Here is a 562,179-nt window from a genome sequence, read left to right as displayed (position 1 = left end):
TACAGCAGCAGGACAGTGTATTGAGACAAATTCAACTTCAGTGCAAGGCAAGGCAAGGCAAGTTTATTTATATAGCACCTTTCAACAGAAGGCAATTCAAAGTGCTTTTCAAAAATGAAAGACATTAAGAAAATGGCATTTAAAAAAAGTCATTAAAAAGCAAAGATAAGAAAATAAACAATATAAGAAAAAAATACATCGATAAAAGTTAAAGTGCAGTTTAAGATATGAATAGTTCAATTAAAAGCAGCGGCAAAAAGAAAGGTCTTCAGCCTGGATTTAAAATGAGTCAGAGTTGCAGCGGAGTTGCAGTGTATGTTAGTTGAAATGAAGGAACACGTCAATAGTAAACACTGTGGCTCCCTTGGCTGTTCAACGGTTTTTTGACAATAGAAGTATTTTACACAGAGGAATAACATTCATAAAGCTTTGGTTACAAGAAAGAACACATCGTTGGTTTTGGAATTATAATGGGAGTTGTTGACAATACTCCAATGCCTCTTTACTTTATTAATATAGGTCTCTTGTATTGTTTTTCTGCATAGCAACATGGCAATCCTGTAAGTAATTATTTTCCATTGTGTACCACATTGATACATTGTGCACAAACAGATGAACAGAGTTAGCCCATCACCAGCCGATTGACGTAACCACGATAGTTACTGTACATGTTTCTGCAGTCAATTTCCTGTTTCTATCAAAACACATTTGACAAAGAGGCAGTATACTGTGGTTACCATGCAGAGGTTTCATCAAAAAACATACATGTGGAACACAACCATCAGCGCATACATTTACAATAAAATTCACAGGCACTGATGCACACATCATAAATTAATCTATGATGTCTGACATCTTAAGGCCCAGATGGCTTTTTTTCCCCCAGGAAATAACATCACTGACAAAGCAGCTTTGAGCGCCTTAACTCTGACATTTTGGAGGGACCCCAATTTACCACAACACCATAACTCATACGGCACATATTAAACTCAGTTGTTGAGTCTGTGAACTTTTCCATGAACCCTGAAGCTTATTCATCCATCCCTCGTTTGCAGCACCTCCACCCCCGAACTCCCCGACGCATGAAAGATGGCCGTTCAGCCAGAGGAGGGAGCTTCTTTCCACCGAAGGCCCCGCTCGCTCTCCAAAAGCAATAGTGACTCTGTGGCCTCCATCTCTCTTCCATTTATTCTCACTGTAGCAATGATCACAAACATCTGTAAGTGGGAGCCTCTCTATCTGCGGTTCAGGAGAGCTATCAAGAGAAAAACACTGCCTGACTCCATCTCTGTCAGCGGGAAAAATTCTGTGAACAGCTGGGCGTTGAACTGAGCAAGCAAAGGAATGAAGATTACGCCTGAGTGTGACTCAAAAAGGGAAAGAAAATGTAGTTCTTGGCTCAAGTTAATGTCAAGACCGATACTGAAATCAAGTTAACCTTAGCTGAAGCATGTTTCAAGACAATGAATGTAAAAATTATGAAAAACAGCGAAAAATAATTGTCAGTCAGCTACTTAAAACAAAAACAAAACAATAGGGAGTAATTACAATGTTTAGATTTACTTAACAATATAATATATCATTAAAAAAATGACTACTTATCAAAATGAATGATCATTAAGCTGCGGAGGTGATTCGACTAACAATTGTAACAAATAGTCCAACAGTATTTTAACATTTTCTTTTTTTTACTTGATGCTAATCAATGTAATATTAAATGCATTATTAAAAATATAAAGCTAGAAGAAGAAAAATAGGAAATACATTTTTTGGGGGGGATATACTTACTGTATATCTTGGAGTTAGTCCAATTCACAGTCAAACACTTTCACAGAGAAAGAACAAAATAGATAAACTAAGAAATAGATCAGCAAAAAAATGGTAACTGTTCTTTGCAAATGCTGCTGAAGCATCCGTGACTGAAAATAATACCTTTTTGTTTTATTAAAAAAATCACAACCCCTTCCAGACAGAACAAAGCTAACATGAACAGGATGTCTGAATGTTGATTTGAAATTAAATGCCGATTCAGTCTGATCATCGCACGAGAGCATGACTGGAATAAAACCTTATAAAAATATCATTCTCACTTTTCAAATGCCAGCAATGCAGTCATGCATAATAAGTGTGCCAGTCAAGAGGTGCTGGTTTCCAAAAATTGCAAAGAGAGACAATAGAACGTCATTATTAAAACATGTTTTGTACAGTATCTTAAGAATCAGGAAAACTGAAATGGTGCAAAAATATTATTTTGTATTTAATTCATTTTTAATGGGCAAAACCTGTATGTCATTACCATCAGGCCTGATGAAGCAGCACAGCTCGTTATGATCCTGAAATGGATTTCTTTCCCAGCTAATGCGTTGTCACGGAACTTGAGTCATAATTATGTGACATTTTCAGCTTGCGTGATCCAAAAAGTCCAGTCTTAGGTACATTTGACATTTACCTATGCATGGCGGCGTACCAAGAGCACAATGGAACAATGGAAAAAATGCATCCAATTCTCTCCTTATCATCTGCTCGGCTATGACTGAATATCAACTACTGTACAATCAGTAAAAACATCAACCCCAAGTTATTTATGACTGTTATTGGAGGAATAGCAGTACTGAACTTACAAGCCCACAGTTACATTAAAGAGCATGTCGACATCTGTTTCCAAATACTGGCCAACAGATAACCTTTAAAGATTGCAGTTGGATCTATCTACACCAAAATAAAAAGGGAATTGTAAAAAAGACAGCAATGTTAACACATTCAGTGTTATTGAAATCAATTATGAGACCATTACATCTTGCTCTATATACACATCCATATGGTCTTCATTTCCACAACACCCCTTGTTCATTTCACTGTACAGGAAGGTGATTTATAAGCAGACTACCTGCTTGTGTTGGCCAAATTCCATCCAGACTCTTCATGTTATGCTCTCTGTCACTGTAACATAAAATAAGTACATTGCTCCTATTAGTTCTATCGAGTTGTTATTCATTTTTCATTACGAAAGGGTTGAGAAAAGAAACCCCTAAAGGCCGCAGCACTCAGGCGGGATGTTGTAACCATGGTTGTAACTCGATAGGAGCTGCACTGACAATGCCCCCGGGACTCCTGGCAGGGCTGTGCAGGTCCAGACAGCCCGTGTCCATGTCTGTGTAAAAGCTTTGATTCAACATTATGATAAATGCCTCAATTAACATTCCAGTCCATTAAGGCTTTGACATTTTTACTTTATCCGGACGTTTCCAAAAAGCCTCGCTCGCGGGCAAAGATATTTTTGAAACATTGTCCCGCTTGTGAATCTGACAGAACACCTGCATTAAAAGCGCCCTGGTTTTAGTGTCCTGTGTGTTTTTACAGAGTGCTCCTAGGCTCGCTCCAGCGCCAAAAGATAAAGATTTAACGAGAGGGGAGGCTTGCAAAAAGTCACTGAAAGGTTTGCTCACCAGTAGCATTCTGAACACCCTGGCAGTTTTGTCAAGTGACTCACTGAATCCCAAAATATGTAAGGGCGAAAGTTTAAGGACTACTTGAAAAACACCAACCCACACACACACACATATTCACCTACACACATTACATTACAATGCATTTAGCTGACGCTTTTAGTCAAAGTGACTTACAATAAGTGCAATAAACCATAAAGATTCAAACTAAGGACAACAACAAACGTGCTGACATAATTGTACTTCAAACAAGCAATATCATTGTTAAGTGCAAAGTTTGTTTGCAATTATTAGCCAAGATACAGGCGAAACAGGTGGGTCTTCAGTTCGTAACGGAAGATATGTGGAGTCCGCTGTCCTGATAACGGTGGAAAGCTCGTTACACCATTGAGGAACCAGGATAGCAAAAAGGCGTGACTTTGTTGAACCTGGTTCCACTTTGAAGTGAGGGAGTGGCAACAAGCCGATTGGCAGATGCAGGGCGACGTGCATGTGCTGGAGTGTATGGTTTGACCATGTCTTGGATGTAGGATGGACCAGATCCTTTTACAGCATGGTAGGCCAGTACAAGTGTCTTGAAGTGGATTCTGGCAGCCCCTGGTACCCATTGAATGGAGCGAAGGAGTGGTGTAGTGTGGGAGAACTTGTAGAGGTCGGTTGGCACTTGCAAGCAGACCAGCCAGGAGGGAGTTACAGTAGGGGTGAGATGACAGAGCCTCGACCACATAGTCGAAGCGCCCACAAATCTGCCTATGCACAAACACATACAGCAGAATCATTATTAATATATATATACACTTAAAACAGTATCTCTCTATATACATATTGGGTAGCAGTTTGGTAGATTTGGAAGACATATTCATCCATTTTGAATATGACATAAACAGTCTTAATGTTGAACCCTAAATCAGATTATACATAAGACGTTTGCCCATACTGGGCCATTGTTTTCAAAATGTTAAGGTATAAGTTCTATCTCAGCTTTGCTACTAGCTGATAATCGGCTGCAGATTGTTTGTTACTGCTATTCGGGGGGTGAAGAGAAAGAAGCTAAATGTTTTGTAGTTTCATTTAAAGGGCAACTTGAGACACTTTTGGTTTTAAACACGCCCCCCTTTACAAATTCAAAAAATGCATTTGAACTCATACAAAGTCCACCCACACTCTAGGGATTTCCAAACCACTACATAGCTGTTGAAGCCTCAAAATCACAAAAACAAAACAGTTAACACTTGGTTCCAGGACTGAAAATTGAAAACACAACATCTATAATATGCAGTAAACAACATGCGAGGCAGATGGTGACTTGAGCAGCAGTCAGGATTACCATACAGTCTTCATACTGATGCCTGTATATGATCCTCATAATCAAACAAGACTATCATTCAGGACACTATTTATTTATCGTTTTTCTTAATGCCTGTCACCACGTGTGATTTATGGCTGACTTCAACTAAAAAAGTCATTTAAAGCAGACCGTAAGCTCCAATGCATTTTCACAGGAGAGTACGTCATCAGCCATTTAAAAGAAAGCAGGATATTATTCTTCAGAGAAGTAATTTTGGATTTGAGTTCATTTTCTAGGTGTCATTGGTATTGTGAGCTGATCATTTGAGTGTGAAACAAATAATGTCAGTAAGAAAAGTGGAATAAGTGGACTTTAATTAATCCAAACTGAATAGTTCTAACTATTCCAAGAAGCAAACATGATGTGATCCTCAGTGTGATTGGGTTTATTAACACACAGCTTGAGGAGTGTCAAACTGTCAGACGCTGGCTTGCATCTGGCTCTGAAAAATTCTGGCGCAGGACAGAACAGGTGTACATGAACAGAATGAGTGCAATCCAAAACATTCCAAGGACTAGTCTGACAGTTATGTTATCACAGTGCTCATGAATATAGACAGCATTGCCTTCTCCTGTTATTGTGACTCGCACTAAGCAGCTGACACAGAAAATCACTCCCTCCGTCTAACTGTTCATCTTCCTTAGAATCTGATGGTGTTCGTAGTCCTCTAACCACAGTGGACAGCAAGTCACAAGCAATCGCTGCGTCTTCAAGACAAGTCCCAAAACAAGACGGTTAAAGTTAGTTCAACATTTTGTCAAATACATGCTGGAAAAAAGTTATTAAACCACCATTGACAGACCAACAGCGCAACCTATTGAACAGATTAATAGATTGATAGAAAACTAATTGGCAGAGAAATAGTTAAATAACCCTTAGTTCAAGCCTTATTCATTCTGTTTATTTAACTTGTCATCGCCAACAAAACCTTTTTCTTAGACATCAAGAACTAAACATTGCTAGCAAAACTTATATTACTGCATCAAAATAAAATCAAGCTTTTTTCAGAGGTTTTAGTCCTTCAAAAAACCTTAAGCTAGTAATGTCGTGCAAAAAACAATTCCAAAGTTCTTATTGTCTTAAAGGTAATAGAGACTCAAATGATTATTAATGAAGCATTCATCACTTCATGGACGCCTCGGTCAACGTGCAGTATTTCAACGCAGTCTCATGGCATTTCGTGTTCACCAACACGATTTTGTATCTATTGATTCGTGTTCACCAACACGATTTTCCCCTTTTTTTCGTGTTGCACAGCACGATTTTAAAAGCAATGTATTTCTATTGGTAGTCTCACGGCATTACGTGTTATAGGAAGACCGGAAGCTGTATGGTTCATAAAAACATGTTCTTACTCAATATCAAGCCACAATTATTGCTTTTATTTTAAATCGTATAATTTCTGACTTTTGTTGCCGTCTGTGAGGAAAATATATGGGGCTCAGAGCCTCAGGATACTGAAATCTGTATTTTTAAAATCTTTTTTTCCTTCTAATTTGTTATTCTTTTCAAAATAACCCAGTTATTTACTTAACAATAACACACAATTATCCTTGTTTTTATTTATTGGTTTATTTCCATAATCTCGGGCTCTTTTAGCGTCCATCCGGAACTGAATTTCAAAATAAAAATAACCGGACACTACACTACCCATAATCCCCAGCTATCGTTTAGGACTACAGTCCCCGTGATTAATCTTCAAGCTCTGTGATTGGATGTTGGAGTGGCAGTGCGCCAAGGTTACGCCGAGCGTCAAACAGCTGTTTGAAATGGAACGAAACCACGCCAGACTATCCAAAACTGGAATCGAACGCCCCCCCCAGAACTACACATGCTGGCTATTGTGTTTCACAAAATGTTCTATGGGAAGTCTCTACGAAACGTTTTCGTTTTTCCCACAATTAGAAGTTGCCATGATATTGGTGTTATCAAATGTAAAACATATAATTAATAAATGGGTGAAAATTGCTTGTGTCCATAATGCGCAGCATTAATACACTGAACAAAAATATAAACGCAACACTTTTGTTTTTGCTCCCATTTTTCATGAGATGAACTCAAAGATCTAAAACATTTTCTATATACACAAAATAACCATTTCTCTCAAATATTATTCACAAATCTGAAAAAATCTGTGATAGTGAGCACTTCTCCTTTGCAGAGATAATCCATCCCACCTCACTGGTGTGGCATATCAAGATGCTGATTAGACAGAATGATTATTGCACAGGTGTGCCTTAGGCTGGCCAAAATAAAAGGCCACTCTGAAACATGCATTTTTGCTGTATTGGGGGGGTCTGGGGGGGTCCGAAAACCAGTCAGTATCTGGTGTGAGGGTTAGGATTAGGGTTAGGGTTAGGGTTAGGGTTAGGTTTAGGGTAATGTTGTGAATCGAGTGGCCTGTGTTCATCGTCCATAACATACGCCTGCCCGTACCATAACCCCACCACCACCTTGGGTCACTCGATTCACAACATTACCCTAACCCTAACCCTAACCCTAAGCCTAATTATCTTGATATGCCACACCTGTGAGGTGGGATGGATTATCTCGGCAAAGGAGAAGTGCTCACTATCACAGTTTTTTTCAGATTTGTGAACAATATTTGAGAGAAATGGTGATTTTGTGTATGTAGAAAATGTTTTCGATCTTTGAGTTCATCTCATGAAAAATGGGAGCAAAAACAAAAGCGTTGCGTTTATATTTTTGTTCAGTGTATATACCCACATGACAGCTCATTGTTACTTTGTAATTCTACTCCACTACAATTCAGAGGTTAACCTGGTATTTGCTCGAGATTATGGAATTAAACAAATAAATAAAAACAAGTATGATTGTGTGTTATTGGTGAGTAAATAACTGTGTTATTCGGAAAGAATAACAAATTAGAAGGAAAAAAAGATTTAAAAAATACAGATTTCAGTATTCTGAGGCTCTGAGGAGCCCCATTTATTTTCCTTACAGACGACAACAAAAGTCAGAAATTATACGATTTAAAATAAAAGCAATAATTGTGGCTTGATATTGAGTAAGAACATGTTTTTATGAACCACACAGCTTCCGGTCTTCCTATAACACGTAATGCCGTGAGACTACCAATAGAAATACATTGCTTTTAAAATGGTGCTGTGCAACACGAAAAAAAGGGGGAAATCGTGTTGGTGAAAACGAATCAATAGATTAAACATCGTGCTGGTGAACACGAAATGCCATGAGACTGGGTTGAGTGTTTACTACTGCCGAGGTTATTTGGTGACCTTCCATTAGCATGCGTTACAGACTGACTTAACCTCTCCATAATCTCCTTGACAATATGACGGGGACATAAATTATTGAGCCATTAATTATTGTCTCGAGCAGATGTCACTCAAGTGAGACGGACACTTTGACCCTGATGAATAACACCGAGCTACAAACAGTGTGTCCGACCGTCCGGCCGTGAGCACTCGAGTGTGAACACAGGTGTGATACATTTCAAGGACGGGGAGCTAGTAAACGAAGAGCTTCTATGACAACGACTGACTCATATATCAGCCTATATGATGGCATAAATACATACACTGCTCCATTTCACTTTAAGGAACCAAGCAAGAACACATTAATAGATTTAATGTGGGCTATATGGAGGGAAAGTATCTGTAAAAGAGTTGGATATACTGAATGAAAGATTCAGTGGTACTATGCAATGTGGTGGTGTCTGGAAGATCACAATCTCTTAATATAACCTTCCTGGAGCCCTTCAGAGTGAAAAGTCAGCTTAGAGAGTGATTTTATCTTCTGCTCTGGCTTATTGAGCTTATTTCAGTTAGATCAGTAGGTAGAGAGCTGCACTAAAGCTCTCCGAGTTCAGGCTTTTATTCCCTCTGGGGCCACCGACGCTCACTCTGTTTGCTCATTTATCATACTTGTGGTACTTTGGATAAAAGTGTCCTACTTACGTAAAGGTAGAAGAGCTGAATTAATGGATGATACATTTACTGTTTGATAATTCCAGGTGAAACTGTGTTCAGGCATGGTGAGGTCTGGTGATATTCTCTATTTGTATATACCAAAGAAATTCCAAAAGAAAACCTATATATTTTTTGCTATTTCTTATACACTTGAGGAATTTGTCTCATTGAATGAAAACTCTGTATGAGAGACAAATAAGACACCACACATTGCTCTGTCAAAATAATAATAATAATAATAATAATTTGGTTAAAGGAATACTTCTTGCATGGCCCAACAATTCATACAAACAAATATTGACGTTTGTACTGAACTGAATTACCAAACACAGTACATACAAAATCGATACAGTATTTGAAAGTGTAATTTGTACTAAATACGTGCAAGCAGAACAATTTTCTGTACTGTTGCAGCCTTTATTTAAGAAAACGCATTGATTCAGATGATTCATATTTCAATAACGTAGAGTCCATTGGGCTGGAGAGGTCCCTGTCAGTATGTGTCTCCAGCATTGCTATTCATTTACGATATAAATGACGCTAATCAAATGTCAAAGGATACTATTTCAAAATAGCCTATCATAGCAAAGTGTTGTTTTAATATGTTATTTTTGTATGCACTGTAACACCATATGACCTGTATGCTGTCAATAAGTGGGCCTTCGGAGAGCTGGGTGGATTAGATACAGATCAGGCACATAGTGATAAACCACAGGAGCTTATGAGCCGGGGCAGCAGTGGTTTGTCGCCGTGGTTACCCTTCTTCAGCCTGCAGGTCATACGTGGATCAAATGTCTTACAGTCTGCAGCTCAGGAGTTAAAAGTTTTCAGAAGTGTCCCTCTCCCCCGTTCATCACTGGAACACTGCACATCATAACATCACGAGGAACATAACGGAAATGTTTTTTGCCGGTTGAGTCATCCATCCTATAATGAGGCTGTCACCGTGACAACATGATGTCCCAGGGTTACCTGTGACAGACAGGACAGGTGACGCATGCCGCAGGCTATGGAGATCACAGCAGGCAACAGCCGTGACTTTCAGAAGGTCTAACCTTGTATTGTGCCTCAATGTATCAAATGCATGCAGGCAAACAATTTGATGGTACCTGTCTGCTGGCATTTCAGCTCAGTGACAGCTAAATGTGTAAAAGCTTGTAGTATTTCATAAATTAGTAATAATTTCAAAACATTTCCACATTTCTGTTTTGCTATTTTCTAAAATGACTGGGTAAATAATTCATCAGATGTGGCAGTTCTCCAAACATTCATATTTCTAAACACAAAGCAAAAGTTGTGTAGTGCCCAGCACAGGAAGTCATGCTTTTTATATCTTTGGCAGCACCAAGAGCACTTTTTTTGGAATACATAATATGTATTCACCACAGTTGTCACAAAACTAGATGAAAACATGTCATAAACATGGTCAACGCTTAATTTGATGACTGATGAGATGACACAGTACCAAGTGGACCCACTTTTCTCCAGATTTATTTATTCTGTAAGTGATGTTTTATCAGTGCAGGAAACACTTGCAAAAATGAGACACTTGTTGTTGCACTCAGCAGGTCATCTTCAGTGTCAATGATCCCAATATAAACATGTGCTTTGAAAGATTGATTTTGTTTCAAATGTAATGTTAAATCAAAAATAAGCAAGAACTACACTGTGAAATATGAAGGTTATTTCCTAACTAATGCTGCATGCTAGCGCTAAAAGCGTTTAAAGGCTACTGTGAAAAGTTGATATCAATCCAGTGGGTCAACATTTTAAGTGCAAATCTGTCAGTTTTGTAAGAGCTTGAAAGGGGGATGTTATAGTCTGGGCTATTTTTAAAACAGACTTTTTGTCTTACTGATTGTAATATTGTGGATACAGTGCACTGCTGCCCTCACGTGGCAACCAGGGTGAAATGCAGTTACAAGTATCAAACCCTGAGAACTTGCACCCAAGATGAGATGCCAAGTATCTGGCTTGAACTGCATCACAGAGCAGCACACTGAGTTTCAATGGATGTTTCCTTCTGCACTTTTTTTCTCACGACAACAAGGCATGTTTGTTTTTTTCTTTGAGGGAAATTGTTTTTTTGAAGCTGTTGTTGGCCTGTGGAAAAATGTAATCATAAGAAATGACTCTGCAGATAGAGCCATAAGAAATTAATGCAACTGATTATTTAATGTTTAATGTTGTTTTTATAGGCAATAATTTAAGCTTTGCTAGTTCTAGGTTTAATATGTGCAATAAGTTCATTTCAATACGTTTTGCAATAAACATTGAACCAGTCCGGCCCTCGACTAGTACCATTTTTTAATTTTGGCCCACTGTGTATTTGAGTTTGACCCCCCTGATGTAGAGCATTGAGTAGAGCCACCGTTAATGTTTTCCAATGCTTTGACATAAACACACCTGAATCAATCAACTCACTAAGACACGCAAAAGAAGCTTTGACTCCCCTAAAAATACGTCTGGGCAGGTGCATTTAGGTACAATGCTGTTGACAACATTACCTATTGTAATTGGGTGCAAGTTCATCAATGTTTGGGCTCAGGCTCTGAGCTGAGGACATCCTCAGGATTGAGTGAAGGTGTGCGTGCAATATACCGGCGGGCCAGATCTAATAGTAATTAAAAATGATCCTCTATCCTGAGTCCTGGACTTCGAGTCGTGGCTGAACCTGTCTCTGCGGTCCTGCCAGACTCTCACCATACTACTTCCCTGATGGCTCCCACAAGATTGCTGACATCCTCGTGGATTCATCTTCTTATTATAGACACATGCATTTCCAAACATTTGGACTACCTATGTTGTAAATGTATTATCTTTTCGATTTACACACGGCATCTATTGCACGTCTGTCCGTCCTGGGAGAGGGATCCCTCCTCTGTTGCTCTCCCTGAGGTTTCTCCCATTTTTCCCTTTAAACTTTGGGTTTTCTCTGGAGGTTTTTTCTTGTACGATGTGAGGGTCTTAGGACAGAGGGTGTCGTATTGTCATACTGATATTCTGTACAAACTGTGAAGACCACTGAGACAAATGTAACATTTGTGATATTGGGCTGTATAAATAAACATTGATTGATCCTGCGGGCCGAAATTAAATCCACCAAGGGCCTGATTTGGCCCCCGGGCCTTGAGTTTGATGTATGTGCTCTACATGAAGACTATCTAATGAGGTAACTGATCTATTACGACAAGGTTTTTTCCAGCATTGCTTGATCAGTGATGTATCAAATGTGATTATGTCTTCAGAAAAGGCCTCCAATTATATCGAAGGCTAAATGCCAAAAAGCTTCAAGTCTAAACAAATCTGTACTTTTCTGCTCTAGCTGTGACCGACAGCCCTGAATATTTATTTATCCTGTCGCAACCAAAGAAAGAGTCCAGTTAGAGTTATAAAACCTTTTTATGTGTCAGAATGTTTCACACTTTGCATGTGAACACTTTATTACACCTTGTTCAAAGGCTTAGGACCAAAATGTCAAACTAACCATTAAATATTTTGTTGCCACTTTATTCCCTGCTTTGGCAGGCTGCACGAAGTCACATGCTGCCAAGTTAAAAACTAGGTTTTTGCCAGGAAAATTGTTCAAAGGTTGGCTAACAGCTGAATCTCGTCTAAAAGGTATGAAATCTTCAAAAACCAAAGATGGACTCTACCAATATAGCTTTATATTCATAGTTATTGGCTAGTTCAGAGACTGAGGAGTGAATATGTCCAACAAAATGGCAATGTTCGATCAGCTTCAACATTCAACAAACCAATAAGGTTATTTCTGTTTTTCCATGGCCTGTCTCCTCCTGTTGCTGATTGGCAGGAATAGTGTTGTGTCCAAGCCCGATTGATTGTTTCCAGGGCTGTATACTATTAACACCATTGTTTTTAGAACACCCAAAGAACGGACAGCTAGCGACATTGGGTGAACTTTTTAAAAGTGCGTTGGATTACACTCACTGACCTGAATGGGGTCTTTCAAATTGACAGGGTTTATGCTGAACGACTTCATGACAGTTTAGTCATGGTGGGAGAAGACTTTTCTTTGAAAGAATGAACCATATTCTTTTACTATTGAGAAAATACATTTCCAGGGTTTGAGTGGTTGCACAGAACGGGTCCGCCTTGACAGTGGGAAAGATCAGGGGTTAGATTCCCTACTGGAAAGATTGTAATCGGAAACTGTAGTCTATTCATTTTATGTTTTAACTTCTCATCAAAGGGTTGTGATTTAACTCTTGGGAAAAAGTAAGTTGGGCCGCCCTTCCAACAAAGCAGCATGAGACATGGTGACTCATTGGGTCCAACATTTGTTTTATGCTCCTCTGGTGGTGACACAAGGCTCCACTGTGAAGGAGGCTAAATACCATCCAACTTGTGTAAAAAGTTACGTAGTTTTTCTCTGTGGTTGGGAACATGATTAAAGGGCACATTGTGGGAAAGAGTAACACATTACTTAAGCAATGTATACAAAAGCTTGTAAATGCCTTGAATCACATCTATTCATCACGTTTATGATCGATTCTCTCTCTCTCTCTCTCTCTCACTTTGATGGATTTCAGAATGTCTGTTTTTTTTAGAATGGGCAGTGTGTACTTTTCAGAAAGTGTCCCTGTTCCTTAAAATAATCCACAAACTCAACACGAACTAATTTCAGGGATTAACATCTTCTGACAGCCTGTAGGCTATGTTGTGTGGATTTTCCAAAAATAGATCTTCCTGTAGATTTTTTAAAGATACTTTTTCAATGCTGTGAGCGAGCACCATATGCCCAATTTAATTCTCCATTTTGTTTGTCTGTCGGCAAACATCTCCATGAGTGATGAGTCTAATAATGTTTTTTTAATGTTTGTGAACTGACCCTTCAATACACCGCAGTGTGTGTCTGTTCATGAGGGACATGATCAAGGTTACCACGAGAAGAGGGTCACCATGAGTTTAATCGGTTATTGATCCCTGTGCGATATAGACTCACGAGACGAGTTCTCTTTCTATCTGCAGACTGTTGCCAACCGTGGTGTGTGGGCAGTGCTGGACGGAGAGGCTGATAATGAGGTTGTGAGGACGGTAATTGAAAGGAGCAGGAGGTCTTTTCTGCAGAGTTTTGAGTCTGTGCCAAACATGTGATCAGCCTGGTCGAGAGTTCAGAGGACTCATCTAGTGAGGCCTATGAGGCTGTGGAGTGTGTGAATTGTCATCAGGGAATACATCCAAGACCTGAGAGAGGAGGCAGATGGTGGAGAAACATCGGACATGGACTGATAACAGGGCTGAAAGAAATGTGGTTAGAAGTAGTATTTCTGCAAAAATAATTAATAATTATTATCGATTCATTGACAAACACTTGAAGATCTGTTAAAACCATGGTAAGAGCTGTTACTAAATCGGTAAAGAGTAAGGCTGTAGAGTTTTAAGTATTGGGTCTTTCCCAGACATGTAGGATCTAAAAAACCCACAACCGATTGCATAATGGGAGTTGGAGGATCTAGTATGTCTTCAAAAAACTAAAAATGGGATTATTACAGTGTATTGATTATACACTATCAATAGGAGTAAATGTACCTTCAGTGCAAGAAGAACTGCCGCTCTTTTGCAGGACTGGGCAGGGAGTCCGTGATGTAGATCTGTCGCGATTCCACTTTCGCGGCAACAAGGAACCAGTGTCCATGTCTGCACACTGGAAGGAAATTCCACATTTTCTCCCCAATTCGCACCTATTCACTCAAACAAAAATGTGTGTTAATGAGAACATAACAAGAACATTCAGGTCTGCATTTTTTTTTTATAACCGTCAAATTATTTAATTTACATTTGTATAATCCCAGACGGTGTGCTTACTTGTTCCAAAAGTTGGCAATGGCACACTGAATAACATACAGTTGATTGCTGGATTTGTGTGCCAGGACTCCAAGATAGGCATGTATTATCTATGTGATACAAAAAGAAATCCTCATATACAATTTATTGGTATTCAAAGTATAACAGATACCAGCAAGCTATATAATCTCATGCTGAAGACCACAAATAATGGGGACAAATGTTGAATATTTTGAAATGAACCATTCAGTTACATTGCTTTACAATTAAAATGTTATATAAATGTTATTTGATTGCCATATTAAAACTAAGACACATTTTCTACTTGCATTATCATTGAGCCATGCTCCTGGTTGGAGAGACTTTAGATAATCTTCGTGCGTGATTCCTCGGCACTAAAGCCAGCAGAAGGTGAAAATATCTCAGTAGATTCAGTGGGCACAAGGAAAGGAAGCAACGCGTCCACCTTTGGGGGGACACGTTGTCTCTCTTTTTCACCCAGTTGCAAATAAGAAACCCTGTTAAAGGAAACAGTTTATCATTTTGATATTTACCAAATACCATGTGAAAGTCTAAATCTGGTATCAATATCTGCAGCATCTTTACGTCCATGTGATACCACTGACATATATGGCAAAAAGGCATACAAGAGACCTGTTTATTGAATTTATTAAGTTGTATTCAGACACTCAAAACTGATCAGCCCATCACTAGTAATGCTGTTTTACATCATTAAAATTCATTAAGCTGTAAGAGAGACCACCAGTTAGGTTAATTATGCTACCTGCTTATAGCTGTAGGTTAGCAAGTCCAATACAGTCCATCATATAAAATCGAGGGGCAGTCATTAATTAAAACATGATCAACAATGTGCAATGCAAATAGAAGTTCCTTTCAAACATGACCATGAACCATTTCTGATAAAAGTAACAATACACCGGAGAGGGATTTTGTTAATAGCATTACATATACCTAAAAAGACCCCCACTGCTTAACATTTGACCATTTTTTTTATATGGTCTAGGATGAAAATATAATAAAGAAAGAAAATAAACAAGCAGACCAATATTGAACTGTACAATTGTTCGGAATCTCTATATTGTTTCCTTGTGAGCGTATGAGCTCTGCAAGCTGTGCTAAAGGAGGAAGAAAACAACATTGTACCCTATAACAAAGTTATATAGAAGTATATTCTTTTCACATACTTGTGACAATGGGTAGTTGTCCAATTTTATGTTTGTGTGCTGTCTGAACTCTACTTTAAAAACACCCCCTAAGATTGAGATCACCCAGTTTGATGCAGGTTTACTACTCACCTGGACAGAGACGGAGCAGAAAGAGATTATAACATATAACTAGTTGTATGTTCAAGTCTTTGCAACCATGGAAGTTCAACAGTCATCAAATTTCCTGTTGATTTTTCAATGTGAAAATCTAGCCTCTGTGATAGGTGTGATGAACCCACAACATGAAAACATTTGTTAAATAGCAAGCCAAAAAAACATCCCGTCACACCGGCCTCATGTTGGTTCCTGATGTTACTGAACTTTCCAAAGCTCTAGGTTCTTCGACAACCCGACGACTTTTGTTCTGATAACCGGCAACGACACAAACCCATATTGTTACACACATGGTTGTGCATAGTAGGAAGCCAAATGTGGATCATCGCAGTTTTGGATAAATACTTTTATGTGTATGTCCTCTTATGTAACAGATGTGAGGAGGGAGCGGTCCTTGATTTGAACAACAGTCCTTTCCTGGCCCTGTCTCAATGCATTGATGCCTCATAACAGACAGAGAAGCCAGGCGTCTCGAGTTGGGAACAATTTGGTTTTCTTCTGATTGTGAGCATATAGGCAACATCATTCGCATCCAGTCAACCCTGTGAAATGATAAACGAGGCTACAGCTTCTCATCAGCAAATCACACTTCCACACAATCAGACGTTCAAAGGTTTTCCCTCTCGCTCATTCTTCTAAATTGGGGTAAGTCTTACAAATGAATAAAAGATACAAATGTGTTTAGGCGTTGTAGTGATACATGCATCCATTATACTGATATACACTTCTTAAAAAAAGTTTAAGAAAAAAAAAAAGAACATCAAGAAAAAAAAGAAAGGTATTAGAAATGCAGCTATACAGAGTCTTTTAGCTATTCCAGGGGAGTGAGATTGACAGTCAGGTCTGACGTCAGGAAGCCGAGGAGCCCGATGTCCAGTTAGGAGGGGGAGGGGGGGCAGAGGAGGAGGGGGGTATGTGGGAAGGATGAGCAGGAGCCAGGTTAGTTACTGCAGCAGGAGCGGCTGGTGGGCTGAGCCGTCTCCGTCAGGTCCACTCCTCGGTTCCGCCCGCCGCTGGCGCCAGCCGCCTGAGGCTCATTCTTGGGTAGCTTTTTCGCTGTAAGGACATAGCAACAACGTCAGTAATGACATCACCAAAGATAATCAGAAAACTACCTGTGATGACAGCAAAATTGTTTCTCAAAAGTAGCTTCACAATTAATCCTGTTTGTTGGTTAGTTAACTACAATAACATGTGTTTCACATTTTGGGTTATTACACATTCACATTGGGATGGTTAAAATTGATATTCAGTATGTTTCTGGGATGCCCAAATAAGATTGGCACCCTACTGAGTGCGGCTTTGAATACATACTTTTAATAACAGTCTGCAGGGTTCATTAAAGTTTTTCATTTGTTCAGACTATCTGTTATTTCTGTCCTACAGAAACCCACACACAACAATTTCATAATCTGAATGATGTCATAACCATGAGATGTTAATGAAGTTTAAGGCAACAAATGGCATCTTAAAATACAAAAATACAAACAATTCTGTTTTTTTTGGGGCTGAAACCATATATAAATAATTGAGCTGCAAATATGTGATAATGAATTATGGGCCTTTTTCTTTTTAGAAACAAACTAAATAAAAAGAACATGATTTTAAGGCACTGCCTTTTTAGATTACGCGATGCCACCAAATAGGGATGGGAACGATTAATCGAATTTTCGAAATTATTCAGGTATTCAAATATGTTTATTAATATTTGTATTTTTTTTTTTTTGGGAGGGATGCCTAAGTTGATTACATATTATCAAATTGAATAATTAAATGTATATATATATATATACACGACAGTGCCATAGCTAAATTAGTTAGTTGACGTCTAAAGGTGTGTTTTGCTCTGTTAACCGGTCCCTCACAGCGGGCAGAGCTGCAGGTGCTGATCTCTCTCTCGCGTCCGGTTATACTTCACTCGTGTTTATGTCCAAATCCATCAGATCTAGCCAGTTCTAACCAATGATATGGCTGCTACCCCTCCCTACACGCAGATCACGCAGACTCAAACCTCATCTTAGGCCCAAATGTGGCGCAAATGCGCTCCGCAGCCGTTGCGAGGTTCCGGCGCTAACAGTTCATGAGCGTGCTCCCCCGCCCCCTTTCAACACTCGCGACACATGAGTGGCCAGCTTAAACAACAATAAGCGCTGCTTGGCAACCGTGTGTGGCGGCAAAGTACATAGACATTTTGACAGGAGAGATTTAGTTTTGCCGGTATTCAACATATTTTACCAGTCATAGTCCGGTAATTATTTACACTCTAAGAAGAGTCCTACACAACAGACATGGCGTCAAAAAGGAGTAATGAGTTGAAATATTTCGACCAGGTTAGTAAATGCGGTGTAGAGGTCAAACTATGCCAAATTAAACTTATATATGAGATCTAGTTGAGATCTGGAGACTGGCTAGGCCACTCCAGGACCTTGAAATGCTTCTTACGAAGCCACTCCTTCGTAGCCCGGGCGGTGTGTTTGGGATCCTTGTCATGCTGAAAGACCCAGCCACGTTTCATCTTCAATGCCCTTGCTGATGGAAGGAGGTTGTCACTCAAAATCTCACGATACATGGCCCCATTCATTCTTTCCTTTCCACGGATCAGTCGTCCTGGTCCCTTTGCAGAAAAACAGCCCCAAAGCATGATGTTTCCACCCCCATGTTTCACAGTAGGTATGGTGTTCTTTGGATGCAACTCAGCATTCTTTCTCCTCCAAACAAGTCTAGTTGAGTTTTTACCAAAAAGTTATATTTTGGTTTCTTCTGACCATATGACATTCTCCCAATCCTCTTCTGGATCATCTAAATGCTCTCTAGCAAACTTCAGACGGGCCTGGACATGTACTGGCTTAAGCAGGGGGACACGTCTGGCACTGCAGGATTTGAGTCCCTGGCGGCGTAGTGTGTTACTGATGGTAGCCTTTGTTACTTTGGTCCCAGCTCTCTGCGGGTCATTGACTAGGTCCCCCCGTGTGGTTCTGGGATTTTTGCTCACCGTTCTTGTGATCATTTTGACCCCACGGGGTGAGATCTTGCGTGGAGCCCCAGATCGAGGGAGATTATCAGTGGTCTTGTATGTCTTTCATTATCTAATAATTGCTCCCACAGTTGATTTCTTCAAACCAAGCTGCTTACCTATTGCAGATTCAGTCTTCCCAGCCTAGTGCAGGTCTACAATTTTGTTTCTGGTATCCTTTGACAGCTCTTTGGTCTTGGCCATAGTGGAGTTTGGAGTGTGACTGTTTGAGGTTGTGGACAGGTGTCTTTTATACTGATAACGAGTTCAAACAGGTGAAATTGTGTTCCAGCTGAGAGGGTCTTCTCTACAGCTGGGCTGATTGTGAATCGCCTCCGCACATGAAAGCTCTAGGCCTATAGCTGTCAAACTGTGATCACCAGTTCAATACATTTGACAAATTCGACTTAGTTTCTACTATTTGAACATGTATGTATTTATTTCCAAAGATTATTGAAAATATAGGATACAGTGGGGCAAAAAAGTATTTAGTCAGCCACCAATTGTGGAAGTTCTCCTACTTAAAAAGATGAGAGAGGCCTGTAATTTTCATCCTAGGTATACCTCAACTATGAGAGACAAAATGAGAAAAAGAAATCCAGAAAATCACATTGTCTGATTTTTAAAGAATTTATTTGCAAATTATGGTGGAAAATAAGTATTTGGTCAATAACAAAAGTTCATCTCAATAATTTGTTATATACCCTTTGTTGGCAATGACAGAGGTCACAGAATGCCATTAATACAGTTAACAAGTGGAGGACAGAGGAGGCTCTTAAAGAAGAAGTTACAGGTCTGTGAGAGCCAGACATCTTGTTTGTTCTGTAGGTGACCAAATACTTATTTTCCACCATAATTTGCAAATAAATTCTTTAAAAATCAGACAATGTGATTTTCAAGATTTTTTTTTCTCATTTTGTCTCTCATAGTTGAAGTGTACCTAGAATGAAAATTACAGGCCTCTCTCATATTTTTAAGTGGGAGAACTTGCACAATTGGTGGCTGACTAAATACTTTTTTGCCTCACTGTATGTACATTTCGGTTAACCGGTTAACCGTTTTTTGGGAGGTCGAATATACATTTGCTTTCAAATTCCCATCCCTACCACCAAGCTCAATGTAGAAACAAACATAACTGTGATTTGTCCCCATGTAAAATGAGAGTTAGGTGTCGTCAATTAGGAACAGACTGTGCTTTAGAAGAAGGCTAAGCAGGCAACATAAAAGGAAACACCTGTGTGCATGGATTGTGAAGGGCACTACTGCAACACTGTTTCTCAGCTCAAACTACTTCAACTACACTGTGAGCTGACAGGTCTCATTTTGCAGGAAATCTTTGTGGTTTCTTTTTGCTGAAAAAAACAGTGTTCTTCATATGCAAATTCTGCATTGGAGTTTAGGGGCTCAAGCACAGAGCACAGGGTACTTAAGACAAACTAAAGGGCCAGTTAAGCCTGCATCTGTTGTTCAAATGAGATGGCTCCACCTCATCCTTTATTTCAACAACAACAACAACAACAACAACAACAACCACAACCACAACCAGGAGGTTTTCAAAAAGATTGGTAGACCAGTTCATCTAAGTTAACATTATTAGAAATTACATTCAACTCACCAGAGTAAATATTAAACAATCATGAGCTTAATTGTAAATATGATACAACCTTCCATTTATCTTTGAACCTGTGAAATGGAGGCGAATAAATAAAGACCCCATGGAATTTTAACCTAGCCTCCATTATGCATAACTTGCTTTTTCATTGGTCCATTTCATGTGACAGTGATCACTGAGGCACTAACAGTACGGCACGTAATACAGAGTTCTGCTTAATATATATATATATAAATATATCTTATAATACCTGGTAGACATCAAATGTTTAGGATATGAAAACACTTACCGATGGCCATGAATATCTCATTGACGTTCATAGAGGTCTTTGCTGATGTTTCCATGAAAAGCAAGCTGTTATCATCTGCGTATGACTGTGCGTCCTATAAAGGGAAACCAACATTAAAAAGTCATTCATTAAGATAACCTTACAGTCTTTATGGTAAAAAAAACTAAATGTGGAAGAAGCATGTGTAAGGTAGATAGGATTGGGCCGTCTTTCAAAATGTTTCATAAATAGGAATCTATCTGAATATTTGATGTTTCCCTCAACAGAAATATCAGTAAAGAAGTTATTGTTTCTGCATAAATTGTTAGTATAAATATTTAAAGAACACCAACCTGGAAGTCCAGTGCTCTCTTGTTTGCGAGATCAGCCTTGTTCCCAGCCAGAGCTATTACAATGTTTGGACTAGCTTGTCTCTGCAGCTCTTTAACCCAGTTCTTCGCCCGTACAAATGACTCCTGGCAAGCAAAACAGGGTTGTGGGGGGGGGGGGGGGGGGGGGGGGCACTCAGTTAGTGAAAAATAACAATAAGACCCCTGTGATGGAAGGAAGCGGACGGGAGCCTTCCTATGAATTCTGGCTGTGCTTCTGCTAATCTTTTGATCAATTTCCCTGAAAGAAGCTTTGGATGGAATATGAAACAAAAGAAAATGTCCTCAGGTAAAAAAAAAGAAGCAGAATTGTACACAACATGGGAAGAAGGATTATATACACAGCCATGCAGAAGTTATGCAGAGCACAAAAGAAAATGAATTCAATGTACATTCCTGTATTCTGAGACCTGAAATGAAATGAGTCTTTGTTCAAAGTTTTGACTTTGATCACATACGGTAACCATTATTTCTGCAACTTGACAAGAAGTGTCAGAAGGTAATCAATACATTTCTGTGCTTTTGTTCTTTCATAAAAGTGAAGTTGAACAAAGTTGCTGCTGACTTTGTCACAGAGATACAATCATAGCTGACAGTAATGTTGACGTTTAACTCTCGTGCATGTACAATTTACAAATAGGATGTCATTTTCAGATGCAATCACCATTTTTTAAACTAACAACAACTTAAAATGGACAATATATATATGGGTATACATATGTTGGAGAGTTGTCATGTGTAACCTTTTTTAGAGTGCAGTAACTATTGTACTTACTATGTCTATATACATTGTCTTCATAACACTATGTTGTTGGGTGTGAACTCAACTTTTTTTGTCAATTTACCAAAATAAAAATGTTTGGGCTTGACTGCTATTAAGAAAATGTAGGATGAGACCATCTCTATCTTTTCATCAGTCACAACAATGTTGGTCCAGCTCTAGTTAGTGAAAGCATCACTGGTAAAAACAACCACATGACAGATAACAAAGGCACATGACTCACCTCATTTGTGATATCATACACCACAATGGCTGCCTGGGCACCTCTGTAGTACATAGGAGCCAGACTGTGGTAGCGCTCCTGACCAGCTGTGTCCCAGATTTCAAACTTGACTGTTGTGTCGTCCAAACATACCGTCTGAGTCAGGAAGGCAGCTGCAGGGGCACAAAGCAGAGGAACCAATGACAAATGGTAATGTAGCTACTGAGCTATACAAAAGTTAAAATGTAAAACCAATGCTGGAGGCACGAACAGGCAGATTATAGGGTTGACTAAATCCATATTTGGAAAACCGGGCACTAGTGATTTCAAACATGTTTTATACTGATAATCCAAAATCTGGATGTGAGCTGCAGCATAAAGTATGGTGGGATTCAATCGAAACACATTTTAAAATTTGTATTTACTCTGGGATGATTAATTGACAGCAAAACAGCCTGCACACTTTCATAAAATGTATATATGCCGGTGTGGGAATCGTACCAATGACCTTCGGGTCACAAACCTGGAATTTGTTTTAACCTTTCAATATCCAGTAAGCAGCATGTTTGCCAAAAGGCAATAAGTGTTACATTCTGAAGATAATAACTGGCTGCTTTAATCTGACGTAGATTCCTGGAAATACCAGGAACTAGATATCGAGATTGAGGAATTCAAATATTCCTGTTGGCCATTTTCACAGTTACAATTCAATATCCCCTTTTATCTTTTGAATGCTGCTTTGGTCTTTATGTAATGTGATGTGACATTTTTCACCATTCCTGTCAGTTATATTTCCTATATGCCAGCACCACAAATGCACATTTTGTAATCTATTTATTGATATGTTTACACCCTTTTAAAGATTATATAGATTATCATTTCTCATTTCACTGTGACTTGTGTGTGATCTCTGAATACAATTTTTCACAGGTAAAATCCAAAACATGACCATATCAAGGTACATACCTCCGATTGTGCTCTCTTGGAATTCATGAAACTGTCCCTTGACGAAACGAAGCACGAGACTCGACTTCCCCACGGCCGACTCCCCTAAAAGCACAAGTTTGAACTGGCAGATCTTGTTGCCAGCATTTGGCCCATTGGGTCGCGTAGCTCCGCCTCTACTTGCCATGTCAGACTGCCCTGTCTCTTCCTCGGGACGCTAACACACTGAGAAAAGTGTAGAAAATACCTGCGCAGGAAAGAGGAGGAAAACAAACAAAGTGTCAATGGAATATGTTTGGTTCAAATTAAATGTACGTTTTTTTTTTTTTAAATAAGCAACATTTTAATGTCTTCAACTATGAATCAGAATGACATTAAGAACACTGATGATGTGTGTGCAAAGGGGATCAAACCCGCAATCTCTAACAAGTAACCTATACAGCCCAAGTTGCCCCTTTTAGCCTTAAATCATCAGATTAGTTGTTTCTCTTTGGGTTAATGAGCCTTAAACAGAGGCTTTAGCAAGGAAGCATAAAAACGGTACAAACAAAGCCTATATTAACAACTCGGTTTTATGTAACAAAAGACATTTCCATTTGGCTTGACGGAGAAATTCTGCTGCTTAACTTTCTATATTTCTTACAAAGTATTACAATTTTGTCCAGGTGTGCAGTTCATTAATGACGTATATCAATTCCCAAATCGCGAAGTGAGAAACCCCAAAAAAGTTCCTCAATAAAAATGACTAATTACGGCATACCTGGTTTATGCTGTGATCGTTATTTTTTTTTTATACTGGTGAACTTTTAAGTCAGAGCCCTTTTCAAATTCAAAATAGATTATACCATACTTTAAGTAGCATTTAATGACAACAAATGTAGTGTTATTATTGTTGGTGTACATGATTTAAGAAAATGTAGAATAAAAAGATAACCATCTTTTGGAAACTAAAACAATTATGTATGGGTAGAATTGGAATTTGGAAACATGTCAATGTCATATGTTTACGCTGGGGTTTTAATAGAACCTCTTAGAATTAGCAGACCAAACCCGAAAACCTACATGTAACAGATGATACAATGATTGACCAATGGGTGGAAATCTACTGTACATACAGTCAACAAGAGTTTCACATTATCAGCCACTGTTTTCCATTTCCAAACAATAGTTGGTTGCTTGCCATAACTAGCGGAGCAAATAAGTGTAACAGGTAGGACAAAAACTTGCTAGGGTTGGCTAATGAGTCACATTTCAGCCTGACAGAAACCCCTACAAGTTGCCAAAGTTTCTCACCTGTACCAACTGAACAACAAGTTGACCGACTGGTGTTACTGAAACAACAAACCACTAACAACTCCTGCTTGTAGCTTTAAGCAATATGAGGCAGACTGTCACGAAGGAGATTAGAATCACACGGGTATGAGCAGATATGTGGGAAAACGTTGCAGGGGTCTGTACATATAAGGTGTATAACAACATCAACCATGTTAACTAGACAACAACAGATTCTCCCTGTAACTTCTACATTTCCCTTTACAACCAACCAAGTAAACACAGCATCAGTCCAAAAATAATAAATGTGAACTCGTTGAAATCGCATTACGACACGCAGTTAACCACAAATAACCTGTTATGTTGTTGTTGACTGGCTCGCATTAGCAATTAACGACTGCTAGCCGTAGCAGCATAGCTACCTAACGTTAGCAAGTTAAACATGTCAAACCCAATCAATTCCTATAAGAAAGTACACCTTTGCCAATGTAACGCTTGTTTCAATCTGGGCAGTATCGTTATCACCAAGATCAAAGATACTCGATTTGACATCCCACTCAACATAACATTGGAGAATGGCAAAACACAGATGATGCAGTTTTGGGTGTGTACAGCTAGTGACAGCTAGCTAGCCTTAGCTGCATGACGTTAAACAAGTGAACTCCCTCATCAATCAGTGGACAAAATAGAGCCGCTTATGTTAGATATATTATATCACACGTAGGTAATCTTAACATGACGACTGATTCCGATTGAGTAGCCGTAAAACGTTAAATTATTATGCTAACTAGCTTGGCCCTTCCAGTGTTTGCTAGCTAACGATAGCTAGCCAGATAATAGACATGGGCTGGCTAACAGTGAACGTTGTTTAGCAGTGGCCGGGAGGAGCCCTCCGGACAGCCATTAGCTAGCTTGCTAACGCTAATATTAGCTACTCACCTACCAAAACAGGAAGCTATTTACTGTGAATGGTGTCTTCAGGACAATCTTCGTGGCACTTTAGTGTCTGTTCACAGTGTTTCGATGACCCAGACAGCTACCGTATCGTTAGATTTCATAAGGCTCCGCGATGTCCCTCTCCCACTTATTTCAACTTCCCTTTTCGCATTGTACGAAGGATGATGACAGATCGTATGACTGGAATTGACAATCCGCCTACGTAATGCTACGACGGACCAATAATATGTTAGGATTTTTTCCCAATTTACTGGTAGGCCTATGTGCTTTTCCAAAAAAGTACAACACAGAAAATAAAAGACGATGAAGACTTGCAGAGAGGAGTTATTTGCTGAGAGAAACATCAACTCCTAGGTTTAAAAATAGCATCTGTCCAGAAATACCCAAACTCTTTTTTCTCATATTCGTGATTAATCGAGTATCAATTGACATCAAGTCATAAAAATGTCTTATTATTAAACATGTTTGTATTTACGGAAAAGTTATTTTAAACTAACGTTACCCTTCATCAGTGTTTTGAATTGAATTTTCTGGTGTTGCTTAGTAACGCCAAAACAGGTGCACTAGTCCTCAGTGCCTGACTGTAGAATGTGGGGTAACGTTAACTTGCTTAGCTAGTCAGTTGAATAAAGTTTGGTTCTAGGTCAAGAAGGAAAAATACTACAATTGAATTGGTTGCTGCTGCATGTAAATTAAAGTGAAACATGACTGACGGAAATACCTCTCACCAACCGAAATATAACTTCACAGACACATGTCCAAACATACCGACGGTAAGTCGATTTTAAGATGCTAGCTAATTTTGCGTTAGCTTACTCCTGTGATAAATGTAAACGTGCGCAGTAGCTAACTCAAACTTTGCTTTGGTTGTTCCTGTACACTGACTACTATATATTTGTTCCTTTTGAAACCAGGCCGGGAAACTTATACCTGAAGGAGACAGGGCTAAATCCTGCATGCAAGAAGCAACAAGGGTACGTTTTATTTTTGGGTTTGCATTTGTGTGTTTAGCATTTTCCCTGTGGTGGTATAAGCATGGACTGTATGGGATGCAACGTTTGCGTTTTGGCACAATTGAAACTATGAAAATAGTAAGGTAAGGTGGCAAACAGATTTGTTATATTTAGAATTTACATCTGCACTTTATCTATGCCATGTCAACATTTTTCCTTTCCAGCCCCCTACCCCACCAGTGGTAAGGAAGTTCCGCAGCAGCACCCATCCAGAACTAGGAGCTGTCAGAGTGCACCAAGGAAAGGCAAATGATCCAGATGTTGCCAGTACCCTTGTTCATGGCATCAGCAGCAAAACTTCCCTCACTGTAAGTACCACACACAAGCAAACTCAATTTTTATTGGGTAAAAGTGGCAAAAAGAAGGGTTTTTATCATATACTGTATATAAAGGTTTTTACTTTTCACCCAGCAATTGGTGGGCTGTTTAGGTCAATAGCACTCAAAACTAACAGTGTGTTATTTTTACTTAATGCCTCATTCAAAGTCTGTAAAATACCAAAAAAAAGTAGCTTATGGATCAAGTTAGGAAAAGAAGATCACTGTCAGTTTTACTGTTCAGTATTTATTTTGGCACAAGCTGACTTTACATACAATTATTAGCATACAACCAAAACACAGATCTAACCTTCTTTTTTTTCTACCTGATTCCAACAGGGCAGAAGTGTGCTTAATCCTCCTCAAAAGACCATGTTCCAGCAGAAATTACAAGAGCTCAGTGAAGCAGTGTACACCTCCAGTAAAGCCCCAGTAGGCAGGTCGCATGATCAGCATGTTGGACTCCCCCCATGGACTACAGACAAAACTACATATGGTGTGAAAACAATTAGAGGTATGTGAATCAACCGGACTATATTTTAATTGTCTGTTAACTGCAAAAGTCAACCTTGTTCTTGCGTTACTATTTCTATTAAATGACCAGATTTAATTAGTTTTATGAATAATTATAGTTAGAGTGGGAAGGATGAGTCTTCTTTTTTTTTGATGTCTTACATCACTTTGTTCCCAGGGTTGGATGTGTATGAGATTATTAACCCTTCGAAAACAGCAGAGGAGTTGGAGAGGGAAGCTCAGGAGGGACATGAGTCTTACATTCGTAGCCACAACGCCTATTTTGTTGGTAAGACGAAAGGAAAAACAATAATTAGGTGGATAAGGCCTTTTATTGTCACTACCTAAATTAAAACTATTTGTGCATTTTGTTGCTGATTTTGAAATGTGATGTCTGCCTGTCACAATACAATTAACATTCTCTCCAGGTGAGAGGATTGATAGAAAGTATGACATGGGTCACTACAGTAGAGACAGCAGGTTTGGGATCCTGACACCTCATTTCACTGACGGACGTACTATTGGCAAAACTCTCCACTGGCTGGGGGAGACTAAGAAGTAAGTACTGAAATATGTGGGCACAGGTGTTTTGTGGATGATTTCCATGATACTAGCTATTGATTCGTTACATACCTAACTTAAAGAAAATTAATTGTACTTGACCTTGCATTTATGTTATTGTGCCATAGGTTTTACAATCCAAAGCCTGTGTGGAAGAGATCTGGAAACATGGAAACGATGCTGCCACAAACTGGAAAAACTAAGAATCTGTAAGTTTCTGTCTCACTACTTTTGACCAATTTTTTGACTATCCTTTACTAACTAACTAATGTTGAACTTTATCCTCGCTGTAAAACTATATTTTCAGGAGAGGAATTACCTTAAATCTTCAACCAGATCACACCTTTGGAAATCTCTCGCAGCCTGATGAATTTGGTAGAGTCTATGAATATTTCCCGGGTTATATATTTGAAAACCAGCAGATGTAGTGTTTCCTGAAGAACAATTCATAAACTGGAGCTTTTGTGTTAAAGTCAACAAATAACATTTTGCCTGCTTCATGCACAGATGTTGGAGCTCTGCTCCACTCCACAGAGCCAGATGAATACATTAGAGACCGAGGCGGACAGCGCAGCCTGGTCAGCGCAGTGCAACACTACCTGAAGAAAGTCAACTTCCAAAACTTCCCCTCCCTGCTGCAAGCGTTCAGACATTATGACAAGGTATGGTTTCATACTTCTGACCATTCAACTTATCACATTTAGAGTAGCTTAAAAAAATACAGTGACACTGTTAAAGGTGTACAAATTTGACAAACCATAATTTCTCAAACAGAATCTTTTAATATCAAAGAGTTATCAATTTAATTAGGAAAATCACAGGTGTTATAATTAATTAAAATGTTTCACTTAGGCCTTCGGCAGTAAATATTGCTGCCATTGGTTACACCTCAGTTTGACGTGTCAAAATGTCTCTGGTTTGAGTTAAGGCCAGGGATATGACCCTATTGTTTGGACGTGTGATAAAGTAACAATGCTACTACCTATCTTATCTTGGTCTCACTCTTGTCAAACATCCTGTAGTTGTAGCCTTTTCGTTCATGTACTTCTCCAGGCAGGCAAGGGAATGATTGACAAAGAGGACCTGCGGGCAGTGTGCCATCAGTTCCACCTAGATGTGAGCAGACAGGTTCTGGATGCCCTCATGGACTACTGCGACACAGACAAGGACGGACTAATCAACTTCCTGGAGTTTTCCAACTTCCTCAACTGGAAGGACAAGATGCCCATCAACCGTCGAGAGCAATGCATTATCACAAATGGTCAGTAAAATGCACTGTAATGTATAGATGTATTTACTAAGATGCTATCCAGTCAAGTTAGCCTACAAAAGATCCTTTCCTAGAACCGCTCTGCTTCACCTGAACATTTTACTGCAATCATTTCACATGCACAGTTCTAAGGCACTGAATTAAAAAAGCAGTTAGGATATTTCAGACTACAAAAACTATAACGTGAGAATGTGGAAGTAAAATACTTATGAACCTAAGATTTCAAGTCATAGAAGTAAAAGTGAACCAGTTAGGCTATCAGTATTTTGAATAAGGATGCGATGCAAGGTGCAATGATTAGGACTGCCACCTCTCAGAATGAGGGTTTCAGATTCAAAACTGCTAGCTGGCTTGGGCCCTTCTCTGTGTGTTCTCCTTGTATTGGCGTGGGTTTCCTCTGGGTTCTCCAGATTCCTCCCACAATTTAAAGACATGCAGCTCAGGTTAATTGTTGATTCTACATTTTCCGTAGGTGTAAATATGAGTGTGTATGTTATCTGTCTCACCCCTCCTTTGCTCCAATGTCTGCTGGGATTGGCTCCAGCCCCCATGCAACCCTGAATAGGATAAGCGGTTACAGTTAATGGATTAATGGATGATGCAGAGGTTACATGTGGAGGCTCATTTTCTAAATCGTTTCCTATTTAATTTGTCTCCCGCAGAGTGTGAGACCAGCACCCTTCCAGCTGACATGGAGAAGAAGCCTTTGTCAGAGTCGGAACAGCTTCCTGCCTCGCGGGCCCTCGTTAAGCCTGAGGACCTGGAGCCCTTTAAGCCAGGCTGCTCACTGAAGACCCTCAGGACTCTCAGGAGACCCAAGGCCGCCCCAGACCACTTCATGACCTCCTCCAACCTTATCGGGTCTGTCAGGGATCCATGCACATCAAGTAAGTCAGAAATAGAGATGTGTGGTGAACGATAGCTAGAGGAGCATACGCATTATCACACAGTGCTACATGTGGGATGTGGACTGAAGAAAATAAAAGACAAAATGGCTGTAGTAACTAACAGTATAATACTAACAGTATTTGAGTCTATTGATACCCGGCAGGTGAGAATTGTGGATAACAACAAAACATATTCGAGACCAAAATGTGCTTAGTATAGATGAGGTGAAACAACCAAGAACTGCAATAAGCAGATTCTCTCCCTTACATGCAGATATTTTCAACAAGCATGACCCAATTGAATTTGCATTTGTGTAGGACATAAATATTGTAAGTTAACTTATTAAATGTATTCTTGTATATGTAAAGTCTCACCACATTATGTCGTCGTACTGTCTAATAACAGTCATACTCATATAAACTTGAAGTGTTTTCTTGTGCACTCATGCATTCATTTTATTGCTAAAAATACTTGTTTGATGACATTTGTATTAATATGCAACGGTTTTACAAGCGCAAAAAAATTACTTATTCATATTTTCCCATACCCTCATAAACCATGCTCATCATGCGGTCTCTCTTTACAAAGACAGCCGCACCTATGGGGTCCCGTCTGTGCGAGCCGACCTTCCAGCGCCACGCATAAAGAGAGTCAGTGACACCAACAACTACGGTGATTCACCCACAGCTGGAGATCTTCTGCATCCATCAGTCCATGCCCTTCAGGGTGTTCACGAGAAACACTTCTTCTTACCTCGCACCAAGAAGGAGGTAGGCACTATACTGTACTTAAAAATAAACTGTGAGTAAAGCGTGTGATGGACTCCAAGGAGAAGCCCCAATACAATCCATGACGTGGCAAATTGCTTTTTCTAGGCCTACAAAAACAAAAAACAAAATAAATAATTATAGTGTTATTAATATGTGATGGTGGTTCAATGGTTTATACTAAGATTGGTCATTATTAATCTCGAGTTGCTGCAGTGTGGCAGTGTAGTTATAATCTAAAATGACTATGAAAAACAAAAATACATAAATCTTTCAGGTATAACTTGTACTGTATGTATCATTTCTTTAGTAAAATAAAAGGTTTTTAATGGCAATTCTCTCATCCCCCTCGTCACAGATTGCAGAGATCTTCAGGAATGTGGGTGTTGATGTGTCCGAGGAGACGTTCGAGGAAGCTTGGAAGCTGGCGTCTATGAAGCATCAAGACGGGGAGGTTTGTGTTGAGGTTTTCCGTAACACACTCAAGGAAATAAAAGCAATATAATACTCTAGCTTACCAGCAGTCTTTCCTCATTGCTAACATGTGTTTGATGCAGTTTAACATACAGCTTTCAGTCAATAATGCATCATTGAGCAGATTCTACACCCATAAATAAACGTATACCCTTCAGGAATATGGGTGGGTTTTAATCTTAAGTACAAACCTTTCTAATAACAATAAGGTTCATATTTGCAACCCCAAAACATTACACTGTAATGATGATTAAAGTTAAAGTCCACTCCTGGTTTTGAAATCACAGATTGTGTTGAAGTCTTTACTTGTTTGATTTAAACTGTCTTTGTTTCGGCCTGAATTGTAGTAGCGGTTTCCTGTCAAATACATTAAAAAGATTCAAACACATGACACTGTATGGCATAAAAAATGTCTTATAATGTAAACACACCAATGCTTAAGAAACAATCTAATCAAAAATATTTAGCCTTGAAGTGTTTTTAATCTATTTCTGATTTAATTGCATCTTGCTTCATAACAAATCAACAAGGCATTTTCTGACCGTCCGAGAATTCACAAGTCATCTCACAAAGTATTTAATAACAAATTCAGAGATAAACATGTCAGCAAACAAAATAAATGTTTTTCCTATTACATGTCTGTTTATTGAGAATCAGTGTCTCAATTAAAGTGACAAATAGAATTTCATGCAAAGAAACGTCTCATTTGTCATGTCAAAATGTTATCTTTTCTTAGTTGGAAGTAGAAAAAAAAGCATTCTTTTGTTGGTATAACTAAGCTGCTGTGAAACGTTGGTAATCTTTAATTCATTGCTCTGGATTTAACAATAGATACTGAGTAAATAATGAGAGGTAGGTTATCATTTTTTTTCTATCAGCGTATTAGTTTCAATTTTCAGGCTTGTAATTATATTAATCAGCCATAAAATGTGAGTCTGATAGAGATAGCACAATGAATTGATGGCGTGTTGGAGCTGAGACACGTGCAGACATTCAAACAGACACACTTTCAAAGAGATACAAGGAATTGTTTGCAATCTGTTTCGCTAACCAGATTAATGAATCAGGTTGGCGGGCAGCCTAGACTGATGCACATGTCTGAAGATTACGAAACAGTCAAATAACTAATAAAAAAACCATTAGCTTTTTGTATATTCATCACTTGTTTTTGTTTTCTCGTTAATTTCCATTAAACTGAGTGATGCACAGGCGAGGTAAATTGTTTAATGTGCTCTCACCATATCCATGAGCATATTGACATGTGTTAAGCTAACCGCACTCATTTAATCTCATTATGACTCTGGGAGATGCTCCACTGGAACCAAAAAAAACCCACGCAAACTTCCACAGACCACATATTACTATGCAGGAGAATTAGAATAATCCTCTGCGTATTTCATTATGCATGAATTAACAGCCGCTAATGACAGAATCGTCTCTGTTTGTCAGATATGTTGTCAACATAAATAATATTGCAGCAAGCTTTAACAAAATGGGATGACACGCAGCATTCACAAACCTGTCAGACGTGATGGTTTTGACAATTGACATATTTCTGGCAATGGCCGTGGGCCCAGACACAGGCTGCCTTTGAGTTATTTCAACTGGTGGGGAATTTTCTGGGAGAATTTGTCACTCCTGCTTGCAGCGATGCAGCACAACAATTTAACTTGGTGTATGTTTTGATCTCTTGTCGATCCTTAAGGAGTTGCTGGAACAGTCAACAGGCTCGCCAAAAAACATGAACCAGGACATACGCCTCCTCCTGTTTTCTATGCAAATGGTATCATTTACACTGAACACAAATATAAATGCAACACTTTTGTTTTTGCTCCCATTTTTCATGAGATGAACTCAAAGATCTAAAACATTTTCTATATACACAAAATAACAATTTCTCTCAAATATTGTTCACAAATCTGAAAAAATCTGTGATAGTGAGCACTTCTCCTTTGCCGAGATAATCCATCCCACCTCACAGGTGTGGCATGTCAAGATGCTGATTAGACAGCATGATTATTGCACAGGTGTGCCTTAGGCTGGCCACAATAAAAGGCCACTCTGAAACGTGCAGTTTTGCTTTATTGGGGGGGTCTGGGGGGGTCCGAAATCCCTAGGGTTAAACCCTAACCCTAACATGTCACCCATCTCCTTCGCATAGAGTTGATCAGGTTGTTTATTGTGGCCTGTGGAATGTTGTTCCACTCCTCTTCAATGGCTGTGCGAAGTTACTGTATATTGGCAGGAACTGGAACACGCTCGTATACGCCAATCCAGAGCATCCCAAACATGCTCAATGGGTGACATGTTAGGGTTAGGGTTTAACCCTAGGGTTTTCGGACCCCCCCAATAAAGCAAAACTGCACGTTTCAGAGTGGCCTTTTATTGTGGCCAGCCTAAGGCACACCTGTGCAATAATCATGCTGTCTAATCAGCATCTTGATATGCCACACCTGTGAGGTGGGATGGATTATCTCGGCGAAGGAGAAGTCAAGGCATTACTCCTGTGTAAAATAAAGGGTGAATGGTCTGGTGTAAAAAGTGGAGTGGAAAACGTGTTCTCAGTTGTCATGGAGATGTCTCAGTTGTGATCATGTGACCACATTAAGTATTTAGCTTGAGTCTTGTATAGTAAATGGTCACTTATGTCACATGACCAAAGTCCCAAACTTAATTTAGGTCATGAGGAAACTCTATTCACGGAGGAAGGCTGAGCAATATGGAAAAAAAAGTGTTACATGGAGCTGGAGTAAGGTTTTTATTTATTTGGCTATATCCATTCAAAAGCAATTTTTTCAAACAAACGCATTTCAAAGCCCAGGAAAACCATCCGCCCCTTCATATACTTATTCAAAACTGCAGCTGATTTATGGAGTTGTATAGGAGTCCAAGGACTATGACCTTTCTTTTGTTCTTATTGTGGTAAATCACTTGAGGTGGGCATTAAAGGCATCTGAAGGTCTGAGGACGATGTTCAAGTAGTAAGGTGGAATCATCTGTACAGTTTGGAGGTCTTCAGCTGTCTGAACAGCTTCACTGTTACGGCCCTGGGTCCCGTGATCCTGATTCACAGTTCTTCAATCTGCTGCTAGATACATTCAGCCATCTCTTCTTCCCTGTTAACTGACAAATGTCCTTGCCACTTTTATTTAAATCACTCCGCCAGTTTCCAGTGCCAATGCCAAATGGTTGTGACCTTCCATTCAGGATAGGCTCCCTTTGTCAGCTCTCGTTTGAATCTGGAAGTAAAGGGGAAGACATGTTTAACATGATCTCTGACTGGTTCAAATCAGATACTGGAAATTCAGAAGAGCATCCTAAACTCAGTGTCAGTAGTGTAAACAGTACTAAAGTAATACGCAGATTTACACACCTACTCCGTTTAGACCAACTGTTTTGAATACTCAACGTTTCCCAAAGCATTTTGAAGCCAATCATCGGCAACATTTTAATAAGAGTACAGATTACTAGGACATGGCACTTGTTTACAACTTCTGGACCTCATTTAACAATAACAAAATGACGGGGAAATACTACAATTGTTTCAAAATAGTCCCTGAATCATAACAAAGCATACAAACGGCAGGTCTTTAAACCATCTAAGTTTCAACTCAAACTAAGTTCTAGTCTCACCTAGAAACAATGAGGTAAGGATCCTCAAAATAGCTTCCTTATCCTGCCGAACAGTCTGTTTGCTAGCCTTTGGGATAACATTTGAAGTGTAACAGGCTTTCTCAGAGGGGATTTCAAGACCTGAAACAGTAGGAAAGAGAATCTGGCTAACTAGATAGGCGGGCATTAGGTAGAATAGCCACACTATGTGGTCCAGCAACTAACAGGATTACTGATGGAAATGGAAAGAGGCTTTGACTGAAATGATTTGGCTTTCCTGCTACACTGGCAAATTATATCAGTGGTTCTTTAGACTAGAAGAAGAACAACTAAAGTAATGCAGAAACAGAATAGTAAAATGTTCACAAGTTGTTACTTTTTGCCCATGGCTTCATCAAGACATGACAGGACTTTTCAGTAAAGAGCCACAATAATGCTTGCATGATATTTGGCACCTTGAGTGAGAGACGTAGCAGTGGCACTTTATTGAGTTCATCAAACATCAAGGAGAGTTTTTGTTCTCTCGTTGTATAAGATCCTATTTCCCAATGTCAGACAATGCTCAAGCATGGAAAAAGACAAGACATTGTGACAGGACTTTTGTTTGCTCACATGCGGTATGTGTAGCATTTTGCTGGATATTTAGAATCTAATTTATTCAGTTGGTTGAATAGGAAAAAAAAGAGGGACACAGCTGGTCTGATTTATTATTGTGCTTGTTGGAGATTTACTTTATTGGACCTCCTTTCCTCAGTTGAGCTTCACAGACGGCCCGGGTGTCTGTTAATATTTGGACAGTATGCCATGATGCCTCACTGTGAACTTACAGAAGTATTACAGTGAATACAGATAGGATCATAGGATTACCTCTGGCCTGGCTTTTATTGACTTTTCTTCCCATCAGTGCTTCTATTAATATTTTTCTTTCTTTAAAGTGTCTTGGCAGCATTTCTCCAGTGAAATAAATGTCACTTTCACGCTTTCCCCAAGTGAGGCAATACATATTAGATAAGACTCTCATCCACCCACACATGACACTTTGGAACATTTCTCCAAAATGATCCTTTCTACATACATATGAACAATATTTACTTCGCTACCATCAGCTCTGTGGCTCTGTTACCCACCCAACAAAAACAGACAGGCCATATGGAAGGCTTGCAGGTAACTTTGAGGGCTTGCCAACATATAATGAAGTCTCTAAGTAAATATTTGTACTTTTTTTAAGTTGTGAGAGATTTGGCACCCAACATCTGAGCAAATTATTGATCTAAAAGAGTTGGCATGAAATAGATTTGAACATGTCAAAGCTGAATGACGGGAGATTTGATTGCAAGTAATACTTATATGGGCGTCTGTGCAGACGATAAGCTGAGCGCTTACTCATAGACTGCTGTCACTATTCTCTTCTGTGGTACGCCATCTTCACTAGAGGACACTTTGAAGATCTTTGTACTCTCTGGGTCATCCGGGCCTTCATATGTCGACATGTGCCAAAACCTCATGACGATGAAGCAGTATGTTTTACCTGTAGGAAACAGAGACCGGACAGCAGATCACTTTGCAATACAGATGGTAGGAAACACTTCCCCTCAAAGGCATATCAAGTATTTAAAGCAGTATACTTCACGATCACACCTGAAAACTGGCATTTATGTCCACAATTTCTACAGTCAACCCTCTGATAGTTGTTTATTTTATTTTTTTAAAAGAGCAAACTTTAGTAATGCAATCTGAATGGGTGCAAGAAGGTTCATACAAGCATAGTGTGAAACAAAATGGATAACACTGGCGAATGTAACTTTTTTTAGTTTTTATCTTTAGCATATTGTTTATTATATTATAACTTAGTACTTTTTTTAGCATATTGTTGTGTCGTTTGTTTATTATAACTTAGTCCTTTTTTTAACGCATTTAAGATATGCAACACTAAGCTGTATGTGGCTCTTTCCTGCTGTAACGCTGCAAATTTCCCCTCTGTGGGACTAATAAAGATATTCTGATTCTGATTCTGAAAACAAATGACAAAAAGAGGTTGAACTGAATAGAGAATGATGCTCCCGGTCTGAAACTTAGATCATGAGCCCATGACACCATCCTTGAAAGGAAAGCATAGACAGTTATATTACTTTTTGATGAGTAGAAATATAGTCTGACTTGGCAGTAGAGCAGTTCAAGGCCACACTGATGGAATACATATTGCAACTCATGTGTTCTCAACCTGTGTGTGTAACTTAGGAACACTGATCGCACCAAACTCACCATCTTCATCGAAAACCACGGACACGTCTTCCGGGATCATAAATATAATGTCATCCATTGCGATGGCTAGCTTCTGTCTCTGAGCATCAGTGAGAGACTTGCACATCGCTTTCACATGATCTATTGTCTGAAATGACAAAAGATCATTAAAAAAAGAAAAAGAACAATAGGTATGAAAAAGAACAATAGGTATGATTAATCCACAATCACTCTTTGTGATGGATGTTGACCTACATGTATGAAGGCTATATTATTCTATACTGTACTTTCCATTGTACATGGGTTGTTTTTACAACATTATTTGATTATATTTTCAGTTAGTATGTGTGTCCATGTACAGTATGGTGCATCAATTGTTACCTCATTCGACGCAATTCCCACTAGCGTGTGGTAGCTGCCCCTGGATATCATGTCGGAGACGTGGACCAAAGCCTGGGATGGTGAGAAACAACAAGGTGATCTATCTGCCTGCATCATTGTCGATGTTAGTGACTCATGTCATAGTTATTTTAATACAATCATGTACTGCCCTTGAAAAAGAGATCAATGATCTCAACGGGATTCACCTGCATAAATAAAGGTTTGAAATGAAATGAAATGACTGCAAGTTGAAAAGCTTGTATTTGTCTTAGCTCGGTTATAGTTGGAAGACAACATGTGTGTGCTTGTCAAACTTTTTTTTATTTCATTTTTCCTTATCTACAGATGGAGTTTGTCCAGATGCAATTTAATTATAGAGGTTTTAATTTCAATTTCTCAATTTCTATTATTTTATTTAGACCTGAAGAATCAATGTTTATACTGGTGCAGTATTAGGAAATAGAAGACCTACTACCATCAGTAGTTACCTGCTTTACTCCACTTTCGAACTCCTCAGAGTCTACGTCTAAGTCAAATTGCAGATAGATGAGACACATAACAAATTTGCACCGGATCCATGTGATCGGGTCCGGGTTGCCGACCACGGAGACACCGGGGTGACCGGCGGCGCTCCCCTGCTGCCAGTCGGCTCCCTGTGAGCTGAACGGTCGGTGTGACTGTCCGTCGAACACGAACCTCCGCCTAGACAGTCTCCGGACAGGTGCTGCGAGCATCCCGGTGAAAGGACGCTGTGGACAGACACACACCCCCGCCCACTGCCCGTGCTCTTCCGGCCTTTCGCTGCAGGTCAGGCTCTTCTTCCAGGCGCAGACCCCGAGAGAGCGCGCCGCGAGGCCGCCGAGCTCCCGACAAGCCGCGAGGCTGCTGATCCGCTGCATCACAGCGAGGAGCAGGCAGCGTTACCGGTGGGCTTTAACCACGGACCGGGGCTGATACAGCCTCCATCGCCATAGTTTGCTACGGTCACCTTATGCAACTCACCCCATGCTTTACCCATAATCCTCCTCGTCATCACTGCATTTGCACATATAACTGCTGCCTTCAGGTACTGTTGGAAATGCAGAAACTATATTATATTATATTTTTCTGTTCCACCTACACTTCTCAGAATGGCTGTAGTGTTTATTTCTTTGACTTTTTCCGCTTATATTTTGTAATATTTAGTTAATTCTCATATATATTTTATTTTATATTGATTTAACACACTTTTGCTGCTCATTGTCATGCAGGGTGCAACATTAACTATTTTTGAACAGGCCAATGGCTAGTGAATGATAACATTCTACCAGCCACTCGTTAGATTACCATTGCTTTGTTGGCTGGTGAGAGAAGCAACTCTACTAGCTACTTGCATATTGTACCTACATTTATCTGGTTGATTGTGATGATTGTGTTCAATCTTGCTATACCACCATTTATCAATCATTTTGTTTTTTTCAGTGACAATGAACATCATTGTTGTCTATGTGCCAGTAGGAGGCAAAAGGCAAAATGTCTACTATTGTTCCTTCCCCTTATGTTGAATTGGCCAATAAATATAAAATAAAACACACAACGTATACAATTCAAATGAAAGGAAGCAAAACATGAACATCTGAACAGGATGAAAAGCTTAAAGGAGTAAGCCAAGCATCATGCGAAGAAGGGCATGTAGAAAGCAGGCAATTATTACAAATCAATGTTAAGCCGACAATCAGCACCAACAGTTATTTCCTTCGGGATAGTACAAAAGTTCTTGATTGAAAAAATCTAAATTAGGGGAGGGCAGAAAATGGAAGTATGGAGGCTTAATGTTGAAATGCACATTAGGTATTTCACATTATGCAAGCAAACACAGATATGTTTAGTATGTGGGGGCTGTCAGCTCTGACAGGATGACTCATGCTACAACATATGACTAACCAATGACAACAAAGCCATGCAAAACATTTGTAAAGCACATAGACTAACTACATACTCATACCTTACTTTATGTGCTCACTTGTTTGCAGCTAAATCAGTTACACAATTCATGTGTAGTCTCTGTTAATTCTGCTGCAGCATAAAATGAAGTCAAACAAAAGCCTTCAAAGGACAATATTTGTTCTGATTAAGTCTTTCTCTCTTTATGATTGAGTACGTCGAAACTTACGAGGAGCATTTTAAAGCAGCAAAGTGCCTTTCCTTTCAGAGTCCACTAGAGGGAGATGCATATCTATGTATCTGTCTTTTGGTCGTGTGTGTCTGTGTATCAAATTAGGAGCCAACTAGAAAACAAAGTTTAAGCGTGTCTGTGCATTGTTATATTAAAAAAAAGAATATAGGAAAAAAGCAAATTATAGGTTACACACAACAAACAGACAGTCACAGAAGCAGTTGTTACTAAGGGCGAGCAGTTGCCGCATAGTCTTTGTTTTCTGCGCAGGTTCCCAAAATGATTGTGCAAAAATGGGAAATGTGATCATCAGACCAAAACATCATTAGTTCCCCGCTGTTCTCGGTGATTACAGGTCAGCGCCGTTCCCTGCGTCGCTCTCTCCCTCGTCAGACACGCGGCAGACACCTGCACGCGGCGCCGCCCACCTGAAGTTTTCCCAACAAATTTTATTTATCAATAATTAGCAGCGCAGCATTTGGTTAGTTGAAATTGCGCTCAGACACAGGAACCTTTCCGGGATGTATCATAGTAATTATGTGTGTCAGTTGAGAATGCTTTTTACATCTGCGAGTCGAATGGAGTAGAATATTAACGACTTCCACACTGGATCAGATTAAATGTTGGAGCATTTGCAGTAAAACACACAAATGAATTAGAGTCAGAGTCCAGGCTGCTGTTTATTTGCATACACATAATCAATACATTTAACAACGATAGAGAGAGGAGTAGAAATTAGGGGAAATAATTAAAGAAGCAGGTGATGAGATTAGAGAATATGAGAGAAAAGACAGCTCAAAGAAAATTGATTGATAAAATCTTAACAAAAGAAAATATGAAAAAAATAAAAACCACATGTGCCTTACCACATGTGATGAATAATTGACATGGGATCTCTCATGAAATTAGATCACATATAGTCACACGCCAACTATCACAAAAGAGGCGTATCAGTCTTTATTTTTAGAATCCAGAAAGAAATGAAACAAGCAAGTCAGAAGAATATAGCCTATGTCTAATGAATACAACTTGAATCTTGAACCAAACCTAAATGCATACCGCAAATACGACCACCTTTAAAACAGCATGGCTGCAGCTTCAGGGCTCTGAGGCCATGCCCTCTGTGCTTTATCTGTGTGGACATTTAAACAACCTGAGGAGGAATTGCAGTTTTTATCTCTAATTCTGGTATTCTTTTTCTTAATATGTGACTGTATTCAGGCAAAACTCTTAAATAACTTATATTTTGATAAAGCAATAACATGATTTCCCCAGATTGTATTCAGGTACTGCAGAAATGTTAGTACCCTTAAGTAGCAGTTAGATCAGAAGTTATCTAGAGAAAAAAAAAAAAAAAAATGTATAGGTTAAATGGAAGAAAATACTTTCAATTTAGAGATGTCTTGGAAGGTTGGCCTTTGGCTGCCAATGTTATTTCTCCACTTTCTAAAACATATTTCTTTGTGATTTCACACGACAGACTGGGAAGGTTTACCTGCTGCAGACACTGTACCCCTGCTGAGAGTCTCTTATAAATGTGATTCGGTGTCAGGGAGATGGTGTGTGAGCCGGAACCTCACTCCATGTGTCTTTATTGAGCTCTTACCCCTTTTGTGCCACTGAAAGGCACTGTTGTCCACAGCTGAACTCCTGAGTAACAACATGAAGATGTCGTGTTGAGCAAACCTCCACAGTGCTTAAGGCAGGTCACTGGTGGAGCGTAGGTTAAATATGGAGACTGGTTCATCAATATAAGATGAGACGAGACAACTTCATTAATTAGATATGATGCTCTGGATGACCTGATGTTATATATTTTTTCTTGACGATAATCACAGCTTTGAAGGGTTCTGAAAATGGGATTGGGATATGGGAAAATGTATATGATATTGGACATTGTAGCTTTTTCCCTTATGGAAAGTTGGTACTTCCCACACGTTAACATGACAGGGGGCTGGACCCTTAGAAACGATTGTAAACTAAAGCTGGAGGTACATGAGATAATTAAGAGGAAAAGAAATCAGAAACATGTTTCAGCACCACAAAGTTTTGAATGTGTCTAAAATCTTTACTGTCTATTATTTGTATTTGAATGTGGGAGTGTGAAATCAATGCAACATTTTCCAAATGGACGCAGTTGGATACGTTTTAATGTTATGCTAATTTTTGTTTTTTCATAGTTATAATTTGGAGCCATTCTGAAAATGTAACCAGAAAAAGACACGTGCAAACTGTGTCACAGGGTCACAAGACAGTTCATTTCATTTTCAGAAAGTTAGGGAACATTGTGGTAACATTACTTAAATATACATATTATAAAGGTTTTGCCTTTTTGTTTGCAATGATTCCACCATTACATATTTTTGTTATGTTCCAGTGTAAAGCAATAATAGACTCCGAGAGCAGATTTTAGTTTTTTTCTTTCTTCATTTTCATGTTTATAAAAATAACTTGCTCAACTTTCCGCTGGAAAGGATGCAATGCTAAATCTAAAAATATGTTGTTTTTGTAAATTTGAATTTAATCTGGGCTACAGGTATTGGATTTTTGTGTCTGCTGGCAGGGAGCCACACACAATAGCGGCACAGGTGTTGACCAAAAAAAAGAGGAGAGAAAAGGGAAAGGCAGAAAGTGATTTGAATTATCATTGTGGAATGCATTTGGCATCTCTGTAATGGAAAGTGCTCTAAATAGAGCCACAAAGTTTGATGTAAAAATGATGCATGGATTTTTCCGAAGTCTTTGTTTCTCCATAAATCTTTTTTTCTGTTGAAGCTTTTTCTAACTCTCGATTTCAAAATACAGCGTTTGTTGATCAAGAGTAGTGATATCTTTGACTTGAGCGTGGGGTAATGACAGAAATTAGCACAAATGCTCTAAGTAATAGTTCCTGATTTTTTTCACTTACAAATTATTTTTCAACTTGTTTTTGGATCTATGCATAAATTAAAAAATCTGCTGAAATTTATTATTCATTTGAGATGTGATTAATATGCAAAATTATGCAAATTAAGATGCAATTAGGCTCCAATTCTCTAGTGGAATTTCCCATTATAATTTAATACAAAGTAACAGAGTAATTGGTGTCACGTGTAATTACGGTTACTCAAGTGCACTTTCAGGCATGCAAATGATTCACTATATGTTGGTTATCCTATGCAAATGTACCATGTGGTGTTTTAACAAGTTGGGGAGAACACAATGGGTGCGTGTTTACCCCGTGGGGTTGGAACAAGGTAAAGACACCAGGGCATATTTTTTTTTAAATGAGAGTAGTTGGAAAACTTTCAGCGCTCAGATTATCACCAGCTAACACTTCCAGTTACTTTTTTTTCTTTTGGGAATATCTGTGGAGAGGCATAGACTTTCATCCATCACCAATCAATTTAGGAAAGAAAACTGTTTTGGATTTGACTTGGGACTCGTGTCTGGGGGAAAGGAGACGGTTTCCAACATGAAACTGTTGCTTCAGTTGACACCATTCACAGGAAGTACCAGACCACCGACGCCCCTCCTCGTTTCGCTCGGAGATTTTTTTGTCTTCATTACTACTGTGCACTGTTTGATCAATGGCACTGCAAATGTCACAAGCAATCACAAAACATTATGCGCGGGGGACAATTACGCCTCAGCTTGGCGTGACAAACTTTGCAGTCTGCGGCCGGGCGGAGAGAGGAAAAGCGATTATGTAATTGATATCTATTTAGATAGAATGAAAGTCCTGTAAACGCTCGGAGGGAAAAAATGTCTTGCAGAGCAATTCCTTCTTGGGAGGCAAATTGATTTTAAATTGTTACATGGCTGGTTACATGTCCTGACATCTTGCTTTGCGCTCCGACACACACACACACACACACACACACACACACACACACACACACACACACACACACACACACACACACACACACACACACACACACACACACACACACACACACACACACGCTCACAAACTGCCTGGCATTAACAACATACACACAGATACACTCACTTGTACGCACATACACACACTCTGCTATCTGTCTTGTTCATGATCAACGCTCTGAACAAAGACATCCTGCCTCCCTCCTCATGCCCCCCTTCACCCATCTTCTCTCCCTCACTCTCTCTCTCCCTCTCTCCCTCTCCGCCTCCACTCTGCATGCCTGCCTGCTTGCAGAACTCTCTCAAAGAACATAATCCCTCAACAAAATGGAAACACAAAGGAAACTTGAGCTCAATCCTATAAACGCACGGACACAGCAGACAATGCCTCCTCCCACCCGTTTCCCCCCTATCCCCGTCCCCCTGCCTCCCCAACAGCCATAAATGCCCCGTGGCACAGATCAGGCTTTATCAACCCTCCCCTCCTCCTCCTACTCCTCCTACATCCATCCATCCCTCCTTCCCTCCCCGATTAGTACCCCACCACCACCACCACCTCTACCCCGCCCGTCTCACTCCTGCCGCCAGCGTCTCCCATACCTCCACACGGACCGCTCTCCTGCTGCAGGAGGCTGGAAGGCCTTTTGATGTTTTGGCTCCTGTTATTATGTATATATATTATTCAGTGTCAGAGTCTTTGATTTGAGACGTGTGGCGAGCAGATATGTACGCATGCACACAGGTAGATGTTTGTCAGAAAACGTTATTAAAGCAGCAGTTTGACCTGCAAGTTGGTCCAGCAATTTAAAAGTTAGTATGAGTTTCCAAAACGCTCACTTTTGTGGCACTCACTGCCGTGTCCAACTTGAACTTGGTAGATGGCGCTCAACAACAATCATAACCAAATAGTCCTCTCATTAATACTTAAGGGCCAAGGTTGTTTATTGATACCCATGAAAAGTGTTTTCTTATCTGACACTCGGATCAGATTAACTATTTCATTATATCAACTTCCAAAAGTGCTACATAAGGTATTGTTGAAAAGAGAAATCAGTGTAAAGATCTGGCAATGATATGGTTACTGTTTGGTAACACAAAAGTGACTCAATCAGTCAGGGAAATATGATGGATTGGGTTTATATGTTAAGGTAAGAAGAGCTTTGTTGTCAGGTCTGCAATAATTAACAGGTGGTAATCATTGTCATACTTTGTTAACTATGTTAAAGTCTGATTGGCTGTTTTGTAAACCCTGAACTTTATCGCTCTCTCACAACTTCCTTCTTTGCTTCTGTCATGATTACTACAACCTCTAGAAGGGCTTTAAAATAAGACCCGTGTTTGGGGGTAACTCGACTAATACTGTTGTGTTTTGTGTTGTACAGTGTTATACAAATCCTTACCTCTGTAATCCCAAACAAAAGTTGCTGTTACCACATACACCTGAATCACTGAAAAGATGGAGGAGACACATGTTTAGTTTTAACTCCCCGTCATGAACTTGCCTGAATATCTGCTTCCTATTGTCCCTTATTGGTCAGTATAAAGAATAACTTATTATTACTTAAAAATCAAACATCCTTCAGTTGAATTGAATCAGACTCCACACTGCTGAACCCGGCAGTGCCCAACATATGAATGTACAATAATGCAAACAGGAAAGAAGTGAACTGAAGATTGCTTGTGGCTTTGCCAATGTAGGTCAGTGTCAGTTTCCACTTTTGACTTAACTGTTTTGCGCCCTTTTGTTATTAGAGATCCTCCACACCGGCAGCTGAGCACCAGCTGAGGCCCAGTTTGTTCCTGAGAGTGATTCCTGCTTGGAGCCGCAGCAGCGTCGGAGAGGGAGCCCCCTGGAGGAGGATGTGAGGTGGGTGAGGTTTGATCTACTCTAATCTGGTTGTGGGTGGGAGGTGGGGATGTTGGGGAGTTGTTTGGCATCAGTACCGGGACTCTCTGTGACTGTGTGGTCTTCGGAGAACCACTTACCGCCCCCGTGCTCTCCTCCAGTTCCAGGCTTGGGAAGGTGAAGCACACTCTCTCCATCTTTAACCTCCCCCCACCCCCCCCCCACCCCACCCCGCCCGCTGATTAAATCAAGGGCAAAGCACGATAACACAGGCAAAGTAGGCCGCCTTCACTCGCTGCGACAGGAAGAGGAAGTACCCTGGTGTACCTTCACCTGTGCCTGGTGCCTCGCTGGTGCTGCCGCTTCAACCCGTTGCACAGCTGGAGACGAGAGAGAGAGCGAGCGTGTTAGATCAGAGAGCAGCGAGGCTCACGTGTTGCGTTTCCTGCTTCTGCAAATGTGTCTAGTGACCGTCTGAGGCCTCAGAACAGAAGAAACGCAGAGGAGATGGCTCATTTCTCTCTTCACTGAAATTGCCAACCGCTCCTTAAGAGTATTAGTATGACGATAAAAACTTGTGGGGAATTAGAAATGTGATATTCATTCTGCACTACTTAAAACACCCTCTCTGTAAACAACCACTCAAAAGAACTAAGTAACATTCTAACACCGTGTGGGTAACTTCATTTTATTTATCAAAGAGAAAAAGGCAGGTAAGTTGTTCAGACATGTGGCTCATTAATTAAATCAATTTGGAAATTAAGCAACCAAAGCGGTGGAAAGAAAAACAGGTCGGGATTATTAAATACATTTCCCCACATTTAAATGAGTAAATCCCACAAACATCAGAGATCTGGGATGGCGAGTCCTGCTCTATACGTTCTATAAATGTCTGGTCTCTTTTCATGGATTACTGTCATTTGCCATCCGCTATTGTGAGCGCCTGCCAGACTGGCTTGCCATTTCTGGGCCTGTGTTTCCAACCTTGATATATTTGCCAAATGAATATTTGAAGCTGTAATTAAATTTATCCCACCTCTACACCTTCTGTAAGACGGCCACCTTGCACATTTCTCACATGCCATATTTCAGACATTTTTGTGTGAAAAAAACACAGCTTGTTGCCATTTTTTAATGATTTGGAATGAGGATATTTTTACTGGAATAAATCTGATTTCAGGACATCCATTATGGTCCTGCTTCCTTATTCAGACATAAATACAGACCGCGTGGAGAGAAGAGCCTTCAGAGCTGTCAGCGGCTTCATAAACAAACTTTGTAAATATGCTTTAAAAAAGAAGGGATGAAATTATTGCAGAATTGAATGCTTTAAACAAAAATCCGGCGCTGATCCTGACAAGTTACTATTTCAAGCCAGCCGAGAGAAAATACTTCAAACCCGCGTAATTGTATCCGCATGTTATAACACAACTCTTCTCATCTCTATGCTGTCACTTTTTTTCAAATTTTAAGGTAAATCAAGAAAGTTTAGCATTAATTGGTTTAACGGGAGGGTACAAGAGAGCTTTACACTGGACGTAAACAAAATGTTTTATTTAAGGACTTCATACAAGATGAAGCTTAAACTAATGTTCACCCTGAGTCTTTGATACATACAAGAAACAAACAACATTTAATTTGAAACAATGTACCCTCAACAGAAAAAAAACATTTTTACAGCTTAAATGTTTTTACTGGATTATTATATATTCCGAGTGTCATCCCTTTATGTTAAAAGTCAGAATGATGTTGACAAGCAATACATTAAGAAAGTTTATTGTGGTTATTTTTCTATTTGAGTAACTTTCCCTTATTTCAAATGTCTGAGTTTGGAATTAAACTCCCCTCAACTCTCCATACTCACCGTTTACTTGTCCACGCTTTTTCTCTCCGTCGGAGGAACAAATAACGGACGTGTCCTATTGTCCCCCTCTCTCTGAATCCTGTTAGTTACACTTTAAAGAAGCCCACTCCTCATAATTAACATCTCCGAGCCTCCCAATAATTACCACTGGTTCCCCTGCACTTTTGAATTGCACTTGTGGTGACATAATTCATTAGTGTTTGTCCAAAGAAATGATTTAGAGTCTTTAAAGTGCTCCTCCATGCAGAATAGCTATTAAAGCAGCCATATGCACATATGCTTGGAGCGTTAAACGGTTTGTTGAAGTCAGCCGGGGTACAAGCGATGATAAACATAAATTATGACTAATACACTGCACCAGTGGCTTTTTCAAAAATAAAAAATTACTGACACAGGGAAACCACTTTGGATTCGCCGCTGTGGAGCCGTAGCCCCCCCTCATCTGTGTGTGCTGAAGCGAGGATGTAGGAAGCACAACACAAATGGCTCGGGCATCACCTTGAATATTCAGATGGGTAAGCTAATCGTTTATGCCTGGATGCACCATTGTGATTACCTGGCTCCTTTGGCATCTCTCCTGAGTTCTCTAAAGGCAACACAGAGTGCCTTTTGTTTTCATTTAGTTCCATTAAAAAGTTCAGACCACACAATGACACTCGACCACTGAAGTTCACACCATAAATTTAGACCAATAAATGTTATCTCCTTTTAGCTTTAACAGCCTAGCAAACTGTTTAAAGTAAGAGCCAGTGTCCCGTGCTGTGTCAAACACCCTCAATGAGAAGTGTGATGACATAAGGGAAGATTATTTTAACACCTAACAGCTGGTGCAAATATGCAAAATGTTAGTGACTTTACACCAACCCTGTCACTTTGTGCATGTTACTATGATCATACTATACATATACTTTTCTATGATATGGATTTTTTTCTTACAACACATCTTATATCATTCTACACATGTTTATCATATTATTTTGGTCTTTGTTATATTTTTATTAATGTAGTTGTAGCTTTGCTACGCTCCTCCTTAGATCCATTTTGAGACTATTCACCTTACAAATAGTTGACAAATAAAATGATACATAAAACAAGTTATTAACATACATTTACCAATATAACACCATTAAAAAGGGAATACAGGTTTAATAATAATAAGGCTGACATCATTTGTCAATTTGTTTTACTTTAAAATGTATCAGTTATGGTTTCAAACCAAAATATGAAATACTCTTCGGTCCCAGGCTCTTTCAAATGGGTATTTCCTGCGTTTGGAGCTTTGCAGCAAGAATACAAATTATTAGAAGAGATCATCTAAGAATTTGCGAAAAATATTTCTTAGCATTTTCTGACGTTTCATATTCACATTGATGAATCTATTAATTGAGACAACAATCAGCATATCAGCTAATACTGAAAATAATCATGAGCTGTAAATTATGTCTTAATTTTGCTTGTTTTTTCACTCTCCCCTCTGGCAGTACTCTTACCTTGTTAAGCAAACTGCTGCTGAAAATGGTTTTCATTAATATTAATGTTGACCCGTTCTGCTGCTCCAGCACTCACACCTACAGTGTGAAAGCCCCCAGCTCATGGGGAACACGGCCTGATGTATTACCATACACCCTACATTCATCACTTTGTTTCCCCTTTGTGTTTTTCCTTTTTTAAGGGAACTGCAGGAATTATTAGCAGCTTAGCACTGAGAGGCCCCTAAGTAGCTCTCGGGGTGTAAGCCCCTCTCCCAAGTCAAGGCCAACAGCACTCTGAGCCCCCGGCCCCATTCAGTGATAATGTACATGTCAGCAGGGACATGCAATGATCCCTCACTTCTCCATGCTAAATGATCATTTTCTTTCTTACACTCTGTCTTTCATTCAACTAAATCCACTCCCCTAAAAAAAAATTCCCAGCAAATATTACCATGCTGTCGAACAATAGCCCTCAGAAAGCATGAATCAGCAGATGATTCCCAATTCCATGCACACAACAGGGGATTGTATTGAGGCTAGGTGTGTGTGTGTGTGTGTGTGTGTGTGTGTGTGTGTGTGTGTGTGTGTGTGTGTGTGTGTGTGTGTGTGTGTGTGTGTGTGTGTGTGTGTGTGTGTGTGTGTGTGTGTGTGTGTGTGTGTGTGTGTGTGTGTGTGTGTGTGTGTGTGTGTTAGGGTGGGTGGAGGGGAGCTTCTGTTAGCTCCAACGTTCCCATCCAACAAAATTCCAAACCCCCGGCATCAGTACAGAGCTTATGATCTGTGGGAAAGCCGAGGCGAGTTGCGGAGCAGAGCACCTCGCCCGAGTCTCCAGACGGCCTGATTTGGGAACGCCGTGAAATCCATGGCACCTCTCCTGGCTTCCTGGCTGAACGGCTGCCATATCTTGTGATGGACTGAGGCAGGAGAGAGCGAAGCAGCCAGGGATGAATACGGCTTAATCTTTACCCAGGCCACATGTGTGTGCATGATAACATGGTTGCTTTCTTCCTGTGCAGGGTTATTCTCCGCCAGCTGCCAGGTTAGCTGCCTCGCACAGCCGTGTTTCTCTGCGATATTTTCCTGCTGTAAAAAGAACTATTGCACCTTAGGTGGGGGCTAATGCATGTTTTTGGAAGTGGTGGTAATTCCTGACACATTTCGAGAGACAGATAGGGTGTCTTATAGCAAATGACAATATATGTAAAGACACCTAGCCCAACCCCCCCCCCCCCCACCCTTTTAGTTCCTAATATTGTATTTGTCAGGAGCCTCCTTATGCTGGGGATAGAGGTTATTTTTATAATTAAATGGCGGTGTTGTGATCAAAAGCAGGTTGACTTGCAGCAAAATACCTAAACATACATTTGAAGCCAGGCCGTATGTATGGAGACATAAGAAAAAAATACATTTCAGGCTTCTAAAGATCTTAATGTGTCTCCACTAAATAATTAAACCAATTATTTGTATTAAGCTGGAATTTCAGGCAACAAAAACAACAACTTTATCAACGTTTTAACAGCTTTCGTTTTTCTTCTTTACCATTTAAAGTTGGAATTTGTGTGTGTGCGAGTGTGTGCGTGTGCGTGTGTGTTAAATGCAGGTGTTCTTCACTCCATACATTTTTCTATAATCTACACAGTAATGTAATCACTCCAGCAGCTTGGTGTACATGTCCTCCCTTTTTCTCCTTCTTGCATAAACGTTCTCCCCCTCCGCTCATCTGCCCGGCTACACAAAGCCCATTTATTATGATTGCATTAACATAAATGATTTTATAACATCTGCTTGTCAATAATTATCGTACAAATTCCTGTGCCCTCTGACCCGTGCTCTGAATGAACCCCAGGTGTAAGCCACTGTCGGGCTAATGAGTAGCGCCACGCTAGCACATTGTCCCCACGTCAGTGCACACATTCACCCAGCCACTTCAATTAGAGCTGGCACACGCCTAATATTAGCCGAAAATTGAGGAATCATACACTAATTGAAAACATTGCATTCAAGAAGAGAGAGGCTGGAGGCAAATGGTGAGGATATTTGAGCTAATGTCCTGGAGGATACACAAATGGATGTTTCTGAAGTATAAAGGAGTATGTCATCACACTAGCTACATTAATGGGGACGAGGGCAGGTGCAACAAACAAATGATAGGTGACCAAAATGCTTCTAAAATAAATAGAGAGAGAATAGAGTCTTTACGTTTCATAATTTAAATAACATCAAAACTTTAAACATAAACGTTTAAAAAAAACAATATTAGTATTATTATGAGAAGAAATATTAATAATGAAATATTGATTCAGAGCTGTTTTCCAACGACACATTTGACAACATATCCCAACAATAGCAGAAACTTTCATATTTAAAAAGTTGTAAAACAGTTTGTAAAATGTACTCCCATCTATCTTACAAACACTTCCCCCTCAAATGACGAGAACCATCTAATAACAAAATGAAAATGAATAAACAATCACTTTAATGCCACATGCTCACATTACAAACCATTATTCAAGTGCTCAGAAACGCTGAAGTGCATCAATCTATTTTACAAGTCTGTTCCTCCCTGAACAGCAGCCTAGTTGCTCTAACGCAGACACAACTGCAGTGTCAGATGCAGTCCTAATTGAAAAGTTAATTAACTTTTTGAAGTCATCAGCTGTCACTCCTGCAAATCAGCCTCCAGTCCGGCCCCCCGAGACCAACTTTATATCAGTCTTAATGGCTGGGGACACAGTGCCGGGCTACATGGGAACATTTGGTCATTGAAAGCACCATTTATAGAGTATTGTTTAATTAAAGTCAAATTAAGAGAACTGTATGCAGAATTTAATTTCTGCTATGAATTATTGTCGAAAACAGAGTGCAACTCAGATAATCAAACTTTTCATTATCCTCTCCTCCCTCCTGAGGTGCCTCTGCTGCGTTCTTGTTGACAGCTCCCAGAGTATAAATGAGAGGAAGCTACCCACAATGCACTGCATATCTACACGTTTTCTCCCTTACATCAGCTTCCTCCGGTCCTACTTTTTTTGTTTTTAACAAACAAAAGCTTCTACTTTCAGCCCTGTCTGGAGCAGATTACTGTCTGAAAAGTGTTGCTATCAGTGTGATGTTTGAAATTCCACAGATATTTTGAGGTCCACCATGAGAAAATAGATGGTAGGTCAGAAGCTGTTTGTTCACCATATTTCTATGTAAACTGTAAACGCTTAAAAAAGAAATAAATGAGGCATTTCTTTTGAAACATAACCTACAGGATTTGGACATAAAGTTTAATCAAACCACCAACTTTATTTTCTTAAAATAATAGTTAACGGTCATTTTTTGGATATGCAGATGTTTTTGGAAATGAACATCTTTTAAAGAAGAGAAAATAAAGAATTGAGATCTTTTTGAGAAGTGGAAAGATATTTGGGAAGTGATGAACATTTGTGAAAGTTGGGACATTTAATGAAATTGGAGACATTATTGGAAATGAGAAGATTTTCAAGAAGTGACGATGTTTTCAAAAGTGATGATATTTTTCAAAAAATAAAATATTTTGTTTTGGAAAGTATGACACGTTTAGAAAGTGAGGATGTTAGAATGTTTTTTGTGAAGTGAGGACATGTTTGGAAATGAAGGACCTTTTCTGAAAAAAGTAATGACATTATTGGAAAGTGGGAACATATTTTTGGAAAGTGCATATCTTTTAAAAAAGTAAGTAAGGACCTTTTTGAAAAGTGAGAATATGTTTGGAGAAGTGAGGACAAGTTTGGGGAGAAAGGACCTTTTTCTGAAAAAAAAGTGAGTACATTATTGGAAAGTGGGAACACGTTTCAAGATTTTCAAATAATTGTTTATCCTTTTCCCTCAAACTGTCACTTTTGCCCTGACTTTCTCCGTTATTTTGACTAATTCAGCACAACATGAGTAAGCCAGCCATCATACTGCTGTCTCATTTGAGAGCGTCTGTGGAGAGAAGGATCCTCCCATGTTGTTTCTGGGGGTCAGCGCAGGTTTAATTGATTTTTCATACTCCCTCCGTCTCTTATTAAGGCCACAGCGCCTCTCCATGGGAACTGCTAATTGGCCCTCCCCTGTGGCCACTTGCAGAAGCAGGCAGACGTGGCCCCGTAGACACTTCTGCCAGTCCACAGGGACGAGCGCGGATAAGAGATTCACATCGAATACGCTGCTCTGTGGAGTTTCTTTGGGGACGGCAGTCTGATGTCTCCCTCTTTCACCATCTGGACACCAGATTTACTGACGAACCGATTGAGACCTGAGAGACTTGGCGTCATTTTTAGAAGATAACACCTTTGCATATTCAGACTGGTGTGTGTGTGTGTGTGTGTGTGTGTGTGTGTGTGTGTGTGTGTGTGTGTGTGTGTGTGTGTGTGTGTGTGTGTGTGTGTGTGTGTGTGTGTGTGTGTGTGTGTGTGTGTGTGTGTGTGTGTGTGTGTGTGTGTGTGTGTGTGTGTGTGTGTGTGTGTGTGTGTGTGTGTGTGTGTGTGTGTGTGTGTGTGTGTGTGTGTGTGTGTGCATATATATGTGTGTCATGGACTTTTATCTTTGAGACCAAGTTACTTTTTTAGGGAGTTATTTTGGTAAAATGAGGACACTCTTGAAAAGATTTGCATGTTTTGCGAAGTGAATAAACATTTTGAACGACAGGAGATTTCGGAAAAGTGAAGACATTTTTCAACTTAAACGAGGACGTTTTAGAAATTTGGATACAATTTTGGTAATTGGAGACTTTACTGAAAACATTATCATAAAGTGCCAATTTTTGAAAAGGAGACACAAAGAAGGATAGTTTTGAAATATTTTGAATATTTTGTGTGTATTAGATACACATGTTCGATTAAAATTGTCTTGAAGTGAGGCCACTTTTTACAAAATAGAAGAATAGGTTCAAGTGGAGGTGTGTGTGTGTGACAGAGAGAAAACCAGAGACAGAGAAACAGCAAAAAAGTGTGGGAGTATATGGGACAATTGAAAGGTTGTATGTGATGTGGGCATGGTGTGTGTGTGTGTGTGTGTAGGTGCAGTGAGGTCTCATTAAGAGGGGGTAAATACAAATGCCCGAAATTCAAGTGTTTGCAAGTAGTTTTGACACTTGTGTGTGCTTGTTGGCTTGTGTGGTAGGACGTTGGCATGTGTGTGTTTAACTGACCTTGATGTTTGCTCTTCAGAAGTCATCATGAGCAGATAGGCAGCAGACTTCCACCTCAGTTCTCATTTTCTCGCTTTCCTTCGACCACAAAGACACAGAAGATGTTCCGTTTATTCCCTGTCAAACTGAAGTTTACCCATGCATCCTGCCTGCGCTCAATAAAAAAAGCAACCTGTTTCCTCGAATTTGACATTTAAATCTTTTTAGGTAAACCTTTGTAAAAGAGCTGGAAGGACTTTTTTTTTACCTCATGGTTAAAATGCTTTTCTTGTCACACTTTTTAAGATAAACCAGTGCAACAACACAGAGAAACGAAAAGGGTTTCACATGCACATGTTGAGATATTCTCACGGTGCTAAAAGGCTGAGGATGCATAATTTCTTACAGTTACTTGAATAGTATAAAAACATTCACACCAGTGTGACTCAATTAGTGCCCACGGCTAAAACTTCTCTCGGTGTCTTTGTTGTGGCACGTGTTTATAATGAAATGCTCCAAATTTACCTGAAGCCCTTGTAACCACTTTTTCAGTTTCGTTTTTTTGTAGTTCAAATGGAAATCATCTGAGAATAAAGGTTTTCCACTGTCTGTTTTAACATCTGTCAACTAATTTAAATAATAATAAGCTTAATTAATTATGGTTTGAAAATAAATGTAAACATTGAAAGAAAATCTAAAGGGATCGTCTCTGCAGGAATCTTCTAAAAAAATCTAGAGCAAGGGAACAACACGTGCAAAAAAAAAAAATCATATCAAAACTCAAGTCATAATGGTTGTAAAACCACAGCGAAGTTACAACTGTGCAGGAAGAGTGGAATTGAAAATGAATCAGGCGTGAAGTTTCTCAGCGTGAGTACAGAGAAATCACAGTGGATTCCAGAGAGAGCCCGGGAGTCAGGATTAACATTTGAAGGCTAAATGGTGTTATCGGTTCTGATTAAGGAGCATGTTCGTGGTACTCGCTCCACCTCTGAGACAGCCATGGATGTCAATAGGGCTAATTGGCTCATTAGACCAGGTATTTAACTGTGCTATAATCATTCTGTGTCATCACTTAAGCCCTGGTGGAGCACAAGGGGCTCTGGCGATTGAATACCCCCCTAACCTCTGAAATAATTTGAGATACGAGAGGCTTTACTGACGGGAAGAGAGCAGAGTGGCTCATGATCTGCTGTGTTTTCATTTGACTTTTACAGCAAATATATCTAAGGAACAATCTACCCTGTGAAAAAGCTGGCTTTGTTAGACTTTTTTTTATTGGATTGACTAGTTTTTGTATAAACGTGGATGATGTGTTGAATACAAAACATGACGCCCCTTTCAGATAATAACATGGATCTGCTGCAGACACATTCTAAATATTTTAATTAATCTTTAAAGCCAGCTGAAGATTATTAAAATCTCTACTAAGACTAGACACTCACATGGAATTTCCCCCAAATTCCCTCACTGTTTGAATATCGACAGCCACAAAAAAACATTTTTGAACAACTAAGTAATTACAGTGGACCGCACTGAACAACAAGATCAGTGTGATTAGAAATCTCACTTAAGGCAGGCCCCGACAAGCAAAGATTAACTTAAGATGGACATCAGTTGAAAAAACTGAATATATATTGATAATTCCCGTTTTTGTTTGCATAAAAAAGAGGTAAAAAGAGGTGAGCAAAACACTGGATCTGGATAGTTTATAGCATGAGAAAATGTGTGTGTGATCTACATTTCTACAGTATAAGCCAGGGGTTCCCAACCCGAGGTGTTACTGCCGGGCCGGGAAATAGCTGTGAGTTTATCGTAATATTTGCAGAATTATAAATATATAAAAATATTTTATCATAGTGTTTTTATTTTATTTTCGCACCTATACCAGTCATAGTATTTCATCCAGTAGCCAAGTTAAACTTTCATCAGAAAACAGTTGAAAATGGCTTTTATGATGTTTATGGGATTCGGCGGCTCGGCCTAAGGTCTCAGCCTCTCGTGCGCACGAGAAAGTTACCGGTGCGCCAAGTAGGAAGAGGAGCACACACCGAGACAACCGTTTCATTGCAGACCGTTATATTTATGTGGGGAAATGGCAGTGCATACATTATTTGAGATATATTTCAAACTCGGACTCCATTTTAAGGACATGTCGGCCAGGGGTGTAGAGCTATTTGTTTAAGCACCGGATTGGTAAAATAGGAGAGTAAACCAGTCTGCCTTGATCTATGAATTCATGTCCGGGACTCTCACAGTATCTGCTGCCCACAGCTGTTTTACAGAAGGGAAACCTCCTTCACTTCATGAAATGGCTGCAGCATCAGGAGGCAGCGGGACGTGTAACTCCGCCTCTGAGAAGTGCAGCACCAGCGCCCCGAGAGCTGTGCCTTTTTACGCACCGCCTTCACTGTGTTTACCTTCTTCAGAACAGCTTAAGAGTGACTGCAGGCTGCTACGTGTTAGCCACACACACCTCTACACACACCTCCACACACCCACACACACACACCCACACCCACACACACACACACACACACACACACACACACACACACACACACACACACACACACACACACACACACACACACACACACACACACACACACACACACACACACACACACACACACACACACACACACACACACACTCACACCTCTACACATAGCTCTACACATAGCAAACTGCCCTATTTCTTGTTTCATGAAGGGGATGTCTGGTCACCAAGGCACATGATGTGTGTGTCTGCACCGGAACGAACGACACTATCATAATATCTTCTGAAAACAAATGCCAGTGTCACACACACACACACACACACACACACACACACACACACACACACACACACACACACACACACACACACACACACACACACACACACACACACACACACACACACACACACACACACACACACACACACACACACACCCTGGCAACCGGACATCTCCTTCATAATGCGTTTTTCCAGCATTCACTGGATTATCCGTAAATCTTACAAACAAAACCAAAATGTTGATCTATCTGTTTTCCCGTTTTGGTTTAAAAACTGAATAAAGTCGTTTTTTTGTTTTTAAAAAAAAACGTTGTTAATATGTTTTGGATGCATATTGATCTAGTATTTGTTCAGGCTGTTACATACAATTGGTCTCTGTTGCTACCTGCTGGTGAGTAAATATTAAAATCAGTTCAAATTGACAACCGGTCCGCGTTTTTTTTTTAATGTATCTGCCGGTCCTTGGCTCAATAAAGGCTGGGAACCCCTGGTATAAGCGACAGTCGCTGGGCAATATGCTTTTTTATTTTTGCTCTCTGATTGCAGACGGCTGTTTCTTTTTTACCCCTTTTGACTGTCCCAATCCCAGTCATAACATAACGTTGTTAAATGTGGTCCTATATATTGTTGTTAGTGAGCCCATACGTTCATATGATACGTTTTCTTGTTTATTTCTTTAGAATTTACATTTGTTTATGCTTGTGGGGATTTGCTTCGATTCATACACCTCCTTTTTAATTGTCTTTGTAGAATATGCACGTGCTTTTTGAATTAGTTTATATAACTCACATCTATTTGTGAGGGTTGTTAGAGCATCATGCTACTCTGTTGGTGTCTCTGTGTTAGGGCTCGTTCAGGTCGACTGCACACTTAGGTCAGATCAAATTATTCTGGGTTCTCCTTAGGTCTCTCACTCTCAGTTTGGGTAGTTCTTCCAAGAGTCTGTTTTTTCGAATTAGGTCCGAAGTTACAGTCACTGCAACATGCATACAGTTGAATCAGAAACTTGGAAAAAGTTAAAAGTCAATAAGCAGGTATGTCCCATTGCCCGGTAAGATGCATCCCATGACTTCCAGTCAATAGCCTTTGTTGTATGTCACATCTCTCGCTCTATGTTAACCTAATTTTGGTGCGACTACTGAGAAAGCTCTGTCACCAAATCAAACCTGTAAGATGTGTGTCCACTCCTTCATTTTTAAAGTCAATAAGATTTCATCAGAAAAGTTTCCTGGACTGTACTGAACATAACATATTGGCAACACTGTTTACGGAGTTTACTAATATCTATTGTACGTGTCCTCCAAACCTTAAGTAGTCCTTGAAGTCTGTGGTATGCATGCAAGATTAATTTGTTTGATCAAAGTCAAATGAAAAACAAAACTGCAGCACATTTAAAATGAAACAAAAAAAGTTGAGACCAAGCACACCCTTTCACTTTGTTTGTTTTCCCGTTTGCACAGTTCCACACATCCGTTGGAAGCTCGTGCCATCACTGCCATGGTCTTTGCTTAAAGCAGGGGTGGGGGGGTTAGTCCTGAGGGCCTGTGGAAGCTGGCATGGTGCTGACCACGAGCCGCTTCCTCTGAAAGGAATGTCTGGTGTGGCATCAGTCACTGCTGGCATTCTGGAGATGGTCTGCCAGTCCCTCATCATTGTGCCACTGCTGCACAAACGCACTACACACACAGAAACATAAACGCGTCACACTCAGCTCCCACCCTGTGCACGGCAGTGATAGGCAGAGGACGAAGAGCGCACATCCTTATCGACGCCAATCCAGATGAACCTACAGACACGCTTTCTCAACACCCCAGACCCACTCGCTGCACAGTTGGCCACCATTAGCCTTCTTTTAGCTATGACAGTCCTAAGGCTAAGGGGAGGGGGTGCTCCATTGCCAAGGTGCTCCCCTGATTTGCTACATTTCCCAGGGCCACTGGGCCTCTAGGCTTACTGGCCCATGGAGACATAAGCCCTGGCCTCCCTGGAGGCTCTCGGCCAACCTAGACGCTTGGCATGGGCCGAACCGCCCAATGGGAGTCGTCCAAGAGCCGTGGATGGCTATGATATGTTTCCACCGAGGGCATTTTCAATCATGTGGAATTTCGATGAATGAAAGGAATGTGTTCCGCTGGGGGTGCAATGAACAAGAGCAGGCAGCTGCTTTCACACATAACCCGTTTCATAGCAGAAATAAGAGGGCTAAATACTAGTGATTTTAGGTCTTAAACATTAGGGTTTCTAAAATAATTACCCAAGATAAAAGGCATCAAAGGTTTCAATCACCTAACTTGCAATAATACACAAATAAATTCACTAACCAAGTATAAATCTAGTTGGATGTTACCTTCGCAAAAATTCAGAAGCAGAATATCAAACCTGAAACTGAGTCTTCTTTCCAGGTCATCCATGTCAACTGTTACTTAGGTGTAGGGGAGGCGTGTGGCGCAGTGGACTAGTGCGTTGGTGTTCAGATCAGGGTAGCACAGGTTCAAACCCCACTGCAGTCAGCATGTCGTTGTGTCCCCGAGACACTTCACCCCAAATTGCTCCGGTGGGGATTGTCCACAGTATTGAGTATGTAAGTCGCTTTGTATAAAAGCGTCTAACAAGTAACATGTAATGTCATGTGTAAAGTATTTCCTAATAACCCCTTTGACATTGTGTTAAGTAGCACCATTAAATATCTAAACATATATTAGAAGGCATTGTTTTTGCTTTTTCAAATCAGCTGTTACTAACCTAACACCAAAGTTTACACCTCAAAATGGTTTTGAATGTGCATTCAAGATTTCAAATGGAAATACTAAGCCTTATCATTGAATGTAAATGGTATGCTACAATCATCCATTTTAAACAGAATTTCTAGAAATGCTCTATGAACCCTAAAGATGATCAAAAACCTGGGTTTAGAAATTCATTACAACTGTCAAAATTTGAAATATATTAATAAAAGATGGCACACAGTACAAAACCCCCCTAAACGAAGGGTTAAATACACACTGATGAAAGATTACGGTAATTTTTAATCTAGACGTGTTGTTTTTTTAATTCGCTCTGACTGCTCTGCCTTGATGGTTTTGATTAATACAGCCAGGAAATGTTTGTGAGCAAGACATATATTGCGATTCATCTGCAAAATAATCCAATCATTACCAACTAATGACAGGGGGGGTGAAAAATGACGCGAGCCCGCAGCGGCTCACCAACATGCATCAGGGCCCCACCGACGCAGAGCATTGGAGGCCCCACCTGTCACAGCCATGCAGTAATTGCATTGTGGGCTCTCTCCTCTCCTCCACTCGCACTCCTCTCTTCCCTATCCACCGCCGTTCAGCTGCGGAGACAATGCTCGTCTTAATGAAGCCGTCTGACGAGGTGGCAATTACAGACTTCTGTCACTGTCACCGGGGGCAATTGGGGAGGAGGTGGAGGTGGGGGGGCGGAGGATATCTCACCCTTGAGGGCTTCTCCACACCCGCTGTGTTACGCTGGATGGCAGAGTGGCTAAGCTGCTGTCAGGCAACTTGAGAGTGCGAGCTGGATTAGAGGTTTACTGTATGAGGGATTGTTAGAAATGAAGTGATGCATCGCGACAGTATGGAGATGTCTCAGGATTGACGGATGATCCAGTGACATTTCCATGAAGGCTCGAGAATGAGACTGTGTTTGTGTGTGCAGTAAAAATCCTAACTAGTAGGAAAAAAAATGTGGGTTGCTTTATTTGAGCCATCTAAATTCTCTCTTGGATGTATTGGGTAAAAAAAGAGTCAAATTTACGCAGACTGATACACATCAGTTTACTTATTATGGTTAGTGGTACTCACTGTATGGACACACTTTTATAAGGATTTATGAAAGGATTTCTGAAGTCAAATTGGATTTGAGGCAAAGGGTTTCAATTTTACCTGCCAGGAAGGGTCCACTAAAAGACACTCCATAGTTGCCTTATAGGAAATGTAGGATCCCATGTCTTTGGAGCTGTAGATTAAAAGTGCAATGTGTAGTCCACCTGCTCCAAAAAGCAGGGGGCAGCATTTGACCCTTTTTTTGTATTTTATAGACATTCAATTAGTGGATGTGGCGGCATGGCTTTGACCAGGTGAGGGTGAGTGTTGTTTTTTCTTATTTTGTGCTACTTTGAATTGAATTCAATAATTAGATAATCTATTAAACACACATAGGACACAGATATATTTAATGAAAAGCCATCTACTACGTTATCTTGACTGAGGACAGTTTGGCGCTACACTGACTCACTTTCGCCCTCTCAAGGTACAAATGTTACTACAAGCCAGGGTGGGCCGAGGCTTGTCAGTTAGCGTACTCATTTCAGTAGCTATGTCTGCAACACCTCTTTTAACCTCAAAGGCTGTAACCATTTCACACTCTCATGATAATCTTATGCTTTCAAATGTTCAAACTAAAATTGTGGCCATAGGGTACACATTGCACCTTTTTTAATAGAAAGTTCTTACTTTATATCCCAACACTAACTGCCTCTAAATTATGTAAAAATCTTCTCATATTACTTTCATTTACATGGCACACAGAGGATGATTGTGGCTATCTGTTAACGGCCTATATCTGTACTTAACCAGGCCTGCATTTCCATGTTGTGCTCTAGCGTCCATCACACCACCAGAAAGAATTAGAATGCCTTTAAGCCTTATATGCACGTTTTCCTTTTAGCGAACAGGACTTTTTTGATACCACTGTCATTTTGTATTCTGCATACATTTTTTAGCAAAGCTTGGCTAAATGGGTTAGGTGAGATTAGTTCATTGTTCAGTGACTAGAAGACACCTGTGCATAAATGTAGAGTACAATTTAATGCACACTGTTGCAACTGTTACCGAAGCTGTGGACAAAACAACCTTAGCATTCATTGAGTGAATGTGATTGGATAAAATAAAACAAATGTTAAAATGTAACCGCCTCCCAGATTAAAAACAACAATGTAAGTCAATGCATCATAGTGTTACCTGTGAGTTGAACCATGTATCACCCTGAATCTATTATGAGTGTATGGGTCGGTTCGCCATACCTACACAAAAGATCTGTTTCTGAGATTTCAGCTGTCACACCAATACAACAGAGATGACTTGATATGGTGTCCCGAAAACTGAAGTATGAACAGCTTCATTTCTAAACTAAAATAGTGCCAGATGTATTCACACTTTCCAAACTGAGGTTTACAGTAAGTGCTGCCTGAATATTCTAAACACAGCCCAGTTCAACTCTGTTGCAAAGGTTACCAACTACCTTGAAGCTAACTTGTCTGTTGCTGCTATATACATTAATCTCACTCTGTTGCTCAATAAAAGGGATTGAAGATGTGTTTGGAAGGAGACAGAGTTGAGGTAAGGCAGTCGCAACGCCCTCAATCGTAAGACTTTATAGAGGGTACGGCAGCATCAGGACTAAAACCACCAGACTCAGGGACAGCTTCATCCCACAGGCCATAAGACTATTAAACACCTGAACTGTTAAAATAACATTCATCTGGCTGCAACTTACAAATGATTTATCTAATATATCATATTCCAATCACTTGTATATAGAATCTTATTGCTTTTATTGCACTTTTTCACTATTTTCTTTTTTGTATTTACTTGCACTATTCTTTCTGTTTTATTGTTTTGCACTCTTGGAGGAGCCTGAGACCTAAGAATGTCTTCATCATAACTACACTGTAGCTATGTACGTATGACTAATAAAAGCCTTGAACCTTGAATGGTGAGGCAAAGGTTGTGTGAAATGTTGGTGAGGAACTTGGAATCTATGAAGATCAAGTCAGATGTATCACAGTTGACTTTGAGGAAGTTATCTTGAATCCAGTATTTATTCTCAATGACGCCGTTGGTGGAGTATGTTAGAGTGGTGATAGACTTTGTTGAAATGTAGAACAGGAAGAACATGAGAGGAACAACCACCTATTGTGGATACATCTAAAGCTTTACAGGCTTGCTGTGCCTATATGGTTGGTACTGTAAGCTATGATGAGAGAGTCACTGTTTTAGGGAGAATCAATTCTGCATGAAAGAGGTACTTGAGAAACATACTGTAAGGTCTGTAAATTAAGGATTTTCTACAAAAAAGCAACACAACAATTAATCATAATACCGATTAAATAAATCAAAGTAAAATAAAGCTTCTCTGTAGTTTATAATGACTATGACTATACTATAATGACTGTATATAAATAACCTGTTTAAATGGTGGACAAGAAGAGGACTTCCAAAAAGTTATAATGGATCATTTATCTGAATCAGCATTAGAAAACTGTTGCCTTAACTTCTCAAAGAAAATATTGAAGACATCATTATTTAAATTAGCGTTAACCATATGACATATCAGAGCCATATTACGTGCAGTGGCTCAGCAGAACCCCTCAGTTCCCTCAGATATAGAGAGTCCATTGTTTTAAATAGCACTGCCCTCAATGTCCACTGTAGGTTGACCCTGATTGAGTAATGAGTGCACAATCAAATTCAGGAGATGCAGAGGGCAGAGGAAGTTCAAACTTTAACTGAGTTTCTGCAGCGTTCTGCTTTTTCAGTCCTTAACTAAGTACTTCTGAGTAGCGAGTTATATTTCTTGACAGAAAGAGTTTACACTTGATGATAAATTGAAATGACTCACAGTTAAAATCCCCCTAAAATAGTAGCACATACAGTTACTTTAGTTTCTCTGTCGTATTCCTCTCTCAATGATTCATCTTTTACAAGTTAGTGAAAATGCCCCTGTTGCTTTCCACCTGGTTACAACTGACAGCCGTAGCTAAATCCCACCCACATATCTGCACTTAATTACCATTAACCACTCTGTTATTTTGTATCACCTTTATCCTGATACTCCGAGCTTCAATTTCTTTTGACAGTCACCCTTAAACTGTGATTGACAAACTTCAGAAGTGGACCTGAAACTTTGCTGCCTGCTCACATTACTCACACGTTAACTCTACAGCTTGACAAAGTCTACGTTGGTGTGTGATAGGCGCTATTAATAAAGCCAAGGCATGCGTGACTCTACTTTCCCTCCGTATCCGCCTCTCATGACTGAATCCTTACTGGGGATTCAGTTGTGTGAGTTTGGATCAGTCTAATCACATTTGTTTAATTAAGCACAGCTAATAGACTCTCCAGGAGATAAGGTGTCTCACTGTGACGGCTGCGCTGCATTGAGATGCATGACAAACACATGGGCCTGGTATTGCTGCGGTTCCAATGGCTATGTAGTGGTTGACGTGCCTGAAATCCAACCATATGTGTAGGCCTGACACAAACAAGCTGGAGGTTAAACACTGGCGGTTACAAATTGTAAAATGGATGGATGCCAATGTCTTACAAGACCTTTTCTCTGTCGCAGTTGTAGTGCACGGTTGATTTGTCACATCTTGAACATTCACTCCCATCAGCCGGAAAATGTGAGAGTTGAGTGTGCTCCATATGTTTGCTAAAAGCGAATGTTATATACCATTAACAGCAGAAAGCTAAGAATAATTGTTATAGATAGTTAATCAATTCACAACAGTGGGTTATTTCAATTGCTTGATTTGGAAATGAGTGACTAAAAACCCATATCAATAAAATGAGAGTAGAACAGACCTTGCCATTTAAATCAACATAGCATGATGGTCATGGCCATTGTGACGCATGTAGCTTTGTATAAATGTGCGGTGAATGAAGTGCATACTCACTGATATGTGAGGTTTTTCAGCAACGACTCTTTTATTTTAGAGGGCTCTTTCAAAGTGAAATCACTATCTTTAAGAGGAATGATTAAATCCAGGGAAGATTTTCTGCCTTTCAAATTGAACCAACCAAGAAAAATCAAATATATCTTTAATTTGAGGGCTGCTTTTGCGACCAGTTGAAACATATCATCAAATTAAAATTGTCTCTCTTAATTTCCCTCCTGGGGTTCAAAAAGTCGTATTTTACTCCATGTGATACAAATTCATAATCGGATTTCACCAAACTTGCTATTTAAAAAGGTTTCTGGTTAAAACACCTGATTATAGGATGTGTTTGTGGTCAAGATATAAGGATGGTTTAACAGATGGTCTCATTAGGAAAAAACAATACGGCCCTCCCAGTTTGATTGACAGGTGATTTCAAGTGAGTGTTTATCAGAAACACCTCTATACCTGAAATATGAAACTTTCCATTCAGAGATTCCTCCAACATCTGGGCAGCTGCCATCCGTGTTAAGCGGATGCGCCCCACATGTAGTAATGTGTAAAGTGACATTAAGCTGCCACAGCTGATGGGAGAGTTCACACCCGACAGTAATTACACTTCTGGCCTGTTTTCTTTCGCCCAGCTGACTGACATCCCATTAACAGCTGGAGGCGTGTGCGCTTTGGAGGCTCCGCTGTGGGTCAGCTTTTATTGTTCTGATTGTCTCTCATCTCGATTGTCTTCCTTGGCAGCACGCAAATGAGGATTAATAGTGTTTCATTTGAGAGGTGGAGTACGGCTTTTTAAATATCAAAGAGGTGCTGAGTAGAAAAGTGAGGAGTAAAAGGCAGAGAAATCCACACTTTAGTCTCTGCTGAGGTGATCAGAGGAGGAAAGAAATCCCAAAATCCAGTGCTTATCCCGAATAAAGCCAGCAGACAAGTGTCGGTCTCCTCAGGAATCCTTGTTAATCTTTAAAAGGTGAGCAATTATAAAAGAGCTACAGAAGAACGCTGCAAAGGCTAACCACAAAACTAAGGCTCAAAAAAGTGGCTGAGCATTCCAGATTTAGATGAGACGTCTGTCTTTTAGCTCTTGGGCATCTTTCTGAGACAAATTACTTTCAGTAGTCAATATCCTGTAATTAAAACATACCCACTTGATGGAGAGGCAACAGTGTCTCTCCATTTAGTTATGGGTTGGAAAGATTAATTCTGGGGTGTATAACCCTTGTAATTTTCAAAGTGCTGTTTGCTGTTTTCAGAGAAAGAAAAAAGTGTGGAAGATTGAAACGCCTCAGTTCAAGGTCTGCTTTGATTTGTTTACTCTTCATACACATTTGGTTCTCTTTTGTTGTGCTTTACACTGTGTATCACCCTCTTTATGCTTCAGCAACATAGACGCTCATTATTAATTTGCATTAATGCTTTTGGAACGCTTCCACAGTTCCCACTAACGAGTCTTCACTAATAATGTTCTCTGTGTTTGAATGCAGAGGTCAGGGTTTGCTGCTTTTTCAATCTAGACAACCCCGGATATTGGCACAGGTAGCTGGAATCTAAAGTATAAAATGTGTCTTATAGAAAGGGGTCACCCTTGCTGCCCTCCTCTTCATTTCTCTCCCTCTACCCACTCTAAGAAGGGACTCACCGGTCCCCCTTGTGGTAAATGTGACAACTGCAACACGTGTGGGCTTCGAAAGCAGCAACATGAATTGTTGGATAAAACACAGGCTGCATTGAAATCACCAGCTGTTGTCCGTAATGATGAAAACATCCCTAACTTAGCATGAATTTATAATTATGCAGAAAGCACATTTGAATCTCTTTACTGGAACTTTTCTATTCCCGTTTACTCTCCCAGGAGAGAGCTGGTGTGAATCATATGCAGAGATTGTGTGTGTGAGGGTGTGTGATTTTTTTTCTCACTCTTTTAAAAAAGAAATGCAGATCTCAGATGTTTCAAAAGTCACAAAACCACAACAAAAGAACTTTTCTGAGAAGTATTTAAATGTATCAGCTTACGATAAGGACCTTCTGTGTGTGCTCTCATAAAAGAACTGCAGATAATCAGAAATATTTAAAGATGTTTGAGACCAAAACCTTCGTCTTAAGGCTCTCACCTTCTGTTTGTCTTGTTTCGGCTTCTTCAGGCTCTTTTTTTCCCGTTAATTCTATTTTCAATGGGATGTGTAAATTAAGTGTAAATGTAAATGGATCAGTGTGTTATTTATGCTAAACCTGGTAAGAAAAACACATTCACATTGTAAGTAAACAGCTGCATTACCTGTGGGCTCCTGCACACCTGCTAGTGCAGAGCAGTTAGCCTGTGTGCAGATGTAAACTGTCAATCATGTTCACACACACACACACAAACAAAAGAACACACAGCAAATGAATATAAATGTGTGCAAGAGCGCACACGAAGGAGAAAACACGAAAACACACACATGACACAAATACAAAAATGTGCATTCAACCCACAATACAGTATATGGTGCACACACACTCACATATAACTACATGTGTATGAGCTGCTCACACACACATGATTTACGCTGACATGTTAAAATCTAACATAATGAGTGAAGGAGAATGCTCATCCGCATGGAGCTATTTCCTTTTTTTCTTTTCTTATTTCAAATATATTGCAGGAAACATTAATGAACAACATTAAGAAGTGTATTAACAGGAATTACCATGGAGAGACGTTTCTTATCCTCCCTTCATTTACTGTAAAATATTGTTCATTAAGTCTATTTAATTTAATTTACCACTCTCTGGAACTTGAGATCTTTCCATTCTAATTTCAGACTTTGGCAAGAAAAAAATAGGAGACTTATATTCGGAATTTTAAAGACAGCAGTCAACATAGTTACAGCTGAAAATCAATGAAATTACCACAAATGCATTTCGACACTGAGGACGAAAATAAAAGCTTTTTTCCCGTTATCTGTCAGTGTCCTCTGCCTCGGTTGATACTGCTTCAGGCTGGGTTCTTAGACGTCCAAAAAATAAAGAAGAAATGAAATTATGCTGTTATGCACGTAATTCTCATTTAATATTTTTTTATTATATTTTATTTATCTTACACATTTGCCTTTCTTAATTTTTTTCTTGATAGGCCCGCGGTTGAATTTTTAAATGTGATGGAGAGGCTTTACGTGTGTGGGTTAAAGTTGCATCAGAAAAGAAGCAACAGCTTGCATTAATATAATAAAAGCGAGTCTGGTTCAATTATGATGAATTAAAAATGTTCACTGGTAAAAAAGTCATAATAATGATTATTTCCCAGTAAAAGCCTTGTTTAAATTGGAGAAGTGAAAGGAAAAAAAACGCTTTCGGCAGCAGCAAGACACCATGACTCTCATCAGAATTGTTCAAACTTCATTGTTCTCGAAAACTTTTTTTTATGCAGCTTTAAACAAATCATCTCATGTTAATAAACAGCTATTTAATGTGTGTAAGAGCATGTGATGTATGGCAGACTATAGCGGGCTGTTTGGTTTCATATTCCGCTCAGGTGTGCGGGGAGCTGGCAGGTTGCCCTCCGCTGTTAGAACAACAGGCTCTGGATCTATACGGAACAAAACGCACGCCGCTGCGCGCAAACGGCTATTTACCAGACTTTTTACCCCCTTCTTCTTCTTCTTCTTCTTCTTCTTCTTCTTGACATGCAAACATGTGGCGTGTAAATATGAAAATGAATGAGTGTGAGAGCTCTCCTGGCACTGACTTCTCCCCCCCCTCTCTCTCTCTCTCTCTCTCTCTCTCTCTCTCTCTCTCTCTCTCTCTCTCTCTCTCTCTCTCTCTCTCTCTCTCTCTCTGTGTCTTCCTCCCTCTCTCGCTCTCTCTCTCTCTCAATGTCCCCGGAGAGCAGCGCGTCGGAGAGGAGCGGCTGTAAAAACCAAAGTGGGGCAATGAGACAAGCTGCGCCACAGCTGGCAAATCATCGATTTGAGCATCAGAAACGGGGAGGGGCGGTTCGTTTACCTGCCACCCTCTCAAAGCAGCCCTCCTCACATGCCGCTACTCTCCTCTCCTCTACTTCACCTCCGCTGCTCATATTTCTGCGCTCCATCCGCCGTGTGCGCTCCTCAACTTCAACCTCCGCCTGTGCGGTTTCTACAACACGACTCCCCCCTCCTCAACCATAGGACTTTTGACTTTTTAAAAAACAGTTTTTCCTCCCACATAGCAGTTGCCTATTTTTGGATCTCTCATCGTGGAGCAGTGACAAGAGGTTGCTCAACTTTTGATGGAAAACAAGAGGTTGGGCGACTGACTTTTAAGGTACGGTCCCACAGTGTGCACTGCTGAATGTGTCTCTGCTGTCATTCTTTCACGTGCATGGTTAGTGTATCCGCACATTGTCTGCATAGGTTTTAAATCATATTTGTAATTCATATTTGTTTTATCGCACGACTCGTCAAAATAAGGTGCATCACCTCGGAATGAGAAGGATAAACGACGCGGTTCTAAATGAATTAAAAGCTATTTCAGACCTATCTGCCAAATCACTTAAAACCCACACCGACCATAGTGGCTGCTAGGATTTAATATTTTATTAAGGGGAAAAAAGAATATGAATGTTATCGTCAATGGTAAATACAAACGCACGAATTAGAACTTTTTTTGGCATCTTATTTTATATGTGCAGACACAGGCCTGCATTTCTGCACGAATAAGCAAAGCACTCGTGATATTCGCGGAGTTAAGTAAATCCATCTCCTCTAATTCATTTAACAACTTATTCAGTGCGCAGCTGAAGGGATGCTGCTGCTGACCTGATGAATTCAGGAACCACTGATCTTTAGTTGTACAACAGAAAATACCTTTAAGTTATTATTTTTCTCTCAGATTATAATTTTTTTGCATCTTGTTTGTCACACCTCCTCTCATAATTTTCTCTTTTTACTCATCATAATGAAGTGTGTGTTGACAAACCACAGTTGTTACCAAACCGCTGACATGTCTTTTAGGACTGCTGAAGCTATTGCAGCCCAACTGCCCATCTACTTTTACTACTTTTTATTAGGCCATTAGAGACACTTCATTTATTCTCTCCACATACTTACTTTTTAATTACGTGTCAACTTGCTTCAACACTTTTATTGCTGTAGCATGAAGCACTTTGTGTAACTCTCAAAAAAGACACTCCACTGGCAAGGTAAAAAAAGGGCAAACAAACAGTTAATAATTGTGTTTTTCTCTGCATGGCTTGGTGTTAGGCAGTCAGATAGAAGTGATGATACAGAGATGGTGTTGCTGTATGGTCTGCCTTGTGGCTTTTGTCACAGTGCTGATAAAGTAATTTCAGGTAACCAGACCTGTGTGTGTGTGTGTGTGTGTGTGTGTGTGTGTGTGTGTGTGTGTGTGTGTGTGTGTGTGTGTGTGTGTGTGTGTGTGTGTGTGTGTGTGTGTGTGTGTGTGTGTGTGTGTGTGTGTGTGTGTGTGTGTGTGTGTGTGTGTGTGTGTGTGTGTGTGTGTGTGTGTGTGTGTGTGTGTGTGTGTGTGTGTGTGAGAGAGAGATAGAGACAGAGCAGTTATGAGAAGATGTATTGCCAGCTTAAAACTGCGTGGGCACTGATGCTCTGCGGTTTTCAGGTTTTTAAAGGTTTCACTCTTTGCACCTTCAGAAAATAGCTGACTTTTCACACACCAGCATGGCCAGTGGCTTTCACTTGTATTATTTATATGTAGATAGAAGCAAGAACACACTTCTTAAATAGACTAGAATTTATGTTTTAGGTCCATCTGTAAAGATTCTATTTGCTAATTTTGCCGTGATGCTCTATGAAAATGATCAAAGAAATTCACTATACATTTTTTTGTAACAATTTTAATTAAATAGGAAACTTGATCAGATAATTAAAGGGTTATAATCCGGAAGTAATCTTCAGCCTCCAGTGTCACCGGTTGTTTATTATCACGCTGGTTTCGGGTTGTGTGCTTTGCTTACATGCGGTCACGAGGTCCAGCATGGCACCTCTGCATGAAGAAAAGCAGGTTATGGCATGGCGCCGGCGTGTTTCTTCTTTTATCTTTGCAGATCTGTGGCAGTTCAAGGTGCTGTGGCTTATCTGGTCAGTGCATTTTTACAGCAATGACACAAAGCCCTTTTCCTGTCTGAGGCTGCGATGTATCGCTTCTTGTAAACGTTCTCAGAAAAAAACCTCAACGGCACCTTGTGAACATTAAAACAAAACTTCTCGGTTTTACTCCTCGCCTCCACCCTTTATTAGAAAACACCCCTTTCCATCAGTTTGTGGTTTTTAAAAGTAGCACAACAAATGTTCAATTACATATCTACAACGTCAGTCTGTGAGGTTAAAACGCCTGCATATAAACTTGTTTGGCAGCAATGATAAGAATCAGTGTACGGATGCCAGGTCACACACATCCAGCAGTAAAGCCTAAACATCTGTTGTAGCTTATTAGTGTGAAATTCATTCCTTTGAGTGTGTTTTGTCGTGCTTACGGTTCTTACAGTAACCTTACTGTGATTTACAATTAGGATGAGAACTCGGAAAACACCGAAGTGTTTCCATCTTTCTACCTTTCTTCTTATAACTTAAAGATAATTTTTTTCCCCTCAGGGTTTAGTTTTGTCTTCATGACAACTCACCGAAACTAGTGCACGTTGCGTTTACTGTACTGTGTAGTAACCGGAAACCAGCTTCAAAAACAATGTCATCTCTCGCTGTCTTTCCATGGCATCAAACCCTTCTGTAATTGTCTGTTCATGTTGTGAGGTCGGCGGTGTGTAACCTGTAGGTCATTGGGGGACGGAGAGGTCTGTGTATCACCAGTTAAACCTTGTACCCCTCCAGTGTTAACCAGATTAGTTAAATACAATAGAGCGGCTCCATGTTGGCGTGCCGAGCTCTCGCTCAGTCTCAGGTTAACAGACGCTGAAGAGCAGGTTGTCAGATGAGAGCGAGGGACGACAAAGTTTGCCCTGCGACCCTGAGAGACTAATTAGTGTTGACATACGAGGGCACAGGTTGTTATGTCTTTTTTTGTTTTTGCTGTGTGGTGTCTTCTGAAAATGATATTAAGAATGCTTCATCGCTTTGATTTCAAATTGAATTCTGCTCTCAAGCAGGAAAATTAAAAATGTCCATGGAAAGTTTAGTTGCCACACTAAAAAGATCCTTTATGAATGTAACGCTGTGTTTGTGTTGGAGTTGTGCGTTGAATTCCCGTAGCAAAAGATTCAGATTATTAAAACCCCCGACTGCGGGGTATTTACTGGGAGTTTAGAGCGAGGCTCCGTCTCACTTTGCTGAGACTGATATCTCTGCTAAAACCATTAATCGTCTTTCTTTACCACCTCGATAATTATCTCTGTAGCAAAATAACAGCTCAGCAAACAGTGAAATTATACCTGTGGTAGGGAGCAGAGTAAATACCTGTTTAGCTGCCAGCAAATGTATTTATTAGACTGTCGCCAGTAAATAAGAGGCCTGTCTCGTTTTTTAATGTGTGGCTCTTTGGGGATTCCACCCCTCCACACACACCCCCCCCCCCCCCATCCCTCCTCTATATGAAATAGCTCTGTTATGATTGCTAATAGAGGAGAAAGATAACAATGATTCCCAGCCTTTTTTTTTTTGATGACATGTTGCAACTAGTTTGGAAAAAAGAAATGGTTGGTGTGTTGATAGGGACCGCTGCATTCCAGGGCTGAAAAAAATGTAAGAAAGCCCCCCCTCCGACAGCTACAGAGATGCCACCCTGGGTGAGCGCTTAGTGTGTGATTCGGGAGTTAGAGCTCATTTTGTCATTATCTGGAAAGTTCTTTATATAAATGAGAAAGAGGGGGGGGGTTTGAGGGTTATGTTGTCCCAGCATGTTTTACTGCATTTTTCCTGGCATTTGCTTTGCATACTGTTGATCCAGATTCCTTGGCTTACTGATAAAAGCATCACATTGTTTTTGGGTCCTGACAATCAGCCCCGTTGGGTTGGCGTGTCCTCCCCGGGAGATAAAATACCCAAAGTCCATCATGTCGGTTTTGTCACGCTTTTACAAAATCGACATCCCTCTTATGTTAGATTTCTTTTTTTGTCCGTGTTATTTATTGCTTCATGCTACCATGGCAAATATAATTTAAGCAAGCATATACATCTAAGTTTTCACAATTCAAATCACATTATTACATGTCTCATCATGTGTTTGTTTGTTTTTATTTCCTGAGAGGGAAAAAAAACTCATTGTCTTTTATTCCAATGCTTGTCTTTATCCAATCTGTGTAGGTTTTTCTGAATCCTTTGTTCGGTGGGAAAAAAAAGAGAGCGATTTAGAGGAAAGCGCATCCCGCTAAGATCAGGTTGTTAATACCCACCCACATACTCCAATGAAACAATTTCAACAGATACTGTATTCTCCGCCCGTGTCTCACACACACTCACACCCTTGCCTTATCAACAGTTTTGTTCATCAGAGGATGGATGATGAATCCTTTGACAAGGGATTAAAACAAGCAAAGAACCATATCCTTAAGTCTGCACCTCTTATTCAATAGTTCTGCCTGAGCCTCAATATTACGAGCCGTTTTCCCCACACCCCATCACTCCTTTCATCTCAGCGTAGCGCCACTTCTCGCACACTGAGGCGAGTAACACCATCCTATCCCCTGCCTTCATTTCTTTAACACTCCCAAGAACTCCCCACAAGGCTGGGATACTGTGCCCTTCACCACGTCTCCCTCAGGTCAGGGAAAACTCAGCAGGATGTGGCAACCCTTCTCACCCCTTCAATCTGTGCCACAGATCCATCTTCAGTATCTCTTGCACACACACAAACACCCTTGTAGCTCCAATTCTGTTAGTTGTATATCTGTTGCGACCCACGAGGCAGAAATTAGACTTTAATTATTCTGTCATGTGATGACCGGAGTCCAACGAGCGGTGACAGAAAAGTTATTTATTTAAAAAACGGCCTTGGCTCTGTTTCCCGTTGATTGTTCTTTGAATGATTGGTTAATTTGATAAAAAAGACCGAGAGGGGGTTTTAAGCAAAGCGGTGAAGGGTTTTCTCAGTAAGAATGCCGTTTTTAAATCTTTCATCCAGATTCCTGCGAGGAAGATTGATCTAAACTGAGCTGGCTTGCTGTAAGTTACGCTCAATGTGGACCTGATGGCCCTGAAGACAACTTTTTAGTGTCAGGGTTCATGCTGAGGTCCGGAACCTGCAAAGAAGCCTTGTTCCACACAGCTCGAGCGGATGTACATGCTTCTGTGTGGCGTGCATCAGTGTGGGAGTTGCATTGTGTACAGTACTCACCACACAACGTAAGGGTGGGAGTCGAGAGCGGAGAGAGTGAGAACAGGGGGTGTTAACGGATCAGTTTTTGTCTTTCATACATCACCTTAGGTGGAAAAAACCTCCTGATACGGCGACACAGAGACCCCAATTGGCGTTAGGCCTTCCTGTCAGCAGACCTTAGGTGCGGACCACTCGCTCCGCTTCTATTTCTGTCGACTTCATGTGATTATAAAACAATTAAGCACTTAGGAGTCGACTCTCAGTTCATTACATCCCCCTTGTTCTTTCTTTCTCCCTTTTATTCCTCCTCCCACACCGAAGCGCGGACATATGAGAAATGCAGAAATCACCTTATTTCACTAGTAATTGAAAGCCACACTAGCTGTATGAGAGGCTAATGGAAAACACAAAACTAATTTCATTTGGAGGATATGTTCATTATGAAATATTTAGTCCATCTGTGCTTACCTCGTAACGACTGATTAACCAATTCTTCATGGTCCTCAGATTTCTTATGAGGGAATATTAATAAACCACAACCCTTAACTCTATATACAGCTACATGTATACACTATAAAATAAACCTTGGCTGTGTTTTTTGAGCAACAGTTGTGCAGGAAGATCAGTCATTTAAAAGAAAGCTGTTCCTCACAAACAGAACATAGCATTTCTGAGAAGACGTTGCCGCTTCTAGTAATCGTCAGATTTCTAGTCTTTTTGTATTTCATTTAAGTAGCACATTTTGGTTAGTCTGGAGTCTGTGATTGTATTTTAAAAAGCATTACCCCACATAAGAAGAACCTACAAATGCCATAGAGAGAAATGATTTCTTTGTTCCAAAATACACTATTCCAATTTGTTTATTTATAAAATACTATCTACTTCTGCATCAACTCTGCGCTTTCGTTTAGACAGACTGATTTCATGGTTTTTACTACTCATTTAACTGCTTGTTGGTTTTGAACGGCGTGCACTGTACACCACCTTCTTTTCCTTTTTTCACTGAGCATGTCATCTTTTGTCTCGCTGAGGTTCATCTGTGCCCACACTGATGCAGACGTGCTTTGACACGTTCCCAAACAGATTATTAATTCCTTTGCAGCCTTTAATAATACCATTATGTTTATCTATGTGTTTTTATTGTGAAAGACACTTGAAGAAAGAGCTCAAAGTCAAACCAGTGACAGTGCTTACCCTCATGCTATTTGTGTTCGCTCAGACTGGATTCCCAGACTAATTTGTATTAGTAAACCAAATAATCGTATTAATCCCCATTAGAAGCATTACCAGTGGTGAGCATGAAGACATCACAACACCTACGTACAGTCAGTGATGGCGCCGGCTTCGCCTGACACAGTAAATAAAGGAAGAAGCTTTTCTATGTTGAGCCAACACGGATACATTTAACATTTATTTTTTCCCCCTTTGTGTGTTGCTTGTGGCTGTCTTTAAAAAAAACGAAATAGACATAATATTTAATTACTCCTGAGACATAAACATGTGGTTTAAAAAGCAGTAGGCCAGATGTGATAGTTGTGATAAGTGTGTTTTGGTGAAAACATACAGTACCTGTGGTAAAACACACAGAGAAAGAGAAATGTATCTGCGGTGTAATGCTATGACTCCTGACATTTATATATGCAGCCCTTTTTTATTAGCATTTTAGCATCCAGTATGCCATGTTCTCATGTCATTTTGCATGTTTCCTGTACAAATGTAGCCAACATGCACACATCTTGCCTGAACAATTACGTACTGTATCTCCCCAACACAAAGCCGCACAGGCTTGTAAAAACCCACCTTGAACAGAGCTAAATCTGTATTCAGCAGACGATTATAACAGCACACGGCTAGTATTTTTAAACAGGCTTTCTGTGTTTGAAAACCCATTTTTCCCCTCTTTTCTGTGTGATACAAAACGGTATATGTTAATTGATAATCAGCAGTGTTGATTCAGTGGTGCATTCAGTGCAAATCTGTGCCCTTCTGGATGTCAGAGGGTTTTCACAGCTACCTCGGTGCCAACCTAGCTGGCAGTGCCGGCACCTGTTGGCAGTGCCAAGGCCTGGCAGGGGTTATCGATGCTCTCTGATGGTGCCCGACAATCACAGTGGAAATGACTGCGGCTGCTTGCGTCATGCCAGATAGAAAAGAGCATTTGCCGACAATGGCTTGCTTTCACCGTCGCTCCTATTTTCCTAACGCTGCTAACTGCGGCCAGGGAAAAAGACAAAAAAACGGGAGCTGCAGTGAACATGCTGTAAAGCATGTCAACGGGGAAAACATGTCAACATGCAGAATGTAGTGCAGCGATGCCGTGCAGGTGATGCAAAGTGATCTGCTGAGGAGAAGGTTTGGGTGTGGGTGTGGAGGCGGGGGGGGGGGTGGCGGTTACTGCAGCCTGTCGGTGCGATTCATGTTACTACATAACATATTACAGTGACAGTGATGAACCCCAACAGTAAGCAAAATCTTACATGCTGCATATACATTTCCATAAAAATATGACCTGATTTTATTTCTAAATATTAAACAAAATAAGGACAATTTCACCCTCTGGAATGTACCTCTCACAAAGCTCAAGATTAATTTCAATATGATTCATTTGTGAATTTCACTTTCATGTCTTCAGTGACTTTGCGGAAATCTTTGTCACATTTCTCAGAAGCAGAATAATATCTCACATTGGAATGAATCTGAAAATGTAGTAATTAATCCACAGTTTGGGTCTTTTATTCAGACACATAGTAGAGCCATTTAACCACACTGCGCACCGCAGCTGTGTTTAGTACACAGCGTTGGCAGCTCACTGAAACCCCGAGAATGGTTAAGATAAGAATTGATCACTGAATCTGTGCAGCAGCCTCTGCTCATGAATTCAAACATGTTGGGGTCTCTTGTGAGCAGTTTCAACATCTCTTCCATTTCCTGTTAGAATAAACCACAGATGTAGGACCCTTTTTAAAATGCAGCCGCCCCCTCAAAACTTACACCTCCTGCTAACTGGGTGTCAATATTGCAAGACATTGTTCCATCTGGGGTCCGAAAGGTGAGTTTCACATTGTATTTTTCCGTTAAAAGCTTCTCCGCTGGCCTTCTGCTGTGAATTCATAATGCGACCACAAATGTACTTAAAAAGGAGAAAACTTTTGACCTCACTTGGTGGGTGGAACCATGATTTCGCTTCACAAATGGGGGTTGAATGACAAGTGTAAATGTATTGTTTCTAACAGTGATACAACACGCCACCACTTCTTCCGGGATTGGTCCTTTGATCTGTTCCAGTTTCTGCCTCCTTTTTTTAAAGAACTCCAGTATGTTTCCCCTCAAATCTAGCAATACATTCCTTCTTTAAATCTGAATAACTTTCTTTATTGTTTAGTAGAGTTTCAGTCATCATCACCTTACAGTGCTTACCGTCAAGCTAAGCTAAAAAGCTCACGTCTGTTGTGTTGCATTGTTTATGAAACAGCTTTGTGTGAGGAGATGTACTGTCACTGTATTTATTCTCTCACACAGAGGGGGTTTATGAGCCCTGCAAAGATTTATTAGTGAGCATGTCTTGTTATGTAGCATTTCACATGCACCTGACCTCCACGGTCGGCTCACCACCTTTGTCGTCTTCAAAGGTGTACACACTTCCTGTTTTATGTTGGTTTCCTGTTTTTGTTTTTACACAACCTGGACGACAAGCCAAGCGTGTTCATTTTTGTTTGATGTTGATAGTGGCCAGATGAGTGGATCATGTCGCCCCATCTTGCTTGGTATACCTCTCATGCCAAAAACAAAAGCTTAATGTTCAATCTGTGGCACAATTGTAATGAAATAATGAATACGTCTTCGGTATTACATTTGATTTTTGTCTTACTTACTATATTTGATTTGTGTTAAAAAAAACATTTCCTCTGTGATTTTGAATCAAACATTGGACCCTACATTGGCAGACAGCATTGGTGCATTGTCACCTGTGTGTGTGTGTGTGTGTGTGTGTGTGTGTGTGTGTGTGTGTGTGTGTGTGTGTGTGTGTGTGTGTGTGTGTGTGTGTGTGTGTGTGTGTGTGTGTGTGTGTGTGTGTGTGTGTGTGTGTGTGTGTGTGTGTGTGTGTGTGTGTCCACAACATATTAGTCTGGCCTTGCTCATACAGTTGTGAAACTGTTATTATTAGGCCACCTTAAGGTAAGGTACAAACACCATATCAGGCTTTTATTGACAATATAAACAAAGATTACTTTGTCTGATATTTTTGCCATTTGCTCGGGAGCAACACAGGCCGCCAGCAAGGAAGGTTTCATGAAATAATTAAGGACAAATAATGACAAAAACTCACATCAACTTGAGAAAAAACCTTCCAGTCTGCCATTGTTTACAGAGATTGTGTTGCTCTGCAGCCTCTAAACATTCCTCCTTTTCTTTCTTACATCAATTCAGTTCTTTGTCCACTTTGACAGTTCAGGGTTTTGTTGACAATATCAACAGAGATTAGCTTGTCTAATATTTTGGTATAATCCAGTTTGATATAGTCGATACGACCTACTATGGAGGTAAAGTTTGTGAGATAAAAGCAGACTATAAAGAAAGGCTAAATGCCTGCTATCTCTACATATGTTGTTTACTGACAGGAACATCTATTTAGTGTTGGCACATCCAACACATATTATACTGTAATCCTTGCAATTTAAGCAGCAGGGATGTATCTCCCTACCTTTAGTGTGCAGACGTATGGAGCCTTTCCACTTTTTGAGGCTCATAAATATTTATTAGTGCAAATTATTGCATTGCAAGTGGTCTTTAAGCGCTCAAGATATAAATGTATACCTACTTAAATATACAAATAGTGTTTGTATTGTAATGATGGTCTAAGAGTGTAGTCATGCAGTTCTGCAATTGCAACTCAGCTTTTGCTTTTTGAATTCTGATTTATTTTTTTATTAAAAAGGCTAGGGGATTCATTTTAGATTTGATACAAACAAAAAAACTGATAGGATGTTGGTTTTAGGGGCACACATACACGTTTTTATTTAATTATGCTTTTGTATTCCCCTTAGTTAATTATTATGATTGTTGTTATCTCAAACTAACTGGATGTCAAATAGTTCATCTTTGACAAAATCACAAAATTTAAAAACTATTTTCTGGACAAAAGTAAATACAAAAACAAAACACTGTGTATGTGAGCGTGTGCATGTGCGTGTGCTTGTATGCGTGTTAGCGTGTTTGTGTTTGTGTGTGTGAGTGTGTGTTGGTGTGCGCGTGAGCATCTGTGTGTTACCCAGTAATAAATGCAGGACCGCCTCACTCTAATCAAGCTGATTAAAAATTCCTGCGCGCACAGCCGGAAATCGCACCACCGTTCTTCCTTGTTGTGTGTGTGTGTGTGTGTGTGTGTGTGTGTGTGTGTGTGTGTGTGTGTGTGTGTGTGTGTGTGTGTGTGTGTGTGTGTGTGTGTGTGTGTGTGTGTGTATCTAGTTGCTGTCCCTTTCCACTTTCTCCACTTTTATTTGTCTCCTTCAGGACTTTTTCGGCTTGAGATATGGAGAGATAATCAGATTCTATTACAATTATTATAGGGGGATTATTTTTTCCGCACACTCCACCACACACACTCCTGTTTCTCTCTTTATCCCTCTCTCATGCACACACGCACGCACGCACACACACACACACGCACACACACACACACACACACACACACACACACACACACACCCGTGCTATCTTCTATTTTTTCCCCAATTCTTTTTTTTTACCCCCCACCACCACGCCATTTGAAATGAGGAGGAGAAAGGGAAAGCACAAGCAGCGGCAGCACCAGCAGCGAGGAGAGGAGAGGGGGGAGTGATGAGTCAATACAACTAATAATTTAATGGGGACAGAGAGGGAGAGACGGAGTGAGAGGGGGAGAGACAGAGAGAGGGAGATAGAAAGAGCTCCGTCCGGACGCCAATCCCCAACCAACAGGACACCTCCTACTATTACTATCGCAGGCAGCTCTCTTATGCATCCACTGCAAGCCTTATTTATGCTCGACATCGGAAAGTATATCGCACTTTTTGACCCCCCTCTCCTTGTTGTATTTGCGAACCTGTTTCGACTGTCCGCATATCGTCTCGCCTCCAACGCGGTAGCAAGAACACACTGTCGGTTATTATTAATATTTTTCTCAGTCAGCCGGTAGTCAAATCTAGCTGAGCGGACGTTAAGCTATTTTTGTGTACGTTTATTCTCATATACACAGAGAAGGGTTTATTGGGTCTCGGCGGCGGGTATTATCATTACAACTGTGTCCGAGGTGCTTTGCTTTCCACTGGAGGCTGCTAACTGTACTGTGCCGATGTAGCGATGTGGATGTTGTGGTGCGAACTAAAGCTGAAGTCGCCTTCACTTTGAGCTAAATGTCGCCGGTTGGAGCGGTTTCTGTTGCCGTTTTTTTCCTCCAATTGGACGGAATTAGATAATGGACAACACACACACATGACCGCTTACCAATGTTCGCCTATCACGGTCCATCTCGACCTCGTCGTCTCTCACACAGACCCGGGTTGTTGTTTTTTCAGACCGCCTGTCAGTCCTCCGCGAAGAAGAGCAGGAGAAAGCGTCTTTTTAAACACTGAGTATTTTTACAAGCGTTTGCTGTCATGCACACGTAGGGAGAGAGAGGGAGAGATAACGAGACCGGCAAGCAGGAGCTGTTCTTTTTTTTTCTTTTCTACCCTGGCCAAACTTGAAGAAGACGTGTTTCCCAGGCGGTGTTATATGCTTCCGATTGCTGAAGAAGTGCTGCGTTTCAGGTTGGTTTGGAAGATTTTTCACTCAACTTGTCCTCCTCCCCTAACTCCTGATTTAGGTGTAACGGTCAATTCTAACTCCTGTTTTTGTGTTTTAAGGTCATTTTAAAATCCTGACCTGGATCCGGACTGTATCCGGGTCTGGATTCCTTTGGCCCCTTATTTGTGGGGCATTAGTGGCCTCATTGCGTGTTATGAATGGGGGAGTTCATGATCTTTTGCGTGGGGGTGGATGATTTTGCCCTTTTCACTCTTTGACAACAGCATTCCGGTTCATGTTCATCAGCACAGTGCGTCAACCTGCATGCATCACCCTTAGATACTTTTTCCGTTCCATTTTTTGTATTCATAAACCCGTCTTGTTTTATGATTGATACATTTCTTAAAGTTTACTCGAGGGAGTTAAAATAATTTGTGAATTGTCAGCTTCAGCCTCAATCAATAACTTTGTGTCTATGCACTAACCTGTGGTTAAAGCTGCCAAAGTCGCCCCATCATTTCTTCCTCTCTAAATCTCCCCTTTGTCCTTTCTTTCACTTTTGAGGATTATTTTCACGAGTCAGCAACTGTCTATTTATAAGTTTCCAAAAGCTGCCTTCTTTTCCCCCTATTCTAAAGTTGTAAACTTATTGATATATTTATGTATAAAAGACGTACAAAAGTGCATTTTGCATGATAGGTCCCCTTTAAAGTTCAAACCTGTAAAGTCATGTACCTGATAGTGTATTAATGTATGTGTGTATCTGTCCCTGCAAAATGATGGTGCGGCCTTACGTCGCCCTTTCCCTCGGAGCTGCGTCATGAATGTGAAGCCACACGAAGTGACTCAGAAACCGAATTATGTTAGTTTCACCTCTCTGCGTGCGCCGCAGCAGAACCTTGTTCCTTGAACTGCAATGTATTCATTCAAGTGGAATCTCACAGCAAATTAATGTGTTTGCGCTAAAACCGGGGCTTGTTTGCCCCTTCTCGCATGGGAATCTCTAGTGGGACAATCATGCATAATACATGTGTTGAAAAATGGGAACATTACAGCAGCACGAAAACGTCACCAAGGCTGAGTCGTCATAACTGAAGTGAATTGGCAGCTATTGCCGTAATGGGTCTGTTCTCAGAGCTTTCAATTACTTAAAGCACTTTTTTGCTCTATAAAAACGTCTCATGACATCTTCACATGTCAATGACATCAACACAACAATATTTGGTGCTCAATGCTCCCCTCGTAGCACATTACAGTACTTCTTTATTGCCACACACATATCTCCGCTGACAGCCGAATCTTTCTGTGTGTCTCTCCCCAGGTGATAGTGAGCAGAGGTGCTGAGAATGATGGACCATCTCAGCGAGGTGTGTTTGGGGAAGGAGAACTCCGACCTGATGAACAGCATGGCCGAGGCCAAGGCCCCGCCGGCCAAGCTGCCCCGGCTGGAGCAGAACGGCAGCCCCCTGGGCCGGGCCCGGCTGGGCAGCACCGGGGCCAAACTAGCTGGGGTCCCGTACAAACCCACCGGCCACCTGCTGAAGACCTGCCACAAGAGAGGTAAGAGGGAGACGGGTGTGTGTAGAGAGAGGGCTATACTCGCACTTAAAGGATGTTTTTTTTATTATTGATTAGTCCATCAAAAGAACATTTATATTTGTATTTAAAAAGGAAAATTGGCAACTATTTGCTGATTTTAGTAATGTAACGTTTCACCTGTAAACCCCCTTCTTTGTTATTGTACTTTTTGGGGTTTTCTAAAGTTTATTGGACAAAGCCATCAATTGATAACTCAGATTTTGGGAAATTTGCAAGGGGCATCACTCACTATTTTTTATAAAGCTGAAACAATTAATTGCTAAAGAAAATTAGTTCCGAGTATTTGCCTCTCAAATAGGAATGTGCTACCTTCGAACTGTTAGTGCGACAATACAAACAATTGAAATAGTGGGAAACTGTCATCACCATTTCTTTGCTATTTCTCGGACATTTTATCGACTATTCATTGATTAATTGAGTAGATAATCACCCAAATTATCTTTAGTAGAAACCCACATTTTTGACACTAAACAATTTAGTAATTTTGAATAATTGTCAGATAATTCATTAAGGAATCACTTGTTAGTTTGTGCAAACTTATTATGAAACAAATAAAGTAAAACTTTGTGTGTGCATTTGGGCATGAGCAGGAGAAGAATAAACCACGTGAATAATGGAAAGCTATTTAAATGCAGTTTAAATACACACACCACCTTCCACCCACCACCACCCGCTGCATGCTCTCCAAAACTCTTAAACCTTTTTACAATGTGTCTTTAGTCATCTCAGCGCGCACACACACACACTGCACGCACTCCCACTTATTTGCCCAGACAATAGCAAATAGAAAAGCACTGTTAGAGTTATTCCTGTGTCGTGCTGCTGAGCGCTGTGTCACCGCTCCTCTCTCCAAACGTAGCCCTCCTGCTCCGACATTTGTTTATTAAGGCCAAGTTTCAGTCCTTTAAGAGCCATTCTTGTTTAAAGGGAGCCTTTACTATGAGATCATGACATAGCTTTTTAATATAACTTGTTTTTTCTATAGCAAAGCTATCCAAAACATGAACCTTTTTATGATAATGTGTTTGTTTTGTTGTGGGTTGGGAATGAGTTTCAAACCTGCAGGTTCGGAGTTGTAATAGCACTTGGCAGCGCCGGCTCTCCTGTTTGTTTGTTTGGCTGCTTTGGTTTTCTTTGGGCAAGAGGGACTGAGGAACTCTTGGAATGTGGCTGTGTGAGTGTCCTCGGATGGGCCGTTTTTTCTTATTTGCTCCTTTAATCTACGTGTCGCACTCCAGCTGAGAGAGCTTAATTCTTCTCCTTCATCATCTCTGCTTCTCTTGGCCCCCCTACGACGTTTGTTCCTCCAAGCCTCCTCATTGCTCCCCCCCCCTCCCCTCCTCTTGTCCTTTTGCCGAGTTTCTTCCTGGGTAAAGGGTGAAGCAGCCGATGGAGGCGGGCGGGCCGCCGCGGAGGCTTCGCCGAGAGCCCACAGTGGGCATTGTATCCGAGCCCGAAACAATATTTACAGCAGCCCTCTCCGGGCTCCCTGGAAACAAAGCCAGTATTGATCCCCCAAATGAACCTACACAGCAGTCTTTATTGTTAGATCTTTATCTATTAAAATCAGGGGAGGAGAAAAGCAGCTCTTTCAGCACATTCCCTGGCATCTGTCGGCTTATTGATTGTTTTGCCAGAGCTGTGTGCATCTTCTGGAATGCCTGGGATTGGAAAATATTAGAATGTGAATCATTTTAATCGGCTAGAACAATAAATGAACAGATTACAGAAATGTGCTCAGGTGATCGTAGAGTGGAGACATAGTGAGGAAGTAGGACAATCGTAAAACATGCTGGATTTACGTAGTACAGTCAGCCCTTCATCAACACTTTTCGATTTTATGCTGTTGTTATCATTCAAACTGAGACTTGAAAAGGCCACGTTGTCCCCATACCATTACTCTTCTTAAACGTCCAGGATGTTATTTTAGGAAAAAGGCATATTAGGTGATATTTGCGCAGTGGGTCCCTTGAACATTCGGCAGTCTTTGGACAAGGATTGCTCATTCCACCTAACAGCAGAGCCACTGTTGACACAGACTAGAAAACCTCAGGACGCAGAGGTGGTACGGGATTTGAAGCACTGCATCATGGGAAAATGATTTTAGGTTGGCAGGGAGAAGGCAATGTGATCACAGAATTGTATAGTGAATAAACAGTTAATTGTGCCAAACGGAGACATACGAGTTAGAGGATTTTGGTGGCTGCTGTTCACACTAAGCTTAAGGTGAAAATGATTTCCAATTTATTTTTATTATATATATAAAGCTAACACAACTCACAGTGCTCTAATTCATTATCCTGGAAGATGAACTCCACACTGCAGGAAGGAATCCTCCAACTATTGAAACAATCTGGGGAAAACACAGAAGGAATAATTAAATATAAACAGAGAGTATTTCTAAATAAAACAGATAGGTAAATAAATTCAGCCTCCGAATTGTGCATTTTGATTCCCAATGTTACTGTGAGTTTGGCATTGAGGCAAAGAGGTTAGGGTTAAGTTTGAAATCGTCCTATAAAAGATGAGAAATGCCTTTTGTGGTCCAAACTCATCCTTTAGTTAATTTCTGTCAAGAACTTCCACTCCGCAGCAATTGAATCACTCACTCATAATCCCTTGACTCTCAGCCTGAGTGTAACCTAATCGTCAGCTCTAAATATTAATCTCGTCCCTCGGCAAACACTGAAGGTCAAAGTTTGTGTGTGAAGAAATGTGAACCCTTTTAGTTATAACTTAGTGTCTCCGTGTCTCCGTGTCCTCAGGCAACATGCTGCCTGTGTTCTGTGTGGTGGAGCACTACGAGAATCCCATGGATTTTGACAGCAAGGAGGAGCATGCCGAGTTCGTCCTGGTGCGTAAGGACATGCTGTTCAACCAGCTCATCGAGATGGCCCTTTTGTCGCTGGGCTATTCCCACAGCTCAGCGGCCCAGGCCAAAGGTAACCACTCACTGACTCCTCTCTGTTCTGCCACTTTTCTTTTCCCCCCCTTTGCTCTATCTCTCTAATGCTTATTAGCGTCTTCTCTACAACATTTTCTGGCATGCCGTTACTCCTGTACACACTCAAACACACATCGTAGTGCCTCAATCACACACACAAACAAACACCCTCTCTGTGACCATAATAGCCTCCCGCCAGCAGTAACACATCCTGACACTGATCCCAGACAGGAGATGCTCAACTCTGGCAAGGGTCACACACACACATTCCCACAGAGTCTAAATGCAAAGGCTAACACACTAAAATGTTTACACGCATCGTGCGTACACGCAACTCATACTGTATTTATTTGTATACACGCACACACGCACACACACACACACACACACACACACACACACACACACACACACACACACACACACACACACACACACACACACACACACACACACACACACACACACACACACACACACACACACACTTAGTGACTCAGTGGGTGGGAGGGGCAGGTGGAGGATAGGGTCTGCTAATTGCACTTGAGCTCACGCAGGCCGAGGGTGGCTGTTCCAAGGTGCCTCTTAGCATGCTCTTTTATTATAGCCTGTCCATCACACACACACACACACACACACACACACCACACACACACACACACACACACACACACACACACACACACACACACACACACACACACACACACACACACACACACACACACACACACACACACACACACACACACACACACACACACACACACACACACACACACACACACACACACACACACACACACACACAAACACACACACACACACGCACACACACTCACACATCTTAGTGCCTCCTCTTCCATAAGCGTTCTTCCTCCTGTGTGAGCTTTATGACAGTCTCAGGAGACATTCTGGCATCACTGTTAGGATGTCCATAACAAATAAAATATAAGAAGAGTGTCTATGGCACCAACATGTCCATATTCATGTTTTTTACATTATATTTCATACTAGTTATTCTTTAAAGGGATGCAGCCTAATGAGGTCATGCTAAATGCTGATCTATTCTCTTCTTCTTTCTTGTTTCCATTCTTGTGCATTTGTGCGTCCACATATCTGTGTCCATATCCACCAATGTTCATGTGTGTGCGCACATACGTGTTGCATCGTCCAGGTATGATTCAGGTGGGGAAATGGAACCCCGTCCCCCTGTCATACGTGACAGACGCACCGGACGCTACGGTGGCTGACATGCTTCAGGACGTCTACCACGTTGTCACGCTCAAGATCCAGCTCCACAGGTAAGAAACACTACATACTAGAATCCAACACTTGATTGCATACATGTGTACCAATCCAAAATGTGTGTAGGTGTTCATAGAATCTGTTTTACCTGCCTACCACCCACAAAAGTGCACTGTCAAAACCTAAAACACACAGTTTTCTTTAATACACAGAGGAAACGTTTTACCTGTTAGTCTTGCTTCTAACATTCACACACGTAGCATGTCTTGTATGCCCAGAGGCAGGTGCCAATCTGCCGATGCCTTCTGCATCTTTGATACTGAGAATAGATACGTTACTCACACACACAAAGAACAGACTGACCTTTCCCAGAAAATGTGAACAACATTTAAACACAGAGAACTTCCTCGCCTTAAGAAACACAAAGATCAGTTTATTTGTAAATGTAACCATGAAGTTATAGGAACACCGTTCTAAAAAAATATCAAGTAGATTCATCTCCTGTAGCAACCCCACATTTAAATGGTTAATTATGGTAACTGTTGTCAACATAATAAAGGCATTTATGCATTGCGGATTGGTAGAATTATATATGATGGTAACAGTTTTTGAGCTGAGCACTACTTAAACTCTTTTTTATAATTAAATAAATGTGGTGGGCAACTGCAGACAGCCCACAGCTAAAAATGACCCTGCAGTATGAATACACGGTTGTTCACCTGAAATAGTTGCGTAAATAAACCTGGCTGCACCGGCTATTTTAAGTAAACTATATACAGTATTGCTTCTGAAGCTACATCACGTATAATAATAATAATAAAGAATCTCACACTGAGTTTAGCTAGCCGTTTTGGCGCCATCACTCAACATATTGTATGCTAAATGCTACTCTGTAGGAGTGAAGCTTATATTTATACGCACGGCGAGAGCATACGAGCATTTTTAGAACACGGACGCAAACAGGCTCACATGTGCTCATAGGCACAAAGACACTACACACACACAGCCGAGTGGCACTGGTGTGGAGGCTTGTGCCAGCTGCTGTTCCGACTCTTTTCCTGCCTCGCTCTGCCTCTTCCTCCTCTCCTCCTGTGCCCCCCCCCCCCCCCCATCACCACCCACCTTCACCAGTGAAGCACTCACTCACACACTGACTGATGTGAACGCGTCCAACAGCCAGAATACAGAAGGTTGTGTTTATTTCCGGCGTGCTAGCCTTGAATGCATGGATAGCTGTCTGTCTCCACTTCCCCCCCTTTTTTTTCTGCCTCTCCCTCCCCTCCTCTCGTTCACTACCGTCTCCCCAGAGGCTTTCTAGCTGCTGGAGCAGTTTAAGGTGTTCTGAAAAATCCATTGTTTGTGTGCGCGTGTGTGTTTTCTTACAAGCAGATGTTAGCCTCGACCATTGCACGCATCCCTTTCTGTTCCACTCTCCTGTTATCTCCGTGCTCGTAACGTTTCCAACACGCCAAACTGACAGATTTATGGACACACACACAGACGGCTCATGCACTTGTACACTCATCACCCCCCGCTCAATGTCTCATCTCTTCTTTCACTTGTCAAGTGTCGAAAGCGGGTTTAACGAAAAAGTAATTCAGCGATACATTTAATACAAAACACGTCATACGTATGTCTTGTACATCTAAAGTGTTTATCAAAAGAGAAGAGGGAGTTGAGTTCCACAGTTCCACCCCCATGTAAAAATAGTTGTTCTGAGGTAGAGCCCCTGCAGCACTCAACACTAGCACCAGATAACGTCAAAGCCAATCTCTATGTGATCTATAAATCTATTTTGATTTCACTCCATATTGTTGTCAGTATTGTTATTGTTTTGCATTTGTTTTCCTCCTTTTCATCCCCCCTCCCCACAATCCCCTCAACTCCCCTCCCAAACAACCCCCAACCGCCCCGACTGCCGCAGAAATCTAGCCAGTAACACCTTAAATTGTTTCGCCGAGCACAACGAGCCAGGAAGGTAGAAGTAACACGAAATAATAGTCGCCACATGCAGCTGATGTATAATTCATGCATCAATCCAGCAGATGTGTTGTATAAAGTAATTAACTAATCAGAACAATCAGGAGAGAGAGAAAGAGAGAGAGAGAGAGGGGGGGGGAGAATATGAAAGAGGGAGGGAGAGTGAGGCAGGCAGAGAGGGAGAGAGAGACAGAGCAATCTCCAGATGCATCTGCTTGATGCGCCAAATGAAATCTGTCTGTCTTGGAGGGGCGCTTGCAGCAGGGAAAACAGAGCGAGAGCCCGTGTGTTCTGCTCTCTTTCTCTCTGCTTTCCTCTCCCTGTCTCCTCGCTCTGTCTATCTGATTGTTCCAGTGATTTGGCCATTTCATCAATATGTATTTTAAAGGCTTGGATGGTTTTAAAACCCGTTATGGGTAAAATATTTTCTTCCCAAATTGCACGTTGTTAGCACACCACTTCAACAGTGCTGAAACAATGGGTTGAAGATGTGTATGTAAAACTTAGTAAGGATTTTTTTTTTTCTTATTCATTTAATATCTTAGGGGTTTTAACTGCTGGTTGGACAAAAATAACCAATTTTAAGACTTCATTTGGGGCTTTTTTAAAAATGTTTTTCTGATGAGGACAAAACAATGAATCGCATTATAGAAAGTATATTCAACAAATTAGTCAATAATGAAACTTATTTGCACTTAATGTTTTATACATTGTTAAATGATGTAATTTTGGTCAGTGTTAGAATCAGGCTGTTACGCGCGATATAGTCAAAAGTGTGTGTTTAAGTCCAATGATGTTAGACCAGGAAGTGTTGCCGGCTGCTGTAAAGGAAGCTGCAGGATAACTTCCCCTCTCACCCACATGCCTCCATAGTGGTTTGGGTCAAATGTATTTCCAGATTTGCAGATTTTTGTTATTATTACCCGTTTGCTCTACAGATCAGGGGAATGTCCAATCCTTGCAATCGGATTAAATCATTCTGATATCGTGTTTCTGAATTTGTTGCTTGTGTATTTTATTATTTATTCAAGATACCATCAGGGCTGCTGGCTTTCCTTTTCGGTCTTTGTCTCTTCTCCATCTGAATTGTTTCTCATGCTCTCTCCTCACCCCTCTCCCTCTACATCCCTATCTACCCCTTCCCCTCCCTATATTATCCTCCCTGTCCCCCCTCTCCCCTACATGTCTCCTCTCTCTCTCTCCACAGTTGTCCTAAGCTGGAGGACCTGCCGCCTGAGCAATGGAGCCACTCTACAGTAAGAAACGCCCTCAAGGAGTTACTCAAAGACATGAATCAGAGCTCTCTGGCTAAAGAATGTCCCTTATCACAGGTGCTGAAGCCCAGTCTGCTTATTTAAAAAAATAAATAAAAAAAGATTAACGCCCAACCCCAGCCCCCTTGCTACCATACTGCACAACAAAACACACACCCCCTATCTCCATCACCACTACATGTTATCCTTTACTTCTATCAAATGCCCTGAGTTTGATCAAGTGGGAAAAGAGAATCGGCATAGAAAATCCAAATCAATGGCTATTGTCATTTGTTTGCCGCATGATTTCTTTTTTTTGTTGTTTCTTTTACCGCCCCCAACACACACACTTGTGTGCAACGGTAGCCAAAAAGCAGAGGTGTTGTTGAACGTATGGTTATTGTTCGATAAACATTGGCCCAAACTCAGATCGTTCTGGATGGCTTTTGTTCTTTTTCTCATTTAGTTAATTATCAACATTTTAGGCTGGATATACGGTGTGTACGCTCACATGTCAGTTGTTATATTCTGTGTTTTTTTGTCGGCTGGGAGGCTGGATGGAAAGCACTAGCGCAGATATTGTATTAACAGGCAGTGTAGCCAGTATATCATAGAGGCAGCTCTGGAGTGAATGGAATGAAACGGCAGTATATCTCTCACAAGGGCCAATAATGTGTGTGTGTCTTTGTGTGTGTTAAAGTGTGAGAATATATTTGTGCGTGTCTGTGTGTTTGCTTGAGTTTGTTTGTGTAACGTATATCTATGTACGGTGCTCGTATGTTAAAATGTTCTTTGTGTATTTGTGTATTTAGACCCAAGCCTGTGCGTAGGTGCCTTCAGTGTGAAGCCAGCTCTCCTCCCAGGCCACCGTATGGTCACCTGGAGACCCTCATTTGTGCTGCCTGTGTGTGTGTACGTGTCTGTGTATGTGTGAGCGGCTGCTCTCAGTGTGTGTGTTTGTGTGTTTAGCCGGGCATGAGCAGTGCGCTGATGATGTAAAGAGTCCCTGGGTGGCGTTCAGGCGGAGCCCAGCCCGGTCTGGTAATCACCCTGTTTACGGTCCATATGTGAAGACGGCTCAGAAGAGAGCACACGCTAGCTCAGAGGATCTAACACACAGACACACACACTCTTCCTCAGACACACATTTGCTATTTTCAAATACGCACTAGTCTCAAATTAAACTGAAGATTGTTTTAGCTTTCCAGTGAGGATGAAAGAAGGGGCTGAACATATCTTGAACGTTTCTTTTTGTCTTGTATGTCTTTTAACAGCTAATTTGGTCTTCATTCAGATCTAAATGGCATGAACTGGTCTTACATTTCCTGTCATGGGGAAATGATTGCCAGCCATAGATTATTGGTAGCTTCAGTCACTGCAAATACTCTGATGTATTCTCATTGCTGTGTATCCTTGCCAGTAAATTATAAAAACGTAGGAATGGTTAACTGCATATTTAACAAGATATATTATAGTGAAACACTCACTTAAGAGTACAGATATCACATCTATACATATTTATTGTTCTTGAGCCAAATCTAAACCTTTATCGCCACGGCTGTTTTTCGGGCAACTCATTTAAAACCAGTTTTTAATATGTTAATGTGATTCAAAGGGAACTAGCTTCTTTGCTATGTAGTGACTCCTTGCTCTAATGATGTACATGGATCTGCCTTGTTCAAACATGGCTGCCGTGATGGCGTTTGACATCTGCTACTCTGCGGGGTTGCATTTGGCCTGCGTCACCCATAGAGCGGTGGTTTGTTCCTCCTTAACCCAATCAGTTTAGAGGAATGGTTGTTGCGGTTGAGGGACATCCCGGCGTTGCCTTGACAGGGACTCCCTGCTCTGTGACCAGTGTTGTCACCATGCAGTCTGATGAGAAGGTGAGCCTTTGGCCTCTCCTCTGAGTTTACCAGTTAAATGCGTGGGAGGAGAAAGGGGCGTTGCAGGAGCGAACAGAAATTGACACCTTTTTAGGATTAGTGTTTCCTCGATATTCTGCTGCGTAATCCCGGGCCAAAAAGAGAGGTTAACAGATGAGAGAATCACAGCAAGCGAGTGAAAGAGAATTAGTCCACCTCTGAACAGAGCTCTGAAGAAAGAGGGGGAGGAGGGGAAGTAGAGCATGGAGGGGAGGGCGTTGGGGGTTATTTTGTGAAATGCTGCTTTTGTCCAGGTCTTGTCAAACATTTAGTTTGATTCTTTTGTAGAGGGGAGGCATGCTTTGTGTGTTTGGGCTACAAATGGCACGAGGAAACTCTGAAAGAGAAATTGTATTCACTCGTGCTCGTGTCATTTCCCTAGAGGAACTGTCTTTGACCTTCACACATTTGAAGCCATCGTAAAGATTCACAAATTGGAAAGGCATTGCCTAGACCAAACTTCTCCTGATTCTTCCCGGAATAAGGCTTGTTATTTTTCTCTGAGGTTGCTACCAAGCTTAGCAAACCCCCTTGCCCATGTTTGCAGAAACTATGGCAACAAACGAGAACCCCCCCCACCTCACCCCACTGTTTCCCATTGCTACCACCTCTTCTTGCCCACCCCCTGCTCACTCTCACTGGGCGGCCCCTGGTGCACCAGCTGCTGCGTTGCGTAGCAGCAAATAGTCATCAAAATGCCATCTTTGCAGGCCTTCTCCACCTCAGCAGCCATAGGCGGAACCTGTTTGCCAGTATATGTGGGTGAATGTGTGTGTATATATGTACACGTGTGTGTTAGTCTGAAGAGAGGGGGGGTCATCTCAGTTGAGGTGGATATGTGCCATAATTGAGCTGTGTTAGATGTTGGCGAGAGACAAGGCAGAGTGTTGCAAATGGGATGCACGTTTTCCCCAGCTGATTCAAGACATCAGGCTAAGTTGGAACGATTGTGTGTGTGTGTGTGTGTGTGTGTGTGTGTGTGTGTGTGTGTGTGTGTGTGTGTGTGTGTGTGTGTGTGTGTGTGTGTGTGTGTGTGTGTGTGTGTGTGTGTGTGTGTGTGTGTGTGTGTGTGTGTGTGTGTGTGTGTGTGTGTGTGTGTGTGTGTGTGTGTGTGTACATTTGTGTAACATGTGTGTTTGTCTGCAGGGGTTGTACTTGTTGTGTGTTTGCATTTGCCAGTGTGTGCACCACACTCTAAAGCTGGCAGCTGGGTGCCTACAGTACCTGCCTGCTGCACTGCTATTTTCTTACACACACACACACACACACACACACACACACACACACACACACACACACACACACACACACACACACACACACACACACACACACACACACACACACACACACACACACACACACACACACACACACACACACACACACACACACACACTCACTCTCTCCCCCTTGCTTTCTCTTCCTGTCTCCCATGATGGGGAGTGGAGTAGATGTTGGGGACCGATAGTAGCCCAGTGCCACTTCCTGGCCTTGCTGATAAGCTCTCTGCAGATGGCTATCACTTTAAAGGGTCCACACACATGCTCCTGCACACGCATGCACACGCATACACACACACACACCGGCCCACACACACACACACACACACACACACACACACACACACACACACACACACACTCACACAAAGCCATGCTACCTGTTGACAAGCCCTAGCAGAGCCCTCCTGCTGGCACCGCAGTGGCAGCAGAGGCTCTGGTTATCTGCTTGATTTCACTTAGTGCGTATGCATGTGTGTGTGACAGAGCTTGGGGAAGAGCGATAGAGAGAAAAGGTGTGTGTGTCTGTGTGTGTATTGTTTGGTTCACACATACACACTGGGCCCCCTGTGAGAGGTAGAGTGATGTATTGAGGGAGAGGGCTGATTAATGAGGAGCGTTTATTAGAACATCTGTGTCAAAGATGGCGGAGGAAAAAGGGAGCAAGAGAGATAGAGAGAAAGATGGGAAGAGAGAGAAAGGCACACCGTCTTCTGCAGGTCTCTTGTTTGTTGCCTGGAGCCGCCTTAGCCCAGATATACTGTAAATAAAACATGGCATGCTGGGGGAAAGGAGTTAATTATCTCTCCTACTTGAAGGAAAACCCTTCTTACTTAAAATAAATGTTTTTTTGAAGGACCTTTGGGTTGGGAGTTGGCTACCGTACCATGTTAAACTGGAATGTGCGGTTTGGTGCTTTACCAGTCCTCGTCCCAATGTCTCTTTCCAAGGCAATAAATCAAGAACAAAACTATTCATTCTGATAAAACTGGCTTATGCTTATCATGATGAATAAACAGAAGTTATCATTTTAAGACCAGAGACGATTCCCTGATGCCAATATTGCTTAAAAAAGAAGGAGCTGCCTCATGCATAAATGTATGACCCATTTAAAGGGCAATTCTGACATCCTCACCCTAACCTGAACTCTATCAGGGCTTTTATTGAATGAGGGCTTTTCAGTAGATCTATTAAAGCCTGCCTTGTTATACCGTGTAAGTCCAAATGCAGACTTGTCCCTCCTTTTCTTTACCATGGTGCCCCAGAGCATGGTTTGCACATATACAGGACTGTCTCAGAAAATTAGAATATTGTGATAAAGTTCTTTATTTTCTGTAATGCAATTAAAAAAACAAAAATGTCATACATTCTGGATTCATTACAAATCAACTGAAATATTGCAAGCCTTTTATTATTTTAATATTGCTGATTATGGCATACAGCTTAAGAAAACTCAAATATCCTATCTCTAAATATTAGAATATCATGAAAAAGTATACTAGTAGGGTGTTCAACGAATCACTTGAATCGTCTAATTAACTCGAAACACCTGCAAGGGTTTCCTGAGCCTTGAAAAACACTCAGCTTGGTTCAGTAAACTAAATCACAAGTATGGGGAAGACTGCTGATCTGACTGCTGTCCAGAGGACCGTCATTGACACCCTCCATCAGGAGGGTAAGACACAAAAAGAAATTTCTCAAAGAGCAAGCTGTTCACAGAGTGCAGTTTCAAAGCACATCCACAAAAAGTCTGTTGGAAGGGGGAAATGTGGCAGGAAACGCTGCACAACCAAGAGAGATGACCGCAGCCTTAACAGCATTGTGAAGAAGAGTCGCTTCCAGAATTTGGGGGAGCTTCAAAGACAGTGGACTGAAGCTGGAGTCCAGGTATCAAAAGTCACTGTTCACAAACGTGTCCGGGAAATGGGCTACAATAGCCGTATTCCCATGGTCAAGCCACTTCTGAACTCAAGACAACGGAAGAGGCGTCTGACTTGGGCTAAGGAAAAGAAGCACTGGACAGTTGCACAGTGGTCCAAAGTCCTCTTTTCAGACGAAAGCAAGTTTTGTATTTCATTTGGAAGTCAAGGCGCCAGAGTCTGGAGAAAGGCTGGAGAGGAGCAAAATCCAAGTTGCTTGAAATCCAGTGTGAAGTTCCCACAGTCAGCGATGGTTTGGGGAGCCATGTCAGCTGCTGGTGTTGGTCCACTGTGTTTCATCAAGCCCAGAGTAAATGCAGCTGTGTACCAAGAGATTTTAGAGCACTACATGCTTCCGTCTGCTGAAAAGCTCTATGGAGATGAGGAATTCATTTTCCAGCATGATCTGGCACCTGCCCACAGTGCCAAAACCACCAGTAACTGGTGTACTGACCATGGCATTACTGTCCTCGATTGGCCTGCAAATTCCCCTGACCTGAACCCCATAGAGAATATGTGGGGTATTGTGAAGAAGAAGCTGAAAGACACCAGACCCAACAATGCTAATGAGCTAAAGGCCGCTATTGAAGCATCCTGGGCATCCATAACACCTCAGCAATGCCACAGGCTGATTGCCTCCATGCCACGCCGCATTGATGCAGTAATCCGTGCAAAAGGATTCCCAACCAAGTACTGAGTGCATTAATGGACATTTTCAAATGTTTGATTGTGTTTTGCTGTTATAAATCTTTTTTTTTTACTTGGTCTGAGGAACTATTCTAATTTTTTGAGATAGGATTTTTGAGTTTTCTTAAGCTGTATGCCATAATCAGCAATATTAAAATAATAAAAGGCTTGCAATATTTCAGTTGATTTGTAATGAATCCAGAATGTATGACATTTTTGTTTTTTTAATTGCATTACAGAAAATAAAGAACTTTATCACAATATTCTAATTTTCTGAGACAGTCCTGTATATACGTACATGGCTGCGGTGCTACCATATTTGACTCTACCTGGTACAAGCAGGTATGATTAGTATAGTCCTTTGTGACTTTGGTTCAAATGTGAAAAGCGATACCTGAAAATGTAACTGCCTTTGGTTCTCTTCTATTCTAAGAGGTGGTCTTTAAAAACGCTTGCTTATAAAAACTTTTGTGTGAAGTTTTTGGACTCTAAGGTCCATCCTCTTACAGTTTGAAGGACAGGGCATCACATGACGCTGGCCAAAACGTTGCTGAAAGCTGTCATCCTTTTGCTTTTGTTTAACCTCGAGCAGATCCTTGCCTGCTACAGTTGGACAAAATAAACTTGTGTCCATCTTGATCCTGTTGGAGCCTTGCTCAGATTTGTGCTAACTACGTTGTTGGTGTGTTCTGGTTGTATGTGTGTTAGACTCTGGTTTGTTTTCATCGCATTAGTTGCATAGAGCTCTAATAGAGAGGTCGGGGGTTCATTGTTGGAGTGACCTTTCTGAGAGCACAGCTGCCATCCTTTACCCTCTTTTTGTGCACCAAAGCTGGAGAACCAGAATCATCCTCTACCCGTTCATTGTGCTCGTACCTCCATGCTGTTCTGCCAGAAGGTTCCCCCGCCAACCTCCCAGCGCATACATTATAGAAATTATAAAGATGGCATACCTGTAATTTGAAAACAGATGGTTTGGTTCTTTTGAATATTTATAACAATCAAAAACAATTTCTCCTGCACCAACCTCGCTATTCGCCCGTAGGCCGGCAAGGTGTTAAAACATTCATTTTAATGAAACTGGAAGGAGAAAAAAAATATATCGCGTCTTTGTTTTTCTGAGGCATAAAGAGGATGGTTGAAGTTAATGTAGAGAGGGCAAAGAAGCGATTGTAAAGGGGGAGATGGGAGCACAAATGCGTTGCAGAACGACATGCTCAGTGCAGGCCTGGATATGCTTGAAGTGGTTGTCTTTAACAGATTGTATAAATAAAGAGCTGGGAAATAAAAGCGGTTTATCTGTTTGCATCGCCTGACTCCCCAGATGCTGATATTCAATAAGCCGCTATCTTCTTTCTTTTGAAGGTAAATATATTTCATGCCGTCTTCTCTTGATGTCAACAGACTCAGTTGACCTTTAAATTACCCACTCTGAAAAATCAGTCAAACTCACAGCATTTGATAGGGATGAATAGATAAAACCTTGCTTGATTCTTTTTATTTACATTTAGAAGAATAGACCCAACATTTCTGCATGTCCAATGGATTATTTTAGTGCTGGGTTTTCCCTATCTTTTATTTGTTTTGACAAGCTACAGTGTCACTGCATGTTTCACAAGCTTTAATATTATGTCTGTATTTTTCTAAAATGAGAATCTAAAGTCTCTCTCTCGTTCTCTCTCTCTCTCAATCAATCTCTCTCTTTCAGAGTATGATTTCCTCCATTGTGAACAGCACTTACTATGCAAATGTGTCGGCGGCAAAGTGTCAGGAATTTGGGCGCTGGTATAAACATTTCAAGAAGACAAAAGATATGATGGGTAAGCAAAACGGAGGCGCGCAAAGTATGGCGCTCACACTTTTGTCTCTTTGCACACACACAATCACACACGTACACACACCAGTCGTCATTACAATACGTTCTCTAACCAACTGCCTCTTTGTCTTCCTGCTGTTGCATGAAGCAGAAACACATTTTTATCTTGTTATCTAATAATTCAAGATAACTCCGCTCTGTTATGCAGCTGGGCGCAGTGTTATCTTTGGTTTATCCATTATTGCTTTAATTAACTCTAATGCAAGAGTCAGATTGAGGCCTCTGACTGTTTTTGTTGTTGTTGGTGAGCGAGTATAACGCTTTACTATTCCACAAACAAAAGGCAGCAATGAATTCAACCGGCCACCGCCTAGTCTGAAATTCAATTAGATCTTCTTATCAACCCTCTAACAACGCATGCTTTATATTATCACCAAAAAATCCCCTTTGACCCGCCAGGAAATGAGGTTATGTGATACTAGTGCCATCCCAGCTGGAACCACTCTGTCGCGAGCCTCACAAGGCAGTGTAATGTTAAGATATTAGCTTTAACAATCTGTTGAACAATCTTTTTTTGCTTTGCCAGTGCGCTACTGCTTGCACTGATGACAGATGAGATATTATATCAAAATGTTTTCCATGCAAATAGCGTGTTGTGATCATATCTTATCTGATCTTTTTTTCTTCTGTTAAAGTGGCAACATATGCTGAGAACAATATTCACTTCAGACCTGCTGTATTCTCTTGCATACTCCTACACATTTTCTGTCACAATTGTTTTCTATCTTGTTATATTTTCCTCAAAAACGGGGCTGCTGCAGCTGCTTGTATGGCTTCAGTGATGCTGGTGTTTTAAATGTCATATTAGTGCTTACTGCTTAGCTGGAATGGGAGAGAAGTACTGGAGAAAGTCCTAACCCTGTTTTTCTCCCTCACTTCTCTGTCTGTGTGTGTGTGTGTGTGTGTGTGTGTGTGTGTGTGTGTGTGTGTGTGTGTGTGTGTGTGTGTGTGTGTGTGTGTGTGTGTGTGTGTGTGTGTGTGTGTGTGTGTGTGTGTGTGTGTGTGTGTGTGTGTGTGTGTGTGTGTGTGTGTGTGTGTGTGTGTGTGTGTGTGTGTGTGTGTGTGTGTGTGTGTGTGTGTGTGTGTGTGTGTGTGCGTGTCCTTCCATCCGGTTGTGCAGGCATGCGCCAACCCTCCCAGCTGGAGGGATACCTGGGGACGTGTGTCCTCCGTGAGAGCCCGCGTGCCAATGCATTAGGTATGTCGCAACATGGGCACACACACTAACACACTTCCCTTTTAAGGACATTACCTTGACATAAATTAATTCCTTGACGATAACCTTAACTATGACTTCTGAATGCTTAGCCTAAATGCTACTGTAGCTCTAACCTGACATGAAGTCTAACAAAGATGAAAAACAAACCAATGTAGACCAAGTCGCCATAAAATGAGAATACATTTTGATAGATTTAGGACAAAGATAGATACACTGGCTCACATGCATATGGACACACACACACACACACACACACATACACACACACACACACACACACACACACACACACACACTGATTTGTCTAACTTGTGACAAGCCACATTCCTCTTTTAATACCCAACATTACTGCCTGTCTTGCCTAAACCAAATCATTATTAAAATCTTAATCTTAATCCAAAAACCAAATAGCATTTAAAGTCACATTAAAGTGACTGAAGTTTATTTACTTTGTGGCTTAAACTCTTTATCGAATTTTCATTTTCTCATCTGATCCTACCTTTGTTTTAAATGACACCAAATTCATGGTTACGCAAACGTCATAATATCCCTCATATGGACTATGTTGAATACTGTTTTTTAATAATTCTAATATTACTTTTATGAAGCATAAGCACGTCTTCGGGTCACACTCTTATGGAACATAGATTCCTGATAAGAACAAAACCACCAATGGTTTTGTACGCAGAAGCAACGATAAAGCAGCGATAACATCTCAAGATGCGCCTACACACATTCACAGAAACTCCAGCGCCCATGTGCCATGTTAGCCAGACCTCAGACACAAACCTTTGGCACACGAGCCTCAGGTGCCCCTCATACCCCGCGGCAACTCCCCCATCCTCAATATTCATGACGGGCTGCTGTCTGCTGTACGTGGCTACAAATGGCAGCAAGAGAAAACCTGGTGAGAAGCCAAGGTTGATGCTGGAAGAGAGAGTGGCACGGTCATCGCTTTGTGCTTTGGCAGTGGCGTCAAATGTGACTCTGCATTTACTTCACCGCTTTGCATTTAGCAAGCAGTTTTGAGCCCGAAGTCAAGGGGAAGAAGTACCTGGTCACAGGTACTGGCAAGCTGCTGCTCTGCGGCTGAAGTGGTGTTACCAGCCGCCAGCAAACACCGTCCCTCTTCTTTTGAGGTGGCAACGCTAGTACAGGGAAGTCAACACAAGAGAGAAAGTTGGGTCACTTTGTATGTCTCTCTTTCCCATTCCCTCTCCTACTCACACACACACGCACTCCCTCCCTCCCTCCCTCAGCCCACATCCCATTCCCATTGTGTGTTTAATCCGGGGCTCTTTTGTGGCAGGATTCCACACGAGGACTCCCGCTTCTGTGGCAGCCTTTTTCTCCCAGGGCCTGCCATGCTCTTCTGTCACCCCTTCTCTTTTCAATTTGCATGGAAATGCCTCCGTGTGCCTGTGTGTTTGTGTGTTGTGAGCATGCCCCCCAGCAGTCTGTGCGAGCGAGCATATGCACACACACATACACACACATTCACATATGAGTGAATAGACACGCCATACCATCAGAGCCAGGGAATGCCAGGGATTATAGGAAGAGATGTGATTATTACCAAGATTTTTTTTTGTTTTGTTTCTTCCCCCCACATCATTTGTTTTCGACAAACGCTCAATAGACCCGTCTTGGCCGGGTGTTTTGTGCTTGCTGACAGTTAAGAAACAGGCAGCTCAAATACACGATTATTGTGGGTATTTTTGGAAAACATCCATGCACTTAATCTTTCATCTGCTAAAAGATTCAGCTTGTTGAAGACTCTCCCCCCCCCCCCCCTTTTCCCCATAACAGCAATTTACGCTTTTTACAATCTCATACGATGCTTTTTCTGTGGGATGTGGAGGCACACTTCTAAGGTGTTAATGTTGCCATCCGTATGAATTCTTAAACGCTGCCCCCTCACTCAGCCAGTTGCACGGAAGAAGCCTCGGCATATGTGAATTACTTAAAGAGAGGCGGAAACCTCAAAACATTCAGCTGCTCCAAATGCTCATTCACTTCGCTGTGGGTAGTACTTTGAATGTTAAATCATTGTTTTCATCCTCTAAGCACATCATTTAAACCTGTCTTAAAATATTCCCGAGCAGCCATTATGGAATTAAAGATTCCCAAAGCAAGAGATGCCACAAAAATCTCAAACGCCATTAAATGACGGCACATAGATTTTTTTGTATTGTTTGTTCTCCACTCAGACAAGGTTACAGACTGTATCCTCCGATGCATTCCTTCTGTCTCCGTTCACTGCATTTATGTTGAGACAGTCCTCCACTAAAAATGTCATATTGGCTAGCTTGTGTTACTTATTTTAGAATTAATGATGTAAGGAGAGAATCCGATTTATCAGTACTGCTTCTGCCTCTGCCACACACTCTCATACGTACAAACACGCACATAAATGTTTTCCTTAATTAATCCTACACACACTCCACTGTCTCTTCAAGATTTCTTTTTCACATGATGAGGCCAGAGACGTTGTGAACTTAATTTTGAAGGCATGGCATGGCACAGGTCAAACACAATGAGGCTCTTTTATCTGCGTTAAAACATTTTTTGGAACCAGTCGTTGGCTGATCAACTCCGTCATATCCAATCAGGGAGTAAGAGGCCTCTGAAGGCCACTTATTAGGGAAAAGACAGTAATCCCCTGTTTATTGTGGTTTTGGTTTCTTGACATGAAAATGTGCTGACTGCAAAAATATTTTCCTTTCCATATCTCATGAATGGAAATGGAAATGTTTTCTGACAGGATAAGATTCACTTGAGGTTAAGTTGGATCTCAGTCAGAGCACATCTGTTTAATTTCTTCTGATTAGAGACATAGCTATGATGGCATTACATTTATCCCAGTTTTGAGATTGAGGTTAAACTTCCACAGCACAAACAGGGCCTCTTCTACATTTTCACTCATGTGTTTTCTTTTTGGTGTTCCACCTGTCTTTTTATTTATCTCTGTCTCTTCTGCCCTCCACTTTCTGCCCGTTTTCCTCCACTCTCCTCCAGCAGAGATGGATGGCCTGTCCGACCTCTCTCCACCCGGCTCCAATCACAGCCACAACCACAACCACAACCACCTGGGCTTCTCCCAGCAGCAGCAGCCTATCCCCGGCAGCACAGCAGAGCAGACGCCATCTTCGCCGGTGCCTCAGATGCAGCACGCCCCCCCGCCACACAGTGGGCAGAACGGCGGCCGACAGCCCCAGCTCCCCGGTATGCACCACCCGGGCCTGGTGTCCACGCCCATCAGCCCCCAGCTGGTCAACCAGCAGCTTGTGATGGCACAGATCCTCAACCAGCAGTATGCAGTGAACCGGCTGTTGGCGCAGCAGTCCCTCTCGCAGCAGTACCTTAACCACCCACCTGTCAACCGCAACTCCCACAACAAGCCCATGGAGCCACAGGTGACATCAAACACAGAGGTGTCTATGGACGTTTACCAGTGGGTGAGGGACGAGCTGAAGCGGGCCGGCATCTCACAGGCCGTCTTCGCCCGCGTGGCCTTCAACAGAACCCAGGTGAGGAGGGGACACAGATGGGCTACAGAACAGGGACTTTGCCAATTTTAAAACAACAATTATTGTCTACTAAAGTTATTGGCAAAGGTAAAAGTTGCTCCAACGCCTCTTTCTCCTTTCTGCTGTAATATTGGTAATTATAATAATAATAATAATCTAGGTTATTAGAACAGTTTTTATAACCTTAATATCATCAAATTCATAAAAAAGGTGCTATGTGACACATTGCATCCAGTATTTGCTATAGTAACTGATGATTTAATTACAAAAAAAAAATGTGTATGCCCCAGACTGTCAGTTTAAAGAACACATTTAGATTTTTTTAAACATCCTGTGGCACCGCTAAGCTCACAGGGTGAAATTGAAAACTCAATAAAAAGATATCATCTAAAAATGTTTGCACCTTTCCGCTTTTGAAATCCAATTGCAGAAAATCACTTAGTGTTTTCCTCACTGTCTTAAAAAACACCTTTTTTCAAAGGAAAAACATCACCTTAAAAATGTCAAGGGACCTTTTTATGTAAAAATACTAGGTAAAGAACGTGTGTTTATTTCCACAGTTTATATCTCATTTCTCACTCAGTAATGTAGCACCTCTACTGAACTTCAAGACAACTGGCAGCCGGCCATGTGAAAGACCCGGCCTCCGCCATGGCGCGCGTCCTCTCCCTGCCAAAATATGTGGTTTCACTTCATAGTCAGAAGCCTTACTCACATCCCCAAACACTCACACACACACACACACACACACACACACACACACACACACACACACACACACACACACACACACACACACACACACACACACACACACACACACACACACACACACACACACACACACACACTCACACACTCACTCACTCACTCACACACACACACACACACACACTCAGAAGGCAACGATAATGTCTTAAGACATCCCGTCGGTATTAGATGGGGGGAAGAGAGAGGTGACAGCAAACCTCATTACAACAGCATTCGCTTTGAAGTCGTTGTGTCGGAAAAATAAACTGGAACTGATTAGGATCTATTAGAATTAGAACGTACAGCAACGCCAGAAATAAATGTGTGTGTGTTAAATGTCTAAGTCAGACAGTGGTGTTTTTGTGCAAGCTCCCAAACAAACAGAGTCTTATCTGTGGCTGATATGAGGAATTAGCTCGTTGCCGTTGGAGAGCTTGCCTTTGGAGGATTATTTATTAGGCGTGTGGTTTTTTTCCACAAGTCTGTGTTAATAAAATAAAAAGGGGGGGGTTCGAGTAGTGACATGGAGGGGCTGCTGTAGGATGCAGGAGGTGTTTCAAGGAGGAAAACTGATTGACCAAAGAGATAGAGAAAAATAGTTGATGGCGAATAACGATAAACAGGCACACCTTGAAGAAGGCAGAAAAACAAACATAAATTAGATACGATACTAATCTATGCCCTGAATACTTGTGTACATTAAGTGCTCAGTCCCCTTCTTCATAAAACCATCACTCACTGAGTTTGATGAGTATCTGTTCATACTTGTCTGGATGCCACAGACCTACCTTTTGGAACATGACACATGTACGTATACATTTTAATAGCCAGACAAACAACACCGCATTTCATACTCTCCCAAAATAGAAGTGAGAGACGAGGACTCGCATTCTCTTATTCTAAAAAGAATAAAAGCATAATGATCATGTTTTCCCCATCACCTTGTTTTATTACCAAATCACACCTATTGATGGTGAGAGAAGCGGAGCGATGGTTTGCACAGTGTGTGGCCAAGAGCTGATGAAAAGGCCCAATCACACGTCTCTGATAATGGAGTCATCCCCGCCTCATAATGATGGAATTGAGCGCTATTGAAAAGTAAATAGAGGATACACTGATTGCCCGCCGCACAAGAATTTCACATTTCAGGCGAGTCGCTGCCGCTCTTATCTAGAGAAACATACGGCTCTAAGAATATGTCCAAGATCTGCAGAATGACACGCAACAATGTGTTATAGGTTCAAAGGCCACACAGAAGTTTCATCATCCAAGAAAGAGCATCGATTCTGTGCTTCAAAACAGAATTATTATCAAGACAAAAATTCTGTAGAGACACAAGGATTCGCGGGAGTATGAGTTTACTTTGACAACGTGATTTTAAAACAATTATGGGAAGGTAAAGAAGACTCCCTCTTTCAAGAAAACACATTCGGGGGAACGTGGACACTGTCGTAATCAAAGGAAAATAAAATGTATACAAAGGGAAAGCGTGTGACCCCACCTGCCTCTACAGAAACGCTGTATTCACACCTAAGTCTTAACCTACGGCCCGTCCACACAGCGGCGTGCGTTGAAAGCTTCACCATTCACTTTGAATGGGGTGACGGCACTTTTCGCCAAACTGCATTGTGGGAAGCGGAGCTGTGCTGGCGCGGCTCGCTGCAAAAGTTGAGCAATGTTCAACTTTTGAAGCCTCGGCAGAAGCGTCAGCCAATCGAATCATATGCCAGTACAAGCGCTAGCCAATCAAACCGCTGCTTGTGTGTCAGGGGCGGGAGATTCATGTGATTGGTTGTTGGTCGAGTTTCAGACACGCCCGCCGGCAAGCTTCAACGCACGCCGCTGTGTGGACGGGCCGTTAAAATTCCTCTTATGTTATTTGACACCCAACTGTTTTCCATATGCTTGATTTTCTCTGTCCTTCATTTTTTGACTCTTATCTCAATCTCCATTTTTTCTAACTCTAACTGTTTTCTCCCACCCCATCGTGCAGGGCTTGCTGTCTGAGATTCTACGCAAAGAGGAAGATCCTAAAACAGCGTCCCAGTCCCTGCTGGTCAACCTGCGCGCCATGCAGAACTTCCTGCAGCTGCCTGAGGTGGAGCGAGATCGCATCTATCAGGATGAGAGGGAGCGCAGCCTCACCGCCGCCTCAGCGATGGGCGCCCCCCCACTCATCAGCACCCCACCCATCAGACCTTTACAGGTACCAGACATCTTTTCTTCTGGTGCACTTCTTAAGCTCGTAGAGAACATGTCATTATCTTGAATGTTATTCAGGGAGTCCTAATAAGTAGATGCTCCTTTGACGTACAAACATTTAACAAATTGGAATAAACTTTTAGAAATAAATCATAAGGCTCTGGAAATAGAGCTCAAGGCAGATTTCTACATCATCAAAGTTTAATGTTGCTGCTAGTGTAGTGCCTGAAGCATATCATCTGATTTATTGTTTGACCAATCGTTGAAGCACCATAGCAACACAAGATGAATGTGGCATGGATAATAACTCAGAGCTAAGCATCTATTTTGAACGAAGTAATATTAACATTCTTTAATGAAATATTCTAAACTAGAACAGCACCATGGAAAGAACACCTGGGTTTGTTTTTTCTTAGTCGTTAAAAATATTTGTTTTATTATTAAAAAAGGAACACCATGGCCATTTGTTGACATGAGCAACAGTGGTGGAAACGTGGTGAAAAGCGATATAGCTGCTAAAGAAAGTCACATCCACGTCTGGGAAACACAAATCCTCGAATGCACAACCTTGTTACCAAAGTAGGCCATCGCAGAGCATTCGAGTTGGCCAGCTACACAACTTGCACAATGACAATTGTTGTTGTTGGCTCCGCCCATTGAGAGCTTTTTTCACTTCAAAGTGCTCTGATTCAGAGAGATAATTGGATGACTAACTAGGCTTTCTACACCCAGACAGACTATTGTGAAATTAAAAAAAAGGTTCCAATGCCTTAAGGGTAGAAACATTTTCAAACTTTATATTGGAAGTTATTCAGAAAGCATGCAACAAAAAGAGAGGTGACAAAGGCTGCATTTATTCACCATGTAAAAAAAAAATGAATACGAGTAGATAAAGGCATGTCAACTGTTTGGCTAGACGGATTTAGATACCATTACTTGTGTACATGCAGTCAGGGTTGAGAACAGGTATGCAGGTGTGAGAGCAGATTCGATTTTTTTCTAGAAGCTGATATTTACTCTCTGTCTTTGGTGTCATGGACTTAATCAAGACACACATAGCAAACATCCTGCCAGGTTTCATAGAAAATACAAAAAGTTAAGCAAAGTTGAATTCCTTAATGTACAAACACAGACACACTCATCCAGTACTCTCTGTTTTTATGCGACAACAGCGAGTACGGATACAAGCACCAACCTAGCATATTGTTCCCTTACAAAGCTCACATTCCTCTCCATTGTATCAGGCGACGACTACCTGTCTGGAAACACTTAAAAATAAAAGCCCAATCTTTCTGTCATCGTGCACACCAGAGATCATGCTTTACATTCTCCCTGCATGCAAATGAGTCCTACGTCCCACCCGCCCTCACCACACAGGTGAGGACAGTGCATGGATGATGGATACTTTTTGTGTTAATGTTGACCTTTTAGCATGCATTAGGCAGCATTAGCAGCCCTCCCATACAAAAAAATAAAGCTCACTCAGTGATGACAAGCTCCTTGAAAGATCAACCATCGTTTAGCGAGCCCCTGTTTCAAAATCACCGCAAATCAGTGTCCCTCATTTGAAAGGTATGTGGCAACTTTCTACCACTTAAGCCTATTTGAAGTGCGGTCAGCTGCATTTGGGAGGTGAGAGTGCCGGACAAAGGCCTCCTCTGTCCTGTCCCCGGTGAAGATTGGGCTTTTATTTAGGTGAGGAGGAAAGAAAGATCTGATCTTTCAAATGGAGCCTCTCCTCTGAAACTACTCAGCATGATGCCACTTGCTGTCTTTGCAAAACTAAAGAGAAAGAGTCACATTCTGAAGCAGCGGTGCTGAACTTTGGGCCACTTTGTAGTTCACCGCTCATCTTTACAACCAGAGGCTGTGTCAGCGCAGGAGAGAGACTCAGAGTTAGAGGGGGGACCTTTTCACAAGAATGTTTTGTTCTGCTTAATAACCCACTGTTCATGTTATATTACCATCCCTGATGTGGTGATAGGGATTTGAGTTTTTTAATTTATATTAGTCAAATCAGGTAAAATAAAGATATTTCATCAATGTTCTTACAGAATGAATGTGTAGAGGGCCTTTAAACATGTCTAGGAACTGCTTACAGAGCTCTAAAGATACCTATTGCTGAAAGAGATCTGCAATGCTACATGGCACACAAACTTTGTCAAACAGGACCCAAAACTCAAAGTTTGTGTTCGTATTCTCACATCACTCAAATGACTGCTGGCACGTCGATAGAATATCTTGAAATCTATCATACTTCACCTGTATGACTTCAACCCATCAACATTTATCATGTAGACCTGTTCCTACACTAGGCAATTCTCACAAGCACATCCACAAACACACCACCTCACACACTCATTCACCTGGCCATCTGCCAGCCTCTCCTACGGAGCAATGCGGTGTGAATTTAAGCACATAAATCAGCCAGGGTGGCAATTGAGCCAGAGACAGAGGAGGCTTTTTATTGGCCTCATAAAAACAGATGCAGAGGTATGTTTCTCTCACGTGTGCTGATGGGTCGACTCGACTCCCCCAAAGCCAGTTAGTGCACGTCCCAGCCTTAACAATTAGCCTGACATGGTAACCTACCGCTCAGACTGACAAGCCCATGTCGAGCTGTCGTAAAATGGGATGAGAGGCCCAGAAACTCTCCGACATTCCAGTTTCACCACAAATGTTAGGATTATGTGATTGTCTTTAACACATAAAGGAGATCATATTAGGTGTCTAGACACATTTTGGAATATATATGTTTTGTTGTTATAACACAGACTGGGTCTTAAGTTAGGAGATGTTGGTGTTATTATGGTTTCTCTGAATGCTGCGTACTCAAACCAAACCCTGCCGATGTCTCCTTTCAAAAGGGCTTGTGTGCAATGATTCATATGCTAATGGATCATGGGTAATGCTTTTATTAGGATACTTGTTATCTTGTCAAAGGATTTTTGTCAAGATGCAACAAGCCGCTGAATGAAGATGATTTCACTTGACTTGCATTTATTTTTTTAATCACTAGCTTGACATCAGAAGAATAACGTTTCTCACAACACATCAGAGTGTTTTTGAGCAAAGTAACACTGGAGCAGTGCGTGGGTGTAATCTATACTGTGTGTGTGTGTGTGTGTGTGTGTGTGTGTGTGTGTGTGTGTGTGTGTGTGTGTGTGTGTGTGTGTGTGTGTGTGTGTGTGTGTGTGTGTGTGTGTGTGTGTGTGTGTGTGTGTGTGTGTGTGTGTGTGTGTGTGTGTGTGTGTGTGTGTGTGTGTGTGTGTGTGTGTGTGTGTCTGAGAAATGGTTTTGCATGTATGAGTGTGTGTGTGAATGCTTGTGTTAAGCCAGATTACTTTTATTTTTCCGCATGTGAGCCTGAACAAATAACGTTTGTGTTGTGTTCCCAACACTGCAGCCCCGGAGGGAAGACTGTAACAGCGTGAGGCCCGAGGACTGGAATCCCCGTATCCCCGTGGGCCTTTCCCCTGTGAGCAAATAACTCCACCCACCTCACCTGTCCACCTTTACCAATCTGAATGCACACATTTTCATAGACAAAACACATACGGAGGCTTTTTATCTCCCAACATGCATTACATTGTTATTTCAGTGCATGTCTGTAAAGCAGGATATAAAACAGTATTTGGAGCAGAATGTACATTTATCTCTTACATGCAAGGCTAATATTTGTATCTTGCATTTTTTTATTTAGTTTCTTATGTGTTTTTAGCGTAATCAAAAAGTCTGCGTATTCAGCCATGCACGGCTCTGAAGACATTTTTTTTTTTTAATGGTCTCAAGCGTATTAAGGAAAAACACAGTGACCCAGTCCATACACACAACCAAAGTTGTTTATATAACTAAGTATTATTCAAGTTTTTAAATAAATGTATGTTAGTAGTATAGTAATTTCCTTTGTCCTCGCCCTTTCAACCAGGTCAAACTGTCGCCTATGCCCAGTGAGTGGAACGGGAAAACAGAAAGCTGCATCCTCAACATCAACTCCACCATCTACGACGAGATCCAGCAGGAGATGAAGAGGGCCAAAGTTTCCCAGGCCCTGTTCGCTAAGGTGGCCGCGTCCAAGAGCCAGGTACTAAAACACACTCTGAATGAAACAAAAAGGAGAAACAGATGATGCATTTCAAAGCCAATACATATATTCTGTTGTTTTATGTAAACAGCATCCCAGTCATTCTTACCTCCAGAAAACGTATTGTAGTTTCCTTTCAGCGTTTAAGGAACAAATAAAAAATGCATTCAAAAAAGGTATTTATTCAACATACAAAATCAAGTCTGTGGAAATCTTATCGCTTTGTCAAAGAATAGTTTACTTACTCTGTGAGGAAGCTGTTTTGAAATCATTTATGTACCATAAATCCCCCAAATGTTTTCTAAACCTGGAAACATAAATTGCTCAAATTATCCACAGACGTACATAAACACGAGCACACACACTCATTGATGAACGTCTCGCAAAAAATCAAAGCAAGAGAATAAGAATCCTTGAGCATTGAGACAGTCCTTTAACTCTAAAGAAATGCACACAGTTTATCACAAACATAATCTTACAATATGTAATATGCAATATAACATCATAATATTTATACATTTAAAGGAAAAGCAGTAGAAAATGCATACAACCTGGAGCTGAACTTGCCACAGTGCATCACCGCTGTGATTTATCGACATAATGACACATGTCCTCTTTATTGTGGGTTTGGAGTTTAACTGTCGACACTGTTTCAACACCAAACAAACCTGTTTGTATTAGCTCCGCTCAGTAAGACGGAGGGGCCCCTGTTATCTTCTCACACAATACAAGCTGTGTGTGTTGGAAACAGGGTAAAAAAAAAGGGAACACACACCACCAATTTACCTCTATATTAAAAGCAATTTTAAAATGAAGCACTCAGGAGTTATTATTATAGGTGTCTGTCGGAGGAGTCGAAAAGATTTCCACAATTGTGCTTGATGAAGACGATGGGGGGAGAAATAGATCACCAAGGGCGGAATAATCTCGAAATATCTGCAAAGGCTTTATTTTTTTCTTGCTGATTAGGATGATTATACCCCCAGATAGCTTTGTTTTACCAAATTGCAGTTTGATGCACAAACCACTGTTTTTGTTAAGGAGTTCAAAGACTCTTTGGAGAAAGAGAAAGGGGGAGAGCGAGGCGGTCGCAGTATTAACTCGCACATGTCTCTCTCTCCTCAAATGAGGGTTTGTCTGGGAACAGGTTTCCACCGTGCCTTCTCCACCTCCTTCCCATCTTTCTGTCTTGCCCCTCTACCTCTCTCGTTCCCCCGATTTCTGCCTCTCTTTCACGTTCCATTCATGCAGGCGGGTGTGAATGTGAATTGAGCAGCAGATAAGAAGTGTGCTAATTATGCCTGTGAAAGGGGGCCTGGGAGAGCACTTATCTCTGGCTCCATCTCGTAATGGGCGCTCCCCGGGCAGCTGGTCTCCCCCCTTACTACCCAGCCGGCATTGCCACAGCTACCAGCGCAGCGAGACCAGGGCTGCTCCTCCGCTTCAGGACCCCTGAACCCCTAACATCAGAGACCAGCCCCTAGTTATTAGAGGACATTACGACAAATACCTTCTTAAGTTCTGCATCTTTAAGAGGGACAAGTTCGTTGTTTTACTTACTTCGTTTTAGCCAAAGTTAGATGATTCTATAGAGGTTTGACTTCCCAGAAATAAAGTCAGTCAAACAATTTGTGTGGAATTATTAGGAAACTATTTTCATCAAACATTTATTTGAGCTGCAAAAAAATGCCTAGCATTAAGTGAATCCACCTTCTCAAATGTGCTGGTGTTTTATATAATTGTAAATTAAATGTTTGGACTTGGTACCTTTTGACATTTTATCAAACAACTAATTGATTGAGAATGAAGAGATAAGGAAAATACGAGTTATTTGCAGTATTTTATCGATACATATTTTCCATACATTTTATCCATATAATTCCACATGGTGTAAAGGTAAGGCAAGTTAGCAACTCAATTCTGCTCATTTAGAAAAAAAAAGCATTGGTGCCATTGCTGGTACTATAGAAACGATGAGTTCATGTGACCAGAGCTAGCATACTGGGTGTTGAGTATGTCTGTGGTAATTGTTCATGAGCTTACTATAGTGTGAATTAGTCAGCCAGGAAGAAGGGCAAAATGGATTTTTAAATGACATGTTGTAAACGACAGCTTAAGTCCAGAGAGCTTTGCCGCCTTGCTGGAAGAACATAACAATATCCAAGCCCTGGGTAGAGCGCCATGCCAACAGACACTGCTGGTGCTGAGGTTGGTAGTGCAGTGTGCATGTGGTTGGTGATGAGGATGGAGGATGGGCTGGACTGGCAGGATGCCCATATGGGGTCCAGGGAAATAATCGTGGGGGGAGGGTAGAGAAGAGGCCTCATCACTGAGGCTGGCACCGTCTTGTCAGCTCCGTGTGAAGTTCAACCGCTTCAGTTCAGCTCAGGATTTCCCAGCATGCTTAAGCAAGCTCAGTATGAGGTGATCAGTATCTGTTGGTACCATTCCCTTATATTTGTGGGGACATGTTTCTATAGGTATTTAGCTTTTCTGTACAGCTTATTTTCCCCACACAAAGAGAAAAAGCTGAGAAGAGATAAGGAAGTGTGATGGCGATCTGAGAGGTGACAAAAAAAGGGATGTGGAGTTGAAGGAGGTCATAGACAGTAGTGCCCCTCTGGGTAGAAAAAGCACTAAACAGGAGTTTACTGATTGGTGCATGCTGCACTGAGTGTAGGCTTAGGTGTGTGTATACACTGCATATAGATATGGGTTTATGTGCTGGCACATTTGAATGTGTGTGTGTGTGTTTGGGGGGTTCCTGGAATGCTGCCATCCCGTTCTCTCTTAGGGCTCGTAACCACAGCAGGCCTCTGCCACCCTTAACTGCCCCCCCTCTCTCACATATTCAATGTTGCATTTCAATCACTCTTTTACTGCCACATATTCAGAGTGTAGTAACTATGGAGCAGTGAATCCAACCCTAAGATATATGACTTTATCAGATTAATGGCCGCCATTTCACTTCAAGTCTGGGCATACGTATTTTTTAAGTAATCCATGCAGCAATTCTGATTTATTAGGACAGATATTACATTTAGTCTTTGATAACATCAGAATCATTATTCATGATCCATTCCTCAATGACTCAAACTGATCCAATGCTCCAAGAATGCTCCATCTCCATTTAGCTTCAGGAGATGTCAGACTTGGAGAAAACAATTGTGTGTTGCTGGTTCAAATCCAGTGATGACACTGCCAGAAGTAGCAATATTCGCCAAACGGCCCATTTCATTTGAGCCTGCGGAGCTTTGATCTGGATAGGCTGGTGTTGATGTCAACATTATTAACTGGCTCGATTGGGCTAGAGCGCTTTCTAGCAAGCTACTATGCTTTGTTTTCATTCATATTAACAGGGGAGGCTTGCTGTGTTGGCGAGCCTAGCAGAGAGGGCGGCTAATGTTCAGTTGAGCGATGGGAGGTTAGCTGAGGGAGTGGGGGCAGGTTGGGGGCTTTCCTCTGACACGACTTTTATGTCTAAACATCTCCGACACTTCCTGAGAGGAATTGCGAATCTGATAGAATCATAGTCCCTGCTGTCATAAAACAAGCACCCGGGGAGCCCCGCGCTCCACGGGGCTCAAAGCCTTCCGACTCCTCAATGACCAGAAGACTAGAGAAAGCCACCAACACCGCCCTCTCTCCCCATCCCTCTTTCTCTCTCTCACTCGCTCATTCTCCCCTGGAAGAGGCTACGCTAATTAGCCAGGCTCTAATGAGACAGAATGGCACTGATCTGGTCCGCCGCTGCGCCACCGGGGGGGCCGGGCAGGGGGGCTGGTGCAGTAGGGGGGAGAGGGTAGAGCGAGGGGGGGGGGGGGGGGGGGGGGGAAGGTTGGTGTATGCCATCTGTCACCCTGCACCCGCCTGGCACGGCAGTCCCTGGAGTGGGGGGGTGGTGATGGAGGGGGAGGGTGGGTGAGGGCCTTGTTGGTCTGGAGAGGCGGGGGAGGTGGGGGAAGTAGGTGAGGGCGGGCGGGGACACTGATATGAAGAGGAAGGGAGGGTGACGGAATAACTGGAACTGTTTCCGTCATGTTTGGAAAATTACTCATTTCCTGTTACGAGTGGAATACGTTTAGTGGTCGTACGTGTTTTAATGGGGACTTTTCTTAGCTTTAATCTCCGATATTTAATACATGACCGTCCCAACCAGACACACACACACACACACACACACACACACACACACACACACACACACACACACACACACACACACACACACACACACACACACACACACACACACACACGCGCGCACACACACACACACACACACACACACACACACACACACACACACACACACACACACATGCCACTTCTGTCATTCTGCTCCATGCACTGGCTGATTAACTAGAGGGGCAGATGGCTGACCTTTTGGGTGTCTGTTTCTGGATTGTGACAGTTTAGAGGTTTGACTGTTACTGAGAAGCCACTTGGGGTCAGCATGTTAGAAGTCATGTTTTGCATGAAGCCTTGTGTACAAATGGCAATAAATGACATCCTAAGATAGTACAATTGATATAGTGAAGTTGTGATTACATCAGGAACTTCTGGCGGCTGTTTGTTGGAGCAGCATAGTGACATTTTGCTCCACTTTTTATAAGTTTTACTTTCTAGCAATAGCAGGACAGGCATCAAGATGTCTAGTTTGTAGACTCACAGTTCTCCACACCTCTCTCTCTCTGAAATTAGGCAGATCAGAGCAAGCATATCACAACCCAGAGGGATCTAAAAGGGCCGTGACTGTTTATTAATTCATTTATTTATTTATCTCTTGTGCCTGCTTGGTTATTAGGTTGCCATGGGAAACAGGCTAGGCCAGATCCTCTCTATTATTAAAGACACAATTTCTTGAACTGGAGACCCAGCTGTCTGAATAATTAATTTAGCGAATGAATTATCTAGCAAACGGTAAGTCTTCCCCTCCCTCTGAAATGAGCCTTTCTCTTATTGTTTAATGGACAGTGGAATTCCCACCAGTCAGTTCTCTCTCCACGTCCTGTTTCATCGAACTGTCCTCCTCTTAGCAGGAGCCCGGGGGTCTCACTGAGCATGCCCAGAGCACTTTGTGTCTCTCCTGCCATCTCTCTCACTTACGCCTTACATGCCACCTCTCACCCCATCTGTCTCCAATTGCACAACCCACTCCCTCCTCCTCGCCTGCCTCCTACCCGGCAGTCCAAACTAGGATTGTGCCCCGAATGTAAGGACTCTAAATTCTCTCTCTGTCATCACCTCGAGTGCATTACAAGACAAATGTTTTCTACTTTGGAGAAGGTGTTAGTCAGTTCACCGGTGGCTGAGCTAGCACTTTCAAAATAGTTAATGGCCCTCTTTTAAAGAACATTTCTCAAAGCCTAACCAGTGCTTAACCTACTAGCCACAAGCTAACCCTACTAGCCATCGCCCTTGCCCTCTTGTTAGCAAATGCTACCGTGTCCCAGGCTCAGTATCTGCTCGCTCTTTCTTTCCTGCACATGTTTGCTAGCTAACCCTCTCCCACTGTCTCCACTTCTCCTGACAGACCACACAGGGCTTGTTCTGAGGCCCATTTTCACTAATCTGATCAGGCAGGCAAATACGCCGGGAAAAGCGCTTTAATGATCCCCCTAATTACCTCAAGTCAATACCAACTGTATTATTAGACTCGGGGAAAATATTCCATTAGGGTACCCCCCGTGGGAGTCCCCTCTGCGCGCGCTGATGTCACGCGCTGCGCGCCCCCTACGCTTGTAATTAATTTTATTTACACACTCAGGAATGCACAAGGTCGCACCTGCAGCCCGGAGCCGCCCGACTCGGCCCGCCTAATCAGATCTGTCATAATTATCATTCTGCATGCTTCTGACACACGCCGGGAAATATTTCAATTTAACTACAGCCACTAGCTCCGGCAGATGCGGTCTGAGAGAGGGAGAGAGAGAGAGTCTGTGTGAGTGTGTGGGCATACAGGAGTGTGTGTGGGGGGGAATCGCATGGGGAGAAATTAAGACCTATCCCAGTGCTCATGCTGCTGCTTCTGTGCACTTGGTCTTGCTCGCATTAATTGATCTATCTTTCCTTCACAGTCCCCTCTCTCTGTCCTTATCTCTCTTTCTCGGAGTAAAACATACTTTCCGTCCTCATCCATCTGTCTTCATCCTATTCTTCACTTTATTACTGCATGAATTGTGCCTAAAGAGGACATAGGATAAGTTGCCTTTTTAGCCATAGGACATTTGACATTTACGATGTTGCCACTTGAATAACACTCTATGTTAACTTCAAGATGAATATACAAGTGGAACAAGACACACAGCCATGGAGCTGAATCAACAACTGCATTGAAGCCTTTCTATTTGTGAACACTTTTTGGGGATGGAAATGTGTTGAGTTTCATTAATATCTGAAGAAAACTTGTCGGCCAATTAAGAACACTTATTTAGCTGACATAGACAATTTGCTGGTTCTCTGCTATTTCAATTGCTAATTCAATAAGATCAGTCACGATTTATCAGCCTAATTATACTTTGATATTAGCAATTAAACCCCAGCTTTGAATTAAATCTCAATCAAGCTCTTATAATTGATGGAATCAGACATGTAGGTGCTTTCTGCGTTTTTAATGTTGCTGCCGTTGTTGTTTATCTCTAGATCGTCTTCTGTGTTTTTGTTGTCTTCTCTGCATTCATCCTCCATCTGCCTCAGCAGTATTGAACAGAGGAGATTGTAAACAGGAGGTACATTTGTGGTGGGAGAGAACAGTGTTTGAACACCCAAATATCAGCCCACCGCCAGGCTAAAGTAGATTACAGTGCCATTCAAACAAAACTAATATTTGATTCAAAGTGACGCATGTACTGTAGCTTCATCAGTGACTCGATTTTCAGCCATTTTGTATTCATGAACATTGTGATGTGCTCTGGTGGTCATAAAGAACATAGTTTCACTCAAATGTGATATTGACTGGTTTTTATAAGTGATACTACTGTATCTAGTAATGTTGACAAATACTGAACATATTAAAACATTTTTGCAATCTCATTTATAGATACCATATTCATTTCAATTAGATATCTTCTATGTTATCTGTTCTTGTGTCCTTAAGCAAGGCACTTATCCTGGATGACTAGACTGTGGTTTAACAGTGAACTCCTACTATGGTTACTTTGTTCGGTGCAGTTGAGTGTGAATAAGATCTTTGTTGAAAGAGAACAAAACGTTCAGTTATAAAAAGAAATGCTGTAACCACACAGATGTTTAATGTGCTCCATTTTAGATGGACTGGTCATTTGCCTTTGGTTATTCTTTATGCTCCATCTGCCTCTATTTGGTTGCTCGAAAATTCCCTGCACACTTTATTGGTTCAGCAGCCATGACGTAAGCGGCCACACAGAACTGGTTGGTATTGTTTGTGGGAGCAAGTGCTGACACAGAGAGGGCCATTTCCTGCACAGTCATGCCTTGCCTCCACAATGTGTGTCGTGTTAGCTGTCAGTCTGTTATTGTTGTCAACTCGCTTATTGTATCTGGAGAGGTCGCGACCCCTCTTCAGAAAACGTTCACTGTTTGGCTAAGACTTCTCCATGTCGCAGCTCGAATAGAGATTAATTGTTTGGCATGTATGATTCATTTCTCTCCTAAAGCTCAGCTACTGACATCCTCACAAAAGAGGACAGTGTCACAATCTGGCAAGCAGAATCTGGAGAGCATCCACTGTGACAAGACATCCGAGTCATACCAACGCGATTAAATAATAAAAGAATATTTTTTAAAGGCAAGTTTCAAATTATTTAAGATGACTCAGTTTTTAATCCTCAAAAGCTTTCCTCAAGAGAAAACCAGCTTCATGATCGGTACATATGAGAACTAGAAATGTCATCACCCATTTCTGTGGTTGCAAATCATCTGTCCTCAGGGCCTGTCTGTCATTTCTAAAAGTTGTTTTTATTATGCCTTCTAATAACTTCTCAAGACCAGCGTGTGAATTCCAATCAGATGGCGATGTTTTAATAATGAAGCAGAGGTAAATGAAACGGTGTTTAACAATAAATACGACTCTCTGATCACCATATGGCCTCAGATTGAGTCCAGACGAAGAAGTATATTTTTAGAAAACATTTGAATTTCCTTTTTCTATAACAAATGATTTTTTACCTGTACAACTATGTGAAATATTTAACAGCTTCATACTTTCTGTTGCGTTGTGTTTTACTTTATGTTGTTGAAGTCCTTTCATGCATTTCATGATATAATTGATTAGAGAAGTGAGCTAGATTAAATTCCCAGAATGAATAGCTGTGAGTAGAAGTGGAGTTATTTTTTCTACATACTCTACGTTGACATGGTCCAAAAACTACACGTCAGATCATGGAGAACACAACATGGAGCCTGTTGAAAAAAGCCTCAGAAACGCTCGGTAAATTAGTATTTTGAGATCTAAAGCCGGTTTCAGGGCAAACCTTTAAACTTCAATGGAATGAGCAAATGCAAACACGATTACTTTGGGTATATAATGAATGCACAGCTCAGTAATCTCCTTTCCTTTACAAAGACAAATGTGTATGTTAAGATCTTGCTAGGAGTCTTTTTTGTGTGCAAACATTGCCCTTGCCACGATCATCTCCCTATCCCATAGTCAGTGAAAGAACATAAACACGATTATACAGAACATAACCATCCTTATTCATCCAGTGTTCTGGAGATACCACGATTATCACCGGGTTGAATCCTTCTTTGAACCTTGAATTAATACCTTACACTCAAAGCATTGATGGTGGGACCATTCCATCACGAACACAGGGGGAGAACACATCTGGATTAACACTCAATAGACTTCTTCTTTCAAGGTTTGGGCCATTGCACACCTGACTTACATCTCCCTGCAAGTTATTACCAGCAGCTGTATAAAGTAATTGTTGCACCGCACGTTGAGCCAACTACTGTGAATGGCTGTGTAGATTTTAAAGAAGAAATTGAATAAAGACGCTAACACTCCAATAAATAGGATTTAACGTTGTTATGGTTTGGCTTTGGAGTACAATGTCTTCTTCATAATATCTTTAAGCATCATTGCTATCCTTCCAATTTCTATTGCAGTTCAAGTAAGGCCACTGACCTCCTTTCCATTGTGATTTCTTCCTCACTGAACGCCAAAGATTATTTGTACAGTCACTCAAAGCGGTTCTACTTGTGTATAAAGACTTATTCTCCACAAAAGAATCTACCGCTGAATTTGCAGTCAATTATTGCTTATTGTTGCGGGAGATTCGCATATGCCCGCGCATCAGGAACATTTCAACACACCACCATCGTCAGCAGATGGGCGTCCACCACGGCCTAATGTTTTTACAACACAGCTCACGTTACCTTGCGGGGTGAGCGCGCACGTGCAGCCGCCCGATTGGCCTGCTCAGGGAGGAGAAACATGTTATCAGTTGCATTTATCTGCATAGTGCTGTCTGCCAGTGCTGGGCCTCTGCCAGGTTCAAAGAGGAGGGAAGACAATAATGCATTGTCTTCCCCTACTTTTAGCTCCCTCGCTTGTTCAGACACAGAAGAGGTTTGTCTGCTCCTCCTAAACAGCCCTGTCCTCCAACCGCCAGCCACAACAATGGCCACCATCATTTTGTCCTTCATTTCTTTGACGTGTCATCTTGGCTATTTTCATTTTTGTCCAAATGGTATGTGAAATACTCGTATAGTTCGTTTTTGGGGTTAAAGCTGAGGCTTGATTTTTGGTCACGCAGTAATCAGAGGAAGGAGGGGGAAAACCTCCGATGGCAAATTGATGGACATCTGTTGGCTTATTTTATTTATTTATTCTTGCAGTGGCCGAGGTCAGCCCGATGGGACTGATAACAAGCAAATGAGATTAGAGGGAAGGTGTTGGCCGGGCCGTGTGACAGACCCCTCTGTCTGTCTGTCTGTCTGTCTGTCTGTCTGTCTGTCTGTCTGTAATTCCCTGTCTCACTGCACAGCCAGTTGCTCATCTGGGTTTCTGTGAGCTTTCATGTTGGGACTGTTTGCCGTGGTGATGGGTGTACGGGCTGGGCGGTGAATACCATGCTGTTCTCTGACAGAGCAGGCCTATGCGCTTATTGGCAGCTTGTGACTGCAGCACTCACATACACGGTGCACCGCATTGCATAGCTGGGTGAATCTCGCGCATGAATTCAACTATTGTGTTGGGAGGGAAATATTTTTATCAGGACCTCGGTTGCTATTTATACCCAGACTGTACAATGGCCTGCTGAAGAGTTTATTACCCTTTTAATTCTTTGGACCTTATGACCCCGAAGCCCTATTAACCCCCGGACAGATCTGTGTATGCTGTACATTTAGAAAGGGCTGCTGATTCTTGATTGTCAGTCCTGTTGTTTGAAACTAATTAATAATTAAGCAACGGTGACCTAGAGGCAGCGGATTATTGTGCAATATTGTCGCAGGTGTGTGCCAACAAAGCAAGATAATCCTGTGCCTGTCAGTACTTATTGCTCCAATGAACCTGTTTGCAGCATCTGTGAGTTCAACTGAGAGATGTATTTAGCATCAAAACATCCTGCCTTTGCAGTTTACCACTTACTCTATGATTTCATGGTAATCTAGGTTTGGAAATACATTGGTTAGTTTATTACAGTAGGTCACCTCCAAAGCTCATCATCTCTATTTCAATGTGTAGTTATATCTACCCATACTGGTCTTACTGAGCGCAGCAATTATTTGATCAATTCTTCCATTATATTTTTCCTTTACAAATGGTAAACAAATACATATGGACAATTAGACAGAAAAGAGTGATCACAACATCCTAATACTAACATTTGCTCTATCGGCTGGGGGATACAGTCAAAAGTCTCTCACACAAAAGCCGTAACAACTTAATCATTCTGTGACATTTCTTTTGACTCTCATGAAGTTAATAATCTTTAACATTTGATTAAAAACTGCTTGTATGACATGGTTTTTCTGGAAATGCCTTTTTTATAGTGGGTGTTGATGAGAAGTGTGAGACTCAACCACACAATCTAAGTCCTATCTTTAAAGTAAAAATGTTCATATAACTGTGGGTTTGCTGGAAGTGACGATAAGCCATCTCATCAGTCGAATACTTTTTCTGGCAGTGTGGTTCCTGTCGCTGCCATACTTTGTGGTCATGATGGCCAGACTTTGACATGATAACGTTTCTAGACCGAACACGAGTTGTGAAACTCTGCAGAGTATTCTGTGTTGCCCCACCAGCGGGCCTACTCCGAACCACCGTTTCTATTTATTTATAGAGAGCTCTTAATGATCTTCAACAAAACACAGAGTACACTGCATTGAAGAGCCCTAGATGTTTGTTTTCTGGACCGTGTTGGAACACTTTAGCGGCAGGGGCAGCAAGTCCATGATCCAATCAAGAGCGGCTGGTGCTTGTCAGCTGCGGTGGAGAGGCTCAACAAACTCTGTTAAATAATAAAGGGGAAAACAGATCTGCAACAGTAGGGTAATGTGGAACATAACATATTGTTGGTTTAATCATTCTTTAGGAATATTGTTGTCATATAACTAAGTTTGACTTGAAATACATTCCACACTCATTTACATTATAGCAGTAAAAAGTTTTATGACATTTACAATATCCACGTTTTTTCTTTTGAAGTTTACTGGCAACAAGGGAGTCAAATCGCGTCTCTCACTCACTCTCTCTTTTTCTATTTCTCACCATCTCTCTGTCCTCTCTTTATCCCCGCTGCCTCTGTCTGGTCTGTGGAAGCAATGCAATTAGACAAACACAAACAAAGCTCTTGAAACTGCCATGGAAAATGCTGACTGTCCACTGTCCACAGCGCTAACTGCTGTTTGACGTACATCACATAAAAACGTTCGCTCAATGCCCGTGTGATTCTCCCTTCACCTCCTTCGATAAAAAGCTGAATGTCAGCTCAAAAAGTCTAGAAATGCAGGCTGAAAAGTAAAACGCCACCCAAACAAACATCCACACTTGTCAACTAATAAACTCTCGGTACTTTATTTCATCAAATGGACTTCCTGGCATTGAAATAGAGTTCACGTCGTGCTTTTGTTTGATTGGCTCTGCTACTTTGGGTTTAATCCTGCTGGTTTTGGGAGTGTTTGAGTTGGATTACTCCATCGTTGGGCCGGGGTACAGTTTCTCTGGCTTTGACAAGATGGTGTGTGGTAGTGTGTTTGCATCTGTGTGTGTGTCAGTGGGCTGTGTGTGTGTGTGTGTTCTCCCTCACTACCGAATCAGCTGAAACCACAGACAGCCCAACTGGAGCGCCGTCCAAATCCCTCTGCATGCAAATTAAAAACGCAACAATAAACGTGGCAAAGGAACAAGGTGGGCACGCAGGCTTTATGGCCCTCTCCTCCCTTTCTTTCTCCCTTTATGTCTCTTTCTCTCTCTCTCTTTCTCCCCCTCTCGGCTTCCTCCAAAACCCCTCCTGGGTTTGATGTGGCTTATGGGAGGAGTTGGAACAGGGGACAACCAAACTGCTGAGTTATCTCTTGCATGCAGTGTGGCGGCGTGGCTCTGCCCTCTGTGTGTGTGTGTGTGTGTGTGTGTGTGTGTGTGTGTGTGTGTGTGTGTGTGTGTGTGTGTGTGTGTGTGTGTGTGTGTGTGTGTGTGTGTGTGTGTGTGTGTGTGTGTGTGTGTGTGTGTGTGTGTGTGTGTGTGTGTGTGTGTGTGTGTGTGTGTGTGTGTGTGTGTGTGTGTGTGTGTGTGTGTGTGTGTGTGTGTGTGTGTGTGTGTGTGTGTGTGTGTGTGTGTGTGTGTGTGTGTGTGTGTGTGTGTGTGTGTGTGTGTGTGTGTGTGTGTGTGTGTGTGTGTGTGTGTGTGTGTGTGTGTGTGTGTGTGTGTGTGTGTGTGTGTGTGCGGACCAGCAGCGCGGTGTAATCCTGTGGAAATGAAAGGTGCTGCCGCGCACTGGCCGGGAGATTACAGCGCTGCGCTGTCACGGTGCCAGGACAGACTACCCGGCTGAGCGAGTAGCCCTCTGTAACACACACACACACACACACACACACACACACACACACACACACACACACACACACACACACACACACACACACCTCGCTGCTCCTCTTTGACGCCGTGTTTCCTCCTCGCTGGTTCCACTCCCCGGCCAGCCCTCCTTCTTCATCCACTTCTGTCTCTTTACAGCTCTTTTGTAGCCTCGGCCCCACTCCTCTTCTCTCTCCCACACAGCAGCACTACAGTGTGTTATTCCCTTCTCTCTTGCTCACACACACTCTGCCCTGCTGAGGTTTAGGTCATCGTGTTCGAGGCTCTGAGATCACGTCACTCAACTCCCACAGAGCCCTTCTGACTGTGCAATCGAGAATCACCTGTTTGTCACTTAAAAAACACGTTTTATATATTGGAAATGTGTCGCTCAAAACCAAACAAAAAATCCTTACTCTTAATGAGACTCAATCCATCCCTCTTTTTTTATAAAATGCCAAAACGCTCATCTTTGTATTGGTTTTAGTCAGTTTCCCTACAGATGAAACAGAAGCAATTGATCGATGATTCATATGAATATTCAACATGGGTCTAATATTATTGTGAATTCTTTTTTTATATTGATATATAGTTGTGTGGTAGATACATGTGTACAGTATGTTACATTTGGTGTTCAAACTGAATGAAATAGCTATAATACATCACATAAAACAACTTTTTATATATGTAAATGTAATTTTCTATTGTTTTGAACACACTTAGGATTGTTAATTCCAATATCTTTTAAAAACCATATTTGAGGATATCATCATGATATAAAGCTTCTGAAAGGATGTCTGTAACTTACTTGTAGATTGCACACATTATTCTGTGCAAATAAAAAATATATACATAGAAAACAACCAGTGATTTACAATACTTCCTGTAATGTCATATTTCCTTCATCAAGGTCATTGAACATCCTTTGATTTGAAGAAGTAAAGCGTTCCAGGTGCTTACCGTCCGTCCTGCTCCTCAGCTCTGTGTTTCATGGCCCTCTGCTGGAGTGTTTAAACATGGGAGTCACTCGCTTCCTCCCAAGGGTGCTACTCAATATGGGAGTGTGTGTGTTTCTCGTCACGTTGAATTGTCCCTTCCTGCTGTGCTGCCTGACCTTGGCTAATTCACATCTTCATCTTTAGCTGAGGCAGAAAACAAAACATACTAACCGCAGGTGCAGCTCCTGTGAAACAATGGGCTGTTCTGTGTTTTTTATTTTTTACAATGATTTCGATGTATTCTCATCCTGGAAGGTGTTGTTGCCGCATTGAACATCTCCTCTCTCACAGAAAAAGCATATGTAATAATGTGGATATTCTCTAAGGTGTAGGACTGTAACTATGTGAACCAGTTTCCACACTTTGGTCTAAAAACGATAAATCATTTTGTCCTGCGCCCTAACAACCGTGCTTTACTGACCTACTCTGTGTCTCCCTCTAATCCTTCCTCCAGGGCTGGCTCTGTGAGCTGCTGCGCTGGAAGGAGGATCCGTCTCCGGAGAACAGGACGCTCTGGGAGAACCTCTCCATGATCCGCCGCTTCCTGAGCCTCTGCATGGCCGAGCGGGACGCCATCTACGAGCAGGAGAGCAGCGCGGGGCAGCAGCAGCACCACAACGAGCGCCCCATGCACCTGACGCAGTTCTCCTCTGACCAGCTACAGGTGAGCGGGGCCGCGAGTTTATAAAATACTAACTTTACATGTAGGAAACATACTCACACACAGAAGCAAATATAAGGGTTTAACATTTTAAGAATCAATTAATCACTGAAATCTGTCTTTTTAAATATGCTAAAGGGGGTTTGCTGTTTTTTTATTCTTGTGTGGCGCTTATTTTCTGACATTTCATAAACGCTAAATGATTAATCGATCAGTAAAAAAAAAATAGTTACGGTCTTACTGTATATGTACGTATTTTTAAGTTTTCTGAAATAAGTGGAAAACCTAATTTCCCCCAAGTTCATTTCATTTTAACTAATCTTTCAGGAATCTGTGATAAATAACACTTGTTAATTAGAAGCACAGGAACAATTAAAAGTTCCTACTTTTCACAAAAAGCCATTTTCAAAGATATCATTAGCCTTATTTAATAGAGCTGCTTTATAAAAGACATCTGGCAGATGAATAGAAAACAACACACAGCCTCGGTTAACGGTCGAAATATCTTAATGGAGTACAATAATACTTCTATAAAAAATCTGAGTGTTTCATTAGTTACTTGGTTACTTGGAGACGTGGCCAGTGTTTCACAAAGGCTGCCATTTACTGGATATAAATAAAGTAATATGATTTATTTTTTACAAATCAGCGACAGCAGCAGATTTGGAATGAGTGAATTGTGTTCATACTTTGCATGCGAACCTAAATGCTTGTAGATTGATGAAATAGGATTATTTCTGATTTAATAGTGCCGTTTTACACCACCCATAAGAGACTAGTGTTTAAATATTTTGTGCCGGTCCTTCTCTAACGCGATACATTAGCCAAATTAGCTCCCATTTGCTCAACAAGAGCTATCATAGCATGGTGTATTGGTACAGTAAAATCACATCTCTGGGTGCATTTATGCAGCTGGCAAACAGAGTCCCTGCAAAGTGCTGTTTTTCAAACTTCATTATGAAACACCTATTCTACAGTGTCTGACTCAGAAATGAAAATAAAAGAGCACCCATTCTGCGAGGGTCAATAGGGACCACGAGTTACCCACTCACTCCCTCTCCAGCCACACAATGAGACATTTTACGAGTAATGTGTCATGTGTTTACACTAAAGGGATTCTGACAGCGGAGTGAAAGCCATCGATAGCATTCTCACACTGCGGCAAATCAGCCAGGCCATCGCGGCGAGAATTGTGCACAGGGAGCTTGTTTATCACCGCCTGGCAATAGAGCCTGATAAGCAGCAGAGGCTATTATAGAGAGGCCAGTTTCCCACTGTGTGTCGGGCTGAGTGTGTCTCTTCACTTTGTGTGTGTGTGTGTGTGTGTGTGCTCTACCCCCACAATGAGAGACACAATCTCCCACATCCAAAGAAAAAGGGGGGGAAAAATCATATCTGCAGAACTGATTACATTCAATGAGATATTACATGGAGAATTCCTACAACCAAGTGACTGTTCTCGACACAGTGGGCCCATTTTCCCTCACAACTCAATTGATTTGAATGAAAGGCCTTATTAAGGCGCCGATAAGTGTTCACTGATAACATCCGTGTTTCCTTTCTCTTCCCCTTCTCTTCCCACTGCAGGCTCAGCTCCCTCAGTCCCAGCAGCAGCACCAGTACCAGCACCAGCCCTCCCTTCAGCACCCCTGCCAACCCCTTTTGTCCCAGCAGCCCTTGCAGCTCATGCAGCCCTGCACCGGCCCCCGGTTGCCGCCGCGCCAGCCCTCCACCGCCTCTCCGGCCGAGACGGAGGACGAGGTCAGCCGCGGGGGGATCATGAAGTCCCGTACGTGTGGGGGGAAGATCTCCCTAGAGGCGCTGGGCATCCTGCAGAGCTTCATCCAGGACGTGGGCCTGTACCCCGACGAGGAGGCCATCCACACCCTGTCGGCCCAGCTGGACCTGCCCAAGCTCACCATCATCAAGTTCTTCCAAAGCCAGCGTTTCTATATCAACCACCCGGCCAAGGCGCCCAAGGAGCCCGGCAACAACATCAACAGCACCGCGGCAACCACCAACACCACCAGCAGCAGCAGCAGCAGCAGCAGCCCCGCCTTCGAGGAGGAGCTGACGGACTTCAGGGAGAGCGGAGAGCTGCTGAAGGAGATGGAGGACAGCACGCAGACCAACAGCACCATCTTCTCCATCAAGATCGAGGAGCAGCTGGCCCGAGGCGCGGAGGCCCAGGCGGAGTCAGAGCACGAGGCCGCGGAGTAGAACACACACCGAGTGGTCCCGCTCACACACACTGATGACTGTGCTAAATGTGACGCTCCGACACAGATCCACCACACTGCAAACACAGAGAAGTAGTGTTTTTAATCAGTTCAGCGCCCGGACTCTACGACGAGTGTTTAGATATATCCGCTGCAGACTGACGTGAAGTGAGCGCTCACACACTGGAAAGCCCATTTCAGACTCAAGTACTACTTTTTGGATTTTGTAAAACTTGTATTATTATCACTGTAAAGACTGATGCATCATTTAAATAATCTGCACAAAAAAAAAATATTCTAAGTATGTTGCCGTGGATATTTGCTGACTGCACTCTATGTCTGTTGTTTTACACTGACTTACTTTATCTTTTTGAGCTACTGATTATATTTAAAAAGAAAAAAAAAGTCCCCCTGGAGTTTGCTAGGACTTTGATAGGTGTTTACGTATGTGATGTTTAACTGGATCTTAAAAAAATAAATAAAAAAAGCAAAATAAATTCAAGGACCAAGAGGTTGACAAGGCCTTAATTATGAGGCGCCGAGTCTGGAGCCTGCTGGCGGATTAGTTATTCTTTTAAAAAGTGCAAAATGTGATTATGAATCACTCCAAACTCTGGAACGCCATCACCCAGCCCAGGTGAACCTGCGACAATTGCTCAGTCTTTACATATTATTTCTTAGGGAGGAAATATAAATATATATATATAGACATTATATTGTAACTGTAAAAAAAGATACAGTCTTAAAGAAACTATGCCAACAAATGCCTTGTACTATACGGCACTGCCGATGTTAGATTATTTTGCAAAACCTTTGTCACTGTAACTCTCTGAATTTCCACACAGTTAGAAATGTGAATTACACCATGTTTATGTTGTCTGACATTATTTATTTGCAGTTCATGCAGTGTTTCTGATGTAATTACTTTTTTTTTTTTAAGTTTATGTTAGCTTTTTTTAAACCCCACCAATCTTTTTTCTATTTATAAATGTGATTTCGATGGGCAGTAAAAACAAAAAGTGTCTTAAACGTTTTAAATGGAGAAATGTGCTTTAAAGGTTGCCTATAAAACGTGCTGTATGTCGAGCAACTCATGCTACAAGCTTCACAATTAATGTTGTATGCAATTTTTACTATCATGCAAATAAGCTTAGGTAAAATGACTAACCTATAGAACACCTTAGAGAGAAAAACATATGCAATCTGTGTGAAAATCGATGTCTGCGATGTGTCTTCCTTTGGTTAACAATCCAACTCAAAAAGCTATTCCTGTATAAATATTCTGTATAAAAGTGTTTCTTTTTTATGAGTTTATTTCAATAAGAACACCAGTTATTTTGTTACGACTGACTGTTTTATAAGTGTTTCTCGGTTCCTTTCTGCAGAAATGTTCCAACTAGAAGTGGTTATTGATTGTTAAATACACAATTAAACTGTTTGTATTGTACCACAGATTTCTTGCCATTAACTTGACTTTTGACACCAGAGTGGGATTTCCCTCTCTGCAAACAAAACAAGAAACAATGTGAATTGTTTTTCAAATCTACTGCTAAGAGAAATCAACTCCAGTTACTGTCTCCTTCAGCCGCAGTCACTGAACTCGTTATTTGTAATAACTGTAAATATCACATCTTATGGAATCATTGATTGTTTATTATTGTAAATATATTTGAAGTTTGTGCAAGAGCTCACCGTACAAAATTGAAATCAACATTTTGTCGTGCCTCTTCCTCTCAAACCGACTGTACCTGGGCTCTTCTACTGCTGAGTGTATCTGAAGCACCTGTGATATAAATAAATGTTAGGTGTGAACACCTGTAATAGCAAAGCCCTCTGCAGGGAGTTAAGATAGAGAACGGCACAGGTGTCCTGACCTCGCCGTGAACCCCAGGTGAGGCAGGTGTCTGCACCTTTAGGATATTACCCTCACCTGTTAACACCCTGCGATATGTGCCAGCCAGTCTGTGCTGGCGTTCCCTTGATGTTCTGCTCATCTTTTTTCATGAATAAAAAGCCAGAGTGTAACATTGTGTGTGTTCAGAGGAAAAGAAAATCACATGAAACAAATCATACATGTACAGGAAGTGTCAGACGCTCTCAAGAGGGGCGTTTGAGAAGAAGATTCATTAACGCGTGTGAGGAGATACAGAAAAGACACACTTGAGAAAGTAGAGGCACCATTAAGCTTCATTATTTCCTGATTTCGACACTACAAGTGACTTGCTCTCTGACGAACAGAGGTGAAGGCACCAGCAAACAACAGGAACTCAGCGTAATACTTCTCCTCATTATCACTGTTTTCACAAGGATCAGTGTTATTTGCTTCAGACTTAGAGAAGGGTTTTCTACACAGATGGCTAATACTTCCCTATAAAAGCGGAAGTTGATTTTGGAGGTGGTCGCAATAGGGACGGGGGGGGGATTTTCTTTATCTTTTATTCAATAATTAAGGGAAATACCCTAAAAGGAGGTTGGAAACAATAAAACAAAGAACACTGTCCACACACACCAGCTGACAAGAGGTTTACTTGTGTGGATGACGAGATGAAATAAATCTCAGCTGCTGTTTTCCTCACCAGAAAGCTCCAGTTTTGAGCAAAGCGCTGGAGGTTCGCCATGGGTGGGTATCATGGGTGATTGCTCAGACGATACTGGCAACAGTTTCTAACTCCGTCTCCATTAGCCTGTTCGCGGGCTCTCTGCAGAATCAAACACACTTCAAAGACTTTCCCCAGATGTCAAAATAGAAATCATAATTACGACAAGAATGGTGACTGATGAATCACTGACTGTTACCCCGGGCTGCTCATGCTGATGATTATTTAAAAAATTAGCAGGCTACACAAGATAAGTTTCCCAGAAAGTATTCATAGATGAGGCCACATCACGCTGCGGCACTCCACCATTGGGAGAAAAACTGAAAAGTATCTTCTTGTGATATTTGTAGAATTTCACAACAAATACACAGTTTCCACATAAAAGTTGTCGCTCGTGGTCTGCTGAGGGTTGAGTTACTGAGGCCATGCAAAGCTTCATTTAAACACGGTGAAATGTATAGACGCTGCTATGTTTGTTACAAATATTTATCTTTCAGAGCAGACCGCCAACTATAAGTTAAAGTAGTCAGAGGATGTCCATCTAATATAATCCAATAATACCTTAAAATCTTTAAAGTGAAATAACTATTTATATCAGTTTAATTTAGAAGAGGTATAACATTGTTAAAAGTGATCAAATAATTTATCTCATTTTAATATTTGAAAACTAATTATGGTTGGAAAGTTTCAGTGTCGCCTCATATTAACGTGTTGGGGTCTATATTCAGCAATACTACAAAATGAAAACTTGATTATTATAATATTATTAATAGGTAAATATAAAATGTCATTTAATTAAATACAAATATTCCTCAATAGCAAAATGTCAGTAAAAAAAAGTACTCTTAATGCAAAAATATAATTATACAATAGTATATTATATGATTACTACAAAATTAATTTTGTTAGTAAAATGTTATACTGTAATTTTTTATTAATAACTAAAGCTTTCCAATACATGTAGTAAAGAAAAAAAGTTGGACATTGCAATAAATAGATATATTCAAGTACAGTACACTAAAATGTATATAAAATACAAAACTTGGTTGTTTGTACTGAGTGAAATTCCATCACTGGTATAAACAGACCCAATGCTAAAAAGACACTTTAAACAAAACATCACTGATGAAATATTTAAGTAACATTTTCATCACTTATTATGTTATGTGTAAGTTATTGCGATAATGTGCATTTTGTATAGCTAGGATGTACATCTGCAGGATGGACACATTTAAAGAACGTATACTATTTGCTCCACTGAACACAAACCCCCAAAGTACGTATGAAGATGTCAATCAACGGAGCGCATTAACACTTCACAGACGACTTGAGGGAATTCTGCAGAAACAGGAGTCGGGGCTCCAAGAATGCAGATTTCAAGCGAGCATCGTATTTTGTATTTTTTCCAGCCTGCGTTGTACATCACTTACCAACTCAAAAGAATATGGTTTGAAACTCGTAGCTTTGCCAGACTGTCAAGTGTCTCACTGTTGGGTAAACGACTGAAAACTTGGCTCTGTCTCTCGCAGTATTTTAATCTGTCACATGTGGTACTATAGCTAGCGTTAGCATTCATCAGCTAATGTACAATATTCAACACATTTTTACAGAATGGACAAGAAACTGTCTATCTAATTATTTCTGTTGTAAGATGGGAGTCAACAGAACATCTCCATAAAGTAGGAGAAGCCACATTAACATAACTTGACATAAAACATGACGTAAACATGTGTGAGAGTGCAAACTGCGTGAAACCTTGTGGCGGGTCAAACATTTTGTCCTTGTGTGGAACATTTGTCCCAGTGTGTGATGAAAAGCATAAACTTTTAAAGAATGACAGATGAATCTTTACAGTTTTAGTTGTGCGTGATGATATGTGATCAATTATAGGATCCACAGCTGTTCATTTTCCCTTTTTGTTTTTTTTCGGGCTGTGTAAGTAGGGTTCATTATTTTTGGCTTATCATAAGAAAGAACAATACAAAAATATGAGTGAAAAACACGTTTAAGAAGCACAATTTGCAGATGGGATGTACTCCTTACTTTCCTTTTGTCGAAAGATGCCTTTTTCTGAGGTTTCATTTTAGAAAGGAATATTCTTTATTGTGGTGATCAGTGCCCTCATGAAAGAGAAATCACAAGAAGAGTAAAAATCAATGAAAACCGTCCTGGTAATATCAGATGATAGTATTTTTAAGTAATAATTGGTTTAACAACACCTGACTAACTAACCCGCCTGATTAACCTACCGTATACTGGTTCAATTACACTAGAAATCCACTAAATTGTGCCTTGTGCTTTGCTGCCTTGGTAGGCCACATTCAACAAGGACAAAGGGCGACTTGGTACTGATTTTGGTGGTGTTGTAGAAAGCAGGTGGCAAATGTACACATTTACCATCAAGCAAGCAACTCGCTCTTAAGCTAGCCTCAAGCTAGCTAGCATAAATTAAGCTAGCAAGTGACTTCTACGTTAGAAAACACAGCAATAAGTGCAGGATATTTTCTATTTCATATAATAATTCCAAATAAACATGGATTTCTTGACTGATTTTCTAGCATTCAAAAAACGTCACAACGGGCATTCATTGATAATAGAACCTTTAACATACTAATTCCTGTGGTGGACATATTTGTTATTTTTCGATTAACACAAACATTGATACACCATTGAGTGCACATGCTGCATTAAAGGCCCGAAAGAGATTTATTAGGCAGCACCTTGGTGATGTTTCTGCTACGTTTAGCTCCAGATTAATAGGGATGTTACACTCAGGTTGCTGCAGCACAACATCGGCAGGTCTGGCTCCTGCAGGAGAGTCCTAAGTGCCTTCCCGTGAGCCCTTGGGACTCCGCAGTAAATCAAACAGGAAATGCAGCAGAAAGCCTAATAAAGTTATTCTAATGATAGCAATCTCCGCGGAATCACCTTGATGTAAATCGGAAACTCCTCTCTCTCTTCTGCAGAGATGCTAAGTAAGCGCCAAACATTTAGAAGAAGAAAAAAAACATCTCAACCTCCAAATGTGGAGAAGCGGAAACAGAAGGTTAGAGGTGTGGAAATTAATAACATTAATCACTGAGTTGCTACCATGCTTCTGGTTTTTGAGAAGACAACATTAAACAAACTCCGGTGGGATTGAAACCTTCTTTCTGATCACATTAATGTTGTTACATCATGCTCACATGAATATGAAAAGGTGGCACATGCTGATACTGATTATAAACACGTTCTTATGTCAGCTGAGCCCTGAAACAGGCCTCATCTAAGCAGAGGTTTGCAGATATATCAGAGCTGCATAGGCAGGGCCTTTAGGTGGTTTTACATTCCAAGTCTTGTATTTAAGTTTGCGGCCGACACCCATGCCTGACCTTTTTATTCCGTCTCAGACATAACAGCTTTTGTTAGAAGTTTGTGGGCAGACACAACAACGCAGCCGTGGCTCCGCAGCAATCAGACCTTCCACCTCTTCACAAATCAAGCACATCAAGCATGATGTTGTGAAATGGACTAAGCATCCAAAGAATTGCATTATGTTCAGTTTGTGCCCCAACTTTCAGTCCATTTCCTTTTCTGCATGTTTGAAACAAGATAAATCCATATTAGTCTTTCGTATTTCTGTTTGATTTCATACCGTTTTAGTTTGGGGATAGTGAAAGTATCAGTCCATATTGACTAAAGTAATAATACATATTGGTTTTGTAGTTTTTTCCTCTCATGATAAGAGTTGATACATGACTGTATAGCCTGCAGTGAGAGGAAGAGAATAAAAATCACAGTGAAAATCAACTCATCTCTATTTATTGAGTCTGTGGCCTGTTGTGCATTTTTCTAGGAATTTAGCTCAAGTGGCCTCTTGTTATTTCAAGTGCTAATTGAACCCATTTTCCTTTTCCAAACCTGTCTTACCACTTTCATTTTAAAGCAATAACTCATCGATGAAAAACACCACTCAACGGGTTCCACTTGTTACAATGGTTCCACTTATGCATTGACCAAAACAGACTCAACAGTGAAAGTTGCATCACTGATTTTCGGGCCGTTGGCACGTCAAAGTGCCTCGCCACTTCTCAGTCTGATTGTGTATAATATATTCATGTTTAGTCTTTTTTTAAACAGAGAGCTGAAAGCATCCTGGCAGATTATACTGGTGGATTTCAGGTAGTGCTATCTCACAAAATATGGCAGTTTTCCCCTTTTCCACAAACACGTCCTTGGAGGGTTACAAGCTGAGGCTTCTCCAATAAAATTCCCAAACAAGAAGGAGAAGAATCATATCCAGTCTTTGTCTTTGATATTCCTAAATGTCCTTAAACCTTTGCAACATTTGAACCGTATGGAACTTAATTTGGTGGATTCAAGTAAAGCGTGCTCGCATCTGTGTCAGTGTTTGTAAATGTGAGTTGTGATCTTTCAATCATGGAGATGCTGATCCAGGAGAAGTTGACACGTCCTGGTCGGCAATCTGCATGGGAGCTGAGGTACGGATATTTCATTCAGGCACTTCTTTCCTCTGATCATAATTGCACAGCGACAGATGGGCAATGGTGGTGCACGCAAGTATACAGCGTGCATAGAAATGTGCTCATAGCTCTGAACAGAAACAGCTTCAGAGCAGTCAGGTGTGTTTTTTTTTTTTTACACCTTTCTTGCCTACGTAACACCTATTTCTTCGCAGCGGGGCCAGAATAGCATTAAAATGGTCATAAATTCCAGGAAAGATGACAGTTTGAGGTATGAATAGTTGTAAATCTTTCCTGTTACAGGTGAATGGTGGAAATTGTGGCCGTTTTTGAATCAAAAAGCTTCTCTAGCAGGATAATGGAGCCGTTCGAGGCCTCTTGCCACCTTTCCCTCCTCGACAAGTAAGCATCAAGAGAGAAAAGGGAGAACGGAGAAGAAGCAGTTAAATTGCCTTAACAGCTGTGCAGGGTATGAATAACTCGTTAGCTGTGTGCATTTTAAGTCATCAAATCCCAAACCCCCCCACCTACCCCTCATTTGCAGAGGGGACAGGAGGGAGGTGCTAATTAAAGTGATAAAGAGAACAAATCTTATCAAATCTGCTGCTGGATTTTTTTAGAGGACGGGTTGGAGGTGTTGGTGTGCGTGGAGAAAAAAAAACCAGGGTTACATCTGTATTCTCAAACACTCAGGGAAGGTGCTATTTCATGTTTAATTAATTAAGCAGTCTCTTTAACTGTATCTTGACAAATGTGATGCCAATTAGATAGTGAGGAGAAATTGTTTATTGCTAATTAATGGTTGATTTCAAGGGAGAAGAAGTTAAATCCTCTGGTATCATACCTTTTCCTAACTGTTACAATGCATAAATGAGCATCTACACTCTGCACTACAACTCAACCTATTGTTGGATGAATGGATGGTTACAGGATATAAGGAGTAAAGAAAAGAAGCTTTCTTGTCTTTATACAATCTTGAAACTCGTGTTGCGCACCAAACACCCGTCAAACAACAAGACCTTTATCCTAAAGTCTTGTGAAGCGTCCTAACGTTTTAATCTTGAGTCCACGGGGAATATATACAGGAAGATGTGTCAAACATGTGATCATGATGTATGTCTGCAGCCTAAAGCCACGGTAACACACGAGAGCAGGCGAGTGACCATCGCCTGACGAGGTGTTTGCTTGAAAGTTCAAGTTCACACGGTGAAGATGCTAAATGGATCATTTAGAAAGGAAGTTAAAAGGATGTTACTTTTGCAAATGTGTAACCATTGTTTACATCTTTCTCTCAGTATGGTTTTAAACAATTAAACTAGATTTAAAAAGTATTCAACCAAAAAAGGTCTCCCTCGACAGCCACTCTACATAATGTTACAAAATCATCGAATATCATCATGGATTTAATAACCTGTTAAGCCCTGAGCCTGCTTTTCAGGCCTCAGGCTCGAAGATGACATGCCCAGTGTAACAGTTGTAAATATGCAGTGGGGTTTATTTGTAAATCATTTTGTATAATCACACAAATTCTGTGTTTTATATCAAGTAATTCTGTGTTCTTCATTTATTGAATGTTTAATACCTGACAAGGTTGGAGGACAGTGGGCGGAACCTCTGAAGTGTGGTCGCTGTGCTCAGGAGATTATTGTTGTGAGGACTTCCCCTATATATTGTGCCCTCACGTTTCCTCTTCCCTTTTTGTAAATGTTCCACGTGAGAGGAGTCACTGTGAGGGAAAACGAATATAATACTGATTTGTTATATCTGTTGTCAGTGATTAAACGGACATCGTCTCAAATGTATGCTTGCGTGGGTCTCGTCCATTAACAACACAAAACACAACGCAGAGACCGCTTAGCCACACCGGTTACAACAGAATTAATGACTATATCTTCACTTCTAAAAGGGGTAAATTAATAATCTTTTTTATCAAAGCAATGATACACCTGTGAGTTGGCTGTAGAAGTGTCAGAATCCATTTAGATGTTGCTGTGACAGAGTAAATTCAGATGGAACATAGTAAAAATAAATTCTAATCTCCGCCTCCGGACTCAGCTTTGGGTGCATTTGGTGCCATCAGTGCCATTTGACCTTTCTCAGGTATCACACTGTAAAACTCATTTTATTTAATTGAAATATCACTATAGGTATTCATTCCATTTAAATACAACGGTTTTTGACCTTTTTGGAAAGTTCAGCCTGACCTCTATCCCCTTTTTGGCCACATACGTAATGGTGCGCGAGCTGCCAGTCAGACCTATGCATTACGCAGGGCTGTATCGCTGGAACCCATTGGTCAAATTGGGTGATTGACACCTCTTTGTAACATTTAGAGCCAATAGAATCGAGGGGCAATTCATAAATCCATGTAAACATTACCATTGGTCAGTTAGAAATACTCCAACACAGCATGCCCTAAAGCAGATTTCCCGGTCGGCTAAAAATGATATTGAGTTTATTACAATAAATATAACGATGGACTATCAGTGATAATTTCAAAGTGACACAGATACATTGGATTAACCTTCAGCAGCGTTGTTATGCTCTTGAACACAACTTTTGATCACAAAACAGGAAAGGTAAGACGTATTTATTGTTATGGATTTGAACACGGAAGTTGTTTTCTTGCCCTTTCTTGGCTGCTAGTTCAGTGAGTTTTGGTCGTACAGTGATGAGACTTATACATATGGAAACTGTGGAATCTTGGCTTGTGCAGATAGCATGATGTGGAAAAGATCACTTTTGAAAGTTATGTGCTAAAGTAGCCGTTAGCTCGTTAGCCCATTTTCGCTAAGTGCTGATTTGGACGCTTGGTGTTAGACTTGTGTTTCGTTTAGGTAAAATGTGTTGATATCATCTGTTAGCTGAGTTTCTTCCCGTTAAGTGGGTATATGACACATTAATAGGTTGTTAAATGTTAAGAAGCCCTGAGACGCTGTTTCTTGCAAGATGTTGCGTACGCCGGCGGGGCCAACCGGGCTTACAAAAATGGCAATTTGTTTTCTCACAGCTATGCTTTCATGATGATTCTGGTCATGTTCATATATGCAAGGTATGTGAAGGTATACATAAGGCTATCCTGTCACTTAATTTGTACTGCTTAAAATGGATGGCCTTTGTTTTTCGTCAACACATTTTATTTTGTGATTGCTGTTGGAATATAAAGAGCTAAAAATACAACCATAATTTTAAATAGCCTACAATAGCTTTTTCAAAAGCATCTCCATGTGCAGCAGAGCTCCTTGTGGCCAGTAGTGCCATTGCAACGCTTCAAAAGCAGAAACACAAGCATTTTGAGATATCACAGAATCAGTCAGATTAGGTCTCTTCATGATGCACAATTGAAATGATTAAGGCACTTGTGAATATCAAAATGTAAATCATACCTTGGTATTTGATTCATACCTGATGCTTGGTGCATTGAGGCAGCATGGAGGCAGCTGAGAGGTGAATGGAGAGATTGTAACACTGAAGTGAAGCAAAGTACTGGATTCCTGTACCTGGTTCACTCATTTTTAAGACTAATCTTGAAGTAAACAAAACGTGTAGTCTAGTTGTTTAAACCCTCCTCCTTTCAATACTCTCTCTTCAATAAAGATACTGGTGACACAAAAAAGTATTTAAAAAAATAAATAATAGACATACACCACAAACACACAAACAAAGAACCTACCTACCTAATACCTCATTCACACCAACGCAACTCCCGTTCAAGCTCCGTGCTAGAGCTTTTCAGGTTCAGAACCGGTTCTTCGGTTTAGCTCCGGCTCTTTTCACACTGCCCAGAGTCCGACTGGTGCTGCGTCATTGCGTCATCGTTTGCGTCATGACGTAACCGTTTGCGTGCCTGCTTCATAAAGCCAAACCGCACGGTAACCCCTCACAGCTGACACCGACAACAACAACAATGGCCGATTGTGCTCCAGCTTCCTCTGTACCTCTTCGGAAGACCAGATTCCCAGTAGGTAGCTGGTCTCTTCAGTGGACCACTGCTGCTTGTTAAGTTTCTCCATCGTTGTGTACAAACTGGATAAAACGCCGGCTTTTTGTTGTTGTTCAGGAGTTGATCCCGCCCCTGCCCCCGCCTCGACGTAAGCGTGACGTATGTGGTGCTTTTGCTCTGGCCGGACAATTTTTTGGTGCTCGAAACGAACCGGATTCCGGAGCTAAGAGGCTGATCCACTGCGGTGTGAAGAGGAAAACCCGGTGCTTTTCAAGCTCCAGCTCCGAACCGGCCCTGAAACACCGTTGGTGTGAATGAGGTAATATACGCAAACATGTAACTTGTATTTCAAGTAATTATTTTCTTGATTCCAATGCTGCAACACTTGATCCTCAATTCTTAATAATATTAGAACAGATAGGTAGATATAAATAATGAACAACAACATATTTTTAAAGACGTGAGAAATGTATTGATGAGAGCAAGTGTTTTTTTTTTTACAACTTGTTTACAGTTGTTACAACTGTTACACCTCTTATAAGTGCTACAACTTGTGACTCTGCAAGCATACTGTGTCTTTACAGTACGCATCATACTGTTGTTAAGTCTGTCTTTTAATATTATGATTTTCTGTCACAGATTTGTTTCTAGTTCTACATTCATGACCACTGCTCTTTTTCATCATCTAATTGAATCACATAATGACTGAGGACCTGCAGCTGTGATGGTGGGAGGGGTCAGCCATACAGTATAATACAGACTGCCACACAGCAGCGTGAAGAAGGCTTGATGCTGCCACCATTGTGCCAACATGTCAAGTAGTAGTAGTGAGGCCTCTCTATCTGTTTCCTGCTAGTTTTGTGGTACAAAAAGACACAATTCAAGTCAAAAGGCTAGCTCTGATTTTAACATACATATTAACCCAAGCAATGTTACAGAATCCATGATTTTGTTTGGGATTTGTTAAGTTTAGATTCTTGATTTCTCATAAAATTGTAATATTTTAGAGAGTTCAACAGTTTTGAACCACTACATTAAGGTAAAACACTGTAAATGTATCCATTTGATATTTCCAAAGAAATAATTTAGCTTTGTATTCACTCCTTTGCCATAACAATGCATATAATTTGTTTGTCATATATCACTCATGAGGCTAATACCGTAACAGGCGGGACCTCTGCATGCCTTCCAATTTTTCACAGGATTCAGATCCCACAACACCGCGCCACAAGTCATAAAAATGTCTTTTGTTCCTCAACACTTCCTCCCATTGAAAGCACTTGTGAATTATCATTTTCTCAGGGAATACAGTCTGCCGTCATCTTTCAATTATCGTATGCCAAAGTGAATTAGTTCTCTTAAAATAGCAACATGACACGCTGTGAAAGTGTCGCCGTCTCTTTGGCGCCCGCGACACGGCAACTTTTCTGTTTTGGGCTGCTAACATTTCCTAATGTGTCACATCGCTGATTTAAGTTGAGTAGGAGAGCTCTGGTTGAAAACAGACACACTCAGAATGAAAGTAGGCTACAAGCTGCAGAGAACTCTCATGGTCAACAGGAATATCATTCAGAAATGAACTCCTATATGTGTTTAATTTATGGGCGTTCGGTGCTTAATTGTGTTGAGAGGCGCCTTCCAGACTACATCTATTCTGCATATAATCAGAAATGTACAACTTTTCCATCTCGCGCGCCGTCCAAAGAAGAAGAATGCTGGGGGAATGGGGACGGGGAAAGTGTGCGTGAATTTTAATTGCGATCGCAGCAACACAGCCGGCGACTGCAGTGACATACACCAGCGTTCCCTAAGGTATACAAATTTAAAATCAACTGAGTAAAAAAGAAAGTTGTCTTAAATGGGATGGAGGAGTGGAGGGGGAGGGGGGGAGCAATGGCATAACCAAATGAAAAGAGAGAGACTGAGGGACTAAATTCCCCAAAGATGGTTTATTATTCCATGCTAAAATGAAGCAGGAGCAAGGAGTGGTAGTCAGCGATGCGTCAGAGTTGCTCTTTGAAGACATTAAAAAGCTGAACGCACAACAAAGACCAGATGTTCCAACATGCCTTATTTATGCACCCATCAGCCCGCTTCCCATGTCCACAAAACACCAGCATATTTCTACCTTTTAAACTCGCAAACAGCACACCCTGAAAGGGGGAGCGCTGCTTTTCACTGAATGTTTTTTTATTTCAGTCGGTCTGTGTCTGTCATCTGGAATTGTGGGACAATCAGTGAACATTCCCGGTTTGGCTGCAATCATCTCCAGTTGAAGTTTAACGAGATGGAAACTGATACAGGGTTCTTCTCTGTGGACGATAAAACACACTCTGCACCGTATCGATGGAGATTCTCAATGTTTGAAAGGCTACACTTTTTAGCATTTTGCATAAAATCATGTCCTCCTGACCCACATACGTGCTCACCAAATTCAAGTGCATGCATCCCTGCACACAGGCATTGATATTTTGCATATGCACAAGTGAGCAGACAAGTCTAACACATTCTGAAAACACACAGGATCTGCGAGAGCTGCTGTGTAAAAACCATCAACAGTATATCGCCTGGATTTTACTCCGAAACGCCACAAACAGGAGGAAGAGATCCTTAAACAAAAATCTGTTCAGTTCAATTAAAAAACAGGGAGCTATCTGCTCCGGTGCGGGAGGGGGAATCGAGGAAACAAAGAGTGCTAAATTGATGGCACCACAATAAAAACTATTAGCTGGGGAGTCGACAGATGCTGATGTGCCGGTCTCCTTTCCAGGGATTATTATTTATTTACACTTCTCAATCACAGCCTCCCAGATGCCAGCCCGGACTCTGGCGTGGCACGCACACCCAGAGGGAGGGGAGGGGTGGGGGCGTGGGAGGGGGGAGGAGGCGGAGGGAACTCTGCGTAATAGAGGAGGCTGGTGAAAACGATGATGGTGTGTTTCTTCCTTGTAAAAGGGTCATGGGGTGAAACTTTGACTGAAATGTCTGAAAGGAGATCTAAAAGATACCTGATGTGGGTGTGTTTTTTTTCTCCTCCATCCTTTGGAAGGTTCCTAATCGCCAGTGTACTAATAGGCCTGCGCACATCTGTCACTTAGAAGCAAATTGTTTCATTTAACGACAAAAAAAAGCACGCAGAATGTATCCAATCCTACAAAAGATTGGTTATACAAAAGCAGGGAAATGTGGTCTCTTAATTTGATTTTGTTCAGCATCTGAAGACAACACATATTAAGCTGTCTAATGATTGAGCTCTGATAAGACGGCAGCCATTCATAGACCCTCTGCTCGCAGACACTCAGTCCGCTTATATCCATTTCCTTTCTCTCTGCAGTTCATCCCCTCCTCTGCCTGCTCCTCCCTGCTCTCTTCCCCAAAGCGGCAGTTGAAGACGCTGATTTGGATTTGTCAGTCTTGATGGAGGGTTTTTTTTCCCTCCACAGACGTCTGTCCTTGCCTCTTCTGTGGCCTGGAGAGTGTCTGAGATGCGTGCCCAGCACCTCTCAGTATGCACGTTGCCTCTCTTTTTCTGTCTCTACCCCCTGAAAAACATCTTTATTCAGCTTCTTCGCTAATGTCTGCGGCACAGGCATCAACATGCTTTGTGCGAAATGAATTACTGCTAATTAAAAATCAACAGAAATGAGCATGCAACACTCTGTGCCCCATTAATATTTTAACCAGCAGCAGCAGTAATTAAAGCCGCACTAATTTTTTCCCTCTCTCGCTCAGCATCCGCAAACCAGTCAATAAATTACATCAAAAAGTACAGGTGTGTTTCCCTGTCAGAGCTGTAATATCATGATAAATCGACATCATCCCTCATAGTTAACGGTCTCACCTCCCCTATTCGCCAACGACTCACTACTTGCTGTTATCTTTGCCAGTGTAAATGGGAGGAGGGTGCCGAGGCCTCTTGTTTCACTAGAACACGCAGGTGTCTCAGTGTGTCTCATTTTCAGGTAGCAAATGGATGCTAAGAGCACCATTAATGGAGATGTGTTTTTTCACTTTTCGCTGGGTGTTTATAAAAGACTGTCTGAAAGAGAAATCTGATGTTTCATTCATGGCTTCGCCCTCGGGCAATAAGTGTTATCACCGTGCGCGGCTGCTACGCCCTTGGATCTGGAATGTTAGGTGTCTTTTCTTCGGATCATGGCATCTCGATATAGAGCAACAGCTCTCAGTGAAACTTAAGCATAGTTTACCTAATCAGTCATTTTGGTGGAGAACTTAAAATAAAACAAAGACGATGATTACGGGAGGGGAATGTAGGCTGGAAGAGCAAGTGATGATGAATCCTTCTCATTTTATTGATGTTTATTGATCGGTTTGGGGAGTGAACAACAAGCATCTAACTTGACTCAACTTATTTTCTAATTCCTAATCCTCAATTGCTGTTTCCAATGTAACATTAAACAAAACATAAAATGTGTCTGTACTTTTAACAACACATCCTCATACCTAAATGTTAGGAAAAATATCACTCGTCGACTCGTCACTGGCTTGAGCTTCAATATCAGGTTATATGTATTTATTATCCTTGCAACAATGGAAGTAGTCATCACACACAGGGCTTCATGGGACAAATAGTTCCCAGAACAGTTTCCTTCACATGCTAGAGAGTGTTACAGTCACAAGATGGAAGAATACCGGTTCAAAGCAGTATTCAATGTTTAGTTCAGATTAGCTAAGGCCTGCGTAAGCCATAAACATGACAGTCATATACCTGTCTCCATAGAGGCTGAATCATCTTAATCGTTGTCACATAGCTATCATATTCCTAAAACAGTCCTGACGCTCTTCTAGGAAATCATACGCCCTGTTACGTACACAGCTATGTAGGGCCTTTGTAATCATGTGCTACTCTGAAATTGGAAGAGTACATTCAGTATTTTACATTCAGACGTTTAGTACACTAAACGTCAGAATAGTTGGTTTGGCAGTGACTACCAGGAAACCATATACTGTATATAACTTTTGGAGAGGAAGTTGACAGCAATAGTTTTGAACACATGGTTCATGTTTTGATTTGAAACAAAACTCAGGTTTATAGGATCATGGTTTCGGTTAAAATGTGTATGTTTGTTACGTAACTTAGTGACAAATAAGTCAACACACATTTAGTTTTACACGGGACATGAACATTGGGTAAGAATCTCATGTTTGTCTGACCAATCCAACTTCCACAACCTCCCTGTATTCATAGTTGAGTTGAGTAGTTGACTACTTGCTTCTTGCGCAGACGACCTTTACGCATGGTTTTTGGGAAGAGAGAAGGTCTCTCTTAGTGGCTCGAAATACCAAACAGTTTGTGCATTGTAGCATGCCGAATACCCCTCTGTATTAGCTTTGTTCTAAAAGTGCTGATTCTGTGTCTGTAACTTTAAATGCTAATGAGCTGCTGCTGGCCACGCCCCTCTGCGAGATATTTGGTTTAAAAAAACACAATGGTGTTCTAGGAGGAGATGCAGGTGATAAGGTGGGCGGGTGTTACATTGCTTAATGGTTGCACAACCCAAAAAACATTGTGACATCACTAAGTGGCAAAATTCTGATCTGGTCATTTTCAGACAGGTTTTTATATAGATGGATTAGGACAAAAATTGAGAGAATCATTGTTTCTGAAACTTTCCGAATCTCTTTACACAGAGGGGACACATGTTTATGTATAGAAGACATGAAAAAGTGGATTTTGCATGAAAAGATTGTAGTTTACTCGTGATGGTTTCTCCCAAGTTGTATTCCCAACCTTTAAAGAACTCAGAAAATAGAAACTTGAACTACGAAGCAAATTCCGTCTGCTGATGAATATCATGGGACATAATCAAAAAGCTTCGGAACATTTTTTTTTTTATTCAACAAAAACGTGATGAATATACAAAATGCTTCTTTCTGACAGTCCACAAAGCAAAGTCACTGAACAGGAACAATTATTGTTATTAATAACCAGAAGAGCTGCATTGCCAACAGAGGTGACACTAAAGAGCAACATGTGTGCAACACAATTACACTGTTAACTTCAATGTTTACGATTAAAACTCACGACTAAAGAAGACCTGCCAACACGAGTGTAAATATCAATTTCTCCGGTATTTATATTTCTGAGCCGTGGTCGATTAATAAGCAGATTGATGTGCGGGGTTTTAAAGTCAGCAGAGAGTAAATGGGTTGATTTCCTACGTGCTTAACTGCCTCTAAACAGAAAATAATTCTCCTTTGGTTCGTGATCGCTTAAGTGGTGCTCTACTATTTTTAAGTCGGCGTTGTAACCCCTGTCAGATTCTCTGTTTGCAGATCATTTCAATTAATCGCTTTGACTTCAGGTTGAGAATGAATGTGACTTTTCTGCTATAACTACTCCTCTGCTGATTAGGTTTTGACTAAATCTCTCTAATGTGGTTGAGCATGACTCCATCAGCCCATTTCAGTTTGTGCTTGTGTGTGTCCATGTACCGAGTGTATGTGTGTGTGTGTTCATACAGTAAGTGCTAACGTGTCTTTGTGGCTTGTAGTGACAGCCATCTGAGATCCAGTGCTTGCAAACGGCATCTTATATTTCTTTATTGTGAGTTGCTATATTGCAGATCTTTTTCACTTTTATGACACACACACATCATTTGTTTCTACTTAAAGGAACACTTCAACCCCAAAAATGACCATTTGTACATGAATGATTGACCCTCTGTTACCTTGAAATTATACCTCGCATGCTTTTACTGTCACAAAAGCATACAGAAAAGTGGGAAAGTGTTTAAGCATTTAACCACAGCAAAACTATATTAAAACAATAGTTTTTAAACTTTCACAAAACCTGTGCAGTACAATCAAATTTGTGTTTATCCAGTCGTACGTATGCTCATTGTTTTTGGAAAACTGTCCTATTCAAAACATCTTGGATTTATCTGCACAATTATTGAGTCTGACGAGGTGAAAGTGTTGGACAGAATTTATATAAATAGGGAAGCATGGTTCAAAAATTCATTACATTATATTAGCTCACCATATGCTGTTTTTTAATAAAATCTTAATCTGAAAAGTAAATTATATATGAAATAGATCGATACAAAATTATAAAATAGAAATAACCAAGTCCAATACTTTACTTCACTTTACAAATGTGTATTAACAGTACAGTAATAATACTATTTGAAGGAATGTACATAGTTTCTTCCCACAACTGCTCTTCTTTGAGTTGTATGAAACACATTAAATACCTTCAACAATTTAAAAATGAATCAAAGGCAGTTTCTAGAATCAGGCACATTGCTGCAATAGAGTCAATATTTGTGTTGTTGTTTTTAACACAAATATAGGTGACTGCACAGTTTTACTTTTAGGACTCAATGTTATCTCAAGTATTCCTTTCTGTTACAGAGGCTCCCCTTAAAAACATGATTATAAGTCTGATATGTCGGTCGGTCAATTACGTTTCTTTCAAACCACTTGCGGCAGTGACCTTGTCTGCAGAAGCAAACAATAGAGGGTTAATGTGACAGAGGTCATGACCTTTAAAATAAACAACAAAGTCTATTTACACCCTCACAATAAATATCCCAGGGGACTTCAGCTGCTCATATAGAATTTTAGTGACTAATGATCTAACTTGTTGACAACTTAATTGAGCTGGAGAGCGAGAAAAAAGTCCAGATTTAGTGTTTGCAGAAATCCCCTTTTTGCATGATTTTAAACTACACTCAGTGAGAAAAGTAAAGCATCATTTTTACTTCAGAAGTTAAAGAATCGTTCATTGTGTTCTCTTAATAAATCATTTCCTGCAGCTGTGATGCAGGACAGATGTAGGACCTCTCTGCTTCAGTACTGATATTGTGAGAGTAGTGATTTGTTCGTTGCTGCATAAAACCGCACAGGGTCAGAGTTTCAGTTATGATAATGGAATAATTGTTCTATTTATAAAGAGAAAAAGAACGACCCTCCTTTACTGTATATCAGCAGCATCAGCGATGGCTCTGGCTCCTTGTTTGACGTCTTTTAAACTGGGAGGGATTACACACTGAAGATAAAAAATAAGCTGTTTAGTTTAACCTCCACATACACACACATATAGTAACTGTTTCCAAGCAATCCTGAAGCCTCCTATCAGGGGTCTGTCTGTGCCTTTGGCCCGGCTGTTCTCCTTCTCTGCACAATGAAATTACGCCATTGCAAACATCGGCTCATGGAGGCAGATTCAAGGCCCATTTATTTGAGATAGCTTTTAGTGTAATTCAATAAAGGCTTTTTTACTCATTTATTTCCATGGTGAAATTCATGCTGAGGAAAACCAGGGCTGTATTTCCCTCATTAGTAATAATAACCATAATAACAATAATGGCATTAAAAAGCAATCATTTGAAAGATCCTGCCTCAATGTCAGTCTCAGAGAAAATATAGATGGGAGCTGGACATTATTCTTTGGTACTTAGGGGATGCAATTTAGCAAAAGCTTTATTATTATAGCGCCCATTAATGAATTACACATATCAGGTAAAGTACTCTGTTAAAAGCTGTATCAAAACAAGATTTTTATGTTTCGCTAAATCATTTTGTTTTGTTTGGGTTTCACATATAAGTTTGAAGTTTTGGCAAGATAAGAAATTAGAGAAAAAACTGGAGTGAAATAAAGGACCTTGTAACGGCACACGAAGAGGAGAAGTAGTGTAGTTATGGAAAGGAGGTAAGCAGGGGTGAGGAGGAAGAGGATTGGGTAGACTGCAGAGATCCACCTTCACATCCATTTTCCACCACTGGAGGCCAACAGGCTATCAAGATGGCACTGCAGCTTACAGACGAAAAACTTGGTTCTCTTACTGATCTGCGGAGCAAGCGCAGCCTCCCCGAATGCCCTGCAAAAATAAATATTTGAATATTCTCCGGCACTCCTAAACCAGCTTAAATTGGATCATTTTATTTTGCCGCTTGCCCTTGCCAAAATGCCAAAAGAGTGTGGGTCTTGGCGAGCCTTTCGCGCCCAGGCATGCCACCCCCCCCTAGGCCCTGCCCACCCTCTGCACTATCAGCTGACACAGAGTCTGCCCCCGGGCCGCCTCCTTTCTCCTCGGCCACACTCCTGCTGTGTGAGCTGGCACACCGAGCCCACACAGACACCGGTCTGAACCGGCCATGCGTCCAGAGCGCACCACCGTCATCAGCATCAGGTGTCTCTGTCATCACGGCCATCAAAAAAGGGAAAAAGCAGCATATGAGGAGGATGTGCTGCGTCCTCATCTGGCCTGAAAAAGAGTTACAACACCGGTTACTGAGGGTGGACTAATGTGATGAAGATGCTTGAGAGTGTTAAAAGACTGATTTTAAAAAATTTCCATTTTCCTGGAAAGGGGGGGACTCAGGCAGCGTATTTAACCATTCCTCAATTCAAACAAACTTGCTTAAAACACATAGTGTTTGTACCCATAAACCAAAAACAATATTGTGGATCATTCCACAACAATCATGAGGAATAAAACCTGGCTCAGATATATTGAGAATATTGTGAAAACATACATTTTTAAAAATATAAAGGTAAGACAATTAACTTTTTTAAAGAAAACATTATGTCTGATTACCAGGTAAGAAAATGCATATTATTTTCTATCTTTTCATATGGTCATCAAATCGCATGTGAAGGCTAAAACATAAAAAGAATCCCAATGACAAGTCTGTGTATCCAATTTACTCCTCTGTTAAACTAAATATTAAAACTAAGACAGTAAGCCAAACTGTTGCACTAGGTGACATGAAGCTTCATTACTACAAACACACACAATGTCACATTGTAATCTTCCAACCATTCCCTGTGCATACTCACTATGCATTCTGTATTAATCCGTATGTGAAAATGATCCCCAGCAAACGCACTGTTTGAGTAACATCTTAAAAAAACTATACATGTGACCAGCTGCTTTTGGAAATTACTTTTCCTTTTTATAACGTTAAACTTTAAGGATGTACGTCTGTAGTAGAAACAAGTTGTTCCGTTTTTAATTGGATTTGTTCACCGTTCCAGTCAACGCTTGATTTCCAGTCATTTCTCTACAGTATGAACATTGTGAAACATTTGCTTTATTTTATTTTCAAAACAATAATTTCATGATGCCAATGTTTTTGTGAAACCAAAGAATCCACAACATTTAGTGTACACACCTTAAGAAAGTCTTAAGTGATGTTCTTTTTTTAATTGATTATTCTTTGAAGAGAGAACTTTGACTCTTGTTGAGTTCAGTGTCAGAGCTGGCCTTCAGGCAGATCTTCAACAGTCAGCAGCTCACTCTCCGCCCTGAGCGACGAACGTATTTGCTGCACTGCTGCAAGTGTAAATTAGGTATCGGAGGCGAAACTGTTTTACTGAAGCTCTCGTCTCAGTCGCTGCATTTCAGAGTGGATTACAGCTGAATTCTCTGCACACAACGAGAAGTTTTCAGACTGAGATGAGAAAAAGGCTCAGAGGGAAACCACTTGCTGTTGGATGTGTTATTGCGCTAGTTCTAAAATTACATTTGTATTTTAATTCACTCTTCTGTTTTTTCGTTTATTCTGAAGTTTGCCTACAACTTCTGGGAAATGTCAGGCCTGCACCTGCATGATTAATATTTAATGTAACTGATTTGGAAGTAAAAACGTCCATGCCCTTTAATTACTCGGGTCAGTTCAAACTTATATTTATTGCTGCTTTTTTCCAGATATTCCCTCTTTTTTGTGCACAACTCATCAAACTGCTTTCATCAGTTGTCTATAATTGCCTCATTAGAGTTCTCCTAATTATAGTGATCAAGGACTCTTCCATACATATCAGAAAAAGAAAAAAGAAACATTTTTTCCACTCTGCAAACGCGGTTTATTAGATTCATTTTTTATCAAATGATCTCGGCGCTCTTCGGCTCATACAGTGTACATACACTACTGTGATGTATAGCCACTGGTGCTAATCTCCTTTAAAAGGCTGTGTGTTGAACAACTCTAACCTTGTGAGCCATCTGGCTTCATCAGGCTCACATTTCTTTCTTCTTTCTATCAAGCAATCCTTTTTGAAACTGAGTAGAGCCTCTAAGATCCAGATGGCTGGTGAAGTTACACGTCTGATCTGCCTTGGATCGCTACAAGTCTGTCTTCACAACCTCAAGGTTTTGGAGTTCGACTGGCCATCCATTAGGGCCGCACAGTTTAAAGTGTGTGATTTCAGTCCTTCCGTTTAAATACTGTATAAGATAAAGTCCCATTTTTACAAAACGAGATTCACATAAATTGACAGCTGAACATAATTTATGCAAATATTTTGATTATTTAATTTTGTGCATGTTTTCATGTTTGTATTCCTTGCGTGATTGCAAAAACATCAAGAAGGCAAGACAAAAAATGTGAAGCTGCATGTTTGCTTGCTGCCAAAAAAAGTTGCAATACACTGATGTTATATACAGTTCAGGCTATAAGTAAAACAGCTGTTCCTTGTGAGTTTTTTTGGTACACTATTTCTCCTCTGATTTGAAGGTCAAACACATCTAGACAGATTTGAGTTTGAATGAATAGTACTGAACCAGAGGGTCAGATTTTGGATGAGACATCTAAACATGTTCTCTTTCTAACCAATTGACTTACAGTAGACCTTTAACATAGGTTTAGTATAATAATCACAATATTTATTATCAAGAGATTGGGAAATTTCATTAAAAACAAATAACCCAACTTTATAGAATGAGAAACATCTTAAAAATGTGAACGAAAAGAGGTTTCTTCACGCTGTTTGAATTCCTAGGTAAGGGGACAATAGTTTAGACTTTGCGCTTGCAAGTAAAGATCTAACAAAGATGTGGTGTCAAAATTGAAGTTGTCAGTATGTAAATGTAAAATAATCTTTGTTTTCTAACCTACAGCATAGTCTTAAGAGTAAAGTAACATAAGGTAAGTTTAATCACCTCATTGGTTTACATTCTAGATAGGTTAGCATCGTTGCTAATAGCAGTTACACTATGGATTGTAGAAGAGCTTTAGCAATTTTGGCTCAAATATTTACGTATTTCCTCAGATAATAGACTCTGTGATTTAATAACTATGCAAAAATACATGTAGTTTTTAATTCGTGAAAATATCTTGCACTGTAAAGAGTGATAGATGTTGTTATGAAAACCAATATTTTACAGTGCGGGATATGAATACTGGGTAATATCGCTGTCATAAAACAGGGGGGAGTGGGAGGTAATGAATATTACACCGTCTGGTCTGTCCAGCCCCCCCCCCCCTTCTCTCTCTCTCCCTCTCGCTACCTCTCTTTTGCAGCTGTAGCTTCCTCAGGGCAACTGGCTAACCAGATCAGGTGCTAAATTCACTAATTGAATAATTTCACTGGGTTCCACAATGGGCCCCTTTGAAAAGAGCTTGCTCTTTGTGTCTGTCCTCGAGTGACTGAAAGTGGTACAGCCTTTTAAATGAAACAGTAATGCAGGGCTGCTGCAGTGAAGTAATGTAAATTCACTACGATGGTTTTCTCCTTTCTGTTGCAGTGTTTTTTAACAGGACCAGCCGCAACGTATCCAGGCCCTCAAGTGTATTGGATATCAATGAGAATCCTTTCACAGCACAGTGTATTAAAGCTGATCTGTTGAGATTGGATATTTGCCTGTTGTAATCCTTGGATTGATTTAGAAAGTCTGTCATACACTGAAAAAACTGAAAAGTTGACTTTAATTCAATGTTTTATTTAAACAGATCTCACATAACTGAATTGGGTAAGTTGAAAGCAATCATAATAGTTGAATCTAATATTTTCTATTTAAACCTAATATTATTGCTTTCAACTAGCTGAATACAGTTATGTGAAATCTTTTGACATAACACCTTTAATTAAAGTCAAGTTTCAGATTTTTCGATGTACCTTACGATGTACCTTATTCTTAAAAAAAGAAGTTGCTATGAAGCCCAAAGTATGCGGAGTCGGCCACTGCCGCCTACACAGTGACATCAGCGTCTAACACCCAAATCCAGGGGCAAAGAGGCGGAGCCGAGGCGAGACCATGGATGTATAAGGGCGGGACGTTCTTATTATACATCCATGGGCGGGACCCCCCTGCCACCGAGCTGGAAGCTCCAGAGCTAGCTGAGGCTAACAAGCTAAGCTAACAATGCTCATGCTGGCTGATCTGTGATGCTAGCCGGCTAACTTACGTCTGTTTCTCCCGGTCTGCACACTGTCGGTGCATGTTACGTTACTTAAGGTAAGCGGACATTAAACTATTCAGCCAAACTATAAATAATAATCAAAGTTATTGAGTTTTTAGGATAAAACTTCAGAATCTTAAAATGCCTTCCCATTTGTAAATAATTGTACTAAATTCAACACTGGAATCAAGCAAATATTCATATTTTTGCATGACATTAGTTATTTATCTTTTGCTGACAGTTAAAGGTGGGGTAGGTAATTTTGGAGAAACCAGCTCGAGTGCGCTAGAATTTGAAAATACACAGCCGGAACAATTCTGCCACTTCCGCACACACGAACGCGCACATGACCAATGAGGGCACGAGATAAGTTTGTGCACAGATGGAAAGCTGACAGGCAGGTAGGCCATCCAGTTATTTTAGCCGGGCCGGCTAAAATGATTGGTCGTGCTTTTTACAGTACTACGGCTTCCACAGATGAAATTGAGAGAGATGAGATTTTTTGTCAAAGCACTTAAGATATTCATTGCTATCAGGATGTAAAGAGCATTCCATGGAATATAACAAAAAGTGTTTCTTGAGCCGGTTTCTCAAATGTACCTACCCCACCTTTAAAACCTGCTTAGCCCCAAGGAGGCGGGTCCTTTTTTTTTTTTTTTTTCCCGACACTGTGACTCAGGGGATCTTAATATTTAAGAACCTATTAATGTGTTATACCAGATTAACGGGAATAATCTCAGCTAACTGACGATACAAACCATTTTTACCAAAACAAAACACAAGTCTCATAAGAAGCATCTAAATGACCCCTGAGCGAAAAATGCTAACGCACTTTGGCACAGAACTCAAGATAAAAGATACCCTTATTACTTATCGTAGCTGCACATACAAGATATCTATCCGATTAAAGCTGAGGTTCCACAGATTATTTAGGTATATAGTATCATCACTGAGTGATCCGAACTTGCGACAGGGGAAGCAAACACAGACATCACAACACGTACCTTTACGTAGCTTTTACGGGGGATCCTCTCACCGTAGCTGTCAATCTGATCAAAAGACTTGTTCAATGGCATTACAACGAGAAAAAACACGGCTGAATCGACTAATCCATAGGTTGATAATGTTTCTGTGTAATCATTTTTTAAAATTTTAATCCATAATTCAATTTTTATGTAAAAATCGGAGAGTAAAAGTTAGCTGCTAATGGTAGCCACCAGAGTTATCGCAGCTTCTGGTTTTGGCTATGCGTCACTCTCACACATACATTACCAAATAAGGAGTATGTGGGAGTTCTCCTCGATTCCATTGGCTCTGACGGTGAGAAAGAGATGTCAATCAGCAAAATCGAGCAAGGGGGGCCAGAGAGAGGTAAAATCCACCCAAATGACCCCAGAAGTGTGTTTTTTTGCTAAATCTCTCTAAAAAGGTCAAATTTAACTTGTTTTGTATCAATCTTGATACAGGGTACTTATATGTTGTAGTTTGGATTCCTAAAGCTTTTAGTCTACCATCCCATCATTTAGTCAACTAAAGTAATTGTTTTTTTTTTGGACGGACACAATAATTTTTTTTTTTTTACTGTGTTCAATCTGAATTTACTTTAAAATAAAAACATCTATATTGATTCTGACACTTCTACATCCAACTCACAGGTGTAACCTTGCTTTGAGAAAAAAGGTTCTTAATTTAACCCTTTTAGAAGGGAAGATATGGTCATTTGTTCTGGGGATGTCATTTTCGAGCCTGGGACCTGAAAAACAGGCTCGGGGCTTAACAGGTAGTGTAGGTAATTCACTTCAGAAACACTTTTTGTTATATTCCATGGAATGCTCTTAACATCCCGATAGCAATGAATACATTAAATGCTTTGACAATAAATACAAATATTTCATCTGTGGAAGCCGTGGCGCTGTAAAAAGCACGACCAATTATCTGAGCCGGCCGGGGCAGATAACTGGATGGCCTACCTGCCTTTCAGCCTTCAATCTCGTGCACAAAGTTATCTCGTGCCCTCATTGGTCATGTGCGCGTTCATGTGTGTTGGAGGAGGGGCTCTGTAAGGAAGTCTGAAGGAAGGGGCAGATTTTTTTCGGTTGTGTACTTTCAAATTCTAGCGCACTCGAGCCTGTTTCTCCATTCTTACCTACCCTACCTTTAATCATATACATTTAATAGAGTTAAGCCAAGCTAAGATACATGTGATGGTAGCTAGTTAGTGCTCGTACCTGTGATGCCTCCTCCAAACAGCATTGTAACCAGACTCTATCATTAAAACTATAAGTACCAACCACTTGACTTGAGTCAAGTGGCTGGTACTTTTTACATAAGTAAACTTGTGTATGCACGCTAAAAGAGGTGATGCCCTAGCTTCTATCCAGGCAACATGACCAGTCATGTTTTTAAACAGTGTTACATAGTGTGTGACCACACTGCCATCTTGCTTTTTCAAGACAATCCTTTTTCAAAAAAGTATTTCAGCACTTAATATCTCCCTTCCTATGTTTTAATGTTTATAATTGTACTCTTTTTAAATCAGCTCATTTAGTACTTCAACATGATACAAAAATGATGTTGAAACTTTGTTTTAAGAATTGACCTCAAACATGTTTTCTTAAATGAACCCCTGTGGGGGTTAAGTATTGACAAAACTGTTTGAGGTGGTCACCTCAAAATCTTTAATTTGTATTATTCATCTCACTTTGGGTTTGAACCCCATTTACACCCATATTCCCTCCACATATTCTGCTGCTCTATTCAATCCATCATTCTTGTGATCCTTTAACACTGTATCAGCTTGGATTGGATATTAGCTAAGGCTGAGAAGACAACAGGAAATGCTTTTCCTAATGATATAGGTAGCTAAGATCACTAAGATTCACACCTAAATGTCTTAGTGTACATATAGTTGCAGCTCTGACAGCCTGATGCACCAGGACGTAGAAACAATATTGTGTCTTTGGTTATCATTTAAAGTCTGCTAGACATTGCCACCTATGGACCTTTCTGGAAAACTCATTGTTATTTTACAAAGGACAAAAGTCTTTCTTTTTAACTTTTTCAAGAATCATTGGCAGCAATGGGACATTTCCTTGAACATTTTTTCAAATTCATTTAAATGAATTGCAGAAGTTTAAAATCCTCACAAGCGTTCTCAGTAGTTAATCGCAGGAAGTCAGATTTCGCTGAACGGTACTTGCCCTGCTGAATTCTTGTCTGAGATTCATCCAAAACTCTGAGCTCCTTCATAACTTTCCGTCTACTTCTATGTTATCTTTTGCAAATGTGCAGCCAAGACGCTCGTGGTCATAGATCTCTTCATACAATCCATCAAAAAAATGTATCGGTCTTTGGCACCCTGCTGGCCTCTTCTCACCGAGATCTCTTCGTCCCCAATTCCCCGGGCTTAGGTTTGACGTCCCTTACTGCTCCAACCAGACTGGTTGATATCAAATGTCTCTTCGCCTCTATTTTCTCAACTCGGGTACATATTTTCGTACTTTAGATTGACCTCTTTGATCCTCTCCTTTGTGTTGGAACCAAGATTATAGGAGCGGGGCGATGTAGCGGGAGAGAAGTTGCCAAGTGGCTGTCTGACGAGCTGCCTTTCCTGGGCTGCTCAAGCCTGAAAACTCGCCGTGCCATCCCCACTTCGGCCCGAGCCAGTCTATATGACTTATGGAGTTTGGGCCCCTCAACTGCCAATCCCACTTAGAGTGCAGTTTTCTGATAAACAAAAGCACATTCAAGCTTTAGCTTCTCATTTCACACTATGTGCTTTGGCTGGAGGCAATGCTTTCCTGGAGCCCCTGGCCTAGAGTCCAAAGAACAGCTCCAGTTGGCTTTCCTTTTTTTTTTTTATTTAAGGGGGGGGGGTGATGGAAGACGCCACATGTGGAGGATTAGGCCCAATTGTTCATCCTCCACGCTCTCTGCTCGCCCTCTACAACCAGAGCCATCACTGCTCCCGGTGAGCTGGTGAACCAGGCCCATGGACACGTAGTTGTGCACGTAAGCTTTTTATTTCTACCTCCAACACACACCTGACTCTCTCTCCATCTCGGTCCCACCCTTATCCCCCCCTCCGGCTCTTTTAACCGTGCACAAGGATTGCAAACATGAACACACAATCTCCCTCTTTCTGCCCGCTCTCTCTTTCGCAGCTCAGATTTAAACTTTTAGTTTTGCGGGGGCGCGAATATCCCCGGCTATTGTAGGAGGAAGTACTCCTGACTTTGACAAAAGCTGTACAGTGGTGATTCTGAATATACTTACAGTAAAGTTTGCGGGGTAAGCTGACACAGTTTTAATTCCATAAATTGTCCTCATTGTGTATTTGCAGATTTTCACAAACACCCGTGCCTCTGAAATCTGGCACCCATAGCATACATCAGCAGTGTACATATGGTGCTTCAATGGAGGAACCTGAGCCATTGACTGCAAATGTATTCCATTTCAGAAGTGTATAGCTTGAATACACTTAACCTGTTAAATGTGAGCGGTGCAGCAGATGGATCGAAGGATGAGAATAAGGTAAACATGATACTTAATGCTCTTTCCAATAGAATTGTCGGGGTTCAGATCTGAAGGCGAGTGGCACCCGTCAAGGCCCTTTGTCTCCAGCTCAGCAGAGATACCAGAGCGGTTATAAGTGATGCGTGTGAAATGCTAGCCGAGGCGCGTGATGACCCAGGGGCCTTGCCTGTTTCAGGGAACAGATGTGCCACCCACTCGCAACAGTTGTACCCTATACCACAACGGCCTTGTGGGAGACAGCGGGCTCGCTGCGGACTGAAGATGATACCTCACTTAACTAGCTCCCATGTTGGCTGCAGGGGAGGGTGCATCTCTCTGAGAGGAGGGAGAGGAAGGGAGAAACGTGGAGGGGGGGAACAGCACACATATTTACAGGATCAATATTTACCAAAAATGCTTCTTCGGAGCCAACACCTGCTGCATCTTTGTGTAAAGTCGAGAAGTTTCTGAAATTAATTCGGCTGATCTCTCTTGAAGATTTCATTAACTCCCCTCCCAATATGAACTTGGAAACTTGATCAAGTTATCAAGGCATTAAAGTGTGCCGTAGATTTTTCTCCCCGCTTATTATTTTTTACTCAGACAGCTCATTAAAGCAAATACAGCTAATAATGAACATTTTAAAGGCTCCTAGTACAGACTAATTTTCTTTATTATTTCTTAATCCTTAATGAAGAGTTTCATTTACACCGTGCTTAGAAATCATGCATTTCAATGTACTGAAAGTTAATTCATCCCCTTGTAATGCAATAGTTAGTTTTAATTGCTTTTTAATGTATTCGGTTGACTGTAATATTGCAGAAAACAAACTTTGTGTTGCATTCATTTCATTTCCATTTTGGATTCACAGACATTATTTCAGAATCTTTAATAGCTCACTATGATATGCTTCATATTTGCTGGCTTCCCTTCGTAGTTTGCTGCTCCCTTTTAAAGAGCAGAGCGACGGAAACATGCTATATTATGATAATTCTGTACAATTCTGAAATATTATTGTTTAATAAAAGGATGTTTTAACTCACAGCTTGCTGTCAGATCAAGGCAGAGATATGTGTTGTGAGTGTTGGCACTGACAAGAATGAACTGTGACACCTAAATCAACAACTCGCAGAAGGACTTTGCCCCCAAATTCATTTGTCAATAGATTGAGTCAATATGGGTTGATCTGTGTGCAGCTCCTCAGCCTTCTGTCTATCCGTCAACACACAGAGGACAGTGTCTGGCTAGACGTCTGGCCATTAACTGCATTATCTGTGCGTCTGTTGTGTAAATGCATCAAAAATCGGGTGCAGTTTTTTTTAAAATTTTCGTTGCCTGTCCTGACGTCCCACTTGTTTCAGTGAATGAAACCCAATACGACATAAATGGCGTCCAAATTCAGTCTTTATAAGTGAGGTCTCGACTGATTTAATTATACTAAGTGGTAGGAAGCCACATGCGCCATCAAATATTAAAGTGGTAATCTGTGACAGTGTTGTTTGTATTTTCACTCTCTTCTGGTGTGCCCTCGCTGCTGCACAAACTTTACCTGTCAGTCGAACAAAGTGGGCGGGGCTTTGATGTCATTTAACTCTGGTTGTTGTATTAAGGTCAGATGTCCTGCCAGTGGTGCTTCAGTTTTCTCAGTTACGGCAAAGCCAGTTCTTCCGCGTAAACTTTACTAGCCATTTGACGGTGGACTAAACAGTTACAGTATGTTGCACCCTTTTGTCCTCTTCATGTACCAAAAGTGTTGAGGTCTTTTGCAGGATATTCTGGTAATCTTTCATCCTCACTTCTGCAAATAATGTGTCCAACTAGGCAGAAGTGCGAGACATGGTGCTTGAGATTGACACCAAGCGCTGTGCCATCGGTCTTGTTCTTTGAGGTTTACAGGACACAAAATGGACTGGAACCATAACTTTGGTTGTTTCCTGAAAACATAATGAATAGCTTTCTTTGATGACATATACATGGACCGCACTCTGCCAGTGTCTGCACTTTAAACTGTTCCCTACCTCCCAGAGAACACATTTACTCATAATTGTTTAACTCTACCCTAGTATGGCCGTCTGTAAGTGCAGTCTAGAGTTTTCAACAATCGCAATCTTGTCTCGTGGTTTTCCCCATCTTCTTCATGTTTTACTTTTTAAACTTTTAGGTCCGGGTTGCTCAGGCGCTTCCAGAAATAATTATACTCAAATATTGATTGTAAAAACTATTTTTTCATCTTTTGAATTTGCCAATGTATTAATTTAGAGTAAATATCACAGACTAATAATTAAAGGTGAGTTTGAACAATATGTAAATATTCTGAAATATATGAAACTTATTGTAGTCCTTCTTTCTTAAGATGTATATCGTATTATTAGCTGCATTTATTTACAGTTTATTTCAGTTTAGATCGAATAATTTGGCAACAGTTTTTATAATGTTCAGGCAAAAATGCCAACATTCTCCAGTTCCAGTAAATAACTTGTTTTTGCTCCCCTTTATTTGACTAAGTATCTTCAACTTTTATCAGTTGGTTGGACGAAATAAGTAATGTACCGGTAGTCATATTGCATTTGATGTCATTGTGAAAGTGTTTGTGAATTTTGCAAAAAAAATTTACCTTTTGACATTTTAGCCAACTTTTTATTGAAACTCTTAACATATTATAATGACAAAAATGCCCCAGTTTTTTGTGTCTTACCTACAAGATACAAATAATCCTGTATTTAAGCAATCGTGAAGCTCACAGATATAAAGCCAGAACCTACTGAAAAGACGATAAACTGGATGTTTTGAACGACAGGCACCCAAACACCGTTCACATTTGAGACAATAAATCATTAGTAACAACCATGGCATCTCTTTCCCGCTCATCCTTTCCGCTCCCCCCTACCCTCTTAATGCCAATCAGAGCAAGATGAGAAAGATTCCTTCCAACTCTTGAGATCCAGCATGTGTTTCTCCCAGAGGGGAAAAATTAATTCCTCCTCCTCCTCGGCATCCTCCTCCTCCCTTTTCTCCGCCAAGGTGCAGCATGCTCCCTCTCTTTTTCTCTCCCCATCTGAAAGAATACAAGAGAATGAGAACCTCTCCTGAGGGGATCCAGCTTATATACTATTTCATCCGCATTTAAATCCTCTGATAAATGCGAATGTGAATGCTTTAGTGGGGAACTTGCGAAATAAAGAGAGATTATTTTCTGGAGATACTAATATTAGTCTTTTGGCATGGGGTAGAGTGAATACGACACCCGAGCGTGGGGAAGTCTATTGATGGTGATTTAATCGAGTGTAAGCATTGCTCGTTGTCAAAAGACTGGAATAAAAGGAAGAGGAATATGGGTTGTTTTTTTATTTACATACCTGTGAGAATGATGATCCATTCAAATAGATGACTTATCAGGCCAGAACAGAACCTCCTTCTCCCCACAGGCGATGAAGAGGAAGAAAAATAAGTTAAGTCTCACATTATTCTGACTGAGAGCCGTTATATTGAAAGCTTTTGTTGGCATGATGTCTATATGTCTCTATATACTGCACAGCACAACTTTTTAACTACCTTTAGTTGGCATTTTGTAACCAGTATCCCCATTGTTCCATCCTGTTAAGTTTTAAATTCTTCAAGAATCTTTCTCTCCTATGTTTTGATCATCCAGGTACCGAGCAGCCCTTTTTCTTTCCCACTCCGATGCGAGGAAAAGCAACAAATAAATCCTTAAGACACCCGTAATAATCTATGTACTTATTATGTGCTCATTGTTCCCCAGGACTGACATTTCTAGCAGCTTCTGTACGAGGAGACGTGAAGGTTTTCGTCACAAATATTCCTTTCAGGATCCGTTAGGCCTTGCTTGTCATCTGGATGAAAAGGAATCGCAGGGATTTTTGTGCTTGCCCTTAATCTCCCTAACTGATGCTGGGAGTGCAAATCAAATCCAATTATAGGCAATGTGGGCCTTCAGCCTCTTTGAGGAACGATATTGGAGACTCTGATGGTTATCTAATGTTTCCCCCCCCCCCCTCTGATTTGAAATAACCAGCAGTCAGTGAGGTCATGGGAGTAGATCTGATATCTCCAAGGACCCCAATTGAGATGATTTTGCATGTTCCACTTCATTTTCTTCTCTTTTTATATGAAGATTATTAGACCACCAAAGGCTTTTACATGTCAAAAGACGCACATTATGCTAAATAAAGGGTTCAAGTGGTACTCTTCTTCGAATTCACATTTCTACATTGATAAATGCAAGTGAAAAAAGCACGTATTATATAATCACTCGCAGGATATTTTCTAAATGTATTAATGTAGGCTGAATAATCTGACAGTGGAGGAAAAAGTATTCAATTTGTAAATTTAAGTAAAAGTATCAATGAAATATGGTGAAAATACTCTGTTACAAGTCCAACTGCGAGATAAGTAAGTATAATTTTCTATAAAAAAACGTTTAAAATCAATATTGTGAATGTATATAGCTGCACTAACTTCATTATTATTAACTTCATCGGTAATTTAATCTAAAAGAGTATCACGTTTTATAAACTGATATGTTTGTATGTAATGTAATCTAAAAAGCTGGCGCTGTAAAAAAAAGATTGTTTAAAACAAATGTAGGAGTAGACATATTAACTTATTATAGGGGAGTGATGGCACCTCAACATTGTGAATGTGCTTCCGACCACTGGTTGCCGAGATGTTAAATATGCTCATTTGTGAGGACTATTGTTGATTTCAGTCTTTTGAATCCCTTCAACCAATTCAGATTCTCTAGAACAATTCAAACCAGAGATTACCAGTTCATCTGCCAGGTTTTCTCATAGAGGGCCATGAGCAAGAGACTGTGTCGTGTTGTATTCAGAACTGGGCAGCATCCCGTGAAATGGTGAGAGAGTAAAGCTGTGTCACTGAATATTAAACAACTTTCCCTTGAAGCATTAAGGTCAAAAATCGAAATACAACATGAGCCAATAAGAAGAAATCTTTAGGGTGAAAAGTCCTGATAGGGCCTGAAACACAGATTTAGGATTGACTAACTCAAACTCATCTTTCTTAAGCCTAGCTTTGGAGAGCATGGTTAAGAATGTCCCTGTTAAAACTAATCTATACGATTACAAAATATCTCAAAACTAAATAAACTACGATTATTCAAATCCCTCGTGGTGTAATCGCCCCCAAGTGCCACCATGTAATCTCAACTGAACGTGTTTTGCATTCATCTGCCTCTTTCTTACCGACTCTCCCAGACATCATGTAAATAAACCTTCCTGTGGTGTGGAACGGTGTAAACTTCAGAATTTGCTGCTTATTTTGTTCATTAAAATATTAATCACAGATTAAGCCCCTTAATACCCAATGGATTGCCATTTTAGAAAACAAATACAATAGTTCCCCCACTCTTTTTTTTGCGGAAACCTCCTGGCATCTCAGGAATCAGCCGCATGTTTTGGTGTTGAAAGAAAGACAGGAAAGGATAGAACTGTAATCCCTATCAATGCACTTTAGAAACCACCTTCTTGCTAAAATGTGTGACTAATGGGCACAAATCTGCGGCTTTAGAAGCTGTCAGCGAGGACTGCCTAGGCCGTTGTTCCACTATTCACCGCATAAACGTAATAAACCCGTCCCGTTTGTTTTTGCCGTTGCTCAAGCCTTTTTGTCTCTGCTCAGAGCAAATGTACCTTGAGGTCTTGTGTTGGGTTTCTCTTTTCAAGCTGCAGCTCTTCTCTTTTTGCTTTCCTCCTCCCGCCCGGTCTGTTTTGCTGCTTCGTGGTGCCGTAATGACATTAAAACACGAACACTTAAAGGGCTTTTGGTGAGAGCGGCATTGTCTGCTGTGAAGGCTTCCAAAAAGAGGCTTTTATTTTGTGGTGGGATTTAATGCCAGTGTGTGTTACCTGATAACATTAAGGCAGAGCAGGGAAGCAGGAATATTCCCTGACTGGCAAAGCTTCAAGAATATTGACCACCAACAGAATTGCAGCTGATGTGGCCATGTATATTCATGTGCTCAGAACGGCCTGATTATAGCTATTACAGAATTACATCCGAGACAGCAAAATTCATTAGCCCTGATTTTTCTTTATCTAGCGTCAGTGTGCAGGGGTGACTTCCTGGAGCTGTGTTAGAAAGTGTAGCTATTTCTCATCCTGGTGCGCAGAGAAAGTTTAAAAAATATATTTCAATTTCTCAGTTTTATACAGCTTCTTCTATATGATAGAAAATATATATATTTAGTGGAAGCTTTAGTCTGTATAAAAGGTGAGGAATCGCACATCAATACTGAATAAATCCCAAAGGTTCCATCAGAGTATATCCATTTTTTTTTTTTTACCCCGGCAGGTGAGATTTAGTGGATCCAAATCAATTTATGTTGTTGTTTTTGCAATGGCGGTTAAATACACTTTGGGAAATGAGGTGAATGAAACCTATAAAATGAAGTTTGCTTCCAGCTGAATAGTTAATTCAGTGCATCCAGAAAAAAAATAAAACATATTTTTTTCCCCCTCCCCTCGCTGCCGTATGTGAGGGAGAAATAATGACAGTGTTTCGCCGTTGTTTGATCATCCTTAGCAAATTTGAATGCCAAATTTGTTTTGCAGGTGTTGCTCATGGAATAATTGAGCTGCATAATGTGGATAAGGTGTTGCTACCATACTACACTTAATACGCATTTTAAGCACCAAAACAGCTCCAGCCGGAACAGGAGCCTGAAATTATTACAAGTTTAGTTTTGGAGGCAAAACATTTGTTTTACAACGAACAAAGTTTGTCCGAATAAGGGGAAACAAGATTAGATTAGAAAGACAAAGATAGAATAATCAACCAATTTAACTATACACCGAAGACATTACAAAAGTGACCTCCACTGACATAGTTGGTTGCTTTAGTATACCTTCTTACATAAAACATGACATTGTAACTACGTACATTGTCTTCTATAAAACACCACGTCATGCAGTTGAAGAATCAACATAACTGAAGGACATTCTTTTAATTGATGTCTTTAAGGATTAAATACTTACATTTTCTTACATACTTAGATTTCACTTCCTTCTCTGTGACTGACAGCCTACCTGAACCTATCAGAACAAACCTTGCGTGATAAACCCCGCCCATTGGTTACACCAGGGAAATAAAATAAATGCAAAAAGAAAAATCCAGTCTCTTTCTTAACAAGGTCTGGCTTGCAGTGTGAACATAGCTACTTTAAGTAGACTGCTGAGCGACTTCACCACAGCTTATCGTAGTATAGGTATAGTGGAGATATGTACACAGCAGAATCAGTCTGCTCTGGTGTCTTGGGTGCATTGTGCTCCTCCTCTTGTCTTCCCAGGCAGAAGCTCTATAAACACACTGAGCCACATGTAAATACACACATGTGCACATGCACGCACACACTCCAGACAATAGCTATTACCAGGCACACCTGGGTTCCCGCCTGCGCCATCCTCCTAATATCTTTTAAATCTTCACATAAGGTATGCCTTCCATAGGGCTTACAATACCATTTGCTCTAATAAATTCTTTTGGCAGCGCTGAGTGCAAGCTGCTTCTCCAAGGCCCCAGGAGGAACATGGAGAGGAGCAGGAAGGGAGAGGCAGCGCAAAAATATGAGGATAAATAGTGGGGAATCCTCCAGGACCCCAGCCCTGGTAATCAACATTCTTCCAACTGGAAACATTTTCCAATTCTTCATCTTCATTTAGCTTCCTTACCTAGTAATTCTAAGCAGCGGGTAGCAATAATTTGCACTGACGCCTGAATCGAAAAAGCAGGAAGGGTCCAAATTGAAGGTTTTGGAAGGATAAAGGGAGTGGAGAAGACAAAAGACATTGAGAGGAGTGATGTGATAAGCAAATGAAATTAATGACGGCGACTGTTTGTCTAGTCGAGAAGGGAAGGAGCACGGTGTCGGGTACCATGTTAAACACTCCTCACATGGTAAAGTAGCTAATCCAGGCTCCCTCCATCTCAAGCCTCTGTGTGATTACAGCGAACAGTCTCCTCATCGTGAACGCCGTGGAGCAGAGCGGCGGCCCTAGTTACCTCTCCAACAAGAGGCTCATTAAGAGCGAGAAAGAGTCAGGCAAAGAGAGAGAGATAGAGAAGAAGGGAGGGGGGGGGGGAAAAAACGATTTTTAAGTGTTGACTAATAGAAGAGCTCCAAGGTATTTATTTCTTATTGTTTCCCTGCAAAGTCATTATGCCACACTGGAGGTTCTTCTTTCCGCTCCCCGGTAGAGAGCAAGAGAGTGAAGTACAGAGGATACGTGTGTGTGTGTGTGTGTGTGTGTGTGTGTGTGTGTGTGTGTGTGTGTGTGTGTGTGTGTGTGTGTGTGTGTGTGTGTGTGTGTGTGTGTGTGTGTGTGTGTGTGTGTGTGTGTGTGTGTGTGTGTGTGTGTGTGTGTGTGTGTGTGTGTGTGTGTGTGTGTGTGTGTGTGTGTGTGTGTGTGTGTGTGTGTGTGTGTGTGTGTGTGTGTGTGTGTGTGTGTGTGTGTGTGTGTGTGTGTGTGTGTGTGTGTGTGTGTCACCCTCCTTCACTCCTACTCGACTTAAAGAGAGAAGGTGATGGCTTGAGGCGAGCCTGGATCTCAAACTCTGAGATGCGCTTCTATTGTGGCTCTTTGCTGCTGCAGCATATGAACTGTCACTTTCTATGTTAAATTATAGATTGCCTCTCCTAATTCCCAGCCTGATATTTTTGGCAGTGGGCAGGACGATGCGGACAGGCAGCATCTGTTAGAACCACCGATGAAGGCCAAAAAAAAATCGCTTTCTCTGCACCCCTTCGTCATCCGCTCTGACAATGGCCGCTTCACCTGATGTCCTGCAGCCCTCAGAGCAAACTGCATATTATCTTTATCAAAGGCAAAAAATAAATTCCTGAAGAAGAGAATAGTTTTATCTTCATTCAAAAAAGTAATTTAAAGAAACGTTTTGTATGTGTTTTTCACCAACTTTGACATTTCATTATTCTCTAAGTTAACACCAGCTGCCTGATTGAGCTTCAGCTCCCCTGCTGAAAATACTTACAGGTTAAATAGTTTAATGGTAATTATAGCAAAGCAGCACCGTAAAATCTAATATTACATCGTCTAAATACAGTTTTATCAGTTCTCAATTGTCTTAACAATAGTTTAATTGTTAGCTCTGCCGCCCACACAATAGTTGGGCAAAGACAAAACCCACTAATGGCTCAGCAAAGAAGAAGATGAATACAATTAAAAGACACCTGCACACCTCTTCTTCTCTATTTGAATAGATTGCTTTGTTAATTTTGGAAGCAAGTTCAGTCATTACAGAGAACACCTACTGTCCCCTAAGCTTCAGTTTAAAGCATTTAAACATTTATCAGCACAATAGCCTATTCAATTACACTGATAACAAATGCAAAGTAGAGCATCTGTTGCTTCAAACTTTGGAAATACCTTATTCCTTGCTCAAAAAAAAATTAAACTTGACATTATGGAAGGATTTCTGAAACTTAATCTGAATTAATTTCCTTCAGTGTACGCCTGAGTCTGCCGTCATTAATCAGTCTGTTAATAGTGTGTGCAGTTAATTGTGGAGAGGCGCCCTCGACGGAAATAATCACTTTGACTTTTTAGAGCGTCAAAGCCAAAGGTCAAAGGTGTTTCTGAGGATAAACACTGCGAGGGGTTTAGGAAGACGTGACTACTCAGAGAAAACAGCATACTAGTGAAGCATGATGGGAAAGGGTTGCCCATAGTTACAATATTGTTTTTGTCTTGAATATATTTGAATATATTAAATACAAACAACAATTATTTTATTTCATGGCAGTTCAAACTGGTTCAAAGTTGATTCTAAAATGTGTCATATTTCACAGTTTTTAACTTATTTTGTACATTCAATATTAACACACTTTTAAATCTTACAAAGATATTCTTTTCATAAAAATTCACAATGCATTTATATAAAATGCTAGCTGTGTTCACACTTTCATAACATTCAAAGCGCTTCAAATAATTCCCCAGTTTACTTTCATTTGCTTTACGTACCTGATGGGTGGAGTTAACCAAGACGATATGAAACTTCAATGATCTCTGTCGTGTAGCCGCAGCGCAGAATCAAGAATGCAGGAGAGGGAGAAAAACAGAATATTAAAAAATAAAAAAACAGGAGTCAGGACAAACGCGTGCAGCCGACAAATTCAAGGCATGTTTAGTAGAATGGATATGTGGGAAGACAGGGTGACAGCATGAATAACTTACATGCATGGATTGACTTACAGTTGCTGTTACAGATGGTACAAAATTCATTGCTCACTAAAGTAGATATTATTCAATGTAAAGAGGTGTATTACATTTTGTATGCACAATAACGATTACAAATATCCTTATAAATTAACCTTTGAAACAACTTGCAGAATAATGATGTTTGAATCCAATTGAAAGACAGCTTTGAATAGAGAAAACTATTTTGCACTTGTCTTTTTGCACTCAATTTTGTACTTGTCCTCTAATACATTTTGGGGCTTTGAATATGTCCTGCTTATCCATAAAAATGAAATTGAGACTCACAGTGTGTGATCGCTGAGTTTTAGGAGATATTAGTTTGCCTCCTTCCTCTGTGTAAAAAGATCTGTGCATCCTCTGGTTTGTTACACGACACCTCCTGGTAGAGACCGAGGCTGCAGCTCTGAGGCACACACTCACATACTCACACACTCACACAGTATGGGCTGCTGTGTGTACATGTGTGTGTGTGTGTGTGTAGGGAGAGTTTTCATGAATGCGTGAGGGTCCATGTGTGTACATATGTTGGCAGTGTCTGTTTGTATCTTTAAGAGGGATACAACAAGGCGGTGTGTGTTTGAAGACGCGTGTGTGTGAGTGTGTGTGCATATATACATACCCCCACTTAGGAAAGCCAACCACCCTCAGTGTCTCCAATGGCTTAGGGCCCTTTTCTCTCTCCCATGGGGGCCCTTGATTGAAGCCAGAATTCCTCCACGTGTGTGTGTGTGTTTGTGTGTGTGTGTGTGTGTGTGTGTGTGTGTGTGTGTGTGTCTGTGTTTGTTTGGGTGTGTCGGCCTCGCTGGGATTGCATGAGACAAAAGAGACGCACTTGCCAGCAGCTGTGGAGAAGACAGCAGCATCCCCAACCCACCTAAAGCACCCCATTGGTTCCTCCTTCCACTCCCAGCCTCCCTCGGTCCAGTTGGGCAACTGGATCGGTGATGGCGTTCGCTCAGGAGAAGAAAAGGCCCCTCGGGAGGCTGGAAAGTGAATAAAGGAACACGCAGAAAGAGAAAATAAGCAATTTTCATGCTTTTTTGTGTTTAATGCCATTTCCAAAAATAATGTGGGCCTCAGAAAACAGAAGGTAAAGATTTATAAGAAAAAAAACACGCATATACACATACATGTCCGCACGCAGATACACACAGCACATACACACAGCACATACACACAGCACATACACACAGCACATACACAAAGTGCCAGTTCGGGGTGGGTTGTTGTGAATACCTGATTCTTCCCCCTCTTTTTTTTCTCCTCATCTCCCTTTAAAAATCTGCAAATCCATTTGCTAAACAGCTGCACCTCTGTAGTGCACAGATAACAACCTGGGCCAGGCTGGCTTTGCGGCAGCGAGTGGAGGCAGATAGGCCCAAATCTCTGGCCCTTTTTTCAAAAATGCTAATGACGAAGGAACCACTTCCCTGGCCAAAAAAAAAAAAAAAAAGAAGAGAGATGGAAAGAGAGGGAGTGAGGCAGAGAGAAGGCTCTTGTAGATCTGTCAATTGCTATTTTGACAGATATTTGCTTGTAAGTACACACAACACTTGTTCCCCGTGTCTTATCTGGTGCTGTGCAGAACACTGACCTACATTACATCAAGCACAATATGATGCACAAACATGCTCTGTTCAATAGCCTGCTTTTTTTCTGTTGTTGTTGTTTGTTTTATTTTTCTCACTCCCCCTCTTCTCTCTTTTTCACCTTAAAAACAGATGGATTCAAATGAAATGGCTGCAAATCCTATGAACAGAAGGTATTCTTTCTCAAATAAAACCTTGTGGCTTAAAGGGAGAATCTTCAGACCATCTCCGGATGTTTGATTGCTCCTCAAAGGCCTCAGCAACTGCACTCAGTGGAGGAGAGTAAATATTGGAAATATTGCCACAGCTGCTCGTTCACTCCGTCTGTATCTCCCCCTCTTTGCCTCCAAACAAATTCTCATTGACACACGCTCACCCAACACATGCAAACAATGGCACAGAATGCATACTGGATAGATAATTATTTTGTTACCACGTTAACAGGTAATTACTTTTTTCAGACCAGCTTCTTCCAGAGAGGTCAGAGTTCAGCAGCCCTGGAGCTGGAAGAACTTTAGTGTCTCACTGAAACACACTTCAGTAAAATGGATGATTTCCAACGTTTTAAATGTAAGTGCATTAGTTGACAGATTGGCAATCTAATCACCAGGGGCTGCATTATATAAACTACGAATCTCTTTATTTGTTTGGCAACCATGGAAGTGTTGAGTTATTACCTGATTCAAAACTTTATAATTAGTGGAGAATTTCAACTTTAAAAAAAACAAAGCAATACAAGGTCCAACTTACTTTTTGTTTATAAAGCTCTCAACAACATCTCATGGACTTCGTCAGCCCATGGAGTCACAGAGTGGTTACCAAATGTATGGAAATACAGTTATTGTGTTGAGACATTGATAGCCTACAGTCTACAGATGCCAGTCTACAATAGTAGATGTTCAAATTTCAATGTTTGTATCCAGAGCACACAAACATCGGCTTGCTAGTCCTAAATGATCTTTAACTAAAGCGTACAAATCGATTACTTGACCTATGCATGTTTAACAATGGCCTTTTTGGATGTATTCTATAGGGTGTTTCAATTTCCTTGGATTGGCCTCAGGTTGGTTAGCTTGATCTGTAACACCTGTCCTTGTTGGTATAAATGGCTTCCAGGTGACTGATGTTCTCATTCTGAAGAAAGCTGTTGGCTGAAATGTCAATCTTTATATCTTGAAATGAATGAATCAGAGCTACGAGTCTTTCTTTTGTGTGTCTTGTAGCCTACCAGTGCATACTTCAGGCACAGTCGTATTACATATTTATCTGACGACTAACAAACTTTTTCTGACTGCGCTTAAGGAGTCAATATATCGTCAGGTAAAGGCTAACTCATCAACTCTCCAATTCAATTTCTATTTTAGAAACAGTTGATTGATCTGACCCAGATTTCTCAAGCCAGTTAGGATTCGCCATGCTATCGTTTCGTTGCACGTATCTTTGGTCAAGTCTCTTGTTTTAGCCGTTAGTGTCTCACAAGTAAAAAGAGCATTTTCTGCAGCTTCAGATGTATTACCGCCACCTTCTCATTAAATGATGGCAAAGTTGCTGGTTGGTGAGTATCCGTTTATGTCAGATGAGAACTCAAATAATGATCTTGTAGTACTTATTGTAAACATGAAATTGATAATAGAAAATAGTGTACATTTCACCTGGTTCATGTTTTCGCTTATGATACGTGACTATTGTCCCTCATCAGTTTGAAAGAAATAAAACTTTTGCTGTCAAGAAAACAACCACATTAGCCAAGTAAAGCCACTGAACAGAAAACCACTAATTTACTATTTATAAATTTTACAAATAACTCGCTTGGAAGATTAATAACAATGTGACCACACGAACATCCATAACCAGCTATTATTTCCCATCACTTGAAGTTTTAATCCTCAAAAAGATAATTACATGTTCTCTTTTCACTGTAATTGTCATTTCACTTAATTGTGTTTTGATATATTGTAGAATGTATAGTTTATTCCCGCCCCCCGATCCATTTTGCATAATTCGATTATGTGTCTTAGATTCGATGCCCTTTGGGATTTTACCTTACTTTATTTTGACTGGCAGGTGTGTTACGAGGAGGCAGCAGAAGTGGGAGGTTCGCCCCTGCAAGGCCCCAAGAAAGGTGTGTGTTTGTGTCTATATCAGAGTGTGCATGAAAGTATGTTAAAGTTCTAAAGTGAAAGCAGGAATCATGTTAAACTCATTGACTGTGAAAACTTCAGCAACATTAGTCCTTATAGCACTGTTGTGATGATTGAGGTAAAGGCAATCATCAATCATTTGTATTTGAGAGGTTCATCTACTTATTAATTTGGGTTCCTTTCCAACACTTGAAGGGAATAAGTGTGAAGAGGAGAAGAGTTTACCTTAACAGCCACCTGGACTGTCTTAATGTAGCCTAACTGCATTTTTTCACCCAAAACGTCTTCCATTTAAAAAAATACAGAGAATATGCCGTATGATTGTACAATATTACCTCCCTTTCTGCTTTAAATGTTTATATGAATCAGCCTTATCAAGTAGTCCACAAAAGAACATGTCAAAAAAGCGCGGTGCTGGCCTCATTCAGTACAATAGGCCTTAATGCTGCATTTTGGAGAGGCCGTCGCTGCGTGCAGCCCAGAGAAAGCAGGCAAGACAGAGTAAACAGTTTGTTCCTGTGAACAGCTCGATGCCAATCAGCGATTAATGAGGCGATGCTGGAACCACCGGCTGAGAGAAGTTAAACTGAGCTGAATTAAGGAGCAATATCATCCCTCATGCAGGTGCTCGCCGAACGAATAACTGCTTTAATTACTGTTATTCAATCATTTGCTTTTTTTCCCGCCGCATCCAAATACCACTCTGGTATTATCTCTTTTTCTTGTCAATTTACAAATGCCTATCAGAGACATCCTACCTACATGTTTTGCTCACGGCGCTAAAGCATATGTGACCCCTCAGAGAAAAAGAAAAAAAAAGCAAGCACCTCGCCGTCTTGAAGTGTGTATTGTAGAAGAAAGGAAAGCTCAATAGCAAGGTGCAGTTTGCAGAGTCCCTCTGTTTGAATGGGTCCTTATCTTGGTTTACATACTCAGGGTGGAGAGGTTTGTGGGTGCCTTTGATGGGAAACATCTGTGTGTGATATGGGGGCTCGTCAGAGATGGGGGAGGAAAAAGTAGGCGTCTTTGCACCTGCTTCGGTACAGTGCTCCACAATGCTTATTATTTCTGCTGGAGGTGCCTCACGTTGTTTGTGCCGCCACAGACTGTCAACATGAGGCGTGTTATATACTTTACATGGAGAATACAATGCTTGTCAACTTTAATGGCATGTGTAAATAGTATATCAATGTCAAAGTCAGTTCTAAATGTTAAATGGACTGCATGTATATAGCAGATAAAGAGTTTGATCAGGTTTGAATGTGTCAAGTTATTCAGCATACTCTATTTGTGTGCATATGTAACAGTATCCACCTATTGCTAAAGTAACACATTTGCACTTTGTAAATACCGATAAAACATCTCCTTTGCTGCTCAGTCCAGCTGATGATCACCAAGGTGTGAAAGCCATGCAAGATTGACAGTTTACTAATGCATACAGTGGGCCAACGCCAATATGAGCTATTATTGAACGTAAGTGTGGATACATTAAAGCAAAGCTGCTGATTGACCATACTTGTACTGAGATACTGTAACCCGGCATCTTTTGCCCCATCAAAACTGACATGTATTCATTATGTTCTTTCGTGGGAGAAAAAGCTTTGAAGCACCATTACATCATTGTCATCACATCTGTTAGTAAATAGAAAAACAGGGACAAATCACAGGAACAAATAACCTTGAATGGGGCACCAACCTGGAGGCGGGAATGACAGCACAATAATGTAGTCTCATAAAATAGTCTCATAAATTATCCTAGACTATCAATTTGGAACACTATAATAATTGAATTAATACATATGAAATACCAGATCAATAGCTAAAGTTGGAAGGATCTATGGATTTCTTTCATCATAGATTGGCAGCAGTCACTCTTGTACAACATAACACAGACCATATTTTTTTCCCATAAAATCAATGATATCCAGATGCAAAAACACAATATTCACAATTTCTAACGAGAGTAAGCTTTGTTAGCTTTGCAGGCAATGACCATAGTGAAGGATTTTGCCACTTAAGAGAACTATAGTGCTGAAAGGAGAATGACTGGAGGACTTTTTATATTTCAAAGCATGTTTATCGTAACAACTTTACAAGGTGATAATATGTCATTTTATCTATAGCTTTTTGTGCTGGCCCCAAGTGGCCAAAAATAGATTAATACAGCTTTTTTTTTAAATAAATAAAATAGGGCCCAGTCAAAGAATGCTTTAACCACGGCAATCAACCCAAGTACTTAGAAGAGGAGAACTAAAAACCTTCATCCATTGTTGTATCTTCTTTTGGCTGATGTGGTCAATAACAGTCTGGGCTATAAATGCTTTTTCCTACATCGATTCTGAACCCACTAGCAGTCCCATTGTTTCTATAGTTACTCACAGCCTAAAGGACTGATTTATGAGAGTGATTTAACAATCCTTTACCTGTCAGGTTGAAACTGTTTAAGGTATTAAGACATATAGAAACGTTATGTCAACCAATTAGAAGTGGATGGCAAAGGTATTTATTTACAACTGAAGTAATTACTGCTTAGCAAACACATTTAGACAATGTGAGTAAACTCTATATCTCTGTATTATTACGTTGACCTTTTTGACGTGGAGAGAAAATTAATGCGGCCTGCAGTCTCTGGGGAAAGCAGCAGAGGCAGCCGGAGCACAATGGTACCGTAGGATTTGTGGGGATTGACACAAAACAAACGAGGTGATTTCCCTTAGAGTCAGAGGAGGGATCTATCTCTGTAGAGCTGCACACTGACAAGTGCCGGTCCCCGGGGACGACAAATAGAGATGTTACCGCTCCACAGGGAACCAGGCGGCTTCCCTCCTTCATGTTACTAAACATTCGACACATTGAGCAAAGAAAGGAGGAATCTGAAGAGACTGAAAGGCATGTTTTACTTTGTGTTTAAACATAACAATTAAATAATTATTTTAATTTGACAATTACATCAGATAAAAAAAGTCATGTTTCGTTGAAGGCGTATTCTTCATTTGTTGGAGGGAAAGATTGATTGTATTGTTTGTTTGCAAGCATTTTGTTGTAATGACTTCCAATATTTACCACATTTTTACCACATTTTTAACCGGGCTTTAACGGGGGAACATCGTTGTTCATCATTGGGCTATTACTGGCATGAAATTGAAAGAAGATTGAAGATGTTATTTCTTTGAAAATGTCACAGATTAACAATTTATTAAGGATGCATTTTGTGTGATGTGTCCACAAAACTGCAGCCAGAGGAAACAGTGTAAATGTTTAAACCCAAGAAAGCATGCACTGTGACATTATTACATGGCGGACGCCCGTGATTGTTTACTTCACCTCCTTCGTTTGTGCAGTCGCCTGTTAGGAAGTTGAATATATCCAACACCAAAATGTAATCTAGTTAAAAAGAGAAATCATTTGTGACTCAGCTGGTTTGGGGATGTGATGCTCTCACCTCGCTCGTGCCCCACTTTGTGCTTAAAGCTGATAAGAGAGGTATATTTGCAGGTCAATTCGTGCCAAGAGTAGCCTTCCAGCATCCATCAATTCAACACTTGATTGACGCAGTCTGGATCTAACTGGTTTCCTCCTGAGCTGGCACCAGAGTCGTTCTTTATGACGTGATCTGTCTTTTTGAGACCCTGATGATTTTCCTTTTGGCCTCCAGCCCAACAACACATCCTCCCAGGTGGGCAGGGGGACACGCCCAGCTCTCTCACCAGGGCGTCACCGCATCTCTGAGCTAACAAAGCCCTCTGACTCCTTCATCCCCCCGGAGAATATCTTTCTGTGTCTCTACTCAGTAGCAGAGGACCGAGGAACACAGGCCCGCTGTGCGCCTTCCTGTGTGATCCACAGACAATCACACAATGACTTCCCCTGTTGTTGTCACTGCATCTTGTTCTGTCTTGGCAACATTCATCTGTAGACATTTTCTCATTGTTGCTTTCGTCTATTGTTTATGGTCAATTTTGCTAAATGAATGTTTATTCTTCTCCTTACTGACAATTGAAAAACTATTTATTTTCCTCATTTTGTAACTTTTTTCTGATGATGACTTGTTTGTTGAAAATAATTTAAATATACAATGAAGAATCTTTGTTTCTCAAATCATAAACGCTATTTAGAAAATGTCATCTTGTCTTTAATGCTTCGTTGGATGACTTGATGGCTGGTGCTTGAATTTAGCAAGTCTCTTGGCAACAATGCTTAGTCTTGACAACTTTCATTAAAACGCAAAGGTGTATTCAACAAACATCTTTGTCGAGAACAAAACATCACTAATATTTTGGGAAAAAAACCTGTTTGATCTGAGCATGAAGTTGCAGTTAACTTTTTAAATATCAACTTACTAAAGTCCCCTTCCTAACAGAATTGTTTTTTTCTAATTGTTGCTCAACCTGTTTGTTTAAGATTTACTTTTTAGAAGGGTGTCAATGCAGACTTTGACACATTGTCGTTTTGACAATAATAAGCTGAAGGTACGGTGGCCCTGAAGTGCAAGACACCACAGCATTTCACAAAACAGCACAGCATTTCACAAAACACAACAGCATTTCAAAAAACGCTGCAATATTTCACAAAACGGCGCAGTATTTCACAAAATACAACAGCATTTCAGAAAACACAACAGCATTTCACAAAACGCCACAGCATTTCCTCATCTAGGGGGGCTTGGGGGCATGCACCACCATGAAGATTTTTTTTAAATGTTGAAGTTAAAAGCATCAATCTGATGCACTTTGAGAGCAACTTGAAGAGATCTATGGATACATCTCTCAACACCCATATGAAACAGAACTGTAAGCAGATTTGTTTCTTCATGGATATTTTACAAATCAATTCCCTTTTAAACTGTATTCTTGTTTATTAATAACAACTTTTTTTTACTGTCATATTAGTATTGTATAACTGTTTACTTTATTCTTTTATTTTTCTATAACTATAATGATCATATAAAGATGTGCCTTTACCTCACTGGTTGGAGAAAAAGCTTCTTATATTCGTTAGCATAGCTAGCTAACCAGATGCTAATGACAACAACGTTATTGACTGTATGATCAGTATGACAGATGAACAGATCGCCACTGGGCTTTCAACTAAAGACACAGCCAAGCAAAACATGCGACATGTGTACAGCTCCTTATGGGTATTGCAATTTGTGAAGTCCCGGCCCGGAGCCGCGTTCTGGTGCTCTCCGTTAGAACTACACTCCAGTCAGACGAGACATATACCACGTGATGACACGTTAGGCTCGTGTTGTGTTCAAGGACCCTGACCTTGGCCAGGAAAAACAAGCTTGTTTAATTATTTTGCTTAGATTTCTTGAATTTTTTTCTTTTTTGCGTGTGTTTATAAATTACCCCGAGGGCCGTACCAAATGGTCTCGCCGGCCGCATACGGCCCGGAGGCCGGAGGTTCCCCACCCCTGCTTTAGGGAGAACACTTCTTGTTTGTGATTGGACAGAGCCAGCCAGAGAAGCACTGCTGTGATTGGTTGTTTTTGCTGCCAGTCAAGAAATGACACTTCGTGATTGGTCAACGCCCGACAGCGAAATATGTCCCAACACATCAGCCGTTAGCAAACACTCAGAGCTCACAGCTCCTCATATCTGTTCAGAAACTGGACAAAAGTTAAACATGTACAAACCACAGACTGTCTATGTCATGGCGAATACAGTCGCTGCTTTATTTATGTCTGTATGACGTTGTTGTGAGTGTGGACGGAGCAGCTACAGATTAGTTTAGCCTAATGGATCTGATTCCATTCAGAAAACACGCATTTTAAAAGCTTTTCGCCTGCCGTCTTGTCTGCAGACTTGTCAAAGCATTAATTCATTGTTTTTACTAACCGTTATCAGTATGTAGTTACTTCGGCATCACTTTGAAACGTGTATTACAATTAAATCACAGTCAAATATGTTCATTTTGTTGTAGTTGGTATCTCCCATAGGATTTACATGGAGATATGCCCCGCCCCCTCTCCAGCTTGTCTTGTTTGAATGACAGGAGCAAACACAGCTGACAGCCGCGGTGAAACTCGAGCGATTAGAGCGATGCGAATATTGGGTAGTCTACCATAGTATTTACATGGAGATAAGCCCCTTAAAAACCATGAATTAATAAAGCATTAATTCTGTGTTTACTGCTGTCATTCAAACAAGACGCTGGAGAGGGGGCGGGGCGTATCTCCATGTAAATCCTATCGGGATCGTATCCATCAGGCTAAACTAATCTGTAGCTGCTCCGTCCACACTCACAACAACGTCATACAGACATAAATAAAGCAGCGACTGTATTCGCCATGACATAGACAGTCTGTGTTTTGTATATGTTTAACTTTTGTCCAGTTTCTGAACAGATATGAGGAGCTGTGAGCTCTGAGTGTGAGCTAACAGCTAACGGCTGATGTGTTGGGCCAATCACGAAGAGTCATTTCTTGACTGGCAGCAAAAACAACCAATCACAGCAGTGATTCTCTGGCTGGCTCTGTCCAATCACAAACAAGAAGTGTTCTCCCTAAGGAATACCCTTTCCGTCCAATGTGAAATGCTGTGGTGTTTTGTGAAATGCTGTGGTGTTTTGTGAAATGCTGCGGCGTTTTGTGAAATGCTGTGGCGTTTTGTGAAATGCTGTTGTGTTTTCTGTTGTGTTTTCTGAAATGCTGTTGTGTTTTGTGAAATGCTGTGCTGTCTTGCACTTCAGGGCGACCGTATAAAGGGGTTCACCTTGAATCTTCGTTTAAGAAATGTACCTCAAGCATGACTTTGTGATATCAAAATAGTTTGGAAGCTTATCATGGTCCAATATGCAAGTTACACAGTGGGATGTGGAACCGTAAAAACACCCTGGTACACTTCAACAGAGTAAGGATATTTTTGTGTCCAACAGCCTTAATCTGGATGGGAATAAAAGATTTGTCATTGTTAAACAAAGTTATTTAACCTTTTTGTGGAGAAAACACATATGACACATATATGAATGTACTGAGTAATTACTTTTGGAAAGAAAACCCAGAAACAAACAGCTTTTACTTTAAATAACGTAGCACACTCAGCAGTTGCCCCACTGACAAAGAAAGGGTTTTTCCACTAAGGCATTTACAGGGTCAGTTTTGAAGTGTTTCCAAACCATTTTTCAGCAGTTTCCACTGCAGAGGCGCTGGCACTTGGCTCAAGAATTGGTTCAAACTGGGCACCACATTTGTTTCACACCAGCACCAATAGCTCCCACATACAGAATATCTAGCCCCACTGGTCTTCAACCTTCTAAAGTTCTCCCACAATGCACTGCGGCTGCTCTATTAAGCTTCGACACAGTGGTACTGGGCTACTGTGAAGCGAATGCATTGGGCCAATTCTACCCTCAACAACAGGAGAATTTGCAGCAGCAATGCATGCCAGACATTGACATCCTTCAAACAGTTGTTTAGGAGCTTCACAAGTTCCTCCAACTCAAGACCAACAGAAGTCCCAGTTGGGAATTTGAATGGGCATCTTTTTATTGGGAAAGGGCCGGAGTGGGACTTTTTTTAGAACCACTGTAAGAAAAAAAGGTTGTTTCTACTGTGATATAAAAGTGTTACAGTTCAACTTCACAAAAAACAGTTTCAGGATTATTTGCCAGGGAAGCAGCTGTGGGTTTTGTCTATTGGTGAAAGTCCAGATTAAAGCTTTTGTTTTGTGGTTTTGTAGCTCAGTGGCTCAGGGAGAGGATTATTCATTTTCATCAATAGTGAGTGAACCATATCAGATCACAAACATTACTGTAGATTTTTTTGTTAGGGTTAGTGTTTTTGTTCCAAAATGTAATCCAACCAGTCGCCTAAAAATTCAGTATTTAATTTATTTTACATTTCTGTTTTATTTTGCCAATTATGAAGTGGGGACACTGTCAAAAAAAAAAAAAAAAATCTCTTCAGCCGGAAAACTTTTAGAATGTCAGAATGTGCCTGTGAGTTTACTGACCGTGTTCATACTGTAGTCCATTTACTTGACCAAATGAAATATTAAATTATAAACATTATTTTTAAGACGATTGTAAGCTATCATTGTACTGCACTTGTAGCATCAGATTAAAAACCTCTATATTTGACTCTTATATTGTATTTTATGTGTATTTTATATATATTTGTCTTCCAATCGTTTACAGGAGGGAAACATTTGAATAATTTGATGCAAAATAGCTTCTACTCTTATCAAACAGGAATCAGACAATCTTGCAGCATCTGGAAACCTTATTGTTGCGTTTTTTACTGTCCGTGTGCTGCAGACTAATGGTTCCATAGCACGAGGCATCGCTGCTGCTCAAGCATCAGCGTTGAGCGGAGTAATGGGTCCATAGGAGGACAGGAATGAGTCGGGGCCACTGCATGCTGGAGGCCCAGCAGTCTTCCTCATTCTGTAGAACAGTGTTTCACAAGCCTGCTGAGAGTACAGTGCCATTACAGCTCCCACAAACATGTGGAGACAGGGGCTCCTCATTTAGCCAAACGATCACTTAGTTCCAAAGCTGCGATGAGACGCTGCAGCCCATGGAGAGCAGGAAGTGTTTGAGGAGTTATTCAAACATTTGCAAAGCCAATAACTCCACTAAATCTACCAGGATGCCTCATATTTACATTCGATTCTCTGAACCCTCCCCCACAAAAACAATAATATGGCATCTAAAAAAAATTAGCCCTAAATAACGTAATGGCATCCTCTTTGAATCTCGGTTGGTGTCAGGTTTAGACATTAAGCAGAGTGGGTTGTAGATGGAACTTTATTAAATGTAATTGTGCTGATGATGGAAAAAGAGTTTGGCAGGCATTATGGGGAAAATTGCAGAGATTATAAACTGAAAAATGACAATTAAATATGTTAACCCATGGAGCAGTCGATCACCCACAGGGGTCATCTGTAGATGTTCCTTAAGTGCCTATTTTGATTAACTCTCAACAGAGACTGGCTCTGTCATTATGTCTTTCATTAAACACACTTGAAGTCTTTCATCCTGTCAAGTGATTGTTTTGTTTATTCATAATCAGATCTTTGTCCTATGTCGTCTCAGAGTATGTTGACTGGCAAGAAAAATAAGACAAAAATGTTTTTTAAAGTGGTAACAGGAAAGTTCCTATAAAACAGGACAACAATGTCAAAAGAACTGAGCATCCAATGTTTGCTAATAAATCATCCTGGGAATGACTAAATAAATTCATACATTTTAGAAAGGTTTCCCAACTAGAAACTTGAAAAACGAGTTGCATTTGTATTGAATACATTGTATAACGTGACAACATATTAAACAAAATATCAACAAAGCAACATTTTTGCTACTAACATTTAATGGAATTTGTCTGTTCAGATAAAACGTGGGTCACACATTTAGATACCTTTTTAACTGAAATGAACAAATGAGTGTCATGTGTTGTTGAATACTTTACATTTGTTTTCTGTGCTCACAGGTTAATTCTGTCTTACTTTATTTCCACACATTTTGGATTCTTTCATAAATCTTACTGTGACACCTCAAATGAAGTATTCTGTGCCCCAGATTTCCCAATTGGGACACTCACTGTGCAGGAAAATACTATTTATACTACACCATGTTGCTTAAATAATCTTTTGGAAAGACAGGAGGACATGTTTTTGTTCCTAAATAGAAACACTTTTGAAGATGTACACCCAGCAGGACTTGTATGTTCAAATATTTATGGAATGAAATTTGGATTTGTTTTCCATGGTGGGTTCTGTGATTTATAAAACATCTATATTTTCCTTTAAATTACATGTTTTCTTGTTATACTGGTGTTCTACAGTCAAATAATATTATGCTATGTTATTGTGGGTATTCTTTAAGGAGGGCTTGGGTAGGGCTTATTCAAGGATTGATACTGTCACTCAACACACATTCTCCGCACTCATCAATAAGTAATGGCTAGGAGAGTGACCCAAAGCTTCAAACCAATGCACTCTAGGGTTAGGGTTAAGTCTAGCGTAACATTGGACTTGTCAGGGGTGGCTCATTATAAAGCATAAGGCAAAGCACCAATGAGTGAAAATTATTCAAGTTGACTAATATATCTGAACTTCTTAAACTTTTCCGTTAAAACTGGTTGGTAAAAAGTTTATGTTTGTCTTGTTTACATTGCTGAGGAACCATTGTAACAGCTTTTATAACTGAAAGAAAGTTCGCAGAAAAATACAAAGAAATACATTAGTATTAGCAGCCCATTACACCGCAAACAATCATCCTGCAAAATCTCACCAGTGTGAGTGTGTGTTTAGAGTTGGGTCTCCAGCAGTATGTTGAACCAGTGCATCAAAAAAGACCAAAACTAGACAAGATCACTGTACGAGAGTAAAAACAGAGAGTGAATACTGCATCCACTCCACCATTATGATGAAGCCTCCCAACATGGCGGCTGTGAGGCGACCAGAAGCAGAGTGAAAAAACATCTATTAGGCTAGTAATTGCAGCACGATTAGCAGACGTTCTGTTTGGCATGGTTTTAGGTTTTTCTGCAGAGTTACACCTACTGGTGCCTCCTGATACAATAGAGCTGCCTGGGCAGCCATACATCCTGCATGTCTTATTCCCTTTTCCCCTCTTTTTCTCTCTCTCTCTCTCCACCCACCCCCGTGGGTCTCTCCCTCTATCAATCCTTCCCCCTCCTCTGCCTGTCTGGACTGGGACCAGCTGGCTTCATTAGGGGCCTCCTCCATTCCACATTGCCTGGTTTTGTCTGTTGCACATTTTTCAACTGTTTTATCTTAAGCGCTGTCCATCCCTGGACCCTCATACATATTTTCTTGGCATTTCTGCATCCACACAACTGGCTTCTAATGAAACAATCCATGTGTCCATTGTACAGCTTTTCTTTTTTTAATTAATCTTTGTGTCTGCCACCTCTTTTTTTCATTTTTTGGATCCTCATTGTTTGCAATCATTGGGAGTGAATGTATTTTAATGGCTTGAGAGAGCGGCTGTTGGATAGTCAGGCACTAGTTTAAAAGAATATCGTAAGACGAACACTACCTGTGCATTTTTTTACTTTGATGTCCTACATCATCAGAGGAAGTTCAAATAATTTCATAGCTATAATTATACCCAAAATACTCTAAAACTGTTTATAATGCACTTCTTTATCTACCAGCCTTTATCCACAAAAGTCTCTTAAAAGCTCAGATTCTAGCTGAGAAGCCAAAGCCAGTACTTTCTGTCACTGTGTTTCTGTTTGACTGAGCTCTCCGGTTGGATGAAGCCCTTCCTTGATAGATACACCAGTGACTTACTCACCCTGCTTTTTCCAGTTTGTCATTATTTGGTTTGGAGGGATAACAGGACTGGTGACTAGACTGCAGATGGTTCTGTTGATTGTGTCTTGATAGGGTAAGGTTGATAGGCAGATGGCACGAGGAATAGGCTAAGTTTTCATTGTATAAGCCTTAAGTATAATTTTGAAGAATTTCTTGTTAAACTCTGGCTGACAAAATAAACATCAACAGGACTCAAGAACACTTGGATGCTCCCCTGCCCTTAGGCCTCCCTAAACACAGACGTCTCCTCGTAAATTATTACGGATATGCTGATGCTCTTTTGACATGATTAAATCCGGACGTTTATTTGCCCTTGCTGCAAGTGAGGCAAAAATATGGATCCACCAGTTTTGGGCTGAATTCCCTTGATTGGTCAAAACAACAGTCATATAGATTAAGCTAGCCTATGAAAACAATTATATGTTCTAGCAATCAAGAAGCTATAGTCAATTTGAACATGAATACTGGTGTGAAAGTTGTCGCTTGTAACAAATGAAAGATAATTATCACTTGGCTTTTAGCTCATTTTTTGATACCATGACCCATAACTTTTCAGTGAAAAGGCTGTTATAAACAGAAACTACAGTTCCTGCTCAGCACCAAACCAAAGATATTTAGACTATAGGTGGGTTGGGTCAATGTTAAAATCAAGGTATGAAGCTGTTTACAACTCCAATAACACCTTGTCAAAATTGGCCTGGCGATTAATAATAATACATTTAATTTATATAGCGCTTCTCATCTGCCAAGACAAATCTCGAAGCGCTTCACAGCAAAGGACACTGATACAATTTGAAAGATTAAAAAAAGTAATAATAATAACAAAAAATATAATAAAAGTCGGAGATAGCGATACAAATGGCAATACTCCAGGTGTACCATGCTCAAAGTTTATTGGAAGGCCTGCCGACAGAAGAGGGTCTTAAGGCAGGTTTTCGATTGACCGTAAATGCAGACAAGGGCAAACAGAACATGTAATATGTAAAATCTCTAAATACCATGTTTTACAACCTAAGCCAATGAAATAAAAAAGAGATACATACAGTAAATATATGGTTTAATGCTGAATTAGCATCACTTTGCAAAAGCTAATGTGTTCAATGTTTGTGTGGTGATTACCTGAAAAAACATCTGTCATGCAGGTCAAAGAAAAAACAAATGAGCAACAGATTTCAAATAAGATGTATCTTCTCATACTGTACCTTCTAAAACAATAGACACAGATTTCTCTCTGGGTCTATTTTTATTTGCTTTGCTTCGTGCATGAGGCTGCTTGGTGGAAAGATTTAATCTGATTCTTTATTTATGGTGTGTCATTATTTATTTATTTGATTATTTTGTAAATTATTTATCTATTGAATTATTAATTCTTCTTCATGACTTTTCCCTTCCATTATTCATGACTTAATTTGAGATTATTGCATCAAGATGCGGCATTGTTGCAGTGTTGGGTCGCCTTTTCACATCAAGTCAGACAAGGATATTAAATCTACCTCTCAGGCGATTTTTCGTTGAAGTGAAAGAAGTAGAAAAATGATCCTGAAAGCTCGCTATTAACATACAAACTGTCGTCATGCTAGAAATAGGAGGAAGGATTAGCTTCATGACAAACACTGAAACATTCATTTGATTGGATGTTTTAAGACAAGAGCTGTAGCAGAAACATCAGTATGTTCTACAGTGGATTCAGTCATGGGAAGCCAATGTGGAGGAAGCATGTTTTAGTGCAGAGGTGTCAACGTGTTTCCGCCAGACCAGGGTTGAGAGGGCGTCCACCCCGAGAGCGGGGGGGGGGGGGTTGTTTTGAATTTTGACTTGAGCCGTCCCTTATAGATACATTACATTAGTGAGCCGGATCATTTGGCTCGGCTCTCTTAAAGCGCCGGCTCTTTCGGCTCTCCCAAACGGCTCTTCATGTTACCACAGTTTACCACGTAGCCTCAGTTTCGCCGCTGCTAGGCTCTGGTGCTCGCAGCTCACGCGCGTGCTCCACTAAAACCCCCCCCTGCTCATCGCGTCCAAATCGCGCACGTTCCGTGTTGTCCTGTAGCAGGCACCTTCGATGTCGGGGAAACAATCTTCAATTCTCCGAAAAAGAATCCCAACAGACTCCTTTGCCCCTCCAACAGAGGAATGTCCTTGTCCTTTTTCCTTTTCGTCATTTCAAGCGATAAAAACTCTCGATCTTCTCTCGAATTATTAATATTTTTGGATGCCCTCGGCTCGCGTTCAGCGCGTCCCGAGCTGAATAAGGGCGTCAAATGACGTCAAGACGGTCCCCTGGCGGAAACGCTGTGTCAATCATATGGCTGAGAAGTGGAGAGTAGTCTTTTTTTTTCTCGTAAACATTTTTTACTTTTTGTTGGGAACTGAATGTACTCTTCCAATATCAGAGTAGCACATGATAACAAAGGCCCTACGTAGCTGTGTACGTAACAGGATGTATGATTACCTAGAAGAGCGTCAGGAGGACACACTGTTTTAGGAATATGATAGCTATGTGACAATGATTAGTATGATGATTCAGCCTCTATGGAGACAGACATATGACAAGCATGATCATTTCTGACTACGGCCTTAGCTAATCTAAACTAAACATTGTATACTGCTTTGAACCGGTATTCCTGCATCTTGTGACTGTAACTCCCTCTCTTGTATATAAGCATGTGAAGGACACTGTTCTGGGAACTAGTCGTAAAATATACCCTGTATGTGCTGACAACTTCCATTCTTGCAAGGATAATAAATACATGTATCCTGTAGTCGGTGACAAGTGATATTTTTAAAAGTAACACTTTTCCTATTTCTTTTTACTTTGGGGGTAGCACTGTCCTTATAAGAGTAGCAGGCCCTTTGCTGAATATACTATTATAGATCCGATGTTTTAACGTCAGTCTTGGTGACATAAAAAGTGTCGAGGTTACTATTAGTGCGCGAGCGGCCAGTGGTAAAGTGTGGACGCAGATTGGGGGGTTATTGAAGAACAATTATCTGATTGATGTCATCACACAGCTAAACTGGTGGTGCAAGAACATAATCGTGACAGTAATTGTGTCAACAAAACTGACTCTGTTTCCTTATTGCATCAAACTTTCATTAGACTCCTTTGATAAACTACGCAGGCTTCAGTTATGATCTTAAACCCTTTTGAATAAACCATCCTGGATTGAGATCAAACATGTCATAAATAAAATGATCTTATCAGAGATCCACTGCATTTATTCACTCCGTATGTATATCCATTACCTCTTTGCTTCTGCTCTATTTGTATGTAAATCTCTAATCTGTATGAACCACAACATTACGCACACAGTATAAATAGATTCTATTCAGCAGATTTTTAATCCACAGATGAAACAGAGAGAAGAATGAAGTCATCTGGGCGCATTATGTGTGCTATTGTAGGAGCATTATTTTAATAGGGACGTAGAAACTTTTCACACTTTCTCTTATTTCTATTAGTCACTCTACAGTCAATCTTCACAATATGGAGGCGTAAGTCAGTGCTGCATATACAAGTGAGTGTTGAGAAAAGCATTAACAAAAAATACCTTTTAAAATGTAAATAAAAGAGTGTGTGCTCTTTCTAAAGCAAATCAATTTCCTTGCTTGTTATGTAAATGCAAATAATCAGAATGTTGTGGGCTCTGTTGCTTTATCAATCAGTTCTTGAATAGCGCTCTGAAAAGACATCCTGAACACTGATAACATAATCTCTGTATCAAAGAATACATATATTCTTTGGGACCTCGTACATTTTAAAAGCCCAGTGTTTTGCTGTGTGCGTTATTGACAGCTCAATTCATATCAGTCGACATCTCCTAAGCGCTTCATGCCGGATCAAGACTGCCGTGTTATCTGAATTGGAGGTGGGAAACTAAAGGAACCTGTCATGTTGCATTCAGAGGGAAGAGGTGTGTGCATCAGAGTCTGATGTATGTGCTGCAGAGATAACAGTCCCATAGCGGCGCACTAGGGCAACAGGAAGATTCCTCTTCATCACTCCAGCTCTGCCACTAGTACTGTGACATAGATAATAACTGTTGTGTGCAGCCCGTCTCAAAGCAGCATCATTCTCTTAAAAGATCTCGGGAGCCGCTCTGTTCTCCTGAAAATAAGGCCCTCAAATGTGTTTTTATCAGAAAGGTCCAACAACACCACCACAGTATATGTATTTATATTTCACCCACATTACATCCAGATAAATAGTCACTCTTAACACCTTCAGAGCAGGTCAATAATGAAATGATGAACCCTAAAATAACATACCAAAACACTTTGCTAAACAACAACAAAATAAAAATTACAAAATCAAATTAGAAATTAAATTAATCAAATAAATTGAATTTTATTTTATACATTTCTTCTCTCACTAATTTTATAAATTAGACAAATAGTTTGGAAGTGAGATCTGAGTTAATTTAAATGTTTTGTTGTGCAGATATCCTAACTAAATAAAGAGACCATTCACCATATACAATCCAATTACATTTTTCAATTTTATCCAATAAAACCACTTTGAATCTACTTAAATCCTTTGTATTTACACTTACTATTTGCGTTTATCAAGTCTTTTGTGTAAAATGTCAAAACATTTTAGCATCAAGTTTTCGTCACACTATAAAAACGTATATTTTTATTGCAGCAAAAATATATAATATAATATAAATGAGGAAGTACTGTATTATGAATTTAAGTTTGTTTATTCTCATGGTTTAGATTACGCTTAGGTTCTTATCTAAAGTCATTATGTTGACAAATACGTTTCTAAGGATTAATGCATTATTTATAGTGTAACCTGGAATTTTGCTTATTTAAAAATGTTGTGTGCACAGAAGTGTTTTGAACCTGTTTAATAGGCAGTAGGGCATCAGTAGTATGGATACAGAGGTGTGGAGCTTGGGTTTGAAATAAGGAAGTGTTACCTTGTGTAAACAAAAATAAAATGTCATGTTATGACTTAAGTCGGCTTTTTTATGTCCAAAATTTAGAATTTCTTGGGTAGCGCCCCCATAAGGCTAATTAAGACCATATTTAATGACGACATTATCCAACACACATATGACAAACAATGTTTCAAACATCTACATCTTCAAGGAAATGTGCATTCAATGAAAATAAACTGTTAATAAATGCAGCACAGGTAGACTAAGAAACGTTTTCTCAAGGGGCTCTTTATGAGTGACAGGGGACTCGGGCTCTGGGGTCCAAACACCCCTCACACCCACTTCACATACAAGCCTCATGTGCTTCATATGAACGCATGTCATTTCACAAACATCTGCCTTAATGAGGCTTCCCCCACACTTCTCCCCTTAAACTTGTGATTGACTTGACTATAAAAAGTGGATGAAACTGTAAATCACGAGACGTATTGTAAAATGTACTTCTGTCTTCCCGTGCTCCGTAATGAAGCAGTCATTATGATTATTTTATAGGACTGAAGTTTTTAAAAACTACAAGAATGCATTACTCTGCATAATGAACAGATGTTGTGGCAACAAGCACATACATTATGCATAAAAAATTATTTCAATTTTGATTGTAGACGCTGATTTATTGAGACAAGTCTAGCTTACAACAGTAATGGATTTAGGATGTGCTTTTGTTGTTTTATTTCCATAATTAATAATAGGGAGGCAGCACATTATATATGCTTTGTATTCATAAAGATGAGAGGGCTTGAGTTATAACAGATAAAATACTGCTTGCTGAACTTTAAAACGACACCAGATTAATTATACATAAAAACTAAACTCTTTTGAATGAAAAATAAGAGAAAATTCCCTTAATGCCATACTGCTTGTTGTCTGTGTTTTGATATTTTGAAAAGAAAGAGAATAACTCAAGTAGATAACATAAAAGGAAGTAAGGAAGATAATTATTCCAGCATGATGCACTGTACTGCACAATGACTCAAAAGGAAGCTGGGCTGCTTCATACTGTATACTATATCTTTATTCTTCACTGTCAACATCAGGAAGCACTCGACTGAATGGAAATACAGTGACAGAGCAGATGTATCCCACTCTCGTTAAGTGTAGGTTGAATATTTTCAAATGCTCAGTTGTTAAGATTTAGAAGCAAACTTTGTGTCGCCTCTGTGTTGGCTGTTATCATACTGTAAGTCTGCATCAGAAGTCACCTACATGTGGACAACCCTGTCTGTATTCTCTGTACATGTATATGCCAATGAACTACTCTCATCCTTTATAAAGATATAGTATAGTCTATTTTTAGTTATTTCTACAAACTGTAAAAAAGTCAACTGCAGTAAATAGTCTCTTTATTTTTGTATTAATGTAAAGCTGAGAAAAAAAGCATTATTTAGTACTTCTCAGTCACTTTTTTTATGTTGGTACCTCTTCCAACGTATATTTAACGTCCTTTTAAGTAGGATACAATAACACTTGATGAGAGTATAAGGGAGTAAGACAGTTCTGAAGAATATTGAAATACAGCTAAGAAGATGATGCCCTTCTTATAGTGTTTCAAATGAAAGAGTGACATAACTGAATGCATATTTGATGACAGTTTTGTTAGACAGTCTGGGCTTGATTTGATTAAAGCTTATGCTCTTGTTTTTATTTTATGATCGAAATGTTCACACCAAAACATTCCTTCACTAGTTTCTTCTCTGAATCAACATGTTTGACCAATAATGCTGAATCTCTCAATGCTAAAAACACTAAACCCATGATAACCCATTTAAAATCATAATTAAAACCACAAAGTTAAGCATTGTATCCATCATATGAGAGTGGACAACAATGACTGGCTCTATCCAATTTGTAATCAAAGTAATATCAGGCTGATAAATAATACTTATACATTATGTGCTGCATATGATGATATCTGATGTTCCTGATCTTTTCATTCGTGGTGCACAAATGATGAATTGCATAATTTGAATGGTAAATCTTGAATGGGGAAATTAATTTGCCTTACTATAATGTTTTTTTTTCTGAATATGTCCATGTGGCTCCTCATGCTCAAAGTGCTACAGATGACCTGATGTGACCCCGTTGTCACTGTTTCGCTGCTGGACGCTCAGATGCAGATGTCTTCCAGACGGAGCACAACCTGGTGGAAAAAGTCCAAGGTCTGGTACGCAAGGAGGTAAATGAAGTGGGACGGCGTTTGGCTCCACACAGTAGAATTAATGATTTGAAGACACATAGTTGGTGAATAATTGATTCCAGCCCCGAGGATGGTTAGGGGCTGAGTAAAAGACTAATAAATCATTTGTGGTGCTGCCAGTTGTCACTTTCAATTATTTCTGGGTTTGTGATAAACTGCTGCACCTGCCAGCTGCTGGTCCCACGATTCCTTGGAGCAGAAAGTGACGACTTTACCCAAACTTTGCTCTGCCACGCCTGATACAAACATTTACCCTTTACAGTGGAAAACAAATGGGTGAAATAGAGCGAAATATATACTTATCAAAAACATATTTTACAACAGCACAGTAGTATGATATTAAAGGGGCCCTATAATGCAAATTTTCAGGTTCATATTTGTATTGGGGTCTCTTCTGTGACCTAAACCTCAACTGTGTTTACATGCTTTAATGTTCAGAAAGTGATATATTTTGGAGCAATAGTCAATAGAAGCGCGCAAGTGTTAAATATTGATGTCACCATGTTACGGAGGTGAACAACATGTCCAATCGACACATTTTTGGGAGGGGATATGTGTGTGTGGGAGAGACACTTTGGGATTTAGCCTTTGCTGACCCTTTACATGCACACAAACATATACATTACATGTTAGACGCTTTTACCCAAAGTGACTTCCATACTCAATACTGTGGGCAATCCCCACAGGAGCAATTTGGGGTGAAGTGTCTTGCCCAGGGACACAACGACATGCTGACTGCAGTGGGGTTTGAACCTGTGACCCCCTGATCCCAACACCAACACACTAACCCACTGCGCCACATGCCTACCCTATACATGCAGAGGGGTTTGAACCTGTGACCCCCTGATCCCAACACCAACGCACCATCCCCATGCGCCAGGGCTACACGGCTACCCCATACACGTATACACTCTACAGGGAAGGGAAACAACAAAAAGCACAATAGGACCTCTTTATGTGTTTAGCTCTGATTTTCCCAGATCAATAGGAGGTCTAATAAACTATTCAAACTAATTTGGAAATGTAAATACATACATCATTCACTGATCCTGATCTGGAATATATACGATTCACTCAAAGAAGGAAAAGAAAACCTCTTTTTGCCTAGAGGAGTGATCACATTCTTCTGTCCATATACAATTGTGTATCTGATTTGCTTCTTGTGTTTGACAAACATTCCTCTGTAGCAGCTGCAATCAAACACTAGTCCAACAGTATTTGTAATAAAGATGTCTAGTGGATTTTATTTGCCAATGACGGAGTTGGAGAACTGGAGCAAAACTGGATGAATTAAGAAAATAAGGCACAATAGTTTCACATTTCGCATGTTATGATGCTGTCGTTCGACTTTCTCCGTCTGTCTATCTTGATTGATTGACTGAATGGCAGATGGATGGAAGCAGATTGATTGATTGAGCGGTTTTAAGAGCTTGCTGTAATGGAAATGTGATAATCTTCTAAATAAATAAATAAATAAAATCAGGTCTGTCAAATCCTCCCACATCTGACAAGTATAAATCTAACTGATTAACACCGTTGTACATTCACATTTCACTTTCTGTTTATTTGAATATAACAGATTGCATAGTGTAGCATTATGAGAATGTGTCTCAAGGTGTAAAGATGTCTTTTTAATTCGCTGCTGCTGCAACACATTGCCATTGTTAACATATGTGAGACTTGTAAAAAATGCTGGTGTTTTGTCACTTGTTTAAATGAGCCTAATGCACAATGTACTACATGGAAGACCTTGTCAAGTGAATAATTACAGAGTTACGGATCACAAGGTACTGCAGGCCTTCTCCCGGGAGCGAGGCTTGTCGAGGTAAACTAGGTGTAGCGCACAGTTCATGCTATTTGAATAAGGAGTTTTAAAAAAAACTCAATTGTACGAACAAATGTTTCTATCCTGAAAGTCATTTGATCAATGTTTGTCTCTAATAGTAATTCCACATGGGGCTAGTCCAATCTGTGAACAATCAGTGATTTGTAATTACAATCAGTGGTTAGGGATTTTTTTTCTTTCTTGCTTTGGAACAAACTTTTTATACAAAAATCCTTATTCCTCTAAACACTGTGAAATACCTTTTATTTCACAGCAGTTAAGGAATGTATCACTGCTTCCACATTGAAATGTACCTATTTAAATATTGGTTAACCTGCACAATTAAAGAATAAAACTGCCCTGCTATAATGTTTCTTATTGTCGTAAAAGTTTAAAATAAATACATGTTCTAACATTATTGTCATAGTTAGTACAAATAGCATCGATGTAATGTAGTGCAGATGATTGTTTATGGAGATATAGAGTTACAAAATTGGTGTGTACATTTTGTTAAGTTGAGCTCCTTAGCTGTAATGTTGGTAGGTGAGACTTTTAGCCAGGCAAATCTGAGGACACCTTTGTCACTGGAGCTAGCCACTTGTTACACCTGCAGGCATTGAACTGATTGGCACTTCCTTGTTTGTGACAGCGTTAAAGACTGAGCCCTGAAGCTAGGTGATTCATAGCTGAAATGTTTGTATTATTAAATATAAACTGAAAGTGAAGTGCTATTTACTGGTTTGCTAAATATTTCTCCTTAGCGTTTTTATCTTCTGTTGCTATGTTTTACCCCTTTACACTAGTTGTTAAGATATTATCAACACATCCCATGAAAAGTGATCCTTAAAAAATATCATTTGTCTTACCTTTAACATAAACCAACTAAAAACACCAACAAGCCACACTGTTGGACTAGGCTTTGATGTTATTTCATTACAATGAACTTTAGTATTGATGGCGAAATGAAGCCTTATGAAGCTTTTAAGCTTTCCAGCCAATTGGTTCGCAAAAGGGTTCATCTCATGAGGCTTCATCATGGGCTTCATTTGAACACAAACCCCCTGTTGGTCAAAGTGTGTAAAACAGGCAGATTGGACATCTCAACAGTTTGCTCTATCTCATACCGAGTGCCCAATGAGTAATGCCTTATAATAACTCTAAACAACGAACATAAAATCATATGTTCATGTTAACAATATTGTTTTTATTCCAGTTGATTGTGATTGAAAAGCCTAAGGAGGCTGGTAAACATCGCAAAGAGGGATTTTTATTCCTTAATAATATTCGTAAACTTAACCATGTTGTAGTTAAACCATATCAAAGAATACATTTATTAACTACATTATCTCATTTACCTGTAGCTTTTATAAACAGCAAAAAAGACGTATTGACGAGTCGTGAGTCATTGACACGCTGAATCTCCCTGAAAACACTGTAAGATATTTATTCCTGTATTTATTCATTTATTTATTCATGTTTTTATTCCTACGTTTATTTATGCTTGTAGGCCTATCTATTTATACTTATGACATGTTCCGACCTCTATATAAGTGAGGTTCTGAGCTCTTTTAATTCCATCGTGTCACCAGCGGGCCCGGGTACAGGAGGGGTAATATGGTTCTTATTATGTCACCATGAGTATTATGAGCGTTGTGGTTCAACGGATCAATTGGGTTCAACCATGGTTCAAACATGGGTTCAACCGATCTGAATCGCTTCCTGAAGCAGTCACGTGGTATCGACAGGCAGCGAGGCTTCGTTTGTCATCGATGACGTCACTGGCCCAAAACGATACAAGCCTCGACACACGCTCCGAAGCCTCGGCGCAATACGTAACATCACTAAACTTTAGTGTTGTTGTTTATTTGTTGAGTCAATCCCACACCCTCACCAGTGCAGCAATTGTGTATAAATCTGCAGGTAGAGTAAAGAACACCCCAGCAAATGCACCTTTTCCTCCAAGTTGTTTGTTATTTGCCAAGTATTAGTATCCAGCTGTTTAATACTTAAAGTTTTTAAATATATGAAACATATATAGGACTTTTGACTTAGTGCAGAACAGGGAAGTCAGACTATAGACTGTCCTCATTTTCAAGGGATTGTTGACATAAGAAGACGAGTGTGAATGGAACATGTCTAGAGAAAACACCATATTAGTCTCATAAAGTGCGTTTCAATCAAACATTACATGCTCTGTTTCGTAAACATGTGGCAAAAAATACGTATGTGTTGCAAATACACTCCTTTCAGCATTTGTGGTGAAGCTCCTGTTGAGTAATTGCTATTTTGGTTGTATAGCGATGTGATAGCATTGCATTTGACAGTTGATAGAGAGCAGGGAAGCGTTAAGTAGACAGTGGTGGAGTGGGGTCCATCTGTGAGGGGGAACAGAGAGCTGAGGCAGAGTGTGAGGCAGCCCCTCAGGGCCCCCAGGCAACTCAAACAGCATTAGCAAGAGGTGTCCCTGCCTTTACCGCAGCTTTCACACCTCACTCCTATTCCAACGCAAATCAGAGGCAACACAAGTTGTCCATTTGGGATATTGAGTTGATATGGAGATAAAGCCTGCACTTATGAGCCATGGTCATCAAAAAGATCAGCAAGGGACCCATAGCCTGTTTATCTGTCTCTAACATTAGTGTGAGCAGTTGTCGCTGCAGGTGGCATGAAATATTAAAAGGTTAACCTCGTTTTGCTTACTGACCAGAGCCAAGTTGTCACATGTCCTCAGGTTGTGTGAGGCCTCTGACTTATTGATTGTCCTCTCTTTAAATGTCTACAGTTGGGATGTATCATTCAAAATCTCCCCTCAGGGGCTTGTTTCTCACCTTATTAACTACGAGCTCTTTATATCGTTTGTTTAAAGGTCCCATGTCATGGCCATTTCTACTGTTCATATTTCCATTGTTGAGGTCTACTAAAATAGATTTAAATTGTGCAATTTTCCAAAATCACATTGGTTTCTCATACAGCATCTCTGTATAGTATGTGTATTCACCGGGTATTCACTCTAGGTCCTAAATGGCTTGTTGGAGCTCCCCCCCCCCCTCCCCCCCCTCCCTGTGAGCCCAGTGTGCTCTGATTGGTCGGGACGTTGCGAGGCTCGTTGCTGCGAGGAGCGGACAGGTTTCCGGGGCGGGTCGGCGATACAGAGAGACACACAAACACTCACAGCCGACGTAAAAACAATAAGTGTGGCTTGATATTGAGTAAGAAAAAGGTTTATAACGCTGTGAGAATGGGTCTGCGGAGAGCATTTCTCCGCCATCCCAACTCGTCTATTACCAGCGTTCAGGGAGGTCTATGCAAGTCAATGGGGACTCCCTGTTAGTCAGCCAAGGGATACTGGTGTGAGGTGCTCCGCGGATTGGTCCATTTGTTGTTGATTTGGGTGTTCACATGTCACAGAACCCACAGAAGCAACAATGGAAAAAGAGAATTCCCCAAGGAGACGTTTTGGGGCAGCATAGACAGGTCTTTTCTGTGTTAGAGTTTTAGTCGCTACAGGGTGTACTTTGAGGTTTTGTGACTCTGCAGATCGTTTACATGCATAAAAACCTTCATAACACGCAAGGGGATGGGTAATAATCGGAAAAGCATGACATGCGCCTTTTAAGGATAGATTGTTTTATTTTTAGCAACTGCACATCGGCAGTTAATGAGGTTTTATTTTCGTTAGCTTTAGATTTTAATTGTTTGTACTGTTTCTCACTTGCGCAAGTAACCAGTGACTCAGCCTGTCCCTATGAAATCACAGTCTTATAGTCAATGTACAGTAGATGGATAGAGGGATGGATATAGTGCTAATGAAAAATAAAGAACATTAAATATTCTTAAATGTAGTCTAAAGATTTAATAAAAACAGAACCTCCATTAATTATTATTATTAATTAACATAGAATGTGTTTCCTTTTAATCAAAAAACCAAAGTCTAAAATGTCGAACTGTTCCTTTATAGGTCAGTAAGAAAGCTTTACCAAATGTATTTGGAATAGGCCAAAACATCCACTGTACAAATAACAATTTTAATAATTTAAATTTAAATGTACGTTGGACAAGAACAAATGCAATGTGTGACATTAGAGACAAATGCCGTGGATAATGATAAGACATCTGTAATACTTAACAAAGTCAACCTTACAGCACCGAGGGGTTCAGAAAGAAATAAGGCTCCAGGATGTTGTATATTGTCAGATTGTGAATATTGCTCTACATGTTTATGGTAGATGTGATGTATACCACAGGTTTACATACAGTAGTGGCAGATATTTGTAATTCAAAAGCCAAACCTTTTTGAAGGGCATGTTTCTACCCTCTATAGAATTTGGAGGCACGTGATGTGATTCACAGCGTTCACTGCTGGCAGAAACTCAGCAGTGCTTCGAGCTGCCAGCCACGTGACCGGCTGGGAAGCGTTGATGGGTCTGATGGTTTTGGAGTGAGTGGCAGCTGAGGCGGGCGGGGTGGACGGGCTGCGAAAAGAGTAAGCAAAATGGGGGGGGCTGTGTTTTGGGGGAGGCGTTGGTGGGCAGTGGTTTGGGATGTGTGAGGAACAACAGCGTTGCTCCTGTGCGTCTGCTCCCTGACACTTCCCTAATCTGATAACGGATGAGGACAGGTTGCCTTCGCTGTACCTGGCAAGTACCTTCCCCAACCTGCACAGGCGGATTTGGGCGGATAAGGCCAGGCTTGGCAAATGCTGGCATCCTCTGGAGAATAGTTAAAGGGTGATTAATCATTGTTTAGGCGAGGAATGTGCGGGGAAGAATGGGAAAGCGGCGTTTCACACCTCTGAAGCAATTAATCCCTGTGATCTCTACCAGGTTTGTCTTGTAGATAAGTCAGGATACAAAACTGTTCCTAATTTATCAACCCACTCATGCCATCCAGCATAAAACACACAATTTATTTCCAATCATTTATAGTCAAATTTTTAAAAAGAGTGACTTTGCCACATCCAAGAGTGCCTTATATTAGCTTCATATAAACTAAGTACCCCAGATTACAATGGGAATCTTGTTTTATTGTGCACATCTGGTGGAGTCACAATGCATTTTCACATTCGCTGTCTGAATTTTTGAGTGATTGTGGCATAAATCATTTTGCTAATCAGAAACATAAGTGACATGAAGGCATCTCCCCTCTTAGAACAAAGGAACAACATATGGCTCTAAAAGCACTCAGGTCTTTTATTTCCAAGGTATATAACCTGTGCATAAACCAATATTATTGAACTCATTTGCATTTTTCTTTCATTCCGGGCTCTTTTTCAGAACTCATATCTTTGCAGATGACTTCAATAATGGATAAGAAAAGCATTTCTTCCTCGTTATATATTTGATTCTCAACTTGAGTGCAGTTAAGCAAAACATAAGACTTGGCTCAATGGTTTGTTGCAAGGTGAATTATGGTAACGTACTCTGTGGTTTGAAGTAAACATAGACCAGTGCATGCATGATAGCTTTATGTAAATATAAGAGCCACCGCGAGTTCCTCCCTCCTAATAAACTGCATTAACAGATGAACCAAAAACGACACTGATATGACAAGATGAATTCCTTTATTATGAGTGGGTTCTCTCTGCATTGCTTCCAAATCATATTTGCCTCCTAAAATGAAAGGGGGGGGGGGGGAACACATTCCTGCCAATAATAGTAAAATGGCTCCTGTTTTAATTGCATCATTACGTACCCAATATCAGCAGCCTGCCTGCCAATATCAATATTGCCATAACATGGGTGGAATATAGATGACCCAGGGTATGCGTGGGTCTTCCATGAGTGCCTCCATGCCAGACTCATCCCAATGCCCGCTGTGCAGGGAATGGGAATGTAGGCCGGATAGCAGCTCGTCTTTCTAATGTCCCCCCGTATTCCCTTAATTGCTGACGGATCTTGTTTGGATTTTGATGGCGGCTTGGATTCTGTGGTTGCTACACATAGGAATTGATAGGCCTTGAGGGAAACATCATGTTACCCACTATGTGTGTGTGTGTCTGTATGTCTGCGCGTGCATCCGTATCTGTGTGTCTACATCTGTTGGTATGCACGTGCAAAGATCAAATCTATTGTAAAATCAAAGGGCGGAGGGCTTTGCATAATGCATTCGTACATTAGGATGATGTAACTAATATAAATGGTGGTCAGTGGGGTCAAGTAGGCTGCATGAGGATACACCGAGCAGATGTTTAACTGATGGTGAGAACACACAGGTTCTTCTAAACATGCTTTTACTGGAGTGCAGAAAGAGCAAACACTTCTATAAGCCGGAGATAGGTAGAAATAAAGGCTGTTTTGCATTTCTAATCCAGCAACACTGCACATGTGGCACGGAAGAAAACTTAACAATTAGTTACTGCTTTGATGAAGGAAAAGGAAATCTTGTAGGTCCCACTTCGAATGCACTTCACATATTCATATTAATGCATTCAGGACTGGAGTGAAAGATAATTTTCCTGTTTAAATATTTTATTCTAGTTTAAAACTTAACCCGTAATTAGAGCTCCCTAATGGCAAGAGCATCCAGTTTGTCCGTTTTGATTAGATTGTTGTTTAACTATTAATTATGTATCTTTGTGTCATATAGTTTTGATGCTACCAGATGGTGCAATGGTTGGTGGGCGGGAATGGGTGATGATTTATTTACCTGCGCTCTGTTAGTAAGATCTATTCTTACATGTTTCCACTGTAGCTTACGACAGAATACGATGAGAGAAGATGTAAAATATATACATGAAGCATTCTGTCAGGATTTTCCACTTAAATATTTCTTTGGTTTATAATTTTTTTTGTTTTGTTTGAACAACCTTTCAAAAATATAATATTGTAAAATGTAAATGGTGCAAAAAAAACAATAAATCGTCTTATTAGAATAGCTAGAACAAGGGGAATTGTGTATACACTTTAAATGCCATTAAAGATTTGTTAACCATGGTGATTTTAGCTCTAGATATTTATTTTCAGACATATCATTCAACAAATATTCATTCATCCTGCAATCCCTGTGTGCTTCAAGGAGGCATGGCGTTCAATATGGTGTTCAAATGCTTTTATCCCAGCCCTCTGATGCACTGTTTATTGGATTAGTTAAAAATGAGGGTTGTTAACGTGGTTCTAAGACTTGAAAACAAAGACAAAATGTCTTGAACGATATCAAATAATACATAAATAGTAAAACACTATTGTCTTAATTAAACTTGATATCTATGTTTTGTAACTAAAACAGGGACCGACTCATAAAAACAATTGCAACATCATGGTACTGGTGGTCAAAACTCATCAGGGTGCCTTTAATTGAATAGTTCACGCATGTTTGAGTTGATTGTTGCACACATTGTTTGATTCATACATGATTTGGTCATAATTATTTATAGTTTAGTTGTACATGCTGTGCTGGCACAACATTATTAATTAAATAAATGGCTGTGCAGCATTGTTTTGTTTATTATTACCTTTGATATTACAAGAGTGTATTATATATACACTAATTGGTCTTTACTGTAGAGAGCTTATTGAGTTTACATGTATATGAAAATGATACACTCTCACAGTATCAAAATAAAGATAACTTCATTGTGCAGCTTTTGTTTCCTTTTTAGGGGGGATTTTTGCAACAAACATATTAACATTTGAAGCTTTACAAAGGAGTGATTTATTTTTTTGCCGCATGAGTGACCTGAGCGAGAGTCAAACTCAACCTGGCAGCGTTGTTGTGATGCTCTACTAGGAAGGGCACATAAACTTCACGCTCTGCTGAACTTTTGACCTTTTTTAACACTCTGTCAACAACTACATGATGAGACGTGAGTTTTCATTCAAAGTTGAGTCATGTTTGCATTTGTGTCGGGCTGTTTTGTTGCACCCGGTTTGACTCTGGGCTGTATATTTGGCTGGCTGTTATTTGTTTTGTCTCCTGATGATGGGGGCCTGTGATTGATGGACGGGATCCAGGACATCTCCGATCGACAGCTGTTGATAGCTCTGAAATCGAGAGCAGCAGTCGGAGCGTAACAATGAGCTCATTGCGCTCTTGGCTTGGTCGCCAGCCCAGCAAACCCCAGCACTAGGGGGACTTCATGAATTTCAACTGGGGCCACAAATGTGAGTGCACATGAAAATTGTGCTGCGGTGAAGGGACAGGGACTAAACGAGGAATATAGCCCTGATTATCTAGACGTTAAAGAAAGAATGAAAACTCAATAAATCACGTGAGCAGCACCGTTTTCCTTGAAAACAAACATAATTGTGTTAAGTTCAATTTAAGTCTTTCCAGTAATAAAGCTTAAAGGACAATTTCCACTGAAAGACTCGGTTCTTAAATTCAGGAAAACTATCATCTAAAAGATGCGAGTACACTTAAGTGTTGCCTCGTCAAATCAAAAGGTCCATAGCTTTCAGTGATCATTTTTGTGCGGGGCTTGTTCTGGTCTGCAGTGAAACAGGTGATGGTTGTGACTGTCGTGGGAAGGCCTGTTAGCAGTGACATGCGAGGAAGGAGTTTTATTAAAGAAATTCCTCACGTTGGTGGAATGCCTCGTTGTAGTGACACCAGCACATTGTCAATCACAACTCAACAATAACATTCATACAGACTGCCGTGATTCGGATTTATTAATTTGGTGGCTATTGTTGGAAATCGTCCTGTTTGCAGCCGATGAAACTGAAAGAAAGTAACTCGCAGCAGATAGGGTGTTATCCAATGTATGCACTGTAGGTTAATGGAAAAGGTTAAGGACTAAATGTAAGAATTAAGCATTGCTCCATATTGTGTTTTGTCTTATAGCCACCCATACTTCAGCTTTAATTGGGCAGCATCATGCTGTAATAAGCTGTGGTTGCATGGGTTTGATGCCCGAGCCCTCTGAGGTTACCAAAGCACCGGCACCACATCTGAGCGCAAATTAGCATTCTGGGCAAGCATAACTCCCCAAGCTTAATTAAGGTAAATTCAACATTGTAGTTCATCATCGGGTTTTATACAATCTTAAAACCAGTTGCGCTTGTTTGGCAGCTGTTTATTTCTTATATTAAAAAAGAAAACATTACACTGTAGATGATTTGGCATCCCAGGATTTTGAATTTGAGCCCTCTATTATGGGAAATCTGGGTTTGTGCAATGATTAAATGCTTAATAAAAAATTCATTGTTGTTGCCAACATCTGTATTGTATGGGCTAACGGCTCACTGGAGTGTGCGAAACTTGTAAAGTTTCCAAAAGCGCTGCTGAGAACCCTGGAAAGTTCACCTAAGAGTTTGCCTTCCTCATTACCAAGCTACTTCTGTGTCTGCGATTAGACTGAGAACATCTTTAATTGCTTTAAAATCTGAATGCATGATAAGAATGGATTAATTTGATTTTGCTGTTCCTACAAGTAGCAGATGGTTTATGTCTTCAGAATGCTCATGTTGTAAAATGAGATCCCCAGCTTGTCTCTGATTGGTCACTGTTAATGAAGCATGCTGGGCTGATTATTGATTTAGAAAATGAGGACGACACAAGTATTGTGTGTGTTGCTGTGATAAATTAAAGACAAGCGTTGTTTTATTGTTGACAGACAGACACGTACCTTAAATAACACAAAATATTAGATTTTCCATTCAGGTGTTCTCTGGCCCGTCAAAGTAATTTTATTGTTTATTTTAAAACAGGCACTTTTATAGTTGCCACTAACAAGCAGATGGTCGACTTGACTTATTTGTGTTTTGTGTTTCTGAATGACCGATCAGATGCATGATGGGAAATGCAATGAGCTGCTTGTCAGCGAAGAGACAATTCACGGGAGAGGCCCCGCGAAAGCTGTATACATTCCCAATTTACTCACATCTCTGCGGTTTTTAAGGTTAGTAATTTCTTTTTGCATTATTATTGGCTGTTGCGAGAGCAGCTGTTCCCCAGCCTCCTCCCGAATTACCATCCGCACACTGACAGGCAGGCAGCTGATGGGGAAACTCACTGTGTGCATGAGGTGATCCAATTCAGCAATGAAACTAATGTGCTGCATCAAGGGGGAGATGTGGCGGCCCTGGAGGAAGAGGAGGAGTCAAAGGTTCAAACACAGTCTCGGGAGCAGCTTGGACTGATGAACATCCCTGTTGTTCTGTTCTTCCAGTTCTTGCCTTTATTATTTATTTGATTGTTTATCTATCTGTCTATCTATCTATCTGTCTGTCTGTCTGTCTGTCTATCTGTCTGTCTGTCTGTCTGTCTGTCTGTCTGTCTGTCTGTCTGTCTGTCTGTCTGTCTGTCTATCTATTTCTATGTAGTATTTATTAAATGATTTGAACACATCTAATTACTATAAAACAAGAATGAAGTATTTTGTTGTGTTAGGGGTCTCGGACACTTCAACATAATTATAGACAGTGTATGTGGACCATGAGGGTCTTTTGGCAATTTAGGGTCTGAGGGAGTACAAACGATGAAGTAAAGCCAAAGTCAACACACAGAAAGAACAAACAATACATTCATGACTAATTAGGGTACACATTAATACAAAAATCATATAAATCAAATATTGTTCTTTACTAGCCAAATAGGTTCATGTACTGTTGATGACTTTTGTCTTAAAGCGACATAACTTGAATATATTTGTTGTTATAACTGTTAATATCTATATTGCATACCCTCTGATCATGGTCAGCCACTAATAGAAGAGCCGGAGAGGTCATTTAATTGTAAAGTGAACTGAGGACGGAATATGATTTGAGTACTTGCATTATTCACAAAGTAGCAGCAGTGGATTCCGTTCAAAACCCCCCACTGTGCTCCGTTTCCAGACATGCCGGCCTGAAGTTTGTCCAGCGCAGTGTGCTCCTTTGAGCATAACAACAAAGTGCTCATCGCCTATTTGCTGCTGAGGTCTTATGTTCATGTCTACTTCTATTGACATGCAGTGCAAACATTTATAATTACCTTTAGCTCTGTGATATCAGCCTGCCTTGAATAACCTGCAGTGGCATTTTACCACCTGTTACTAATCGCTCTGTGAATTCGTCACGGCACCGGCAATGATTCAAACCAACACTGGGCGCCCCACAAGACCCTCCAGGAAACGTATAGCAACCGGCAGCAGAGCAGCGTTCAGAGAGCCGGGGGAGCCACTTCATGGATTTTTTGCATCATTAACTATTTATGAGTTGCCACTTCATGTTATTTACACTGGACTGATGGTAATGCTGTTCAGAGCTCAAACGCCATGCAGGGTCCCCGCTGGGGTAGCTGGGTGGAGGGTGCAGCGGGAGGCGAAGGCATGTGTGAATCTGTTAAATATTGTACGTAAACGCCACCTGCAGCTGTGAACGAGGCGCAGGGTAAAAAGGGCGACTTGGGAGCAACTCTTGGGGGACAAAGAAACTCGGCAGACTGCAGACAGGACACACTATGTTACTATATAATGTATAAGTCAAAGCCCTGCCACAAGCCACAAGGAATATTCAGTTGACCTGGTTTATCTTTAGCTTTAACCCACAAGAGCTGATTGCATCACCATTTGCAGTAAATGTGTCATAGCTGAAGATAGATTATGCATCATCTGCTTCTGCACTTTCAAGTCTGTGGAACTGCTAGTTTTCCATCTAATCTATCTATGTATCTATTCGATGGCACACAAAGAATTGTTAGGATCTCGCATATCTGTTTTAAATGGGCATTGTTGGTCTATGTACCTGACTTAATATTCATGTCTCTACCTTACTCACTCTTTCTCTCTTTGAAATTGAAAGGCAAATAAACAATATGTGCAGTTAAGTAGAAATGTATCAACAAGGAAACGTGTCAAAATCAGTTTTGCAACATGGCATGCAAACTGTAAATAAAACACTTGGAATGTCCAATCAGACAAACAGCTGTCACACACTCAGTGCAGATGCTCAAAGAGAAACGGCTGGACCTGTCTGAGTTAAATGTAGGTACTGAAGTTGAGTTATTCTTGAACCACTTCAAAGAAAAGTCAAGCAGCACGGTTAAACAGAAACAGTACATTTTGGTTGATATGATGAGCAACAACGTCCTTGGATTTGCGTCAAAACTGTTGCTTCGAACACTGAGGGACTTCTTGTTGCCAGGAAACATTTGATATGATTTTTTCAATTTTGTTGATAACTGCTGGGAGTGTTGCCCATCTACACTGTTTTAGTTTATCAGCACCCCGAGGCTTTTATATAGGTTGCCAGGAGGGATATCATCTTTGTGACTGTAGGATTTTCATTAGGTCCCTGTTTGTTGTTCAGTTTGTCTGTGGCTTTAGTTTTTATGGACATGTTTCTGCTCTTTCTCTGCCCATTCGTTACCATAGTTTTATTGGATGATTACTTTCAAATTCCTCCAATAGGTTGAAATCGTTTTAAATGTTGCCAATAGTTAATAGTTTTATTTCGCATATTGACTGGCTAATGTGCCATTGTATTTGTGTTTGTTTACAGCTGTATTTGTCTGCCTGTCTTGTGTGTGTTTTATCTGTTGTAACTTTGTTCATGCTGCCCTTCTTGGCCAGGTCACTCTTGGAAAAGAGATTTTAATCTCAGTGAGTATTTTACCTGGTTAAAATAAAGGATATATAATGAAATGTGTTTGGTTGTTTAATAAAAGGTTGGATTTCCTGTTTTTCAGGGGTTAGATTTGTCAATTGCGCCCATTCACACACAAACTCAGTCTTTAGAGGTAAATGAACCTTATATCACATGTCACTAAAATCAGTGATTGTTTTCCTGCTGTGAGGTTGATTTATCACGAAAATCATCAGCAATGGAAATCTAACTGTAGTTAAAGATTGAACTGTGTATCTTTTGTGGACATTATTAAATTCATGCGACATATCAAACCGGTATTTATACAAATTAAGATCATATTGGTTGTCGCAATATATGTATATCTGATAACGATGTTCAATCCAGGAGGTAATGCTCGCTTTAAATCTGATTGAATCAGCCAAATGCTACGCCATGTTTACCACCTCGTCTTTAATTGTGTCTCTCTGCTGTTTGGTAGATGAGCAGGTACATCGTTTACAGTTGGTTTCAGAGCTTTTTTGCCGAAAGACAATCACTGCTGCGGGCAATAACATCCCTATGAGAGCCGTGAGAGTGAACTGAAACACTGTGAAGGTGCAGGCCGGACAGATTAACAATGAGTTGAAACTCACTGAGCTCTTTAAAGCCGAGGGGAGCTGCAGATGCGGATAATAATCCTCTGAAGGATTATCACAATGAGCAAACCCTATCACATCGTCATTTGATACAATGTTATCATAAAAATATTGATTGCAGCTGCTTTTATTGAAATAGATATTCCAGTCTCTCCAAATACAAAAACCAGTAAGCTGTAGCCTTATAAATGTCTCAATAGCTGTACTGAACAGCGAGAACATCAGGCCCTTTATGGTGAGAAACTGTGTAGACTGAGTCTCTTAAAATGGGTTTCTGTTTGCAGAGGAATTAGTGTTTTCTTTAAAACGACATATTGTAATTTCACCAGTCCAGGTTTTGCTGGAGGGTGAATTTGTTCCACGCATAAATGTGTTGCTTATTAAAAAGATACACAGCATCCTCAATGATCAGCAGCGTCATGCTAGGTCTGAGTCACTTCCCATCAAATGTATAGAGATGAATGCAGAACACGGTGTCTTCTATCCAAATATCCCATGCTTGTATCCACTCGTACTCACCTGCATCCTCTTGATAATGTTGCCTTCACTGCCTATGAGGGCCTTGATGTTGGCTCGTTGAATACCCTTTTCAGACAGTTATTTGTGCTCTTTTAGCTCACAGTTTGGAGCCATGCATGAATACTGCCTGGGTCTCACCCGTGGAGCTAAAGCAGCATAGATTTGTTCATGATCCCCTCATTTGCCCATTGCTATCATCTAAATAACATAAGACAGGCTGTAATTTGACCAGTGTGATTTGTGCTGGTGCTCTTTTGCAACAACAACCCAGAACCATTGTAGTGTGATGTTGACCACCTAATCCAGCGCCAGACAGAATTCCCTTTGAACTCGCCTGATTGTGAGGCTAATTTGTATTAAGTAAGTGCACACCATAAACAGACTTTGGAGCTCACATTATTTGTGGCAGTCACTGAAGCTTCAAGGCGTCGTTGTGACTAGCGGAGCCCAAGGGCTCAAATTACAAACTCTCTCCACTAGCACGCCTATAATTAGCCCGAAATTAACAAGAAATGTTTGCTTTAATTGAATTATTCAAAACATTTATTTAGCTTGTAAAGCTTAGATCAAATTGTTGTTTTAAATGCACTTCTTTTCAATGTCAAATGCAGAAGCTTTTCATCTTTCTGTTGCTATTGACTGCAGGCTTGTCTTGTTATACACAGATTGTGTCCGAATTATTCAATATTTAAAAAAACTGTTGGATCATGAACAACTTCATTATTTATTTACCTTACTATTCGTGTAGTACAGGGACCAACTGCAAACTCAAGTAGACAGATTTCCAAAAGGTTTTGATAAACACAGATAACAAGCCCTGTTTCTTTAGCAACAGTTATTTTTTCCCTTTTATTAAAAGAAGCCTCTCGCGAAGAGGAGCTGTTACACCCTGCAGTTTGAAGGTGTTTCCATATTGAACAGAAAGCTTATTGCTATGGGACATTAACTGTTGCCTAGCAAGCACACACTGGACAGTTGTTTGTAAAGTTTGGCTGTGTGATTGTTTTTGAGATATCTCGCAACTCTAGTTATCCACTTTTTTCATTTGAAGGTTTTACTTTCTGTTGGCGGCCCTCAATTTAAAAAAGTGCAGAGTTGTTTAAGTGTAGTCTGAAATAATCTTCCAATGCATGAACACAACAACAACAACAACAACAACCTTTTTAGTTGTTGCCGTGAACGTGTTGGCAATCAGTTAAGTATTTACAGATCCAGCCAACACAAAGCATAAGCATTATTATTGTTTGTTTTACTCTTTCAAAGACTGCTTTGGTCTGTTTTGGACCGCAAACAAATATGTGTCTTTAATAATACTTTTAAGTGCTCTCTTCAGCTGGGATCTTTTGAGTCAGGATACTCTTTTGAGTAGTTTTGCTTTATAATTCCTAATGAAATCCTATTGTTATCTACTGATGAGAATGGGCCTTCAGTGAGGTACAGAGAGTAAGCCAAATCACTCTGTGAACTAATAATGAACACTAATATTACTTATTTCTCATTAGAGTCGTTGTGTCTGCTAAGTTTCTGTCATTGTTGGTGAATAACATGTTTCATGGTGACTAATGTGCAAAAGTGTCAAATCCAACGTATTGATTGCAAGGGGAATAATCAAACACCACATTTGTGTATTTGGCGAGGGCATATTTGTGGAAGTTCACCATTTATTAACAACACGAAGGACCCGAGGCAATGAGGTAATCTGTTTTTTTGCACTCTAAATGCAGACTGTGCGTTAAATCCATTTTTAAATAAAAACAAGGCGGGGGAGAAAAACAGCGCCCAGATTCTAATGCGGCTAGATTGACAGACAGATAAAAGGGATACAGTAATACAATGACGGCATGACAATCTTGCCACGCATTTTATGGTGACGAATAATCAAAAATCCTTTTATCGATGACACATCAAGGAGCATTTAGTTTATGCTTCAGTTAATCCTATTTACTATTTTGTGATTTCTCTCCCTCTTACTTGTTCCAATGTGCTATATTTATCTCATAAATACTGGATATTTTGGCTTGACAAATTGCTATACAGGCACAATCCTATTAAGGGATGCGGTGTTGTGTTCCCTGCCAGTGACATTCGGTTTGGGTGTTGCATTAGACACTATGACTACTGTACAGTGTTGTCATTAGTGGATAATAACAGCATTCTGTATTTTTAGATAGTTCTTTCACCATACCACTATTTTTCATTATCCCTTAACAAAAGCCTGATGCAGACTTTTGTTGTTCTAATGTGCCACCAGATCCCTTTCATCAATCAATCAATTAATTAATCTTTATTTATCCAGCACTTTACCGAAACAAGGCATCTAAGCCGAGGCAGAGTCCTTTACAAGAGACAAATGAGCAGTGAAAACCTTACATTTGAATCAAAGAAGACGCATGTATCAAAGAGCCAGTTAGACTGAATTAATAATCCTTAATTAGAAGGAAATGTTTAACAGTATTAAATAGATTGTGTATGCAAAAAGCACATTTGAAACCCTAAAAGCACCATCAGACCAACGTGCCACCTGCATTTCACTTCAAGCTCCCCACCTCATGTTTAAATCGGTCACAGAAAGTGGAAGGATGCAGCTGCAGGTGGTTTTGAAGTTGTTTTGGGTAGATATAAACATCTTGTCATTTAAAAAAACGGCTCTGTTGTCCTCGTTATGGCCGATCTGGTCTTTAAGAACCATGTTTGACTTGTGACTCACTAGTTTTTCTGGGGGCTAGAGTGTGACTATTGATAGATGCAGTGTTGAAAGGGGGAGACAGAGGGGAGGATAATGCCTAATAGATCTGCAAGCTGGAGTCGAACCTGCGTACTGGGCAGCGGATACTGAAAATGGGCTGCTCGCCCTCTGCATTACTTGATTTGGACCTATCTGGATAATGTCTTTTGTATAGTGCACATACATTTTTTCTCACTGTAATATGTTCAGTTTACAGTATTCCTCCTGTATCGTCAATTGTTTTTTGGACCTTTTGATTCAAACTCCTTTGCCTTGGTTTTTGTCTCGACTGCAGCCTTTATATACAGTTCATATGATTAAATTGAGCCATTTGGTTTTTTTCTGGTTGCATTGATATTGTCACCACCTTGACATGCAGTAGTCTCTGCCTGGGTCACAGGCAGGAGGAGGAAATGAAGTCCTGGAGAGCATTACTGTATTTCAGTGACATGAATTAGGATAAATTATCGGTCAATAATTCAGCACGTGTGTCAGATAGAGTATATTTACAGGACCACCTGGCGTTGCCTGAATAGAGGTTACACTATAGGGAGTAAATAAATAATACAGTTATTCTTTTTTTACCCTGCGATTTAATACCATTAAATATTCAGCTATTTGGATGATCAAATTTGCTGCTAAATTACAGCTTCCCTGTTGATAGGACTGGGAGGAGAGGTGGCCAACGGGTGCTGCAGTGGGAACCCAGCCAGAGAGCGAAACAACACACACACACTATCAGACACCCATATGCATGTCTGTGTGAGCTAGAATGACACACACATAAATACGCAATTTGTGTAGTCACACACACACACACACACACACACACACACACACACACACACACACACACACACACACACACACACACACACACACACACACACACACACGCACGCACGCGCGCACACGCACACGCACACGCACACGCACACGCATACGCACACACAGACACACACAAACACACACACACACACACACACACACACACACACACACACACAGCCCCAGGTGGCACATGCTGGCATACACCGCCTTACCTGATGATGCTGTATGCATCAATGAGCGCATCTGAAATAATGCAATGTTTACCCGAAGAGGGATGGTTGGAGTTCAGATTCTGTCTGAATATTTCCCATAGAAAGAGAGGATTATTTGATAAATAATATATGTAAAATACATTCACAACCATCCTGTCTTTTCCTATTATACAATATAATAGAGTGCTGTGACAAGACTCATTTCTCCAGGATCTGCCCTCTGACAGACTGGTGCAGTTATTACTATTAACCACTGTTAGCAAAAAAAAATTGGCATCCCTAAGCATGATATGAGAATTGGTAAGCAAAATGAGAAATGAAGCAATTAGAGAGGTTCACATACATTATTTAGCGCTCATTAGCTTCCTGTGACACTGTAGGCTCCACACCAATGAAAAGTGTTGGCCGGGCTCAGGCAATTAGTAAAATTAGTGGCACAGGATTTGGCGTTGATTCAGGCCACATGGCCCAGAAGATACCAGACTGGTGTCAGTCGTGTAATTTATAACTTTGCACGTGAAATAATAGGTTTGAAAAATCACTGGGGCTACCAGTGTGTCAACCTGTATTATCCGGGCAACAAGGGTTGTCCGTTGGACAGAGTGAACACCAGAAGCTTCCTCTGATTTTAGGGGAGTGCACGGTGCAGTCGGCCATTTTGTGTCTCTTTGAGAAAAATAGGGGACAGAGGTCCAAGCGGATGGTAATTAGCAGTCTGGGTTGTGTTTGTTTTCATTTTGCGCATGTTTGTGCTGATAAAGTTTGACTTGCCAAAAATCCCAGTCCCGTGCTGGATTCCGCTCAAGCTGTTCCCCAGCATCCTTCAGGAACGATGGGAAATCTTGTACACTGCCACTGGTCACAGCACAAACAGACGGTGGTAATCAGTGATTAGTGGACATGTTACAGTATACAGAGATAAGCCCACACCCCAACCCTTCAATCTGAATCAATAGCAGCACATGAAATACATAAAATGTACATGTTTGGGGGCAGATATTCTGCGATTAACTGGCAAAATAAGCACTAAGGGTTTGTAGAAATCTATTTATGAGACTTAAATTGTGCAGGGACATTTGCATAAACATCAAAAGGACATACATAAATTGTTTTACTGGTCAGAACACAGTGTGCTGAAGGAAAAGAAAGCCAATTTTGTTAAAACAGGCAATTTAACAACACAGTTTTGATCCCTTTTGGTTTTGAGCTTAAGGTCTGCAGCCAGCTTCAAATGCCTGTAGGTCCACATCAACACCAGAGCGAAGCTAAATAACATTTTGCAGCCTCTTTATCATTGCGGGGAAAAAAGGAAGGCAGAGAACAAGCAAACCAAATAAACAGGTGTTGTGTGCTTTAGAAAAAGCTAATGCTAACGTGTTCTGGAATAGAGAGGCATAATTATACTGTGCCGGATTATGGAAAACATTGTGCATGTTAATTACACCAGGTATGCTCATTGATTTTCTGTTATAATACTTAAATGTGTCATTAATAATTCATTTTCCTGCCAGCCCATTCCATTTTTCATGCACCTGTGTTGTTGATGTGAATGACGCTGTGTCATTGCTGATGATGGCTCTGTAGTTCATCATAGAAAGTCATTTTCTGCAGTGACACCTACTTATTTGTCTTTTATGAGCCACTGACAATGTCCATATTGTAAGGAACGACTCTCTAATCACACACTGACCGTGAAGCGTTTCTCTTTTTCTACTGTCTGAAGAGGCTGTTATTTGTCTTTTTCCGCTTATAGTTGTTTAAGATTAGGGCAAGGACAAGTTGAACAGGGATAAATGGTCAAATTATCATTGACAATACATTTGCAAAACATTTGCCAGTCCTTGTGAATCTCTCAGGCCAAAAGGCGTTCATTTAATGCTTGAGTCCCCTCAGCTGCTGTTTCCACAACTCTGGACCTGATTCGTTGCTTACTGATTCTCTCTAAGCTCAGCGTTTGATGAAAACTAATTCCCTTGTTCTCGTCTTTTAAGAGCACCCATCCCTCTCCTGTCATTTTAAAGCAACGCATTCCTCAAGACGTGAATCTGTCAAACAATAGTAGAACGATGAGCACGACAAGCAAACAAACCCCGAAACAACAACAGCAGCAGCGTCGGCGGCCACAGGCACAATCAAGTTTGTCCTTGAATTTCCACACCTGTGAGCGCTGAACGTGGCAGGGCCATTTGTGAATTGGAGGGAACGCGACATGTTTGTCCAGCATCAACTCGGCAGCGTGTTTATCCCCTCGTTTTTTCCAGCATTGTTTGTCTTTTCTTTGTGGCGCTGAAATGCTCAAATTGCATTTCTCAGATGTTGGTTCCCTGGAGGTGTGCGCTTCTCGGCAGGTGTCTGCGGGAAAAGGGGAGAGGAAGAGGGACTGGAAGGAAGATAAAGAGAAAAAAAAGGCAGGAAGAGAAGATGGAGCACGAGCAAGAGAGATCTCCCACTCATCCTCCGATTTGAATTTATGCCGAAGTGCTTCATCTGCCATATATGCTCTTTAGCAATGTAAATGCATGCTGATGAACTTGGATCTTGCAACAATATGGCACATGTTTCTTATACCGCAGAAACTTTTTCACAATTAGTTGTTTGGCAGGAGATGAGAAACTATTCAGAACTCCTGTGAGCAACATCCAAGTTACGGAAGTTTAGAACAAACCCGCTTTTCTTTACTCCCTGAGGTACTTCACTCTGACAAGCTAAATCCTGCTAAAAAGCATGACGCAAAGTGCTGTTCCCCTGCAATAATAATTCAATTTTCCTTATTTTATTTCAAATCAATTAGCTAACCTTGAGATTAGCTTTACTGCTGATAAGTGCTGTACAGCAAAGCTCAACCCCCCCCCCCCCCCCTCTGCTTTGAAAGAGGCTTCCTCTGCAGGCACTGAATGGCATATAATAGATATTGAACTGTAAATTTGAATTGAAAGCTCGGGTCATTGTGCCTCATTGACTTTCGACCACAAAAACCAAATGATGTCTTAGTTGAGAGAAATATATCAAAGGATATCAACAATTACGAGTCATAAACACGCCTGGAGACGTGCCTGTCGGGCGTATAGCAGCGGGAATTAGCATGTTGAGCTGATAAATATGCATGTAAAGACGCTCCCAGGGGAATAACACGCATGTGATTGATAGCTTTGGAATTGAAGGATGTGTAAATTCCTTTTATTCTGGGGGTTGTGCTGTTGTACCGCCGAAATACATAGCACTTGTTAAAAGTTTTACCAACTTTATAATCCTTAATGCCACATCTGTTTGCTGTCTTTATAGCGCCTGTAAAACGTCATTAAATTATTACCACCAGCTGGCCTCATTGCACAATAACCTCACTTATCTGTTATTCTCTGGGAATACTTTTGATTTATAGACCCTCTTAGAATAAATGATATTTTATACATATGTATATATAAATAAACAAGGGGAAATGTGTTCTCTTAAATAATTCATGAGTTGTACTTTGAATAAGTTACTTAGTAGAAGTTTTTTTTTTTTTCCAGCATGTATAAAAACAGTTGTTTGTGGCAGACACAGAATGAAAGACAAGGCTGGACAGGTTTGTCTGCTGGGGATAATCTAATCCTGAAATATGATACCTAATCACATGTTAAGAATAAGCTTTTGTAAAGAAACGTAGCATCTTTTTGAATTGATTTTTGACAAATATTGTGCAGAAACCTTCAAACTTATTTGGTCTTTATCTACAGTACAAGATTTTTAAGAATGATGAAAATGGTTTGCACATTTCAAAATTCTGTATCTAATTAATTCTCATTATCACCAACTTATATTTGGTGTGAAAAAAAAGATTTAGTTGAACAGCTTTTCTGAAGTTGTTGAATCTTTATTGAAATTATAACTCTTGTAAAAACTCGATGCTTTAAATAAGAAAAATACACATAGAAATAAACAGTCAGTTTTCAATACTGCTTCAAATCAACGACTCATAACTCAACTCTAAAGAATTCCAGCACCCCCTAATGTCAATGTGAAGCTACTGAAATCACATCTCAAAAATGGACAAACTGACAGGCATTATTTCAGCACACAAGTTCTCTGAGAAAAGCAGAAAAATCTGAGATAATATCCACACAAACAAATGCAGCTCAGGTACAGGGGTGATCTCTGTGGCTGGTGCTTATAAATAGCACTCGCCCTGGAGTAGCAATAAAGGCTGTTTGCGTAGCTGCTATATGTTTAGTATGTAATGATATATTATTGCTTTAGGTAGTGGGAGCATGTCCTATGTGCTCGGTCCTCTTGGGTATAATTGCTTCAGAAGAGATAAACTGAGTAGAGAGGGGGGGGGGGGGGAAAGAAGGGGGAGAAAGACAAGATATTAAAGATTAATAAGGTGTGTGTGTGTAAAGCTGTAACTCTCAAGAGTGATTCTTTTCATTTAGCTTGTCTTTTATTTCCCATTGTACTTATTTTTTGTTCACTTTGAAATTCAGACTATTTGTAGTGACCCTCAAAGGCCTCGTTGGTGCCGCTGTGTGACTCTTCAAGCTGTTAACCGATTTCAAAATATACCTGTCAGTCATCACAGACAAAATGCAGGACGCAATCTGTTTTGTGTTGGTCCATGGTTTGAAATGAGACCATTATTAATGAGTTGTCATTAAAAGATATCTTTAATATTTCACATCTTTTTTTATATTCGGAATAAGACTTTATTTTTTCCTTTTATTATCCGAACAGTTTGATTTCTATACACAAAAAAGCTACTCAAATCCACCAAGGGACAAACTGCTTTACTCGTGACAAATAGCTGTCTTCCTGCTTATACTGTGGCTAACAACTGGCTTTCTTAGTTGAGGAGAACATGTTATGGTCAAAAACTGCAATAAAACACATATTTTTGGTAATATAAAACTCCAAATGTTCACAAGCTTTGTCGCCCAGATGTAATAAACGAGCTACACTTTTGTTGTTTTTTATAACAGATGTACTTTAAGTCTAGCTTGCATTAAACATTTAAAGTAATATGCATATTTACAAATATGAACATTTTTCAATGCAAGAAAATATTGTGCGGATGAGCATTATAGAAGCTTATTGCTTTCAATTCTAATTAAAAAAGTAAAGTAAAAAATATTCACACACACACACACACACACACACACACACACACACACACACACACACACACACACACACACACACACACACACACACACACACACACACACACACACACACACACACACACACTGAGAGTATCAGTGTGAAGCTCAGAATAAAGGATTCTGTGAATTTGGCCAGGTTTCCGTGTCAGAAGCAGCCTGTATGTACGTTTGTGTTCTGAAGCTTTAGAAGGCTCTTTTTTCACACCCTGCTGTTTTCCCCTGATAATTTAATGTCCATATTCTTCTCTTCAGGAATTAAAACCCTCTGAAGTTCATTCTCTGCCTTTGTTCTCTATGAGGCTGCACAGTGGGGCTGGGAAACACACACCACACTCCGTAGGTCCTCTGTTGTATTGCCTACTGAGTAACCAACCAATTACCAAGTTCAAACACGCAGCTATCACTCTGTTTTTGCTGCTATCCTCTGATTTGGCCAGTGTTTGGACCAGACTTTTTTCCCTCATTCTTTTCAAAATGAGCTTCTAATGGAGATGGATGTTGATCACGGCGTGTTACTTGTTCTCAGAGATGACGAGGCAAATCTTCAAACTTTAAACTCCTACTTGTGGAATACTGCCAGAAAATGTATGTTGACAGCATCGTGTGATTGGTGCATAGAGTAAAAGGGAATTGCTTTCTGTGTGTTTTCACTGTGTCTGTGAGTCACAAAAAGGACTGATGGACTTGCTAACCTAGATGTAGCCGAAATGAAAACAGGAAGACCACGTTAGAAAACCACACAATTACACTAAAAGAGAATCTTTTGAGCATGTGACTTTACATGAATGTCTCTCTTCCTCACAAAATCACATAGATTCATCTAGAAAGAAAAGTCTGTTCGGAATGTTCTTGGATTCAAAGGCCTTTAATTGGCAGTGTGCTACACAACACAGAAGAAAAACCATGAGAGAAAACTTTTCTGAAGTATGCATTTGACGACTGACCATCATAATAGAAAACATTGGCAGCGTCCATTCCTTAGACTTCACCCAAAGGCTAGAAAATGGTAGTGTGGCTGATAAAATGTTTCACACAGGGAATTTAAATAAAGGTCAAGTCAACAAAATGTTCAGTACAGAGAGCTTAAGTTGTTCAACAAGAATGCTGATCCCCAGATAGTTCTCTCCATTGTCCCCTTCAACACGTTCACAAGCTCAACAACAACACAGGCCTTCCCTGAGTGCAGCAGGCCTTTTTCTTCTTCTTCTTCTGTGTGGTTGAAAATGTGCATTTTGTGACAGGAAGGCGGCTCATGATTTCCCCAGTGAACCATATGGCCTGTAGAGATCTACCTGTCAGCACACCTGAGCACCTGAGCACAACCCAGCCTTTCCTGCTGACTCCGCCGCCTCTGTTTACAGACGAGACATGAAAAATGCAACAGAGGTCTTCGTCATACGGTGTGTTGTTGGGGTCAGGGGAAATCACCTTAGCCAAGACTGTGTAGCGCCAGCATCTTTGATAGGATGATATTCGTTTAAAAAAAATGCCTTCCTCACACAGTGACTGATGTGTCTCAGGAAGTACATTTAAGTATTTTGTTATGCTGAAAGCGCCAAAGATGGATTACAGGAAAATCAGGCAGCACTGAATAGACCATTGATTTGATAAAGCCGAGTTTGAATGCTTATAAAGCTATGTTGACAGCCGTAGGGAGTGTGACAGCATCTTCAATTAACAATTGATGCTTAAAAGAACATCCGTCTGTGAGTTATTCATGATTTCTTATGCCGGTTGTTGTCATAAATCCATATGTAGGCAAGTTAATAGATTTCCACTGCTGTATGACAAGATTTCTCCTTCTCCATCTGACCCTGCCATATGCTAAAAGAACTCTCTTTTGTCACTGTCTAATTACTGTACTGTATATCCAGGTGTTTTCTTTTATTTGAGCGTACACCTGTGAAGAGAAATGACCATGAAAATATCGCAGAAAATATTAACTAACTGAATTCTTACATTATTGAAAATGTAATAATATCATGGGATAAGTATTATATAGTAATATTTTATGAGCCTTGGGTTTATGAAACCATACAATAAAATGTCTTGTATGTTAGAAACCTTTACATAAGATATTGTTTTAAATTAATATTATTATTCACAGATAACAATATTCTGTCCTTTGTCATAATACAATTGATGTAATAAAGCCATATAAATTATATATAATCTGTAGCACAAAGTACACATATGCTGAACATCTAGGATTTCTAACTAAAAGGATCACTCTGTAATTGTGTTTTAACCACACAACTTATATTTACATACATTACATATACTTCTACAACATATTACTCAGGATAATCAGTAGTTTGTTTGTTTCTGAATTATTAGTATACATTAATGTTAGTATTTTTAAATAAAGCTGGTTTTAATTGTAAAAATATGTTCTGCTTAAAAAGCAAAATAGCTTATTTATCAAGTGTTGACCTATTCATTTTAAGGTGAAGATAAAATGGCAAACATTTAAATTGGAAATGGAGTCAGTCTTTCTCTGAAAATTGACTTTATAACTTAGACCAGGTTTGCTTTCTCCAGTGTTAGTCTTAGCTATTTATTTAAGAGTGACATGTTTCCAGTCCTGTGTATCTTTGTTGTGGTAACCCTTTTGATTAGATTTATATTGTACCGTTATCCAGTGGTTTTGCCAAAATCGTAGTATTTTTGACTTAGATTCTCATAATGTAATGTAGATGCGATTCTCCCACCACCATGACACAAAGAAGATCATATTTATCTCTCATCCGAACCTGAAGAGACAAACGAGCCGTGCCAAGTGAAACACAGATTAACATGCTGTCGTGTTTGCAAGTTCATACGATGACAGAAGGGTGGATTTGATGCCCCCCATCCTTCACTACACCCACCCAGCCGCATATTAACTACATCTCCTGCCACTGCCAGCGTATTGATTCATCGCCCCCCACCTCTTTTCTCTATTCTTAGGGACAAAATGTCACAACATGAGCATTTTACTATTTAGTGTGAAAGAATAAGGAATAAGCCCCAGTCACCTCGCACGCTATTAAAACATCAAGTTCACATATTGCAGTTTGCACTTTGTACTTTATTAACTTGAGAACTGTGATGTGTGGCGGACAGGTGTGAATATAAAAAACAAAGGAAAAATGAGAGAAATGGTAGATGTGTTGCTGTGTTGCTATACTGAGCTGGAATATAAATCAACACAGAGAGAATTATGCTCTTTCAAACTTATATACACATTTTGACATGTTTCCAGTTCATTGCATTACATTGATATTACACTTTTATCCAAAGTAATGTAAAATAATTACATTCAACCATGAAAATACAATCTCATTAACCTGGAAAGCAAAGGTAAAGTGAGAATACAATGTTATGATCTCAGAAAAGACCTCTGTTGAAAATACCATGTCAATACACATTTATTTGGTAATGCTTTCGACTGGAACATTTTGGTACACCTAAAGGCAATGTCACAAAATGAACTAAATTATAGAATAAACATGCGGTTAACTGTGTCATTAAAACATACAGTGTGGCACTGTATGTAAAAACTGTATGTATGTCCAAGCCTTACTCCAAGTAAAAATGGCAATGGATACAAATGTAGTTTGAACTCAGAACTGAAAGTGGAAACATTTGATCAACTCTTTATTGAGGAAAACAAAACAAGATCTGGTTTTCCTTGTGACAGCGGCATCAACAGTAACACACGTCAATGGGAGATGTTGAAAAGTCATCTCTCTCCATGTTTGGGGTTCTTTTGCTAAAAAGACAAATGAGGAACTTGAAGTAAACTAAACTACATTGGTAACTATTGCTGAAGATATTAAAAGAAGGCAGAAGACAACATTTCAATTAGCTAATGTTAGTGAAAGCTAATAAACTCAGCTAGCAACAATTTTCCTTTCAGCCTCTAATATCGACAGTTGCCAGCAAGACATTTTAAGTCTGCATGTTTTGTCTTTATTTCGTTTAACCAAAAACCAATAGTTTTAAAAAAGGACTAAACTGCCCTTAACATGATCAGCGGGAAGTCCGCTCAGTGTTGGCTATGCCATTTTTTTCCTATGGTAGCTATATCCTTGGCACGGTGCACCGCTCAGAATTGCTACCGAGTGCTGTGCTCTAATTTCTAATGTGTTCAACTTTTGTGCGACTTATTTTCAAGCGACACAGGCAAGAAGGGCAGTTAACCATAAAACACAATTTTCTAGCTGCCTTCACCACAACGCTTTGCGCCTTATTTAAGGGTGAGTGGAAACTAAATGTAACGGTAAATAAATGTTAACGGCATCATTATGTGAGAATGGAAGGCTTAACAGTAGAAGTAGGCTTAGTATTTTTGTTTAATTGTTCAAATTGTATTCACACAAAAACTTTCGCCATCTGAGTCTTTAAATATATGAATATCTAAACAACAACAACAACGTTTTTCTTTCCATGTCTTCATTGATACTTGATTTGACCTTTTGTGAAAGAATATCAACTAATATATGTAATTGAGATGTCTTGCCTTGTGTTCATGTATTTCTCGTGGCATTTGCTTTGAACAAATATGATCTAAAAAGACCGGAATTGGAGGCATTTAGTGTTACATGACAGGTCGCATGCTGTTGATTACCCTCATCAGATCATATGAAATGGACCTTCCCACAGTCTGTTATGATATTATCCCATGTCAGCTCCACTTATCTTCAACAAACAGTCATATTATTGCTTGCATGAGGACTCAGTAGTTGTGACAGCGAGGTCATGGAGATGTTCACAGTGAAGTTTTCAAATGAGTCTGAAATGTGACTTAATACAATAAAAAAGTATTTACATAGCAACAAAGCTGAAGTTTGTTGTCTGCATTTCTTTCAGCTATCTGAGATATTTCATACTAACATTCATTTTAAAATTATTCAGTAAGGAAGTTGCCTGGAAGTGACCCAACAAACAGGTTTTATTGCACCAGGAAGCTTTTTTTCTCTCGGAGCGAAGCAGCATTACCAACTTTCCAAACCGGGTGTAAAAACTAGAGCGTGACAGCTGCATTTAAATATGAAATAGCTGCAGATTTGGTTTCAGACACCTTGTACTGTGTGCAAACAAAGCCACCGATTCCACCAGAGAAAAGAGAATGCATTTAAAGCACCTCTTTGTCGTTGTTCAGAACTGTGTTCCCTTTGTTTCCATTTGTCTCTTTTTAGGGGGAAAGAATGGGATGAAATATTTTTAAACGGTAATTACCTGGCTGGGATCCGACATGCAGGGATTAATGGGTGAGTGCGGAGCACCAGGTTCGGCTGTGTGTTGGAAGGTAAGGGGGTTGTGTGGGTGTGTGTGATGGAGTAGCGGTGGTGGTGGTTGTGGCAGTGGCGGGGGGTGCCGGATACGGAGAACCAAAGACTGGCAGAATTCTGCTGCAAGTGTCTTTTCTTTATCCAAGCTCAAGTCACTGCTTCACGCCAAGTCCGTCACAAATGAACAAGACAGATTTAGCTCTCCCGCCTCATTCCACTCCCTCCAAATCCATTTGCTAAACGCCTGTTTTCATGCCTCCTGAAACAATATTGTTACATGTTTGGGGTTATTTTTACCTTCTTCGCTCTGGCTGGCCCACTCTGTCGCACAAGTCGAATTTCTACCGAGGAGTTAAGCAAATCTGTAATCGTGCTTTGTTCCAAACCCTTGTTTGGCATGTCATTGACAATCGCAAGCAATTTCCGATCAATTCATATCACCACAAAGCACTCGAAACTGCCTCCTAGGCCAAGCTCAAATCGCTGAAGTCAAAGAATGCTGCAGTGCACTTTGTGCTCAGAACTCAATTAGGCATGTCCTTGGAGGACAATATCTCTGGATTCTTTAAGTCGTTTGGATAGCGCAGAGAGGCGATGAGGTGCTCTTACAGATGGTGTGCGACTCAGGCTGTAATTAAACAGATCAGTGTCTAATACACAGTCTGATATCCAGCAGCAGTGCAGCCAAATCTCTGAGGGAAGAACTTCCTGAGGTTCTCGGGAGGTTCTCAAGGTCGCTGAAGTCACTGCAGATGCTACAGAACTTATGTACTCTGAAGAGTCACAGCTTAGTTACTTAAAATAAATGTTGTTTGCTACAGCAGTGAGTTGGGCAAACAGAGTGTTATATTTATAGTATAAAATGTGTTCGAGCATCCTGATTCCAGTGTGTTTTGAAATGACTTTCATTTGAAATATAAATATCTGTCATTTTTACAATAAACATGTGAAGATTTGTTATGTGGAATGCATAGCCATTTATCTGCAATTATCTTTTATAATTAAGGTTGCAAAGGTTAGAAATAATGTTTCTGTTTAAGAGATTGTTTTAATGTTGTAGGGAGTTTTTGGGAGAAGCTAAGTGGTTTAGTTTTGCCATTTTTCTACTGATATTCTAATACAACATAATATATTGTCAGTGCTTGAGCCAGCAATGTGGACAATATGGTCAAATCTGCATAGAAATTAAATGACGCAGTCATATGGTGAATAATCTGTCTATTTATCTCTCAAACACATTTCTATTCACTGCCTTACCATATTTGTACATTAGCCGGCCACTGCTAGCTTCGTCAGTTAGTTCAGCGAGACGCGCAACATTTAAACTCCTGCTGCTTAGGGGAAATAATGTGTTCTGTAACAACTAAGAACTTGTTTCTGTGTTGCAAACCTTTTAAAACCCTTTTACCATAGGACAGGTGAGCCTCCTCTTTCTGTAACCCCTAGCCAAAAAGTAGTTAAAGCTGATTTTTTAATGTTTTTTGGATACACAGCACTTCAGTTCGATACTGAAAAGTCAAAAGGTGCCAATTAATGAGACTGTATTTTACTTTATCAAATCAAAGTGTAAAGAAGATATAAACACATTCAAACTGCAAGTTTAGTACAGCTTTAAATCTAAAGGATTTTGTTCTTTATGAATCATTCCATTTTAATGTTATTTAGTTTTTTAAAGGTGAAAGGCAAGGGTGCGAGTCAAAGCTGATAAAAGCATTTACCGAAATAAATGCCCATAGAGTGAATGATGCACTTAAAATATCAAGGCTGTAGCTAAATGTATTTTTCTCTATTATTCCAAGCTAATGAATCAAAGTCATTAATAATTTTATGTCGTTTCTGTCTTTTTACTTGCTTTTTTTATTTCCTTGGCAGAGTTTGAAAAGACCAGACAAAGCTGCTGAACAGAAGGAAATCAAAGCGCATTTGGTTGGACCGTTAAGACGTGTGAAATTGTCTCGCCTCTCATTTGAACAGAGTCCAGGAGAAGTTTCAAGGTTGCTGAATTCTTCCTTAAATCAACGATGCAACTGCTCAGTGGTTATTATATATCAGTTGTCGAAATTCTGAGAAACGTTTGATGTAAAAAAACGTCACATGATATTTAGGCTGTCTATACAGCATTTTAAAGTTCAACATGTGTTCCTTTTTCAAAATAAAGTTAAAGTTTAAAGTAATTTGTTGGTGTTTTCTAACCTCCATGGCCCAAAAAGCAGGTTTTAGTAATACAAAGTACAGCAAGTTTATTTATTCTTTGTCAACAAAAACTACTGTTGTTCATCACAGATGCAGGATAAATATTCTGGATTTATATCCGGTGATAAAGCAGCAAGTCTCATAACATGCTCCAATAACCTACCTGCTCTAATTACAACAGCAATCGTAAAATGTCAGAATGAAAAGCAATATAAACAAAGCATAACATTCAAGGCGACTATATTGCACTGATTAATATAGCAGCAATGATGTTTGAAGTCATTCCTGTATTAAGTGTAGATGCCCCAGAATAAAAAAACAACATAAAAACTTGTACACTACATTTCCAAAGTGTTTTTACTTCCTCTATCAATCTATACAATTTGAAACACGACACTTTGTTAATGACAACAAACAAATAATGACAAAGTGATTAATTCAGACAATGGAAAAGACAAAGTCTGATTGCAAAAAAGGAGACAGATATTTTTGTGAGCAGATAGGCTGTTATCTGACAGTCTGGATGATAAGATCACACTGAAGCCTTAAGAAATAATATGTGCTAGGCAGGGTGAATCCAGATCAGCATTAATGGGATCGGTGCCATATGCCAGAATGAATCTAATAGACTGATAATCTTCTCCTCACTGCTGGCGAAACCAATCTCTTTACGATAAGGAGCTCACATTTAGGGCTGATCAGCTGCATCGTCACATTGGACCAGAACGTGAAAATATCTCCCATTCAGATCGGAAAACAACAAGGAGAAGCCAGACAACCGAAGAGAACACGGGAGATGATCAGATACACTCTGCGGAGTGATAAGATCTACGTCTGCTTTGAGCTGTTAAGGCACCTTTTGTCACGTCTGACTGTCAACACGATGTTTTGTCAACTTGAATTAAAAAAAACATCATAAAATAGATTCAGATTCTTAACTTAAAAGTACTAATACCACACTGTAAAAATACTGGATTTCAAGTAAAAGTATACTGCATAGAGGATTAAAGAATTAAAGTATGAAAATGTGAGTAAAAGTACTCATTGCACAAAAGTATTATTAATCTACTGTACATCTGCAAAGTAGTTGGTAAATAAAGATGTAAAATAAATGTAGTGGAGTAAAAAAAAAAAAAAAAAGCCTAACATTTTGGAGGTAATGGGTATAAATTAGGATAGCATGAAAATACTCGTGAAGTACAGTACCTGAACGTTGTACTCAAGTGTAGTAGTTAAACGAGGTAAATGTAATTAGTTACATTCCACCACTTTAAAATTGTGTTGTATACTGTCGTCTCACATTCTATAGAAAGCACTATAGTTTAATTTAACTTGATAAACAACACAGGTAACATTTATAGATTCATGTTTTCTCTTCCCTTAGTACCTTCAGGTTCACTTTCACATGTGTTTACATTGCTGACCCTTATTTGACATTTTCCTTGATATGATCAAACAGAGCAGCTTCCTCCTTCCCTCTCTCCTTCTCCATTATGGAAAAAATTATTAACATCTGCTGCACAGACATCAGGAGAAGTCATGCATGCCTTAATGGCCCCTTGTTTAGTCATTTATGGGTAAGCATGTCATTATTTCAGGATTTATGATCAAACAGATAGAGAATGCATTCTCCCCGAGTTTCACCTAGCAATTATTTATTTTGATTTTTATGGCAACAAAGTTTCCTATCCTCCCTCACTATCCAATTAATGCTGATGATCAAGCATGTCTTAGTGCTTTAGCTTTTATTTTTTATCTGCGTTTATGTCCTTTGATGGAATGATGGATCATATTGTGATGAGCCTGTTGTGGAAATAGCTTAAAGTGAAATATACAGTATATCCAAGGACAGCCAAATAACCTTAAGGAAGTGAATGAACACAAAATCAAAGCATGATTCATAGTTCAAGGTTTTGATAACATGTTTTATGCTTTATTTAAAAGTTTAGTCAAGTGACTAAAAGGCATATTTGATCTTTTACTCTTAGTAAGTGTTATTTCTGCCACCCTAACTGTATTAATTATCAAAACGTACAACAACCAGGTATCTTTTGTTACTGGACCTCTAACTGCAAAAACGATATGCAGTACATATTAGAACATACTATGTAAAATAAGTGTGTACTATGAAGTACGGGTTCTGTAGTTTAAGCCTTCTACCATTTACAGGCACTTATTCCAAGGTGCCAAATTTAAATTTAGAAATGACTAAATATACAACATGAAGAGAGGCCATCCTGAGGTGACATTAGCAAGCAGCACGTTAGTGATATGTACCTTTCTTCTCACACACATGCATGCACATACTTACACCCACGCACACTCACAACACTCGCACAAATTCCTGCAGTCACAGCATCTTGCACAAACCATTCCTGACATTTTGCCCCTCTGCCTGGAGCAACCCTGAGGAGCCTGCCTCAGATCAAGGTCATCACATCACTCAGCGTCCCCGAAGCTGCGGCTAGAACAGTCAATGCATGTTGTAAGGCCTACGAAAACAGCCCTTACATCTACAGATGACGAGTTTCGCTCCAAAATGAGAGTTGACATGAAGTGCACCTGCTGCTTCATAATGATCGATAGCACAACATCTCAAACAAATGACTCTAGGTGATCTCAATGGACAACATAAGACTATTTTCATACATTTTGTCTGCAATTCTGTAGGCTCCAATCATTAAGGTGGTTGTATCTGATACCAAAATGAACACAGCATTTTTTAAATGCCTTCCTCAAATCGTCTTTGGCAAGTTTCAAAGCAGAAAGCCTCTCTGTGACTTGAACTGAAATGAGAATGCACAGAGGGTGTGTGGGGGGTTTCTTCGCAAAAGCCACCATCTGGTGTCAGCGCGTGGTGTTGCTCACCATGACCAATTGTGTCATTAGATTATTGAATAATTAGAGGAGGGATCATGTCTACCCAGAGAACATGGCTTTCAAGTGTATTAGTGTGTGTTTGTGTGACTGGGGTCTTGATCACAAAGAGCGGCATTATATCTGCAGAAATATGTTTGGGGGGGGGAGTTTCAACTCTGAGGAAAGTTTGAGAGAAACAGACTCATGCAACATTCATTAACTCAAAATGACAACACAATTTGTTAGAATATGTGTAATGCTTTTTTTTGGAAAAACATTTTGTAGTACAACCCTAATGTGAGAATCTAAATCCCAGTTTCCCTGGTAGTCCTCTTATCTCCCCGTGAATAGAGTGTCCCTGTTAAATCGAAGGATGACTTTAAATGAGTTGCTCTGGGCAGTAAGGAATCTTTTATTAATGAAGGTTGCACTTTTTCTCGGGTGACATCGTCTCCAAAACGTCAAGGGAATGCATTTGAAGCCACCCACTGCTACAACACCAGGCTGAGTGGGTTTTCATCCACTTTAGATCATATTTAATTGTTTAACTTTAGTAAACTTTGGTTGTGGATTTTACTTTGTAGCCAGGTGGGACAGCATAATGAAAATAAGGATATGTAAATCCAAGGCTATTCTAAGGAAAATGAGAATAGCCTAGGTAAGAGGTTCTCAGATTTAACTGTGAATCAGCCACAGATTTAGGATGCAAGAGACACCAAAATCAGATATCCACCATCTAAAAAATGTGAAACCTTTAGCAATCTGATTAACTACTGAGTCTAATTTTAATGTTACGTGTTGTCATTGGATAATTAATTCCCACATCCCAGAACTGGAATAACAATTCGGGCCTGGAAGCATCTGTGATGAATTTCTACACATCCACAAGCAAGCACCAGGTTAAAAGAAAGCATCAGTTTGTATTCACCTTTAATCCAGAGTTAATTGAATACAGCAACACTAGGTTTTGAAAACTGTTCACCTCTTCACATATTTTCACAGTACAGAACTTTGAATATTTCATACTATAATCACTATTCACAAAACTGTTTAATGAGTCCAATTAAGGACAAAGTTAATACATTGATGCACTGATAGTAAATCACAATTTCCAAAATTATATTATTGGATCGATTACTTTGTATTTTTCCTTGAAATACATTGAATACATGAGAGCAAGCCCCCAGGAAGTGCGCCGGACTCTGAGGAAAATATTCGTTGTGGCCAAACGGCGATACTACACTTCCGTATCAGTCGCTGGGCCCGGAAATACTTTTTCCCATTGACTAAAATTGGGAAAGAGACATCTGTAAATCGTTGGATAATTTTTTTTAAACTACCCAGTATGAACATTTGTATAGCCCTTATTAAAAACATTCGGTCCTCAAATTGTCAAATGTGATAATAACATTATTCTGAGAGTTATTTTCCTCGGCATTATGAGCGCGCTAACCCACGGGACCGCGCCGCCCGGCACGTTCATGTGACGTGTTCAGTACTACATGAGTTTTACCTTTACCCATGGATGCACAATAAGAACGGATTATATGATTATAGGAATACTTTCGGGACGTTTCGCTCTCTCAAAAGTTGGGCCCTTTAGTCTTCATGCGCTAATGAGCAACTCTCATAGGAATTAATGAGGCCCCGCCTCCCACGCTCTATCCAGTTCTTATTATACATCCATGCATAAGAGTAACACATGCGTCACTTCCGGGCAAAAAGTACGTCTCCGCCCACTTTTGGGGGAAAACAAAGCTATCATTTGAATGGCAGTCAATACAAATTCTCAAGTTTTTGCCAATCCGATCAGAAATTTAAGAAAACCGTGGATTTTTGGATCTTCAAAAAGCCCGATTACAATGGCCAGACATGCAAACAATTACATTAAATCATTGGAAATCCAAGATCGGGCTCGATATATGGTTAAATATAGCAGTAGGCGATCGATGTCCATAGATGAGAGTAACATACACGTCACTTTACGGCCCCGCCCACTTTTGGGGGAAACCAACGCTGTCATTTGAATGGCGATGGAGCCTGAAGCCACAGAGCTCTTCTTTTACTATCCTTTTTTCTTAGAGGAAGTACAGAAACACTGAACTCTGGATTTGTTTTAATGTTTGAGGTGCAATAAACGACACAGCAGCTTTTTGGCATGATAAAACAATTATTTTCCGCCTCGCTCATGAGAGTAACAGCTGGTGAAATTACAGCCTCGCCTACTGATTTTAATGTAACCATATATCGAGCCCGATTGTCGATTTCAAATGATTTAATGTAATTGTTTGCCTGACTGGCCATCGTAATTGGGCTCTTTGAAGATCCAAAAATCCACGGTTTTATTAAATTTCTGATCGGATTGGCAAAAACTTCAGAATTTGTATTGACCGCCATTCAAATGACTGGGTTGTTTTCCCCCCAAAAGTGGGCGGGGCCGTAATCTTTGCCCGGAAGTGACGTAGGTGTTAATCTCATCCAGCGCATGGCGCTGATCTCATACTCTCAATAATTTCAACAAATATTTATATATATTTGTATATATTTTCAAAATCATTTTTCATGACTGTTGGATGTTGTAAAGAAAATGACTTAGTTACATCGTTTTTTTCTCCTTGGTGACCGATAGGGGTCCCCATACCAGAAGTGGAGGTTTATTTCACAAACAAACATGGCGGACGGAAAACGCGCGCAGAAGTTTAGCAACAGATTACAGATTACAACGCTCCTGACATCGATATTGCAGAATTTCTGCGACTTCACTAAAACAAATTGCACAGTGTGTGCACATTTTATCTCTGAACACCTGCTGAGGTACACCTCGTGTTGCACCTGTAAATTAAGCAACTACTCCCTTTATAGTTAGCGAGCTACCATTAATGCTTTGACCGGAAAGTAAGAGATAATACGTCGGGATGAAGCCTTCATAACGTCCATTGCATTTGCATGGATTTGAGACGAGACTTTAAGAGGCAAGCTGCAACTGTTTGTGAAACTGCGCTTGCTAAATTACCGGATGGATGGACAAGCTGCTGGACAGCGAGGTATGTTACCTGAACAGTTAATTTGTCCATAAATAACACCTTCAGAAAATGTAAAGTGTCTCCTTGTGTCATTTTACGTTAATTAGATGATAATGTTCACCTAGCTGTTAAATGTTAATATAGTCTAATAAAAATCCCTAGCAAAACCTCTGTCATCAGAAATACATATAGGCTTTTACATAATCTGTGGTCTTATTGAACTGTCCTGCATACAGCTCTCTTAATATTTAGTATTGCTATAGATTGGGTAAAGTTATTGGAAGCATCTCCCAAGTAATACAATATGAAACTAAAGACTAAGGTTGGACATAAGATACTACTATGCCATACTGTATATTGAGTAAGTAGGCTACTTTAAATAGCATATATATCATACTATTATTGGAACTGTACTAATGTTACTGTTAGTGCTTCTATTACTCTCACTACGGATGTGTACACAAGTCAAGAAAACATTTAACAATATAGTAGTAGTGACTAGTCATGATTTTATAATAGTAGCTGTTATTATAAAAAATGTTCATCCAGAATGTTTTACAAGAACATCATACTGAATGTATGTTTGTAACATCTTAGTTAATAGTGAGCTTGAATAAAGACTTGGAAATTGAAAAAAAGGTAGCCATATTGCCTTGGGATGGCTCACTGCACTGGTTTGAAACGTACCTTTGCTTGTATTTTAAATTCACAGTTGACAGTTTGTGGTTTGTGTTGTTATCGTTGATGTTTTGTTGCACCTGCCAATCAGGAAATAATGCAGACAACGCAGTGACCTTTTTGTTGATTTCTGATGTGGTTTTAGCAAAAGCAGCGCATGTGACTCTTTTTATAAGAATTTAACACCCTGCCAGTCATTGGACAGGAAGTCTCACCTCATCTGTGATGTTACCTTAGGGCTCCAGGTTGTGTGAGGTTGTATCCTCCACTATTTGTGTTTGAAAACTACACCAACATTTACTACAACTTTCTCCTCAAAGTTAAAAATAAAACAAAAACAACATGCATGTCTTAGTTTGTATTGTGTGATGTCATTCATGTTTTGCAGCCATGTATAGAGTGACAATCCTGTCATGTGCTCAGCTTTTTCTTTTACCACACCAGTTTATTTAAAATAGTGAATTAAAGTGGCAGGTCCAATGTCTGTTATCTTGTCATCCGTGCTGCCCTGAGAAGCATTTGACAGGCTCTCTGACTCCTAGTCACACGGGTTTTATGGCGTTTCAAGCCTCTCGTTGAAATGATTTATGTGGCTGGCACAGATGTTGCTCAGATCCTGATTTTTCATTCAATTACTGAATCTATCTTGCTGTTTTAATTATGGCTATGAAAAGTCCCATATCCCTCCTCTTCAGCTGCACTCCTCAGCCCGTATTAAGGCCCTGAGATAATGTGGCCATCCATGCTGCTGTCAGGTACTCCTTCCTCCTCCCTTTATTCTTTCAGTTGGTTGTTGTGTCTGTAGGAGCTATATTTGAGAGGTTGCACTGATACTTAAAAAATAGATTCTGGGTTACACATGCAATGCCACAATGTGATATAGTAACACACTGCCTTTCAGACAGAGCTCTGTGCTTTCCATGTTGTGTGTCGAATGTTTTTGGAATGTTTTAATGCCACATGAATTCAATTATGACTTTAATTTACTTAAGTGAGGAAAACAGGAATGTTCACTTAACTGTTGTGAGGCTTTTCCCAAGGAATAAACAATGACAGTTTTATTTATTTCTGGTATTTGTCTAGCTACTTTGATGTTTATTAAACTTGCAAGTCAAACATTTTGAAAGTTAACTAAAATGGTGACAAAGCTGATTGCGAGTGCAGTTAACAATTCAGCTTTAAATTGATGTGAATTACTAAATAACGTTTAGCTAATGTTACAAACTGTTTGTGTGTTGATTGTCTATTGTACAGTACATGAACATTTAAAATTCTTAAATATTTGTTCAGTTATTGAAATACTCTGTTTGTATTCAGTAGATCTTATAATAGGATCCACTTTCCTTTCAAGAATCATTGAAGTATCAGTGTAGGGTTGTCTTTTCAAATCGGAAAACTGCAGGACTAGTTACTGTATATTGAACAATTATGCTAAGATAGTATAACATATTAAGTAATAATACAGTACCTTTCTCAATGTTTTTCCTCGAGTTTCACCCTGATTTATAACATCAAGCTTTATGCATATTGAATATGCAAACAGACAAAGCATTTTGAAGAATCCAGATTACTGCATCTAGTTTGTGGACGTTTGGGGATTTTTCAGCAAAATCATATTGCCAGTATTCATCTCTGATCTTTAAGTGTCACTCGGTTTGTTTTTAAATGAAGGGTGTCACTTTCTACAGAAAGGGGCTAATTTATTTAGATGCAAATCTCATTTATTTATTTTTCTAAAGTTCATAACACTGCACCCTGATTATCATTTTTGCTTTTGCTTCTTTGAAATGATATTCAAACATCCACAGAGCATTACTCTTGACAGTCAAATGCCAGCTTGTGTGGCATAACAAGATCCTAAGTTGACTCAAGTTAAGTTGATAAGATAAATAACAAGATACACATCCTCAGTTCTCGGAAGTGCACACCAGCAGCCGCGGTGGCGCTGCACTCGTCTGAAGCTCTCCTCGGTCCTCGGGGTATCAGCCTGGAGACACACTCTACCTGTTTTGTTTTTTTCTCTGAGGTTTTGTTTTTCCTACTTAAGTGGCTGAGTTCTTTTCCACGCTTCCAGCAGACCTCATGCATTTTTATTGCCATCTGGAGAATACCAACAGGTCTTAACAAGGGGCTTCTTGTTGTAAAAACTGCTTACCGTGGAGACGGACTCAACTCCACTCATTTGACTGGCTTTGACCTAGTGTTTGTTTGCTGTCACTCTGTGCATGTGAACATTTTTATTTTAAGGACATTAACAGAAAGAAGAGAGAAAGAGAGACTGTTCCTTTATGCATTAGTACATTTTGTTTGTGTATAAATAACAAGCAGGAATAATTATTGTCTCGTGCCTCCCCCCTCCCCTCCCCTCCCCTCCCTTTCCCAGGAGCACCAGAGTTTGATGGGCCGTCCCAGACGCCGGTTGACATTTTGTCCCCAGTCCGACCGGATGCCACATAAAAAAATTCACTCAGGCGAGAAGCCAGGAGGAATACCCGTCTCCCCCCACCCTCAGCGAGTGGCTCTCAGCGGGGAGTGCAAGGTGAGCAGAACTTGAGCTTGTCATGGCTGCACGCCTCTGAAAAACATAAGTAGATGCTAATGGCAAAATCGTGACAGAGCAGAGTCCCACCACCATATGGCTAATTGCCACAACAATATCTTCTGTGTTATTAATCACGTTTTCATAGTGTGCCATGATAATTGGAATAATTAGGAGGGGAACAGGCACTGGGATGCCTCTGCAACACACAACGCTTGGTTAAAAGGAAAATACAAACCCTGCAAAAATGTCTCACCTTCCCCTTCCTTGACCCCAATGTTTGGTCCTCCCTTCTGCCCCCAAGCATTCTCATTCACCTTCTTCCCCTTTCTTTTGCCTCATGCTTCGTCTTTTCTTCGTCTTTTCTTACTCTCTCGATCCCTCAGCCTTCTTTACCTCACTAATCGCTCTCCAGCTCCCCATCTCCCCATCTCCCCGTCTTGTTTACAGTTTTGCGGTGAAAAATTAAGTTTATAATTAATGAATACAGTGACGTGGGGACCTTGGCTGTGAGTAGTTCTGGGGCGTGGTGGGGGCATTTCAGGGAGCTGAATGAGGCCACATGCCCCACTGAGTCTGAACAATGAGTGTTTGGGGTTAACCCTTTGTGGGCTAGGCCGTTGCTTTGTCAGCAGTTTCTGTACAGTAGTGTTAGTTGTAACTTTGTGAACCAGTTTGCTGCTTTTTCTTTAAATGTAGATGAAGTATTGTAGATGTTTCTATAAACACAGGAGGTCAGTGAGTCATATCTAAGAGCTTTTTTTGGGTAGAAATGGGTCTGCAAATGTTACCTAATGAGCAAAACATTTAAGAAATGGTATTAATCAGATTGGTTCTGTAGTCAGAAATATCAGACCTTCAAGATGTAATGAGCCCTCCTCGAGCACTTCTTTATTACGTCCTGAGGGCTGTGATTTACCATTCAGCAATCCTCTCTGCGGTTTGGCCGATAAATCTCCCTGTTTATCCAGGAGCAACCTTAACGGCTCAGCGAAAAACCCAGGCATTTTGAAAAACTAACTTTATTGATTCCGACAGCGAGTCAATCAATAGGACATCTGTAGCATTAGAGGGCTATTTCAGATGTCTGGGATCCCTCTGCCAAAACAGTCAATGAGAGTGATCCAACTTTTCTGGGCAAGTCCTAATGACGATGTCTTTCCTTGACCTCCATCTGAAAAATAATGAGCGGACAGCGAGGCTCAGAGATGGAGATCATCAGTGGGAGTAGGAAGGAGTAATCATAGATGGGCAAAGGGAGTAAATAAGGTTTAAAGTATACTGCATGAGTGGTCATGGCAGTGATCTATGACAGGGAAAGTCCTTACTTCCATCTTTTGTTTAATAGAAATGCACTATTTCATATTAGTTTCACTTAATGGGAAGAACTGGATGCACCCTCTCAAGATTATAAGCACCACACTCCCCTATGGCTCTGGTCCCAAACAAGCTAAAACATGGTACAGCGTGCACTACATATTTTTTCACGGACATCAGTCGGATAACATTGATTAGAGGAATCAATAGTCACGGAGGCATGTGATTTGCATCCCAACCCCTTAGGGCTGTATGGGAAGCCCCAGTGTTCTCCAGTGTTAACAAATCCTGTGCATTAAAACTGCATTTCAAATAAAATTAGCACCCTGTGTATGAGTGCAGTCACTTAAAAACGCCTTGATAACAAAGGGGATTCTGGGGGATATATTGATAGTTTACTATCTACTTGTGAATTCCTTTTAAAGAAGTGTGTTGAAAATATTTTTGGGAAAGTTAGCCGAGGCTTACAGAATCGCTCATTGTATATTAACATTTCAATGTTTTCTCTAATCACTCCGAGGGTCTCCATAATGACTAGACTTTCCATTTAAGCAATTAGCCTCTCTAGGGCACCCTGTTAACACCATTCACACCTCCCTCAGTATCGCTTATCAACACTTTAGATGACACTGCCAAAGACCAAGCTATTTTTTCACTCCCCACTTCCCACTCATTCAGTTCTCTTTTTCACAGTTCTTCCTCGTTCTAAATCACTCTTTCACTCTGTCATACATCAATGTAGCAAGAAGCAAACAAACGTATTCACATTCAGGCACAGATGCCCTCACCTCAGCAGTCTCGGATGTGAACTTGTTTTTTTTGTCTCCAAGCTGAGCTGAAGCTAGCAGGCGAAATCGTGTTTTGGGGTTTTCCTGTCCATATTCCAAGCTTATCAATATCTATTATGGCATTGGCTTATAACATTTGATCTCCTCGTGATTGAAATATAAAACATCAACAGCTTCCCTGAGGCTACCAAAGGGTAACACTGATCATATGTGTCTTGGATGCGAACAAATGATCAATGTTCCCTTTTTTCAGATTTTTCTTCTTTCATCTCTTCAAAGATAATCATAACAGAATCACTGAAGTCTTCTGAACAATATAACAGTTCTATAGCTTTCTGTCATGGCTACCAGTTTAAATGATTTCCAAATCTAACAAGCCCTGATATGTAACAATGTTCCAGCGAAGGTAGGATAGAAGAAAAAAGCTTAATTAAAAAAAACATTTGTTAACTTTCCAAATGTTTTAAGTAAAGGGAAATGTATTCTGCACATTTGTTAGAGCTCAAGGATCCGCTCAATGTGAGTAACACCTATAAACATCACATGTGTTTTAAGGAAACTCCACAGCACACCTTTAAGCTGCAGAATATATTATCAGTTCACTTTAGCCTGTTATTAGCAGTGCGTGTTACTTCATTTTAAGATACTGTTTCTTGAGAGCTAAATACAACACAAGTTATTTTGCGGCTTAAACTAAACTTTCGGATATTATACTTCTGAATTTGATTTAGTTTCTCCACTTTCTTACCTGTTGAACTTTAGTTTTTTGTCTCTCATTCTGAGGTTCAGCAAACTCAGGTTATCTAAAACAACCTAATTATTTGAGCCTCTTCAGCATCTGCTTGCAAGAAACCTTTATAGCCTGACTGCAACTCCAATCTGTCACACAGACATCAAATACTCTGTGACGTTATCTGTTTATAGTTGTCTTACAGACGTGTGTGATATATGCTGAATAGGCGAGAAAGAATTATGGTTCTTGTATAGAATCAGGAGGAGGGGCCCAGGTCGCTCTTCTACCCCCCACGTTGTCATTTCAGACAGTTATGGACGTAGAAACGGCAAAAAGCATCTGCTCCTCTGACCATAAAGCCCTGAGCCGAGCCCTTAATTGTTCCTGTGTAGAGAGGGAATTATCTCCACCTAAGGGGGGAGGAGATGAGGAAGGAAGAGGAGGGGCATGAGGGGATGTGTGGATGGACAAAAATATGGCAGTATGGATGGCGAGGTGTGGGCAGATTTTGGCACCGCCACCTAAGGGAGTGGGCGGCAGGTTGAGAAGTCTTCCTCCTCACAGCTTCACCGAAAGCTGAAGACTTTAGACTGAAACTGGGTCATGACTAAAATCAGGGGGCTGTGGATGGATTTCACCGTTGTGTGTAGGCTGGCACTTTGCAGATTTATATTTTTATATTTTAAAACCTTACCTTATCCTTTATTCAGGATATTGCTATTCAGATTTAGATCAGCATCGTTAGTCTAGAATAGCTCTGTGTCTTGGCAATGGAAAATGCTATTTTTTTACGATTGGTTGTGAGGTTGTATATCAGGACACCTTAAACAAGTTTTCAGCTATTCAGATTTCAAAACAATGTGTGATTTATGTCAATCAAACAACCAAATAATTGACAGATAGTTTCAGTGCTAATCAGGATTCACTTTTCACCTGTCCCTGAAACGTTTAATATTACCACTAATACTCACCGATACAATACCTAATATATTAGAATTTCCACCAACTATTTTGTTACTACAACTATCACCACTGTTAAAGCTGTAGATAGCCTACTGCTGCTAGAGCTGCTGCTGTAACTACTTCTTCTTGTCAAGGCTGAAACAAGCCCTGTTTTCTTATCTTTAACAACTTGGCTCAAGCTCTTTCCATCAAAGGCCTCCTGAAGACGCCGAGACTGAGTGTCTGTGTGTTCCCTTCTCTCCCATGCCCTCTCTCTCTCTCTCATCTCTAGAGGTGAGCTCTAGGTTGCTCCCCATATTAGTTTGCTTTCCACTTAATGAGGCGGCGGAGCATGAAGGTCCAAGCACTCCTAAATGCCGCGTTCATTAAACCAATGGTGCTTAATGATGACGGCAAAGGCACCCGCAACCCGGCAGCTCCTACTGAGGGCGGCCATTAGCGTTAGAGCCAGCCAGCTGGGGGGAGACAGTCGCACGGGGGGGGGGCCGTCAGATGTCAACAACACTGTCACAAGGACGCGTAGCCCCCGGTAAATCACAGCAGCAGAGACAGTGTAAGATAGAAAAACTTCCATAAAGTTTGGCGATACAGTATAAGATCAGTGACAGTGAAGCACACACGAGGTTAACGTTGGTTACCTTAAACTTTACTGTACTCTGTCCAGCATTTCAACACAGCACAGGTCAGGTTTGAATGATTACCGTACTCATAAAGACAATTCCTTTGCAACAATATCCTTCTTTTTTCTAAAGTGTCATTGGTTTGTAGTTGTTTCATGTGTTCCAATGTTTCTTGATGGACATTTAAAAAGTAATGGCTCCACTTAGAATACATTATTTGAAGAGCAGCAATAAATGACAGTTAAGTTGCCAATTATTCTCTTAATTAATTTATTCATTCTTTAGTCTATAACATGTCAAACATTAGGGAGAAGTTAACAGAATTCATGTCAAAATGCACACATTTTCATTACTGAGATTCTAAGTAAATTCCTTTATTTTATACAGGACATATTTTAATAAATAAGTAAAGCCATACAAATTGAAGCTAAGTACTTTCACGTTTTTGTGATATTTTTAAATGTTGGTATTTTACCACATTTTCTCAGCTTTTGCTCTTTTACATGACCAATCAGTCTCCCTTATTGCGGCTGTTTCCTCTTTTCTCTTTTTCAGACAGAGATTTAGTGCTGAAGTGCTCCATCAAAGGTACTTCATGTGGTTTTTAACAAAAGCCTTCTGGAAAGGAGAAGTCCACTCTTCAGTCCAACGCTCTGCTCTGTCTTTTACTCAAAACTGTGTGTGGCTACTTCACTGCATAAATAAAGCAAGCATACACACACACACACACACACACACACACACACACACACACACACACACACACACACACACACACACACACACACACACACACACACACACACACACACACACACACACACACACACACACACACACACACACACACACCAATGAGTGCATGCGCTCATGTGAGCACACACACATACACAAACAAACTGCCTGTGATTTCCATGCAGCCCTCAGAGGACACACTAATGTATCCAAATATATTTACAACAGATGTTGCATTTTATTTTAAATGATAAAAACCCATTTCAGAAAATTTACTTCATAATGGGCAGAGCAAGACTTTTTCTTCTCTCTCTCTTCCTTTTTTGTCTTCTTCTGAGGCCTCTCTAATGTAAAGTGAGAGAAGTGCACCACCTAATGGTTGCAAATGTCTCCTCTGTCAAACTTTCATTTAGCAGAATACATTTTTAGGCGTATTCTAGAACTTCAACTGACATTTGGACCTTGTGATTCATCTACTGAAAATCCAGTCTGCAGTTCAAACCCAGCTCCTGACTCAGACTACTGCAATGACTGCATGCTTGTGCACCGAATGCTGTTGACTGACAGCTTACTCAAAATACAGAAAAAGGACTTGAGTAGTCGCCACTGTGCGGAAAAGTAAAAAATAAAAAGTTTCAACTCACATTTTTTATTCATTATTATTTACCCTGTTGTGAAAGTGGAAATTGTTCATCTTGCGTTCTCAGGGCTCATAGCCACATCCTCAGATGTCTTGAACAACAGCACCCAGATATATACAATTTGAAAAAACATGTAAAAAGTGGGAAAGCAGCAAATTCCTTAATAAACAAAAAACAAATTATTGATTATAATTACTCACCTCTTCAATCTGGCTTTTAATGTCTGATTGATTTTTGTTTTTATTATTTGACTTTTACTTTAACTATATATATTTATTTGTTGTTCTTTTATTTTCACTATATCTGTAAAGCGTCTTTGAGCACCTGTAAAAGCGCTAACAAAATAAATCTATTATTATTTTCAAAAGTTGTTGTAGAATTCATTTGTTGTGGATTGACTGATTGAATAAATGTTTAATCTACTACCAGCCCACTAACATGTTGCCTACTGTATGTTTCTCTCTGCAAATGCACATTTTATAAATTATGTTACCACAATAACCAGCCCTTACTATTTAAAAAAACCTTTAAAAGATACGTTAATATGAGCTCATGACTATTTCAATACCAAAAATGATGACATTCCAATTTTTTGGGATGAAAATATTATATTTTCGACAGTTAATGCATTTTCATTTAAATTGTTTCAAAGTTTTCCTTAATATTCCTTAACTTTGTGCAGATTTGACATGGAATATTGTGTATCCAATTACAGGGAAATGAAATTTGTGAAACAGGACTCTTACTCACTGTTAACTATGCTACTTCATAGTTTCTAGCACTTGAGTGGGAGGGTGGTGAGAGGGGAAGATGGAGAACCAGAGGGAAAGAAATGGGCCCAACTGTGGAGGACAAATGGGGAAAAAACTTGAGAGGGCTTGAGCATAAGAAGAGGAGGAGATGAGGAGGATTAGGTGAGGCGGGGGACAAGAGGCGCTCTCCCTCTCAGCCAGCCGGATGGAAGGGGAGCAAAAGAGTGACGAGAGAAAAAAGCAAGAGGAGGAGGGGAGGGCGTAGCAAAAGAGCTGGAGAGACTGTGAGTGTGTGTGAGGGCTAAGTGAGGCCTTTATAAATGAAAGCAGATGCCTGGCATTATGAACTTGTCGGGTCGCAGATGGGGATGGCGATGATGGAGCACTTGACTCCCCGGATGGTTATCACTCACTCTCCTCCTCTTGCCTCTCAACTGCCTTCCCTAGTGCTCCAAGGGTTAGAGGGAGAAACAGAATAAGATATAAAGAAAAAAGAGAATATCCTTAGAGTCGAGAAATAAGAGGACAAGAAGGTGGACTTTACAGTGAGCGATGAGTAGGCCGATTTAAATAACGACTATAAATACAGTATAAAGAGAAAAGCTTCAAGTCTTTCTCTTCCTCCTTCCTTTGCCTTCTTTGATGGATCTCAGCGTCGGTGTGCTGTGATTGATTAGATTGCCTGCGGAACATCATCCCGCTAACTAGTCGCTGCGAGAAGGGTGTTTGTCACTGCCATTGATCTTCTTGTAAATGAAACGTTCCATTTCCAGTGCATTTTATTGTTAAATGCAGTTCATTAGCTACTCTGAGATTTATGGCCGTGTCTCCTCTCTTTGGGCAGGAAGAAGAGGAGAGAGGCTGGAAAGAGACAAGGGGGGGGGGGAGAGGATGAGAGAGTTGAAGGGGAGCAGGGCAGAGACAAGTGTTGATGCTATAAAGCTGCTGCAGACTTGATAAATATGACCTAAGTTTGCCAAGAGATGAAAGATAATGACGGTGAAGAGGAACTGACACACTGAGCTTCCTGCTATACTGTAGTTATCTTTCTTGTCATCACTGTGGGGAACTTTGGCTCTAGCTTTTATAAATAGGCTACTCTTTGTTCTTACAAGTTTGAATGAGTAGTTTTAGAAATACAGGACATATATATATATATATATAGGCTGTACATTTGCTAATAATTTCATATTTTTCTGAACAGGGTTGGCTGAAATATGTAAAAAGATACACATTATGCAATGGCGTGGTTAGTTATATGGTGGCCAAACTGTCTGTCCGTGAATCACATCACCGTCCTGCTGAAGATTCTTGGTTGCAAATGTATGATGTGTTCTTTTGTAGAAAATGAGGGGGATCATGCTGCTCTTCGACTCTGAGACCCGTCAAATTAATTCTCCATGATGACAGACCAAACATGTTTCTGAGGATCCCAAATAAGTTAAAACATTTTGCTTTCGTAAATGTCTTGCTATTGAAACAGGTTGATCTCTGGAAGACGATACGGAGTGCTGTTTGCTGATAAAAACTGCTTTCAGTATTAAGAGCTGTTATTTCTTGTATAAGGGGAGTCTCATAAATGTTATGTATCGCTTAAGAAAATGCACAATCCATCTCTACGAGTTGAGCAGTAAAGATCATCTATATCAAGCACATGAAGACGAAATATCCCATGAACAATACCAGCATACTGTTCTGTCCTGTATTTAAAGAACTCACTGCAACCCTTTTACACCCCAATAACATGTGTGATCAGTAGCTTGCTGGTTCAGATCCCTTGACCAGAAGAGATGATCAGAGCAGGCAAAGTAAATGAGCAACTCTCCGCTCTCCCTCAGCAATTATCCCACACGTGCCATTGATCAAGGCACTTACTCGAAGGCTCCAATTACTTGAGCGTAGCTGCTGAGCGGCCAGCAGCAGAGATTGTGGCCGCTCCCAGGTGTGAAGCAGGGCACCTCGCTGAAAGGAGCCAGCTTTGGCTAATATTTGCTGATCAGAAAGGTTGATCTTGCCTAATCCAATATTTGTTTATTAATAACCAACTTGACTTAACTACATGGGTTACATAATTGGGCTTCCAACAGAATGCACATTGTCTTTAGTATTAAGTATTAAATCAGAATTTGAAGTAGTTTGTACTGGATAGTTATGAAAAAGTCTTGACACCAAGCATTATCAATAAGTCCTATATTGCTGGCTGTAACCTTGACTACTAATAGTTCCACATTTTTGGAAATATGTTTATTTTTTTCAGATTGTGGTATAGATCAGTTTTGTTACCACTGGACAGAGCAAGACTATCTGTTTGCTGCTGTTTTCTGTCAATATTTCAGCCTTGAGTCTGAAGCCCTGACAAAATTGTTTTGATTTGTTGTCTCTCCACAACTTCAACCTTGTCAACAACTACTTAAACTGGGTATTGTGAAACTGCAAGGTCTATTTGTTGCATGAGATTAACAGGTGAAGGTGAGAACTGTAAAAGCTCAATTGAAAAGCCTGCTTTAAAAGATTTCAGCTACTGCCTGTTCAGACAATAATGAAAATAGCAACATGTTTGTTTGAAATGGACTCTTCTCCATTGCTCAGTTGGTCGTTTTCCCTGAATTACCTATATTTGAAATGTTCTATTAGAACAATAGAAAGGTTTTTACTTGTGCTTTGCTCTTGACGTAGTATTTGCAGTTGGACTGGGCCTTGCGTCTGGTTAATCTCTGCTTGTTAGAGTTGCTGGCACATTGGAGAGCCAGACCACACCACTGTTTGCCTGTCAAACAGTCTGCAAGAGCAAGGCAATTACAAAAGCAAACTTTGCTCACTCTCCTTGGTCATAATGAAAAGAAGCAGAGTCTGTGTGTGTGCACTTGTGTGTTTGTTCCTGTGCAAACCACTGACTGAAATGTGATCAAGTCTGCAATAGGTTGCTGTTTGTTTTGTCATGTTCTATACTTTAATATAACATCATCGTGCATAATTCCTTACGTATGACTTTTACTACCAGGCAGGTGGAAACCCCTTTTTGTGAGAAATGTGTTTATTTCCATTAATATTTTGGGTTTTAAGTCAATAATAGCTGTAAGTCATGCATCTTGATTTAAAACATGCAATTGAAGCCAAGCAGCAGGGATTGTATAAGTTAGTGCACCTTAGGACAATTCAGGAGAGGTTGTGTTGCTTGTTGCTTTACAGTGGTTTGTATTCTTTAAACCACCCCTTTCTTTTACACAGTTTATTAGTAGATACATTTTATAAAAGGATGTTGTACACCATTTGTAGAAGCAGGCTGTTGTATGTCAACACTAATGGTTTGTTTTAACTAAATCCTAAGGTTCTTGACATTTTTCCTGCAAAACACTTTGTGAAAAGTAGAGCCCTATTGTAGCCATTTACAGTCACAGGAATACTTAACATGACATTTTTTACTGATTTATTGACTCCATACGCCATGGAGTATATTAAAAATTCACAAGAATAACTGCATTTGATAATAAATGCCACGGCGCCACTACTTTTAGCAGCGTCACCTTTCCTTTATACATTAATCGACTGGAAACAAAGGGTTGTTTTTGTCTTTTTAAGAGGCGGTATTAGGCACAGTGGAGCAGTTTCTCAAGACAAGCTGACAGCGCTAAGGTTAGCCCGGCATTTTCACGAGTTATGATGCTTTTTGTGGGCTGTTGACAAAACCAGGAGGAACAATAGATCAACCGAAATGGCAAAGATATCTCAGGAATGATAACAAGAGAACATTTCTGAGAATAGTAACTACCTCAAAGGGAAAGCAGACATCAAGCCAAGTCAACCCAATAAAAAGAATTTACATACTGTATATTTGAAACATTTATATTTCAGGATAATTCATAGAGAGGATATATGACTCTGTCAAGTGGAAATGTAGCAGAATATGTTTCAACACAAATAAAACCTAGGGTATGCTACTGGGGAAATATATTTATATAGATATTGTTGATTAAATATAAACACGAGTGAACATCATCAGTGAATGATTTGCATTTTAAGAGCAAGACATACTTATCGCTCATCTGCTCACAGATCTGAATGAAACCATCAACAGGAAATGTTCCTTTGTTATTGCAGAAGTGCCCTTCAGCAAGCCAGTGCATTTTGAATACTCTTGAAACCATTATCAATAAAAGAAATCCGTGAGCCAAAACTGATAAACATGTAGAAAATAATCATGTGTATTAGAAGAAAATAGCGTTAAGGTGAGACAAAAGGTGTTCAGTATAACTCACAAGATACATGTTTGTTTTTTGTTGTAAGCTACAAGGTGTTGATTGCTGTCATGTTTTTGCACTCCAATTCCCCAGATATAACCTGTCAGTCAAAGAGTGAGGTACGCTGGTTGATAGAGGTGTGCTGGCATACTGTGAGAAAGAGAAAGGGTTCATTTAAAAAAAAATGGCAGCAGAAAGTAACAATACAACCTGTGTGATAATGCATTCTTGCACGCAGAATATCTGCTTGAATTGTGAGTTACATCCTTACCGAGTAACGATTTGTTAAAGATTAGTCTGGATGATAATGAGCAAATAACTGAAAGAATGTCAAATATTGAACTTGTGAAATGTTTGGTTTTGTCAAAACCTGAGTGCAAACTGTGCTCAACAATAAGGATTGCCTGAGTTTTGTAAAATGCAAAGTCAGACTAATGGTAACAAATAATTAAACTACATGTTCGGTACAAAATATGCAATAGAGAGATACATGGCATTGATGCTTTTATTCTTGGTAATATTTATGTCTGGGACAACCCGAACTGAAAACTTGAAAGAAAAACTAGAAGGTCAAACTCACTGACTCAGTTTTATCTTCATTAAGGGAGATCTTTGTCAGTTTTGCAGAGTTGGTTTCTTCAACTCCACTTCCTCTCTGATAACAAATGAGCTTACAGCGTCACAGTGTAAACCTGCTACCAGTGGCGACGCCAGGACCCTGAGTTGTTCCTCATCCATATTCAATCCCTCTGAATTGGGGACTGTGACATATGGTTGGTACTCACGCTACATCTCCCCCTCCTCTGTACGAGAGATACAAATTCAGAATTGGATTTAACACTCCAATTCCCCACTGACCAACAAGGCTAACACAATTACTATGCTGGGAGTGCATCACACACACACACACACACACACACACACACACACACACACACACACACACACACACACACACACACACACACACACACACACACACACACACACACACACACACACACACACACACTGGTGTAATCCAATTAGAACATAGCTAGTATTTATGCCGTTGTGTGCGAAACATCATGTGTGTTAGAGAGGCAGTTTATTAGAATTAAAATCTTTAAGAAAATATTTTTGGGGAGATTTAAATTAGACTGAAATCCAGGAAGCAGGATATTTCCACAATTTTTCTGTGTGAGTGTCACTGAGCAACTTACTGCATTTCTAAAAGATTCAGGGTTAGTGGTCGATAGCCAAACCTGACCTCTGACCTTTCTCTCATGGTATTGCCGTAGACTGTATGTATAAAGAGCATTACACAATTACAAACTGGGACAGGAAGGCAACTTTATAAAACGTTACATTTTAAGCTTGGATTGTATTGTCATTTATTTAGTCCAGTCTTCCACTGACATAGCACTAGCTCATCGTGTTCCCAGTTTGTTCAGATCCATTAAAGTTTTAGCAGATTTCTCCACTGCAGCATACAGTAAGTAATATCAATAAAATAATTCACTTCCATAAGAACAAGCTCAAGTCTTGGATGCTAACATGATATACGGGCTACTTTTACACATGAGACAACAATATGCATGTGTTAACTATTAATTATGAACAGATGTTATGCCGTTTGTGCATCGCATTTCTCTTTATTTCCTCGAGGACGTTGATGTGAACCTGCTTGTGGCAAGAAGCATTTTTCCCCTCAGAGATAATCAGTGAGGGATACCAGGAGGTGTAAGAATCAATATTGTCTTAAAATCGATCTTTGGAAGTTGGTGTCCATGAGGCAACAGCAAAAGGGATCGACATAAACCGAGAATGTGCTGATTTAGTGCATTGTACTGCCTGTGCTGTTTATATTCTCTTCAGTTCATCTTTATGTTAATCCCCTTGGCAGCAATTGTTTTACAGGAGAATAGAGCACCAAATCTACCAGGAAAGTGCATAATGACAAACTTCCCATTGCACACACCGGTTAATAGCCTTGGCTGTCTGATGTATGGCCAGTAAAAAGTGAGTCCAGTTCAGTTCCCTGCTGAGTAATAAAAGTCACTCTTAATTCATGCCTAAAAGTCACGGCAGAGCATCAGCGAGGACGTTGTTTAGGAAATCTGCCACCGAAGCATCAGCTTAGGTTTCACAACATTACATCACCTGTCGTAATTGATCCGCTTGTTTGGGCTCATTTCATACCTGCATGGAAGTGCTGATGAAGACACCCCCCCCAGCTGTGTGTGTGTGTGCAGGGAAGCAGGTATTAGCCCTGACAGATCGCACTGTTAATTGCTAATTGTGTTTCTCATTAGGCGCAGGGGTGACAGGTGTTGTTAAAGTGTTGTGAGTTCTTTCGGCGCTCTCCCATGAATTGTGCTTGCTCCCTGCGCGCCACATTGCCGATCCGCTCGCTAATGGTTCCCCCGAGAACTCCCATCAGCCCCTGGGCTCGTTGCAGCGAGGGGTCGCTTTTAGATACTGTGTATCAGCAACAGCCGCATTGGGAGGTCTCCAAACAGAGAGCTTTGACAACTAACACGTCCTTTCATCAGTCAGTATAGTAGGCTATTGTGTACATACAATATACTTTTATTTGTTTTTATGTACTAAGGTACCAAGCAGAGAAAGTTACATGAATCAGGTGTATCTTTGTGTCATGGGTGTGGCCTTGGATCTAGAAAGGTCAAATAAGTCTGCTGAAACCGTGTGCTTTATGGTGCGTTCACACCGGACGCGATGCGATGTTTGGGGGCGGCGTGATTACATGTTACATTCAACCAGAAAACCTCAGCCGTTAGCTGTTAGCAGTTAGCAAACAGAGCTCACAGCGAATATCTGTTCAGAAACTGGACAAAAGTTAAATAAATACAAACCACAGACTGTCTGTGTCATGGCGAATTCAGTCGCTGGTTTATTTAAATATGTAGACCGTTGTTATGAGTGTGGAATGAGCATATACAACGTTAGCTTGTCTGGGCCTGGTCGACCCGATCTTCATTCAGAAAACAAGAATTAAAAAAGGTTTTTCGCCTGCCGTCTTGTCTGCAGACTTGTCAAGCATTAATTCATGGTTTTTACTAACCGGTATCAGTATGTTGTTACGTCGGCATCATTTAAAAACGTGTATTACAATTTAATCACGGGAAAATATGTTCATTTTGTTGTAGTTGTAGCTCCACTCCCGAGCCAGCGCGTCTTGTTTTCAGTAGGGCCTGGCTCATTTCGTGGCATCTGCACTGCAGGCAGTGGCAAGTACTTCCTGCATATGCCACAGATGCCACAACTTGCCGAGGCATCTGCCGCTGCTCAACGGGAGTTGCCACAAGATGCCAGAGTAACGGCCCATACACACGGCGGCGTGCGTTGCCGCTTCAACGCTTCTGCCCATTCACTTTGAATGGGGTGACGTCACGATTTGCCAAACTGCATTGTGGGAGCAAAGCTTAGCTTCTCTCGCGGTGATCGCTGCAAAAGTAGAGCAATGTTCTACTTTTGCCGCCTCGACGGAGACGTCAGTCAATCGAATCATATGCCAGTAAAAGCTCTAGCCAATCAAACCGCGTGATTGTGTGTCTGGGGCGGAAAATTCATGTGATTGGTTGTTGGTCGAGTTTCAGCCCCCCCGCCGGCAAGCGACAACGCACGCCGCCTTGTGTCGGGGCCGTAAGGGAAGGTTTACTGTAGCTGCCACTCGCCTTCCGTGGGAAATGCTGCTATTTAAACCCGTATTTATTGTGTAAAATGTCGCTGTTTAGGCATGACTTTATCTAACTGATCTGCAGGACTGATGTGCGATCTCTATTTTCAAAAAGATTATACATTATAATTTCTATTCAATTTTACTTGGAGCATGGTTTGCTAAAATAAACAAACTATATTTATGATGAAATATTGGCGAGTGAGGGTTGCAACGCCCTTGGCAATTTTCTTCTTGAGGGGAGTTTCCACTGCTTGCTACGATAAACCGTATTATGACTAGTAAAGACAAATAATTAAGAAATAAATATCTGTATTGACACAGCAACGTGTACACTGGTGTTATTAGACTTGGCTACAGACTTAGGACAGCTGTAACTGATTGCAGTTGACACTGCTAGTGAGATGCTAAGGTTTACTTTATAAATTAGGCAAAGGACAGAATATTTGCCCCATGCCTTCAGCAGCAGCAGGCCATTCACTTTGATTTTATCCCGTTATGAAATGTCATCATTTCGACAATAAAGAAATGCTACATAAACATTATCTTGCACGTTTTATCGAACCATCTCCATTTCTAACTTTCAATATATTTAAAAAGAGATGTCTCTCTCATCTGCGTGCGGGGGCGGTGCCTCACAGACATGCTGCTGCGCTGTGCGCACAGTTCTGCCGGTAATGAATATTGCAATTTGTGAGGAAACTTTTCCACCAATAATTCCAATAAGTATTCCAAAATGTATTCACTTCAGGTTTACAAAAGTAACTGTAATCAGATTCGTTGTTTTTCAAATGTAACGCAAGCTGATTACAGTTAGGCTACTTGATTTTTGTTTTCTGATTACGTAACGCCGTTACATGTATTCCGTTACAACCCAACCCTGTTTATAGATCATCAGTCCTGTGTACAGATCAGTTTGATGAAGTCATGCCTAAACAGTGACAATTTACACGATAAATACGGGTTTAAATAGCAGCATTTGCCACGGAAGGCGATTGGCAGCTACAGTCAATCAATCAATCAATCAATGTTTATTTATATAGCCCAATATCACAAATGTTACATTTGTCTCAGTGGTCTTCACAGTGTGTACAGAATATCAGTATGACAATACGACACCCTCTGTCCTTTGACCCTCACATCGTACAAGGAAAAACTTCCAGAGAAAACCCACAGTTTAAAGCGGAAAATGGGAGAAACCTCAGGGAGAGCAACAGAAGAGGGATCCCTCTCCCAGGACGGACAGACGTGCAATAGATGCCGTGTGTAAATCGAAAAGATAATACATTTACAACATAGGTAGTCCAAATGTTTGGAAATGCATGTGTCTATAATAAGAAGATGAATCCACGAGGATGTCATCAATCTTGTGGGAGCCATCAGGGAAGTAGTATGGTGAGAGTCTAGCAGGACCGCAGAGACAGGTTCAGCCACGACTCGAAGTCCAGGACTCAGATCCAGTGCTCAGGATAGAGGATCCAGGACATACGACCACAGCAACAGGATTAGCCTCGACTCAGGATCCCGGCGTAGATATGGACACAAAAAAGAGATTTGGGGGAAACTGGGTTAATCGGAACATGAGAGTACACAGGTACAAACAGCCAGAAAGACGGAGTAAGGTGCGCCCCCCAACAGTCCAAGCCTATAGCAGCTAAACTAACCTGTCTTCATACATGCACTCCCTTAGGGTTGAGGGAAAAGGGTAGCAAGTAAGAAGTAGGAAACAGAGGTGGAGAGGCACACACAGGGAAAAAGGTCCCCATTGGAACCTGAATTTGCCAGAGGTAGGAGTAGGTCAGTGACTACGTTTCACACTCCCCAGCCGGGCTAGGCGTTCTCTGCAACCTGTTACCCTGTAATAAATCTCGAGAGGTCATAGAGGGGAAAGGTTTGGATAAAGTTTTAAATATAAGATCTATGTTTTTAGGATTTAAGTGAAAGAGTAAGAACTAAAATGTATAGGTGAAGAGGCACAACGTATCTACGTCAATGCAGTCTTATTAGATTATTTTATTTGATCACTATAAGCTTTATCAAAAAGGAAGGTCTTAAGCGTACTCTTAAAAACGAATAGGCTGTCTGCCGCCCGAACACAAACTGAAAGCTGATTACACAAATGTGGAGCTTGTTAAGAAAAGGCTCTGGCTCCCATTGTACTTTTAGAGACTCTAGGAACGACCAACAACCGTGCATTCTTGGAACGCAATGCCCTAGTAGGACAGTAGGGTATAATGAGTTCTTTAAGGTAAGATGGCGCCTGCCCATTAATGGCTTTGTAGGCGAGAAGAATAATTTTTAATTCTATCCTGTGTCCTATAGGGATCCAGTGTAAGGCAGCCAGAACAGGAGTAATGTGGTCCCTTTTCCTAACTCTGGTTAGTACACGAGCTGCAGCATTTTGAATCAGCTGAAGCGACTTGACTGACTTCTTGGTACACCCTGATAATAAGGAGTTACAATAATCCAGCCTAGAAGTAACAAATGCATGGACTAGTTTCTCTGCATCGTTTTGAGGAAAGATATGCTTAATTTTGGCAATGTTGCGTAGATGGAAGTAGGCGGTCCTTGAGATTGATTTTATGTGGGCGTTAAAGGATAAATCCTGATCAAATATAACACCAAGATTCCTTACATTCTCACTGGAGGCCAAATGAATGCCATCCATAACTAGTATATCTTTAGATAGTTTGTTTCGTAGATTCTTTGGGCCGAGTACAATAACTTCAGTTTTGTTCGTGTTTAACATAAAAAATGTAAGATGATCCACGTTTTTAAGTCCTTGAGGCAGTCTTGAATTTTATTAAGGTGATTGGTTTCATCAGGCTTGATGGATAAATATAGTTGAGTATCATCCGCATAACAGTGGAAATTTACAGAATGATTCCTTATAATATTACCTAGCGGAAGCATATATAGTGTGAACAAAATAGGTCCAAGCACTGAGCCCTGTGGCACTCCATGGCTAACTTTGGTTTGCATGGAAGATTCATCGTTGACACGTACAAACTGAGAGCGTTCAGATAGATAGGACCTAAACCAGCCTAAAAGCAGTTCCCTGTATGCCAACTAAGTAAACCTCTTACTCTGGCATCTTGTGGCAACTCCCGTTGAGCAGCGGCAGATGCCTCGGCAAGTTGTGGCATCTGTGGCATATGCCGGAAGTACTTGCCACAGATACCACAGAGTAGCGGCCTCTGTGGCAGTTGCCGGAAGTACTTGCCACTGCCTGCAGATGCCACGAAATGCGCTTGCTGTCTCTCCTTGTTTGAATGATGCGAGTAAACACAGCTGGCAGCCGCGGTGAAACTTGAGCGTTTAGAGCGATGTGATAGCAGCGATTTGAGCATCGCGTCCGGTGTGAACGCACCATTAGAGCAAACAATTAAATCTATCTCAGGCTAAAAAAAAACTAAATCCATGTTTGCTCATGCTTTTCTGTATGAACCGAGGTTGGTAGATGTAGCGCTGCCACGGTTATATTACTAATAGGTTAAATAATTGCCAAATATTTTGACAATCATTCAATGATCAAACTAATGTGCATACAGAAGTAAGAGTCAATGCTTGTTTCAGCATCTCAAATAGGGAGTGTTCCTGCTTTGTCTTTTGTATATTGTATCAAAGTGAAAATCTTTGGAGTGACAAACACCTTGGACTTTGAGGAAATGGGGCTGACATGTTTCACTCTTTTCTGACATTTTATAGACCAAAGGATAAATAATCAAAAGAATGCGCCTTATTATTTCATACTAACTCAAATAAACATTAGTTGCAGCAATAGTTAGATGTTCATAATACACCAGAATATGGCAGCAATACATTAAATAAATAGATCAGGAGCAACATTTGAGTTTACTGTGTTGCATTGGAAAATGTACTTGAAGATACAAGTTGTTTGTCTGAATTTGGAGAATTGAGATTATACAATTCAAACATCTTTTGTGGGATTAAAGCAGATTTAAAATAAGACTCAGGGTCACTTCCACTTCCTGTGTACTTTTGTTGAAAACATGTTGGATGTCCTTTAGACAACATTTACTTCCACATTACAAGGCAGAGAGGATTTTAATGTAATGCACGTAAGACGTGTCGCATTCATATTTAAAACTACTCTCAGCCAGTTGAGCATAGCAGGTCAATAATCCCAGTGCCGAGTGTTGTACACACTGGGGACACTGAAATATGAAAACGTGTGCTGTTTTATTGTATGTGGTAATTGCATGTTATACCATCAGTGAGGACAACAATTGTGTCTTGGTAAAAGGCCTGATGTGTTTTTGAGGAAGGGTAAAGGGCTTCCGCCTCATTTTTGCTAGATTGCTGTTAAAACATTTTCACATTTCTGCGTTCATCAGTGGGAAAAGGTATTTAGTGCAACAAAAAAAAACAATGAGCTGATTAGATGTCTCACTCTCTTTTAAAATGTTATCCAGTCACACACAGTAGATTATGCCCGATTCAGTCATTAAAAAAATTGGGAGTACTGCTTGGTCGGTGTTCGGTTCAGATCGTTTGTTAATGTGAGGGACTTACATAGCCAGTCTTAAAACTTTCAGCAGTTTGCAGACACTCAAACGTGTTTGATATTTAGGAGGGTTCTCGATGATTAGGTCAGTAGTTTCTGAGCGCGAGAACAATAGCCAGTGAAAGAAACGAGCCAGAGCAGCTGACGGTGACATTCTGGCCTTTGAAGCTAATGTTTGTCCGCATGCAGCTATTATATTTTTATCTCAACTCCAGCTTCCACTGAAGAAAAGAGACAACCCAACTCCAGACTTGTGTGGCCTTCTTCTTTTGTCACTGCAAAGCATTACTACAGTACTGTACATGAAGCTGTTACATCGCATCAATCCATTCTGTTCACACCTACTTTCCTATTAGATCATGGAAAGCATTTTCTCCGCCATACTGGTAATCTTAATAATACAGTACGTGATGTGCCTTTGTTTTCCAAATGTTAGCATGTTAGCATGTTTAGGATTAGAAAGAAGAACATTTGTAAAGTTTCTCATCATGTGCTTTGTTCAACCAGGTTTCAAAGTCAGAGCCCTGCTTATAGTGTACTGTATGTATCATGTGAATTCAAGAATAACAACTGCAAGTTATCCAACTATAAAACAATATTGACTGTGACATAATTGGTAGACACGGGCCTTTTGATTTCTCAGAGACTTTCCAATAAAAACATTTAAAAAATCATACAAGAACTAACAGTTTACACAATAATGCCTGACAGATTGATTACAGTTTCCAAAGATACTAGTACAAATATGTGTAATACTTTCATTATACTTTTACAACTGAATTGTTTACTCGAAAAAAATGTATAGAGAGACCAGCATATATTAGTTTATGTAATAGAATATTCAGCACTGGGGGTTACATTTTTTGGTAATTATTATTGCAAAGACCCTTGTGTACCTGCCTGGCACGCTGCTTCTCCTTGTTGTCGCTGGCTACTAATTACAGCCTAGGCCTCTGGACAGCAGAGTTTGAGAGAGACACGTCCCCATGGTCGCCCCTGTCTGTCCCTCACCGCTGCTATTAGCTCAGCGTAAGCTCCACTTGGCAGCCATTATTAGCCTGGGTATTAACGTGGAGCTGATGCACTGTGATACCTACATGAGACTGATGCCCTAATGAGCACCTGTCACAGCACCCATGTGTATTTTCATTGTCCTGGAGGCTTGTGGGGACGTGCTGCAGCCCAGAGTGCTAATGATAATAATTACTCCTCCAAAGACTGTTGGGTCCCTGCTCGTGTGGCCATGTTTACAGTCAACTGCATGTGGGTCCCTGAGCCCTGATAGGAGAGTGCTCAAGGGACAGGTGACATTCACAGTGTAGTTGAAAGTATAAAAAACCCCACAAGACCAAGATACATTTTATACAAGTCAGATAGAATTGTATTTAGGTTTCTAAAATACACTCAAACAAAAACCTTTCTTTTCAATAACCTTTTTAATGTCCTTCAAAGGGTCAAACCCAAATACGATGAAAATCTGAACTAAATATTAGCGTCACTTCTGCTAATACATTCTGACTTTGTTTATATATTGCAGTCTTTACAACCCAGTGCCAGTCCCAAATGTGCCCTGTGCTCCATTGTTCTGCATCCTCTTTATATTTTCCTTTCAGTCTTCTTATTGTTTCTTTAACCTTCACCTTTCCCTTTGACCTTTGCTAATGTGTCTGTTTCTCGTGTCTTCTTTTTCCGCTACATTAGCAACTGCACCATGGAGAGCAAACACACACACCCAACACACACAACGCCCCACCATCTCCACACTGGAGGTGAGCTCAGGTCTCTGGGGATCTTTTTATTTTCCAGCACACACAGCAGATCCGTCCAGCTCCAATTAGCTCATTATCTACGCTAACAACTTCACCAACAACCTATGCACTGGTTGACTGACTGAGTGACGTGCAGCCAAGCTTTGTTTTTTTAACTGAATCCAAGCGGAGGCTACAAGGGACGTCACAAGGGAGCAGCTGGTCTCTTTAGTGCCTGAAAGAGTATTCAGTCAAATACACTTCTATTTGCCGACAAAGTTAGAAAAATTGGATTATAAATCCACACATGTTGAAGAAATAAAACTAAAAGTGCCTGCTCTTAATAAAATATACCGATGCTTTATCTATTAGATTGCATTTTCTTATTAACTCCCTATGTTAATAACCTGCTAATTCAATACTCTCTAGTTCATACTTAGTGTATTAAACTATAAGTACATAATGGAGATATGTGAAATCAAACACCTCGATAAGCTCTGAAATACACTCAAACATAAACTTAAATACTCATGAAGGTTGAGTATAGGGGCCTTAAAATAATATTTTACTTTATATATTGTTAACACATCTAGAATTGGAGAGTGTTCATGTATTATACAAAACATTACAAGATAAAAAAAAACACTAACCAAATACCCTAAAAACTAAACTAGTCAAACCCAGACTAATAAATGCTCCAAAACATTTATTTCGTCAGTCTAAACATCGGTTTAAGATAGGACAGATCTAACATACCAACACACATTTCAGGGCAAATAGTGTTAAAAATACAGCACAAAGGCTTTTTAGAATAAAATAAAAATGTGTAGAAGACAATCTGGGAAAAGGCTAATGCCAAAAATCAAACCCTGTCCTTTTGCTTTGACAAACTTTGCTAAAAGACTATATTAATACAACATCAGTTTTGCATTTCTTGTCTTGTGTCGTTTTTCTTTTCTTTGGTGCAAGTTCTGCCAGTGTGCAACATAACCTCACAGTTTCCTGAGCTCCCCCCCCCCCTTGACCTATCAGGAATCAGAAACAATGTAATGTTTAAGCTTTTAAATAATACCAGATATTTTACTTTGCAGAGCCAGTAGTAGTGACACTGATCGTGACATCAGCACCTCTGTTGTCCTGTACGAGCCCCCCCCCCCCTCAGTGTCAGGAGCCATCAGAGAGCTGCGGCTGGTGTGAATGCAGTGCTCTGATGATGGGATGTGACAGCAGATCCCTGAGCAAAGGCTGAAGTGTCCACACACATCGTTGCTCCTGTCATACACACAAGAGAGCAGTTACACCCCACAACCAGTCAGGTGTGTGTGTGTGTGTGTGTGTGTGTGTGTGTGTGTGTGTGTGTGTGTGTGTGTGTGTGTGTGTGTGTGTGTGTGTGTGTGTGTGTGTGTGTGTGTGTGTGTGCTCACTAATACCCCAATAATCCTCAAACAGTTGACAAGGCAGCGTCCCTTGCTAACAGCCTGTTAATTGTTTTATCAATCAACTGAACATTGATTCACGGTAATTCTGATAACTGAATAATTTATATTTATGAAGCGAAAATAAAAAATATTTTGCTGCTTTCTGTGTTTTATTTGTTTATAGATTGCCACTGTAAATACCTGTTGGTTTAGAATTGGGGTTCGCTAAGAAAAGAAAACACTTTTTGGTTTAAAAAAAAAAGAAGATAAACCACTGAATCAATAATGCCAAACTCAGTATGATATGCTTTATGAAAGTAAGGATATTTTTAATATATAATCCAGATTTTCTCAATATCAAATGCTTTACAGTTTATTTGATGAACTGCAGCTGGACTCAAACTTTCAATACCAATTTTATAAAATCCATTTGAAAAAAAGAAATGACAACATTACACAGTACAGTAGAAAGCTTTTAATGTTGAACTCCTTAGAAAACCATCAAAAATACACACCGATGCTTATACTGCAACGTTCAATACTAATATATCTACAAGCATGCTGCATGTCTATTGCCTCACTAACTTATTTTTTGATATTTTACATTATGAAAGCAATTAGTTTGATGCTCAAAAGTATTGAAGTTTGGTTCCCAGCCTGCTGTAACTAGGCCACAGTTTAATTCTTTAAGAGGTGTACATAAATCTTGCTGTATTTCACAAATAATTTACATTTCTAAATTCAAAGTAAATGTACCAATACTTATTGACCTTTATAACAGTTAAACCCATGATGAGATGCAAATTAGACAGTAATAAGTGTTGTTGCAAATCCCTTTATATGTGTTTTTGAAACATAATGAAAACATGGATGTAGCATCTGTGATGTCCCAGATGATCCGGGAGGTTTTGAAGTCTGGATTTGCCATCATCACTTGCTGCCATCTTGGCAGTTACTGAAGCCAGTAAATTCAAATGTTGGCAAAAAGCAGGAAGCCATGATGGAGCTGAGGGGGATGAGCAAGTGGAAACTATCACAACTGAGTATCATAGGCTGAGCGACCTGTCAATCAATCAAACACACTCTATACATGTATACATACAAGTTATACATTTTTATATGATTTTGTCCGAGATCTTTTAAATTGACGCCTTGTCACGTGCAACTGAACCTTAACTGGATCTGGATAAAAATCAATTCATTACATGGACCAATACATATATTTCAAATCAGAAATATTACTTATATATCTTCAACAGTTGGGTGAATTGCAGGATGAACATTTTACATTCATAACGCCTGTTGTGATTCCTTGAATGTTCCTTAAGCGCCACCTTGAGGTCGACATTTAATGGTTTTATGGTAAGAGATTTTTAAAAACTACTGGATGGATGAATCCAATATTTTGTAAAAAAAATCATGTTCCCCTAAGGGAGAACTATTATGGTATATAAATGGTACAATCCTAAACTTCTACTAGTTCCATCATCAGATCAAACGCTTTCAAAAACCTGCAAGTCTGTGAAAATCCCATGAGCTGTTCTTTGTGTTCATGAAGATGTTAAAAATACACATAGCTGTAGTCTCCTAGTCTGTCAATATGTCAGAGTTGGGTGAGGCAGGCAGGACCCAAACGCAGATTTCACAGGAAAAAAACCTTTATTCCAAGGTCAAAATGGAAACAAAACTGAACTCTTCCCCGTGAACACAGTCAAGATACACAAGGATCTCACAAAGACTAACAGAAAACACAGATCCTAAATGCACACAGGACTAATCAAACAAACAAGAGACACGTGAGGAGGGAGGAGAAAACACAGGGGCACCAGGTGAACACAATCGGGTAATCAGGTAGGAAAAACAGACAGAAAGCAACAGGCAAGACAGGAGGTGAACCCTTTTCAAAATAAAACAGGAAACCAAAGACAGAAAAAGACAAGACAAAACGCAACACAGACAGATCGTGACACAATACATGTTGACACTTAAAATCCTGACTGCAGTTTGGTTTAAACATCTGCCTGTTCATTTAAATGATGTGCTTTCATCCATTTGTTTGCCTCTGTTTGAAATGTTAAATACCAACAGCACAGTTGCATGAACCTCATCAAACCTTCCACTAAAAAATGCAACCAAGTGTATCTATTGAGTGTAAAGCCTACAATCACTGCATGCAGTGTTCTGAAACTAATCAACCCTCTCTAAATGTTGTTGAGAGTTGTTCTGGTTTCTTATGTCTCATCCTCGTTGTTTTTTCTGACCTCACGTGCCATTCATCACATCAGTCCACAGCTAGCTGAGGTTTCCTCCTCCTCTGCCCGCCACCAAACAACAGTCCATCTAGATCCAATTCCTTTCCTTCCAGCAAACACTGTTTAAACAACCTGGTAAACATGTCTGTCTTCATTCATTACCCTGCTTCTCATCATGATCAAGCCTCCCGATTTAATGAGGCAAATAGATATTTCTGCGGTGATTGTCTCGCTCTCCCACAAAGTATTAAGACTATTAAATGGACACATCTGTTTTTAATTAGGAGCTAAAGTCACCTCGACGCTGCCTTCCATGTTAATGGACTCAGATTCCATCAAGGCTCCCTCAGCCTGACAAACAATGCTGCACAGTGTTGTTTGTAGTAAACAAAGGGCTGAGGATGTGATATATAAGGAAGGATAGGAGATACAGTACCTCTCCTCACTCCATACCAAGATAATATACATCACTTCAAGTATCAACGTCATTTAAAATATCTACATGTCTTATTTATTGATGGATGATATTCAACAATTCCGTTTATTTAGTAGAAATAAGGCTGTAGGATGCTGTATATTTGTCAGATTTAACACCACAGCAGCAGATGTTCCTCAATCAGTCGTGAAATCTGCACTGAGGCTGTCCAATCAGAGGACAGTATTGTTGCCCTTCTACCTGTGGAGACTTTAATTCATTCGATTAAATACACTTGAAGCTGAATTACTTTAGCAGGGTGTGACTGAAAAATATAATCAACAAATTCATCTCTTGTGGATAAAGATTTATAGAAGACAAAAGATCTCATATTTTCTGTCTTAGTCAAACTAATTACAAGAACATCGTTTTAATGAATTGTACATTGTAGCAAAAGATCATCTCTCAGAGGAGTGATGGTTGAGGAGTTTCACTGTAAAAAGTTGCAATTCCCAGTTCACGCATGTTTGCATATGAAAACCAGCAAGTTTAAAATGTCTAAAGCTTTCCCTGTCGCTTCAGAGACTTCAAGATGTTTTACTCCCCACAAGCTTCACTGCTTATCAGCATTTACATTCAGCTTTCTATACTAAAGATTCATTTCTGACTTTTATAGTTTATTTATTTATTTTAAGAAAGTGCCATATGCTCATAACACCACTATAGTGGTTCCACACGGAGGGGAGCTTCAGTGCATTGTGGGAGCAGGTTACTGCGTTCCCATGGCATGGTGGAAAAAGGAAGTGGGCAGGTGTGATGCTCCGGGAGCCAGCTCCCAGCAGAATAAGACATGATTAGATGGAGAACTCATGAGGGGCTTCAGGGGGATGGAGACCGAGGTGTGGGGTCTCTGAGCTCGCCCTGCCATCTAGTGGAAATCATAAATACGTGCACCTTTTAAAGGCAGGTCAAAGAGTTCATTCACTTCCTATTACAGATATCTTTATAGGCCTTTTGTTGCTCTTATTAGACCCACAGATGAAGAGTATTCTCTTTCAGGACAATGTTTCACAGGCCATAAGAACCATTTTAGATGAAAATGTAAGATGGTATGATTCTCTGTCATTATATTTTCCTTTGTCTCATGTCTGTGTGAAGTTTTCCATTGTGTCGCTGACCCTTTCTTGGGAGTGGGTAGAGTGAGGAGTCACATGTTGTGTCTTGGTTCCCCAAGACCGGGAACATAACAAAGATAACTTTAAGTATTTCATATAAAGGTATAATGATGACCCGTACACCAGGATACCTGTACTGCTGACATGGACTGCTTCTGAAATGCGCTGACACTGGTCCTTCCTCGCGTGGAAGCTGCATTAAACATTAAAACAGTTCATGGCTTTATTTAGAATAGGAAATGCTGTGTTGACAGGGCGTAGTTGATGTGAGCAGCTGTGCTTGAGCATCTGAGGTACCCTATTTAATTAACCACCAGGAGGCAGTAGATAACCACTTTAAAATAAATACCTCCATAACTAAAAACCTGCTTCACTGAAGGTTTTTAGGCATTGTACTTCTGTTTACAAAAACACAATACTGGTCTTTTTCTTTGATGATATGAGGTAACATTTAAATATCTTGATCATAACTAAATCAATTAATCTCTTATAATGACTGACATGTCATTTTCACGCTTCATTGCTAAATCACTGCACCTTATACACATCTATGATTGCATTATGGTTAAAGCTAAACAGTTAAAAATGATTGTGGTTGAATATGATTAAACACAATACATCTTTGTTTTTGGTTCCTTAGGAAACAATGTCTGATTAGAATTATCAGTGACAGAAAGCTCAAAAAATGGGATTGGTACTCCATAGAGTACGCCGTTGAGATAATGGCTGATGGGCCTTCAGCCACATTGTTTGTCTTTTGTGCAAACACAATTTTGTAAACTTCCTCTTTTTCTCTCTCTTAACAAATGGTTATTGTACCATACCGTTTCCCTTCTCTTCCTGATTCCCCTCTCTCTGTGTTTTTTCCCTTTCAAACAATGGATCATAACTCAGACAGGAACCAGCTGCTTCGGCAATTACATTAATATCTGTCCCAGACTTTATTGGTTGGCCGACCACTCTAATCAAGTCAAAGGAAACAAGGCCATCCCTCTTTGTAACGGATAGCTCACCCTTAATATGCTTTGAGCCAGTATGGATTTCATTCCTTTGCTATTAGCGATATAGTGTACAATGCTCCTCTTTACCATTACATCCTGGAAAGGCCAGCATGAGTTATGGTTCAGAAAAATCAACAGTTCAGGCCCTGCCAACGTGTCTCTGAGCAAGCCAGGCCAGGCCAGACGAATAGCCTGCAATGACCGCAGCGTTACATCAGATGCTGTCACTTTACGTACTTTAGTGACTTTATTGTGCAAGAAGAAGGCACCATTATGTGGTGGAGAGGAGAAGAGTATAGTCGGAGTTTGTTTGGGGAGCTGGCGAAGGGAAGCAAAATTCTCACTGAGCAATTATGGCACGAGTCCAAACAGCCACAATGTTCAATGGCAAGAACAAGTCGTTATTGTGTCACACTCTGAGAAATACAGCGAGCTGCAGTGTGACATTGTCCGTGACACCAGGTCATTCAGCACCACTTCCTTCATGAAGCCTCTGCCAGCTTTTCTAGCAGCAGCACTGATCAGATGCATGATGATTATTCCAAAGCAACAGTTACCTAGGAATGTTTTGGATTTATTTTCGGACAAAAGACACTTAACTATTCTAAATGTAAGGATATAATCTCATTCTTTTCCAAGATTGAGATTAGAAGATACATAACAGTGTTGGTTGTGTCCGTTGAGAACAAAGTTGTGCGTAATGGCTAGCCTCGCTTTCTCTGAAGTTAGAAAAGTATGGCCACAGTATCAGCATGTTTCAATTACACAAATATACATGCTCTATTTCTATTTTGTATATCCTTACACTAACTAATTGTGGATTTAAAGGTGACCTATCATGCAAAATGAATTTGTGTACGTCTTTTATACATGAATATGTGACCCCGGTGTTCCAGGGAACTCACCAAGTGTCAGAAAACACAACCCTCTCTATTTTCCTCCATACCCAAATCTCTAAAAAAGGGGCTGCAACGGATCTGATACAGACTGATCCAGATTTGAACACTTCTCTGACGTCACAGAAGTGGCGCTACGGCTATTGGGCCAACTCCACCAATCAGGAGGAGACAGCCACGGACATTGCCGTTCGAAAGCGCTGGAGACGCTGTAGTACATATGCCAGGCCTGTAGATGGTGCTGTTCTCTCAGAATCAGCCCATGAAAAGACAGTGTTACATTGAGCGAAATGAGGAATGGCTAAAATGCATGATCTGTTTGGTATTTTGAAAAATAAAAAGTATAAATATGCCTTATATAGGTATGGTCCTACACTATATTATTCAAATATAGCATGATAGGTCCACTTTAAGTTATGTTCTGTAGCTATTTATTGGTAGAACAATAACACACATTGGAGATATTTTCTTCAAAAAATGATTGATTATCACATTTTCTGTTGATTTACTAATCAAGCACCAATTCTGAAAATATCAATAAAAAACATAATCTGCATTCATCAGTTTAACATGCGTGTTTAGCTTTATCTAACATTTCAGTTTAAACTCTGAACCTCTCTAAAGACCATGACTATCACCAAATACAGTAAAAACCATAAAACTCTCTCAGATAAATACGAAACTGTCTGCTAATTTGGTGTTTACAACCTGAAACATCGGTTGGTCAAACTGAAGCTGTTCAATGTCCATCGACAACATTAAATAAAACCCTCCTGCTCCAGGACAAGTTGGCTCGTTAAACACTTCATGGTTTAACAAGCCAACTTGTAAAACAGAGTGTCCTGATGGCTATTGGTGATATAAATGTTTCTTCCATTAAGTATCTCTTGTGGTGAGCGTGCCAAACAGTATCTCATCCTTCCATCCCAGAGAAAAGCGTTTTATTGGCTGCTGTGTTATCCACGGGGGCTGCCCGATTTCACATTCCTTGTTTGATCAGCAAGAAAAGGTCTGTCTTTGAGCCTTAATAATAATAATAATAATAATAAAGCTTTATTTATATAGCACTTTTCATACAACAGATGCAAAGTGCTTAACAAAATGACACTTCACAAGTTAAAAATACACAACAAGAAATTCCCCTCAGATTATTTGTCAACAGCAAATGATAACATTTTATCAGGTATATAGACACAAAGAGGTCTAATATATGATAATATAAATAATATCTCTGACAGATAAGACATAAGACAACTGAGTCGATGCAACAATATAACATATAAAACCCCATAAAACAAGTGAACATAGGTACAACAGAAATACAAATAAAAAGATAATGGTAATAAAAATGCCATAATTCTAATAAAGGTTAAACGATTAAGAAATAAAATTAAAATAAAACGATCACTACGTATGCATTTAGCAAAGCTCCTCTGAGCACTGCGTTAATGCTCTGCAGTCCCTCCTCTATCGCTGAGTGGGGCTCATGACTCGGTCATCATCATGGCAGAGCTCAATGTGCGGAAACGGCACTAAGTGCTGCTGAAGAGCAACCACTTGCTTTCCACAAAGGGGAAAGACGGTGCTCTGGGACAGGCAGTTTAGTGACTAGCGTTGCATGACATATTCACAAAGGAAATATATGAAGGGTAGTAGAAAAGGTAACTGCATCAGTGTGTGTGTTGAGGTATGCCAGGCCTGAAAGCCTCAAGGTGAAGAATCTCTCGAGCAGAAGGCACAGTCGAGATGCAGAATTAGTCAGTGATTCTCAGGTTACTTGGTTCGTATGATGGCCAATGAAAGGTTTGTTTGGATGACTTTTGTCCCCTACACCTCAAAATGACCATAGTGTATCAAGGCTCCCGAAAAAACTTTTCCCAACCGTTCCGAAAAATAATTTTAAAAAAGCCCTTGTGTGTGTTTTGGCTTATGTCCTGTACTGTAGTTGCAGAAACTATGGAACCTTAATACATTGATCCACTTTCAATTTGACAGCTGTGGCCTTAATGCTTGACTGAACCTAAGGATTGTTTCCTTGATGTAAGTTTTTGATTTGTCACTTGAACTATAAAAGGCCAAATGCCAATCAAAATGTCAACATTCCAAAATCCCAATATTTTCAGTTTACAGCCATACAAGTAAAAGCTGCAAGTAAAATCATCACATTTGTGAACCTGAAACCAGCAAATATGTACAATTGAATGAGAAACGGTTAAATAACAATTACAATATTTGTAAGGTTCACTAAACAACACCTGTGACATTATCTAGTTGATAATATAACCTGGATGAATTGGGTTTTGTTAAAAGGAGCGTTTCGTTGTTTAAGATCATCATCATTGGACAGAGACAATCCTGGTGACCTTTTCAGTTTAGCTGTGAATAATGTAGTACAGTTCAGTATTACACAAAGATTGTTCCCATCACGTCCAACTAGCTGTTTGAGATAATTAACTGTTTTTTATTTGATTTATTTTAGGGTTTTTTAATCTCTCATTTCAATTTAGAGCTTAAACCTGTTTCCTGTAATCAATACGTTGGTTGAAAGAGACTAACTTAGTTTTGATACTTTCTTGAATGTTTAGTAGTAATTGATTGTTAGATAAAAAAAGGAATTTGGAGATTCCACCGTAGGTTTTGAGAACATTTGGTCATATCTTGGATGTCATTTCACTCCCGGCTGAGGAGGCCAGATGCTCGGCCACATTTCTGAAATGAGAGTGATGCGTTCAGTGTAAGGAACAAAGGGTGGATCAATAACCTGAGGAAACAATTTAAGAAGAGGAGAAGAGGAAACAAGGTGTTACAGGGAGAGGAATGTGGGTTGACTGATGCATTCACTGACCTTTACTCCATTTGGGACCTCATTTGTAAAAGGTATCTGGAGGCTGTCATGGTGTGTCGACCCTGTTTGGCTGCAGTGAACTCACCCAGCAGCGGTGACACACTGTGCTGCCAGCGCTGGAGTTACGACAGGAGACGGTGACATGGACTTGGATGATTTAAACAGAAAGCATCTTCACTGAGGGCATGCGCTGCACAGCCTTCTGTTTTACACGTTGTCCAAACATTTCCCGCACAGCCAGTCTGAGTGCCACCGCTCTGCTGTAAACATGAAGACGATGATTTAAGTTCAGACATGACGCTCAGGACCAGACTCATCCATCCGTCCATCCATTCATCGTCTGCGCTGTTTACTTCTGGGAATCTGTGCTGGAGAGGAGGCTCTCTGTGACGGCTGATTCATTCCAGACCATGTTTACTGTCAAAGCACTCCAGAATAATCATATTTTTTGCAACCCTCCTCTACAAGTTTAGAACTCAATCCTTTAGGCTGTCTGCTTTCCTATATTAATATTTCCTTACTTACATTTTAAACAAAGGTCCTGTAGAACAACCTCCCTGAAAGAGATTCTTCATACCAACAAGAACCACTTTTACAGTTTGGCTTTTAATTTAATTGAGTTCAGTCTTATATTATACAATCCGGTGTTTATTATGTTTGTATTTAGTGTTTGTATTAATTACAAAGTGCTGCTCTCTCTTTCTGTAGATTAGAAGAGACAATTGGTTGTTTTTTATTTGTACTATTATTCTTTGACTTACCTTTATTTCACTTACAGTTGCTAAACTAAACATGCACTTTTGCCATGTGCCCGATAAGTGTTTGAACGAATCCATTTCTGTGTATCTGAAGACTTGATGGTGGTCTGGTAACATTAGAAAGAGACCTGCCGTAATGACATTATAGAACATTGTTTAATGATTTGTAACAAGGGCCACCTACAGCTTGAAAGGTGCAAACAGAAACCCTTAATTCAAACTCCCCTATAGCTAGTAAAATCCATTTCAGTCAACCCACAGTACCCTTACAGTACGGCTTGTAAAACAGCTCTTTAAAAGGAGCATTAGAGGGCCATTCTGGTCAGTTTACATGTTCTTTACACGCATTTAGCTAATTGCTGAGCCTTCTGCTGAGGCAGTAGAGCAGCAGGAACAGTCTTATGTATTTATGTTTGCATGGCTTATCAGTGAGGGATAGGACAGGTAGGCTTTTAACTTTTGATAAGGAGAGTTCATAAAGGTTAACTCCTTTATTTAATACTATGCCTGCCAGCTGATTACAAAAAGTGATTCGAAGAATTCAGTTATAAAGAAAACTCAGTGTCAGCTTGGATTAGGTTTTTATTTGATGTACAAATTCATAATCTTAGATCCACAGTCGAATCTCTTAAACGTTCCCGTGATCGAGCTTTTGCATGCTGGAGCCCTAAATGAAATGTACTGTGAAAAGCACTTTGTGTCTCGCTATACAAATAAAGTTTATGCATGCTGGCCAGTAACTGCACAGCTGGCATGTTCGTAAAGAACGCTGCATGCTTTTGCCTGTTACGTGTGTGTGTGTGTGTGTGTATGTGTGTGTGTGTGTGTGTGTGTGTGTGTGTGTGTGTGTGTGTGTGTGTGTGTGTGTGTGTGTGTGTGTGTGTGTGTGTGTGTGTGTGTGTGTGTGTGTGTGTGTGTGTGTGTGTGTGTGTGTGTGTGTGTGTGTGTGTGTGTGTGTGTGTGTGTAGCCTTATTTCCCCTGGCTCTCTGCTCTACTCAACACAAAGGGAGCTGATCAATACTGATGCATGCACTCCTCCAGCTTTGGAAACACAGCCGAGAGCAAGGAATAGGTTTACTGTTTTTACCCTTAGGCATATATAAATAATGACTCAAGTGTCCGTGCAGGAAACGTGACTAACACACAGCATTCTCCACGCTAATAACCTTGGGCAACATTTAGCATTTTGTTGCACTGGGCTGCATTGTGTGAATTGAGAGAGACCTGGAATAAAAGCAGCAGAAGATAGTGCTTACATTTCTGTATTAGGAGCTAATGTTAGCCAATGTTAGATATAGGCCTCTAGGATGGAAAGAACCACGCTGAAATATTGCATTGGCCTCAGATTGACGTTTTACCCAAGAGTGATTTTCTTCTTTGAAGAAGAGCAAGCGAAGAGGAAATAAAGTGCTGCCTACAATGGGGAAGTACATGAATGTACAGTAATGGCAGTGCTGAGGTCAGTCTGTATAAGGTCCAACATGGTGCAGCCTGGAGGAGACTGGATGTCCAGAGCATCGACCGGGTGCAGGGAGGCTTTCACAGAACTCACAATTTCTCAGTAACAACCAATACAGCAGAGCAGGAGTGTCCAAACTAATTGAACATTTTGAATCGGCCCTCAGCAAATAAAAACACTATAATGCAGTATGGCCCTCAAATGAAACTTGTGCTTATCTTTGACTTTTAAATATAGATGTAAACAGATATAATGCAGTAGTATTCATGTGTTAATAAGCCCACTTTTCAAATACATTCAGTCCATTAAAGCTGAAAACATTTTCTAACAAATTTAAGTTGATACAAAAGCTCAATAACTTATTTCATAAGAAGCTTGAAATATACCCTTCCTATTTCCTCTTATGATAAGCAATCTGACGCCTCTGTTGTAAGGAATGAGCTACCAACAAAATAATTGAAACCCTAAGGAGAGCTGTGATGTATGGTGATTAATAAGCATAATTTACTTACATTTGATTCATTTCCGACTTATAATTAAATGTATGAGCCAATATACGTCACCTAGTGAGGGCCCAGCCCTTCGTATATTATTTTTCTGTATGTGGCCCTCTGTGAAAAAAGTTTGGACACCCCTGCAGTAGAGCAACATCTGATTGGTCAGTACAGGATGTAAAGATATACGTACAGTTTTCAGGATTAATAATTTAATTAGAAAAGACATCAGACACACAGATCTATCCAACATTGTTTATTCGAAGGTTCTTTTTTTGGACTTGATAGATGATGTGAGACTGGATTACAGTTTAAATGCTTTGATCCTCTCATCAACAATCAGAAATACGTTGAGTGGCACAGCACGGAAATTCAGAGATAACATTTTTCATCTTCTCAGTGGTCATGTGATCTGTAGTACTTGCATTGTGAGCACTAAGGGGCAAAATAATAGGTATGGAAGCTGACAATTGCAGATGAAAAGATGGTTGGGCTTCATTTAACAGTCACAATGCTCATAATTATTGTAGTTTTGGATATTCCTAAGTGAACTCGAGTCATTGAATTCTTGCTGGTGATCAATATGTTGACTTGTCATGTCACGCCTACCGAGCATTTATGGAAATATTTTAAGGCAACACTTGGAATCAGTTAACCTAAACATGTTTTAACTGCTAGACTTAAAGTAGGCTTTAAACTGAGTATCTACTAACATGTTATTCTTTAAGTGTTAAAGCCTAATATAGGGCTTCAGTTTTTATATTGCAACAAATTAAACTTCAAATGCATTATGACAAACAGTCTAATCTAATTAAGCGTATCAGTTGAAAAACTAGCTATCATTAGTTCAGGCAGCTACAGTGCACATCAGTCAACAATAACAAAATGCTATTTGGATTAGTTGTCAATTAAATAAATACTACGTAGAGTACAAACACAGGCTTTTAGTTTATTTTACATGAAGTTATTCAAATTGTTGTTTTTGTAAACCTAAATACCTTCATTTAAATAAACATGAACTGATGCAGACATTTAGTAAGCAGTAATGTGGCACGTTGAATCACAGGGTAATTGTGGGTCAGATAGTATTTACTCACAAGGAAAGCTTATATTACTCTGAAGTTCATATCCTTCCAAACCATCTTTTCAACAACCTGAGTTAAAATTCTGACAAAGGGTTAATAAAGTGTTGCAACTCAGACAGGAACCACTTCGATCCACACCAACAGCAAGATGAAGCGTAGTAAAGCACAAGATCTGGACTGACATTTTTAACTGCACAATAAAAGTTGTTTGTACATAGCTCCCGTTCAGTCGCAATGTAGAAACATCGCGGGAATTATTTTCTTTTTTTAACCCGATTTCCACATTGGGGTTTTTAAATGATACATGTTGGGAGCACACCTGAAAATACACCTCGCATACGTTTAATGCTTCCAAAAGTAAATCGCAGGGGCTAATATGGATTGCGCATTATTTTTATTTGCACCTTAAGTTCGCCATTAAATGCCCATAACGTTTTGAGTCCAATACACCTTTTTCTTGTGGAGGGAAAAGGAAGAAATCCTTTTTTATATAATACTTTATTGAACTTTTAGATGTAATTTCAAAGATGACATGTAGGGGAGCTCTATTCATTTATTTGTAATCACACAGCTGTCATTGCCTCCTGTTAAAGCATCCCAAAATAAATGAGTTCAAGCCTGGCTACAAACTCTTAGTGGAGAGTCTGGGAGTGTCTACCACCAAGTCTCTGAACCCACTAGTCATTTTACTTTAGCTGCGAGTGGTTATAAGCACTTATCACTGAGAATTGCACTGTTTTAGCAAGGCTCATGTACACAGATGCCAATGTGTGCTAAAGTGTGCACGTTAGCTAACTATGAACACATGCATATAGCACAAGAGCAACCCAAAAGCTACTTGATTGGCTGCGCAGTTTGTTGATGCGATGCAAGCCACGCAATCCTTTCGTGAAATCCCCCCCGTCGAAACATTTAAGTTGATTTTGCTCAAACTCTTTTAGCGATGTGAAATGGGAGGACCGTGGCCAAAAATAAAGGCCAAATAATTAAAGCAGATAAAAGGCTGAAGTGAGTCCAAGTTATCATCACCCAGTCGTGGTTCCTCTTCGTGCCGTTGCTGGTTGTTTTTGCACCTCTAGCAGTTGAAGTTGAGGTCACTTTTCTTAAGTGACAACCCTCGTTATGTACACACAGATAAAATGTCTCCCTTTTCCACAGACAAGTTCATATATCTTTTATAAAATAAATCTTATATTCCCAAGTATACAATAATAAAATGATGCACTCTGCAGAAAAAAAGGGGAACAGGAAACTCTATATATACATATATGTGACTATTTTGGCAGACAGGACAATTGTAAACAGCTCTTTACTCTCATTCGTGTCGTTTACTTTTTTCCTTTACTTCTTTCGCTCCTTATGTCCTTTTACATTCATATTTCCAAAAAATTGTGCTTTAAGAAATCTCTTCTAATAATCCAAGGGCTCTTTTCTTTTTTTTATTTCCTCGAGTAACACCCTGGTCCGTTGAGTAGAAGTCTCTGAACAATAGGTCAAAGTCATGAATGGTCACGTAGCTGGTAGTTTATTCGCCTCCCCAGGAAATGGGATTCCGTGACAGCGAAATGAAGGGAAGGCAACGAACGCATGAATCAGGACTGAAGATGAAGACGTTTGTGAGTTTTATTCTGGGTAGACTTAAGACTTATGTCTGGCACTATGATCATCCTCAGCATTTCTCCAAGTGTCCCTTTCCACATGTTTGCTGGATGCTTTGGTATATATGATTTTTGCACTAAATGGCTAGGCAGCATCACGTTTCACACTCTTCCAGCTTTCAGTACAGCTCCCTCACATATTAAGACGTAGAAATAATCACAGTCATTTTTCAAAACCTGTCGAAACCTTCCGTGATCGGAACTTGGGAAGGATTTGTGTCCTGGGGTAGTTGTGGCATTTTATTGATGACTACAAGGCTGAGAAGTTACAGCTGTGCTTGTGATACAGGAATGTACACGATGGAATGTGGAAAACACACTGTTGAGCGATGACACTGCAGAATGCTAACGGAGCGAGCAAGAGCTTTGGGTTTTGTGCTCAGGGGGCAGGAACAGTAGAAGTCTGTGAGCCAGGCAGAACAGGATTGTGGGTCTTCAGTTGTCCTCATCAGTGAGCTCCTCCTCCGCAGTGGCCTTCTCAGCAATGGCATCCATGCTGCGTCTGCCTCTGGACTCGGAGCCGGAGGAACCCCCCGCCGGAACGCCTTTGCTCAGGTTACAGGTGAGCGCAGAGTAGTGGATCTGCCGCAGGTTCTCCTGGACTTCACTCTGGGCGTGCTTCAGGAGGTCTGCCTGACCCTGGGGGGATTACAGATCAGAGAGTTACACCAGCTTTTAAAATGTTGTCCCTTAAAATGTTAGTAGCTGCCCGTACTGAGGATAACAATTTCATAAAAGATTCCGTATTAAACGTTTTATTTTGATTGTGTTATTTTTAAGACATAATCCTCTCTTTTAAAGTATGTATGTATTAACACCTTATTCGAAATGTTGGCAAAAGTCTGAATTAAATGCCGTCACATTGACGTTCAGGCTATAGCAGAACAAGGTAAATACAGAGAGAGGTAATGCTCATCTTAAGCACTCTAAATCTGTCAATAAACTCCTTTTATGCTAAAATCTGTTATCAATAAACCATAAAACACCCTCAGTGAGCCTATTTTCTGAGGAGATTCTTCTCATTTTAGATCAGTCTATAATTTTTTTTCCTCAAAAACAAAGATAGAACTCTCACAACAATAATGGGATCAGCACTTTGCCTCAATATATTTACTTTTGATTTCTGCAGAAATGAAATTCTGAATATCATGCAAATTACTTAACCTGAAGCATCTAAGCAGAAACAAATACAGAAGAGTCCAATAGTCTTATCACCCTATATGCTTGTGCTCTGTTATTGGAAAAAAGGCAGCAGATGTTTGATCTGGAATTGATGCAACCTTATTATGGAATTCACAGGCAATTCATTTCTGAGTTTCACACCAGGTGCCAAAGTGTTGTGGATATTCCTGTCACACCTGCATGAAGCCATAATGAGATTGACACAATGGACACCTCGATCTGAATCACAAGAAGCTAGGTGAACCCAGCAGTGTAGTGTAGCTCATACATGAAAATGGTCTATGAAATCTATTTGTATTGAGTTTAAAGCTTTGTTGGATAGCTGCCATAAGCTTCAAGACCTTCAGTCAATAACCTAATGTACTTTTAGTGTTCATGAAAAATCTGAAGTCTTTAAGTAGTACGCCTGCCAACAATAAGATCCATATAAGCAAAGCACCAGATTAAACATTGACAGAAAATGCAGCATTCACAAAGAATAACACGTACTTGCCTGACTCAACTCAATTGCCCGGGGACAAAGTATAAATTATAGCTGAGCTACTCGTGTGGTAATCTTAATTAACACGTGCAAATGCCATATATAAATATGCAGGAGGTCATTCATCAATAATTACCCCCTGTGTTGGCTGTGGAGGTTGAAACAATAGGCGTGGTGTTTCAGAGCGGCTTAGACTAGGGACTCACCAAACACCGGTCCAAAAAGAGAGGCATAATATTGCCTCCGGATATAAATAATTACATTATTCGTGAATTTGTTTTTTTTTATCAGTAGGTTTTTTGTATTGCACTAATGTTTATGGATGCATGTGCGGAAGGAAAGCTGACCTAACATCATCTAGTTGGGTCCTCACCTCCTCTAATATTGAAGTTAAAAGCATCAATCTGGTGCACTTTGAAGGCAAAATGAAGAGATCTATGGATCTATGTGCTCTTTGCTTGATTCATGCCTTCCCAGTCCCTTATCACGTACAAGAGCATGGCGCCAGTTGTTGTAGCCAGTTGTGGTGAGGGCATCTGACTTACTTGAACCGAAATGTCTACATGCACAGCAGAAGATGGCATCTTTTTTACAGGAATATTCCAGCCAATCTCTGTTTTGAAACCATGAGCTGCAAAATGAGCGCCTTACCCCACTGTACAGGCGAGTTGGGTACTTTTTAAAATATACCTGGGCAGGCTCTGTTTTGCCGAGGTCCTCTGGCACTTGTGGGCCGCTGAGGGGTGGCAGTGTTTGGGGCAACAAAGATGGCTGCGGCTGCTCCGCCTCCGTGGGCGAGGCGGGCAAAGCCGGCGAATCGGGCGTTAGTGTCCACGACAGTGGCCGCGGGTAACGTAATGTCCCCATGATCTGAACTGTTATTACCTGCAGTAGATGCAGTGTTACTGCTGGCGATAAGGGCTGGTTGTTTTAACCATTTTCTGATGTCCATCATTGACTGCTGTGTAAGCACCTTGCAGATGACGAACGCGCAGCGACAAAGGTCACGCACACCTGACATAATAACGTTACTTACCGTTTAAATTGACCAAATAAATGCAGCAGACAATGTTATTTAACCACAATTACAATTTATTTTATTTCAACTATATTCTTCTTATTATTATTACTCTTATTATTAGTGTCTTTATATGTAATATTTTTCACTTTTAATTTATTTTTTATTTTTCACTTTACATTTTTCAAATGAGGGTGCATAACGACTCAACTGAGGGTGCAATGCACCCTGCACCCCCGTAGAACCGGGCCTGGATAGAGAAGAGAGAGAGAGAGATGCGCGAGATGCATAAGAACTGGTAAGATAGCAGGGTTTCCCACACACAGACTTTACTTGGGCGGGCCGCCCAGGTATATTAACGGCTAGGTGGTCCATGAGTGTTTTTTATTGGTTAAGTGGTCCTTGGTATGAAAAAGTTTGAGAAACACTGCGCTAGTGGATTGTCAAAGGGGGAGCCTCGTTGCGGGGAAATTATACAGATGGCTAGTCCGCCCCTGAAAATGTCTATGCAAACGTTATTATTAATAATAATTTTTTAAAAAATTATAAAAAAAATTAATACATTTGTTTTAAAATTATATTTCCATTTTTATTTTGTAATCATCTCGCGACCCCCACTTTGGGAACCCCTGCTTTAGACATTCATATTACACACTTGTGCTTACATTTAAAACCAACTTTTTGACGAAATGCCACATGTAGATAGATATATTGGGATTCAAAGAGAATGGCAGCTACTGTAGTAGCAGTAAACAGGCTACACAAGGTTGGTGTCACCAGTGTCCATAATCTCACCTTCAGCACGGTGATGTTCCAGGTGAAGCTCTCCACCGCCTTGTGCAGCTTCCTGCCCTTCAGCCCCTCCTTCACAGCTAAATCATGGAGGTTCTCGTGGAATTCCATCGCTGCGAGAAAAAGACAGATGAGAATGAGTCAGACTTTTTGTGGCGGTTTGTGAAACAGAAGAGCAGCTGTGAGGTGACTGAAGTCTGGGAGCTCTGACTGGGTGCTAGGCCTGTTGTCACTGTGAGGAAACACATTAGAGCTAAAGTCAGTGGCATTGCTGTCAACATTTCACAGTGTGCTGCTGCAGCAGAAGGGTAGAGAGTATGTGGAAGTACAGAATAGAGACCCTCTGGCTGTGGAGGAGGACACCTCTCATTACTGTACGTCTGCAGGGTGATAAAGGATCGCAGGAGCTGCTGTGTGCATCTTAACTCTGACTGAATTGCACATTTCTGAACAATTAAAGAGGAAAGCTGAGGGTTGGATGCAAGATATGAAGGATTAAAACTGTGCAAGCACCTGCCATCGACATTTGAATATCTTGTCAAGCAACCCTTAGAAAAAGGCAGAGGAAGCGTGAAGTGCCAGTTATTTGATAGCTAACGTGATAGCGCCTTACATCCTGTTTCTCTCGAGACTCCTATTTGCTTTAACAACAGTGTAGCATTCATTTTCATGACAGTGTTACTATTAACCAGGAACAGTCTGGTGAGCATGTGTGACCTCTGTCAGCAACACCTTGCTTCAACATCATAACTCTATATCCCAGGGTGAAATGTTATTGGATGGTAGGCACATCCCAGCGAGGTGTTGATGGGATTTTAAGGGACAGGAGTGAATTGGTGAAAAACAAAGAAGAAGAAAGAAAGCAAAAAGGCAAGATAAATTAAAGGCAGAGAACAAAAAGCCTAGTTGAAGGAAGCAGGGAGGCAGGATGAGAGGGAAGAGAAAGCCCCGGAAACGCAGAGAAAGGCAGAGGAGCGGTGCAGCGTAGGCAGACAGACATGACGTTCTTTCACTGTGGATTAGCATCAAGGCATGGAACAGAGGACGGATTTGTCTCCTGAGGAGCTTTCCCACCTCCTCTCTTCCCATCTGCATGACTGAGTCTGAGTAAGGACATCTTTAATGTGGATTTGGCCTTTACAGTGCAGTGCTGACACTGCAGCAACAGGCAAACACAGCCTGTGAGGTAAATAAACCAGAGAGATGGAGTTCCTGCTAGACACAGCAGCCCATCACTTTATAACGCTGGAAATTCCAAGCAAGAATGCCTACATTACCGCTCGAAGCGCTTATATCAGCTGGAGTGGGCCCTGGCCCCTGTTGGAGCTGTTGCCATGGAAACGTGGCGTGCACACGACCCCCCTCATGTGGAACCGAATCGCCATTATAGGCGTGGGGTTGGGCTGCCTTGGAGCCTCTCAGCTGCGTGAATACAACCTCACACACCTGATACAAATCTACTGACACATCCATTATCTCCTGACATCACACGTGCTCTGTCCATTTCCTGTGTTCCTAACAACATGTCATTTCTCTCTCCATCTCAGGCTGCTATTCTGTAACTAAAGGGCTGCTGCTGCTGCTGTGCACATGGACCATGACTGTGCTGAAGAAGGTGCACCCCACACACACACACACACACACACACACACACACACACACACACACACACACACACACACACACACACACACACACACACACACACACACACACACACACACACACACACACACACACACACACACACACACACACACACACACACACACACACACACACACACACACACACACACACACACACACACACACACACACACACACACACACACACACACACACGTTGCCTAGCAACATTTGATGGAGTCTGGCAGTCAAGAAAGAAGGAAATGGGGAAGCTCATTCTGAGCAAGCATTTCAGATGCTGATCTCTGAAGTAATGCTGCAAGATGTACATAGAGGCAGCACCCACAGCATGAAACAACTACAGTATAAAGAGGAGGGTCAGAGGAGGAGGACCTGACTTAGTCTATGAAATGTTTTTTTATGAATAGTGCTAAACCCAAAGACATTAAATTACAATGATAACAACTAATGGACTAAAGTAACACAATCGATCATGATGTGAAATAAATGATGCTCTGTTATTGACCGTACAGTCTTCGTTATTGACATGGTCATTGAACATTTTCAAATCAACCATGTACACTGACCTCTATTTAATGATACAAAAATATCTAAATGCCACTTCTTATACATTTATGTGGTCTTCTAACATGAACCCGTTATATTTTTGAAAAGAGTGTTAAATGTTTCTTGTGTTGACATTTTTATGATCACCTCTGTTTACTTTGAACACCCTATGGGTTTTGGATTTGCTACTTGTTAACCAGTTTATATTTGTGATGCTTAGCATTTATATTTCTGTCCTTGTGTACATTTGGTTATCAAAAATTATAATACATATTTTATTGTTAGTATTTTGCTTTTAGCTGCGCTTTTTCTTTGTTATACTGCCACCACTGCACAATAATTTCCCTCGGTATAAATAAAGTTCTAAGTCCTTGGTCTCTCTTATCTTGTATCACTATCATACCGTATGTCACAGAAAGACAGGACACCCTTACATTGAGAAGTGGAAACCAGCTAACCAACTAAAAAAATAGATTATTAATCAAATTAGTTGTAAAATAGTATCAGTTCTAATATTAACTATAATTTTAAGCACCATCCAGGAGGCGATGTGGCACAAAGCAATAAGAATGAAACAAAAAAGTTCAATCCACTTAGAAGGGGACTTTAACATATCTAACACAGTAGTGGCCCTTTGCTTTGTTCTCTGCAGAATGTCACTGAAAAGCCACACCATTATTTGGCAGTTGGCATTTAAGAACATCTTCTGTACTGATCTTGTTAGTCTGCAGCAGGTGCAGCCCTCCATCTGCCTTGAATACTAATTGGGACATAAAGTGAAAGTCGGGGGTGGGAAGTGACATCCATCTTTAAGCAGCGAACACCTGACTGTGATCCCTGACTCTGCCTTCATGTCGGAGAACACACGACCCATCTGAGCTCAAGAGATGGGTTATTCACAACTTTAAAAGCTGCTTCTGCTGAATGTTCCACTTACTGTAGAGAGGGAATTGGGTTTGCAGTGACCCAGTTCGACACAACAGACAAACAGGAAACCATAATTGCACTGAAATACCAACAAACAAAAGCGCACACACTCAAACACACACAAATGGTGTATGTTGGATTGGAAAATATATCAATGAACAAGTTAATCAGCTGTGTCCCAGTTTGCAATAGTTGTTGACGGTTCTCCTCCTGATATTATATAATTGTATATAAATGGTGCTTTGACCAAAACCCCACAATGCTTCTGTGGAAGTTTTCGTAACTATTTTTTTACAAAAAGGAATAATTCCCTTTGACAAGATGTTTAGAAATCAGGGCTAGGACTCATTGTGTAGGACTACTGTTACATAAAATCCTGTTGTCATCAACTCATTAAACGACTGTCATCTGAGCTCAAACAGGACTTTACTGACAATGAAATGCCATTTTGTGGAGATAAGGAGGAAGGATGCAGAAAAATACGACATAATGTTTGGCAGACCTTTCCTTAACCTGTTGAACCCCAACCGCCTGCCCCCGGGCGGAAAAACGCATCATCTGCAGGAAACAGCGTCTGAGGGCTTCTTAATATTTAATAAACTATGAATGTTTCATATCCATGTAACGGGAAGAAACTCAGCTAACTGATGATATGAACCATTTTTAGCAAAAAAAAACAAGACTAACGCTGAGCCACTGAATTAGCCCAGAGCGAAAAACTGCTAACGCCGCTAGCACAGAACTCACTCATAAAACCCTTATTGCTTATCGTAAATTCAAATCCAACCCCTCGACTAGCATCGTGAGAATACACAGAATCAATATGTATCCGTATCATCACTCTATGATAAGAACTCGCGAAATAAGAAACAAAAACAGACATCACAACACGTGGCATTAGGTAGCAAACACGGCAATATGTCTTACCTTTGTCGTTGTCTGATCAAAAGTTGTCTTCAATGGCATTAAAACGATAAAAACGCTGCTGAATGTTAATCCATACATTAATCCAATGTGTCTGTGTCACTTTGAAATGATTTCTGATAATCCATCAGCAATAAACCTAGTTTTAAGTTTTCAGATTTCAGAGCGAAAAATAGGTTTTGCTTTAGGCAAACTGCATGCGCATAGCCCCCACTTCTCAATGGTAATGTTGGTGTGTAGGTGGAAATCCCCATTTGATTCTATTGGCTCTAACGGTTCAAAAGAGATGTCAATCATCAAAATCGACCAATGGGTTCCGGAGAAACGGCAAAAAAAAACATTTCAACCCAAATGACCCCAGAGGTGGAGTTTCTTTTGCTAAACCTCTCTAAAAAGGTAACATGTCACTTGTTTTGCATCAATCTTGATACAGGGTACTTATTATATGTTGTACTTTGGATTCCTAAAGCTTTAAGTCTACCATCCCATCATTCAAGGGTGGTTTTCACTATAAGTAAAACATTATTTTTGGACGGACACTATAATTTACATTTTTTTACTAAGTTCAATCTGAATTTTCTTTAAAATAAAAAACATCTACCGTAATTTTCGGACTATAAGCCGCGCCTTTTTCCCCATTTTTCGACGCTGCGGCTTATATAACGGTGCGGCTAATCTATGGATTTTTACAGCTAACGGCCACCACCTTTAACTCTATGGGCTCTATGGCCAGTCCGCGGACCCCCACCTTTAAGCAGCGGGTTCCAGCAGGAAAAGCTGGAGGCCGGAAAAGAGTGAGACAGGTAGCGCGCAAAAGTAAAAGTGGAACCGAGAGTGGTATGCCGCTGCTGCGGCTTATATTCAGGTGCGCCTTATAGTCCGAAAATTACGGTCTATTGATTCTGACTTTTCTACATCCAACTCAAAGGTTTATCATTAGAAAAAAGATTATTAATTTTCCCCTTTTAGAAGTGTAGTTATGGTCATTTGTTCTGGAAATTTTCGAGCCTGAGACCTGAAAAACAGGCTTGGGGCTTAACAGGTTAAGGCTTGAATACTATTTTAAGAGAAACTCATATTAGTCCCATGGAAGATGAGCAACAGGCAGCACAACAGGTGACAATAACTATGCGCATGTGCTTTATAAATCAAACAATGTGTAATATGTATATGTTGTGCCAACACATTTGCCCACTGCAGATTTGAAACTGCTGGCACGACAGCAGGTTGTCGTTAAAATAGAATGAGAAAAATGCTGACAAAGGCTGTTAAGATGAACATGGGGAGTATTGTAGGACTAAAGTACAAGGCACTTATTTCATACATAAGCCATTTTAAACCCATGCTAAAACCAAATCTAAACCAAAAGGAATATGGTTGAAATATAAGTCCCAGTGGCACAGATGTGAGCAGAGATTTTAGGGATCTTTCTGATGCCAGTAAGTCCAACATCACAGAGTCTTTTCCCCAAACCACTGGCTGGTAATTGTTACAGGCTGGGAGGTGGTCGAAATGAAAACACCAAGGAAAAAACAGCACAAAGCCTTTGATCATTGCATTGGTTAAAAGACACAGTCCCCCTCTCTGATGTGCCAGGACAATAGAATTTGAATATTTTATAAATCTATCCGGCTGGAACCCAATAAAGCAGAGCCGCGGTAATGATGGTCCGTCTCTCCCCTGTTCCACCCTCACTTAGCCGGCTCACTCGGGGATAAATTAGCTTTCAAAACTACTAAGATGGAATTCAAGACCAGACAGTGCTGCATTAAAAAATAAATTAATGTCAAAAAAGAAATCCTTCTCGTTAACAGGTTCAGACAGCAAAGCCTGTTACATAGTAAACATTTTGCAAAATAAAGACTGCCCTCCAGAAGTATCTGTAATTTGACGGCATCATATGCTAATGTTTCTTAAGACTGTGTGTGCATATTTTCTTTTAATCCAGCAGTGCCTCCACTGATGAGCTGCCAATCTAACTCCGGATGCATGGAGTACATTTGGTTACAATCGGCTAGATATAGGTCTGCATGAACACATATACTCTGGGCCTCACTATAACTGAGAAGAGTAGATGTACTGCCATCTGCTCGCCTCAGACACATCTCTGAACCCACACACACATCTCTGAACCTTAAACCAACCTTGTAATTAGAATACAGCACAGACGCTGGTATTGGTGTGAATTACACACCTCTGTCCAAACCGCAGCTTTTCAAAGGGAAGCAGTGACAGGATCAGGTTCTTGAACCTGATTCAAATGGTAATTCCACACTTATGCAAATAAGCCAAATCAGTTCTGTCGGATACCATTGAGTGATCTGTGTGGTGTGGCTTCAGAGAGATGGTGGGGCCAGTGGGCAATATTCAGGATTGGTCTAATGTCAAAGGAGAACAACATCTAAAGACATTTCTTACCTGCTTTTTGGGTTTGTAGAATTCTCTCATACAACCCCTCAAAACTCTCCAGCAGAGTCTTGCTGGTCTGGATCACCTGAAAGGAGACAAGATACACTATATTGTTTTGATTTGCCATTTATTTCGACATCAGAAAAAACTGGCATCCCACAAGACAGCAGGGAACAGTCTCCGTCTGGTGGCCGGGTGTTCCTCTCCAGGGAGGGCTCAGGGAAACAAGCTGTTATTACAGGCACGTCAGTGGGCGGGGTCGCTGAATTGCATTTTTTAAAACCAAAATTAGAGGGACGGAGACACAAGCGATTAGGGTGGTTTTCAAAAGTCACTTATTTTTTCAACTCTTGTCTGGTTTTCCGGAGATATGAACTTCATTTACAGGGGCATTTAAAAATTAACCCTTTAATAGAAAAGGCAGATAATCAAGGTCATATGAAGAGGAGATGTAAACGTAACCTAGAGTCATTTTGAAGCAGGACACCGCTGTGTTATCTGTGAAATTGCAGCTTTGAAATATGCAACGTTTAGCTCCTGTGGCGTTATGCCCAGCTTTAATTGAGTACACAAACTCTGCTGACCTGCAGACTGTTGAAAAGCCTCGAAGAATTTGGGAATTCATTCCCATATTAAATGCCAACAACGCACCTGCCCCGCACAACAGCACAGCAGTGTTTCACCAGGTTAATGAGGTATATGTAGCGTGTCACAGTCAGAGGTAAATCATTGTAAGGTATATAGGGAGTCTGACGCATCTTTCTATCTTCATCCAACAGACATGATATATTATGGAAGCCCATTTCCGCCACTTAAAAAAATTAAAATCCCCATGAAAAGACATTATGAGATAAAAAAGTCGAAATAATGAGATAAAAAGTCATTATGAGATAAGAGGTGCGCATGCGCTGCAGTGGCGCTGTCTTCAAAGGTTCATGCCACTAATGACAATAGTGTAGGCATACTGCTGCTGTGAGTTGCTAGCCTAACTCTAACCCGTGAACGTTACCACAAAACTATAGGCAATATATTATAGTTCATAACAGGTAATGTCAAAGCTATGAACTGCATTGTTGTAGTTTAGCTGCAATATAGGCTATATGTAACATCTAACATTTACAAAAGTCACCTGTAATAGTTACCTTATTTAGACATAATGCCGTTTGCATAGTGGAGAGCAGCAAGGTGATGAAGGGACCTTTGAAGACAGCGCCACTGCAGCGCATGCGCACTTCTTATCTCATTATTATGACTTTCTATCTCATTATTATGACTTTTCATGGGGGATTTTATTTTTTTCAAGTGGTGGAAATGGGCTTCCATGATTTATGTACCCCAATGGTGCTTTGCTTTTTATGTTATGTTGGGCACTGGGGTCTATGTGTATGCAGGACTGCTGTAAGTGACCTGTATTTGTACACTTCCTAAGTGACTTAAGTGCACTTTGTGGTCATGTCACAAAGCCAGGCAGCCCTGCTCTGCTGCCAAGACAGAAAGCAAGAAGGGATAGAAAACAATGTTTTTATTAGAGCTGAGTTAAACAGAGTATCTCTGGAAAAAAAAACAGTGCAACATCATGCCCCTGAGATCGATCTCTGGAGCAAGCCAGCTCTATGACCGGCCAGCGAGAGGAAATTAAGAGAGTGGAGTGATAGAGGAGGGGGGGGGTCAGGAACAGAAGAAAGGTGGAATATTATTTAAAAAAACAAAAATGAACATGTTTTATTTAGAAACCCCTTCATTATTAATCCTTCAGACAATTTAGTTTAGATAAACACCTGGTGGTATATCAGTTTTTTTTATTATTTTAGAAATCAAATAAAAAGACTGATACAACAATTCATCGAGCATACCCTAATATAGCTCAGCTCTCATTGCCAAAGAGCTCCATCGGGATCAAAAAAAACTATTAAAACCTCATAAATGGGCCACAGTGTTGCACTGGTTTACCTTCATTACTGTCAATTTTGGCACTGTGGTTTATTTTGAGTCAATCCCACACACTCTATCCTGCTGCTGGAGATAATAACAAGAGCACCAAACACACGCACTAGCTATTCCTATAGAAAAGTACAAAGCACGGCAGTTTAAATGAATTACTGAGCCTTTTTAAAAAGTGTCCAAAGCCTGGATAAGGAAATCAGAAAGTACCACACAGTGGTTTGAGTTGTTTTAATAGATTTGTTGAAAACTAGAATCATGCTAGACTCTCAACACGTAATAGCACATAGGAAGGGAAACAGTGTATCTGCCACTGAGGCTTTTAATACTGAAGTCCCGTCGTATAGTCATGTGATCTGGTACAATTACATGTTTGTGCTTTCAAATGTTCCTGTAGTTAGTTCATATGATAACCTCTACCATTACATTACTATGACAAAAATAAACATTAAGCCTTTTTTTGGCATTATCACATATATTCCATCCCATTATTGTGTTCTGTAGGGAGAACAGAGTTTCTAAAACCCATGTAGTAAATCACCATGTTCTGCTGAAAGTAGAACTGACTTCATTATTCTGGCAGTTTTGTGTCACTCCGCAGCTGCAGTTCCGGCACTTAGAGCTGTCACACACGCTGTGATTACTTCCCCCATGGGAGAAGAAATTACCATCTTGGTGGCAGAGACAGAATCACAGAAGTATTTAAAGACCCGGTCTAAAGGTAGGCGGGTGGACTGTGCCCCATCTGCACACTAAAGACCATCTTCTGCAAGTGCTACAGTATGTTTACTTCTATTATTATTTGTATGTCTTCCCACATTTTGCATATTCAAATGGTCATTTGATATAAAAGGTGATGTAAGCTTAGCAGTTGCATTATGCAAATGATGATAACGTTTTAAAGTTTTAATATATCCAAGCTTCATAGAAATTATTATATCTGCTTCCTTTCAGACAAAACAAAGACTAACATACGGGCTTCGTTTTCCCTCGGTTCAGTTTTTCAGAGACAGTGCATGCGCAACTCATCTCTATTTACAGGCTGTGCCCTCAAAAATCAGAGCATATTATCTAAGACCACAAGCTGGCATCATGCTGATATCTCTCACTTTTTTTCCTCGGCACACAAATGAGCAGGGATTGAGACCTAGATTCTATTTTTGACTAGGAAGTGAAAGCCTGGTTACTCCCAGTGGTGGGTTTTGACACAGAGCCTGGATTTCTAATTGCACTGTGCCATACATTATTTGCAACTCTTTGGCTCTGTTCCTTGGATCATGCCTCTGTATTCTCATCCCCCCTGCAGCTGTGCACCTTTCTGCTCCGTCTCCTCAGGCACTCTGCTTACGGTCAAGGCCTGCAGTTTCACATCAATTAAGCGCTTGTTTTAATTTATTTGATTTTGTTCCCCAAACACTTGTCATTTTCTCCTTTCTTCCCTCTAACTTAATTTCCCTGGCACTCTTTCCATCAGCCCCAATTAACTAGCCCTCTACTCTCAAGTCTGAGTCCAGCAAAGGGGTTACTTTAATATGTTCGCGTCAGCATCATGCACATTATCGGATATTTATCTCTGAGTCCAAAGGGGTGTGCCATAAGAAATAACACAGTTGGGGGCAGATAGCACTTCATCCATGCTTTGTTTCCATTACAATGTAACATATATGTGACATTTCTATCAACTCTTTTCACTTTTGTTACACAGATGTGCACATGTTGTAATTAGTAAGGGAGAATTTGTCCAACTGGCAACTTAAGTTGATTATTTATACTTTAAAAACAGGAATACAAAAAAGTAAATGTGTGAGATTGTAAAATACACTGAACACACATGGCAACACGTCACAATAGGCTATAAAACTAAATAGCATCTATTAGGGTTTACAATTAATGAACTATATATACACTTTTTTCAATGAGAGGAGTTTTTCAATTAGTTCCACCTTCATTGAATTCAAACATTTGAAGCCCCACTCTGAACTCACACTTGGAGCTTAGGTTCCACATTATGTGCATCAATTTGCAATCTACATCTTGTGTTGCCGAGTGAACTGCACACTGGCCCTGGTATATCGACGGTTCAATACCAATAAACACTAAACCACGGTTTAATACATATTCTCAGGGCATAATGTTACAGCCAAAAAGATGGAGATACATCTCATTAAATATTGTCTTGTTACTGAATGCAAAATTAATCAAAGGAGTTCACTTGTTGCTCTACTTAAGCCACTTTCCAGGGCATATAAGCCTTGTGCTTGAAATAATGATGTGAAGTCTCTAATAATGTGCTAAAAATCAATGTTAAAGAACAGGATGTGTTCAGGAAAATGGTGTTGTCTTGGCATAGCCTCAATTGTAGGTTGCATAACTTGTGCACATTGATTTTATGACTTAACAGAGCACCAACCACGTTACCTAACCATCTCTGTTTTTATTTTATTTAAATATCAACCACAAAAGCTTATTTTTGGGAATAAATCCATTAACAAAACTTCCGCATACTTCTTCCCCCTTATACACTTTAACAACAATTTTGCCAGACAACTACTCACCATATCATAGGTAGTGACAACCTTTTTGAGAACCTCAGGTAGCAGACCTTGGGGCTCCAAGTTGGGGTACTGTTGAGCGAGGTTGAACAACAGAATGGGGCTGTTGTCAGTTCCAGTAAGTCGAGGGGAAAGGGCCAAGATGCACTGCTTCAGGTTAGCCACCGCTGAAAGGCCGCACAGCTCTTTAAAGGACACTATGGCATTCTGCACAAAGAAGAGAAAAATGACTGGCTTGTATGTCTTTATAGTGATTAATGCTGGCATGCCAAGCAACACATATTTCTTATGACATAACTTTAAGTTAAGGTAAGGAATTAATATTCTGCATTGTTCAAATCTGGTATTGATCTGTGTTAAATGTGTAACCCAAGAGTATTCAGAGGTAGTGGCTCACTCATTACCTGTGAGAACTTTTATTTTGGCACTTGTAAGTTACTCATAAACGCTCAATCCTTTTGGACTGACACCAGTATCACACGGAAGTCCCAACCTTCCTGTGAAAGCACACATTTAAATCCTACATAAACAACCGGAGGGACCAACTGGGACAGCAATGTGTTACAGCCTCAAGGCCAGTGGCTTGTTATCACACAATGACTGCAATATAAACAGGGCTACTAAAAATAAATAATAATATAATGCCAGAAGAAACACAACATGGGACCAACCACAGAGTCTTGTGATACTCCAGTAGTGCATTTTCAGTACAGGTTATTTCAAACAGACTTCAAATGCTAATTCAAGGCAACAAATATGACATACATATGACCATGAAAAAGAGAAAATTACACTGTTTTCAGGATCCCTGTATTGGCAAAGAAAGACAAGAAAAAAATGATTGGGATGATATTAGTTAAGATTGGGAGCTATTAATAAAAATAAAGTTGAACTCCATCTGATTCAGCCAGCTCTACCCTTTGGTTGACATGTTATGCACAAAACAACCTCTAGATGTCACTGTGGTTCGAACAGAAAGCCCTTCAGCTAGCTTCAACTGAGAAATTTGGCAATGCTAAAAATCACTGCTGAACAAATCACTCTTTTTTTGATCAACTTTTGTAAGGTAACCATGTCATTTTTTACATATTTTAGTGGCAGGGCACTGACTGAACATAATTAGATAACTTGATGCACAAAACAAGTTTTAACCAGGGTGTAATTATTATTTGAGTTTGTGTTTTATTTGAGTTTGATGCATACAAATACTGTACTGTATATGATGATTGTTGAAAATGTACTTTTACCATCGAAGGCCAGCTCGACCATTTGTTAGAGGCTCATAAAAACAAAACTGTGTGGTCAGTAAAAAAAAAAAAAAAATGGTTTGTGCTTATTTGTGGCCCATTTGATAAGAAAATGCAAAAAAAAAAAAAAATTCCATAGCTTTTTTCTTGGTCCGGCAGTTAAAGGGTTAAAAACATATCACCAGCTTGCTGAAGGCCATGATCAGCAGATATTGTATTAAAAATTTTAACGTCATAAAATAATTCAAAATTAAAAAAGGAAAATCATCAAGGTCCCTCAACTTTCTTCCCACATTTGTTTTGACTATTGGCTAAGACATAAGGAATAGATTACATCTGATTTAGTCAAGCTTGGTCTTTTTTTGTTTTTCTTTCCATGGTGGGTTCCTTTTTTAGATGCTCAAGACTTTTTGTAGTAGATCTGGTTATAATCTACTCTTGACTTGGGGTTACATTTTCTTCAGTCTACAAGTCTACCCTTCACTATAAGAAACAATCCCATGCTGGAAGATGGACGAAGAATTCACAATGATACTGTTAAATCACTGGTGCCACATCAAAGGAGACTATTGAATATAATAAGCATTATATAAGTTTCCTTTCATTTCTTACCTGCATGTTTTCTCTGAGATCTGTTGCCTCCCTCAGAGGCAGCAGGACTGTTTTGAAGGCATCATCCAGAGCCTTGATCAACAGCACTCTCATGCTGGCATACTCTCTACTCTTCTTGCCTTTTCGTACAGACAGTCCCCTTTTGTGTGGTTTGCCGCCTCCTCTTCGATTGGTTATGGCCACATGAACAAACAACAAGGTATGTTGTAAAACCTCCCCTGTCAGAGATTGCAGCGGTACATGGCGAAAACCTGGCTGGAGACACTCAAAGGGGATGGTGTATTGTCCGATGAATTCATCACCAATATATTCGTCATCTAGCACCACAAAGCGCACCATTGCAAGCTCAGGGAGATTTATCTGAAACTCAAAGCTTTCATCAAACAGAGGGTTGTCCCCATTCTGATTGACCGTTTTAGTCCTTTGTTCGGCACAATCAGCAGGAATGCCGTGTATTTCCACATACACATAGGGGTCTACTACATCTCCTTTGGCACCTGAGCCTTTGGGTTTTGGGAAGTTTTGTCCACTGATGATCTTGATGTGTAAGAGCTGTGGAGAAACACCAGGCACTGAATCTTTAGTGTTGGCACTAAAATATGAAACATGCTCCCTCATGATGGCGGGACGCAGCACATAGCCACAGTTCCCATTCTGACGGAACCAGCCGATGTTTAAATCCATCATCAGGCCAGGAGTCTGGTAGTTCATTGCCACAATCTGGCAACCACACTTCCAGAAATCCTGTGGATTCATGTTGCTGGAGTCAATGCGCATTGGGCTAGGGTAAACTCGAGCAAGATACTTCTTGTTGTAGTTTACAAAGTCGCCAGGGAGGTCACTGGAGCAGCGACTGGCAAAAACTTCATTGAAAGAGCAAAGCTCCCATTGCTTCTGGTTCTGGAAAGATGTTGGGAAGTCCTTGAACTCCACAGACTTACACAAGGTCACCAGATCAGAGAGGTCTTTTGACAGCTGGAAGTTTTTGGGTGCAATAGTCTGTTGTTCTGCAGCCTCTATGCTTATTCTTTGAGACATCTCTGCCCCCTCGTCCTCGTCTGTGACCTCACCTTCTGAAGCAGTGCAGTTTGTGCTCAGTTTTTTACCCTTCAGCAGGATCTTTCCCTTCAGTTCCGATGGAGAGGGAAGGTAACAGTCCTCAGGTTTCGGAGGGTCTATGTGGATCTTGTCACCAATAATCTTCTTTAGGTGCTGAAACATGACTCTCTGCTGCTTTAAGGAGCAATGGTTTTCTAAACACAGTAGCAGTGGAAACTCAGACGCAACAAAGGCATATTTGTTGATGACGTCAACGACACTGCGAAAAACTATCTGTGACGTCATTGTGTGACCAGTGTAAATAACAGGTTCATTATCAGGCCCATCCCACACATCCAGCTCTACACTGCGGCAGCCCATCTTGAGGGCACGGATATACCCTGTCACATCAGAAGGACCTCTGAACTGGTCTTCTATCAGATATGTGTTGTGGGATGCATTAATGTAATAGTGGGACAAAGGCTGTTTCATGTCTTGGCATACTGTTTTTTGTTCGGGGTCAAATAGATGGCACTCTGGAGACATAAGATAGTTGGTGAACCCATCAAGAGAAAGCCAACCCTTGAGCTGGCCCTCTTTGGACGGTTCATATTTCTGAATGACCTCTAAGCTTGTGTCTTCACTGACTTGTGCCATACCCTGCTCAGCCTCCAGAAATATCATTAGGTCCTTGGTATCCAGAAATTCTTTGTTACTAGAGAACTGAACAAAGAGAAAATAAATTTCTGGTCTGGTGCAAAGATCATGAAAGACCTCAATGAACTCGTCTTTTGTCACATCAGAACCTGCTTTGTCCTTAGCTTTCTGAAGCTCCTTGAACTTCAGTTCTATTTTCAAATGTTTAAGGCCCGGGTTTAACTTTTTGACTAACTGCACAGCAGCACATATATTTATGTGTTTGCTGTTGTTACTGCCTGCCTCATCAAAAAGTTCACCTAGCCAAGATGAGCGCATGTAGTTCTGAACGCTCTCTATCATATTTAAGGTGTGTTTCCCATAGGAGATCAGGTACCTTAGCCCTGTAACCCAAATGTTGGCTACATCTGCAGTGTTCGCCACCAAGTCCAGTGACTCATAGTTCTCCCCAAATATTATTGAGAAGGCACAGTCCTCTGAAATCTGATCATAGGTTCCATTAGTTCTAAAAGTGTCTGTATTTTTTCCTGTTCGCACTTCCTTGATGGATTTTACATCAATTTTGGCCTTTTCTGATTCTTTCTTCGAGGGCTCCCATCTCAAAGACTGCATGTCGGCATCAAGGAGAAAGTAGCGGTGGTAAATGCGGGAGTTGGATCGCACTTTCTTTAGCTCAGAGCCATCCACCATTGCATTGATGCAGTCGCTAGCACTGCTAATTTTCTTCTCTGTGGGCATGCTGCTGAACGATACAGTCTTCTTTCTTTCTTTACGCTGCCTTGAGCCATCCTGCAGAGAAACAGAACAAAGTGCATAAATAAAAAGCCCTCTATAGATACTGAATGATAAAACAGAATATCAATTTAAAAGACAAGCACTACTAACAAGAAAAACATTGAGTAAAAACCTAGAAACCTAGTATTTTATATTCCAAAGTAAATAAATATAATGCATATCTGTTCAACTGTATGGAGGCGTATATATTTTGCTTGCTTAAAACTTAACAGAATGAAGAAGACTTTTTTCCCAAAAGTGCTTTGTCAAGTCTATAAAGAGTAAAAATGTGATGAACATTTACAATTAACATGAATATTTTTTGTTATGCTCAAACGCATACCAAAGGTGGAATGTGCTTTACAACTAGTATGTACTCATCTACTGAACTACTGTACATTACGATGCTGCTTATTTTATTAGCCAAAAGCAGTATTCCTCCTTCCAGGTCCCTCTTTGTTTCCTCTAAACAGTTCCTGAGCAGAATCACAGCAACAAATATGTAAGGTGACTTAGGCCCCGTCCACACGGACACGAAACGGATTGTATCTGTTACAGTTCTCTATTGTATGGACAGTTCGTTCACAGGAGGCCGTAACGGAACCCTCAAACGATAACAGGTCCCTAGGTGGGTAGGTCTGCGGACATAACACTCTGGGGGGGCAAACGGCTCCGTGTGTACGCCCTATACGCCATAACCCCTGCTTTTGGTGTATTTGGTGGCGGAAGTACAGCGCCACTTACAGGCCCGGCATATGTACTACAGCGTCTCCAGCGGGTCGAGCGGTCTCGTGTGGACGGACATGTTTATTGAGCCGATACCGTGTGGACTGAAGACTTTTTTTATATCGAATTCGGTTCGTTCTCCTTGTAGATGCAGCCTTAAGGTACCTATCAAAGTACATTATGGAGATACAACAGAAAACCTCCCTCAGGGGAGTTTTGCCCTCACAAATCCAGTCATCTTTTCTACAGCATCCACATTTCAGATTTGTTTTCATGAACCCTGCTATTTGGCTGCAACCTGTTCAGGACATCATTTAATATTTTGATAATTTCAGTTCACAAATGAATATTAGCACGAGTGGAACTCAAAACCATGCTACTCATCATGTTTGAGTTTTATGGTACTACTTACAAAGCAGTGCATCAGTTTGTCAAATATATAAGGTTGTCAAGTGAAGGATTCCTTGTTCTACACTCAAGTATAAACCCCTTGATCTTACATTTCACTGTAATATTTTATTACAATGTCCTTAAAGATTTGTTGTTTTATATTAGATTTCTTGTTTTATATGGAGAATCTTTGTTTTATATTTTATGTATGCACCATGACATCAAGTCAAATTCCTCGTACTGTATGTGAGAACCTACCTGGCAATAAACCCGTTTCTGATTCTGATTTCCTGTGGGTTTTGATGAAACCACAAAACCATGCCAACCTCTTATGTACTGTAATCAAAGTGAGATGTGCGTACATCACATACTGAAAGAACCAGTACTCTGAGATTGATGTGTCTTTATCTTCATGTCTATAAATGCACATTGAAGCTATCACACATCCATCTAACATTTCACCATCTTCCTCCATGTTCTTTCCCCTTTTAGCTATAAATGTTAATAAGAAATGTGACAACTCCTACTGATGTGACAGTGCAGCTGTCATTTTTCACAGGACCAGCGTTTTTAACCTTTTAAAGCAGTTTAATCACAATAGTACCCAGCAACCTGTTTTTTCAACCTGTGTGATTATTATTTTGTTTTTTTGTTAATTTATCTCCCTTGTAAAGCGTCCTTGGGTTTCTTGAAAGGCGCTATGAAAATTGAAATTGTTATTATTAGATAGTTTATGTCTCTTGCGTGTCTGCTTACTGTTTACCCTATTGTCCCAAACTACCATGGCTCAGCAGTTGCTGTTAGACACACACACGCACACACAGGGATTAGCTGAGTTAGATCATGTATAACGTGTTTGCAATTGGACAAGATGTAGGATAATATAATTTGTACAGACCCAAAGTGCATTCTGCTGCTGACTTCGCAGACCAACCTCAGATGGTTTATTTGTTTACACAATAAGACATCATAGTAGGTGGCATAAAATAATACAAAGCCCTCCCCAACATAAATAATATTTCAAATAGAATAAAGTAAAATAATACACACATCTTATAGAACAGATACAGGGAAGCCTGTCAATGGGCAACACTTATATTACAGAACACCATACAATATTATGTAATGACTTTTCTAAAATAATTAATCATAATAAATCCCATCTGTGTGTTGTAGAATTGCAAAACACACAGACCGGCAAATTTACTCTGATTGGTAGAATCTTCAGTCAGATGTAAACATATTCATAACATTCTTTTACACAGTCTGCTGCTTCAAGAGAGTTCATTATGAAAAAGGGAAGCTTAATACGTTAATGCGTGAATGCAGACAATCCTTATGATCTGTGGAAGAATGTGAACATATGTTAGCTCACTGATAGTCTCTTTCCTGCTGTATTTATTACAAGGGCCACCATGCCAGGCATCTGCCTCAGGATTTCCCTTTGCTTCCTTAACCCAAACTAGAAAACAATGCTGTCCACACCCATCGCTGTGTTAGCATGTGTTATTATTTCCTTAGGACATGTTTCTTATGCAATAGTTCCTTTCAGTCTCTGGAGGAAGCCAGACAGTCCAGGGTGTTCTTCTTTTTTTGTCTGTTTTATTATTCATTAAATGGTTCCTTAAAAGATGCGATCCCAATCATTCGTGTGTCTGTTTTTAGTTTGATCAGATATTTGGTTTAAATGTTAGGCCTACATATTCTTCCCGACATAAATATCACAAATCTCTGTTCATCTCTGTTTCTTGATATCCAACAATAAACTACATCTTTGAAGCGAAACATGATCAAGATGCTTTGTATTAGTAAGTCCATAGCACAGGATCATAAAAGAAATACCAAGTAATGTCAGCAGCACAGCCTCAATAGAGATTCTAGCAATGTTAGGACTGATTGTTTTCAATGATTTATGGAACTTCCTGGCAAAGGGTCAAGAACTTTGCAAGGAAAGATAAGCTCTGATCTCAATGTAAATATAAAAGTGTACCTTTAAGCTAGTGAACTTCCTAGGCGGAAATAAAACGTTCATTAGCCTATTTAATTTAATTGTAACCATACTTTATTTCTCGTTTATTCCAATTATGTTCACTTAAGTTCCATACTTGTTATTTAATTCTCCTGCAAAGTTTCCACCTTGAATATTCCAGACAAAAAGCGAGAGCTGAAAAGTTAATTTCTTAAACCAGAAATTACAGCACCGAGATAAAATCACTGATACTCCTAAATCATTTTATCCAATTCCCACTTGATGTGTGACCACCATTGTGTTAACAATGAATTTAAAACACACTGAAGCAGTGTTGTTATTCATCACTTCTTTGAAACCTGTGAAACTGTATTTTGTTTTATACAATGTTTGGGGAAACATTTCTAACGTCTTTCTTAAGGATGTTGACTGTGGTTTTTTCATTCCCTAGTTTCTTTTTAGTTACAGTCAGAAAAGAAAACCCAGAATATTGTGAAAAAGAACTTTAAAAATATAGGATGTTTTTTAGCTATTTCTTAGTAAAGAGATAATAACAATGCTTTTCACATTAGGTTAACTCTTACAAGGGATATGACATTTATGCCCTTATACCATTTCTAAATATGCTTGGTTTTGGGGTGATAGAATGAGTACATGAGACAGAAGGTGAGTCAGAGAGAGGAAAACAAAAGAAGAGACAATGCAACAGCAAGAGAAGAGAGTTAGTATGACAAAGTGTGTCCAACTGCTCACAGATCCCATAGGACTCTGAATTCCCTAATGGACTGAATCCCATATTCTTTCTGGCTCAGTGAGCAGTTATGGATTTCCTGTACAACTGAGAAGATAACAAAGGGACCCATTACTCTCTGCTCTACTGTTCTACATCCCCAACATAAAGAAATGTTCACCTACAGATCAGCATTGGCTTCAGTTCACCATAACCTGAATCTATTCAATGAGAATAATTTAATTAGAATGCAGATTTAATAAGGCAATCTTGCTGGAAGAAGCTATTGTTAGCCTAACATACATTGAAATTATTTGTACTGGCACAAATGGTGTTTCTGAACACTCCAGGTCCTATTTAATGATCAATAATTCAGGCATGTTGGATGGTATGCAACATCCATGTTATAAAACTATTCTGCAAGGCAAATGTTCGCATCCTGTGCACAATGTTATTTTTGGAATAGGAAACAAACATTGGATTTACCATATCCTGTTGCATAAACTAAACACTCAGGCCTGATATGAAGAGTCAGATGCTGAATCATTTTCTCTGGATAACTCTGGATTAGACCCAAGACTGCATGAAAGTCTCCTCCACTACCCACCGAGCAAGCTGAGGCAACAGCATGGTTACCTAAGCAGCTCATACATATCCCACAGCTCTAACAGTGGGATGTGTACCTTTTTTTAGGACTCATAGTCCAACCTAACAAACACAAATGGACTGACAAAGCTGGTCACCATTAGAAATCTGTTTGCCTGAAAATGTTCTCATACATTAAACCCTTAATGCATATTTTACAATGACAGAAACAGCAGCATACTTGATAAGCTTTTCATACTGATACAGTTGTTGATGGTTAACCAACACCTTTACTTAATAATACAAATAAAGGATACCACAATTAGTCAAACTACGTAATCTTGTATTGTTAAAATCACACAGCAGATTTGGGGTCAGGCTTAATTGCATTTTTGACAAATCATATTAAATGGATTTAAATGAATATACTTGTATTTTGTTTGAAAAAGTAAATGCTTAACGAAGGTTAATGCATAAAACAGTCAGAACCTTACAGTAACATAAGCCAAAATAAAAAAATTAGCTATATTATTGAGCCATCTTGATTTAAAAGCTAGCCAACATGTTACAATGTGTCTCCAGCACTTTCAACATATTATTTATCTTTGTGTATTAGAATAAATATGAATGAAGTATTTGGCCTCCAATGTTAAATCAAACTATGCCTTTCATTTGTTCATCATAACTATCAGCTTCAAATTAATATGCAGGTAGATCCATGTGATCAAACACAAGCTACTCATTTGTTTCCCTAGTTGCATCATCATAACACAAAATAACGTTTAACACAACCTTATCTGTTCAACAGGCCGAGGAGGCAGAGATGAAAATACATTGAATGTGTGTGAAAAAAGAGGCAGGGTAACACAGTGACAGGAAGAGCTTTGGGGGAACAACTACAACTAGAAGAAAATGAGTCATAAGTGGAAAAAAAAGAAATAAAAAAATAGTGACAGGAAGAGGAAATAAATGTTTTGAAAGCTTGTTCTGAGGAAAATGGTATGCAGATACATGTATGAGACAAGGGTCACATTCTGTTGTGTAAACTGTTAAAAAATGTTGAGTGACAGTCGCTTTGCACACACTGCAACATCGGTAACACCACTAAACTGCAAAAGAAAAAAATAATTGCAAACCTATTTTAATCTCTTGCATTAACTTTTATTGTTTGATTTTATTTATGTTGTATTAGTGTACTTTAAAAGTCATTTTATGAACTGGGATGGGATATTTTTCATGCAGTGAGGATAATAGTAACATAACAGCAGTTAAAATACTGATACTTATATTCCAGTTCAAAGATCAGTGTTTGATTAAAATAAGCATATGGGGAGGCTGTAGCTCAGTGGATTGTGTGCTGGACTTCGAATAAGGGGGTAGCAAGTTCGAGTCCCATGGGCAAGACACTTCACCCCAAATTGCTCCTGTGGGGATTGTCCACAGTACTGAATGTATGTAAGTTGCTTTGGATAAAAGCATCTAACAAATGACATGTAATGTAATATGGAGACTCTTTGGTCTCTGTCTGCAATGCAGACAAATCCAGCTGGAGCTTAAACCTGGTGAAGGCTCAGCTGCTTCTGTTCTGCTCCGTATGAGGTCAGTCGTTGGCCAAATGAAGTGTGAAGCAGGTTACTACCCTGGGACTCACATTTTAAAGCTCTACCATTTCCGGAACAAACTGAAATGAAAGTGACGGGTCTATTTGTGGTACATAGTGGTTGTGACTTAAAGTCATTGGTCAATAGACTTCAATGAAGAGACCTCTTAGAATGTTTTCCCTTCAGGTTTTGACTTTATATTGTTTTGGTTTAGGCTTATTAACTGGATCTATTTTTTTTTCTCTTACTTTTATTATTTATACAGGTTGCATTTATCCTCTTGTGTAATTAGAATGGTAATTGTTGTTCAGACCATTTGTTACATTTGAGTTTGCTTGATGTAGATTCATATAACGGACAAATGGACTCATCACTTATTTTAGGTTTTCGGAGGAAACCCAACTAGAAATGAGAAGTAAGGCAGGAAAAGTTAACTGAATCAAAATACCTTTCAAGTCAGTTCCAAGGGAAGACATTTATAAAATGTAGGTCTGTGTTATTTTGTATTGAATCAATTTGTTAAAAGTATATGCCTGTAATGAAACAGAAACGCTCACAGGGAGTCTCTATCCATCAATGAACACTTGGTTAATGCGTTTAAAACACAGCTGGAAATTTTTGGGATTTAAACAGCTGTTTAGGCAGATACTGCTTCACTTAACACGACAAACTAAACCATAAGCTTAAAAAAACCATGGGAGTCTCCGTGGGACGGAGGCAGTGAGGATTGATTCATGTAATAGAATGGAAGTGTATCTGTTCTGTAGACGTCAAAAAAGCTTCTAAAAAGCTTCTAAAAAGCTTCCACTGGGAGTTGGCCGTTAGTAGTACAGCTGCATCAAAATAATAGCTGCCTTCAGTCGCTGGATTGTCTGACCTCTAAATAACACTTCCTAAAGCTGGAAAGACCAAAGACTTAAGTGAGAGGAACAATTATAACTTTGGCATTTCTATGGCAGTATTTAAGCTTGGAAAATTAACTACACAATTACCCAGAGAAGAATCACCTTAGGACCATCATTTTCTCTACAGAGCTATTCCGACATTGACATCATCAGAACTAATTCTTTTGGCTCTAGGATTTGGGAGGGAGATACATGTTTCAATCAAGTCATGATTGACCCATTATCCACAGTTAGATAAATCAATTGGTCCAAAAAGCAATATTAAACAGAACATTTCCACAGGGGTGATGCATCTCTTAAGTTGCAGACTGTGTCATATGCCTGAAAAAGCATAAAGCCCGACAGTGTTTGTTAATATGAGGACAGCCTGGGCTATCTATGGAATTGCATAACAGTTACCCAGACCCAGACAAGTGGCCTCTTATGCGACGTTTTCACAAGCATGTTAATTACTAAGAGGTCATGTTTGTCTCTGTTTGTCTGTCGGTCTGTTTGTCTTTCTGTAGAAAGATTACAGAAAAACTAGTTGAAGGATTTTCATTTTCACTTTGGGAAAGTGTGAAGCATGGACCATAGAAAAACTCTGTGAAATTTATTTGAATTTAACACAATACACTTTGAAAATCTAGTCTTTGAGAAATTGTACACTTCCAGATTAGTGTATTTATCTGCTCTCAGATTGAAAGGGGAAAAAAAACAAAGGTCTTTGTCTCATTCACAAAACATATCTTCTAATTGACACAGCCTGCAAAGCACTTTTAGACAACAATCAGAAACACAAAATCAATCAAACTGAACTTCAATAAACATAAATAGGAACTGTTTACCCAGTTATTGATAGGTGCACTGTAACAGCGGTAAAGCACACTGTGCACTAATAAATGATTAAATCCGGTCAGACCTTAATGCATTTACAAATTACACTGCAATCGTGGAGAATGATTGTAGTCACATTCAGATCAGATCTTAACTGGGCAATGAGCAAAATTGTCACAGTTCAGACTCACGGAGGAGAGAGTGAAGTGCATCAGCTCAGAATCTGAAGAAGGCAACCATGGTGAGACCGTTTCAGAACACTGGCAGGCATTTCAAGTTCTGCCTACACTGTGAGTAAAATGTATATATTAGTTGCCAATTTCATTCGATTTTCCCAGCCAACAGTTACAAAACAGCTTTGCTGATTGATTCTAGGAGCCTCTTCAAGTTAAAAAGAGATGCAAGACAATGCTGAGGCACAGTCTTGCTTTGCTGACAGTGCCTCAGTTAATGTGTGTTATTATGCTAACTCAATAACAATTTAAATGTAATGATACATTATGGTTACAGCTCCAATTTAGTTGCAGTTACATTCTAGCACATTACTTGCAAACAGAACTCGACTTTTGCGTGACTTCAGTTTGTGTCAACAAAATAAAAACTGTTTAATTACAAAAAGAGAAAAGGTACAGTAAACAGGGTTGGGGATAGTATTCACGACAAGGTGCTGCTCGAGTCTGCAGCAGTTACCATCAATGTAAGCCATACCAACACACTTACTGTATAGTCGTGTGCATCAGCACTTTTAAACAGTTGCATAAGAAAAATGTAAGATCCATAGAGCTTCAAAAGCAAATACTGGGTTTCCTTGAACCATTCCAAGAAGGACATTCAATTCTATCAATTTCATGTGACGGCAGTATTTGTAATAAACATGCATTTGAGGAGTTACATTACAACTTGCATTTATAGGTTTATAAATATCTTGTATCGACATATCAGTCGCAGCCTTGATTTAGATTTATGATGAGGAAAGTTTTTTTCTTTTTATTACAAAAAAGATCTTAATTAAACTTATTTTGAAAAGACATAGAGCCACCTTCTCCCATTAATGCAGCAGCACTGTAATCACTGCCAAGTCATTTGAGCTACCCTTGAAATACCTGGGTGAGGCAAGCAGCGATAAATCACTGACTGAATAAGCAGTTAGTCATGTAAGCGGCTGATCACTGAACCACCTTGAACACATGTAGCCAAGAAGAAAGAACCTGAGACATCAGAAGGACCCTGCATCACAGATGGCTGTCAAAATATCTATAATAAATAACCACATCAACTGCAGTGGTGGTATTGGGTTGGGCAACTTGATTACACACAAGCATACACGCTTTATTGCTCAACGATAGTTTTGGTTAAACAACTATGTGTGGTTGGCATATTTAGAATAAATGGTGGTTGAGAAGTCCATCATTATGCTTAAGTGGCAGTTTCTAGTGTGGCATTATGAATAATTAATATGACAATGCTTGGCTATATCAACATTGCCATTACCATTTTTTAAATGCCACTCAATTCCATAAAAGACAATGTGCAGTGCACATTTTTGCTGAATGGAGACGCTAAGTCTGAGTGCTATGAAGTTTCAGTTTGAAGCCGCACTGCCTTATAATTGATTTTCCTTGCTTTAATCGTCTATTTGATTCTATAAAAGCAAGACATGCAATGGGTACATGGATGAATGTACGGTAGCATATAAAGGAAAGTCATTATTTTTACCACAACGCAAGATATCGAAAAATATGACATAGAATGTACAAAATTGTTTATAATCGGGAAGAGTTGGAATGTCAATGTTTCTTCATGGCAAAGTTACCAAAATAACTAACAATTCAGTTATTGCTTGTAACAAATACACAATGAGTTTTAATATAGCTTTGCTCCTCATCAGCAGAACATGGGTTCCTCTCTTTTTAATTAAAAAGGTTGAATTTGACTTAAAATACAAACTCGGTCTAACCTTAACAGATAAAAGGCTACTACTACCGTCTTCCAGATAGCACAAATCAAGCTCATCTTAATAATTCTGCAATGATTTTAAAACTCACAAAAATCACACTTTGCGAGCTGAATAGTTACTGAGCCTGACTGAATGATAGGATACAATATAATGATTCCCAAGGAGAAACTTGTCTTGGATTTGCAGCACTGCTGGTCCACCATAATTAACACCATATTGTTATTTTTCTTTTAACAGGGTGATATCACAAAGTCAGTTTGTTTCCCTCTGCGACTCAAGCTGTGAAACAAGTGTTATTTACCAAGCAATGAAAATATCCTCTTTCTTCAAAAGGATCTGAGGTGAGACCTAAAGTGGGAAGAAATGTATCCGTTGGCTCATTATTTTTCCTGCCACTGGACACCCACTTACAACATGGTTACAATTAAATGGTGAAGACAGAGTTTAAAATAAGTAAACACTTAAAGTGCTTATTACTCAGTTCTGCAACATTTTCTATTGTTATCCATAGGCTCAGCATGTCCGAAAAAGTCATTACTTTGCCAAAGTAAAGACACAGTGAATTTGGTGATATATTTAAAAATAACAAGGGTTCGAAATATTCAAAGTAAGAAGGTTTGGTAGGGTGTGTGCAGATTTTGGGTGGAGTATCACATTAAGTTCCCTATTCAGCAACCATCACATTTAGAGATCTGCAAAAGTGGTATTTTGCAACAGTGCACATAGTATTTCCGTGGAAACGTCTCCACATGCGAGTTTCGATGTGCCATTAGCTTGTACCCACTCACTACAAAACATAGTCCTACACACCCCCACCACGAAATATGTTCAACAGACACCTTGACTGAAGCCAGGTTAATGTTCACTGTTATTAAAGCTGTTACAATGAGAATGTGGTTGGTTTTGTCCCGACCACATCCTCCCATCTTTTTGAGAAGCAGTTCAACAAGAACTGAGGGCGCTGCTGACTGACAGTGTGAAACACGATGCCTTGTTAACCCTGGTCCACCCCTTCACATCCCCCTTCTCAGTGCAACATTCAATCACTCATAGCTGTCAAAAGTATAAACAACTGCCTTGAAGGACATATTGGCATGCAGACAAGGGCAAGGCTTGCTGCATACTTAATTTCCCTGATAGCCTCAGAAAGGAATTTCTGAGTTACATTACAAAATAAGTGATAATGGCATCCTATGTCTACCTTCTCCATCTATTAAATAATTTACCAATTTGTGATCGATAAAGTATCTATCCATCTATCTATCTATCTAAAGCGACATTTACTCATGTATCTTACATTTTTAACATCACTTTTCAATGTCCACATTATTAATACAGTGTTTATGTAACAAGGAACAAACATCAGTGAATTAGAAATCAACATCAAGTCAGTCTTTTCCAAATATGATCTCTAACATTTTGGTTTGTTAGTGTCTATGTAGCATAGCAACTTTATTAAATAATAGCAACTTTATTAAATAAGTTTTCTGTCTTGACTAAGAATTGCCCTTCCTGCATCAAACCAAACCTTGGTAACAGTCAATGTTCTCTTAGCGTTAACTTAACATGACATTAATTTATGGCTTCAACCAATTGGAAGTCTCTGCTGTGACTCACTTGCTGTTTATCCGTCCGTGTGCTGTGTTGCTAAAGAAACGCCAGAAAATCTTTTAACGCTGACTTGACGTGCACTTCCCTTTTTTCTAATGTCCTGTCATAAAGGCTTTGATTGTCGTGCGATATGGCACTTATTAAATTTAAATCATTGGGCATTTTAAAATGAGTTCTTGCCTGCATGGATACCCTGGCACTAGACAACCATGATAAACTATGAAAGGTTTTATAAAGAAGCCTTTCGTTGTCTCCTCTTTCAAAAAAGGTTTTAAGGGGAATCCGAAATGTCCTCAAAAAGGAGAGAAAAATAAAAATGTCTTATTCAAATAAGCTTCCTCACATTTTCACAATCTATAGCTCACATAAGTGGACACATCATTGAAACAAATCACACTCAAATGAGCTGGGAACTGAGACAGCTTCTTGTGTAGTGAGAGATTACTTGGAACATTATAAGGCAGAAATGTCAACATAAGCCCATCAATCTCCAGGCAGAGGGCACATCTAAGTTCAGCACCTACAATGTGCCAAGAATGTGTTGCCAGTAATACCTGCTGACAATACGGTGCACAGCTGAACCCCGTCCACTGCCAGACACTGTACCCAAAGCTGGGAAATCTCTCCAAAGCATCAAATCAAAGACCTAATAATGATATTGATTTGCACATGGTAAAAGATTTAGCCCACCAAATTCACTTAAACACACCATACTATACTATTTGAAAAGTGCTATTCAAGAAATTCCTTACGCAGCTCATGCATTTTTAATGTAGCTGGCCCTAGAGGGAATACAGTCCCTGAGCCTGACTACGGTACTAATTTACTGACCTCTAAAAGCCAAATGCAAACAACATCCAAATAAGAGGCGTCCATTTCTGACATCTCTGTCAGGATATGTCCACACTACGGTAATGTTCTGTGGGGATAGACTGCCGTTATTGTGAAGATAATTTAAAAATGTAAAAAATAATGAATCCTTTGTTTAGTCAAACAAAGCAACTTCCCTTCACCTTTTTCAAACGTCTTCATTTACAATTATATGGCTGACATTATGACAGCTACAGCAGTAGAGGCTGTGAACGTATAGTACAGTGTTGCTGACATTAGCTACAGACAATGTTTCAAAGGCTTTCAACATACAGTAGATTGATGCAATGCGAGGAAGTGTCATCATCTTTGTAAACCCTTAAGCAATACTACCAACGTTCACACCAGTGAGACGGGTAAAGTAAAGTGCAAAGCTTTAGACTGGAGTTAGACTAATCCAAATAGACTCAAAATGTGAATCTGTTAAAAGGTGTGTTGGTTATTTGCATATCCCTCTGAAACGTGTGCATTTCAGCAGTTATGAAGAGCACCAAGAATCAGCACCTGGAGCAGGTTAAGCCTAGAGTGGCTGTCGGGATATTCTTTCATTTTCTAAGTTTCCTTCATAGTCATTTTAGATATGTTGTTATGTTACTGATTATTGTATTTATATCATGCTAACAGTATGCAACACTCTAACCATGTTTAGGCAGAACCTACCAATAAATCTGTGTAAGTGTTAAGTCAACATACAGAACATTGAGGAGCCCTGCATAATATTGTATTACCAGTAGTCAGTATCAGTATCATGTTACATTATTTGCTGCAGTACTGTACAGGCTGAACTGTATATACATACTACATGCATACATATCATATAGTATACATATTGCAAATGCATGGTATCTGTGTCTTTGCTGTTGAGCTCTCTTTGAAAACACTATTCATTAATCTCAGTCACCTTGAATGTGCAATCTTTATTTTATAATGTCCTAATATCTGTGAAACATGTCTGTATTAGCATCTGCATTGTTAAAATAATGGCCATTTAAACCACATGCTTCTTGTTGTATGAGTTGAGCATTTACAATTGTTTCTGACATACATTTCACTGCATTACTTCTCTGCTGTAGCAAATGTTTCCCTTCTGGAAACTATAAAGAGAATCCCATCTTATGTTGTCTTTACAGGCATGTAGACAAAGCTACATTACTGGCATTCAAAATCAGTAAAGAGAAGTTCTGCAATACTTCTGTGCAATATATTAAGACAAAGTACAGGATGTGCTTCTGGTGTTCACATGACCGGCCTCTATTGTGAAAACCACCTATTTAACTGAAATGTAACGTGTAACCATGTAATAGGCGAGGTTAATAACAAGCAGCAAAAGAAGCTAAAAAAGAGATGAATAATAAAGCAAGGGGGTTTGAATTGTAACTCCCAACACCTATGTCCGGTGTAGATGTGCAAGCTAGCTTACCATATTGAATGACAAAACCCGGAGACTTTAACTTCAATGTTTACCTTGATAATGCTGCTCCTGCGTGGTATTTCTGATTTGCCATCCAATCCGACAGAGGTGTTGGCGCTTTCCCCGGTTTGGTTGCCAGGTGCGACGATGGACCCTGAGCCGACCATATTTTCTGATATCCCACAATCTCCATTCAAGACGGACACTTCGCAATGCGTCTTCCCAGCTGCTTCGTCGCTGGGCACGGCCGTATCCTCAAGATTCAATGGAGGCAGGCAGCCGTCCTCCCCAAACTCCGCCATAGGCACTTCGAGCACACACACAGACACACAAGCTGCTGGGTAGCAAAGCCTTATGTTTCAGCTTTACACCAATTTCCTGCCTGGCCTATTGCCCTGTTTTAACATTTGCCCGCGAGTCTTCTGCCATATCATCTCTCGGTGCACATATCTGTCAGGATCCTACAGACAGAGGGGCTTGCTCCGTGCACTGTGCTCTGTAAAGAGAAACCCCAGTGATTAGCATAATTAAGCAGCATGACATTAGTAACAGAAAATGGTAACAGCAATTCAGCGTTACGAAGGAGAAGCGTTCACATGTTGTGTTCACTGAAAGCGGATGTTAACTTGAATCAGTGAAGGATGTCAATGCAAATGCAGCAGGATACAACGCGTGTGCTTTACTATGTGTACGGGCTTTGTTGCATTTTTCTATAAGTTTACCGTGTGTAGCATACTTCAACCGTGTTCACTTCACAGACCGATCCATTGATTTTGCCTTAACCGTTGTAAACCCAGCCTCTTCAGTATGTCAGCAATCGGTAACGTTAAGTTAAATAATACTAAAAGCATGTTAAGTTATAGGTCAGTCCACTCTGCAACAAAACTCACGATTAGCCTATTGTAACACACGGATATGTTTGTACTTGCCTTGTTTCTCCATGGGTAGGACGGTCTTCATAAGTTGTTGCTGCAACTGGGCAAACAGACAGACTGCCGACTGCTGTCTATGTGCGGAGCTAGGAAGCCTGGCTAGCTTGCTCGGTGAAGTTAGTTTTCCAAGCCAAAATAAAAGTCCATTCAAAACAACCCTATGATGTTAGCCCGGTTCAGCTAACGAAGGAAGGAATGCCCTCCCCCGCCAGTCAGTATCGACAGTTAAAAAGAAAAACGACACTTTGCATAATTCATTACATCTCTATAAACCGTCGCTCAGAGGAGTCGCCTACAAAGTTGTGTATGTCTCGTGAACGCGCAACAGTCAACACAGGCAGTGTTGTCAATCAAACCTAATTATTATTTTTGCCTAAAGACAAGAAACGCCCCTTTAATTTTTGAAGAACAAATCAACCCGGATACCGGGTTCAACATTTTGCCTCACAGACCTCAGACGCGTTCATTGTGGTGTGTAATTATATTGATATACATTTTGATCGTATAGGGACAGGTGGCTTCATCATATGAACCAATACCACAGCAGTGGTGTAAAGTAAGATAAGATGAGATGCTACTTTATTGATCCCAATTTGGGAAATGTTTGTGTTACAGCAGCATAAGAAGACAAGGCAATGTACAATACCATAACAATTCAAAGACTAGAAATAAGCAAGAAAGTAGAACATATACATGTTGAATTTAACAAGGTATTATATATACAAATATATATATATATATATATATACATACATATATGACAGAAGGAATATTAATATGACAGATTATATAAAGGTCAAATGTACAATGTAGTTTTATTCCAAGAGAAACTATGGAGCAGAGTTCTCTTCCAGCCAGATGAGATTTATTGTAACTAAGTAGATTTACTCAAGTACTGTGCTTGAGTACAATTCTGATGGACTTGTACTTTACTTGAGTATTTACATGTGTTGGTACTTCTACCCCACTACAAATTACAGTTAAGTTGTGTACTTTTACTTCATGTAGCCTATTTAATACCTTTAGTTATTTTGCAGATTTGGATAAATTATGTGAAATACAAACACTTAAATAAGACTTTAATTAGACCTGGAGTAGAATTATCTACAGCATTAATTAGATAAAATTAGGTGCACCTTTACCAGCTTTGATAACCCTTTTAATGCATCAATAATTATAAACAAAACATACATCAAATGTTATTCTAAAATGGGCCAATTTGCACAATGAGTACTTTTAGTTTGGTACTTTCAGTATATTTTGATGCTAACACTTGTGTACTTCTTACACTCTAGTAGTTTTACTTTTACTTACCTACTTTTACTTAGTACAACATCTGAGTACTTCTTCCACATCTGCACATACGCTTTCCTTGGGGTAATAGGTGTGTGTTTCTTTGTTAATATACATTTTGATCGTATAGGGACAGGTGGCTTTAGCATATGAACCAATTCCATAGCATTCACACTTAAACATAGTTTGCAATACGTGTTAGTGGGCATTTAAAATGTCTATACTGTACGTACATTAAAAGAGAGTATTTTCGTACAGCACACAACCTAAAAGAATAACTTCAAAACACAAAAGTCAACATTTGAATAGGCTACAAACAACACACAAGTCAACAAGAAAATCCAAAGAAGAGAAACTTCAACAAGAAATTAGCCTAAAGACAACACATAAGTCAACAGGAAAATACATTAAAAACAACACAAAAGTCAACATGAATAGGAATAGACATAAAATAAACATTAAATAATCCAATAAGAAAAACATTGCAAAGCATAAAAGATGTTTATTTTTTAAACATTTCTGAATATGCTCAACTAAAAACGTACTGACACAAGTTATATACAAAAAAAACTAACTGCTGAGTTACTTTCACTAGTAATTCCAGGAAACGTAGTGCTGTTCAAACTAAAAAGGCAGATCACAGAAAAAAAGATGAAAGTGCTCTAAACAGAACAAGAGTGAAAGTTACACTGGAAGCTTTCAATGGGTTAAAACGCAGACCTCTCTGGAACTAAATCCTGGGGGTAAACCAATATACCGACTAATTAAAGGCTTTATATATAACGTAACTTATTTTCTGCATTGTGTGGCTGTACATCATCTCCTTTTCTTTATTATTAATAGTGTTGCTTTTTGATGTGCTTTATTCAGAGGCTTCTTATGACATCTCTCAAGGGCAGCCATTACCCCTTAGAACGGCTCACATGACTTTGTTGTCAGGTCACACCCTCACATTGTGTCAGGTCTTCCTCTTTATGTAGACAGTGCATTGAGAGGATTAACCAGCCTCGATGGTGGAGTAATATGCTTCTCTGAATAACTGCCTGTGCACATTAACCTATGTGGCCAAGCAGAGTTATAACATCAAGCATCAATTCTTAAAGATGACTTTGAAGTATTAGCCACACAGGATAGAACACATATCCTCGATGTAGTTCATATAGCTTTTGATATAGTCTCTTGTAAAGGAGACACAGAGAGTGAGTGGTGAGGCATAACATTGTTCTACATGATTTAACGCATGTTATTCATAGACCACTGGTTCAGATGAAGGCAGATACACTAAACTGGGATACAAAAGCAGGATGAATGGGGACCTGTACAACAGAGCCATCTGCTGGTCTACAAGTGGTGGCGATTGTTCTGGTTATTGAAAAGTACATAAGTTCCTAAAATGCTATATATCCTTTTTGGAAAAATCACTGCCAAAGTTGATATTTTTAGCAATATTTTAAACTTCCAACAGTTTTGGCCTTTTCCCCCTTAAGCATTGTCTAATTTTGACACCTGTGCCTATATCACCTGGTTGTGAACATGTCAAAGTAATTGTTTTTCTCAGGCCCCAATAAGTTAACTTATGGACTACCTATGTAAATGTTTTATATTTTCAATTTAAACACGGCATCTATTGCACGTCTGTCCGTCCTGAGAGAGGGATCCCTCCTTGAGGTTCCTTCAATTTTTCCCCATTAACTGTGGGGTTTCTTTGAAAGTTTCTACTTGTCCGAAGTGAGGGTCCAAGGAGAGGTGTCTTATTGATATTCTGTATAAACTTTAAAGTCCACTGAGACACATGTAACATTTGTGATATTGGCTATATAAATAGACATTGATTGATTATTTGATTGAATTCCATAGAAAGAAAGAAAATGTTGTTACACATTTTTTATTTTTTTTGCTGTTTCTGCTACTCCAGTCCTGTTGGCTATATCAACCCAACAGTATCACGCAAAGTATTGAGGAAGAACTGAACCCCAGGCTTAGACCATAGATCTAGTGTCAGCCAGCCTAGATTCTATGAGACAAATAACATGAATTTATTCAACGTTGATATTTAAAGAAAATTACATTGCAGTCTTGACAAGACGAACATGCTGTGAAAGTTGGAGTACTGTGATGATAGTTACCTCACTTTTATTTCCGCATAATTGATGTGTATTATATCAGCATGAGAGTTGTTTTTGAATAAACTAAAGCCAATAGCACAGTTTATCAAAAACCCTTATCATTTTAAATGTTGTAACATTTAAATTCATCCAAGGGGGTGGAATAATCTTGAAAATGTAAGATGGCATTAAAGGGGACATTTAGATATTTAAATCCATGTCCCTTGATTAAGAATCTCTTATCTTTGGTCTCACTTATGATAATGTTCATAATGTACAGTAGTGGTTTGTGTAATTACGGCTCCGGAAATGTCTTTCCTGTAGTTTGAAAGTGCAAAATGTAGACTTCTTAATATCATTAGATATGGGAATGTCAGTCTACAAACTCATATAGACTAACTGTCAAATGTCTGTTGAGCTTCACTGAGCAACTAACCTGATGTTACTGTTGGCTGCTGCATAAGGTAATAAGCAACATAACCACAGCATTGGTTGCCCTAACTAACCTAATCCTTGTTAGAGCATTGCTGTAGTTCAGATCAGCAGAAGTATTCTTTTCTTTGGCCATTTGGTGGCAGTGCAACAAGCTTTAACATTGAGTTATTGTCAGTTTATAAAGTTGACATGTTGATGATCCCTGATCCCAAATAATTGTCTATTTACACAATCAGCAGACAAGGAGAAGCATTAGCATCCACTGTCCATTGTGTCTCTTCGGCTCTTTGTACTGGCACTGTTGATGTAATTATAAACAAAATTGCCAGTGGACGTTGTCACATGCATGATATATAGAGAGAAGAATGACATTAACTAAAGCAACATTTATATGCTTCCCTTTAATCAAACAGAACAAACAACAAACCTTGAATTTTAAAATAGCCTTTATTCTATGATTATGTGTATGATTGATATAGTTGATACATATTATCTTGAGTATGGGTGGATTATCAGTATAATTATATTTCTGCTTGAGCTGACATTTTTTGCACATTTTAACATTCATGCCAAAGTACCATATATGACAAACTTAAAGTGGACCTATGTTGGTATATTTGAATAATATATTGTAGGGCCACACCTATGTAAAACATGTCTGTGAAGTTTTTTTTTTCAAAATACCAAACAGATCATGTATTTTAGCCATGCCTCATTTCGCTCCATTTGCTGTATTCCAGCCCTGTTTTTGCAAGGGCTGATTCTGTGGCAAATGAGCTGCAGCTGACCACGCCCCCCTCCACGAGCGTCATGTTACCATGCTGTTACCATGCTGTTACCATGCCACTGCAACCTCTCATTACCCTGATAGGTGGAGAGTTGCCCATATAGGCGGAGCACCCCGTTTCTGACATCAGAACAATTTCAAATCTGTATCAGTCTGTATAAGCTCCGTTGCAGCCCCGTTTTTAGAGATTTGGGTACAGAGGAAAAGAGAGAGGGTTGTGTTTTCTGACACTTGGTGAGTTCCCTGACACACTGGGGACACATATTCATGTATAAAAGACGTACAAAAGTGCATTTTGCATGATAGGTCCCCTTTAAAGATTGCAGAGGTTAATTCAAATACAACAAAGGGAATATTTAAGAAAATTCTGATGAAGAATATCTATAGGCTTATATTTTAAACCCCTACCAAAACATCAGTACTAACTATAGTTGTACTTGTGTCATTTATATATCATCGTAAGCTTAAATTGATTATATATATAAAGTAGAATGCTTGGTAGAGCAAAGAATCAACACGGATGTAATTAGTCTGAACATTTTAGGTGCTGCAGATTCACCAGCTGATCTTTAGGCTATTGGGATGATTTCAGTGGTGCAGTTGCATGCAGCTGGACACCAGGCTTTCACCAGCCCATTGGTGCATCCATCCTGGTTTTTCAAGGTTGGACAGTTGAGGTATTTGTTAATGTAAGGACATGGGTTGGCTGGAATGAAACAATAAAGATATTAGCTCTTTTCTACCTTAGTAGATAATATTCATTCAAATATATATTCTATAAAAAGAACCCAGAGTGTGTATTTGTGATGACATGTGTTACTTACTGCAGAGTTTGCCTTCACAGTCATTGGGACAGGAACCACACCGGGGTCCCTCTTGATAAGGTGGCCAACCCTTGAAGTTTCCTCTGTAAACAAAATAATTAACAGTGTTTTACCCAATTTCAACCCCTTCAATAAAGACACTTCATATTTTTTCCACCACCGTTAAGCTCTCCCAGATATCATATGCATATAACTCCAGGGTTTTATGGGTAAGCAAGTTAAATGAGGATCACATACGCTCGGTAATAATGGCAAGCATAGAAATAGATGCCGTTGGGGCACAATTTCACACCACAGCCAATTTTGTAGGAGCTGTTCCACACCACCTGACAACGGAAAAAAAATTGACTTTCTTCAGTGGCACTTTAAGTAGGAAAATCTTAAACAGTGATGTCTATTGGTTGTCAAACATTGTTTTGTAAACATTTTTAAAATATGTCTATATTGTCAGTTTTAATATTGAAATGTTTGTGTGCGTATATTTGTAGTGAAATTTAAACATTTGGAAAAGAAAAAAAATGGCCATTTGTTTTAGATGAAATACAAACATACTGTATATATCTTCTGTCAATGTTGGTACAAAAAAGCTATCTTCAGTTTATTTGAGAGTTGAAAGCAGGATTGGTCACACCTATTTTGTACAGATAATACATCATAAAATGTATTTCTAGGAACAAAAAAAGTATCTTGATCCAAAATAAACGGTCACTTATCTGTCAGAAATCCTTATTGAGACCTTAATCTATTAATCTAACTTATGTCCTATTATCGCAGATTTGGTCTAAACCAACTATTAAGGGAAAGGTTTAGATCTTCAGCTGCTAAAACATTTTATTTGGTTAATTGGCTTTTTCTCTAAAAGCAGCTCCCTTTTGCATCTAAAACTGACGCAATGAGATCCGTGAGAAACAACAAAAATGAACAATCGTGGATGAAAAAACAAAAAGTGAGCTGAAAGACGCTAAACCGCTTTCCAGAGCTCATGGGAACTACAAAGTCTGATGATAATTCTCTGAAGGTAAATCACTATTACATTTAATTTCAACAATTGGTATTACTCCGATATTATAAATAATGAATTAAGAGTAATCATCGATTAACAAAGAAGCATCTTTAAAACTGATGGCATTGCTGCTGACACAAGGTCACAATGTAGGCCTACTTTATTTTCTGCTCTTATCTTTGTCGACACATTGCTGTGCGTTACCTGAGTGTAGTGATCAACAAATTTGCCGTTGGTGGAGCCACTTGGATACAGGTAGTTTGAAACTTCAGCATGCCAGTCAGTGATGACGTCAGTCCACGAGTCAAGTGAGGATGAATAGAACAGATTCTCACCTAATTCATATCCTGTTTGTTGGTGGGAACACATGGCAGCACTGATTAATCGCTGTCTTCAAACACACCGTTTTTATTTCCATGTCCCAGTAAATCAAGTTATTTAGACAAAACAGGCATCCCCCAAGGTGTCCTCCAAGGTTCAGTTCTTGGCCCCCTCCTGTTCATCCTCTACCTGCTTCCCCTTGGTCACTTTATACGCTTTCATGGACTTCAATTCCACTGCTTTGCCAACGACATCCAGCTTCTCATCTCCACCAAGTCCATCTCCACTGCTACCCACTCCATCCTGACAAACCGCATCGCTGAAATAAAATCCTGGCTCCAACTCAATTTCCTCAAACTCAACTGCGATAAATCTGAGATAATAATCGTTGGACCAAAAAAGCTCATCTATCCATAACTTCCCCTCAACATAGGTGGCTTCCCAGTTCAAACCTCTCCTCACATCCGCAAACCTAGGCATCATATTTGACCAAACCCTCTCCTACAACAAATACATCAAACAGATCACCAAGAAAGCCTTCTTCCACCTCAAAAACATCGCCCGTCTACGTCCATCGCTCTCCCCCACTGCTGCAGAAACCCTCATCCACGCCTTCATCACCTCCCGTCTGGACTATTGCAACAGCCTCCTCTATGGTTCACCTGCAAAAATCCTCAACAAACTTTAATACAGTCAGTACTCCGCCGCCCGTCTACTCACCCACACCCGAATCCGTGAACACATTACCCCCTCTAATCCCCCAGAGAATTCAGTACAAAATCCTCCTCATGACATACAAAGCCCTCCATAACCTGGCCCCATCCTACCTGACTGACCTCCTCCTCCACAGACACACTCCCACTCGCTCCCTCCGCTCTGCTGCTGACAACCTCCTGTCCCCCCACCCGGACCAACCTCAAGTCCTGGGGTGGCAGAGCCTTCTCCGTTGCTGCACCCACCCTCTGGAACCCACTACCCCAATCCATCAGAGATTCTTCCTCCCTCACCGCATTCAAAACCTCACTCAAAACCCACCTGTTCAACACTGCATTCAACCACTGACCACCCCCACCCCCACTTTCTGTTTTGTTTATCTCTTTTTTTATAGATATATATATATATTTTTTTATTCTCTGTCAAAGCGTGTTTGAGTTTCTAGAAAAGCGCTATACAAGTCTCATGTATTATTATTATTATTATTATTATTATTATTATTATTATTATTATTATTATCATTAATAAATGATAATGATAACTTATCCTATTCCAGGTAATTAAAAGAATAACATAATGTCACTGTGATTGATAATCAATCACAAGGTCAGTTGGTTTAAAGAGAACCATTAAACGGATGAACATCTGAGATATTATTTAAGGTTCTGGCACAATGTATGTGGAGCAAGATAAGAAGAAACAAAAAAGAGAGACAAAGAACAAAATAGGATAAAATATACCATCTATCATGCGGGTGCTGGGCGCTCCATGAGCCAGAATACATTGGTCCACCCAGGCCTGAGCATTGACTGCTGCCTTTTCATCATAGCTCTGTATGAGAAATAAAGAAAAACATGTAAAGATTTTAACACCCGCAAACATAATTGTGCCGTTATTTATTGTTTTTTCCCACACATAACACAATAACAGGAGAACATACAGTACAGAGAACAAATGCAGGTGCTATATAAAAAATTATTACAAAAAAGATGACTAAACAATTACAAAACAATAATGATAATAAGATAAAAAAGACCATTACAGTAATTGCAATGACAAAAATAAACCAAAATACACAATGACATGATAAGACATGTTCTCACCGACTTAATGTCACTTTTTTGTATTCACACAAACAAGGGAAAACAAAAGATAAGAATTATTAGTAAATATTATCTGAGCCACTTTGATTATCCGAGTACAAAGAAGGACTGACCATAAGCAGCATGTCCGAGGCACGCTCAACTGCTCTCCTCAGTTCATTGTGATAGTTAACGATCTCAGCCTGAACTGCTGGGTTGTCTGGGCAAATGTCTGCACACACACAGAGACACATACACTAAAACCAATGTGTAACAACAGATTAAAAATAATACATTGTTAATACTCTGTTTGCTTAATATCTAGGCTATGACTCATACATATCCTGGTGGGGTAATAACTCTGAAATGGCTTGACATTACAAAAGAATATAGAGGGTTTTACCAAATCCTATAATCATAATGTGAGACTTATTGGCTTGGTATCAGAGTTTAAACTGGAAAATGAAATGGCTCTTTAAACATGCCTGATGATGTTTACATTCTGCTTACCTTGCTGTGGACCGACCACGGTGCAGAAAGGTTCGGAAAGGGAAGAAAAGGAGATGAAGAGAGGATAAAGTAAAATAATTTTACTTCTTAGAAGTATGTGAATCACAATTTAAGTTAACTTAATTGTTGAATGTTTTGTATTAACTTCATTAAAACTTTGCTTAAACTTAAAGCTTCAACCGCAACTTTTAATAAAAGTAACTTTTTTCCATATTTGAAGAAACTGTCTCTATATCCTGTGCATGATCAGATAATCAGTTAACAAATATCATGTTTCTCTTTCCCCTGTGCTGCTTAAGAGATTTGCTCTGCAGCGAATAAAAAACAATCAGAGCCATGGAGTTTGTAGTGCAGTGTCAATCATCAGTTATTAACTCTAATCAAACTTTCAAAAAGCAGAGCTGATCAAATATAAACCAATATTCGGTCACTGGTCACCTAATTCTCTCCTCAACTGATTTCAGTAACATACTGTATATGGGCGTACCATTTAGGTGTAAAAAAAAGAAGTTTCCTTCAGCCAGCCTTTTTTTCTGCTTTTCAAAAGTTTGGCAGGGTCACAAACTTTGGTAGTCTTAAAGTAATGTTTTATTAATATGTGAATGTAAAACCTTATTCTGTTAAGTACACCAGAATGCACAATATCTGTGTCTAAAATGTACTTAAGTCATACAAAATAAAACTACTCCAGTTGAGTTTTAGTACTTCCAAAATAAACGACTAAACATGCTTTCAAGCATTTGCATCAAATAATGTATAACAATGCTCTATAATACTCATACTTATAACATTTACCACATTGCAGGCAGAGTTCACTTGCTGCACAGTCAAGATGCAAATCAGGAAAGCAAACATTTTCCTTGAAAAACAGACAAAGTAAGATTGCAGAAAAATACTTCCTGTCACATTTCTACGACATGACACATTTCTCCAGTTAAAAAATAACGTATATTTATAATATAGAAATAAAAAGAACAAACACAAGGTTTACACAAAGATCATGATGTGTAAATGACAGGTTCCCCCCCTTTATTGCTTGGTATTTTTTCCCAAATAAATCAATTTGTATCTTCAAAAGTTAAAAATAAATGCTGAACAATATGTTAAGGAACTTTCGAAGTGTGAGGCTTACCTGGTCCTGGGTCTTCATGAAGTTGAGTTGAGTTTGCACTTTCGTCTCCCTCCTTTTATAGACCCAGTCTTAGATAAAGCACATTCCCCTCCGGCTGCTAATGGTGCAGGAGTACCAGGGCCTTACACAATTGATGCTGGACAAAAACAAGTTTTTCATGCAGGACTGAAGAGGGTTTTTCTTTAAACTAGTGCAACACACAGAGTAAACAAGGAATTGTTTATCCCAAGGGTGTAGTGCAGTGGTTCAAGTTTACACTGCATAGAATGGAAAAGTCTCTGAGGTAAAGATAAATAAAAGAAAAGGAGCATGTGTAGATTACAAAAAATAGATCCGTGTGTTCCTGTATGTAAATGGATTAAAGTCATACAGCTCATGTGGGCTAAAGACGCACCCATTATTTGCTTTGGCTCAAAATGCAGCATATCAGAAAGGTATAAGACTGACTACTGACTAAACATAATTAATCATTTTAATGGAGGAAGTTTTAAACATACAAACAACATATATATTAAAGGTGGGGTAGGTACGTTTGAGAAACCGGCTCGAGATACACTTTTTGTCATATTCCATGGAATGCTCTTAACATCCTGATAGCAATTAATATCTGAAGTGGTTTGACAAAAAATCCATAAAAATATCTCATCTGTGGAAGCCGTAGTACTGTAAAAAGCACGACCAATCATTTTAAAATAACTGGATGGCCTACCTGCCTGTCAGCCTTCCATCTGTGCACAAACTTATCTCGTGCCCTCATTGGTCATGTGTGCGTTTGTGTGTGTTGGAGGAGGGGCTCTGTAAGGAAGTGGCAGATTTGTTCCAGCTGTGTATTTTCAAATTCTAGCGCACTCAGGCTGGTTTCTCCAAAATTACCTACCCCACCTTTAAAACACTATTTAAACTGAAAAACCCCCAGATTATGTCAATGTCAATAATGCTGCTTAGTATTATCTAGAAGGAGATTTATAGAGTAACATCGGAGGAAAAAAAGATTTTCATGATATGTGATAGCCAATATGGGTTATAAAAACTTAAAGGGGACCTATCATGCAAAATGCACTTTTTTATGTCTTTTATACATACATACAGTATGTGTCCCCGGTGTGTCGGAGGACTCACGTAGCGTCATAAAATAAAACCCTTTCTCTTTTCCTCCTTACCCAAATCTTTTAAAAACAGGGGGAAATGCAGCATGAAGTGAGCCTGGCCCACCAAGGCCTAACTATACCGTACTAATGGCGCATTTTCACTGCAGGGCCTCGCATGGCTTAGTACGGTATAGTTAAACCTTGGTTGGCCAGGCTCACTTTATGCTGCGTTTCTATTACAGTTTAGTAGCAGGGGCATTAACTATAGTAACGCAGTGTAGGCGGATCCGTGACGTCATCTTCAATGGGAACCACAGAAAACCAACATCAGCCGTTAGCTGTTAGCCCTCAGAGCTCACAGCTCCTCATATCTGTTCAGAAACTAGACAAAAGTTAAACAAGTACAAACCACAGACTGTCTGTGTCATGGCGAATACAGTCGCTGGTTTATTTATGTCTGTAGGACGTTGTTGTGAGTGTGGACGGTCGGAGCATATACAGCGTTAGCTTAGCGGATCTCCATTCAGAAAACACACATTTTAAAAGGTGTTTCGCCTGCCGTTTTGTCTGCAGACTTGTCAAATAATTCATTCATGGTTTTCACTGACCGGTATCAGTATGTTGTTACTTCGGCATCATTTTTTAAACGTGTATTAAAATTAAATCACGGTAAAATATGTTAATTTTGATGTAGTTGTAGCCCCCTTGCCAGCGATTCTCTCACTAGTTTAGCATATTCAGCCCAGTTGTTGGCCCGGAAAGAACCTGGATTTTGGAAAGCCAGAAAAACTGTGAAACAGTACCCGTTAGCCGGTACTACCCCTAGTGGAAACACAACCAAAATGGACCGGGTTTGGCACGGCACGCTTAAACCGCGCTGTAGTGGAAATGCGCCATAACAGGGCTGCAAAAGAGGGGGATGAGCAGTATGAGGAATGGCTACAATGGGTGATCTGTTTGGTATTTCAAGCAAAAAACTTCACAGACATGTTTTGTATAGGTATGGCCCTACAATATATTTTCCCAATATAGCATAGGTCCACTTTAAATAACATCCAAAGAAATAAAGACTTAACTGCAGGCCACACAATATCATTAACACTAGGAGAGCAAAGAGCACTGATTATATTAAACATAATATCTCACAGATGATCTGTTCTGAATTAAGCGGACAATACTGCACTGGAAGAATACAATAAAAGAGATTGTTTATCATATGCATTTCAATTACAGTCATCTAAAAACACAAGTATGTATAATACCCATTTGCCAGTGTTCGATTTGGGAATTCAAAAGTCAGTACAGTTCATGCAGAACTATATAATTATTTCCAGGAAGCATAAGGAATGATTGTGTAGTTTGTCTGTAGAATGAATTGGATTGTTCACATTGTTAGAAACTGTGTGAACAAAGCCATTTTGTTATCTTTGGCGAAACCTTGCACATTCATCTCTGTTGACTCTTCATTATGTGTCTTAATACACAATTACCATTATAATGCTATCACCTCATAATTGTGTCATTAAAGTACAATGAGTAGCTGGAGTCAAACAGTCTCAGTGGTCAAAACAAGCTTTTGGACTGTGCTCTCTTCTGAAGTTTGTCAAGTTCAATACAGAGATTCCTTTGAAACATATTTGTTTACATTTCTCTCACTAACAATAGCATGCTAGTCCTTCAGGTAGATGTTTAGTTATGTTTATGGATCACTAAAACACTGACTCAGTGGTGGAGATGGAGACCATGAATAACTGTACATAACTGCATGGCAACAGGCAGAAAGATAAACACTGCCAATTCTCGAGACAAATTGGAAACATGGCTTAAAATTGAGATTTTTGATAAAGCTACAGTGTTTGACAAGTGAGCTCCACATAAGCTTTAAACTAACATTACAATAGAAAATGCAAACCACAGTCATTTGTTCTCAAGTGTCAACAGTGTCAAATGTCTGCAGTGATCAATGTCATGGGTGTAGTGCTTCATGTACCATTGGCGCTGTGTACATTTGGATATATTTTTCCTTGAACTATAACTCTACCATTTGAAGTAATAGCCGTCATTATAGAGCAGAATGCTACAACCCTGAGTGCAGTTACAGGCGGACACCCCGCGCTGAACACTGACAGCCTAATGTAGGTGGCTCTGTGGAAATTATGCGAGAAAGGCTCAAGTCTTTTGTTGGAAATATGTTCTTGTTCGCCCCTGTAGCTTTCCTCAGGTATCTAATCAGAGGATAAAAGAAAAAAACTTCTGAATGCATGCCCACTGACAAAAATTCCATACAGCCGTCTGGTTCTATCGAAAAGCATTTGAATAGTAGAATAAGTACATTGATACATTCACACTGAAATAATAAAGTAGCTTTTGTAGCTTTATTCTTTCATCATAAGTATGTAAGGGGACCTTTATATTACTAACACACATAAGACGTCGCACTTCAGCATCGAAAGCTTTTGAGCTTTCTTCGATGTTCCATCATTCAGGCATTTTGGGCAATAAGTATAAATATTTGTCATTTTGAATGAATACTGTTAGTGTCACCTAATCACTATCTGATTGTTGGTTTATTCAAAAGGGCCAGACATTACAAAATAATACAATGCAGTAAATGCACTAGTTAGCCAAAAGCATATATATTTTGTGTGTAGTCCCTAGACACAACTTACAAATTATTAATGTAAAGTCAAAAGGTATTGCAATATGATAAAATATATAAGGATGCAAAGCAATTATAAAACAGGGACTTTAAGATAATGTACCGTACAGGACAATATAATCTGGTTCTAACTCCAATAGAAGTACATTTACTTCTGAATGGAATATTTACACTGCAAAGGATCTATGGAACAATAAAACAAAGCCACAAAGAAAGACATCTTCGCACCATTTAAAGACTTACTTTCCAATCTGAAACACTGGGGGGCACTGTCACATCTCTAGTCACCAAGAAGACATCTGTGATCTTTGTATAACACTTTGAATAAAAAGACGCTGTGATTGAACAATGTAAAACATGTCTACAGCAGAACCAGGAGCCTCATTTAGGATGTGCTTTGTTCCAATCACACTTCCGTCCAATCAGCTGTCTTTATGCGGCCTCAGACACTCATGGAAGACTGATGGTTCAACAAACACAGCTTTCACAAACACTATGCATGGTTTACCATCTTTACAATTGTCTCAAATTATTTGTCCCATCTCAGTTTCCCACAGTTCTCCATTGGGACATTTGACAGCGTATGCTTTGTGGCTGTAGGGTCAAGTGTCCACTAAGTCACAAAACATGAAAAACACCCAATTTGGTCATAAACAAAAAACGTGATGAAGTGTAACATTTGAAGATGACATCACGTCAATGTCATTTCCCAACATTTGCATGTTTTATACAATTTGGCATGTTTTTATAGCTACTGGCATAATGGCAATTACACTGTGGGTGATCATCAGTGTCATTCAGGCCTCAGCTCCAGGACGGCTTCAGCATCTGTTTAATCTCGCTCTGTTTAAAGGGATGGAAAAGCATTCAAGAAATCCGCCAATGTTACCAGTTTCTCTTTCTACTATTCTTTAATACTGACCCTGAGGTCTCTCCACGGGTGTTTAAAACATATGATTTAACAGAACGACCCTTTTTCCCTTCCTGCACTGAACCTTTTTCATGTGAAGGTGATCTAATGCTAAAATATGCCCTTCCAAAATCTGATGGACATTTCCCAGATCTAGATACATGTGGGCAGTTTCCACTTATGCTTCCAGGAAGGGTGATTAAAGCTTAATGGGGCTCCTGATGTGACAGCAAACAGAATTAGGAAATCTCCATCTTTAAAGAGACCTATCATTAATTTGGGGCCTGGAGATTCCAAAGCAACATCTGAGCGACACAATGAGGGCTCTCCTTGAAAAATCAGCTACAACCCTGGCAAATGAGCGAGTGAATCCCCCATTAGGCGATACATGACTTTGAGAAGAGCCCAATGTCATGAGCACATTGTGTGAAAGACTAGTAATTCTAATCACAGTATGTGAGGCTCTTCATCAGTAATTATGGCAAACTCATCAAAAGGCAAGTCCCCCTCTTGTTATTCAGCTGCATTATTCAGATGTATTGTTTCGTAAACAAAACTGTTTCCCAATAGCTACCAAGGCTAAAAGAGTCACCATTGTAAAAGATGCTCATTCAGCACCTTTAACTTTAAATTATATCAAAAACATCTTTATATTTTTCGTCTTTGTAAAAGAATGTCTAAAAAGAAGCTGTACCATGATAACGTTCAAATTTGATGTGATGCATTCAGTACTTACGTTAAGGTAACTTGAAATTTGTTCAATTAAGTAAAACCAGCAAATAATCTCCGCTGCTCACTAGCTGGTGTCTAAGTCTAATATTCAGAAACGTGCTGCTTGTCAGGTAGTGTACGTTGGATTTAACAGGCCCTTTCTGCTGAAAACGGCTGCCTTCATGTGGCTTAAAACCAAACCAAAACAAACTAAACCACTACAATGACCTGAAAGACACTAAAACGCTTTATATAATGGAATCCAGATGTGGGTTATAATTCTCATTACAAGCCATCCCTTTTCGATTCATGTAGTCTTGTGTTGATTGATTGTAGCTGTAGAAAGGCTGATAAATATTTAACAATCAAAACAGTAATTTAATTCTGTACAACAGTCAGCACTAAAGGCCAAACCTGGGTCAAACCACACAGTCATTTACTGTGTCCATCAATAGATTTTAAGCATTGCAGAGAGTTAATGACAGAGACGGAAACTGTATCCTGATGTCAGCAGTGAGGCAGATTTGTGTTTGCCTCAAGCGATGATGCTCTGTAAGGACATGGATCAGCTGTTGTTCTCCCTTAAGTAGCAGTAGTTGTTGTTGTTGTTGTATAGGAAATCACAGTTTATGTAACAGAAGTGTGGTGTTTCACCAGAGTGGTCGTCCCTCGTAAAACTGGCTTAAATAATAAATACAGAGCCATAGGGGGTCCTGACCTGGACATTTAAAATATTTATTACCACTACAGAGCAGTGAAGTACTGAGGATTACACACACAAACAGACCCTCACACATCTGTAACCATTTACTCTTTTAGTCAAACTCATCACCAGCTCTGAAAAAACACCATTCACAAAGCGTGTGTGTCTGTGTGTGTCTGTGTGTCTGTGTGTCTGTGTGTGTGTGTGTGTGTGTGTGTGTGTGTGTGTGTATGTATGTATTGACTATATGGCACAGCATTCTTCTGCTTTCCGTCTACTTCTCAAACAAACTATTGATTTGTATTTCTGTCTGCCCCATCTTTCTTTAAGTCCTTCACTCCCTAAACAACACCCGTCACCCTTCCTCCCCCTCCTTCTACCTCCTCTCTCTAACTCTGGTATTTCCCAGCGAAAGCCCCCTCCTCACCTCCCCTCTTTTCTACCCCCTCCTCTCCTCAGATGGATTCTTCAGTCAGCCGAGTGGAACTGGTGCGGCTGCTGGAGAGATAGGCAGAGAGGCAGAGAGGCTGTGCTGAACAGACGCTGGGTCAGAGCGCTCAGTTGCTTCAGACAATCACAGGGGAGCGAGAGAAAGACACAGGAAAAGAGCAAGACCACATAGAAAGATAGATTTAAAAGAGAGAAAGGGGAGGGAGACAGGGGAGGGAGGTAAATATGTGACAGGATGCGGTTTCCCTGAGCTTGCAGAACATCGGTACACAGGCATACTTTGGGCATGACCTAAACACACCAAGCTTACAAGTGTGTTTTAGCTCTGTTTGCTGGCGAGGGGGAAGAAGAAGCAAACCGCTGGAACTGCTGCTGCTGTGCCTGTAGACGCTCTGGTTTGTCTGCTGTGTGCCGGAGGATTGTGTTTCCTTTAAGCCATTCAGCTCCACAGCAGTCAGCTCATCTGACAGGATCTGAACCATTCCTCCCTCCAAGTAGAATGCGTTTCTCTGCTGGAAGCTCTGCTCACGTTGCTGCCTTCATTTCCAAGCAGTGAACTTTTCAACCAGATTTGTGAAACAGGTAAGTTTGCTTCCTGTTTGTCAGAGTCTACAACATGTGTATGAATTTGAACTTGGGGACAGATGTTTGACTGAACGCTCACCTGATTCTCTGGACAGCAGCCACTGTAAACTTGTGCTGCATGTTGGCAATTGTTTACCACAGAGAGTTGATTCATTAGAAGATGCCGCAAGCCACAAGTTTGGCTTCTGAGCCGCGAGTTAGACTACAAGCCCTTAATCCACTGCTACGTCTATCACACACACACACACACACACACACACACACACACACACACACACACACACACACACACACACACACACACACACACACACACACACACACACACACACACACACACACACACACACACACACACACACACACACACACACACACACACACACACACACACACACACACGCTCCCAAGCAAACTCTGGCTATTCATCGTGCACATCAATAGGTCTGCTTGTTTTTAAGTCACATGCATGATGGATGGTACAGAGCGGGGCAGAGAATGCCAAAAATGTCTACCTGGATCCAATCATAGACCCTGACAGTGTTTCAAGATGTGTCCGGCTTACAGTATCACACCACTCCCACTGGTGAGGAGAGAGCAAGGGGAGTGTGTGTTTTATGAGCTACTGTATTGTACAGTAATGAAGGGTAAACGTATGGGTTTTCCTCTCTGTGTTTTCTTGTGTACAGCATGTGTGCTATGTCCTTGTCTGTCTGTAGTGGATGTTTACATGCTGAGAGTATTTGCTCCGGTCCATGAGTTCACCAAAGCATGCGTGCATTAACGAGAGAAGGAGGTTTAAAGGGAAAAACAAGTTGAGCGATGGCAGGAGGTGAAGGAAGGGCGGGGGAATGTCAGGGAGGAGGAAGACGAGGGCATGAGAGAGGAAAAGCCAGGGGAAGAGGGTAGAAAAACGTGTGTGTGTGTGTGTGTGAGAGAGAGAGAGAGAGAGAGAGAAAGTGAGTGAGCTCAGTCTGACTGAACTGCTGTTAATTAGTTCCAGCTGGTGAGCTCTGGAGCGTCGGGCTGCGATAACTCTGCTGTGTTGTTGGGTCAGGAGTTGCCTCTGTTTCAGTTTGTCTGCTGTCTAACACACAAACAAAAACACACACACACACACACACACACACACACACACACACACACACACACACACACACACACACACACACACACACACACACACACACACACACACACACACACACACACACACACACACACACACACACACACACACACACACACACACACACACACACACACACACACACACACACACACACACACACATCCAGAAACATTACAAAAGGTTACCTAAAGGGCAAACAGCATATGGGCAGCAACACAAACACTGATACATGATTTGCACAAACTACCGCACACACGAAGAAAAGCATAACATTTACAAAAAAAGAAACACAACACATGTTTTTGGCTCACAAACATGTAAGACAAAAAGGCACCAACAGATGTAAAACCCACCAACAAAACATGCATTACATTTCCTTTTCATTTCATATACAAAATGCAAATAAAAACACAGCCACACAGTTAAAGTGTATAAGTCACTGGCAAAAAGCCCACTGTTAACAAATTGCTAAGGAGAAAAGAGCCTTGTGCTGTATGTCAAGCATATCAAAGGGTAAATGTTTGAATATGTGTAACATGGAATTAACACATGCATGCATAACCACATGTGAGCTTGCATACATGCTGCATTTTTGCATGACATGAGCTCACACACACACACACACACACACACACACACACGCGCGCGCGCACACACACACACACACACACACACACACACACACACACACACACACACAGACAGACACACACACACACACACACACACACACACACACACACACACACACACACACACACACACACACACACACACACACACACACACACACACACACACACACACACACACACACACACACACACACACACACACACACACACACACACACACACACACACACACACACACACACACACACACACACACACACACACACACACACACACACAAATATCGAACACACACATGAAAACCCTTAACCCCAAATGGCTGTATCCTACACTGGTTGCTGGAAATGTGGAAGCAATTGTGGTTTGGCCTCGCTACGCTCCAAAGTCACGTCGAAAAGGGAATCATAACACAGGGCAAAGGGTGAAGAAACCTTAAAGGGCAAATTCACCCAGATTACACAAAAAGCCATTTTCTCAATTACCTCAAGTCCTATGTTGCCTTAGAGATAATTTGTGTTTTAATTTGTGTTTTATTTGCTCTGGTTTGAGATATTGTTATTGGAGATATATACAGGCAACCAAATTCAATAGGGTTTAATGGAATGTTACTTCCATCAGTCACCCTCAGAAAAGGCCTGCTAGGCATAGTGACCAACATCCATTTATAAAAAGTTATTAACCTTTACAACAGTAGTCCTAGTGTGCTAAAAGCTTTTACGTTATGGTTTATTAACAATGAGAAGGGAAAATTACTTGATAATGTTTGGTGGGAAGCTTGTGTCTCTCTATTTAGGATGTACTAGCTAGCATTTACAGAGATATAGATACAGTATGTTGGGGGGGTCTACAACAGACCTGAAGCAACGGAGGGAAAACCATCTTTACTTTTAGTCTCTAGGATGGTTTGAGCTCTACAATCACTGCTACCTTCATTCCCCATAATGCAACTCAATGGCACTTGGGTCTTTCTGACTCATCAACACCCATTCATTCAAGCCACAGACATTCGGTTTCTTAACAAAAAAAATTCTCAGGCTGAGTAATCTCTATGACGATTAAACTAAACGTTATTTTTCTACTCCTTTACTGGAGATTCTTAATAATAAAAACACATGACCCCAAAACGTACAGCTAATCGTGAATACAGTAAGCAGTGCTTTATCTTTTTCAGAATTATATCTCCAAAAATGTATGTGAACAGCCTGACTCATTTTCTATCCGATTTCCTTTTTTTTCGGTTTATCTTTTTTCCGAGCCTGTGTTGATTTTCCTTTGCTCCAGTCTTTTAGCAAACATGTATTTTAATCAACTTATGTTTGCTATCTGATCTGGGCCCAGAGAATCCCCCTGTGAGGTGTGAAATTTGATTAAGGTAATTGGCAAGAGTCGGATGGTGTAAACCATAATGTGTACTCTTCACTGAGTATGTATGTGCCCAAAGACAGACACACAAAATACCAAAACATTTTAGGGTGCATCTAATTGAAAGGTAGTTATTTTTAAACCATCTTAATCTCATTCTACTCTCATTTGGTTCAGCGCCTGTTGGATGCCGGAAAAACATTTCCATATGCTTCACATTTGGGACATGATGAAATATAAACAAATGGAGGATTTGATTCTAAAATAACTTGCCTTAACGGGACTTAAGTTAAGGAGACTTTTCCTGTGTATAAAAAGTACAAACATTAGGTTATGACAATATATATTTATTACGTTGAAAGGGATATCTGTATTCAAGAGATGTACAGGGCTTAACTCCAAGTTCTTTATATTGTTGGATGCATTTTAATTAAAACTGGCATAATTTCATTTTGATTCGGCTTAATTATTGGCAGTAATATCAACTGTGGGCAGTAAATATGGCTGAATGAGACACTGTAGATAATGGTGTGAGTTTTGCAGTTCTCACGAAAGGATGTCACCATGAGTCCAGCCTCCGCTGAAAGTCTCACATCTTTTCCCTATATAATTCTCAGTTAAAGGCGCAAAGTTTATTTCCCCTCACTCCCGTGCTAGGTGACAGTGATCATGCTTTCAAAAATACTTACTAATTCAATCCTCTTGCAATGCCCTACAACTGAGACGGCATATTAGGATAAATCTTCCTGGCAAGACAGAAAACAAGAGGGCCAATATTCAGCCGGTTGTGTAGTAGCTTAGCAAAGAAAAGAAAAAAAACATCCCTCTTGGTACTTCTATAAGGCAAATTGACTCCTGTTGTAATGGGTGGTCAAGAAAATTGCAGCAGTATTGATTTGGTAATGTTCAACACGGACATATCGATAGGCTGTCTGAAAACCTAAGAACTTGGTTTCGGCTGGCTTTAATAAAAAATGACCAGCCTGGAGCAAGTTCACAGAAAGCAATGAGTCACTCTTAGAAACTCTGTTGATAACCCTCAGTGTTTTAAAAGAAAAATTACAAAAAGAGCAATCAAAGGATTTCTTTCTTGCTTTCCTACAATGTTTTTCTTTGTGTTTCTTTGGCTGCAGCTTGAAAACATCCAACACCATCTTTGTGAAGGTCGGAAGTTGAGATCATGGTTTGCTTCTCACTTGCGAGAACTGTACAAATCCTAGCTTGGATAGATTTTGCATAACAAATCAGACTGTTGACAGTCAAAGACATGCAGAGAGGAGAGGAGGTAAACAGGATGACACGAATGTTTGCTCCTGCACACGAAGGAGGAGAAAAGGGAAGCAAGTCCTGGTGATTAGGAGGGGTGTGAGCTTATACTGTAGTGAACAGAAAGGAGGAAACTGACAATGAAAGAGGGAGACGTCGAGAAAGATTGGTGCCTATTATTCTCCCCAGAAAGGAATAGTCATAGAGGGGTTGGTTCCCATGGCAATAGCTCTTTGGATGTGTGTGTGTATGTGTGTGTAGGGACTGCACCCGGGCCTTGAGACTACATGGAGACGAGGTTGGCCGAGGCCATAGCGAACCGGAGCCACCCGGAGCCTTGAAACGGCGGAGAATCTCAGACAGACATTATTGTTTACTCGCCTGTTCTCTCTGCCTCACACATCACAATCTCATCTTCCATTTTTTTCCGCCTGTATGCTTTGCACCTATGTATCGTCCTTGGTCATTCAAAGCAACAACAAAAAAATTCAACGAGTTGAAAAAGCAATTCCACCTTTGGCTCCCATGACCTCCGTGTTGGCAGCATGCATGATGGTTTAAATGTGCGGATGTCTCCCAAAACAAATGTTAAGCTTTTCTGTGGCATCTTCAATGTTTCAGGGGATCTCACATAATAATGTATTCACTCATTAATTAAAACTTTGTGTCATAAATGTTTCTCCAGAAAATTATTAATTGAAAATATTGATCAGTGTGCAATGATGTAAAAGCGTAACTTAAGAACTTTAAAAAATACTTGCTTAGTGCATAGCATTATAGTGGTGCACTTACTCTTTATAAGTTACAGAAATCTTTAAAACAATGATGTTACAGTCTCCCATGCTTGTTTATTACCTGACCTTCTATTGGGGGTGTATTGTTCTCAAATGGAGACTTAAAGGAATACTCGTCCAAGATTAGATATACTTTATTGATCCCAAAAGGGGAAATGTGTTCACCACAGCAGCACGTTAAAACAAGGCATTGCACATAATGTAAATAAAAAAAGAGTAGAAAATAAAAATAAAATGTTCCCCATTAATTCTCTGCATATTATAAGGAAAAAGGTATCACTTTACAATAAGACTACCCTTATAAAGGATTCATAAAGGGTTTATAATTAGGTTATTAATTAGGTTGTAAACACTTTATTAATCATTAAGAACCTTTTATAAACCAGTTATAACAGTTTTCATACATCAACACTATTTGGCAAGATGACTAAGCCTTATATTGGCTACCTAGCTTACTTCCTCTTCTTCATCAGCCAGCATCCTTGGTATTTGTTGTTCACTGAGTTTATTCCCCCCATCCATCTTGATGTTTCTTGGCATCTCTTTATGACCATTTATTTATGAGTTACTAACATTTATAGTTGCCAAAAGGGAGCCTTGTAAAGTGTAAAACACATTCCCATTTATTAATGAGTTACTACCATTTCTAATAATAAGGCTTAGCAGTATAGATAAATGTGGGCTCACTATTTGGCAAGCAACCGATCACAGTTGCCCTGTTTATCTCATGTCTTATAAAAGCTTATTAATGATTTATAAAGTGTTCACAACCTAATTAATAAATGGATTACAAACTATTCATAAACCCTTTATAAGGGTAGTTATATTGTAAAGTGGTACCGGAAAAAGTTTTTCCCGTAGTGGAAGACTGATAGACATAGTCAGCACTCATTCATACATGCTGAAGATTTCAACAGTGACCCAGTTTCATTGGGAAAATCTGCCTAAAACGCATTGTCATTATATTTTTGAGGGGGAACACATTCTCTCCTGAATTATATAACTATATTAAATAGGCTTTAAGGGCATTGTATCTTAACAATAGTTTGAATAAAAAGCAATTGTAAAGGACACACATAATACAATTTATATACCTACACCCTGTAGGTCCCTCTCTTTAAGACTGGGTTATCACTAAAGGTTACAGCATTAACATCCTGCCTAAGTGTCCTTTGTTTCTCGCTCTCTCTTGGGTCCCTCTTTTTTCCATCCTCTCTGTCCTGTTAGACAAGGATTCAAGTTGGTAAGGACTGAGGGGAGGACAAAGGGAACAGTGGGGGATTTCCAATATTTCAGAGTGTTAGCAAAGGATATTTGGAACAGTCATCACGCTACTGTATATGTCGGCTGTGTCTCCAGTGACCTTTCCTCAAAATAGGTGGTTTTTGCTTATTACAGGAAACAACTCATGTGAGCATTTGTTGATCTGTATTAAGCTGCACGTGATGAGGTTGATAAGCATGTTGATGGCTATGTGTATCACCAGTGCAGATATTGCCCCCAATAGACAATAAAGTAAAAATACTTGTCTGTGTGTTTTGCGTGTATCCTTGTCATACTTAGTAGCTATCAAATGAAAAGTTAGTGAAACGTAGCATCCATATATCTGTACTTTTTATACATAATATAATATATGACATACATGATCAATTATTTTTGGGTGAGCTGGTTGAAGAAGAAAAAGTTCAGTGAAGTGAAAGGTCCATATAGTGATAGATGATGAATCACTTAGTAACTCAAAGTCCATTTGACGTTTTTAAACAGTTCTCACTTGGTTTATAAAAAAGCCTGACAGAACAAAGAAGGTCCCTTCAGTCTAAATTAAACGTAGCTTTTAGAGCCATCGACTTTATTCCTCAAAATAAACTATAGAGTGATATTGAACCAGCAGTATCCACCACCAAGTGCAACCTTGCTAGCACACCACTTTACATGTCAGATTAAAAAGATCAAAAGTCAGAAAAAGGAAAAGAGGACGAGGGAGATAAAGCGTGAGAGAAGAAGAGAACAGACTTAAAAGGGAGACTACATGGAGAAGAACACAAGAACACAGTGTCCTAATTAATGTCCTCCTCCATTAATCCACTCTGAAGCTTCCCATGATGCTGGGTTTGATCTCAGCAATGTTGCTATCAAAGCCTTTTAACATGGCCTTGTAATATGGGGGGGATCTCAGTCAGACAGCATTACAATCATTCAGTGCAGTTGCTCCTTGTTGTTGATGCTGTAATGTATGTGCAAACATTGGGTGGGGTTTTGTAAATGATCTTCTTCATAAATAGTACATTTTCTCATTTGAAAAAATTGAATCAAATGACTACATGACGTGAAGGTTGTCGATTGTAGTGTAGTCTGTAGAACTACATGGCTTAAAAAAAACCCACTGAGAGCCAAAACTAGGGGCTTAAAACATTAACACCACTTTCATTAAGTCGTTTTCGGCAGCAGCTGGGGACTGTTTCCAGTAAAAAAGCTCAGATAAACCCACTACACGCTAACTTACTTGCACAAAACCAAGTCCCTCAGGAGCTGATGTAGACCAAAACAGAGCTAAAAGGTAGAGTCAGGCTTACATTTGTTAGGTGGCGTCGCGAGTAAAACAGCTCCAGATTATTTGAAATGTTGTTCAATGTCCTTTAGAGATATAAATGACATACCAAGTTTGCAAAAGCAACTTTTTAAGGTAAAAATATGGCCTGTTTTTGTGATTTGCAGCTTTTCTGCCCGTGATTGGTCAAAAATCCATTGTTCAAGCTTTGATGTGTTACATTTCCTGAAAAGCTAACAGATATTGACCTCAGTGATGAAAAAGCAAAGAAATCTGATCCTTGAACGGACAAATTGGTTTTGAGTGACAGATAGATATGGAATGGAAAGACAAGCCCCTCCCTTCTGTTGCTGTTCACATTCAGCAAAAAACAAAGTGCTGTGGGGTGTTTTGGTTACAAAGGCCAAAACTAAGTGCATCCCGGCTACAACAAAGCATTTGAACGTCAATCTCGGCTCAAAAGGAGAGAATCCTATCGAATAAAACCTCTTATCAAATAAAAAAAACTCAAAATACCATTAGCTAGAGATAAAAGATAGAACAAAACGTTTGGGAGATCGTTGCTAATTCAGCAGAAGGGAAATCAATGGTTCTCTTCCTGTTTTTGTTTTTTTCTGGAGCTACCCAGAGTCTGTCTACCCTGTCAATGATCCCTGACTCCATGCCTGTCAATCTCCAAAAGAAAAGGGTGTAGAGGAGGTGAGGCAGGGGGCGTTGTGGGGGCTTCCGCTGCCCAGAGCTCCTTCCTCAAAGGGGAGGTGCCGAGGCAAGAAACAGTGACTCAAAAAATCATAAACACCTCACATTTCCTCTGTCAGTTTAGGTCTAAAAATACTCCGGTTCGCCTTCGCCTCACATCTCCTCCTTCCTGGTCTCAAGGAGCTATGCAAATACCCCCCATTTTTTTTCCTCATCCAGTTTTTTTTCTTTCCATACCCCCTCCCTCGTAGCCCCTGAATGCTATTGTTCTGACTACCTCCTCTCTAGCTCTTGCAGATTACATGACAGAGCCTCGTCTCCCCTTGTGTTGTTGCTACTCTCTCCAGGGTAAGGGGAGGAATGATAAAAGCTAAAATAGACTGTAGGCAACAGTGGGAAACCAAGACTTCAAGCTTTTTTCTTGCCCTGTTTTCTTTGATGGTAGAGCCATTTGTGATGCTGCGCGATGAACCGCAGCACAGCGCGCAACATGTCCCGAGTGACAATTTAAGGGGGTACTGAAAAGCTTTTAGAGACTTTGAATATGCCAGCTTCTGCAGATTGCGTTTTTTGGCTCAAGTAAGACATCAGTCATGCTCGGCACATGCAAAGAGGCAAAGACACAACCCGTCAGCACATCTCAGACATGTAGAAACCGTTTAGCAGGCTTCAGAAGTTTCAGATAGAGAGCTTTGCAGCACACAGGACTCACAGTGTGTTCTGGTATTAATCACAAGTCCATCAGCCCCATGGTCCATCTCAGGGAGCTGTACTGAGGCCTGTAGAGATATGATTGTGATTCACGTTGAGATTCATAAAGCCCAACAAAGACATTCATGTAAGTGCCACTGGAAACACCGGCTTTCATGACAACCGTAATAAATCTCCTGCCTCATCTTTCTCTCTCCTTTCTCCCTCAGCGTGTGTTGATCACCCCTTTTCTATTCAACTGACTCTAATTGCGCGCTCCATTTTTTTTCTCCAGACTCTACTTGCCATGCATTACCCACTGTCCCCCCCCCCACCCTTTTTTTCCACCGTACAATCTTCAACCCGGCCACCCCTATTTCCTCTCTCTCCCTTGATTGATTCTCACCTTTTCCATTCTTGCCGTTCACCTCATTAACAGAGCCCCCGTCTGCTCGTTTCCTATTTCGTCCCCCACCTCCTCCCCCCGCCCCCGCCTCTCCTCACTTCCTGTCCTGTCTCTGAAGTGAAGGCCGGCTCGGATTCATAGTTTTCAGCCAAGGCCGAGCGACGTTCTGTAATTAGTAGCGAGCATAATAGAGAGTGTTCCACATCAGTTGAGGTGGAAGGGGGAGGGGAGGGCACCCCCGCCATCTATCCATCCATCCACCCATCCATGCTTGAGTTTAATCAGTGGCACACAATAGGATGTCACCTGCTCCCAGATGCAGTTGCTAGAGAGGGGCAGTGATGCTGTCACAAACCATTTGGGGTGAAAGGCGTCCATGGCTCTTTAAAGCCTCCTCTTCCTCCACGGTTGTCTTTGCTAATTTGGTCTCCCTGGGAACGAGAGAGAGAGAACCTGTGAAAAATCAAGCTCATTTAGTTGTGTTTATTTATTAATTAAAATAAGCTCATCCAGCATGTTCTTCTTTATTGGTTTTCCTTCTAAGTCCCTGAGGAATCATGGATATTAGAGTGCTTGAATGTGTGTGTGTGTGTGTGTGTGTGTGTGTGTGTGTGTGTGTGTGTGTGTGTGTGTGTGTGTGTGTGTGTGTGTGTGTACACATTTTTCCAAAAGAGGTTAATCTTGCCCTCAAACAGTCATACCCAGTGGAGGAACATAAAACAGCGTAGTCTCTAGTATAGAGATACATGTACGTAATTTACATTTTCTATTATTTATTATTAAATTATTTGTCCTTCACTTTGCTACATCCAATTAACATATTTAGTTACATGTCACTTTGGCAAAAAACAACATTTTAGAAACAATACATATGATCCGTTGGAAAAAGCAGCCTACTTTTTTTCTTATTTAACCCCAATTGCTGCCGTAAACATGTCTACGGAAGTGTATGCAAGATGCTTTGGATAAGAATGTCAGCTAAATGATGTAATATAACATTCCCTTCCAATGATTGGCTTTCATTAATTTTTGGACATGTTATTATTGGAATGGAAACCAACAGTGGTTATGGTTTTGCATGAGGATGATTATTAATATTATTATATAAAGTATGATTATTATGCTCGTACATATTCCATGTTATCAGTCAATACTAATTCAATGCAGATGTGTTGTTTACTTTGAAGACTCAAGTTTCAATACTCTGATTGTTGATTTTCATATCATTTAGATATGAATGGATATCTTCAGTTGCCTCGGATTGTTGAAAAAACAAAAAGCATGTATACAGCTAAAACGTATTTACACTTGCTTGATCATGTCAGTAATTGTATATCCACCATAGAGGCCATTTTAAAGGAGTGGATCGTAAATTGTAGTATTGCTACGTTTACTCCACAGGTTACCTCCCATCTTTGTTAAACCAAACAGACACTCTAATCCATGTGCGCTTTTGCGCACACACACACACACACACACACACACACACACACACACACACACACACACACACACACACACACACACACACACACACACACACACACACACACACACACACACACACACACACACACACACACACACACACACACACACACACACACACACACGTGACAATGAAACACTGTCTCAGTCTGTTCTGTCTGGTTGGCAGGGTCCGTGCAGAGACACACACACACACACACTGTGGAGCCATGGGCTGCGGGCTGCGAAAGATGAAGCCAATGTCGGAGGAGAACAGTCCAGGCAAGATTTACTCCACACTGAAGAGACCACAGGTGGAGACTAAAGTGGGCGTGGCCTACACCTACCGCTACCTGGACTTCCTCATTGGTAAAGACGGTAAGAAGTGGATTTTTATTCATCGCTTAAAATGACAACTGAAGAATCTGTGACCTCTGGTTTTTGACAGGAAATGCAGCTAGTTTATATATTCATGTGTTTCAACATGAATCCTTCTAAACCATTGAATTTCTATTGGACATAAAGTATAACCTAACCCCGACTCCAAAGAAACTTAAACCGCAATTTCAATTATGTATCAAAGGAAGTGTTTTTCTTGTTGTTAACATTTTAAAATGGCAATTTTTATTTTTGTCTTACACAGAACACAAACTTTCTTGGTTGAATGTTCTGTTTTTTTTTTACCAATGAAACCCAACTCCCTCCATGCACATACTATCTAACCCTGTGAATATAGTCTAACCAGGAGAAATTACATATCCCCTGAAAAGTACTTGGGGAAAGCTTTGTGGTATAAGAATGAATTTTTCAGGAGCCCATGTTTGTAAAACCCACCGAGTTCAGCACTACAAGTCTGAAAATCGCGGCACAGCGATAGTAGCTAATGATCAGTGATCCCCACAGCGTCATTTTACAGATACGTTAAGGCCATTTTGTGCTGGGAAGTTGTAAAAATCTAAATGATGGCTTGTTCCGAAATTATACGTATAGCTCAAGGCTTCTGGCATTTGGCTGCATCATACCTCAGCCTGATAAGAAGGCAGCATGCCTCACAAGTTCTGCAAGGGGCTGATCTGCACTGTGATCTACAACTTTCTGTGCTGTGTGGAGTATTTTACTGGATAATGCTACCTCCGGGGTGATTAATCTCTGTACTCCCTCCTGAAAATGCCATTATATCTGTGTCCTCAGTATAAAAACATTAAGCAGATGCAGAGGAAATCTATCACTCATGTATATGGAACAACAGCACACTGGCTGAAATTTCCACAAGGATTTTATGGTCATGATGGATTGTTAATTAGTGCCTCCCTGTATATTAGACACTGTTGTAATTTATTTTCTCACAATTAGTCAGTCATGCCTTTACGTTGTGCTAATTATATAGAAATGAGCAGCTTAATCCAAGCCAAACTTGATGCTGGCCATAAATTATGTATAGCACCAAATATAACCAACTAGCAGGAGAGGCAGACTCATTTAAGGGTGGCCTGCTGGGTAGGGAGACTGTTTCTTCATGGTTACAGGTGTGATGCTTAAAATAACACACTCATGTGTGTGAATCTTCCAAGATGGTCGCAGCGTGAGTAAGCGCATCTCAAGCTCGTCTGTTTGTCGCTGTTAAATTAGCTCTTTAAAGCTCATATCATGGATCCACATGATCTGAACCCATGAACATTTTAATAACATAGTAAAGCGGCTCACTACGGTCTCTGGATTATTGTATTTTTTGCATTTGCAACTATGGAGGGAAACATGTCTCTGCAAACTTTGTGGGACGCGATTCAGCAAATCAAGACCGACATGCTGACTCACATTGACTCAAAAATGGATCCCATTCAAAATAGCTTGAGCAGGATACACAATTCCCTGTCTAGTTTGGGATACCAGGTCAATTTGTTAGAGCAGCGTGTCGGGGCTAATGAGGACAATGTACAGGAGTGTTTCGCTCGAGTCAAGCAGCTTGAGAAAGACAAATCCTTCCTAATGTCTAAAGTTGATGACTTGGATAACCGGAGCCGACGTCCTAACCTTCGCTTCGTAGGAATCCAGGAGTCCGCTGAAGGCAGTGACATTATCGGCTTCATGTCTCGGCTCATCCCGCAGCTCCTGGGGCCAGATGCCTTCCCTACCCTGCCGATCATTGAGAGGGCACACCGCTCACCGACTGCCAGGCAAAACTCCCGTGCCAGCCCGCGGGCCATCATGATCGAGCTGCTGAACTTCCAGGACAAAGTGAAAATCTAGCCAGGAAGGAAAAGTCTCTGGACTACAATGGGAAACACATCAGCATATATCCCGATTTCAGTCCCGAGCTTACCAGAAGTCGCCGGAGCTTCGATCCTGTCAAATGCAAGCTCCGTGAACTCAACATGAAGTACTTTCTCCTCTACCCGTGCACCCTCTGCGTTGTTGTTGATGGCACACAACAACGCTTCTCTACCCACAAAGACGCAGAGGCAATCTTCATGTCTACCTCAAACTCTCCTGGGTGACGAACATCCCCAGAGATGAGGCTGCTGCTAATGGTAGCATGTTGATCTACTTCGATGGTGCAGCTAAGTGACTTTCTCCTCGGTTTCCTCTCTTCTCTTTTATTTTTCTCATCTTCTCTAAAAACAGAGACCTGTTTACGTGACGTGTCATGACTGCTGAGATGTTGTTGACACTCTCTTTTGTGTTTATTATAACTTAATATAACAGGTGGGCACCCGTCTGGCTCTTTCAGTTGAGTTGTTTGTTTACATTTTACAGTGACATTGACGTCACTTCTTCTTCGGCACGTTAGAGCCCACTACTACTATTGCAATACTGCCCCGAGTGGCTGTTATTGTTAAATAATGTTTGTGTTCGTTCCGGTTCGTTCGGATGAATTTTTTTGAGCTATGACTTCTTTATCCTCTTCGTAAAGCAGACTGAGCTCTGTGTAATTATTTATTATGTTTAAGTTTATTCATGGTAATGCTCTGGGATTTGGTGTCCAGGGCTGTTGGGCCTTCTTAAAGGTTGTTTTGTGTTTTTCTGTATTTTTCTTTTTGTGTTTGAATGTTTTGTATGCCTGTTTTACATTAATGGTTGTATCTCGCAATCTTTACAATCATGAATCACATGTATGTGTAACAAGTGACAGGAACATTATTTGCTATTATTTCCAGACTGGATGAATTAAAGGGTATAAAAATCATTCATTTGAATATCAGGAGTCTATTGCCCAAAATTGATTTACTTCGGATTTGGGTTGTTCTACATAAACCTAAAATCATCACACTCTCTGAAACTTGGCTTAGTAGTAACATTTCCGATAGTGAACTAGAAATCACAAATTATTTGCTTTACAGATCTGATAGATGCAGCAGGGGTGGAGGTGTGGCTATGTATGTCTCCTCTGACCTTGTGACTGAGCTAATTGCTACTTCTATAGAGCCTCTACATTTTGAATGCATTATTTTTCATGAAAATAAATGCTTAACTTTTGGTAGCATCTATAGGCCACCTTCTTCACCTGCAGAGTCTTTTAACCATATAATTCACACTATCAACTCCATTTCCTGCAGAAATGAAATAATCTTGTTTGGTGATTTCAACAAAAATTGGTTGGATAAATCATCTGATAGAGAGAAAAAACTTTTCAGTAGTCTAAATGTTAAACAGCTAATTAATGAGCCAACTCGTATCACTCTCAGAACCCAATCTCTGCTTGACTGGATACTGGTGTCACACCCTGACAGAATCTTAAAAGCTGGTGTCATGTCGGATTGCTTCAGCGATCATTCAATTGTTTATTGCGTATGGAAAATCAAATTAATTAAACTACCTCCAAAACTAGTCCAAATCAGACAATATAAAAAATTGAATGTTGATTTATTTATTAATGATGTTGTTGCCCTTAATTGGGACAGATTTCAGCTAATACCTTTTGTACAAGATGCTTGGGATTTTCTGCATAAAGAGCTCACTGATGTCATGAACAAACATGCACCTGTGAGAACGGTTAAGGTTAAAGGTCAACATCTCCCTTGGATCAATTCTGAACTAATCAGTCTCTTTAGGGAAAGAGATAAAGCATGGTCGATATATCGTCATTCAAGAACTATAGCTGATTTGGAAGTATACAGGCAACATTATCTCAATACTTATAATATTTTATCTCCGGTTCAATCTGGTTTCAGGCCTAATCACTCCACAACAACTGCCCTACTTACATTTACGAATGACTTGTACTCTGCTGCAGATGATGGTGAACTCACAGGTACCATTTTTATTGACTTGACAAAAGCCTTTGATTTCGTTGATCGATATCTGCTCTTGGATAAACTTCACGGCATTGGCCTTAATAATAATACAGTGTTATGGTTTAACTCGTACCTTCACAGTAGAAAGCAATGTGTGGTTGTTCATGGAAAACAGTCTGACCTGTTGATCCAACAAAAGGGTGTACCCCAAGGATCAACTCTGGGCCCACTTCTGTTCTCTATTTACATAAATGATTTATCTTCTTGTCTCATTAATTGTTGTACTCACCTTTATGCTGATGACACTGTCATATATACAGTGGGGCAAAAAAGTATTTAGTCAGCCACCCATTGTGCAAGTTTTCCCACTTAAAAAGATGAGAGAGGCCTGTAATTTTCATCCTAGGTACACTTCAACTATGAGAGACAAAATGAGAAAAAAAAAATCCAGAAAATCACATTGTCTGATTTTTAAAGACTTTATTTGCAAATTATGGTGGAAAATAAGTATTTGGTCAATAACAAAAGTTCATCTCAATACTTTGTTATATACCCTTTGTTGGCAATGACAGAGGTCAAACGTTTTATGTAACTCTTCAAACAAACAAGATTTCTGGCTCTCACAGACCTGTAACTTCTTCTTTAAGAGCCTCCTCTGTCCTCCACTTGTTAACTGTATTAATGGCACCTGTTTGAACTCGTTATCAGTATAAAAGACACCTGTCCACAACCTCAAACAGTCACACTCCAAACTCCACTATGGCCAAGACCAAAGAGCTGTCAAAGGATACCAGAAACACAATTGTAGACCTGCACTAGGCTGGGAAGACTGAATCTGCAATAGGTAAGCAGCTTGGTTTGAAGAAATCAACTGTGGGAGCAATTATTAGATAATGGAAGACATACAAGACCACTGATAATCTCCCTCGATCTGGGGCTCCATGCAAGATCTCACCCCGTGGGGTCAAAATGATCACAAGAACGGTGAGCAAAAATCCCAGAACCACACGGGGGGACCTAGTCAATGACCTGCAGAGAGCTGGGACCAAAGTAACAAAGGCTACCATCAGTAACACACTACGCCGCCAGAGACTCAAATCCTGCAGTGCCAGACGTGTCCCCCTGCTTAAGCTAGTACATGTCCAGGCCCATCTGAAGTTTGCTAGAGAGCATTTAGATGATCCAGAAGAGGATTGGGAGAATGTCATATGTTCAGATGAAACCAAAATAGAACTTTTTGGTAAAAACTCAACTAGACGTGTTTGGAGGAGAAAGAATGCTGAGTTGCATCCAAAGAACACCATACCTACTGTGAAACATGGGGGTGGAAACATCATGCTTTGGGGCTGTTTTTCTGCAAAGGGACCAGGACGACTGATACGTGTAAAGGAAAGAATGAATGGGGCCATGTATCATGAGATTTTGAGTGACAACCTCCTTCCATCAGCAAGGGCATTGAAGATGAAACGTGGCTGGGTCTTTCAGCATGACAAGGATCCCAAACACACCGCCCGGGCAACGAAGGAGTGGAGTCGTAAGAAGCATTTCAAGGTCCTGGAGTGGCCTAGCCAGTCTCCAGATCTCAACCCCATAGAAAATCTTTGGAGGGAGATGAAAGTCTGTGTTGCCCAGCGACAGCCCCAAAACATCACTGATCTAGAGGAGATCTGCATGGAGGAATGGGCCAAAATACCAGCAACAGTGTGTGAAAACCTTGTGAAGACTTACATAAAACGTTTGACCTCTGTCATTGCCAACAAAGGGTATATAACAAAGTATTGAGATGAACTTTTGTTATTGACCAAATACTTATTTTCCACCATAATTTGCAAATAAAGTCTTTACAAATCAGACAATGTGATTTTCTGGATTTTTTTTTCTCCTTTTGTCTCTCATAGTTGAGGTATACCTAGGATGAAAGTTAGAAACTGATGTTGGCAACTTTTTCAAAATGTTATTCCAGACTTAAGCGGATATAGTCTATTTTCTTTTTAGGATAAGGTTTCGATATCAATATTGTACCAAATGATGATAAATAGTAAATATGATAAATAATGTTAATGGGGTCAATAGTAGCATTCCTACAGTGAATTATTCTGCAGTAAAGTTTAAAATGGTTATCATGATCACAAGCAAGACACACACGCTATTATGAGCCAAGACGGCCCGCTTGTGGGGGATAGCACTACTACAAACAATGTGGTCGCTGCTGTACAACACGGGAATCATGCATCTGCTGATGTAAATGGCTATAGTACATAAACAATAGGATGCGGGTGGTGTCATATAACACGCGTGGCCTACGTGTGGGGCACAGTGCTGGTGATAAAGCGAGGCGGCTGGTTGTTGATAAATTGTTGGAGGAATGTGATATTCTGTGCTTACAAGAGACATGGTTACCTAAGCAAGATCTGGAAAGACTGAATACACTACATGCTAATTTTCATGGAGTTGGAGAGTCAACTACTGATCTCTGTGATAAAATTGCCCATGGCAGGATACCTGGTGGTGTGGCGATTCTCTGGAACAGTAAATATGATCCTTTGGTTACAGTGATAAGATTGGACGTGGACTGGGCCATTGGTATAGAGATCAAGTATGAAAATAGGTCATTTATTATCGTAAATATTTACACACCTTATGAATCATATGAAAATGAAGATGAATATCGCAATAGAATGGCATTTGTTAACGCATTCATTAAGGATAATGCCACAACCTGTGTGTATGTAGTGGGGGACTTGAATGCTGACATTTCGGATGATAAATCTCTGTTTGGCAAATGTTTACTGCATTTTTGTAATGATAATAATCTCATGCTGTCAAGTAAATCTCTTCTACCTGAGAAAAGCTTTACATATATTAGTGAAGCATGGCATACTATGTCATGGCTAGATCACTGTATATGCACAGCTGATGCACATGCTTCTCTGGACAACATTGACATTTGTTATGAGTTAGCCACTACAGATCATATTCCTTTTGTATTGACCCTAAATGTTGAAAATATTCCGGTGCTATCTGTTGAGGACAATAAAACATACACAGGGAGGCTGGATTGGTCAAAGTTAAGTGAGAAGGATATTAATCACTATACCTCACTCACTGACAAATCATTAGACTTGGTTGTAATTCCTAGAGGAGCAATGCTGTGCAGTGAGACCAACTGTAAAAATGCGCAGCATGGTAGTGATCTATGTTTTACATATGATCTTATTATTGATGTGTTAAATGACTCAAGTAAGGGTTTTTACAACAGTAAGAAAAAGGAGCATAGTATAAAACCTGGATGGAATGAACATGTGTCTGAGCTACACACTGCTGCTAGAGATGCTTTTAAATTGTGGGCCGAATCAGGAAGGCCGAGACAGGGGTCTTTGTTTGAACATAAACAGTCCACTAATGCCAAATATAAGTATGCTGTCCGCTTCATTAAAAGAAAATGAGGACACAATGAGAGCTGACTCACTTGCCAGAAAGCTGCGCAACAATAGTTGCTATGATTTCTGGAAAAAGGTCAAAGTCATAAACAGCTGTAAGACTCCCTTACCGTCTTCCATTGAAGGAGTGTGTGGGTCAGGCAGCATCGCAGAACTGTGGCGACAACACTATTATGAGTTGTTCAACTGTGTTAAGAGTGATGCATTTGTGGTTGAAAAGGTTGACTCCACTGAAAATGTTACAGTTAGATCAGAGGAAGTCTACAACACTATAATGAATCTAGAAAAGAACAAAGCTTGTGGCCCGGATCTCATCTCAGCTGAACACTTAAAACATGCCAGTCTTAAGCTTGCTCCTCTTCTTGCTCTGTGTCTTACTGGTTTCCTTAATCATGATGTCTTACCAGATTCCATGTTATCTGTGCTACTTGTGCCAGTCATCAAGGATAAAGCTGGGAAGATTAATGGCATTGATAATTACAGACCCATTGCTTTAGCTAGCATTCTCTCCAAAGTGTTGGAGAGAATTATGTTGGTTAGGCTGGAAAGGTATATTACCACAGCTGACAACCAGGTTGGTTTTAAAAGAAAACATGGCACAGATATGTGTATTTTTGCTTTAAAAGACATTATAGCAAAATATAGAAGCCATAATTCCACCATGTTTCTGTGTTTTATTGATGCTTCCAGGGCATTTGATAGACTGAATCATTTCAAATTATTTGACAAAATGTGCCAGAGAGGGGTACCCAAGTACATAATAAGGATCTTAGCCTTTTGGTATGCACATCAGACTATGCAGGTGAAGTGGGGCAATACTGTGTCTGAACATTTTTATGTTGGTAATGGGGTCAAGCAAGGTGGGATTTTATCTCCTTTGTTGTTTAATCTGGATGATCTGTCTAGGAAACTGAACTTGTCTAAAACTGAATGTGTCATCGGAGCTACTGTTGTCAACCACCTTATGTACGCTGATGATTTAATCATCTTCTCCCCGTGCAGTGCTGGCTTACAACAGCTTCTGAGGACTTGTTCCCAGTATGGCATTGATTTTAATATTAAGTATAACGCCAAGAAGAGTAGCATCATGATTGTGCGAAGTAAAGAGGATAAAAAGGCTGTATTTCCTAATTTTATTCCCAGTAACAACATTCTTCTTGTGTGCAGTGAGATTAAGTACCTTGGTCATTATATTTCTGATGAGATGACAAAGACATTCATAGACAACGCTGCAAACTGTATGCCCAGGCAAACATATTAATGCGGAAGTTTCACAAGTGCTATGTAGATATCAAGGTATCACTTTTTAAATCTTTCTGTCCACCATTGTACACGGCTCCCCTGTGGAGTAACTACAAGGCTAGAAGCATGCAAAAACTAAAAGTTGCATACAATGATGCTTTACGGTTGCTGCTGAGGGTATCAAGATGGCACAGTGCCAGCCAGCTGTTTGTTAACTTGGGGGTACCTACTTTTCAAGCCCTTTTAAGAAAGTTAATGTACAAATTCATGTGTCGCCTAGAAGACTCGGACAATCATGTTATCTTGATATTAATTAACCATGTGAAGAGTTCTACTCGGTTCTCTTCCATGATTTGGAGACATTGGCGCAATAGCCTAAGACAGTGAGCATGTGTGGCTAGCTGTGATTGGACTGATTTTATGTTTTTTATCTGTTTGTTTTTATCTTTTTTGTGTTTAGCTTTTTATCTTATTTATTGATGTGTTTTGTCTTTTTGTATGTGATATGGACCTTGAGTCTGAAATAAAGATTGGAACACACAGGCTGAGCAGGAATTGTAAATAAAAAACTCTTTCATAAAAGTCTTGTAAAAAGGCAAATGTTGAGTTCACTGCTTGCTTAAGATATATAAGCAAAAAAAAGGCAACACATTTTTGGGAAAGTCTGAAACAATATTCATACTGACAAGTAAATTGGAGCAAATGGGCATGGCTGATATATCTATAACATGTTCTGCTTAAAAATGGATGGATTGGATGTTTGATACTAAGTGATTGATACTAATGAACTAAAGACAGAAAAGTCATTCTGCTAACCCGCTAATGAAGAACACTCTTTGTCTTCCACTGCTGGGCATACCACTCATTTTTCCCACACACACACACACACACACACACACACACACACACACACACACACACACACACACACACACACACACACACACACACACACACACACACACACACACACACACACACACACACACACACACACACACACACACACACACACACACACACACACACACACACACAGCTCTGATTCTACAGCAGTTAACTCCCATGAGATTTTGCAGCTTGCATTCAGAACCACAACAAAGAAAGAGAAACAAAATAAAGTCATATTTAAAGAGTTATCCAACACTTTTATTATTAGCCAATTAAAACGATAACCTACTGTTTAAATAACAGTTGCAATAATCAGAGATATTCTGCTTACACTGATTATAATCAAAGTACGGACTGCCTGTAAGCTGTCCTTCTCAGCAGGACATTGTCAAATACATTGATTTAAAAAGAAGAGGGTAATGTCCTCAACACATATTTTGCAGCTTGGCCCACAGACATTAGCATCGGGGTTAGGATCAAGGTACATTTAAAATCAGATGTAGAGTTAGGATTAGATTAAGTATAAGTATAAAATAGAGGTCATTAGGGTGAGCAAATGGGGAATTAATGAGCTCTGGGACGATCCTGTGTGTGTTTGTGTGTGCGCTCTAGAAGTGGGGTTGCTATATATAGTCATCACTCTGTTATTTCTGCTCATGACAGTTATAGCTGCAATGATGGTGGTGGGGTGGGGGGGGGGGATTTGGTGGTGGCGGCGGTGGGAGGGGGCTGTGGGTGAGAAGGGGGAGGAGGGGGGATGGTACTGGAAGCCGGGAGATGTAGTGCGCGCCGTGTTCGCCCTGACAGTTGATTAGTCTCCATTAGTTTGTCAGGCTGACTAGACTGGATGGATGAAGGAGCCGGGGAGCGTGGGCGTCTGGGGGCCAGGCGGGCTTTTCTGTCCTGCCTCGTATGGGACAGTGTACGGGTACCTCCATTTTGTCTAAATGTGTTTGTGTGTGTGTGTGTGTGTGTGTGTGTGTGTGTGTGTGTGTGTGTGTGTGTGTGTGTGTGTGTGTGTCTCTGGCTCACGGCCACATTATTATCTTCAAGTATTTTCTATAATGGTGGGGGTGGTACTTACTGTAATCAGTTTCCTCTTACTCTGTCTCTCTGTCACTGTCAGAACCCTTTGTCTATGATTCTCTGTTGTTCATCTCTTAAAATATGTGCATTGTGTGTGTTTGTGTCTGTTTCCCATAGGAGCACATTAAGTTGGAGAAATCTAGAGTCTAGTCATTGCAGCCCCAGTGGCTTAATCATTTCACTACATCAGCAGATTTTTTAGGTTAAAGGTTAGCATGTTACTCATGGCTGTAATTACCTTGTACCAGGTATGTAAGTGTAGGTAATGATTCATGTGCCTGGCCTTTTTCTACAGGAAACGTATTAAATATTTAAGACACAGTCAAGGATTATGAATATGAAAATAGTCTGGTAGAACTGTTGGTGGTGCACATACATTGAGATATTTAGAGTGCTCCCAAAATCAGGGATAAGCTTTTCCTTAATAGATGGCTCACAGCTGAAACTGGCAAAGTAAAGATACGTCACACAAATACATGAACCGTGTTACTAATAAATACCAATTTCCTCCAATCATTCCTTAAAAGGTTTTCTTCTAAACAGAAAACGTATGTTCCAATGTGGTTCCTCACCGAAGCATCTCGGTCACTGTCAATTCAGCATGTGGAAATGACAGCAGGCAGGAATCACTCTTTTCCTTGGCCGTTCAGCTTCAACGAATCAGTGCAAGAAAAGAGAAAGTACTTGGGAAACAAAGGCTAACTACTGAAGTCAGGAGGACACATACAGAGGCTCTTTTCATTCATCATCTTTATCTCATCTGATCATTCCAAAAGACTGGAATGATGTAAAGAAATAAGCGATCCAATGTTATTTTATCTATGTAACTCTAAAAAGGGCTTGTTAATCCACAGCATTACATTTTCCGTTTTTTCTTTTTGAATGACTAATACAGACTCCTGTCAGAGTTGTCTCCCTTTAATTAGAGTGCTGGACTCACCTGCTGGTTGGCTGGTGACTGTAGTCTTTACGGTGTAGTTAACTGGAACGTTGCCAATAGTTTCTAGATGTTGGGTTGCTGTGACTCGGACTTTAAACCAAACATTTTTTTTCTTTGCAGCCTTTTGGAGGCACATCTGTACTTTTTGTTGGCGAATTACCGTCACCTGTCAATCAGGGAAATAATGTAAAGCAGGAATGTATATGTGTGTCATGCATGTCCTAATGTAAAACAATTACAAATAAATAACAGAGTAGTACTAGAGATCAGAAATCCACTTTGTACCTAAAAATAGAGACTTTGCATTTTACCTTGTAAAAAAGTACAAAATGTTCGTCTTACAAAGAAAAAAGGACTTTAGCTCATACTGTACAGCCTAACTTGGGAAAGTACTCATGGTGGCTTATGCGTTTTCTTCTTGTGGTGCAATCACTCCACATTCAAAGGCAAATGTAAAATGCTATTATCCCTCAAATGTCTGTTTAACCTTTGTGTTACTCCCTACAATGATTAATCAGCTTGTATTCTTTTAGGGATGTTGATTTTATCAGAACTTAGAGGCCAATTTTAAAGGTATCATTTCTGACCTTGTTTTTAGCTTATTGATGTCCGCTTTCTTCCCCCAAATTGTATATTGTTTTCATGTCTTGACACTCAGATAAGGCACAAAGAATCTTCATATCACATTCGATTGAATTAATGTCACATTCAACTATATTAAAGGAACAAGTCATGGAAATAGATGTGTTAATTCCTTTGTACAGTGATGTGACACGCTAAAAGAGATGTGTTGGTTTGAACCTGTTTACCAGTAGGCAGCATCTAAAACAATTAGACTGTCATATGAAAACCAGAAGAACCTGGGAAAGGCACATTTTTTTTGCTAATACAGGAATCATTATTACTGTCACTTTCTAATCTTGCATAAGAAAGGAACATCTTTAATGTAGCAGCAGGAAAATGTTCTGCATCAGCATTTCTAACTGGAAACAAATGAAGGCTGACTTCACGCTTCTCCTTTACCTCTCTCTTCTTGGGGAAATATGCCCTCATGATGTTGAGTTCACTTCAGCATGACTACTGCACTGTGAATAATGTTTGTAATAATTTCTTGCCATAGTGTTGGATCATAGCTTTCTGCAACTGCCACCACAATGGCCCTGCAGGCTATTATAACCAGCCAACTAATGTAACAAAAATAACAGCTTTCACTGCAGAAATAGTGATGAAAGGCAGAGTAAATCGGTTCAAAGCTGCTGGTAATAAACCCTCTCTGCACCTAATACCAGCATCAGCCCACCAATGAGTTGTTGCCTTATGTTACTGTGTCATTGGGAAACACACAGTTAGCTTCATGGTCACTCTGCTACCATTTATCCGCCTCTGAAAGCACTGCAGTAAAACAAAACGGAGAGTCTGTTTGGTATTGAGATCATGACCCTACAGGGAGCTGAGAAAGCACCTTGCTGTTGGTGTTAGACGGTGTGGAAAAAAGTAATTGTGTTGCAAACACAAGCGCAACAGACTCTGGGATATGTGGCATTAATCTAATTTACCAAAATGTGATTTTAAAATGATAGAATTGTCTCAAAAAATAAAAAACGTGATTAATGCGTCATCTCTTCCCTGGTGGACAGGTTAGGGAATACTGGAAATATAAAGATGCCGCCCTTGAAATCCAAGCTGGTGAGCAGACATGTGAAGCCTACACATACACACACACACAGGCCCAGACACACCGTTTGATATCATCTCAGGAGCGAGACACATCATTTATATGCAAAACCCCCAGAGCCCCGAGTCCCCTTGTTAATATGAGCTGTAGCGGTGGCGGCAGGTGAGTGACACGCAGGAGCAGCCTTTCCCCCCCCCGTCACTCCACTCAGATACAAGCCCGAGCTGCAGGAGAGGTCAGCAGGAACGCCGCACGCTGGAGTGGCTTTCCGAGGCGAGATTAGTCCTTGGATGGCGGGGGAGCCGGGATTTATCCCCTGGCTCCTCAGCTTGAGAGGTGGAATTGAATCGCAGTTATTGAAGGGGAGAATGACATTGAAGACTGAATTCACGGTCATCTGGTTTTTACATTATATTTCCATTATATTCCTGCTGCCCAGGGTGTGGCTGCGCAGCTCAAATCACAACATGATTGTAAATTAGATGCAGACAGAAGTGAGTTGAATTGGAAATGTGTTTCTGATGGTGGGAGAAAATCAAAATGGGCAAGCGGTGATTATATATTGGAAAATAGTGAATTAATAACCCAGACCTCCTTTGGAACAGACAGGTCTTTGCACACAGATAAAGGTTTTCAATGTGATTACCATTAAATTGTGGAATGTTTAAGAAATGCGCATGAAATATGCATCAGCTGCCGTAGAGGCTTGTGTTGCTGCTTCTTGTTTCTGCATCTTTCTCCATCCACGGTTAGAGGCATACTAAGTAGATGCTGCTTGTATTGTTTTGAGGCAGTCAGGCAGCAAAATGCCAAGCCATCGTTTGCGGAGACAAAGATGTCCGAGCAGCATTTTAGGCGTGTGACAGAGCAAGAGCTCAGCAGGTTCCATTCGTTAAGCTTCAAACGGTTGCAAACGCTGACAAAGTTTTCAGAAACAGGAAACGCAGATTTCTGCTAGGTTCCTTCCTCTTTCGCCCTCACCGCATGTCTCTCACTCTGCAGTTGTGTTTAAGACTAGCTCTCCTTGTAATGCGTCGTACTCACTGAAGACTATTTCCTGTGTCTGAAGGCTTTGTTGTTGCAGTTAAATGAACTCAGTTTCCTTTATGGGGTATGTGTGTGTTTATTTGTATGGTGTCAGAGAAAATGCAATTTCCCTTGCTTTAGAAAAATATTCCTCTCATGATGCGATCCAGGCCCTTCAGGCCAGCACGATGAGTTTGTAACAGGGGATGTAGGGGATGTAGCCAGGGGATATGAGATGGAGGGTCAGAGAGTGAGAAGAACTGAGAAAAATATAAATAAAGCAGACGTGTATCACAAAGTTACATTCAGAGACATTTTAAAGTTTGCCAAGGGCACTTATTAATCTAGGATCCTAAAGAATCCTGAAATTACAGTCCTGGCCGCACTCTCTGCACGACCTTGTCATCAAACATCTCAGTGCTTCGGCAAAATAACACATCCGAAGGCTCTATGGGCTTTATTTTTGAGATATGAATTCCGCATGTGGGGAAGCTGCGTGCGTCATTAGATGAGCAAGTGAGTGTGAGTGTCTTGAAGAGAGAGGAAATGAGGGGAGAAAGATGGAAACCAAGATAGAGACTGTGTAGTGGGTACGGCTTGTATGTACACATGTATTTTGGTGAAATGCCTTTTAAGTCTCAGAACCTTTGTATCTGCCTCTGTGTTAGTTTGTCTTTAGGTGTGTTTGTACACTGCTGTGTTTTATCCAGCCCGCTTATTGCCTCTTCTTACGTGGCCTCTGCTGTTTTCCTGCCTGCCTGACAGACAATACGCCCGAGCGCCCCCTCAAAGCTTTATTGGCTCTTATTGCCATCTCACTCAGATCCAATATGCCAGTATTGATTGTGTTGAAATGCAATCAGGGTCTCCACAGCAGAGGAGCAAACAATCTAAATTTAACAAAACACCTCCGCTGGCCTTCAACCCGGCCCTGATGGCACCTCCCGAAGAAGATCAAATGTATTTATGTGTGTGGAGAAAAATGGAGGATCTTCCACGCGGTCACAGCTATTGTTAGATGCTCTCTTAAGAGGCCTTGGAGGCTGCACAAGCAGAATGTACAGGAAGTGACCTCATCCTTGACCTAACTTCCTGGCAAGTGGGTGTTTGCAGCGTGTTGCCAAAGCAAAATATGTTTTTGGATTCAGTGTCGGATCTCAGAAGTCAGATAGCGGTCAAACTCATAGGGAACTTAAACTAATGTTTGAAAGCTCAAGTACATAGCTGATGTTTGTTGACCATTAAAAGGCTTGCTATGAACTTTAGGGAAAGGCATACTAAGCATCCCTTAAACTGTTGTGAAATGTTTTTTTCTCAGCGCATAGAGGAACAATATGATCATTCAGCTGAAGTGAAAATCAACAATCATCAAAAGTTGAGTTATGAGTTTTCTCCCAACAGCGATAAGTATTTTAGCACAATGACATTCTCAATATTTCCATACTTTTTCTTGAGAGGGAGAATGCTGTGAAGACTGTGAATAAAAACAATTATTTGTCAGCTTGATAATGAAGTTCAGCTCCTCACCGCTCAAAGTCTTAAATTGCACACTCTGTAAAACTCAGTGTTCTTTTCAAATCAATTTACAAAAAGGTAGGAGAGGCTACATTTTTTTTAATAAAGTGTTGTTTTTAAATGCCATGAATTCATTCTGGGGGAACATGTCGCTGCCTGAGACTCAGCAATTACAAAAAAAAAACTAAAACGCTCTGTCCTCAAAAAACAGCAGCCTTGTAAGCAAGGATGACTCATAATATTAATATGAACTAGTTTGCTTTCCGCTTTATTTTAAAGGTGCCATCAATCATTATGTTAGGTGTCATTTTTTGGAAGCAATTGACTGAAAGGAAAATGAAAGTGTTCAGTTTTCCAGTATAATAGACTGACAACAAAACAAAGGTTTGCCTTGATGAGGTTTAGTGCATGCGCAGGAGCGTTTCCATTAAGACTGGAGATAACACAACACTGCTTATGTGTGGTATTGGCTTCAGTAGGGACCACCACATATTTAATAGAGAGGTTGGATACAAATGTAATTAAGAGGCACTGCGTTCTGCATCTCCGAAATGTGCACTAAATGATAATACAACCAGTGAATGATTCCCGTATTGATTGCCCCCTCTTTCCCTGAATTAACTTTTTTCTCCATTTAAAATGTTGGCCTGGCATAAATGGGAGAGCATCCACTCCTATTGTCAGTCCTTTTGCAGTTTGGTTGTGTTTTTCCTTGTGCAAATCTATTCCCACTGCCATTAAACAGCTCCAGAGGAGACGTCCGAAGCTTCTGAAGTTACGTGAACCCCTCCCACCACTCACGTTAGGGAGTCAATAAGGCATTCTTCAAAAGCAGATTTGAAGTTTACTCTCGTTAGTAAAACAAAAAAGACAGAAGCAGTGTTCCTTCTTCTGCTGGACAGCTTCCCCACTAGACCAAGAAAGCAGCTTTTCAGTGAACCCCACAGAACTTACTACATCAATAAGTTGAAGCTTTTATATTTAGGTTTATTTGACAAATGGGGTGAGAAATGTGTGGAAAGAACAAAGTCTGTTGAGCAAAGTTGAATTGACTGTCTCGGAAGACTCAGCATCTTCAGACAGCACTGAGTCACGCTCCAGCGGGCTGTGTACAGTGTGGCCCTGCAGACCTTTAACGTGATTTCATTCATGGGAGCAAGGACTAACAATCTGCCCGAATCCATCGTCAAACCTGCTTGTGTCATCAAGGGGTAGCATTCAAAAATAGCGTGCTGATTGGGGTCAATTTGTGTGCACGTTACAGTTTGATTGCACTTGCACCCACGTGGGATGCAGAGCGCGGTTTGTCGGCGTGATGGATTTGCAGTCGTGAAAGAGAGATGAAGGAAAAGCAATCAGAGTTCACCGTCCCCCGCTGCAACGTGAAGGCATAATTCTCTATTCTTCTGTGACGAGAAGTGATAGCTCCCTGATAGGTGGAGTGTATACTCCGTGATTATGTGTAAACACACTGTGCAGAATCTGTCACCTGCTGAGCAATTAAAGTGCACCGGTCACATACATGCAAAGTAGCGTATTTGAGAAGATGTGTGTGGGAATAAAAACAAACCCCTGCTAACTCAAATTACCAAAAAGAAATAAAAAATGAACGAAGGAAAATAATGACTTTTGAGCATATTCAATAAACCAGTTTGCAGTTGTAGTTTTTGTTTTGTTTCACTCCTGTAAACAAAACACGAGGGCTTTCTTATCTGTGTGAGGTAGACACTAGTGCCTTTTTTCTTGTTCTATTGTTATAAACATAGACAAAAGACGGAGGCAGGTGTTACAGAGGCACAGCAGGGAGTTAATTATGAAATAGAAACCGCGCATGTGCGCTCACTCCGTCATGATTACGCATCCTTCTCATATTTCCCTCAGATGTCTGGCTCTCTTTGGGTCCACCATTGTTTCCAAAGAGTCGAATGACAGTTATGTGATGCAGGTTTGTCTGAACAGAGGCCACCTGTTGCTCAGCAGGGTCTTCCATCTGGTGGGAGATTAAGGTGTGGGTGCGGAGGCCGACGATAATTGTACTTAATTACTTCTGAAGAGACCGGGGGATGAATTAGCACTGTGTGTCTTTTAGCATACACTCAGTCTGTTATTCCCTATGCCTCTCTAGTGCCCCCCAGAGCAACTCGCACTTTTCTAAAAGCATCCATCTATTCTCCTCCACCTCAATGTCTGAATCAGGATTAGATCATATATTGTTGTGCTCGTACGTAAGGCTAAATTCATTTATATTAGCCGCACTAGCAGAAATATATCAGCAGCTAAATGTATCGCCCTAATATTTTTTGATGGACTGTAATGTTTCCCTAAAAAGGAATTCATGAATTTAGTTGAATTTTAGACATCCTTGCTATGCTTTCAATCAATTAGTAACTGCTGTTTTGGCTGCAACTGTTCACTGTTAAATATTGAACCAGTAAAGGTGAAATGCTCCCCCCTATTTCTTAAAAGTATGGCCAATAGCTCATGCTGCTGACTTTACAACGACTCTTACTTAGTTAGTCCTCACCACCTATTTTATTTTATATTAGCTTCAATTGGAGGGAAACCACAACATCTTTGTGTTTCATTTTCAATTCCAAAGCCTTGTAGCAGGTGTCAAACATCTGGATAGAGAATGTCATTCTTTAAATGCTGTAGCTCATTATAAACAAACAAAAACCCGATTTGTAATAGGACAACATGCTCTAGCAATAACATTAGAACATTGTTTTAATGAGGAACAGCTATCGTATTTGTTGGCATATCAAAAGACCATCTGCTGAGACTATCCCACTGATCTCTACATCCACTGCTGCACAACAACAGCATTTGGCTGGTTTGCAACACAAATGTAATACAATAATGGAGTAGGGTTAGTCTAAATAACAGGGAAACACACTATATGTCATGGTCAAAGCCTAGTCTGCGAGCTTGAAGATGTGGAATAAAAGTAGAAGATAATCCTTGCTGAGCTTAGTCTTGGCTGCTGTTTAGTGACTCCAGGCAGAACAGGCCCAGATCCTGCACTGGAAACGGCTCTGCTGCAACAAACAGGTCACCAGAGCCTTCCACAGTTTCACAGTCAAGAGCAATTTGCAAGCCTGAAACCATTTCACACTTTGTTGTTATTTTTAGGTCGACGCCTCATCTTGTAAGTGTAAGTGTGGAACAGGCTGGCTAACAGTTGGTTGCTGAAGTTTTTAAAGGAGAAACATATTAAGTGTTACTGAGGGTTAGAAGGGGGGCTTTGATATAGTTTCTTTGTCACATTTTAGTACTAAGTAGGTCTAAATGATTTGTAAAACATAAATAGTTCATTCTATTTAGACTGATATTGCTGTTGAGATATTATTAATGATATTGGAGGGAGAAATTATTTTTTAACTATCGTGTTGGGATTTTTTGCAAGTTTTGTACCAAATGCCACGTTTTTCTTTAGTCTGTAGAATACAGTTTTACATCTAAGCAGAGCCTCATGCAATATTAATATCGCACAACCCCTTATTAAGATTCTGATAAAATCACAATTAATTGTTCATGATAAACACACTGCTCTCTTACCCAGAGCATTCCATTAATGCAGTGGTTCTCAAAGTGGGCGCAGAGGCATGCCAGGGGGGGCGCGAGGGACCAGGAGGAAAACATTTTAAAAAATAATAATAATAATTAAATAAAATAAAAAAAATCATAATTTGAAATATTATTGATTCGAAAATAATATGATGCAGTACAGTACTATTACGTGTTGAGAGATGTATCCATATCTCTTCATTTTGCTCTCAAAGTGCACCAGATTGATGCATTTAATTTCAATATTTAAAAATAAATCCCCCGGACCCCCCTATGTGAGGTCCACACACCACCTATAAAAATAGCACTTTACCCCTGCTTACACCTATATGCCGTGAGCTGATTATCGAGCCTTCATTGTAACAGTCGCGGGTACGTTGTGTATATTCGTGGGGATTGTTGCAGTAGAAAATTCCACTGTAGCGACCGGTACATTAATGGGAAACCCTAAATGTTTGAGCACCCTCTATGAAACGTCAAGCTACCCCACAGCAACCCCAAAAGAAATCTCTGGCGCCGCCACTGAGCCTGACTTGTTTTGGGGGGCCCGACTGTTTTTTTTCTCCAAAGGGGGGGCCTGACAGAAAAAGTTTGAGAACTACTGCATTAATGGCTGTTTTACTTTTAGGATGCATTGTGTGTTCAGTCTTGAGACCTCCTATTGTTGCTGCCAAAATATCTCAACGTTTTTGCACAACCCAGGTATCTCATCATTAATTTGATAGAAAAATTAATATTGAAAGTTTTTAAGTAATTTTTTCAAATTTTGCAGCATTCTTTCTAGAGAAACAATTTTTTAAGTCCCAGTATCCCATGCTGTAAAGTCTCGCTAACATGTCATAGGAAAGAAGGGAATGTGACAGGTGAGCTGCTACATGAACACGTCACCAAATGTTTCATAGAATCTAGATCACAACACATCCAGCAGTACATGGTGATGTCCCAAAGCTACCTTTGACACTCTCGATCACAACCACGCTCGCCTTCACTCGACACTGTCAGTGAACTTCTTAGATAGTTTGGACAAGCGTCCTGCTAGCAGGGTATCAGAAGTGACACCCGGGTCCTTCTCCCGTCAGGGTTCCTGTAGTAATTGAAGAGGCAAGCACAGCTCTCACTGAAGGCTTTTGAAAAGGCAAACTGGAGGAATGTCAAGGGCTTTGGGTTGAGTGTTTTAAAGCAAGTGTGTTTGTCTAGGTTTGCCTTTTTTTAGTTTTTTCCCAGTGTTGACTTTAAGCACACATCCAAACCTTAATATGCACATGATTACTGTACACCAACCCACAGTGATGATGACAGTTACCATACAGTTAATGTACTACATTTTTAGACTTAGAAACAGATCTGAGGTATGTGTAATGGACTTTTATGCTGCATTATACATCTAATCCACCACATCAATCTGTCAGCTGTAGTTACTACCCATGCTCGCCCCGTGGAGACACAGATTTCTAGGCTACGTCTTCCATATACTTTCAGACGGACAGACATTGTTTCCAGTGTTAACCATCAAAATGGCACCAGTGCTGCTAAGGTACACATCATTGTCAAGATGAGAGACAACGTTATTAGACAATGTTAACAGATCATTGTTTGTAGGTTGATAATGGATTAACAATTGGAATGAGCCAGTAATGTCTGGTGCCATGAACAACAATGCAGGAGTTAATGCTAGTGATATTTGAGTTAGATGTATGGAATGTTACAAAACTGTTTATGATGTTGCTTAGCGGAAGATGCTGTCATATTGCTCACCATTTCATCTAAAGCTACAAGTGTATCTATCTAGCTATGTGATGACTTTAAAGTAGAAGAGCAACAGCATGTGATGTAAAGCACAGGTTAATAGTAATGAAAGTGCCTCTGTCTAAAAGCATCTTTATTTCTATTTGTAATGGATGAGATTTACATTTTGGTTTGCCACTTTAGTTAAAGACCTAAAATTACATCTTGCCATCAGGCACACCTGCCATCACCGCCACCATTTTCAATAATCAGGTGTAGCATTTTACAGTTACATTTTATAAAGCACTCTAATTTAGTTTTTTTGCCAAAAAAGTAACAACAATAATAACACTGGTTGTTTGCTCTGGTTGCTGTTTTCAGAGTAGAGTTAATTATGCACGACAATCACGGCACAAAGCATCTTATAGCAGACCTACGGTGCCACCAAAACATCCGAAGCCTATCAGAACTTAATCATCGCACAACCCTGTGTTTGAAAATTCAAATGTGTGCTCTTTTGCAATGCTAATGGGAGAACCCCCCCCCACCCCAATCAAGCCGACAGGTCTCGGCAATAAACGCTTCAGAAGTGATTTCAAACTAGGGGCTAATGTCAGGGTGTACTGTAGGGGAAAAGCCTGCAACTTGTTGTTAGCAGAGAACAGGAAGTTAGAGTGGTTTGCGGCGACTGAGAGAGTGCTGTTGGAACGCAGCATTGAAGCCATCGTGGGCTTTGATCAACAACCTGCTCATTTACCACAGCTTGTCTCTCATGCGGCGTCTCCAGGCAACTGAGGGCTGTCAGCGGAGGAGGTGGCGTCGAGCGGACAAAACGCACTCTGGGGGCCTCCTGTCAGCCTGAAGACTGGAGACGGAGGCACACTTTAATTCCTGAGAGAAAGGGAGAGAGCGAAGGAAAAACATGAATAAAGATATGGACCTTTTCCTTTTTTTATATGTATAAACCTGTTTACTGGCTGAACAAATTACAGGTAGTTTTCTCCTATCAAGCCATCTGGCCCCTTTTCATTTAGTCATGTGCCTTCAAAATGCAGCATCCCAGCCATTTAGTGAGGGGAGCAAAAGATAAATTTGGTTTACTTTCCTTCACATCTCCACTAAAAGCTTCCGCCGGGGCTCTGGACACAGATTGAGAGATGCATATGAATTTAGAAATTTGCCCAGGCAGCCTTAAATGCTCTGTCTAGACAAAAATAACTAAATTGGATTAGCATTTCGCCGGACATCCAGGCTATTTGTTTGTATCTTTATTTACCCGGAAAAAACACTCTGCTTGGTGCTTTTATTCAGCAACGCCCTTCACACTGGCTCAGTTACGGACATTAAGACCTGGTAGATGCCCAATGCAACAGCAGTCTGGTGCCAGTCAGCAGCTCCATCTGAGCAGTCGGCCGTTAAGCACCTTGCTCAAGGGCATCTTAACAGTAGTTGTTGAAGGAGCAAAGAAGCGTGTCTCATTCGCTTCTCGCGTCCAGATTTTCTACGCTCCTCCGGTCACGAGTTTGCTTTTTGAATTTTTTTTTTGAAATTGCCTCGGGCCAGATGCTACACCAATTTTCCAGTTCCCTGCTGTTTTTTCCACTCCAAACCAATCCTTTTGTACCCATTACCCTAATGGTAAGCTGGCAATGTGAGAGTGTAAAGTGTCAAACACTGCAAAAGTAGGGATTTAGCTAACTTTGTTGCAGTCTTGTCACATTTGTCAAGTAGTTTATGTCACATTTACACCAGAACATCTGAGAAACGTATGGTAGAAATTAGGCCTTCTCTCTCAAATGAAATAATAATGATTTTAAGAGAAACACTTCAGAGTATATTAAAAGGTCATATATATCTATCCACAGCTCAATTTTCATTCTGTCAATGATTTGTTTTAAATCAGGTGTCCTTTTCTTGAATGTCAGACTCATGAAAATCAATACTGTGCCTACGCTGAAAAACGATTATTTGTATGTTTGTTGTTTAGTGTAACGCTCAGGGTTGAATCTGTTTATTAAAAGCACTGGGATTCAAACCCTGGCAGCACTTCAGTACAACATTATTAGCGCAGCGAGTGTCATCATGTCCGCTCACAGCATCTGGGAAATGTACAGGAGCAGACTGTTCTGCTCTACATGCAGGTGTGATCCCATCGGTCTCAGTGTTACCGTGAGAAATCGAGGTGGGAGAGCGCAGGAGGTGTGAAGGCACAGAGCGAGTGTGTACATGAAATCTTGCTCTATAATATCATTTCACTTGAATAACTGTACTCAAATCAAATGTACATTATTTGTTCTGTGGATATTATGCATCCAAATGCTTCTCTACTTGTGAGGCAAGTGAGTGATAAGCCAGATACAGCAATACAGAGAAGGTAAAAACAAAGTGAATCTATACACATGTATGATTGTGTTCAAAAGTGGCCCTGTGCTGCCTGGGTGGTTCAAGACAGTGCAATATAATCCAGTAATGGTTTTTGGGGTAATACAAGTATGAACTTGAAAGCTTACTGGTCCACAAAGCACTGCACGGGGGTTTATGGATTTAAAGGAGACCTATCATGCTATATTTAAATGATATAGTGTATGACCATACCTATATAAGGTATATTTATACATTTTATTTTTCAAAATACCAAACAGATCATTTTTTAGCCATGCCTCGTTTCGCTCATTTTCGCTCTATTCCAAGCCTGTCTTTGAAAATTCTGAGCAGCAGCTGACCACGCCCTCCTGCAGAAGAAGGGGGCATGAGCCGGCGAGAGTCACGTTACCATGTTTGCTGTGATTACGAGTGTGGAATAAACATCTCATCTCAGAGCAATGCATGTGTTCAAGCATATTATCAATTTGATCCAGAAACTGACCCTGAAGCAGCGGAGGTTTTGGTGGAGGTGCAAACATCTCGGTTACAGCAGGACGTTTCTGAATGGTTAGTTGACAACTACAATAAGCATGTTATTTTGCATTTTGAAATGCTCCCGATTTCTGAGGCAGGCAGGCAGAAGAGCAGGCTGCGATTCCCCCCCCACAGAGCGCACCCAGAGGACAGGCTGCGTCACCTCACTTTGTAACCCAGGAAAGGAGCAGAAATCCTGGGTACGTGAGTGTGAAAAGTGCATTAAACTGTTTTAATCCGACAGCCGCTGATGTGCACGGAAGTCTGTCCGTTTCGTTAACATTTGAATAGCCAAATGGACGGAAATCCGTCCTACAGTATATGCGAATGAGACTTTTGGAAATGCACGTGACCGTGGCTCATTCCCTGATAGGTGGAGAGTTGACCAATAAGCGGAGCACCTCTTTGTGACGTAGAAAAGTGTTGAAATCTGGATCCGTTTTTTTCAGATCCGTGGCAGCCCCTTTTTTTTTTGGCTAAGGGGGAAAATACAGACGGTTGTGTTTTCTGACACTTGGTGAGTTCCCTGGAACACCGGGGACACATATTCACGTATAAAAGACGTACAAAGGTGCATTTTGCATGATAGGTGCCCTTTTAAGAGAAGACTTATCATCTGTTGCAATGATAGCAAATTAAACAGAATAAATACTTAGTTAAATAATACATTTCAACTCTTTTGCAGGACAACTCTGCATACTGTTTGAACATGGCCAGTGTGAGTGAGTTTAGTCATATCTAATCTAACGGCTTGTTGACACAGGACATTGGGTTTTTCAGTCTCAAGTATGTCCAGAGGAACAGATACATTTCTATTTCTATCAATATATCTTTTCATAGACTGCTTAATGTCTCATATATCACATGCATTCAACATGTGTAATTGCAACCCAAAGCACATGTTAGCATAAATGTCAGTATATTCTGTCACTTGATACAGGTGTTGATATTAAACAGTGTGCCTGGTTAGTCAGCTGTTTTTTATTAGACAGCAGAGGTTTATCCAGCAGAAAATCAGAAGAGTACTGTGCCGTCTGTCCCTCTCTTGACCATAATGGTTACTGTGATGCAGTTTCTTTTTTTGACAAATGAAAGAGGAAAACAGTTTTGCTACAGTAATTGTTAAAGCGTTTCAGTGTGGACAGAAATATTTCTAAAAACCCTGTGGGTCCATCCATTTCACACGTAAACAGCTTTGTCAGATTTAGCCAGCTTAGTGTGAATGTAGACTGAGGAACCAAACAAGAAACTGGGTGAGAGAGTGAGTAAGTACAACTACGGTTATTAGGTGGATGTGGCAAGTCCAAGTGTGTGCGCACCAAGGAGTGAATGAGTAATTAACATATAAGTCAGAGGGAACGAAGTGAATACAGTGTGTGTGTGTGTGTGTGTGTGTGTGTGTGTGTGTGTGTGTGTGTGTGTGTGTGTGTGTGTGTGTGTGTGTGTGTGTGTGTGTGTGTGTGTGTGTGTGTGTGTGTGTGTGTGTGTGTGTGTGTGTGTGTGTTTGTGTGAGAGAAAAGGAGGGAGGCACCAGCAGGCCCAGTGACTTCCCAGTGACTCATTAGGTGGGTAATTAAGGCACAAAGCTTCGGCCCTGGGGCTCCACCGAGCTGCACTCTGAGCCCCGACTGCTAATGACGCCGTCCTGCACCTCAGAGAGATGGAGGCAGGGGAGGGAGAGAGAAACAAAGATATAGGCAGAGAGACATAGATTAGTCCACACAGTAAGTGCTCAGACTGCTCCTCACAGAGACTTGAAAAGACGAAGGGGTCGATACTGTTCACACCCTGCTGGGAAATAATGGACAGTAAACTCTGTTTCTGGTTGCAATAATGTAGAGTTCACTCCCTTTTGTAACCTAAACAACAAAGGTTGCAAAAAGATGCTAAGTGACAGATGTTTGTGGTTATTTAAGTGTTTAAATTAAATTAAACTCATTGAAACGTTTTACTTGTTGGTGCAACTATTTTAAAAGTGTTCAGTATAGCTGCTAGTATAATCTCACCCTTATATTGTTACATGTTAGCCTAATATCTGATTTCACTGGATCACCAAGTGCTCATTCCTAACTGGTCAAGTTTTCCTTAACATTATGAAATAAAGCTATCATTATATACAGTAAAAATGACATACAGGATAACAACATATATAATAAATAATGAAAATGTTTTGATACTGACTCTACTACCCAGTGGATTTTAGCCTTGCAACTAACTTAGAATAAATGCCATAACATTAGGATGTATCTGAATCCAAATAAGTGTCAAATATTAAATTCTTCATTCCCATCAGCCTCAGCTTTGTGTTTCACACCGAATGGCAAATGTTAGCATCCTAACGTTATCAACCTAAAAAGTAAACTTGCTAAACAGCATCATCTGAGCATTATCGTTGTGAGCATGTTAGCGTTATATTCAAAGCATTACTATCCCTATAAAGCATGGCTGTAAACATATAGTCTTTTTAAACTGTGAACTATTTGGGATTTAGTTTTTGTTGGTTAAATGCACTTTAACTCTTGGCAGAAGACAAACAACTACAGTATAGTTAAACAAAAGTAACTCAATAACCACTGATCTCTTTAACCATTACTGTATATAATTTTGTTGACCAACTGATATCTTGGCTCACTGGTTTTTTGTCTTTTGACTATCACACCTTGTCCTGGCTTGCTCCACTGTCTTGACAGAGGACAAGAGAAAAATACAGAAAATAGACTCTCACATGTAGAGGCAGAAAAAGAGGTTAAGAGCAAAAGAGACCCTTAAAAGATATTGCTCGAATAAATGGAGGGGGGCTGGGGGTAGCAGAGAGCTCTGGTGGTAAAAGTGAGACAGAGAGAAGGAGAAGACGAGTTGAAAAGAGGAGGGCAGATTCCCCGCTGAGAGCAGAGGCAGAAAATGGGCTGAGGAGCCGAGCAGAGAAACGTCCCCCTCCTGTGGCAAAGGGGTGAGAGAGCTGAGGGAAAAGAGGGGCAAAAATAAAGGAGGTGCGGGGGGGGGGGGGGGGGGGGACACGACACTGGAGTTACTGGCATTTCCATTTTGAGCCTGCATGAAGGCTAATGATTCAAGGCAGGCTGCTGAGACCGAGCGAGGGTCCTGCAGGTGGTCCTCACAGGAGTAGAGAGCTCCTGAGGAGACTAAGGCCATTTTAATTGGACACTGAATAATGATATGACTACTTCACAGAGAGAATAGTGGGGTGGTGCTTTCAATTCCAAAAGGCCAATTACAGCATATTCATGTTGCATTGCTTTCAAGACCTTAGGAAGGTGCACAGGCTTGTATTTGGTTTTTATTCCAGATGGGGTTTAACAGAAATTCATCTCTGGCATATACTTTGTGGCATTGCAGAGGGATTACTTTAGGAAACAAAACCATTAGAAGGATATTAATCCCAGGATTAAATAAAGCCATCACCAATTGGCAGTTTTGACTATTTGTGGGCCTTAAAGTGGGTCTAATGCTTTAATGTGTTGCTATAACCAGGGGCGTCATAGTTAAAGCGAAAGGAGGACTAACTACCCTGCAGTGTCACAACTAAATGAAATCACCAAAATAAATTGACTTTGAAGACAATTTGAATACATCTTTTTGACAAAGAATAGGGGAGGGTCTCTAAGGTCCGTCTCACCCCTTACAGAAAGCACAACATGGTTTAGTCTGCCCCCTGAGCTGAGTGACTGGTGATGCTGCCTGGAGCAATAACTCTGTACACTTTTTATGTCTTTCCCAAAGGAAGGGAAATCAGATTTTTGGTCTACCACTAGAAGCTGTTGCAGAAGCAATAATTTGACATTAAGGTCTCGCAGTAAAGTTGGGTCGTAGTAAAGTTGTTGGCCAGAAAACGGATACAATGAGCTAAAAGACGCAGAAACGCTGTATAGAACTAAGGGGAACTGGGGAATTGTTTAAAAATAAATGTTGATCAATACTTATAAGTGAAACATTGCTGTATTTTAAAATTATACTTAAGTACAGTTAAGGATTTAACCAAATCTACTTTTTTCATTGTGTGGTGTTGTCAGGTACTCAAAGTTTTCTTCTGCCATACCAAAGATAAATTCCTTCTTTCTCCAGTTTCACAGCAGCAGCTTATTTCCTTGTGAAGGGAAATAAAAACATTCTGTCCTGTACGATGCTGTGTACCAGAACAAGTCAACTGTTAATTGAGCCATTAGTATTAGCAACAACAAACTATTCTTTATTTACACTAAGGTGAGGCGATATCAGAGGCAGAGAGATGTGGTGGATAGAAGCAGCAGGATCAGAAATCACGTTGCAGTGGGTGGGTAATGTATGCCGGGGCTATTTTCTCCTCGATGCAAATGTGGTCGAAGCATTTCTCCCAGAGGCGGTGCATGGCGCGTGTGTGTGCAGAGGCTCGGCTCTCCAATCTTTCAGCTTATTAATTTCATATTTACTCATTTATTTTTAAATGTGTTGAGTGATGGAAATGCGGCAGACTGCAGCTCAGAGGTGCTTACATGGCAGATGGGTTTAAAAGGGGAAGTGAGCCAGTGTCAGAGGCAAGATTTTCAATTCAAAGTTGAGGGATATTTTTTATTTTATTATTCATGGGGAGTGGGAATTATTCTAAGAATGTTGACTCACATGGCGTCCTACTGTGCTCCTTATACAATACAAATTCTACCCTTGATCAGTTTGGGCTCAAATGACCAGCTTAACGGTATACTGATCTCTTTTAAGACAGGAGAAAAATGTCCTTGGTACAAACTTGCAGCTTTACGGTCCTATTGGGTCCGCATTTTCTTTACGCATAGCTACCTATTAAAGTATGGACAATTGGGGTTTTGAATTGCATCCTAGCCTGAGGTGAAGTTTCCGTGACTTTTGCCGTCAAGTTATTTCAACTTGAGACGTTCAGGGCCCTCCTGCAATGTGGGCAACCGAACCACTTTGCAATGTAAATCAAGAAAAATGCTTCAATCTCACATCTACAATAATGAACGTCTAGGCTGCCCCCAGCTGCTGAAGCGCACTCTGTCTGATCGGGCCCTGAGGAAGAGGCTTCCTGAGGTGGTTTAGGAAGCACAGCAGCCAGATGCAAAATACATTTAGATGCAGGTCAGTAAGTAAGGCAAATTCGGGGTATTGATAGGTAGTTGGTAACAACAGTACAATAAGAAAAACTATGAAATGTATATTTTACTATGCACAAACCTTTCAAACCGTTTGTGTCGCTCATAACCCAGTCCTGCAAGTCATCTGTGTTTGTGTCAGTTGCTTGTTAGTTCTAAAAATGTTTTAGCAAAGTCATTCAAAATGTCAAAATGACTCTTCTTCTGTATGTGTTCCTTATTCTACTTTATCTTCTATTTTCTTTCTTTTCCAAATATTATTATTCTTCATTGGTAATTATCTTAATTACTTGCTCTCTGTGTCTATTGAATAACTTTTGGATTTTACCCAGATATGAGACACATAAAGTGAGGGGGACGCTTTTAATTCCCAGTGCTGAGTCAGTTAGATATGTGTGGCCATGTGTTGAAGGTCAGCATTAGAGGAACTGAACGGGTGGTTATTATTTATTCTGCTCCTTAGACGAACTCCCTCATGCATGCATATTCAATTTTCATGTTTACATCTTCACTCTGAACCAAATGCAGATCCGGGGAAGGCTTGTTCCCACACACCCTCTCTCTCCTTCTCTCCTTCTCTCCTTCTCCACACACACACACACACACACACACACACACACACACACACACACACACACACACACACACACACACACACACACACACACACACACACACACACACACACACACACACACACACACACACACACACACACACACACACACACACACACACACACACACACACACACACACACACACACACACACACACACACACACACACACACTACTGTTTTCCCAAAGTGTATTTATGTAAATTGCCTTACTTTAAAAATAATTAATTATTTTGAATTTTCTTTTCTATTGGGGTATTATTACACAACTGTATTCTTATCCACATGTTTACAGTTTTGCGGCTAGATAATGAAATGGTTCAATCTGATCATCCGTTGTTAAGAAAACATTTTACTGCACAAGCTCCATCTGGAGCTTTTGATCTAATCATATGATATTCATCAAAAGTTTGGAGTTTGCTTAATGAAATTGTAAATCTTCAAATGTTAATCTTTCCTCCCAGAGGACTTCTAGCCAATGTTGACTTTAAAGCTTGGATTCCCTCTTGACCTTGAAGACATCCCCATTTTGACGAAGACCATGTTATTTGATAAAAAGCTTCACAAAAACTGTAAAAAGGACCTTGTGTTGAGATTGTTTTCTGTTTTTAAAGTCAAGAGTGACCATTAAACCTTAATCTAAATGTTGATCTGATAAATACATTCACAAAGAAGCAAACAATGGATGTTTTTAAAGTGAAAGAGGCAGAACATTTTTACTCAATTACTATTTGAGAGTCAAGGGGACTAAGAAAGACATCACTCTTCAAAACAAAAGCTCTGTAGGAGCTGCATCTCAACAGCAATCATCTTGTTATCTAAAGAAGGTTTTGTTGTTTACTTTGAATGGTTCTAACTGTCACAGGACCGGGCTCTGAAACTAAAAAGAAAGTATTGATACTTGTACTAAAAGTTATTCTGACCCCTGACCTGTCATTCAGCATGAACAGAGAGCAACTGATGTTTCCATTAGCCTGTAGACTAAGCCGTCACTCCCACATCATTTCATACCACACTTTTGTTTCCCCTTCTGTGTTTAATGGCAATGTCTGTTTGACGGCTGTGAACAATTTTCCATAAACCAATGCGTTGGTTGTCAGCCAGTCAGAAGCAACCTTTCTTTCTCATTGTTTGTCAAGAAGCATTTTGTTTCAAGTTTAGGAACCTTCTCTGTAGATATGGGAGAGCTAACATTCTGTTCCAGGGTAAACAAAAAGACAGAGTGAAGTAATTGGCTGCCAGTTTGCCGTGTAAGGTTTGATTGACCACTGACTCCTTCAAAGGCTTAAATATTCGCAGTACAAAACATCAACCCTGACACATGCATACAGCAGTTATATGGCAGCTCATTTGCTCTCATCCACGCAAACAAAGAGATTCTCGGTCGATAACAGAATTTCAGGGCATGGTTAACATTCGAACAACAGTATGAGATTTAGAACAACCAAGCACTGGGCAACATTTTTCTCTGGGGATAGAATGATAAATAAAACGTGGTCTGATAAATAAATGTAGAGCCTGTGTATTTAAAAGCCTCTGGATGAGATTATTAGCTGCTCACACAGCGATTAAAGCCAACTTAAGAAGTCGCCAGCGGCTGTGTTCCCACTGCCTAATTGAAACCATTCCTTATTTACTCATTTCCACTAAGGGGATCAGAGACCAAGCAAAGACGGTTTCATTTTCCATTTAATATTTACTGCCTTGTGAACCATGTGCATGCAATAGGATCCCTCTGGGGTAAGGACAGGGTGTTCATGTCGCACCAAAATGAAGGGGGGAGGAAATAAAAAACAAATCGCAGATCACAGAGGGATTAATTCCATTTCTAAAGGCAGCCAGCGGTGGAGGAAGGGGGAAGTGAGGAAGGAGGAGCAGAGGGGGGGTAGAGGAATATGTTTCAACCGTTTGCGATGGCGGCCTATTTCTTTGTGTTAATTCCTCCACGCTTTTTAACTTCTAAAGCTCCAGCATTGTGGCGCAGTAGGACAGAGTGTGATTGAGACATTTGGAGGAGTATTTTTAACCAAAGCACTCGCCCCGAGGGCACAGCATATGATTTGTTCCCTTCTCTTCTTCCTCTCTTTTTCGTGGTTTCACAATGAACCTCTGGATTTGTGCCCGGGAGGAAGAGTTGGGATCCGAACTGAATCAGGTCTCAAGCTACATCACAGGAGCTTCCTTCTGATTGGCCCAAGCAGGCTTTTTCCAGAAATCCCTTCCTCTCTATTTCAGTCCTGATGATGTGGTGAAGCACATTGAAAGCACAGCACATCATTGTGTTATACAGCCTGCAAGGGATGGCTGAACAATGTGAGCTTTAGTCGAATCCGTCTACCAGAGGAAATGTGGCTTGTTGAGGTGTAATGGAGTGACAGATTCAATGCAAATGGCTTAAAGCAATCTCATTCGGAAAGAATGATAGTGGTAATCAATTATGGATATTGAAAAGACAGAAATCTGATTAAATATAAAACCTAATGTTTCCTTTTTTTTTTTACATCTCAAGGACATTTGAAGCAAAAGTCAGTACTGTATATACGCAGTATGCAATATACGTATTGAAGGTATATGTACTTTCTGTGCTATTTGTGTAACAGCTCAGTATCTGATTTTAAAACTATGAACTCCACTTAGTTCAGTTTGAGCTATTTTATATACACAGGACCTTTTCCTCTTACTTCTATTTGTTAATTTAGTTGGTTCACATTCACATATTCAATTTTGTAGCTCCAGCTCAAATCTTCAACACTACAGTATGATTCTGTGCCAATTTACATATGTTAATCCCACATGCATACAAGCTTTGGCTTTAACTTTAATCATGCCTCTGATATAAACGTTGTACTCAGTCTGAACACAGAAACAATCTGGATAAAGCAGACTGGACTGAATTGGATGAAAATGCAATATTTTCTTGGATTCCAGCAGTCTTGAGGCTGATATGCTGCATATGATTATGCTTCCAATACAACAAATTCAAATGTATAATGTATTTTGTCACATCCGCAATCATACCAAGTACATGTGCAATACAACTTATTTGATGGCTTCGTAGATAAATAATGTATGAGATGCGACTATGAATGTAAAGACAGAAAAATAAACAATGGAGACAAAAGAAAAGCATGTGGAATTATACATTAGCAGCACTTTCAATAAATCACTCACTATTATGTTTGAACATCAGATCAACACATTACTATCACAGTTACACAAGAGCTTGTTAGCTTTGTGTGCAGTGGCCAACGGTAATAAATACCACAGATGTTATGCAGAGCTGCTTTGCACACTTTAACACGACTTTGACGTCAAACAAGCAACAGCACTCAGAGTGTGTGAGAGCGTGCTCATGGTGTCAGGAGTTTAACTGTGTGCGACTGACCTCAATTTAGCCTCTGATGCCCTCGTGTTTGCATCGTGGGAAAAATACACTGTGTATGGAATGAAAACCATTTTACAGTGCTCATAATTATGTTATTTTTTTTAACAGTACAATGACAGTCCCATATCTAAAAAGAGGATGGAAGTTAGAGTCATGAACTGCAGATTTTGGAGTCACAAGCAGAATAACTCAAAAACAGATATCACTCACATAATAATATACACTTAATCTAAGGTTTTGGATTTTAAATATTGAGTATTCTGTGTCCAAATACACAACATGAATTGCATTCCAGCCTTGTCATGCACATACTGCTATAATTAGAAATTATTTAGTGTCGCTGACTTTACCTGAGACCAAACACACAAAGAAGTGTCTGGCAACGTCTCGCCTATGTTCCACCCACACTGGCCTCCCTCCCTCTCTCTGACCTCCAATTGAACTTGTGGACCCTGACTTTTCCCATGGATTTGAACGTTGAGTTCTGTATAGTCTCATTGACTCTAATTAGCCATAACGGCATTTCCCACGTCTTGTGACAGCTCGTTCAGACAACCAGACCTCCGCCCTCCCTCCCTCCCTCCTTCCCTCCTCTGCTGTCCTCTCCCTGGTCTCTCGTTTTGCATCCATCTCTTTGTGTTGGCGCTCTCCCACGTGCCCCAGCTGTTTGGCCTGTAGTAAATGTCGCCGCGTACAGCGCTCTGCTGGGATCCAGCCGTCATGCATCCGGGGCCAGGCACCATCTCTCCGTTTTTTCTCTCTGTTTGGACCTCTCTGTTGTTCCTTCCACCATCTTTCCTATCCATCCTCCTCTCCTTCCTGCTATCAAGCTCTCCATTTACTAATCTAATTGCTCCTACTCCTGAACCTGAACCACTCTTCCCTCCCGAACTCATTACCATACATCCTGATTGGCCGATGTTGCCTGACAGGAGCTGCGTGTGGCTTTTTGTAACACAGCTGCTTGCTTCATGAAAGGCAGTCACCAGCGGCTGTCTGCTGCAGGTTGTCATCCCTCAGGGAGGGGCAGGGAGGTGGCAGGGAGAAAATTGCGCTGAGAAAGAGCTTTGTGCAGCACTCTGTCCAAAACTTTATTTTTTTAAACAGCTGGCCACTGACTGATAGCACTGTATTAATGTCATGTCCCTGTCTGCTGTTCTTGGACAGTTACGTTGAGCTGATAGGGAATGAAAGCAAGTGTCAGAAGAGCCGCCGTGATACAGAGCTGAAGCAATCAGCTCTGATTGGATTTTGCGCCACTCTTATTGACTCCCAGATTGAGGGGATGGAGCGAAAACGTGGTACTAATTGCCCAAAACAAATTGCGAATGAATCATAGTTGGCATCTGAATTGCAAATCTTCACGTGGCCTTTGTATTGTTTTTATTTTTCGTGAAGCCGTTTTCCTTCTTTGGTTTTCTGTTTTAGTGCAGTTTGAGAACATGTCTAGCTGTAAGAGAACCTTTCTACAAAAGTAAAGAAATACAACATTAATTAAATGGAAGAAATCAAAAAGAGGCTAACTGCTTTGAAAAAGGACTAGAATTTACATAATTGCATAGAGTGGCAGAAATAGTCCAGATACTAAGAAATGCAGGGGAACATTTTTCTTTTCATTGGTTTATCTTAGACTTACCTGCATTTATTCAATGCCATTCATATTTATTGCATAGCTGTATGAAGACTGGAACAACTAAAGGTGCTAAATCGTTCTCAATAAAAAAAATGGAAATGTCACATGCCAGGTGCAACAGGGAAGGAATACAGGGCAGGACAGAATTAAAGCCTTCAATAGTGAAAAAATTACATCGATACAAGAAGGCAGGAGAGTGGCTGGTATGCGTATATAGTAGGATTGGCTGATGGCTGGAAAGACTGGGGGCATCTGGTTGACAGGTGGGGTTTGACAAGGTCTGGAAAGGTCTATGTTGAGGCAGGGGGTAGAGGGAGGTTGTGAGGATAAAGGGGAAGAAAAGCTGACAGGGAAAGGGACATTACACTGACAATAGAAATGACATTCATTTTAAAACTCACTTTGCCAGTTACCAGTGATTTGTACTGCTTCTTATCACAAATAAAAACTGGTATTAGCATGTATAAGATTGAGCATTTCCACCATAATCAGAAGGCAAAATGTCAACTTTCTTCAAATGCACTTACAGCACAGCACTCAGCACTTAGCAGCAAAGATGTTTCCATTGAAATTGTATTGTCTAACGTATTCGTTGCCCTTTGTTTCCTTCAGGTGGGACGTCCACGCTGCGCCTCTCGTCGGTGCGCGAGCTGCCGGGTCAGCTGCAGGAGCTTTACCAGCAGGGCTTTGTTCTTGCGTCCGTTCACCCGTTCATCCACCCCTGTGGTCCGGAGTCCAACAGCCCACAGCACCAGCTCTACAGGGCCATACTGATCCGACTCAACGACGGGTAAGAGCCACATGAGAGCAATTTTGAGTATTAAATGTGTAATTATCTGACATGGGAATAAGGGTCAAAGGGTCAACACATTAGGTTCCCCCAGCCTTAGCTAATGGAAACTCAAAAATCCACTTACAGTTTCTGCAGACAATTTAGCCGTTAAAGGTTTGAAATAATGAGTAATGCATAGCATTAAAAGAAAAGCATTTCCCTTACATTGCCAGCTCAAAGAACATTGAAGCCACATAAAGCAGTCTAAAGGTATAAGTACTTACGGCTAATTACCGTATTGTTGTCCTTTACAGGAATATACAGAGAAATAGTCTTGTATTTTATAGAAGGAGAAGATAAATGTACTCTTCCACAAGTTCACAAGTTAAAATAAAGGTGTATTTTAACAGTATTAAGCCTCACTATCATCAGTAGGATGAAAGGTTGAGACAATTTAAGTTAGAGGGCCCTGACTAAAAGAGATGTGTTTTACTAAACAAAGACGGGGGCTGGCCTTGAGGAAATCATCTTTCAGGGGCGTCAGACTTCTTAGCTACTCCTCTTTTATCGCAAAATAATGCAGTCATTATGGTCAGTTAAGAAAAAATGTTAAGATCGCTAATGCACCTTAATTGGTGTAATTAGCGATCTTGATGGGAATCAGATTTAGCTTTGTTCTCATCTGATGAATGGTACAAAATTGGTAGGTGGTAAACGACATAAGGGTTTATATTGTTATACCTTCTGTTGTATGTCTTAGAATCTTTTTCGTTGTGGGATACATTCAAGCAGAACGATTTCCACGATGGCAACCACCTAAAAGAAACAGTGTAGTTGCATTTATTATCAGCTGTACAACCTTTCTGTGTTGCTTCAGTATCGACACCAGAGCATCACAACATCTGTTTGTGGCTCAGCGAATGTCCTGTGGGCCGCTGCATTTGGACTTGAGTCAGCAATAATCTCAATCCTCTATCTTCAGTTATTTTAGTGCTCCAGCCAAAACCGTCTACGTGGCTCAAAGTCAGCGCCGGCCCCTACATCTGCCCTCCAGCCCTGTTTACGAGACCCTCTGTCCGGGGAAACATGGGGGTGGGCACACGTTTTTTCCAGGGCTTGACGCCAGGGAGCAGTTCCAAGGGCGGTTGAAGGGCATGTACAGTAGGAGGAGTGATGGACGATGGAAGTTGCTTTTGTCGGGCCAAAATCCTTAAAAAAATAAATACCAATCTCTGTAGGTAAGCAGAAAAGCTGCTGTAGCTTTTGGGAAAATCCATCCTTTGTTCTAAATGGGTCCAAAAGTCCCAGGGGTCATGAAACCTGAACATCTTATTCACGCCCACGTCAGTTGAAGTAAAAACATGACAATCAAGAAGATTGAAGCTAGGAGGAGAATTTCTTGAAATATTTTCCCTGGCAGGAGTGACATGCAGACAGGAGTCCCAGGAGCTGCTGTGTCTGGTCTGAAGTCCAGAGAACACCCAGGCCTGTTTACCAAAACACTGCAGGGCATAGATGTGTCTGAATGTGTCTGAGGGTGTGTGTCCGGAGGGTGTGTGTCCGCTGTGTTTGAGTGTTTTAAGAACTACACATACTAACTCTGTTTGGGCTTACATTGGTCTTTGTGCATATAGTGTGTAGCTTTATTGTTCAGGACAAATCTTCTCACTCTCTGCTGTTCTTGAGCAGAATCCACCACAGGTTCCTCACAGCTCAAAACACATTTCTGGAAGCTGACAAACCATTTTAGTAATTTCTTCACTGCTGAGCTTAAACACAACACCGCTGGTACTAATCTACATTGAAATGTTAGTCATTTAGCTCACGCTTTCCCCCACAGCGACAACACAATAACTGCAGAAAACCAATACTCGATATTACATGCAACCAAGAGTAAGGAGTGTAATAATCAGAGCTGCTGTGCCCTGACAGTTCTGCTGCAACCGCATACTGATCAGTCAAGAGAAACGAAACCGGGGACTAAAACTAAAGCACAGATTCTAAAAGGATAAGTCCTTGTCGCAAAGGTTTGTCTCTTTCTGTCTCTCTCCAGCTGTACAATGTAATAAATGGGGGAAATGTACATATATATATATATAAAAACTAAAGAGACTTACTGTGCAAGGCCTTAGTGGTTGCTGTCTTCAGAAACAATAGTGTATAGAGGATCAAGAATAATATTGAGAAAGGAGAAGGAGGATGACTAATGGGAATACAGTGAAAAGATACATTTAAGATTAATTTAAAATAAAATAAGAGGGAATTTGTAGCTATGATGCCACAGAAAATGTAAGGACTCACGATAGAAGTAAACTATCATCTACAGTAAACCATCAAGATGACAAAAGAAAAGTAAAAATAATACAATAAAAAAACAAAAATTTGAAGCCAAACCATTAATTGGTTTGTGCAAATGTATGCTGATGATAATTTCAATGTTTAAGTGCGGTGAGAGGCTCCAGAAAGGTTGTCCTGAGGAAAAACTGCTTTGAGGCTGGTGCCAGCTTTTTAACATGCCTCTCTCCCCCCTCACCCCTCCTTGTGTTTGTTGGAGAGGACTTGTTTTCCACCCTTCTGATGAAACCATTCACTGATTTTTCCTGTCATACAGTATATGAAACATCATCCACCGCGTGAGATAATTCATCACAGCTAACATGACAATTTCATTTAAGTTTCGCAAACCTTCAGTTTTTATCATTTGTACTGTTATTTTGTGCGGTGGTGCAAGAGGTTATGATAAGCCTTGCTTGCTGACAATCACCTGACAGCCGCAGACGGAAAGGACAGGAAATATTTTTAAAAATCTATTGCTTTACAGTCCTACTCCTCACATCTAGGTCCTCTTATCTGAGTCCTCTTTGTTTATCAGGATTGCGTTTATTTAAACAATAAATGTTTCACTAAAAAGCTAAATGTTATGAGGTCGTCAGTAACATTTCCATTATGAGATAATGGTAGAAAAACTTCCGTCAGTTCCTTCCTAAACAGAAAAATGCCCAATTGTCTTAGGAAGGCAACACGACTACATGAAGCCCTCGCAATGCCGTTGTTTAGCCATCGTATTATAGTAAGATGACATCAAGATTGCATTTATTTCACAACAACATCATGTAAACATATTATGTAAATAACTTAATTTGTGTTCTGTGAAACTGAAAAGGATATTACATTGTTTTTGTCACTTTCGTTGCAGTTGTATGTCTTAAATGTAATTTAGGTTAACTTCCTGTTTTATTTAGATGCTTTTATTTTGAAGGTGAGTTTACGCTTTTGACAGGAAGTTGTTGTTGCTATGGAAACAACATGATGGAGATCAGTAATATCTTCTAACCTACATATAAAGACGGAGAAAGTAAAGAATAAAGTGTATGTTAAAATGTTAGCACCCCCCGAAGAGGCACAAGCTCTTACGTTGAGTCTGGATACATTCTAAATCATCAGTAAAGTCTACGACCAGATTTTCGTGTGTGGTTCGGGTGCCATCGTGTGGCCTTCTGTAGGCATCGTACTTGCTTCGGCTGTTGCTTCGGCTGTTGACCAAGTTCGGGGCCATCTTCGTGCGAAATTCACAATTCCGTATTCGTGTGTCCATCTGGTGTCAATTTCGGGACAGTGTGACAGGGGCTTAAGCCTTAAGGGAATGATTTTAATCATGGGTAAAACCAAGTAGGTGGAAGGAGATGGTATCCAAAATCCAACACTAACACAAAGAAAATCAGAACTCTTCGGTAGTAAAATTAGATCAATTGTTAATGATAAAATGTACCCCGAGTCGGAAACTGCTAAATATTTTATCAGCTCAGCATTAGTGGCGCATGCAAATGTGTTTTAAAGTCAGTTATCTGGTAACTTTTACTGAAACACTCTCCCGGGAGCTGTGGTTGACTTATTATCAAAGAACCAGATGTTATTAACTCAGTTGTTCATTAATGCCAATCCCTGCCTTTGAACAGCCAGTAAGATACCAATGTCAGTTCAGAAAATGAACATGACTTGCTGCCGGACATAACTCCTATTACGTTGCACCATTTTTTTTTTTTTTAAATGCTCATAAAAACAGGCCACTTTAAGTCATGTACTGTGGGCTGAAAACATGGCAACCAGCCACGTTTAGAAGGTCATTTAGTTAAAATGCATGGCATCTTATCTGCCCTCCCTTCCTGCAGATTGTGGCCATTAGTAATCACCTCCCATGCTGTTGTGCAAAACACCTCAGCTTCCACTTCTGCATGCCCAGACATTCAGTCCAGCAGCACTTCTCTGCTTCAAATCTGCACAACGGATATATCGATTCAGTATGAAAAGGTGACAGCTGAATGGACTGCATCTCTCTTTAAAAAAGGGCATGCCTGCTTGGCTCTGGAGAAAAAGACACCATGAAGGGAAAGAAAGGAAGAATGGAAATGCACAGCTGGAGTGTAAAAGCAGTAAAAAGAGAAAGACAGAAAAAGACTGAATGGGATAAAAAAAAGGAGAGAGGGATATTGAGTGAAAAGGGCAGAGTAGTCTACCATCCTTTGATGGCCCTGGCCGAAAGCAGGGCCTGGGCTTTATCTCCAGCGTCTGTCACCGTGGAGACAGCTGCTCACATCAGCACCAGCCCAGGGGAATCCAAATCTCCACCAGGGGAAAATGAAGGAAGAGAAAACCAAAAAAGCAGAGCATCTCTTCTCCAGTTCCCTTCACTGTCAGACCCAGACAATCAAAAGAAGAAGAAGACAGGGAGGATGTTGGTGGGAATACAGTGAATGGGATTGAAAGCATGACAGCAAGCAGCCATTCATCCGTCGCTCCAAAGAGAACAGCTTTTGAAAAACAAAGCAAAAGTCAAGGTAGAGCAGCTGAGTGGTGAACAGCAGCTGTATATATGACTTCTTTATAAAAGCATGCAGAGTATGCCTGAGGACATAATCACAGTCTTGTCTCTGCAGTATTAGCCTCAGTGTGAAAAGCTCAGCCAACAAGACTCCGTACATGGAAGAGGTGACACTGCAATAATCCACAGCCAGGAAGTACACAGAGGTTGCGTACATACAGCGGTGTGTCATCTGTAAATGTCTGCTTAAGTGGGTTATAACTTTAGAAAACGTGAAGGCAATTTGTCACCAGCAGAAACCACATCCCTGTTACAACCTGCCGCGGGAAACAGGAAGAAAAAACCCTGCAATGCAGACAGGATGGATTGGACCGTTTGGAAATTTAAAATGTCAACTGTCAAATTTCCCAGTGTTCAATTTGATTGCAATGAAATAGGGTTACAGTTCAGCAGACAATGTCTGATGGGATATATTCATCATTATTGGGTAATTGCAAGAAGCTACCATGTGCTCAGGCAGAGAAAGAGGGATTGAAAGAGGGAGAGGGGTTGAGAGGGAGGAGAAGGGTGGAGACTGTGAGAGGGAGATGGAGGTAAAGGAAAATAAAGAGGTACGGCCTAAAAACCATTAGAGAGGATTTGCTCTGGTGCAACTATTCACAAACGTGTGAAAATGTGACATTCTGAGAGGTATGCTCCATTATTGAAGCTCCGCAGCGACACAGTGCTAAACATGGGTTCAGTTGCTCCCTGACTGTGTCGTCATAGCAATAGATGGGCGGCGGGTGATGGGTGCAGGTGATGGAGGTGGGTTATTCAGCTGTGCTCAATGGGAGTGATTCCACATTTTCAGAGACTACGATGTGGAAATGGTTTTATTCAGCATTGACTTTCTTTCTGTTGCATGAGAAAAGCTTTTATTGTATACAGGGCCATTCAAATCCTCTCAACCTATTTTCCTAAAAGAGGCAGCATTAAAGTAATACCTTAAAATATTTTACTTAATGCATACTTTGCTGCTCTCTTAGCAAGAATCCTTTTAAACAATTTGTAACCCTGATTCGATTTTTTGTTTCAACGAGATCTTTGCTGTGAAATAATAGTCCTGTGCTCGAGAAGGGATGCCGTTATGATTTAAGCTGCAGTTTGTAAAAAAAGTAAAATCAGAGGATTCCCGGAGACTTTCAATTCCAATGTAAGTTGTTAAAGCCTCAAAATGCGGACAATTTGGTGTTAATTGTGTTTTAGCAACACAAAGTGATGTGGATCTATGGATAGCGATTGATCGGTCCACTACTCTGGTCCATACGGTCATATCTGAAAGACTTCTGAATGGATGACCATTCCATTTCATCAATTTCCATCGGATGCAGTGACTTTATTTTATTGAAATATCATGACAACCATTGCAACTATTGCTGCATATATCCAAGGTAAACAGCCTGGTTGACTCTATAGCCACCAGCCAGTCAAAGTTTTTACTCATTCAGTTAAAGGTGTGGTAGGTAACTTTGGAGAAACCAGCTCGAGTGCGCTAGAATTTGAAAATACACAACCGGAAAAAATCTGCCACTTCCTTACAGAGCCCCTCCTCCAACAGACACGAACGCACACATGACCAATGAGGGCACGAGATAAGTTTTTGCAGAGATGGAAGGCTGACAGGCAGGTAGGCCATCCAGTTATTTTAGCCGGGCCGGCTCAGGTGATTGGTCGTGCTTTTTACAGTACTACGGCTTCCAGAGATTAAATGTTTTTATGGATTTTTTGTCAAAGCACTTCAGATATTCATTGCTATCGGGATGTTAAGAGCATTCCATGGAATATAACATAAAGTGTATCTCGAGCCGGTTTCTCAAACTTACCTACCCCACCTTTAACTATCTCGACATCTACTAAAAGTATTGGCGCAGTATTATAAACAGCTTCTTCACTTTGGGGATCCCCTGATTTTCATTGTGCATCATCAGCCGGCCAAAATGTACTTTGTCAAGTACTTTGGTTTATGATCAACTACTAAACAGTCCAATTAATGACACTTCCATCAGCCTCACTTTAGTGGGTGTTTAAAGGGAAAATGTAACATACTAAACCAAAACTAGTGAACAGGATTAGTTTCACAAATGTATTTTAATTAATTGGCTCTTAGCTCACTATGCTAAGTACTGCCTTTATGTGTCGCTTGTGCGGCTGTAGACCCTGAAATGGATAATGTGTTTTCTTTTAAATCTCCAGTAGGGTCCTTATTGTTCTGGTTAAAGTCTCAGTATCCTCCCTAAAGTTGGTATACGTTTTATGCCTGAGCAGACAAATTAAAAGAGTTAAAACTTACAGAACCACCAAAGAAATAAAACGCTAATTACCACAAATGGTGACCATCTATAATTAAAAAGTGTGTGAATTGTTCCTCAGTGTGCAAGTTTGGGAGGTATAACTGTTAAACAAACAAAGACTAAACCTATTTTTTTGTTTTTTGTCATTTTCTACCGTTTGACTTCCACTGGAAAGCAACAAAATGTCAACACAATCCCTTTTCATACCCCAGTGAACAATGCATAATTGGAAACCGCACATACAAATGTTGTAGCGACTCCACCGCTAAAACATCTCACAAAAGAAGCCATTAACAGGTAATTCACAATTAGTTACCATGTGAACGTTCAGCTCCAGTGGGAGAGATTAGTCCAAGAAGAAGATGTTCCACGGTGAAACAAAGCATGTGACCCATCTGTGTTGCAGACAAGGGAAAGGGAGGGGGAGGGGGTTTAGCAGGTGTATTTACCCTGGAGGGGGCTCCAGGTAGGTGGGCGAGTAGGCAGGCATTTGACACCCATCTAACCACGTGAGACCTCAGAGGTTGACAGCTGTGCTGCACGCTGCATGAAAAGTCATTGCTTCCCACAGAGAAGATGGACTGCAGGTGATGCAGCTGCTATTTTAAACCCGAGGCCTCCCTCCAGGACTGAGTGCTGCGTTTCAAATGTTGGTCTCTCTCTGCTTCTATAACTGCAGTATAGTCTCTTTGTATTCAGGGTTTTATTCCAAAATGAGTTATTCATTGCAAGGGAAGTGACGCTTTTGTGCTAAACATTTGATCACCCAAATTAAATTAAATGACAGTGCTCAAGGGTCAGTCCTTGATTTTAAAAATCTCTCATTGTATTGATACAGTAGATATATTGTTAGATTAAATAATACAAGTTAAATGTTATCACCGTAAAAATGCAAATACTTTAATCTGCCTCTTAACACACAAGTGCAGCAGCAGATCGCTTAGTATTGTTTCCAAAACTGGTTGTGTAAGGTCTATCATGCAGGTATAATAATTTATAATGTAAGAAAGAAAAGACAGCAAAAGTTTCCACTTCAAAACTCTACATATATTATGTTGGCTGTCTGTATCTCTCTGTGTTGTTCACTGAAGATGTCCCTGAAGCACAAAGCTGGTAGGTTGTGATCTGTCGTAACCATTGAGGGATATCCATCTTTTGTGACAGTGCCACCAGGCTTCTGCCATCGTGCCTTTGAATGTTATGACGCTGGGAAAAGAAACGAGGCAGCTCTCTGCACGTTGTAATAAATGTTTCACAGAGCGTGTGAAGTTTGTACTTAACGAGTCAGTCGGCCCAGTTTCTGCTCCCCTGTGTGCTGCGACAGCGATATGTGCAATAGTGACGGGTGTCAGTGGCAGTAGAGCAGACGTGTTGTGACTATGTTTTTCTATTTGGATGACATAAGCGCGGTGCCTTGGTTATGCTGTGAAGTCTGAAAGAAAGACTAAGGCTGGGGTTTAAAGTGATAACAGTGATTTTTCCAAAATGGTAAATGGACTGTACTTAAATAGCGCTTTATCAGGTCTTTACGACCCCTCCAAGCACTTTACATTATGGGAAGTGTAGGAATTAGTGTTTTTGGATCTTGACCTATAACTCTGTAGGGAGTAACTTTCTTTCTGAAAATAACCTACATTTATGTCACTTAATTACTTAATACTCATTACATGAATCAAGTGTCCCTCTAAATTGTAATATTTATAATGGCAGGATCAATAATAAGAGTAAAGATAAAATAAAGACTGGGTAAAAATGGGTTCACAGTAAGCTAGGCTCTGCATGGGTTAAAACAAAAAGACACTGTGCTCAAACCTGACACACTTGGTTTATTATGTACTGAAATAGAAACGTTAAAAAAGGGAGTTATGCCCCAAACTATATTGTGTAAAGTGCAAGACATGAACCGTTGGTTACTAATTTCCTTAACGTCACTTATAATTGATACATTAGACAGCTCGATCTGCCTCCAATAGGGGGGCATGTCAGAACATTGTCTGTGGTAAAGCAGACAGAGGCACGGACACGCACACAGTGACATGTATCTGCACTCAGAGGGAAGTCTTTGCATGAACTGTGACAGCCTTTAACACACACAGCAGCATTCACGCATGCATCTTTTACCCCCCAACACATCAGGGGTCCGTGTAAATCCAGAGCCCTGGCAGAGCACAAACACAACCCTCACACACAACCACACACATACTATACTGTAAGACTCTGAAGCCTCCTGAGGAAAAGGGCGTGTGAGGCGTCTTCCCCTTGTGAACAGGATGAGAGGCAGGGAGGTGGGAGCCGGGGCATTCGTCTCCTCAGGGCTGGCTCTGGGATTTCCTCCAGAGGACAGAATAGGAAAATACAACATTTTATAAATAGATTTCCCCCTCTCAAAATACAGATATGGCCTAAGCGGGAAGGTCTTGGGACGGACGGACAGGATTTGCATTGAATTTCCTGATTTCTGTGCTCCCCATGTGTTCTCTTTCATCCATGAGGATCTTTATCTCGCTTACTCTAAGTGTTTTATTGTATTTTCTTTGCCTCCCACCGGGAAACAAAACCATTAACAAAGCTTCTGGATGCTTTGCAATTTGTTGATGGGGGGTTATTTTTGTATTATAGATTTGATGTCAGCCTGTGGATTTTTGATGGCTGTAATATTTGTACACATTTGTCTGTGAATGTGTATGAGTGTGTGAATGTGTCGTTGTCCAGCAAGCTGGCTGTCTGAAAGGCTGAAACTCATTGTCCTCTCTCCCCTCTCTTTCCTCCCCCCCCCCACTGTGGCTCCTGCAGGGTGGAAAGGAGCCAGCCTGTCTGCCCGCCGTACAAACTACAGCTGGAAGAGTGTCTGTCCGCGGAGCAGGTGCCCACCCCAGAGCTCATCCAGGGCTACGTCAAGAAGGTAGGGGCTGCTTTACAAATACCAAGCTGAAGGGTTCATCTGGCTGTGCCCAGCTGGAAGAAGGGATGCAGTGAGGAAGGGAGGGAGCAAGAGATGAATAAAGATGCATAAACCAGCATCAAATACTCAGTCAGAGATCCAAGGCAGACATAAGTGCACGTGAAGAAAATCCAAAAAGCAGAATATAAACTCGCTCTGCTACCAAGGCTCCAATGAATTTGTTCAGCACGTCACGCTGTGTTAAGGTTCACAGAACACAATGTTTGTATGTTTACAGCTGCTTTTTGTGAATAAACCACATGGCTGAACCTGCTTGCGAGCATGCGGCTGTCAGGCTGGAGGCTTTTAACTGCAGCCTGTCACAATGCGTTCAGGCACTTGCTAGTGGAGAACACGAGGTTGGAGGAGTGACAATAAAAAAAGATGTATTTTTTCCAACGTAATTACTGCTTCAAGCGGTAACAAAGGAAACACAGGGGTGGTGCTGATGTGTGTATTTCAGGAGTTGTCAGGTATAAATTAGTGGGAACTTTAAAACTTTGATTTTGATGCAGTTCCTCTAATATGAGTCATGTAAACAAGCTTCTACTACTACCACTTATTACACGACTTAGTTGAATACTCAATTCTGATTGGTCAATTCAGAACATGTGACACGTTGTTTATACAGTAGAACAGACCGCTGTCAAGGACTATAATGACCGTTGCTAAGGAAGATCAAGGGAGAGAAAGGAATAAAAGGTTGAAAGACGGAGCGCTGGACGTCAGATAAATGAGCAGAAGAAGGCAGACAGGAAGTGAACACTAACAGGAACACGGTAGGGGCTCTGAAGTGGCTCAGATACTGTAAACAGACTTGGACAGTGCTGCCGTAAAGTTGATGTTGTTGTCGCAGTTCCAGCTATTTCTATTCTGTTTTATTTGTATTTACTTGCACTATTTTAACTATTTGATCCGTTTTATTGTGTTGCGCTGTTGGAGGAGCCGGTGACCTAAGGTTTTCATTGATAGATCTACTCTGTAGCTATGTACACATGACAATAAAAGCCTTGAATCTTAAATCTTGGTGCGCCGTGGAACAGAGTATTTTTTACTTAGCGGAAGAAATACGATCATTTTTAAGTCGATAAAATCATTTCAATGAATATTTGGAGTCGAGTCGTTTGTTTGTTTAGTATCTGGCCGTTTAATAACCTTCAGGCGGATCAAGGTCCCTCCACTTCGCGTCGGGCTCCCCGATCAGCCTGTCGGGTGTTCTTTTCCCCATAATGACCGCCTTGCTGCACATTGTCCATTACTTGTTTTGACAGATAGTTTTGCAATGCTGCAGTTTACCATGAATCTTATTCAGGCAGCAAGCAATATACTGAAAGCTATGTTTCCATGGGGGCTCAAGGCTGATGCTGATTTGAAAACCAAATAGCTTAACATGTCTGTAGTTTCCATACTGTAAATGAAAGCAGCTAACAGGAGCAGGAACGACATCCACTGATCTGATAATGAATTGGCTCCCCAGCTGTTGTGAATGCGCTGCTTGAAATAGCACTTCAGATGATATATAGGAACACACCCTGGTCTTTTGTGAGCTGGTAATGCTGCGTCATCGTGATTCAAATCAACCACCCCGCTTAATCTGTATATTACCGACCGTTGTAGGCCTTTGAAGTCTCGATCCTGAACCTTACTGTACATTTTGCCCTTCGATTAGTCATGCAGCCGCAGTCCTGTAGGACCTCATTACTGTTGGTTATCATTTTTAATCTTTTGAGCTGCTACAGGCTTGCTGAAGGAGGAGTTGGAGGAGGCCATGCTAGAAATCTATTAAAAGGGAAGTGGACATGGATGAGTGGTAGGAGTGAGCAGAGAAGTCCATTCCCTTCATCCTCTCTCTTCATCTCTTTCTCTTATTTGTACCTTTTCGTCTACTCATTGTCTCAATCCCTCGACCTCTCTTTCTCTCATCTCCCCTCAATCTCTCTCTCTGGGCTTCTCATCTTGACCTTCAGACACCTCCTCCTGGTGCCACTTTAATAACTTACGGGGGGAAATAGGAAATGTGGTCTCAAGTCCAAATTGAAATGGGTTTTTCACTGCAGGCTGTTGATATTCTGGTGGCAGAATAAGGGGAAGCTGCTCCCAGAATATTTTTCATTAAGTTTGCGCTCTGCATCTTTTCTGTTAATGAAGAGAAACGATGCGAGGAAAAGTTTCCTTTTTGACCTCAAAACCTCATTTTCTTGACCTGAGGTGGTCTTATCTAAGCCATTACGATGTCTGTTCGTTTAGATTAAGAGGTTTAGAAGAAGGTTTGGATTTTGTCACATGAATTTATACTGCCCTTTTATTGTTCATTTGGCTTGAAATTCATATATATATATAGTTATATAGAGTACAGTATGTACAGTATAAAGTTATTGTATGGCAGTTCCATTATTCATCCAAGCTTTTGTCAATAAAATATTTTGTTGAATTAATAATCTTAAAACTAACAAATGTATCCGGCTAGTTATTTACTCGTTTACATTGAATCAAATTGTCTCTTTTGACTCGGAGTTTACATATTTTTTGATTCATTCCCATGTGTCACTCATATATATAATACAGTACTTTTGTGGTTTATCTGAAGTCTTTTTATGATATTGGACTGTTGAAAAAAGATGGAAAAGGAAATCTAATCTGATGGTTCTACTTTGTCAAACACAGGATTTGATAAAATTATAATGATAATGGTACTAAAATAAATTCAATCATTACGCCGCACTGCGTGAATCTACTTTGCGATCAACTGCAGCTACATTAGACAGTCAGAGCCATTCATCTCTCTCTCTCTGACTGCCTGCATAACCATTAAATGAGATACAACAGTTTCCTTTTATCTCAGCAATTCCATTTCAACATATTGGTATGGGGAATATGATGTGGATGCACCCAGAGAGCGTTCACTGATATTAAACAATATGGCTGGAAACAATACGACTGTTTTCCAATTTAATTTCATAGTGAATAACCTGCGATTTGATTTGATTCTCTCCCCTCACTGTGGCTCGAGACAGAGACGGGCACCGCCTTTGCTTGGGGGGTGGGGGGTGGCGTGTAGAGAGCTGCAGAAATGGAGAATGGCATCATTAACATTGTCTGACAGTTAGTTAAAGTTTCAATCTCGCTCTGTGGCAGAATCCCAATATTGGCATAAAATGCCAGATGACAAAAAAAAGACAGAAAGAAAGCGGAGCGCTGGATTTGCGATGTGGCCCGTGCCTGACTAGGGTAGTGGCCGCTCCAATCGAATCAACAACTGAGTGATTGGGGAAGCTGCTGGAAAATAATCAGAGGGGGGTAACAAAGAAAAACAAAGCTCCAACTGATGCAGATGACTATCAAGTATTGTGGGGGGAAAAACAATTCATTTTCTAGATAAATATTCTCAAACTAAGTCTGAAAGTCTGGTTTCAGTTTGAGGTGTCGCGGGAAATGACTTGTTGAACATGTTCTGCTTCATGCTGTTCTTATTTTGCATCCTGAATTTACATTTTAGGCATTTGAATAGCTAATGAATGCAAAAGCAGCTTCACAAACAAAATCTCAAATAGTACATGCATTTAAGTCAAGGGACGCAACTAAGGAATTCATTGATTAGTCCGCCAATGACAATCATTCAGATCATTAATGGTTTAGTCTGTACATTTTAGATTTTGTTTTTGCCAAGCAACAGTCCAAAACCCATCAAAATCAAATGACTGTCAAACTGTACAGTAAACATCCATCCACTTGTTTCAACTCTCATGAAATCAAGAATCAATGAATGCAAAGCAGCAGCAGTAGCATTCACTACTTGCATCATCCTAACTTCAGTTTGTTGTTCATGCTTCCAACAGCAGATCCATGATGCTGCTGACCAGGGAGTGATGTTCGTAGGGTTTGTCCAGGAACCGTATGGGGCCCCATGTACCAGGATCCGAGAACCAGACACCCCCTCCCTTTCCCTCCACTCCAGCCCCAGCTCGGTGCTCGGTTCCCTGGGCAGCTGCAGCCCTTCAAACCCCTCAAGCCCCAGAAACCATGCAGCACCTGGAGCTGAAGCTGACAAAGACGGAAATGAGGAGGCTCCATGCGAGGATGGGGAAGCAGCAACGAGTGGGGAGAAGATTCAAAGTGAGAACACTGGGAACCATTCAGGGAGCGGGGTGGAGGGCAGTCAGGGCGAGGTCTCGTCTTTGGCGTCTCCAGTGTCAGAGGGAGATGTGGAGCACAGTGAGGGGCTGACGGAGGAGGAGTCGCCGTGTCACAATAATAACAAGGACGGTGGCAGAGAAGCCAAGGAGAGGCTGAGATACCGCCAACGGAGAGGTGACGGTAAGTGTCTCTGTGGTTGCCATCATACACTCAAACAATAGAGGTAAATTGTGTTTTAAGCAAGACATGTATGATTAGGATCATGAAGCTCGAAACATTTATTATTACGGGAAAAGAGCGAGGTAACTCACAACAGTAGATGAAGGACGTAATGAGGTATGTGTGGATTCTTTATTTATGTATGGGGTAATGGAAAGCCATGGAAACATGTAATATGCAGCAGTTACTCTGAATTTTAAGGAATAAAGATACTAAATATCAGACAAATATGATGAATATACCTACAATTACAAGGATATCTAAATACCGTATACACGTAATACTGTTTTCTTAAACAGACAGCACCATGAAAACAAAGGTTATTTTACCTTCCCCTTTTACTATGCAAAAAGCCAATTGCACATATTTCTGTTGCACTTTGTAAAATGTCCCTTTTTCAGTGGACACCACAAATATACGTAGCAGTTATTGCACAGGGCAAACATCAAACTGTCACATTTCTCAATATGTGGCCATATAAAACCCAAAGTATTGGTATGGCTACATACTGTAAGATGGGCTGAATAAATATGCTACATGTTATTTGGGGAAACAGATCTTTTAAAAGAATATTAAACTAATCAGCCCAACAGGGGCTCTATAATTAAATGTCGACATTTAAAAACTTTACAAAGCATTTCCACTTTACAAGACTCTTGGGTCCAGATGACACAGACCTGCTGCACAACTATCCCTACAAATTACACAGGAAGGACCGATGAGGGATGATAATTAAAGGTCAAACTGTGAAAGGCTAAAAATGATTTAGTTTTTGCCTCATGTTGCTACACACGTGAGCTCACTCATCACATCGCAGCGGAAGCAGTCTGGGGTTAAATCCCATACCAGGGGCATCCTTTGATAACGGCAGTCTCCCATTCAAATCTAATTAAACTGACATCTTGTAATCTTTAGCCAGTATCTCTCTAGTTATGTGTAGATTTTGTGTTTTGGTTTCATTAGGAGCCATAGCTTTTGGCTGTTTAACTAAAGCACAGCGTGGCACTGTAGATCCCTCTTGAAACACTTGGCAACTGCGGAGGTGTCATTTCTTGCTTTTGCCTCAACATTGTGCTGCCTTGGGATATAATCCCCTATATCCGTTACACAAAAGGAAATCGTCTTATAGCTGTGATGCATACAAATTCACACTTAGCCGATGAAGCTTAATCTGTGAAATTCACCAGTTTGTCGGGTTTTTCGGAAACTGCACATCTCATGCGAAGTTACACCTCTCCGAGCCATTAAGGGTAGCTTCCTTTTTCTGCGGGAACACTGCTGAAATTAGGAAAGGCACGATTTATTTGAGCATTTTGGATGACAGATGGAGACACCCAACACCCATCACCTCCCTCCTACTGTCTCTCCTCCTCTCACCAAACCTATTTGTGATATGTGTCAGTGCAAGGTGCAAACTGTGCATCGGACACACATCCCATTGGGAGTGTTAACGTTTGTGTGTGTGTACTGTATATTTGTATGTACAGTGTAGAAAGCGATTAGGTTTAAAGCATCTAAGACTGTGAGTTGCATAATTCATTTACTCTTTGTTATGCAGCTCACATACTTTGATTACGTTTGTGTCTTTATGTATATGTGTGCAGTAACACAAACTTGGCATCACAGCAGACCACAGCCCACTGGTCCATCTGGGCCTCCCTACAGTGCATTTTGCAGCGAGATAATCCCCCACTGCCTCGTCCTCTACCTCCCTCAGCTTCACAGCTCTCTCTCTCTACCCCCACCTCCATCCCCCTGAATCCCTGCGACAACGCCAGCAGCACTGGTGTAGCAGCCAGAAGGGGTGGTAGGGGAGCCTGCCAAGCTCCCATGTCCCTCTCTACTAATGCCCAGTCTGCCGCGAAGGCCCAAGAGTCTCAGCTACTGCTGGCTTGTCCTCGCTAATCCTCAGATCTCGAGGTGAACGCAATGCAAGTGTTGGCGATAGAGCTGGCGAAAGTCTGAGGCTTATGATGGAAAGACGATCACCATCCCAGAGTCTGGAGCTAAGGATAGAAACTGAGCCTATAAGTTTAGAGACTCAAATGCTTGGAAGGTTTAAAAAAAAAAAAAAGGGATTCTGGTGTAAGACAGAACGGAAAGTATAACACGGTAGTGACAGCTGTACTATTATGTGGGGATAAGAGGAAATACAGCTCATTTGCATGAGCAAGAACGTTTTGTAGGGAATTAAATGCCACCTGGAATGTTTTTTGAGCAAAGGGGTGAAAAAAAATCACATTTTATTTATTTGCCAGCCTTACCCTTTCCCAGTGATTTCTGTGTACTACATGAAAGTCACATCATCAAAATGAAAAAAAGAGAATATTAACAAGCCTATGTTTAATTACCTAAGATAAGATATCCGCTTCTCTGATTGGTTGAGTTTCTTGTCATTATATGTGTTTATCAAAGCAACTAACAAAGATAACAAGCTTTAAGGGAAGATCATAAACTGAAGTCAAGATATTAAATGAAGAGCTTTATTGTAGGTGTAATCCTATTGAAGTTCAGTATGAAATCATCTTGTCAATGTCCAGAGGGAGTCATTAGAGTGGCTCGGTTTTCCCCTGAGATCTTTGTTATCTCTGCTCTGATGGGATCAGTGTCCAGCTTCTGAGATTAAAGAAACAGACATTGAATTGATGACATGTCATGTTTGAAAGCCACGCTGCTAAGATCTGTTACAGGGTTACTGCGGCTGACCACCGGTATCAGATAAGCCTTTGAAACCAAATGCCTTCAATGTCTTCCCAACACTCATGCGCCCACATGATTTTTAACTGGACTGCTAGCAACAACAAGTCCTAATGCTTCAGAGTTTATTCTGAATGGATTATTTTTAGTTAAACCTGTTGGTGTGTCTGTAATACGCAAGTAAAGCTATAAATATCACATTATTGACGGTTAGATTTAACTTCCCTGTCCATATGAATTCTCTGAAATATTATTAAGGTCAGTGACCGACAATGTTTCTGGCTATTAAAAATGTGTTAGTTAATAAAACAACCAAGAAAACTAAAAAGACTGCAGTATCATTATCACTGTTTGTTATAATATCCCCTCATCATCACAAATCAAATCTCTGTTTTGTTTCATTAATACAACAGTGTTTGCCCGTGTCATTAATACTGTAGCTTTAGGGGCTACATCTTGGTGAGACATTTTAAATATGTGTGTTCAAAAGTTCCTTAAAGATAACAGATTACTTACTGTAATGTTTCTCCTGAACATAAAGACTCCTCTGCTGCATTCTGCACTGATTCTCTCCCAGGAATAAGGAGATGTGTTGTAGCATCTCAAGCTTGTCAGAGTCACAGTGAACACACGACTGTGGGTCACTGCTTTAAGTCTTGGCTGGTTAATCAGAGCAAGGAAGTGATGAGGCATACAATTCATTTATAAATTCTGAGCCTTCTCATTTCGTATGATACAATGTTTTATTGATGCTTTGCAGCGATGCAACAAGTCAATCACAGCCCACCCTAAATCAAAACGGCATGTATCTGAATGTGTTGACTTCACATCGAGTCAGATTGCTACGGGCTGTACCTGAATCAAGATTTTTTTAAATACTGCAGCAAAAAAGGAAAGGAAGGAAGGGAAACAGGCAGTGGTTTGACTGACAAATGCTAGCCGACTCGAGTGCTTCTCGACTGATTCTTTGAATCATACACGTTTAGAGGGCAGCCCTACAGATTTCTATCAAAATGATTTCTGAAATACTCAGGAATGCCGAGTTAAAGCACGGCTCCAGTTTGACTGTTATACCGGAGTCCAGAGTAATGGATATCAGCAAGACAGATTTTTTCATTGCTATCTAAAAATATCATGAGATAGTCCTCCGATTTGTTGGCATTACCGTTTTGCCCCGCATGCCGAAATTCCCCGTAGGCAAGGTAGTTAATCCCTCTGATGCTTCAGTGTACAGTATCTCCTGTGAACAGAGTGCAACTGAAAAGATGATTACACACCCAGAGAGTCTTAGAATAGGTTAGAAAATTAGCTACCTGCCCCTCCATCTGAATTAGAGTCGCCTCTGTGCCATAATCATAGCATAATTACACTTTAATGAAATATGATGCATGGAAAACTCTCAGCTATTATACAGAAAAACATCTAATATGGTGAGAAAAACAGGGCCTGAGCAGAATGTTTTCTTGCTGGTGGCTGTTATTTTATGTCAAGCCGTTATAAATATAACAAAAATGTCCCATCAGCATCAATGTTATCATCATTCTCAAATATGGTTTGATGTTGTTACTCATCTAATTACACAGTGATTACACAGAGATGCGGATTTGCTGTATTTTTGAATCTGTGATTATACATGACAATTTTCGAAAAAGCTGTTTTATGACGTGCCTGAAGCACACAGAAAGGAATCATGAATAAAAACCATTGTGATACATCATTCTAGACTTGTGGACATAAACTGTAAACCACTTTAAACATTAAAGATCGCTACAAAATCTTTCACGGTGATGCCACATGTTGTTTTGGCAAGTCGGAGGCATGTTAAATGGGAAGCCATTTTGGTGTTGTGTGTTTGCCATGCTCTCTACGCTGTAACATGGGTAACATAGGAACGGACGAAGGGAGCGTGTGTGAATATTCTGCATCGATTCAACTTTTCTCAAGAGTGACAAATAATAAGATTTGGGGAATTTTGGTGGCCAGCTGTCACATCATCATCAGTCAGACGAGCCAGACAAGAAATGCTTATAAATGATTCATTCTTGCGGGATGTCTGCCGGGCGGATGGATGGACGGAAAGACCAAAGCGAGTGGGCCATGACTCCCCCTACCACCACACACGTGCGCGCGTGCGTGTGTGTGTGGGTTGACGGGTGGGTGAAAGTGCCGCCCGTTCTGCTCGTCCATCTGGCTCACTTGTGGAATGACAGTCTGACATTTGTATTCGAAAGAAAGGGGAAAACATTAGCTGACTTAATTGAATTTGCACATCCCAACAAATAAAACTCTATCACTTTGATTTAGAATGATATGAGAGAGGAACAGTGACACGCGTACAATTGGCAACTTTCCAAGCCTGTTTCCCCCTCATGAGAGAGACCCACTGCATTATGTATATTTCTGCTTGATGTAAACAACAGCTAGCTGGAGAGCTTATAATGCATATTCAAGGTTATACTATAAATTAGCTCGGTCACAATTAAATGGTCCCTTTCAGGTTCTGCATCAGCAGAGTAAAATCACTGCGGGAAAACAAAAGGAATACGACGATTACTTGTAACAGTAATATATTCAAATTGCTTTTGATTCACTTCACGTCTGTTGTTTTAAAAGAACCAAGTGAAAAAAATGAGTAGCAGCCTTGGAAAAAGATGTTCAGGGTATTGTAAGTCCAGCTCAGGGCAACTAAAGGCCAGGTTGAACTTTTGTTCGTTTTATTATGTTTTTGTGTACCAATTTTACTGTACTAAAGTAAATGGAAATGCTGCTCTATTTTTCCATTTTCACAAGACCATTTTCTTGAGCTCATATCAGTTACCAAGGGTACGTGACACATTTTCACAGAAAGAGAAAATCAAACTGGTTGGATACCAGAAAAGCACAAAACGCGTGTGTTGCTCTTGACCAAGAACTCTGTGGCCAAGAAGCTTTTTCACTCTCCTCACATTAGCTGAGTTTGTTGGTTTGCTTCTCTCAAAGGAAACAAATGTCCTTCCAATTGGTCTTAAACATTTAGCTCAAAATGTGGTCAGGATTTTAAAGTCACAACAAAGTAAGTTATCCCAAATCAACAGTAGTTAAAGTTTTAAAGAAGTGGTTCATAACTAAATACTGCAGAAGGTTGTTCTCATGGCAACAAAAGTAATATATTAAAAACCCAAACTCAGTCTCTCAGCCAACCGTTTACTGGGCCATTTCTTATATCTTCTGGCAGCTGGGGAGGGAAATTGCTCCTGCAGACATTGCCAAATTGCACTTTGGATTGGGGCCAATGTATGGCAGTAATTCAATAATCATGTAGTAAAATGTGGGACTCCCACAGAGGTTACATCTGTATTGTCACAACCTTTACTGAGTAAAATCAATTTAAGACGTTTTATTTTCTGTTTTGTCTTCACAGGGGTGGAGCTGCTCGCTCTGTATAACCACCCGCCGGTCAGAGAGGGCCAGGTGAAGTACTACACTGTCAAGGTGCCACTGCGAGTGCAAAACTGTGATGAGGGGGTCAAAGGCGTGGAGGCCAACTGGCTGGACCACATGACGCAGCACTTCAACAACGGAGCCTCATTGGTCGATGGATACTTCCACTTGGGCAATACAAATGGTAAGCCAGCATGACATGGTTACAGCAGAACAACCACTTTTCAGAGGAAAAATATGTGGGACACAATGTCTCAGGAGGAATACAACTTACTGCAGTTTTAATATCCACACATGCCGTGTTTAGGTTCCACCACACACACAAGACACATTCGAATAAGAGTTTTGTAATGTGCAAATAAAACAAATAACACAATGTAGTTTAAGTTAATATTATTAAAAGAGCCATAACCTTTGGTTTCTTACGTTTTCTAGAATTGTTCCTCTACAGGTACTTTTCCATATCTTCCCAAATTCCTTTCGCCCTATTAATAGCGAAAACCGCCAACATCGAGCAGAGACCAAAAACAACGTCAACATCTATGAGATAAAAAGTATTTGGCCATTATGGCATCAATTATGCATCAGCTGGTATGTATCTACCACCGGGGGAAACAATCTGAAAATATTTCACAAATATCATACAGGATAGCACAACTATGAGTTTGATTTTTGGCTTTAATTTAAACGAATGAACAAGCCAGCGGATAGGTCACCATGAACTTTAGTACTGCCATTCATGTTTATGACAGATATACAGAGATAAGCCTGTACACCGATAAACGCTCTGTTGCATTAAAGTTACTAAAAGACTGGATGAAGGTAACGGCTAATACATTGCTAACGTTAAAAATTGGTGTTTCAAAATGGCTTTACATACGACCCCGACTGTGAGAGTTCAGCAACATGTTAGCACTCGTAATTTCTTTAAGTTTTACGTTAACGAATATTAGAAAAATGCAGTGCTGTATTTAAAATGAGTGGTTTTCACCAGTCGGCTGTGCAGCTGCTCGAGTATAGGATGCTGGAGTTTATGGAGCTGTCTGGTACCCTTTCCTAAACTATTTCCCGTTTGGGTTTCCCTCTTCCATCAGACCCCGGCGGCTCTGTGCCTCTCTCTGACACTGGAGAAATCAGCCAGCCAGAGTAAATAAGAATCATATTTCATTAATCTGGGAAACTGAACGCCTCAGCAACTCTGAAACATAGATAATTAACCTGATAACAAATTAGTGCCTCCTTGCATATTTTATGTCCTGATAATAAAGTAATGAAGTGTATTATTATGATTCAATTTTATTCCGTCCTCTAACATGTTTTGCATTTTTCATGCGCTGCTAAGATATGAGTCTCTTGAACAGTAAAACGACTGGGTAGGATTGAAAGCTGTGTTATGAAACTGCCTCTGCCTTCCTCGACTTATAGGACTGAACTCAGCCCTCAGCTTCAGTTCAGCCACTTTAGAAAACAGACAACTTTACAGAGGTGAATGCTGTACTTTGTGGATTGTTGGTCTCTTGTGAGTAGCTGGCAGTATGACATCAAAGCAGCATCCCGTTTGTTGTTAGCAGCTAATTACATCAAACCGCCGCTCCGCTTTAGAATCAGTATCCATTCTTGCCGTTTCCATATTTAGCAACTTCTTTGAGACGAGCTTCTGAATTCATGATGAGACACTCGACACGATACAGGGGACCATCTCAACCTCATAAACATCAAGGACATGTTTGACAGAAAAACAGCACACTAAAGGGAATGGACTGACAGACACAGCAGGCATGCAGCCAGATGGATGATCGTAGTGACAGTGACAGCATTGTTTTGAGATACAGAGCAAACCTAGCTTTCATCTACTGACAGATACAGTACGCAGTCTAATACAGTAAGTGCACTGATTGTTTTTTTTCGAAGACTGACCTCCTTCTGCCCAATTATTTTTGCATTAACTTTTATCCTGTTGGACTTGTATTGTTTTTAAACCATATATTCCTGAGTCAGGCAGGCGGAAGCACTGTTTCATAATAGATGATAATAGTCTTTCGGAGAGTCGGTCAGTCTACCACTTTGGTCCAGAAGTAAACATCTCAATAGCTGTCATGCCATGAAATTCCGTGCTGGTATAAATTGTGTCAAAAAGGGTGAATCCCAATGACCTTGGTCCTCCTCTGACATTTTGAATGCACCACCAGGGGGGTTGACATTTGGGGTTTGGAGTGGATAGCCATGAAACTCAGTACAGATATTCATGTTGCCCTCAAGAGAAATTTGTATTCTTTGCTAATCAGATGAACACAGTTTGTATTGAGCCATCATAAGGGAAACATTGACAAAATACCTGCAAATCTCATGACATCAGAGTTATAATTGCTGCCAAGTAGGTTTACACATACTATGTTCTTTGGTGTACAATTTTATAGTTATGCAGCCTTAAGTTCTACTTTTTATTGAGCGCACATTTTAGCTAATGTTAGCATGCTAACTTTCTAACATAAAAGGATGAACATGGTAAAACAGTGACCTGTTAAAAGTCAGCATTTTTGCATCGTCAATGTGAGTATGTGCACATGCTGACGTGAGCATTTACCTCAAAGCACCACCTTCAAAGCTAAAGTGCAGCTTCACTGATCTGTGAGCATGGCTGTAGACGTCCTGTCACTTGATGTGTTGCTTCACTTTTTATTATATCTGGGAGTTGGCAGGAACCATTTCAAACCTCTAAAAAAAAAGAGCCTCTGTAGTGCCTTGTTCACAGGAATATTGCCTCAAGGATAAGAGAGATCTAAGAGATGCAGGTCCTTGTCTGAACCCCTTGAGTCTCATATTAAAATCCTGCAAACGAAAGTTTTAAGCAGTTGTAATGCTTTGTAATCTGAGATGGGTTATAAAATCATTTGGGCATTTTTAAAATACAGATTTCCCATCAGTCATTAACCCATAATACAAAGATATACTCTATAGTCCATTGCTAAGAACGTTGCACTGTGATTCAACAACAACCACTGAAATAAATCCATAAACAAATACCCATTATTGTGCTATTGTTATCCAAAGTCCATCATCATTATGTAGTTAATTGAAATTAATTTACCATGTAGCTCTGTGCATCTGATGCCTGAATTCCAAATAGTCACATGATTTATAGTCAACGTGAAAGCACTCAAAGAGCTGCTTGCGATGCGTTATGGAAGGGAGAAGGGAGAATGTGATTGACTGGCCAATATCTAAAATGAATTTTTAAAAAACGGGCAATATTGTCTTATTAGTCGTGATATATCAGTAAATTAGCCTCATATAAAGTGGTTTATTGTCCTGAATTGTTTGCTGCTTTGGCATGATTGTATCTTGCTGATCTTTATTCTCTCGGCCAGCCTAATTGGATTAGTTGGCAACATTAAGAGGATTTATTCACCTTTTGAAGACATTTTAAGCCTAACAGATTTTAAGCCAATCGCATTTATTCCAAGGAGCATGAAACTGATACAAAATAAAATATGATTATTACTCTGATAATAGTATAATACATCTGAGTTTTGTTTTTGTTGTTTGCTTGCTGATTGTTGACCTACAGCTCATAAATTGTTTTAGCGTGCATCACTGTGCATGTTGCTGCTTGTCCTTTTCCTAAAAACGGTGTCTTTCGTTGCTCGTCGTTAAGGCTGTTGTGCATGGTCCAGAGGGGTCCACATTTAAAAATGAACCGTGTCCCCATGTTCCTTCTAAAGATGGGTTTCAGTGGTGAAGCTGAATGATGAAGCATTGTTTGCATACATGTGTATTTGTGTTTGCTTGGATGTTGCAAGTCCTTCTCTTATGTGGCAGGTTGGTTGCAGCGAGTGGAGATTGCGCCCGAGCCACAGGGTAGGATATTACAGCAATATTGAATTTACAGATCCTAAGCTGCACGCAGGCCCCAGTGTCATAAGACACGCATTAAACATTCATACAAACTGTGGCACTGTCTGCAAACACGCACAGCAGGCCTACATGCAGCCCCATAAACTTTCTAAAAAGGTACACACACATACACCCATTTTTGACACTAAAATACACACAAGTTCACACTGCCTCCCTGGAGTTGGGAGCAGGGTGAGGGGTTGAGTTTTTTTACTGAAAGACTGACAGTAATGGTGTTGACGGGGAGTTTGCTTTTGTTACTGGTATAGCTTAAGCTATCTCCAGAGCCACAATGAGGATTTGTAGCCCGGTTGTGAGACATTGAGCTATTCATATGCATGGCAGTCGGCATTCACTGGTTTCTAAATGTGGGCAATGCCAATGGAGGGAGAAAAAAGGGGGGAGAGAGCAAGAGAGATACAGAGCATATGAAATGCTAATACTTGTTCTGTGAAAAAAAATCTGAGAAGGGAAAACATGAGACAAAAGTTGATGAGAGGGGGAATTAAAAAAAAGCGATGTTTGTGAGTCTGTATATATTTATATGCATATCTACATAAATCACACATTTGTGTGTAGTTGCATTTATGTGTATACAGGTTTTGAAATGACAGCATGTGTCTCTTACACCTCTCAGTTGCAGTCAAAAGACAGGTTCTCCTAGCACTGGGAGTTAGAAACCATGCAGTTTGGTGTATTTGGGCACATGAGCAAACACACTCGGGTGGTTACACTTCTCATGAGCATGGAACATTGTGTTCCAAGTAAAGGTGTAAACCAGATCAACTGCAGGAACCACTGGTGGGCTAAACATGAACATCCATTATCACACAAATGTGTTAAATAGAAAGGTAGATCATGATCACAGCTGTAGGATTTAATGAAGTAATTTTCACTGTGGAGTTAAAAGGTGCCATTTATAAATTGGGTTCACTTATGAGCACCGGGATAATCATTACACATCAGTAGCTCAGCAGGCACAAGTCCAACAAAAGGTGTTAATATCTCTGTTGATAATCTGACCCACAGCGTTACTAGTGCTGAAGTTCCACTTTGTATTTATTCTTTTTCTTTTTAACTGAAAGACAATCCTCTAGTAAGGAGATTACGCTTTAGAGAAGAAAAATATACTTGTACATGTAAATATTTAAAAACTTCAATGCTTGATTCCCAGTACATGTGCTTTCGAGGTTCACCCTCAACCTCAGTGTGCTTTGGCCTGTGCACATGGCTGCACTCATAGTGTAATAACATAAGTATAACTAAGTATATCAATGAATATTAAAACATATTAACATGCTTGCCCAGATGGAGTTTGCCAACCCTGTGTATTAAGAAAAAAGCAAACAAATGATACATTACCGATAATCTTTTCCTTCTATACCAGCTAAAGTCTGCCCAGTAACCCGCAGGTACCACCTGCCAACCGCTAAACCTTTGGCTCTGCTACATCCAATACAAACACACAGACACACGTCTCCTTTTCTCTCTGTCCCTGCATCTGGATGTCCACTCACCCAGTTTGAAATATAGATAAGCTGTCAGCAGCCTCTCTCAAGCTCTCTGAAGCAGCGCCTGGCACACATGTTTAAAGGATGTCAGCAGACATGACCTTGGGCAGGGTCACTTTCGGGCTTCGGCAGCATCTCGACTTAAAAACACATACAGTGAATCGTGAGAGCGCATGGACATAATTATTTTGTTTTGTTTTTGACACTCAAAAGATATATTTTGTCATTTCCATGGCCAAAAACACAAAGCACTAGAAAGATTGCCACAAAGAATATTATAAAATATCAGTTGAGCAGTCCTTTTACTTATAGTCCTTTTGTATTCTTATCTTTACAGTACAATTCCCAACTACAAAAACTGTGGTATAGTAACAAACTAAATGGTTATTAAAAGAACCATCTCAGTGTTTTTGCAAGTCTCTTTTAGCTTCTGTTTGGATGAACAATTAATCATTCAAGTAATTTTTCTGAAAATGTGATTTAATCGTGGGTTTGTCACCTTAAGCTTTTGAAAAACCAGATAACCAGTAACCCTGGTTGTTTTAACATGTTATTCTGAGGCCAGAGTGACTTTGCAGCAGTAGGTGATGCACACTTAAACCCAGCTGGACGAGAACAACTTCCAATATACTTTCTCTGCTATTTCCATGACCATGAATATTAGGAACACACAGATTCCAAACTTACTTGATATGTGCAGCCATAGATACATTCGACATCCAAACACCCACACACTAAAGACTACAACCAACGCAACACTTTAAGTTTCAGTCTCTGTGTGTCAGCACTGTGGTTGATCCTCTCTTCTGTCATTTGAGTGCTGATTTCAGCTTTTGGGTGTCACTAGCTGTCACCCTGCAACTCCAGCTATCCGGCTCCCCCCTTCCATTTGCTTCAGTGTCTTTCATTCCCAATGCTGTCACTCCCTGTTTTTAGAGCGACTTTATTTTCATGCTCTGCCCTGCGACCTTGAGTGTGTGAGTCACGGGGGAAGGAGAGCAATTTTACTGAGGGCGCACAGTGGTTTTTGCAAGTGTAAACAACTTGTTCTCAGTCGGCCCGCTGGCTGCTCGACTCAGCTCTCAGTCAATAGGCGCAAGATAATGTTTATTCGTGCACGCAACCGGTGCATTCCCCTGACGCACTCAACGCCCCCAGCAACCAACTCCTTCTCATCCACTTCCCTCCTTCTCCCTCGTTCTTTCTCCTCCGCTCAGCCTCTGTCTGCATTATCACCAGAGACAGGCTGCTCCCTCTAGAGCAGCGAGACAGAAACCCTGTGTCGATCTCACCTGAATGATCCCTGTGGCACCGACACAGAACCGATGGTGGGCCTCGGTGCCTCACATTTTCCGTAAAGGCTTCTTTCCAATTATATGCCACGGGCTGAGGAATGAGAGGGACACGCATTGGACTGCAGGAGGAAGGGGCCGACGGAGGGAGCGGAGGAAGGAAAAGGGCAAGCGGGTGGTTGGGGTGAACAATGACAATGTCCGTATTTGAGAGAGTAGATGTCTGAGAGATGTCTTCAATTGGGTGTGCACGGGTCCCAAATAGGTTTTCAGGGAGGGGAAATAAAAAAGGGGCCCGTCGTCCCCACCCTCCATCTCTCCTACTGTCTTGCTCACTCCCTTCTTCCCTCTCCATCTTTCCCTCGCTCTCTCCACAGGCTCTCCAGCTGCCTCTCATCCCCCTGTTATTAGGGTCCAGTAATGAAATGTGGAGTGTCTCGTATTGGTGCCTGGGCCCCGGCAAACTGCATTAGTGTGTAAATGGTGTGGGAGTAATGAGAAAGCACTCAGAACAGCCAGAAACACTGGACCACGGTTTTGGTTTTGTGTCCGTGTGTGTGTGTGTGTGTGTGTGTGTGTGTGTGTGTGTGTGTGTGTGTGTGTGTGTGTGTGTGTGTGTGTGTGTGTGTGTGTGTCCGCGCGTGTGTCCGCGCGTGTGTGTGTGTGTGTGTGTGTGTGTGTGTGTGTGTGTGTGTGTGTGTGTGTGTGTGTGCATCAAATGAATAACAAGAGACATTGGGTGGAGCGGTGTCCCGGCTCATGGGGGCCGGAGTGGTGTTTCTGTCTCGGATGCCAATCCTGCGATTGTTAGCTTCGAACAGAAGAGAAGCTTAGAAAATCAATTTTGTCAGGAGCACACAATCTCACTAGTGGCCTAAAGCATCAACGTCAATGTCCTTATGTGGCTAACTTAATTCAAGCCTTTTTAAGGTGAGTTATGCAGGCTTAGCAAAAGGATTTATGCTTTAAAGCCTTACGGACAGACTTCATTAAATCAGTGGCTACGTTTGCTATCGCTAAATCATTTTTTTAAAGCGGTGACTCTCAGTCCTGCTCCTCTCGATCCTATCAGCTATAGCATTCACCTTATTTCCCAGCTGTAATTAGCCTTTGTTTAGCTGTCAAGCATGGTATCCAGCAGGGCTCTGAAAACCACTGATGAAGAGCATAATGTCTCCTCTTCTTCTTTACCAATCCAGAAGGGGAATACCCACTCCTTTTTTTACACTGTCTCCTTGCATAATGTATAAGTGCACATTGCTCATACAAATGGGCCACACTATGGCTTTGTAATAAAGGGTTGTGTGTGAATGTGAGTTATTTCATTCCATTTCCTCTGGCCTGAAGGGCCAAAAGAGCCGCAGATACAAGACAGACACGCTCCATCCAGTAAATACTCTTTTCACAGATTGATTATTTTTTTCTTTGTCTCTGCAGATATGCTGCCTAAGTCTGTGGAAAGTGTCTTCATTTTCCAAGAGGCGTGTGAGAGCGACCCAAACTCGACCACACCGACATTTGATGCCATCGTGGTGGAGCAGTGGACCGTCATTAACGTGAGTGGAGAACGTTTCTCTTCCTTAAAGTGCCACAGGGTTTGTGCTTTTGTTTTAAAAGGCTGTATAACATATTGCTGCTAACCAAAGTAATGTTTCCAAGCTATCTATTACTAAGCAGCTTAATATCAACAGAACAAAATATCCAAATTAAATATTGCAAGATATGTTTCAGTAAATGCATGCATTGACTTATTTGGATGAAAGGGAGGAAAGAAAAATAAGGAGTTTTAACACTGAATGGTTTGATGAAAATGAATAGTTAGGCTGTGCCCTTGCCGTCTCGATATTTCAACAAAATTAACAAGAACATGGTAGATTTTGAAATGACGAGTCAAACCGCACTCTTCACCATATCAAACAACAAATGAGGGAATATATTTGAGGGAAATTAAGGTGTATACCTCAAACAGAGAAGCAGGGGATTAGTAAATTGATACCAAGGGCCATTGAAGGTGTTATAAAGTTTTGTAGTAGGCTTTTTCTTCAATTCATCACCTTTTAAAATCATATTGATATCGTGGCATTTAATCAATATATGAAATCCACATTGACCAGGCCTGTTTAGGGAACAAAGCATCTGAAAAAGCCTGATCCTCTGGAGTTGAAATCAGGTGTCACTCAGATATTGTGCCCTACACCCCCTCCTCACACTACAGCCAACCTTTCCCCCAACAACCCCAAAGGCAAATCTGACAAATCTCAATTTGAGGGACATGTGTCACGGTCGCTTGTCTTATCAGGAGCAAACAAGCCCTTATCTGCCCACCGATTAGCGTCTCCCCTCAGCACGAGTTCCAAGTTGAAAATGTATTTCTGCCCAGAGTTGAAGGGTTTGCAGCCATTTCTTGACTTTCATCTGTACGTGTGTGACAGTGTGTATACATGTTTGTGCATGCAGCTCTATGTGCCTGTCTAGGTGAGTTTGGTGTTGTTGGTCTGTATGTGTTTGCCGATGCTATCTCTGTAATTGAATTTAGACTTTATGCGGCCTCTGGCTGTCCAAGTGTGAAAGGAGACTTTTGTCGAACCAAATGTTGCTCTCTGATTGTCCAGCCCAGTGCTGATGGCCACATATGCCAATAAAAAGACTTCAGTGGCCGTGTGTCGGCAGCAGAGCCTCCCCTCCTCTGAGATGAATTGTAATACTGTTACAGCTTAATGGATTTCAAGGCTTCCTCAGAATAGTCAACAGTGAACAACACCGAACCTAAACCCAGTGTTCCAGGAGATCCAATCAACTCTTCCACTGGGAGTTTATCAGAAACTGTTTCACCAGAGCAATCTGCACCATGCCAAATCAGATTGACAACCCACTCTTTCACAAAGGGCGATCAGGGCCTCACATCATCCCCAGTCATTGTGATGACTGCCTAAAATGGATATGCAAAGTGTCCTGACAGCTCATTATTGTCTCAGTGCCAGGATAATTACAATGAAAAATAAGACAGGATATTGATTGTGGGTAAGGGTTGATTCTTCTTTATATACGTCATTTGCTTTTCCCCCTAGTGCTTATTGTTTTATTTTTCCAAACGTCTGACAGGCGATTGGATGAATGAAGCTCAGAGAAGGAGAGGAACACAAGCCGTTTCACTGAGGGCAAGCAATCATTTATATTGTCGTCAAGTGGGAGTGTATCATCTCTGTGATGGCGTCTGTTCATCACTGAAGGATAACGTTTTGTTCCATTTATAAATGAGTAACGACTAATCAGAGGATTTGCATGTGAAAAAGCTTTTGAGTTTCTAATGGCGTCAGATCTACAGGTGTTCACAAAACAGCAGAATGGTGATGAGATGCAGCATATCAGATTACTACTGAATATGGATGCATATGACTATTTATAATACTGATTTCTAAAGTTATTCAACTTTTCAATGAGATTATTTTACATAATGTGACATGTGGAAGATAGATTAGTTGGGCTGTGTCATGAAAAGGAATTTAACTCAATGTTTGCTTTTTTTATGAGTTATGAGTTGGATAATTCATAACATTTTCCAAGTAACTTACCCTACAAAAGGTTAACAAAGACTGTCTGTACTATACTTCAGGGTTTCCCACACATAGACTTTACTTGGGCCGGCCGCACAGGTATATTAACGGCCGCCAAAGTAGATTTCACGACCCATTTAGGTTTTTTCTTTTTCTTTTGTTTGCGATCGATTAACTTGTGGACAATGATCCCTCGCTCTACGCCTCCTGTACCCAGGCCCGGACTGGACATCGGGAGGACCGGGGGGTTTCCCGATAGCCTGGCCTGTTAAGTGGCCTGTTGGCCTGAGGATTTTTTGTATGTATTGTGAACGCAACGCTGCGCAAATGTGGGTGACTGGCTGTCTACATGAAGTGGCCTGCCGACATGGCCACTGTCATACAGATCATAAATCAAAGCCCTCGATTGGTCTCTGTGTGTCATTTGACGGGGTAAATGATTAGTAAAATATGCATGAATACAATTAAAAAATGTTAACTTGGTGAAAAAAGGTAAGATACACTTTTAAAACTTGTTGAGAGCTAAAACTAGTCTTTGCTGCTGCCTCAAAGAGGAGCAGGGGGGAGAGGAGGGAGACAGGAGAGGCTGAGTCAGGAGCCCACACACACTCACAACTATAAATGAACCAAAAATAAATACACTTCAGTGTTTTTCATATTGGAAATGGTATGTTATTGGTTATGGCCATGATTTTATGATTATTGAAATGTATACAGTTCTGTTTCATATAGGTATTCCCATAGATCTAGTCTCTTTATTTTCCCCTCAAAATGCAGCAGATTGATGCATTTAACTCCAAAATAAAAAAATCGTACTGGGGGGGGGGGGGGGGGGGGGGGGGAATGCCCCCAGACCCCCCTAGAGGACTTGAGGTCCACCCCCACTTAAAATCCCATGGATAGGTTCCTAAATACATTTTTAAATCGTAACCCATGTCAATATGTTTATTTGTGGGTAGTTAAACGATAGGGCTATCACTATGGGCAGCAATGCTTTAAATATTGACAAATAAGCCCAGCAAAATGGCACAATAAAAACTGGTAGTGGCCTGGCTGGGTTTATAATTTCTGGCCTGAATTATTGTCTCGGTCCGGCCCTGGCTGTACCTGTTCGCTCTGCCATCGCGTGAAAGGTCTGCTAACAAGCGATCAACACAAAGGTTAATGCTGTTGCACGTCACAAAGGCACGTCACAAAAGGCACGTCACAAAGTATTAAAGTACAATTATAAAAAGCCAACAAATGTAAAATGAGTAAAAAAAAATATATACAAACAATCATTGAAAATATGAAAGATAAAAACAACTACAAAAATGGTGTCAAACTGACAAACTAAGATGCATGTTCTATGTAAATGATTTCTACTAAATGACAGCAGAGCACAGCCTGAAGATAAACAGCACAAAAACAACAAAATGACGAGCAACCGAGACACTCTAAGTACAGGACGTTCAATTTGTAAAAAGCCTGCATATATTCTGCATAAAAATGCCATCAGTGCCAAAGAGCCGATACAGACATTACAAATAGCTTTATCATAAAAAAAAAACACATTTTTAACAGATGCTCTGAGAAAATCTGAAGATGCAGCATGTGCCTGAACAACGACCTGAATAGGAGAAACCATATGGATGGTGGGGAAGTGCTCCAAATAAATAACTCATCGAGGGTCTCTGCTATGAAACGGCAATTAGGACCAGCTTCATATTTCTTGTGTCCTGTGGGAAAGTCAATACAGGAGCTGCCGTGAAACTAATGTTCTGAGAGCCCTCTTTCCTATGGCAGACTTTTAAAAAGGAGTAATAAACAAACAAAACATGTCCTCCTTCAGGCCTCAGCTACTGTAGGGTTGGTCTTAATATGTTTGTTTGCCATGTGCTGCTGCTGCTGCTGCTGCTGCTGGATACTTTATTTATCAGGAGGGACAACGTGCATTTGCAGGAGGGTGTTTTGTTTCAGTTTTTATGTATCAAGATAAAAAAAGCAAAAGGAGCAAAAACATCCATGTGCGGTTTATTAAAAGATGAAGTGATATTTACCTGAGCACAGCTGACGCCTGTGCTTCTAGTCTGATGCTTCTATAGAAGCTTTCGTCCTCTCTTTTCTACCTTCCCTATTGTGTATGTAAAGAGGTAACCATTATCCACTTGAACTCTGCCAGACACAGTGGTAGGGCCATTATGACAAATCAATGTTGTGCAACAAGCAGTATTTCTAATTCTCAACATCATACTAAAATGTAACTTGTCTAAAAAGGGAGTTTGATTTTGCACAGACGTCGAAAAGAGACTTCACACATACCCCCTTCCAATGCACCTATAATTGCTGAATAGATAAATATGTATGTATAAAATAACTGCAAGAAAATGATTGAAGTATTATTTGCATAAAGAAGCTCCCTGGTTACCACAAGAAAAGCATTGATAGTGGGCATTATTAGCGCCGTTTGACAGTAATATAAACAATAACTTCTGTTTTAGGAGTTTTAGGCTCACAAAATGATTTAAAGTTGAATGAACTGCTTTCTCTCTTCCGTTGATTATGATCTGAAGGCAGGTTACTAATAAGATATTTATGCTTCTCAACATTTACAACTTTTCGAGCATTTACTCCTGCTCTGTCTGGCTTGCTCACGCCTTGATCTTGACAACTCGTAACCCAAAAGACCAGAGTTTAGAGAGTGTGTGTCGCCTCCTGCCAAAAGCCACCCTGAAAGTAAATGTCAGAGGAGTTCAAATTTAAGAAATGGCAGTCCAAAGTCAAAGCAAGTGAAAGGAGTTTAACAGCGCTGACATTGTTGTCACTCATTCCCAGAATTCACTTGCATCCGCGGCTTTGAAGAGCGGCACGTCACAGTCGACCACAAACTAAAGAAATGGGATTAGGGCCTCACATCTCAGCATTGGCACGGCAGGGAGGAGGCTTTGAAGAAATAGTTTAAGACACATACAAGGACACCTGCGCTCCGTCACACACACGTGAACAACTCCCGTGTTGAAATCACGTTCACACAAAAGCCACCTGGCTGGTATAGAGTGTCTTCACCAGAATCACTTCAGTGGTTGATGCAGAGAACACAGGAAGTGTTTTTGTAACTGACATCAAGAGTTTATTATTCATAACGTACAGTATATTTGTTCTTATGTGCCTGTGCGTGCTGTGGCCTGCTTGTGGTGCAGAGGGCTGATCGTTAAAGTTCATCGTCTGTCCATGATATCTCTATCTTCTCTACTGAGGTGAGAGGAGAGGTGACCTAGATAGGAGAGCAATTTGCGCTGTCCGTGCAAGTGAGAGATCACGCCCGCTCTGTCAGAAATTGTGACGATAGGGCTGATAGATCCGGGGGGGAGGAAGTGGCTTTGGCTCGTAGGGTTGTTTTCGTGGTAAGGTAGTAGGGTTTTTAGGAACCAATAATAACATGTTTGCGACAGAACAGAGGCTAAGCAGTGCTGGAAAGTAACTTAGTCCATCTACAATTACTCTAGGTTAGTGACACTTTGAGTATTTTCATTTTATGCTCCTACTTTAAACTTCCCTGACAATATTTGACATTACAAAAACCTGTGAAGTAATAGTGTACAGTTATCTTTTGGCTTGTGACTCATTACAAAGAAGCAAATCAAGTTAGGGGTCTTTGTGACATTATAGATGGTTATTAGCAGTGCACCTTAAATCGATATTTACCCTCTTAATGTCTTAGATAGTTTCATTTAAATGACTTTGAGGCATTTATTTAATTTAGAAACGAGTACACATGTGGTTTGTTTGGTCTTCTTTCCTAAAAAAATAATCTGGGGACTAAATATTCTTGACAATTAAATGATTTGGCTGGTAATATGAATGCACCTTAACTTATTATTAATTGAGTATCAGATTGCTGTTTTTGTGGTTTAATCTAAGTAAAAGATCTGAGTTAACTGTCCGTTCACTTCCTAGCATCAATTTCATGGAGGTCCTCAGTAAAAGGCTTGATATAAGAACCAGGCTAAAAGAGACATACAAAATATTCCGGTGTGGTGACGACCAAAAGAGCTGTCTAAGGATGCAGATTTGAGGTTAACGTGATACAGAAACTGTTTTAATCTATTGTTCCTCTCGTCTCTAAAGTAGGTTGTGGTTAAAGGAGTCAATTTACAAGCTGGCAGGCTAATTTAACAAAACCAAAAAAACAGAGAAGCAGGGAGACACTCTGGGCTCCCCTGTCAGAATTTAGCTCTGGGCCTTTTGTTTTTATAAATAATTTGGATTGCTTCTTCAAATGTGTCTTCTCGTAAAAACCCCCATTTTGAGTTATCAGTTTCCATCATCAAATACTAATGTTTCTTCTCCTTGCAAAAGCACATGATAACAGCAACAGTAACATCGCCAGCCTTTGTTTTCTGAGCTACATCATCATGTGTTATCAGGCTGCATGATTTGGTCTTTACTGAAATGCAAACTAATACCTTGAAGAGTCTAAAGTTCGGATGCACTTTGCATGTCTTTATTCGCTGTAATATTTTAGAAGCAATGCAACTTTAAGCAGGGAAAAGGGTCCCTTGATGGTGCATAGCTGTCATTGGTATGGTATGTTTAGAGCCTGTGAAACAAAGAACACCTCTGGAACAGCTGCAAATTGGACCGTGTGGGGGGGTTTCTCTCACTTACACCTACAAGTTATGTTTCAAAAGGTTGAAGAATGAACTTACAGGCTACAGTTTTACCAGCTAACATGGGCAAGAAGTTCTATTGGTGCCCATACAAATGTTAATTTGAACACCTACAATTAAAACCATTTTGTTCGATTGCAAGCTCCAGAACAATTACCAAATGAACCTTGTGCTGTGCTCGTTTGGTCAAGATGGTCATTCTTTAGTTTGAGTACTAATTAGGAGGCATTGATCATTTCTTGCTAAAAAGCTTGTATATATTCTAAACAGAACTGGTCTGATGAAACAGTTAGGAAATTGTAAAAGTATTATTATTTTTTAAACGCTATTGAAACAGCCAGACCCACTTATATTGCAGTGCTTTAAAAAAAGATTGTATGAAGGGTTTTCTGTTGCTGTGACAACGCTCGAGGTTGAGCGAGGCCGCCAGTAACAGAATCTGAACGCCCTTTTTTAAAAAAGGTATTTGCTTCATCATTACAGGGCTGTGTCTGCAGAATCTGTTGACCCCTTGTCGTCTGCAGAACCAAAGCTATATTCAGAGCCGTTGCAAAACAGATTTATGGTTTGTTATGTCTACCTTTCAGAGTCGGTGGAGTGGGTTTAAAGAAAAACAATATACTGCTGTTTTTATTAAGCTAACTCTCTAAATGCACTCTGAACTCCAGTTGACCTGCAGCTGCACCCACTCCACCGTAGGCCTGAAAAACAAACTTTATCTTAGGTACAAGTTCTCAAACACTGGATAATATATTTCCATACCTGCTGTGTGAGTGGCTTAGCATCAACATCTCAAAGATAAGAAGTGGGTCTGAGCACTTGCAGCTACCATCAACAGCAGGGAAAATGCTTACAGTGAAAGTCAGTGACATCTTCTTTTCCTACTGAGATGCCTTTAAGTGCCTTTATGTGTTTAAAGCTCGCTGAGCCAAGGTACAAATGTGTTCATCATGATCTCCAGAAAAAACTCGTTTCAATTTATAGTAGCTTTACCTGAACTGGTTACACTACACCTCTACTCTCTTCTTACCGTGCAATCCTTCTTTATAGTCACACAGATAACATCGAAGACAAAGATGGCGCTGAGATTACTTTGTTTTTTAGGCTCAGAGATTGGTGCAATAGTGCTGATGCAGCGCGGTGGCCCTGCATAATAAGTCGGGGAGAGAGGGGAGCAAGACTCTGAGGACTGTGATTATCTCTCACCTACTCCAAAGAACAGCAAGCCATTACAGAACAATTATTTCTCAATTTTCTTTACGGGCAGGCTTTGAAGCAGAGCCTGTTTCTGGGAGTGGTTCCAACATAAACCTAAGAAAAATGTAGATGCGCCGCTCCCCGTAGGAACTTACAAAGTAATGCTTGTGTAAATAATGTCTGGAGCAGTGTCTCGTATTCTAACGATTAGCTCTTTGCAACCTACAACGTTATACGCGACTGCTTCTGGTCTGTTTGTGCCTGTTCTGTCGTCCTGGTCAATAAGGATCTGTGGAAGAGAAATGAGGCGTTGTGCGGTGAAGTGCGTTTAAGTGTTTTCACTTGAGGTCTGTCTCATGGCAGACAATGAGCACTGCATGATGATCAGTCTCTCTTTCTCAGAAATGCACCGATTCTCCCTGTATGACCACCCACTGGACTCTAATGCACACTTAGTAGAGGTAATAGTACTGTAGTCATGGTGTTGATCATAGCAGAAGAAGTAGAAGTCAGATCTCAAAGGATAGCAGTAGATGCAGTTTTACTACTTGTAGGAGAATTGCCTGTGATAGTAATTTAAAGTGGACCTATCATGCTATATTTGAATAATACAGTGTAGGACCATACCTATATAAAGACATATTTATACGTTTTATTTTTCAAATTACCAAATAGATCATGCATTTTAGCCATTCCTCATTTCGCTCAATTTAACACTGCCTTTGCATGGGCTGATTCTGTGAGAACAGCACCATCTACAGGCCTGGCATATGTACTACAGCGTCTCCAGCGCTTTCGAAGGCAATGTCCGTGGCTGTCTCCTGTTGATTGGTGGAGTTGGCCCAATAGCCGTAGCGCCACTTCTGTGACGTCATAGAAGTGTTCAAATCTGGATCAGTCTGTATCACATCCGTTGCAGCCCCTTTTTAAGAGATTTGGGTATGGAGGAAAATAGAGAGGGTTTTGTTTTCTGACACTTGGTGAGTTCCCTGGAACACCGGGGACACATATTCATGTATTAAAGACGTACACTAGTGCATTTTGCATGATAGGTCACCTTTAAAATGGTAGCAGTTGTAAAAGTAGTTTTTGTTACGACACTACTGCAGAAAGTGGGTCTGAGACCAACAATTGTTTTTTTTTCTCAGTTAGCCAATTTGTTTTTTTATTATAATAAATGTTAATCGGTGTTTCCCGAAGCCGGGAAATACGTACTTAGATGTGTTGTTTTGTCCAAAAACTCAAAACATAAAAGTCTAATGTCTTCCAAGGAGTAACAAAACTATGATAAATATTCACATTAAAGAAGCGAGATCAGGGAATTTTGTTTGACAACTAATGGATTAATCTTTGCGGCTCTAAAATTATTATAAAATATAGGCAGTAGCAATATAAGCAGTTGTTCTATTTGTGGTAATGATAGTGACAGTTGCAATCGAGGGTATAAGATTTAGTTATGTATACTGTAAGTTACGCTGACTGTAGTAAAAGTTAAATAAACATTTAGTTATGGACACAGTGGTAGAAGCAATAGTAGTATTAGTGGCAGTAGTGTATTAGTATAGCTGTCATAGTAGATGCTTTTGTAATTGTGGTTTACTAATATCTATGAAATACAATTCATACAGAAATATTTTCTTTAAGAAAGCTATTACCTATGTTCAGTTGTTACCAGAGCATGGAGAAATGTACAATGAAACCTTTTCTACAGTACTGGTAAGATCAGTACTAAACACACAAACAAACAGCCTGGTTATCACAACAATAGCTTTTCGGGGCTTTTATGTTTTCTACACAAAGAAAGAAAAAGAGGTCGTGGTCCTGCTTTGCTTTTCTATTTCACTGAAGTCTTTATGCGTCACCTGATTTTCTCGACTCTGTGGTGTGGCTCCTTCAGGGACAAAAGGAAACAGTGAAAGAGGCTAATAAAAGCGGGTGTACAGTATATTCACATGAACACCTCGCCTGGTGAGGCTTTAATTAGACTACATTTTCACAGTTCACAGTACAGTGAAGGCTAATGTAGCATGTGGGTGTGATGTATTCTCAATTCTCTGTTCTTGTACAGTTGATCAGTGCAATATGAATAGACTGTGTGAAGTTCTGTGTTCACGTTCACTGCCTTCCTGACTCATATCAGTACTCAAACTGCACACCATAAGGAAACGGTCTAGAATTGATGTAAAAAAGGTAACGGCCCGAATGGTGAGACTTTTATTTCACTCTTTCAAACGACTTTTATTTCGCACAGTCCATAGGTTCAGGGAATGTTCTGGAGAACATTGAGCCGTCCCTCGAGCGAAGTCTTTTATTAACTGGAAGCTCTGCGCGTGTGTGCGTGTGTGCGTGTATGTTTTTGTACATGCGTGCAGTCTAACTGACACGCGTTGAGGTTTCTAATTTTCGGCAGGTGCATCACACGGCAAGAATGTCAAACCACATGCACACTTCCTGGGTGTGTGTGTGTGTGTGTGTGTGTTATCTAACTCATCTGTGTATTTCAGTTTGAACTGCTAACAGGCTCATTGTCCCCAAGTCAAAATAAGCATATTCATGTTTGTGTTTCGTCCCTTCTTGACTCAACGCTTTTAAATGTTTACCACAAAATGAGCAGTTTCACATGAGCAGTCTATTTGCTCAAGGACTTACTGTGCTGACAAATGCCTGTCATGAATAGAGATGGCTGCCGTGTAGAGTCATGGCAACAAGGGAGTTTCGGCAGCAGTTGATTTATGTCTCAGTTTTTAATCTTTCCTGTGTACATTACTTTAGAAAATAACCTCTCCATCTGCACACGTTCATAGTATTAAAGCAATCATACCTGAGAGGGAAAGGTTTTTTTTTAACTGAGATTTAAAGCGAAGCTGACAGTGCCTGATTACATCTCTTACCTTGTTGCATCACAGCTGTAATCAGAGCAGCGAATGCACTCTGCTACATAAGATGCATACGTACTGTTCATTGTGCAGCATACGTGGTGTTTAAAGGGATAAGAGTGTGGATCATGAACAGGTTTCAAGTTGTTTTGGTTGATTACGGGTTGTAATGGACATGTTTTTCTCCACAGGGTTTGCAGGTGAAGGCAGATTATGTTCCTCTGCTACAGTCCCTGGCCACGTATGGATGGAGGCTCACCTGTGTGCTGCCAACTCCTGTAATCAAGACCAACAGGTAATGACACTTATGGGACCAAGAAAAATGACATTAGGTCATCTATGACCACTGTTGGAAACCAGAAGAAACGGCTCTGACTTCCACAAGCCTTTGCTTTACCTTTTTCTAATTTAATAGCAAAAAGTATTCAGAACACATTGCTGATCTCCATTTAGCTAATCATGTGATTTATTAAACCAATTAGCTGCGCCACTGATGATTTATGTGTCTCCTAGGGACTGAATACTAATGTACATATGTCCTTTGTATTCTTTTATCTGTGACTAATTAAGATAATCTTATTTGTATAACTGTCCAAACTGGTTATATCTTATATAGCGTACTCATATTTATTCATATTCAAGTGTCAATACTGTGTCTTAGTGTTTCATATTTATTCTGTCCATAGTGACTACACACTTTCTCATTGTATCCAATATGTATACTGTTTATAGAGCTTATACGCATTCATACTGTTCATACTGTATATGACTTTTTTATATCTTGCATATTTAAAAAACCTCATTGCACCTATACTTTACAGATATGACACTGCACTTTACTGCTTCTCTTGCACTTCTTAATAGATGCTCTGCATTTCTGTGTCCCGTTACTTGTACTGCAATACAATGAAGTTGAATCTAAACTAATCTAATCTTAAAAGGAAGAAGTAAATATGATTTTAAATATAAAAAGAAAATGCAAAAGGGATAACATGGAATAAAGATCAATAATAGAATGCAGTGAGAGATCTGAATAAAGTTATCTCAATTTAAGTAGAAGTATCTTACCATTTTATTTACTGTAGTCGTAAGTTGTAAATGTTTTTTATTATGTTCAAGCTCTGCTCCTGAATCATTTAACAACCCACTGGAGGATCCCAAAAGTGCATTGTCACCAAGCTTAAAAACAAGACCATTCTGAGTTCATACATTTATTTATTTTTTAGCTTTTTTTACATCTAATACAACATCTCTCTATCACTGCAGTGTTAACAAATAATGCACATACTTTATTTTGGTTTGTTGGGAGATAACTCTTTAAGAAGACACTAGGAACTGTATTAAAAACACGTTATCTGTTCAAGTTCTTGTTCAAAGAAATATGTCTTCTAGAATAAATTGACCTAAATCTGTGCCAATTTAGGCTAATCTGTGAGCCGAGCAGCAGCAGCAGCAGCATCAGCTGTGAAGGTTTAAAAGCAGCAGCTCTGACTGTTGGTGGAAAATCTCTCGCCTCGAATGTAACGGTTCCTCAGCTTAGCCTGTGCTGACTCATCACTCATGCCTGCTAAATGAGTGTACATCCGCTTTTGGTCAAAGGCTTTGCATGTTCTTCAGGCACCCCGGAGAGCCTTACTTCAAGACACAATTTATTCTTCAACAAAATGATAATGTACCGTCCGCAACAGTGAAATATCCCACTCCAGAACACTGAAGTCTCATCAAACCAGTGAAAGGAAAAGACCGAAGTACCTTGTTAACTCAGAAATAATCGAAATAAATCTAGATAATACTTTAGTAAGCACATTTAGGGCTGAGAAAAAAAGACATCTGACAATACTAGCTTATTCACAGATTTAACAACATGGTGGATGTTACAATGCCCGTTGCTGTAAATAGTGACTCAGACCGCAGGAGGGCCATCGTGCACAAATTGGACCATTTGTAAATTCTGAGCGCTTTTGTAATATGCTGTTCAATTATTTAGTGAGTCACAATCTCAGAGCAGCAGAACATTTTGCACTTTGTCTAGGAAGACAAGAAAATTGAATATGGGAAAGATTGTTTTAACTAGCAAAAATAATGAGATTATTTTAACACACTCCTATCATAAGCTTTAGCCTTTGTATTCTAATTGATTTTCATTGGTATATTGTTACAGTAGATTTATAGTTGTGTCAAACTGACAAAGTATACATGCAGTCTTTCCATCAGTACACTGACCAAATACTGTTAGCTCGGCTCCGACCTCAGCTGGTCATGTTTGCTGCTCTTTCATAGCATAGCTGATTAATTACCTCTCTATTTTCATCCTTTGTGATTTTTTTCTACTTTCCTTTTCTCTCAAAAAGCCAAAACACAACAGCACAACATTGCTAATTAATCAGTCGGCCTAGATACAGTACGAGACGGAGCTCATTTCTCTCCTTGCCTCGTAACATTTTGCGCCAAAATAATGGTTGATGATCTATTCCAGATTAGCTAAACTCATTACACTTGTTTTTGTGCTGTTGATTCCTCAATTCTTTTAATAGTACATTTGCAAATGCACGGTTTTTGTAGTCTGAGGGGTTTGCAGACGGTACTTCATCTGGGGGGGGGATAAGTGTCAGTGATCTCAGCCACGTCTGAAATTAATGCTAACTGGTGCTCAGCGGCTTCTCTCCACAACATTAATTCATGTAGTTGTCTCGGAGCAGGCATTTCTGTTCACCGCATTCAATTAATGAAGATGGTAATTACATTTTAGAGCCATTAACTACAGTAACTGTGAATTCCACTACATTTATTGTCGAACAACAGAACATACAACAAGGAAACAACAAGGTTCGGGCACATTGGGTCATTTTTGCAGGTATCTAAATGTACTAGAGACTATAACAGGGTTCAGCATATACATTATAAAGTCTTAATCTGAGTCTTTCTTGAAGTACGATTGGCATTTTGGAGCACAGTATTTGATTTTTCAGGGTTTTTGATTATAAACTAGAGTCAGTTTGCAGCAAAGGGGGAAAGTAGACTTCTCTCTGCTGCCAACAGGTACAGTTATTTAAAATAAACACAGGCCATTCCTGTTCCATAAGGCTTCAATGTTGTAATATGTTGCGGCTGACAAAGACATCCAAAAGTAGATTTGGTAAAGGCCTGTAATTTTCTAAGACATCCACTCTTCTTTGGCTTAATGGGAATTCCAGTTAGCTTTCAACTGTAGTTTGAAAAGGAAGCCGTCCAGCATTCTTGACAGCCTAGAAAATAGCTTATGGATAAATGGTAGAAGGAAGGAGGTAATGGAAAAAAAAGAAGTTGTGGTGGGCTTTGGATGGTTAAGATAGTAAGCCCTTCTGCTAGAGGAGTCTCAAGTCCATTTGATGTTGAGAAAGGGAAGATTTGTAGCAGGCTTTTAAGGTTCTGCAGCGATCATAAAGCTGCCATCTGTCCTCATGTGCAGGGCTGAGCTGGCAGCTTAACTTTAGACAGCACCTAACCTTTTGTGAGTATGTGTGTGCAGGCGAGTGCATGTGTTATTGAACTTGTGTCAGATAACAGCACAGGACAACATATCTCATTTTAAGCCACGTCCAATAATGGCAAGAGATAAATAGAAGGAATGAAGCAGAAACAAACAATAAAAATGTCAAAAATCCCAGGAGATAACAGCAGAGAGGCAAAAGTAAGCAGCTAGCTGGAGAGAGAAAACTGAAATATTAAGGAGGTTGTGAATGACAAAGATACAGACAGAGGAGTAGGAGAGAGAGCTCGAGAGACAGGAAGCCCGCTCAGAAATGAATCTGCATTTCCTGCCACAATTAATCTGTCAGTGTGAGCACTTGTGCAGATTATCCTCCTCTGAACACAGAAATGTGACATGTTCATAGGATGGAGGATTATCTTTGGGGAATTGAGGAACAGAGAAGAAATACATGTTCTAAGAAGTTCAAGGTTTTCAAAAATTGCACTCAGACATTCAGGCAAACTTCTAAATACGCCTCAGTGCATGAGAAAAACCCATTTCCTTGCAAGACTGAAACATAAGGAGGGAAATGACACTGACTAATGACAGCAGTGAAGAGGTTGGGCCACAAATGTGAGCCTTTATCCTACACTGTCAGATAAGAGCGTGAAGCATGAACGGTTGCCAGCATCATTTGGCTATCTTGATGGAGGTCAGAAAGAGTGTTGATCAATCTGTGTTATTTCAGGATTCAAGCCTATAACTCAAATGATGTATGCATATTTATCTTGGAGTTCTGCAGCATTTTTTAAGCAAAGGATCTCGTCAATTAGGAAGTGTTGTCGTTACATTGTTTCTGAAAAAGCATGTGGGAAAAGCTCATTTCTATCTCCTTTCTTATTTGATATTTTTCAACAACTAAGAGTAAACGTTTGAAGAAGAAGAAGAAGACATACAATGTTGCGTCTAATTGCCAACGTTTTCAGCTGATATCCTCTTAACGTTCCTTTTCTCTCTCCGTCCTAATCTTTCAGTGATGGAAGTCTGTCCACCAAACAGATCGTGTTTCTGCAGAGACCCGTCTTGGGCCGAAAGAGGAGGGAATCCAAGGTACACAACCTCACATTCCTCTCTGTATTTCTAATGTGTATACAGGGTCTCCCTCCAGTCTTTCTGCAACATGCTTAAAATAAATCCCAGGCCAACATCACCTTTTACCACCTTGGATATCACAGCTGTTTTGGTTTTAAGTTGCCAAAAACACAAAACAAACTGACTCCCTTTCTGTTTGAGATATTGGGAACTCCTCAGCAACAGCGGATGTGTTGTTTGGAGAAAAACAGCTGATAATACTTTCTTCGTGACCCTGAATAGTGACAATAACCTCGAAAGCTGACCTTTTGTCCACTGTGAAATGAATCCATGTTGATGCTTTCTGTGACCCGAATTTAAACTGCCATCACGAAAACAAATGGAATAGGCCTTAAGACTCAGGGAATTGCGAGCGTTAACAAGATTGTCTTGGCCGTTTCTTTGCAGTCTATCTCAGTACTCTGTGTCCCTGCAGTGTGTTGAACCCTGCAGAAGTTGTTCAAGTAATTGAGGATATATTGCATTACATTTTTTCCCTGGTTTGTTTGGTCAGATTGAAGGCCTGGGGGACCCTAAAAATGGCCTCAATTTCCTTCCCGGCATCAATGAGACTCATTTGAATTAGCTCGTTTTCCCAGTGCAATATTAGTTTCACGTTGATCTATTCTTAATTAAGCTTTGTGCCCAAAAGCATGTTTTAAGAGTCGCGAGTCATTCCACCGACATGCTAATGCGTCACATACGTTAACATTGTTTCGTTTGTTTCAGAAATTGATCTTCAAGCCCCGAAGCAAGTCCAACAAGAACTGCATCAAAGAAACAGCAAAGAAGCAGAAGAAGAAGAAAACTAAAACCGAGAAAGATGCAGAGGATCCCAAGATACTTGATGACAAAGAAAATGTTGAGAAAGAGGAACACAACAGTAGGGAGGAAGCAGTGAATGCAACAGATGTAGAGGCAGCGAGAGAAAGCGAGACATCGAAAGAAAGGGAGGTGAGGAGTGAGGCAGACAAAATGATTGATGGGATTGAAATCAGCATAGAGACTTTTGAAAAGAAAGATGGAGGAGCAGAGACAGAAGACAAAGAAGGACAAAACGTCACAGAAGAAGAGGAAGAAGAAAAGATAGCCCTGGATGGGGAGGGATCAAATGAGAAGGGAGAGCCTTTAGAAAAAAGAGAAGTCCAGGAAGTGACGGAAATCGTTGCGGCTGTTGAAACACAGAGCGAGACCAAAGAAAAGGTGGAGGAGAGCGTAGCAGAAGTTGTGATTGAAAATGGGGTGGAGACGGATGAGGAGAAAGACGAGGGCCAAGAGATTGTGATGAAACATAAGACAGAAGAACCAGCAGGCGTGGATGTCATCGCCAAGGAAAATGTGGCGGATTCAAAGACCACACCAACTAATCAAAGCTCAGAGGAGACTCCAGAGTAGCCCCAAGTAGTCCAAGTCAAGGTTTTTCCCCACCCTACCTCTTAACTTCTACATCTTAAGGAATGGTTCACAGTGTTGTCCCTGATCCATGTAAAAGGGGCTTCGATCCCCATCGCTGCATCATTCTCCAAACCTACCATCTTTATTAAACAATTCCCCGCAACCTGCCATAGTGTAGCTACAGAGCAGATATCAGCTCTACTGTATGACCACACATACTGAATGTATATATCAGGAGATGTTGGTGCAGTATAGTGGACGTATAGACGATGCAATACAGAGAAGAGGAATCAACGGGGGGGTGAATATCTAGAATGATGTATTGATCGGTTTGGGCACGTTTTCCTGCGACTAAAGAAGAATGAGAAATTGTTTAAATTCCTGGTCACTTCAGAAATTGAAAACGTTAAATGTCTTTCCTTTTAATGAAATCACATTTAGTTGGTTTGTTTGTCAAAGAGAGAAACAAATGTAGGTATTATCCATTTTACACAATGTTGTGCAATAGTAAGCTGTCCTAACACTGTTCAACGTTGAGGAAACAAAGAAGAAAATCAAGAAGAAAAAAACTGTCAGACAGAAAAAAAAGGTAGGAGAGTTATTGAAACTGACTTTATCAATCAGTCCTGCCAATAGTCCCACATCACCAATAGCTATGTGGATAAATTAGACACTTTCTGGTGTGATCAGGGCTTCACGTGAGTGGGGAAAGAAACATGATTCTCATTGTAATGTCAAATACAGAGTTGTATGCCGACCTTTCGAATAAGATAAGATGGATTTTTATTAATCCCCGTTGGGAAATTTAGTAGTTTAACAGCAACAGGTAAGATTGAAAATAATAAGGGTCAACTTGATAAACTTAAAGAAGATCAGTGATTGAGAATGTTCTCTGGCAGTAAAGGATAAAGCTAATATTTCTACCCAGAGGTAGCACATGTTATAAGAGGTACATGTACTGAGCAGCTTTCTCGTAGTTTCGGAAGCTACGAAAATTCAGCTCACACATTCCCAAATCCACAGGACTGACAGTTTGAGAACAAATCTGCTCAGGAAAGCATCTCCATGTGACCACATACTGCACCACCATTTCCAGTTCCTTAGTTCTGTGCAGCAGAGTAAGTTGTTGGAGGGAACTTGTAGGAGACAGTGGTAGAGGTGATGGGAAAGGCATTTGTTGCGAAAGGCAATCCAAAGCAGGGTGAAGAGATAATTGTTTACGCTAAGCTCAAAGCCGTCAAGTGCTTCAAAGAGAGCCGATAATCACTCTTTGGTGTGGTGTGCTAAGCTCACCTTGCATACAGAATGTTCCATATTCAACGCCGAGTCAGATAAGGATGTGAAATTCAGCTGAATGTTTGCAGCTCGGGGGCAGAACTCATATTTTGATGCACCTAGTTGGCTTTCACATACAGTACAGGAGTGAGGATTCATTTCTGGGCAAAGTTGTATTTTTTAAATTACATTTCCAGCCAATGGCCACAAACAAAAGCTCTTGTCAGTAGGGAAACAAGGTTAAGATGTTTGGTCAGGACAGAGCACAGCCTTGTTGTTCACTGAGACCAAAACTGAAGATTGAGAGAGAAATTGAGACAGACGTTGAGAGCCTAACAGAAAGACCCAAGTATAAGAGAGTAAAATAAAAGAAATGAATAGGCTCATCTAAAGTAACGGCCGTTTGCGTTCCACATTCCCCGTTGAGATTTCCTTCATTATTTTACCCCCAGCTCTTTAAGCACCTCTTTCCAGACATAATTTCTGACAATAACCAAGTCATAATGTGCTGTTTCATGGCATCGTGTAGCTTTCCATTTTAAAAAGGGGATGGGGTGATGTGAAAAGGAGGGAGGAAGGTGTCGACGTTCACGGCGCAGAGCTCTCATTAGCTCACTAATGGGTTTTGTCAGTGGGGTATCTGTCAGGAAGCATGAATTTGTAATGGGGGTCACTTATTGGGGAATGTATTGACAGCAAAACACCTCAACATGTCAAGCAAATAGCCATCAGATTTAATGGTGATGTCATAGGGAATCATTTGCACTGAGGGGGAGGAGCTTTTGTTAAAAAATATCAAATATTGCAAAGAAATTACACACTTTATCTACCTGCAGTCCACCTTCACACATAATATATTTGTCATCATTTGGATCTTTTGTCATTATGAGAACAGTTGATACTTCGGTCAAGAAAAATGTCTCCCTTTTGGAGATAAAACTCGTCAATTACACACAAGTAAGATTGATTACTCTGAATAAGTGCTCTCTTCAATAAATCCACCCGCCGCTGAGATTTTCTTCAATGTAAAATGGCAAGTGATTTTGTGTAGAGTAGAATATAAAAACTGTGACCAGCTTAGCCTTATTACTATACTGTAAATGCCCCACAATCTGCTTTTTAGCTATGTCCTTTAGAGGCACAATGGTGATTTCAGTGTTATATGTTTGTTATAGTCAAACAGGAAAGATTTGCTACAGTCAGTGTTGGTATTTTGAAGCCGTTGTTCCCTCTTTTATTACTGGAATTCAGAGTGAGGGGATAAAAAGATTTGAAGTGTTTGTCTATATGAAGGTAATCTGTTTTGGAGTTATTTTTAAGACGTTTTGAACTTTTTTTATTATTGTGAATGTTCTTTTTTGAGTCTAGAGATTTTATTGTAGGCTTTGTGTTGCCTATGCTGTTGCTCTAAAGCTTGCTAAAATGTATTTCTGGCTGACGCTCTGAGCTACCTCCCGAGGGCTGTGGTTTGTGTTAAAACCAAGGGGTTGCCGTGTGCGGACCCACAGAAACATATGCTCCTTGTCCTCTCGCCCTCCAATATGACGGAGTCCAGACCCATGAGCGTGATCGCTAATAGCAGCAAAGTCAAGGGCCATATGTGAGCCAGAATGGATTTGTCCACATCTGTACACAGGAGTTTGCACGAGCACATGACAAATAACCCCTCTGATAATATTGAATTATATCAAGTCATATTATAATATCTTCTGTGGTATTTTAATGTTTTTTAACTTAATTCTCCAAGCTGTTTTTAGCTATCGGCTGTTTCAGCTTTAATAAGCACTTATTGTATTCAAGAAAATATTGTATTCTCCCTCTTGCATCAATGCTGCTCGGGAGCAAATAAGACTCAGCTGTCACATTCAAATTGTGACAAAAATGAATTATGAAAGGCAATACCAAAAGACGCCTTTTGATAGCTGTCGAGATCATTATGAATAGCATTATTTTAGAAATATCCCCAGTGAATTCTGGTCAACTTAATCCGTCAGATTGAATCAATTTCTTCATTTCGCCCTGCGTCAAGATAGACATTCTTACTGTCATCTATCTGTTCTAAAGATATGAATTAATATCAGTATTCTCGACTTCTGTTTTTATTTTAAATCGTAAAACTGTGACATGTATTCCCCTTTGGTATTCTGGGAAAACAGACAGATCATATTCCACTTCATCTAGAGGAGCAGGGCTTGGAAAATCAGTTAAGCGGCGAGGTGATCTCATGTGACATGACTGTGTTTTTGACTCCCACTACATTCCGGTTGGACATCCACAAACACGGATGATCGTAACCTTGACAAAAGTTACAACCGGTCCTGTATCCGCCTGTCCTACCTGCGGCTGTAGCCTTCAGGGCCCCTTGTCTGCCTGATAAGGGCTGATTGGTGGCAGCTCAGTCTAACCTCTGACATGAGTACACTCCAGGGACTGTGGGTAATAGTGATTTTTTTTTTATCCTGGAAAAAAGAAAAACACAGACGACTTGGAGAGAAAAGCGAGGCAGGATCTTACACTCTATCAGTTAAATGATGTTGAACCATGTTAAGTTAGCCGTCCGTGAAAAGAGGGAGACCTTTGAGTAATGTTAGACTTTATACATTTGCAGCTCTCTGCCCATTTGTGTAAAAGAAAAAAGAAAGGGTAATATACAGTTTCCTGTCTTCTATCAGCATAATTGTCTCAGTATGGCTGCCGGTGCAATCGTTCTTGGTAACGCTGTTAAGAAAAAATACAACGTAATGGTTCATTTCCTGTGTGCTACTATGATGTGAAATGGGCAAAGTAGAAATGACAGAACATGATACAATAGGATGCCGTCATTTTTTTTTCCTGTGTTGTCACTTTAGCTTGCTCACAGCCTCCGGAAAATGTATTCTTAGGTTTTTGTCCCTGATGTGTTTTTATCACCTCGCTGCCATCTTGAATGTTGAGTATCTTTGATCATGTGCTGTTGTCACTTGCATAGCAGTGTTTGCTATCAAGGAAGAAAAAAGTATTCTTTATCTTTGCTATCCTGAGTATGTCCACATTCCTATTGTTCATGACATCTGTACAATTTGTATATTATAAAATGATTTATATTTAATGTGTACAAATGTCTTTGTTTCTTTGTGTCAAATGGAATACAGCTTATGTTTGTTGAGGCAGCTTATTGAGGCAGAGCAAAGCATTTTAAGGAATTCAAGTTGGAGCTCTAGATTTGACTTGTGAACTGCCATTTCATTTTTCCAGTTAGAGGTAAAACATTAAACACATACCTCCTGCAATCAGTATTAAAGTCAAACCCATTTTAGTTGGGCCTGAGACAAGTCTGACTGAGTCAATATCAGGTAAAAAATCATAACTTACTTCAATCACTTTGGAGTATGTTATTCAAAGTCAACTTTATTGTCAATCTTCCAGTTTGTGTGTACAGACAGAGAGATGGAAATACTGTTTCCCACAATCCCAAATATAAAAACGAATGTATATAAAATGTAAAAATATGTGTGCAAATATGTATATACATATATATATCTACACACAGTCAAGACACATTTTTACATGTGCACACATTAAGACCTAAATAAAAACACAACAATCTATAATATATTTCCAAATAACAGTCACTTCAATATTTTGAGAATGTCCTGCAGACAACTATGATACTTTCCCGCACAAAAACACTACACCTCTGAAATGAGGCTGCTTGTTTGCAACACAGTAACGTAAAACAAAATAAGCATTGTCATTTAAATGTTTCTATTTTCAATCTCAACTGACTACATAGCTGCTTTCTCAGTATGGGAGAAACTCACAATACAGAGACTGATATTACAGATATAAATATCTGAAGAATAAGAGGATTTCAGTCAACTTTACCTAAATCTGTGAGAATCTGCAGAATCAATAAACCTCTGTGTCATTAACCAGCAAAAATGTAAGTTATCTGTTCCAGCTGCACACAAGGACAGCAAACACTGCCCTTGGATAAATACTGAAAGATGAAATTACGACTTCAATAAACTGAACACAATGTAAGTACAACATGGCCAGGATGATTGTTTGAATCTGCTTTTTCCTGGTTATTACCTTCATTATTGTGGGAACCTTAGAATAGATCAACTTTATAGTTATTATACCCAAGCATCACAACAATACAATTTGTCTTGCCCTTACATCAAAACAATGCCATATAGCCCCAAAACGGTCCCTCATGCATCCATATTTCAAGTAAAAACCGCAACCGACAGCCATGATAATAACCCTACGGTGTTTTATGAACAGAAGTGTATTTACAGTTGAGTCAACACAGCCGATGTGATCTATAAGTCATGAGCTGGCAGCCCAGGGGAGCTTAAGGTCATTAAAAGGAGAGCTTTGCCTTCAACCAAAACCACACACACCAAATCCATTTTGCTCACTACAGGAAGCGTTAATTGCTCTTGAGGCAGATTGTAGACCATTGGCGAGACGTTAAGCTGGTCAGAAACTCATTGAGCCTGTAGTTTGGACATTAGACGCATGACCCGGGGCGTTACATCCTTGAGGTCCCACACTGGGACCCAGATGTAATGCTACACAACAACTTGCTGAGGTTGCAGCATGTTTTGAACAATGAAGTTCATTTTGAGAGTCAAAGAAATGTGCTTTTGATGATTGTGGTACAGGATGCCATTACAGCATTTATTGATGCTGATTGAATGCAGGTTTTAGCCTTCATGCCCAGAGGGCCTTGTGGTTCACTGAGAGCGAGAGGTGGAGCTGCAAGGCTGTGCCAGGTGTTCAACAAAGAATTAATTGATCCAGAATTCATACACACATAAAATCTATCTAATATGTTTGTATTGGATGTGTGCCGCCATAAAAAGGTATTTTTAGTGAGTTGTGTGTAAAAAAAAATCCCTTTGACGCAGCACTGCCATCTAGTGGCTGGCCTCATATGCAATGAAATAGACCTCAGAATACACAATAGTCATTAGACATTAGTCCAATCTCTAATTTATTAAATAAAACGCCCAAAAGGTTTAGGTTAAAGTGATTCCAATGAGACCTTAGGTTACTTCTCTCCATTTCCGAACAAAACAAAACCTTTGGGGTTTTTGAAATGCTCAATTTGCACGTTTTTCTAACCTTTAAATGGTCTGTAAAGTCGTAGTGAAGGTGCAATTAGTCTACTTTTAAGATGTTTTTTTCTCATGTAATCCTACCAGCACTAAACATGTTCTTAGATAAAAAAATAAAAACGATGTTAACTTCTAAACCCAATAATAAAATCAATAGGCTACATAGTAAGGAAATATACAGAAAATGTATAGGCCTATAACTTACTATCAATTATGAACACAAAACCACCTTTATCAGTAGGCTTATAGCCTTAACCAGAAAAAGTACCAAACAATAATCATTATCGTGCTAAATAAATAATAATCAGTAGAATAAAAAACGTTGACAGCACAGAGATGAAGCCCATACAAACTCCACAGTGGCTGCAGTCAGAAACAACATGAGCATACAGTGTTCACAATGCTGCAACAAACACACGATGCTACGTTTCACGGCAACGCATTAGGTAATTGTTATACTCACCTCACCTGAACGTCATTCCCAGAGTCCTGTGCATCCCGGCGGCCAGTTAAACTTCCCTGCTATTTCATTTTAGTCCACAAAACAGCTTCTGCAGTAACATCTGGGTTATTGTCACTAACAGCAGTAAGGCCTCACACACACCTCACTGAATATAAAGGGGCAGGACCCAAAATGTGCATGTTAGCTTTTAGCATGTAAGCTAGGCCCAAGATGCACCTGGCTGTCTTTGGAATTGGGTCACAGAGTCCTGGCCGAATGGTGCATTAAACCAGTGACTAAGACAAAATGTAACTTTTATTTTACTATGCACAATGTATGCTTATACCTTAACTAATATTATTCAATTATTTTGTTTCACTTTACAGTGGCATGACTGTTTGGTAACTATGGTTATACGTCTAGAGTTATAACTGTTGTGACTATAGCACATTATATATTATTATGTAAAGTAGAAACATTTGCCCAGTATTTTTAAATGGTATATTATATTCTAGATGCCTTGTGCTTTACTTAAAGATGGGGTAGGTAATTCACTTCAGAAACACTTTTTGTTATATTCCATGGAATGCTCTTAACATCCCAGTAGCAATGAATATATTAAATGCTTTGAGAATAAATACATTCAAAAATGTCATCTGTGGAAGCCGTAGTACTGTAAAAAGCACGACCAATCATTTTAGCCGGCCCGGCTAAAGTAACTGGATGGATCTCGTGCAAAAACGTATCTCTTGTGCGCGTTCGTGTGTGTTGGATGAGGGGCTCTGTAAAGAAGTCTGAAGGAAGGGCAGATTTTCTTTCGGCCGCCTACTTTCAAATTCTAGCGCACTCGAGCTGGTAGTTTCTCCATTCTTACCTACCCTACCTTTAATGGGCATAATTCAGCCTTACATTTGTGATATCTTTGGAACGTCTTCAAATGTGTTTGTAATGACGCCAATTAATCGATCAAACATTTGAAGATGACACATATAGCTCTCAGAACTTTAATAGGCTTTTCTCTGTACTTTTTAGCAATAAAAATGATTTTGAGATGCATTTTTATTTTTAAACTTGAAATGAGCTTACTTCTTACACAGCTGTTCCCCTTGTCAAACATCCTTCTGTTGATATTCATGAATCAGTTTCTTTCAAGCAGACAAACTTGAACATCTAACTCCAAAAAGTACACTTTGAACTTAGATATGAGGTCAGCCTGAGTGTATTACCATAACAGAGAGAGGCTCTCTGTGTTAAAAACTATAATCACTTTGCCGTGACTTGCAGAATCTTCTGAAAACCATTACCACAGTGTTTGATAACGTCCTTGAGTTCCCTCCCCACAAACTCTGTGGTAGCAGATTAACTACCCACCGATTAATTAACACAGTTACCTCTGTGTGTGCCAATCGGTGTCTTATCAACCTTTGTCAGGCCTTCAACTGTAAATTAATTAATATCCCCTCTCTTGTCATTTCTTAATTACCTAAGTTCCAGCAGGAATGATGGGAAAGGCCTGTGTCAGCGGCTCTGTTTTGTGCTCATGCTTATAATGACTTTGCTGTGAGCTCATTGGTTCATTAGACAGGATATGAAAACATGCTGATGAGAGGTGATCAGGGGATGACATGATGTATAAAGAGGCTCTTCGGACGAGGGGTTAAATTGAAGCAGCACTCCTTAATCTTTCTGTTGAAGGTGACACTGGACTTTGTGTAGAGCTGGATGTTCTGATAAATAACTCTCAGTTTATCAAATAACACCCTAAACTTTGATCTCAGCCTTATTAGAGTGTTTAAAAAAGAAGCAACTGACATTAAATCATTAAAGAGACAGCAGCAATTCAAATAAGCTTTTTATTATTCATCAGCTTTGAGGGTGAATCAAACTGCTCCGGCCTGCTTGATGTTAACTTGCTGTTCACTGTCAACAAAAAACCCCAACACGAGTTCATGAACAGCAATAAAATGTACTGTTTATACAGAATATATTACATTTTACATTTCAATCATTTCATTAAGTCTTCATGCAAACTCTTTTAATTGAAAATCTCATAATACCGACCAGCTGTTCAGTACCTTTAAGGCAACATGGACAACAAGAACTTAAAGTGCTCAGAATTTGTGTAATGTTATCTGCTGGATTTCTTTGCATTTAAAATCAGGTTAGGGATAAAGCATGTTAAGACAAAAGGGTCACACTTTTGATGACAGAACCTCTAAAATGCTCACTCAATTTCTTATGTGGGAAAAAAACTGTCACTTGCAGAAATAAACCCATGAATAGTCTATGAAATCCTTACATTCTATAGATGTTTCATTAACCCGTCAACTATCGATTTTTTGTTTGTTTTATATATGCCCCCTGTCTTACCTGCTGAGGTTTGGCACAGCAATGGAAGCGCACGTCATTGAGGGTGGAGTCATCCAGGCCATACTGGTAATCCTCCATCTTGGTCTCGATGCCACAGATTCCTCCGTCACCACACTCCTCGCTCCAGGAGCCGTACTCTCCCCAGTCCAGGCCCATGCCCTCCAGCAGAGGGTTGCTGCTGCAGCGGAACTTGATGTTGTTGATAGCCGTGTCGTCACCAAACAGACCCTGATGGGGCTCCACGCGGATCTGGAAAGAGGTGAGCATGCCCTTGGGGCAGTACTGGGGAGGTGACCAGTCACCAAAACTGGGCAGGAGAGGAGGAATACAAGAGAGGGATCAGGGGAACAAATCAGGAAGAGATCCAATTTGAAGACTGGAAACTCTGGAAGAGATTGGATATTTACAAACGTGGTTTTGGAATCCTGGAAAAAAAACGCTTTTTATTTCCACTGTGAACATGATGGGTAACTGCCAGCTGCAGATTACTGTATTTATTACATATCTATTTAAACTTTGTAATACAGCCAGGTTAATCCTACTTAGATCAAGCATCTGTTTTACAAGATGGATCTGGCCACAGAGTTAATAAGTACTGTAAAACGTAAAGCATTTGGAATGAGGCATTAGAAAGCCTTTTTTTTATTACCCCAGTCATTGATCCTCATACTGTTTTATTTTTCTTTATTTTTTTGGTATGTTAGAATATAACAGTTTGCTGGATTATGTATAATTAAGGTGGTGATTTATTTTTCCTTTGTAAATATCTTTGTAATGTGTTTTAATGTGAGACATCTAGACCAAAATCTATAAACTAACAAAGTGTTAACACAACTGCAGATTTGATTTAACCTTAAACTCTTCATTAATAACATGTATGATTGCTGCCGAACCATGAACATTTATTGCCAACAAAAGAAGTGCATTATTATGAAAGAAATAGGATTTACGTTAGTCAGTGACATTTATTAATGGCATTAGTAAATTATGTATAGTTACTCACTAGCCAGTGTGGGATTCGATAGAGTAAACGAAGCTTCGGTTCTCGTCTTGGGCGCAGATGAGGCGGATCCCATTCAGAGCGGTGTCATCCGCAACGTGCTGTTTAGACTCCACCTGAAGAAACAGAAACAGTTCCCAGAACATCTCTTGATAAGCCTGCTTGTTCAGGTGAAACAGCTGGCAAATCTGGTGAAAAACTTAATGTCAGGTAAAGGTGTAGATTATTTGGTAATCTATGTAGAGACGTGTGGGTTAGTATCTGGGACAACAAGAAGCTTTTTTCTATTTACAGTGCAACTCAGCCACTTAGGTTCACAGACATAAACAATGAAATAAATAAATCTGTTATTATTAATGCGTTTACTGTGTTTGAAACATCAGATATTTTTTCCCTTAAAGGATAGGTTCACATCAAGTATTACCCTTAAATCTATTTTTACATGTCCATTGGTATGTTTATGCTGAGTTTATCATCTTGTGCTTGCTGTGAAGGAATCATTTCTTAATGTAACGCCAATAAGAGATAGGCAGACATCATGCATGTTTCTTTCATTGTCCTTTTAGATGTTCTCTCTTTGACCTCAGCCTGTTGTGTCCCTCAGTTTCTTTCTTTGACTTTCTACTGTTGGTTAAATGCAGTAAAATATGAGTCCTATCAGAGTGTCTTTACCCTGAGACTGAAGCCAACAGCAAAGAACTTTTCAGGACACATCTCGGACCAGGTCCAGTTTCCAAATCTCTCTCCGTTGGGCACCGTGAGCAGAGACCTGTACTGTCTGCCGGTGAAGGCCGTGCCAGCTCGCTGCAGGAAGTTCTTCTCCTCACAAAACCCACTGGACAACACAGCCAGCATGGCCACGATGGTGGAAAGACTTGCCATATTGACAGCAATGATTCAGTGTTTCAGTCTGAAATGCCAACGAACAAGTACCGAGGGGGTCGGTCTCAAAGCTCTTATAGCTTCCCAGTGATTTCTAAAATAGACTTCTCGTATCAAGTTGAATCATTTACAGAGCGGCGTGGGATTGAACAGCTGGTGTTGGAGAAAGAAGTTTAGTTCAAAGAGGCTCTCTACTGGGCTTCAAGGAATTCATTCACCTCTTACATTTCGACAAGCAGTGAATTCAATAGGAATTTGACATTAAAACGCCACAAAAACCTGCTACCTTTAGAAAAGTGATCCCTGGGGTAACGTTCAGCAGCAACAGAACCTTTTACACTTTAAAAAAGTCTTGTAATTGATGTTGCAATGGCAAGTCATAGCTTGAGTGCAGTAACAGTAAATAAAAGATTATTAGAAAGGTTTATTTTGTCTTGCAGGGATACATGCAGATATCAGGCCTTATCTGATCTGATAAATCGATTTTCATTGAATTAAAGAAAACAACCTTATTCTGGGTTTCGGTATACATTGACACTTATTGACACTTTTCACACATAATACTCTCTGGGTTTGTCAGCAACCATACACAAAAAGGTTGTCCTGGTTCATTGTTCATTTTTAAAATATTGATTCAAGCAGCTTTAAATCAGATTTTATTTGCAGTGTGGAAGTGTCCAGAAGTGCTTTTAATAGTGTTAAGAACCTCAAATGATTATACAGTAAGACAAAACTTCAAAAAACTAAAATAGCTAGATTAATACATTTAATTATATACTATTCATTAATAATATATGTTCTTCTGTCATATAGTAGAGTGGCTTTTAGAGTGTACCAAGTGAACACAGGAAGTTGTCCCCGTGTTTTTGCAAGTATACGTTTGGTTTTCCAAGAGAAGATTCTATTTTTTGAATTTATTAATAATAATACAAATAGTCTATCCAGTCATTTATGTGTTTCAGAAACACACATCCAACAAAAACAGAATATGTCAAGTACAAGACGTTGAGTGTTATTTCAAGGTGTGCCGCACCTTTTTCGAATTGACAAGTCTGACATATTTATCCTACAGAATTATCATAAACAAATGTTGGACTAATTCATGGCACCTTTATTTCTAAGGACAACATGTCAGATTAGTCCTTAGTTGATTAAAAGGACAATGGAGGAGCTCTGCCATTTTCAGTTATAAACAATTGCGTGTCATCTTCCCACAATGCATTTGTTATCCTCCTCCTTCTTGTATGCTGAAGGTGTCACAAGCTTTCATTATTTATATTGCAACAAAGTGCAGTTTTTCAGGAGAACTTTATTACATGTTTCTTTGTTACAAACTCTTTCATAAGTCTTAGGGATGACTTAGAGATCTTTGTCCTTGTCTGCTTAGTGGGCTCAAGTCAAACCTAACACATGAAAAGAGAGGGTTACAGTATGAAACTTAACAACTACATGAGATTTAACTGTCTAACAAGGCACAGAAGAAAAGCAAAGGGTTTCATAATACAAACACTAACGCCAACACACCTCTTTTTCCAAGTCAGTTGTCAGTTGCTCAACCTGGAAGCCGATAAAGAAGAAGAGGATCCCTACACTCTTCTTTATGTGTTTAGAAATGTCTAAATGAAACAATGACCGTAATCACTTTTAGTAACTTATCCTATAGGCCAGGAATCAAATACTGTAAAGTTACAGGAAGCTAAAGTTAGCCGCATCTAAAAGCCAATACACTTTCAGAGTGAGAGGTGTGCTCTTAAGTAAAGTTTTCTTTTCGTCATGGAAAATGTTTTATTGAACATAGCAACACACAGCTGTGGGTAAGGATAAGATATGTGAAATGTTCCAGGAAACAGCACCCTATTGCAGTTAACATCTGATGAAGCGTTTGCTGAAGATCAATGACAACCTTTCTCCCGTATTCACCTTTGTTCATTTGGTAATTCCCAGCCATTACTTTCCCATACTATCACACTGTTCCTCCTTCCATTAAAAAATCTCACATGTCAGCTGTTCAATGTAGCTCTTAAAACTTCTGTCACCCAGACTGAGTATGTCATGGTTTTGGCAGTAGATATTCCGACTCAAAAGCAAGGCTCAGGGAAAGAGCAGGTAAAGAAGTCGCCAACAGGCAGTCAATCATCAAAGGCAAACAAATCCAAAAAGGGGGAGCGGGGAAAAGAAAAGGCAGGCAGCCAAACAAAAACAGCAGTTGGAACACTACGGCTTCACAGGGCACAACGACAACCTGGCAGGGAGTGGGTGCTGCCTGGCTGGCATTAAGGACTAATGTTGTTGTGAGTAGTGAAGAATGAATGGAAGGGAAGTAGGTGAGCTGGTGAGTCGATGGGTGTGGAGGTCAGGTGATGCTGAAATATATGAACGACCACAAGTAACAGGGGGGAATGTCTGAGGCTGAAGGGAGTTAAAAGGTGAAGACAACTAACCAACTGCTCACCATCACAGCTATAATGCTGTGTTCATGTTAGATCTGAGTTATCATAATTATTAGATTCCTAAATGTATATATTTATGTCATGGTGAACTCTTTTGAAACTGCGGAATAGGCTGTAATGATATCAGATATCAACTACATAGATATCATGGACAAAATAATTCACAATAACAATATTATCACAACTTTTAGAGTAAAAGAGAAAAATAGCTTTGTTCATTACAGATGAAACATTCCACTCATTTGGCTGTATGGCATTGAAAAAGGTGATGAAGCAAGTGAAACATGGTGAGTAAAAAGTAACATTACTCAGTTTTTACGTTTCAGGTAATCTATCACCTCCTGAGTATATTTTCTCCTCCGGACTAATCCTTACCACCCTCCACCCCCAGGTGTGGCCCCCCCCCCCCCCCCCCCCCCCCCCTGCAGCTCACCCTCTCCCCCCGGTAAGAGCTCAGGTTAGAGTGAAGCTATAACGATGTATATATAATATATCTATATACTAGTCCCTGTTGGCCAGGATATTTGTAAATGACACATCTGTGGTGACCTCGACCTGTCTCTCAGCCAGATCACCCTCTCTTCCTGAGGAAATAACCCACAATGCTTGGTCTGATGGACCTTGACAACTGGAGGCACTGGAGTAGAAGTGATTAGAGAAAAAATTAGCTGAATGACCTGCTGGGTGTAGAGCGAGTAACGGGCTAAACAGTTTTCTTTAAGCCATTTAATTACAGAATAGGGGAGAACAATGGTTTCCTTTTCCAATAAAGCTAATTAAGCCAATAAAGTGGCAATGTTGGGACTTTAATATCCTGCTTTAAAACCTCCTTCAGTGGAAACAAAGAATAGGAATCTGAAATGATAATAATAATTTGAGTTATCAAGAGCCCAAGTGCTCAAAGACGCTTTCGGAGATTACAAAATAACAACACAACATTTAACACTAGGCCAACACTAATCTCATATTAAAAGCCAGTCTAAAAAGGTACGTTTTTCTCAATGTTTTGAAGCAGGTAAGGTCTACGTGTACGTTTTCTGTCCAGTGTGCTCTTTCCAACCCTGGCTATACTTTCCAACACGAGTCATACATGGTGAAAAGCTTATGGTTTCATAGGTTGTTTTACCATAGACCATGTCTGTGATGTTGTCGCCATACTCAGTCAGATATCACCTGATATGCATAGCCACCTGTACAGAGAGATCTGTAATGGCAGACACATGTGGCTTATGCTATACAATCATTTGTAGATAAGATGAAACCAGTGTGACTCTTAGTCTTTACTGGTTTTTATTGTACGGAGGCGTGTTGTGTTTTTTTACTTGTATTTGCAGCTCCACAGCCTGAGACCGAAATCTTTTGATCATTCCTCAAAAACATACCTTGAGTGCATTTGGAAAGACAAATAACCAGAAGCACTGTGAAGAGTTTCATTCATATTCTCTGCACACCAAACTGTGCAGGTTTCACTGCCTGCAGCTCCTCCCAAACTCACACCATTGGATTCACATGGGGGAGATGACTTCCTGTTCAAACAAATCGATCAATGCCTTTAACTCAGTGAAAACAAAGAGACACATGCAACTCCAATTTTGACATGAGTGACTGCTGACACCTAGTGGAGGAAAATCATAATTACAATATGTGCACCGGTCAGGAGAGGCTCACCTTTTTCACTTAAAATACGAAGTTTACAGGGGTTGACTTGCCTTTTTAAAGCTATGGAAGGACCCAATAAATGTATATCACAATATACTTTAGTATATTCCGATGTCTTTATATGCATTTGTATAGCTGTACTGTACTGTAGTTAAAAATAACAAAATCACATAAATGAGGGGGTTTTGTGTGCATGTGACTTTCATTAATGCACAGGGTGGTTAAATGAATCACTTCTCCAATATATTTGTTGCTAATTTCAGTTAAAACAAATTGAAGGATATAAAATATACATTGATTCAAAATGCTGGTAATCTTCACAATTGAGAAACTAAACATGAATAACTATCACTTCCATTGATTCCAGAAAAAAGCCAATGTTTTACTACAGAAGAGAATGTTTTAATAAACACACTTGTCAAAGGAAAGGTATGCTTCTGAGAGGCAGCGATGCTCCTGTGAACTCTCTTCAGTAAACAACTAAGACTGGAATGAGAAATAACAGCGTGTAAAAAGGAAACAACATAACTCAAAAGAAAATAAGGACAGAACAGCAGAAATACAATAATTTGAGTAACAGTAAATACAGTTGAAGTATATACAAGCATATATTCTTTTACTGAACATTCAACAACAGCTTCAACTATGAATGGGGCTGTAAGGACTTTGATTTCTCTTAATAGGAAACTTTTGCTGTTACTTATTCAACAACATTGGTTCCAGTAAGTGCGGAGTAGCCAAAAGATTTCTTTAAGAATCTCTCACTGAGTTTTTAAGTGCTACAGATGTCTTCAAGAAACAGCTATGCAACTTCACATGTTCAGGAAATTCATGTGGAAATTAGAAACCTGCACTACAATCAGATAACATTCAGAAGCCTGTGTCCAGCTCTTAGGAATAGATACACACTTCAATTACAGTTTGACATAATGAAGAGCAATGTGGACAACAGTAAAGAGCTGATTTCAGATACTGAACACAGAATCAACTAGTGCCGTGTTTATAAGACGAGTCAGTCCAACATGGCTGGAGGACTATCAGAAAGTTAGTGCTGCCATCAAAATCAATACCAACTGAATGAGTATGTTACGTCATTGCAAACTTTGTAATTAAAGTATGTTAATTCATTTCTATACTGTACCATGAACCCAATTTACTTTTAAAAACATGAACATGCCATACAAAGATACTGCAGCTAAAAGCTCAATGTCAAACTGATATTTAACTTCAAGAGAAATGTTTGTAAACACAAGAGGAATGATTCAGAACTCAAACCAAAGTCATACTTAAATGTCCAATACCAGAGGTTTGTTTTTCTACGACCTAATAACTCCTGGGAAGGAATCTTAGAGCTCCTTAACAATATATTATTTATCCAAATAACGGAAATATTATAAACAACCTAGATGATTAAGGCTGAGTCTAGGGGTTGATTTTAAAATCAAGTGGAACAGAAGGCCAGATGTTAGAGAAGCAAGGCTTGAGACCAAAAAGATTGCTTGTTCAAATTCCAGTGTTGTCTGAGGAAATGGGGGTAAAGAAAACAAATAAATAAACGCTCTTCCATTCCCTCTCCACAGAGGGCAGCGCAAGGCCAGCCGGAGCAGATTTGGAGTAAGGCCAATCTTTCCACATTTTTTAAAATCCGTTTCCCTCTTTGGGGGATCACCATAAAATTCTTCTTTATAAAAGAAACATACATTTGTACAAATATTTACAAAGGGGAGGAGGGGGAAACCAAGGCATTTAGAGTCTGGGTTCTAGCGTTATCCAGAGAGACGTTGTTTCTCATCCCTCATTCCCACATTCAAAGCCACTGTTTTTCTATGTGTTTAATATCTTAGCCCACTGCCGTTCCAGGGTTTGTTGTGACCTGGGCCAGCCCAAGTCCCTGAGTTATTAGCATTTTTCTCTGTTAGCCAGGGCTGAGGGTCTCAACCAGAGTCTGAATCACTGGTGTCTGAGGAGGAGGAGGAGGAGGAGGAGGAAGAGGAGTCAGAGCTGGAGCTGCTTCCACTGAGGCGTGCGGGCTGAGGGTTGGTCTCCACAACGCTGGGCTTCTCCACTGAGGACAGAACAATGAGTACGAGTTAATAAATACTGAAAGACCAGATAGAGCTTTTAATGTACCCTCTAAAATATTTAATGGAAACGCACAATAATAAAGAAACAGATTACATCTAACATTTACTTTCAGAAGACATGCACAAACCAAATATGGATGAGAGTGCTTACCTTTAGGTTTCGTTGGTTTCTTGACAGAGTTGAGTTGCCCACTGACGTCCTGCAGCCTCCTCTCCAGCTCCCTCCTCTTCTCCAGAGTCAGCTCCTCTTTAGACATGGCAACACCGCCTTTCTTTCCTGCTGAAACTGAAAAGACAACAACGTTGTTACGGACCTGTGATCCACAGAGTAATGCCGTTAACAGACTATAGTGTATTGGAGTGTTTTGGGATTCAGAGAAGTCTTGGAAGGAATGTTAAAGTCAAAGAAAGATAAGTAATGCTAACACTCAATATCAGGCATATTAGTCTGTGACCAAAAGAGCTGTAGATACATTCTGCATGCTGCCATTGTACATTTCCTACTATTAATTTAGCTTGCTTTAATCTTTTCCATCTTCTGTTCAGCTGCTTCATGTTCATGTCTGCCACCTCCTGTTATAGTTGAACATGTTTGTTTTCTTTTATTGGTTGTTTTTAATAGATGATCTCCAATCATGAGCCCAATGTAATGCATTTCTATTTTAATGCTCAACCATAGTCACTCCATTGATTCTTAGGAATGATGTAGCTGAACTTGCAGCTAAACAATCACAACATTTAATTTAAGCTGCAAAATTCTGGGAGTTTATTTATATCCAAGTAATTTGCCTTCGCATCACTTTGACATCACTTTGACCGCTGGGGGGGGGGGGGGGGGGGGGGGGGGTGCTAGTGGACTAAACGGCGGATAATAGCGCGCCACATTTGCGCTTCAGATGAGGAGGTGAGGCCCCCTCATAACTGCATGAACCCGTATGGCACAATACAACTCAGGCTGGCTTACCTGTACGTCAATCAAGTGGCAAATGCCATAGTAAGGATGGATGATAGGCTAACTAAACAAATTAAAATGAAATACTTTTTTTTTTTTTTTTTCACGAGAAAACGAACCCGTTATCCCGACTTTTTTTAAAGTTACCGGTGCGCCAAGGAGGAAGTGGAGCACAAGGGAGGAGACATCCATTTCATTGCAGACTGTTATGTTTATGTGGGGAAATGACAGTGCATACATTATTTGAGATATATTTCGAAGTCAGACTTAATTTTACGGACATTTCGGCCAGGGGGTGTAGAGCTATTTGTTTAAGCACCGGATTGGCAAAACAGGAGAGTCTGTAAACCAGTCTGCTTGGATCTAAGAATTAATGTCCGTGACTCTCAGAGTACCTGCTGCCCGCAGCTGTTTTATAGGGAAACAAACACTCAGAACACATACACACAGAGCAAGTGGCGGACTGGCCATTAGGACGTTCAGGGCGAATCCCGATGGGCCGGTACCGAAGTGGGTCCACCGTTTCAGTTTATGTGGGCTGGGCTGGGTGAGATTCCCAGGCTGATTTTTAGTCCCAGTCCGCCCCTGCACAGAACTAATAAAAGGGGGAGTAATCGGGCAGTTTGATGTTTGTAGAGGTGTGTGTGTAAGTGTGCCTTGTATCAAAGAGTTTATATAAGTTCTTAAAATAAATAAAGCTCTTACATGTGTTGAGTAGGGAGTTTAATAACTGGAGATGGTGATGTCAGACTTTGCAAAGGTTTTAACTCAGAGTAAATACAATTCACTTTGTGTGTGGTCTAGCTTTTTAGGATGACTAATGCAGGGTAGCAGACTTTTGAGAAGTCTGTGGAGTAGTTTGAAAAATGCGATATTTTGTGTTTTTTTTAATTTAATTATTTTTCACACATATTTTGTGCATATTTAAACACTTCTCACAAGCACTTTAGGCTGAGTCTTAGACTAAATTAAGCAAACATTCATCTGGAGGATTGCAGTTGTATTGTACGTAAGGCTGTACTAATGAATATTTTTAATAAACATTGGCTAAAGGAGAAAAATAATGAAAGTGTTGCACATAGTGACAAGGTTTTAGAGAATTATCACCAGCTCCATTGAGCATTTTGGGGCTTTAAGCACATGCTTTTGGTTTTAGAAACATTTCTGTTGTTAGACGTCTGACAGTTCAATACAACCTAATTTGCAGTTGAAACACAGACACAGACAGAGCTGTGAAAGTCTCCACCTAGTTAACATCGCTCTGCAATGTCATTAGCCCCTTAAATAAACACAGCTTGCTTCCTGGTTCAGTGGCCATCTGAACATTTATTACCTGTAAAGACTACAAGTCTCTTACTGCTCAAAAAGCAGGCCAGGCTTTAGATTAAAGTGGACCTATCATGCTATATTTGAATAATATAGTGTAGGACCATACCTATATAAGGCATATTTATACTTTTTATTTTTCAAAATACCAAACAGATCATGCATTTTAGCCATTCCTCATTTCGCTCAATTGAACATTGTCTGTGTGTGTGTGTGTGTGTGTGTGTGTGTGTGTGTGTGTGTGTGTGTGTGTGTGTGTGTGTGTGTGTAGAGGTGTGTGTGTGTGTGTAGAGGTGTGTGTGTGTGTGTAGAGGTGTGTGTGTGTGTGTAGAGGTGTGTGTGTGTGTGTAGAGGTGTGTGTGTGTGTAGAGGTGTGTGTGTGTGTGTGTGTGTGTGTGTGTGTGTGTGTGTGTGTAGAGGTGTGTGTAGAGGTGTGTGTGTGTGTGTGTGTAGAGGTGTGTGTGTAGAGGTGTGTGTAGAGGTGTGTGTGTGTGTGTGTGTGTGTAGAGGTGTGTGTGTGTGTGTGTGTGTAGAGGTGTGTGTGTGTGTGTGTGTGTGTGTGTGTGTGTGTGTGTGTGTGTGTGTGTGTGTGTGTGTGTGTGTGTGTGTGTGTGTGTGTGTGTGTGTGTGTGTGTGTGTGTGTGTGTGTGTGTGTGTGTGTGTGTGTGTGTGTGTGTGTGTGTGTGTCAGGGTTTCCGCTAGGATTTTTTGTTTCCGGTCAAATGTCCGGACAGAATTTATTTTACCGGACAAATTTGAAACATGTTTCAATAATAATAATAATAATTGTGTAGGAGACTTTCCGTTAGCAGGTACCGGACTATAATCGGATATGCTGATGTTTAAAACTCAGTTAATGGGAGTCATTTTTATATTGCTTCAGTTTATAATCGTAACAGATCGAAAGTTCAATAAATGATTCCACAAAAAACATAATTATTACATTCAAACAAACTACTTTTAGGAGATGAAGTACATTATTAAAAAGTTTACATTAACTTTGAATTATAACACAGGAGAAACGGATCCTCTCTTTTCCTCTCTCCCTCCCTCTCTCCTGACAGCCCGTCAGTTTCTCATGCAGCGTGCTAAACAGTGGGCGGGGCTTAAGGTGATTTTGCAGCAGCTGATCTGATCCCTCTCTTGCGTCCGGTTATACTTCACTCGCGCTTATGTCCATATCGATCAGATCCAGCTCTCCTGATCGGCCCTTATAGAGAGCACCGATCAAAGAAGAGTGAATATCGGCCGATAATGATAAGCGGCCAATCCATCGGAGCATCCCTAATTATTACCGGACAGTTTGACCGGCAGGTTTTGAATTTACCGGTTTTTAATACATTTGACCAGCTAAAAACCGGTAATTACCAGCTAACGGAAACCCTGGTGTGTGTGTGTGTGTGTGTGTGTGTGTGTGTGTGTGTGTGTGTGTGTGTGTGTGTGTGTGTGTGTGTGTGTGTGTGTGTGTGTGTGTGTGTGTGTGTGTGTGTGTGTGTGTGTGTGTGTGTGTGTGTGGTTAAAACGTAGCAGCCTGCGGTCACTCTTTAGCTGTTCGAATGAAGGTAAACACAGTGTTGGCGGTGCGTAAAAGCTCTTTGAGCGCTGGTGCTGCTTATCTCTGAGTTACACGTCCCGCTGCCTTCTGGAGTAACCCCACGCTGCTACGTTTTCACCACACGCCCCTGGCCAAAATGTCCTTAAAATGAAGTCTGAGTCCCCACGTAAACATAACTCCTGTGCGCTCCACTTCCTCCTTGGCGCACCGGTAACTCCTTGGCGAACGAGATCTCGATCTCTCTTTTTTTTTTTTTTTTCATGTCCCTTTAGGGGCTCCGTAAGACATTATTGAAACAAAGATATTCTGTTATTTGATTGCTTCATTTACCTAGTTCACCGTAAGGCTTGCGGGGCTTCTTCCTCAGACAGGTCATGACGTAGCGCTCCAGCTCCTTCAGTGTCGACGGCTTCAGTGTTTCAAAGTCAATCTCGATCTCCTCGGGGTTGGTGTCCCTCAGGGAAGGCTCCCTGGACTGAATGATGTGGACCACACGACCCAGCTTCTCCCCCGGCAGCTTGTTGATGTCGAGACTCAGCTGGCGCTTCTCATCGTACGACATTGGCACAAACTCCTCCTCTTCCTCAGAGTCGTAGTGCGGCAGCATGGATGTGGGCGGTGGGGGGTAGAAGGGCTTCTTTGTGGGCCTGCAGAATCAAGAGAAGCATACAGTACAGTCAGGACAAAAGCCCATTATAGTGAGCTACTTGATTTTCGGAATAAGTCATGAAATATACAAGATTGCGTGTTTGTAACTGTAGCTTGAGCAACTCTTTGAAGTGAAAACGTGATACGGTTTGATGGTATTTCTTTAGGATGGGTCATTATTTTACTACTGACTTGCTATTCTTGTTACTCTTCTTCCCCTGGCTCTTCTTTGGCTGGGAGCCAACTGTTTTGGCAGACTTGCTTTTCAGGATCTTGCCGGGCATTTTCCATTCCTCAGAGCCAGCTCTGCTTCTTTCAGTTCGACTCCTCTTCTCCAGCTTCTTCTTTTTCTTCTTCTCCTTTTCCTTTTTGTCCTTCTTCTCTTTCTTCTTCTTGGCCTTAATGATGGGGCCTTGAGAGAGGGCGGCGAGCTGCTCGTGCATGGCTTTGAGCTGATCAGAAAATAACATTAAAAAGACAATTATCTACGTATCTACAAGTTTGTTTTCACATACAATATGTTGTAATCAAAGATGACTAACCAATACTAAAGGACTTACTTGTGTGCACACCTGATTCTGTAACTCAGCCAAGCGATGTGCTCGCACTTCTTCGCAGTCGGAGTTAGGGCTGCTCTCACTCCCTTCACTCTCACTGCTGGGCTCACTCTCTGAGGTGGAGGATGATGAGGACGAGGAGGAGGAAGAAGAGGAAGACGATGATGATGGATTGCCACTTATTGACATGGCTGAGTGATCCATATGTGGGACATCTGGCATCTTTGCAAATCGGAACTCAAACACATCCTGGGGCACAAAAAGAAAGCAAATAAAGAAACGTTAAGAAAGGGGAGAAAATGAGCGATTAACTGTCACAGAGAAGGGTTTTTTCAGTCTGTTGCACTTTTATTTCAGGCCTGATTATTATTATTATAAAGTACAATTGGACAGATAAGCTCACCTGCAGTTTCCGTGCCATGCCTACAACATCATGGTCGGGTGGGTTGTACTTGTAGCAGTTGGAGAACATGAGTCTGATTTCGCTAGCAAACTGTTGAGCGTCTCTGTATTCCCGACAGTCCATCTTCCTCTGATGAAGAGACAGACAGTTTTAGAACGTCAACGAAATGTTTTTTTTTCTTCCAGTTATCAGTTCAATAATACTTAATACTAATTGCCAATTTACAAAAAATAACCCATTTTATCATATATGTTTTTTAAAAGAACAATTTTATATTGAAAGATCGGACACAACATACACTTATTTTAAAATGTATTTTTTGTTATTTTTTTATTATTTATTATTACATGGCTTAGTTGAATACTCGATTCTGATTGGTCAATTCAGAACACGTGACACGTTGTTAATCCAGAACAGACAGGCCGCTGTCAAGGATTTATTGACCGTTGTTAAGGACGCTCACATCTGCACAAAGAAGTTTGGTCGATTTAACTGTATACAGTTTGGCTGTAGACGCTTCGCGTCGGGATCCTGATCTGCCTGTCGGGTGTTCTTTTACCCATAATGACCGCCTTGCTGCACATTATCCCTTACTTACTACATCCTACAGTAAAGTACAGGAACTTAAAATGTGTTTTCGCACAGGACTTTTTAAAACAAACTGCCCCTAAACTCCCTACTAATCTTGTAAAAAAAAAAGTGTTTTGATATGTTATAATTCAGTAATTAAAAAGTTAAAAACAAGTCACCTTGATGGAGTTGAGGTCCATGGGACATTTAATGATATCATGATAGTCATGAAGTCCCAGTGCAGCTGCGTCCACAGGGGTGTAGAACGGCCAGGCGTACGCTGCATGTTTCTTTGACAACATGTCCTTCAGCAGGCCGCTGCAGTACCTCAGCTGGGGGCTCATTTTGCCCTTCTTCAGGGGCTGAGCCTGGACTGAGTCAGGCAGGTCCTTCTTGGGGGGTTTGATGGGGCGTCCGCTGCCTACTCTGCGTCCACCGCCCACCATCATTGGCTGGAGAAGGATGGGACCTCCAGGGCTCCTCACCAGGCCCATCCCAGGTGGGGTCTCCAGGCTCATGCCCCCCATGGAAGAGATGGAGTGCATGGAGGTGTCGTGGACCTGGCCCCCGTGGCCTCCTTTCCCAAGACCCACCATGTGTGTTGCTCCTGACAGGCCCACAGTTAATCCCATGGTGGAGGGGGTGGTGGTGTCTGCCTTACGTTTCACACCTTTTTTCTAGAAATAAAAAAGTGTGGATGTCACAATACTAAGGTTTAAGTCCATCTTCATCATATTCCCTTAAGATACATACACTACATGTTTCAGCAGCCCCATAAGCAACCCCACCCTAGACATTTGTGTTAAATTGAATGTGCAAGAGCCTCACTTACTGCTCTCGGTTGTCATTCATTGTTTCATTTAAATGTCATAGACTTGAGTAATGTTGCTAACTATAAATAACATTAATGAGTTTATTGTACCTTGGTGGTGGGCTGTGTTAGCGGCAGGCTCATGATGTTGGCCGGTGGGAGGCTTTTGGTTAGCACAGTCTGGGGAGAGTTGGCCAGCATGGACTCCCCCGTGTCCGAGGAAGAAGGGGAGTAGGCTGACTGGGACACTGCCGGCACCTGCTGAGCCCTCGCTGGGGAGAGACAAATATTCAACTTAAGTGATGGGATCCAGCCCTAGATTGAAAAGTTAAGAGTAAAGCAAATATCACTGGGGACATGCATGATCTTAAAAGGTCCCCTATTATACTGTTTTTCATCAATATATTATAGGTATCAGATATATACAAAACATGTCTCTGAAGTGTTTGGCTCCAAATACCAAACAGATCATGCATTGCAGCATCCCATAATCCCCTCTGTTTCAAAAGTGCTGATTCTCTGTCTTTTACTTTAGACCAGGGGTCTCCAACACGTCGATCGCGAGCTACCGGTAGCTCGCAAGCCCTCAATAAGTAGATCGCCAAGCAAGCGTTTGTTAAATATATGCTAACTAGGTAACATAAGATAAGAATAAAACAAGTTTAAATGATGTTATTGGTTGATCATATTCTAAAGATGTTTGTATTATTGAAAAGTATACAGCTCCCTTTCATATGAGTGTTGAGAGCTGTATCCATAAATTCATTTTGTGCTCAAAGTGCACCAGATTGATGCATTTCACTTCAACATTTAAAAAAAAAAATCTTCCCGGGAGTGCATGCCCCCAGACCCCCCTAGAGGAGGTTAGGTCCACCCCCAAATAAAGCAGGTTAAAATTATTAAATTGCATATATTTTATTTTAGTAAACACTAAAAACGGGTCCCACAGACACCAGTGAATAAATGTGTAGGAAAATGATGAATACACTAGATTTTCAAAAAAATATAGAGAAATATACACTACAGTGACATCTGGCGTCGTTTTTATAAGAAATGTTCACCTCCGCATAAAAAAGCCTCGGCACGTGACCTCCCGCGTGTGATGTAACATGGGGGAAACAAGGGGGAGAGCGGCCGGTGTAACGTATTAATAAACATGGATCCCAATGCTAGTTTCGACACAGAAGACACAGAAGAAGTTGAACATGAATATTCGAATGCATATGACGGACCACAACCTTATAATTATGAGCCTGCTAGGCGTCCAAGAGACCAGGAGCAGCCAAGGATTAGAAGAAATAACGGCCATCGGAGAGAAATTGAGCTTTGGTGTGAAGAGAACCAGTGGAGAACTGGGCAGCTATCTTGGTGAGTGACCGGCGTTAGCTACAGAATGTTAGCTAACGTCACATCACAACATTGTGAAGTTAGCTATCATATATCAGGCTAAAGTAGCATTGATAATATAGAAACGTTACTGGCAGGACTGTTGATACTGATCCATAACAGAAACTAATGCGCAAGTATCAGCCGTATCTCGCGTTACCTAATGCAACTCCACACTACGGTGCTGTGTACCGGAGGAGAGACGCGAGATACGGCTGATACTTGACGATCTGGCGGAGAAACGTTGTGGAACCTCCGTTGATATGCCGTTGTAAATGGCTTGATGGAAAGCAGGTGTGTAGTCGGGGAGGGTGCACAGCTGATTGCAGCAGGTGAGTGGAGGTTGAGCCGGGAGCCAGGAGTGACAGCCACCACGCACACACAAACAACACAGACAGGGGGAAACAAACAAACACAAAGGAGACGGCTGGAGCAGTACAGCCACCACAGCGTTACATAATGCAACTCCACACTACGTCTTACGGTGCCGTGTACCGGAGGGGAGAGAGAGAGAGAGCAGCGAAGGGGGTGGGGAGAGAGATGTAATACGGTTTCCTGATAAAGCTGTGGAGAGTATGTGCTGCAGGGAGGTGGATGCACAACGCACCCAGGAACGAATGCTAGCTCCGGTCCTTTTTACTGTGGACTCGATGTCCTGACAGGCTGGTATTTGTGCAACCTGCACAAACACAATACTGCACCATGATTACAAATGCTGAAATAAAATGTAAAACTACCGAAAAATACCAGCTCACTAAAACACAACCGCTCAACTCAACGCAACTACTAACTATACCCGCGGTCAGAGAGTGGAGATTTTTACCCTTTATGATGTAATATGACGCGTTTGACGTATGACCTTAAAAAAAAGCCGTTTTTAAGAGCAGAGCTCAAAATTGCTCCTTTCCCTCTGAATTCCTGCCCTTATGTCTCTTAAAACATATCAAATCCTACATTCACTTTTTTAATTGTAATTTTCAAGCAAGTTTAAGCATAAATGTAGAAAAAAACAAAACCTGCAAGATGCTCTTTAATATTGCTGCTTATATGAATGCTATGATAGAAACTATTTCAAAATCTGCAACACAGTCACAAACTCACAGTTAAATTTGCGACCTCCTCCCCGGCTGTTCTTGCTGCGAGGAGTTGGAGGAGGCAGCTCAACCTCTTCCTCGGGCATCTGGGCCACCTTCTGGAGGAAGATCTTCTCTAAGGGCTGGGCCATCAGCACAATGTCGTCGTTCGGCTACCCAAGGAAACAATTTATAAAAACATTAGCACACTATTAAGAAGCCTTAACAGTAAAACAAAAACTTTTTTTTTCTTGGAATAGAGATGTATTTGAATACAGTTTTTAAAGGTCACATGTCATGCTTTTCCGGTTATTACCCGTCCCCTTGTGTGTTATGAAGGTTTTTCTGCATGTAAACGGTGTGCAGAGTCAAAACCCTCAAAGTACACCCTCTAGCGAGTAAAACTCTAAAACAGAAAATACCTCCCCAAAACGCCTCGTTGGTGAAACGTCATCATGACGTCATCATCCATTTGATTCTTCCGGAACTAAATGGGCCAATCCGTGGAGCCGTTAAGTTACGTCAACGGAGCCATTACGTTAAGCCCCCGCTGATTGGTCCAAATTGACCAATCCACACACACACTCAGTGCAGGCAGCCCTGCTGATTTCTGCTCTGTGCTGCAGGCTGATAACAGACAGTTGGGATCGTGCAAAATTCTCTCTGCAGACCCATTCTCACAGCGTTTATCAACCTATAAACCTTTTTCTTACTCAATATCAAGCCACACTTATTGTTTTTATTTCGGCTGTGACTTTGTGTGTGTTCAGGTTGAGTTTGGCTGTGTTTGGCTGTGTATCGCTAAACAAGGAAATCACGGAAGGGAGAGGGGGGGAGGGGGCGGGGGGGGGGGGGAGCTGCAGCAAGCCGTTTAGTGGAGAAAGTGAATACTGCTGAATACACATACTTTACAGAGATGCTGTATGCGAAACCAATGTGAGTTTGGAAAATTGCACAGTATTTTTCTATTTTAGTATACCTCAACAATGGAATTATGATCAGTGGAAATAGCCATGACATGTGACCTTTAAGTCAGTGTCGTAATGATGGACAAATCATGAACAGTCTGAAAAAAGACCAAACATTTGCTTGGAACAACTTCCTAAATTCTTGCCATTTGTTCTGGAGTTTGACATTGTTTCTAATATGTTACAAATTAAATCAATAACAAAAAAGGTAAAAACAGTGGAACATGGATGAAAAGGATTTTTGAATTATCTGAATCAACCCTCGCTGCTAAGAAAGAATCAACTTCTCTTTGGGATTCTTTACAACTACAATTATTACAACCACGGTCATGATACTTGACTCTCTATCGAAGATTTATTAAAGAAATCGTTGAATGCATCTTTGATTTTCATCCGAAGTTTAGTACATTTCCAGAGAAGTTGTCTTATTTGTTAAAACAAGTAATGGATCTCCCCTAAATCTTATGAGGCAGCAACATGTTTGAGTTGGGAAGGCTGATGTCATTAGTTTCTTTGTCAACTTAGCATTTCCATTTTCACTTTTGAATAACAAGTTAAATGCAGTACATGCAAGTCAGCACAGGTTATGTTATGACTTAAAATAGCATCCCAGACCAGTTTCTGTTTGCAAAGTGTTGGATAACCCCTTTCTCATGGGAAATAAAGAGGTGTAAAATGTCCCTTTCTCCAAATCTTAAAGGGGACCTATTATACAAAATGCACTTTTTGATGTCTTTAATACATAAATATGTGTCCCCGGTGTGTCAGGGAACTCAAAAAGTGTCAGAAAACAAAACCCTTTCTATTTTCCTCCATACCCACATCTCTTAAAAAATTTTTTTAAAAAGGGGGAGTGTGCTAACAAGCAGATCCAGAATTTTCGCTCCTATAACGTCATTGGCGACATCCGGCCGACGTGACACGTCCCAACCTATCGTCTCCGTATACAGTAGTCTAGCTGAATCCCCTCTCGCAGCTGTGTGTCTGTGTATTCAGCAGGATGTCTGCTGGAGGCTTAGAGTAAAGTTGTTATATATATATATATATATTAGACCCTCCAGAAAAACACGGGGAAAATCCTTGATTATGCGGGCTAAAATCCTTGATTATGCGGGCTAAAATCCTTGATTATGCGATTAAACATTCGGGGTTTTTATGTGATTTTATGCGGTGAAATTGCGGGAAGTTGCGAAATATGTGGAAAGTTGTGAAATATGCGGGGGAAAAGAATAACAATTTTTTTAAATATTGGGCTGTCTTATTTATTCTCTCTCACACACAACCTGCTACTAACGTTAAACCCCTTTACTATTCAATTAAACACATTCAATGTTTATTTATTGTAAAAGCAATGGGGATATTTTAATCACACACACACACACACACACACACACACACACACACACACACACACACACACACACACACACACACACACACACACACACACACACACACACACACACACACACACACACACACACACACACACACACACACACACACACACACACACACACACACACACACACACACACACACACACACACACACACACACACACACACACACACACACACACTTCTCCGCCTCATTCTGTTTTCATTTACTCGTTCGTTATCTGACCAGCTTCAATCTCGTAGGCTACTCACTTCGTTTCTTGTAACCCTCGAAAGGGTTTTGGTGGTATACATATATATATATATATATATATAGGCACTATTCTAGCGGTAAACACTTAAGAAAGAACATGTCAAGCTATGAGCAGTATCAGAGAATATGTGCAACGTAATGTCCTTGTGATAAACCCTGCAAGAGAGAAAGGTTTGAGCTCCATACTGTTTCAGAAATAAAGCTTGAAGTGGTTAGGAGCATAACATGGCATTTAATCACCGCAGCGTTTAGCTGAGTTTCTTCCGGTAGAAATCTCTCTCTAGCAGTAGCAGGGGAAAGCTGCATGATGCTACAAAGGGGCGTGGCTAGCAGCAGCTGTTCCATTTAAAGCAGAATCAGCCTGTTTGCAACAGGGCTGCAAAAGAGGGGTATGAGCAGTATGAGGCATGGCTACAATGGATGATCTGTTTGGTATTTTCAGCAAAAAACTTCAGAGACATGTTTTGTATAGGTATGGCCCTACAATATATTTTTCCAATATGGCTTAATAGGTCCACTTTAAGTAAACCTCCAGGTCTGCTTCTGGGCCTCGATCATCAAAAAACATTAAAGTTTTTATCGTCCGTTAAAACTAGGATATGTTACCAGTGCCTTGAGTCTATACAATCAATTGTTATCCCAGGTCTGGGTAAGGTTCACATGATATGTAATCTGTTTTTTTTTACCTTATAACCTACCTTGTTGTAGATGTAGCAGTTGGTGAACATTGTGTTGAAGTCCTGTATGCACTCACTTGCACTTCGATAGTAATTGTTCTCCAGGCGCTTCTTGATGGTCCCCATATCCATGGGTTGTTTGATAATTTTATGGTAATCCTTAAAAAACATAATGAAAAAGACAAAGAAATGTTATTAAACAAAATGATGGAGCATTTGACCATTGGCAAATTGACCAAATCAGAGACATAAATAAAACTTGACAGATATCAAATGAAAAAAGAAAGGGAAAGTCTGATGCGCTTGCGTTTAACTCACTGGGAGGCTAAGCCTGTAGGCATCCACAGGCTCGTGGAAAGGCCAGGCAAACTGATGCCTCCACAGTGACTTCATCAGGGTCTTCTGGAGAAACTGCAGCTGGTTGGTCATGCGGCTCGGCCGGCTGGGATCCTTCACCGGGGGCTGTGGTGGGGGAGGAGGACCCTGAGGCATCGTGTGCGGCAAAGACGGGCTCTCAAAGTCTTCGTACAGCAGGGAGGGCTTACGAATGCGTTTGCCCGAACTACTGTGTTGGTCCATCCCGCCGCCGGACAACCCAACCAGGGAGCTGATGGGGAGGAGACGAAGAGGATGAGATAAATATAAGAGGGAACAATCAGAAAAAACCTGCAGGACCTAAGATGCTAGCTCATTTTAAAGTTAGAATGAAATTGCAATCACTTTTTTAGAGATTATATAAAAAGGAGAACAGTGAACACATATTTAGGAGGAAAGAATGAATGTTCGGCTAGTGAAAGAAATTGCACTTATAAGTTCACAGTACTGTATGGCCTTTGTTAACCTCATTGATGCAGCCATTGATTCACAAATCTGCTACCCACGTCCATGGAAAAAGTGTATTGTCATAAAGTGCAGCCTTTATATGCTTTATTCAACTGAACCATGACAACTGAATATGGCTCTGTCCTCCCAGTCAGCGATCCGTCATCTGGGAAACTCAGATTCTATCAATAGGCTGCTACTTTTAGCACAGACATGGGAACAACCAGAGCATGGCCCCTCACTCTTAAAAAAACATTAACTTGTAATAAGTCTAATAAGACCCCAATATCTCTTATACATCACATAAATCCAGAAAAAAAGAAATATATATATATATTTGTTTTACTTTGACTCATTAATACATTATAAATCATGGGAAAATAATGATGGGATTTAGCATTAGGGATGTGTTGTACAGACAAACAATAGGATCGTGAATTACATATTTGTTATTTCCTGACACTCATGATAATAATAGTAATAATAATAATGAGATTCATATTTGTTTTTTATTATTTGTTAACTGCAATGATGCACAAGGTTACTGCACAACTAACTACTAATGTTAATAAACAAAACAATAAAGCTAATACATAATGAATATCCAACACATAAATACTTGAAATACTTTCCTAAAACAGGTCCTTATAAGCAGGGCACGTTGGGTTCAAATCTAAAGTATGCTCTTGTCGGTACAATGTTTGTTTTTTTCCTCCTATTTACAAAAGAATGAATGTCAGGGATACTCCAGCAAATGCCCTTGATTTGAGGCACTGTGGCCTCAACATTTGAGTTTGTCCTTGGGCAGTACAGCTGCTCAGAACTCGTACAGTTAGCATTAAGAATTTGTAGAATTGAAAAAGGACACATTTCCCAAAAGGAATTGAAGAACTTAAGTTATAGAAAAGAGACTCTAAAGATCAACTTATCAGGCATCTCTTCAGACTTAGCTGTGGTTCTTACACAACTACATGGACAAATTGTAAATAGACCCAACAAGTCTCTCTGTCTATGAAGTTAGATGAGGTCATCATGTCACCATAAACCCTGTTGTTCCATTTTTCCACTTTATCTTCCCAGAGCACATGAACCAGATTTAGAAAAAGTTAAATCTCACCCAGAGTTCAGGACACAGTGGGACGTGCACAGGTACGGGCTAATGTTACCCGGGCATTGGCCCGTTTTCCCTCTTTGGCTGACCTGCCCCTCTGGAGAGAGCAAAAGTCTTTTTTTCTATTGTGGCTGAATCAACATGATAAGCCCACAATTAGTATTGTAGCGTCTCGTTGCAATAAAACACACCTTGCCAGCGCTCTGCGTGACTTTGTTTACAATCTGACAGTTGGAAGCAAAGGAAAGTCCTCCGAGTCCGGCCGCATATGGCTATGGTGATCATACCAAATGCCTGCCTGGCTTTGGTGGCCAATTCCCGGCTCAATCTGTCCCCGGAAATGTACCCGTTTTAAATATGCTTTATGAATACATAGCAAGGTGAAATAAAATGGTATCAGTTAGGGGTGGGCGATACGACGATATATATCGTCGAGACGATATTAGGTCTCCAGATATGCCTTTTCAGAGATATCATATCTATCGTGATACAGAGAGTCACTCAGTCATAGAATGTGCACTCACTGTGAGTGCTGCGAGTGCAGGGTAGGATTTTCACGGCGGCCATGACGTCATTGCCCCTCGGTCTGGCCGTGAAGCCCCGAAAGTAATTCTACGTCCTACGGCCTCCATGGCCTGCGTGCCCCTGATACTGTTAAAATCTCGAAGTTGCTTTAAAAGCGTCAGAACAGTGGTTTCTGAACTGCATTATGCTGCGTTCACAACGGACGCGATGCGAATATTCTCATCGCTCTAATCGCTGGAGTTTCACCGTGGCTGTCAGCTGTGTTTACTCCTGTCACTCAAACAGGACGCGCTGGAGAGGGGGCGGGGTTTATATCCATGCAAATACTGTGGTGGAAACCAACTATGACAAAATGAACCTATTTGATGATTAAATTGTAATACTCGTTTCAAAATGATGCCGAAGTAACTAAATACTGATAACGGTTAGTAAAAACCATGCTGTCTAGTCAGGATTCAGACAGTATTGCACTTCATTTATTATAGTCTTGGTTGATTCTGTTGGCTTATATTTTATTTTATCAATAAAAGGTATTTATATTTTTTTTCCCTTTTTAAACAGATGTTCAGTTATGCTAAAGTCTTTGATTGCACTTCAAGTCTAAAGTTTACATTTGAATTGTTTGGCACTGACTTTTCCTCATTGATGTTTTGTGTTTTACTCTCCTTTTCATGTTTATTAATGTTACCTAAAACAGAACTTGAATTTTTATACTGAGAAACTGTGCCCTGAATGTTTTATTTTATTTAGCAAGAGAGTGCACTTTACCTGGTGAAGAAACCAGTGTTAACGTTTGTTGTAGGGTGTAGGCCTACCTACTTGAACACTGAGGAAGCCATATCAAAATTCCTGTTGAATTGTTCATTCAGGGATTCATTGCAGAATTAAAACCAGCTTGAAATGGTATTTTGGTCTGTTACTCCTTTTATTTTAGTTTTTGTTACCTTGTAGGTGGTTGTACTGTTAAGTAACTTGAAAAATAACCATAATAACCGACATGAAAAAATATCGTGATAAATATCATCTATCGTGCACTGCTTGAAAAATATTGTGATATTATCTTTTTCAATATCGCCCACCCCTAATCACAGTTGATGTGTCAATGGCGTGGTGCTTGTTCATAGCAATACCATTATTGTAGCCTCACCATGTTAGCAGCCTCATTCTTCTTCTGCTATTTATTTTACTTCTTCTTCTTCTCCTCCTTCTTCTTATATGTAATTTCCCGCAACATTTTTGAATGAATATCTCGTGTGAACTCATTCCACAGTATGACCACAAAAGTGTTTTAAACCAGGTAAGTTTTTATTATTTATGTTCTATATCGCTATGTGTGTGATTACATGTTTTACATATTGTATTGGTGCCGATGTGTTAAAGACCCAGGGGCGTGCACAGACATTTGGAGGGGCTATATATTTTATTATCAGTATGTCTGCACAGCAGTTACAATGGTCAAACTATATTGAAACAGAATTGTCCACATTTTTTCTTTAATAGTTATAACATTACATATTTTTAAGAGATATGGGCCGCAAAACTAAAAATGTCCCTTGTTTTCATTTAAAAAAATCAAGTCACTGAATGCAAGTAGTCGCCTTAGCTTATTTTGTTATGAGATGATGTGAATTACTGTTCAAATGAGTTAATGTAATAATCGTTTGGTTATTTTATGCATAGCCTAATGTTACATTTCTGTGCTTAAGAATGCCTTCAAGACAGAGGAGACTGAAGCAGAGAGAGAGATATCTGAAGGAGGCAGCTAAAAGGACTGCAACTTTGCAGAGCTGTATAAAAGGTGCCAGGGCAGCAGCAGGTGAAGCACTGTGATTATGTCAAGCAACTACATAAGTTCGAGTACACTAATAACTCATTAAAACAAATATTTAAATCAGTGATAAATGCCAAGCCTCTATCTGTGCTGAGTGAAGTTAATATTTCTCTGTTGGGGGCTAACCCCAAGCCTCCCGTTCAGAGCGCATTTGAGAGCTTGGTGATCTAGTAAAATACTACTAATAGCTGTAGTATAATATGGATAAGATGGTCAGATAACTGGTTCACAAAGGCTTTACAACAGGTTGTAAATATTCTATACAAGTAGGCAACATATTTTTTTTCACATGAGTGACTGGATATAACCTTTTCCAATCTAAAACGTAACTTACTGCACTAGTGTTCAGTAGGGGTGTAACGGTTCACAAACATTTCGAGCAGAAAAAATGATCACAAAACATAAAGTTTTTTTTATTTATTTTTTTATTATCAAATAAATACAAAATATAATAAAATAAACATTAAGGTGCAGCATTTCGATGAACTGAAATAATCTGTAGGCTATTTGAACTTAACTGTGTTAGTACTCACAAAACATAAAATATTTGTTTTGGGTTTTTCATTATTATTAAACTGTGTAATATTCACTCATACAAAATATAAAAAAATAAACATTAAGGTGCAGCATTTCGATGAACTGAAATAATCAGTACTTGAACTGTACTGTACTAGTACTCACCTAAGCAGCCAGTTTGACATTATGACTTGCTTGTCATTGTATTTTCATGTTTTTTTTAAGAAAAATTAACTTGTCCACATTGCTTGCCGAAAGGGCAGATCTGCTGGCACTAACAATGTCGCCTGCTGTGGAGAACACCCTTTCTAGGGACAGAGGTAGCAGCAGGTACAGCCATGTAGCGCTTTGCTAACATGGGAACATAAGGATATCTGACGTTTGTAATAGCTTTGGCTCGGTCTGAACTTTTTGCGAGTGGCGGAGGCTTAAATGCTAGTGGGAGTTGGGTTTGCACCTCAGTCTTTTTTCTTTTGGTACCGGTGATATTCACGTTCGGGTGATGCCTTTTAAAATGAGTGTGCAAGTTTGATGTACTTCCAGCCGCGTAATCAATTTTAGTTGAACAATGCCGACTAACAGCTTAGGTTCGGTCCACCTGTCTTTGACCGTCATCCTTGTACGTAACGAATGAAGTGTATATGTTACTTAATTCTGATTCTAAGTTTAAGAATACGAATATGTGAAATGTTTCTTTTGGAGACAGCTCCAGCTTTGAACTCCAAGTGTGAAAAGCAGATCACAACAGTAATAATGCTTTCATTATTTGAACACTTATAAAGAGCTCTAAAACATTCGCTTAATTGTATTTGATGGATGGTGAGCCTGAGACAAAACACAATGATGCCCAGAACAGTCCAGACTCGAGAATGAAGAAAGGATAGAGACAGAATCTGAAAATGATGAGAAAGAGACAGGAATTGAGAATGAAGAGATAGGAAGTGAGGACAAAGAGACAGAAAGTGAGGACAAGGAGACGGGAATTGAGAATGAAGAGACAGGAACTGAGGACAAAGAGATGCAAGGGGAGGATATGGAGATTGAGAGGGAAGAGATGGAGAATGAGGCAGTAACATCAGAGTCCACAAGAGTGAAACCTTCATAATTAGTTTTTTTGCTACAGCTACAAAACCCCCCCACTCAATTGGACCCTGTCGTCCTCTGGTAAAAAAAAATCAAGATGGGAGGTCTTTTCAGGGCCAATGGTATGATGAAAACCCCTGGTTGGAGTATTCTCCACAGAATGATGCTATGTACTATACTGCTTCAGCTGTCGCATTTTTAAGAATGACGATAAGTACAAGAGTAGGTCTACATCAGTGTTTCTCAAACTTTTTCATACCAAGGACCACTTAACCAATAAAAAAACACGTCACTCGCGGACCACCTAACTCCACATATATCAAAAAACACATCATTTTTCTAGAACAGATTACAAATCGCCTGAAAATGGTACAAACAAGTGGCAACATGTGTGATGAAGGTGTTGCGCTGGGCTATATCATGCAATCAAAAGTGAAACGTAACCTCGCTCCATTGCGGAGATATTCCCACGAGAGTGCGGAAAACTTACATTTATTTATTTCAAATGTGACATTTTTACCAATATACTCACGGACCACTAGGGGGCGCTCATGGGCCACCAGTGATCCGCGGACCACACTTTGAGGAGCACTGTTCTACATGGAAGTCTGGAGGTGTAAACAGGTGGAGGCAGGCAAAAGTAAGAATGAAGAAGCACTGCTGCAGTGAATCGCACATGATTGGCATGACCAGGTGGAATAAATATAAGATGAATCCATTGAACATGGCTTTTGCAGTAGCAGATTCGCAGATGCAAGCAGCAAAAGAAAGGGAGAGGCAGCAAAACAGAGAGATCATCTTCCGGTTAATAGAGATCACAATATATCTTGCAAGACAAGGCTTGGCCTTCAGGGGTAGAGATGAGAGGGGGTGGGGGGTGCCTTTTTCCAGTTTAGAGCAATAGTCCCTCCAAATGTCTGTGCACGTCCCTGGGACACACACTTGCCCCACTGACACACAAGCTGTGGCAAAGCCTGTGAGCGCATTTTTTCTACATCATTCAGAATGCCAGCGACACAATGAGAGGCTGCACCACATTAGCATTTAGAAAAACATGAGCCATTGTGTATTGAAAACATACAATATAAACTTCCAGTCAAACTTATTAATTTATTTAAGCTTTCCAGATTATTTATCAAGTATTATGTGATTTTAACTTAAACGAAACAATAGGGATTTATTCGTTTTTTTGAGATTTTTTACTGGCAATGCACTAGAAAATCTTAATCACTGTAATAATGAAAATGTAGCTATATTTGTCTTTTTGGTATTCGTTCATTTTTTTTTTACAGGGGTTACTGGTAATGATTTTGTGGTGCTTCTGTGTTCATGGAGTTACCACAAAAATAATAATATATATATCTCAATAACGTGGCTTTCACACAAACAAAAAGTATATAAATGATTATTTAAAAAAATGTCTGGCAAACATGTGTCGTGCGTCGTGACACAGACGATATTTTGTGCTGTAAACATTTGCTATTAAAAATAAATATACATTAAGTTATTGCTGTAGAAAATGATTGCTCCATGGGAATTAACCTTAGAGCCATTTTATAAGTTCTTTACCTTTTGCACACTTAATGTTTGGAAGCATTGCATTGTGTATCGAAGCATTAAAATAAGATGAGCAGGACCTTGTAGATGTTCTTGACTCCTGTGGTAAAGACACAACAACGTTTCCCTCTTTCAAGGTGTTGTGATATTACTGCAGTGTTTAAGGCTGAGCATATGCAATGTTAATACAATGATATAGTCAGGTAATGACAACTGAGCCTCAATTGACAGTTGACCTTAAGAATACTTTTCCCACATCAATAATCCTCTTAGCTCATCAACTATACTCTACAGTAAATTATTTTTAAATGCAGTCTATTACGTCGTGTCATGAGAATTAATCGTGCTGCATGAATCCTAACGTCTTAATATACGATATAGCCTACTGTTTTATTATTAATTAGTTAACATTTACAGTTGCAGGTTACTAATGTGGCTTTGTGTTTTGAACCTGTATTGCATAAACGTATAGCCTTACTTAAATGTCTCAGTTCTCACACAATAGAGCTAAAAAACATCGTTGTTTTCTTTCAAAACAAAGAATAGTCAGACTCTTGGTTTTACAATTCAACAGCTGGTGATCGCGTGGTTCGGACGCCCCGCCCTCACTGTTTGTAAACACTGCCTCATAATGACAGAAACGAATAATGGGGAGAAAGTTAATGTCAAATCAAGAACAAGAAATCCTTATTATGCTCTAGGAAAAGCTACATTGTGATTCCGTTAGTCGATCCCACTCATTCTCCACTGCATAAAACGTTATAGCACCGGAACAGGAGCTATGAAGCTAACCTAACAGCTAACGCGCCACCGGACGGCAACACTGCCTGACAAATCGGTTCATGTGGGGCTGCTACATGTCGCAAGATATGTGTATTAAGCATGTGGTAGACTGTATACACTTCCAGTTATGTTCTGAGATAGTCACATGAGCAGTGGGATTAGTGTTTGCAGGGTGTCTGAGCGATGAATGACCGACTGACAGAAAGCCGGGCGGGGAACCAGCCGATGGGGCTGCAGCTGTCATGACCTGCCTCCCTTTATGCGAGCTCTCTATAGAAGCTAAAAGCTCAAAGAAAAGGGTTGCACATAAAGTGCAAACACATTTAGCTGCAATGAAGCAAGCAAGCCATGTTTTGATAGTCTGCTTTAAAAGCAAGCTAAACAAGGCACTGTACAGAGACAACCGTTTGCTGACAAGCTAGCGTTGTTATCGAGAGGCTAACGGTAACTAACGTAGCTAATGTTAAATGATGCACTCAAAGCTAACGTTAGTCTTTCTTTCAAAACATTTAAATCGTTTCATTTCACAAAGGTGTGAACAGAAATTACAGCGCGCTTTACCTGTCGTGATGCGGGTTGACGGCCGCTTCCATTGGCCTGTAGGCGGAGTGTTATTACAATCCAATTTTTCCACCACTGTTTACGCTGCACTTCCACTGTTACACCACTAAACAACCCCAAAATGAAATGGCGACCTATCGCTTCCGCTTGAACCTTATATAAACCTCCGCGTGGCAGTGTTGCGTACTTCCTGTCACGTGGTACTACTGCCCTCCTATTGGCTGTAACTAGACGTCTATCAAACAGCACACGCCCAGCATCTTCATGGTCGGTACCATGGTCGGTACATCTTTTACTCCGTCATATTCGAACCATGGAGCCACAGGCTTAATTTGCGCTGGGGACGCTGGAGACATGTCCCCACCACTTTTTAGTGTAACGTACAAATGTTCTGAAAAATAGCGTGCACAAAGGAATGTAATAAACAAGAACACTGGTTTATATGTGCAATTTGGACATGTTAGTATATTTTAATTTTAATTGTAAAAACGAAACTTTGCTCCCACTTTGCAGCAGCAGGGCGAAGACACTGCACTTTAATAAATGTAAGTGAAAATAAATGTAGAAATACTTGTATTTTGTATTTGTACTTTTTTTTCCTTTTCTTGTGTTTATTTAAATTCTCTGCATTTATTCCCACATTTATTTATTTATTCCTGTATTTCTTTTCTTTTTTCTTGTGTATATTTATTCCTGTATTTATTTCCACATTTATGTATTTATTATTCCTGTATTAATTTATTTTTCTTGTGTTTAGTTATTCGTGTATTTATTTCCACATTTATTATTCCTGTATTTATTGATTTTTCTTGTGTTTATTTATTCCTATTTTTTTTCACGTATTTATTTATGTTTTACTTATGCTGGTCAATTATTCTTTCCTCCATACCTGTGTGCTCTTTGTGTGCATAAAGGTACAAATTAAATACAGATCACATCACAAGACCTATAGTTGGGCGTTCATTCTTTTCAGAACACATTGGTGGTCCAGGGATCTATGCATTGGTTTTTCATGCAGGTGCTTGAGGTTCAACACCCAGCGCAGGGACATCTTTAGTCCATTGCTATGCTGATGTTAAATCTGGAGAAATGCCCCCACCACTTTTTCTAACAAAAATGCATGGAACACAATAGCAGCGTTGAATCTTTTTAGTTTTTACATTATGGCTTCAAAGTGTTCACAATTATGACTTTACTTAAACAAATGAACATCATTTTGTCTGAAGGGAATGGTGGAATTATTATGTTTTATTTTTTTTTAACAATTTACCATATATACACATATTTGCATTAAGACCAACAGGATCAGATGAACATATAAAAAAACAGAAACATAAATAAAGTTGAAGTGCTAGCGATATTTCGGAAGTGATATTCTTCTATTATGCATTTGATTAAACCTTTGTTGCATGTTTGCCATGACTCATGACTAGTTCCACAAATAATTTCCTTAAAAGAAAAGTTTCCTTAATGTACAAATATTTAAGTTGTGTCAAGCCATAAAGCTTCAAAAATAAATTTAAATTTAAATAAATGATCAGTAGTTTGAGTATTATTACAGAAATAGAATTCCTTAAAAAACTAAATTTCAGCCCTTTTAACCACGTATTATAATTTTAGAAACAAAAAAGCTCAAACTGAAATCGTTCATTTTCTGATAGAAATGCAGGGAAAAGCTATCAAATAAATTTGATAAAACAATAAAACAATCACAAATATACACAATATATACAATGACATCATTACACACAATCTAAAATCTCTAAAATGATTCTAGGGATTTAAGATTATAGTCTAATCTAATCTTATTATTCACTTCTGCTTTTTTTTTACAGAATATCAACATAAAACGTGTGTATGAAGCAAACAAGTGTGTGATTGTCATAAACTATCTTCAAGATGATTTCTTGTAATATTATATTTATTTATAATGTTATGTTCGTTGTGAAGCACTTTGGCAAACCCTCTGTTTTTAAAATGTGCTATAGAAATAAAGTGGATTGGATTGGATGATTCATATTCACACCCATGGGCACATTGCAACTCCACCTGCTTTAAAGGGGCATGAAGAAGGGAAATATTCCTAATAGATTAATACTCACAACACTTGTATGTATGGATAATAATAATAATAATAATAATAATAATAATAATAATAATAATAATAATAATAATAATAAATGACACTTATATAGCGCTTTTCTAAAAACTCAAAGACTCTTTGATGTATACGTTTTGGTCTCACAACTCTGTCGTTATTTAAAGCTGGAGTTTTGACTCTTCATGTCTTGATTTTGAACTAGCAACTTTCCGGTAACACGTCTGCTTTTCTGATTTGAGGGCAACCCCTGCACGCACATATCACTGAGCATCATTCTTCACCTCTTCTTGACGGTGAAAGCCCATATTCTGCTTTCTCAACAGTTCAGCATAAAGGCCGCCTTTCCTCAACAGCTCATCGTGAGTGCCTTCCTCCTTCAGCGTACCATTGTCGAGGACAAATATATGATTGGCCTTCTCTACAACACTCATCCTGTTGGATATCAACAGCACGGTGCAGTTGTTGGTTGGGTTCAACAAAGCTTGGTTCACCTGTTGAGTACAATAAGGACTTAGTGTTACATGAAGAAATCTGGTTAATATGAGCAAAATGTATGAAACTCGGAGCAAGAATTTCTTACCTGATATTCATTCTCTGTGTCCAAGTCACTGGTGGCGTTGTCCAGAATCAGGATTTTGGGACGTCTGATTAAAGCTCTGGCAATGGCGATGCGTTGCTTCTGTCCTCCTGACACCTGGCCTCCCTTCTCCCCGGCATCTGTGCGACACAAAGGCATGCTGTTATTGTGTTTATGTACATCTTTGGGGAGCAGTGCATTTTTTATTGCGTGAGGAAAAACCACAAGATGTACTGTTGGTTAAATGAGCACTTTCTAATTTTCAGATTTATACTTGTTTCTAATAGAACATGTGTTCATGCTAAGGTGATCAACTTACTCTAACTGTATTTCTGTATATACATTTATTATCCTTTACTTTTGAACCACGTTTTCCATTTCTTTTCAGTAGTATATAACAATAACAGAACATCAATGGATGCATTACCTGATTTAAATTTGAAATGGTTTAAGTTAATATGAGGTTTTGCTAAACTTGATACGGTGATCTAGCTACTCTACTGTAGCTGTCAGTAATAATATTAAAGTGTTATGTTAATGAAATTGAAGAACTTTTATTACTATCTAAGCTTGTTTTTGGAGGAAACATAATTATATGGTTTTCAATACCTGCAGATACTCTGGTACCAACACTTACTTAAACAAACGTTTTCTATTACTAAGAATCTGTAGATGTTTCTAACATTGTGCAAACATTGTAAAAAAATGATATTCTTTTAATTCCAGGAAGTAAAGAGAACCGATTGGAAGAATTACACATAAGGATTGAATGCTAATAGTTTGTGTCGTGACTCGTACCTGTGTCGTATCCCTTTGACAGCTCCATGATGAAGTCGTGTGCACTGGCCAACTTGGCAGCTCTGTACATATCCTCATCAGATGCATCCTCGCAGCCGTACTTGATGTTCTCCCGCACAGAGCGAGCAAACAGCACACAATCTTGGCTCACCACAGCAATCTATAAATAAACAGAATGCACAGGAAACCTCAGTTGCTGTGTGACTGTTGATTTACAATGAGTGTAACATCTGACAAAAAATAAGCAGAACTTGCTCCTAAGTGTTCTTGTGATATTCCTGTGACAAACATATAACATGGAACGCACTTATTGTAAGTCGCTTTGGATAAAAGCGTCAGCTAAATGCAATGTAATATAAACCTACAGGTTTCAGCTTCCAGGCTGTATCTTGTTAAGTCTTTTTTCATCTTAATGCCCAAAAAAAGAATGCAGTAATTACGCTTCTTGATATTTCTGCCTTAAAGAAAGTTCTCAAAAGACTTGATAACTGAATGCAGTCTTTACTGTTTGAATATGCTGTTCTTCTTGGTGAAAAATAGATATCTCAATTATACAAATTCATGTCTTTACGCATTCAACATAGGAATGCATTCGAAGAAACATTGATCCCTGGTTAAAACACATCATGGGTCCTGTACGTTTCTGATTATCGCGCTCAATGAAAATCAAATTAGACACTTTCAGCTTAAAATATTCTAATAAAAATTGGTCCTGTAGAAATGTCCTGTGACAACCCACCTTGTCATGTAGGTACTGGTCTTTGTAGTTTATCAGAGGTTTCCGATCCAGTAGGATCTCCCCTGCTTGGGGCTGGTAGAATCTCTCCAACAGCTTGACGCAGGTGGACTTCCCCGATCTGTTGAGCCCAACGATGGCAGTGACTTGGCCTGGCTTTATATCCAGAGAAACTTCCTGGTAGATGAGAGGAATACGATGAATTGATAAATACTTGTATTCAGTAGGGATGCTCCGATCGCCAATTTTGGGGCCGATCGCCAGAATCAGTATCGGCCGATACCGATCACCGATCCGATCGAGTGGGCGGGGCCTACGGGGATCTTCCATTTAAAATGATGTTTACAACTCAGTTAATGGGGCTCATTCACTGGCGCTTCCACAAACAACAACCAACATAATTATTACATTCAAATGAAGTACATTATTCAAGTTTACATTAACTTTCGATAATAACACGGGAGAAATTAGCGGAAGCGCTCTCTTTTCTTCTCTCCCTCTCACTCTCTCTCTCCTGACAGCCTGTCAGTATTGTCTCATGCAGCTCGCTGATCCAGTATTGAGTGACCCGACAGTGAAGAATAAATATATGTATAACTAGTTTAGCTTGTTCCAGAGGTAGATCAAATAGCTAAGTGTGTTGGGTCTAACTCTTAGTGTGTGTTTTGCTCCGCTCACCGCTTCTCATGCTTTTCCGGTTATTACCCGTCCCCTTGTGTTTTATGAAGGTTTTTATGCATGTAAACGGTGTGCAGAGTCAAAACCCTCAAAGTACACCCTGTAGCGAGTAAAACTCTAACACAGAAAATACCTCCCCAAAACGCCTCGTTGGAGATACGTCATTGTCCATTGTTTACTTCCTGGGTATTGTGACGTAGGAATGGCCAGTAGCCGCGCCCAGAGCTATGACGCGATACGGTCATGCGTTACCCGGAACCAAATGGACCAATCCGTGGAGCCGTTACGTTACGTCCGCAGATCCGTTACGTTAAGCCCCCGCTGATTGGTCCAAATTGACCAATCCACGGACTTCCTCACACACACACAGTGCAGGCAGCTCTGCTGATCTCTCCTCCCTGGCTGCAGGCTGATAACAGACAGTTGGGATTGTGGCGAAATTCTCTCTGCAGACCCATTCTCACAGCGTTTATCAACCTTTTTCTTACTCAATATCAAGCCACACTTATTGTTTTTACTTCGGCTGTGACTTTGCGTGTGCTCAGGGTGAGTTTGGCTGTGTTTCGCTGTCGCTAAACAAGGAAACCACACCTCCACGGAGCTCAGCGCTATTCACAACGTCCCGACCAATCAGAGCACACTGTGCTCACAGGGAGAGAGGGGGCTGGAGCTACTGGAGCTACAACGAGCCGTTAAAGGCAGAGAGTGAAATTCAGTGAATACACGTAGTTTACAGAGATGCTGTATGAGAAACCAATGTGAGTTTGGAAAATTGCACAATATAAATCTATTCTAGTAGTCAACAATGGAATTATGATCAGTGGAAATGGCCATGACATGGGACCTTGAAAATACTGCCAGACTGGTGAAGCCATTTTGGCGAGCTTGTTTTGCCACGCAAAGAGAAAAGTGTCATGCATTTTACGTCATGTGATCGGCTCTCGCGATCGGCTCTCGCGATCGGCATTTTTAGAGAGCACCGAACGATCGGCAGAGAGTGAGTGTCGGCCGATATCGATCGTCGGCCGATCGTTCGGAGCATCCCTAGTATTCAGTATGTAGTTGTATTAAATGTAAGATGAAATAGATGCACAACAGTTAAACAAACCTTGAGCACAGGACTGCTATTGTCTGTACCCCCGGGATAGGAAAATGTAACATCTTTGAACTGAATGTGTCCCTGAAGATCTTGGGGGGACAGAGTGCCGTTTGCTGGTAATTGAGGGTTGCGATCTAAATATTCAAAGATTTTCTCAGAGGCACCAATCGCCTTCCTCACTGCCGGGTAATAATGCATGATAGCCTGAAAGAGAGGTGGTAGAATGAGGCACATTTTAATTGAACTGAAATACATTTATTTTGAAAAAGAATTCTGTCAATTCAATTTTCATTCAAGTTTTATGTTGGCTTGTAGCTTACCTCTACAGCAGAGGCAAACTGAAGCTCATAGAGGACGAATGACACCAAGTTTCCACTGCTGACCTGCCCCCTGGTGACAAGAGTCCCTCCATAGTACAGAATGCACACCTTCAGGGCCAAGGTCGTCATCTGGGAAACAATTAAAAGCGGGTTACACATTTAACCATGCAGATGTGTCTGTAGTTGGCGTAAAGAAGTGGAATTATTTGCCGAATGATTTAAAGGGCGGTAAGAACATGTATATGTTTAAGAAAATGTATAAAGAAAGCGTAATTAGACAATATGAAGTTGACTTTTGATTGTGTTCTGGTTTTATGTTTCAGTATTTGTAAGCAACTGTGACTGAAAGAATATTGCTTTTATTTTACTTTTGTAATGGTTATTTCATTTTTATTTATTTTTTAAGAAGGGGCAGGTAAAATAAGATGTTCTTCTCACTGCCCCTTTCCACCATGTGCTTTAAAAAAAAAAAAACAGTATAAGTGTACATGTTTTGTTTTAAAATAACTGCCATGTGTGGAATAAACAAATAAATGAATAAAATAAAGCTACTGCATTTAATTGTATTTAATATACTTCAACGAAGACAAAGGTCAAAATAACTGGCCATTGCATGGTGAAATGTCTAAACTAATGGAGGTTGAAAGTATATTTCTCAGTTTTTTCCCAAGGTTCTTAGTGTCTTGATAGTAATTTTAGCATACGAGCATGGTCGCATATTTTAACCCCACCAATTACTTATACTCACGGTTACATTTATGCTTAGAAATCACTGCATACAACCCATATCAGTATTCAACTCACACTGTTAGCCCAGGTAGAGGCTGCATAGGCCAGTGCTTCCTTTTTGTTGAGGGAGTAAGTGTCCTCCAGCCGCTCTCTGTACCTCTCTGTCTCTCCATCTTCGTTGGCAAAGCTCCTCACCGTCTTCATGTTGGAGAAAGTCTCCGTGGCCACCTGGTTGGCCTTAGCCAGAGATTCCTGAACCTTTACAGCAATATTCTGTAACATGGATAAATCAAAATGACACGTTACATATTTATACATCAAAACAGCGGACTAATTGTTGCAGCTCTACTAATAAAAATACGAGACATATGAAGAAGTCGTCTTTACCTGATGGAAGTGTCCAGTGAGCTTGGGTATGACCCAGATGATAGGCAGTCCCATACAGGTAAGCAGAGACATTTTCCATGACTGGCTCACCATGAAGAACATGAGGAAGGCAAAACGCGCCGTGTACCACATCACAAGACTTAGTTTCTCACTCAGTGCCTCACTCATGTCATTGGTATCCGTGGTAACCCGGGACACTAGTTCACCTAAGAAAAGAGTTGTGCATGTGCCCAGTGAGCACACATGTTGTCAAGTATATCTATTAGGAAATTCATTACTATAAAGAAATGGGCTTGGCTTCGATAAAAAGTGTGTAGCATAAGTGAAATAAATGGATTTATTAATGATGACTGATTGTGTACAGAGCTTTTTCCTTAAAGATTATTTTCTGTTGAGTTAGTCATATATACAGGACACGCATGATTTACCTGTTGAAGTTGCCTCAAAGAAAGCAATCTCCTGTTTCAGCACAGCCTGGAAGACGGACCCCTGCACTGAGGTGTGTATGCAGCTCATGGTGATGTTGTACATGAGGTCACATACAAACTCAAGCACAGCACTGAAACATAGGACAGAGGGCACATTACAAAGTTAAGTAACCAAAATATACAGTAAGTACTTAACACCTCTACTTTTTAAAATCATTTTCATGTACTATACAAACTTAGAACCGGTAAACATAATTAGGTAAAAGGTTGCATTACCTGGCAAAAGTCATAAGTGTCATGACTGTGATGGCCTCTGCGAATGCATCCGGTGTTTCTTCATTTATGATCCAGTCCGCCACACGACCAGTGTATTTAGGGATGGCCATCTCACCTGAGGTCAGAAATTCACATCAAATAAGTATAATTTAAGAGACAAAACTGTCAATCTGAAATATGTTATGTATAGCCATTCCAAGCTTCACAATTTGAACTGAAAAACAGGAATGCCCCAAAAGCTGTACTTATAAAATACCTCTACAAATACTTGATGCTAAACTAATTGCTTGTCGTGGACTTCGTCACTAAATAGTGAACGAAGCTTCAAAAAACCCAAGAAAACTAAGATATCATTCTGAACGTTGCAGTTGTATGAGAACACTTCATATAAATGATCAACGACAAGCGAATCATTTAAATGAAAGTGTCCTACCCAAAGAAGAGAGGATTACAAGAGTCAGCACAGAGACAAAGCGCCAGAGATAAGGCCGCATGTATCCCATCAGCCTCTTCAGAGGGTCACAGGTGTCTTCCTTAGGCTTCTCAGATGGCGCCTTCTTCATCAGAGAGGAGATGTATTGACCACATGAGAGCAAAAGTGATGACAAATATCGACTCCAGTAAAGCCATGCCACTGCCGTCACAACATAACCCTGTAACACCTGCAAAGCAAAACACAGGTTCAATACACAAACCAGAAAAATATTATTGTAAATACATATTTGAATGCCTCAAATGATTCTGACAGGAGTTGGGGTAAAGCAAAAACAACATTTCTAAAATGGAGGATGTATTCTCTTCCGACTTGTTTGGTTTTGGTTTCAGTCTTGTATCTGTTGACATTGTTGTTAGAGAAAGAGGGCTGGTAACAGTAGAGATTATTTAGGAAAAATAAATAAGCAACTAACCCTAACTTTTACAACATTTATTAATCCAGAGCTACTAGGGCTGCACGATATTGGAAAAATCCCCCTGCGATATATATCGCGATATGAAAACATACAAGAATTGAAGAAAATACCATTTTTTTTCGCAAACCATCCTTTCTTGAACTTTAATGCTATACAATTGGTATTTTTTTAACTATATTTAACCGGATGAAGGATTTTAGTCACGGACGTCTGGATCTTAAGTTATCAGAGGAACAAGCTGAGCTAGCTCGGTTAGCAGTGTCAAACTGCCCTGTAGAAACACATGAAACTACTTTATTCAGTATTTTTACCTTTAATCACCGGGTCCGTTTGCTTTGGAGATTTGATAGTGATTGGTGGTTTGCTGTGCATGCAGAGCCTGCATGTCACTCACTCAAGTACCGCTGACATGAGAGCCGTGCAAGTTTTCCTTTTGTAGCAAGCAGCAAAATAATTGTAACATGACGTGTTTGAGTTAATTTGCCTACCTATCACAAGTCCTATTTTTTAATTACATTTTTTCTTTTTTTATCGCACGTCCACGTAATGTGGATATCGCGAAGGCGCATATCGCGATTATCGTCACGACACGATATATCGTGCAGCCCTAATAGCTACGCATATTATTATATAAAATCATCACAGTTATATCTAAAATCCTAATATGCAAAGTACCCAGTTAATATAGCTATCAGATACATGTATTAGAGCAAACAGTACAGTATTTCCCTCCGAAATGCTGTTGAGTAGATGTATACATTTAAATGAAATGTTAATATTCAGGTACAGTACAGTTACCTCACAGTTATGCTTAGTCACATTGCAACAATAGCATCTACCCACTCATCATATCTGCCAAGTGGCCTTGAGTAAAGGAGTTTAACCACATATTCATATCATACATTTTAAGACATCCATGTTTTTCACTAGTTTAAATTGGGGTACAAAAGCCTTAGCTGCTTATCTGGAAGTCTGGCGAGTTTTCTATCAGCACGTTAACACACACACACACAGTGGATAGGGAGCAACAATGCATCATGGGCCCTGCACTAGGATTTTCACCCCCGCAGCAACATAAGGTGTTAAGAAAAGTGCCTGCTATTATATTGATGTTATCCCTCCTGCAAAAAACACATCAATATATAAAACACAGCCACCCACCCTTTCCCAGGAGTGCCACCCCCACACTTCATCCAAGGTAGACTGATCTAGAGCCCAGAGAAGAGTGATGAACACAGGGAAGTGGAAGCAAAGGACCGCTAAGCTCTGAATCCCCTCGAAGCTCCTCATCCACAGCAGGCTTCCAGGGGAGGTAAGGGTGAAGAGGGCGAGGGGGCAAGCCCTGGCCAGCCCTCCTCCCCACAGGGTGATGAACGGATGGAAGACAATGGCGGATGAGATATGGGCCAAGCGGATGGCGTGCATCACACACACATCTAGGCACACGAACAGTAGGGGGGAGAAGTAGCTCATTTTTGGCATAATGCCCAGATTCTGCAAATAAAAGTGACAGGGGGGAGGGTCAGTAGCTGTACAGTATCAAGTCAGACACACACACAGACAGGAAACACAAAAAACATAAACACACAGCACCAAAAGGCAATTTGTAGACACTATGCACTTGACTGCAGTGTGAAGAGGTGCTGTAATGCATGGTATTCAAAATGGTATAATGTGTTTCATATATGAGGTAGCTGGATTGAAAGTGATACAGCATGTTTGTTTTCATAATGACTAATCAAGCTATGTAATTGATGACATTTTAGCAGTTTACCACTTGATAACTATAAAAACTAAGACAAAAGCGTTATATTGCATGAACTTCGTGGTGAGAATCTACTTTCAGTTTGCAGCAGTGTTCTGCATGAAGTTACTTTCATTTTCTTCCACGCTGCGGATTTCTTTGAAACGGTTCCACAGTAACCCCAAGTCAAACCCACCCACAGTAACACCAACGAATAAGCAAAACACTCTTAAATACAATATTGCTATGCAGTATTATTTAGTCGAACAGTAACGTATGCTTATGGAAAAGCTTGATAGCCCAGTTTAGCTGCTAGTAGCATTACGGTTGTTTATTCAACTTACATTTCCTTTCGACCAACCAAGTCTGATGTGAAGTTTTGAAATTAGCCTGAGGACGGAATCTGACACCGATATTTCTCTTACAAACTCAACAAAAATTGAGTTAATCCCAACAGCCTGCTAGCTCAAACGTCGACCGAGTCTATCTGTCTGTAACTGAAACCGAAAGTAAACTATCTCGTTTTACAGCGGAAAGTCCCATATCTGCCACAGTCAAGGACGAAGACTAACGACTTATAACATGCTCTTTGACTTTGGTTATATGAAGTTTGGTATTTATCCCAAACCATGCTTTCAAAAACTATAGTAAATGGCAACAATGTGTGTTGCACGTTGTACAGTGTAACAGTGATATGATATGCTTGGTTTGACTACGGTTTGAACCCTGAATATGTGCTATCACAGCCCAGCAGCGACACCATGTGGCGAGAAGATGTAACTGCTATAGCTTTCAAACCTTAGACCTGGAAATATTAATACACCACATTTCAACAGTGTAAATTCAATAGCCTTCTAAAATGAATTTCATTCACGGTTTTAGGAATTCGAGTTGAATTTCGAATGTACTTTCTTTGGTTTAATGTTGCCTTGCTGAAAAAAATTATAATTTCAATGGAATAATAAAGAGTTAACATTAGGCCTAAAGTATGCTATAAAAGTTGTGTTAATATATATCCCATTTATTTAATTTAGATCTATTTATTGAAATACACTTTTTCATTACAGTTTCATTGTGTGTGCTCATGTTAACATACACTAAATGTCTACCCTTACCATATGTATTTGGCTGTTAGTCTTACTTGTTTACCCGGACTTTTATTTTGTTTAGTAAGGTTTTATAAAGTTGTATCTATTTTTATGCCTACCTATGAACATTTGTCAAGATTTTTGGGACACATTTTAGTCAACAAGACAGTTTAAAATCAGTCATAATTTAAAGTTATTTATTTTACAAATGTGCAATTATTTAAACTACCAACAAATAATTGACAGGCTATACACGTGAGACTTTTGCTGTCCCTGCAGCTGTGTGTCTGAGGACAGTGGCCTGCTTTATCCGGTTGGTTATTCTTGTCATGTTTTGCAACCCATTAAGACAACTAAGGGGAATGAAACCCCAGCAGAAACTTTGAACTTCCTGATAGCTTCCTTCCTTCCCCCTGCTTTCAAGTTAGAAAGATAGGATGAGTAAAGCTATATATACATATAATATCCCTTTTTTAGGGAGCCTGTTTTAAACCCTCCATAAATCACTTATATGTTTCCTTTGGTGTGTATTTTGAAAACCCAATTACATTTCTTTACAGTTTCTTTCTTAGAGGAAAACAATTTCACTTACATAGATTATTTCAATTGTTGTTCTCATATATGAGCTGTTAGTAGTTCCAAACAATGTTTAAAATATTTTTAAAAATTATTCTTATATTTTTTTCTTATATAAAAAATCCAGATACTCCTTACTTTTCATATTTCTTATTTAATTGGGATACTTTTGCAGATTTCTGCACAAAAAAACCTTTAAAAATATCAACAATATTCATTTCTTTTTTTTAGGTAAAATTCCAAATACAGGACTACAACTGAATACTACTTCCAACACTGCCCACAAAAAGAAAAATATTATAAAATTAAAAACTATTATTACTGCGATTAATAATATTATTATAATTATTATACAATTGCTGTTGCTGTTTTTCTTGTATTTTTTTGTGATTTTTATTTAGCTGAATGAGTGACTGAAAGCCAGTGCGCATGCTCGGACATGGCAGCTGCCAGTGGGAAGCTCCACAGAGCCCACAGTAAAATATATTTATCGAAATAAAACGTGAGTTAACTGAGCTGACAGATTTCGTGTTTCACTGTCCGAACCATGAAGGAGTAAAACCTCGGCAATGGGAGAAATCTGATCTGGATGGAACCGACGCGTTTACGAGACGTTTTCAAATGTATAACACTATGTAAGCAAAGCCAAAAATATGTGTAATTTTAAAAGTGGTGTTTGTTGTCTGGCATGCAAGCAGAGTTGCTAGGACTTAGCTGCGCATAAAGTTAGCTAAACATGTACTATTACCAGTATTACATGCGTTTCGACTTACCTTCCGATGAATCAGGCCTGCAACGCCTACTTCTACGTAAGCTACCCAAACATCTGGATTTAGACACATCACATGGCTTTGTTGTCAACAGTAAAACATGCACAAGCAGTGTTTTCCAATTGCTTTTGAGTCTGAATGGACAAACAGGCTAATGCTAATTATTACAGAGTGTGGATTGTAGGATTAGGACATCGTTTTTTGCTCAATCTTTAACACTTCCAACAACCTGTTTCTTGTGTTTTAGCTATTGCAGCAATGGAGGATATTGGTTTACATCCCAAAGCCACCAGTGATCCCCCTGTTCCCAGAGCCACATTCACTGAGGCTTTTGGGCTGCACCACATCCCAGCAGGTCTGTACGGGCTCAGAATATGAAGCAAAGCAGTGATTTGCATGTTTAATGTAGATTTTTATGTGTGTTCTGTTTCCTCCAGACAGTCTGCACGTCACTGATGCAAGCAGGAAATATGACACGTATAAAGATGGTTCATCCAGAAAAAGGTCCCACTCAGTAATGATAGCAGAGCCACAGATCATCCCCCAGTTTCCTCTACAGAGTGTAGGCGCTGACACCAGTAAGTAACAGTGTGTTGAAGTTGTGTTTGCAGTGGATTTCTCGAGTCTGCAGATGTATAAGAAGGATAATTTTATCTTTTAAGATACATTAAACTGTACACTGTAACCATGTGTAGTTGGAAGCACAATTGTGTATATTCTATTCCTGTCTTGTATTTGTTTTTTTCTATACACATTTTCTACATCCACTTACACTCACAACCCACCTAAACTCATCCTAACTGATAACCTGTTTATATATGTATTATTTATACTGTTAACTGTGGAAAACAAAGTGTTTTTTGGGATGTGAACAGAGAGAAAGGGATCATCAAAACATTTGCATTACAATATTAGTCTGTAGATCCACAAAAAAAAAAAATAAAAAAAATAATGAATAACATTTGTTGTTGCACTATATTTTGAGGGATAAACCACATATGATATTTCCAACCAATGTTGTTTTGTTTTTTATTTCTTCTTTCAATAAATATAATTTTTTGTATTTTATTTTCAGCGCTCCCGTCTGCTGCCAAAAATGGAAACACTTGTATGGATAAGTCAAAGGCCGGCAGGGAAATACTCAACGCCAAATTTGCAGATCCATCCAAGTGGAGGCAAAACAAGCAGAAACAGCTGAGGATGGAGGGTAAATCATATGTGAGCAAACGCAAAAAAGATGGCGAGGAAGTAATAAAACAGCCAAGATCAATCGGATCGCGGTGCACCTCGAATGCATGCAAAAAGGCAACAAATCGTCTTTGTAATGAAATCAATGAGGAGGCCAGGAAGAAAATGTTTGATGATTTCTGGGAGCACATGAACTGGGCTCAGAGAAAACTGTATGTAGTAGAACAAGTGGACCGCGACCCCGTGGAGAGATCTCGGGCGGTGGGATTGCAGTCGCGAAGATCAGTTTCTCTGCGTTATCACTTGATGTTGGATGGAAAGAGGCAACAAGTGTGTAAAAACATGTTCCTGTCCACTGTGGGGATAGGAGAGTGGTCTGTGCTCAACTGGACACAAAAAGGAGAACAAACAAACAATGAATCAAATGAAGACAAATTACAAAAGAGCCAGACTGTCCCTCATTGCCCACATGACAACCCAGTTACTTCTGCAGTCAATAACTCTGCAGAAGGTTCCCAGGGTGAGTGTTTTTCTCCTTTTTTAGCTACTTACCCAAGATAGTTGTAGGTCTGAAACAAGTATTTAATTACTGAATACTCAACTGGCACAACATTGAGCGATCATATCAAGCAAATGCTCAACATTTGCTGATTCTAGTTCCTCAAATGTTAGACTCACGACATAGACTCTGATATAAAGCATTGTAACTCGATTTGTCCAATTTTGTTGATTGGACAAAACAACCATGAAATGTCCACCTTTTAGATTTTCTATGATCCAAATTATCGATCATCAGTCTGAAAAATAATCAAGAGATTCATTGAGAATTAAAACACACTGCACAACTTAGTGCACTAATGTAACAATTTAAGTTTGTGCCATACATAGTTTTTGTTCAGCACTGTAGTTTATCACAGTATAACCTCTTATATGTTAACACCATTTCTCTGTTTTTTGCAGAACAAGTGATTGCCACTGACAGAGACAGGCAGCCAGAACCAGAGGGGTCAGACGGAAATAAATCCAGAGTTGCCAAGCCGCTGACGTGGAAGCAGAATCGACAGAAGCAACTCAGGATGGAGGGCAAACCGTACATCAGCAAACGAAAGAAAGACGGCACCAGCATAACTAAAGGTCAGAGGACAATGGGATCGGGATGCTCGTCCAGTGCCTGCAAAAGGGCATCCAACCGCTTCTGTGCTGACTTCAGTGAAGAAGGGAGGAACCAGCTGTTCGCTAGATTCTGGCAGTGTATGACGTGGGCTCAGAGAAAGGTCTACGTGTCCGGATTAGTCGACTGCGACCCGGTTGAAAGAACACGAGCACCGTGGACTCAGTCGAGAAGGTCTGTCTCGATGCGGTATCATTTGATAGCCGACGGCAACAGAAAACAAGTTTGCAAAAAGATGTTCCTCTCCACTTTGGGGATTGGAGAGTGGTCAGTGCTTAACTGGTCACAACATATATCCCAGCATGACAATTCGGAGCAAATCACTAAGAAACAAACACAAGGGAAATCCCGTAAAGCATCTGAGCATATAGTCCTGAATGAGTTCCTCCAGAGTTTACCAAAGGTTCCCTCGTACTGTTGCGGGACGTCCGTCTCCAAACTGTATCTGGAGCCAGTCTTCTCCAACATGTCCGAGGTGTACAGGCACTACTACAACCACTGCTCAGAGAGGAAGACCACAGCACTCTCTCGCCAGGTGTTCTGTGCTGTGTTTAAAAATATGGATTTGAGGTTGTGTGAATCCAAAAGGGATCAGGGATGTTCTTTCGGTGCGACTGGGAATTTGTTTAATGAGCTCTGGGAGGAATACTGCTTGGAGAGAGGAGGGCCACAATCAGAGAAAGCGGGTAATCCACTAGAGAAGGGTTCATGACCAAAAGGTATTATGTTGGAGTGACTTTACCATACACATATACACATTTTGGAAAGGACAATTCCAAGACTTTGCCTAAATGACTTCTCTCATTTTATCAAATCATTATGAGCATAGACTGTGATCGATTCTATAATCAACCCAGTCTCCATGCAGCTTAGCCGTCGTTTCACTGGAATTATCTAAGCACTACATTTATTTATTTATTTGTAATTGAGAATGTGTTGTTGTTCCCTAAAATGTGAGTTATTTTGTGAGATATATATTCTTCACCATTATAATTAGTTCAAGACTAAAACAAATGTGTGTCATAATGTGTGTTGGAAAATACTAAAACATATCTGTTAATCTACTGTTTGGGATTTCAATATGTGTGATGTGAAAGGTCAATGTAATTTGCCTTAAATATTCGCAACACTGCAAACTTTAAAAATTATTAGTTTTATTTATTTGTATTCTGTGCTTAAGACAGACATTAAGAGACATTTAAGTGTTCTTTTTTCTTTTATGTATTTAATAATAACAACAGAGCAGTTTACCTAGTTGTATTAGGGGCAGAGCACTAAAAGTCTGTTTATTTTCCCGACTCAAGAGCTAGACTAAACCCACTCTTTCGTAAAGGTCAGATTCAAACCGCTCCGTCGCCTCCCACCCTGTAGCTTTCACTCATTGAAATAACGGCTCCTCTAACAGCTCACATACACCGTAGAGTGTGTTTTTTTTTCAAGTTTAAACACAGTAAGAGCTACAAATCTCATGCATACACATACACGTACGGTCATCAACCTCCTATTCTTCTCCACACAGTGGCAGGAAGTTGTCCAGATATCCGCAGGGCCTCTGAAAAAAAGGCGAGTGAACAAAGTGGGCTGGGTGGTGGTGTTGGAAGGTGTCGGTGGTAGCGGCAGTGATGGGAATGAGCAGCTTTACTCAGAGTTAACTGTTGGTTGTGAAAAGCAGGAGTGCAGCTACACCACAGAGCTACAGATTAACAACCAAAAAAGCACTGCGGGTCAGAGGGAGAAGATCAGAGGCAGGCAAACAAACAGCTGGACTGGACTACTGGCTCTCTTGAGCGAAGGAGAAAAGGCCCGCAGCTCGTGAACAACCTCAAGATGTTGGTCCTGAGGACGTTTGTTCTGCTGGGACTGAGCTGGATATCTGAAGGTGAGTTAGCGACACTATTCTCAACAGATTGTTACAGTATTTTTCCTTTATAAATAGTAAGTGACTCTGAGAACTGCATTTAATTTATTTTATGGAGAATTGTTCAACTTAAATTAATGTCTTACAATAAAATATGAAGCCCTTTATTTGTTTAATACTGATGTAAACTTAAGTAATCATCTAGATTTATCATTATTACTAGTTATTTGTTTTTTATTATTAATGTATAAAATGAATGAACCTTTCAAATTATTCTTATAGGTTGTTCTAAAGGGCTTATTAAAAATTAATTTTATAATAACTTATTTTTCCATTCCTCCCATACCGGGAAGGCTCTCTTTGATTATCAAGTGGAACAGAAGTGTTAAACATTTGACATGTCTAATTTCGGCACTATTGTTTGTACTTTTTTATTGTTTGTATGATTTTCTGCTCCCGCACACACCTGCCAGCCCATTGTCCAACTTCATCACATTCCTCATTTCCACAGTAACGACCTTTAACCTTTATCAAGTCCCAGCCCACTCCATTTCCTGTTGCTATTCACTTCTCCTTGAAACTTCCTGTTTATGTCGGGCCCATTTCCTGTTTCCTTTAACGGCCCGTATCAGGACCCACCTCTCATGGCTTGACCTGCATTGTTATGAATAGTGGCTAATGCTCTGAGACAATGAGCTTCTTATTGTGTGGGTCAGCTGGTCCTGCGATAAAACATTTAGCGATAACAGTTTGTGTCGTTAAATGAAACTGCAAGACCTCATGATATAATCTAAAAACATAATTGCCAAGTGTACACATCTGTGATATTTGGAGTAATGTTGATTGCCTTTGACATATCTACAAATACTCTCTTGCATTTTAAATAGACATACATGTTTCATTCATTTACAAGACACTGAACAAAGTACATCTTGCTTATTTTTTAACCACAATTGAAAGATAAGAATGATCACAATTATTGTACAACATTGTTGACTGTTGCTGCTAATCAGTTTTCGTCTCCACAGCTGCTTCTGGTGATCCGTGGGGTCAGTGTCCTGTCAAACGAAAGTGTAAAGACAAGTTTGGAGACGCGTCATGTGACAGAGAGTGTATGGAGCCCGAGTGTCTCAGAGATGGCTTCGACTGCCTGAAGGACCAGGCACCCTGCAAGTAAAACATTGTTGTTGTCATTTTTACTGTCAGAAAAACCATCAAAACCAGCTTTTTACAGGAAATGTTGTTAATTACAATATGTTTGCTCATTGTGTCAGCTGTGGCTGTCCTTTAAAATGATTATTTGTTGGATTATGTGATGTCTTTTTCATCTATTTTCTCGTCATTTGCATCATTATATGACGTTTTTTTCACAAAAATAATGTTTAAGGAGGTTTTTTATTCAATGTGGACTCAACTTGATATTCCTTTTAATAGTTATAATTATTATCAATAGTAATATTAATTCCATATAGTTTATTGTCCTAATCAGTTCACTTGTGAAAAGAAAAAATGACAATACATCGTTTTTTTATACAATTATTCAAAATACTATATAAGTGTAAAAATGGAAACTTAAAAACTAACATTATTATAAGAATTATGTTAAATCATTACTCCCTGTTCTGGATTTTTTATCTTGAGAATTAAATGTCATCCTTGACCTTAGAAATTGTTTAACAGCAAAATACCACATTTTATAGTCAATTTGTTGTCAAATCTCTTACTGTGTCTTTTTTTCTTAATTTCTTTATTCCTCCCCATTATTGTTCACAGTCCATCATATATCCAGTACTGTCGCGATCACTACGCCAACTCCCACTGCGAGCAGGGCTGTGACAGCGCCCCCTGTGGATGGGATGGCAGCGACTGCTTCAAACATCAGAGCTCTTTGTGGGCCAAGGGGACCCTGGTCCTTCACGCCAACTTCCCACAACAACGTGGGGTCTTCTCCAACAGCTCTCTGCTCTGGGCGCTCAGTGTCCTCCTCCAGTCGCCATTAACACTGAGAGGGTCCGCCCCCCTCGCCGCTAACAGGAACTTGTTTGTCTTCGACCCTAATCAGCTCTCCAACCTGCTGGCTCAGGCTCCTGCGGCTGACGCTGATGGGTAAGTACTAAATGAACTGTCAAAAATAATGAGTTTAGTCCTGTTTTATTAAACAAGTTAGCCCCCTTGGCCAAGACAGCGTAAAACAATACAAATTCTGAAAAAAAAGAGAAATAATACTTAAACAAGTTTACAATTTCATTAATAAAAGAAACAAATAAACCTAAAGACAAAATAAAAGTGGCCCAAGCACAGAACCTTGGGGAACTCCGGTAAGCCAATCTTATATATACTGTGTGTATCTATTTTGCAATAAATTATATGAGCATTCTTTTTTATAATACATTTTGGAAAGAGAGTGTATCGATTTCTTTAAAATAATTATTTCAATGTTGGTACAACTACCAGATTAAAAAATAATGTATTCAAGAAAACACAAAAAACAAAGACTCAAGCTGTTGCGAAGTCATCAGTGCGCAAAACATCAGATAATAAAGCTTTAAAATTGTAATGGTTATATAATTTATCAACAAAATTACTCTCAACAATTATGAACCTGCTGTTTCCTTTTTCTCTCGCTCTTTCCTATAGCTCCCTCCTCTTCCTCCAAGTGGACAACAGGCCGTGCTCCCGGCTGCCCTCTACCTGTTTCCCCTATGCCACAGAGGCAGCCAGTTTCCTGCGTGCCGTACTGCTGCTAAAGCCGAGCTTGTTCACCACCCTACCAGAGCTGAAAACCGTCATCAGTATAAGAGGTGTCCGAGAGGAAATAGGAAGCAGAGAGAAGGAAGTGGTTAAAGAGGAAGTCAAAGGTAGGCTCACAGGTCCTGTCCTGTCCTCCCCCCACACACACACACAAACCCATCAAGCTTTGAATGTTATCCAAACAAAACACTATAAACAACTCTCCGTTTCCAGTGCGTAATTGTGATGTGTGTTTTTTTGGGGGAAAATGTTGGATCACTGTGAGAATATGACTTCCTATCAGATGATATTTAGTACTTTAGTTAATAGGATCACAAACTGATATTTAAGTATGTAAGTATTTAAGACTGTTAAACATCTGAACTTTTGAAAGAACATCCATAACATTCATCTGTTTGCAACTTATATATATCAATATTCCAATTACTTGTGTATAGACTATTCTGCACTATTTCTATTATATTATATTACATTTGTATTTACTTGCACTATTTTATCTGTTTTATTCTTGCACTGTTTGAGGAGTCTGTGACCTAAGATGTTCATTCAGACGTACAAATTACAATAAAAGCCTTGAATGTTGAAAAACTATTGAGTATCTTGATATATTTTCACATATTTTGCTGCTTTGTTTTCAATCCTTCCTCTCAAAGAGCCAGCTCCTGCATGGCTGTGGGCTGCGATAGCTATAGCGATTGGCCTGCTGCTGCTGCTGGCCCTGGCTGTGTTCCTGGTGGTGAGGAGGGTGAGGCGGCGGCGGGCGGAGAGGGAAAGCGGTGACAGGGTGAGACACCGGTCCACACTCACAGACAATGACCAAAAACCCAAGGCCTTGACCTCGCATGGAGTCCAGCAAGAGCAGAGGTTGAGATCCAGCAGAGAGAAAGAGAAGCTCAGCTTGAGGAAGAAGAAGAAAGCGAAGGAAGCTGAGAAAAAAAGAAGGAGGGAGCCGCTGGGGGAGGATGCCATTCGAATGCGGTGAGTTGCTTTGAAAAACATGAGAGGAAGTTTTGTCTGCTGGAGCGATGAGGTCATGTAGACGAATACAGTGAAGTCTGAAACAAGTAGGAGGTCATCCTGTGTTGAAAATGCTGAATACCACTTTTTCCTGCTAATCAGTTGGATATGACCTTTATCCTGTATTATTATTATTTAAAGGTCCCATGACATGGCCATTTCTACTGATCATAATACCATTGTTGAGGTCTACTAGAATAGATTTACATTGTTCAATGTTCCAAAATCACATTGGTTTCTCATACAGCATCTCTGTATAGTATGTTTATTCACTCTCTGTCCTAAACGGCTTGTTGGATCTCCTGCCCCCCACTCCCTGTGAGCCCACTGTGCTCTGATTGATCAGCTCGCCCACTCTGATGAGTCCACCACCGTTACCGCGGAACATCAGTGATTATGTGTTATAATGGCGTTTGATAGCAACCAGAAGATGACACCATTAATGACAAACAGATGAGAATCCTGCGTGGGGTCTTGGTGCCGTGTTGGCGGGACGCTGCGGGGCTCGGTGTGTGTGTGTGTGTGTGTGTGTGTGTGTGTGTGTGTGTGTGTGTGTGCGCGTGTGTGTGCGCGTGCATGGGGAGCTCCGAGGATTGGACCATTTGGTCGGCGTTACATCACTGTGACCAGAAAGAAAAAAAGGGAAAAAGAAAAATGTCCAACGGGGCGTTCTGGGGCAGCATAGACAGGTATTTTCTGTGTTAGAGTTTTACTCGCTACAGGGTGTACTTTGAGGATTTGTGACTTTGAAAACCGTTTACATAAAAAGCTACATAACACACAAGGGGACGGGTAATAACCGGAAAAGCATGTCATGGGACCTTTAACACTTCAAATGGTATTCACAGCAATTCGACAGTAATTACATAGGGAGAAATCAAAATACTCATTATCTTTTCCAGCCCAATTTTCTGAAATAATTAGTCGATTAATTGATTATTAGTTTAAATAAAAAAACAGTTTTAATATTCAGGCAATCATTTAAGACTAAGCCGAACATTTTCTATTTTACATTCAGTATGCTTAACTCTCTTATATATATAATTGTAGAGACATTTGCATCATTTGGTTTATTACTGCTGGTCCCACAAAACAAGCAATTTGAGGATTGGATGTCACCATATGGGCATTACTTTTTATTAATTCATCAAAAAGTGTATTTATTTAGCATTAGTTGAGCCAAAAGCCTGGTTGCAAGTTATAACCCCTTCTCTCTCTCTCCATTTCTTTCCTGTTTTTTTATACTGTTATTCTATCAAATAAGCGATGGCAATAATTGCAAAAAAAATATTTACAAAGAAAATACATTTTTGGGCCCCATTCTCTCAGGGTCATGAAACAATAACTAACTCTAATTCCTGTCATATTGCAGAGTCCATTTCCTCCAAACCTATCAATCAACACATTCATGTTTTAGGCGAGACTGTATTGTATTTGGGTTTGTTTTCAGAGCTTATGGGCGACTCATAAATCAGAATAATAAGAAAAGAAAACACAGTATTACTGTTGGCAGTTTTTTTATGTAATATATCAAAATTGTGCTTTTGCTTTCCAGACCTCTCAAAATCGACCAGGACATAGGAAGTGACACAGATTTTACCCAGAGTTCAATGGAAGACATCAACACGAGATCTTCCAGGCGACAGGTGGACGCCTCCATCTGCGACCACAGGACCCAGGAGCAGAAACACTACCGGGGGGGAACATCGCAGCCCCGCAGACCTGTACAACGTAAGGTTTAACATCCATTTGTTTTAACATTAAGGCAGTCGCTCATTCCTACATTTTATTAATCTGGTAATGTGTCATCCACTTGTATTATTGGCAAGCATTACCATCCCAAACCACAATATACTAACATCAGTCTGGAATCTGTAAAATGTTTTGGAATTTCTACTTTCAAATACCTTTTCATGCATTATTCTTTATTTGTTTTTTTCTTGCTTTTAAGTTACTTGTTGGCGCTATGTGAATAACAATTCTTAATTTATTGTTATTTGTTATCGGAAAAGGGCTGCAGCAAATAGTAATAACAATGAATTGAGTAGAATGTAAATAATGAAATAATCATTATTTGCAGCCCTCTTACCAAATAATAATAATAATAACTTTAATTGATATAGCGCCTTTCATCAACCCAAGGTCACTTAACAAAGAACATATAAGGACAAGACATAAAACAGGTGGCAGAAATGGAAGTGTTACATTGCAGGGGGGGGGGAAGGGTGAGTTAATGTTGGAAGGCTTTGTTGAACAGATGAGTTTTCAGGGTTGATTTGAAGATGGTCAGAGAAGGGGCGTTACGTTAAAAATGTCACCATTTTGTCGCCACATGCAACGCTGTAATTCAGTGTCAAACTCTGAATGACTTTGTTCAACAAATTATAATAAATAAATCCACAGGAGTTAACTAAGGAGTCAATGTAGACATTATATTTGCAACCACGTGGTGTAAAGCTTTGTAAGTAAAACAGAACTCATACTGACATTTGTTTCAATATCTTGAAGGTGGAGATCCACCCTTACTCACAATGTGTTCTCCTTCAGCTCCACCTAGAGGATGGGAGAGAGATGCCATCCCTCCTCCTCTGCTCAGTCCTCCTCAGCAGGTCAGTTTCTTGTTATTTACATTGTATTCTATTCATTTGATCAATGTTGAGGAGTTAATGTTATTTAGCTTCAACTATTGGTGATGTACTTGTTTGTTCTCCTTTCCATGTCTTTATGTTAGTCCACACTGATAAATGTATGCATATGTGAAATGTGTATGATGTGTAGATCCATGATATATAATAACCATGGTTCTGTTGTTTTGGCAGTCTGCAGAGTGGTGTGGTCCGGACGGCTCAGTGGTTCTGATCCGAGCGGTGCGTAGCGGGCTGGACAGAGTCGTTTTGGAGCTGTTGAGAGCAGGAGTGCCAGTCAACAACACCGATCATACCGGTAAGACATCTGTGTCACAGATACTAATACTAGTTTACATGAACTCAAGACTAAACCTCAAACAGTATTTGCATGTCGTTTTTTGTACCTTATTGAAGTAGGAGCAATATGAAGCAGACTTTGAACATTATTCTGTTTGAGTTACAGTTCTGTTTAAGTTACAGTAGACACCATTCATATCAAAAGGAAAGCAGGATTAAACAGCAATGAAGAATTATGTGCAAATACAATTATTTTTTTCATATCACTATAAGATCCAACCATGTTATGTCGTCACAGTCAGTAGCAGAGATTGAATAGTTAAAAAGAAAGGTCTGATTTTATAAATATGATTTAACTAAAAAACAAAACAACTTTTTAAAAACAAAACACAAAAAGTAAGTAATTAGATCTTCCTTGACCTTTATTTAATAATTTCATGGGGTCAATCAAACTATGATCAAAAAGCACTCAGCATTACTACTACTACTATTACTACCAACCGTAATTGCAGTATATAGACGCCGCTAGCTTGGCTAATAAAACTGATCTGTCCACCTGCCATATAATGGATCCAGTGCATGAATGGGTTTATACATGTAGAGCTCCGGAGCAGGCCATTATTCTCTGCCACCTGTACACTGAGGGGCTGAGTAACTGATGTAACTTACCCCGTCTCTCTCACATCCTCTCTTTGTGTCCCTCCTCTCCCGTCCTGTGCTCATCTCTCCACGGCTTCCATCTCTTCCTTCTCCAGATCCCCTTATACCCTCTGACTCTGAACAAAGTTAACGTGCTCGAGTGCTCAAACTCGGGTTGATGGACGTATTAACTTTGTTACTGATCTTGCTTTTGCAGTCTCTTTGTTGCTCTGTCTTCCGCTGTCTCGCTTTTTCTTTTTCCCTGTCCTCTACTTTCACTTGAGCTAAGATAATTCCTTTCTACACCCCTGCCTCTCTTCACCATCTCGGGCTCGACTCTGTTGTGTAATGGTTGTTCATTGGCTGACTTACTCCCTCCCTTCTTCCCCCTGACTCCCCTCCGCTCACACTGTCTCTCTCAGGGAGATCAGCCCTGCACTGGGCATGCTCAGTCAACCACCTCTCCCTCACAAGGACCCTCATCCGCTACGGGTCCGCTGTGGACCTGCAAGACAACAAGGTGAGTTCTGAGTTTCTTTATCAGACGTTATAAAGGAGGACTTATCCATTCGTTGCACACACATCTGTTATAGTCCACATATCCACATATCCACATTATTGCAATCTACTGAATTGTACTATACTGTACAGTTTACATTATGTTTTATATAATTTACTTGTATTTTACATGTATATCATTTACTAATTCCTGCATTTTACTTGGCTTTTTGCCGCTATTTTGTTTCTTTATTTCTTTTTATGTAAGAAGTATACATTTTTGATGGAGCCTGGGTTTAACATTAAAGCCTCGGAAGCCTACATGTGGACTGTGTTTGTTTGACTTATTTCCTCCAGACATGATAGAATCATGTTTTTTTAAATTATGATATCTTATTTAGGGCGAGACAGCGCTCTTCCTCTCTGCCATCCATGGTTGCTATGATACGGCCAGACTCCTCCTCCTACACGGGGCCAACCTGGAGCTTCACGATCGGAGAGGTCGTCGCCCGATAGATGTGGCCAGAGAGGGCATCCATCACCAGATCCTGGAGCTCCTATTGGCTCACCAGATTCAGAGAGGGCCTGTTCCCGTGGACTCGGCCAATGAGATGCTGTGGGAGGAGCGCACTCTGATTTACTCGCCGTGGGTCGGGTCACAAGGCATTCCTGGAAGAAGTGCCTCCTTCTCCGGGATCATAGGGCATCGAGATGTGACCCCACCGCCACAAAAGTAAGGCTTATCATAACATGCTCAAGATGATGTGCCACCAAATAAGTCATTGAGAATTTTACGATTAGAGCTAAGTGAAAAGATGAATCAACTAGTCCATAAACAAGCAATTAGATTATCAATGAAACCAAAATAAACTATTTTTTGTAAATTATTTGCAAATGTTAGTCAATTACTGTAGCTAAACATCACATAATACTTTGTATTCGCTGTTTGCATGAAATAAGTATTTTACACTTGTGTATGAAATAAGGGGTGTGGGTATCGAGTACAATAACAAAAATAATTGACAAATCAGATATCACTTGATAATTACTTACTAAGATAAATAATTATTATACAGAGTTTTTTTTGTAAATATTGTCCTAATGCAGTCCCTGTTCTGAAAATGCTTCAATGGTGGTGAATTCAAGACAACTTGGTGTACAAGTTTAAAATGTTACCCTTTCTTCACAAGGAAAGAAAATCTATATTTGACCAAACGTCTCTGTTACTGTTGGGCGTCGTAACATTGTGATGATTGTCTTGTCTTGCCAGTGATTGGTCGATGAGCCGGGTGCAGTACCCATCCCTTCAGAACTGGCGACCACAGGTCAACCAATCGGCAACAGCGCTGGTCCCTCCAAGAATCATGGGCCGCTCTCCTCGGCCAATCAGCACCTTACAAGAGGTGACCTCAGAAGACGAGGATCGTGATAGGAGCCAGGAAGTCCTCAGAGCTGCAACACCTCACTTCCTGTCGCCCCAGCCTGCGCCTCGGCAACGTTCCTTTTCCTGCACCCAGCATGCATTGCAGCATCGCTCCAGTGGCCACCAGCCAGAGCCCAATTACATTATCGTGACAGACAGAACAGCCAATGAGCCCGTAGAAAGAGTTGTTGTTTCACCACCCACAGATGCTGCCAACCAATCAGATCGCCCGCCAGTTGTAAACGGTGATATTCCTAGAAGAGCAAATTCAACAAATCCAGAGCATAAATCCAGAGGTGAGAGGTTAAACAACGCTTCTGACTCCACACAAACAGCCTTGTAGAAAACCCAGCTACACATTTCTGCCCATTAGAATAGCATTGAAGAACACGTGACGATAATGACAACGCAGCATTATGACAAAGAGGCACTGAGTTTTAGTTACGTATTTTGAGTATTTTGTGCCAGAGTCCGCAATCTGCAGGGAGTCCAACCTTGATTTACTACTGTACTTTGGGGATTTTGTTATCCATTATGCATCTGTTGGGTGTCGTCTGACTGATTTGCTTGTTAGATTTCTTATGTTTTACATTTCTGTCAAACTAATACACAGCAGCACTTATTTCTTAAATTACCACCCCAGTTTTCACTCAGCCTTGTCTAAATTATTATTATTATTATATTTTTTACTAGGGAGGAGGATTTTGTTTTTTGTAAATATTATGTTACATGAGATGTCAAATAAAAAACTGTTCTGAGATGAACACCAGTCAAACGTGATGAATATCACTGAAACTGCAACATCTTGTGAATCTTGTTGACAAATGTTGTAATATATACATATTGTCTTTACATCAAACAGGTTGTATTTTGATTATTGCAAAGAGAGTCAAAAATAAATAATTCAAATAAACATGCGCTTGGTTGCACAAGAATGTGAGACATGATGCATGCAATAAAGACTTTTCCATGCACATTTATATGTAACTTTTTTTTACTCATATACTTATTATCTAACATATCTAACCCTTACTCAGCATAAGTGTTTTCTCACTTTGACTGCCATAATAAATGTATTTTTTGTCTTAATTTATTCCCTTTCATACAAAATCTTAGGGTTATACATTACAAATACCATGCCCATTTAAGACTATACTTACGTTATGATGTTGCCTGCAAGTGTGGGGACATACAAATAATATACTCTATGACCTTTAAACATATTTCTTACACAAAAATTGGGATATTGTGGTACACAGGAAAACTTTTTTAAACTGTCTTAATTAAAGCTCTTTTTTGGTTATACATTTTTCTTTAAACATAAAAAAAACATTTAAGAAGGTTAGGACACAATAGTTTGATAGAACATGGAACAAGAGACAAACTTGAGCTAAAAACAACTCAACAACAGCGACTTATATAGAGCTGTAATTGGAACAGACATCACACCAAATGTTTTTAGATAAAGAGAAGTCAAAGGTTTGAGACTCTTGTGGGAAAAGAGGAAGTGGCGCTGCGTTTACAGCTTTATGACCTGTTAAAACTGATACATGTCTGCAGAGGGTCGCACAAAGAGAGGAGACACTTCCCACGTTCCCACACGCATTCGCAGACGTTTGAAATGTAAATTAGTTTGAGACCGAATGAAAACTTCGTTGTATGAAAAACTGCTTTACGCACGGTAAAATAACTCAATCTTTACGCACTCATTAGTAACTGCCCAGAACAGTGATTCTTATTCTCGCACGGTAAAATAACTCAATCTTTACGCACTCATTAGTAACTGGACAGAACAGTGATTCTTATTCTAAATTAAATCTCTATTTAAACTGTCAAAACATTTTCATCAATACATTTCGTTTTTTTTAGCTAGAGATATGACCTATGTCACGAGAATATCACTTTTACGCAATACTTTCATTCCTTTTCCTTTAATGAAAAACTTTTTTATGGTTTCAGTTTAAATGTAACTACAATAAGATATGCATACAGTTTTAAAATAAATCTGAGTTCCTAACATACTTCTAATTGAAGGCTTATTATCTTACATGTACTGTATGCATTTCATTTTTCTAATGTTTGACCACGTGTATGCATATCAAAGATTTTCAAAGTAAAGGAGTGAGGATTACATTTGTTACATTGTGTGAAACGTCACTGCATGGCGCCTCTCATCCTCACGTGTGGCAGCACCAGTCCACACTTATGCTTATGTTCCTCAGGGCACGCGCCAGCAAAATCAATTAACACATACGCATTGTTCAATTATTTTTCATTTTTGTTTATTCGCAAATGACAAATAAATATAAATTAAGGTGCAAAAATGCGTATCAATATGACATAGTTAGCCTTTAAAGACTACAGCAGCACTTGGTGTGATCAAAATACATTTACAGTATTTACATATTGCCAGACTTAACAGAATGTAGGATTTCGTGTAGGATATATTGCACTGAAGACTTCCTTGAAATCGAATTAACAACACATGTTCTTTTATAAATAATAACCGGCCTGTTAGAGTCATTAAAAGTTCAGTTTTTGGAGTCACTGCTTCTGGATCAGGGCCAGGGCCTCCAAAGGGACTGGCCGGCTGTGATGCTCTGAGGCGGGCTCTGTTTGCTCGCTGGACTCGCCACTTTGCGGGGCTGGTGGGGAGCTGTGGCAGAGCGATGTGATTCTCCGAGGGTCTGAACACAACTGAGCACAGAGGGGGCAGGTGTGCGCAGCTTGTGCCCGGACCTGTGTATCAGCATCCGAAGAATATACGTGGAGGAGTTCCTGAGAGAGCTGGACGAGGAGTAGACTCCGGTTCTTCTATGGAAGCCTGCAGAATCAGAGTCTAAACTGGAAACGCGAGCAGCAAGAGATGCATCCAGTGCTGCTCCGAGCCACAGGCCTTTCCCATCAGGTCCGAGGAAACGTGACGCTCTCTGTAGACAGGTGGAGAACCCGTCCTGGTAGGAGTGTTTCTGGGCTCCAGCAGCATCTCCAACTCTCGTGTTGTCTTCTTCAGCAGTTCTCTGCAGGAAGAGCACAGTGTGCTCGAGTATCTCAGCTTTCTCCACTCTGCGATGAGAAGCTTGCTGGGAAAGACACAAAATAAGTTAGTGAACAGTATATCAGACACTTCTAAAATTCATTTAAATCTGAAAAATGAAAAAAAGTATTCCAGAGAGTTTGAGTTCCTTACCTGTTGCTGCAGTAAAAGTGTCTTCAGGCTCTCCAGACTGCGGTTCATTCTCTCTCTTCTACGTCTTTCAACCTGAGGTTTGAGATTCTGAGAAGAGGAAAACAGATACAATGATTAATGAATGAACGACAACTGCAGGCAAAATAGTTACAAATAAAGCTGGGAGATTCAAAATATTATTTAAAAGCAAAAAAGATTAAAATACCTTTTTGTCGAACTTCGCGGCCTCTGATTCGTGAATCAATTTCATGATGAAGATCTTGTAACAGCAGCAGAATCGGTGTCGGTCAGAGCTTAATGTACCCATCGATGCCACAGCTCGAGCTTTTATGCCATAAGACATGTGGGCGTATCTTTAGGCTCCACCCACCATATGGTCACAGAATTTATTTCCCCCCAGGTCTTTACACGAAGCCACTAAACTCTATTTTAAAAAAGTCGTCAATGTTTGTAAAACATATGTACCTTTCACATTGAAAGACTACTCATGTTGTGACCCTTTTTTTGCTGTAGTTTGACAGTCTGCTTCAGTTCAATTAAAAGCCATGAGCTGGAAGTATCAGTGGAAAAAGGTAAGCTATTATTGTTGAAACATAAAATAATATGTTTGATGTTTTATTCATGTCCTACTTTCTCTATTATTTATTTTAATACATTTCGATAATTCTCTGAAGATGACTGCAGAATGAACAGCGCACCTAAAGACCCTTCACTAATCTGCAGGCACGTGCAGCTGCCCCACTGAGTGTCAGTGCCACGCGCCTGTGAAAGGTGTTGCCAGCTCGTGTGACACATTTTACATATATGTGAGAAAGCAACAAGCATCCGCCAGAACAGCGTGAAGCCCAGACAAACGAACGAGGGTGACTTCTCACGCCCTCATTATGGACGAGCAAACGAGACATGTCCCCAGGCCTATACTGTCAGAAGAAATCAAAGAATATCGGGAGAAATCTAAAACGTTTTTAATAAGGGCTCAGTAAGGACTCACTAATAATTGAGGTTCTCATAAATGCTCGAAAATCTTCACCAGGGAAACTTTTATGTCGTGCGTAAAGTCCACTCGTTTATGCACTGCTTTTTTGACGTTTGCCTCATGGTTATAAGTTACAACAGGTCAAAAATCGCAGTCCAGTATTAAATACATGTTACTGTATTCAAAATATGTTTCTCAATATGCAACACCTCCAAAGTCGCCTGAAATTAGCGTTTACGTGTTGCGCGTAAAGGTACATTTTACGCATGACTCTGCCTCTGCACATATATGTGAAAAGATACGATTAAAACCAAATGGTACATTTCATGATCAAATTCTGAGAAGCAACTCGTGGGAACCCGAAAGCCACGTCTCCCCCAAGCACGCTTTGTTATGATGTCTCAATTCTCACACGTAATAAAGTAAGAATACAGCACCGTGCCGAAGTTTCCCATGAGAGGGAGTTGAAGGAGCTATTCTCACAATTTACAATATTATTGAAAGTGTGTCGGTGAGGAGAGTCCACTGAGTTAACACAAAATAATCAAGTCCTTGTGTCATCTGTTGTTGTATAATTTAACAGTAAGTCTATATTATCTATGTTCAAATACGTTACATTTTGTCTAATGAAAGTACTCAAGAGACAGCACAAGCATGCGTAAAGACTGTTCTTTTGCGCATGGCTATTATCAATTAGTTATGGATAACAACGTCATTTTTTTACTCTTGTCAAATCCTTGAACGGTTATTTTCGAAACGTCCCCTGCTTGTGGGAAACTGAACGTCACCTCTCCTCCAAGCTGAAAATGAGGTATCGGTTTTAACAGGTAATAAAGTTAACATGAAGCCTCCTGCTCCACGTTCCCATGAGAAAGATTTTGGGGATATTCTCCCATGACGTGCCCACGTTTCCCATGAGAGGGACTTCAAGGAGCTATTCTCTTAGTTTACACTATTATTGAAAGTGTGTCGGTGTGGAAAGTCAACTCAGTAATGACACAGTCTACACAAAATAATCAAGTCCTTGTGTCATCGGTTGTTGGATCATCTAACCAGAACTCTATTTGATATATTACAAATACGTTACATTTTGTCTAATGAAAGTACTCAAGAGACAACACAAGCATGCGTATAAAGACTGTTCTTTTACGCATGGCTATTATCAATTAGTTACGGATAACAACATCATTGTTTTACTTTTGTCAAATCCTTTAACGGTTATTTTCGGAACGTCCTGCTTGTGGGAAACTGAACGTCACCTCTCATCCAAGCACACTCTGCAATGAGGTATCGGTTTTAACAGGTAATAAAGTTAACATGCAGCCTCCTGCTCCACGTTCCCATGAGAAAGATTTTGGGGACAGTCTCCCACAGCCACACTTATCCAGCATTTGTCTCTGAGTGTTGACTCGACAAAAGGACATTCGTATTTATTATGATTAGGTTTGAAACACATGCCCATTTGCCTCTCCCAACAACAAAATAATGTTTGTTTTTTCACATTGCATTATCAGGCAGTATTGAACACCCCAATCCTTTATTTAAGAAAAAATACCACTAGAACAAGGTAAATATGCTCCATTACAGGTAAAATACAGAATAAGTCAAACAGAAATATCAGCAACATATTCTCGGTGGTGGTGCACATTTGACTCAGATCTTTAATAATAAGGCAATCATTTGAAAGCAACCTTTAAATGTTGAATTTGCTCGAAATGTAGCAGCTTTTGACTTGAGGTTCAGGCGGTTTTTAGGGTCATGAACCTCCGGGACGGGTTATACACACTACAATCTCAATTAGTACAGTGACTTTCAGTATGGAGTAAAACGTACAAATTAAGTGAATAATGCTAATATCTTAATAGTGTAAAGTCAAATAAATGCATATTCAAGTAGAGCGCCTCAAACTGTGTTTCTTTGTTATTTAATGAACTTTGAAATCCAATAAACCCTTTTGAAATGGGAAGCCGAGCAGCACGTGACCACTTCACACTTATTCGAACACGCGCCAGCTGAAAAAAAACGTTTAACAGTTCACTGAATTCATTAACACATGAAGCAAACAACTTCAAAAGACATATTATGTTTGTACATTACAGGAACTTGACTATTGCCCCATCAAGATAAAACTAAAAAGATAAATATAATCAAGAAATATATATTGTTCCTAAACTCAATATCAGAGGCTCTCGAGTCAGGACTAACGTTATCAGCTATACCATTTCTGGCACGTGCATCCATTAAGAAAGACAGACAAAGATACATTTCGATGACAACTTAAAAATGTCCTTGTTATACATCACAAAGATAATACAATGCACACGACCATTAAGGGCACCAGGAAAATATATAATCCTAAATGTCAGAAATGAACCCAGCATAGGACTCCTGCTGCCTTTTATTGGAAACATTGATTTAAAAAACGCAAATGTAGTGCCATAAATTTACTTTTTTATTTTGTTCACAAGAAAACCACTACACCATGTTATTGTTACAGCAAGTAGAGATCAGCTGGTAGAGGCATAACACATTATAGTGGAACAACTATAAAATGAGTGCTATTCACTGTAACTGAGGCAATTGGGCTGAAAACAGGTCAATGTATTGGTGTGAAAGAAGTAAAATGACGGGGCAATGTTACTGCGTAATTTGCATTTGAGTGACCAGCGTGCGCAATCGTGTGCCTGGGAACCTGAAAGCTCGCAGTCCTCCACACACTTATTTAATGATGTACTAATACTAACAGATAATAAAAGTGCAAATGGGGAAGTCGCTTTCTGTTTCCCATGAGAAGGAGCTTGGAAAGTGTCTCCCACGCTCGCTTACATCGGATCAGTGACACCCAGCAAGTAACATTTATCCATAACAAAATATAATACAAACACAAATAAATAAAATCACATCTTCAGTTGCTTTTTTACTTCAAGAACCAATAAAACCTCCTTTATAATTTGGATTTCTGTCAACTTCTACGTTCAGCTTAACCAAGTAAAACACCGTGGCACATTTATCTGCGTATAACCGGACAATCACCAATTTCTTTCTCGCTTGACGGTTTTCAAATGATGTTCAAATAATTGTATTTTTCAGATAAAAATCGATCAGTAGTCAGACAGCTATAACCAGACAAATGTCCCCTGAATGTGACGGAACTTCAAAGGGCTGATGGAGGTGTTAAGACACGTTTTGTTTCCTATGATGTGACTCCAGACACGTGTAGGAAACAAACGTCCTGTGCGCAGCTGGGGACGAAGAAGGTGAGAAAATGAATGCTAATTACAAGGAAAACAAACATGGACGTGGGCTAGTGAGGGGGTTTGTCAGATCATTTAACTTCATCTGGTAAAGACTATATGCTAACGATGTTCCCTTTTAGCTAAGACTGTAGAGTAGTCCTTGATGGAAACAGTGGAAAGCAGTGGAACTTAGAGAGACGAACTGACATAACCAATGGCGTATAGTCATTGTATAAGAATTTGTATAACACTAACTGTAGGAGCAGAATTTCTTCAAGAACATTATATATTGAGGTTGCACATACTTTGCCAATGTAGTTGGGGAGTTGTATTGTGATGTGATGTTCTGTATACTAGTGGGATTTTCAATAAATTAACCTCATTCTAACCCTATAGAAACTTAATGTAAAAAGATAAAGTGTGCTTGCTGGAAAAGCAGCTAAAGTGCTCAATAAGTAGGACAGAGACTCTGCAAATAGGCAATGTTTTGTAAATAAGTAACAGATCACTTTTTTAAAGTTGCATTCTTTCATTTATTTATTTGTGGTGGTAAGCCTTTAGCAGTGACTGGCTATTAGCTTTTGTTATTCATTGATTTAATCTGAAAAAGGCTTTCAACTAAGTGAATAATGTGTGAGCAGGGCTATCTTTTGATGTCTTTGAAGTGAAAACTGATACTGAAGTTGATCACCTCTTGGCCAGACTTCCCACCTGGAAGATGCAGCTCTGCAGGAGGCTTCACATCTCCAGCTCCGACTAAAAGGAGCTGTCAATGTCAGCACAAACAAAGGGCCTTCAGCTATAGCTTCGGGAAGACAAAAAAAATCTGACACAATTTTTACATTTTAAGAAACGTTTTTTATTATAAAAGAAATACTGCTCACCACAGGGAGACATCCAGAATAAATTATTGTGCAAAATAGGCAAATCATATATTTAAACAGAATATAAGTTATATTGTTGACATGTTTCATTTCAGCAGACTTCATGGCACACATGTGAATGTGAGGCGTCGCATTGCCTTCTGTAAAGGATGGACACTCGATCGTTGTCTACAGTCTTAAATCTGGACAGTAGATTCATCAGAGGGTTTGAGCAGAGTATGAAGGACAGATGCATCATGATACTCACATCTGCACTTTCTCTTCAGCACAGCAGCCTCCTGATCTAGCTCAGGTGTTTCCCATTCTGAGAAAATCACTGTGCCTGCCTGACTAATACATCACATGCATAAATGAGTAACATTATTTACAGGCTTTGAGCTTTGTGTTCCTCAACATCACAATCAGATAACAGGAGGCCAGTGTTCACAACATTACAATGCAAATGTTCTTTCAGGAGCACTATATAGTTCAGTTGATAGTCAATACAATTTTTGTTTCAGAGTCCACTTCCTGGCGGTCAGGACCAGGGTCTCCACACACTCTGGCTGAGCGGGCTGCTCTGGGACGGGTTCTGTTTTTCAGCTCGACTCTCCACGCTGATCTCAAGATGATTTTGTCTCAGAGTCTGTTGGGGAAACCCCTGCTGGACTGGAAGTTGGTACGGATGAGCAACACTGTGGCCCTGTGTGCGCAGTCTGTGCTTGGACTTTTGTTTCAACATCTGGAGAATGGTCTTTGTGTGCGGCAGAGAGCTGGAGGAACACGCTTCAGTTGTCCTTTTAACACCTGCAGAATCAGACTCTGAGCGGGAAAAACGAGCAGCACGAGATGCATCCAGTGCTGCTCCGAGCCACAGGCCTTTCCCCTCAGGTCCCAGGAACTGAGCAGCATTCTGCAGGCAGGTGGAGAAGCCGTCTTGCAAGGAGTGTTTCTGGGCTCCTGCTGAAGCTGCAGCAGATTTCGTCCTGTGTCTTTGGATGGTGTTCTGCAGGAAAAGCACTGAGTGCTCGAGTATCTCAGCTTTCTCCACTCTGCGCTGAGTCCCATCCTGCATGAAAAAAAGATATGAGTTAATATCGTTTATTGTCACTATAAGGCCTGAATGCTACACAATGATGCAAAAAAAGTAACATACCTTTACCTAAACAATTCTATCTTCAATATGCGAATGTGCCTGAATTTGTTAAAAAAAAATGCATACTCAGTTGACCAGTTACTTTTTCTTGTTTTATGAAGCAACATTATTAAATATCAAGAGATTTAAATCAGGCAGGTTGTTTAAGATCTCTATAGGCCTACATTGAATGATAAATACATCTTTGTAAAACTGAGCAAAAGACAGAAACCATAGTATCTCTTTTCACAAAAGATACAAGTTCACTGAGAGGTTTTTGTGATATTCCTTACGGATTGTGGTGGGTCTTGAAGCAACATGGTCCTCAGATGTTCCAGACTGCGGTTCATCCTCTCCCTTCGGCGTTTCTCCATCTGAGATTTTATAATCTAAAAGAAGAAGAAAAATATGTGGGGATTAATAAAATGTACAGTTGTGGGAGATTCAATTTCAAATAGTCTGATTTCAATGTTTCCTACTGGTTTTCATAAAAACATTCATTGAGATGTATTTCTTACCTTTCTTTCGTGTGCTGCATCCCCCGTTTCCTGTAGCAGTTTCATTATAGCTGGTGGTCCTGTGAGCTCTTGTTATGTGTTGTCAATTCTGCAACTGATCAGGCAATGTGGCGCTTGTCGTGTCTGACTGCTTTTTGTCCTCCTCCTCCCTCAGGCTCCTCCCGTAACACATTTTTACAACCTAACTCCTCCCGTCAGCTCCTCGAGTTCACCCTTTTTATTGCCAGTAGGATAGCATTTGAATACATCGGACTGTTTCTTACATTTTAACTTTTGGAAAAAAATCCGTCTGTGCTTAAGAAACAAAAAACAAGACACCCGGCTATGCACCTTGCTTTACACACGCTCAGATGAAGCTATACGCGTAAACACCTAATCAGAAATCCTTTTATCATCCCAAAGCAGAAACATTTAATAAACAGATCTTAGATGGTTCATTGAAACATAGAACATTCAAGTTAAGATTTGTTATGGCTTGCAATCAGTGGTTCGTAACCTGGAAAGCAGTAGCCTAATGATTTCCTAAGACCATGTTTTTTTCACTGTAGTGTTTGTAGCTGTTTTACTGTAATTTCAAAGCCTAACATAATATGTCCATAGATTGTTCTTGAAATATTACTAGCCTAATACGAAGAGACCTGGATGCAGTTGCGCTTAAGAGAGAGCGTATACCATTTGTGTACCTTTTGAGGTGCGAGTGACTGGATAAGTTAGCACTTCTATCCGTCTTTTCATCTGGTTTATTAATGTACTAAAAGCCGGGACATCTACGGACATGGGTGCCATTTCTGATGGCAGGTTAAACAATGGTAGTCTACATATTTTGTCTAAAGCATTAATTACGCGTGGCTCACCAACACCACTTTTGAGGTGTTATGTTCCTGCTGAATAAGTCTGTCTTTATTTCTTCCTTATTGGTCCCTTACGAACTGCGCGCTCACTTACGGCGAGTGCCAACACCTTTCCATTCACACTTGACGCCTTTGCATTTGTTAGTCAGACTGCAGGATGAAGTGTGACAATCCATGGTTAACATAATACATTCACACCTCGATGTCACAATAGACCACGCGTGCCATTTGGGCAGCCGTCTCGTGCTGGCGCAACTTTTAGCGCCACAGTCGTTCCACATTTGCTCGTGGAAACTCTTTGAAGATGACAATGGCACCGTGGGAAAGATGAGAGGGTGACGACGCACACGTGGCACTTTTTGATCAAGTGGTGTGAGTCCGAAAGCCCTCAGGGGACCTCTGAATATGCAGATTAATTAACAGCCTTGGTTGCATTATAGCTCCACACGCCACACGGCATAGGAATACACATTTTTCTCTTAACTCATTATTACTGAGATGTTGCTAATGTTTGATGCGCCTGTATTACTTTGTGCACAATTTAGTTTGTTATAATGGTTTTTTGTAGTTTTTTTATCATATTTTTTTAGGTGTGGCTCTTAGATCTTACCAGGGACAACAAATGTTTTTTTTTTAAAGATCAACTCATTTACATATCTTTTTTTGTGTTGAACGCTACCCTTGTTTAATAAACGAATAAAAGGTACGTTAGAAAAGCGCATATTATGAGCACAATATACACTGTTAAAATGTGTATTTTGACTCAATCTGATTTGACAGTGCATGAGATTATGCACTTGGTTGATATTGTACCTATCTGGTGCAAATTCCACAATAGTTTTAGGAAATTCAATTAATGTCTTAGTCTTTTGGGCAGTTACCCGCTTTACCCAGGTGATGGTACAACCTTTAGGGCGATACACAATAACATGTTGTGCAGTTTTCATTATCTCTACCTCATAAATATAAAGCAACTTTCAGAGAAATCTGTCCATGAGATCTGTGGATTATATAATCTATTCACCTCCATTGTATTGGGGAAAGAGAGGCAAACATTTAAAAAACTGGGCCAATCAAAACAAAAATGTTGGCCTTGCTAGATACAGCTGGGAGGAAACATTAGGTGTCTATGAATCAACCAACATTTAGTAGCTTGACGCTTTTTGACCTTGACTCCATTTAACTCTGGACCAATCACCATCTGGTTGTGAATACAGAGAGTCTTTATTGTAAAAGAGGTAGAGAGAATACAGGTGTTTCACTGTACAGAAAAAAGACAGCACTGCTGATATACCCATTCACACAATTGACATGGAGTCACACACGCCTCACTCATTTTACAGGGACACATAAGCCCGGTAGAAAACAAACAAACAGAACAGAGAAACAAACACACAAAATCTTTGGATTTTTCTCTATTTTCTTCTCATTCACTAAATGCATTCTCTCTTTTTTCTGAGCGGTTAAAATGATAATAGTTGTAGCATTAAAAATAAAACGGCAATAATATTAATAATAACGATATAGAGTGATAAAAACAATGATACTGCTGTCCCCACCCCCCCGTTCCTTCCCAACCACAAACACACACCTCAGTAACATTTGACAAGTGGTGGAGAACAAACCCTTCACCCTGATAATAAAAACCACACCTGCATGCACACAACACACACACATTTGTCACTCTACCATCCGTGCACTCAGCTAATCAAACAGACATAATAATGACCCACGCTGAGTGGTAAGAAAAGAATAAAACACAACGTACATTTAAAATAATCAAACCAAACAAACAATGTACAAAAACAACTGCAGCCAAGTGGGAAGTGTATGATCATTCTTTCGGTCTTTCCTGCCATCAATCTTCCGTCGCTGTCATTCTGTGCCAGTGGGCAGGGTCCTCAGTCAGAGTTGTCCGAGTTGTCGCTGTGGGGCGAGGCGCCGGCGGGGGGCGAGTTACGACCGTTCCAGTTCCCGTTAGCCTGGGAAATAGAAAGAAAAACAAAGAGACAAAGTGTCAGAGGACAACATGGGCCTTATGTCTGCTTTGCACTTGCCATTGTGTCATTTCGTGACATCACTGGTTATGTTTAGCACCTTAACCAACAAGGGTGCATAATTAGTGCATCTACTCTACATAATCACAAGATGCTTTGGATTCATTTCACATTTTCTGGGTAGCTTCGATCACAGTTTATGTGGGGGAATTAAGTGCGAACGGCTTGAAATAAATGTAGGATAGAGTTAAATGTGTTTATTGTGCATTTTGTGGAAGGTGGAAGGAGAGTCTGTAAACGCACAAGGGGGTGAAAAGAAACAACAAAACGGGACTAATGGATACTGAAATGTATAAAGCCATAATATTAACACAATATTTGTGTGTTATTAACATGATTTTAGTGTTTGTTTTTTCAAATGTCATAGTTATCAATAAAAGTATATTGTTAGACCAATCACATTAATTAAAAGACCAAAACCAACGTGTGTGTGTGTGTGTCAGTATGAAGGAACACATAGTGCAACAGTGACGCTCAATGTGTTTTTGATAGCTTTTCGAATGAAGCTCTTTGACATAGAAGAATAATATATATACATTTTGACTCGATCAATTTATTGTTGTTTTTGATGTTTCACAGGATTTGTTGACGGAAATAAAATATCCCCAATCTGATCATTTAAATATGTTTGGAACTACTGCATGAGTGAAAGTAAATAAAGTACCTGCACTCCCATTGGGTAAGGGGCCTGATCGCCGTTCACAGGGGGAACTCCCAAAAACAGGTCAGCTGACCCTGACAGAGAGAAGGATCCAGATCCTAAAGACAGACAACAGAGCGTTAGAAACGGTTTCCGTGTTGTTGTAGCAGTTTGGGGTGGAACACTATGAATATGTGGTTATTGGTATAATAAATGTCTATATTGTGTGTTACATTGCCTTGAAATGAGAAGTCTCAGGGGGTCTTAAAAAAGACCTAAAATTTGCAGAAATGTAGGATGAAATGCTCTATATCAAGCCAACATGTTCAGCCTGTACGGCTTGAGCAGTTAGATGCTGTATCTTACAGCTTAAGCTGTCACATTATGATTCATACAAGCCAGTAGCCAAATACAGTGAGGCAGGGAAAGTGAGTCTAGCAGTCACAGAGCAGGTGAACTACTGAAAAAACCCACTATGTGCTTGCTCAATGTCTGACAACCACAAACCTTTCTGATTTCCTGAGCCTCAGGATATACATTGTGTTAAGGTTAGGCATATGATTGACACGTTCTGGTACAGGGACAAAGGGAGGCAGAGAGGAAAAATGCAGAAATGTTTTAAAGCCAGCAGACTGTAGCTTTGGTTGATTTTTAGTACCTGTGGAGTTAGGAGTGTGCGGGGAGTCGTTGCCCTGCCGGACCACCAAGGCTGTTTTCATGGCATAAAGGTTCGCCTCCTCTTGGAACTTGCCAATGTTTTTCTTGTAGCGGATTCTTTTGTTGCCAAACCAGTTGGAGACCTGGCAGTAAATAAAAACAATACAAAGGTCAGTTTACTCTTTCTATTAAATTGATAAATCCTGAGCAGTAAAATGTTAACACATAAAGCAAATTGTAATTGACGAATTACAAGAGAGGTGTCTTTAAGCTCGAGTATAGAAAACCTGACACTTTTCGTTTCACCATCACAGAAACTCAACTACAGACTGCTTTAGAAACATTGAATGTCAACCCTAGATGGATTCAAAACAATAAACAATAAACCCTCATCCTTTCTTTCTCCACCACCCTTTCTTGAGGCTCACTCCTTAATGTACAGTCAGGTTTACCTGAGAGACGGTGATTCCACACGATTTGGCAAGTTCCTCTTTGGCTTCTTCACTGGGGTAGGGGTTAGACAGGTGGGAGTAGAAATACTCGTTCAGACCCTCTGTGGCCTGTTTGCTGAAGTTGCGCCTCTTGCGCCTGATGAAACACAAACAGGCATATTATTTAATCATTCAACGTTTATTTATACTCGAGAGAACTTTGAGGGCAACCCTCATTTACTGTGACATTAAATAAATTACTAAATACAGAGAAAAAAGTTAAAAAACAACGAGAATTAAAGAGAAGAGGCCACACAATTATGATAACACTAAATATCCATTGACATTTCTTAGATTCTGTTAGTCTAAGCGTTTTTATTCAAATATTTGTATGAAAATTAAATAGTTCTCAAGTTAGGACACGTGTCTGATTATTACAAAATACTCTGTACATGTTTTCTGCATAGATACTCATTTGCCATTGGAGACCATAATAACTGTGGAGTATCCAAGCTGCCTAAATTTACTGTTTTTCAAAAAGGGGAATGTGCAACCTTTTCAGATCCACATTGCAAGCCTTCAGGGTTTATTACATGAAGCTCAAAATAATTAATTGCAGTATTCCTTTAAAAAAAGACGACAACTGGCTATTTGTAGATGCGTACAATTCGGAACTGTGTAGAACAGGGGTGTCAAACTCAATTTCATCACGGGCCACATTAGCATTATGGTTGCACTCAAAGGATTGGATTATTATTGGATAGGGTAATAACTTCGTAATTAACTATGTCTGAAAGCAGAAGTCTAGGGCAAATAATTGCAAGTCTCTTCAGTGCGCATGTCACAAAATGAGATGCATTGCGGGACATGTAGTTTATGGGCAACCTGCTTCTGTAAAGTGAAATGTAACCGTATAATAAACGTATTATAATCTTTGAATCTTTGCAAGCTCTTGCGGGCCACATAAAATGAAGTCAAGGGCCGGATTTGGCCCCCGGGCCTGGAGTTTGACACCCCTGGTGTAGAAGGTTAATAGCAAAAATATATATTGGTTTACAGAACTCGAAATTGATAGATAAATCCTACATCAAGGAAAAGTGGGAGCGAGAAGCACATTTTACTATTAAGACAGAAGAATGGGGAAAAATATTTATCTTCCAACAACAATGAAAGACAACCAATTCCCAGACCTGGAGGGAGTTTGAATGGAAGAACACGGTCAGGTTCTTCATCACGTCTGCTCAAAGGAAGTATAGGGAAACTGGGGCGGCCTGCTGGAGGATATGCGGTAATGTTAATGCCAACCACTTTCTCCTGTTCTGGGAATGTCCATCCATAATCCTTCTTTGGACTCAGGTCCACAATTATATGGTAAAAATACTTCATGGAAAAGTACTATTGAAATTTGAAGTGATGTCCCTGGGGAAAGTAGACTTTGATATAATGAATAATGACAATAAGTACATGTTTAACATTTTAAGGGTGGCAACCAAAACATCTATAACGAGGAAGTGGAAGAGCCAAGAGGTTCCGACGGAGGATGTGGATGGACGTGATTCATGAGATATATGTAATGGAAAAGTTGACATATGCACTGAGACTACAGAGTGAAAAGTAGAAGGAATGGCGGGATTTGGTGAGGCCCACAAGGCCAGATTTTGTTTGGCTTAAAATAGGAAGATTGCTGAATGACTTTTAAAGAGCTCTTGCCTGCGAGCAAGACACAAGTAGCCCAGATGTGATGTTGTTTGTGTTCTTATTTGTCTATGCATAAATCTGTCTGTTTTTCTGCGAGTGTTGTTCCTATGTTTGTTAACCTGTAAAGAAAGGAAAATTAAAAGATAATAAAAAAATAAAACTACCCACGCCTACCTGGCATCAAGGAAGCGGGACCTCAGGATCATGACAGCCTCACAGGTGCTCTGCTTCAGCTGGGTCTGGATGGTGCTGAACTTGCGGTGGATGATGCCCACCATGCGCTCAATCTCTCGTGGAGTCACGGGCCGCGTACGGGACTGCTCTCTCAGCAGGTTCATCACATGGGTGGTGAACTCTGTGCAAGCCTAGGTTTGGGGTGCATTAGACAAACAGTGAAGGGCGGAAATTCTCAAAGCAATACACTGAGGTGAGTTCAATATGCGTGATCAAATGTGCAACATGGCCTTGCTTGTAGGTAAGCATGTATAAGCATGTACAGTAATGGCATAATTACTAAAGCTCCCAGCATAACCGTTTCCTGGGAAATTGAATGACTCATAAAGCAACTCTTTACAATTTTACTGTAGAGGGGTTTTTGTTTGACATTTAAACAGTTTATAGAAGGTTTATATTTGTGTTGAAAGGGTTATGTACTGTATGTTGGTGATGAGTAGCCTTATAATAGTGGATTTTGCAACACATCTACACAGTGTTTTGAAAGAAAAAACGATGGGCTTTGGTCAAGGTTGGAATATGTTTTCTGCTAATAAAATAAAAGCCTCCTTTCATACAGAAATATGTCAATTATAGCTGGTGTGTTTTGATCAGCAGCATAAGGAGATAAGTGTATTACCCGGCAAATGAAATGTAACTGACTGAACTCTAGACTTAACATGCCAATGAATTACGCTTCTGGCAAGCAGCATTAGTGCAGGTATGCGTGTGTGGGCAATGTGAGCGATCGTCTCCTGTTTCTACACGGTACCTGCTCATACTTCTCCAGCTCTGTGTGGTAGATACCGCGAATCTGGGTCAACTTGGTTTTGTAGTCAGAGTGCTCGAGCGAGCTGTCAGGTGACATCCCTCCTGAGCTTGTGGCCGCAGACACAGCAGCGGCAGCTCCTCCTCCCTTTTCCGGCCCCGCGACACCTTCTGCCAACAGCATGTTGTCCAATCGCACCAGCTGAGGATCCTGAGACTCGTCCTCCTGGGCATTCCTCATGGACAGGCCTGTCAATAAGACAAATGTCAGTTGGCTTCATAAGATGAAATATCAACAGAGGACTGTGTCAACTTGTGATAAAGTTTTGCACAGTCTAGCCTGTGCAACTCATGCATTTTACATTTGGAACTTGTAGGTCAGAGTTGATTTATTGAAAGTGTGTATGGTAGATTTTCTTTTATGTATGCCTTTGAAAAACTGCTTGTTTGGAGAGAAAAAAAAATAGATGTAATCAAATAAGCTTTTGTAGCATACATAATAATATCTAGCAGCACTTCTACCACCCCCTTATTGCACTGTAAAATTAACTTTAGCAAGTACTATATATTTAAAAGAAAATCAACCAGCAACATAATTGTATAGCCCTGTAGGAATTGTGTGTTTCTTTGTCCAACTGCTGTAGATCGTATCTATTTTTACACCATATAGGATTTTGTATACCGCGAACTCCACCAAATGAAATCAAGGAAACGTCAATTTGAACGCCAACACAAGAAAACCACACTAACAGTCCATCTTCAAATCTACAAAGACTATCTCCAGCAGTACAGTAATGCACTCAAAGCAGCCCGGTCTAATTACTACTCACAACTCATTGAGTCTGGCTCCAGCAACCCCAAGCGTCTCTTCTCCACCATCAGCAAACTTCACAAAACCCGGTGACAACGCCACCTCCCGCTGTCCCTCCTCGAATCATCACTCAACATCACTGACACTGCACTCTCCTGGCTGAAGTCCTACCTCACCGACAGACATCAGTTTATCAACATCAACAACTGCACCTCCTCCACTGCTCCTCTGTCCCAAGGCGTCCCCCAGGGTTCGGTGCTTGGCCCCCTCCTCTTCATCCTTTACATGCTCCCCCTTGGCAAAATAATTTGTCGCCACAACCTTCAATTTCACTGGTACGCCAATGACATCCAACTTTATATCTCAACAAAAACCATCACCCCCACAACACACTCCACTCTCACCAACTGTCTCTCAGAAATAAAAGCATGGATGCAAACAAACTATCTCCAACTGAACAGTGCCAAATCAGACATCATCATCATCGGCAGCCACACTATCTCCCCCCCCTCACATCCGCAACCTCGGAGTCATTTTTGACAGTCAGTTCAAATTCAACCACCACATAAATCACATCACCAGGACCGCTTTTTCCACCTCAAAAACATTGCCCGTCTCCGCCCATCACTCTCCTCCTCTGCTGCTGAAACTCTGATTCATGCATTCATCACTTCAAGACTCGACTACTGCAATAGCATCCTCTATCTATGGCATACCATCCAACCTCCTCAATAAACTCCAACATATCCAGAACTCTGCTGCCCGCCTCCTTACCCACGCCCGCTCCCGAGACCACATCACTCCCATCCTCCAGAACCTCCACTGGCTCCCCGTCCGTCAAAGAATCCACTTCAAAGTCCTCCTCATTACTTACAAAGCCCTCAACAACCAGGCCCCCCCCCCCCCCTCTCCTATCTCACAGACCTGCTGCACCACCACACCCCTTCCCGCTGCTTCCGCTCATCAGAAGCCAACCTCCTATCCATCCCCACCCGCACCAATCACCGGACCTGGGGGGACAGAGCCTTCTCCGTCGCTGCCCCCTCCCTCTGGAACTCACTCCCACATCCCATCAGAGACTGCACCGACCTCACCACCTTCAAAAAACTCACCTCTTCAATCTGGCTTTTAATGTGTGATTGTTTTTGTATTATTTGACTTTAACTTTAACTATATTAACTATATTTGTTGTTCCTTTCTTCTCTTTTCTTTTCTCTATTATCTGTAAAGCGTCTTTGAGCACCTGTAAAAGCGCTAACAAATTAAATCTATTATTATTTATTTATTATAAATAGCTGTATTATTACATTGATCTGGCTCTAGGTTTGTTTTTGTTATTGCAAGTAGACATATTGAGCTACTGACAACCTGCGTGAAATCCCTTTTGTCTGTGTGTATGGTTTACTATGATTGTATTGGCTTCTGGTGACACACTGGTGAAACACAATCTAATAACACTGCAACGACGCATAAGCCCCTGTATAGCAAAACGCAGTAAGGCGGTAATTTGTCATGAAATGCAATATGACTGACATCAAAACAAATATCTTTAGGAAAATAACGTTACCTGTTTTTTCCTTGATCTCGCAAAGGACGCTGAATAAAGCAGGCTTCATTCTGTGACAATTAAGTGCATGTTTCCTGTGCAGAAAGAAAAGAGCGTCACTTATTGCTAACAGGCTAAATGCAAGCAGAAGTATAGTTACAATATGCAAATTGACCAAAACAAAAACACAACATAATAACCACTAGGTTAGCTTCATGGCTAATTTAGCAAACGTTAGCTTCTCACAAGCTAAGAGCTAAGGAGGCAAATGTTCACTGGCAATGTCTGTATACGACAACCAGTAAGTTTGGTCATCTTATCATTTTTGTTTCACGTAGTAGGTCTTTACATAAGAATTTACTGTATAAACATTTGCATTAGCGCTACCTGTAAGCTACCTACTGTAGCTTCAGCTAGTTAGCCTAGCAAGCTAACAAAAGCTAACCGTACGCTTGAGACCATCCCTGCTAAATATAGCTTTTGTAAATGGCAGCAACTATTAACATTTCTGTCATAAATAATAATATATCAGCGTTTAACTAAATAAAGTTTATTCTAGTTAGCTAACGTTTGCTTCTTAGTTAGGTAATGGCTAAATTATCGAAACAATGCATTGAAGTTCAGGAAACTTTGTCACTGTTAGTCGGCAAAACAAAAACAAAAAGACGGCTGCAGTATCGACACACTTTTACATAGATACAAACAACTAGTTTTCACTAACTTTGCTTGCGCTTCGTCCAAACTTTGGTCGGTGATGGTCATAATTTGTTGCAGTATGTCACCAATATCTCTGCGGTTTTCGTGTCCGTTTTCTGTGCCCTCGAGGGCCGGATCATCGGACCGGTGCTGCGAAGCATGCTGAACCGAGTTGAGCGCATGCATTCCGGGGTGGCCACTCAAGCCGAGACCCCGGCCGCTGGAGGGCCCGTTGCCCGTCAGAGGCTGCTGCTGCAACATCTTCAGCGACGCACAGTGGCGACGACTGCTGCCCGACTGTGCTCACAGACACACAACACTGCCTGATCCGAGGCATCGTGCAAAGCAGGGTCCCCTAGCGAGAGACAGGAAAAGGTACAAGCCATGTGTACACAGTGCACGGCATGTGGTAGGCAGTGAACCTGCTGAGTTCAAATAAACTGCTACAACCAAACATATGCACTCAAAGAAATAAGTATGCGTATCAGGGAATAACATAAATTAGTTGATCTTCAAAAAATGTAATATTGGGCTCCAGTGTCATCCTATGCACTTATCAACAGAGACATTCAATGATTTTGTATTTGTCTGGTTTGACGTGATCACTTAGAAAAACCTTCTCTCACTTGCCCGATTCTACTTCTCGTTCTAGTTGCACGTCAACAGGATGTGAGCCAAAACCACATCAGTGTCAGAAGAGTTGCGCGCCTGTCTCAACATGTTGCAGTTAACATGAGAAGCACTTAAAGCGGCAGCTGCTGACAGCTTAAAGTTTCTCTCAAATGTTGATAATAACCTTTGCTTGGACCATACCTAGTCTCATCAAATAAGTGACCTGGGTTCCTCCTGCGTTTGACACCTTTATTTCCCAATAGCATGGCTCGTCAGATACGGGCCAAGTAAATAAGGGTGGGCTGTGGTAAGAGGAACAGGAAGAGAGGAGACGACAGAGAAAAGGTAGCGCGGTAGACAGAAAGGGTGAGAGCTTGTCACTTCGACATGCGAAATTCTTCTTAGTAAGTTAATTTTCTTGTTTAAAGTTATTAACGAGGCAGAATCAAGCCAAACATGCTGGTATCCGTCTCTGGGGACTTCAGGAGATGAAGAGAAGAGTTTAAAAATACAAAGGTAAGAATGAATTTACTGAATTTATTTGCCGAAAGGCTACTTTTCAGACAAAACAAATTACCTTTGGCAACATTTCAAACAGAAATGAATCGACAACAAGAAGTTTTGATTTCATGTAATCATGTTATCAGGCTAAATCACACAGGAATATATGTCTTACTGTTGGATTTTCGGCTTAAACATCTGTAGTCAACATGCTACAACTTGCCAAACTGGTTCCTCATACATTTCTGTGCAAGGAAAAGACACAGCTTCAGTTTTCATTTCTCTATTCCAAGTATTTTAACATTTTTGGTTGCAGTATTAACAATGGGGTCCTCAAAGTCTTTAACCTAACCCCTGTGTATGTGTATCTTCTTATCAAGGGTTGACAGTGAGATTAATAGACTGCACAAACATCCAAAGTTGAAATGGCTGAAGAGGGGCTGCTGGAACGTCTTGTCATCACCGAAGAGGAAGACTTGACGGAAAGCGTTGTTGACAAAGGGGCAGCGAGTGGTTATGCTGTCATCCTTCAGAGCTGCAGCGGAGAGTCGATTCTGAAAGAGGAAGAGGAACACAACGAAGCTGGCAATAACGGAAAAAAGACAGCAAGTCAAATGTGTTTGGAACAGCAGATCCCCGAAAAACAACAAACCAACAAAAAGCAAGACCAGACTGGAGGGTTTGTTGTGACTAAAGAGGGAAAAGCAAATAACATGAATGATGGACAAAACAGGGGTGAGATTGAGAGTGAAGGGCAGACACATGTGGTGATGAGGAGTTATAAAATACTGGAGAAACCAAGTGACAAAGAGCATGAAAAGGTCACACAGAATGACCCTCAAGTGGACGTAAACAAGTTAAATTCTTCTGTGAAGCAACGTGAAGGGACACACAACCAAGAGGAGGATCCAACAAAGGTTTTTATGTTTTTATTATTTTGCTTTGACTTCATTATAGGCCCTGAGATTACCTTTATAGTAATTGTAAGCATGTATTTGTTTGTCATGTTCTTGACAATTAGGCTAGAGAAAAACCCAGGGTGGAAACAGTAGGTGTCATTTTGTTACAGAGCATGTGGGAGTACGTAGGAGTTGAATGATTACGTTTGCTTTGCCAACAAACACTTTGTGATGCTAACTGAGAAACCCTTACTCCCTCCTTCTTGCTTTCTCTTCTTCCTACCTGTGTTTTCTCAGGCTCACAGGTTAACCCCTGACTTCCCAGAGGCACTGTACGAGCTGCTCTTTACCCTTCAGGAGGGGAGACGCCTCAATGACCAGCGCTGCTCCTTCAGGCTGGAGAGTGGGATGAGGAGGAGGTGCCACTCTGAGCCCAACGCCAACAGGCCAGCACACAGAGGTGGGAGTGTGCTTTGAAAAGCCCTACTTTGCTTTACAGTGTTACAGTGATAATATGGGTGCAGTCATTGCATTGCTTCTAATGCTGACTCTTATTGTTTGAGATAAAACAACATGAAACTACACACGTATACTCACCCTCATGTTTCTACGTCTCCCTTGACAACTTAATGTCTTCCACCATCTAACCATCAAAGCTTTTCTCTCACTTTTATCCACAGTTGTGTTTTCCTCCATGACTTCACTTCAGAAAGAAGAGTTCTTTGATCTGGTGGCCACCACTCAAGCTCGCCGGCTCGATGACCAGAGGGCACAGCTCGAAAAGTCTCAGCCACCAAAATCAAAAGGCAGAAGTTTCAGGGGCAGCATTAGGCAACTCTCTTTTGCAAGAAGGCCGACGCCTGCACCAGTGCCTGTGCCCGTGCCCAAAGAGGATCTCTATAATATGATTCTCTCGACACAAGTGAGTCATTTGTAAATAGTTTGATACAATGCTCTTATCATGATTTGAAAATATTTAAACATTAGTTCTGGCATTTATTTTCCTACTTATTTTCCAACCTCAGGCCCAGGGCAGGCTGGAGGATCAGCGCAGCAGGGCTCCCGGTCCAATGGATGATGAGGATTTTTTCTCCCTGCTGCTGAGGGTCCAGGGGGGACGCATGGACGAGCAGAGGACTGAACTACCTGGCCTGCTACAAACCTGAGACCAAAAAAACTGTAGGGCTGTATTGCAGCCGCACAGTGTTGTCGCTTTTTTTGTCTGATTTCTGTTAAAACAAGTATTTTTTGTCGACCCCAACGATGCTTCGTATGCCCCTTGAAATTGTTGGTCAGTGTTAAAGCTGTTGAGAAAGTAGCAAGGAACGCTAATGTTTGAGCAACAGAGCTTTTAAATTAACTTGAGTTAATGTTATGATAAGATGGTTAAGTTTACTGCTTGTTAGCTATTGCTTTCTTTCCTGGTAAAAAGGACCAGAAGAGATTCCTTCTTATCTTGCCAACATTTTTATTTTTTGAGTGTCTGCGATGAGTGGTTGGAGGACTTTGTGTGTTGCTGTTCTTAATGTGGAGGAGGCATTCGACTGATCTCAATTGTTTTTCCCTTTTCGTACAGTAGGCATTAAACACACCATGGACAGTGTTGAGGAGATAGCTTCAAGGCTAAACTGTGCTTGACTGTATATGGATGATTATGCTCCAGGAAATAAACAGTTTTGCGTTTATCCATTTATTGCATTTGTCTAAAATATTGTCAGGAGAGAAGGAGATTTAACAAACTCTAATGCTATCATTATTTCACATATAGAACACACAGTGATTTGTAAGCCTGTATTTGCAGATATTTAAGCAGTGCCACGAACAAGGATGTGAAAAAACATGTTCAATAATTTCCTCGTTATTCATTCCCTTGCTATGTCACATTCCCACAAACTTGTGATATGGTCTAATCTTTTTTAAACATCCTGTAGGGCGTAAATCAAACATAGAAAAAAAACAGGTAGCTATAGAACAAATGAGGAAGAGATAAGGGTGTTAATATCTCACAGAATGGATTAACTGAAAGCAGGTGTTATCTCAAAGTTCCTTAATGTTGTCATTTTTATTGAAGATCCAAAGACCAAAATGAGATATACACATTTAATAGGTTTATTTTCATGAATATTAACTTGTAAAACTTGTCTGATATGACTTCAATACTACACGTAATAATCCAATGCCACACTGTGTCAGCAGCCAGAAGTGGTCTCCTTTGACCTTCTCTAATTTGGGTTTCGCCCACTCAGCTTAGTGCGAAACATTTCTGAGGAAGTCCTGATCGCTCTGCCCCAGTGAGGGTAGCGGTGACAGCAGAATGCTCTGTCACTTCCTCAAATTGAACACAAATATAGAGATGTCATAGCAACACTGATACTTGAAATCCACATTGAAAGGTGTAACCCTATTCAAGTTGCATCACATTACATTGCATTTAGCTGACGCTTTTATCCAAAGCGACTTACAATAAGTGCATTTGACCAGGAAGATACAAACTTGAAGAACACAGAATCATAAGTACATCAGGTTTCATTGAGCCAAAACATTTCAAGTGCTACTCAACTAGCTTTAGATAAGCCAGTCCTTTATTAGTATATAAGTGCTTTGTTAGTAATTTTAGTTAGTAATGGATGAGTTTTTAGATGTGTAAGCTATCTGCTGTCCTGATGTCAATGGGGAGCTCATTCCACCATTTTGGAGCCAGGATAGCAAACCAACGTGTTTTTGCTGATGGGAACTTGGGTCCCCATCGCAGTGCGGGTGCAGCGAGCCGTTTGGCTGATGCAGAGCGGAGTGCACATGCTGGGGTGTACGGTTTAACCATGTCCTGGATGTAGGAAGGGCCAGATCCATTCGCAGCATGGTACGCTAGTACCAGTGTCTTGAAGTGGAGAGCAAGGAAATCCAGAGACTGCAGGGAAGCGTAGCCAGAAATGAAGTCAGCCTCAGGAATTGTTGAATCTTAATAAAATAAGAAGGATGCACTTGTCATTACTTGATCCACTTGAATTTCTTATGTAAGGTCAAAGGTCAGAATGTATGTCTTAATAAAACTCAAGCAACCTGCTTTTCTGAGACTCTGCTCCAGACATCAAGTCAAATAAAGTTAAAAATTAATAACCACACACAATTGTGAAAGAGTCAAACAGGAAGAAACTAATTACATTCACGGTCAAATTTAAGACGGAGTAGGCATACTAGGATTGGTCAATACACTACAATTTTCCTTGTGAGGCCTTTGCCAGATCAGCATGTGTTTTTATTTTCATTTTAGATGGTTGATTGAGAGCTCCTTTTAGTGTGGTGATGGGGTATTTCACTCAAACAGATTTCGAAGTTTTTAGGTCTATAAAACCTCAGATACATCTAACTTTAGCGTGGAGGTTTATTGTCTATGCATACAGAGTTTCCTAGGCTTATCCACAATGCAGAGACATATAAAGGGTTAAAGACAGTAAATGTCTCTTTAACTGGGAATGATAATGGTTACAGTTATCAAATATGTGTAAGTACCATGCTCTTTTAGATTAACTAAAATAAAATCAACTTTAAAATTCAAGTTGGCTAAAATCTGTTTTATGAGAAAGTAAATAACATCTTAAAAAGTTAATAAAAAAACATAATGTCTATGTTGAATCCATGCCTCTTAATATTACTCGGCATTCAAGGGTTTTACTTTATTTCTTTATTTTTCTTTTTGTGTTTATTTGCTAAATAATTTAGCTATGACCACTTTTTCGACTCAGCCCCGCCCATTTAGTGACGTCGTCGAGCACTTGACTGAAACCAAGGACGTTTAAAGGCTTGGACAAGGAAGTGACAAGCATTTAAAACTACAAAAAAATTATGTTTTTTTGTCAATCGTAGTTTCGTAAACTTGATTTAACACTTCTTAGTTGATGTGTGTCTTCTGTGTAGTTCAAGAAGCCTGTCGGTTTAATGACGTCACTGCCTAAACAAGGATGTGGACAAAGATGAAACCTGCTCAGAAATGTGGAACTACAGTAGCTACAAGTTTGTGCAAAGAACACGATAGTAACACATTGAGGACATGAATGAGGACAAAGACGCTCAGCTAAAGGTGAGTAGAAATGGTTAAATTCAACTTTATTTTCCTTCCGTGTTTAGTATACCAAGCTCAAAGACTGCGACTTGCTCTGATTTACTTTATACTTCCCCTCCAGATTTTAAACTCAGTATGATATTTATTAATAAGTTATGGTTGTTGCTGACTAGCGGTACATTATATCACTTCTACTAGCATGCTACTTTCTACCTTTGCTTCACTAAGGTCTGTCAGAGGAGGAGTAATGTACTTTTAACTCCACTACATGTATTTGATATGTTTATTTACTTTGATGCTTCACGTTATTGATACTAAATACAGTCAACAAATAAACGCAGTATTATTAGAGACTATGCTTTTAAGTAGTATTTAAAATAGATAGCCCCCCCTTTCACCAGCTGCAACATTTAAGTTATTAATTATCTTTAAATATAATCATATTATATAATGTAGCTATAATATGCTGAAATTGTGCATTCCTTAAGTATCCAACTGGTGAACTCAAAGTAGCATTAAGGGCTTCAATTATATTTGTACTTGTATCTATCGCATGATGTAGTCTTGTTAGATGTTCCAAGAGCAAGGACTGTCTTAGGTAAGACAGCTTTTATGTGCTCAGCTCCACTTGCTTGGAACAATCTTCAGCTAGACTTGAAACTGAGCAATTTCATTCCTCTGCATGTTTTTAAAGCTAGTCTAAGTGAAATGCTGTTGGAAACTATGGGTACTTGTAAATGTCGATAAGTATGTAAATGTAACCTGTAAATGTTGTATGATGTCCTTTATTGTTTTATGTTGTTTCATGTTTCATGTGGAACCTATTTGCTGCAGGTTTCCCTTGAAAAATAGATCTATGATCTCAATGGTACCAATCTGGTTAAATAAAGGTTTGAAATGAAATTGAAGTATAACTTCGAATATAAATGTTAATTTGTAATATCTTCACTGTTGTATTGGTACCGTTATAAAGTTTTATACCAGAGTACTTTCTCAATTTTGGAATGAGGCCCATAGTATCTCCATAGTTTAAAATATGTGTTGTTAACAGGGGGAAAACTCCTTTAGCCAAAGTAATGCAGCAATTTAGAACCCAGTTACAGGGGTTAATACACAATTATTGTAAAAACATATTTACGGTATGAACAGTGTTAACTGTAATAACTATGATAAGTCTATTTTGTATTCTCAGATGCTTCTGTTCCTGTCCCTGCTGATCTTCTGTGTGCCTTCAGGTGGCGACACCTCCCCAATCACCTGCTACAACGACAAAGGAGATGCTGTGGATTGGTAAATCACTGAGTGCTGCACAAGACAAGCCTCTGCAAATACACTAAACACCTAAATGCACGTGTCATAAGAAAGCTTTCTAGATTAAACAATCATTTGCATATCAGTTTAATGTCAAGCTGTTTCATCTATATATTTCCTTGTGTCTCGTTCTCTGTGTCAGGTTCTATTTGTACAAGCTGCCTAAAGAACATGACACGGGTGAGATGTATTTACTGCTGGACAAAGGGAGTGAAGGCTGGACTAACGGGAAGGGGACAGTGAACGACACCACGGGCGCTCTGGGCAGGACCGTTGGACAACTCTACTCACAAGGAGAGGTCTGTATTGAAACTGGAACAAATACTTAGTCTAACTGAAGCTTTGTTTTACTGAGAGCTGGAGTCAGCATCCTCATACATGTGACACCGAGTTATTAAACAGTTTTCACTTCCTTATTATTCATGTTTTTAATATATGTATGATCATTGTCAAATGGCAATTCCAGAGCCTAATTTTTGTAATGACAGATAGGACTGTACATGTTATCTAAAAGCTCTTTAAAATGCAAATGATACCCATTAAAAGTACAAATTCATCCCAGTATTTATTTGATAGATTTGATTTATTCTAAAACTGACAGTCATATAAAGTATAGCATAGTGGTTTTAAACCTTACTCTCAATGTTACATTTCTTTGCACATAGCTTTCTTGAATTTCCACAATATAACTATATTCAGCTCAAGCAATATCGGTAGGAAACACTTATCGTTTAAAATATCGTTTTTTGCTGCTTTTAATGTTTAACGGTAGACCTAAGAATTCTTAGTTTGATAGAAAACCTTTTAAATGAAGATTCAACTTATTGTGAAGAAGAAGATTCAACTTATTGTCATTACGTAGTACAGGAACTATATAACAAAATGGTTTCTCTGCATTTGACCCATCATAGTGTTAGGAGCAGTAGGCTGCCATTATGTACGGCGCCCAGGAGCAGTGTAGCGAACGGTGCCTTGCTCAGGGACACCTTGGTAGCACTTGGCCTTTCCGGGACTTGAACTGGCGGCCTTCCAGTTGCCAAAGTCCCTATGGACTTTGCCACCACCGCAATGCTATGAGTGTGCCATAACTTGACACAATTAGATCAAACCTCGAAAACTGAGAATGAGAACTGAGAGTTGTTTATTTATATGCAGTCTGTGTCTGCTAACAGCTGTGGAAAGATAATATCGTAGTTTGCATGATCGTACAAAACACATGATGGCATACCTTACTTATCTTAACATTGTTATGCTGTTTCATTTCGTTTAACAGATGTGTGTGTTTGGAATGTGCCCAGGAATAACATTCTTAAATGTTAAACCTCTCCCTCCACAGAACACAGAGGTAGCATACATCCTTTACAATGACCAGAAGCCATCCGAGGACCTTGGTGACAGATGGGTTGACAACAGTGGGAGTAAAGGGGGGCACACAAAAGGTGAGTGGTCCAGCTCCATTACATGAATAGTTCATATATGCTGCAAGTGATTTGACTTTATACTCAAAATCAGCAAATATGGAAAAGTTTGTAAGGACTATGGCTCTGTCACAGACACAAGATTTTTTAAATTGAAGCTTTGTTACACACCTTGGATTCCTATGTCATTACAGCCTTACTTCTTGTATGGAAGTATGGGGAAATACAAATAAAAACAAATGCTTATCTAGTTGGTCAAAAACACTAAAACAGAACTCCTGACAGAGACTTGGATTAGATTTAAAGCAGCCCAACTCATGTTTGGTGCCCAAATAATTTCATTGCTTAAGTATGCAATGTAAAAAAGGACAATGTGAAAGGAGTCACTGGTAGTGATGAAGCCACAGATAATGATCACCTTTAACTGCAGCATCCTGGCCTGTTATTCGAGAGTTATGAGATATATGAGCATAATTCAGTTTAGTTAGTTCTGATTTGGGTATCAACCACCTGGAGGGAAAACCTTGAAGTTTTTTGTTGATCATTTTAATAATATGTTTGTTTCTCAGGTGTTGTCCTGCTGGATAAAAATCAGGGCTTCTGGTTGGTCCACAGCACCCCTCATTTCCCCCCTGTACGGCAGGCGGGAACGTTTTCTTACCCTTCTAGCGGTGTGAACAACGGGCAGAACTTCATCTGCGTTACCTACCCGCTCGAGCGCTTCCAGACCATCGGTAAGACTGGAGTCCTGCCATGAGGCTGGATAGCACAGGCAAAGATGGTATAAAATGCACGTGACAGTAGGGATGATGGTATTAAATCACAATAACAGTACGAGAGCTGGGAGCTAATAACGATTAATTATCCGCCTTCTATCTGCTATTATATATTAATGAATAGTTTTAAGAATGAATTCATTTGAGAAACTCCTATCTATCAAATCTAAATTGGTGAGAACTGTACTTTTCTATGCAAAATAGATAACAAATTACACAATCTTGTAGCTTCTTAAATGATGATATTTTTTAAGCAAAGTCCGCAAGAGAACAAATAAGATTAGACTGATAGATTGGGTGTCGGATACATTCTGCGTTTAAAAAAAAATTACATTCAAGTTATCATATCAGTCGATTGTGTCAATATAATAGCAGTTCTTCCTTAAAGATAAAACATATTAAAATAGTAATAATAATAATAATAGATTTAATTGTTATAGCGCTAGTGCTCAAAGACGCTTATATTAAACCTATAATCATGTACAATATATCTGAGACTGTCTCTAAATGTTGATAAGAGCGTTACCCGGCCTTCAAGAGCAGCTTGGTGTAAATACGTTTCAATACGTTTTAGTCTTAGTTTCCAATGAGGGTGTAATTGTTGTTTATGAGGCTTTACCAAGAATATTCTTCCTCAATTATTTCATAGTCATTTGATGTCATTCTCTCTCATTTCAAAAGGGATTTCTTAAGTCATTATTCTCTTGGGGGTGCTTTATAATCCAGTCAGGTATTGACACAACAACAACAACAGGATAATGCAGATCTAGGATAATCAGCGTAAACAGGTGTCACCACCGTGTCACACGCTGCCTGTGCAGATCCCTGGCAGACTCACAAGTTGGCACCGTTGCTATGGCAGTGCTGGGGGTAATTTAATTAGATTGAAGTATGTTACCATAGAGATATTGGCCCTCACACTGCGGCATATATTTGCCTTATAAAATATTCGGCCTCTCTAACTGAGGAGCTGAGAGCGTGACCGTGTCCTGGGTGACATGCATACAGAAGGTGTCACGTTTCATTTTAAAGCCCCTTGAAGCAGGAATCTGCACATTAATGAGGTGAAACTGAGATTCAGTTTAGTTTATCACTAAAATACTGTTCACCAAGTTCACAAATACTACCTCTCCAATGTGTTAGACCAGTATGTGGTCAGAAAAATGTGCTTGATAATGATTTAATAAGCCTAATTACTGATTTGATTTGTACAGGTACTTATGTTTACCAGTTAGAGCTGAATCAAAGAGCGTATAAGTCAATTGATATAATCTGCATCAACAACGATTTGAATAGTTGATTAAAAGGACTTATTTCAAGGCAGCACAACCACCATGTTAGAGTCTGTGTGTTAGCTAACATGCTGATGTTTAGCATGAAATATATTTACCATGCTAATCTTCATAGTAATTTAACAAAAAGAGCAGCTGTAAACAAAAGAAATGGAAGCCGTTTTGAGAATATTTTGGCAAACATTGTATTGGATTAATTGAAAATGTAAGTTAGAAAAAACGTATTATGTTTCATGAATTAAGGGTTCATGAATGTCAGTCCCAAACCCAAACCGTCAAACTCATGGTGGCCCTATCAGGGATGTCCAAACTAATGCCTGGGGGCCGTGGTAAACATGTGTATTGGCCTGCAGCAAATTCTAAAAGTATAATGGACCATCATGACTGTTGTGCAGAATTTATAATTAATTTAAATAATTCTTCTAAGCAAGCGTGACCTCGGACTCTCTAGAAGTTTTTATATTAACGGACTATTTAATTATAGAATACACAATGGGTCTATGCCTCTGGTGATAAAGCAGTCTATTATGTAATGGATTGGTTAATCAATAATAATGGTTAGAGAGAACATTTGCATTGTTTAAGTGAAATAAAGAACAATGTGCCTATTTTAATTTTAATACTCCTTTGTTCTAAAAAAAAAAAAAAAAGGAGATTTACATAAAGAATGGTTGAAAGGGAGTAGCCTGCATGATAAATTATAAACATCCAAATTACTCCAATTTTACATGAATGATTTTTTAATTTATTTTTCAGTATCTATAATTAGATATATGTGTCTGTGAACAGTGTAGCAGTGCAAGTCATGTAGACCCCTCTGCACCACCTTCACCAGGATAGTGCTGTTCATTTACTGTACCTAACAAGTAAAGTGCCTACAGTGCTGTTAGCAGCGTTCGTCTACAATCTAATTTGTTTTGCACCGCAGGGGAGCAGCTTCAGATCAATCAGCCTAATGTGTACGACTGCGACGTCCCAGAGTCCTTGGCGTCCCTCGTGCCCGCTCTGGCTGATCTCTGTGTGAAGAAACATCCTTCTGTTCACATCTTTCCACACATCAAACCTGTATCCAATCGCAGCGTGACTCTGACCTCAAAGGCTGGCACCAACTTCATCAGCTTTGCCAAAGGAGCTTCTTTTGACAACGGTACGACTTTGGAGAGATAAAATAAGTTCTAAAGCTTGTGTCATTTTTAGCTTTGAGTTTATTTCCAGGTATAAACTGGCCAGCCTGCATGATACGTTGTAATTAATGATAAAAGTTCTTCCTTTTTACTTTATTAACACATTAAACCTTTGATGACACAGCATGACTGTTTAAAGATCACCTATTATGCAAAATCCACTTTCTCATGTCTTTTATACATAAACATGTGTCTGTAACTCTGTGTCAAGAGATTCTGAGAGTTTCAGGGGAAAAGATTCGCTCACTTTTTGTCCTGATCCATTAATATAAAAAAAAATGAGCTGATCAGATTTTGGCCACTTTATGATGTCATAAAGGTTTTTTTGGCTTGTGTAACCATTAGCCAATCACCAACCAAGGTAACCCCCCCCACCTTATCACCTGAATCTCCTCCTAGAGCACCATTGTGTTCTTTTTAACCAAATATCTCTCAGAGGGGTGTGGGTTCCTTATTTTCATCTAAAGTAACAGACAGAGAATCAGCACTTTTGAAACAGGCCTGAAACAGAGGGGATTCTGGGATGCTACAATGATCTGTTTGGTGTTTGGAGCCAAACACTTCAGAGACATGTTTGTATATATCTGAGACCTTTAATACATTGAAGAAAAACTGTATAACCTTTAAGATAATAAAAACATGCCTCTCTGCAGACCTGTACCACTCCTGGGTGGCCCCCAGCCTCCAGTCAGATCTCCTGGTCCAGTTCTGGATTCGCTCCAGAGGCATCCTCCCCTCCGACTGCTCCCTGGGATGGAAGGTCTTGGACGTCAAGCTCATCAACCCGGGGCAGACGTTCGACTTCAAGAACAGCCAGGACCACTCTAAGTGGGCCGTCAGCACCACGGCGGGGGGGGCGGGGTCCGGAGGGGGATGGGTGTGTGTGGGAGACATCAACCGGAACCAGGCGGAGGAGAAGCGGGGCGGCGGCACGGTGTGTCTGCAGGACCCCGTGGTGTGGAAGGCGTACAGGACGGCGGCGCTGCAGTGCCAGGGCTGTGGAGGAGCAACGGGTCAGTGCTGACTCGCTGCTAGAGCATGATGGGATACCTGGGCCTGAGGAGAGGAACAACACGCATAAGATAATAACCGGCATGTGGGCTTTTAGGTGAAATGTTTGCACATGTTTCTTTTAATATTTGATTTAAATGAATGATCTTTTCTAAAATTGGAGGGCTGAAACTGATCCACATTTGGCAGGAAATGGTGAGTTCATGAGGGACTGTATCACTCAAAGTAAGAGGCGGATTAAAGTTTTTGGTACCCAAAGCAATTTGACTTCCAAATGATGATTGGATGTTATTAAGGGCTGTTACACCCTCCTCTTCAGACTAAAAGCATACAGAACAATGCTGGAGGAGGACAAATATGACAGGAAGCAGAGGGCTTCATTCAGTGTTAATAATCATTTTTAAAAAACCTCAAAGTGCTACTTTAAATTAATGCATTTTGATCAAGGGTCTTAAACACTGCTGTGAGCTCTTTTAACAGAAACTGAAGAGACATTGTGGTAACCGGTAGATATGAGCTACCTCGATAAATTACAACTTTTCTGATGATTTTTTTTTTCTATTCGCTTTAAATGATTCGTGGGAACGTTCTCAGGGATTCTCAAACTTTGCAGGTTGAAAATATAATTTCACAATTTACAAGAATTTGATATTATTAATTGTTACACTCAGCAGAAAGTGATGTTTTACAAATAATTAAACCACAGATACTGACAAACTTCAGGTTTGAGGAATGCTTTAATACTTTGTTTCATGAATGCTCGTATTATTAACGAGGTTGGTTATAACTGTTTATGAATGTGCTTTTCTGACATATCCAGAACTCTATTTTTGTGTCTTAGATTTTATAGTTGTATCATACATTCCTTGATTATGCTTGAAGGTGGAATTGCTGGCTTGAATCTGAATAAAGAATCTAAAACAGAGTATTATTTGATTGTACATTTATTTAGTTTGTTTACCTTTTCCATTAGAAAATAAATAAGGTGTGTATTTGAGGCATACAGGCAGCTTTCCTTATATTCATGGGATACTGAGCAGCATTACGTCTGTATTGAGTGGGATGTTTTACAGCAAATCAGTCAGAAGCATTGAAATTCATAGAAAAGTAAATTTATTACCACAAAAATAAGACATCCTGCATGTAGTGCATAAATAGCTTTGATGTGAAACTGCACAGCACTGAGGTGACTGCAATTCCCTCACGTAGACTGTATACATTCTAAACACGGGAAAGATGAGCATCCTGTGGAGAAAGGCACTAAAACAATCAGTAGCATAGTATCATGCTAGTGCACGTCATCCATTATTACTCAGAATCCTCTCCCTGGTCCGCTATGCTCAAGCCTCAGCCTGTAAGGAGGCCTCACAAGCACTGAGCAGATACAGCCAGAGGTCACACGTGTTTCAAACCTACACGGAAGGTAACGGGTTCATTTATAACATGAGGCTTTGTACTGTATGTAAACAGTAGCTGCAGAGCTGGGTACGAATGTGCATGAATTACATTATGCTCTGTTGATGTAAGAGCTGTAAAACCTATGAAGGTAGATCAGATTTTCCTTAGTGCCTTCCTCATGGTTTTGGTACAGCAGTGAGGACCTGAAGCACAGCCACAAGCTTTAAAAGTGCTGCGAGGTCGTTTTTTTAAAGCTGCAATAATCAATGTTTTGGCCACTAGAGGTCAGAAGATTTTTTTTTAAACAAGCTATGACAGCTTATAAAGTTGCCAAACAGCTGCCTAATTATGCAACAAGCTGAAGAGGAAGTGTTTATCTGGAGTTGTATTACCGTCAGACTGATAACACAAGTGCTTATCACTTTCCTTTAAGGGGTAGTTTTGTCTACTGTAAAACAACTCTTGAGAAAAGATATCTTTCTCTTTAGCTGACATTGTTTCACCAGCAAATCTCTAACTGTGTGTGTCTGCTGTGGACAGGTGGCATTCAGGGGCTTCACCCAACAGCTGCTGCTGAAACAGGGTTGATAACAGCTGTGAGAATCACCATGAAGGAACGTTCTGTGTTCTGCAGGACAAAACGTGTTGCATAGCTGTAGTCAATCATTATTTTTAGGTCAGTCAAAACAAGCAGCTCCTTTCAAATAAAAAATAAATTATTTTTGATTGATTAATTAAATTTAAAATCTTGCAGGTATTTGATGCATTTTTTCTTTTAGACAATTCGGACACATGGACCTGAAGCTCCTCGCCGGTGTAAACACGATGTGGACATCTTTCAGACGTACAAAATATATAAATATGTACAAAACATATATAGGTCTCATTTGTCAAGCTCCAGTGTTTTTTCTACAATGGTGCACTCTCACTATGTCTTTGGGCTCTCCTCATGTGTGCTCTTAACCAAGAACTTGTCTGATATATTTAGATTTCCTCATGCTTCTTCCCGAATAAACACTCTCTCCTTCATCCTTCATCAGCATCTCAGGTGTTTACAGACGTTCTGATCCATTAAATCCTCTTTTTACATTTCGAAGCTTCGCTCACAACTGAGGCACGCAACAACAAGGGGATTTCCGGATTGCGGATAGAAGCAATTAAAACAGATCTTATTCATTGAGATGGAATGAAAAATATGCATCAAGTGTCCCTGACTGGGACTCTAGAGCCAGCACCAAAAGCACTCGGATAAAGGCTTCCATTGCTCTTTCTCTTGGTGTAAAGTTATGCATACTGTGTGGAGAAGAGGAAACGGACAGTTCTTCAGCAGCAGATTCAGACGTGGTCCTGGTCTTGGTGTTTTGGTAGAAAAAGCTATGGAGGAGCATGAGGGAAAGGCATGTGTGAAAGGCCACATTTACTGTTTGTGAGGAGAAAACCCCGTCACTGTGGACAAGGTCGGGTTGAGGAAAGTCCGATGTCAAAAGAGTGTCCGGACCAGTCTCCTCCCCTTGGCTTTGATTCGAGGAAACGTGGCGCTTGACTCGGTGCTGAGTGGCGATGAGCCCAGAGGAGTGTTCCCGCCTTTCCTCCTCAAAAGGAAGTCAACACTAGATGATGTCATGGCATAGAAGACATTTCCTGTAGCAGGGATGACCAGCTCTGTGTTCAGAGAAGAAGAGAGAGAAATAAATGAATACATACGACAGGGTTCGATAAAGCTTCTCCAAAGCTGCAGCTGCGCAACCAAAACCTAAAGTTAACCAAAGTTATAGATAGCAGAAGTAGAAATACAATTATCAAGATGATCTCAGCTTTTGTCAATCTTGATAAGTAGACCACCTACCACAGTACCAGATACCTCTTTCATTTCGTATCGTCCCTTTTAAAACATAAAAATACTGCTCCTTAGTTTTTGTTGACCATGGTGCTTTTAGTTTTTTACTTATTGTGTTTTTTATTATTAATAACTTTTGCCTACTTTGTTATTTTCTTAATATGCAAGTCTATTCTCTTTACTTTATTGTCTTATACTTATTATACTTCTGCTGTGGTAATAATATCAATATCCCTGTTGCGGGATGAATTAAGGAATTCTTTTTTTTTGTTGCACTGGAGTCACGTGTGTCTATACCTTTCCCTTCAGGCAGAAGTTGGATCAACTCATATCTGGACGTCTGTTTGGGGTCCTGATTGTGCTTCTCTAAGGCAGAGCTGATGACGGTGGGTGTCTTGTCATTGCTGGTGACCTGAGGGGAGAGAGGAGGATCACAATGACACTGGGACAGCTTGATTTGCACTAATGATATCCTGGCTCCATTGAATCCAAGGATCTGATCCTGATGACTATCATTACGGGACCCTCGCAAGATAAGAAGAAAGGCCGTAAGTGCAGCATGTCGCAGATAATTCGGGACCAGAGCTTTTCTCATTACAGCTGTTAATAAAATAGCTTGAAAAAAGTACCAGTATGCTTCGGTATAAGTTTCCATCGTGCAGGTCCATCCGTATCCTGATGATTTGCATGTCAGGCCCCGACCCTTGGATGTTGTACGTGGGGTTGTTGCCGCAGGAGACTGATCGGCGGTGTGATTTTGTGGGAGTGGTTGGGGTCAACGTGGCAGGGGTGGATTCAACGGTTGAAGACGACGTGTCAACATCCAGACAGGACACAGACGGAGATCTCATATGCTGCAATCAGATTTTTTTTTTTTCTTGTATAACTTCCAAGTTCAGTACAAAGCTTTTTAGCAGATTTAGGCAAAATAAAAGAGTCGTTTATATGTCTGTGAAACAAGCTAATAGAAATTGGCCTTTAAGCACAAATCAAACTGTATTACCTTTGTGAGTTTTGAGAGCAGATGATTGACAGGGGAGGGAAAGTCAAAGAGGCTGTCACTGTCACCCGTCAGGCTGCTACGAGAGTTACTCAGACTGAAAGACACGAGAAAGAAAATTCTAATTAGGGTTGAAAAGTAGTGCTTTTATTATCAGTGATTAATCAATCTTATTTTTAAAATGAATCAGAAAAAGGCCAGAAAAAGGGATCAAAAGCACAACAAATGTATGTGTGGTATATGGGTAATCTATCTGTTTTATGTGTGTGAGAGCAGTCCGTATAGCTTACTCTCGGCACTGTGTGATGATGACTGTGGGAGTAAGGCCACGGGGGCTGGGCTCGCCAGGGGCTTCAATTTCACTGGACAGCCTGTAACTGAATTACAATATCAACAAGATCAAATATTTGTAACACGTCATACAAATGAATTTTCTTTATACAGAACATACATGTATATATATATATGTACCTCTCCTCCTCTGTTAGTGTAGGGACGCTCTGATACCACTGAGTGAAGGCCTCGTCACTAGTGAACACACAGTTTTTGCAGGAAGACTGCAGGAGACGGATTTGAGCCAAAACCTCAAACTCCTGTTAACAAAGAATCACCTAAAGGTTACATAATAAAACAAAAGGACCTATGTTGGCTGACCTGGTATTACAGTGCTAGTTTTTATTTATTTGTTCTGCACCACAAGGCCCTTTCCACTCTCCCTCCAATATTATTTTACCTCTTTTCAATATATTACGCTTTATCTAAAAAATGATCTCTTCTTTTTTTCACAGGGTCACGTGACTTTTTAATGATTTGGCAGAAACAGAGCATTAGTCAAGAGCATCAGCTCAACCTTTTATCTCTTACACCGATTGCATCACTCACCCTTCTCCTTTTGTCAAAGTTGATGTAGCCGTTCTGTGAAGGGAGTGACAGGATGTGTTAGGTCAGTTTGATCATTGTAAAATACTGAGCAACTTTATGACAAGCTTTCCCTTTGGTAGAGATAGGAGCAACTTACATCCAGCCTGTCTTTGACCGCAGTGTCCAGCATGGTGAGGTCAGTGAGGAAGATGCCCAGGTAGGGCACTGTGCCCTGGGCGTTAGACTGTAAAAAAAAAAGAGGCAAGTGTTTCATCAGTTCCCCAGAGGTTTCTATTCACTTTGTCACGAGCCCGCCCAACGAAACATTACAAAGCGGCGGCCTGCAGCTATTTTTCAAACAATGGCTCAGGATTCAGCACATCACACACGACAGCCCTCTGTTCCAGTCCACCGCTGCATGCCCTCCATCAAACCTCTCAAACACCCCCCTCTTAACAGAAGTGACATCAGTATCAATGACTGAATGTACTCTTTTTAGAAAAACTGTGATTTTAAAAACGATTCGTGTTTTTAACAATAATGTCTTTCATGCGTGTGACGTACCAAACCTATATTGAATATCCATGACTTCAACTACATCTCCTTGCAATTTTAAACACAGAACACTTTTCAAAAGATATTGTATCACATTTTGTCCCCTAACTTTCACAATACTAATGACACTTTTGCAGGGGTCTTACATCATTCATAAATGTCCCAAGGTCTCCCATAAAGGCCTGTGGTGGTGTATAACCCTTCAGGCTAAAGCAATTAGTATGCACACTAGGCGTGGGCTGTAAAGTTAGGGAAGAAAGTTTCTTTTTTAATGGGCTTTAAGATCTGATGCTTTACCTCAACGACAAAGGTTGAGGTCATTTCTTATTTCTGATATGTCTTGGTGATCTGACACGACACTGAGAATGATTTACAAATGTTAAACTGAGCAAAGTGTTTAAAGACACTTATTAGAAACATTTCAGCCATATACACCTGGGTGCTGCTGGCCTTCGCATCAACAGTCTTTGGCTTTTAGCAGATTGTTAGAGAGTTCATTTCTTAATGGTCAACCATGTGACCTTCCACAAACAACACTGTCTCCTTAAAAGCGAAACCTCCATCATTTCACACAAGTCTTTCTCTCCACTCTACCTACCCGATTGACATGTTTGTTGTTGATCTTGTTGTCAATGTTGGCGAACTTGGATGTGCCCTCCTGAAACACAAAAACAAGGAAAGATTTCAAGTTCAATCTTGACCATGGAATCAATTGTTGAGAGAACAGCCTCGCCACAAAGTCAAAGAATATATGCGATAAGAAATAAATAAACCATTACAATAAAAATACCACAATCTAGTCCCGCTGCAGGGATCAATCTTAATAATGCTTTATAGTTATATTATTTCATAAAATTCTTCAATAACAGTGTTGTGTATTATTTCTTTCCCTAAACGTTTAGTAAGTCTTTCATTAGTCTGAATCACTCATCTCACTCTGTCTGCTTGTGGAAGTCATTTTTAGACAAGCTGAGAGATAAAAGGGAAGCAAGTCGCTGTGCTGAGGAAAATCAAAAGGGCAACAGACGGCGATGGTGTTCTCTGGCATCAAAGCTTTCAAAATGAAAGCATATGTTTGGATGAATTCCTTTGGGGGTATGATGGGTAAAATCACAACTAATGCGAAAGCATTGATGCCCGTATTGCACCATCACAGCAGATCAAAACACAACTAATCCTGTCAACTTGCCCAACTCTCTGACACAGTGCAAACTAAATATAATATACATCTTCAGATGGGTGTCTTGCATTGAAATGGAAGTGTTGACAGAATAAGGGCAGTTCTACTCAACCAGATTAGACTGGTTTGGTTCCTGGTCTTTTAAAGCAGTCGTATATCTCTTCTGAGTGTTGTTTTTCAGCCGAGGAGAATGCTTGGCTTCAGATTGTGCCGATTTAACAAATGTGGTCCAGTAGTGGCTCTTGACAGACACATTAATAAATGTCTCATACTGCTGCTTAGATTATGGGATGTGTGTCAGCAGGATGTGAGATGTAAGTGCAGAGGAGTCACATGGTTTTTCAGAGCATTGTGTGCTTGTAGTAAGCATGTGTGTTGCTTTTAGCCATGCTAACCGTTAGACTCTAGGCAAAGCATGTCAGAAGTGCGTTGTATGTTCACCACTTGACATACTGTATCTTGACTGTTGCTCGATGGGTTCAGATGACATTTTGTACAGATATTCATGGTTCCAAGAGGAATTATCCTGTTGATGTTGGTGACCGCCTGACTTTTACTCTAGCACCATTATAAAGCCACATTTGTCCAATATAATGGTTTATGATCACATACCGCAAAACGAATGACATTTCCATTAACATTTGTAAGCAAACCGAGCTTACACACTAAAGTAAAATAGTTAACTTACTAAACATTATACCTTCTTAACAATGGTGAGTTAGTTCTATCATTGTTTACATTATTATTTAGCTCACAACTCTAAGTACAGCATTACACAGCTTTCTTTTTTCTGTTTTCCACGCAGATTAGCTCACACAATAAACAGTCATTTTCTAAAATCAGGTTGTACACTGTGATTATGTTGTATTACGACTGATAGCTGAATAATACAGTCCAAAGTAAAGATCTGCGTACAGTAAAGAGTGTCCTTCTTTCTGTATAATACATTAATGATGTAGGACTAAACATCGTACACACAGGTTTAAACTTCAAGTGTTTCTAGTAAGGGGGGAAAGTATTTTTGAAGGCAGCTGCCAAGAGCAACACAGATCCTAGTGACAACAGGCCTCAAACAAAACCAAGACATCAGAAAACAGTTGTCGAAATCTGATACCCAAACTGCTTCTTCAGCTTTAAGCAACCAGTACGTTTCAACCAACACACAAGCAGTCAATTGAAAAGACATCATCAAACCTTTCGCTTTAAAGCGTCCTGACTCGGCTAGAAACGAGCCGCTGCATGCCATAAATAAAATATCAAATTACAGTATATAACTTTTCCATTGTGACTCTGTTTTTGGCGTGGCAGACACTTACCTCCTTGAGGAGTTCTCTGCTTTGTGAGTAGTTGTCCTTTTCTGAGAAGATTTCTGACAGCTCTTCGTACCTCCTCACTGGCTCCCTGTCAAATGAGCAAAACATTGAATTTAATAGGATTTCCGTTATTATTCATATGTCAAATTTATAAATGCAATAAAGACATTTAGCAGAAACTGAGTTTAAATAGTCTGCATTGTCAAAATGTAATTCTTGAAAACAGAAACTGATTCTGGGACGATGCCATGACTGAAAGTACATTTGGTTTATGTTGAGGAGACAACACTGCTGAAGAGGCAATATCTCCGACAATTTTATACCACTTCGTCTTTATATGGTTCACTTCAGAGTTATTTACAAGGCTGACTTGGTGTAGAACAAATTCAATGTCTGTAGGGACACATCCTGCATTGCTGTTTTAAGCTGAAGAAACTGCCTTCCAGGTCCTAAATAAACAACACATTCACAGTTAATATATATACTTTATATGTAAGGTAGCTTTTTTTTAAATGTATTTTTAACACATGATCAAAGACATAACACCTTCTTGGCATCCAAAAATAACTACATCACGTAGAGTACATCACAGAAAGACGAGGGTCAGCTTTAACGATTTACTATAAGCTACTTTTGAATATTTTCAAGCACCACACAATAGCAGGTCTGAAAACCAACAACAGTTTTAACTTTTGATTAATCTGAGGATTCTTTTCTTGATTCATTTATAATTGTCCTGTATTTGTCAGAACATAGTGAAAAATACATTCGTCAATCGAAAAAAACAAAATGATTTTTCTTTCATATAAATCTGTAGAAATAGCAAGGCTCAAATGAAAGAAGATTATATTGGGATTGTTGTTGTAAAAAGGTTGGTTTGTATTTTAATCAATAGACAAATAGATCAGTTTTTTATAGATCAATTTGCTCTACACTATATCAAGTTAAAAAATAATATTATATAATATGTATTTTTTGTTTAGTTTTTATCTTGATGTCTCATGCTGTCTTTGTCTTCTAATATATTGAGAACATGTTGCAAATAAGTGTGTGCACCTGAACATGTGATCTATAGATTTTAGTTTCTGTATCTAATATGATACAGATGAATAATAATCTATATAATGAATCATTAAATCAGTGATGTCCTTAACAACAAAACGTTGTGTTGTTCAGCTGCACACCTGTCAGTTTCCTGCCATGTCTTCCTCAGCCGGTGGATGGGATTACTCTGCAGGGCGGACACGATGGCATACAGCGAGGAGAAGTTCTTCCTGGCTCGGCACTCCTGTTGAAAGCACACACAGATGAACACACTCATTTGCATGCCCACACTTACACACACTCACTGTAACTGAGAACACCTGTGGTGTGGCTCTGGCTGGTATTGAGTTACTGTGTCAGCCTCAGGAGCTGAATAATGCATAGTGCTAAAGAGGTTTTGTCCCAAAAGAACCCTGCGGTGTGCTTAGGACGGCACTTTGGCAGCAAACCAGTGATACCTCGCTTTGCCAAAGAGGATGTTGGAGTGTGTGCGAGTGTGTGTATGTGATGACAAATGCAGTTTCCTACAGGAATACTGGAGAGAAGTAGTGTTTTATTCAAAGGCAAAAATGCGTGGAGAGGAATAAATCTCTTTAATATTTTTAAATAAACTGATTGTTGTACACAATATCCACAAAGCTGTGACCGAACCCAGCTAATCCACATTAATCTTCTACTATACTGCAATTTGTATGCAGATTTTAAAGCTTTACTTTTTGCCTAAAGGTCATACATCACATTGTTTGGACTCTTTTTCTCGTATGAACTAACAATTGGTCATGCTGAGGATATTTTGCTATTTTATTTCCTGGTTTATTTCCTGATTTCCAAGGTGTACTAGAAACTGCAAGTCTACTTCTAGTCTAACAAAGTTGCTGATTTTTTAGAATCTTTCTTTTTGTCCTCAGCAAAGAAGTACCACAAGCTGCGGTCAAATAGTTTGTTGTTTGCTGGCGTTCTGTCCAGAAGACGACCATACATGTGTTCTTAATAATGTGTTTTGCTCGCAGATATTAAAGTGAAAATACAGTCAGAGAAGTAACCAAGCTGACTGTGAACTTGTAATAGTGTGTGCATAGTCGGAGCTGAAAACAGGATTATGTTTTGGGGATTAAAGGGGGTTTAGTGAAGTAAAAATGCACAATTGAGGATTTTGAAAGACTTGCAACCCCGACTGACATACTGCTAACAATTTCATTTAAAGACCAGCAACATTTCTTTTTTTAATTCTAGCCTGTACAAATGGCATAAAATCCTGCATTTTCTAATCTGTGACCTTCTCTTTTTTTCACACTGACCTCTGCCACGCTGATCCATTTCTCCAGCAGCCGGGCTCTCTGTTGGCTGCGCAGATTTGTGGGCCAAAGGCAGGATGCTAAAACCGCATTGGCCAGCTTGTTGAACTGTCGTATGGTGGCCCGGACAGACCAACAAACGCCTTCCCTGCCCTTCTTGTCCCTCTGAGACCACAGGGAGCCGAGGCAGTGGTACGGGACAAGACGGACAAACAGCTCCTGTTAAGAGACAGCATAGATCAATAAATACCAGCCTGTTTACCAAAAATCACATCAATCCATGTTACCCATACTGTGAGGTCTTTCTGCTTAGATTTCCTGCTGACAGAGTTTGGGTTTATGTGGGTGGCACAATTTCTTGTTTGTGTTTGCGGCCAAGGCGGTTCATGTTCCTCTACTTTAATTCTGTGTTTTCTAAACAACTGCAGTTGCTGGTGTTAAAAGCAAGATCGGCAAGTATTTGACAACAGATGGAGAGGAAATACAGGAGGAACAATTTAAATGTATCCATATCAGATGATCAAAAGTTCAAAGATATAGCAAAAGAGCAAGTTATGATGGAAGAAATCAGACTGTACGAAACTACACATATTCATTCAAATGATATATCAAGCAAAGAGAAAATGTACCTAAGTCTTATAATGAGGATGAAAACCCTGAAGTATATTTGGGCATCATGTTGGTGAGATCCTTATGTAAATGAATATGTAAGCGAACCCAGCGGGCAATATAGGGTTCAACTAAATGTACTAGATAATTCCCATATAAAATATAAGTCAATAACATCATTTTTTTGATATCATTGGTCAATATTTTTGATCCATCAGGAACATGTTATAAGAGGACTCACAGTCTCTATTTTGGTGAGCTGCTCAGCGATCAGCGCTGCAGGAAATCCAAGGATGCAGGTGGGTTCAAACTTGGAGGCGTCAGGAAGGCTGGTGAAACTGCTCTGATCTGCAAAGAATGAAGCTGTTCAATAAAATGGAGTCGATTCAGAGCATAACAGAAACCTGTTTGTGGGACCCAGGTGTCTGTTTTTTCCTTTAGTAGCAAGAAACAGACTTTCTAAGAGTTTCTGTTGCTCTCATCCATCACTGTGTCCAGTGTGGCTAATGGTGACTTTTGACTGATAGCAGCTTAGTTCTCTCAGGAACACCAGAGGATAAATATGACATTTAAATGAGAAAATGTGTTTGTTATTGAGAGATAATGAGCTACTTCACTCATGACCTCGAGATTGCAGGATGAGAAAACAAGATTAAGAGTTAATCAGGGTTCATACACTTTTTCAACAATGATTTTCAATGACTTTTTCATGACCTTTACCTAATTTTCAATGACCAAAAAAATTACTCTTTCTCAGCGGCACCACTGAAAGTGGTTTATTTTAACATGGAACAGGAAAATAAGGTCTGCATATGAAACATGTTGTGCCTATCTAAAACAAATCCAATAGTTGGCTTACTAGCTTCTACACGCTAAAGCAATTAACATCTCTCACCAGCAAAATACCTCGACAGTTAAATGCCTTTTTACGTTTCATTGCTCTACGATATACGATCATTTATTATCATTATAGTGTTACTATTTCGGCGATTAGATAAAATATAAATTATATTTGATGCAGCTTTAGTTACATTTCCATGACTTTTCCAAAACTTTGGGAAAAATATAACTTTTCCAGGGCCTGGAATTAGCATTTTGAATTTCCATGACTTTTCCAGGTTTTTAATGACCGTAAGAACCCTGGTTAGTGTATTTGGACCTGTACTAAGGCTGAGCAGTGCTTTGAACAAAATAATAATGCTAACATGCTGATGTTTAGCATGTATAATGCTAACCATGTTCGGCATTTGGCTATGTTAGCAGGCTTACCATTTCTAATTAGCAATAAACAAAGAATACAGCAATTATTGCACGCATGGCCACCTTTGGCTTTCAAAGCAGATTAGTGTCCAGAAAACTTAAGCAAAATGTTGGATTTTGTTAAGCAATTTTGTCTCTTTTCTTTAAGAAAGAAAGCCACAACCAGCCCATGTTGTAATTTGTTGTCTTTTGCAGCCTGGGATTTACGCTGAGCAGACAAGCACATTTCTACATGAAAACCTCCTCTAGTTTTAACCGGTGTCATGTAAGTCCCAGTTTATTTACGGACCTCTATGGGAGTCAGGGAGCAGGGCTTTCTCGCTGAGATCCTCTGCGATCCTGAGGAGGCGATCACGGAGTTCGGCTGCAGACGAGGAGTCCTGGGGGAAAAGGGGAGCGAGGCGCAGCAGGTGAGACGGCTCCCCCAAACTCTTAAAGTCTTCAGGATACTCAGAGAGCCAAATGCTGAACACCGTAACCACCGCTCTGGAGGAATGAAGAAATGATTTTGAGGGATTTAGGGAATGCAATTCTAAAATGTATAGGTCAACATCAGAAACATGATCGTCTTTTGTTTTTAAGCCTTGACCTCCAGACAGTTCAGAGTTCTGAAAACAAAAAGGTTCCTTAGAACACTGCGTCGATAAATCAGATCATCAGCAAAGGAAAGAAACATTTTAAAATCAATCCGAGAGTATCCTTGAAGAAAAATAATCTGTTTTAAATTCTGATTGCCAGAAGCAGAAAAACAAGCTGTTGCAGATTGGAATTGATTGAATATATTGATATTGAGGTTGCCAATAAATCACATTCTCAAGGGGTTTAAAGTAGAAAAGCAGCTTAGAGATAAGTCTATAATTTAGTGGATATGTTGTAAGAAAAAGATAGCTAGCTTTAGTGTTGGTGTCTTCTGCTGATGTTCACTTGTTTTATTTAAATGTGTAATTAAAAAAATGTGTAATTAAAAAAAGATAATGAAACAATAAGGAGTAACTTCTTTAGTTTTTAGAAGATGTATATTTGGCCTCGGTAGCTCCACACTTATATTTAAAGGGGACCTATTATGCAAAAATGCACATTTTGATGTATTTTATACATAAATATGTGTCCCCGGTGTGTCAGGGAACTCACAAAGTGTCAGAAAACAAAACCCTCTCTCTTTTCTTCCGTACCCACATCTAAAAAAAAAAAAAGGGGGGTGCTAACAAGCAGATCGAGAATTTTCGCTCCTAGAACGTCATTGGCAACATCCGACTGACGTAACACGACCCAACCATAGGCCCCAACCTATCGTCTCCGGCACACGTGACACGTCCCTGCCTATATTCTCCGGCACACATGACACGTCCAAACCTATCGTCTCCGTATACAGTCGCAGCTGTGTGTCTGTGTATTCAGCAGGATGTCTGCAGGAGGCTTAGAGTAAAGTTGTTGTATATATAATACATATAATCTATCAATCAATAGGATACGGCTGTAGTAGGCCTAGGGCCTTTTAGTCGCTCATAAATAAGTAGATCGCTGTTCTTTATATACTATGGATGCTGGCAACAGTCACATAGTCCAAAGTGAAGGTGATGTTTGACCAGTAATAGTCTAAATAATAAGCACTGTTACATTACATGTCATTTGTTAGACGCTTGAATCCAAAGCGACTTACATACATTCAGTACTGTGGGCAATCCCCACAGGAGCAATTTGGGTGAAGTGTCTTGCCCAGGGACACAACGACATGCTGACTGCAGTGGGACTCGAACTTGCTACCCCCAGATTCGAAGTCCAGCACACTATCCACTGAGCAGTGGCGGCGCCAGAGTATTTTTGTTGGGTAATCTATGGTAGGGCTTACCCATACAGTGGTGGGGCTTAAGTCAGTATTTGCAATGTAATTACATACACGCTATATCGCCCCCCTTGACAGTGAAATGCCACGCGTGAGGTTTAGATTATTTTCCTGTCTCAATCCAAATTGAACTGTATGAAATAAAAAGGCACATTTTTCTTGTAGTAATTAAAAAGGGCGACCTGGAGCCAATCCTGCAATTTCCCCACAAGTGAAAGAGTTGACATGCTGAAAACCCAACCCCTGCAGGGGGGTCTGGGGGGATCCTCCCCCAGGAGATTTTTTGAAATACTAACATAAAATACACATTCTGGTACTCTCTTGAGAAGAAAAATAAATAAATCTATTACTACACGACATATCTAAAAAAATGAATGCCATTTTTGTTTTTTGTTACTTTGTTCTGAAACCTGAACCTGCTGCTCCTCACTGAAGAGGGAATAGGCTGTGTGAATTACACACACCTATCAATCATCAAACCGTGGGGTCTTATTTCATTACGTGTTGATTTCTATCAACACTTAATGTTGTATCGATGTATATAGAGATGTACTACCGCAAAAGCAGAGCCCTAGAGAGATATCTGCGCAAAAGTATTCTCCGTCGGGACTTCCTGCAACAACACACCACGCCGTTATCGTGATTCTGATTGGCCAGAAGACCTTATCAAAGATGTTATATTGAGAAGACGATCACTACGTGACAAAAGTTTTCAAAACCGTTTCTAGTCTTCGGTATTTCCAGACAAGTGGCTACTGAAATCAATCTTACTAACTGCCGTCTGTGCAATTTACTCCGCGCGATTTTACGGACTTTATTTTGCTTACTTTAACATCATTTTTCATGGTGGGGCTAAGCCATTTCTTGGTATGGCTGTAGCCTACCCCAGCCATACCCTGGCGCCGCCACTGCCACTGAGCCACAACCTCCCCCCCTTTTCTAGCGCTAAACATGTCAACATGTTGAGTAGTATCAGAAACAATGCGCGGCGTGTGGAGTAATATGCTGTGTGTTTACATTAGCAAGCATGCTAACACTCAGAGCTAACCATGGAGCTAACGCTGTAGGCTACTGGAGAGAATATTTTACGTAATGTCCTTGTGGTAAACCCTGCAAGAGAGAAAGGTTTAAGCTCCATACTGTTTCAGAAATAAAGCTTGGAGTGGTTAGGAGCATTAGCATAACATGGCATTTAATCACTGCAGCGTTTAGCTGAGAAATCTCTCTCAGCAGTAGCAGGGGAAAGCTGCGTGACGCTACAAAGGGGCGTCAACATACAGCATATCACAGTAAACGTTGCTAAAATATTTTGGGTAGCCTTCATAAGCTCACCTGTTGAAGGATTGTCTTATGTGACTCCTCTCAGTTTCCCCAGGTGGGTTCTCCAATCTGTTAGTGAAGCAGAAAGAGAAAATGAGGAAACATAACAATTATTCAACTTCAAATTTGCGCATCTGCTATGTCATAAATAATGCTTTGTGATACATTTATTTATGGCTTAGTTGCTTTTTCTCCAAGGCATTATCATGATGTTTACAGGTAACACTGCCAGGAGTCAAATCTCTCCTGTGTGTTGCGTCTTCAGAAAAACTTTCCAAACAGCAAAGGGCCTCCATTATTTAACATAGACTTTATAACAGAACAAGCCTTCACAAGCGTTTTGCTGAATTATCTTGCAGTTTTTTAAACTGGCACATGGTGCTTCCTCAACTGTGGAAGTGTCTCTAAATTAAATTAAACAATGAATCTAGCTACTGCTGTTTAAATTGGAGCTTGACAAATAGCAAAGCTAAACTAACATCTGTTTATTTTGTGCAAATTGGAAATTAGATGTACAGTGGATTGATCACCCAGTTGGCAGTCCAATGTAACCATTTATCTGTGCTATTAAGCAGTGTGACTACAAAGACGGCAATGTCTGTTGGTTGGTCGACCACTCAATCAATACACCAAAAAATAGAAATATCTTTAATCCCAGGGCTGCCAACATTTGAGTTCAGCTTGGATTGAGATTTTTTTTTTGGTGAACCGAAAAAAGAAACGTTCATGTGTACAGTGTCACAAATGTATTGAACATGCACAAACTAGGGTTTCCCATTAATGTACCGGGCGCTACAGTGGAATACGCACATACACAGTGTACCCGCAACTCTTACAATGAAGGCTCGATAATCAGCTCACAGCATATAAAATGGCATATAGGTGTAAGCAGAGGTAAAGTGCTATTTTATAAGTGGGGGGTCCTCACCTCCTCTAGGGGGGTCCGGAGGCATGCTCCCCCGGGAAGATTTTTTTTTAAATATTGAAGTTAAATGCATCAACCTGGTGCACTTGGAGAGCCAAATGAATTTATGGTAAACAGATTTTCTTTTTCTTTATGGATATTTTACAAATCACTCACCCTTTAAACTGTATTCTTGTTTTACTGTCATATAGTGTTTTATAACTGTTTTTCATTTATTCTCATAAATGGTGACCAAAACGTTTGAGACCCACTGAGATAAGACTATTTAGAAGTTAACTATCTAAACAGAGAGTCCCTTACCTCACTGAAATGTAGTTATCTCTCAGTCTGACAGGACAGAGCTCTCCCTTTCCTTGTTTTAGAAACAGCTTTTAATATCCGTTAAGCTAACCAGATGCTAACAACAACAATGCAAATAGTGAGTTTGGTAGAAATATACTGTACAATAGTAAAGTTATTGAAGATGATGCCATATTTATTGAAGATTTTACATTATAAATATTCCCCAAAATTATTCAAAAGCATATTCTTCCAGACTCCTTGATGTAGTATGACACACAGGAGACTATTGATGTGTGTAGTGAGTTTGGTAGTAATAAGCTGTATATTAGTGATTGAATATTATTGTATTCTCTTTTTTCGGAGTTGCACCTAGCAGACGGTCCCTGAGCACTCGTTTCTTCTCCGGCTGCGGGTAGAGACCAATGTAATAGGCTTGTTTGAGACAAGAGAGACCTGCGCAGACCTGCGCAATTTCGATCAACGTCTTGCTAGTGCGTTGCTTGATGGTTAGTCATTTTGTCCGACTTGCTCGGTTATGGCTAGAAAGCATCCGTTTAGTGTAAAACTCTCGCGATAGTTTGCAAGTCACGTGGCTGAATGTTTACGTTTGGCAGGCAGCCTTTCAGTTACGATCGTTAACATCAGTGAGCCACAGCAAATTATGTTGAGAAGCTAAACCATCTATTAATTATGTCAATGACAGGGAGTGTGATTGTTTAAGTAGGGTGTTAGCGGTCTTGCTGTTCAAAGAAGAATGACAACACTGTAGATCACCAACACTATGGTTTATTTTTTATTCACAGGCAAGTCAACGTTGTCGCAGTAAAAGTCCCAAGATAGTTCCTGGTGCAATACAATGTTCCCTTTCAGTGTTTTACTATTATGTCTGATGTTTCTCTATTAATATTACAGCTGCATTAATGTGTATGTTGCGTCATGTTACTGCTGTAGATGTGTTTCCGAGCCGCTCCAACGAGAGTTACAACGAGAACGTGACGTCATATTTACACAAGACGGATCCTTTCTAGCCATAACCGACTTGCTCTGGAGGCTCGCCTACATGAGACGTTGAAATCTCGCGGGACAAAGACGCCCGCAGCCTTGAGAGCGAGGCGCGGCGAGGCGTCGCAGTTCCTCTCCACGGGCTGCGGAAGCGAAATGCTTGATGGGAAACGACTCGCTGGTATCTCGAGCTGAGCGCTCATTGGTGGTTTTTACCACGTGCTGGTGATGAAACTCTCCAATTGGCTCGGCAAAAGTTTGTTGTTGTTTTGTGTCAGTTTTACGTCGCCCCCTCCATTAACATTTTTCATAATTGTTCCACAATATTTATCATCATGAAATGAATATCTATATATGTTATACTATACTTGCACTGCTTACCGTTTTCATACTTTATATATCTTAGCATATTCATACACACTGTTCATACTGCTCACAGGCTGCTGTGTATATTCATACCCCTCACTGTTTATTCATCATTCAATTCATTCTATATTTTATTCTGTAGATTGTGTACATTACTTTTCACTTTACTGCTTGTTGCACTCCTGGTTAGAAGTTAAACTGCATTTCGTTGTCTCAGTAGGCTACCTGTAATCTGTGCAATAACAATAAAGTTGAATCTAATCTTGAGCAGGAACAAATGTATTTACTTAGTACATATCTGACATTAACGATTAAACACGTGTGCATTCTTTATAAATGCAAACCGAGTCAAGCCGACTCCGGAGGTGGCGGTATGCACCTTAAAGTTGTTTGCAATCCGCCAAAAAACCGAGAGAAGAAGAAGAAGAAGGCGAAGAAGAAGAAGAAAAGAAGCCGACTCGGAGCTGTCCGACTTCAGGCGAGCTTTTTGAGACCTCCCCCGGCTGCGATCGGCTATTCTCGTCTACTTCGAGGCGAGCCGCAACGCGTCTCAAACAAGCCTAATGTGTCCAGCTCGGAGGACGGCGCGTATTGGCTTTTTTTTATCAAAATGTGATTGCAGTTCGTTGTCAACCTCACGACGATACTTAGGAGACGTCATTTGTGTCTGAACAACGTTTTGTTCATGAGTTATTGATCAGTGAAATCAGAATCTCCCAATATCGTTCCAACTTTACTAAGCCAGAAGACCGTCTCATTTCGTAGACCGCTCGGTTTGCTGTTCCTTCACTTTATTTTTATATTTATATAGGCTACATTTATTTTGGACGAAAACTTAGCGTGAGGAAAGGCATGTGTGGCGTGAGTGTGTGAGATATGGGTTAATTGCGTGACTCTCACGCTCAATGCGTGAGTGTTGGCAGCCCTGTAAACTACTTCATGAACTGACATGAAACTTAGAACAGGCAAGCCCAGTGCTCATATGATGCATCAAAAAGGACTTTGATGATTTTCTCATAATTAGCGTGTCAGAGTTTTCATGTATTTAGTGAAATATCTCAACTTCTACAACATGGATTGAAACAATATCTTGTGCAGACTTGCATGGTTTCCAGAATATATATTGGACTGATTTATCTTCTAGCGCCACAATAAAGTGGCCATTTACACTGAGAAAGCATTTTCAATAATGGTCATTAGCAAATCTTAGCATTTGAACATGTTAAAACTTTGTTTGCATTGTCACAACGAGCAGGTTAGCATGGTAGCTTTAATCATAGAGCCTCACAGAGCAGCTAGCATGGATATCGACTAGTCTTGTGAACAAGCAACAAATATTTAAGACATGTTTGGTGCCAATTTACAAGCTAAATTACACTTAGCTAAGATGGTATATTAAAACAATATACCTGATAAAATTGTTAGCATTGTCATTAGGCTACCCTTTTTTAGCGTGTTAACACTGTCTCAAATCAGAGAGTTGCTAGCATGGCTGAAGACTGTAATTTTGTAATGTTCCCTGTTTAGCAAGAGAAAAGTAAACAGAGTCAATTCACAACCAAAATGCTTTAACTGAACTCCTGCTGGGCATGGAAAAAAAGGGTTGAACCCAAAATCTATGACCACGCCTACCGTCCGTGCGCTTATCGATCGGGCCGACTGCGTGCTCGGTTTCGTTCAACACTACTGTCAGGTTGGTGGCGTGTGCACTTGTAGCCTCTAACCTGCTATGCACCTCTGGTTTTCCCATAAAAATAAGACAATGTCAACAACATTTTAGTTCGTTTTACGAGAGGTTGGTTGAGGACATTTCCCTTTAAGACCGTTATAACCATAACAATACAATGAATTCCTCTTTAAAGGAATACAAAGAAACATGGTGTTAAACTGCTGGCTAACAACGTAACGTAAAATTCAGATTGGCCATTGCGCATGCGTAGAACCGAGTGATCGCTGACGCGCAATCCGGAAAGTTATTTTTCCTTGTCATTTAAAAAACTCCCAGAAACCTATATTATTTTACCAGAGCAAAACAACATGGCGTTGAGATGACATTTTTGTCCCCTACCTGTCAGTGAGGATGTCCAGCACTCTGCCTGTGCAGGAAAAGGATCGATAGGTGGAGAGGAAGATTGTGATGAAGGAGGAGTCTCCCATAGCAAAGGAGTGAAGGAGGTGGAGCACCAGCTTCTCTTCTGTCCCTGCTTTCACACACTGGGAGCGAGACACCGCTGACTGGAGGAGGAGAAATAATAAAGTAAGTTTAGTGTTACAACAAATATGATACTTATTTAACCCCTTGCCTCAATTCAGTTACACATGACTCACCGTCACACTGTTGGGGGTGCCATGCTGCTGTTTCACCACCACTGTGTATATCACTCCATCTTCCTCTTCCTCAACCACAGTGGACTGTAGAGCAGTGAAACCAGATTAAAGCAGTGTTGTTGTGTGGCAAAGAGTGTATCAATTAACAGTGGATTCTGATAAGGATACTGGAATTGTGAGGAATTTCCTTGTGTGGGTCAAAAACTAGATGGTTTCTTCTCCTGGTAGGCTACTGATTCTACATACTAAATGTAATCATGTCCTTTTACTGAACTAAACAGATTTACACCTTGAAAAGTATAATCCGTTCTACATGACACACAATATCCATGTAGAAAAAAGAGCATAAAATCAAGCTGCTTTGAACTCATTTCTAACACACTACATGGAGCTCTAATGATCCTGTTTTAGCCTGGAGGAAAGTCCCTGACACAGTTACCCTATTTATACTTGTACTGGCTCACAGGCACCTTATGTTGAACATGTTACATGCACAACTGGCCTTACCAGATCCAGAGGACAGTACCAGGTGGTCTTCATTGGTGAGGGATCTGCCTAGAAAACCAAACAAAACACAAGCTTAACTTATTTGTCATATTAGGAAAAGGTTTTGTTCCAAACAAGCAAATCAGCAGTAAAGCAACACATCATATAATCATTAAGTGTATAGCCTGAGGCTGTGGTTGGTCGGCTTACTCACTTACTTAATTCTGACCCATATACTGCATAATTTATGATTTACATGGTATAATGATGCAGAAACTACAAATGTATGTTAGTATATCACAAGAAATGTTGAAAAGTTTGAAGAAAATAATGTAGCAGGTGGACACATGTGCATCACTTATGTTAATTTTGAAGAAGCTGAATAATGCTAAGCTTTCACAGTCCCAAAATATGACTTTCTGTTTACATTTTGGGCGCAAAAGAGAACACATATTGTGTTACAGGACTGTATTGGCTCTGTATGCACAATATGCAAAGATTCATATTTTAATTATAAAGTCTAACAAGTCCCACACATGTAAAGCATTTATAAGCCACAACAACTTTCACATAATTTCAGATATTATATTGAACATTATATTGAACCTTGGTTAAATAAATAAACTAACATTATGGTTAATCAGAGTTTAAATTATGAATTCAATAAAAAAATATATCTAGATTATCTTCCAATTTAGTTTGCCTTGTTGGTGGTGATAGCCATCAGGTATCAATCCCACAGAGACCAGAAAACTCCACAGATTACGCAATTACAAGTCAAATGGATGCTAATTAATAACAATCACTCATACATGATTCAGTGAAGCTTAATATGAAGCCTTTGTGCAGCCTAAAAAAACACTTCAAAGGCCTCTAGACAGGTACAATTATTAAGAATTTGTCTTGGCAGAATTAGTGCCCAGTCTTAACAACTATGTTGACAGTGACACGTGCAGTTCTTCGATCCTGAGGCCTAAAGCCCCGTCCACACGGACACGAAACGGGTTGTATCTGCTACTGTTCTCTAACGGAATTGCGGAAACGGAGCCCTCAAACGGTAACGGCTCCCAAGGTGGGTAGATCTGCGGACGAAACGCTCTGCGGGGCCTAACGGCTCCGTGTGTACGTCCTATACGATCATTTCTTGATAACGATGAAGCCATAGCCCCGCCTCTCCCCACCTCTGCTGCTCACTGCTGTAGCATGGTCAGTAGCTACTGCTGCTGACCATGCTACAGATGTTAGTGCAAAATCTACAGCTCCTCTACCACAACCATCAGCAACAAGTGGACATGGAGAACTACATGAACTACATGTTGCTAAATTCACCGGGGAGAATAAACAGAAGGGCAACCAGGCAACCATGCTCGGGGGGGGGGGGGGGGGTTCTTCTTCACTGCTTTTGGTGTATTTTGTGGCGCCACTTACAGGCCCAGCATATGTACTACAGCGTCTCCAGCGGTCTCGTGTGGACGGACACGTTTCTTGAGCCGATACCGTGTGGACGGAATACTTTTTTGATATCGAATTCGGTTAGTTTTCGTTTTCGTCTCCGTGTAGATGCAGCCTAAGTCATGTCGCAGGCGGCCGATGACTCGTAGCACTTTAATAGTAAGAAGAAGTGTGAGAAATACAGTAGCACTGCAGAGAAATTTCAATAATGTCAAAACAGCCAAAGAGACAATCCAGAGACAAAGAAAACCTGCTTTTGCTGACATTATTAGCGAAATATGGTGAATATATCTTTAAAACCCAGTGATAATGAATATCTTTAGTTGAGGTCTGTATAATTAAGTACAGTTTAAAGTATTTTTTACAGAGTATTCATATACAACTTTATACCTCTTCTTCTCTACATTTTAGAGACAAATATGTTAATTATTACACATTTTCCTTATGTTGTTTATCTTTTACTTAATACATTAAACAAAGCACATGACTGGCTATTACAACACAACATTTTGTTTAGATAACCAAAGGTTCCTTCACCTTTTTTGCCTGCGACTTCTTAGAAAAACAGTGTGTAATGTTTTGAGTTTGCATGAATTATAAGCATTTCTACTAGTGTTTCGGAGTTCCAGAAATCAGCTTTTGTGTTTCTCAGATGATACAGGCATGTTTTACTCATTCATATATTCCAAGTTATTTAGATGTAGTTGTTGTCTTGTGTTAGTTCTTATGCTAAGAGAACTGTCAACACACTTCAGAATAAGGGTCTTGTGTTGTTGTTGTTGTTGTTGTTGTTGTTGTTGTCGGAGGTGGGTGTGGCTGAGCCTTTTGTTTACATCAAATTGGCCGATGCATTTTAGAAATCCATCGATCACTATCACTTTACACATCGTCTGGCAGTGACGCGTTCGCATCGGTGACTTTTTCCATCATAGAAAATGCATGAGCAAGACACAGTGAAGTCATACTGGTTGTCTGGCAAAAATTTCCAGCTGTTCGTACGTCGTCATTAGTCAACAGTTTTGATCTACAAAAACACATGAGCAACAACTTGAAAACTACACCCAAAGCATAACATGTTATAAAACCTTCTGACTGATAAGTCTTCCGCTCATAAAGAGGAAAAGTCATGACCTGACCAGTTTTATTTATATCTTTGTAGCCAAGGCTGACATGTACGCTTTCTTTCATGCAAAGTCCGTCACAGAATGAGCCAAGAAACATATTCATGCAGAAAGCAGAAGGACCATCTTTTATGTTTGACTTAAGTCGAATGAGCTGTAATAAGCGCTTGTTCGCCCCCTATTAGCCTATTTCAAATTGCCTTGGCTTGACTTGGTCGAAGGTCAAAACTCCAAGCAGGCGCTCCTTTCATTCAGAAAGGATCCTACTGCACTCATTAATCCGTGTATCAAACCTGTTTTTCCACCTGCTATCGCTGCTTGCTTCTAAACAAATCTACAATTGCAATTCTATCTTTCCAATTAAATCTCCCCAAGCTCAGAAAGACTGAAAAAAGAATTGGACACACAAGTTACCTTTCCCTCTGCAAGTCCAGACAGGTAGCAATCCCTAATCTTCCTGGAAATCTTCAGGAGGAAGGTATGAATCGATTTTTCATTCTCTCCATTTTCTCTCATCTGTTGCTCCCACTTCCTTCTCTCTCTCTTTCTGAATTCGACCGCCGTTTTATTTACCTGTCAGTCGACCTAGATCTGTGTGTTTATGTCTTTACTGTTTGCCTCTCAATGCCTTGTGGCTCTATCACAAAGACACACCTGAAGCAGGAGCTAAGTCCCGCCCCCGCTAGCCTGCATCACCTAGGCACACCCATTAAACACACACACACACATTACAAACACAGATAGGGATATGTTAGTGTTGATAGCACAACACTCATTTTTTGTTTCTTTTTACACCAATGGACAGACAAATTGCTCACACAAATGCAGACCCTCATCAAATAGACACACATATACGTCATACGCAGAAGCCCTGAAGCTATTTCCAGAACAATACCCCCTCTCTTTGAGTCTCTCTCCTGCTCTCTTTGTCTTTCTATATGACCTTCCCATACAGATAAACCAGTTTGACTGAGTATCCTGTTCAATACAGCACAAAGCAAAACAACAATAAACTGAGAAGGCTTCATACTTTAATCTAAAGCCTGGCCTGCTTTTTGAGCAGTAAGAGACTTGTAGTCTTTACAGGTAATAAATGTTCAGATGGCCACTGAACCAGGAAGCAAGCTGTGTTTATTTAAGGGGCTAATGACATTGCAGAGCAATGTTAACTAAGTGGAGACTTTCACAGCTCTGTCTGTGTCTGTGTTTCAACTGCAAATTAGGTTGTATTGAACTGTGAGACGTATAACAACAGAAATGTTTCTAAAACCAAAAGCATGTGCTTAAAGCGCCAAAATGCTCAATGGAGCTGGTGATAATTCTCTAAAACCTTGTCACTATGTGCAACACTTTCATTACTTTTCTCCTTTAGCCAATGTTTATAAAAAATATTAATTAGTACAGCCTTACGTACAATACAACTGCAATCCTCCAGATGGATGTGTGCTTAATTTAGTCTAAGACTCAGCCTAAAGTGCTTGTGAGAAGTGTTTAAATATGCACAAAATATGTGTGAAAAATAATTAAATAAAAAACCCACAAACTATCGTATTTTCCAAACTACTCCACAGGCAGTAAGTGGCGCCAAAAGTCTGCTACCCTGCATTAGTCATCCTAAAAAGCTAGACCACACACAAAGTTAATTGTATTTACTCTGACTTAAAACCTTTGCAAAGTCTGACATCACCATCTCCAGTTATTAAACTCCCTACTCAACACATGTAAGAGCTTTATTTATTTTAAGAACTTATATAAACTCTTTGATACAAGGCACACTTACAATTTCAAATGCACTGGTGAGTGTTTCTTTGATATATCTTTGGAAATGAATTGATTTAATCATTTAATATTCCAAGTATTCATTAAATGTCTTGTTTTTGATCACCACACATCATTATTTTCATTCTCCCTTTCTTAATTTATGAACTACATCAGGTTTACATACATGGGTCAAAAAGTATGATAAATAAAGAAAAAAAGACATACTATAAAAAGTATTTAGTTATATATAATTATTTTACAGTGATTTGGACCAAGCATGTATTCACTAAGGAATTTGATAGGAAGCTTTTATTTGTAAACGATTGCAGTTAGGAACATGTTTACCGTGGGCAACTTTTCACATGCCAAACTTGTCACAACTCAACAGGCTGCTTTTGCACTTCTGATTCATGTAAGTCTTATTTTACACTTCTTCTACTTAAGAAGATATTAGATAACTTGTGAAAGATAACAGTACATCATATTTGAACATTACCTGACCTTGTCATCCATTACTAGTGAGGAAGAGACTTCATATCTATGTCAAATTACACAGAAGGAACTGGCCAAATGCTGCTAGTGTACGATATTATTATATATCGCAACATCACAATGGACAACTTCTTTACCAGGTTCCCTCTGGCTGAGAAGCTCCTTGAGAAGAACCTGACCATTGTGGGGACTCTTCCCCAGAACAATGCGGAGGAGCATAGTGCGTAAAAGTGGCCAAAGCTCTGCTGACTCAATAACTGCAGAGTTCCAGCTCGGGCATTAATATCAGCACCAAAACTGTGCGTTGGGATGAACTAGAATGGAGAGCCAGGACCTCTCATCCAACATCAGTGTCTGACCTAACAAATGCTCTTCTGGATGAATGGGCAAAAGTTCCCACAGACAGACTCCAAAATCTTGTATAAAGCCATCCCAGAAGAGTGGAAGCTGTTATAGCTGCAAAGGGGGAACCAACTTCACATTAACGCCTAAGCATTTGGAATGGGATGTCATAAAAGCTCCTGTAGGTGTAATGTGTTAAAGGCCCAATACTTGTGTCTATATAGTGAGTAAAGAGACGCATGGATGGCACGCCCCACCTCCAAAAGCACATTACAGGGGCAATGGAAACATGTGGGCTAAAAAGACCAAACACACACACCACCCAGCCACATATTGTTTGGTCCAAATCACTGATAAAATAATTATTTCTAACAAAATTATTATTATAGTATGTTTTTTGTTATCATTGTTATCACACTTGCACACATGGGTCATTTTTTACCCATGTGTGCAAACCTGATGTATTAATACAACAACTATTTTAGTTCCTACATTTTGAAAGGTTGATTGAAAATAATGATGTGTGGTGATCCAAAACAAGATATTTAATGAATACTTGGAATATTAAATGATTAAATAAATGGATTTCCAAAAATATAGCTAAGAAACACTCAGCCATGCATGAAATAACATTGTAGGTCAATACAGGTCATTTTTTACCCATGTTGTCCCTTAGAAGGGGTTTGCGTGTGCATCAAAGGGTTAAAGAGTCTTGCTAAGTTAAAAAGGACTTGTATAAGAGGCTTAAAATATAAATTATATATATATAAAATGGTAAAAAGTTTCCCTCCAATGTACTGTCTTACGGCTTATAAAAGTGTGAAAATGATTTAGAGCTTCCACTGATCCTGTGGGCCTTTTACATCACAGACACAAAGATAACTCAACCTTTGCTCTGTTTCCTTATTCCAGAAAGAAGTGATGAGCTACTTGAGATTAAAGTATTTTCAGTGGAGTGTCGATTAGGATTGCTTTTTTAAACCAGACTGAATCTGGGTCAGAGGAACCAGCCTTTCTGCGGAGGAACTTTTCAAAGTGTTATAGATGTATGTAATTTGGAGTTCAGCTGCCTCGTAGGCTCCTAGATAAGCAGCATGATTATAGGCCACAGTGGTGGGTGGCATGATGGGTTGTGGTGCGTAGAAAAATAACCCTGCAGCTGTTATTTAGTTGTTTTTAAGTATTATCAAAACCAATATTGATTCTTCCCACATGTACCATTGTTATTGCTATATGTGAGACTTTGTTTATGTTCTTTTGAAAGATAGGACCTTGTCTCAAGGCCCTAAGCTCCCCTTTTTTTCTTCAAGTTCCCCACCCCCATCAGCTTGCAGGAAGTACATAATAAGTGGAGACAAACACAGGAAGCAGGACGTGCTGTCGTGTTGTGAAGCTATTTTTTCCCCCTCTCCTTCTATCACAAGCCGAGGCTGCGTCAACCTCTCCTCCTGAACAACTACGCCAGTTATTGGACGGCACCAGAAAAGCAGTGGGCAGGAAGCAGACTCTCCATTTTCATCAAACATCCAGCTCTAATCTTTAACTTAAATAAATCCATATAGCTCGGTTTCCGCGCTTTGGATTTGAACAAATACACACACCGCAGCAGTCCTTATTTAAAACCCTACACAAGTACTTCCACTGAACAAGGGGTCATAAATACATCTTCTGAAGCTTATTTAAAGATAACCATTGTTTTTTGAGTGTTCCAAGACCCCAACCCTTCCTTCCTATCTTTCTCTCTGCTCCTCTTCTCACGCTTTCATCTATGTATCCCTCGGTGCCCGTTATCTATTCTCTTTCAAGTAAAACTCGGTGGCATTCAGGTCAAAGCTGTTCTATTCCCCTTAAAGGAAAAATCCTGCCTTGGATACGATTACTCTGTAAGATATCATCAGTCTGTGATGTTCTGCAAGTTAATTTGTAGGGAATAGTTGACTTAATCTGGCTCATCAAATTCTACTTCAGTGAGTCATTTTCACTAAAATATCCAGATAACAGCCATTAACTTGTTCAAGTCTGTCAAAATTGTGTTTATAGGGGCAAACAGTCGGTACCTATCCAGGCGAAGTATATGGAGACCAAACACCTATATGTGATTAGTGAACATGTTATTCCTAAACCACGGCCAAGTCCAGTCTTTCGTATCAGGCTGGCGTTAACAAAAAAGGACATTAGTGTCAAGGGGCTCTTAATCATCAGTGTCTCTCATTCAAAAGAAAGGTCTCAAAAACATCTCTTAACTGTAAAGAGACTTCATTTGTATAGATATTTTTCTAGTCCTTGCAACCACTAAAAGCTTTTTTTACACAAATGTCAGCATTTACACACCATACAAGGTGCCACCTGCTCATCAGGAGTGTTATACACACACACTATTGGCCATGCAACTTGGAAGCTATTTGTCATAATGGCCACAGAAAACATTATATTGAGGTCTATTAAGACAACATGCATTACAGAAACCTATTACTGCCTTCTGGCTGATGAATCTCTTGCTGTGTTGAATATCTCAATACAATTCTGAGTTTTCCTAGCTGTCCAATCTTTTGCAGCTGCATTCAAAATATTGTCAATATGTATATTTTGAATTGGAAAAATACATACAAAAAAAGGGGAGAAGCAAAATCATCAATCTGCTATCATACTTGTTTTAAGCTTGATTTTAATCTCAATCGATCAATTCGAACCTGAAAACATTTAGTTTCTTTCACCTAGAGGCTCCATTGTTCACTCAAGGTTTTCACTTCTAGCATTTTGACTCACACATCCAAGTTTCCCTCATTAAAGAATCAGCAAGTGGCCGTATCGGATTCCACTCGACAGCCGGTCCTTGGAGACAGCCTGTGATACTGGATACTGTTTATAGGGAGAGCAGCTGTACACCGCATCCACAGGCCAAGCCACCACATACATTATTTACTGCGTGGTCCAGCAGCTGCCTTGTGACACAAGCACAGAGGACGTCTGCTTATTCGGAAAGAGAGTAAGTGTAATTTCTGTTTTTAGCTGTGAGGTGTTTCTCTAGGCCCGGTGTGATGTAAAACCAAAGAGCCATATGCAGGTCAGGTGTGGTTGGGGTAAGAGAGTTGGTCAGTAGGTCACCATGACTCAGAGAAAATGTATTACAAATACAGCTATTGTTGAGGTCTTAAGTAAACCACATGTGCAAGGGAGAATACATCCTGTTTTCAGCTATAGATGTACCTGATTAAAACTTTGCAATATAAGTCCACAAAGTTCTCTAGGGCTAACGTTTCAAAACAACTCTACAATCTATGTGTGAAGCTAAACCCTAGGAACTTCTGATAACCTCACTTTTAAGTCACTAAAGATTAACAGAGGTGACAGATTGTGGGAAAATAGCCCCTGTCATGAACCTTTTACCTTCCTGCCTTTTGGTTCAACTTAAATCAATTTTACAGACGTTATCCCGGAGTCAGTTAATACACACTTTCAGAAGAGTGCGGAAAATGTCTTGAAAACAAATTACACTTAAACAGGACAACGTTTCTAAAGCCTGGCTGCTCTGTGAGTTAAATACCCATGTCAACATGCTAACATGCTGATGCTAAGTAGGTTTAATGTTTACCCTAGTCAACATTTACATTTGCTAATGAGAACTAATGACAAAGCACTGCTGAAGCTGTCGGGAGTGTAGTTTTGCAGATATTAAGGAATATTAAATGTTTGGCTTGATGTTTGCTCTAAAGGAATGTATCCAGTATAAAGAAAATAACAAAACAGACCCCCACCACCCCTCCCCAAACACTATCTCTTTTCTTTTTCCTGTCTGTATCACACTGACTTAATTCCCTCAGGGTCCGAAAACCAGCGGACCTTATCTGCTGTTTATAGAAGAAGCTGGTTGTGGAACTCAGCTTGTACCGTTTCACAGAAAACCGTCCTAATAGCTGTTAGCAGTGTCTACCAGGAGAGCCATAAGAAATACAAAGTCCTCTTAATCCCCCAGCAGTGCCGTCACATCACTTTACTGTGTGAACAGAAGAAAAACTAATAAAGAAGGCCGGAGATTGTCTGTTCTCAAACAGCACAGAGCAAAGCTGTGAGAAATAAACTTCATATCACTTTCTGTAAGACACTCAAGTGACACAATGATGGATGTTTTTCACTGAGGCGAAAGGAAAACACTCACCTGTGAAGTTTCCAACTCATCGCTGCCGCTCCCTCTCCTTGATTGGTTGCTCGGGGTGCCGCTGTCAGACAGTAAGGGCCGGTAGCCAATGAGAGGCACGTCGCTTGACTCCACCCCCGGCAGGTCATAACCACCTGTTCGCAGGTTACGGGGGAGCATGGTGCCAGCTGCCACAGACAGGGAGGACATTAGGAAATAAGCACTTCATGCTCTCTGAGGCAGCAGTTCAGGTTAACATATTGAGCGTTTGTTGGAAGTGATCATATGAATTTGTGTACATGATAGTCCAAAGTATCATTTATCATTCTAGATAAGTATAGAGAACAGGAAAGCACTTGCTGCCTTTTATTTTTAAGTATGTGTAAACCTCACAGAATGGTTAATTGGCCAAAATAGATTTCTGATTTAGATCATCTGGCAGAGGTCTGCTCCTGTCGAAGCTTTAATACACAGGTTTTATGAACCACATAATATCTGCTCCAACTTTCAGTTTCAAATTGAGCCTTACATTGTTCTGTTCGTCTGGGCCTTTTATTGAATTATCTTTAAATTAACTATAGATGTTTGTTTTTTCCAATCATAGCATGTTATTGTTTTTCTATTATATTTTAGTATTTTTTAAACACTTTGCTGTGTTACTATAAAGATTACTAATTGTTGACAGAAAGGTAGAAAAGATGGGTTTTCCAGTCTATTTTTCAAAAATACGTTCCGATAAATGTATTTGTTTAACACATTCATTCTGCCCCACAGCAGGTCAGGATTTGCATAGCAACCCCTTCTTCCGTTTCCCTTTCCTCACTTTGGTATTTGGATCGCCATGAAGATAGACATCTAGTAAACACTGTTTCAGGAAGATAGGAGGGAGAGAGATAGAAAGGTTGACACAGTATATATGTGCTATGAAAATGAGACCTATATATTCAATACATTTACAGATAAAGGATGTGTGCGTTGAGTTTATTTAGTTTTTTCCCTCCAGCATAGTGTGCAGAATGGCTGTCAGGTGGCTGCTGTAATTAAAAGTACACCTAATCAATCCCCTACACCACAGTGCCTGCTGACACTTCTATCCTGGAGAAAATGTCCTTTCGGGACCCCCTGGCAGCTCTCACAGCTCTGGATAACAAACAACAGGGGCAAAAAAAGCCTCAAGTGTAATATAAAAATGTGCTGGCACTCCCAAATTTCCATTGTGCTTCCCTCTCTGAGTCCTGCAGCTCTGTAGAATGTGTTTCTCCTACGTAATGATCTATCATTGCTGTAGATTTCTTGTACCATTATAATATTGCTTAAGAAACTGAAGTCATAAACAGATGCAGTTTATGTCCCGACCAACGGCCATGCAGAGTTCTGAATGCCTGCTATTCACGCTCTGCCCAAAGCAAACAACCCACATATGACTGAGGTGTACACTCATACTGTTAGCTGTAACATAGGTTACAGTTAAGTCCCAGCCCAGAATGCTCCTTTTCTGCTCAATAATACCGCCATAGGATGCTGGTTACAGTTATGCTAACTCCTATAGAGATAGCTTCTGTCACAGTAGATGATGTAAATAAAGCCTGACAGTGTGAGGGCTGTAAAAGTTTGTACCTGCTGACACTCCTATTAAAACACACACGATTGACAGATGTTGATATGTGCTTCCTATATGAGTCACTCAATCACATGAAGGGAATTTAAACAAACACAGCACAATTAACCGAATAGAGGAACAGAAATTAAGGAGGCTGTAATTCAACTTACTTATAGCCAAGTGTCATTCGTAGGATGTGTGTTATCCGGCGGTGGTCAGCTGGATTCAGGCAGCATCGGGTGACCGCTGCTGCTGGGTCGGTGTCCGGCTCAACTGAGGAGAGTCGCGCCCATCTGTGCCACTGTCACCGCCGACAACCACAAGGGTCTCCGTTCCCCCACCCTATCTCTCCCCTCTATCAGTGTCCTCGCACCGCTCGTGTGTCCAGCTTTCAGTAGCTGATAGCGCACATCGGACAAGCAGTAAACTCCCTCTCTCTCCTCTCCTCCCCACCCCCCTCTCTCTATCCCTCTCTCTCTCCCTCCCTCTCTCTCTCTCTGACGTCGCAGTTCCTGTATGTTGCGCTTTGGCAACAGCCCCGTCTCTCTAGGTGGTGCACCGTGTGAGGATACTGTAGCCTACGGCTGAACGCCTTTAACGCACTGCTCCTGTAGGGAGATGTGACTTCAGGAATCGAGGAGAGAAACACTCGCTGCAAGCCACGAAAGCATTTCCGCACACACGGCTCTCGCGTACGCACGGACGTAGCGTTTAGGCTACACACGCGCTTTTCTGTTGCCAATGACAGTTCCTAAATTCTGTATCTTCCCTCGCATCATCTAACCGTACCCTGACCTTAATTCCAACATTGCAAAGGCTATTTATAACTTAATTTAAATAACCTTGGTTCATGCACTGTAAAAAAGATCTGTAATGGAGGCAGTAAATTGCTATATTACCCACAGTAATTTACTTTGAATTTGTAATACAGTGTGATACTGTACTTTATTATGCTGCATTGTGGGAATATTATCCTTAGGCGTAGCCTATATGTATACAACATACACAATTACAGTAATATACAGTAATATAAAAATACAGCACTGATTTTGATAATGTAAACAAAATACCGGATCGCTACTGTAAAGTAAAAATACAGTAACTTGTTGGCAACTCTGCTGCCAGTAATTTACTGTAAAATCCCCTGTATTTTTTTGTACAGTGTGCTTAATGTACATCCAATCTATCTTAATTCTAACCTAATATTACTGTAATAACCAAAAATAATCCACATCCTAAAACTTTAATGTAAAGTTTGACTGTGGAAAACAATTATATTGGCTCAATTACATTTACTAGTCCTACTATTTTTAGATTTGTCCATAATCTGATTCCCCGCATGTTAAAAAACAACAAATGCAAATGTGCCCTCTTGGATGCCAATACAGATATCGAAAGAGTAAGAGAATGTTTCATTCATCTTGCCTGAAACACACATTTGGCTACTAGACATGCAGCTAAATGTATGTGTGTGTTTGTTTATGTGTTTGCCCCTGAGTCTCATGGTATCTCATGACACTGATCCACACAGTATATTGCTTAACCCTCCATTGATTAATTGACTGATGCTCTTATCAGTGGGGGTCAGAAATGCCGATAGACTAACTGAAGTTAGACATGTTGTTGCTGTTACTCAACTGTAAGGCAATTATGAATGGGACTGTCTGTAACACCCCCCCCCCCCCCCCCCTTCATTAAACCATGGCATAATGTGATGGTGATGACCATGTGCATTATTTTAAGGTAGATATAAGTTATTTGTCCCCATAGGGAAATTGGTTTTCAGCACAATTGTAAGTTATTTAAACAAAAAGCACATTAACCGAAGCCAACAAAAAACACAGTTCATACCAGTTCAATTGTATTTGACTTCAAACTGGTTTCTAATGTTTTTGTCTTGCGACTCTTTAATACAAGCACTGCCTGCACATTTTGGGCACTGATTACATTGCAGGGACTAGAAATTTATATTGTCAAATAAATATGATGGAGTAAAAACAATGTAGGGCCTTCCTAAAACTAGTGTCCTCATAAAAGGTCAATAAAGGTCCGTCTTCTTCTTAAAACATTTTTGAAATACTAAGCAGTCTACAAATACCTCGAAATTGTATTTAAGTGTGAGTACTTGAGTAAAAGTACATAGTTAGATTCCACAACTGCCTCTGATGCAGGTTGGGAACTAGTATCACATCATGTCATCCTTTTTTACTTCAGTTTCAACCCAATGACCCTGAACATCCCCAGACTGATCAGAGTTTCTGTGCTGGTATTTGCACGCCACCTGGTGGATTGATTTGGGAATTGGCACTTCACCACTTGTTAATCTGCCAGGGGCCATTTTGAACCGCACGGTGTTACCACACGCTTGACTGGTGTGAGTAATGTGTGGAATCCATAAACAAGAAAAGACACATAAAATAAACAAACCAAAACGTGGCTTTGACACACGTGCCTGCAGACAAAGTGTGTTCAAAGGCAATTTATCTGTGAGTATAATCGACTGTGAGGCTCAATTAATAATTATTGTTGATTATGTGGCTTTGACCCTCTCAAATAAGTGTAGGCCTCATGTTTGTCTTTAATTATGCAATTAGCTTTATGTTATTTATGATAGATTTAACGTTTTGCATGTTTGGTTTATGATGATCCATGACTTTGGATGGTATCAGTTCAGGGGCATACTCATATCTGAACAATATTTTCCATCAATTACATTCCAGATGTCTTGTGAGTGGAGGTGGCCCATGGGTAACAAATCTCTCCAGCAGATATGGTATTTGTCCACTTCGGAGTTATATCTTCAGCAAAGGGTTATTTTAAATTTAAATTGTATAACAAGCAAATTAGTGAGCTCATTATACTTACTATGACGACCGTGTTATTTTAGACATAAGCATCAGAAGAGATTGTATAAAGTCACATTTCCCCCATGATAAAGACAGCAAACACACTAAATTCCTCTAGGTATACGATATAAATATTGATGCAGAGTTTGGCGCTTCTTGCTTGGGCCTCTCAGTTTGAAAACTTTTCTCCACGGGTCTCCTAAACTTGGCTGGATGCTCGTGTTTGAGCTCAATTAATGAGGCGGCTAAACTCATTAATTGCCACTTAATTGGCCCCCGTCGCTGCGCGCGCTGCTTCCTTTGGCTTTTAGCGCACCGCCATGCCTCCCCCTGCCGCCAGACATCACAATCCCACCTTGTCACAACGATTTAGGGTCAGTCTCTCAGACGGGAAGGTGCTCTCGCCGCGAACCCCCCTTCCACCTCTGGATCCCCCCCTCTATCAGTATCTCCCTCCCACTCTATCTCGGTGTTTTATGTCTGCGTCACAACAAGTCGGTTTAGAGCGCGAGGCAGGGATGATGGCGTCTCTGGCGGCTTGATTCCGGCGCTGCTCTGACAAACCCGCCTTAATAGCATCAATAGGTGGAGGCGGAGAGGGGGGAGAGGAGGGCTAAAGCGACGGGAACATGACGAAACGGTATCGCGGAGGACGGACAAACTAGGCTGAGAGACGGACGGACAGTCAGTCACCCCACCTCCTCCCCCTCCTCCTGGCTGACGGCTTGACTGACACACACACTCGTGGGCGCTTGGCACAGACAGGGACATACATGCACATCCTCCACTTTTTGGAAACACGCAGGGCTGCGCATCCAAACGGGCAGTAATTGGGCAGAGGAGATCCACAGCTCATGAGGGCATTTCATGTCCAGCCTGCCCAGGAATCACTGTGACCCCGACGGAAAGGAGTTCGACTTGACAGGTACCCTTCACCGGCACTGTGCAATTTGCCTGATTTCCCTTTGAATCACAAAAGGCTACATGCACTGTTGTGTATCCTGCGTCTGTCTTGAGTGCATGCACTGGAACAAATGCTTGAGCAGAGATAATGCCTGCACAGTCATTTCATGCATCTATTCAAGTTTTTCAGATGTTGGGAGAGAAGAAGCAGAAAAGTGCCTGGCAGATGCTTCAAGTAGCTGCACAGTGATCTTTGCTCATTCAATCAAACTGTATTGCAGCAGTCATCATGCAGTGTTTTTTTTCTGTGTGTGTGTGTTTCATGTGTGCAGTAATCATTTGTCTTGCTCTCTGGTTGTGTACTCACACTCATCTTTCACTGTGGTGGATACAGGCTGTCGCTATGCTCTGATCTAAAAGGAAGAGGAGGGGGTGGGGGATTTTAACCCCTTTGCACCGAAGCCCGCCTGTCTGAGAGCCAGGCGTAACGCCGGGGCCATAAACCCCTCTGTCAGCAATGGCAGCAAAGTATTCAGCGAATAAATCGGATTTCCATTTCACATGAGCCCTGCTCTCTCTCCCCCTCTCTAGCCTCTCTGTCTCTCTCCTCAGGATGGGGGGAGTAAGTGAAGGAGATGATGTGTTGGCTCGATGGAGTGATGGACTACTGTACCTCGGCAATGTGAAAAGAGTAAGTGCGTGTGGGAGTGTGCATGTGTGTGGCAGGGGGACTTTTCAGTGAGTGTGTTCACCTGGATTCTGAAAAGACTTCCATTTAGTTTTGTCAATCATTCCCGCTCACCTGCTATCTTCCTCTCAGGTAGATGGAGTCAAGCAATGTTGTCTGGTGAGATTCGAGGACAACTCGGAGTTCTGGGTACTGAGAAAGGACATTCACTCGTGTAAGAAGAACTCTCTTTTTTCCCTCCCTCTCCCCTCATCTGCAAGAGTTAAATAGCTCTCAGTTGGAAGCACTTAAGGTGATAAGATGTGGTTTTTGAATGCATATGCTCAGCTGAACTCATACTAAAGGTGGTTGTTTCCACTTTTAAACTGCGTGAGGAGTTAAACAAATATACTTTTACCAATTTTGTGATAAAAATGTTATTATTTTCCTCAGGATCTCAGAATTTTCACTCGTAGAACAATGCAGAAAATATATTACAGGCACGTTGTGATACTGAGTATATGCATCTGGGCATGTTGTGGTTGGTTTATTAGAGTCTATTTATGAATTTATTAGACTAATGACTCTTAAGGGAGATGGTGCCCCCACTCCACCTTACATCGAGTGAAGGGGGGAGTTGGATGCTTGTCAGGACCAAGCTGAATATCCGCCCGTCAAATGAAGTGAAATCTGAAAGGGTGCAGGAGACACTGAAATCAATGAGGTGGCAAGGATGTGAATCAATATACATAAATTAATGCAGTTTACGGCTCTCTCTCTGTCTTCCTCTTTCACATTTACTTCCTCCCCTCCCCTGCCTCTCTCTGTCTTTCTCTGTTTGCCTCAGTCGCTGCTGGAGTGGAAGAAGTTTGCTGTATTTGTGACGCTCCGCCTCTTAAAGAACCCCTCATAAATTGTCTTAAATGTCGCCACGGTAAGGAAACACGCCTTATCATACGCTGTCAAATGCTGGTTCTCCTACACTTCTTGCACTGACCTTGAAGATTTGACACAGTATTGTAAATAATAGTGTTGCAGATTTTTCAAAAGACACACAGAAACCATACATCGTAAATGATGGATATGAGTTGTTGCACCTGTATCATTTGTAGAATGAAAATTAATCAGATGCCCGAAGACATAGAGCTTATGTCATAGACTAAAACAAGATGTCTCTACTTGGGCTTATTGCCAATTGAAATATCCACTCCAGACATATTTTAAGACCTTATAAAACTCTGCATTAAATTGTAAAGTATGTTTGATTAGTTTTTTTTCTATTTCTTAAAACTTTATCTGCTCCTTCTCCCTTATTGAATTATCCAGGATCTAGGAGTAAGCACATTTTATTTTGTCCTATTAAAAAGTTTTAACTACTGGGCCGAGATGTCTCCTACGTCATTGTAACTTCCGCACAGTAGTTGCTCTGGCTTCCAAACAGCTGTAAACTTAGATTTTACGTGAAAAACACAAATAAATAAATATAACATTTTTGTGTAGGACGATTTTAAAAGTGTGAATGATGAAATAAACAGAACTGCAAGTGGGAAGAAGTTTTCCAAACCCTCGGCCGCAGATTTCACAATCAGTAAAGGGCAGCAAAGTTAACCATCATGTCTTCGTCGCTCTGTCAGACTAGGTGTGATGACACTTAGTCTGTTTTGAGGAAAAAGCAGACAAACACAGTGCCGTCTCCCAAAAACCATATTTAAATGTTTTGCATGCCCTGAAACAAACCAGCAGAGCGCTAAACATGGAGCTTCTCTGCCATTATTGTCACTCCAGCTGTCTGTCTTGTAAACACAAATGAAACGCTCTGCCTCTTCCTCCCATTACAGGTTATCATCCAGAGTGCCACACGCCAACCATCGAACCGGAAGCTGACAGCGATTCCTGGATATGTCGGCAATGTGTCTTTGCAGTCGCAACCAAGGTCAGGCTGCTAATCTCTCCCTCTCACACTCAGGGGAAAAGACATTCAGCGTGTAATATGGGAGAAATCCAGTCAAATATATTGGATTTGTTGTCACTATACTGTTGTGTACAGCGGAAAATGGGTTTATTCCAGGCAAAAGCACACTAATTCCCTCAGTATTGACTTCAATATTAGATGTTCTACATTGTGTCCAATAAATTGTGAAGAATCAATAGTGGCAAAGCTGAAAAACTACATTGAAGTTGAGAGAAGTACATTTAAAGTCAATCAATCACATGTGCTCCAGTTCTGTAGATACGAGATGAGAAAGCACCCGGTTAATTGTCAATCGGTCAATGTCCATATCTCATTGTCCAGACTTCCGCTGTTTCGGACACTATCTCTCACGGCTGACCTACAATGAAACGAGACGGATTGCCTTCTCCCCTCCGAATGTGATCCATTTCCCTCGCTGCTCTGACATGACAGTGATTTGAGGGGTCACCGACCAATCAGTTCTGTCCTTAAATTGTCTTTTCAGAGAGGCGGGGCGCTCAAACGGGGACGCTTCGCCCGGCTCATGCAATTTATGAAACTCCGGCTTCCCTACCAGCTGTCGTCTTTAGACTGGGACCAGCAGCATCTGACCAATCAGCAGCAATGCTACTGCTACTGTGCCGGACCTGGAGAGTGAGTAGCAATGACTGCAGAGGCCAGTTTGAGAATGAATGAACAGTTCATGTGTGCTCTTTAGCATCTCATCTCATCAAGGTTTTTTTTCTGATTTATTTGCAAATTGCATACAGCATATCAGACATGTGTCAAACTGAATTAGCAGGAATTATTTGAGTTTGTTATGACTTTCTCAAAATGATATGAGATATGAGATGTTCACTTCATCAGTTCACTGTCAGGTAAGTTGTAAATCAAACAGTGTGTCACACTAAACTTTTTTATGCAATTGCTACTCTTTTTCTTATGTGTCAAATCCCGACTACCCGAAACATCAATAAGTATAAAACAAACTCCCAAGTGGCATGTGAGTAGTTGGATCCAATGGGAGTTAACACCTGAACACACATTTAATCTCGGAAAATGTGAACTGTCAGCTGCAATCACCAGGCTTCTGTTTTTCCTCAATTATACATATCATGTCTGGTGACAGATGTTAGACACATCCATTCATTCATGTGTTTAAAGTATCTCCTGTTGTTGGCCTGCAGGTGGAACCTGAAGATGTTGCAGTGTGCGAGCTGCGGTCAGTGGTTCCACGAGGCCTGCACACAGTGTCTGACCAAGCCGCTGCTGTATGGAGACAGGTGCGTTACCGAGCATTCAACCATTGGATTTCTTAATATTCTGAATTATAAATGTTTTGATTAAATAGTTGATTTATTGGACGTTACTCTCAGAGTGTGTCACGTCTCAAATGCACTCAGAAACTTGGCTTGAATCTTTTGTTGTTTTTTAAAGCAGATTTGTACAAGGTAAAAATAAAAACCTTTTGATAATAATTTAACAATAGTAGAGTGATACAGTGAACTCTCTCTAAATAAGACTTAATTAAAAATATTTGAATTAAGAAAAAACTAAGAAATAAAAAAAATGAACTAAACATAAAAAATGCATTTGTAAGGGTTTTACTACAATTTCTCTCAACATAAATGTGGATACTGACAATTGATGGGTCAATATTAGCTGACACTGTCATGTCACTACATATAAGTGAGGATCTGATGTGACTCCTCTCTCTCTATACCTATTTTGCGTTGATCAAAATATTTTTGGGGGTCGGATTCTCACGCTAAATTGACTTTGTACAATATTAAGGTTGGATTGAGCAGAAACCTGTTTTTACAAACTAAGTAAATGTTTAGAAATGTATTATTTTCATTTTCAAATAATTTGCCGACTATGTATTTGATCAATCATTTTAATGTATACCATTTTGAAAAAACACCCATCACTATTTCTTTCAGTCAGGGGTGACATCTTCAATGCGTTCGTATACCAACCAACATTTAAAACCCCTGAAGATACACAGTTTAAAATCATGTAAAATAGAAAAGCAGGACATTTAAGCATCAACTCTTCTTAGCAGTAGATTGCAGTCTGATTAAGATATTCAGATGAACGCGTCTACATGACAGCTTCACTTGTCACCTAACTACCTTAATTAGCCGTAGACTAAATCGTTAGCGTGCATGCTAATGGATTCACTGACTTGTGCTCCTTACACACTCGGAGCAAAGGGACAGTGACAGACAGCAGAGCAGACATATCATCTCTCTGGTAGTTGTTCAGATTTGATGTCGGGAGGATAGGCAAGATGCTGATCGCGGTGCAGTCTGATAGGCTGCATCTCATGCATGTAATAAAATGTATCCATCCATTAAGTCATTATTGTCATTAACCATCTGTGTTAGCCCACTGGGTCCTACACCCTCCCTGACACCTTGTTGTTGCCCAAGCTGTCTGAGGGGGGAGAAAAGGAGGGATTAGATTTAGATTGACAGTCGGGGGGAGCGAGGCCGGATTGGTACAACATCTGCTGAGCAGGTGATGGAGGAAGAGTGAAGACTGAGCTCACAGTTGGAATAGTAAGCATGTGCTGCCGTCATACTGTGTCTGCGCTTTATCTTTCCCAATGACCTTCACACAAACACATGCATATAGAAGGACAGACGCACACATTGTTGTTGTGGTGTGAGTTTCAGGGTCACTCAGAACAGCATGTTATCATACTGAAACTAATGCACCTGTCTGTTTATTTTTAGTTCAGCCTGATTTATATGACAACATATCTATAGAAGAGTGACTTGTATAAACAGCAAGGAAGGTAAAAAGGGGAAACATCAGAATGTGTATGAAGAACACAATGATAAGCAGTCTGCACAAAAGATGACAGCGGTTTTTGTGTTTTTAAAACAAAAGAAAAAGAAACTTTTATGCTGAATTATATTGTATAAAATCACATGATGCTAAATTTCTCTTTTTTCCCTCCATGTGTGTTTTTAGGTTTTATCAGTTCCAGTGCTCAGTATGTACAAAGGGACCAGAGACCATTCAAAGACTACCCATGACCTGGTGATGTTAACCATATCTTTATTGAAATACTTACAGCAACAAAAAAAAAAAAACATAATTAATTAATTTAAAACATGCTTTATTCAAATTTCAAATAATTAATACTTTGTTAAGTACATTTCATGTCTAGTTTTGAAGAAAATGGAATTGAGTAAATGTATTAGAAGAATAACCTTCTGATAGAAATGTGGTATATTAATCCAGGCTTTTAAAATGTCACTGCAAATTGAGAAAGTATTTTTCCAGCTTAATTTTTGTCTGTTTTGTATTTGACCTTTTTCTTATGATCCTATTCTGTTTTCCTTTCTTTTGATATACAGGATGGATTTGGCTCATTTAGTGCTCTACCATCTCTCGCTGTGCTGCAAGAGGAAATACTTTGATTTTGACCATGAAATACTGTCCTTCACCAATGAGAATTGGGACTCCTTGCTCCTAGGCGCGGTATTGATATTTCCACGTTTAAGCACCATGATGAAATGATGTGAAATGCTGCCAGCCTTTTTTGCTTTTGAGACTCAAAGCCTATTAACCGGCATTAAAGTAAAACTTTTAAGTACAAAAAAAAGGATGACCTCTACATCAGCTTAAAGGGAGTACAACAATTGCCTATGACGTTGTATTTTTATGATCTAGGACACTCTGACCAGCATTTGCAACATAAATGAGTTGTCTAGAGTGCTGATGCTCAAATGTGCGATATCACCAACTTTAAAGTCTAAAGTTGCTCCACAGAGAATAAACAGGAAGATAAAATAATACACCAGGGGAATCATCTAAGCATTACCTGTACATATATCTGAGGCTTTGGGTTCTCCTTTAAGCTCCTTTTAAGACATGTGTTTGTTCTGTCAGCATGTTCTTTGAGCCATTAAGCTGGAACAAGTGCTTATATAAATCGACAATATTGCTTTCAGCGACTGTAAACTAAAATGATTCTATGCATTAAAGGTTTTCTGTCCAATGGCCGTCCACGGTGTAAACATAGCTCTGATTTTTCATCCCTGTCTGTCCTCCAGCTCTCTGACACGCCAAGGCAAGACCGCTGTCACAATCTCCTCAACGCTCTGAACTCCCACAAGGACAGGTAAGTCAGCGCACATGATGACACCGACCACACATGACTGGGTTGTCGAGTAGCACTTTGTGAAAAGAGGGGTCTTCTTAATGCTTCGTTATTTGCAACGTGGTACGTGCAGGCTTAAATGTTGGACTTTGAATAAAATGGATTTGACAATTAGACCAGATGAAACTTTTTGGTGCTTATTTTGTAGAAGAGGACACAACTAGTTATACAATCACATGAAGCAGTCTTAATTGCTTTTAGTTGGTTTTCATTCAACTTTGCAAACAGGGTCTGCTTTAATTATGTTTATGTAATTACAAAGTCACTGACTTTGAAAAGTTCATGAGTCTACTTTTTCATCAGGAGAATAATTAAATGTTCTTACACAGCGTTGAATAAATTTTTAGCATCAAAGAGGAGTAATGGAAAAAAACCATACGCATTAAGTGTTGGTATATTTTAAGAACAACAGGCTGTTAATGCGGCTTCTTTAATGTCGCCGCAGGTTTGTCTCTGGAAAGGAGATAAAGAAGAAGAAGTGTCTCTTCGGGCTTCAGGTCCGAGCCCCGCCTCCGCTGACGTCTGATTCGTCGCCCCTCATCACGGACCCACCTATCAACATCACGCACCGGAGAAGGTCAGTGTAAGGACAGCGCTTCTCTTTTCTGCTCTTATCTCAATAACAGCTCAGGGCTTCCCACAGGGCGTATAGTCATTACGCATGAACAATTAACGTGCAAATCAAAGGGCTGCACATTCCAGATGGCAGCAAAAGTATCAGTGTCTTAATATTCTGCAAAAAGAAAGTTAAACCTTCCTGTGTGCTCACGTTCGTACATCTATAAGTGTGTGTGTCTGTGTGTAACTGTATGTGTTCTCTAGCCTGCAGATTTTCAGAGACATTTTTCATTTTTAATCATTTTGAGCATTTAGCTGGGGATTATTCAAACTGAATTACAATGGAATCATTTGCAGACGAGCAGGGAACAAAAAGTCGTATTATTTGAGTCTCTGAAACACAAGTATAACGTTGTCTTACATGGAAACAATATTCATATCTCCAGTCATTTATCTTGTAGTTCCTTTTGCTTATTTGAATAGCTACGCACTGTTAGTTTCCTGTAGTCAGCAAGACAAAACTTCTTGGTTGGCATCACTTACAGAAATGTAAGATGTTCAGTTCAATTCGAGTGAAGTCAGTTTTTTCCTCCTTCAAATGGATGATGTTTAAACGCCCACATGAGGCAACACATGTTAGTTTATTCCTATTCCAGAGTTATCCGCTGACTAAATATACATGTTTTACTTAAGATTCTGACTCGCACTGCTGACATATCAACCTACGTTCACTCAAATATTGTTAAGAATGTAATATAAACAAATGTCAAAGGTGTTTGCACTGTTAGCAGCTGGCACCAAATATAGTGGTCAGTTTGTCAACCCTGAATTATTCTACAGTTTGATCCAGACTAACTTAGTTTCAAAACTAATGACATGATTTTCTTTATATAAGCTGTGGACATTCAAAGCTCAGAGACTGAACCGACACTCCATGAGCTTTCTGTTTTCTCCTCTGCTCAGTTCAAATAATCACTATCTAAAACCAAACACTGGGGAAAAAAATATCTTTGACATTTTTGAATTGACAAAATATGTTGAAATCATCAATGCTCTCCAGAAGGCAAACCATTTCCATGTCAGACACCGCATTGTTGTTGGTGCCACAATGTCAACTGTATACAAAATATATCTCTTCATCTTTTTTTGCTAATGTTGGAGCTTATTGGTCAGTTGACAGTGTAAAGGCAGATTGAAATGGGTAAAGAGAGGGGGTTATGACATGCAACAAAAGTCCTGAGCTATAATCAAACCCGAACCCGAAACATTGCAATTAGGTGGCAAATTATTACCAAAGTGCTCCAATTATCGTGCAATTTGCTGAAAGAATATGTATACTACGACAAGGATATATATCTCTACTACCTGTATGGCTCTAATTAAAGCTACATGTATTCCATTCAGTGTTATCCAATTGAGGGTTGTAATGGACATTTGAGCCTCTAGAGGCCTCTTTGGGGGTTTGAGACATCAAGTCTTCTTTGCACGAGACGCATTTCCTTTCAACCCGAAGAAACAATTATTCTTTCCGTAGGTTTCCAGCTCCCTGCTAGTGGGCTTATATGTAATATATTTTACTAATAGAATACATCAAAATCACTCATTATGTTTTACACCTCTCCTAGGCTTCTATGGAGACACAATAATAAACTAAACATTGCACATTGGGACTGAATGCGTGTGTTTATGCTTGTATTTTAATTTATGCGTTTTTTTTTTGGTTCTCTTCAGCCCGTTGTCACTACCCTGCCAGAGGAGAGTGGGGGGGCCGGAGTCTCGTAAATCAAAGCGTCGCATCATGGAGACACAGGTCAGTGCCTCTGTCTCCAGATCAGGGCGAGGAGGGAGGCCTGGGCCACGAAAGCGCTCTGATTCTTTTTTTTTTTATGCATCCAGGTAAACAGCTCTGTGCGATCCAAATAACCTGTCAGTCAGACTGTGATGAAGGTTCATTTCGCAGTCTAAATCAGTCCGCGTGTCTTTAACACCCTGTGCAGCTCAGTATTTTCCTTCTCTTCTTTGCTTCACTTTAATGCCTGCTGATGCTCTAATGTCTATGGTTAGAGTAAAGGTGGCATGTGAGAGATGAAGTCCTGTGCGTTTGGCTCCGTTTAAATGTATAGTTTAAATACAATCTTGGCTGCACAAAAACCCACTCATGTTTTTCATCAACATCTGCAGTTCAGCACCACATTTATCATGATGATCAAACCCAAGTCCCAGCGGATCACCCTGGCACAGTCAACACTGCATTTTACTATTACTGTTACTATTTATACACAGCATCCTAACGGTGAATGCTCATTGTGTCCTCCTACACAACAATCTGATCCGTCATGTGCACATACAGTAATCCTGGAACAATGCTCTCCACAGAGATCTCGTTTTCACATCCAGGCTTCCATTGTGCCTCTCTGATTGATGCTAATCTCTGTCCGTCTTGGAGGAGCAGGTTTGTTGTCGTGGGGGAAGTGAGATGGGAAGGAATGCTGATATGTATAGCCTGGGATCACTTCCAAGTGCACTTTGCAGTCGATTACAGTTTGTCCAGGTGGCGCAGGCACCTCGGCAGTGCATCATTGACAGAGCACATCCATTTAAAGGCACAGACGTCGACAAAGGCCACTGAATAATAATCTCCCGCCCTAATAGCAATGCTAGAGAAGGGAGTGATAATGGTCCAAGTGTGGCGCCATGTGTCACAGTCCAGCAGTAAGATATGCAATGTGGCGTCCCCCAAGACGACGCTTCCAGTGATTGATTGCTCTAATGAAGCTCTGATGTTTTTAGTTTTAATGGGTCGTGAGTCTGTGTCTCAGGAGAGCTGCCTCGATGAACAACCAGCTCCATGGGATGAGCTACGGCTACAGATGATGCGTTCCATTGATGCTTTGTGTCAAATAATACTGTGTGCTTTACTATACCTACTTTAGTATACATACATATAAATTGGGTATATTAGATTGCTGATATTATTTCCTGTAATGTCGAGATGCCACTTTTCAAGCCCCTGTAGGCCTTTTAGGCAATTCTCATATTCATATTTGCATACCAGTTGCAAATGATAAATTGTGTCTTTTAAAAAAGATATACATGTGCAAGGAAATAAAGAAACTCGCATTCAATAATGCTATTAGTCTATTTATATGGTCATATCTGCCTCAAGGCCATGCAGGAACAAATACTCTAACAATACACAATGCATATCAACTCAGTTTGACTTTTTTTTCACTGTGAATTTCTGCATGTTCCATATTTAAAGTGAACTTCATGAAGTAGGTCTGAGCATGGAGCTATCAGAGCTTTTATCTGTGTCTCTTGTGCTCAGGTTTGTCCCCCCCCAGCTGCTGCCAACCCCATTGAGCTGCTGCCATGTTGCCAGGGATACATGGGAGGGGCCAGCCTTTACAACTCCAGGAAGTCAGAGGAGGAGCTTAGTTTAAGGTAAATGGGGTTTTATTTAATATTTCCCAATTTTTTTTATGAATTGATGCTTTTTATTGGGTTTGAGAAGCATTCAAATGTCAGGTTAACTTTGCAAGTGTAATTCGACAGAAAAAAAACCTGGCAAAAACACAAATATAATCTACCACAGCCTTTTAAGTTATGTGTTTTTTAGCCATATTAACTTTGTAGTAAGTAAAATGAAGGTGGGATTATTTCCTCTGGTAGAAAATATTCCCAGATAACATTTTCAACAACAGATTATAAATGTTTCAGTCACATAATCAAAGTACCAACACCTCTTCTACCCTGACTATTTCACAAGTCAGATTGCACAGAAGTCTATAAGAAAATTGATTTATGACCTCATTAAATATTTCTTAAAGACTTAACAGTCTCACTTAATTAGTTAGAAGTCTTCCTCAATACAGCATGATGTTAATAAATGATGGTCACATTTAGACTAAAATAGACTTTAAAGGAGCATTTACTTTCAGATGTTACTCCTTGTGATTGACAGTTCACAGTTATTTGGAACCAAGCCTTTAAATGATGAAAACTGAATGGAAAATGTTTTCGTGTTAGTTTTAAGTTTCAAAGCAAGTGCTGTCTTCAACAACTGTTCATCTTTTCCACAGCTCTCCTCCCAAGCGGATGTATGCCCTCTACCACACCACATACAACGGAAATTCTTCACTCTCCAGGAGTCTTCATCACTACAACAGGTTCTACTCTGTCTGTTCATTTCTTCATCATCCTCACACTCAAACTTTACTTATGTACATATCGAGCAACCAGGGAGACACATCAGCATTTATTTAGAATGATTTTTCTTTCCACCTAATCTTCTGTGTTCAGTCTCTCCTTTCTGTCCTTTGATCTATTGTTTTTATAAAACATCGATTGGAGCATCTTTAAGTAATTCATCCTCACGACATGTGAACGGTACTTTATGTTTATAGTCATGAAAATAGATCAGGCTGTACACATTTTAAAGCGAGTAACAGTATATTTGTGGCAAACCTTAAAAAACATTCCAATAAAAATATGGTATTGCCTTATGTTTCCTTATCTGAATTAGAAGGGGAACTACACCTACAGGATTCAGTCCCTGTTCCTGACTCCTGTGATCTCTTTTCCCAGCGTGGAGGACACCTGCAGAGTACCACCACCTTGCTACCCTTACCCCCTCAACTCCAATGGCAGCCTTCACCACCACCCCTACCAACACCAAAACAACCACCAACACCAACAAAACCACCAACACAACAACCACCAGCACAGCCTCGAACACAACCATCAACATAACCACCAACACAGCCACCAACACAACAACCACCAACAAAACCACCAACACAGCCACCAGCAGCAGCCCGGGCAGAAGCAGCTGGAGCCCCTCATCCTACGTGAAATGCCCCCATACCAGGCGGACAATGGCGGAGAGGGTGGTGGAGGTGGAGGAGGAGGTGGAGCAGGGGGGGTTTTAGTTGGAGGTGCAGATGGGACAGTGTCCAGGAGCTGCGGAGGAGGGGAGGCAGTGAGGATTTTGGCGAGACGCGTCACACCAGACGGGAAGGTGCAGTACCTCGTGGAGTGGGAGAACGTGAATCTGTACTGACACACGGAGAGTAAACACGAGACGCAGTGACTGTTCGCCACAGGAATACTCTCTGTGTGATATGTGGCAGTGTTTGAAGTACAAACAAAACAAAAAAAGGACAAAAAAAAGCCTCTACACGTTGCAAATCCAGGTTGCTCTCGCCTCTATTCTACAGCATTATAATTCACTACTCGTTACTAAATGTCCCTTTTTGCTAGTGTTTCTCTGATATTTGTACTGTTAACTTTGGAATATGCCTTTGCATTTATCATGTTTAACGGTGATGAGGGAAGATATTTAAACCTCTGGAGAATGTGTAAACATTTGGAAATCAAGAAGAGAATATCTTTAAGTGTAGTCAACATTTGGTTATACATCACTGGATAAGCAACCGTTTAGTAAAATACATTTAAAAAGATGCTTTTTGTGAAAATGTGAACATTTTCAGTGTTTCTAACGCTATATCTTAATGTGAATATACACCCTATTTTGCATTAAACTATAATCATTATTGGCTTATTATTCTCACTACCAAATCAATGATTAGTAGGTACTTTAAATATGGAGAAAATTCAAGATTGAACTCCTTTGTTCTTTTAAAATTGTTTTATTTAACAGCTTGCCACAGCTATATGGATAGTCACAAAGCAAGTAGCTCATTGATAAATGGCTCGGTAAAAAATTGATGGAGTTCAGTCAGAAAATACATTTGATGAATTATCAATTATCAGTGACGACAGATGGGTGGTGGCTCATGAAAAAAGCAGTGACCTTCTATTTGCCATATGGTAGTTTAATGCCTTGCTTAAAGGCACATTGAAAGCAGTGGTTAATTCCTGCTCGGACAAACAATTCTGTGGAGGTTTTTATATTTTCTCATCACTGTATGTTAATAAGAGATTGTATACATGTTATTACGGGATTACTTATTTGTTTTGTTAGATTTTGTTACATCATTTAAATTAAAACTACTGTACGTATTAGACATAGGAGCCTCAACAGGGCTTTTGTTTTATAGATAGAATTATATATTCACAATATATTGCTATGAATATCTTTCTTTTATTTTTTTGACGTGGTTGCATAGTGCCTAAACGGGTTGTGTACCTGCCGATTGGTCTGCTGACTTTGGTCGACCAATCAGACGACAGATAGATGAACGAGGCCATGTTGCTACTAAACAAGAGGATGGCTCTTCGTCAGTTAAGACTTCATTGGTAACCAAGGACCAGTTATATAGTCGAGTCGTTTTTTTTAATCAGAGCAGGACTGTGATGTTACTGTACATTCCAAACAAACAAACAACAACAACAACTGTTTGAAGTCATCAGAACGGAGAATATTTTCAGAGATTGCGTTTCTTTGTTTTACTTTTTATGGGTGTTAATTGTTATCACGATCAGCTAAAGGTCAGGTCCAGGTTTAGTTTGTGGGGAGTTCAATCCTTGCGTTCAAAGTAACAGTACAGGTAAAGGAGACACTGATAGGCCCGACTCCTAACTCAAACCCATCGTTTCTTCCAGGGTTTATCACAGTCTATAATTGAAAAGGTACAACCTGACACTAAGTACAAATTCATAAGTCAAAGCCTGACTTCTGCTCAGATGTGCTTACAGAGGCAAGTGAGGTGCTGAAGTTGGATTTTACAGGTTACATAAATCTAGAATACTGTGGTGCAAGTTTCAGAGTTTATATTTTATACAGAGGTTTATTTCTGGATCTGCTCAATAAAACGTACACAACATATATATTTCAGTTTTAACTTTCAGGAAAGACTATTACAGGTTTGGTTGAAAAAGCAAAAGATGCATACAGCATTTGTACTGTTATAGTCAAACCAATGCAAAACTCAGATTTGATTTAATTGTCGACCTCTCTGTTAAACTAGTGCACATTTCATGACAGTGACATTAGGTTGATTTCGACTCATCCTCCTCAGTGACTATTTGACTGTAGTTTATTAGGAAGGGGTGTGTTGAACCTTTCTAGGCGAAGGTGATGAATGTATTTGTGTGTTTTCTATGGTATGTCGATACCCGTCAAGTGCTTGTTCTAGGTTGTACTCGAGGTGGAACCCAACCCGATTTGTTAAAAGCATAAAAAGGGAGGATATAAAAACATCAACATTGAGGAACATCATTTACTTTGGGAGAGGTAGTCTTCTTTTTCTGATTAGTAGTCAAGTCCAGGTTCAGTTTGATGTACTTTTGGAGAAATGACGTTTGTTCATGTATACTCTGTGTTCACACCTAATATGTAAAATGAATAATAAAAAAACGTTTCACCTCATGCAATGTTTCTTTTTATTTTGGTACATACGGATTATCATTACTTCTATAGATTATACACAGTCCGCTTATACCTTTCAGTTTTTATCAGTACTATATTTTGAGCCAAGTACAAACCAGGAGAGCGAACTAAAACTAAACCAGGAACAGAAGAAATGTTTGTAGTATAAATGAAGACAGGCTTAGCAGAAAATGATAAAAAGACACCATCACTTCAAATGATTCGGCCAAATAAAGCTCTAATAAACTTCTTCAGTTGATATGTGAAGAGGCAGATAGAACAACACAAGAAAGCTCCTGTTTGGCCTTGGGATCAGTATTTGTGTCAACTCAAGGAAAAAAAAATGTTCCCCCTTAGATTTCAAACACATTTCATGATCTTTATCAATGTATGGAATTGAATCAGTCGCCCACACCTTTTTTCAGAAAAAGCTAGTTTAGCTTGGTTTTGTATGTTAGTTAGTTTGTCAAATAACTTCAGACTTTCTCTTGCTGAAAGAAAGGATGAATATTTCTTTGATAATGATTTGAAACAACTGCAAAACGCTTAATTTAAAGTGGACACAGCATAGACATTTTGATTCAAAACTTCATAACAATTTTTGATCAATTCAAAAAGCATATAACACTTCCTCATCTCCTAATTAAAGATAACTTCTGTCTTTTTTTTTTAAAGAACGTGTGGCGATGATATGTGGTTCCCAGTTGGAATCAAACCGGTGAAGTTGCGAGAACGTTGCTTGTGCTGTAACCATTCAGCCACCAAAGTGCTCTTTGTTTCACCAATACATCAATACATATCAGGGCCATTCAAATTATATATCTAATAATGCTATGTAGAGTCAATTTAGTTGAAAATTGTGTAAAAAAGTGTGTCAGTGAGCAATAAAACACATAAATCAATGGATAAATATTAAAAGATTTGAATTGGTTATCTAATTGGTTATCTTGTCCATTCTGCATCACAGTATTACAGTTATAAGTTTGATAACTTTATGTCTCTGCAAGTTGACGTAGTTGAATTTCTTCATCTTCATTTTGATGTTCTTTTTCTCTCAAGCCTTTGGTATCAGAGATGGTCCAGTGTGATATAGACGTCGAACCAGGTAAGCAGGGAATGGGTTCGAGACAATGGAACTGAGATACTTCACTCAAGTGCTTGTGTATGTGATGAATGTATGTTGTATAATTTGTTGGCACAAAAACATCAGATTGAACATCAAAACTCAAAACGTTGCGATCTCGTCGTCAATAAATGTTGTTTTTTTGCATTAATGCATATAAGAGGGTTTTTATTGTTGTTGTTTTAAAATAAATCTTAAAAGACTCTTGTTTCTTCTGTCTTTTTTTGAGCTGATCTTAAATTCCCTCATAAGAATATACTTATGGTGTGTCTGATAGTATGAAAGCCACCTCTCAGCTTCATTTCATTTAAATATGCACTATTTGTATAAAAAGTAAGGGGTTCCTATGTCATTATAAACCAAAAGATGAATTGGCGTCTCTAAGATGATCTCTAAAGCACTACTTAAACATGTTATCACACAGAGCAGACGGCTTCTCTTTACATATGTATCACCTCTTTAAAAAGGCAGCATTAGACTGAGGCTGGCTGTTTTTATCTTCTCAATGATCATATCCACAGTGGGTGGTAATCAGACGATGTTGGTGAGGATCCCTCTCAATGAGTCTGATGGTGGGGATGATGAATTACATCACAGCCAAATGTGTCCAGTAGGAAAGATTAACTGCTTTTTGTTGGCAGAAAATGTACACCTGCTGCCAATATGAAAGACAGATGTTTATTTTGTGTTTGTGCCAGTTACAATGAGGTTTCAAGATAAATGGAAGTGCTTTGAATGAATCTAAAGATAAATACAGCGACAATCGTAGGAATGTTTTATTTCAAGAAAGCAGAAGTAGTAACAATTGATATGTTCTTGTCTTTAAAGTAAAATGCATTAGCCCACTTTGCAGCTGAGTCGAGTTGTGTTTAAAGCTTGGATAAGTAAAGATTTTTGTGGAAAGTTACTTATTTGTTTGTTGTCCAACTTTAACATGCATTTTACCCAAATCACATCGCAAGACTGAAGCCAGAAAAACACAGGTTTTTAATGATACAATTAATTATATATTTGTTTCATTGAAATGCTTTGGTTTTAGGCTTCTTTCATTGTGCATGCTGTTATACTTGGACACTTCAATAATAAAGAGCCATTCTAAATTGAATTAGTGAAAGCTGTTATTTTCCTATGACAAGTGTCAGGTGCACTGATTATGAATATAATAGACACAAAGTAAACTAGTAATATCTGTATAACAAATGTACAATTTATAATTTTGATATTTACAGTCCTTTCTTTTATTAATGGAAAGCTGCAGAAGGGATTTCCACATGGCAGTGGGTGAGTGAGATGGATATAACAGCACCTTGCTTTCTTTGTCGTTCTGTGTTTTATATGTTTTCATCCTTAAACCGGACACTTTTGTTAATATTCTGAGCTTCACCTGCAGCTGCTGGTTTTGACCACAAGGCGGCGGTCACACATCGACATTTAAACTAAAGTCAGGTGCTGCACTGTGCTGCCTTCAAATGTCTTTCTGAAGCAATGGGGTACACGAAGGATGATACCTTAGACCTGCTCAGGTGTTTAGGGGTGAAAACAAAACCAAAAACGCCCAAAAAGTACAACATGACACGGATTTGTTTTTGGGGTTTTGAAGTCAACAGACAGAAAAGTGCTATTATGTATTTGGGTCAGGGATATAAGGAAGACAACATGCGTGTCAAAGATGTAAGTATGCCGGTCTGTAAAACCAAGCTTTTTTTCTGTTACGTTAAACAAGCTCAAATAAGCCAAAGTTGTGCAGCTATCATTATATGATGAATACCGTTCATATTTACAACTGAACACAATTCATCTTAAATACTTGTGACAGGTAGATTAAACAGACCAATGGTGGCTGACAGTTTATGTTTCTAAATTCCACAACATTAAACTTTTATAGGCTATTTGGGCCATTCTACCGAATTGGACCAAAGTCAGGTTGGAAATGTTGTATGTTTTTCTCCCAAAACTTTGTCCATTTGTACCATATCTAAATTACACATATCTAGTAAAAGAACCGTACATTTTTATATCGTATTTTCAGACTGTATTGGAATGCTTTTCCTTAACCAAAAATGGTCACTACCGAAACATAGTACATACACTGTAAAAAAAAGTATTATACTAACCTGTTAAGATTGTTTTACCTTCCCTTCTCTAAATGGTATTTTAACAAATATTTCTTGAGGGTTTTCACAATTAAATTAATATAAGTGAATTGTTAATCAAATTTCAAAGTTCAATTTATACAATTCATAAAAATCATAATGCAAACTTTCTTTGTAAAATGCATAATACTGATCATATTGATTCCAGAGTTGATGATTGTTGAAATTGAACATACATTAAACCAATCAGTATCATATCATTTTAGTTGATAACTCAATATACTTCATTTTTTACAAAACATCCAGTGTTTCGGTAGTGACCACAGTATTTTGTTCTCAAGGTTTCATCATATTCCCTCAACCTTATTGCTTAATTATTGCTCATAACATGCCTTATGTTGAAGTGTGAATGTTTGAAGCTACTGACCCAGAATCAGCACTTTAGTAACAGGCTGAAATAGAGGGGACTGAGGCTAGAATGGGTGATCTGTTTGGTATTTTGAGCAAAACACTTCACAGACATGTTTTTTATATATCTGAGACCTATAATATATGCCTACAAATAGTATAATAAGATACCTTTAAAGTAACATACTGATTTTCAGACTTTCAAATACATTTATTTCAAAACTATGGGATTTACCTGCTTACCATTCCATTTTGTCACTACCGAAACGATCATGTCAATTACCTAAACTTATATGTTTCGGTATAGTGACTGTTTCGGTAGTGACAATTCTAGCTAAAATTGAGCATAACTAAAGAATGCTAGCAAGTACATGGCTAGCATACGAGTCATTCTACAGAAAAGGTGGAATCTGGGTGATACAAATCTGCTGAAATATATTCCTTCTAAACACATCTAAAACCTGTTAAATAGCAATAACTAACTCTTAACTTGATGAATCCACAACAAGTGGAGCTTAAAGTATTTTTATTATTTGTATACATTATACAAAGCTTATTTATATAGGAACGTCACTGGTGTTACGTGTTACCAGGAAGAAGAGTAACACCAGTGACGGTAACACCAGTGACAATTTGGAGAAAACACTACCATTTTAACAAAATTGCTGCCAGGTGTCAGACCAAATATGGCTTCAGTCAATATCAAAGTCGTTTAACTCTTCAATACAATACATTCTCCCATTCAAATGTTCTCCCCTAGGGCTATGAAATGAGTAACACTAATGACAGACTTGAAAGACGCACGTACAATTTGAAGATAAAAGGACACCATTAACAAACAAAGTAACTATCTGACTTTCTTTATGTCTTTGTCCACTGCACTGCCTCAAATGATCTCTTGTTACAGGAGGCACTTCAGAGACAGTACGTTACTTAAAAATAAAAGTGTTTTGTGTAGCAGCAATGACGTAATTTTGGGTGACTGACATTGGATATTATTAATAATAATTTGCGTTTTTTTTTTTACCATTTAAGTGTTATATTTAATGAATGTAATGTTATGTAAATATGAATGAGATTTATTTATCGAAAAAAAAAAAGTTTAATGAAAACTATAGGCTCCACTTCCATGTACGATCAAAGTGACAAGGCAGTTCCTTGAACTTGGCATTTTAAATAAATTGCAATTTATGTATAAAACAATTTTTGTATTTAGTACCATTGAAAAGACAATCTCTATTTATTCAACATATATAATAATAAGAATGACCTTCAATCACGCCTCAAACTGACGGCACTTGTCTCTATAGCCTGTTTTAAATTGAAGTTGTCAGAAGTTCTTACCACCAGCTGCTCTTGCAGTAATAAGTAGTGCCTTTCTTACTGTCCTAATGTGCACAATGTAGTAATTGCTTTTTCCGTCTTTTGTTTTCTTAGTTATGTTCTCTGTATTTTATATGTTTGTGTTATGTGTTATGTGTAACGTTGCTGCCTTTTTGGCCAGGTCAGCATTGTAAATGAGATTTTATCTCAATGCTTTTTATCTGGTTAAATAAAGGTTAAAAAAAATAAAATAATGAATGTGAGTATTAGGTCAACGTCATGTATTTTGGTGTCTGCAAAAGTAAGTGACAGTACTTCCACCTTTTCTCTAGCATGACAGTTTTTTAAGAGGTTTACACACATAATACTTTGCATAAAACCCAGAAAAAGCGTACTCAATTGAAGATAATGTGTTCGGTAGTGACAATTCTTAAGGTTACACGCCGATTTTCAGATTTTGGAACAGATTTTTATCAAAATTATGGGATATAGCTACTTGCCATTCAGCCATGAGGGACAGGGATGCAGTGTCACTGTCTACCATAGGCTCAGCCATTGGACTAAAACCCCTTGTGTTTCGGTAGTGACATGAAAACTGGGGACATGATTTTTTGAGTAGGCCTACAGTTTTTTTATTAAAAAATGATACCCACAATAAATCTAAATATTCCAACTTCTGTTTGAATGTAACCATAAAGATTTTCTAAATACACCAATGAACAAAATACAAGTGTTACTTACAGAGATTGAAATTTAGATGTCAGGGTTGGGGACAGAGCTCCACTTCCCAATAGAAAGTACCCTATAAATGATGTTTTTGTATAGGCTATTAAGCTTATCACTATATAATGTAATGCCTTGTGTTTAAATAGACCATAACCTATTGTTAGTAAATATCTATGTCTGAATACTTAATTAGTTTTGTTAAATAGTTTTTCTTGTTGTGGGGCCGGACTTTAATTTGGTAGAATGCCCCATATAGGCCTACAGTCTGTGTCAATGACAACCTTAACGTCGAGTATACGCTAGCATTAGCACTCCCACTTTCACAATACGTTTTTAGCCAAAAACACTCTCCGTTCATATGTTTATAGAAATTATATCACATACTAGCTTAACTTGTAACTGTTATTTCTACCACGTTACCTGAAAGCACCATACTCCTCATGAGGGCGCCATTTTGGCTCTACAGTTTCTCACTTCATGCAGTTCCTCCGTTTAGTCATGTGCGTGTAAAATCCAGCGTCGCATGATGTTTGCAATGATTAACATAAGTGAACCACCACCAGGGTATGTGGTCAAGTAGAATCCAACTTTAATGTTAAAAATGTATTACCACTTCCGTATGCTATCAACAGTTGTCAGCAGTTAAATTGTTTTCAACATAAGTCGAAGTTTTACTACGGCTAAAAAGTAAGGTGTCTGCAGTAATGAAAACAGTCAACAGTTTTGTCAGGGAGACAAAGGTATTATAATAATGATTAAACTGAATTAATGTTGGCTAATTAAACCTAAATGTTAAACTTCAGACTACAGAAAATATATATTTTCAAAGTGAGTGAGTTATGGTAGCCTGTGTAAAACTCTAAAGCTACCTTTGGGGGACACACACAACACACACACACACACACACACACACACACACACACACACACAC

General features: G+C 40.1%; 19 protein-coding genes and 4 long non-coding RNA genes across 48 annotated transcripts; 10 read left to right on the top strand and 13 right to left on the bottom strand.

The window, feature by feature from the left end:
• Positions 1-15,205: 15,205 nt before the first annotated feature.
• On the bottom strand, positions 15,206-25,483 carry rab5ab (RAB5A, member RAS oncogene family, b). Of its 3 annotated transcripts, none has more exons than XM_079693423.1 (6): positions 25,314-25,483; positions 23,124-23,349; positions 22,179-22,330; positions 21,139-21,261; positions 20,807-20,900; positions 15,206-16,948 (listed from the first exon to the last, which is right to left on the bottom strand). In XM_079693423.1, the coding sequence occupies exons 2-6, from the start codon at positions 23,287-23,289 to the stop codon at positions 16,833-16,835; spliced, it is 651 nt and encodes a 216-aa protein (XP_079549549.1). In that variant the 5' UTR covers positions 23,290-23,349; positions 25,314-25,483; the 3' UTR covers positions 15,206-16,832. The 3 variants fall into 3 exon arrangements, with proteins under 3 accessions (XP_079549549.1, XP_079549548.1, XP_079549550.1); XM_079693422.1 differs by having other exon boundaries at positions 25,318-25,483; XM_079693424.1 differs by having other exon boundaries at positions 25,338-25,479.
• Positions 25,484-25,892: 409 nt separating this feature from the next.
• Positions 25,893-31,172, top strand: efhb (EF-hand domain family, member B). Of its 2 annotated transcripts, none has more exons than XR_013810241.1 (13): positions 25,893-26,104; positions 26,246-26,305; positions 26,509-26,652; positions 27,001-27,175; positions 27,353-27,463; positions 27,603-27,732; positions 27,864-27,944; positions 28,043-28,110; positions 28,243-28,397; positions 28,789-28,996; positions 29,668-29,892; positions 30,486-30,663; positions 31,019-31,172. XR_013810241.1 is itself a non-coding variant. In XM_079693419.1 (13 exons), exons 1-13 carry the CDS (start codon positions 26,036-26,038, stop codon positions 31,163-31,165), a joined length of 1,755 nt encoding a protein of 584 aa, XP_079549545.1. In that variant the 5' UTR covers positions 25,893-26,035; the 3' UTR covers positions 31,166-31,172. The 2 variants fall into 2 exon arrangements, 1 of the variants encoding a protein (XP_079549545.1); XM_079693419.1 differs by having other exon boundaries at positions 30,482-30,663.
• Positions 31,173-33,878: 2,706 nt separating this feature from the next.
• LOC307046795 (m-AAA protease-interacting protein 1, mitochondrial) lies at positions 33,879-38,270 on the bottom strand. The gene is made up of 5 exons (XM_079693420.1): positions 37,857-38,270; positions 37,369-37,440; positions 37,009-37,135; positions 36,130-36,274; positions 33,879-34,373 (listed from the first exon to the last, which is right to left on the bottom strand). The coding sequence occupies exons 1-5, from the start codon at positions 38,265-38,267 to the stop codon at positions 34,289-34,291; spliced, it is 840 nt and encodes a 279-aa protein (XP_079549546.1). The 5' UTR covers positions 38,268-38,270; the 3' UTR covers positions 33,879-34,288.
• Positions 38,271-38,313: 43 nt separating this feature from the next.
• satb1b (SATB homeobox 1b) lies at positions 38,314-127,624 on the top strand. Of its 5 annotated transcripts, XM_079693416.1 has the most exons (14): positions 38,314-38,434; positions 45,143-45,257; positions 81,541-81,779; positions 84,584-84,760; positions 85,940-86,066; positions 89,198-89,321; positions 96,766-96,877; positions 98,054-98,131; positions 101,171-101,682; positions 104,426-104,638; positions 108,041-108,112; positions 108,563-108,718; positions 123,174-123,383; positions 124,968-127,624. In XM_079693416.1, exons 3-14 carry the CDS (start codon positions 81,566-81,568, stop codon positions 125,598-125,600), a joined length of 2,628 nt encoding a protein of 875 aa, XP_079549542.1. In that variant the 5' UTR covers positions 38,314-38,434; positions 45,143-45,257; positions 81,541-81,565; the 3' UTR covers positions 125,601-127,624. The 5 variants fall into 5 exon arrangements, with proteins under 5 accessions (XP_079549542.1, XP_079549541.1, XP_079549540.1 ...); XM_079693415.1 differs by lacking the exons at positions 38,314-38,434; positions 45,143-45,257 and adding an exon at positions 68,075-68,474; XM_079693414.1 differs by lacking the exons at positions 38,314-38,434; positions 45,143-45,257 and adding an exon at positions 79,228-80,242.
• Positions 127,625-167,437: 39,813 nt separating this feature from the next.
• On the top strand, positions 167,438-172,260 carry LOC307013770. Its single transcript, XR_013801057.1, has 3 exons — positions 167,438-167,660; positions 168,170-168,227; positions 171,902-172,260. It is a non-coding gene; the product is annotated as an uncharacterized lncRNA (long non-coding RNA).
• Positions 172,261-224,073: 51,813 nt separating this feature from the next.
• On the top strand, positions 224,074-232,756 carry LOC307013769. The gene is made up of 3 exons (XR_013801056.1): positions 224,074-224,437; positions 227,478-227,633; positions 232,610-232,756. It is a non-coding gene; the product is annotated as an uncharacterized lncRNA (long non-coding RNA).
• Positions 232,757-261,330: 28,574 nt separating this feature from the next.
• plcl2 (phospholipase C like 2) lies at positions 261,331-297,426 on the bottom strand. Its single transcript, XM_079692919.1, has 7 exons — positions 297,082-297,426; positions 296,206-296,648; positions 280,113-282,596; positions 278,257-278,460; positions 273,770-273,845; positions 267,309-267,418; positions 261,331-264,471 (listed from the first exon to the last, which is right to left on the bottom strand). Exons 2-7 carry the CDS (start codon positions 296,452-296,454, stop codon positions 264,268-264,270), a joined length of 3,327 nt encoding a protein of 1,108 aa, XP_079549045.1. The 5' UTR covers positions 296,455-296,648; positions 297,082-297,426; the 3' UTR covers positions 261,331-264,267.
• Positions 297,427-301,594: 4,168 nt separating this feature from the next.
• Positions 301,595-314,293, bottom strand: LOC307046337 (cysteine-rich venom protein; the record flags this gene model as incomplete). The annotated part of the gene is made up of 7 exons (XM_079692735.1): positions 301,595-302,410; positions 302,529-302,611; positions 302,766-302,854; positions 303,736-303,878; positions 305,307-305,397; positions 305,783-305,880; positions 314,122-314,293. The coding sequence occupies 7 exons, from the start codon at positions 314,291-314,293 to the stop codon at positions 302,274-302,276; spliced, it is 813 nt and encodes a 270-aa protein (XP_079548861.1). The 3' UTR covers positions 301,595-302,273.
• Positions 313,828-411,031, top strand: rftn1b (raftlin, lipid raft linker 1b). Of its 2 annotated transcripts, none has more exons than XM_079640477.1 (10): positions 313,828-314,393; positions 325,597-325,773; positions 360,986-361,163; positions 371,091-371,199; positions 375,075-375,552; positions 381,689-381,892; positions 389,843-389,961; positions 400,873-400,976; positions 405,167-405,242; positions 405,993-411,031. In XM_079640477.1, exons 2-10 carry the CDS (start codon positions 325,626-325,628, stop codon positions 406,656-406,658), a joined length of 2,082 nt encoding a protein of 693 aa, XP_079496603.1. In that variant the 5' UTR covers positions 313,828-314,393; positions 325,597-325,625; the 3' UTR covers positions 406,659-411,031. The 2 variants fall into 2 exon arrangements, with proteins under 2 accessions (XP_079496603.1, XP_079496602.1); XM_079640476.1 differs by having other exon boundaries at positions 313,829-314,393; positions 325,586-325,773.
• LOC307013199 lies at positions 314,400-329,966 on the bottom strand. Its single transcript, XR_013800890.1, has 3 exons — positions 327,716-329,966; positions 324,284-324,359; positions 314,400-315,483 (listed from the first exon to the last, which is right to left on the bottom strand). It is a non-coding gene; the product is annotated as an uncharacterized lncRNA (long non-coding RNA).
• Positions 411,032-415,322: 4,291 nt separating the features above from the next.
• On the bottom strand, positions 415,323-417,795 carry LOC307013738 (vitelline membrane outer layer protein 1 homolog). The gene is made up of 4 exons (XM_079641288.1): positions 417,526-417,795; positions 416,857-416,969; positions 415,854-416,160; positions 415,323-415,403 (listed from the first exon to the last, which is right to left on the bottom strand). The coding sequence occupies exons 1-4, from the start codon at positions 417,733-417,735 to the stop codon at positions 415,401-415,403; spliced, it is 633 nt and encodes a 210-aa protein (XP_079497414.1). The 5' UTR covers positions 417,736-417,795; the 3' UTR covers positions 415,323-415,400.
• Positions 417,796-422,224: 4,429 nt separating this feature from the next.
• brd2b (bromodomain containing 2b) lies at positions 422,225-445,687 on the bottom strand. Of its 4 annotated transcripts, none has more exons than XM_079692115.1 (12): positions 445,297-445,687; positions 436,826-437,114; positions 436,517-436,666; positions 433,238-433,382; positions 430,862-431,022; positions 430,119-430,616; positions 429,370-429,498; positions 428,982-429,215; positions 428,602-428,861; positions 428,092-428,408; positions 424,080-424,214; positions 422,225-423,909 (listed from the first exon to the last, which is right to left on the bottom strand). In XM_079692115.1, the coding sequence occupies exons 1-12, from the start codon at positions 445,326-445,328 to the stop codon at positions 423,779-423,781; spliced, it is 2,481 nt and encodes an 826-aa protein (XP_079548241.1). In that variant the 5' UTR covers positions 445,329-445,687; the 3' UTR covers positions 422,225-423,778. The 4 variants fall into 4 exon arrangements, with proteins under 4 accessions (XP_079548241.1, XP_079548239.1, XP_079548242.1 ...); XM_079692113.1 differs by having other exon boundaries at positions 428,970-429,215; positions 445,297-445,682; XM_079692116.1 differs by having other exon boundaries at positions 436,529-436,666; positions 445,297-445,681.
• An 837-nt stretch (positions 445,688-446,524) lies between these two features.
• tap1 (transporter 1, ATP-binding cassette, sub-family B (MDR/TAP)) lies at positions 446,525-456,765 on the bottom strand. Its single transcript, XM_079692117.1, has 13 exons — positions 456,425-456,765; positions 455,498-455,830; positions 453,859-454,087; positions 453,426-453,540; positions 453,150-453,280; positions 452,722-452,927; positions 452,410-452,607; positions 451,606-451,734; positions 451,295-451,489; positions 449,512-449,685; positions 448,773-448,932; positions 447,978-448,114; positions 446,525-447,888 (listed from the first exon to the last, which is right to left on the bottom strand). Exons 2-13 carry the CDS (start codon positions 455,816-455,818, stop codon positions 447,658-447,660), a joined length of 2,226 nt encoding a protein of 741 aa, XP_079548243.1. The 5' UTR covers positions 455,819-455,830; positions 456,425-456,765; the 3' UTR covers positions 446,525-447,657.
• Positions 456,766-458,182: 1,417 nt separating this feature from the next.
• LOC307045566 (uncharacterized protein) lies at positions 458,183-461,979 on the top strand. 2 transcript variants are annotated; one of them, XM_079691300.1, is made up of 5 exons: positions 458,183-458,379; positions 458,762-458,869; positions 458,952-459,092; positions 459,590-460,222; positions 460,663-461,979. In XM_079691300.1, the coding sequence occupies exons 1-5, from the start codon at positions 458,334-458,336 to the stop codon at positions 461,583-461,585; spliced, it is 1,851 nt and encodes a 616-aa protein (XP_079547426.1). In that variant the 5' UTR covers positions 458,183-458,333; the 3' UTR covers positions 461,586-461,979. The 2 variants fall into 2 exon arrangements, with proteins under 2 accessions (XP_079547426.1, XP_079547427.1); XM_079691301.1 differs by lacking the exon at positions 458,183-458,379 and having other exon boundaries at positions 458,956-459,092; positions 460,663-461,978.
• A 482-nt stretch (positions 461,980-462,461) lies between these two features.
• On the top strand, positions 462,462-473,072 carry notchl (notch receptor, like). 2 transcript variants are annotated; one of them, XM_079691297.1, is made up of 11 exons: positions 462,462-462,752; positions 463,760-463,904; positions 464,505-464,837; positions 465,369-465,589; positions 466,136-466,460; positions 468,055-468,230; positions 469,008-469,108; positions 469,319-469,442; positions 470,485-470,582; positions 470,962-471,293; positions 471,831-473,072. In XM_079691297.1, the coding sequence occupies exons 1-11, from the start codon at positions 462,701-462,703 to the stop codon at positions 472,324-472,326; spliced, it is 2,403 nt and encodes an 800-aa protein (XP_079547423.1). In that variant the 5' UTR covers positions 462,462-462,700; the 3' UTR covers positions 472,327-473,072. The 2 variants fall into 2 exon arrangements, with proteins under 2 accessions (XP_079547423.1, XP_079547424.1); XM_079691298.1 differs by having other exon boundaries at positions 462,465-462,752; positions 469,047-469,108.
• LOC307045567 lies at positions 463,777-464,576 on the bottom strand. Its single transcript, XR_013809952.1, has 2 exons — positions 464,456-464,576; positions 463,777-463,898 (listed from the first exon to the last, which is right to left on the bottom strand). It is a non-coding gene; the product is annotated as an uncharacterized lncRNA (long non-coding RNA).
• A 1,176-nt stretch (positions 473,073-474,248) lies between the features above and the next one.
• Positions 474,249-475,456, bottom strand: her7 (hairy and enhancer of split related-7). The gene is made up of 3 exons (XM_079694546.1): positions 475,379-475,456; positions 475,174-475,260; positions 474,249-475,066 (listed from the first exon to the last, which is right to left on the bottom strand). Exons 1-3 carry the CDS (start codon positions 475,421-475,423, stop codon positions 474,542-474,544), a joined length of 657 nt encoding a protein of 218 aa, XP_079550672.1. The 5' UTR covers positions 475,424-475,456; the 3' UTR covers positions 474,249-474,541.
• A 4,764-nt stretch (positions 475,457-480,220) lies between these two features.
• LOC307012903 (uncharacterized protein) lies at positions 480,221-483,810 on the bottom strand. The gene is made up of 3 exons (XM_079640109.1): positions 481,902-483,810; positions 481,677-481,772; positions 480,221-481,317 (listed from the first exon to the last, which is right to left on the bottom strand). Exons 1-3 carry the CDS (start codon positions 481,944-481,946, stop codon positions 480,787-480,789), a joined length of 672 nt encoding a protein of 223 aa, XP_079496235.1. The 5' UTR covers positions 481,947-483,810; the 3' UTR covers positions 480,221-480,786.
• A 144-nt stretch (positions 483,811-483,954) lies between these two features.
• Positions 483,955-492,696, bottom strand: pbx2 (pre-B-cell leukemia homeobox 2). Its single transcript, XM_079640107.1, has 8 exons — positions 492,295-492,696; positions 491,595-491,668; positions 489,221-489,465; positions 488,410-488,600; positions 486,559-486,694; positions 486,108-486,249; positions 485,474-485,568; positions 483,955-484,734 (listed from the first exon to the last, which is right to left on the bottom strand). The coding sequence occupies exons 1-8, from the start codon at positions 492,528-492,530 to the stop codon at positions 484,654-484,656; spliced, it is 1,200 nt and encodes a 399-aa protein (XP_079496233.1). The 5' UTR covers positions 492,531-492,696; the 3' UTR covers positions 483,955-484,653.
• A 375-nt stretch (positions 492,697-493,071) lies between these two features.
• Positions 493,072-495,972, top strand: gpsm3 (G protein signaling modulator 3). The gene is made up of 5 exons (XM_079640108.1): positions 493,072-493,397; positions 493,763-494,299; positions 494,579-494,741; positions 494,962-495,203; positions 495,307-495,972. Exons 2-5 carry the CDS (start codon positions 493,808-493,810, stop codon positions 495,445-495,447), a joined length of 1,038 nt encoding a protein of 345 aa, XP_079496234.1. The 5' UTR covers positions 493,072-493,397; positions 493,763-493,807; the 3' UTR covers positions 495,448-495,972.
• Positions 495,973-498,047: 2,075 nt separating this feature from the next.
• Positions 498,048-506,259, top strand: dnase2 (deoxyribonuclease II, lysosomal). 2 transcript variants are annotated; one of them, XM_079693934.1, is made up of 7 exons: positions 498,048-498,359; positions 499,577-499,631; positions 499,795-499,951; positions 500,989-501,091; positions 501,640-501,804; positions 504,067-504,285; positions 504,976-506,259. In XM_079693934.1, exons 3-7 carry the CDS (start codon positions 499,838-499,840, stop codon positions 505,344-505,346), a joined length of 972 nt encoding a protein of 323 aa, XP_079550060.1. In that variant the 5' UTR covers positions 498,048-498,359; positions 499,577-499,631; positions 499,795-499,837; the 3' UTR covers positions 505,347-506,259. The 2 variants fall into 2 exon arrangements, with proteins under 2 accessions (XP_079550060.1, XP_079550059.1); XM_079693933.1 differs by having other exon boundaries at positions 499,534-499,631.
• A 170-nt stretch (positions 506,260-506,429) lies between these two features.
• Positions 506,430-537,583, bottom strand: rgl2 (ral guanine nucleotide dissociation stimulator-like 2). Of its 2 annotated transcripts, XM_079693918.1 has the most exons (20): positions 537,311-537,583; positions 535,562-535,728; positions 526,259-526,306; positions 525,752-525,835; positions 525,492-525,658; positions 520,861-520,917; positions 517,975-518,171; positions 516,667-516,773; positions 515,820-516,035; positions 514,662-514,765; positions 513,481-513,565; positions 511,583-511,642; positions 510,587-510,673; positions 510,451-510,483; positions 510,040-510,161; positions 509,859-509,945; positions 509,572-509,665; positions 509,198-509,422; positions 508,866-508,980; positions 506,430-508,393 (listed from the first exon to the last, which is right to left on the bottom strand). In XM_079693918.1, the coding sequence occupies exons 2-20, from the start codon at positions 535,718-535,720 to the stop codon at positions 508,212-508,214; spliced, it is 2,229 nt and encodes a 742-aa protein (XP_079550044.1). In that variant the 5' UTR covers positions 535,721-535,728; positions 537,311-537,583; the 3' UTR covers positions 506,430-508,211. The 2 variants fall into 2 exon arrangements, with proteins under 2 accessions (XP_079550044.1, XP_079550045.1); XM_079693919.1 differs by lacking the exons at positions 535,562-535,728; positions 537,311-537,583 and adding an exon at positions 529,225-529,456.
• phf1 (PHD finger protein 1) lies at positions 525,542-555,575 on the top strand. Of its 11 annotated transcripts, none has more exons than XM_079693920.1 (16): positions 539,480-539,626; positions 539,861-539,913; positions 541,502-541,580; positions 541,710-541,791; positions 542,404-542,490; positions 543,395-543,489; positions 544,013-544,161; positions 544,695-544,790; positions 546,490-546,558; positions 546,879-547,002; positions 547,578-547,645; positions 548,130-548,267; positions 549,974-550,052; positions 551,571-551,686; positions 552,325-552,421; positions 552,768-555,575. In XM_079693920.1, the coding sequence occupies exons 1-16, from the start codon at positions 539,522-539,524 to the stop codon at positions 553,302-553,304; spliced, it is 1,974 nt and encodes a 657-aa protein (XP_079550046.1). In that variant the 5' UTR covers positions 539,480-539,521; the 3' UTR covers positions 553,305-555,575. The 11 variants fall into 11 exon arrangements, with proteins under 11 accessions (XP_079550055.1, XP_079550047.1, XP_079550056.1 ...); XM_079693922.1 differs by having other exon boundaries at positions 539,482-539,626; positions 552,830-553,128; XM_079693923.1 differs by having other exon boundaries at positions 539,484-539,626; positions 548,130-548,261.
• The last annotated feature ends 6,604 nt before the right edge of the window (positions 555,576-562,179 follow it).

The sequence above is a fragment of the Notothenia rossii genome (genome assembly GCF_949606895.1).
Source record: "Notothenia rossii genome assembly, chromosome: 7".
Taxonomy (NCBI): domain Eukaryota; kingdom Metazoa; phylum Chordata; class Actinopteri; order Perciformes; family Nototheniidae; genus Notothenia; species Notothenia rossii.
The sequence above is the reverse complement of the archived record's forward strand: the minus strand, read 5'-3'. Positions and strand labels throughout refer to the sequence as shown.

Bases quoted from the DNA above. Each gene is read 5' to 3' on its own strand.
- rab5ab (XM_079693423.1), bottom strand. From the start codon at position 23,289: ATGGCAAGTAGAGGCGGAGCTACGCGACCCAATGGGCCAAATGCTGGC. The intron at 21,262-22,178 runs GTGAGTCATGTG...TTTGCTTGCCAG, and splicing joins TGTATGATATCACAAATGAG to GAGTCATTTGTACGGGCGAA. The intron at 16,949-20,806 runs GTAAGTGTTTTC...ATGTCCTTACAG, and splicing joins TGAGATATTCATGGCCATCG to CGAAAAAGCTACCCAAGAAT.
- efhb (XM_079693419.1), top strand. From the start codon at position 26,036: ATGACTGACGGAAATACCTCTCACCAACCGAAATATAACTTCACAGAC. The intron at 27,733-27,863 runs GTAAGTACTGAA...ATTGTGCCATAG, and splicing joins TGGCTGGGGGAGACTAAGAA to GTTTTACAATCCAAAGCCTG. The intron at 27,945-28,042 runs GTAAGTTTCTGT...CTATATTTTCAG, and splicing joins ACTGGAAAAACTAAGAATCT to GAGAGGAATTACCTTAAATC.
- LOC307046795 (XM_079693420.1), bottom strand. From the start codon at position 38,267: ATGCAGCGGATCAGCAGCCTCGCGGCTTGTCGGGAGCTCGGCGGCCTC. The intron at 37,441-37,856 runs GTAACTACTGAT...TCACCATCCCAG, and splicing joins TCGAAAGTGGAGTAAAGCAG to GCTTTGGTCCACGTCTCCGA. The intron at 36,275-37,008 runs GTGAGTTTGGTG...TGTTTCCTACAG, and splicing joins CGTGGTTTTCGATGAAGATG to GTAAAACATACTGCTTCATC.
- satb1b (XM_079693416.1), top strand. From the start codon at position 81,566: ATGATGGACCATCTCAGCGAGGTGTGTTTGGGGAAGGAGAACTCCGAC. The intron at 104,639-108,040 runs GTACCAGACATC...CCAACACTGCAG, and splicing joins CACCCATCAGACCTTTACAG to CCCCGGAGGGAAGACTGTAA. The intron at 108,113-108,562 runs GTGAGCAAATAA...CCTTTCAACCAG, and splicing joins TCCCCGTGGGCCTTTCCCCT to GTCAAACTGTCGCCTATGCC.
- plcl2 (XM_079692919.1), bottom strand. From the start codon at position 296,454: ATGGCGGAGTTTGGGGAGGACGGCTGCCTGCCTCCATTGAATCTTGAG. The intron at 282,597-296,205 runs GTAAACATTGAA...GTTTCTCTGCAG, and splicing joins GCAGGAGCAGCATTATCAAG to GATGGCTCAAGGCAGCGTAA. The intron at 278,461-280,112 runs GTAAGAAATGAA...TTCTTTGTGCAG, and splicing joins ATCTCAGAGAAAACATGCAG to AATGCCATAGTGTCCTTTAA.
- rftn1b (XM_079640477.1), top strand. From the start codon at position 325,626: ATGGGCTGCGGGCTGCGAAAGATGAAGCCAATGTCGGAGGAGAACAGT. The intron at 371,200-375,074 runs GTAGGGGCTGCT...TGCTTCCAACAG, and splicing joins TCCAGGGCTACGTCAAGAAG to CAGATCCATGATGCTGCTGA. The intron at 381,893-389,842 runs GTAAGCCAGCAT...TTGTCTCTGCAG, and splicing joins CCACTTGGGCAATACAAATG to ATATGCTGCCTAAGTCTGTG.
- LOC307013738 (XM_079641288.1), bottom strand. From the start codon at position 417,735: ATGGCAAGTCTTTCCACCATCGTGGCCATGCTGGCTGTGTTGTCCAGT. The intron at 416,970-417,525 runs GTAAAGACACTC...CTGTTTCTTCAG, and splicing joins CTGTTGGCTTCAGTCTCAGG to GTGGAGTCTAAACAGCACGT. The intron at 416,161-416,856 runs GTGAGTAACTAT...TCTCCTGCCCAG, and splicing joins ATCGAATCCCACACTGGCTA to TTTTGGTGACTGGTCACCTC.
- brd2b (XM_079692113.1), bottom strand. From the start codon at position 445,328: ATGGAAGCGGCCGTCAACCCGCATCACGACAG. The intron at 433,383-436,516 runs GTAAAAAAAAAC...TTCCTTGGGTAG, and splicing joins ACAACAAGGTAGGTTATAAG to CCGAACGACGACATTGTGCT. The intron at 430,617-430,861 runs GTACAATAAACT...TTTTATTTCTAG, and splicing joins TAACACAGCCCACCACCAAG to AAAAAAGGTGTGAAACGTAA.
- tap1 (XM_079692117.1), bottom strand. From the start codon at position 455,818: ATGCCAAAAATGAGCTACTTCTCCCCCCTACTGTTCGTGTGCCTAGAT. The intron at 453,281-453,425 runs GTAATGCAACCT...CCTATGTTTCAG, and splicing joins ACACTTATGACTTTTGCCAG to TGCTGTGCTTGAGTTTGTAT. The intron at 449,686-451,294 runs GTTTGTTTAACT...CTCATCTACCAG, and splicing joins ATAGCAGTCCTGTGCTCAAG to GAAGTTTCTCTGGATATAAA.
- LOC307045566 (XM_079691300.1), top strand. From the start codon at position 458,334: ATGGAACCGACGCGTTTACGAGACGTTTTCAAATGTATAACACTAT. The intron at 458,380-458,761 runs GTAAGCAAAGCC...CTTGTGTTTTAG, and splicing joins TTTCAAATGTATAACACTAT to CTATTGCAGCAATGGAGGAT. The intron at 458,870-458,951 runs GTCTGTACGGGC...TGTTTCCTCCAG, and splicing joins GCTGCACCACATCCCAGCAG to ACAGTCTGCACGTCACTGAT.
- notchl (XM_079691297.1), top strand. From the start codon at position 462,701: ATGTTGGTCCTGAGGACGTTTGTTCTGCTGGGACTGAGCTGGATATCT. The intron at 468,231-469,007 runs GTAAGGTTTAAC...AATATCTTGAAG, and splicing joins GCCCCGCAGACCTGTACAAC to GTGGAGATCCACCCTTACTC. The intron at 470,583-470,961 runs GTGAGTTCTGAG...TATCTTATTTAG, and splicing joins TGGACCTGCAAGACAACAAG to GGCGAGACAGCGCTCTTCCT.
- her7 (XM_079694546.1), bottom strand. From the start codon at position 475,423: ATGAAATTGATTCACGAATCAGAGGCCGCGAAGTTCGACAAAAAG. The intron at 475,261-475,378 runs GTATTTTAATCT...TCCTCTTCTCAG, and splicing joins CCGCGAAGTTCGACAAAAAG to AATCTCAAACCTCAGGTTGA. The intron at 475,067-475,173 runs GTAAGGAACTCA...TGTCTTTCCCAG, and splicing joins CACTTTTACTGCAGCAACAG to CAAGCTTCTCATCGCAGAGT.
- LOC307012903 (XM_079640109.1), bottom strand. From the start codon at position 481,946: ATGAAACTGCTACAGGAAACGGGGGATGCAGCACACGAAAGAAAG. The intron at 481,773-481,901 runs GTAAGAAATACA...TTCTTCTTTTAG, and splicing joins ATGCAGCACACGAAAGAAAG to ATTATAAAATCTCAGATGGA. The intron at 481,318-481,676 runs GTAAGGAATATC...TTTTTCATGCAG, and splicing joins TTCAAGACCCACCACAATCC to GATGGGACTCAGCGCAGAGT.
- pbx2 (XM_079640107.1), bottom strand. From the start codon at position 492,530: ATGTTGCAGCAGCAGCCTCTGACGGGCAACGGGCCCTCCAGCGGCCGG. The intron at 485,569-486,107 runs GTACTAAAAATC...GTCTGTCTTTAG, and splicing joins GCACACTCCTAACTCCACAG to GATCTGGATCCTTCTCTCTG. The intron at 484,735-485,473 runs GTACTTTATTTA...TCTATTTCCCAG, and splicing joins CTTACCCAATGGGAGTGCAG to GCTAACGGGAACTGGAACGG.
- gpsm3 (XM_079640108.1), top strand. From the start codon at position 493,808: ATGGCTGAAGAGGGGCTGCTGGAACGTCTTGTCATCACCGAAGAGGAA. The intron at 494,742-494,961 runs GTGGGAGTGTGC...TTTTATCCACAG, and splicing joins CAACAGGCCAGCACACAGAG to TTGTGTTTTCCTCCATGACT. The intron at 495,204-495,306 runs GTGAGTCATTTG...TTCCAACCTCAG, and splicing joins ATATGATTCTCTCGACACAA to GCCCAGGGCAGGCTGGAGGA.
- dnase2 (XM_079693933.1), top strand. From the start codon at position 498,330: ATGAATGAGGACAAAGACGCTCAGCTAAAG. The intron at 499,632-499,794 runs GTAAATCACTGA...TCTCTGTGTCAG, and splicing joins AAAGGAGATGCTGTGGATTG to GTTCTATTTGTACAAGCTGC. The intron at 504,286-504,975 runs GTACGACTTTGG...GCCTCTCTGCAG, and splicing joins AGGAGCTTCTTTTGACAACG to ACCTGTACCACTCCTGGGTG.
- rgl2 (XM_079693918.1), bottom strand. From the start codon at position 535,720: ATGCTCCCCCGTAACCTGCGAACAGGTGGTTATGACCTGCCGGGGGTG. The intron at 526,307-535,561 runs GTGAGTGTTTTC...TTGGTTTTCTAG, and splicing joins ATGAGTTGGAAACTTCACAG to GCAGATCCCTCACCAATGAA. The intron at 518,172-520,860 runs GTGAGCTTATGA...TCATTCCTCCAG, and splicing joins ATAAGACAATCCTTCAACAG to AGCGGTGGTTACGGTGTTCA.
- phf1 (XM_079693920.1), top strand. From the start codon at position 539,522: ATGTGTGGAATCCATAAACAAGAAAAGACACATAAAATAAACAAACCA. The intron at 541,792-542,403 runs GTAAGAAGAACT...TGTTTGCCTCAG, and splicing joins GAGAAAGGACATTCACTCGT to TCGCTGCTGGAGTGGAAGAA. The intron at 547,003-547,577 runs GTATTGATATTT...TCTGTCCTCCAG, and splicing joins ACTCCTTGCTCCTAGGCGCG to CTCTCTGACACGCCAAGGCA.